This window comes from Dermochelys coriacea, chromosome 6 (genome assembly GCF_009764565.3).
Source record: "Dermochelys coriacea isolate rDerCor1 chromosome 6, rDerCor1.pri.v4, whole genome shotgun sequence".
Classification (NCBI taxonomy): domain Eukaryota; kingdom Metazoa; phylum Chordata; order Testudines; family Dermochelyidae; genus Dermochelys; species Dermochelys coriacea.
This window is the reverse complement of record NC_050073.1, coordinates 42,045,927-42,552,893: the sequence shown is the minus strand read 5'-3', so window position 1 is coordinate 42,552,893 and position 506,967 is coordinate 42,045,927. Positions and strand designations below refer to the sequence as shown.

The window sequence follows — 506,967 nt, the reverse complement described above, 5'->3', positions numbered from 1 at the left end:
TTTCAAGCTCAGCTCCCATTTAGGCACCTAAATGGGAACAGCTGGAGACTGAGCCCTTCTGCAAGTCTGGCTACTTCATGTAGGGGGCCTAAGTGGGAGGTGAGGTCTTTTGAAAAATCCCTTGAGATTCCTGTAGTAACACTAGCACAGCTGTGTTGTGCGCCTTGTGGTCATTAATGACCAATTGCAAAGTTTGAATCCAACTTTCGCAGTTCATAGAGGAAGAGGGAGGGTGCTTTATTTTTTTTTGTTTGTTTGTTTGAGCCCATCTCTGATGAATAAAATCTGTAAATGTTCCTTAGCAGCATTGTGATTCCAAACAACAAAATTCCATCAGTTCATTGACATTAACTCATTTATTTTAATTGCTCCGTCTGAGTGAAGTACCGTGAGTGAATAGCATAAATAACTGAATAGTTTAGTTTACTTTAATTTTCAGTTTCTACAGTTTCCTATTACAGGTAGGAGTTTTAAAAATGATTATTTTGATAATATCCATTGTAACCCAATGTAATTCTAATGGAAAGGTCTTGTAAGTTGATACATGCAAACCGTCAGTTCAATGTAGAGGTATAAAGAACATGGGTGCATCAGATTGCAAATTAATTTAAATCTTTTTAACTACAAGAAATAAGTTTTTAGCACTAAATTGTTTTCACTCTTCAAAAAAAACTTCTCTCCAAAATATTCTGTGGCTCATTTAACTCTATATGTTGAAGCAACATATTGAAAAGGGAATGGAGGTGCTGAAGAGGGATCTATTTAACTTTTTCAACCAAAAACTTTGGCCAGTTAAATTTAGAGCAATATCTATCATGGGGGGAGGGGAAGAAGCATTTTCTTCAGTTATTAAAATTAATATATCAGTTTTAATAATATTTTGTGAGAACAGCTCAATACTTAAAGGAAGATCCCCAAGAACTTGATCATTAATGTTGGTTAACGATTAGTTTGCTCGTTAATGGCTCAGAGATTGCAGGCTATTAAAGCGAACAGATTGGTCATTAGCTGCAATAATGGCAGAATTTGAGGAGAAAGCTACTGTATTCAATTATCTCTTCTAGTAACCCATAATTATTTTTTGTTCACTCTCTCCGTCAATGGAAAATAGTTTGAAAAATCATTCATTAGTCGTTAACATTCTCTGCAAATGACATGTACCATTTGCTGTGTTTATAAATGCTTGATGCAGATGTTTATAGATGCTGTAACCATGCAGAGCTTTCAGAGTGAAAGAATGTATGGCTTTGAGGGATAACTAGTCTAAAAACTGAGCCTGCTTCCAGTAATGATGAGTTACTTACATCAGCCATCAATTTTCCCACAGATGTATATAAAAGATATAGACTAAGACCAGTCTGTTGCACTTGTTTAATGAAAACTGTAGCAAATCTCTCTTCAGATGAACATAAGGACTCACGTACTTTCAAAACATATTCAGACTCTGCCTAAAGCCATATTCATGCACCTTTCAATACAAGTGCCTTGATCTGCAAGGATGCTGGGCAACTGCTACTACCGACTTGTATTTGGATGCTGGACTACAGGAAAGTCCATTTTCAAATTAACATTTCCTCTTTTTCTGGTAAGGTAAAGTTTTTGATCTCTGGTTTATAAACTTCTCCTGAATGGCTTTGAACACTTGTCTGCCAAACTGCAAAAGTGATCTCCTAGTTTACCCATGAGGGAGAGGGGAAGCCAGGCATTAACATGGATGCAGCTCCAGGTTCTTCATTAGCAAGTGTCTCTTGAATGAGCCTCCTCCTGGGGGCCCTAATAGGATTTCTTAGTTTGCCCTTGCTCTTTATTCTATTGCATGGTGTTTGCTTTAATGAGACACAGCTCCTGTGATACACAACGAGGCTTTTGATCTTCAGATAAACAAAGGGGAATTCGTAAATATATCCACAACTTTTCTGAACACATATAGGCTGCTAGCAAGATTACAAGCCACTTTTTTCGTTCGTCAGCTGAATTTTAAAGTGTACAGATTGTCTAGCAGTTATATTGTGCGAACATACCTATTTGATAGTTCCTGAAGTTCCCTGCAGTTATGATTCTAACACACTAGCAGCATTTTATGTCTCTGGTTAAATTTCCCATGAAGAATAGATTACCTGTTCACCAGGATTTTTGGTAGTTTGCCACAACAGTTTCACTAACACCTGTTAATGACTTCTCTATTGGAGGATGTATAGAGAGCCCAAAGCCCTGACCATTAATGTCATAAGTCAAAGATGGAAAGGAAGAATGAGAGAGCAGAGGGAGTGAGGGAGCTGCCTGCTGGAGACATTAAGCATGGACCAAGCTTGCTAAAGGAGCTAACCAGAAACACCTTGTTTGCAGGGAGGGAACCGCAAGCAGCTGGTTCCTTATAAGAGAGCCAAAGCAGCTGGGGATCATACTCTGGGAGTCTACTGGTGAGTCAGCTCTGAACTGGACAACTGCAGGCTGAAACCCCAGGCAGGTCACCCCCTAAGAAAGCATTCAAAAAAAGAAAAGGACTAGATGGGGGAACCCTTTCAGCCACTCAGGATCTGAGGTAAGAGTCATGCCTTGGGACAGGTACTCAGTACTCTGAGTTTTACTTTTGAGTTATTGTCTGAATAAACCCAGACCCCTATAAAGGGTGGTGATTGGACAAGAAGTGTGTGCAGTGTCTGTAAAAGGGGCTGGAAGCAGGAGAATAAAGGGCAGAGCAGAGGCACCGTGGCCAAATGAGATTGCACAGGGGCAGCCATCTCATCAACAAGGAGTGAAAAGCCAAAGCTTTGGGAAAGGAATGGTGAGTATAACGAAGTGCTGAGGCCATTTTGCTGATTTCCCATTGGAAAACCCTTTCTGTTTGCAATATTTGATTTTTAGAGATAAATTTCAGAAGCCAGTTTGCAGCAGCTTTGGTAACATCAGTAACACAATGTAGGTAAGTTCATAGTCATTGATCAAAATACTCTATCCCAGAATCTCTCTTCAAACAGCACCAATATGGTATGAGTACAAGGAAAAATGTACATGTACAAGGAAAAATGTACATGTGCAAATCCTGTCATGCACAGGATCCTTTGTGCACAGATGTTAGTGGTTGACAGTACATGCAGGAGTGGTAGCATGTACATAAATAAAGGATGATGTGCTACCACTGGGGAATGATGTTCCTTTGTTCTGTTACTTGCTTGGGCTCTGAAAGTTTAAATAAACATAAAACTATTTACACTTCAGATAAAAATATTTGGGCCAGATCCTCATCTGGTGTAAATTGGCATAACTCCATTGACTACAATAGAGCAACACCAATTTACACTATCTGATCTGGCCCTTTTACCTTCAAAATTAAAGTATATGCCAACTAATAAAACTGGGAGTGATATCTGACATCATACTGTTCTGTCGGGTATCTACTGGTGCTCTTGCACTGTAAGCTTCGTAAGGTTGTGAGACAGTTGTTGCTATTTATTACTAATGTCATGCCATAAATGTGAATGTCATATTTTGGTCTGGTTTGCCTGTTGTAGAGGGCTATGTAAATTTACAATGCTATAAAAACAACTTTTACCTATTGTAGAATATTTACCGCATGTTCATATATATATTTGCATCCGATGAAGTGAGCTGTAGCTCACGAAAGCTTATGCTCAAATAAATTTGTTAGTCTCTAAGGTGCCACAAGTATTCCTTTTCTTTTTGTGATTACAGACTAACACGGCTGCTACTCTGAAATTTGCACATTAGAGGCTCAAGCTGTGCAGCATTTGTGCCCTACAGTAAGTCCCAGCCACCAGACTCATCTATAGTATACAGTATATTGGAAAAAAAACAAGTTTGACCCAAGTTCTGTTTTGAACAAAAAATAGCTTGTATAATTTTTAATAAGGTTACCAATTGTGATGGGGCAAGGCCAGATGGCTATGGAAGAGTGTGGGATATAGATATATTTGCTCCAGGCTAAACAAATCCCTGGTACCAGGTTAAGTGAAATGGAAGCTGCTCCAGGTCAATTAAGACACCTGGGGCCAATTAAGAACTTTCCAGAAGGCAGGGAGAAGGCTAGGTTGTTTGGGACACCTGAAGCCAATCAGGAACTGGCTGAAACTATTTAAAAGCCTCCCAGTCAGTCAGGTGGGGGTGCATGTCAGGAGCTGTGGGAAGAAGTTACGCGGTTGGAAAGGCTGAGCAGTACACACCATATCAGACACAAGGAAGGAGGCCCTGAGGTAAGGGTGCAGTGGAGCTTGAGGAAGTGAGGGCTGCTGTGGGGGAAGTAGCCCAGGGAATTGTACGTGTCATGTTTCTAAAAGGTCAGCTACCATAGCTGATACTATTAGGGTCCCTGGGCTGGAGCCCGGAGTAGAGGGTGGGCCCGGGCTCCCCTGCCCCCCACCTTTGCCCCCTGTTTAATCACTGAGACTGGGAGACAACAGAGACTGTGCAAGGAAGGATAACTTCTCCTCACCTCCCTCTCTGGCTTATGATGAAAATGGCTCAGTAGACTGTGACCCTTTGTCTCTAGAGAGAGAAGGGTTACGTGGAGGGTCACAGTGAGCCTCTGAGGCAAGCGAAATCCACCAGAAAACGCGGGACCCACGGAGGCAAGGACAGAGCTTTGTCGCACAATATGTTCAAATTCTTTTTTAAAAAAATCCATTTGTAGCCTGATTACTTCTTAACTATTGAACATGCAACCTAGATAGCTAAGGACTAGATTAATAATTTGTTTTAGGCATCGAAATCCCAGAATCAGGCCCCGCTGGGATCTACAAAGCCCCCTCAGTCTTTCCTGAATGCTCTGAGTGGCAACTGTACATTCCAAGCAGGATGTCAGCATTGCACTCGATAAATCCAATCATAAATTAAATGTCAATAACCTCCTGGAGCGGAAAAACCAGAATGTCACCATGCGTAGTTCACTGCAGTTAAGCCACTGGGCTGGTATACAGGACATCAGAGTTCAAGTCCTGGCTTTGCCAAAGACTACCTGTGTGACTGCAATCCTGGAAATGTATGTGTGTGTGTGGAAACTGCATCAAAAGATTTATGCATGTGCTTAAAGCTGAGCACATGTGCAATTGTCAGATTGAAGCCTAGATCAATATATTTTGCTCTGCCTCAGTTCCCAATCTGTACAATGGGAATAATACTTCCCTACCTCACTGGAGTATTAAGGATAACTGCACTAAAATTTGTGTGGCAGCCATGATATGGTGGGGGTTTGTGGACCATATAAGAACCTTGAAAGATATACTGAAGATTGCTTATATTATATAAATAACAGAGCACTGAACAGGCATCAGCAAATGCTGACACTAGTTAAAACAATGACGTTCACTTACACCAAACATAATGGATGAGATAAAGTATAGAAGGCAGCTAAAACAAATGTCATGAGCGCAATAGAGAATTACCCTGAGAGGCTTGAGAGGTTAAATGTGTAGAAAATGAGTTTTCTTTGTTGTGAGGAAGCCTCTGCATAAAGGAGCTAAAGTATGTAAAATACATGATAAAAGGTTAGAGGGTTTGGATTGCTCAGGAGACTGGTTGTGAGAGATGGAGCCTTCACCACACCACCAACTGGTTCAGTACAAGTCTAAGTGACCTAAAATTGTAACCACCTGGTGACTGGCCTAATGTGAACTCAGTAGGTATTCTGTCAACTTTACACAATGACAGCATCGGCACTGCAGAGACAAGAAATCTGATCTATCATCTAACTGCTTACAGTGGTCCACCTGGATCTGAGGCGAGGCATGTTAATAGGATATTTGAAAGTCTGCATATATTGTCCATCTGCTAGTCTGTGAATAGAAGGCTGCAGTTTCACAGGTACTGAACACTGATCTACTCAGCTGGTCCCTCATGTTTCGGAACAGAAATTAGCCCTTGTTGCAGATAAATCCATGAACCCTTCCTGTGAAGTGAGAGTTTTACTTAGTTGCTTTGGTTTCTTAACACTTTCAGTGTTCCATACAGCTCTGATGCCTGCCATGGCAAATAAAAAGTGGGCTTCAGCCTTACCCAGCCAAACAATAGTACTCTGCAACAATCAAGTACAGCTTTACAACACTTCATTGCTGCTCTTGCAAAGATTAACCAAAGCAAAACAAAAGCCTCATAATGAGAGCTATAGCAAATTAAAGGGGAATAAAACTTACTCAACAAGTTAATTCTATTTTCCACTTGGGTACTGTTTATAACTTGCTGTGGAAAAGTGTGTATGGCGTGGTAGCAAACATACTCTACTGAAAGATTTCAGAGTAGCAGCCGTGTTAGTCTGTATTCTCAAAAAGAAAAGGAGTACTTGTGACACCTTAGAGACTAACAAATTTATTAGAGCATAAGCTTGCATGCATCCGATGAAGTGAGCTGTAGCTCACGAAAGCTTATGCTCTAATAAATTTGTTAGTCTCTAAGGTGCCACAAGTACTCCTTTTCTTTCTACTGAAAGAATATATTTTGCCTCCTCACAATGAAACCTAAATCCTTCTCTGCCCCCGACCCCTCCAAAAAAAAAATTACTTTCCTCAGAGTTGCTATTAAAATGGTTTAGGGACCTTTTATGATTTTCAAAGCAGTCTAAGGTGTTACCCCAATTTTGGCCAGCTAGTAAGCTTAGGAAGGACTAATGACCCACCAGAGTTTGGCAAAAAGCAGCATGTTTATTATACTGATAGCTAAGCTCAAAAGAAGGGGGGGAGGGGGTCTCACACGCATACTCACACTCCCAGGACAGGCACGACACTGGAGATGTCAGGTTCCTTCAGTCCCACAGCTCAAGAATGGATGATGCGATGAAAGTAAGTCTTCCCGAGGCATGATGAAATGCAACGCAGTGAACCGCTGGCCAGGTAGTCCGGGCAAAGGGCCTTCATGGGAGGTACAATCTTGTGAGTCTACTCCTGAGCGCATGGCCCCTTTCAATTTTAAAGACCTGCTCCTCGTGGCCTGCGACTAGAGATGACTTGGCTACGTCTGGTTGGTCACACTCCACCTCGGGCAGTGTCCATGCACTGGGCGTGTGATCGCTGCCTAATCAGAGTCCCAAACACCTTGTCTACCTGGGAGCTCTTCTGATCTTCCAGCTGCTCAAGCAGCCTATTCATCCCACAAGCATTCCAGGAAGGAGGAGGAGGGGGAAAGGCACTTCACAGGTATTCAAAGAGGGCGAGGAGACAAAATGGGGGGGGGGAAGGTGCAACAGACCTTTTGAGCATATAGGTTATACATACCATACAGATCGCTGCTGCTCCTACAACATAAGGGAGTTTGGTGCCCAAAATACCTGCCTAGATTCATAGGCTTGTTTCTCTACTGCCTTGCACCTTGTGGTGTTGGTGGTGGTCACCTTTACAAAATGGCTGTCAAGTGTTCACACAATGAAATGTGTTGATATGGAGGTATTACACCTGTGCAAAGTGGGTATGAAAATGACCATTCAAGGTAAGGTAATAAGGTATCAAGCCCTTAGGGCTGTTCTATATGAAGGAAATCTGTATTGCTGCAAACTCCTAATGTAAACTTGCTGCAAAGTGACATTACCAGGTAAGCCATGCTGGTGCATGCCCCTCTTTATACTGTGCCATATGTCTACATTTAGGATTTTATGCTTCAAATTGCCCTGATGTAGATAGGTGCTTTATTTAACCATATGTGCAGTACTTATGACACAGTAACAAGTGTTCTATTTTATTATTTCTTTAGAGTTATAAAATGGGGTACCTTTCCGAGGCTTGAGAAATACACTCTAGTCTCAACATAAATATACACACTTGGTTAGCTGATATACCATTATTTATAAAGTTGACAGTGGGGTTCATTACAGTAAATTTTTTGCCAACAATTAACAATCACTATTAGAATTTAGCATCAAACAATGAGTGATAGAAGGAATTTCCACTGATAACTGGAATTTCCACTACAGAAGAAAGATGGTCTGGTTGTGTGAGTGCTAGCTTGGGACTTGGGAGCCTGGATCATGTAAGTATTCTAGATAGAAATAAATGACTACTGGGGGCCACTATCTGAACCTCAGTTACCCAAAACAGAGTAATCAAGCTTGACCTGTAACTAGAATTGAATTTTTATTAAACCATTTAATGAGTTATGCAAAGAAGGGGAGTGAGCAAGGATGGAATCCTCTAATAACATTGACCTCTGTCACAACACTGTACATCCTGGAATCAAAATCCATTCAGCTGGAAAATTGGATGGGATGTGGGCATGGAACAGGCCTTCCCTATAACTCACTTGCTATAGCTGGCCTACACTTGCCTGAATGAGTAAATTGACACAAAGCTTTAAGTTGAGAGGAGACGGTGTCAGAAAAAGCCAATAGATTTTCCTTTCTTCTCGTGTTGGCGTGTGCCTCATCCATTCTCTATAACTTGTGTTTTTCTAGGATTTTCACAACTCTAGATTTCTCAGCAGGGTTAAAAGGCTGCAAAACAAACCTGGCCTAAGAAAAGACAAATGTCATGCAGCCTCCCTGGAGAGAGAAAGAGAGAAAGAAATTAAATAATAATTTTAATATTACTTTAAAAGGGGGGGTTGATGTTGTTTCGGGCACTTTCACAGCACAGACAACACTGCTATTACAGCATATACACCACTGGAGATTAATGGACTTTGCCCTCTTGAAATCTGACACCTGCAGCATCCCATCCCTCTTCTAGCCCTCCACAAAAAAAAAATTTAAAAAAACCCAGCAAGAGAAGCCTCTAAACCCTGCATGCCTTCCCCTGTGGTGCCCGCCACCACATGCAGGGCTGGGAGGAACACTAGAGAGGGTTTTTTTTATTTATTTTTAAAGAATGAACAATGCTAGGTATATCTGAGACGTTTGCTTATCCAATTACCAGTCCCTTCAACCCATGGGACTACATTGCCAGGAGTAACTAGAGATTATGGATGCTTTAATTTTTGGGTGCCCATACTTTTAAAGCAGGGAATAAGTTTCAGAGTGCTGAAAATCAGGCCCATTTATGAGGTCAAGTGAGAGACCCCAAAACTCAATGGTCACTTGAGAATTCAGGCCATGAATCTTTTGATTTTTGGCTACTCCCACTGCCTGACTTCTGCTTACAACCACTCTGTTTGCTGTGGATTATGAAGATATAAACTGATAGTTATAGCTTCAGGTAGGAGGAATAGGCAGAAGTATCTGATGAACCCCTTAGGAGTAAGATGCAATTTTTCTTCAAACATTAAAGTGAGCTATCAGCATATAAAACAAAATAGTATGTTCGTAGTTTTTTTCCTGAAATTTCTGTAGGAAGGAATTGTGTTTTAATTCTTAAAATAATCTTGTGCTTTTTATATTCTCCCTCCGCTCATAGCTAATTATTGCACAGTAGTGATGAAAAGATCAGATCTGAATCTGAACTTCTCCAAAGTGTCCGAAGGTGTTTTGATCTGGGCTTTTTTCCTGCTTCATTTTAATGATAGAGGCCAGCTACAAAGTCTGGATTCTGATTACAGCATGGAGCAGCATTTTGGTTCATACACTCTCTGGATAACTGGGCTGTATGTTCTAATCAATGTGTTCTTGCCTGATTGGTTCATCTGTGTTGTAAATCATTACTGTTTTAAAGTAATTATAGCACCACTAAAGGAAGTGGGTAAACAGAGTTCATGACAGTCAGCAGTGCATATGCTATTGTGGGTATGAAGCAGGCAGCTACAGTTTTATCAATAGAATAGCGTTGGACATGTTCCTTTGTGTGCTTTTGGATTTACTCTGCAAGAAAATGATCATCAGCAGTGATGAAAAGGAAATTTAACCAACATACAGGGAAGCATAATGGGGTTTTGATAAAATATTGTGTTTTCAGATCTCTGCCAGAGCGTGGCGGCTTTCTTGAATTCTACCACTGCAGCTCTGGGGATTTTTCGGTGCTTGAACTCTATAGACAGCTCCATCAGCTATTTTGTACATTTTGTTAGAGCACCGTAAGCAAATTGGAAACAGTGCCTATTGGTCAATCTGTCCAATTAAGGTATTGCCATTGTTAAGGTAGGCCTTGTTTTTCAGCAGGCGTAGGCTAGTCCATCATTCAGTTTCACAGCAATTGCTGCCACGTTTTTTAAATCACTCAAGTTTAGAAATCTATCCAGAGGATATATTCACTTTTTTTAAAATTTGCTCTGCTTCAGTATTATGAAAATGTATTTGGTACAAAACTTGGTAAGGCTTTTGGTTTGGATTTAAACCGATCTATTTTGAAGTTCTGGCTTCATCTCCATTATGTAGCCTGATCTGTTGATTTTATGTATTAATTATATTGGTTACTTAAGAATTCCCAGTTATCACTGTGAAGGTTGATAGGTTCTTCTCCCAAGATCAGGCCCAGTATTATTAAAATTATTCTAGTTGGGAATCCCGATGTGCACAGGTGCAATGCTCATGCTATAGGAACTCTTCTATATTTACATATAATTTATTAGTACATTTAGCAAAGTCACAAACACTCTAATTCAGCAAGGTAAATAGGGATACTACAGAATATACATCTGAACATCCATCTACTCACATCATCCCTTGCAGAACAACCTGAAAAGTTAGCTGTTGTCTTTCTCATCACCATCACCTTCCTCATTATCACCAGTGACCATCATTCTGGCACCTCCCAAGGGCTGCATCTCTCCCTCCAACTGCCCAAGGCTGGGATGCAACTTTTATAATACGTTACACTGATGCTACTATATCTAATGTATATTCAGTAGATTTTCCCCCTTTTCTTTATTTGTATTTCCTCAAATGTTGAGGTGTCCTTCTATACACGGTTAGTATATTCATACATGTAACTACCATTTCAGCTCATGATCATAACCGCCGTCCTTTGCTTAAGCGGATTTCTGGTTATTACTTCCATGTTCCTTGAAATAGCATTTACTGGAACAATCTATCACCAACCATGGAGCAAGTTCTTCTTAGTTCCTAAAATATGAAGGTAACCATCGATCTGTGCTAAGGATTATGGCCTACTTAACCACACTTATGCTAATTTGTACTTCCTGTAATATCTTATAGGATACTGGCCTGTAGGTTTCTTACAGCTGAATATAATAAAGGCAAGCTAGTCCTATGGATGACAATTAGCTCTTTCCAAGTTAGCTCATGCTAGTTACTTTGCACTCAGTAAAAATGCAATGCAGGTGAAAAGTACTAACTGTTGTAATGATTTCTAATAGTGAATCCTTACAACATTGCAGGGAGAGGAGGGAAGGAGAGGGAGTTATCAGGAAACTAGGTCAAAGAGCTAAAGTTATTTTGTCCAAGGGCACAGTGGGAGTCAGTGCCAGTATTTTAACATGGCACTTCACGTCTGAGTACTCTGCTCAGACTAGTACCTATCCCTTTCAGCTGAATATCCAGTACACCTGTTAAACTCCAGGCATAGTATCAATATTTTAATACACAATACAAATCTAAGTTACCAGCATCCACAATGGAATTCATGAAGCCTCAAAAATACTCAGCACATCCCTCAGAAAAATCCTGCAAGAATGGGCTTTCCAATTTGCCCTCCAGGCCAACAAATCTGAACTCCATCAGACTAAAGGTGGTGGGAATGAATTTCAGTTAAAGGGCCTTTTTTTATTATTATTATTATTATTTATTATTTATTATTATATCAACACTAGAGTCCCCAGCTGAGATTAAGGTCTCATTGCACTAGGTAATGTAGACACACAAAGTAAGAGACAGTGCCCTGAACATCTTACAATCTAAATAGACAAGACAAAAGGATGGGGGTGAGGCTCATTCTCTAAAATGTTGCAGATGGTGTGCAAGAAAGAACCAAGAGAATAGTGACTTGCTCAAGATCATCCAAAGTGTCTGTGGTGGTGAATAAAAGCTCCTTAGTCCCAGTCTAGTGCTTTAATAACAGGACCATCCTTCTTGTCCTTGGAGTATTACCAGCCCTGAGACCCACAAATCTAGGAACTCTGTCAGCTTGACCATCTCATATTCTCCCAACTGTTGTGATGAGTGTAAAAGGACCAAACTTTGAATTATACCCAGAAATGAAGTGAAAACCAGGGCTCTGGAACACAGGTGTAATAATCTTCTTATATAGATATCCGTGTGTTGCCTGTCACAGTAATCTGTCTGGATACACAAAAGTGTGAAGGATAGTGGCAAGGTTCATATAAAGTAATGGTCACAGCCTCCTAGTCCAGCACAATCATATAGTTTAGGACTTTACTCTCTTTCACCGAAATGTTGGGATGGAAGGGATCTCAAGAATCTAGTCTATTCCCCCACTGTGTGGCAGAGCCAAGTAAACCTAGACCATCTATGACAGGTTTGTCTAACCTATTCTTAAAAACCTCCAGTCATGGGGATTCCACAATCTCCCTTGAAAGCCTATTCCAGATTTAACGAACCTCATAGTTGGCAAGCTTTTTTTTTTTTCTTCTAATATCTAACCTAAATCTCCCTTGCTGCAGATTAAGCCCATTACTTCTTGTCCTACCTTCCCTGGACATAGAGAACAATCTAGCACCATCCTCTTTATAACAGCCTATAACATATTTGAAGACTGTATTAGGTCATCTCTCAGTCTTCTTTTCTGAAAACTAAACATGCCCAATTTTTTTAACTTTTCCTGATAATCGGGTTTTTCTAAACCTTTTATTATTTTTGTTGCTTTCCTCTGGACTATCTCTAATTTGTCCACATCTTTCCTAAAGTGTGGCACCCAAAATTGGACACAATACTCCATCTGAGGCCTCACCAGTGCCAAGTACTGTGGAATAATTACCTCCCATGTCTTACATACAATACTGCAGTTAAAACACTCCAAAATGATATTAATCATTTTTGCAGCTGCATCAGTGTTGGCTCATATTCAATGTGTGAGCCACTATAACCCCAGATCCTTTTCTGCAGAACTGCTGACTAGCCAGTTATTCTCCATTTTGTAGTTGTGCATTTGATTTTTTTCCTTCCTAAGTGAAGTTCTTTGCACTTATATTTACTGGTTTTCATCTCGTTGATTTCAGACCCATTCTCCAGTTTGTCGAGTCATTTTGAATTCTAATCCTGTTCTCCAAAATGCTGGCATCCCCTCCCAGTTCAGTGTCATTTACAAATTTTATAAGCATATTCTCTATACCATTATCCAAGTCATTTATGAAGATGTTGAATAGTAATGGACCTGGGACAGACACCTGTGGAACCTCACTGGATACGTTCTTCTAGTTTGACAGCCAACCATTGATAACTACTTTTGACTACTTTGACTGACTTTCAATCAGTTGTGCACCCACTTTATAGTAATTTCTTTGAGATCACATTTCCCTGGTTTGCTTATGAGAATGTCATGTGGGACTCTGTCAAAAGCATTATTATAATAAAGATAAATCATGCCTACTGCTTCTCTTCCCCCCCCTCACCCCTCATCCACTAGGCCAGCAATCCTCTCAAAGAAGATCCAGTAAGTTTGGCAGGTGTGTTCTTGAAAAATCAATGTTGACTATTATTTCTCACCCTATTATCTTCTAGGTGCTTGCAAACTGATTATTTAATAATTTGTTCCAGTATCTTTCCAGGTATTGAAGTTAGGCTGTCTGATCTGTAATTCCCCAGGTTGTCGTTGTTCCCCTTTTTAAAGAAAGGTACTATGTTATGGGCAGGGATGGTGTCCCTAGCCTCTGTTTGCCGGAAACTGGGAATGGGTGACAGGGTATGGATCGCTTGATGATTACCTGTTCTGTTCATTATCTCTGGGACACCTGGCATTGGCCACTGTCAGTAGACAGGATAGTGGGCTAGATGGACCTTTGGTCTGACCCAGTATGGGTCATCCTTATGTTTCTATGTTTGCTCCTCTCCAGTTTTTTGGGACCTCAACCTTCCTTCATGTATTCTCAAAAATAATTACTATGGTTCTGAGATTGCTTCAGCTAGTTCCTTAAGTACCTTAGGGTACATTTTAATCAGGCCCTGCCTATCTGAATACATCTAACATATTTAAATATTCTTTAAACTTTTCCCCCTCCATTCTGGCTTGTGCTCTTTCCCCCTTATTAATATTAATTGTGCTAAGCATCTGGTAACAATTCACCTTTTTAGTGAAGACTGAAGCAAAATAGTCATTAAACACTTCAGCCTTCTTGGTATCCTCTATTGTTAACTCTCCTCCTCACCAAGTATAGGACCTACACTTTTGTTAGTCTTTCTCTTACTCCGAATGTACTTATAGAACCTTTTCTTAGTGTCTTTTATGTCCTTTGCTATATGAAAATCATTTTGTGTCTTAACCTTTCTAATTTTGTCCCTACATGCTTGCACTATTCCTTTGTACTCATTCTTAGCAATATGTCTGTGTTTCCACCTTTTGTAAAATTCCTTTTTGATTTTCAGGCTATTGAAGAGCTTCTGATGCAGTCATATTGGCCTCTTACTATTCTTCCTATCTTTCCTTCACATCTGGATAGTTTGCTGTTGTGATCATGTTGATCTTTCTCAGTCCTCTCAAAGGCCCATAACGTATATTTGGTCAGATGGGGATTGTGAAATGAAGGGGGAGGGGTGGAATGGGGGATAAAAGGGTGGCACCCTCATCAACTTAACTTCACAGGTTGAATAGTGGGGGCAATAAGAAGACTGGCTGAGCACTGGAGCAGAAACAGGACTTGTGCATTGCACGGAGTAGAGCTTGTGAGTAAGCTATTTGCACGTGCATGTGGTTGATGTATATACGTACATATAAGCAAAAGCATATACATATTCTTGTGTATAAAATGTCTTGTATTTAAAACGTCTCTTCCTCTCACTTTCTCCTCACCCCCTTCTCCTCCAAGAAAAATAAAGTAGTCAGCAGTGACTTCACTTGGCTACAGGGCTAAGATGGAAGTACATAGAATCATAGAATCATAGAATATCAGGGTTGGAAGGGACCCCAGAAGGTCATCTAGTCCAACCCCCTGCTGTCCAACCCCCTGCTCAAAGCAGGACCAAGTCCCAGTTAAATCATCCTAGCCAGGGCTTTGTCAAGCCTGAGTTTTTCAAGAGTTTTTAAGCTAATTCAAAAGACCACAAGCGAGCGTAATAGTTAGGAAGAAAGGGCAGACATACAAAGTATTAGGTGCACAACTTGATGGTCAATGGGTTGCTACAATTAGGTGGTGGTGAAAGGTGGTGTATACAGTAAAGAGAATTCAATGTATAGAGTATAATGATTACTACATTGCTTTATGTAAACCTATAGCTACACTGTAAGTCAGAAAAATATATCTGATTCCTGTTAGTTTCTTCCATATTTTGCACAAATCTTTGCAAGTCTAATTTCTTCCCCCCCCTCCTTCAGCCCCTGCGTATCTCACATTGAGAAGCTGTGTTCCCATGAACAGCAGCATGGAAACAGAAGTGGGAGCATGAGGTAGTACCTGAGGGATTTTTGCCAAGATGTTACACATGGGTCTCTAGAAAGGCCAGCTGCAGAATTTGCAGATGCCACTTTATCTTTCTGTGGCGTGCCTTGGTCCTCTGGGCTGCTATTTACATTGTCTTGGCTCACTGCAGTTGTGTGAAATTTCAAACTGATATGAAAGCTTGCTATAGATGCTAATAACAATTTAGCTGCAGATAGAAATCTGTCAGGCTCTGTCTACAACTATATTTGTGCAAAACAAGAATATTGGACATTCACATGTCCACCTCTCTCCCTCTTTTCTGAGTCCATCTGGGTGGAAGCTATTAAGTCATCTTGCCCATTGTCTCTCTGACTCTGGTCTGATAATGGAGAAGCATGATGATCTACTTGGAGTGAGCAGGACATCAAATTAGCGTTACAAGGAAGTGCACTGATTCAGGGATAGATCTTTGGACCTTGCCAGTTGCTTTGGCCAGTGTTATTTTTCAGACATAAGTTGTTGGGCTCCAGATCCCCTCAATGGAAAATTCTGAGGAATATGTCTAGACTCAGGAATTCCTTTCTCTTTTTGGACATTTTCATTTTCTGACGCTCCAGACTTTTCCGTCTTCCACTACTTGAAATAAATGCATCAAAGTTGTATATTGCATAACCCTGCAATGTATGCAGTGAGCTTTTTTTCAGATATCCCAGGTGGACTTGTGGTTCAAATGCTCAAGACTGGGAGTCATGGGAGATGGGTTCTGTGCCTGGCTCTGTTACAGACATCCTGCATCAGTCCTTGGTAACCTTCCCATCAGTAAATACATATTTCCCTCACCATATTGGGTGTCTAACTAAGGCTGATATTTTGGTTGTGTAGTTTCAGCAAAAAAGGATTTTGCTATTTTTGAGAATGAGGAGAATTTTATTTTGCCCTTATTAAATTCTTACGACTATTTCATTGAGAAGCTCTATTACCTCCATGTTTTGGAGCAGGAACTTGAAATTTGACATGTATATAATGTAAGGGAGATTTTCTAAGTTGCCAAGGACGTTAGCCACCTAATGCTCTTGAAAATCCTTGTGTGCTCTTGAAAATCGTATCCACAGTGTTTTAATATTATATATTTAATTGTATAAATGCAAATGTACATGTGAGTGTGTTGGTTTTAATACTGGCATTGTAGTTTCTTACATTGTACGCTCATCTGCAATGGAGTGTAACAAAGGTGTTACACTAATCTGACCCTCTGTTTATCTTCACTGCAGCAATACTCAGTCTACTACTGTTTCTGTTCTTTGATCTTGTTGTAAAGTGTTTTGAGATACCTTACCTATAAACTTTGCCATGATACTAAATTCCGTTGTGTTTTCCATTGCAGAGTTCTAGAGCGTACTCCTCTGCATCACATGCAGAAGCAAGAGGGAGAAGAGGCATTGGTCTGGGCTGGAAGATTAGTTGTAAGATCATAGTCAAAGTAACAGATAACATTGCCATAATGTGTGGGCAATAAAATGGCCTTGCTAATACTGTTCTTCAGATTTTATGTTCTTGGAAGCTGTTGTAAACTTAGTGCTTTGTAAAGGGTGACTAACGGCATTGCTGGTGGAAGTTCTCAATTTATCCAAAGAACAGGTATAATGCAACCTTTTGGCTTGCTGCCTGGCTAATGTGCCATATTCCTGACCTAATGGAACAATTTTTGAGGCCTGAGTTCTTCAGTTTCCCCCTCTCCCATTCAATCCCTGACCTCTCAACTGAGAGAGACAAGGAAATCATTTTTGACTGGAGATTTTTAAATCTATATTTTTCAATAGGGAATTGGATTTAGATCATCAAATCATTTCATATAAGTCATGCGGCAATAGAGTTGTTAGACTATTTTAAATGAAAATATTTTTCATTAAGAGATGGCCTTTTATATGGAAACTTTTAAAACATTGAATTTTTTCATTCCCCCCCCCCACGACTCTAGAAAAACAAGTTTTATTCTTTTTTGGTTTAGTTTTCATTCTCCATCTCCCATACAGCAGCAAAATGGGAAAAGCTAAATAGGGGGAAGACGGAGGAACCAAAATCTCAACATTTCAACCCCAAAATTTTCAATAAAAATGTTTGACAAAATTTCAAAGAGATGAAAAATCTATCTTTTTCAAAACCATGTAACAAAAATAATTCTTCTTCTTTCACAAAACTCTTGGTCATTTTCCAACCGGCTCTACTAAACAGCCATCAAATAGCATGTAACTTTTGTCTCTGCCAATCCTGGGCATTATTTGAACTAATGATTTAGAAGTGAAAGGTTCTTTAGTCTTTCACTATTGTTCACTATCTCCTGAGCCATCCAGTCCTTTAGGAAACTGTCCGTGTGTTTGAGCTACTTTTCAGACCCAAGAGTGAATGATAGAGAAGTGACTATTATCTTGGTAGAATGCTGACAAAAAGAGGGAAATTAAAAACAAACAAACAGGAGAAAGCCATGTTTTTATATGTTTTGCAGCTATAGCTGGAAAAAATGTAAGGCTCCTCTCTCCCCCCACTCCCAAAATTTTGCCAGGCTGACATGGAGAATAACTTGCTGCAGAAAAGACACCAGCTTCAAAGTAAATCAAGATGACTTGTAATCCTCTGACTGATATAACACTGGTGCTCTAAGATAGTCTTTCATGTTCTGTAGCTAGAGGAAGAACAGAGAGTGCAGACAGGCTTGAGAAGAGCACTGTTACAGCCCTCTTTTTCCTTACTAACATTGTTCACGAAGTCGATCAGTGGCTAGTTAAAAGTAATTTGGACTGAACTGGACCAGTTGCTGACACACACCCTTAATCTTTATGGTAGGTACATGTGGAATAGTTTGGGGTGGAGATGGGGTAAAGAGGGGAGGAATAATATCAGACTTCCTTGAACTGCCACCTGTAGAAGCTTGATCTGTGATCATGCATAATTAGCTGTGAGCTTTTGCACCCGGTGGGCCATGGGTCTTTGAAGCATTAAGGACGCTGTATAATATATGAAGCAATGAAATAATACATAGTATATGATAAATTGGAACCAAAACATGAAGTGATACATTACTAAAAGCGACCCTGATAGATCTGTGAGCAAACTGCACAATTATGAGGTCGAGGAAAAGCATAACAGCAGGACACATTCTGTCTCTCAGACTGTATCCACCTGTGGTTCATGCTCAGATGCTCAATAATTGAAGGGACTTAGGTGGAGCTTTAAAACACATTAAATTATTGATGTATTTTTAAAAGACAAAAAGTCAACATGCCAAGTTGGTGCTCACAGGAGCATCTTGCATAGTAATTGAGTACAATAGTTAAAGAAATAACAAAATAGTAGGTAAGCAAGTAAAAGAAACTAGATTCTGAACAAAAACTATCTTTTAAGTACTATTTATACAGGCCTTTGTGTGTAAGAATATTGCAGCACTGTGCAAAGACTATTCTTCCCATTGACTCTGTGGTTAGCAGTCATATTTTACAGAAGGTGGAAATCAAGAGCAAAATTTTCAAAGAAATGTCCTCTAATTTTAGGAGTCTTGACTCTTTGGTGCACAAATTGAGGCAAAAAAGCTTGACTTCCCAAAGGTGCTGAGCAAGCTCCCACTGATTGCTTTTTGTCTCAACCTGGGCATCCCAAATTAAGACACTTCTTTGGAAGCATGGTCATCACGAGTGACTTGGCTGCATTTTAACACACTCAATCAGAATCAAAACCAGAGACAGAACCTAGGAATCCTGATATCTAAGCCAGATTTTTGAAAAGTGACTAGGAATTGTGGGTATCACAATTTTTGGATGTCTTATTTGAGACACCTTGAAGGGCCTTGATTTTCAGAAAGTGCTGAGCACCCATCTTCTGCAAGGCAGACCCCTTCCAAGTGTCTCAAGGTGGGAACCCAAAATCACTAATTACTTTGCCCCAGTGTCTAAAACTTTTTAGGTTTGGTCTTCAGAATACTGACTTTCAACTAGAATATTGTGGAATTATACTTGTCAGTGTAAACCATGCCTGATGTTGCTTCAGAGCAAGACTGGGTGAACTGTAAAATGACAGTTTTTGTGTGTTTGGGTTTATTTTGAAGACTGAACCAAATACTGTACCTGTTTGCTGGGATCTTTCTCAGAAATACCTCTCAATAAATCCTCCCAATTACATTTACATACAGTGGGAGTCTCTGGCGTCCAATGTGGGATGCCCGTACAAAGGGAAAAGCAAATAAAACAAAGCTATGTCAGTTTGTGCAGTGGGCAAAACACAAGAAATAAATGGCTTGCCAAACAAGGAAAAACTTAGTAAGGAAAACTCCTTAAAAATGTTGAAATCTTTCAAAAAGGTTTTGGAAATGGTCTAGTATTTACAGTGTAGGATAGGTGAGTTTATCATGTCTTATTTGTACTGCAGTAGCACCCAGAAGCCCCAGCCATTGGCCAGGACCTATCTGTGCTCTACATTGTACAAATAGAGAACAAACAGATGGTTCCTGCCCCGGAGAGCTTACAATCTAAGTATAAGACAAGAGAGGGATACAAACAGATGTGGGGAGTGCAATGAAATGGACAACATTTGTCAGTAAAAGGCAGTGAATGGTGTCAGTACACCAGCAGCCATTGTCACATTTTTTTGTAGGCATCATGGCAGTGAAGAGGGATTTGATGGAGAACAATGAAGTGGCATTGGGAATGTTTATGGGAAGCTCCTCCCAGGCAGGAGGGGAGTGTTAAGGAAAGCACGAAGGTGCTTGTTTGAAAATTTAACAAGTGGATAACAGAGGCTAACATTGTGGGCCAATCGGAGGACAGGGTCAAGTTTTCAATACTGATGAGAATGAGAGATGATAGGCTGTGAAGGGTCCTGAAATTGAAGACAAGTTTGATATACTAGAAAAGTGCAAGCCAGCAAAGGGATTCAAAGAGAAGGGTGATATGGTCAAAGCAAGGGGCTAGGAAAATGGTCTTTTCAGCATCATTCTAAACAGAAATCCGTGGGACAAGATTGCATTTGTTGAGATTAGAGAAAAGGATGTTGCAGTAATTGAAATATGAGATGAGAGTCTGGATGAGACTTTTAGTTGGAAGTGCTTTGAGGGGAAGAGAAATTAAGAGCTCTGTTTTAGCCTTGTTGAGTTGTGTTATGAATTTAGTCAAGCCAATGCAGTTATGCTGATAACTTATATCAGTTTAAATTCACCTTGGCTTATACCTGTATAACTTTCCTGTGTAGACAAGTCCATAGAGTTTATTACCTTCTCCATGGACAGTAAATCTCTCTTGGGCTAGTAGCGCAGTGCCTCAAGGTCACAACAGAGATTAGGGTTCCATTGTACTAGGGACTGTGAAAATGCATGGTAAGGCCTGGTCCACATACAGTTTTGGTACAGATTTAACTATTTCAGATAGCAGTGTGATATTTATTTTTTTAATAGAGGAAATTAAATTGGTCCAGGCCTTAATGGATTATATAATATTAATATGGATGGCAATATGAGGATGCCTTACACCTGTGCAGCTTATTCCCCTAAATTTACAATTATAAACTCAAAGATTAAAATTAGTCCCATTTTACATATGGAGAACTAAAACACAGAGATTAAATGACTTGCCCAAGGTCACACAGGAAATCTGGGATTAAAGGTGCTCTGTAAAATCTGTGCAATATTATTGATGTCTTATTAGTACAGGGTTAAAAAGCAAATTCAAACATATTTGGGAGAGTCTGCTGAAGTATGATCTTTGATGATGTCCATCCACATTCTTCCACTCTTAGTATTACTGCCATTCCATTCAAGCCTTAAACAGATCAAGAAATCAGTGGCACATGCACACAGAAACCCAGTCTGAGAAAGTTCTTGATAAAAGTAGTCTGGCTTCAGTTTTTCAGCTTTTGCATAGATTGATCAATGTGAACTTTTGCTGCTCTATTGCCCTTTTGATGCTACAGCTCTGCATGTGTGGAAGTTATGGGCCAGAGTCTCTGCTGTGATCCAGCCCCTTTGAAACATTGTGACAGTGCAATAGATCCCTAAAGCATCTAGGATCCCCCTCACCATGGGATAGTCTGCAGCTGGTGTAGCTGGACTCTACCACCCTATGCCCATTGCCCCCAGTAAAGGAGGTGAGGCTGGAATGCTTCTACAGTTTGGCTATATTCTCCTCATGTATTCATAAGCTAGTATTAGACAGTTAGTCACCATCACTATATGGTATTTATTTAGTGCTGGCCCAATACACTAATATACCTTGGAAATGAGACATGGGTGAAAGCTAAAAGTTGAGAGTGAAACCCTCTTTGATTTAAAATAAACTTATACTTTGGTCAGAGGACAGAGATGACATAAGGAAGAAAAAGGAGCTTTTGTTGTGTACAGCTGAATTTTAAATACCCAAGATACCTTCAGGGAGGTGCATTAAGAAATACATAAGTAGTTATGTTTATATGGCCTGATTCTGGTCTTGTTGAAATTTAAAAATAGGGAACGAATGCCATTATCTTCAGCGGAAGCTGGATAAGCCCCATACTGCCCTGATGGATACATATGCCACCATTTTACATTGCTACAGATGAAAGTTTACACTATCAAAAACGACTGACACCCTTTAAAGGTATTAAAATAAGCTGATTATTCACTGAAACCTGCCTGAGTGATGATGCAGCTTTTCCAGAATGTACACATGGTATCCCACAGTCCATCTGACCTGGAAAACTCACTTTCTTGTAGCTTCAGATGCAGACACTTCTATTGCCTTCTCTCCGAACTCCTGATCACTAGACTCTTTATGGTTGTGGAATGGAGGGAAAGGTTTTATTATGATGATTGGGATAGTGCTAAGGCTGGATCTGGTGCCCACTGAAATTAATGGAAAAACTTTAGTTGACTTCAGTGAATATGGACTGGGATCCTAATAACAATGGATGTATGAATGGAACGGACCTGAAGTACTGGATATGCTCTATTTATAATTAAACGGTATCTTTCTCACTAAATATGTCCTGTCTGTCTGATTTCTTACTTTGTAACATTTTCCCGTAGTAAGCCAGAAACTCCAATCCAATTTTATGTTATGGAAATTGCTCTGTGGTCAGGGGAAATGTCTAGACAAATGAAGAAACATGTAACTATGGGTTAAATAGGTGTGAAGAGCATGAGTGCCTGACCAATGGTGCAGAAATCTCTTCCAGATGCTTCCAGCTGATCCCCCCATTTCCCAAATTTCATTATTTCTTGTGGCTTCCACTGAAGGAGTTGTATTTCCCTGCGACTGGATCTTTTGACAGTGAGGACTCCTGAATTTGCCAGTTCTCTGAATGTGCAAGTACCTGCCACTGAGTTATTCAGGTTAAAGCAGACAAAGACAGGTAAATCAAAAAGTGTCCAGTCCGGTTAGTAAAAAACATTATAAGCCTGAGGCATTTCACAGAAGAAAAAGTGCAAGTAATTAATGCTTTAACGATTTACCAGACTCTTCATTATTAGAATGTAATTATCTGGACTGAGAGAAGTAAAATATCACAGAGCTTGTTAAGGTGAGGATTCCACTTTAAAAGGGCCCAGACTTTTTGTGGACAATCACACTGTTCAGATAACTTGGGATTCATGTAGGTCTGGATCTTGAGAGGAGAGTATCAGTGGGACTGGACTATGAGGGACAGGATGTGCTGAGCAACTTGCTGGATCTAACCCATAAACAGGTTTTTAAACCTTGCTGAACCCAAAAATGTATAAAATCTATAGTCTTGCTATTAGAATGGTCAGTGGGAGATGGAAGATAATTAACACATTGCTGCATGCCTTCTATTTTTGGGTTTAAATACAAGTTCTTGCCTGTATTCATTCTCTTTTATATAAAAATTAGCCTGTATGTGCACTTGCATTTTCTCCAAATGTGGAATTTGTCCACAAAATGTTGTTGACCCAAGGCCCAGGATGGGCAGAATTTGTTTTTAGACCAATAACATGTTTAAGGTCTGACATCTTGCAACCTTGCAGAGCTAGAAAGAGGAGCTTTTTAAAATTGTGGAGAGGAATTTCCCAGGTTTGCTGCTGATACTCATTTGAGTTTACGCACATAGCTCACTCAAGTAATGTGGGTAATATAGCCACCAATAAGACCTATACTACCACCTACCCCTATATATCTATGGCTGTGTATGTGTATACATGTTTACTTTAATGAAACAAATGTAAAAAGCACATGTAATCTTGTGCCCTGCACCATGTGGAAGTGACCATTCTTATACATCTAAAAATTAAATTTAAAAAAATACTCCTGTAAGTCATCCCTCCAAAATTCCCCTTAAATGAAATATGAAGATTGAGCAATCAAGCACCTACAAGATAATAAATTCTAAAGTGTAGCGTTAACTGAGTCAGGTTGTACATCTTTTATATATTGTTATATAAATTTAATAACAAATTATATTAGCTCTAATTTTAACTAAGGAAATGGTAGAATACCCACGTGATTCTAACTTAAAAATCCTTCACTGTTGGAATTTACTGTGGTGTTTGAAATGATTTCTCATCCCAAACATTGCATTGAAGACAATGTTTGGCCTTTAGTTGAAAAGTACAAAAAAGAGAAAACAACGTAAATGGATGTAGATTCTTTAACGCAGGCTGCTTTCTCTGAACTTGCTGAATAGCTCTGTTCTGCAGAGGTGCCAAAAGAGAGTAGAGGAGAAAAGAAACAGAAACCCATCTGATTTTTTTCAGACTTCAACTGCTTTTCTTTTTCAATGAGAACTATAAACCAAAGCCAAGTTTTAAGACTCTAACAGTAGTCAATCTTGTGTTTTATGTGGGTTGCAAAAATGGCAGTTGCCAGTTGTATGAAAAGTGGGTAAATGGGAGGGTGGTAGGGAATTGTGTATCTGATGTGGTGTGTTTTCCTGCTCACATACCACACAACAAGCCCAATCAATTTTGCTCAAGCTTTTCAGGCACCTATCCACCCCCCAAACAACAACACAATCTTTAAGATAAGATCAATAATGGAAAAGTTCAGCCAGAATCAGGAAGTTAGGGGAAGTGAGACAGGGATGTGTGGCTTGGAAACTGGAATTCACGGTATTAAAAATATCTGTGTCTCATTTAAATGTGTTTGAGTAGTGGTGGATAGATTTAGATGTAGGTACATAAATTTTAAAATGAAATATCAGCTTTCTTCTTGTGCAGATGGGGCATGCCAATATCCATACAACCCCCCCCTTTATATCTGTTCTCAAGTGTGTGTGTGGGGGGGGGAGGGAAATCTAGTGGTGTTTTTAATTAATATATATATAATTGTAATTTACACCTTCAAAATCTCTCCTTTTTGCTTTTCTCCCTCCTCCTACCCAAAGTATCCCAAGGAAGTGGACAGCTTCTCTGCAGAAGTGTGTGTGTGTGAGAGAAACCTCCTCATGCAGTTTCATTATCTGAAAGTGTAAGCTTACATATCCCCAAGATCCGTTTTTTTGTACTTATTTGCTAATCTGGGACGGGGAGCAGAGGGAAGCGAAGCGATCAAGGACAAGATCAATTACTATTTTTCATCTGTGACAAAGTAATTAAGACTGTAGTGATTTGTTAATTCAATCTGAATGGCTGCTGCCGTGATGGATGCGGATCTACAGGCCGTATAGTGGAGGGAAGCGATTATCACTCCAAACAGGCGGTCGGAGCGGGGAATAGCTCCAGGAGGACGTGTTTTCTTTTTAAAAAAGGCTGCGGGTACTGACGGATACAGCGAGCGAGGGGCAAGTGCACACGGCGACCTGTGCCCCAGGCGCTTACACCCAAGCCCCCAGAAGGCAGAGGGAGTTTTAAGCCCCCAGGCGAGCACAGGGAAACGGATCCATTCATCCCTTATAGGGCCAGGGAGTTCGTAACTCAGCACGTAGGGCAGGAATGGGTTGGGACGTGCAGGGTTTCCTGCCTCTGGGCTCCCGGTCTGCGGCAGGATGCCGCAGGGGCGGGGCTACCGTGCTCCTGGGGGCCGGTTTGATAGCTTCGGCGCAACGCTTAAGAGAGGGCGGAAACACACACGGCGCTTAAAACTTGAAACTGCCCCGCTTGAGCCGCATTATTCTGAGTCACTGGTGCGCCAGTTCCTGAATCTCCCCGCTCAGCCGCCGTGCTTCTCGGGGGGACGCGGTACAGTGAGGGATCGCTGCGTGTCACATCTGGTCTTATAAGTGCTCTCCCCAGCCCGTACAGAGGAGACTTGGGGGGGGGGTCCCCCAAGGCAACGGGCCATGCAGTTACCCTCCCTGCTCCACACCCGCGAAGCAGGCCGAGGAAAGGGCTAAAGGGGGGATCTGATGAGGAGGGGAGTTAGGCATGGGCATGGGGAGCTTTAGTACTCCCGAGTTCTAGCTATTTTTAACCCAAACGGGGGCGATCCGTAAATGCGGGTGCTTGGTGCGCCCTCTTGTGAAGGTGGCCCTGTAGCCACGCACTCGGCCAGCTCAGCAACATGTGTAAAATTCTGCACTCGAGACTTTCTACCCAACCTTAACTCTTCCTCTCCCAGAAACAGGAGGAAATTCATGTTCCTGTTGGGTTGGGGGGAGAGGGGTCGAGGAACTTGGCATGGAAGAAGAAACAAGCACACGAGACAAACGCAGCTAAACAGCACAGACTTAATGCCCAGGGTCTACATGCATCCGACGAAGTGAGCTGTAGCTCACGAAAGCTTATGCTCAAATAAATTGTTAGTCGCTAAGGTGCCACAAGTCCTCCTGTTCTTTTTGCAAATACAGACTAACGCGGCTGCTACTCTGAAACCTGTCATTGCTGGCTGAGGAAACTCTTTGTTCTATAACGTCTCCAGAGTGCTTCCCCCCCCCCCCACAACTTTCTAACCCGAACTAGTTTTCTTCCTACGTCTTGTTTTCGTGTAAGTGAGAAACAAAGGTACTGTTTCCCTTCCGAGAAGTCAAACGTTTAGTTAGCTCCTCACAGCTGATGAAATAGAAAAGATTGAGACTACTTCAGAAATTGGAATTCACCATTCAATTCCTGTCCTTTTAAAAAACAAAACTAATCAACCCTATTTGTGGAAATCCGTAGGTATCTGGAAAAGGCACTCAACTCTCTCTAACCAAAAATACTCCTTGGATTGCTGGCTTGTCGCTTTTAATTTAGTCTTTGAATGTAAAGCTATTACTATAATCTGAGGGGAAAGGTAACTGAACTAAAGACCATTATCAATTCCGTGCCTCGGAACAGGCTGGTAAAGAAATACTGAAAATATCACAGAAAGCTGCTGATGTACTGTTAAAATAAAACAGAACTAGATTCTACCCACACTTCCCTCTATTTTCGAATAAATATAACGGGGGTGGGGGGGATGTGAAATACAGATATTTAAACATTAACTATGTATTTTGAGTTTCAATATGTTTTAAAGAACAGCAGAAGGAAGACTAAGCCTCTCCTTTAAAATTCTGAGACTGTTTCATTTGGAAGTTTTGGAATGTGATAAACATTGCCCAGAAAAATGACATTTTCTGTTCCTAGTTGCTAGCCCCGACCTCCCTGACCTTGGGGTGCTTTTTATATCTTAGTCCTACCGATGAATTTCTGCCTATGGCTGCAGTGAGAAGGTGTAATTCAAAGCCCCGAGTTGAGTTATGATTGTGATGGGCAGTCCCTGCAGCTACATGTATAGTGCTGGGCTGCCGCTGGAGACTTCTGGGCAGAGCTGGCTGCAGGGGAGGAGCGCTCTTAAATCACCTGACTAGGAACGAAGACTAATTATGGCACAAGGCAGTAGGTAGTTAGGAAATAATTGTGTGTTAATTATTAGTTTTGCTATTGAAATCCGAGTTAGTCTATAACAGAAGGGATGTAGCAGTAGCTTTTTTATTTAATTTAATTTAAAGTTACATTTGCTCCCTATTAACAAAAGGCGTACACTTCGGATTGACTACACTTGGCTATAACATAGTATGTGTGTATGGGGGGGGGGAATTGGGAAGAAATAGAGGGCATATACTTTCAAATGGAAGGACAGTGTTGGACAGGAATGACAGGACAGAAGAGAGTGTTGTTTAAGGCACATCGAGATTTGTCAAAAGTAGATGTTATGATTACTTAGTTTTAATGCATTTACACTTTGTGCTCAAATGCATTAAGCAGCCTCCCATAGCACCCACTTACGAGTGATTATTAAATGCATCGATGGATTCCTTCACTGGAAAATCAATTCTATCGCCAACTTCATATCTTGACTTCTAAAGCGTTTTCGTCTTGCTTGTAAAGGACAACATCTAAAACTGCACTGAACGTTGCATTCCCTCCCTCCCCCGCCCAACTGCAGCGAAGAGGGTCTTGATGGAAAGAAATATTTCTTTACTAAGAAGATTAACTTTGTGGGGTCATTCCGCTTTGATTTGTTTAGGTAGCGCTTTCACCCCTCTGTGGTGCAGTAATAATAAACATGTTAACATGTTATTGTCTAATGGTGTAAAGTGAGGTGGAGGAAGAAGCCACTCTAAATATTATATGAATAACGATGTTTTTATTGTTGGAATCATTGTCAGATGCAGAGATTCAGGGACAAGGAATATCAAATGCTGAATCAAAAACGATAAGAACGAGGGGGGGGGGAGATGAAAGGCTTCTTCTCTTGGCTCGTCTGCTTTGGGTGCAATAGGACGTGTTTCTCACATGGTCCTCCTAATTACTAGCAAGAAAGTTCTGCTCTTGCCAGTGCTCTTGCTGGGTTTGGTTTAGTAGTCAGCCCCATATGAATCACACTGAACACGCAATCCCACTCCTATCTGAGTGACAGCTAGCCGGCGCTCTGGCTTCTTCTTGTCCCTTAAAAATCTGAATCCAAGGGTAATGATTTATCAAACTCTTATTATCAAGAAAATGTCAAAGGAAGGGCACCTTGCTCCGCACTGACGCAAACCCAATCTTTCCCAAGGAGCTATAGAAAGCTTTGCTCTTGGCTGAGCAAAATTCAGTCTATCAATCGCCTGTACGGCCGTTTTTACCTCCACCAGTTCAATCTGTTGCTATTTAAGACATGGTAAGTGCTTGTTTTTCCGTTTTTGAGATGTGGTGAAGGTGTGTTTGGGGGGCAGTTTTTCTTTAGAATTTACTTTGGCTATACTCCATGTAGTTTCTATTTGTTAATTTCACATATTACTTCATGTAGAGCGTAACCATCATGCAAAAGTATTCTAGGTTGTAGGTGAAGGAGCTTGTTTCAAATGGGAACTGTCCAGGGTTCTGAAAGGCTACTTTCCGCTATGGAAAAAACCTTTACAACCTATAAGATAGCCAACATAAGAAAAGAAAGGGAACGTATTCACAAACGTATGTACTTCAGAGCTCAGTAAAATCGCTATCGAGTTCTATGCAGATGTTTCATTAGCTGACACTATGTGGGTTTGGAGATTGTTAAAGATAAGAATTCATACAAAGAAAACTGCATAGTGCACTTTTCTTCCTTTTGAAATATGACAGAGTAAAACAAAAAGGGGCACACATTTTTAACAAGAAATTGTCAAATGGTGAGATTTAGCAGCTTCTTTGGTTAAATATTGCTAGTTACAAACAATCAGGCTATCTGCTATTTTCGAAAATTTTAGATCTTTAAAACGAGCATATTTCGAAAGCTTATTTTAGAATAATAATCCAGCATTTGTTATGGTATAGAATATCCCTTCATCGTGTTGTCTTTTTTTCAATATTTAGAATGAATGTAGTAACTTCACTGGGAATATCGGGAATGCTAACCAATACTATTCCGTTTGGTTCCAGCATCTCTAGCTGCCTACAGGGCAGCTTGTTTATTGCCTATAAAAAAGCCAGTGTGCATTGTTGAATGACAGAAAGGAAATGGGGCGTAAAATTAAAGAATCTTTCTGCAACGGTGATAGGGGAAGGGAGCATTCTACAGTCGTGATGTGAAATCCAACAAGGTTTGGAGGCGCAGAGCTGTGGAAACATTGTGTAGAATTATAGGTTTGCAGTCTCTATTATTTTTGTCTCCCGGTTATCTTCTCAGAATATTAGCGTTTAATGTGATAAGGCTACCGAGGAGAGCCGTGTAGTCTGAAAATACTGCAAAACGTTCCTAACCACTGTTACCAGACAAATTGCATCGCAGTTTTATGCACAGTGCATATTTGTGAAAAATCAAAAAAACCCCAAAATCTCAACGCTTTTTTGGGGGGTATAAAGTATGTTATGTTGTCATTTAGGATTACACCAGTCAAAAGGATATGAACAAGCAGGTTGTCAACAGCCCTGAAACAGTTGCCCTTGGAGAAATTGAAGGTGCGGGAGTTATACGAACCAGCCCCGAAAATGAGCAGCAGAACCTACCTTCAAAAGCCCCCTTCCAGTTGGCCAAGGTCTCCAGATCTCTCTCCAGCGACAACAAAATCTCTCTATCGGAAGAAGCCAAACAGAACGATTTTGAGAGGACCAAAATTGGAATCTGCAAGGTCAGCAGCACCTCAGTCCAAGCCAACTCCACCACCCGAAAGGATTCTGTAGAAACCTTTCCGCTAAAGAACATCCCCAGTGCAGGAAACCAAGGGCAAGTCAATATTCTTCACTGCAAAATCCCCCCTTTGCAAAGCACAGACGGCGAAGCTAATCAAAGTCTTGGTAAGAGCACACTGGAGCAAAACAATGCCAACAGCGGTTGGGTGACCATGAGCCAGAGCACCGTGGTTCTGGGCACAGATGGGAACACTTCTGTTCTGCCTGGCAGTGTTAACGGGGTAAGTTATTTCTCTGTCGCTTTCACCATCTCTAAGTGAACCGGGTGGATCACAGGGGTTTTGACACCATTGAGCAAAGCTCGTTGAAGTACATATGTATATGAATTCCAAGCTCTAAATGCCTAACACAAAAAAGGCTGATTTGGGCACAGTCCAAGGGAGTAACTACTGATAATGTCTCCCTCTCAAAAGGGCCCCTTTATAGAAAGAAAACGGTGTGACTGAAATATGAAAATGGATGATCAATACTCCAAGGTAATTCAAAGGCGGGTATTGAGCGGTGCCTGCCCCTAAAGCTCAGCTGCAATGGGGTGGTTCTCTTAAAATGGGCGATAAAAACGATCAGAATTTGCCCGGAACTAAATAACGAAGCTCAGAACACTTGTGGTTGAATTCGGTTGCACTCTGTTTCCTTTACGCTAGGAAGAAAAGTTTGTTTACCTAGTTTTTTTCGGGTCCACTCCCCTTTTCTGGCATCAAATGCCCAGAGATTGCCCTGCCATTCACTGGCCCCATTTATAAAGGCTTTGCATTGCGCTATCACCTCTGCGAATGTTATTGCCTATTGTAACGCATTGTAACCAAAAACAAGAACAAAATCAGCCAGCCATTCCACAAACCCTGTCCCTGACCAGCCACTGGGCTGGGATTGGTGATCAATCACTCCCTCTCAGACAGCTCAATCGTTATTTAGGATCCGTGAGCGGCTCCCAGGCATTGCTGAACGATGTTAAAATGTGGCTAACGCGCACCTGACACTCTTCTCTAGCAGGGGCCTCTCCCAATGGATTATAATCTGGGAGACAGCCTTACTCCGGGGTTCAGAGCTCCTTGGTATTACCAATGCGATAGGAATGGCGCTGCGCTTTCTTTTCCACATGGACTGGGGACATTCGTATTTAAGTGAAAGAGGCGGCCCGGGGTCATTCAACAAAGATCTTTGCTAGGGTGGGGTGAATCGGGAGAGAGCGAGAAGGTCTAGCTTTATACTAGACTAAAGGATGTTTCCATGCTACCAAACTGTGGTGGTGGTGGAGTTCTACTGACTCTACTGGTGCGCAGGATCTGACTTCTGAGGACCAATCAGTTCTGTCTCACTGGGGGATCGTTCTCCTCAGAGCAGCACGATCCGCAGAAGAGCAAAGCCTCTCAGCTACAAGCCAAATATATATGACCTGGGTTAGATTTTTTTTTTTTCCCCAGAAAGAATCGCAACAGAAATCAGTTCTCTTCCCATCGGTCAGGAGCTGGAATGAAAATTCAGGGCCCTAGAATTTAAATATCAGATACACCAGGAGAAAATTCACGGCTGTTCATTGAACTCACATGGAAGGATTAAGAAGCACTGGGCCGAATAGTTCTCACTATCACCAATCCCTCCTCAATTTGAAACAATTCCCAAACTGAGGTCCTCTGTTGCTTCCACTGAAATCAATGACAAAAATCCTCAATAGGAACCAGATCCAGAGCTAGGTGATTGTATGCAATGAAACCGAGAGAGCACAGAATTATTGGTGTAGATTGCATGGGGGTGGGAGGGTGAAGACGAGGAGTCTGCTTGTTATATATAGTAATATCTCTTTGTATTGGATGTTTTCTCTCTCTCATCTTCCCGCAGCAGCTGGTCTGTAATAATGTCTTCTTGAGGGGCCAGCTAATTGCAAACCTGATATCTTTGTTTGATCTGAAAACAGCCATGTTGACAATGTGTTTTTCCCTTTCACCCTTCAGGATGACGATAAAGGAGATGAAAATAAAGCCCGAGGGAACTGGTCTAGCAGGATGGACTTCATCCTCTCCATGGTGGGTTATGCAGTGGGGCTGGGCAATGTCTGGAGGTTCCCGTACCTGGCCTTTAAGAATGGGGGAGGTATGGCTTTTCCTGTCTTTATACACCCCGCTGCTCTTCAAGCGATACTGAGCCAGCAAATAACTTGTCGGGGCGGGGAGGGGTGGGGGAAAGGGGAGTGGGGCAAGAGGAAAGTGCCTGAGAAAAGACCTCCCCCAACACTTGCTCTTCAAAACATAGTAACGAATATCCTGTGTCAATCAAAGATTTAGGGCTAGACCAGACCATCGTTTTTTAAAAGCTAAAATTCACATTATCAATGGACCTTAGAAAATAGCATGTTCTTAGCATTTTTAGAGGAGATGCTTTCCTACTTAATACTGGCCAGAGACAGAGGAAATGAACAAACAGGTTGATAAAATTTGAGCAACGGATTTCACTTGACTAAGAACATTCCAGCCAAAGTACAAATAAAAATAAAATACATATGTGAATTTTTAAATTCAATCGTACAGAAGCGGTTCTAATCCAAAGACTTGGCTTTGGAAAGCGAAGGTAAAATAGGAACCCAAAGTAAGTATAAAATAAGGGGAAATCTCTGCCAAATCTGAATCAAAATCAACCCTCAATAATATTTTAGGTTGAACTGCGCATTTATTTTAAAACCCATTTCACTACCCGAGAAATAGTAATTTTTAAAAAGTCTGAATAATGTTCAGCAAAGTAACACACAAATAAATGTGATGAAAAAGCAGTGTGCAGTTCCATTTTGCTTGAACCGTTTTATTATAGAAAACGCAATTTGACTTGAAAACATCTAATTAGATTAAAATAACTTTTTCTGTTGCGTCCAACAAAGTCTTACAGACAATTAGCAGGCTTTTTTTTAAAAAAAAACAAGAAAAGCAGTTGAGGTAATCAAGCTACTCTTAAACTTACCACTGTCATATGGTAAAATATAGTGGACACTCGTATAATTGTTTAAAATACCAGAAAGACTAAAAATCCTTCAGTTTGTGAGAAGTGGATCATTCACATTTCTGCCAAAGGATGAGTTACTGAACTCCGCTATATAAAGGATTTACAGTGAAATTCCTATACATTTCCTTTTATAAAATTAATAAAGGAATTTCACTGTAAATCCTTTATATAGCGGAGTTCAGTAACTCATCCTTTGGCAGAAATAAGTGTATATAAAATTATTGGTTTTATTCCGCCCCCCTTTTTTAAAAAAAAATCACATTTTCCGCTCGTATTGGAGTTTACTGTAAATATGAGATATCAAGGATCGTACTGAATTTGGTATTTTCTTACTGGATGAAAACATGCTTATCTTATGACAGTCAGAATCTAGGGCTTCATCTTTTCCCTATTGCACTCAAGCCGATACAGCATTTTGCCATGGAATGTGTATGTGCCTGTGTGTATATTCTCTGCATATATCGAACTGTGTATTACTTAATTGCACACACCCATGAATCTTCCCCTTTAAAAGCAGTTTTTCTGCAGTAGTGAGACTAAACTCTTTGAAAGGGATCCCTAATAGTTTAAATCAGTGATTTGGAAATAAACTCCAGGAATGCAACGAATATATATTTAAACCAACTTTTATCCTCATCAGCATAGTAGCCAAGATGAATTAGTGACTTTTTTTTTTCCAAAGAAGCCCATATATTGCCTTGAAATCTGGCTCAGTAGTTAGTAACTGCAGTAACTGTCTATAGTGGATGTCACGCAAATTCGCGAAGCGTTCCATATAGAGGTTCTGTTGGGAAGCCTTGTATGTACAGCATATAATGACTCTTCCCAAGCCTTTCTAGGGTTTGCTGGCCTTAACCAATTTCCTGTTGAATACAATTGTGCTATCAGAAAGATGAAAAGAAAAAAAAGACAGGCAACATTGGAGAGGGACAGTGACTGGCACTCTCATTGTTACTCCTTCTGGCAAGCACCACCAGCTCAGCTGTTACAGAAGAGCATACAGATGAGCATTGCTCATCTCAGCCTGGATTTAGATCTCTTGTTCTGATACACCAGGATCTCCGCAGAATGGGTGTAAAGTTGCCTTATCCCCCACATTGATCACTCCAGGTGGTTGCACTAATGACTCTTGCCCTCACGCTCACCTGAGACTGGTTCCTTTCAAACAGAAACAAGGAAGCAAGACACAGTTGCATTTGATGATGAGGGGAATTAACCCCGATTTAATTAATTAGCTTCACCACCAGCAGCGAGCCTGGTATTCATTTCTAGGCAAAAGAAGAAACCCTGGAATGTGGCAAAGTATAGAAATAAATTCGTAATGCTCCCGGAGAATGAATAAGGAGCGATTCAAATAATTAGAACAGGACTTTTCTCAAGACACCGTACTAGCCCTTCTTAATGAGTTAGTCAAACGCATGGCAGTGAACAGTATGTTTAAGATGCATTTACTGAAACAAAACGCCCTACAGTGTCCCCTCTAAACAAGTACGCGGTATTGTTTTTCATAGGCTAGTACTCGATTGGAGTAGGTTCTCTGAAGGCTTCCTAAATACCACGAATCTTTGTTAACTTGAATGCTGTTTGATGCTGAGAATTACGCAGCTTGAGCACTTTCCCGCTGCAGTTCAGATCTTTCTTCTCTTTCCCCTAAGGTGCATTTCTCATCCCCTACTTGATGATGCTGGCTCTAGCTGGAATACCCATTTTCTTCCTGGAAGTTTCATTGGGGCAGTTTGCTAGTCAGGGACCTGTGTCTGTCTGGAAAGCTATCCCGGCCTTACAAGGTGAGCCTCAGCCTCCCTCTCCCCATCTCCATTCACTTTTGAGGGAACTTTTGTAGAGAATTTTGAGTTGCCTGAAGCTTTAACAGACATTTGTAAATGACTTTATTTGGTATGGCATTATCACTTGAACCATGCACTGCAGTCTTCATTTGACCTTGCCCTCTTTCTTAGGAAATCCAAGTAATATTTTGTGTTAGATTTCACAATTATACATTACTTTATATAACGGATTTTGAAAAAATATAGACTGATCTGTATTCAATAAGTGACTTGCATAGCCAACACTGGGGTGTTGTTGCTGGACCATCTCTGAAATGTTTTTGGTATGTGCAACAGCTGAAAAATGTCTTTCTGCTTATGATAGGTCAGGTTTGGATATTTTACAGTCCATTGATAGTATATATTTGTAATCATGAATATGTATGATTGTACTAGCCTTCCATCTCCTTTCTTTTTCAGGCTGTGGCATTGCTATGCTGATCATCTCTGTTCTAATAGCCATATACTATAATATTATTATGTGCTACACACTTTTCTACCTTTTTGCATCCTTTGTCCCTGTATTACCCTGGGCTTCCTGCACCAACCCTTGGAACACGCCAGACTGCAAAGATAAAAATAAACTCTTATTAGGTAAGTTGTGACATGCTTTTAAAAAAAATTATGTTAAAGAACATTCCTTACAAGTTGGATCGGAGGAGATTTTGTACCTATGAAATTTATTAGGGACTAACACTGCAGTCTTTATTTTGACAACACTCCCACTGAAGTCAGATCCTGAATATCATTGGCAGTATCATTTGATGCAGTTGGTTTAAAGTAATCTTTATAATCATGCACTCTTGTCTCAGATCTGTTGGTTGCATTTTGTTTGCTTGTTTTATTTTGGAAAAAAATCAATAATAAAAAAGGCCCAAAATGACTTTTTGGCCAAAATGGATTTTTATCAAATTTTTCCAGTTCCTCAATGAAAAATTGGAAGCTGGAAACCAAAATATTATTAGTGAAAAGTTTTGGTCTTCAGTAAAAGTTTTTGGCTTTGTATGAAAACCTACAATTTTTACCAAAAGCCAAAGAATTTATTGAAAACAGGTTTAGAAAACAGAAACAAAAAGTAAACTAAAAACTGAAAATTAGTAGGGGGAAAAAGTTTTTACACTTCACACAAAAATAAATGGCATTTTTTAATCAGCTCTTTTTAACAGTAATATGATAGTTGCAAGTTCCTTTTAAGTTCCTTTCATCTGTGCTTCCAATATCAGATGAATTTTAGTGCATTCAGACTGGAAGTGCTATGGCAATCACCTGCTTGTGCTGTGGAGCATTTCAATGAATCATTTATGATTAGGTATTATTTATTAAGTGCTGTTTATAAAATCTCTTTAACACAACAAATAATTTTTAAAACATTTTTTGGGAGGGTGGGGGGTAAAAGACACATGTAGTGGTTGATTCAGTACTGACAGGCTCAGTTGAGCCAGTTTCACCCACAAAGTAATCCCACTGCTTTAATTTCTAACTCACCAGGAATAAATCTTTCCCCAAATGTACGATCATTGCACAAGTTTCCTTACTGATCTGCTGGAGCAAAGCAGGCCAGAGTCACATGTTTAATTTTATGACTATGACCACTGTACAATCCACCAAAACTCTGCTGTAGCCAATTTAGGGCCCTGCCCAAATTTCATGCAAGTAAATGGAAAAGCTCCCATTGACTTCAATAAGCTTCAGATCTGGGCTTTTATAAAGTTGATACATTCAATATTAATTGAAGTATTTACATTGATTCATATTTTTAAACAAACTTACTTTAACTATGTTTGCATCTCTATTGTGTCTGAGTCCTGAAAATATTCTAGCAAAAGAGAATGCTAGCAAGAATGGTCACTTGCTCATTACTCAATAGTGGATTTTAAGTGGCTGTTTAAGGAAAGCCAGTTTCCAATTTGTAACTGGACTGTTCAGCCTGAGTACCTGATTCCAAGAGTTTCATTTGGTCAGGGAAAGTGGCTTGTGTATCCAATCTAACTTGCTTGCATTGCAATTCTTAAAAACTCACAATACACTATGCACACACAAACTAGATTCAGAATTATTTACAGACACTATTCAATACCTAATTTCAAATAACTAATAAATTCAAGAAATCCATGGCCTGTTAGTGAATGATGCACAAACTGGATAGGGAGAAAAATTAATGGAATACATTACAGCTTATGATTTATTTGCTCAGCTTTACAGGACACAATGGCAACATAATAAGAAACAAGGACATTGCTTCTGAGGTTTAAACCCCCATGTTGTATGGATATAGGGCTCCTAGGCACTAGGGTAATACAAATAATTTATAATAACTAGAATAATGAGTTAGGGAAATTTTAATAATTACCGATCATGCACTGGAGGTCTGAACTCTTAGGATTTGATCCTATACTGTTGATGTCAATAGAAAAGGGCCCTTAGGGACCAATTTCACAATGGAACCACAGGGACAATTTCAGTCCTGATGCAATCTCAATTGTTTCGATGGAGTTGAGTGCTTATGCTAGGGTTGCATTTGATCCATAGTACAACCTGATTCATACGTCTAATGTTCTGAAGATCTGCCTGGGATCTCCAGATAAGCAGCCCCCCTTGTCTTTTCTCGCACCTAGTAAAGACAGCTGCTGAACTGTGTGCTAATTCTGTAAAGCCAATGAATGATTTACATATATTTGCTTGAAAATTTGTAAACATTGGCCTCTTTTAAAGGTGAAAATGTAAAGCATTAAACTCCCTTAAAAATATTTAATTTCCTCGATGTCAAAGAAGCCTGAGAAAGTACAATCTTCATGCAGTGCTATGGCTCCTATTCAGCAAAGCATTTGAGCATTGTGCTTATCCTTAAGTATGAATTGCCCATGGAAGACAGTGCGACTCCTCAGGTGCTTAAAGTTAAGCATGGTTTTAAATGGGTTGTTGAATATAAGGTCATTGTCTCATAAAGATATAGCACAGGGATGATCAGATCTTACTGTAAGGATCATTCATTTCTATTTGTAAAGTTAGGGAGTGCCAACTGCAGGTTTTCCTATTGGCTTAATGTGACCAGTTTCTCTGGTACATTTATCCTTCAATTTGCTCAGCAACTGTAAGGTTTTGTCTATCTTTAAAAAATAGTGTCAAGTCTTGAAAGGCCGGAGATTGGTTTCAGCTTTCTTCTACAGAAAAAGAAGCACAGTTATCACTGGACTCAATTAAATTGCTCGTGTGTTTCCTGATTTCAAAAAAGTATGATTTTAATTATTAATGTTTGTCCATATAAATGTAATTTCTTGATAACATCTTCCAAGGTAGCGTAATCATTATTTCTGTTATATGTTCAGTTTTGATCAATAGCACTGCATGAGAAGACTTATGTGTACATGACTGCAGGGGCTTATACGTGAAAGTACAATTGTGCCCTCTGCTGATTTTTAAGAGGATAGTGCAAGGAAACCAAAAGCTTTCCAGAACTAAGCTATCAAACATTAATGCTGTGCAGAGTTGCTGCAGTGCAGCAAAAGTGACCTTAGGTGTCATCCTATAAAACCTACTAGGAGCTGGTTGCAGTTAGACATGTAGCTTAATATTTTCTGTTTGTCGCATGGATTTCAAAGCTACTTACTGTTGTGCTCATTGTGCTATGGCTCTCTAAGGCTTATTCTCATGGGAAATGGGGAGAGATGATTCTCATACATATGTATAATATATTCTGTGTGTGTCAGCAAGGTGTATGTGTAAAGGCACACATGGTTTTAGATTGGATTGGAAGGTTTTCTTTAAATAGAAATTTTAATTATTGTGTCTTGTATATTTGTGTACTTTGTATGTACAGATAGACACTATAATAATAATAATTCAATTTAAGGGAAACCTTCCAATCCAATCTAAAATCGTGTGCACCTGTACATATACCCTTGCTCACACCTGTGCATGCAGGCATGCACGCTCACAGGGAATATATTATGCAGAAGTATTAGAATTGTCTCTCCCCATTTCCAATGAGAATAAGCTTTAGAGAGCCATAGCACTATGATCACAACAGTAAGTAACTTTGAAATCTGTGCTACAAACAGAAAATATCAAGTTATACATCTAACTGCACCAAGTTCATAGTAGGTTTCATAAGGTGACACCTACGGTCACTTTTGCTGGTCTCTATATCTGCCTGCAGGTAGAGCTCAGGTGAACCATGGAAGTGGCAATATCATTAGAGTCTGGGGGAAGGAAGATGACAGCTCAACATCCTTCTTTACTGGTTACTTTGCAGTGTGACAATATCCATTTCAGAGAAGTCTGGGTTTTCCTCTTATCATTTCCTCTTATTATTATTTACTTTTCCTCTTGAACTTGGCTGTGTCATGCAATACAAATGGGAAGTGATTCCCTGCTGACAATACTTAAACAGCTATAATATATTTTTGTATTTCATGTTTCTTCTTCATGGTCTCAAAGAATTATTAAAATTGCCAGTAATTATATCTTCAGGGATGAGTTACACTACACAGAATGATTCTGATTCTGTAACTGAACATAGTGGTTTAGAATTATGTAAGTTCTGAGTTAGGGAGTTTTTGAGCTTCAGAAGATAATATGGATAAATATTGAGAGAGAAAGAGAGACTATGTCAGCTGTCTGATGGCAATTCAGCTTGTAAAATTTATATTTCCTACTCAAATGAAATGCTCTTGAATTAACGAACTTGTTTGTTTTAAATTTGTTGGTGATCTTCGGGAACGTTGGCAAAGACAGTCATAGCTGTAATCACGGGGCGGGGGGGAGGTCAAACAAAAGTAGCTCCAGATCACATATGGATCCAGCTCCAATCTGAAGACCCTTAAAGTCTGGGGGTTTTCAGATCTAGAATTTATTTGTATGTTATAAGGATAAGCATTGACGTGACACTTGTATCAGAATCTAAACTCACCCAGAATAGATCTAAGGTTTTGGTTTGGACCCATATGTGGCTAAGATTCAACCATATTATCTTAATTAATATTTACAGTGGTGTGTTTTGGAGTACAATTGTTTTTCATAGTTATAATTTTTGTTGGATCTCTGTCTCTGTATTTACATCTGCTTAGTGGATGGGACTCCTGGGTTCTGTTCTCAGTATTACCACAGATTAACATTGTCCTTGAATGAGTGAACTGGGGTCAATTCTGCATTATTTGCTCACCCATATTCATGTATCTCCCATTGACTCAAGTCCCTAAACCTCTCTGTGCCTTAGATTACCCATTGGTGGAAAAAAAGGATAACAATGCCAACTATCTCAGATGGGTATTGAGACTTAATAAAAATTATATTTATAAAATGATTTGAGATCTTTGTTTCAAGGTGCTATAGAAATGTAACATGTCACCATTAAATAGATCTACATGATAGACTGTATGTTCAGAGTTGTCCCCATCAGTCTTGAAAATGTTTAGTCCAGTACTTTCCTTCCTTTATTGGTACCTTTTTCTTAACAGATTCGTGCATCATTGGTGATCACCCAAAAATAGAGATTAAGAACTCTACTTTCTGTATGAGTGCCTATCCAAACTTGACAATGGTTAACTTCACCAGCCAAGGAAACAAAACTTTTGTCAGTGGAAGTGAAGAGTACTTCAAGTAAGACCCCTATTTGATTAGAAAATGTCAGGTTACTTTTCTGCTAATAAAGTCTTGGGGTTAAATTCAGTGGGTCATTTATAACTGGTTCCAGAAGACTGGAACTACAGCATGTGAGAACTGACCTCCAGGCATGAAGGGTAAAAGAACTAAGTTTCAAGAGAAAAAGGAGAATCTTTTTGTTTTGTTTGTACAGCACCTTGCACAATGCAGTCCAGGTCCATGACTGTCTCTCTCAGGCACGGCCACTGCACATAAATAATAAATAACAATAATTATTAATAAAATGTATAATAATGCAAGGTGAAATTCACTGAAGCCTTTGTGGTAGATCAGAGAAACTTCTCAGCACTATAAGCAATGTCTAATGTAGATCCTTTTACATTGGGAGAATGCAGCTTGCAATCATTGTCACTAATTTTTTGACTCTCAGGTACTTTGTATTGAAGATTTCTGGTGGGATTGAATATCCTGGTGAAATCAGGTGGCCCTTGGCACTTGCTCTCTTTCTGGCTTGGGCGATTGTGTACGCATCCCTGGCTAAAGGAATCAAGACATCAGGAAAAGTGAGAATATTTCTTTACCAGAGTAAACCAGTAATATTACACTATGTTGCTTTAAATCCATAGCACTTATAGTTTAAGACAGTGAATCAGTTGGAAGTTGTTAAGAGCAAAAGTTTTATGGGACCTTACTGGAAGTTGAACTTGCTAAGTACCATCACCAGAGCCAGTGGAAAACAGCAGGAAGAGATGCTCGTATTACTCTATGAAACATTTTGAGAGGAGACGATCCCATGTTATGGGAAGTTTGTACAGTGATCTCATTTTGAATCCAGGCCTATTTTCCTTGCACTCAAGGTTGGAGCTGAGCAAAATGTTTTGACAAAAACCCTTTTTGCGCAAAAATGCAGATTTGGTGACACTGAAACATTTTGAAAATTTGTGTTGATTTCACTTAATTGTTTTGGTAAACAATTTTATGAAAAAAATGAAATATTTCATTTTGATATTAAATATTTTGATTTTTGATTCAAATGATTTTTCATTTCAAAATCTCCTTTCCCTTTAACAAAATTTTAAAAATATTAATACTTAAAATCAAAATAAAACATTTTGTTTGACCAGAAACCATTTTCTTTCTTTCTGATTTGCCAACAATTTTGAAAAGTGCCATTTTTGGTTCAACTCAAAAAGATTGTTTGGAATTGCCAATGAACCAAAACATCTGTTTTTTGCCCAGCTCTACTCAAGACTTCTGTTCACTTTAGGGGGAGTTCTTGGTGCAGGATTGTGTCCCAGATGGTTAACTTAACTCGGCAGTTCTCAAACTGTGGGTCGGGACCCCAGAGTGGGTCACAAATCTGTTTTAATGGGGTCTCCAGGGCTGGTGCTAGACTTGCTGGGGTCTGGACCAAGCCCAAGCATGACTGCCCAAGGCTAAAGCCAAAGTGCAAGCCCAACACCTGGGGCCAAAGCTCAAGGACTTCAGCCCCGGGTGGCAGGGCTCTGGTTATAGGCCCCCTACCTGTGGCTGAAGCCCTTGGGTTTGGCTTTGTACTCTCCTCCTGTCCCACGGTTGGGCTCGGGCAAGCTCACGCTTCGGTCCCCCATCCTGGGGTTGTGTAGTAATTTTTGTTGTCAGAAGGGTGTCGTGGTGCAATGAATTTTGAGAACCCCCTGATAACTAAATTTCAGTGAAATGTTCTATTACCATTTGCTCCAACATTCCTGATTAACTAGAAAGCCAGGGGAAATTGGCACATATTTTTGGTGGGATGTTCACTCCCAGATCTGCAGAGGCTTTAATAGTGATCCACTTCTTTTTAATGTATTTGGCAATTATGTTTCCAGGAGACTTGGACAACCTTTCATATTTCTATTCAGTGTTCATAATTAAAGCCTCATTAACAGTTTCAGTGACACTTTATACAGTTATGGAAAATGTCTATGCAGTAACAATCATTTCTGCAGCCATGGAAATTAAGCAATTTCACTTCATAAACTGGTGGAGTCAAGTTAAAATCTGAGTCCACATACCCCTTGTTTCTCAGGAAATAGTCATTACAGTGTAGCTGTGGAATTTCAGACATGCCAACTCTTGCTAATTGATCATGAGAGGCACAATTTCTAATTAAAATGAAGCCTCATTCATGATCTTGCGAGAGAACTCTCTGTCAGGAATTTTTTTTCAGGCACTGCACAAATGTGTTTCCAATCAAACAGGAGTTACTCCATCCTAAACAAAGAAATGCCATTTCTCCACCAGGAAGTTAATTCTAAAGTACTTTGAAAGAAAATGATAATTCATTTACATATCAGATAAACAAAGCTAACAAGCTACACTCCAGCAGGGAAGAGAAACTTCATCTGAGATAGAAGCAGAGAAGGGCCAACCCTCAAATAAGCATCAACTGGGGGGGGGGGGGGCGGAAGCGTGACATGTAGAGTTCTAAAAGTGAGGCTTAATTTTACTTAGAAATGCTATCAGCCGCCCCAGGTGCGGCCAGGGCTCCAGCTGTCAGCCCTGGCAGCTGCTCCCCTGCCAGCCTGGGAAGTGTGAGAGGGATCCCCACTTCAGTACCCTCAGGCCTGGGGAGGGTGAAGAACCGTAAGGAGCAGAGGTGAGGCTGGAGGCTGCAGGGAGGGGGATGAAATGAAGAGGATGAGGGCTGGGGGGGGCTTATTGATGATGGGGTGAGATGATGAACTGAGGGCAGTAGGGGTCGATACAGTGAGGGGGGTTGAACTGAGGTAGTGGTAATGGGGACTAGGGGGCTGAACTGAGAGGGGTTGGATGGGGAGAAAACTGATAGGGGATAGGGAGACAGGATTAATTGCTGGACAGGAGTTGGGCAGATGTGAGGGTGAGAGCTCCTGCAGCAGAGGCCAAAAATCACCTTATCTAGTACTTGTGGGGGAATGGGCAATGTTAATTATCACATGCACACACCATGGGGGAGTTCAAAAATCAAGAGACTGACCTAAAAATACAATGTTATCTTTTTTTTAAAATGTCATTTTAAGGCCAATCTCATGATTTTGGGGGTCCGACTCATGATTTTTGATCTCTTGAAGTTGGCAATGCTGGAATTTCCAGGGGTGGGAGCAGGGCTTGTCACTCCAAGTGTGATGGGAAAAGTTGCTTTGTGAAGTGTGTGGGCAAGGAGAGAGAAGATCTAGAAATGAATAAACTGAGACTTGCATAGTAGTAAAACTGGTTCTTTTAATGAACCTAGAGTGCATGAAAAATTTTGGCTTGTCAGCACTGAAGATTGACATTCTCCATTAGCCACAGAACAGGTTCAGTCTGGGCAGAAGTATCATAGAATCATAGAATCATAGAATATCAGGGTTGGAAGGGACCCCAGAAGGTCATCTAGTCCAACCCCCTGCTCAAAGCAGGACCAAGTCCCAGTTAAATCATCCCAGCCAGGGCTTTGTCAAGCCTGACCTTAAAAACCTCTAAGGAAGGAGATTCTACCACCTCCCTAGGTAACGCATTCCAGTGTTTCACCACCCTCTTAGTGAAAAAGTTTTTCCTAATATCCAATCTAAACCTCCCCCATTGCAACTTGAGACCATTACTCCTCGTTCTGTCATCTGCTACCATTGAGAACAGTCTAGAGCCATCCTCTTTGAAACCCCCTTTCAGGTAGTTGAAAGCAGCTATCAAATCCCCCCTCATTCTTCTCTTCTGCAGACTAAACAATCCCAGCTCCCTCAGCCTCTCCTCATAAGTCATGTGCTCTAGACCCCTAATCATTTTCGTTGCCCTTCGTTGTACTCTTTCCAATTTATCCACATCCTTCCTGTAGTGTGGGGCCCAAAACTGGACACAGTACTCCAGATGAGGCCTCACCAGTGTCTAATAGAGGGGAACGATCACGTCCCTCGATCTGCTCGCTATGCCCCTACTTATACATCCCAAAATGCCATTGGCCTTCTTGGCAACAAGGGCACACTGCTGACTCATATCCAGCTTCTCGTCCACTGTCACCCCTAGGTCCTTTTCCGCAGAACTGCTGCCGAGCCATTCGGTCCCTAGTCTGTAGCGGTGCATTGGATTCTTCCATCCTAAGTGCAGGACCCTGCACTTATCCTTATTGAACCTCATTAGATTTCTTTTGGCCCAATCCTCCAATTTGTCTAGGTCCTTCTGTATCCTATCCCTCCCCTCCAGCGTATCTACCACTCCTCCCAGTTTAGTATCATCCGCAAATTTGCTGAGAGTGCAATCCACACCATCCTCCAGATCATTTATGAAGATATTGAACAAAACGGGCCCCAGGACCGACCCCTGGGGCACTCCACTTGACACCGGCTGCCAACTAGACATGGAGCCATTGATCACTACCCGTTGAGCCCGACAATCTAGCCAGCTTTCTACCCACCTTATAGTGCATTCATCCGGCCCATACTTCCTTAACTTGCTGACAAGAATGCTGTGGGAGACCGTGTCAAAAGCTTTGCTAAAGTCAAGAAACAATACATCCACTGCTTTCCCTTCATCCACAGAACCAGTAATCTCATCATAAAAGGCGATTAGATTAGTCAGGCATGACCTTCCCTTGGTGAATCCATGCTGACTGTTCCTGATCACTTTCCTCTCCTCTAAGTGCTTCAGGATTGATTCTTTGAGGACCTGCTCCATGATTTTTCCAGGGACTGAGGTGAGGCTGACCGGCCTGTAGTTCCCAGGATCCTCCTTCTTCCCTTTTTAAAGATGGGCACTACATTAGCCTTTTTCCAGTCATCCGGGACTTCCCCCGTTCGCCACGAGTTTTCAAAGATAATGGCCAAGGGCTCTGCAATCACAGCCGCCAATTCCTTCAGCACTCTCGGATGCAATTCGTCCGGCCCCATGGACTTGTGCACGTCCAGCTTTTCTAAATAGTCCCTAACCACCTCTATCTCTACAGAGGGCTGGCCATCTCTTCCCCATTTTGTGTTGCCCAGCACAGCAGTCTGGGAGCTGACCTTGTTAGTGAAAACAGAGGCAAAAAAAGCATTGAGTACATTAGCTTTTTCCACATCCTCTGTCACTAGCTTGCCTCCCTCATTCAGTAAGGGGCCCACACTTTCCTTGGCTTTCTTCTTGTTGCCAACATACCTGAAGAAACCCTTCTTGTTACTCTTGACATCTCTTGCTAGCTGCAGCTCCAGGTGCGATTTGGCCCTCCTGATATCTTTCCTACATGCCCGAGCAATATTTTTATACTCTTCCCTGGTCATATGTCCAACCTTCCACTTCTTGTAAGCTTCTTTTTTATGTTTAAGATCCGCTAGGATTTCACCATTAAGCCAAGCTGGTCGCCTGCCATATTTACTATTCTTTCGACTCATCGGGATGGTTTGTCCCTGTAACCTCAACAGGGATTCCTTGAAATACAGCCAGCTCTCCTGGACTCCCTTCCCTTTCATGTTAGTCCCCCAGGGGATCCTGGCCATCTGTTCCCTGAGGGAGTCAAAGTCTGCTTTCCTGAAGTCCAGGGTCCGTATCCTGCTGCTTACCTTTCTTCCCTGCGTCAGGATCCTGAACTCAACCAACTCATGGTCACTGCCTCCCAGATTCCCATCCACTTTTGCTTCCCCCACTAATTCTACCCGGTTTGTGAGCAGCAGGTCAAGAAAAGCGCTCCCCCTAGTTGGCTCCCCTAGCACTTGCACCAGGAAATTGTCCCCTACGCTTTCCAAAAACTTCCTGGATTGTCTATGCACCGCTGTATTGCTCTCCCAGCAGATATCAGGAAAATTAAAGTCACCCATGAGAATCAGGGCATGCGATCTAGTAGCTTCCGTGAGTTGCCGGAAGAAAGCCTCATCCACCTCATCCCCCTGGTCCGGTGGTCTATAGCAGACTCCCACCATGACATCACTCTTGTTGCACACACTTCTAGTAAGTAACAAGGCTCCAGGGCCCTACCAATCTGCCACAAGCAGATTGCCTGTAGGATTCACTTCCTGTAGGAAAAGAGGGTCATTCAGTCTCCAAGCCACTTGAGTTCTTGGTTTCCTTACTGTGATGGGGTGTCCACTCCATATAAGACAAGAAGGGGTTAAAGCAGCTAGATAGGCTAATTAATTGCTTAGGTTGCACCTGGTGGAGGAGCCAGGGAGCAGGGATTAATTGGACAAGGCTCAGCTGGACAGAAACAGGTGGGGCTGAGTAAAGCCCAGGAGCTGACAGCAGAAAGGGGCTGTAAGGGAAGTAGTCTGTAGTTACTCTCTGGGAGAAGGGAGGTGTGTTTGGGGATATAGAGGCAAGTAGTCTACAGTTACTGCCTGGCAGTTGTACAGCTGGCAAAGTTGCCAGCAGTTGTACAGCTGGCAAACCCAGAGATGGGAGAGAGCCAGAAAGGTAGGAAATGCTCAGGGAAAAGCACCAAGGTATAGGATAGTGCAGACTTTGGCTGCTGATCAAAGGGCCTCTGAGCTGGAACCCAGAGTAGAGGGTGGATCTGCATTCTCCTGTCAGCCACTGAGGAAGTGGCACAGACCAGGCAGGGGAGACTGGACTGCCTGGGACAGTTCACACTGAAAGACTTGTGATACCTTGGAAGGGGAAGACTATAGTGACCTGGCTCAAAGCTGCAGTTCCTGGAGTAAGAGGGGCTACAGGCTAGAGAGGGACAATGGGTGGAGAGATTGCCAGAGGAGGGCACAGCACCTGCAAGAAGCTAATCCTCAGAGTGGCCAAGAGGAGGCACCCTAGCAATGAATGGAGTCTGTGACACCTGCCAAGACTGTCAGGAAAGGTGCCAATTAACGTGCCAGCTAACAACTGTAGCAATGGATTTCTATCACTTGGGTAATCTGTTCACTAGGAACTAGACTGAGACTGTCAACTAATCTCCGAGTACTGAGTAGTCAATGTATTGTAGCATCTTTCAGGGACTATTGACCTATTCTTGACTCGACTCAGTCATTTAGGCCTACTCTATGTGAGAAAGTTGTACCAGTTTAACTTAAATAATTTTTTAAGCTCATTTAAGTTAAACTGCTGGAAACCCTCATGTGGACACTCTTACTTTGGTTGAAGAGGGATTTATTTCCATTTAGCTTAAACCAATTCTTAAGATGAACCAAAATGAGCCTGGTTTAAACTGAAATGAGTGCCCGTGAAGACTTCTGTACCAATTTACCTAATTAGGTTTAAAATGACATATTTAAATCAGCGCAACTTTCTCATGTAGACAAGCCCTTAGAGATGAAAGGCTGGGCCATCCAGTTTTTCTAGTTACTGGGCTACCTTCATGTCTAGTGTTACTCCTCTGACATTAAAGGAATTATACTAGGGGTGAATGGTGCCCAAGGTTTTCGTAATAGCCCTTTGTGTCCAGTTGGGGTAGGGTTTTCGTTTGGTAGAATGCGCTTTTTAATCATGCTCCCTTTCAACTAGTACAAGCCAAATTCAGATCTTAAAAGCAATTTGGATGAAATAAAAGAAAGGGATGTAGAATTATCCCCTTTTTTATTTTTTAATTGGAAATATTCTTCTGCAAAGGCTGTCTACCGTAATACGGGAAGCCATGCACTGAATTAGGAAGACAGACAGTGGCAATCTTAGCTTTCACCTGAATTAATTAAAAAAATGGCATATTTCAGGTGTCTGAAACCTGGAGCCTCTTATTTTTCTTTTCACTGCAATTTTCCACTGGCCACAATCATAAGCTTTGCAACTTCATGCTCCTTTTGGATGAATAATTATTATTCAGTGAAAACTTGTATTTCCAGTCAGATGTGTATCTATTTGGGAATAATTCAGTCTTGCGCTGTCTACTGCCAACTCAAAATCTAGGTGTTTTCGATTTTTTTTTTTTTTTTGGAAGAGCTTAATATTAAGATTCCTAACCAGAAACCCCTCCAAATTTGCAGTTAGTCATGGCTTATTCATTTGCTATGCACTTATATCAATATTAATTATGATGTATTAATGTGCATGTTATCTATAACTGTGTTAATAATGTGCTGAGTGTTTATTAACTGAAGTTCCATGAAAAATGCTTCCAGTGTCCTTAAAGACAATACAGATTTTGAGATTGTTTTCATTAAGATGGATGTTCTACACATCTCATGATCACAAATATTCTGTGATTATACATAGTTTCATAACTAAGTGATTTAGGACATAAAATGATTACTGCACAGATTTTAAATATTTACAGCAAAATGACCTAGGACAGGAATTATTTGCTGATGAAATTCACGTACAATTTGGAATGAGTGAATACAGAAAATTGTGATTTTTTTTTTTGTAGGTTGAAAAAGAGAGATGAAATTTAATTAATTTATTTGCCCAGCACTAGACTTTATCTGGTAATTAAATTATTTTATCATATTGTCTTTTTGGCATGGTTATGAACTATATAAATGATTATGCTTTGGCACAGTCATAACTTTATATTAACACAGCAATGAGAAAAAAATACCAACGATATGGCCCCTAGATGCTCCATGTATTCCAATGAAACTATCCAGCAGGGGTTCCTTGTACAAAAGCTTAGGAGACAGAGAGGAGAAAGCTGCCAATGGAGTAAGAGTGAGGGAAATTGCTGATCTGCAAATGGGTTCAAGTGAAATGGTAGCTGAGAAGGTATGTTCAAAAGTCATCTCACTTAAGGGGTTGGGGTGGAGGATCACCGTCCCAATAAGAGATTCAGGAGCTGCAAGATATAAAATATTTCAGTTTTTAGACCCTAAACCATAGCCTCTAGCAGATCTTGACTCATTCAGGTTTTTTTTTTAATATGACCAACTGGAAAACTCTACATATCAAACTATGTGTGCTGAATAATTCATATCTAAATGATAGATCAAATGTGTTCAGATCATTAGATATTTAGGGCCTGATACAAAGCTCACCGAAATTAATGGGATTATTTTCATTGACTTCAATGAGCTTTGGATATATAATTCTTAAGAGGTGCAAACAACAACACTGCAGATTCAGCCAATATTGGAAAATGACAGGCTAGATTCTTCACCAGTGTAAAGTGGCATAGCTCATTTAATTCTCATAGAACTCTGTTGATTTACACCAGCTGAGGATGTTTGAATTTGGTTGTAAACTCCAACTTTTATCTCTCCTCCTTTTTCCCCCTATCTAGCACCCCGGCTCTCTGCACCTAATCTTTAGTGCCTTGGCTATTGCCACTAGCAAGAAGTGGTGCAAAAGTTACAGCATTGTCAGGATCCCTGGGAAATAAACCTGTTGTCTCCCCACTCTGCTGCTCCTCTGGGCTAATGTGTCCATGTATTTGGCTGGAAAATTGTTATTTCTAGACAGTGGTGGACTACTCTTATTTTTCTCTCCTCATATAGATCCAAATCAATAACCTTCTGTGGTCTTTCTAGGTCGTGTATTTTACTGCTACATTTCCTTACGTAGTGCTCATCATCCTGCTTATCAGAGGAGTAACCTTGCCAGGAGCTGGGGCTGGAATCTGGTACTTCATCACGCCTAAGTGGGAGAAACTAATTGATGCTATGGTGGGCTCATTATTCCACTTACAACACTTTGATAGGGAAAATAAATGTATATAGACTTATTACTGTACTGGAGTATTGGTGTTTGAAAATGTCATCTGTGAAATCTTGTTCTTATATCACTAATTTATTGTATGTTTCATTGTGTTACGTTAAGAGTGTTACACACGCACCCCAACAGTCACTGTGTGTGTGGTATGTATAATGCATTATTTCATTTTCTATTAGAATATGTTATGTATATCTTAGGTGACTTCCCCCAAGCAGGGTCTTTCAGAATAGAAGTGCGATGAATGAGACACATTGGAGGAGTAATAAGTAATGAAGAGGACAGGTCACTGATGCAGAGTGATCTGGATAGCCTGGTAAACTGGAAGCAAGCAAATCATAGGTGTTTTAATAAGACTGAATGTAAATGTATTCTTATGGGAACAAAGAAGATAATCCATACTTGCATATTAAGTTTAGGTTAGATTTTTAGTTATCAAATTCAAGTCTGAGCTAGGGTTGGAGTTCAGGTTCGGATAATTAACACTGAAATCAGTTCAGGTGTTGTAGCAAGATTTTTGGCTTCAGATTGCTGATATCTAAGGAAATCTGCTAATTTTCCAAGACATAAGTCATTTTCATTGACACCATGTTGGGCCACTGGCTATATCTGAAACACAGCTGGAAAATTGTTCCCTTCTGGTTATGTTTTATGGGTGCCTTTTTTTCTTCATAGCCACTTTGCTTATATTGAATTGTTTTTAACCCTGTGTTGTTGTAAGTAGTAAATCTTTTCAACTCCTCCAGTTTATACCCAGTGAAATAAGTGGACAGATTTCCAAAAAACTTCTGGAAATCTGTCCCATAAGTGTCCCAGTGAGAGCTGCTGGGAGTGAAGCACTTTTGAAAATATGGCCCTTATTTAGGTGCCTAAATAGTAGAGCTAGTTTTAAAACCCTTAACATTTTTAAATTTTAACAAAAATATTTTTTTAAAGTTTCAAACAATCAAAATATTGATATTTTTCAGTTATGACAAAAACAACAATCCTCTTTATTGCTGGACACAAAACCCAACATTTGGACAAGTTTTGGTTCATTTGTGTTTGAAAATCAAATATTAAAATTTTGACTCAATAGAATTATCAAACATTTGAAAAATGTTGACCTGCTGTCCTAAATAAGGTGCTGATCTCTCTTGAAAATCTGGCCCCAACTGCAGTGCTAAGCACTTGAATATCAGACCCATATATGCATTTGAGGCCTACCCTCATGTTCTGTAGAAAACAATCTGTAATGACCTATAGCATGGACAGTGCCTGATATTTTTATTTTTAAAAGCCTTGATCCCAGGTATGTTGTCCTCTGATATGATGAAATTCAGACCTCGCTGGTGAGTGCCTACAACTCCCATTGAAACTGGAGCTGAACTTGGCTCATGGTGTGTAATTTAGTTAACACAAAATAGAATTACTTCCTTGCATCAAGAGGAGAAAATTCCATTTTGACTGGATTTGGGGGTCTGATAGATAACCTACTGGTATTGACTGAAGTTTTTTTTTCTCTAGATCTGCATTTTCTTTATTGAACACAGGTAAATCCATTCTGGTTTGTACAGAATATAATTCACTGAATATCTGTTTTCTATATTTGCCAAAGGTTATATTCTGTTCTCAGTAGGAGCATCTTTCTTGTTCAAGCTCATGTCCGATTATCAAATAGGCACCATCCATTTGAGGGCAGAATTTGGCCATAAATTGCCGTGTGATTAACATCAATTGTGTTTGAGTTTATTTAAACCATTGGTGTTAACACCTGTAATGTTTAATGGCACCATTGATTTCATTAGCCTGTCCAAAGACCTTCACTGAAGCTGACTCTTTTTTTTTTTTTTTTTTTCCCTTCTCCTGTGCTTTCTTAGGTGTGGAAAGACGCTGCCACTCAGATTTTCTTCTCGTTATCTGCTGCGTGGGGAGGTCTAATTACTCTCTCTTCATATAACAAATTTCATAATAATTGCTACAGGTATGGAGAGGTTAAATCAATCAATAGTATTCAAGACACACCATTAAGTAGCTTAAATCCAAAATGTGATCGACCTCTGATTTGTTGAAATCTGGTTGCAAAGGGACCCCTTTTGTTGTAGTTTTTTATTTCAAAATCCACCACTCCCAAAATGTGCATTGAGCTCACCATAGTCCCTGTGGGACATTTGCTCTCATTACAAGCTGTCAGTCCCAGGATGAAAAGCAATCCAGAAAGCTGTCAAGGACTCTGGGCAGTGTCATGAAATCCAGCACAATTGATGATCTCCCCTGAAAAGCAACTCATGATTAGAATTAGGTTAGGGTCAAGCTGTACTGAGAGATGTGTGAGTGGGTAATACTCAGTTTCTACTTATGTGATTTCTGTTTCTAACAAGGCTGCTTATTACTCTTGCAGTTTCATTTACACCAATGTTACATTTAAAAAAAAAATCTCTTCAAGGTCACAAACTTAGAACCTTTTCTCCCCCTGCCTCCAAAAGTCTATTTCATTGGTTGAAAAAGTTGTCCTCCCTCAGAGTAGTGTTTTCCTCAGAAAACCTATAAAAGAAATGGTAATTTAAAAAGTGTCATTATTAAGATGCATGCAATGCCTATGAGAATGATTAACTCACTTGCTGTTACATTTCTCTGCCCCACCACCTTTGCTTCACTGATAGGCTGCCTTTTTAAGAAGCAGTCCTTCCATCAAAGCAAAACTCCCATTGATTTCCAGAGGAGTGATTAGGCGCTGATTCAGGAAAGCATTCCTATTCAAAATAGCATTTAAGCACATGGACTTAAGCGTATCTTCAAGTACTTTTTCTGAATTAAGACATTAGACTGTAAGCTTGTTAGGGAAAGGTTCTTGTCTTTAATGTCTGTGAAGCACGGAGCACGTTTTTGGCACTGCTTACATGGTAAGTATGTTTCTGCATATCTTTAAGTCCCTGGACCAAGATTATTTTCAAAAAATAAAGCTGAAAATTAATTTCCTAAATTTCTAACTAGGCACCTAAATACGTGGTCTGATTTTTCAAAAGAGCTGAGGGCTCAACAGCACCCTCTGAGTTCTATTTTTAGGTTTTTTAGGGTGGTTTTTTTTTTTTTTTAAAAATCTTGTGCCCTGGTCTTGATTATTATTGCTGTCTGGACTCTTCTAATCTTGGAAAAACAGTGCTCCAAAACCTAAGGAGAACATACAGGTGCAAAAACACAATATGTCATCTTCCTGTTCTGGTGGCTTAGTGTATTAATTAACTAATGGCTTAATATATTTGGAAAATATCTGCTGAACCTCCAAATTAAAGGTACACTACCAAGTTGGAAAAAAAAAAACAGAAAAAATTCTTACATTATTAATCTCATATTAAAGCTGAAAGAAATTTCAGAAGCTTAGTGCTTTTTCACCTACTGGTTTAATTTTACATTTCACACAGCTTGGATAGTAAAATAGATCCCGACAATTTTTCTCTTTATATGATCAGTTTTGTTTTCCAATTGGTTCATTCTAGTATGGCAAAGGCAAATTTAATTATTTTTTAAAAAAATATTTTCACTTACATTTCTTTTTTTAAACTTCATGAAACCATTTATAACTGGACCAGCCTTGCTTAAATCCACTTTGTAACACATACCCTAAATTTTGGACCTAAAACTCTTTGATCATGTCCCTTTAACTGAAACAATGGATAATGCTTCCTACTTTCTCTCTCCTTTTGAGGCTTGTCCCAGCCAAAACCCTTCCTTTGGAACAAGATTAGCATGCAGTGATCTCCTTCCAAACAGAACATTATCTATCTTCAGCAGAACTGAATAATGATCATATATTGTATTATCTTGTTTAACGGATGCTCCATTAGGGACTCCAGGATGCTGTCACTTCAGTGTGATTCTTGACAGCTTTCTGCATAGCTTTTTGTCTTGGGTCTAATGAGTAAATGACAGTGAGACTGTGAGCAATTCAATGTCAACTTGGAAAAACTTTTTTCCAGAGTTTAAATTTTTGACAAGCGGCTTCTTTATTCCTAGAGTTGGAAGTGGGAGTCTGACACATGCCTATATTAATGACAGAATACACATCTTAGCCAGGATGTGAGAGTTCTGAAGGGGGATCATTTGGATTCCTTCTTTATAAAGTCACATATGCTTAAAGAATAAAGCCCACTACTCAAGCACGCACATCTCTTGAGACTGTTACTCACAATGCTGTATTAGAAAGTACTTGGAAGATGGACTAGATGTGGGGGGGTTGGGGGAATGATAGAGGATATGGAAAGCTTCACATTGAGATGTCTGGTTTAAATTCAGTAAAGACAAACAGTGACTGAAAGTCATGTCTAATAGCTGTTTTACCTACACAAAATCCATTGGGCTGGTGTCTATATCACAAATAATAAAATTCCCACCATCACAATTCATCAGAGCTTTATCAGGCAGTTTCATCAGAGGAGCCAAAAGACTGAAAGGGCATGAGAACAGAACGTCCTGCTTAGCCCTTGAGAAGCTCTCTCCAGAACATTGATGGGTTACATTGGTGAGTCAGTGCAGGGAATCTTGTACTACTGCTAATCCAAAGACTTCTGTCTCCAGGTCAGCCTGACATCTTTCACCAGCACTACATTCCTTTGAAAAAGGGATTGATGTGTGGTTGGATGGGAAGTACCTTTATCTATCAATATTCTTATTACTTGTACATGTTTGTTACTTGAAGCACATATACTGTCTACAAAGCTCTTTTACATATTAAAGCAAGCTGGCACATGTCTTTTTCTCCTCAGGGACACATTGATAGTCACATGCACCAACAGCGCCACAAGTATATTTGCAGGCTTTGTCATCTTTTCAGTTATTGGCTTCATGGCAAATGAACTCAAAGTAGATATTGAAGATGTGGCAGACCAAGGTACAGTATTTTCCCCCCTACTTAGATCGGCTTCCAAAATGTGTATTAATGTATTCAATGATCTGTCTTTAACTGTATTGTTGTTGCACTGCAAACGTGCATGAGTTGGAACAGGGGAGTATGGCTGCAGTGCACTGGAGGAGTCCAGTTGCCATACCAGGACCTCTTGCAGAGCAATAGGCAGCAGAACAAAGCAAGACTGTGCCTTTCAGGCCCCCAGCAGGACTAATTCAGGTTAGCCTACAGAAATTTATATATACTCTAAGCAGACAGTCTGTCCCTCGCTGCTGCTGCTTCTGCTCTTGCTCCACTAGGCCTAGTGCTTAAAGTAGATTGAAGACAGTATGTGTGTGTGGGAGGGTGGGGGGCAGGGTGTCTAGCATCACCTGCACATTTACCTCCTCCTTCCGTCAGTTCTTCACCCTTCGCCTACAGTTTCACCTCTGCTTCCCCTGCAGTTGCTGGGGGTCCTCACCCTCAATGCTTGGGGGGCCTGCAACGGGGTCCTCACTTTCCCCTTCCCAGGATGGATGTTGCAGGGAGGGAGGCACAAACAGCCATCCCATTGCTCATATGAAGGGATGGGGAAGGAAGGAGCAGAGCTGCTGGGCTCTTTCCATTCCCTTCTCCTCTCCTGTGAGATTGGTTTGTGTGTGTGGGGAGTCCTAAGGGGATGGAGGAGAGCTCTGTTGGCTTCCTGCAGCAGCTCAAATTGGCTGCTTACAATCCAGAAGGCAGGAAAGTAGGGAAAGCTGCCTAGCAGAGGGGATTTTCTCCAGGCGATATTACAAATATGCATCCTTCAATCATCCGGCTTGCCTTTTAGAGATTTTATTTCCAAGGTCTGGGACTCATGTTCATGTGGTACATGTTAAGCACTGCCAGGATCCAGGTTTCAGAGTAGCAGCCGTGCTAGTCTGTATTCGCAAAAAGAAAAGGAGTACTTGTGGCACCTTAGAGACTAACAAATTTATTAGAGCATAAGCTTTCGTGAGCTACAGCTCACTTCATCGGATGCCAGGATCCAGTAACAGTTAAAAGGGGTTGCCGATTTGGCGGCACGATGTGAGGGCAGGGGGCTTTAAGCTAGGGGTCAGTTCAGAAGCTAGGAACATGAGGTTCTGAAATGTGGAACCAGGAGTGGTTTGTGAACAGGGGTGGCTAATAGAGTGGGGTGGCCATAAATTGGGAGTGGTATGGATTGGATTGACAGAGCAGTGTGTGTGTGTGTGTGTGTGTGTGTGTGCGCGTGCGTGATATTGTATCTAAAAAGTATGGAGTGAGTACAAGTGACTGGTGAATTGGTGCTTTGTGTGTGATTGTGTATGGGACAGGGGAGGTAGGAGGGCAAGAGCTTTATTGGCCAGGACAGAGAGAAGAAGTTGAGGATCTTATAACAGCCTCACAGAAGGATAAATGCTATTCTCCTTCGACTTACTGTACCTGTGGTGCTCCATGTCAGGATTTGCATGTGCTTGTACATTCTTGATCAGAGACTTTTGTCAGCAGTTTCTGGGGGTCTGCACCTGCACCTTATGGATCATCATGCTTCAGAACAAGGATGTATAGGGAGGGATGGACGCATCGCTGCTCTGGTTTCTTCTCAATTGTCTGTGGCTTGAGAGGAAGTGCTGCAGTGTCTGCTTGGTAGTTATAGAGCTTTCTTGTTTCCTTTTTCTTTTTTAGCACTTTTGTGCTTTTGGTGGGACTTTTTGCCCAGGTGGGGCCTCGGTTTCAGCTTGGCCCTTGCTAGCTGTGGTCTGCATGGTTCAAGGGCCACCCTTTACCTCCAAACTTTTGACTGAGCTTTCAGAATGCTGTGGTGTTTACCCTAGCTCCAGCTACGTTAAGCACAAACCTTGGGACCCCTTCAGAGTTTGCCAGACTATCCAAAAGGAAAAGACCCCATTCTCCAAAAGGGAAGACAGAGAAGAAGGAAGTCATCCTCTCAACCTGGGAAAAAGGAAACCTTGTATCCTGGTATGGGTACCCTGAGGCTTCTGCCTCCTCTGGTACTGAGACCTTGGGTCCACCCAAGAAGAATGTGCCTCATACCAAGAAACCTTTCAGTAAGCAATCTCAAGTGGCATCGGTATCAGGACCAGAATCAGAGACTTCGAAGCTTAAGGACTCCTCCAAGACCAAGGCCTTAAGCCATTGACAATAGTATCTTCTTCAGGCCACAGTAGAGTATGCATGGAACACTCCGTGATACTGCCTGGTCTGCTGACTCCTGAAACATAGCATCCAGATTCACCAGTACTGTCGCGGATCTTTTCTCACAAAGACCTCTGGATCCTGGAAAAAGCCAGAATCCTCTCTCTGTTTAGGGCTACCAAGAGGGATTGTCTGCTGGTACTGACTTATACTTTTTGAAGCTAACAGGCTTCAGTCCTTCCACATACTTCTATGAAGGGTTGACCACCAGTATGATGTGGTCACTGCCCCCAAACCTCCCATGAGCCTACTGAACTCTATCCCTCATGGGGCGCCATGAGGGATTTCCAAGTACTGATTTATCCACCTGTCTTAGCACATCTTTCTCTGAAGGCTCGACTGCTGGCACTGATGTGTTTACTGGTCCCTCGCTGGCCTCCAGTATTGACAAGACGCCCTGTACTGACACCTCTTGCTCCACCACTAGGCACGTCCTGTGATTCAGATGTGTCCATACATGATTCCAACACCTTGCCCTTCCAGCCTCCCTCCCTTGAGGTGCATCCTGAGGAAAAGGACTCTCTCTCCCCCCAGCCAACAAATGACCTGGCAATAGCAAACATGGGGTCTTGTCCCTTTTTCCTTGTGTCCTGTGACAGTGGGCTCATTGGAACTTTTGGGCCCCATATAGTGACCAGTTCTTCAGCATGCCCTCATGCAGAGGGCCCAATAAGAACAACACCCACCAGTAACGGGTCCCCTTCCACCAGAAGAACCCTCAGAAGAGCAACAGCTAGGTGCAGAGGAGGAGACTCCACCTTCTCACAAATCATCCTCTTCCCTAGACAAGGCTGTTATCCTTTTCCCTCCCGCCATCCTACATAGATGATTTCAAGACCTTTCAGGATCTCATGAAAGGATTGCAGAGGCCCTAGAGATTCCACTGGGGGAGATACCAAAATCTCAACATTCTTTACTGGATATTCTACATGCCAGGAATGGGTCCCTCTACTTTCCCTAGAATCTTTGAGCAACCTTGCAATCTATTGGCATCTACCTACCTGTGACAAGAAGAACACACAGCAAATCATAGGCAGCTCTGTGGATTCACCCAGTTCACTGTCAATCCAGAGACTGACTGAACTTCTGAGAAAGAAACCTAGATTCCCTTAGAATGTGCCATCTTTCACAGTTGGTCACTTCTTCTAAATGGCTGATTTGACCCGTTGGTTGAGAGTTACAAACCATTCCCCTTTCTGAATCATATATGCCACCTATCCCCCCACACTTCTGGGGATCATCGCTCCTATTTCCTACCTTGCCCTAAATACAAGGTTGAACTGATAGCACGTATTCTAAGGGACTATTCAAAGTGATCCTCTTGTATTTAGTTGTGCCATTCTGAGTACCTTTCCCAGAACCAAGGAAGAGCTCTATGTAACTTGAAAGTGTGTCTCTCTCTCACCAACAGAGGTTGGTTCATTAGAAGATATTACCTCACCCAGCTTGTTTCTTTAACATCCTGGGATTGACACAGCTACAACAACACTGCATATAAGTCAGTGGTTGCAACATTGAGTAAAACTATTTATTTAGACTCATTCAGTATCCCTACCTAAAAGCAACCCAATTCGCTAATCTATTTTGTAATCACATACAGCATGAGACACATTTTGCAATGTACTATGTCTAGAGAGCAACGAGTGCTTTACCTGAGGAGCTCTGGTGCATATTGCAACATCTTATGATAAAAATGTTTCAATTCTCTCTTTTTGTAACTTTTGCATGTCCCACAATTTGGGGGATATTTAGCTTTGGAATTCAAGGATTACAGCTTTATTCAAATACTAACATATATACCAACAGAGTAGAAGATTGTTTGTTTTCTACCTGGTCCATCTTTCCATTATATATGTGCTTAGGACAATGGGACCCCGATGCTGATTAGAGCCTCTAAGCACTACCACAATACAAATAATAATGGACAATAACATCTGTGGGATGGTGCGCTGCCTTTATATTTAATGAAAGCAGCTGAAACCAGGGAGATTGTATCTAGTGACCATCCTTGGTTATAATCTCATGAGCCCTGAATGCGGTTCCCTTTCACATCAAGGGCCCACAATTTTGGTATGTTCTTCTCCGATATGTATGCTGGAGTGTGTGTGACACCCTTCTCATGCAATGAAGCTTAATGGTCTTTTTCGTTTCTTTCCCGTTTCATTTGAATGGATGTGACTGGTGTACTAATTATCTGTTTTCCCTTTCTGCATCCACTTCTAGTTAGGGAATGTTACTCTTCTATTTGTGACATTCATTAATTTCCATATTCCCAACAGAGGCTCTGGTCTCTGGGTTACTTTTGAAATAGATATTTGTAGTATTTGCTTACTACATTTGATTGGATATGGCCATTGTGGTTTGAGTATGACATTGCACTGAAGCGTTTTTGACTTAGACTATTGGCAACAAGTAAATGTCTGATGAAAATGACAAAGGGAAGGGATGATGTCCAGACCAGAAGAGAGATCTTAAATAACATCAGGCACAGCACTGTGACTCCTAAACCAAAACTACAAGTCCTTTGGAGTGTTTCAAATTGAAAGACATGATGAGTTTGCCACAATTTGTGTGTATGAGCACACAAGCCCCAGACTGAAAATAAATATGCAACCATCACTGATCCTTTTTGTTTACACATGGGAATGGTAAATGTATCACATGCAATCCTTTCCAAGAACAGGAGGAAAATGAAGAACAGCCTCAGTGAGTCATAAGAGAAGGAGAGAGAACAGCACAGAATACAAAGAGGCTCCTAACATAAGGAGGACTGAAGAGTTCAAAAAGTGAATGCCACATACTCATGGCTCCTGGGAATGAAGAGGTTTCACTGACTGCATTAATGTGTATACATTAAGCTATTTTTCTGACCACTTTATTGTGTGGATAAATCCAGTAGTTCAAAGCTCCGAACAGGGTCTAAGGTAATTGAGCATCTTGATTCAAAGGCGGCATTAGTGAGTTGATAATGGAACACAGAAATCAAGAAATCTGGTAATGTTTGCAGTTACTGAGTGCTCTTTCCAGAGTAGGTGTTTAATGAGCATTAATTTCCATCCAGTGCCCTGCATCATTTGGTAGAATTGCAGGAGTCGAATGGAGCAGAGGTAGCATAAGCTGTAACATTCAACAATCCTATCATGCTTAAGGGAAATATTGCCAGTGACGTGGATAGAAGCATTTCCTGTTCCATACACCAGTCTTTCACTGAAGCATATGTTTTCCCAGAGCAGTGATATTTTTACAGTTTTTTTTAAAAAAAAACATTGTGATGAAAGAAAGACTCTCTCTCATTGGTTCATTCTGTATATTGCTGTTAGTATGTAGTGTTGGAAGCATAATCAGCTGGACTCTAAATTTTCTCCTGAGACGTAAGAGGTGTAGTTAGGGTGTAGTAAACCTATAAGTAACTATTTATTTTTAGGATGCTGGGCTTGCATACACATGGTAGGGGAGCTTGTTAGCTTGCATCTTGAAAAACTAGCTTGTGTGACAGAGTTCTACCTTGTAGAATCTATTTATGTTCTAGCCTGGAATAACTAATCATGGAATGGATTGCTTACTACACTACAGAAACAACAACTTGAGTGAGTGAGAGGAGAATTTTACAGCACATTAGCTGGTCAACTCTACCTCTTCTCCCTAGCAAGAAATAGGTGACCTGCTATTTGGGAAGTCAACTTAAATTAATTCAGCCTTCAATGTCTCATCTGTTATGTTTGTCAGTTAGTAAACCAGTGTAGTGTAGTCCCATCGCATGACTGGACTTGCTGAATGTTCATCCTGAATTATTACCAAATCTGGGATTCAAACTTGGACCCTTGTATTGCATAGGGTATTGCACTCCTACTGGATGAGCCAATGATGGTCTTTTCCTGGCCAAGTAAGTGGAAGCTGTGTTTAGTTTGTTTCAACTATAAGTCATTTTGCCTGTCTTCCTGTGACAGGACAGTAATAGCAGTTTTATCATATGTAGTCTTACATGCTTGCTGTACTGTACGTCTGCTTCTGACAATCCTTGTATAAGGATAGCTTGAAAGCAACGTTTTCTTCCCCCTGGTAAAGGAACACTGGAAACAAGATGTGTCATGGGTTATGCTTGTATGAGTGATAATCTGAGGGGGTGTTCTTCTGAGTCTGAAAAAGCAGTGAACTTCAAATCAACCAAGCAACAGAGCATGTTAAAATAACCCATTTTGTACTTGTGGGGTTTGAAGGTTACAGATGACTAGTATCTCTAAAAGGAACTGTTGAAAACGCATGGGAATGTAGCTCCATCCCAAGTATCCAAAACCAGGCAACATCATTTCCATCTGCTTTACTAGGGAACATAGATGCATGCTTTATTCTGTATGGCCCTTGTAGGTGAAAAAAGAAAACATTTTGTTGAAGAATTATCCCTTTAAACATACTAGGGGCAGATTCTTTTCTTGTAACTTATGAAAATTATAAAATTAAATTTCCAGTTGTGTACCTCTCAGCTACAGAATTGAGCATCTATGCAGTTGCCAATACTATTTTTGAGCAGATGGTTCATTACTACAGAGCAAATAAACCCAGCATCCACAGCATAGCGACAGTGAAACTTGTCTGTTGTGAACTCAAATAGAGCCACTTAGGGGCACTGAAGTATCTCAGAAATGCAAGATGGCCCAATATAAACCAAAGGCATGAGATTTTTGTCTACCAAGGAAAATATATTGTTTTTTGTCTTCTATACAGTTGTCAGGGAAAGAAAAGACCTGGTCCACAAAGTATCTTGAAAAAATGAAATACTGTATGCTGCTCAAAATGTTTCCTACAGCAGCTGTTTTTGAGCTGAAATAATTTGCACATTATCCTTTTGTACTTCAAGAAACTGCTGAATTTGGTGCCAATAGGAATCTTGACAGAATAACTCAAGTTCCATAGAATGAAATGAGCAGCCAGAGGAGGCCCATTTGCAACACACAATTTTAATGGTCCTACAAAACCCAGAAACTATGCTAAATATTCCAGAGCACTATCTACTGGCACCTTTTCTCTTAACTATTTATCTATGTAAAGACAGAGCATTTGTGTAACAGAACCTTTACCCCTTAAAAAGAAAAGGAGTACTTGTGGCACCTTAGAGACTAACACATTTATTTGAGCATAAGCTTTCGTGAGCTACAGCTCACTTCGTCGGATGCCTTTGGTGGAAAATACAGAGGGGAGATTGATATATACACACACACAGAGAGAGAACATGAAACAATGGGTTTTATCATACACACTGTAAGGAGAGTGATCACTTAAGATGAGCCAGCAGCAGCAGGGGGGGAGGGAGGAAAACCTTTCATGGTGACAAGCAAGGTAGGCTATTTCCAGCAGTTAACAAGAACATCTGAGGAACGGTGGGGGGGGGGGGGGAATAACATGGGAAAATAGTTCTACTTTGTGTAATGACTCATCTTTACCCCTTAAGGGATTCAGCTGAGTTGTGCTGAAATGGATTGAACAAAGATGGCTGGTTAATTGAAGCATTAACACCTAACAAGCTGGCTTTTCTCAGATTGATAGCCAAAGAATTTGGGGAGGGTGTGTGGTATTGTATATTTCCATCTTGTATCTCTCGTGTATTGTGTTCAGTCTTCTGAGCTCTCACGTGCTCTTTTACATGCTGTCTCACCCATTCTTGTGATGATTCCATGCTCCTTCTCTTTCTTATTCTTTTACTTTGTCTTCCTAAAACCCCATATATAATGGGAAATGCCAGTGTTTTTAGGATTAATGCTTCCATTAATCAATCTTTTTTAAGTGCTATCCTGATTCAAACAAATGATACTGCAGCCTCCAGAAATAACTTCAAGGTGCTCTGTTAAAATTACACTGGAACAGATGAAACATTTGCCAAACTGAAGTATGGAATATGGCAGCAAGCTTGGAGAAAGAACTGACAGCATGAGGGACATGGAATCGTAGGTGTTAGAGATGAAAAAGACCAGTTAGATCACTAGTCCATCTCCCTGCCAACAACATGACTTCTAGTGCAGCAGTTCCCAAACTGTTATCTGCAGAGTGCTTGTGTAGTCCTCAAAGAAGTGACTAGTCACAGGGTGTTGGTTCTCCTCCTTGTTTCCAGCTGCATCTGCAGATGTCCAGCCAAATGTGAGAAGTAGCATAGATCATAAGACAATCTCTCTTAGAATCTGGCCTGTGGTATATGCACTTTCCCCTTGTCTGGAGATTGTTGCTGAGTTAAAGAGAAGCACTCTCTTCCCATTGATCTATATGGAATTAATGTATGGATGCCTGTTAATGCTGCTCCAGAGTTCAGACTTCTAGTTCTCCAGGATAATGGTGAGAAATTGATTCCAGATTATGAAAGAAAGTTACAACTGAACTTCCCTGGTCTGATTTTTGTCTCTGATTTGAAACTAAATTTGTCTGACTGTGTGTGTGTGTGTGTGTATGTGTGTATATATATATATATATATATATATAGTGTGTATGTGTATATATAATATATACACACTGTAATATCCAGGTTAAACATCCTGCAACTTGAAAATTATGTAGTGTATATTGTATATAACACGTGCTTAATCCATTATTCAAGAATAGGACACAAGCAATAGAATAGTAGCCACCCAGGGCCAAATTCTGCCACACTTACTTTGCAATAGGTAAGACTTCACTCTGTGGACTAAAGGAAGCAGAGTCTGGGCCTTAATTCTAAACTAGAACAAAGTAGCATTGTACTGTTTCCTGAAACTTAGTTCTTTGTAGCTCCCTGATATTTTTCTTCCTAAAAATAATCTTTATATCGCTCAAGATACCACAATCCTTTTCTTTTTTTGTCATTTCTAGGTCCTGGCATTGCCTTTGTGGTTTATCCTGAAGCCTTAACCAGGCTCCCTCTCTCTCCGTTCTGGGCTATAATATTCTTTTTGATGCTTCTAACTCTTGGATTGGACACTATGGTAAACTGCTTTTTTCACCTTTCCTCTTGCTCCATCACTTCTGTCTTTAGGGTCATGTTACATACCACTTGATATGTGGCCTGTTACTAAACCTCTTTGAGAAGAGAGAAATGAACTGAGGACAATAATACTTAATTCATAGGGAAGTTTTGAATTTTCATAGTTAATGTTTAAAATGATAGGTGCTGTACACAATGAATTTATCATGTAGTCTATTTCTCAATCATATCATATTTTGCATAAAGGCCAGATTATTATTAATGTTTTGTTTTTTCTGTGATCCCAGTTTGCCACTATTGAGACGATTGTGACCTCCGTTTCAGATGAGTTTCCCAAGTACTTGCGTACCCACAAACCACTGTTCACTCTTGTTTGCTGCATTTCCTTTTTCATCATGGGATTTCCTATGATCACTCAGGTAAAATACAGTCTTTGAGCACCACTGTGACTTGTCCTTCAATTCCTCTCTCCTGTGGGATAATGGTTATGTCCCAGTTTCTCAATGGAGCCCAGGCCTTCTGACTCTGGACCAGCCAGAGATACTGGATTTTAAGAACTGTTAATTTTGTTTTAAGATTCTTTTCAGAGATTGTCTCCTTCTATGCCCTGTAAACTGGGACTCATGGGTACTAAGGCCATGTCTACACTGGGAGCACTTTACCAGTATAGGAATACTAGTATACTATGCCAGCAAAGTGCTCCTAATGTGGACACAGCTATATCTACAAAACACAGTTTTGTACTGGTATAGTAAAACCCACCCCCACAAATGAACCAAGCTTTACTGGTAAAAGCACAGTTTTGCTGGTATAGCTGAGTCTCCTTTAGGGACTTGTGCTGGCACAACTATGTTAGTCAGACCTAACATGTCTTTATGCCCCCGAATGACATAGCTATACTGGCAGTGTAGATATAGCCTAAAGCACCTTTTCTTACAGGTGGAGGGATACAAAAATAGTTCCAATCAAATTTTGGAAAGAAATCTAAATTGTCCTGTAATGTATACAGCATAAAACCAGTACATGATGGGCTGCTGAGGTACCTCAGGCCATAGGTATTGTGCGTGTCAATATATGTAAATAAAAACTGTACATTTAAAAATGAATTTGCTGCTGATGTAAGGTGCTGTAAGGCAGCAATAGATACAGGACAGATGCAGGATGGACAACAGTTGTGGAAGCTTCCTCACCCTGCCACCCCATATGCCTCAGCCCTGGCTGGGCTTCATGAGTGAGAGAGAGTATGCATTTCCTTGCTCTGTCTGTTGAGATTGCCAAGAAAGAGGGTGCCAGTTAGGGATCCATATTACAAACTATCACCACAACAACTGGGAACTGAACTGACAACACACCCACCCATTTCACATAAGCTACTGAAAAACTGCTAACTACTTCTTGCATTACTGACCTTGGGATGGATTCAAACCAGCAAATTATAGGTGAAAAGCCCTTTATTCCACTTTATGCTATGCAGAGGGTGGGAATAGTACATAGTAGAGACAGATACAATATATAGCATATGCGTGCCATAAGTAATTGCCTTTTTTTAACTTTAGGGTGGACTGTATATGTTACAGCTTGTGGACACTTACGCAGCTTCTTACTCTCTTGTCATCATTGCCATCTTTGAGCTTGTTGGGATTTCATATATATATGGTAAGAAATCAGTATTGATTTTGGATAGCATTTAGAGATGTATGTGACAAAAGGGATGTTTACAGTACATGACAAAATAATAAATAAAGGAAGTGGCAGTGCATGAAAGTTTAGCTTTGAATCTCTTCAGCAGTGCAATGCAATATTAGCAAACAAGAAAAAGAGATTCAGCAACATTATTTTAAATGAGTAATTCAGTGATGCTTCCTTACCAGAGCAAATTATGTATTCAGATGATTGCTGGTCATTTCAGCAAGTGGTTAATTATGATTATCATTATTATATGTTTATCCAACCGTTATATTCGATGAATACTGAGAAGTTGTTTACAATAGGTCAAAAATTAAACAACAGGTAAGATCCTTAGCTGGTGTAAATTAGTGTAGTTTAATTGTTGTTAATGAAGCTACATCAGTTTATACCAGCTGAGGATCCTGGCCCTAAAAACTGTTCAGGAGTGACGCTTTCAGGAGACCCATTCTTGGAAAGAGGCACTGTCAAACAGTGGTACAATTAAATGTAAAGCTCTCCCTTTGCAAAAGACAACCCCTGCCTTCAATCTTGCGTCTCCTGGAGACACTTGCTGGGGTGTCTTCATTAGAAAATGAGGTTGTGTTAGAACATGACATTGAGGGGTCATGATGAGAAGCACAGTTCTGCAGTCAGTGGAGACAGGGATGAATTGTATCTAATGTTAATCAGTTGGTAGTAGGTAATTTTCTAGTGAAGAGAAACCCTTGGGCACACACAATGTTTCATTTTTAGGCCCTGCTCCTGCAATGTGATGTGCATAGGCACTTGGGTCCACCTGTAAATGAATTGTTCAAAGCTGATCTCATTTCAAAGCACATTGTCCTTGTGGTTATTGTAGAATGCCCACTTGTTGCTATGGGGTGAAAGTTATGTGAAGGATGTGAAAAGAAGGAGAGATTGGGGCAAAAGTGGCATAACTGGGGCTATTGAGCCAGTTTTACCTCGTATCTTCTACAACAGCGTGCTAGTTAAAATTGTGGTTGTGCCATTGAGGGATGGGCATGGCAGGGATTAAAGTTAGCCTTTGCCATCAGTCTGTGCCTTTGATTATATAAATCTCGTTACCTCATTAAAATATGTAGAGCTGAATTCTCTAAGTTCACGGAGTTGGATGGAGTGGGTTTGCGTAGAGGTAAGTTAGGGCATAAGTTAGCCCAATGAATGGGACATGTTACCCAGCTACACAATGTGAAATGTTAAATGAGAGCTTCAGGCTGTTTGGATTTTGTTTGATCAAAATGCTCTTTGCTCTCATGGCCACAACATTTATGTATTTTAATTAGAGATGATTCAGAACTATAATACTCAACACACTGGGGTAGAACAAAAATACCTGATACTATTGGTAATGGTTACCAGCTTGGCATCCAAATAACTATCCAAAAGGTACTCGGATCTGAAGCTTGGCAAGGTTTCCTGAAGTGAAATCTAAAGGACAGACCGTGGGGGAGGAGAGACGGGTGATGGCAGATGTGGCAGGATGCCTGGTTTCTGTTCCTGGCTCCTAGACAAGCTGCCTCAGTTTACATGTGGGAAGGCAAAGGTAATACTTCCCTGCCCCTTTGGGATGCTGTGAGACTCAACTAACATTTGTAAAGCACATGCAGATCCTCAGATAAAATAGCAATGCATTACATGTGCAAACTATTATACATTTCCACGTTTTATATTGATAGAGAGCACCCTGCACTCTTATTCAAACAAGTTACAACACATCAGTTCTTCTCTCTTCACCACTGTTAATTATTTCCTAATTTTGAAAGGGCCAAATATTTTTAAGTTTTTGCCCTTGGCTGCTCCAGAGCAGTTCCCTTTGAAGTCAGCTCCTGTTGAAGTCAATGGAAACCACTGATGCATCCATCTAATGTCCCAGGGAAGAGTTGAGTCCTAAATAATTCCGAGTCAAACAGGGTGAGCTTTATAAAGAGATGTTCATAATTTGAAAATTTGAGGCACAAGAGGTGAGTAGCTTTTACCTTTGCCTTTCTCCAACAGGATCCTAGTTAAAATAGTGGAAAGTGGGGGAATAGCTGAATACTTTTTTTTTTTTTTTTTGGCTGAGCTTGTTGGCAATTGGTGCTAAAACAGCGCAAAACACAGTGCCAGATGTTGTTTATGAAGTGGAGTGATTGCATATTGCTCTGTGCCAAAAGAGAGAGTCCTGTCATTTTAATGCTTTCATTACATTCCTGTTTTGATTTATTTGAAGATGAATTGAATTTCCACATGATTTCTCTTGAAGCTCACAGTGAGGCCTGTTTATAAGATTTGTATTGCCACTTTGTGGTGAATTTTATTTTTATGGAAACACATAAAAGGAATCTAATAGAAAAAAGAACAAATTCTAGTAAAGCAGCAGCCTCATGGGCTATTGGGGGTTGTGCGGGCAAAGCACAGAACTGAGGGTCAGGACCAGTGTTTTATTGCTGGCTTTGCTACAGACTTCCTGGCTGTGTCTGGCTGTTTTCTCTGAACAGTTTCCCACCATTACTAATGTTAGTATGGCTGCAGCAGTTGTCAGAGGTGGTGCTAGCCACTGGGGGGTCTTAAGCAGGAACATTTTTGGGGGGCCTCTGCATATAATACATACTAAAAAAAAAATTGAATAAGGGGCTCCCTGGAGCTGCTCGGAGCCCTAAGCAATTGCTTAGTTTGCTTATGCCTTGCGCCGGCTCTGAGAATTATAGCAGCAGAGGGAGCGCTAGTGCAGCCTGGGCTATAGGTGGCATTTTGGTGTTCTTAGCACCATATTGTGTATGCTTGACCATAGCAGGTTTGCAACAACACTGTGGTAAAAGCACACTTGGGATGCTGACACCTTGTCTACACTAGTGCTCTCCTGGTTGCTCTGCCAGAGTTAGCAATAGTGTGTGGGAGGAAAAAGCTTGTGTATTTCTAAGGCTCCACTTTGACCATGGGCAAGTCATTTAGGCCCACGTTTTCAATAGAGGCCTTTAATTTTGGGGTGTTGCAATTTTGGGATGCCCAACTTTAAGCTCCTAAAGTTTTAGACATTTCAATACCTTGCCGAGAGCAGTATCCACAGCACTCATGGCTTGCATGGTTTTTAGGTGCTCAGCATTTTCTTCACTTTCTGTTCATGACTCTGATCTTGCATCTGGCTCCACAATGGGGCCTCTGTATGTTCTCATGCAACCCTAAGTGGGCTCTACGCAGGCAAATCTGCCCGTGTGGGGTTAGTTGCCGAATCAAGCCCCGTATGGATGTCTGCAGACAGTGATGGGCCAACAGATGTGGGGTACTGTGACAGAGTAAAAGGAGTGAACAGGTGAGATGGCACTCTGAACACCTTAGATGCTAATTAACTTCCCCAGAGGAAGCTGATTGGGGTGTTTAAATAATCAGCCTGATGTGCTGGGTGCAATAAAGATTCAATTAGCCCATCAGCCCAAGTCTGATAAAGAGTCAAAGGACAGAAGTGCCAGTGGGGGAAGAAAAAGTGGAACAGGGCTAACTGAGCTCAGTCACACAGAGACCTGAGGTCTTGAGAGGGCCAAATCACTGTAGATGTTGTGAATAGATGGTTGCACTGGGACTATAGTAGTACTAGAGGAGGGAAGTTGAAATAAAAAGTCACTGAGTGCACACCTAATGGAATTGGTGCAGCTTTTGCGGGGAAGAAGACAGGATGCACTTCCTGTTACACATGGGGGCTTGTCTGGGATCATGATGTCCCCATTCGTGGTGACAGAGGACCAGATGGGGGAAATTGGTGCCAAGAATTAGAATTCTGGCAATGGAGCAGACCTTACAATGGTTGGTGGAGCAACAAAAAGAGATGCAGAAAGCTATGCATTCATTCCAGAAATTCTACAAGTGGAATGACAGTCGCTCCTTGCATGGCAGATTGAGCAGCAGAATAGCCTGCAAGAGTTCATAAAGTAACAGGTGCAAGGGCAGCAGAACTGATATAGGGTCTGGTGAGTCCTGTGGCAGAGAACAGTAGCTGGACGTGGGGTAAGCCTGTGTAAGATGGGCCAAGCAGAATACCTCAATGTATTTTTACTAACTTTTGAGAGGGTAGCAATGGGAGCCTGGATGGGATAAGGGATCTCGGGCCCTCTGTGTGGCACCCTATTTGTCCAGGGAAGGCAGACCATATGGCCCTGAGCAAGAAACAGGCTTTGGTTTATGATAGGATAAAAGCAGCCAACCTGGACAGGCTTGACCTTTTGGTTGAAAAATACCTCCAAAATTTTGGGCCACTAGATGGACTGAAGGTGTGTCACCCAAGACATTCATACAAAAATTATCAGACTGGGCAACATATATCGGCTAAGTATGCACATCTGAAGTGCGGGGGAAATAAGGCATGATGATATTGGAACGATTTCTCCAGAGCCTCCCTGACAGCACGCACATTTGTGTCCGGAGGTACCAGCCAACAACCCTGGAGGAAGCGATAAGCTTGCAGAAGAGCTTGTGGATGCAGACTTTTCCAGGATAGAATTCCAGACATTTCAGGGACTGAACTTGGAAAGAAGGGGGGCAATTTGGCCATACCCAGGACGATTGAAAGGGAAAAGGAGGAGATGAGGGGAACTCCTTTGGGTAGCTGGGGAATGATTTGCTTCCAGTGTGTGCAGCTGGGACATATGAAATGGGGCTGCCCAGTTATGGAATGTGGGCTCTCAAGATTTTGTGGGTGGTCTAAAATTATTGGAGATGGGCAGAAAAAGAAAATGCCTGCCATCCCTGTAAAAGTGGGGAGGAGGTGTCAGGGGCTGGTGGATACTGTCTCAGGATGTACACTCATCTGGAGGGATTTGGTGGAGTTTCTGCAGGAATGAAGACAGGTGGAGAGGTACACCCTGTTACAGGTAACAATGAGCACTGGCTCAATCTGGCACCTGGACTCCAAACTGCTAAGCCAAAAGCATTTACAATTGTCATTTTGCTCATGATTTTGAAGCATTTGTACGAACATACTTATAGCATAGATAAGCACTTATGCAAAGGAGACCTAGGTTTTATATAGGATCTTAGTTTAGAATAATTAGAAATGGAAAAGATCTGTTAGGTCAAATCTACTTCTCCTGACTCTCCTCTTAGTACAATGTTGTTGTTGTTGTTAATAATAAATGACACTCTGATGTACAATATAGCAAATATTAGCTTCTGAAATTAGTCAAGAGTCAAAGCTAAGAGACTCTGGCTTTCATTAGCACTAAAAATAAATGGCCCTTTATCTCTTACATTTTCTTGACATTATTATTTATGCAGGGCATTACCAAGACACTAATTAAACCATACATTCCTTTATTAAATCCAAAGGCTGAATAATATTTATACTATTGCTCTAAACATGTCTTTAAAAGCCTAAATATTAAGCAATTTACTACTACCGAACAGTAACAAAACATTTATAAGCATTTGATCAAAATACTTACAAACGGGCTAACCCCAGGTATGCTTAGACCCATATTGGCCAGTTCCAACACAGTCAGGCAGGTATTGTCAAGAAACCCTTTTAAAAAATTTACTTTCTTTATACCTTTTTAACCAAGTGATGTCTTTGCCAGCTTGGACCTTGGCTAAAGCCAGATTGAAGGAGTTTTTTATATAGCCAATTGTGTACTGCATCTGGTATCCAGATAACCGTTTTCTATTTCTATTACTTTAGCTCAAATCTTAAATGCGATCACACTGGTATTTTGAAGGGTCACTATAAGTTTAACACAACAGTTCTTCTTTCTCATGATCTTACTCTTTTTGATCATAGGTTTTGGGCTTATTGCTCATGCTAATATCCCAACTCAATTTAAAATGATAATTCACTCCTATCTATATTTCTACACATTTATTCCCTCAGCTAGTCTCCTTGACTTCAGTGAGGCTGGTTTTATAAGGACTCCTCGCAGGAGTAGGGTGCCATGTCCATGATTTGCAATGGCAGAGGTGGGAACAACAACATCATTTGTGCATTTATTCTAACAGCGCTTTAAATTGGCATGATGTATTTTTGAACTCCAGACAATTGCTTGCTTTACACTTCAGTGACACCTTTCTCCATGAACTTGTACTCTTCATACCAAGCAGGTTGGCAGTGCACCAAGCAGCTTTTGATGTTGAAATAAATCTGTCTTCAGCTCTTGTTACATGATCTGCTTGCTGAGCTCAGAGATTTTTAAATTAAAAAAAGAAAGCCATGCTTGGTTATTTCCTTGCAATCACTTGTTTTTCATTAGTACTTGTGCTACATAATCCAATCAAAGCCTTGCATTCCATGTGCCCTGCACAGACATTTATTCTCCACTTGTTTAGATTATGGATGCATGATTGGTAAGGAGCAGTTTAAGGCTTCACTCGTTAATTGAATCATCTGCGTAATCCCCATCAGTATATTTTGGAACATACAAAGATGCCAGAGCGGGGTGAAATACTGCACAAACTATGCACCTGAAGTTTTAAATGAATTCTTTTGATGCTCTTTGTCTTTGTTTCTTGGCGAGAGCACGGCAACGGAGTTTATTCTGGGAAATGTTCATCAACACAACTGCCTCAGGATATTTGTAGAAAGTAAATTTTGATTTGTAATTGTGAACGTTTCTATCTGAGCATCTCATACTGATTAATGGATTTTATCATTACAACACTCCTGTGTGTAAGGAAATAGCCACAATTTAGGGTTGGGGAATTGAGGCATGGGATAGGTTGTGACTTGCTCAAGGTCACACAAGAAGTATGTGGTTGAGCTGGGAATGGAACCCTTGTCTTCTGAGTCCCAGTCCAGTGCCCAATTCCTTAGAATAGCCTGCTTTTTTTTTTTTTTTTTTTTTTTAAATGGGAAACTTGATACTAATATATATGATCATCTGATCAAGGAAGAGAAACATACTATGTGATCTGTGTATCCAGTGTACTGTGCTTGACTTCTGAATTGCTAGTATCGAATGCTTGAAGCAATATTTGCAGCAGTGTGTTTGAGTGATCAAGAGGCTGGAGTAAGATTTATGGAAGGGCTTCAAACATATTTGTTTAGGCTGGGGCCACAGGCAGTTTTGAAAATGGCTAAAATGAATATCTGAATTGATCGCTGCAAATGGTTCACTGAGCTCTACTAGACTGGCAACTAAATATTAATATAAAACAATGAGGGCCAAATACACTTTTACATAAGTACAACTCCCACTCATGGCCCCCATTCAGCAAGAAATATAAGCAAGTGAATAGTCCCTGTGCCTACTATGAAAGTAAGATTGTATACCTACTTTTGTGGTTCTGCAGTACTGTAAGAGAAGCACTGGAGAAGTCGCACTGAAATGGTGAACTAAAATTGCTCCTAATAACAGTAGAAATGAAATGAAGAATAGAAGTGGTCAAGTGAGAGGGGAGCATTAACCATCCGGAACTATGGAAAGGAGAGAGCTCATTTTTCTCGCTTTCATAGTCCAAGGGAAATCAGACAAACTTTCTATACCTTCATTCTTTTGTAAATTTGTGTTTTTCTCTAAATATAACTTTTCTTCAATAGCATTTTTTTATCCTCTTCTTCACTCCTCCCTCTTTATATGTTACCATGAGTGGGGTTTTATCTCTTTTTCATATCTAATGCTCAAGTCCTAAAAGAAGTAGTGCCAGAAGGCTCCTACATTACTATCATTCATAAGAGAGAGTACCAGAGGTACCACACGTTCTGGTTCCATCCCCCTCTCCACATCGTGCACATTGTATTAACTCTTGTAGGAGTACAAGTAAGGAGGAATGTTAAGTTTATATAATTTAAATGGGAGAGGCCCTTATTCTGCTTCATCAAATGAAATAAGCCAAAATGTGAAATACGCATCATAGCAGAGAACTTAGCCTTGGGCTCAAAATTTTTCACTTCTCTGAGAATGACAAGAAGGACAAAAAGTGGCACATTTAATTCTGTTTTGCAGTGGGGTGTGTTTTTGTTTTTTTGGATGAATAATTAATAGATGGGGCAACATTTTAACAAGATGTGGGTTTCCAGTAGAAAACATCTGTTACTGAGCAAAGGCAATCTGCTTAGTGGTAAACAGGTGTGCTGAATGGTAGTGACAAGTCATTGAGTGCCAGATCCTCAGCTGGTATAAATTGGGTTAGCACCACTGAGCAGAAGCTCGGAAATGGGAGTTATGCCAGTTTACCACAGTAGCGGATCTTGCTCAATACAAATTAGACAGAAAGCACTTTAATGTGTATAGGGAACTGGTGTAACAAATGAGGAGAACTGGCTGCCTTAGGATGCAGATAGTCATTTACTTCAGATCAGTGGAGCGATGACAATTTACATTAGCTGAGGATATACCCTATGGCTTTAACGTAGTCTGTCTGATTCTGATCTCACTTTCCACAGTGTAAATCAATACTAATTACATCAAAGACAATCCATTAACACCAGTGTGCGAGTATAGATTTATGGAGATTTGGTCAACCTTTAGCTTGACTGGCTGGTATCCATCCCTGGCCCTCAAAGGTTCTAGAACTCATGTTGCTTATTGAAATAAATTATCAATATATAGTCAGTTTGCCTCCAAAAACAAATAGAATCCTTGCCTGAGTGCCAGTTATGGGAGGACTATATGGCCAGTTCTCTTGACTGCTAGGGGCATCACAGAACTGTCTCTTTTCAGAGTAGCAGCCGTGTTAGTCTGTATTAGCAAAAAGAAAAGGAGTACTTGTGGCACCTTAGAGACTAACACATTTATTTGAGCATAAGCTTTCATGAGCTACAGCTCACTTCATCGGATACATTTGGTGGAAAATTCAGAAGGGAGATTGATATACACACAGAGAGAACATGAAACAATGGGTTTTATCATACACACTGTAAGGAGAGTGATCACTTAAGATAAGCCATCACCAGCAGCAGGGGGGGAGGGAGGAAAACCTTTCATGGTGACAAGCAAGGTAGGCTATTTCCAGCAGTTAACAAGAACATCTGAGGAACAGTGGGGGGGTGGGGTGGGGTGGGGGGGGGAGAAATAACATGGGGAAATAGTTTTACTTTGTGTAATGACTCATCCATTCCCAGTCTCTATTCAAGCCTAAGTTAATTGTATCCAGTTTGCAAATTAATTCCAATTCCGCAGTCTCTCGTTGGAGTCTGTTTTTGAAATTTTTTTGTTGACGAATAGCCACCCTCAGGTATGTAATCGAGTGACCAGAGAGATTGAAGTGTTCTCCAATTGGTTTTTGAATGTTATAATTCTTGACGTCTGATTTGTGTCCATTTATTCTTTTACGTAGAGACTGTCCAGTTTGGCCAATGTACATGGCAGAGGGGCATTGCTGGCACATGATGGCATATATCACATTGGTAGATGCGCAGGTGAACGAGCCTCTGATAGTGTGGCTGATGTGATTAGGCCCTATGATGGTGTTCCCTGAATAGATATGTGGACAGAGTTGGCAACGGGCTTTGTTGCAAGGATAGGTTCCTGGGTTAGTGGTTCTGTTGTGTGGTGTGTGGTTGCTGGTGAGTATTTGCTTCAGATTGGGGGGCTGTCTGTAAGCAAGGACTGGCCTGTCTCCCAAGATCTGTGAGAGTGATGGGTCGTCCTTCAGGATAGGTTGTAGATCCTTGATGATGCGTTGGAGAGGTTTTAGTTGGGGGCTGAAGGTGATGGCTAGTGGCGTTCTGTTATTTTCTTTGTTGGGCCTGTCCTGTGGTAGGTGACTTCTGGGTACTCTTCTGGCTCTGTCAATCTGTTTCTTCACTTCAGCAGGTGGGTATTGTAGTTGTAGGAATGCATGATAGAGATCTTGTAGGTGTTTGTCTCTGTCTGAGGGGTTGGAGCAAATGCGGTTATATCATAGAGCTTGGCTGTATACAATGGATCGTGTGGTATGATCTGGATGAAAGCTAGAGGCATGTAGGTAGGAATAGCGGTCAGTAGGTTTCCGATATAGGGTGGTGTTTGTGACCATCGCTTATTAGCACCATAGTGTCCAGGAAGTGGATCTCTTGTGTGGACTGGTCCAGGCTGAGGTTAATGTTGGGATGGAAACTGTTGAAATCCATGTTGGAATTCCTCAAGGGCTTCTTTTCCATGGGTCCAGATGATGAAGATGTCATCAATGTAGCACAAGTAGAGTAGGGGCATTAGGGGACGAGAGCTGAGGAAGCGTTGTTCTAAGTCAGCCATAAAAATGTTGGCATACTGTGGGGCCCTGCAGGTACCCATCGCAGTGCCGCTGATTTGAAGGTATACATTGTCCCCAAATGTGAAATAGTTATGGGTGAGGACAAAGTTCAGCCACCAGGTTAGCCGTGACATTATCTCTGTTATCTATCCTGTCACTTCTTAGTTCTGAACTCTGACTTCTGCAGAAGAAACACTTGAACCACACAGGTTTCCAGTATAAAAAAATCAAATTAAAATGTAGTGGATTAATACCAAATCATCATATTAATCAGACAATTAGTGGGTCTGTATTGATATTTCAATACATTGGAGGTAAAGGGTCAATCCACTGACATCCATCTCAACTATCTTACAAAAGTCCCAACTCAAATGTAATTAAAAAATGCAAAACTAGGAAAAAGTTGAAACTGAAATCAAAGGAAAACATCAATCCATGTATTCACTAAGCCATGCACATAAAGGAACAGTTCCTGTTTTCAGACAGATGCTTATAAATTTCTCTTATATTTTGGTACTCAGTGGCTCAACTTTGAACAGCCTTTTTAACAAACAATGTTTGCATGAAAGGTCACACTTAAACTCAGTCAGGGCAAAAATCTTTGCCTCCAAAAAAAAAAAAATCACAATTTTGGCTTTTACTTTTTATATATGGGCCTGTCTGCCTCACAAGCACAACATGAGATCTGAATCAGGGTCCCTGTATGCAGAGTGTTTGAGATCATGGTGTAAATTAAGTTTACTATTTTTTTTTACAGTTGTCAGGTGGTGGATGAGTCAATTAACAAAGGTTATCTTCAAGGGGGTGGAAGGACAAATAAATATAGAAATTTCAGACATCATCATAGATCTGCAGCTAGCCAACAAAAGGGATTTTGTGTATCATTACGTTAATAATTTTTGAAACGTACTGTATACTTTAATCTGTATGTACAATTTCAATTTGTTGTTTTTAGGGAGTAAATAACTTATTAAAGTGGTTCTACATAATATTCTCCCATTATACTGTACGGTTAGAACATCTATTGACATTTTGAATTGACAAGTCAGAGAGTTTGTTACCATAATTAGACACAAGGGAGATCACAATAGTTGTTTTGCAGACTGCAGCCAGTCGCTCACCTCTAACTATATTTGCATTTGTTGTTTACAGGCTTGCAAAGATTTTGTGAAGATATAGAGATGATGATTGGATTCCAGCCAAGTAAATTCTGGCGAGTCTGTTGGGCATTTGTGACCCCAACTATTTTAACTGTAAGGCAAAGAATTTTCTGAATGTCTCCTGCTCAGTCAGATTTTTTTTTGTTTATAAAACCTACTCTTTCCCAAAGACAATAATTATATCTCAAAAATATATACCCGGCAACTGTGTGCGTACACACGTACGTGTGGGTGGGTGTGTGCTTTTTGTACACACACATACACAGAGCTATATTTATATATACGATTCTACAGTGTTCTCACACATTGACTTCTAGAGGAATTTTGGGTGTGTTAGGACTCGAGCTGATCCTGTAAGTCCAGATTCAGTAAAGCACTTAAGCACATACATAATACCCATGGAAATAGATATTAAATGTGTAAAAGCTAAGCACATGCTTAAGTGCTTTATTTATTTCAATTTTCAAAATACCTCCATAGGCACCCATCCAATGCTATGCTGAATAGGGATGGACTTAAGCTTGTGCTTAAAGTTAATCACTTAATTAAGTGAATTACTCAGTTGGGGCCTCAGTGTGTGATCCAGTTCTACAGTGGTGGTAGTGGGAGTACACACATCTTTCTCCAGGAATGATAGTGGGGCATAACTATTTCTTACCTAGTGTTAGGATTGGTTTCTCTTTGCACTTAGCAGGACCAATAACAAATGCTCTGTTCTACTTGAAGCTGTGTCATTGTGCCAAACAAATTCAGTTCTAGTGAACAGTTTGCTTTTCTGTATGCTGGTTCTGAATTGCACAACCACCAGACAGAGCACCATAAACAGAGGGTAAACTTTGTTTCTTTATCTTTCTAACACTGGAGCAAAAGAAGGTTAGCTACTTAGTTATTAAAAGCAATGCTTCACAGTGCCAGTAAGTGGCACTGTATGCTAGTAGTTTGGTTGAAATGTCTCTAATGAAACTTAAGTTAATATTTTGGGGGGCAAAATCCATATAATTTTTCTGCCGCTGTCAAGGGCAGTGTGGAAATTGGATTATCTTGTATGGTGGTCATTTTTTAATAGGAATATATAAGAAAATTATATTTAGTTTTTATAACTCCATAGCAAAAATGTGGATGATATTGCTAATTCTCTTTTATTCTTTCCTATAATTTTAGATCTGCATTTGATTAAAAAATTACACAAAGGTTCTAAATTTTAAAATCAGTAAAGCAATGTTTTTCATTTGCTAGAGTCAAAATAGGGGATCCAGTAGCCTGGGATCTGAATCCCTAGTACACCTCATTCACTTTTGAATTTGGCCATAGTGTTGTATTTTCTTTACATCTGGTAAGCATTGGCACTGGAATGAGAGAACCTGTCTGTGATTCTAAAATTTCTGGCTTACTGCTGAGCTAAACCAAGGTTTAAGAACTGACAGCAGTCAAGGACCAGGACCAGAAACTGAATCTTGGTCTCCCTTGTGGTCTCTTACCACACGTTGGAAGCAAACCGTGAGGCCACCTCAAGCCCATATGTTTCGACTGAGCTACAAGAATGGCAAAATAGAACGTCTAGAGATAAATTTATAGTAGTAAATGATTTTATATTGATCAGTCATGCTACAATTATTATGCAATAGAAAAAGAGCACAAAAAGCAGTATCTCTTCCTACTGTGGTCTTCTGTAATACTAATATTTGATGTATCTGAATGTTTTAAGATTAGTGTTTAAATTACTTCATGTCTCCAGAAATAAAACTGACCATTTTTATATGTGCCTTCACATAGCTATATTGCTATACATCTTCTGTGTGCAATTATTGTGCACATAGGCAGTTCACAAAAGTTACTGAATTATGTACAAATGTAAGCAGATGTATTGCTATTTATACAGTAAGTGAAATGGAGGAATTAACATAATTATATTAGGAAACACTGCCAATAGACTGTGTTATAAAGCTTATTACCCTAGAGACAGATTCTAATCTTAATTCCGAAGGTGTAAACCTAAGGTAAATCCATTGAAATCAATGGAATTATGCTGGCTTTACACTGGTGAAACTGAGATCAGAATGTGGTCCTAAACTTCCAGAAGCATTATTGATTATCACATAGTCTCTCTCTCTCATATATAGTGTCTGCGCACCTCTCTGATTATACTCCTTTACTGAAAGTGTGCATGTAAATGCTAGTGTGTGTGTGTTGCTTATTAAAATATATTTTTTTTGTTTTCAGTTTATTCTTTGCTTCAGTTTTTACCAGTGGGAACCAATGACCTATGGAGCTTACCATTATCCAGGCTGGTCGATGGTCCTTGGGTGGCTGATGCTGGCCTGCTCTGTTGTTTGGATCCCTATTATGTTTGTGATAAAAATGCACCTAGCCCCTGGCAAATTTATTGAGGTAATTCTTGAACATCCCACACTCTTAAAAATATAGTCATAGAAGATTATTTTCTGTAATTTACACTGATTCAGGTGTTGGGAATTGTTGACTGATTGTTAGAAAACTTTTTTTATTGCAGTATGAAGTGCAGGTGCTCAGTTGGTTGAAATGCACACCTACTGCTCCCCCATTCCTCAATAAAATGCTACTAAATCACTATAGGCTTGATCCTGTGAGGATTGAAAGAGCTCAGACCCTCACAGGATTAGGCCCTAAAATGTTGCCAGTTGCAGATGACTGACTTGTTGGTCTTTCTGCTGTTTTGGTTGGTCTCAGATCCGCCTCTTGTGGAAGCGGAATGGAACTAGAAAGCAGCAGGTACTAGGGAGCCATAACTAGTTTAAGGCACTAGAAAGTTTCAGATACTCGAAGGCATCAGGTTAGACTGCTCTATAGAGAATCGTGCAACAGAAAGCGTCAGTCCTTAGAAGACATCAGACACTAGGTATCATCCGGACATATCACCCTGGATGTCCTGCTCGCAGTTCAAGCTACATATGGTGAAAATAAACTCATCTTTCCTCTCCAAACCTTTTTGCTTCCTCATTGCATTGAAAACACCATAACCCTCCCTGTCACACAGACTTATGACTGCTGCGTTTTGGGGTGTTTTTCAGGGTGCTGCTGATTCTCCTTCTCTTAAATTCAACTCTTCCCTATAGCACCTCTGGTTAATATGCTTGGCCATTCCTTGGCTGCCTCCCATCTTGGCTTCCACAACCTCCCCTTCACTTGCATTCCAATTACCCATCTTGCTCGCCTCTAATCCTTTCACAACGATATGGCTAAAACCATCTCCCATGCTAACTACTTTGACTGTATCACCCCTTCACTGGCTTTCTCCCACCATTTGAATCAGTTCAGCGCTCTCATCCTCACCCTTGACACGCACTCTGCCCTGATCTATGTATCTATGTATGCGTTCATTTCACGCCACTCCCTTCTTTTCATGTCTCCTCTCCCCGGTCTCCTCTCCCTCTCCTCTTCATGCATTCTTCCACACTACCCCCTATTGCCCTATTCTCCCTCCTTATTCTAATGCAACAGACACCCACACACTCGTCTTTGCAACTCACCTCTTCAAAACCCACAGAGAGAGGCGCTGTAGAAAGAAGAAAAAAATAGAAACATCCTCTTGGTCCTTCCATGTGTCAGACCATCCATGCCACAGGGCAAGGACCACATCATCCCCTGTTTTGTACAGAACGAAGATGCTTGATGTTCAATGCTGGAAAACCCATCAGGCTATAGAATGCATCTGGCACTAGACAGCCATATGGCTTGTCAGACTGTAGAGGGCACTGGAGTGCATCAGGCTATAGAAAGAACATAGCGCACAACAAGTGAAACAAAGAGAAGTTAAATTTACTCTTGTTTGCCTTTGTCCAACTCTGATCTAGTATCAGAGCTGTGGCCTAAGTTGGAAAAGAGCAGTACACAAACTGGTGCTCCTTTTTACCAGGCCATGACCCAGTTTCCCTCACTGAGAAATAGTACTCTGTTTCTGGCTTCCTAATTTATCCATTTGGCACTGGAATTTATGTATTGCCTCATAAAGCAGGGCACGCTCCCTAGTGTCCTTTAACCAGAGGACCCAAGGAAATGCAAAAAGTCATATCTTGCATGAAAGGAGGAAAGGGTTTAGCTAGTTATTTCAGCTTTAGCGCAGTATTTCCTGAACCATTGAGTCTGTTGCATAAATTTATTGTAGTTGATTTGGGAGGTAAAGGTTGCAAACTGGTAATTAAGCAGAGATTAAAATAACTGATATAGAGACTTGATTCACTTTAATAGGCAATAAACACATAATTGTTCCCTCTTAAACCATCAGAAATACGTTTTTTCCTTTTTATATATAAATGCTCCAACCAAATTATATCTTCAATAAAGAGATTAGCAGAAAGATTAGCAAGATATTCATTGTTGGTAATTTTGCCAGGTTAATCTACTACTTTTTTTTGGGGGGGGGCCACAGAGAGAGATGATGCATTTTGTCATCAGCTAATTAAAATCTTCGCTCACTCATAGCAATGTATTACTTTTTGGTCATTTGTGTACTTTCGGGAAATATGCTAAGCAAAAATCCAATTATTTTGATGCAGCTACACACTGCTTAGACGATTGGGCTAAGTAATTGAGCACGTCCGTTAGTGAGTGGGTTTAGCAATCTGTGGCAGTGGTTCTGAGTTCCTTTCATATGGTATGGGGGGAGAATATATAATTAAAATCTGAGCATTTTTTCTATTAATCTTGCAAATTTGTGCAAAACAAACACTGAGCAGCAGAGCATTTTAATATCCCCTTGCAGGATATTGTCAGTAATTTCAGATCATCCTAACCTAGTTTCCTCCATTGAATTGTAATTCTGCTCTATAATTTTAAGAGATTTTTTTTTCTCTCTCCTACGCTGTGCAGAGGCTCAAGCTGGTCTGCTCTCCACAGCCTGACTGGGGCCCATTTTTGGCTAAACACCGCGGTGAACGTTACAAGAATATGATTGATCCACTGGGAACTTCCTCCCTTGGACTTAAACTGCCAGTGAAAGATTTAGAATTGGGAACCCAATGCTAGTAATTCCTATCCTGGTGTCAAGAATATGTACAGCCTTTTTAATTTTTCTTTTATTAGTTTCCCATTGTCTCCTTTGTTCTTTTTCACAGTTCCTAAAAGTGTTTGCTTAGAAAGTAGGACTTATTGTTGCATGCTTAGTGAAGAACTAGACGGCCACTTGAAGTATTGGGGTGGGGGGTGTGGTGGTTTTTTTTTGTTTGTTTTTTTTTAGTGGTGCCCAGGACCTATTATTTCCACTGTGAAATAGTAACATGATGTCATGCAACTGGTCAAACTTCTTTTCTTTTTCTTTTTTTTTTTTTCTTTTTTTTTTTTGGACGGTCACGCATAGCCCAACAGGGAATGATTGTTGAGTTTAACCATTTAGATAGGGAAATGGTTCCTGCCGATTTAGGGCCAATGCTGCTCTGTTGCAACCCCTTTGACATGGGACTGAGAATTCCTTACCAGTGTAACTGAAAGGAGAGTTTGACCATTGGGATGGCGTGGGAGGGACTGAGTGGATAATGTGGCCCATTTGGCTAGATTCTGACCCCTGTAATACTGATGTAAATCCAGAGTGACACTACTGGCCGTGATGGAGTCACTCCAAATTTACACTGATAGCAGAATGTGGCCTGCAGAGTCTGCAAACAATCCTTCTATTAAGTAAGTTCTGATTATACTGAAGGCTTTCTGACTCAATCAAGGAGTTAACCTTTAAACACCATGCACTGGTATCTGATGCATGACATCAAAAAAAGGAAGAGCTTTAATGAGCCATTCAACACTTTTGAGGGGAAAAATAAAAGCACATGTAAAATGTATTTGAGATCAGGACTAAAGTTGTATTTGAGTCTGAAAACTGGTTTGAAATAGTGCCATAATGAGGCAGATGGGCACCACTATTTTAATTAATTTCATGCATTTCCATTAATAATTTGATACGTCTTTTTCATTAAAAATGCCTCAGTTACACTGAGTATCTAAACCTCCACTTCATTGGCAAAGTGCACACATAAGTACAAACCCAATTTTATTCACTTCATCCAAGTATTCTGAAATATCTTTGCTATCTTCACTTTTGTTTAAAATCTCCTGTAAAGAAGCCATCATATAATTTGTGCCTAATTTTATATTCTTACAGTAGTAGATGTATTCTAGTTTCCATATGACAACAGTTATTAAAATTTAGCTGTGCTGTTCAACTTTGTGATTCCCCTCTTTGTTCTCTTATAAACTTCTTTATATAACTTGTAGCTATATTCTTCTCTTTCAGCCAAAGGAAATAACTGAACCCCTATTTCTGTCTCTCTCTATAGTGTGTGTATGTGTATATATAGTACGTAAATTCTTCAAGACAATATCCTCTTATAACAATCTGAGCTGTGCATAGTTTGCTTTTCTTAATTTTTACTGTCAACCTTTTCATTAAAAACAATTAAATACAATAAAGTGATAAGACTGGATAGACAAAATTATAAGGAAGAGAATGCATAGTTAGTTATTTTAACATTGCATTGCAGTAGTACATCCTCTATAACTGCATTTTAGAAATACAATATATGTATGGCAATATGAGTATTAGTCTTAAATATTTCTGCCACCTAATGGGCAGAGTAAAAATAGTTTTTAAGAGTACCTTTAATGAACTAAATTTAAATTACCCCAATTGATTGTAAAGTGCACTATAAAGAGGGAGCAAAATATGTCTTCAGTAAATTGGCAAAACTGCAACCTTTATTATGCTGTTGTATTCTATACATACATATGAGATTATTTTTTTGAGTGATCAGTGTTCATGTAATGTGTACTAGTGATGTTTTATGTCCCTATTAATATCTTATCAACCAGTGTATAGATATGGTGAGTTTAGAATAGTGTAGCCTGGGGTTTTTCCCCACTATTGTAGTAACCAATCTAAATGTAATTTCCTTTCGGGGGACTGTTTATATCATGTTCTTTTTTTGTGTTCACATTACAGGGTCTCAGGTAAATCTTCAGTTAAAATGTGTCTGTAGATGTGATGTTTTCATCCAGTTGAAGAAAACAAAAACAACTAGACATTTATGTAACATTTTCAAATTTATTTTGTATGTAGATGTTAAAAAAAAAAATCATTTTGCTGAACTTTCTCTTTCGTGGGGCAAATAGTGTTGCCAGTTATTGACACTGCTAGGGATATTCAATTCTCAGGCAGTACACATGAAGCACAATCAAATATTTGTCATTAAATGAAGTGGGAATAGATTTTGAAGCATTGGCCCCTAAATCTGTATTATACTTTTTTCAGTTTGGTGTCTTTACTTCTCCCCGTATTATACAGAGCATTAAGATTGTGACCCTTCCACAAGCATCTCTACCTTAAAGCTGCACCAACTTGATTTAGCTTTGCCAGCTGATTCAATAGAGAGCTGCTATTCTAACTTGTTCTTGGTTTTATTTCCCTATGTAAGCAATGTTTGAGGAGCTACCCCTTTCTTGGCATAATGAAATTTCATAAATACATGATGAAAATTAGCTCCTTCAAGCCTCTCTGGCTGGGGAAAAAAGAAAACAGTCTCACATTAAATGAATTACCAGCTGTCTTCTCAACAAGTAGGGTGAAGAATGGAGCCTAAATCAATCAGCACCATCTATTGGGAATGGTGTGTTTTTACTAGGATGAATAATTCTTGGACTTTTTTTTTTTTTTTTTTTTTTTTTTTTTTTTTTTACCCTTACTGGCTAAAACCTGAGCTTGATTTTTTGGAGCCCAACCCAATTTATACTAATTACTGCAGTTGTGATTTTTTTTAAAAAAAAAAGTATGATCAATGTTGCCATATTTGTTAGGAAATGGTGAGTTAGCCTAATAACTGTGAATCCTTTTCACTTGCTGGCTCGTTTTTCAGAAGACACATTTGTTTGAACTGGGATTAACTAACTCTGTAAACTGCAGCTGGTAACTTCCAGTGTGTAAGGATATCACTTGCTTACTTCCTGTTTTAAAAGTGTAAAGACAAATCATTTGAAGGGACACTGTTAGGTTAACAATAAAATAAATAAATAAATAAACAAAACGTTGCTAACTGTGTCATTAGTTAGGCTACTAAAAGGGGGAGGATATGAAAAATATAATTTTTCATGATTTATGTCGTACTGTGTGGTGTGTTGTGTGTTTGCACTTCACTCAGGCTTTGGTACTGCTCCCACTGAAGTCAATGGCACAGAATCAGGTTTTCAGTTGAAACACTGAAAATAAACAAGTCGGTTTCATTTTGTTTCTAGTCCGTTTCTGATTTTCATGTGCCCCTGTTTGGTTTGCAAAAACTGCAGGGGAAATTTTAAATAAAAGGAAAAAACCCCATTTTCAGTTTAACTAAAAAAGTGGAAATACTTCTGTTATGTTTTAAAAAAGTTTTAAATTTATTTACCAAAACTAAAAGTTGAGATTAAATTACCCAGAAGTGTCCCTTTTAAATGAAAAGTAATGTGACAGTTGGGGAAAGCACTTTATCATTGTCTAGTAAAGTTTGCACATACGGCATTTTCTAAACATGTAAGTATTTCAGTAACTGATTAAATATCAGAAAATATTTTAAAGCGAGGGGAAAAAGCCATATTTACATAAAGGGAACCTATTTACATGATGGTCTATCAGTCTTGTAAGGAAAAAAAAATCAAAACTGATGAGGATTGCCCCTATTGCAATTTTTTTAAAAATGAGATTGAATTCTTGGACAAGCTGACATGCACTCTTATATGCATTAAAAATGATATTTAATGCAAATCTTTGCCATTTTCAAATTCTTTCAGGTCTTCCTAGTGTTTTTAAAATACAAGCAATGTACAAAATCTGTGTTTCAGTTAGACACAGCAGCACATTGTTTCCAAAAGAAGGGTTTAACAAAATGACCTTTAATTGAGAAAGACTTGGAATGTCTTTACACTAATGTTTCATTTGGATCAAGTTATCCTTTTGTTAGGTTCTGCTCCATTGATTGTATAGATGTGCCTCAGCGCAGAAGATCATCACATCCCATTTATTGTGGTTTCCTCTTGCCATTTCCAATTCGTTTTATCACTGACCCTTTATTTGAATACACACAGTTATGTGGTTTATTGCTTGGTAGCTGTGTTCTAATGGTTGCTTTTTCATGCAGACATTGATTTTTCTCTTATTTTGCATCTTTCTCTACTTTGCAATCTCAATTTAAGAAAGACTGTTGTGGACTGTTGTTTTCAGTTGCAGGCTGCATGGCTTTGGCATGCAATGCTCATGGGTAGGAAGTGTTTTAGCTAGGTTTCCTCAAAGCTGCCACTAGGTCTGGTGGGTTTATGAGATGCTTGTTTCTTAGCTTGTAGTTAAACTTCCTGTAAATAATGTACTGTATTTGTGAAATGGCTGGAGCTTAGTATTCCAGGAGACTGACGCCATAGACTCGGAGAGAGAAAACCATTTATGGTTTCTGCCTTTGTCACCTTCAGGCAGCCTATAACTACAGAGAGACCGCTTTCTTTATGGGTTTAATTTAAAATGTGAGAGCTGGGCTGGACCTTATGGCTTGCATTATTATGATTTGCCCATCACGTTTTAAATACATCTTCAGGTAACCATTTGCCTTATAGGTGTATTTCATTGTCAGAAATATAATTAATGTTGACTAAAATATGTTATTGTCTGTAACCTGTAGTATGTAGTGTACCTTGTGGGGCAGATCCTTAGCTGGTAAAAGTTGTCACAGCTCCATTGCAGTCAATAAGAGTTATGACAGTTTACATCAGATGAGGATCTGCGCCTGTGTCTTTCTGGCACTTTATTGTGGACCTATCACTGAATAGGTTAATTCTTAATTACTTGCGTAATGTCATATACTTACAGGCATTCTAGAGGGGTACTGCTGCCTATGGATAAAGATATGTACCCTAATCAGGTTGTTGTATTTTTTCATTAGCTATACATGGAGAAAATATATTATGTTACAAAAGATGCATTATATATATATATATCTCTTATATCGTGCACATTATATGCTGTACATTATTCATTTAAGAAGTCATTATTCTTGAGGCCCTACCTCAGATTTTGTATTTGTGTACAAATGCAATTTATTGTATTATATATTTGCCTATTATATTCTGATGTTATAAATTGGAATTTATCCTATAATGTATGGGTTCTAAAAACACTAAATAAATGTCCAGTGTTTAAAAGAAAATTGTTAGTGTTATGTCTACTGAAAGTAAACCCCTCCACCACAAGCATCATTCTTACTTAACACACTGCCTTAAGGTATCTGCCGAATTGATCCGTTTGATTGTTAAAAAACTTGAGCAGCAACCGAAAACAGCTCTCCTGGGAAAGCGAGAGATTGCACAGCTGCAGAAACAAATATCAATTAAATGGTTAGATTCTTAACCATTAAAAGACTCTGTAGCTTGTTGAATAATTAATTACTCATCTAAGGACGAACTGGATTTGTTTAAATCCTTTTATTGCATCAAATCAATCATGCCAAAGATTTCTGAACCATGAAAAACAGAGGGTGGAAAGAGATTGATACTGAGAGATGGAGAAGAAAAGAGAGAGTAGAGTTAAATTATAGAAGTGGAAGCTCCATGCTGGCTTTTTACACCATTTGTGTCTTTTGTTTTAAAACATAAACCTGAGCTTTTCCAGTCTGGCAATTGCAATGTAAAGGTAGAAACATATAGTAATAAACATACTGTAATGGACTCCCATTTACGATCACTGTACTATTAAAATTATACCAATCCATTTTCACTAACAGTGGGGGAAAAATGCTTTTGACAAGCCATTGTCAAATACAAAGTTGCAATTAGACATCTAATCACTATACTGTTGCATGAGACTGAGACAAATACGCTAATGAAATAAAACCAAAACATACGTTTGCATTATGTTAAGGTTGTGAATGCGAGACACGTCAAGTGCCCAATCCTGAGAATTCCTGAGTGCCTGGGAACTTTTCAGCAATTCCCAGGACCAGCTCCCAAAAGATAGATTAGATACTGTATATGCTTTGTTCTGTCTGTAAACTACACTGTTGTGGGAAAGACAAAATTGGAACTGCTGATGAAATAGTATAATACTCTAACATGTATTTCATCTCCGAGCTCTGCATTATCATGAAGCATTGCAACCCTCCTGAGAGACAGGCAAATATCTCCATTTTACCGATGGGGAAACTGAGGCACGGAGGTTCTTCTCCCCCCCCCAGTGACATGTTATGAGTCAATATTGGACCCAATAATAGAACACCAGTGTTTTGGAAGTAGACGACTGCTAGTTTTCTGCCCTCACCATTAGGAACCATTCCCTTCCAGCATGAACTTTTCTGAGTTTAGAGGACATAATGTTCCCTACTTTAGATTTTTTGTTTACATGGATTTTTAGGTGAATTTAAGTGATCTTTGAAGCTATGTATATGACAGAAATTATCATAAAATGTCCACATCCTGTATTGAAATTGCAGTGGATGCATACATTTTAATGGGAACCAGCCCAATCTGGTAAGCAGGGGTCCTGTTAAAGTTTCCATGGCCAGAATTTAGACCAAAACCAGCCCTCCTGATCCTTGGCATTTATCTGCTCCTGAAAACAAGGTTAAAATATAACACAACTGCAAGGTGAATCACCAACAACAAACTAAGAGTGCTGAGTACACATGTCTCTTTCACGCCTGTGAAATTCTTCTGCTTTGCTGGCTCATGAGAATGAAGATGACTGGCTAGGCCAATGTTACATACACAGGGACACACATGTGCCACTACATGTATATGCCCATGGATAAAAACAAAGCTGCAAGGTCTAATTTTAGGCCTTACAAGTATCTTGAACATAATCTAACTTTGCATTTAGGCATTTTGAAAACATTTTGGTATATGACAGTACTTTAGTAAACTGTTTGTTTACTTGGTAATCTAGATTGCAAGGGTTTTTTCTGATCCATTCTGATGTATTATGTAAATCTTAATGTGGAGTCTCTTAACCTGTTGAACTGATGATGAAGCTGTTGTGGTCCATCATGTCTCTTAGGCTGCAGGACCTATATGCTAAGAACTATATTCTCACTGGATGCCATGTCATGTTTGCTCATCTGATTGTGGTGGTGATGCACTTTTGTGACTGCAGCTTGCAAAGAATATAAACCCCCATACTGCTGCAACTAACAGATTTTCCAAGATCTCAAGTGATAGAGGGCCTGTGTTCTATCTTTGATGCTCATGATGGAGTTTAGCTGGCAACGCTGCTGGCACATTTTTCAGATAACTGTGATTATAATGAACAATTTTAATATATATATGTTTTTACACTGATGATAATTCTTGGCACTTTTAAGCACCTTTTATCCAAGGAACCCAGATTGCCTTCAGCCCTTTGAGGTAGTATAAAGGAAATGCAAATCTTCTGAAATGCCACAAACTCTGTTGTAGAAAGGACTAGCAGTTACACACAGTCAGCCCCATCCCATAACAATTTAGTGAAGATGCATCCAGCATCCAGTTGGAACTACAAGGGGAATTATTGGTAAGTAGAATATAAATGTGAACTGAAAACGAGCTAGCCTGCCAGAGTTAAACATCTTACTCTTGCAAAAAGTACCATCAGATTGTTCATTGCTACAAATGTTTACGATTTAAATTTCTAAGTTCTCTCTGAACCCACACTCTTCAGCAATTTACATTGCTCCTTGTAACCAGTCTGGGATGTTGGTTTAGAACTGACTTAGGGAAAAGTAGAGCTGACTGAAGGATGGCAGTCCTATTTTGCAGCAACTTGTGGGGTTTTTAAATTTGTTTTTGTTCTCTATTAGGGGAAAATTTTAAATGTTTTTGCAAAAACGGAATTCGGTCAGTCTCTTCTGGGATTGAAACCTGGACTTTTATATTAATAAATATAATATATTAATATATATAATATAAAATATATATAATGTAATATAAAAGTCCAGGTTTCAATCCCAGAAGAGACTGACCAAATTCCGTTTTTGCAAAAATATTTTTATATAATAATAATAAATATAAAAATGTGTGTGTTTGTCTGTCTCATGGTAGTAGTCTGGGATGTGGAAGACATGGGTTCAATTCCCAGCTCTGCCTGATTCAGAGCTGAGTTTTTCACTGAGATTACTATGAAGTTCTGATCTACTCAAGAGAGAAGACGTGGTGCCAAACATATAAAGTTAGAAGTGTGAAAAGCCATTTTCTCTAATCCCTATCTCCGCTTCGTCTATCTTGTTGCTTTTTCGTCTATCTTGTTCGTCTATCTCATCCCAATAATGACCTAGCCCAACATTGGTTAGAACTTTTCTACAACCAACCTGGTGCAATAATAACTAAAGTATGCTTTTAAACTGATTTAGATAAGCCACTGGAAAGTCTTCTGTATATCCTCTTACATCTGTGTTTATCTGTTTAAGCCTTAACTTAAACTGGCAAGGAATCAATTTAAGATAAATTGATATGTTAGGTTTAAACTGATTTAAGAAGCTCTGGGATTTACACTTGTTTAACTATATGATGACATAAAGAATAAAATGTCTTAAATACACACATTTAGTTAAACCCAGTGCAATTTTGTGTGTAGGTAAACTAGACCTTAGTTTATGAAATCTGCCAAAATCAAAGCAGAAGTCACAATATGGCTCAGGTAAGGTAAGGCACTAGAGAATGAAACTTCCCCATAATCTAAAGGGTAAAAGCTGTTCATAATTCATGAGTTTACGGGGACACAGTAAAGGTTGGGTTTTTGCCTGTTCTATGATTAATGCCTCTTGCTGCTGTTGGTAGTTACATGGTATGAGATTATTGCCAGCACAACAGAACCTTGAAAAAAGTCCCTATTTCTCTAAACCGAACTGTATATAGGTCTAGTGTACATTAGGGATTAAATTACAGAGAAACTTTTGGATGAACCATCATAGATTCCACAGTGTACAGCCCTTGCATAGAGTCAGGAATACCTGTTTTCTGAAGGTATATGCAGTGATCTTATTTCACAAATAACAAATCAACCCTGTTAGACTTTTCACTTACCCGTTGATCACCAAAATACAGGTACCTGAATGCAAATATCCCCTTAAACAAAGCAGCATATATATTTTTCTTGGTGTCCTTGTGACTTAAACAGCTGAACAAAATGTAAAAATAAAAATTCTGGACAAAACTGTTTCCTATGTGAACACCACTTACACCAAGCCTTCAGCTGAAAAGACACTGTAAAAACAGAAAAAAAAAATCTATGGAATGGGCACAGGAAATAGTGACTTGACGTGTAGGCCAGCAAAGCTAGAATAATATTTTCTGGGAGGCTGAAGGAGAATTAGTATGGCTTTGCATTCCCTAAGAATAGAAATCACCTTGTTTCTTAGTATCTGATCCTGTTCCACTTGACTTCAGTGGGTGCAAGATCTGATTTCTAGGTTTTCTGTCAGAATGTTAAGCCATGTTTTATCAGTGAAACACTATTAGGTAACCTTCATTCATGTGGTGTTATATATTTTTTGATATGAAGACATCCAAATGGGGGAGATGCAGAAAAAAATTTGTAGTTAGTTCTACTGTATAGTGTCTTTTTAAAATGCTGTCAAAAGCTTGTCAAAGGGAGGTTATCCCCATTTTACAGAGTGGAAGACCAAGACAGAGCAGCTAAGTGACTTGACTAAGGAGATACAGGAAGCCAGCAGAAGATTCCCAAGCCCCCCCCCTTCTTTCATCATTAAGACATTAGAAATAATGTAGGATCTGTCCATTTATCAGAAATAACATTTTCTGATGTAAATTATTTGTAACAACAAAGGGTAGACAAAGGCAAATTTTTTTGTGAATGAGGGACAGTAAGGTGTAATGAATGTAATTTAAGGGAAAATGTATAATACTTTTGACTCTGACCCTGTGTGAATGTATTGCTCAAAACCTGCCAACGTTTAAATGCAAGACAAAGACTTGAAAGGAGGGACACAATAAAAACAGCAGCATAGGAAGTTTTACTTAGGTGGAATTTAATTTTTTAGACTGAACAACATATTCTGTCACCTCTCTTTTATGATTCTACCTTTCCCCTATAAATAATTTACATAGCAAGACAAACAGCAGCTTGGTGAATGACAGAGACAAATGTGGATCTAAATGCTCTGGGATTCCTGTCATCAGGAGGGGCAGTTGAGAGAGAAGTGAATGTCAGTGTGCGTTATGGCTCTTCATTTTGCACGAAATATTTTTGTTTTAATCAGTGTACAAAGCCCAGAATCCGGGTCAATGCTAAAAAACATCTTAAAGAAAATGATTAACATAGGAGTGCAGCAGATGGAGGTTATAACAACCCCTCCTCCCTACACACTAGTTGTGCTTCCTACACCAAGACTTTTCTCAGTAGAAGACAAATGGGCACCTTTTCTGTCAGTCTTGGGATGTGAGCCATAAGGAAACCTATCTTTCCTTTTCAGTGTGTGTGTGTGTGTGTGTGTGTGTGTGGATGAGGAAGGACGGAGGAGGAGAGTAAACCCATACCCAAGGCTAAATGCTCTGGAAAGTTGCCTGCTGGGTCCTGAGATTGTATGGAACGCCATTGTGTAAATGGGCTCTGGCACTCTATTTTATACCATTTCCTTCTGGATACAGTGAGTGAGATTACATGGATGGTTCAAGTTTGAAGATGATTTGCCTTACAAGATCACCCACAAGGACTTCTTTATATGGGGCTCTTGACAAACTTAGCCCAGATGCTGAAAACACAGGTGCTGAGCTTTTACTACGGCGAATAATCCACTTTATTTCAGCTAGACTACTCATTATTATAAAGTTAAGCACCTGTATGCTTGTAGGATGAAGCCCCAGACTAAAGAGACAGTCCCAGCCTTCACCATCTATTCATGACAAAACACTCATGCTCACTATCTATTCATTACACTCCCAAGATTATCCCTCTTCATCACGCCCCCTTGACATAGGGGCGACTGGAAGGGGTGGGGGGGGGGGGGAAAGGATATATCTTTAACAATGCAGGGAATGAACAATTGCAGCTGATTTTATTATATATACAAAATATGCTCACATCCCCTCTGATTTCTCTAGCATCAAAGTGCTTGGCAGGCGCCTCTAGTGTAGTTTTGGCTTCTTGGAGCCACGTGAGCGCCCAGTGCGCTGTGTACGAGCGAGGGCTCGTCCACGGAATAGGGATCAAGGCAGATCTCCGCAAAAAAACCCAAACCACCCCTTTTCGATACTCGCCCCTGCTCCCGGGTACCGTTCTCCCAGCAATGCCTCTGCCTCTCTGGGTCTCAGCTTCTCCTTCGGGGGCGGGGGGGCTGATCCAATAGGCTCGGAGAGGGGGATCCGACCAGCACAGGCGTCTCCAGGCTGCCTCCGCTAAAGGCAAGCAAATGAACCCGGGGGGGGCGTCAGGCAGAATGACGCTGACCCGAGATGCCATGGGAGGTGGGGCTTGAGCCGCCCAGCCCCCCCAGAAGGGGCTGGGCGAGTTGGGCAGCATCCCTGAGCGAGGCACATGGGCTGTTCCCGGGGAGCGGTGCCGGCCGCTGGTGGAGCTGCCGCTCTCTCTCCCAAGCCTGCCAAAACCAGCGCTTCAAGTTTGGGGCTCTGCTCAAAAGAAACCGAAAGCGGGGTTCCCCTGCCTCTCCGGGCTCTGCACGGGGCGCGCAGCGGGGCCAGCACCGATGGATTTGATTCTAGTCCTTTGGGCTTGCGTGGCCTCCGCGAGAGCAGGTAAGAGGGGGGCGCCCCCCCCCCCCCGGCCGGGGCAGAGCTGCGAAGTGCCTCTTTGCAAAGGAGCCGCTCGCGGCGGGGCTGGGCTGGGCTGGGCTGTCTCGCCTCCCCTCCCCGCGCAGAGGCGATCGGCCGCTGGGGAGCTGCGACGCGCTGCCCCGGGCCTTCGCGGCGCTCTTCCTTATTTCCTAGCGTCTCAAAGAATCGCTATTTCTGTCGCTCGCCCTCCAGCTGCCGGCGAGCGAATGCTCTGGGCGGTGTGAGACTAGCGCTGTCAGGGTGGCGGTGGCTTCTCATGCGGGAAAATCAGCCGCACGGATGCAATTAGCCGCCTCCGGGAAGGGAAAGCGGAATAGTCTTCTGCGCCCCGGACCTTGCTGTAGCGGGGCCACCGGCAACACCCGAGCCCACGGGGCAGCCCCTCCAGGTCCTGGGAGGGGCTGGGTCGCGTGATGCGGCGACTGGTGTAGAGAACTCGGAAACTTTCCTTTGCTTTGGAAATGGCTCGTTTCGGGCCAGGCCAGGCCAGCTCCAACCTCACCCAGCCTGCTCGGAAAGCAGGCTTATTTGCACACCGGCTGCGTGGTCAGGGTGACGGCAGGCTGGACCACTCTCGTTATGTGGTTGCTGCTGGCATCGTGCCTCCGAGGCCGTGCCTGAAATAAACATGTGGACTCGGCGATATCTGTGTTCAGATTTCCCCCACTTAAAACCGCTCCCGTGTGTTTGAGCGTAGTGAGATCCTTTCGGACAGGGCATGCACCTGCTGAGGATTTCCCCCGCTATGGGCTGCTTTCAGCAGCCGACTTCTTTATCCCAGGGGGAAATCATTTTGCTTAGATTTCACTCTGGGGTTAGGCTGAGGGTTTCCCGTGGGGTCTGTCACTGGGGGATTTCAGCCTCGCTTATTTGCTTTGCCCATGACTGGTTCTCCTGGCTTTACACTGGAAATGGCACCTCGGCGAATATTAAGGTTGGGATGGGAACCTCTGGCAATCTTGAAATCAGAGGTGAAATTGGCATATTAAAACTGCTTTCATCAACCCACAGTCAATCGCATACAAATATCAAGCTACCAGGATTTTAAGCAATTGCAACTGGCGAGTAGATCAATCCCTCCCCCCCCATTTGTGTGGGCTTCTCATTCAGGGAAAAATCCTCCCTTATTGTCTTTTTAATATTCCCTATGGGGATCGTTCCTTATTTCGCCCGTCTCCTCCAGGTTAGCCCTTGCTTCCTCTGTTCGCTGTAGCGATATTTAAGAACCGTTCTCTCAGGAAAGCTTATGTGAGGCAAGATTCAATAATGAAAAGTTTCAGGAGTCTGCCTCTCTCGCTCCCTCCTGTTTGTTCACGGAGGGGAAGGATTTGAAGTAAGGACAGGTGAAGGCTTAGGAAAGCAGATTTTTGAAAAGGAAAAATATCAAGTCTCCCAGGGTTTCTCTGGCTCAGGCAGACCACTACTGCAGGCAGAGTTTTGTGGTGTGGTCTCTCCTTTAATCATGTTGGAAGCATCTTTTACAATGTTGGCGTTAAACAGTAATTGGCCAGCGTATTCTAAGACACAGATCCATACAACAGACTGACTTAAAAAGCTTCCTTATAAATGTGAGCGTTTTTGAACGGTCTTTCTCCTGTATGATTATAAAAAATACATTTTTATTTTGACAAGTGCAGGCTGTTTTAGAGAGGGACTTTACATAAAGTCTCCTGATCATTTTGAAAGCAGGCATAACACATCACACATGAGCTTATATGTTGATATCTTTCATCTGCAAGTGTTGCTATATTGACTGTAATGGGAGCCATTTTAATTAAAATGTGTGTTTTAATAGGCACCATTCTCCTTTGTCATATAGCCTCCATGTGCGTTTAGGAATGTTTAAAGATCGGGCAAATCCATAGGAACAGTCAGGCTGAGAATTCCAAATCTCTAATACAAAGAATGACTAGAAATAATATAACAGAAGCATGACTTTTTCTTATGGAGTCTTTGTTCCCTTTACTCTTGTATAATGTACTATTCTAAATAGGTTCTGATTTAGAGTACGTTAGGGGGAATTTTCTTGAAGATGTGCAAATGATATTTTCAAGGAAATTACCTAGTAAAATTGCTGTATATTTTCCAAGGAAATCAATGTGTAAAATGGCAACTAACATCATAAAGTATTACAGTATCACCACATTATCTAAGATCACTAGAATTTGAAAGGTGTGACATAACAATGTCTAGGGAGAAAATATCTCCTGGCTTTACAGCTAATATAACACCAGTATTGCATGTTGATGGTAGTCTAGACTAATCTGAGATTAATTTATTTGGAATTGTGAAGCCATTTGGAAAGTTCTGTGTGCAACAATTGCTATCCTGCTGTAAACAGTCAAAGGTAAAATACATGTTATAGAGTTCACTTCCTGCTACCACTCAAATAGCAAATATTTTTATGAGACTTACTAGATAAAGTTCCCTCCCCCGTGCAGCCTTGATGTGTACATATATAAAGAATAAATAAATGTATAATCTCTTTGTTTTGTGTTTGTACAGTGCCTAGCACAACAGGGTCATCTGGGAAGGGAGAGTGGAATACTCTTCTGCAGAAGAGTGGAATACTCAGATGCTTTTTTGCTCCATGATTAAGGCTCCTAGGTGGTCCTAGAATTAACAATTTATATCACATAGTTTATGCTTTCTATGTACCTATCCATTTAACTATAGAGAGTTTCCCATGGTTCCTGGACTCAAGTTTCCAAATTGGTGATAAAGGAGCAAGTAGACAATGCAACTTGTCAGAGCTGTTAGACTGATTTAATTTCTTTCAGGGATTTCTCGGTGACATCATTCATAGTTATGTTTCAGAGTAGCAGTCGTGTTAGTCTGTATCTGCAAAAAGAACAGGAGGACTTGTGGCACCTTAGAGACTAACAAATTTATTTGAGCATAAGCTTTCGTGAGCTACAGCTTATGCTCAAATAAATTCATAGTTATGTGGTTCAATCCTGTAACATACTATATATAGTACCTTCAACTTTTCATTAATAAGGGCTGAGTTTTTTCTGTCCTAACTCAGACAAAACTCTCAATATGTGACCTAAGGATTTGGCCCACTGACTTCAATAGGAGTTGAGGGCAGTGAGTACCATGTGGGATCCTATCCATAGTTTGAACAACTTTAAAAGAAATAATATAAGGGCTAATAGTTCTCATTTAAAGGAGGAAATGGGATTTTCCAACTTTGTTCTACTTTAAAAGACAACATAAAATGCTGGATGCTAATAGAGATGCATGTGATTTTCTTTGTATGAGTCATAGATTCATAGATACTAAGGTCAGAAGGGACCATTCTGATCATCTAGTCCGACCTTCTGCAACTGCAGGCCACAGAATCTCACCCACCCACTCCTATGAAAAACCTCACCCATGTCTGAGCTATTGAAATCCTTAAATCATGGTTTAAAGACTTCAAGGAGCAGAGAAGCCTCCCTCAGTCAACCATGCCCCATGCTACAGAGGAAGGCGAAAAACCTCCAGGGCCTCTCCAATCTGCCCTGGAGGAAAATTCCTTCCCGACCCCAAATATGGCAATCAGCTAAACCCTGAGCATATGGGGAAGATTCAAAAGCCAGATACTACAGAAAATTCTTTCCTGGGTAACTCAGATCCCATCCATCTAATATCCCATCTCAGGGGATTAGGCCTATTTACCCTGAATATTTAAAGATAAATTACTTACCAAAATCCCATCATACCATCTCCTCCATAAACTTATCAAGTAGAATCTTAAAACCAGATAGATCTTTTGCCCCCACTGCTTCCCTTGGAAGGCTATTCCAAAACTTCACTCCTCTGATGGTTAAAAACCTTCGTCTGATTTCAAGTCTAAACTTCCTGGTGGCCAGTTTATACCCATTTGTTCTTGTGTCCACATTGGTGCTGAGCTGAAATAATTCCTCTCCCTCTCCTGTATTTATCCCTCTGATATATTTATAGAGAGCAATCATATCTCCCCTCAACCTTCTTTTAGTTAGGCTAAACAAGCCAAGCTCCTTAAGTCTCCTTTCATAAGACAAGTTTTCCATTCCTCGGATCATCCTAGTAGCCCTTCTCTGTACCAGCTCCAGTTTGAATTCATCCTTTTTAAACATGGGAGACCAGAACTGCACACAGTATTCTAGGTGAGGTCTCACCAGTGCCTTGTATAATGGTACTAAAACCTCCTTATCCCTACTGGAAATGCCTCTCCTGATGCATCCCAAAACCGCATTAGCTTTTTTCACAGCCATATCACATTGGCAGCTCATAGTCATCCTATGATTAACCAATACTCCAAGGTCCTTCTCCTCTTCTGTTACTTCTAATTGATGCGTCCCCAACTTATAAGTAAAATTCTTATTAATCCCTAAATGCATAACCTTACACTTCTCACTATTAAATTTCATCCTATTACTATTACTCCAGTTTACTAGGTCATCCAGATCCTCCTGTATAATATCCCGATCCTTCTCCGAATTGGCAATACCTCCCAGCTTTGTATCATCTGCAAACTTTATTAGCACACTCCCACTTTTTGTGCCAAGGTCAGTAATAAAAAGATTAAATAAGATTGGTCCCAAAACCGATTCCTGAGGAACTCCACTGGGAACCTCCCTCCAGCCTGACAGTTCGCCTTTCAGTAGGACCCGTTGCAGTCTCCCCTTTAACCAATTCCTTATCCACCTTTTGATGTTCATATTGATCCCCATCTTCTCCAATTTAACTAATAATTCCCCATGTGGCACGGTATCAAATGCCTTACTGAAATCTAGGTAAATTAGATCCACTGCATTTCCTTTATCTAAAAAATCTGTTACTTTTTCAAAAAAGGAGATCAGGTTGGTTTGGCACGACCTACTTTTGTAAAACCATGTTGTATTTTGTTCCATTTACCATTGACTTCAATGTCCTTAACTATTTTCTCCTTCAAAATTTTTTCCAGGACCTTGCATACTACAGATGTCAAACTAACTGGCCTGTAGTTACCCGGATCACTTTTTTTTCCTTTCTTAAAAATAGGAATTATATTAGCAATTCTCCAATCATTCGGTACTACTCCTGAGTTTACAGATTTTTTAAAAATTCTTGCTAATGGGCTTGCAATTTCAGGTGCCAATTCCTTTAATATTCTTGGATGAAGATTATCTGGGCCTCCCGATTTAGTCCCATTAAGCTGTTTCAGTTTCTCTTCTACCTCAGATATGGTAATATCTACCTCCATATCCTCATTCCCATTTGTCATGCTACCATTATCCCAAGATCCTCTTTAGCCTTATTAAAGATTGAGGCAAAGTATTTGTTTAGATATTGGGCCATGCCTAGATTATCCTTAACCTCCACTCCATCCTCAGTGTTTAGCGGCCCCATTCTTCTTTCTTTGTTTTCTTCTTATTTATATGGCTATAGAACCTTTTAGTATTGGTTTTAATTCCCTTTGGAAGGTCCAACTCTACTCGACTTTTAGCCTGTCTTACTTTATCCCTACATGTTCTGACCTCAATTAGGTAGCTTTCCTTGCTGATCCCTCCCATCTTCCACTCCCTGTATGCTTTCTGCTTCTTCTTAATCACCTCTCTAAGATGCTTGCTCATCCAGCTTGGTCTACAACTTCTGCCTATGGGTTTTTTCCCCTTTCTTGGGATACAGGCTTCTGATAGCTTCTGCAGCTTTGATTTAAAGTAATCCCAGGCCTCCTCTACCTTTAGATCCGTAAGTTCTTCAGTCCAATCCACTTCCCTAACTAATTTCCTTAATTTTTGAAAGTCAGCCCTTTTGAAATCAAAAACCCTAGTTGCAGATTTATTTTTGTTAATCCTTGCATTTAGTTTGAACTGAATTAGCTCATGATCACTTGAGCCAAGATTGTCCCCTACAACCATTTCTTCTATGAGGTCCTCGCTACTCACCAAAATTAAATCTAAAATGGCATCCCCTCTAGTCGGTTCAGCAACTACTTGATGAAGGAATCCATCAGCTATCGCATCTAGGAAAATCTGAGCCCTATTATTACTACTAGCACTGGTCCTCCAGTCTATATCTGGGAAGTTAAAGTCTCCCATGATCACGCAGTTTCCATTAGTATTTACTTTATTAATGATATTAAAATGGCTCTATCCATATCCAAATTAGAGTCTTTTACTTAAGATCTCTAAAAAAGAGAGTGGGAGACTCCAGGGGGAACAGACCTGCTTATAAAATAGAAGCTGCTTGTTTGTTGTTTAATTATTAAATAACCAGAGTTTTGAGTGTCTGCGTGCAGTCTCAAGAGCCAACTTAAGAAAATGACTAGGTATTTAAAACAATGTATGGGCTTGCTAAAGAACAGCTATGATATTGTAATAGTTTCCTCTTTGGAAAGCTTGTGATAGTTGGAAGGAGGCACAGTATAGCTGGCGGGACTCTCAGCTTGTGTGAATTGAAGTTAATGGAGCCACATTGATTTCTACCAGATGGTGCCTGGTGCTGAGTTTGGAATCAGTAGCTTTTAAATAAAAAATAGTGAGGCTATTATGCTTAATGTGGTTGGTCATCTATTTTGTTGTGTTAGGGCCCGGTTCTGCTCCCATTGAAGTCAGTGGTAAAACTTCCATTGACTTTAACGGTTTCAAAATTAGAGCTTATTGGGCATTGCTTAGTGGTGCATTGTTTCAGTTTAAGACATTTTTGGACTGATCCAGCATCCAATGATAGCACTATAACATCTCTCATTGATTTGAATGGGCTTTGGATTTGGGCCCTTAGTATTTGGAACCACATATTCCAATCTCAACTGGGTCAGCTCAGCCCTTCATTCTTCCTAAGTGGATCATTTTAGTATCTTAGAGTTCGTGTGCTTTTCTTTTGGATGAGACCTTAAAGAAACAAAGTCCTATCTGTTTTGTGTGAACAGTAAACCTCCTCAGATGTTTTTTTGCTTTGATGTCCTTAGCCAAAATTTGTCCTCCCCTGACTGTTGGGTTTGTTTTTTTTGTGAGCTGCTGACCTCTACCTAGAGATGGATGCATTTCAGCTGTATGCTGGGAGCCAGTGTAGAATGCTTTGAGATGAAATGCACTATGTAATATAAGCTTTAGCATTACCATTTATTATCCTTATCTCTCTCCATTTTGGCCAAAGAGGGGTAGTTTTTAAAAAACCAGAAGTTTCTAGTAGTGGGTTTAGCCAGACAGAGGTAAACTTGTTCAGGATGATTTGCACATAGAAGAGTTCGTTCAGTGTTAGGAGTGTTAGCTGTGTAGATCTTGGGAAAATAGTGCCCACAGTCTTTAGTGAACTCTATCACAAGTCTGATGTCAAAGTCTCTTTGGAATTCAAACATTGTAGTTTCTGAGCATCTGGTACAGATTAAGCCGAAGAGAACCTTACAGCCCAGTGTTATTGCAGAACGTCTAGGAAGTTTGTATCTCCTGGTTTATGTTGTAAGATCAGTTTATTTAGGTTCATTCCAGTTGTCTTAATTTTCTACAGAACTGTTTAGTCTTCTATTAATATGAAATCATTAGGGCAGCACACTCTAAATAAACTTAATTTGGCAAGCTAGAAGAGCTTTTATGACATCATATCTTCCTGTCAATGGGCCCAATCCTGCAAGGTGCACAGCACTCTCAATTGCCACGATTGGAGTGAGGTTAAAAGAGACCACTTTCAAGTTTCCTTTTCAAGAGCTTTTATTGCTCTACATGCATTTTGTGAAATGGTGTCTTCTACATTTTGCACAAAATATCATCCTAAGGTATTTTAATATTTGAGTAAAGGAAAAGGAGAAAAAAGTGTTTTGTGGCATAATTGATTTATAAGTAGAATTTCTGATTTATTCTTGTTCATTATTTACCCTGACAGTCTTTTTAGAGAGTCTATTAAAAACTCAAACCAGGATACTTGCTGCCTTACAGCTCAAAGTCCTGAAAGAGAGAGAGAATAAATTTAAACAACAAATTGGAGATCACTTAGTGGAAAGCCATCTGGCTATACACTACGGGTGAAATCTTGGCCCCTCTGAAGTCAATGTCATGGACTTCAGTGGAGTTAGGATTTTATTCTAGGAGCCTACTCCTGCTCCTAGAATGAAGTTAGTAGCAAGACTTGTTAAGAGCAGGATTGTATTCTACAATAGGTTCTTGCTGTATATGCCAGGCACAGATCTCGTACTATCTCAGCTACCATGCTGATGGGTGGACCCTTGTAAGAACAAACCACGCTGGTTTCTTGACATATCTTGTTCCCTACTGGATAAAGGTTGCACATTTAACCACCTAAAGTGTTCTGTGATCAAGCAGCTGTCCTGAGCCTCTGGGCCTAAATTTGTGCAGCAATTTTGTTACCACTTGGGCTTGAATACCCACTGTCATTTGTAGTGACGGTATGGAATCATGTATCACCCGTTTCCATCAGAATGCTAAAGAATACTCTATCAGCAGTTCATGGGGGGCATGGTGTCCAGTTTGGAAGCTATACTACATCTAATTTACAGTGAATTGTGGAAGTAAGTACCGTAACCTAATCTATGAAAATTAAAGAGTAGCTGCAGCTCAGCATGGAATGCTAGCATGCTTCAGTTGATCATGAAAGGAGTATTTAGACTTCAATAAATCCTTGGTACTAGTATAGGTAGGTGAATATGAGCATTGCTGGTCTGAGTGATTACTCATTTCCTCTGCTACTGTTTTCTGTCTTCATTTTGTTGCTTTTTATTATAGTTGGGTAAGTTTTATTTAATTGTGATAGTTCTTCTGCCATGTCATACTGATGTGTTAAATGTACTGTCTTTATTGTGTTCTAAAATTTGTGAAGATAAAAGGTATTAGCTTAATGGTAGTCAACGGAGAAGAACATCTTCTCTTTACATCTGCGGGGTTACTGTCTCTTAAGTGATTACTGTACATAGTATCTGCACGTACCTCAAACTGTACTAGAAGTTCTTTGTTGTTATTTTAATGCTTTGATTTAAAATAAAAATCGATTGAATGTTCATTGTTTTTAAACAGTTGTCGGATTTGGAATGGATCCCAATTTACAAATTGATATTATCACAGAACTGGATCTTGTGAATACAACTATTGGAGTTACGCAAGTGTCAGGACTACATGCTAGCAAAGCATTTTTATTCCAAGGTAAATCAAACATCTTAATTTACCTAAGACAGCCTTTGTCTCCATGATTCTCTGTAAACAGTGCTTGCATTTTATTATGGGTTCTGTTGTTCCTAAGATACTCTGTTGTTCTACTGAAATATGTTAATGGTGTTTTTACAGGGATGAAGTCAGGTCATTTAGGTCCTAAATTTCAATTAAAACATTTTTTTGGGGTGTATTTAAACATTCCTCTGTTTAATTTCCAGTTGAATACTCCCACTGAGTTCCCTTGCATGGGCCCAGTTGCATGCATGGATAAGAGGACAGTATTAAAGTCCTTTGTAGTGCATTGATGCACACTGATAGTAATACACCAGTCTCTGGTCAACTTTAATGGCATTGCATGCATAAGAAAGGCAAGCAATATTTATCTTCACTCTCTGAGCAGAGTGACAAGCACAAAGTAAATGAATTCATGGTCAAAATAAGACTTTGATTTCTAAAGTAACCGAAGTTTCAGTATTGTAAGCTGCAACTGGTGAAGTGATTTAGAAGTGGGATTTTAAGTGACCAGTGGCTGAAGTCCTGGCCACTGTGAAGTCAATGTGGATTTTGCCATTGACCTCAGTGGGGCTAGGATTTCAGCCATTTTCGCTTAAAGCCCTAAACACCAGAAGAAATAAATTGCTACAGTATGTTTAAATGAGCAAGTAATAATATGAACAGAGATGTTTTTTCACCCAGCTTAGTATAACTTTTCTGTAACTTGCTTAATACTTATTTGAAAGACTGTCTTAAAAAAAAAAAACCCACAAGAGCCATTTGTTTTGTTTCAGTAACAATTTAGACAAAGGGCCTGATTCTGATCTCGCTTACAGTTTTTATTTCATGAACTTTAGTAGTTATATGTGATTTGTTAGTGTACATTATATAAGAATCAGACCTATAACTTAGCATATTCTTTACCCAGCTGGTAAATATGTAAAATATGAAGAGCGAGAACAGGTGCTATAGCAGAGAGATTATTGATGATCATATTTGAGAAATTATGTAGGGTTCAGCCTCCTTTCAAGACTCGAAGTCAAATGGTTTCTGCTAATTCCTAGGTGCTGGAATTATTATCAGCAACATCTAGAATATAGACATCAAGTTAAACATTAAAAACCTGAAATGTTTTGCTTTGGATACTCTTCCTAAAAAGTCAGCTTTATGTTTTGTGCTGGAGCACTCCATAAGTAGTTGAAGCAAACAGTGTTAAAAGTGCAGTCATTCCTCAGCAGACTGCAATGTCCTAATTGGCTTAAACTATTTTAAAATTTCTCATGGTATTTTTTGTGGAGTTAATTGAGAACACATTGACAAACTGCCACCATAGATTTTCACAGTCTAAGAGTGGCAAATGACTAAACTAAAAAGATCTGCATGTGCAACCCAGGGCTTGTTGCAACAGTTGATATTAAAAGTACATTTTAAGGGATAATCGTGATCTTATATTTCTTTAGTTCCTTTTGTCCTGGAAGATCCCTAAAACACTTTATGAACATTACAAACTAACATAAAAACTAAACATGTTTTGAAGTTCATCCACCACTGAAATGCAGCCACCTCTGGAGTAAAATGTTCCTAGAAACTCTAAACAAAAATTCAGAACAGCAAGTGAAGAATAAAATTCTGGGTCTTAAACTTATTATATAAAGTTCTTTATAACTGAGATTCTCCCCAAGAACAAAATTCTGCCCATAGGTGCCTGTAGCTAACCCCCAGTGCTTGAGCAATTGCCTCTTGCATTCCCCCCTCCCTCCCTGCCCCGCTCAGCAGGATGGCTAGGGTAGAATTACTCTAGGTATATAGTTTGTCAGGATGGGGTCTGGGAGAGGATTCTTGACCCAAGGGTCCTTGGTTGTGTACTTGTTCCTGGAGAAGGTCTGAAGGAGACCCTTTCCAGCTGCCTTTAGGCTAGGATGCAAATCCTAGATTATTCCTTCGTTGTTTTTTGGGCTTTTCCCTGGTTATTTATTATTTGTTAAAAGCCAACAGTGTGGTTGGGGCTTATAAGATGCAGAAGTCAAATAAATGTTCCCTTTCATTGAGTGAAGTAGCTGACCTTAGGACAGTGGTTTTCAACCTTTTTTAATTTGTGGACCCCTTAACACTTTTGAATGGAGGTGTGGACCCTTTTGGAAATCTTAGAGACCACAAGTTGAAAATCACCACCTTAGCATTATGATTTGACCTTGTGCCAGATTGTTTTGGTTCAGGATAACTCTGGTTGTTTCTTTCGTACAATGTACATGTTTTTGTATTGGTTTTACTATACCGCACTTGTATATTTATTATTAGCTGGGCTTCCATTATATTAAGTAAATAATAATAATACTTTTCCCAGATGAAACTTCAAGGAGAATTTAGGAAGGCAGAACATAAATTACCAGAGTTGGAAATTGGTGACACTAGATTGGGCCACTGAAAGATTGAAGTCTTGATATGTCTGTGCTTATTTTATTTAATTTTTTCAGTAGTTTTTCAGCATTATGGATTTACATTACAGTGCTCCCCAAATGAATGCCTTATAATAATGACTGGAAAATAGCATCCAGATTTTTTAAAATTGCAATATTCTGTTGGAGCATGTCACTAATCACTGCAATTTGTCTCTCCACTTCTGTGTCCTCCAAGATGTCATCCTGTCTTTCAGCTGAGCTTTGCTTTGGTCATTTATTGGTGCACTTCACTCTTTAATGCCTGCTTTTCTTTGTTTGCCTCCTTGCTGCACATTGCTCCAATACCTGGCTTCTTTCTCTGAGTCTTCAAAGTGGGGGAGCACCTGCTCGCTACCTAACATGACTGCTTCTGTCTGCATAACTGGAAAGGGGTCTGAGACGGATTCACTGGATGGTTGGATCATTGTATCAAGACAACAACTGAGCACTCTCCATTATTTGTATATATTTTATCTGTGAGCCCAGTTTAGGATGGATAGGGAGGAATTCTGAGAGTCAGATCTCTGGACTGCAGTTTAAATGATGGCTTTATTTTTTTTTCTGGATTTCAAAGCCCCATTATATAGTCATCTATGAAATTCAGCTGCATTTAGATCCCAAAATGGAAAATGAAGGGGAAGGATTGAGAAATTGTTACTTTAAATACAGGTTTGGCCTGTGTCATGTGATGAGACGGCAACATGATGTCGTTATGCATAGTACTAATAGGTGGCAGCAGAGCACCAGTTCTAAACTTTCTTGGGCCAAATTCTGCTTTTATTTACACCAGCATAAAGTCAGAATAAGTCCACTGACTTCATTTGCATATTAGTCACATTGATGTCAACCCAGAGTAATTTTAAGAAGTCAGTGGAGTATTCTGACTTTACACTGAGAGTAGGATATAGCCCTGGAATTTGGATTTCAATTTACTACAGACAGAGAGACACATTGAGTCCTGAAGTGTGAGCAGTGTGATGGCAGCATGCTATCTGAGGAACTGAAGTGGGAGTCAGAAGACATGGGTTCTAGCATCTATTACCATAACCTCATTTTATGCCCGCTGGCAAGTTAATTAGGCTGTGGTCCAGCAAAGCACATAAGTATGTGAGTAGTCCCATTGAATTCTGGCTGCAGTGTAGCATTATGGCTTTTTTTCTGTGTGGCAGTGCTAGGTCTCCCTCACTCCTTCCCTACGCAGTACACCCCCCAGTGATGGAACCATAACTTGGCCCTTTTGTATTCTAGCCAGTGTTAGCACCACTTTTATTTAAGGTTGTCTGATGTGTCCCATTATAAGATGCTGTTTTCAGTGGCTTATAACTTTACTAAACTTGAGCAGTTCAGGGTGAAATGTACTATGTTGGATGTCTGCCTCGGGCTGAAATTCTGCTAAGCTGTTTCTGAGAAGGAGGCTAGGGAAAAATACATTGTTTGAAATGTTAAAAAAAATTGTTTTTAAAAAATGTCTTTGGAAAGCTCTAGCGCTCCCATGTTTTGGAGCTGGAACTTGACATTTGCCAGGGGAGTGGCCTACGTGTCAGGGATGTGCTGTTTGCCATCCTTGTAAAAATCCACCCAAATTTGTCCAAGTTTCAAGCCTCTGAAAAATCAGTTTGCACGGGCTCAGTAGAGACTTAGATGTAGCAGCTAAAATCTCTGAAGATTCCATCCTCACTGAGCATGTTTGGGTCTCTTGTGCTGACCAGATTGTGTATGTGCAAGCCGCACAAGTTACCTGAGCATCCTCCATCCCCTGAAAACTCCTCTAAGTGTGACCTGACTGCTCATTTGCTATCCTCACAGACTGACTGAATAGGCACCAGTCCAAGGCTACAGGAGTGCAGGTGGACTTTCCCTAGAACAGCTGCTCTGGGATGAGGCCAGGCTCTCGGACTGAGAGTCGGGAGGCTCTCTCTCCTGTGTTCTGAATGACTCCCTTGCTGGTGCCCTGGTAGGGTGGAGGAGGAGATGACTGCTTGACTCAAATACAGAGGGGGCAAGAGCTGGACCTGGGGGTTGGCAGGGGAAGGCTGGGGAGCAGATGCACACAAAAAGCCTGGGTGGGGGACCATACCTGGAGGCTAGCAGGGGCAGAGAGGGAAATGGGGGCTGGAAGCTGAGTGTGGAAGCTGGGACTGACTGGTCGAGGAGACTGAGGACACGTAGCGTGGATGCGGGAGGTCTGGGAATGGCTGGGCAAGGATACTGGGACTGGGATCAGAATCCTGAGACTTGGAGACTGAATGAGTAGGTGAGGAAAATGGGACTGAAATGGGACAGGGATAGGTTGGAGGGGATGCGGCAGAAGAAATCAAGTTCGGGATAATGGGCAGAAGAGTCTGTGCCCACTGCAATATGTTTCCCTCCAGAGCCTGGAATGGAACGAAAGATCCTTGAGTCTAAGGCGATACCTTTGATGTCAGCAGATATCTGAGAGACTCATTCTCTTATTCTGCTGATCCCCATAGAGGATGAGATGCTGCTACCAGTTACTCCATTCACTAAAGTGTCAGAGGTCTGTGTTATAGATCTGAAGGGTCCAACTCCGCCAATGATCCATGTGGGTATCATTATGAGGCCACAGTATGGAATTTCTATTTTTTCAATTTGCTTTTTTAAAAGCCTGAGATTCAGTTTAAAAAATGATGTTGAAAGAAAAAAACAATGTTGATTAAGTTTGCAAAATCAAGCAATTAAAAGTTAGGAAATGTCAGAATTAAAGTTGCTTGTGTGCTCTTAGTGCATATGCATTATTTTGCGGTCTTTAATTATATCATCCCATAATTGTTTGCCCTATTCCATGGATGAATCAGGGTAGTGAAGAAGGCCGTTTGTGGTTTCTTGTGCTGCAGAAGCTGAAAGGTGTGTGCATGGATGAGGCAGGAAAAGAAAGGATGGTTTAATGTTTAAGACAGTTGGATGTCCTCCTAGAGTCTATCCTCGACTCTGCAACAGATTTCCTCTGTGATGCTGGGCAAGTCACTCAAGCCAAACTTTTGGTCACTAGTTGTGTGTTCCTCATGATCTGGGTGCCCAACATGATACTCTAAAGTCTGGTTTACAGAAGTGCTGACTAGTCATAGCTGCAACTGAAGTCCATGAGAGCTGTGCTTTGAACATATAAAGTGCTATATAATGCTAAGTATTCTGAAAAATCAGGTCCTGGACATCTCACGTTGGGCACCCAAAAATAGTGGATACTCCTAACCTTAATCTCTCTGTGCCTCAGTATCCTAATCTATAAAATGGGGATAATACAACCCCTCACCTCACAGGGGTGTTATGAAAATCAATTTATTAATATTTATGAAGCACTGTAGTGATAAGCATCATAGCAAACTCCATGGGGAAATTAAAAATTCTGTCTTCAGAGCAGAGTTTGAATAGTGCGCTGTATATAAGACATGGGGGAGAAAACAAAATATTGAATACTTGCTCATTAAGTGAGTACCATCCATTTTGTGCTCTGAATGAGTCAGGGGTCTTGTGGAAAAAATGTGATCATGTAATTAAAGTCTGTATCATAATGCATATGTAGAAGGGGGCTGAATTAAGGTTGCATGGACAATTTTAATTCTTCTTCTCATCCCAAGGCATCATTATAGACATGAGGAGCCAAACAGCATAATCATTCATTCCTGTTCATGGTTCATTTCTCCATTAAGCTCAGCTTGGTCATGCTCCTGCATATGATGTCCCACAATATGGTTGATGGTCAAGCTCTAGGTCTGAATGATCTTGGTTGCATTGCATTCTTTTCTTTAGCGTCTTATCATTTGTCTTCTGCAGTGTCTCCATCACTGTAATCTGTTGGATTGCTGCCAATCCGGTATTCTTTCACATCCTACTTTCCTTCTCGCTTGTCTTAAAACCATTCTACTTTACCCATGGCATCTACCAAAGAACTCTCCTCTCTACTGCCTCCAGCCTTATGATGTCAGTTTCATTTAATGGAGTTGCTTCCAGACCATAATACTGTTAATAAACAAGTTTGATACATTTTCACTTTTATGGATAACAGATAAACATTTTGAGCTGAAGTGTTAAAACTTTAATGCTGGCATTTCTTCACTTCTGAATGCTTGATTTAACAACCTTAATTTTTTTTTTTTGGTGGGGTGTGTACGCATTCTATATATTATACATATAAAATGTACACGTGCGTCTGTGTGTGTGTGTGTGTGTGTATGGCACAAAGTATGTGTGTGTGTGTGTGTGTGTGTGTGTGTATATATATATATATATATATATATATATATATATATATGTGTGTATATATATATGTATATGTGTATATATATATGTATATGTATATATATATATATAATATATAGCAGTGCAGTCCCTAGGCAAAGTTTTTTCTCTCTGCAAAACTCTCGCTATCTTCAGGAGAAAGAACTGATCTGGATTCAGTTTACAAAGAGCTAGGAGGGGATAAGTGAAGTGAATCATTTTCATATTGAACAATTAAAGATTGCTTGAGACATAATTACTGAATAGCATCCCAAGGCTCTGGAGATAGATAAACTAATGTTAACCTTTTCAGTAGCCAAAAACGATGCCATGCTGAATAACCTCACAGACCTTACATATTCCCCCCCATGGCCTGACAGCCAGTGAACTCTCCTGGGAATGGTCAGCGTTTGAATTGTGTGGAGATCTGTGAGAGATGAGCCCAGCCACTCTTATCAAGACAGCTAAATGAAAAAAGCTCTGTAGTTCAAGAAAGAGCCCCTTTATCTCTCTTGATGATATGTCAGTGAGAATACTAACCACACCTCTCTGTCTCCTCAGTTCTGGTAGCTAAATTATAGCACCAGGGGATCAACAAGAGATGTGCACTGTGTAGGACTGGGCTCTGAGGCGGAGTGCTCTGTGCACCGCTCTGTATTTGGAGGCAGGCTGCAGGGTTGGTGATCAAGGTTTTGTAGGGGCTCAAGCAAAATGGAGACCACTAAAACCTTGGAAGACATTCCCAGCACATACTCTGGCTACTCGGGCTGTGTGCTGGACTACGGTTTTGTCTCATTGGAATGGATGGCTCTGGATAGGGCTCTGTGACATTTTGAAAGTGAGGTAATTTACAGTTTTGCCAGGTCTTTAAAATAATGCAGTTTCTGGCTTTTAGTGTCATTTTGTGGCAGCAACCAAGCCAATTTTGGTGTTTTTTAAAAAAGAAATCTTTTTATGGCAGCCAAATACTCCTTTTCTCCCCACTGGTAAAACGGACTGGTTGGAAGCTAAGGTCTAGGCCCTTCGCAGACTTTCATGTGGAGAATGGGTGGGGAGGGAGCTTGTCAATGGTCATGAAATTTCAGTTTCCAAATAAAAACTCAACCTGGTAATTTTAGCAACACTAAATGAAAATGATCAGTTTCTTCCCTGGAGAAATGTGCAGGAGAGGTGAAAATATTGCTGTACTGCCACCTCCTGTTATCTAAATTATTTTGGGTTTCCCAACATGTCTGTACTGAATAGGAGAGAACTCTGATAGTGCATTGCCACTGTCCTTAGCAGTTGTTTTTGCTTTCCTGGGGGACAATAATTGTGTTGCTTGTCTGTCTGCATTGATACAGAGGTACGCATGGGGAATAGGAGACTTTCTACAGCTAAAGCTTCTCTGATACACTAAAAGCCATGAACTTTTCTGGCAATCTGTTGACAAAGACCTTTAATAAAGATAAGCAGAGTGAAAACAAAGGATGTTTATTCTCCACTTGATACAGAATAGGACACAAGAGGTTAACTCATACTATTGCTAATGGGAGTTGCAAGATTCCAAACCATAATATATCAATAGCACGAACACCCATATCTTGAAGGAAAAAGTGTTCAATTTAGATAAAAGTAATAGTAATGGTTTCCCGGGTTCCTTGGAGCTCCATCAAAATGAAAACAGAATGTGTTGTGCCTTTGTTTTAAAGGGATGCTGTCAAGCTAATAATCACACAGGGCCAAATTTCATTTTCGTTACTCGGGTTGAATATTATTTCATGAATAATCTCATTGGAGCTAATGGGGTTACTCAATGAATAAGGTACTACTTAACTGGAGTAAAGGTATCAGGATGTGGCCCATAATAATCATGACAACATTATCAGCTAATAATCATGTATTCTTTTATTCAAACTGAAAATATTAAAAACCTAATTTACAGTAACTCCTCACTTAACATCTTTATTATGTTCTTGAAAAATGCAACTTTAAGCGAAACGATGTTAAGTGAATCCAATTTTCCTGTAAGAATTATTTTAAATAGGTGGGGTTAGGTTCCAGGGAAATTTTTTTTTTTTTTTGCCAGACAAAAGACATTCTATACATTGTGATAGACCCAAGCCAGTGGGGTGCAGCAGCGTAGTAGAAGGCAGAAATACTGGCCACTGGATAAGCAGTTTTCTGTTCCCTGACTGACCAGAGCAGGGGCTGCTCCAGGGTAGGGTGGACACCTGACTCCAATTAACCTGCAAAGAGTCAGGTGAGCCTGTTAAGCTAATGTGAACACCTGAATCTAAGGCCCCTCTGATACTATAAAAGGGCTCACTCTGGTCAGGCTGAGGGGAGCTAGAGGAGAGGAAGTGCAGCTGAAGGGCTGGGTAATGAAGACGCCCTCAAGCCGCTGGAAAGGGAGCCCCAAGGTAAGGGTGAAGAAGGGAGGGAGAGCGCGCGCGCGAAGCAGAAGCGCTGTGGGGAAGTGGCCCAGGGAAATGTAGCAACTCTGGCAATGAAAGGTCAGCTGCCAACAGCTGCTGCCATTAGTGTCCTTGGACCAGAACCTGGAGTAGAGGGCGAACCTGGATTTCCCCTCAACCCGCACTACAGAAACACCTCCTGGGAGGGGAAGACAGGCCCCTGTCAGGACAGGAGGCTAAACTGTTCTGGAATAAGCCCATAGGGACAACAGAGACTGTGGGAGTTCTCTCACCAACCTCCTTGCTGGCTTATGAAAAGGGCTCAGTAGACTGTGACCCTTGCCTCTAGAGGGAGAAGGGCTATGTAGAGGGTCACAGTGAGCCTCTGAGGCTAGCGTAATCCACCAGGAAGCGCGGGACCCACTGAGACAAGGTCGGAGCTCTGTCACAACATATACAGTATAAGTTTTAAATAATGTAATACTGTACTCACCAATGATGATTATGAAGCTTGGTTGAGGCAGGGGCATAACAGGGTCGAGGTGCGGGGACTTGCCCTGCTCTGCTCGGCGCTCCTGCCAGGAAGTGGAGTCAAGATGCAGGGGCTTGCCTGCTTCCCGGCTGAAATGCTGGGCGGACTGAACGAGGCAAACCCCCGCCCCCTCTCCCTATCAGGAGGGCCGAGCGGGGGAGCCAAACAATATTATAAGGGAACATTGCAGGACTTGAAAGGAGTATGTTTTCTAATAGATCAGCAACCGAACAGTGAAACAATGTTAACTGGGAGGACGTTAAGTGAGAAGTTACTTGTACTTCTCTCCATTTATACTGTTTGCTCTTCACTTGCTGACGTTCATCCCCATACAGAGGGGCAGACATATATGCTCCTGAAGTTCTACATATGCTTAAATGGGTTGTAACTGGGACTTTAGAGACCATCAACCTTGGGCTTGCCCTCTGTATAGGGATGAATATTGCCTAATGAATAACACTTACTTGGACAAATAGTTCTAATAGGCCTGTTTCTTAATTTTATACCTGTGTATCTCCATTGACATAACTTGATTTACACCAATGTAAGGCAAAACAGAATTGGACCTATTACTGCTGAGTAAGTAAGGGGTTGTCTACATGGAGAATTGTTCCAGAATAGCTATTCCTGATTAACTCCATGTTTGGGGGCTCTTATTTCAGAATAAGAGAACTTTGAGTGTCTACACATGGAGTTCATCTAGAATAGTTAATCTGCTTTAAATTCCCACTCTGTTTTATTCCAGGGTAATTTTCATGTGTAGGTGAGCCCTTAGTACTATGAAGTATGAGAGAGGCTTGAAGAGTCAGGCTGTCAGCCTGGGCAATGAGGTGGTTGATTTCACTTTTGTTCTTGTGCATTAGCACCCCCAACAGTTGTATTTGGGCTCAAAATTCTGAAGGGGACTGTTAACAGTCGAAAATTCATTTTAAATGAAATTTATTTAAAGCAAGTTGATGGAAACGGTTCTACTCACCTCCTGTTTTGTTTAATCACAAAAGAAGAGCGATATCATAGACAAAAGCTAAGTTGACAGTTTCTTTAAAACAATTACATAGATAAAATAGTTAAAAACCATTATGCATCTTTAACAGATTATGCTATAATCAAAGCATAATATGGTAGCTAGACATGGGTAATTTCCTCTGTGTGCGGGTATGGGTAGGGTGGGGGGGGGACCTGCTATCTTGAGGTACCCGCAGGGAATAAAAATTAGATGCTATTTTTGAGGCCTCAACATGTTGCTTATCTGCCAAAAATTCAGCTTAATCTTTCCACTTGATGCAATAGATTGTTCGCTATGTGAGGGAGGGAAAAGATCTTTTTTATTTTTAATTTCTGACACACAACTAATATTAGGTGATCATGTCACGTGTCAGTTTATGGCATGATGCAACATTATATAACAGGACAAAAGGCTAGGCAATGTGACAAAATGTAGTGTCTCAGAAATTACAAAAACGTAGAATTATTTGACACTTGCTAAGGTAGTTCTCTAGTTCACAGATGTATCTGAGGGACTTCCACAACAGTATGTACTGAAGCAACCAAAACTGTAGTTGAGCATCTGCTTTTTGGCTTTCCAAAAGTTGCTGTTAGTTTTTCCCTGCATTTCTTTTATAGTTGCAGTTGAATATCCCATTGGTTCTTTGAGCTAGAGAAAGAAAAAGATAACCTAGGATCATAGTACTTACAGACATACTAGTCTATCAAGTCCCTCCCTCCATGCATTTATGGGAAACTGCTGTTTGAAGCTAGGAATTTTCCTGTTGTCTTCAATGGGAGCAGGCCCTTGGTCCTAGTATAGACAAGTTTTGATGTTCCTACTGTTACATTTATTAAGCTTAGTTCTTGTGCTTTTCAGATCTTGAATTTCTTCAATACCCACACTCTGGGTGAAATCAAAGGGAGCTTTGGATGTGCAAAGAATGCAGGATTGGATCTCAAATGTCAAATAATCATTGTCCAGTCACACACAATTTAAACACAGAAATGCCACTCTCCCCTTTGCTTTATCGTACAAATGTAATAATATGTACTCTGAAATCACAGCTGGTGGTGGGGTGGAGTGTGGGAAATAAACAAGTGAGCCAAGATTTGTGGGAAGATAATTTGTGTGTCAGGATTTTTCTTGTTCTGTGGAGATCTACACAGGTGCTCATTATGCTGCTTGGGAAATGAAGCAGCAGAACCTTAAAATGTAACCCTTCTAGAATTATTTGATAAATGCTCATGATTTGCAAACCTGATGTATGGTACTGTATCTGGCGTATTGCTTTCCAAGACAGTACAGGGCTAGCTCTGGAAGCAGGACTTTGGAAATGCGTTAGTTACCGTGGCCTTTGTAAGAAGTAGTGTGGGGGGGGGAGAGGGGGGAAGGAAATAGTTAAAGATTACATTTGTGTAATTAATTATGAAGCCAGTATGAAATTAACATTTTGTTTTGTACTGCCACATATTTAGAAGTCGTGCTTCTCTATGTGTTACCAGTTTGTTCATTAAACGCAGTGCGTTTAATGTTTTTGATATGTTGTGAGCACTTGCTTTCAGATGGGATATTCTGTCTTTCTAGTTTTATACCATCCTAATTGCTTTGAAAAGCACATTTTTTTTAAAGTAAACATTAGTGCTGGTGTTATTGCTAAAGGTGAGAAATGCAAAAAGGACACATGTGGCAGTTCCATTTAAATAAAAGCCTATTTTCAGAAACAAAGGCTTATAGAGCAAAAGGGAGCTCTTAGTACCCTGAGCACGTTTGCTGTTACGGATGAACCCACAGCAATGGATGCTATCAAACTTGTCATATTTTATTCATGAGTTGTGGTGTGCTTGGATGAAATAAGAAAAGCAATACTTCAAATCCATAATTATGGTGTAAAAAGATAAAACCATTGTTGTTGTGACATTTTAAAAAATTCTTAAATCTCTCAAATAATTCATATAACAACTTACAGGGAATGACTAACTGTGTTGGCTGTGTTTTTTGATTCTTTTTGTTTCTTTGCAGAACGTAGTACTAAGATGCATCCTGAAAGAATCTATAAATGTGTGTGAGAGTATACCCATTCACCTAATACGCACGCTTTTAAATTTTTTCAGGATGTCTCTTTCAACAGTGTTCCACAATGATACACAGATGATATTGAATACAAAAATAAATGTAAAGCGGCTGATAGCAGAAATTACATATCAATAGAAAAGGGCTTTGACAAATATTACGTTCCATGCTATTATAATACAGTTACTAAATAAAACAAAACAACCCAGGATTTCATTTGCTTAAGTAATGTGTTGTGAATTTTCTTATGTAAAGAAATCATGGGAGAATTTTTATGATACCTATCATGTTCTGTAAGATGTATGCAAAGAATGTGTAGCAAATTATCAAAAGAGTTTTGGATTTTCTTTAAGATGAACTAAAATGCTTTTATATAAAAAAAAAAAGAAAAAAAAAGGGGAATTTAAAACTCAAATCATTAAGGCCCTGATCCACCAAAGCACGTAAGCACATACAGTATTTAACTTCAAACATATGAATCATCCTGTTTGATTTCAGTGGGACTACTTGTGTGGTTAAGAGCTTTATTGGATCAGGGCCTAAGAAAACATCGGTGTAGACTTAACATTTTAAAATTAATACATTTATTTAAAAAAGTGAGGTTTTTGTTTGTCAGGGCCTGAGTTCAGGGATCATCTTCTGCTGGAAGAGTTGATGAGTTTGCTGAGGTTCAGATTTGTGCAAATGCAAGGGTCTGACTGAGCAGATCCAATTACAGGATTGAGCCTTACTACTTGGGGATCACACTGTGTGTTGATGGACACCTCCTGTAATCCTCTTGACTTCAGTGGAATTGCATGGGGGCATAAATCCAGTAATGAATGCGAACCATACAGTGCAATGACACGGATTCCTTAAGCAGCTTGAGCCAAATTCAGCCCTGTTGTAATTCCATGGACTGTCTTTGTGCTAGGCACTGCACAAACATAAAACAGAATGTGGCCTTGGTCCAAGACTAGAGCAACTAAGCTCTACAGCAATATAAATAATAATAGTTTAACTTCTTAGGGGTCTGAGCCAAAGCCTATTGATTTTGATGACTTTGGCTCAACCCTTGGTTATCAACTGCATCAGGATACAGACAGAGCTCTGAATATAGGGAGGTAAGTAAAGAACTACTACTTTTCAAAAAACATAGTTTGTTTTCAAACACCTTTATTTGTAATTAACAATAATATAGTGCCTTCTATCTGAGCAGCTCAAAGTGCTTTACAATCATGAATGAATTTGCCTCTCAGACCATGTCTGTTATGCATGGTAAGCAGCGTTAAATATTGTAATCTCCCTTTTACAGATGGGGAAACTGAGTCATAGAAAGATTACAATTTACCCAAGCTTCTAAGTAGGTGTGTGCTAGAGGCAGTGGTAGAATGCTGGTATCTTGACTCAAAGATTCAGGAGCTGGCTGTCCTGTCAATATACCACATTCTGCATTTCATGTTGTCCCACTGACTATTTACAAAGGAGCTTAAGTGAATTGGTCCCCCCGATTGCTATTCAGTTTCAGTGGGAATTGGGTGCCCTGGATTCCTTTGAAAAGCCCAGGCAGCTTGGCTGCTGACCTGAGGAAGGCAAGCAGGACTTCTCCTGTGGTGGTCATGTTGAATTTTAGGATCTTAAAGCATTATAGAAGCACTAAATAGTACCATCAATTCAGGAGATGTCATCCTGTTGCTAACATCCATTGTATAGGGCAATATTTATCATCTTTCCCTGTAATATCGAGCTATTCAGCCTAATTGGAATGCTTTTCAGTTGATTAAAATATTCTTTTTTTTGCCTATACCTTCCAGCACATGGTTTTAAAATATCAGCTTATTTTAAGACACAATTCCTTTGTTTTTTGCCCATGCATGGTCAGCCAACAAATTATGAAGTCTTAACATCAACCCTATCTGAAAATGTTTTTTAAAGGGATGAGGGGAAGTGCCAGGTTGGCCTTGGCAAAAAGCCAGACTAGAAACAGACAGCATTTTCAGTGGCTCGTTGTTTAGTGTGACATTAATGTTTATCATATTCTAAATTAGATCCCAAACGGACAATGTTTCTGTGAAAAGTATAAGAAGTCTGTTTATAAACCTTAGAAATCACTGCCTCTTCCCAGTGGTGCATAGATTGTCACTGGCTCTGTTGACAGTTCTTCTTGTGATTGTGTTGCCAGGGCGCTGTCTGCTTTCTATAATGCTCTTTTTTAAAAACTCTTGTGCAAAGTTGGAAATCAGTAATTGCAACATTTAGCTTTTGCAGTGATAATGCTACTGTACCTTGTGGGCAATACAGATAAACAGTGGGAAAGACCTTATAATCAGTGAGTCCTGAACTAATTAGCTAACAAGGCGTGTAATTTGATTAACCCATATGATTTAAGAGCAGATGATATGCTTTTACTGGTACTGTGACCTCTCAAGCATTTTCACTGGCTAAGGAGTAGGTGTTTAGTTTAAGAGATCAAACAGTTGCACGTGTCCTAAATAGTCTTGATTTCAGTGCTAGTATCTTTGGGGAAAACAAACAAAAACAAATTTTGCCTCAAAAGACAAGCCCAATAACCACCTAAAATCTCTGAAACACACAAGAGTCGGATGCATAAATAACAGGTGGTAAATAAAGCTGACCTATATGAGGAAAATACCAGTAAGCCAGACATTAGTTAATTGCTTGTGGTTGATCTGGAACACGGTTATTCCTCCTTGATTCCTTTACTTCTGCTGCTTTTCTGGCCAAATAAATGGTTTTGAAAACCATATCATTTTGCAATATAACATACTATCCAGGTCCTCGAGTTGATGGAATGTATGTATTCTTTTGCTGCTGAAGTGCCTTGTTGTTGTTCTATTAGTTCATGTGAGGAGAAAGCAATTTAGGGCTCTAGAGACTTGAAGCCCTCTATGTACCTAAACAAGTGCTTGCACCTGCAATGCAGGCTTCTCCATAGCATTCTGCTAGTGTGTCTCAACTGTGTCCCACAGGGACCTTTCATTGGTGGGGGCTGAAAGAGGTGAGCATTTTTTTTTTCTCCTTACTTTGTATTCATTTCCAAATCTCATATGAGTAAATACTGCTCTGTTTGTCCCAGTGTGCCAAATTTATGTAGTTTAGTTTTGAAATATTGCTGAGGCAACCAAAGGCATTTCTCTTAGACTCTCTGACAGCTACTTAATTAATATGATTTTAGTCATTCTTGCTGGTGCTCAAGTTAGACCAATTTCCCAGAGGTGAAAAGTCAGACATTAATCCACTAAACTAACTAAATTATTGGTTGGGGAGAGACTATGGTTTCATAAGTGGTCTCTTTCGGATAGCCTCGTGGCTCAAAATCTTGATTCTCAGAGTTTTGGAATTTTGAAATAGCTTCCCTTAAAAGAAGATGGCTTTTTATTTCAAATAGTAAGTTCATATTGTTAAGAGATTACAAATGTATGCACATCAGAATGACCGGAACACATGAATGTTTAAACCTGATAAGATAAATTGTCAGGGTAATTTTATATCATGCAGAAGGAAAGTTTATTTAGAAATAGACTTGTTTTCCACCTTCTCTTCTCAAACTACCTTTGTTGTATAGCCATGGGAACTTACCTTTGAAACATTAGCTGCTCACCCTGGTAATTGCTCCATCCTTTAATTTAATGAAAACCCATTACACCGAAACAATAATTAAAATGAGACATCATCTCTGTAGGAGGTTTGCATATAAAAATCAATGAGCATTTCAATGCAGGCAGATCTTATTCTTGAGAAACAGTGTTTTGAAGCAACATGTAAAAAGTGATTTATAATGAATAATAATAAATTAGAAAGCTGTGCTGTTGAACGTGATGCCCTACTGTTTATTGAATTGAGCAGAGCTGGCAACACAGATGCCAATAAAGCATTTAAAAAGACTCTTTTTCTCACTCGTGAGACCTCCCCCTTATCTTAGAAGAAGGGCATACACGTGGCAAGACATATTATACTCCAGTCAGGTCTCTGTGGCTTTATAAGAGTTTGTGTTCTCTCCTGAGGGTAGGCTGGGAATCTTCTTTAAGTGCTTGTAGACTGTGATGTGTGTGCCTGCTGTACTGGTGTAGACTATGTTGGCAAGCCTGCAGTCATGGGTACCCCAGGTGATGAGAGCCCTAATGAAGACTAATGTGTTGCTCATGTTCTATGCTGCATAGCATGAGCTTCTTTGTGCTGACTGAGAACTGTATGGGGATAGTAACCTGAGTGCCCTAGGGAATCAGGACGGTCATATATACTTGTTCACCTCAGTTCTGGCTGACACACATTGCAGTTTCCCTCCAGCTCGTATTTAAGATGGAAACTTCCACCCATTGTTTCACTAACTCTGCAAAAATACACACACCAGCCTGGAGACAGAATTAACCTTTCTGTGGGATGGGGCTCTTCCCCCTTGACTACTCCAGGCCAACTTGGTTTTGCCTGTGTTTGGTAGGAAAGGATATCTCCCTGATGCTTTTCTCCTTTTGGCAGCTAAATGAATCATCACTGGTGACAATCCCTGGGGTTGGTGTTTTTGTCCTTGCATAGCCTTTTGCAACTCTTTGAGGCTATTGCCTTTTCTAAGGAGCTTTTTTGTAATGGAAAGGAGAGATGATGTTCTTCTGAAATATCCCTATTTTCACCTTTGCTACTTCCATTAAAAGTCTTGTGTTGGGGTGACCCTGCCTCTAGCTGGAGAGCTGGATTTGCTTTTGGATCCCCTAGAAAGGGGTGTGATGAGGCACATCATCTTTTTCCAAGAGGAAGATTGGACAAATGACCAGGGAGGAGTATAACAATATTGCTCAGGCATGCAAGAGTGAAACCAGGAAGGCCAAACCATACTTGGAGTTGCAGTTAGCAAGGGATGTTAAAAGTAACAAGAAGGGTTTCTTCAGGTATGTTAGCAACAAGAAGGTGGTCAAGGAAAGTGTGGGTCCCTTACTGAATGGGGGAAGCAACCTAGTGACAGAGAATGTGGAAAAAACTAATGTACTCAATGCTTTTTTTGCCCCTGTCTTCACAAACAAGGTCAGCTCCCAGACTACTGCACTGGGCAGCACAGCATGGGGAGGAGGTGACAAGCCCTCTGTGGAGAAAGAAGTGGTTCAGGACTATTCAGAAAAGCTGGATGAGCACAAGTCCATGGGGCCGGATGCACTGCATCTGAGGGTGCTAAAGGAGTTGGCGGATGTAATTGCAGAGCCATTGGCCATTATCTTTGAAAACTCATGGAGATTGGGGGCAGTCCCGGATGACTGGAAAGGGCGAATGTAGTGTCCATCTTTAAAAAAGGGAAAGAGGAGGATCTGGGGAACTACAGGCCAATCAGCCTCACCTCAGTCACTGGAAAAATCATGGAGCTGGACCTCAGGAATCAATTCTGAAGCACTTAGAGGAGAGGAATATGATCAGGAAGAGTCAGCATGGATTCACCAAGGGCAAGTCATGCCTGACAAACCTAATTGCCTTCTGTGATGAGATAACTGGCTCTTTGGATGAGGGGAAAGCAGTGGATGTGTTATTCCTTGACTTTAGCAAAGGTTTTGATACTGTTTCCCACAGTATTCTTGCCAGCAAGTTTACAGAAGCGTGGGCTGGATGAATGGACTATAAGGTGGATAGAAAGCTGGCTAAATTGTCGGGCTCCACGGGTAGGCTCCATGTGTAGTTGGCAGCCCCAAGGGTTGGTCCTGGGGCTGGTTTTGTTCAATATCTTCATTAATGATCTGGAGGATGGCATGGGTTGCACCCTCAGCAAATTTGCAGATGACACTAAACTGGGAGGAGTGGTAGATACACTGGAGGGTAGGGATAGGATACAGAGGGACCTAGATAAATTAGAGGATTGGGCCAAAAGAAATCTGATGAGGTTCAAGAAGGACAAGCGCAGAGTCCTGCACTTAGGATGGAAGAATCCCATGCATCGCTACAGATTAGGGACCGAGTGGCGAGCAGCAGTTCTGCAGAAAAGGACCTGTGAGGAACAGTTGAGGATGAGGATGAGAAGCTGGATATGAGTCAACCGTGTGCTCTTGTTGCTAAGAAGGCTAACGACATTTTGGGCTGTATAAGTAGGAGCATTGCCAGCAGATCGAGGGATGAGGTCCTATGTGACTCCGTATTTTGGGTTTTGTGTTAGTCTCAGTGCATAGTTTCCTTTATTGGATTTATAACAGTTTTCAGGTAGGCCGCATTTTTGGGTTTAAATGACTTGACACTTACTTAATAGGCAAGTGATAGTGGCCCAAATATGTCTTTATTAGCATTCATAATAATTATGAAGGATTTCATGAAATATACAGATGAGTATTTTAGATTTATTTAATGATAACAGAACAGTAGAGGTGTTAAGCTAGTTATACTGTGGATATGTCAAGACAGTGCTTAACAAAAGTGTTAAATATCTGCAGAATCTAACCATTTGGCATTATGTACTGGTAAATTTCCTAATTAATATATTCTCTGTGTCTTTAAACCCTCTGGCAACAACTCCATCAACTCGGAGGATTTCACCAGAATTTGGCAAAATAGGAACTAAATCCCACAATTTGAAATTTATTTGGAGGTGCTTAAAGTAACCACCATTGATGATTACAGTTAATGCATACTGCTAGTTCAGACAGTAAGTGGTGATCTCGTATGCTAAACAGTAATGTTGCTCAGCATATAGACATTTCCTTTTTTAGAATTTTAGAATTCCCATATTTTTTTTAAACAAAAGAATCTTCCGTTTCTTTGCTTTGTTCAAGGTAGAAATCTCCTTCAGTAGATCCTTCGAGAAGGCTTATTATATCAGTTTGCACTTTCAAATAAATGTACAGAGCTGCTTATTCACCTGGGTTTGATTTGAGAAACACTTTGACATGTTTAAAGAAACCCCCAAACACCCAACATTTCAAATTAAGAAAACATAACCACATAGCAGGGCATGAGAAAGATGTATCTTCATCTTTGTTTTTTGCTGAGGTTGCATTATCAGTCAAGTATGAAGTAATATTTCATTGAAGATGACTAGATAAAGCAATACTCTATATTACACAGGAAAAAAATAGCACTTTATTACATGGAGCCAGTTATTTTTTATAGCTAATGTAAGACCTATTTTTCCCCGATGGGCAGCTATCTTCCTCCCATCCCCCCAGAATTAAAATTGATGGAAAATAGAAGTCTGAGCATACAGTACTTACAATTCATTTGAATGATATTTTATCTAGAGATCAGGTGAAACACAGAAGATTGCTCAAAAGCAAATGATGTACATGACACCCATATGGACTAAATATATACACACTCTCTTTTTTTTTTTTAGCAATACAGGGTCAGATCCTGCTATCTGTTCCATGTAGGTGCATCCCTGCACATGTGTGAAGTCCATTTGAACCAGAGAGAACTGTACACAAGCGCACTGACTCGTCCACCTGTACAAGTCAGATGGCAGGATTGGGAGTCATATTTACCAGTCAGCCCTTAAAAAAAGCTCTGTTTCCAATATAGTGTGTGTCAATTATGTTAAAGAGTATGTCCATAATCTTTTCCATGTCAGCAAGTATGTTCCATTGCTAATGTAAGGCTTTATCTTGCAAACACTCAACTACAAAGGCTGTTGGTCAGTAGGATTATTCATGGTAATAACAATATACATGATAGCTAAGTATATGTTTGCAGGATTTGGCCCTTACAGGTTATTTTCCCTTTTTAGGAATATACTGTAACAGTGGTCTAAAACACTATATTAATATTGTTCTAGTGGTTTGAGCCCCTATTCTAGAAAACTGTAGTATTTTACATCCATATTGTTTATTCATTTTAAAAGTAGCTGAATGCATAAGAGAGAGGCATTCTGACGTATTCATGCATTATTGGAAGACACAGGAATATAATATTACATTTCAAAGTGTTTTTCTAAAAGAAAGGCTCAGTGTATTGAAACTCAAACTATATTGATTAACAAAAAACATTCTTGAGGTAAATATCCTCATTTCGTTCTGGGTCATTTAATGACCTGGAAATTTAGGATTCTGCAAAGATTCTCTGAAATTTGCCAATGGAAATGTCCCTTACAAAACTACCAGTGTTTTCAGTGTGGATTCATTATTATCTGAAAGAACATAAAAATGGTTTGAACGTCATATATTTATTTTTAGGATTTTCATGACATTGAAATATCTTGGAAACTTCAAATCAAAGAACAAAAATCTTTTATTTTCAAGTTTTTGGGATTTTGTGGCCCAGATTAATTCCTGGTGTAATTGTGCTGGCTTTAATTTTATGTCTCTTTTGCTCCACAGTTTGATGACTGGATCAGCAGACTGATGATTTAAAAAAAAGAAAGAGTGGTCCTTTCTGTACTTTTTTTTTTTTTAATGGGTTAAATATGAATTGAGTTAATTTATTGGGTATGGGAGCATGGAAGACCTTCATGGAGGATATCCTCATGTTCTCAAGGAGGCAGCTGAACGCTAATTGTCATTTAGATGTACACATTTATATCCCCTGCAGCTAGGTTTTAAAAAGAACTAAGTAATTTTATGACCATTAATAACATTTTGTAGCTATGCAAGCTAAACTAAGATAATGATATGGATAATCAAATCTCCATTTTAAGGACATAAGCTGGTCACCTACAATGGACAGGAAGGATTTTCCCCCCTCCCATGCTGTTGTACAATTTGCTGGCTACATTAGAGATTTTTTTTCTGAAGCTTCATGATTTTTGCAAGATACAAGACTAGACAGGCTAATAGTCTGTATGGTGAATTTTAGGGGTGAGTTTGAGCCAATGGACTAGATTTTTAAAACTGACTAGTGATTTTGGATGCCTCACTTGAAATACCTTAAGGATGCTGGATTTTGAGTGGGGGAGTAGACAGCATGTTCTGAAACTCAGTCTGCTTTAAGACTTTTCAGGTTGGGCACCCCAAAATAGAGGTACCCCAAATCACTAGTTTAAAAATCTTGAGCACAGAATTTGGATTCTCTCCATGGAGTGGAGTTCCCTCAAAGTTAAGGGGTGTTTAGGTGTCAATTTTTTTTTCTGGGCCCATCTTCTGTTCTTCTCTTGGATCCAATAAACATAATTTTATGACAGTACATTCACTTCTTTATAGTGAGGCTCTATGCTGTAAATTTCATCATTTTTTGTCCATTACCCTACAGCACTTACACTGGACCAGATCCTTCAGTAGTGCTACTCTGATTTATAGCAGCTGAGGAACTGAGCCAGAATGTTTGGCTTCAAAGAAAGCCTTTCTAAAGAAGCAGCACTTGGCTTTTTAATTGGTAATGGCATTTGAGAAAAGAAAGTGACACAGGCCCCAAAAATGTGATAAAGTGCCAGCATGAAAGACATGACAAAACAAAATAGCAGAGGAGGGTGAAATGATGTGTGATTCATTCCTTTAACAGATTTTCAGTGTTCCCTTCCCTTTCATTTTTCACTATCTTAGAGGTTAGTGATGTGCAGTTAGAAATGGTGAGATACCAGTGGGTGCATTTGAACAGAAGTGACTTTGGGTCTAAGAAGAGCGGAGTGTGGGCAGGCATGCCGCTGATGGACAACAGCAGAATTAACAAGACTGAAACATCTCTGGCCCTACCTGATCAGAGTGTAGATTAATACTGTATGAGCTGTCACACATTGCTTGTTTAAACTGAGAAATCCCAGAAATGATAGTATATTGCAAGTATGTCTTGAATTTATTTTGGGCAAAGGCATAGCTGTATAGCATTGTTAGCAATAATACATCTCTGCCCTATACAGTGCAAGGACAGGGTCCCTCACATATATTGTGGAGAGATGGTAAGTGAGTCGATGGTAAAATTGAAATCGGAGCTTAGTAAATGGCAGTGGGAGCAGGCAGTTCCTGATGTTCCTTGGAATTTTGGAGATTATTTATCTGACTGCAGCACACCTTATTTACTTAATCTGCTCGCAGCAGATTAATCTGCTCGCAGCAGACCCAAATTGCTTAGCATCCTGTCAAAATTTCTGTCAGAAAATCAGTGCCTGGCCAATTGTGAACTTGTCCAAGTGGGCATGTTGACAGAGATGGCATTTTGGGTTTTCACATTGAATGAATGCAGCTGTAGCGTACAGTAGACGACTGTTGAAAATGAAAAATATTGATGGGAGAGGAAAATAAAAAGTGTAATCTGAATCTTTCAGACTTAGCTTTTTTACTGTGCCATTGTGTTTTTCCCTCCCCTTCTCTTCTTGTCGATGAAACTCTTAGATGTAGAGAGAGAAATCCATGCAGCACCTCATGTGAGCGAGAAGTTAATTCAACTCTTTCGGAATAAAAGTGAGTTCACGTTTCTGGCCACTCTGCAACAGAGGGCATCAACTTCTGGAGTTGTACTGTCCATCCGAGAGTTGGAGCACAGGTAAGAGGAAATCTCTTCTTTGCTGAAAGCTTCACTTTTCTTCTATAGCAGAAGTATCTCTGCACTTAATGGTCTAGCATGACATTGAGCTAAAGTAGTTGATGAAACATCTGAAGTGACAGTCAAAGTCTCTGTTTCATAGATTTGTCAGCTATTTTTTTTTTTGTTAAAACAAAAGGAGGCAGGATACTTTATTCAGTAAAAGACTTCACATTACTTTGATCTTTTAGTTACTTCTAAGCCAACGAGGTATGTATTTAACACACCATAGAAGCCCCTGTAATGTCATCTCTATTAGTTCATCATGTGTTTCACTTCTTCAGGGATGTTAAATCTACATACATTGCACAGTCCCATGCTTCCTTCTTCACTACATTTTGTATCATTTTAAATAGTTTCTGCTCTTTTGAGGTCTAGCAATTAGACCATTATTGAAACCTATGCTTTGGAGGCCTTCCAGATGGTGATGCATTTTATGTTCCCTTCCTGAGAGAGAAATGTAGTGTAAATTTAAAAAGATTTGTCTTTGTTTACTGTCAATGGGAAAAATGATCTCTTTTTGTATATCTGTTGTGATGTTGCACTCTGTATGACTTATGAAAATATGCATGGAATGTGAATATGATGTAACTGGAATATGCTTTATGCAAGAGGTCTCTTGTAAGGTATCATTACAAAGCTTATAATCTACTGAGTGTGGTCATCCTATTTGTATGTATGTATCATTTTTGTATCTAAAACTAGAAATATGAAGTTAACTTTAAGGTCCTTTTGTAATTATACAAAGTGTGGGCCATTAATGATGGTTTAGAATCTTGATGGCACCCATTGACTAGGACATTTGGCTGTAGATGGTTTATTTACCTACAAGCCTTCTTGTGGACGTGGGGGCCAGCCTGTGGGTAATGAAGAATGAGGTCTCACAGTGACATGTGACCATCTTAAACCTGGTGCTTTTCCATTTAGAAGGAGGGGTGGGAACCCAGAGAGACAAAGGATTCCCATCTTGGGCCAAATCTATAAAAGGGGGTAGAACAGAACAAAGGGGGCTGCAGTCATGAGAAATACCCTAGTTACCACCTGAGCTGGAACTAACAAGAACTGTACTGGGGAAAGGATTGAGCCCAGACTAAGAAAGTGGTAGTCTGTGAAAGAAGCTTATTGGAACATCTCTGAGGGCGAGATTACCTGTATTCAGTTTCTTAATGTATTATGCTTAGAGTTGCGTTTTTTTTTGCTTTTTTACTTGGTGACTTACTTTGTTCTGTCTGTTATTTCTTGGAACCACTTAAATCCTACTTTTTATTCTAAATAAAATCACTTTTTGTTTATTAATGAACAAAGAGTAAGTGATTAATACCAGGGAGAGCAAACAGCTGTGCATATCTCTCTGCCAGTGTTTTATAGAGCACAATTTGAGTTTACCCTGTGTAAGTTTTATACAGAGTAAAACGGATTTATTTGGGGTTTGGATCCCATTGGGGTCTGGGAGCTGAAGACAGGAGTACCTGCTGAGTGGTTTTCAGTTAAAGTCTACAGTTTTGGGGAAGTTTGGGGACCCTGGGTTTGTGGTGCAGCAGGTTTGCTTGTCTGGCTCAACAAGACAGGGTTCTGGAGTCCCAAGCTGACAGGGTAAATGGGCTCAGAGGTAGTTTTAGCATGTCACGTGACAGTCCCAAGGGGGTCTCTGTGACCGAACCCATTACAGCTGTCATATCCATAATGGCAGACGTTCAGGTTTTTCCAAAAAAAGGAGGTAGAACTAATAAATAACAGGTCCAATGACAAAGTTATCTGTTGGTGTTTGTATGTGTATATGTATGTGTATATATATATTATACAATATAATATTTTGTAGAGAAGGCATTGTGTCAAGTGCTCAGAAGAAGGGAGTGGAAATCAACACTTCTGGGTTCTGTTGCCACCTCTGCTACAGACTCTTTTTGTAGCCTGGAGAATGTTGTTTTTTCATAGATTGATTTTTTTTAAAAGGCTAAAAGGGACTGGTGTGATCATAGCCTGTCCTCGAATAACACAGGCCATAGGAACTTCTGAATTCATTCTTGTTTGAACCAGAGCATAGCTTTTAGAAAAACATCCAATCTTGAGTTTAAAATTGCCATTGATGGAGAGTCCATCACAACTTTTGGTAAATTGTTCCAATAGTTAACTAGCCTTGTTGTTCAAGATTTGGATGTTGTTTCTAGTCTGAATGCATCTATCTTCAACTGCCAGCCATTGAATCTTGTTATATCTACTTACTTGACTTCATTCTGCCTTAAGTGGGGATGATAATTCATACATACTTTATTGGAGTCATGTGAAGCTTCTTTATTTAATGTTTGCAAAGGTCTTCACATTATAGACATTGTGTACAGTATTGTTACTCTAATGCATTCTTATATCCTGACACAGATGTTGCTTTCCCTGACTCTTTTTATATTAAATGCTAATGTAATTGTACCTTTTTGGTGGAAGTTGGACAGAGCCAGGCTTTGGCTTCCTATAGCCACTGGCTGCTAACCCAAACCTCCCAAACGTAGTCTACAGGGCCAGTGAGGCCTCTTGTGACTCTGAAGTTCCATCTATCACAAACCCCTGGATTTCATAGGGATCTAGTAGAGACTGTCATATTAAGCCTACTCAAGCCAAACCAGTAGTGGCCTTGCATGGCCTGGAACCCATGCATAAAATTAAATCAAGTCAATATTTTTGTGCTGTCAGCTCCAAACATAGGTAGGATTTTGCCACTCCTGAGGTCCTACATATGGCTGGTCAACTCTGTCTCAAGGTTCTTCACTGATCTGGCAATGCATCCATTTTGGCTATTGGCTGCATGTGTGGGAGCTTACCACAACTTCCTGGTAATCAGAATCCATTAACTTTATTTAATGTTTTTTTCTTATTAGTATCCAGATTTTGGTCCCAAATCCCAAGTAAAAATATAAAGACAGAACCTCTCTGTGGGCCTCTAAGTGCATTGCTTGTCTAATTATGTGTGTATGTGTATGTGTATGTGTATATATATATATATATATATATAATATATGGCTTTCTAGTAGTGAGAGGCAGTGTGACCAGTGGATAGTGCACTGGACTAGAATCGGGAGACCTGGGCTCAATTCCTGGTTCTGCATTGATTGTGTGACCTTCAACAAGTCACAACCAAACTTAAAAAAAATGACTTTGAAGTTTGCTTGCCACAATTTTTGGGTGTTTAACTTTTAGATTCCTTTGGTCTGATTTGCTTTAATTATAGAAATGTAAGGTTGGAAGGGACCTTGTGAGTAGCACAACAAGGAGAATGGACTTCCAAAAAAGCAGACTTTAACAAACTCAGACAACTGGTAAGCAGGATCCCATGGAAAGAAAATCTAAGGAAAGAAAGAGTTCAGGAGAGTGGGCAGTTTTTCAAAGGGACAATATTTAAGGCACTTCAGCAAACTATCCCAATGTGAAGGAAAGATAGGAGGAATCACAAAAGGCTGATAGGGCTGCAGCAGGAGCTCTTTAATGACCTGAAAATCAAAAAGGAATCCTACAAAAAGTGTAAACATGGATGGAGATGAAACAACAATATGAAATTCAATAAAGACAAGTGCAATGTACTACACTTAGAAAAGAAAAATCAAATGCACAAATTGGGAATAACAGGCTAGGCAGTAGTACTGCAGAAAAGAATCTTGGGGCTATCTTTTGATCACCAGTTGAATATGAGCCGATAATGTGATACAGTTGTGAGAGAGGGAAATACCATTCTAGGGTGTATTAATGGGACTACTCATGGTTTAAAATTAAGCACGTGTGTAAATTATTTCCAGATTGGGGTTGACGATGCAGTTATGAACACCAGAGTTATAAACTGCCCCATCAACCACACACCGCATTTGGAACTAGAAGTACGCAATCAGGCAGCAGCAGAGACACCCCCTCTGCTCCTGTCCAAAAAAGCAAATATGGTACAGTACTGTGTTAAACGTAGACTACTAAAACAATAAAGGGAAAGTTTAAAAATAAGATTTGACAAGGTAAGGAAACTGTTTCTGTGCTTGTTTCATTTAAATTAAGATGGTCAAAAGCAGCATTTTGCTTTTGCATAGTAAAGTTTCAAAGTTGTATTAAGTCAATGTTCAGTTGTAAACTTTGAAAGAACAAACATAACACTTTGTTCGGAGTTACAAACACCTCAGGAATGAAGGTTGTTTATAACTCTGAGGTTCTACTAGGAAGGATTGATGTTCTAGGAAGGATTGATGTTGAGTGGATTAATCAGGTCAGTTTCTCTGCTAGGGTGTAAGTGGATGCAACTCATTGAAATCAGTCTAGTAGCACCAGTATATGTCAGCTGTGAATTTGGCACACTAACGGAGGAAATGTGGCCTTCCCAATAGGATCACACACAAGATAGCAGCAGCACCTAGCAACCAGGCCATCATCTGACCATCAGATGGAGAATACAGATGCGGGGACAAATTCTGTGGTCCTTTATCTGGCAAAACTCCCATTGGCTTCTCAGAATTTAACCCATTGCTGCTTACCTGACTTTATCTCTGCCCTTCTGGCAACAGACTTTCCTCAACAATCAGAGGACTTTAACAAACTTTTTTTGATTTTTTTTTTTTCCCTGGCAATAGAAAGTTGTGGTGATAGAAATGATAGGTTACATCATAAAGTAGAGATAGTTATAGTTGATTGTGACTTCTATTTAATTCACCCAAATATATTGTGTATTATGTAAAATGAGTCCCCAGATGTACTGTTTTTCTGCTTTTCCCCAAAGGTATCCTGGTAAGGTGATAGCATTTTCAAGCTTGCTAGCCTGAGAACTTTTGAATGCTGAGAATTATTGGGCTGTGGAATTGTCTTCCAATGGAAATGATGGAAGCTCCACTGCTTTAGACATTTAAAGCTAGGCAGGACAAAGCCCTAGAGAATTGTAGGGGACAGTTCTGTACTAACTGGGGGGAAGGACTAGATGTGACAGAATAGGTCTTTTCCATCTCTAGTAGAGCACGTCCCGGAGGTTGGTGAAATGGGAGGAAAGCTCACAAAACAAACTGGGCAACAGAGTACCGGGAGGAGGTGAGCAGCCCTCAGTGGTGAAAGAAGAGGTAAAGGACTATTTTGAAAAGCTGGACATACACAAGTCCATGGGGCCGGATACAATGCATCCAAGAGTGCTGAGGGAGTTGAGTGATGTGACTGCAGAGCCATTGGCCTTTATCTTTGAAAACTTGTGGCAATCGGGGGAGGTCCCGGATGATTGGAAAAATGCAAATATAGTGTCCCTCTTTAAAAAGGAAAGAAGGAGAATATGGGGAATTACAGGCCAGTCAATCTCACCTCAGTCCTTTGAAAAATCATGGAGCAGGTCTTGAAGGAATCCATTTTGAAGCACTTGAAGGAGAGGAAAGTGATCAGTAACAGTCAGCATGGATTCACCAAGGGCAAGTCATGCCTGACCAACCTGATTGCCTTCTATGATGAGAGAACTGGCTCTTTGGATATGGGGAAAGCGATGGACGTGATATACCTTGACTTTAGCAAAGGTTTTGATACTGTTTCCCACAGTGTTCTTGCCAGCAAGTTTACAGAAGTGTGGGCTGGATGAATGGACTATAAGGTGGATAGAAAGTTGGCTAGGTCATTGGGCAAAACGGGTAGTGATCAACAGCTCGATGTCTAGTTGGCAGCCAGTATCAAGCAGAGTGCCCCAAGGATTGATCCAGGGGCTGGTTTTGTTCAACATCTTCATCTGATATGGATGATAGGATGGATTGCACCCTTATCAATTTTGCGGAAAACACTAAGCTGGGGGGAGAGGTAGATACGCTGGAGGGTAGGGATAGGGTCCAGAATGACCTAGACAAAGTGGAAGATTGGACCATAAGAAATCTGATGAGATTCAACAAGGACAAGTGCAGAGTCCTACACTTAGGACAGAAGAATCCCACCCCTGCAGGCAGGGGACCGACTGGCTAAGCGGCAGTTCTGCAGAAAAGGACCTGGGGATTACAGTGGACAAAAGCTGGATATGAGTCAATGGTTTGCCCTTGTTACCAAGAAGGCTAATGGCATATTGGCTGCATTAGTGGGAGAGTTGCCAGCAGATTGAGGGAAGTGATTATTCCCCTCCATTGGGCACTGGTGAGACCACATCTGGAATATTGCATCCAGTTTTGGGCCCCCCATTACGGAAAGGATGTGGATAAATTGGAGAGAGTCCAACGAGAACGATTCGGGAGCTGGGGCACATGACTTATGAGGAGAGGCTAAGGGAACCGGGGTTATTTAATCTGCAGAAGAGAAGAGTAAGGGGGGATTTGATAGCACCCTTCAATTACCTGAAGGGGGGTTCCAAAGAGGATGGAGCTAGGTTGTTCTCAGTGGTGGCAGATGACAGAACAAGTAGCAAGGGTCTCAAGTTGTAGTGGGGGAGGTCAAGGTTGGATATTAGGAGAAACTATTTCACTAGGAGAGTGATGAAGCAAAGTTACATAAGGACAGGGCCATCCCTAAGGGGATGCGGGGCCTGGGACATAGGTGCCGAGTTTCTATCTGACAGGGATGCTCCGCCCAGGCCCTGCCCGCACTCTACCCCTTGCCCCAAGGCCCAACTCCGCTTCTTCCCATCCCCGCCCCACCTAGTTCTACCCCCTCCACAATTGTGCTGTGCCCTTGCTCTTCTCCCCTCCCGCTCCCCCCCGTGCCTCCAGACACTGAGAAACAGCTAATCAGCGGTAAGTGCTGGGAGGGAGAGAGAGGTGCTGATTGGCGGGGCCTGCCGGTGGGCAGGAGGCGCTGGGGGGAGGGGGAAGTTTGTAGGGGGGCTCCTCCTTGCCCCCGCACCCACCGCCCTGCCCCGCCTCCTCCCTTCCTCACGAAGCGCAGGGCCCGTGGGAGTCGTCCCCATTCACCATACCCTAGGGACAGCTCTGCCTAGGAAGGTGATGGAATCTCCATCCGTAGAGGTTTTAAAGTCCTGGCTTGATAAAACTCCAGCTGGGTTGACTTAGTTAGGGTTGTTCCTGCTTTGAGCAGGGGGTTGGACTAGATGGCCTCCTGAAGTCTCTTCCAACCCTAATCTTCTATGATACTTCTATGAAACATCTGTACAAGAAAGAGAATAGTAATGGAAGTGGGGAAATGGGTATATGAACAATCAAATAGTAAATAGGTTTGATTATATGCAGAGAATGCAAAAGGGGGTCAGGGAATTTAAATTGTGTTTGGGGGTGGGAAGGAGGTACAGGAAGGGGACAATAAGGTTTAAAGATAAGAGGCAAAATGAAGCTCTCTAGCAGGGGATTCTCAATTTCTTGTCTATTTATCTCTTTTTTTGATAGAGCTCTCAAAGAGAACTCCTCCCTCTCCGATTTGATTCCACACCTTTCTACTATAGTTGTAGTACTTGGTAACCTACAAGAGTGATATTAAGTCAATATTAAGGAGGAAAGATGAAAAACTCACTTTAATGTGAAGAGTGAAGCTGCTTGCTTATGTCCCACCCACTTTCTCCTATTTATTTCCCCTTGCTGTATGTAGCACTTTCCATTTGTTCATACCAACTCTTCCTTCACGTCCTGTGATTCTCTTGCCCGATCATGTTGAAATTTGGCATCCCACCATTGTCAAACAATTTGATTATGGCTGAATTTATACCTGACAAAAAAGGGGACTTGATGACAGGCTTCACAACTAGTTCTGAGGCTTCAAACCTGGTTCTGAATCAGGAGTAAATTCATTTAAATCAATGGAGTTAAACCAATTGCCAACCAAGTGTCCTAAAGTTACGAGACAAGCAAACAAGACATGAGTTTTTTAAGAATATAGTATATTTTAGATTCTTTTTAGTTGCCTCAGGGATTTGGCCCTGTAGGAGTCATGTTTTAAAGCTTTTCTTCCCAATCATTAGGGCTACCAACTTGCTTTATTTTTTTATTTATTTTTTTTTAGAATGAAAGATGAGATTCTTATGTTAGCACATGACTCTAGGAATTGGGCCTTTAGAAAAACAAGTACTAAGTATTGCAAGACTTGCAATAAAATTGCAGGAGTTAGCTCCACTGCTAACGTAAAACTTATTAAATAAGATCTGAATTTGGCCCTTTAGTTGCAAGTGTGGCATGCAAGGGGACTCTGCTAGAAAACTCTTGTATGCACAATAGAAATGTATTAAGGTATCAATTGAATGTTACTGCTGCATGTGTTGCACATTCTCCACCATAATGAGCAAAGCAGCTGTGAAATCCACCTGGAAATGCTTTCTGCACCACTAGTCCACAGACCACAATTGTGGGCCACTGTACAGTACAGCCCACTAACCATCCACCCCAGGATAAATATGAAAGAAGCTACAAGAGAGCTAGTATAAAGGATTGTACCAGCTTTTACAAGTAACAAACTAATTAAATAAACATTGAAATCTAATTAGGAAAAAGGAATTTGTGCAAGGGACTTTTGACCCTAATTGCAAAACTGAAGGATCAGTTACTTAGTGTAGCATTTTTGGTGACTCACTCCAACTTGTATATATGCATATTAGATTCTGGGTTGTACAGTATTTAAGAAATGGAAAAATGGCAAATATAGCCATTAACCTTTACGTTTTAGGGCAAAAGTCACAGCTTCATTAATATTTATATATTTAATCACTTAAGCTGTGTGCAATATGCCCAGAATATTCAGAGTGTGGCTCATTTCACTTGCCTCTGAATTAGCAGGCGTGCAGCATCTATAAGGTGTATGCATACATTTTGTTTGTGTAGAGTAAAAAGAACCAGTGAATCTGGCCGATGATGGAATTTGGTTTTCTGTACAGAGGGCCTGATCCAAAGGTCATTGAAATCAATGGAAAGACTCTTATGGGTTACAGTGGTCATTGGGTCTGGCCCGGACTTTGTCCTTTGGATTGCAGTGTGAAGGAAAAAGAAAAAGAAGGAAGTTAAAACTCCGCACAGCTCCCACTGATTTAAGCACTGTGAAAGAAGAGGAGCTACATGCCATCTTGAGGCTTCCCACTGAGTGCAGGTGTTCTATGTACAATGGACTGACAATTGTTGTCCATCTGAAGCATTAATGCACTGGCAATAACCAGCTGTTGAAACACAATGGCTGGACCTTGTCAGCTATTGGAATAGAAGGGATGACAGTTTGAAACTCTTTAAGGCAGAAATTCGACAGGGCTGAAATGTCAGGGTTGGCTAGAAGCAGGCTGTGTATATCCCCCAGGAGCCCTCCCGAGCATTCTGAGTTATTCAATTTGCTTGTTTTATGGCATACTGTTGGAGTTCCCTGTAATTTAGACTGAAGACAACTTTCTCAACTAATTGATGAAAGTTTTATAGCCATTCTGCTGGAATTTTGGAATGGATCTCTAAGTAGTGTGTTGGTGTTGCAAATTAGTGGCTGCCAGAGCCACCAGAGGGGCCACACTAGCCATCAAACTGACCTCTGTCCCACTAAAGGGCCAGATTGGTTTTCTTCCTCTGTTTGGCTGGGCTGCAGGCAGTGCTGTCATTTATGACAGATGCTATTGGGGAGTGGCTAACATCTTCTACTCTCAGGCTTTCTGCAGCCATCTGGATTCGGGGGAAGGTTATCACAAAAATGAGGGGAGGGGCAACTTCCCAGGAGACATTCAGCCCACTTAAGGGGGAGGATGTGTTTCCCTGACACTAATTAATTTGACTCTTCCCCCACAGCAGTTTCAGCTGTCTGCTGTATTGTAGACACAATCACTGTATGGTGTCATGGGACAGCTGCTTTTTTTGGGGAATTAGATCCTAATCTGCCCGACTGCTTTATGAAGGTCCCACATGAGGGTGATTGACTGCCCTAGGTGGTTTATTAGTAAAGAAGCACCTAGACCTGATAAGTGACCCAAGATTAGTTGGAGGGAACTCCAAAGGAAGACAGGAGGCTTCTATGGAAGGGAGATCCCAAGAGGAGCCTGAGCCAGAAGGTTGAGCAGGGAGCCTAGAAAGGTGAGGTCTTTAGGAAACCTACCAAGATGGGGAGTATGTAAGAGTTGCTGCTGGGGAGGGGAGAACTGCAACCAGCAGGCATCCAGGAGGGCCTGGTCTCCGCCAGGGGTCCCCCTGATGCTGGCCTGAAGCCCAGCTTGGGAAGGATCACCCATTATCCTGGAGAAGAGTTGTAATGGACCAATCTCCCCAGACTCCAGAGTAGGATGTTACTTTGCTAGAGGCAAGAGGCCCAATACCAGGGGAAGAGATTGGAACCAAGAGAACCCTGGAGAAAGAGCCTGGGTAGAAGTGAACACTGGATTCAGGTGTGGGACCGGGACTAAGAATGGGATGTTGATGTGAACATTTTGTTTATGTTCTGTGTTGGCTTTTCCACTAACAAATGAGACTTCCACAAGGAGGTGCTCTTTAGTATTTAAGTCCTCTAGCCCAGGGTATCAACAAGTCCACACAGCCAATTAAGGGCTCATCTGCAACACTATGCTTCCCTGCAAGGGAGCACGCTGGAATGATGAATATGGCTGCTAGAGTGATCAGGGTGAGAGGAGCAGAGGGGTGGATCCAGCAGTATCTTATCTGTAATTTTTTGCCTATCATCTTCCTATCCAAGAACAAGCATCTTTTTCTGAGCGAGATAAGAGAGTTGAAATCCCCCTGCCTCACAAGAGGTCTGAGGTAGGGGTGCATCCTGAGTGTTTCTGCAGAACAGAGTTGTCTGTCCGACCTGAACAATCTGCTTCTGAAACTCTGCTGTATGGTTCCAGGGTTCCCCCCATCTTGAAAATATTTTCTGCATTTCGATCAGTTCTACTCAGAATATCCCAGATACTATTTGTGACCTGGTGGTATATTCCACACTAACACAGTGTGTGTCAAGTCCACTATTAGCAGTTGGTCCATCAGAGGATAACAGCCTAGCACTGCGATCGGCTAAAGTAGTCATTACTTTACCTCAGGGGGTCTGAACTGTGCTGCAGGTCCCAGGTTTGAATGATTGTGATCTATGCTGGTGGTGGTTGTTACAGTGGCATGAGCATTTTTCTTTTTAGCCAGAGGTATTTAGGTGGGCATTCTGCACACTGAGGAAACAATCTAGAGTGCCATCTCCACTATAACCGTAGGGCCTCATCCAAAGCAGAGCTACACAAATTCACCAACAGTTTGTGTTTTCCAGATAAGTTTGCAGGATGCAGACTCCTGTTCCACCCAGATGGACTAAGAGTGAGTGGGTCCTTTTGAATAAGTGTGGTGGTGTCACTTTTTCTCTCTTCAATGCACCATCACCTTATTGGTTTAATATGACCTGGTGAGAGCTTGTCACATTGACAGACAGTGGGCAGTTGCACCAACAGTGGAGGAAATGGATGTTCAGACATCTGTGATAGGAGTCTAGAATATGCTGAAGCTAGTCTTTCTACCACATACTCTTGAAAACAAGCAGTTATATTTGGAAGCTGCCTTTTTGTGCCATTCAGACTTTAGGGTTATCTTTTTTTATGATTACACAAGAAAAGAAAATTGTATTGAGATAGATATTTGCCTAGTTGCAGGTGCACAGATACCTTTGAGTGTAATAAAGGCTAAACGCCAGGCAGTTTGATATACCCCCCTGGCATATAGAAGAACTATAGGACAAAAAGACACATACAGCTTTAATGAACAAAATGTCACAGTGGAGGCTTTTATCATTAAACTTTTCAGACTAGGTTAATATAAAGTACTCCGATAGGGGGAAAAGGGTTTATTAAAGTTATTTAATTGACTATTCCCTTTGTTTTAAGGATAGAGGATACAAGTGTACAAATGAGCAACATTTCATTCTCTCAGATTCAAGTATTTGGATTTGGAGCACGGTAAAACTCAATCCAAGGCAGTCACATTTTTGTGCCCTCAGATTTCTAAAATGAGAGTGTTGGGATGCACTAGAGTTACTATCTTAAATCTGCTTCATTTCTTCATTTTCCTGAGTATGATGGGGACTTTCAGAGCTCTATATAAGAGGTTAAAAAAGTAATCCACATTGAGATCCTCTGAACACTGACCAAGCATTATGTTCACAAAGATCAGTAGTGGATACTATTTGTAGGCAGCTTTAATCCAAACTACATTAGTGTCCAGTTTCAGATGGCAGCACCATAGAAGGCAGAATTGAAGGCATTTGTTGTCTCTGCAAAGGCGTTTAAAAGAATCCAAACCCTTTAGACCATTTTCAGTCAGCTGTTTTTCAGAACTGCAGAGGTTTCCTTCTGCCATTTTATTGAATGCATCCTAAGATCAGTAGCATTTTTGAATGAAACTTGTGATCATGTGGCAATTAGAGGTTAGGGTCTATGCATCAGTAAAAATGGTGATTACATGAAGCTGATTCTCCTAAGTAGCTGATGGATGAACCCAATCAATCCTGTTTATAATCTCTCTCTCTTTTTCCCCCCTCCCCATCTATTTCAGGTGTTTACACATTTTTGTCACAGATTTTTTTTTTCTTTGGTATTGTCTATTCCATTTCCTTTGGTCATTGCATCCATAGCAGTTGTTTCCAGGTTACAGTATACTGCTGAGCGTCTTATTCCTATGATCTTGAACTAAAATGAGTTGTGTCAAGTGCCTGGTGAAAGCTTAAGTGTGATTATGATGAGAAAAGGATAATGATCAAGCAATAACCTTCATTCAGGCAGGCATTATCCCCTCTTAACAAGACCCTTGTGTGAGGTACATAAGAGTACCATATGCTAACAGAGGAATTGTAAAACACATTGAGTTGATTGTAGAATAATAATGTCCATCTCCAAAGGCCTTGTAATGATTTTAAAATGTCCAACTTCTTGTGTGCCTAAAACTCATTTTGCATTTAGCAACATAATTTGGTATTTTGCTCTCTGACATTAGAATTTGAATAGGCGACTGATGATGCATCTGTAAAACATAATGATGTTCAGATGCTCTAATTATAAAAATAGGTGCAGCAGTAATTTCCATGCTAACAAATAATAGTAACTTTAGCCAGGCTCTCCTAACAGTTCACTCTCTGCTATTCCTCAAGCAGTGTGTTTCCTTCATATACATATCTGAGCATCCCATCTGTCAAATCACATCCTGCATCTGATCATCTTCTTAAAAATATATAGATCATCATTCCTTAAAAATACAAGCCACCATCACTCAGTATTTTCCATCCAGAACACACTCTCAAGTCTCTTGTTCCTGATTAAGATTATCAAAAAGGTGATAAAAGGCTGACTAGAGCAGTAAATTGGAATACACAAAAGAAGATCCTTTCCGATTCAGCATCACACTGACATGTCAGAGAGGCAGGGCTGGTTATGATGATGGTCAATCTCTATAGGGAGACGTCTGTCAGTATTTCTAGACTTGCTTATTGACCACCAGTTTTGTTCAGGAGAAATAAGTGCTGAGGCCTATCTTGGTTTTTCTGTGTACTGCATTTCCTCCAGGAAACTTAGATGCTGTCAAGAATCAAGGCCTGCAACAGAATCATTCTCTGGGCAACCTAATGAGCACAGCTGGTCTGTAGCAGGCTGCCTGATTGATTGGAAGGGTCTGCAGGCCATCAGCAGTTCAGCAGCTGCTCAAAGCATTCACCCATGACCATGATAGCTCCTGTACCTGTTTGTTTCCAGCCCTGATCCTGCCTTGTTCCGCATTAGACCCAGCCTTGCTCCTGCCTTACCTCACTCCAGGTAGCCTGGTTCTCACCCTGGGCTCTGATTCCTGACTTCTGACTTTGGGTCTGACCGTTGGCCCTAGCATCTGGCTCTGACTCCGGTTCTCATCCTGAGCTCTGATGCTTGGCTCTGACACCTGGCTTCTGACTGCAGCCAGCGGCTCCGGATCCTTCATAACAGTGAGTGGGCCATGAGGGCTGCCCCCTGTGGCTCCGCCCGTGTCTCCCCCCCCCCCCCCCCCCGGCACCACCCCCTGTCCAGGCCAGAAGCTGGAGGCTGGCCAGGATAACGGCCTCCTGGGCCGCTATGGGGAGCCCTGAACCCTCCACCTGCCCTCATGGGGGCATGGGACAGGGGCTGCTCTTGGGGGCCCCCCACCCAAGTCAGATGGAGAGTCCAGGGCTCCCTACAGCGACCCAGATGGCTGCTACCCTGGCCAGGCTCCAGCTTTTGTGCCTTTCACAGAAACACTGATCGGGAAGAGCATTATTTCACCATGTTAACAAGCTGTTGGCTCTTATTCAGAAGGTAAAAAAAGAAAATGCAGCAAAAGCCTCTAAAATGGTCAAAATTTGTCCCTGATGCAACTCCATTGATTTCTGTGGAGTTACAATAAGGATCAATTTACACTATTATGTTTAGAATCCAAGGTGAGATGTCAAAAATTTCCTTCATTTACTATCCTTACTCTGCCCCCTCCCTCAGTGAAGAAATATGGGGCGTGCTGTTTACCCAGTCTTATATATTCCCATTTATTTGTCTCTACAACTGGCAGAACATACACTGGATGTAACACAGAGCACATTTATTTCAGGAACAAGTATCCTCTCTTTGTCATTGCAGTTGAGAGAGGCTTTCATCCATCTTCTAAAGAGAAAGGAAGAAAAGACAGTAATTTGATATTGAGGGAACTATTTTCAAGAGCATTAGTACTTTAGAATAAAGCCAGTAATATTCTTTGAGTTTGTTCACTTTTTGCCTTTTATGCGCTTGCTTAGTCAACTTTTGAATGCGGGCAACATTTGGGCAAGTGAATATGTAGTCAAATTCTCTGGTGGTGTGAATTGATGCAGCTTCCCTGAAGTCAATGGAGCAGTCTACACCAGCCCATGTTTTTAAACATCTACATAGATTGGGCCTGATACTCGACTCATCTCAGTTTAACTCCATTGAGTACAGTGGAGTTGTTTCTGATTCTCACTGGTTTAAGTGAGATAAGAACCAGGCTCAGAATTTGTCTAGTGGTATATTCCCACTTCACCAGAGAAGGCAGAAAGATGCCATCCATGGGCACTCTAACAGAATAACAAATCTACACTATAAAGAAATGGCTGCACTTGCTGGTACAGTGAAACTTCTGAGACTGAATCTTAATTGGGCAATTTTGGATGTTGTTAGTGAGTGGCTTGACACCAAAATAGGAGGATCATCTCCAAGGCCAGCAGCAACACCTGTTTTCATTCCCTGAAGTAACCATTACTATAAAGCCTGCCAAGCGAGAAATGACTTTGTCTTGGAACACGTTGTGCCAGTCGACTCATACAGTTACAATACATAATCGAATTTAATCTGATGGCTCTGGAAAGATCCGGGACATTGTCCTTTATTAACAAACAAAACATTGTGTGGTAGGTGATTAGCTCTGTGGCTATGAGGGATTATAAAGAATAATTGCAGAAAGTGATGCATTTCCTATTATAGCTGCTTCTCTTGCACTCAGTCCTTTAAGATTCTGTGATAAACCCTGTGCGTGTGTATTTTTTTCTGCCACTTTATTATTTCTGTAGGTGGTCCACCCCCCACTTCTGAAACCTTAGCCTCTTCCATGCTGCTTATGTAAAGAGGAGAAAGAAATCCATTTAAATGACTTTGTGCTTTGACAGCAGATGGCAATTATGAAACATTTAACTTCCTAAATGTAACTTCATCGACAATGCTTGTCCTAGTGCTGTTCTAGCTTGCAAACTGCCTGCAGCAGCAAATAGCTCCTTTATATTATCGGTGCTCTTATTGAGTACCCAAAAAATAATATCATCTCTCCAGAATCTTCTTGATATTGCAGTTTTTAGGTGAACATTTAAGGGTCTTCTTATCAAAGTTTGCTCTTCCATTTAGAAAACCTAAATACTTCTGCCTTTTGTTTTGCCTCTTACATGAACAACAAAAGGTTAGATCTTGCACAACACCATCCTCAGTTAATTTTTTAATTAATAATTAATGTTGTAGGGGTACCATGTGTATGTCTGACTTTTTTTTTTTTTTTAATTTTGCTTCTTTCTGCCTCTGACTGTCTTGCACCTTGCACTCGGATCCATGATTCAGATTCCACTATAATGCTTAATTGCTGCTTGGGAAATTTAGGGGAAAACTTCCTTTTGTGTCTGTCCTTCCCTCTGCCTTGCCAGACACATTTTCTTAAAAAAAATAAAAAATCCTCGTCTGCATTTTGTAGTATAGGCAAATCCCAGTTCCCCAACTGCTATTGATGTCTCTGTTCTGTGTTTTAAGTAGCTCTGCATACTTTTTTGGTGGGAAAAAGACTTAATTGACAAATTATGTAAGACTGGTGCAAAGTACATTTACCCCCACTCTAAGGGCATGTCTACGCAGCTCATGGTAGTGAGCCTCCCAGCCCGGCTCAACATAGATTCATAGATACTAAGGTCAGAAGGGACCATTCTGATCATCTAGTCTGACCTCCTGCACAATGCGGGCCACAGAATCTCACCCACCCACTCCTACAAAAAACCTCACCTATGTCTGAGCTATTGAAGTCCTCAAATCGTGGTTTAAAGACTTCAAGGAGCAGAGAAGCCTCCCTCAAGTGACCCGTGCCACATGCTACAGAGGAAGGCGAAAAACCTCCAGGGCCTCTTCCAATCTGCCCTGGAGGAACATTCCTTCCTGACCCCAAATATGGCGATCAGCTAAACCCTGAGCATATGGGCAAGATTCACCAGCCAGATACTACAGAAAATTCTTTCCTGGGTAACTCAGATCCCATCCATCTAATATCCCATCTCAGGGGATTAGGCCTATTTACCATGAATATTTAAAGATCAATTAATTACCAAAATCACATTATCCCATCATACCATCTCCTCCATAAATTTATTGAGTTTAATTTTAAAGCCAGATAGATCTTTTGCCCCCACTGCTTCCCTTGGAAGGCTATTCCAAAACTTCACTCCTCTGATGGTTAAAAACCTTCGTCTGATTTCAAGTCTAAACTTCCTGGTGGCCAGTTTATACCCATTTGTTCTTGTGTCCACATTGGTGCTGAGCTGAAATAATTCCTCTCCCTCTCCTGTATTTATCCCTCTGATATATTTATAGAGAGCAATCATATCTCCCCTCAACCTTCTTTTAGTTAGGCTAAACAAGCCAAGCTCCTTAAGTCTCCTTTCATAAGACAAGTTTTCCATTCCTCGGATCATCCTATGTAGCCCTTCTCTGTACCAGCTCCAGTTTGAATTCATCCTTTTTAAACATGGGAGACCAGAACTGCACACAGTATTCCAGGTGAGGTCTCACTAGTGCCTTGTATAATGGTACTAAAACCTCCTTATCCTTACTAGAAATACCTCTCCTGATTCATCCCAAGACCGCATTAACTTTTTTCACAGCCATATCACATTGGCAGTTCATAGTTGTCCTATGATTAACCAATACTCCAAGGTCCTTCTCCTCCTCCGTTACTTCTAATTGATGCGTCCCCAGCTTATAACTAAAATTCTTGTTATTAATCCCTAAATGTATAACCCTGCACTTCTCACTATTAAATTTCATCCTATTACTATTACTCCAGTTTACAAGGTCATCCAGATCCTCCTGTATGATATCCCGATCCTTCTCTGAATTGGCAATACCTCCCAGCTTTGTATCATCTGCAAACTTTATTAACACACTCGCACTTTTTGTGCCGAGGTCAGTAATAAAAAGATTAAATAAGATTTGTCCCAAAACTGATCCCTGAGGAACTCCACTAGTAACCTCCCTCCAGCCTGACAGTTCGCCTTTCAGTAGGACCCGTTGTAGTCTCCCCTTTAACCAATTCCTCATCCACCTTTCAATGTTCATATTGATCCCCATCTTTTCCAATTTAATAATTCCCCATGTGGCACGGTATCAAATGCCTTACTGAAATCTAGGTAAATTAGATCCACTGCGTTTCCTTTGTCTAAAAAATCTGTTACTTTTTCAAAAAAGGAGATCAGGTTGGTTTGGCACGATCTACCTTTTGTAAAACCATGTTGTATTTTGTTCCATTTACCATTGACTTCAATGTCCTTAACTATTTTCTCCTTCAAAATTTTTTCCAGGACCTTGCATACTACAGATGTCAAACTAACTGGCCTGTAGTTACCCGGATCACTTTTTTCCTTTCTTAAAAATAGGAATTATATTAGCAATTCTCCAATCATACGGTACAACTCCTGAGTTTACAGATTCATTAAAAATTCTTGCTAATGAGCTTGCAATTTCAGGTGCCAATTCCTTTAATATTCTTGGTTGAAGATTATCTGGGCTCCCCGATTTAGTCTTATTAAGCCGTTTGAGTTTCACTTCTACCTCAGATATGGTAATATCTACTTCCATATCCTCATTCCCATTTGTCATGCTACCATTATCCCTAAGATCCTCTTTAGCCTTATTAAAGACTGAGGCAAAGTATTTGTTTAGATGTTGGGCCATCCCTAGATTATCCTTAACCTCCACTCCCTCAGTGTTTAGCGGCCCCATTCTTCTTTCTTTGTTTTCTTCTTATTTATATGGCTATAGAACCTTTTAGTATTGGTTTTAATTCCCTTTGCAAGGTCCAATTCTCACTTTATCCCTACTTGTTCTGACCTCAATAAGGTAGCTTTCCTTGCTGATCCCTCCCATCTTCCATTCCCTGTATACTTTCTGCTTCTTCTTAATCACCTCTCTAAGATGCTTGCTCATCCAGCTTGGTCTGCAACTTCTGCCTATGGGTTTTTTCCCCTTTCTTGGGATACAGGCTTCTGATAGCTTCTGCAGCTTTGATTTAAAGTAATCCCAGGCCTCCTTTACCTTTAGATTCATAAGTTCTTCAGTCCAATCCACTTCCCTAACTAATTTCCTTAATTTTTGAAAGTCAGCCCAAAACCCTAGTTGCAGATTTATTTTTGTTAATCCTTCCGTTCAGTTTGAACTGAGTTAGCTCATGATCACTTGAACTGAGATTATCCCCTACAACCATTTCTTCTATGAGGTCCTCACTATTCACCAAAACCAAATCTGAAATGGCATCCCCTCTAGTCGGTTCGGCAACTACTTGATGATGGAATCCATCAGCTATCGCATCTAGGAAAATCTGAGCCCTATTATTATTACTAGCACTGGTCCTCCAGTCTATATCTGGGAAGTTTAAAGTCTCCCATGATCATGCAGTTTTCATTAGTATTTACTTTATTAGAAACATTAAAAAGGGCTCTATCCATATCCAAATTAGATCCCGGTGGTCTAGCACACCCCAAGCACTATTGTAGGGGAGGCTCTACTAGGTTTTCTTCCCCAGTGTGATTTTTGCCCACACGGACTCTGTCTTACCTATTGCATCGCTTCTTATTTCTTTACATTCTACCTCATCATTGATATACAATGCTACTCCTCCACCTTTACCTTTATTTCTGTCTTTCCTAAACAGAACATATCCTTCAATACCTGTAGTCCAGTCATGACTACTATTTCACCATGTTTCTGTTATCCCTATAATATCAGGTTTCACTTCCTGCACCAGTAGCTCTAGTTCCTTTATTTTGTTACCTAAGGTGTACAAACATCTTAATTTTTGCTGTTTGGCCTCGCTCACATTTTGTACCCTATTAGGCTCAGTCATTCTACAGCCAGTATAACCTATTAGACTGGTATCCACACTGCCCTTCCTCCTTATATACATTCTCCTACCCACGGCTGTATCCTTTCTTACTTCCTCTTCTTCCCTCTCAATGCTAAAATCCCGCATGGAGATTACCTGGACATCTCCCAACCATCTCCCCCAAATTCCTAGTATAAAGCTCTCTTTATCAGCTGTGCCAGCCTCCGTCCTCTGTCCATGAATGCCTCCCAGAGGCCATACATCCCAAAGCCCTCCTTACAGCACCACTGCCTAAGCCATCTGTTGATAGTCATAATCTTGTCACACGTTTGTTGCCCTTCTCTAGGAACAGGCAAGATCCCACTAAAGATCACCTGAGCCTTGATTTCCTTAAGCGTTTTCCCCAGCCTAGCATAGTCTCCCTTAATACTTTCCAGCGAGAATCTAGGCATATCATTTGTTCCCACATGAAGGATAATTACGGGATTCTTTCCTGCTTCCTGTAGGATCCTTTTCAACCTCAGGTCTACATCCCATATCTTAGCACCTGGAAGACACCCTTCTATTCTCTGGATCAGCTCTGGTTACAGGCCTGTCTATTCTTCTCAATAAAGAGTCCCCGAGCACATGGGACCTGCCTTTTCCTGGTGACGGTGCTATTCCCCAGTCTCTTCCCTGTTCCCTCTAGCAGCAAGTTCTTTCCATTCCTATTCTTCCTTATAATCCTCTTCAACCCATCCTGTATCCTCCTGGGGCTCATATTTGGTGTAGTCTCCATTGACTCTTCCCCTTTTCCTATAGGAGTAGCCGCTCTTCTCTTCTTCCTTGCCTTCCACCTTCAGCGACTACCTGCTGAGCCCCTTCTTTTTCCAACTCTGCAAACCTGTTCCTAAGCTCTATTTCTCCTTCACTAGCCCATCTTTTCCTCTGTCTGGTTCTTTTAGTCACATGCTTCCACTGATCACTTTCCTCACCCAGTTTCCCCTCAAAATTCCCCAGCCCTGTTTCCATCTGTAAGTCTGAGCTTTTCCCTTCAGATACCTCATGTCTTTGCTCCATCATCTGCTCAAACCCCTTCCTAAACTCAACCAGACTTTCCACCTGCATCTCCAAACCTCGGATCTTTTCCTCCATCAGCTCTATCAGACAGCATTTCATGCAGAAAAAACTTTTACCAGTTCCCTCCTCTAGGATCATGTACATACCGCAGCTTCCACATCCAGTCATCCTCATTGTGTCTTCCACTACATGAGTCACTCCCACTGCTGCCTCCGTATTTGTGATAGCCTTCCCGCCTAAATCCTGTTAATCTGGGAAACACAAACCACACCAAAAGACCACCCCCCACAGGAAAAACAAACCCCAAACAAGCACCACAATACAAACTCCCTTTACAAACTCCCACTCAAACTCCCCTGTTTACAGCTCTGTTTGCTAGCTCCTGTGCAGCGGTCTGTGCCACTGCCTGATTGGCTGGCTACCTTTTATAGGACCCCTAGTCAGAGAAGCCCCGCCCGCTAATCAGGGTTCAGCTTCTCTCCCAGCACAAAGCCCCCTACAAGCCTCTACACATACAAATACTACAAATACAAAACCAAATACAAATACCTTCTCCTCCAACAGAGCTCCCACTCAAACTCCTCTGTTTGCTAGCTCCTGTGCCGCTGCAGCTTGCAAGGCTCACGCTAGCGCTCTAAAAATAGCTGTGTAGATAGCACTTTGAAGTTGTGGCTCACGCTGGAGCTTGGGCTCTGAAACCTGGGGATGCAGATAGGCTTATGGTGCCACAGTTGTGTAAAGAGTCCTCCATGTAAATGAAAATCAGGCCCAGTGTATTTTTTGTTGTTGTCAATAGTGTACAAGCCTTTTGTGATAGATCAGTGACAGGAAAGCATAAGAAGAATGAACGTGTGCACTTTTTGAAAGCAGATGTTATTTTATTATCCCTGCTTTATTCTGAGCTGGCAGTCAAGAACCAAGTGCCACTTTATGGGTTTTTGAGATGGTAATAGCTGAACATAATAAATTGCTCCTAACAATGTTAATTGCCATCACTGTCCACTAATATGAGGAGATGTCATTGTGGAAACAGATGAAGTGTGGTCTAGTTGGGAAGCTAGGACTGGGACCCTAAATATTACTGCTAGTTCTGACAGTGACGCTCTGTGGGACGTTGGGCAGATGATTTAACCTTTCTGTGCCTCATGTTCCCATCTGTGAAATGGGGACGGTGATATCTGCCTCAAAGGTATATCTTGTGGCTTAATTTATCAATATTTGTAAGATCTCTAAGATTCTCAGATGGAAGGGGCACTGTTCTAAGTGCAAAGTATGACTGGTCCAAACCCTAATTCTTCTCCTTTGTACTCCTCTAGTGGCACTTATTTTATTTATTTGTTATAGCACCTAGGAGCCCCAGTCATGAACCACGACCCCACAGTGCTAGGCGCGTTACAATCACTGAACAAAAAGACTGTCCCTGTCCCAAAGAGCTTACAATCAAAGTTTAAGACAAGAGAAAACAGAGGGATGCAAAGAGACCAACAGGGGAGTATAAGGAAACAATGAGACATTATTGTTTAAATAGACAAGTCAGACAGAGGGTGAGGGAAGGTATAGAACACACAAGGTGAGTGAACAGTGGGTGGCAGCAAATGGCATGTTAGTTCCACAATTTTTTTTTGTTTGGGGAGCATGGTTACTTAGGAGGGGATCAGCTAAATGGAAAGAGAAGGGAAGTGGTGAGTGGGGCAGGGTAAGGCGGAGCAGAGGGTAAAGAAGGGCATTGTGGAGTGAAGTTGAAGTGGAGACTGGTGAGGGAGGTGGAGGGTTGGTGTAAACAGCCAATCAGCACAGGCAGAGTAAATCCGAGACTATTTTATAGTCTTGCCTGGAATGTCCAGAGGCCCCTGCTTTGGCTCCTTCTGCTACTACTAGCTGGACTCTCAAACTGGCTGCTCTCGGAAGTTTTTCTCAAAGCTATACACTAGAAGCAGAGCGGGAGGTCTCCACTGCACAGTTCTATGTCCAGAGGTATTTTAGGGCGAGGGGTATCCTTGCTTGGGCCCCATTTTCACCACTCCCCATAGTGCAACAGTCCCTGCTTTGGCTACTTTTGCTCCACCCAGCTGGAGTTTCTGGCTGGTGCTTTATAGAGGGAGCACTCCCTGGAACCTCCCAGAGTGGCCAAAGTGCATTGCAATCCTGGGGTGTCACTAACATAAAAGTTTCCTAGGGGACTGTTCTAACTGACATAAATTAGAGCAGTTCTGAGGCTTCTCTAAATTGCATCTGGAGTCAAATCAGTCCCTGGTTGCCTCCAGGGTCATAGACCAAGACCAGGAGGTAGCAGAATGAAGCTCAGGTGCACCTGAGGATCTGGTTATGTAGGAAATGTAAATGAGAGAGTGGTGTATATCGTGTTGATGAAGAAAAGACTATAAGGAACAAGAAAAGGAACAGTTTTCTCTGTTTTGGGCTTGCCTAGATTTGGTTATGGTGACCTTGAACCAATGTTCATATAGTGGGCCCCTTAATAAAAGGGCCTACTTCTTTAGGATTAGCTCTTCTCTAAGCCCATGATTCCCATGCCATATTTTTTCTGCGGCAGTTTCTATTGGAAATCTCTCACATGTTAGTGATGAAAACGACAGAAGAACCTAGATAGAATGAAGATAAGTTTATTTTAATGCACTGGGAGTGGCTATTTAGTTACGTCTCCTCATTTTCTATCTGTACTGATTATTTCCTTTCCCTGGGCTGCTGGATTTAACATTTGTTAGTAACGACTCTCCCCTTATTGCCTGTAGCTCCCACTACTTCGGTCTCATCAGGTCACACTGCGGAGTAACTCTGTCTCTCTTGAGTATTTGCTGCTCCACCACTTTTAATGTCCTCTGCAAATTTTGATGATGTCTGAGTTCATACCACAGGAACACCTGACAAAGAAAGCTATGAAATGGTCACATGAGGTGCGGATAGAGGCTTGTATTTTTGTTGTTGGGTTTAGAGTAATTGGTTAAAAAAGTCTCTGAAAACTGTAAAATAATCCGAGACTAAACTGGAATTAACTGGAAGCATCATTGCTCAAGAGTGTTGGTCTTCACAGTTGGAAAATCATTGCCTTGAACAACTGGATAATCTGCATTATTAATTCCCTCTGTCTATTTGAAAGAAAATCAATAACTATGTGAAATGTGTCATGTGAAGCAGTAGAATGTATCTGAGAATAATAGTTAAGAGTAAAAAGAAAAGGAGTACTTGTGGCACCTTAGAGACTAACAAATTTATTAGAGCATAAGCTTTCGTGAGCTACAGCTCACTTCATCGGATGCATTTGGTGGAAAAAACAGAGGAGAGATTTATATACACACACACACACACACACACAGAGAACATGAAACAATGGGTTTATCATACACACTGTAAGGAGAGTGATCACTTAAGATAAGCCATCACCAGCAGCAGGGGGGGGGAAGGAGGAAAACCTTTCATGGTGACAAGCAAGGTAGGCTAATTCCAGCAGTTAACAAGAATATCAGAGGAACAGTGGGGGGTGGGGTGGGAGGGAGAAATACCAGGGGGAAATAGTTTTACTTTGTGTAATGACTCATCCATTCCCAGTCTCTATTCAAGCCTAAGTTAATTGTATCCAGTTTGCAAATTAATTCCAATTCAGCAGTCTCTCGTTGGAGTCTGTTTTTGAAGCTTTTTTGTTGAAGGAAGGATAGCCACTCTTAGGTCTGTGATCGAGTGACCAGAGAGATTGAAGTGTTCTCCAACTGGTTTTTGAATGTTATAATTCTTGACGTCTGATTTGTGTCCATTCATTCTTTTACGTAGAGACTGTCCAGTTTGGCCAATGTACATGGCAGAGGGGCATTGCTGGCACATGATGGCATATATTACATTGGTAGATGCGCAGGTGAATGAGCCTCTGATAGTGTGGCTGATGTGATTAGGCCCTATGATGGTAACCCCTGAATAGATATGTGGACAGAGTTGGCAACGGGCTTTGTTGCAAGGATAGGTTCCTGGGTTAATGGTTCTGTTGTGTGGTGTGTGGTTGCTGGTGAGTATTTGCTTCAGACTGGGGGGCTGTCTGTAAGCAAGGACTGGTCTGTCTCTCAAGATCTGTGAGAGTGATGGGTCGTCCTTCAGGATAGGTTGTAGATCCTTGATGATGCGTTGGAGAGGTTTTAGTTGGGGGCTGAAGGTGATGGCTAGTGGCATTCCGTTGTTTTCTTTGTTGGGCCTGTCCTGTAGTAGGTGACTTCTGGGTACTCTTCTGGCTCTGTCAATCTGTTTCTTCACTTCAGCAGGTGGGTATTGTAGTTGTAGGAATGCATGATAGAGATCTTGTAGGTGTTTGTCTCTGTCTGAGGGGTTGGAGCAAATGCGGTTATATCGTAGCGCTTGGCTGTAGACAATGGATCGAGTGGTATGATCTGGATGAAAGCTAGAGGCATGTAGGTAGGAATAGCGGTCAGTAGGTTTCCGATATAGGGTGGTGTTTATGTGACCATCGCTTATTAGCACTGTAGTGTCCAGGAAGTGGATCTCTTGTGTGGACTGGTCCAGGCTGAGGTTGATGGTGGGATGGAAATTGTTGAAATCATGGTGGAATTCCTCAAGAGCTTCTTTTCCATGGGTCCAGATGTTGAAGATGTCATCAATGTAGCGCAAGTAGAGTAGGGGCATTAGGGGACGAGAGCTGAGGAAGCGTTGTTCTAAGTCAGCCATAAAAATGTTGGCATACTGTGGGGCCATGCGGGTACCCATCGCAGTGCCGCTGATTTGAAGGTATACATTGTCACCAAATGTGATAGTTATGGGTGAGGACAAAGTCACAAAGTTCAGCCACCAGGTTAGCCGTGACAGTATCGGGGATGCTGTTCCTGACGGCTTGTAGCCCATCTTTGTGTGGAATGTTGGTGTAGAGGGCTTCTACATCCATAGTGGCCAGGATGGTGTTTTTAGGAAGATCACCAATGGACTGTAACTTCCTCAGGAAGTCAGTGGTGTCTCGAAGATAGCTGGGAGTGCTGGTAACTAAGGGCCTGAGGAGGGAGTCTACATAGCCAGACAATCCTGCTGTCAGGGTGCCAATGCCTGAGATGATGGGGCGTCCAGGATTTCCAGGTTTATGGATCTTGGGTAGCAGATAGAATACCCCAGGTCGGGGTTCTAGGGGTGTGTCTGTGCGGATTTGTTCTTGTGCTTTTTCAGGGAGTTTCTTGAGCAAATGCTGTAGTTTCTTTTGGTAACTCTCAGTGGGATCAGAGGGTAATGGCTTGTAGAAAGTGGTGTTGGAGAGCTGCCTAGTAGCCTCTTGTTCATACTCCAACCTATTCATGATGACGACAGCACCTCCTTTGTCAGCCTTTTTGATTATGATGTCAGAGTTGTTTCTGAGGCTGTGGATGGCACTGTGTTCTGCATGGCTGAGGTTATGGGGTAAGCGATGCTGCTTTTCCACAATTTCAGCTCGTGCACGTCGGCGGAAGCACTCTATGTAGAAATCCAGGCTGCTGTTTAGACCTTCAGGAGGAGTCCACCCAGAATCCTTCTTTTGTAGTGTTGGCAGGAAGGTCTCTGTGGGTTAATATGTTGGTCAGAGGTGTGTTGGAAATATTCCTTGAGTCTGAGACGTCGAAAATAGGATTCTAGGTCACCACTGAACTGTATCATGTTCGTGGGGGTGGAGGGGCAAAAGGAGAGGCCCCGAGATAGGACAGATTCTTCTGCTGGGCTAAGAGTATAGTTGGATAGATTAACAATATTGCTGGGTGGGTTACGGGAACCATTGTTGTGGCCCCTTGTGGCATATAGTAGTTTAGATAGCTTAGTGTCCTTTTTCTTTTGTAGAGAAGCAAAGTGTGTTTTGTAAATGGCTTGTCTAGTTTTTGTAAAGTCCAGCCACGAGGAAGTTTGTGTGGAAGGTTGGTTCTTTATGAGAGTATCCAGTTTTGAGAGCTCATTCTTAATCTTTCCCTGTTTGCTGTAGAGGATGTTGATCAGGTGGTTCCGCAGTTTCTTTGAGAGTGTGTGGCACAAGCTGTCAGCATAGTCTGTGTGGTATGTAGATTGTAATGGATTTTTTACCTTCAGTCCTTTCGGTATGATGTCCATCTGTTTGCATTTGGAGAGGAAGATGTCTGTCTGTATCTGTGCGAGTTTTTTCATGAAGTTGACAGATTTCCACTCTATACGGCTAAATTCAGTGCCTTGCATAATGATGACATCGGATGCATCCGATGAAGTGAGCTGTAGCTCACGAAAGCTTATGCTCTAATAAATTTGTTAGTCTCTAAGGTGCCACGGGTACTCCTTTTCTTCATGGGGAAATAGTTTTACTTTGTGTAATGACTCATTCATAGTTAAGAGTGTTTCTCTTCCATCCTATTTTACTTGCAGGGCTCCTCTGTCCATCGATTTGATGTTTAATTTCATTGTTGTCCATTAAGGGGATGAGAAGTTTTGAAGTCTCTCAGATGGCTGGAATCCAGCGTTTTAGATATATATTTCTTCTTAGTTTTCCAATTAATTGGATTGGTATGTGGAAGGAACTCTGACCTGTGACACTCCGCCCCCCCCCCCAATGAAATAAGTCACATCTTTTTTTTCTTCCCCCTCTCTCCTCTACTCTGAGTGTCTGTCTCTTCATTACAAACTGTTTTAGATTTTACATATTTCTACTGTTGCGTATTTTAGGCCAAAAATTATTTTTTTTGGTAAAGATGGGGAAGAAAATATTACAAAACAAGCCAAACTGCATTACATGTACTTGTCAATTGACAAGTGCAATGAGTTTTCTGTTTGGATGTAGTCATTCCCTGGAAGCATTTGTATCCCAAATGATGCACCATTGCGCTGCTCCATGAGAACCAGGGAGTGAAATTAACTACAAACCAGAGTGAAACTGACAATGCAGTGCAACATGAAAAAAGCGGACAAATGGCATGAATGGCCAAGAATAAATGAGCTGTTTAAAATGTTTTCACTTTTAATAATTTCTGGAGTTTTTAGCTAATCAGGCATCTTTCTCCTTTTTATCCCTCAGAAAAGTTTCTCTAATCCCATATATTTCAGTGTCTTTAAATGATGCTTCCCTATTTTCTCTCTCCAGTTCTTCCTATTTCTAGTTTTTCAAGAGTTGGACAGGTGTATTACTTCTCCTCCACACCACTAGTTCCCGTTTCTCTTTTTCCTTGTTTCAGTCTTTTTAGTCTTCTTTCGGTATGCCTTTCTTCTGTTCATCCTCTGTGATCTCATCTTCCTTCCAAATGCAGTATCATGGAAATCTCCTTCTGGCAGTGGACAGCAGGCATATCAAGATTGATTTTATTCCCTTTTCTGGAGAGGCTTGCTAGAGAGTGAAGCAAAGCACTCCTTCCTCCCCACCAGTGATGTAAGCATGCAGTGTCTGGTGCAGCAATCCCCAGCTCCCTTGGATGTACCACCAGCAAACAGCTACTGCCTCTTCCTCCTCTCCCATTTCCATTCTTGTCTCTTCCCAATAATTCTGTTTTCTCTCCTCTTTCGTCTTCCTTCTTTGAGTCTCTCTTCCTCTCTCTTTCCTACTGTTTAGTTTATGCTCAGTCCCCTCCCAAAGCTCCAGAGCATACCTATAGCATTGGAGGGCTGTGCATTTATGCTTCCTTCAAGGCCATGAGAATTGTGCAGTCCTCATTAGTTCCACTCTTCTCTTGTTAGTTCCTGCCCACATCCTTCTCTGGCAATTTTATGGCCAGCCTAGGATTAAACAGGCATAGAGGCCAGTCTCCCCTTTTGTCCCTAGAGGCTGTCCCTGGTAGACCAGCTTGGGGAATTTGCTCTGGTGCTGGGACTAAACTCACTTAAAAAATTAACTGGCTCTCTAGTTCCTCTCACAAGTGTGAAGCAACTATTAAAGGAAGTTTGAGCCAAATAAAAATGTTTTTGTTAGCAAGAAAGTGCTATCCTGGGACTGTTCTGTTGTGGCAGATGTCCCAGGGTTCTGCCTGACTGTGCCAGGTTTTGAGACACCTACTCTATCTGGTGACTTTAATGTTCTTGTAAAGCTGAAACATTACAGCCCTAAAAATAAAAGTCAATAAATTGAATAAGCACAAATTTTTGAGGAGAGATTTAAAAATAAACATTTTAAAATGAGATGTGTGGCAAGCAGATACTACTCGGCTAATTAGCTGTTGCACTCTTCCTGTAGTATCTCTTCTTTGGCATTAGTAATGGTGAATAGAGCCCATCATTTCTAAGTTGCCCATTCAAATCCAGCCCAGAGATGAAGCACATTGATAGAGCAATGGAGGGATGCTTGTACTGTGGATAAAAATGGGAACTTTGATCTCCAGGGCTATCTAATGGTGTTTTTAACATGCACAATCCTCATATAAGTGATATTATTTAATTCTATGCCCTATCTCACTCTGCATATTAAAAATAATAAACTACAAGATCTAACACCCATACTATGTAACCTGTTTTAGATTTGTGACTTAACGTGTGGCGATTAGTTCATTTTCAAATGCATGAACTATTTTTAAGCTTTAGAACAGGAGGAGGGAAATGTTGATGATAGCAGTGATGACACAGTCTAAAACATGAAACTGATTCTTCATCTTTCAAATACAGCTACTTTGAACTGGAGAGCAGCGGCCTGAGGGACGAGATTAGATATCATTACAGATTTAATGGAAAGGCAAGAACAGAGGTATTTCCATACCGGATGGCAGATGGACATTGGCACAAGATCGCACTGTCACTTAGTGCATCCCACCTTCTGCTTCATGTCGATTGCAACAGGTAAGAAATGTGTTCTGTATCTTTTTTTTTTTTTTAAGAGAAATACAAGCCATATCTTTCCTCCCTCCCTCTCCTTTCCCCTGGGAACAAAACTGTAATTGGCGAAAAGGAAAAAAAACCTGTTCTATAGTGTAAAGTGACCAAACGCAATAGAGTAAGAAAGAAAACAAAGCATAAAAATGAAATGCTACCATGTAATTATGAACACATGTAGGAAAAGTCGATTGCTGATTGGGGAGTCTTAAATATACCTCAGTGTACTGTAGGTACTGGCTGATGTTATTTTCAGCTCTGATTATATTTAAGTGTGATACCTGGTTGTGCAGCCTGTTCATTCTGTGGAGTGCTTCACTCAGCATGCCTGGAAACTTGAAGAATATATGAAGATGTTGTTTGAGCTTCTAATTTCATTTCACTGAATCAAGTGTCCTTTTTTAAAAATAAAACAAAAGCCTAAATGCCTTTTTCTGAAAGGGTCTGCTCTTCTTAAAAGTTCTGTATTGGTACCATTTATTTTCTGGCTGCCAGTTCTCTACCTTTCTTTAAGAAGCTGTAAGGATTGCAGATTGCCAGCATTAGTGTGGAAGCCCCCCCCCCAAAACAACAAAAACAAAAACCCCACAACTAGGAACAAAAAGCTACCAACCAAGAAACTGCTTCCATTTGGGACTTGATCTTGTGATATACTGAGCACTCATCTTTCATTGAGGTTAGTGGCAGTCAGGGACACTCAGTGCAACACAGGATTGGGCATTTGAAGACTATTCTGTGTGTGGGAAAGATATTAGATTCAGTACAGCTTGCACTGAAATGAACACTAAAACACTCCTTGATTTCAACAGGAGCTGGATCAACCCCTCCATATGAGTTTTATTGTTGTGGTCCTTACCTGGTCTAGGGAGCATAGGTGATGGATCTAGGGGGTGCTGGAGATGCTGCCACATCCCCTGGGTTTCCGTTATACACAGGCTTTACAGTTTGGTTCAATGGCTGTTAGCACCCCCACTATACAAATTGTTCCAGTGCTAGGGAGAAGTTATTGCCCTCTACATTCTGCATTTCATTTTAGAAAGGAAACTAGGATGTGATTATGGCCCTACTCCTTCAACGTAGGATGCATATCTGGTCTGACAGAGAGTGGAGAGCAGGCTGTACCATTATGTGAAGTAGTGTGGCCTACATCCCCTGTGCTTGTGAAGGGATTTTTCTTCCTGGAGCATCCCCTGAGGTGGTGCAGCTCAGCTCTGCTCCGCTCCCAGCATGGAGCCATAATTAAATACCTCTATTTGGTTCTATACTTTTGCAATAACTTCCAAGGCAATGGGAATATCTTTAAAGAGTGGCTTGAGGGTAGAAAGTAGTAGAGGTTTAAGTGGCGGTGGGGGGGGGAGAAGGAGGGGGAAGAGAGACGATTTTAAGTCCCTAGCTCAACTGTAGTTTCTCAATTCAGTTAATTAGAGTTTTCTCCAAGTGTTGGCACGAACAGTTTGCTTTATATCTTAACCTCCTACACCTTTGCATTTGAAGAGGGAACCAACTTTTTTTTTTATTGCACCAATATGTCCTGCTGAGACTTCAGTAAATTTCATAAGAATGTGAAAGTGAGCTGTTGTGCGTAAAAGCAGAGAATGCCAGCAAAGGATACTGTTGAGAACTGCCAAAAAATCTGAGCCCTCCTAATCTTCAGTGGGAGAAAAACTGCAGCTGAAAGTACACACGGAATCCGGTATTAGGTAGGGTAGATTTTTTTATATATAAATTTCAACATTTTAGGATGGCTTAGTGTCATAGGCTTTGAGCTAATTCCTGAATGCCTAATAAGAAGCAGTGCCCCTACGGACTTAAACAAACAAATTAAATCACAGGAGAAGAGAATGCTATTTTAGTCAATAGATGACTAAAGTAGTAGTCAATGCTTTCTGCCTTCTTAGGATATGCTGCTCTCCCTGCTCCAATCTTTCAGTTCAGCCTAAATAAATACTGGGGATGTGTATCAAATTAGATAGCTACTAGCCAAGAGAACCAAAAATACCAGTTTGACTAGTGTAGGCCTGATTTTTCACTGGAGCCTCTGCGCCGCCTCCACTTACATGTGTGCAGTTTTATGCATGTGCACACCTCCATATATCCTTTTGGTGTATTAATATCATTGCCTACACTGGAAAACATTGAACATTTGTGAGGGGACAGATGGTGGAATTGTAACGTGCAAAAGTGTCACTTCCAAATGTTAGAAACTATCACATGCACGTGTTAAAGTATTAAGAGTATGTGAAAAGGGGTGTGCATGTGTGTCATAAGTGTATGTGCAGACAGGATCAGAAAATCAGCTCTAACTGGCTTGATACCCAAGGCTGGTTCCTGCCTATAAAAGTTAGAGAAAGGGCCAGGAGGTAAAGGAGCCTAGAGAGCTTTTAAATCTTGAACAAATCCTCCAAAAATCCATTTTTATGCCTCCAATGGCCCTTTCATCCACATCCTGCTGACTCATACCATCACACTGACACCTGGTGCTTAATTAATTATTGACATTAGTCTTTTAACTTCAATGTAAAATTGTCCTTTTTGTATCTGGATATATGAAAGGAAGATATTTGACAATTAGTGAAAGCCTTTGTTACCTTTTTAGAGTGTTCTTTAACTTATTATAATGTGACTTTGCACTAATGAGTTGAATGTAGCGAGGTAAATATATCAAAGGTTGTAAGTTTGCCCAAAGGTTTGTCATTTTAACATCTGCTCTTCCCATGACTTGATTGCTCTTTTCAATGCTCTTGGAAGACTCTTGGAGTAAGAACCATTAAAGAGTCTGATATTGGAGGTCTGAGGTGCTCACACAGATAGAAAGATTTGGATCTGGGGTTTTGAAGTCTGATGAAGTCAGTCACAACTGTTCCATTAACTTCAGTGGCCTTTGCTTTGAGCCTTTGAATAGCAGTGGGAGGGAACAAATGTTACACAAATATTAAGGCTTAATGGGGCATAAATGTACCTGCTGACATGCCTTTAACTTGCAACTAAAGTTTGTAAGGTTCTTTGAAGATGAGCAATCTATGGTTTTGATGAATATTCTTGGTTATTCCCTTAATTTTTGTAAGAGGAAGAGAGAAATAGAAACAGGAAGACTAAGAAGTGAGGTCCATCTGAAATAAATATGTTGTCTGCTCCTTTTGTGTTTCTCCTGCTGGAATAGAGCATCAGGGAATAAAAAGTGCATAAGCGGAGAGAACTTTTAAATTGGAAACAAACAAACAAATAAGAAAACTAAACCAACAACATCAAAGTATAGGAATTAAAATGCCTTTTTTGAAAGTAAGATCGGCAGTACGCTGGCTGTCATTCAAGATTATATATTAATCTAACAAATTCCTTTGTTTCTTATAGCTAATTAAAATAAAGTAAATAGTAAGGCGGGAAATCTGTTTAAGAGTGGATCTATTGCCTTACCTGCTGTACCAAACTTTTTACTGGAGGAACGGGGGGGGGTGCTTTATGGAGCTGGATGATTCCCCTTCCTCATTTAAATATGTGGTCCATGACCCAGTTCTGTTGCATTGTTTTCTTCATTTCTTGTTCTTGTCCCTAAAGATTCTGCCCAACTATCAGAGAGGAGGTTAATCAGGTAGAGGTGTAGTGTACAATGTGCTGTAGGCATACCCACTATCTGGCCTAAAGTATTTCTTGGAAACTCTTTTTTCTTCTTTGCCCACCGAAAGCCCCTTGAGTGTGTCATGAAGGATCGAAACCTCTTAGAGTAAACAATATCCTCAGATAACATGTCAGTTGCTGTCATGTCTATAAAATTATAGTTATTGTAGTCAAGGTACAATAGGGTATTCAAGATGTGTTCAGTGTGACTCCATCACCTAGAGAAGGATTATTTTTAACCCACTGTACATAAGCAACACTAGGTAAAGGAAGACTGGTCTTATGGTTAAGGCAGAAGACACAGAGACTGTACATCTTAGTCCTGGCTGTGGTTCTGCCAAAAACTTTGTGTGATCCTGGGCAAGTCTTTTGACTTCAGTGTTTTTTAGTTTGCCTGTCTGTAAAATAGTAATATTGTTACACTAATAAAAATGATACCAACAGGATCTTGTAAGAGGGACAAGACAAATTGCCATGTTTATTGTAAATACAACAAAATATTCCTATATGCAATTTCTATATAGATCCATTCACACACAGGTTCTACAAAAGGTTGTTATAGTTACCAGCCTAGATATTGCTCGTGCCAAGTCACTGGCCGGGTGACCTGGACACGAGAGTGGAGCCGAGTTGTAGTCAGATATGCATCTGATGCTCCTGGAGGGTAGTTGTAGAACCAGACTCAAAGAACACAGTTCCTGGACCCAATTTTTATAGGTCCTCTGGTTCAATACAAGTCTATGGAAGTTGCTTCATCATGCTGAATTTACAATTGAGGTGGTCATCAATCAGCAGGTGGTACATCCATGACGGCTCCATGATGGCTAGGTGTTACCTTCTTGTTCTTCCTTGATGCGTTTTGGGTGGATTCCGGTTCGCCCTCCGGGGGTCATCTGGCTATCTCCACTTTGCATATTCTTCGGCCCATCGACACCAAGGTTGAAATTCTTAGGATTAGGCTGGCACCATTTACTAACCAATTATTTCCCTGCTTTAAGCTCTCAATTCCATGCAGTCATCATTCATTCTTTTCCTTAACAACACAATCTATGACTCTTGATTTATTTAAGAAGTTTTATCCCACTATCTATTTTTCCCTTCTTTGGATACCAAGATTTACATAGGCATGACAAGGGGCCTCTGCTGGGGAAGAGCATCAGGGTGTTGTTTTAAAGAACAGTATTGTTTTCTCAAAATTCTTATCACTTTCCAGTACAGACTTTGTCCTGTACCGGCCTGAAATAATTAGCACTTTGGTCTTGCATTTGTTAGAGTGAAAGTCAACAGCATGGAACTGATGTTCATACCTTTTTACAATACTTATATACTCTTTTGTCTATCTTTATTTCTACTACTACATAATTATAATTCTATCATACTTGTATAACTTTGAGGGCTACCCAACATTATAATAATACTTCTCTGTTTTGTGGATGGGATGGAGAAGGTATTAGTATCTATGAAGTATTCAGATACTTTATTATGATGATCAGCACCATAAGGAAGCCATGAAATAAATGATAATTGTGTAGCTTAGCTTTACCCAGATGACATTGACACTCCGTTTGCTCTCTTGCAAGGAGATAGCTGCATAAGGTCATCAAAGGGAACTCCATGAACTTGCTCATGGAGCTCCACTAGTTTACAAGAGGCACTGGGATGGAGCAGAGATACCTTTGACAACTCCCTGTGTGCTTGAGCACAGCAGAATCCTGAGGCATCTGTTTTTTAGGGAATGATCTTATTGCAATTGAAGTCGGTTGGAATTTTGCCATCAATTTCAATTGGAGGAGGAACAGCATTGACTTTTTTTTTTTAAATGTCTCAAATAATGATTTGGCACAGTGACTGCTGAGTTGTAGAGGTCTACAGAGTTCCAGAACTTGGTATCAGCAGAGTCTAACTTCTGTTCAATAGAGACTGTAGCAATATACTTTTAGACTTCGAGACTTGCAGTGCTTTTTCATGAAATTGAAAGTGTTGATAGACAGGTTCATGACTTCAGTAGGACAGGAATAATATTGTGTTATGCTTTACTATGACATCTTGTATTCATCATCTTTGTATGCTACCTGTGTGCCGGAGAGAGGATGCATAATGGTAGAGGAAATAAGTTTAAATCAAGACTGACAAGGCTCAAATGAGTTATTCAGTCATTTTCTTAAGTGTGGAAGGAGATGTATTATACCGTTCTCAAATATTATGAATTCACTTTTTACATTATTCCAATATATATTTTGGTTTTAGTTATTGCACAGCAATAAACCCACACAATAGAGGTGGTTTCTTAGAGCATGCCTATGGTGAAATTGTGTTTGTGGGGATTTTTTAGAGGGAATCTTTTGTTGTTTCTTGTTCCCATTTTTTGTTTTTGTGTGGGGGACTAATGGCATTGTCCTCTGTAGAGTGGTTAGCCAGCCAGCCCATGGAATTCAGTGGCATAAGTGGTCATGTAGTCCAGTACTGGAGCTATATTTACAAAAGGGGCAATGTAATTTTATGATCAGTAATATTTTTAAAAGGATTGGACCAGAGCTGAAACAACCGTTCTGAATATCTCCTTAAATGTCTGTTGAAAGCCTAAATCTAGATGTCAGTCCCTATTTAGCAAATATTCCTCAATCTTTCTGATGGATCTGAAACCGCCAAAGGTTGGGGATGTGGTGGGGTTGATTCTCTTTTGATGCTGATGTAATCAGGAGTAACATGACTGGAGTCTAGCTAACCACCCCCAGATTTTCAAAAGTGACTAGTGATTTTCAGTGCATCCCTTTTTTAGTGACTGATTTGAGATGCTTTAAAAGGGGCCTAATTTTCAGAAGGTGAATATTCCATTATCTGGAAATTAGTTTACTTTAAGGTGCTCCAAGCTGGGTACTCAGAAATGGAGGCATCCTAAGTAATGTTTAGAAATCTTGGCCAGCAGGTATATAGGTATATAGGTATTTAACTGGCCCCATCAGTACAGTATCTGAGCACCTAACTAAAATTGATGTATTTAACCTCACAACACTCTTCTGAGGTATGGAAGTCTTGTTATCCCTATTTTACAGTTAGGGAATTGAGGCACACAGAGATCAGATAAAGTCTTTGGCTGATAGACTGTTGAATTCAGGCGTTCAATGGAATTACAGCTGGTAAAACTGGCATAGTTGAGATCATTATGAAGTCTGGGGAAAGCCAGATCCAAATTCTATAATTTGAGCTCAACCTTAATTTGTTAATATGCCAGTTGAGGAAATAAGGGTAATCTAATCTCGTGCCTCAGGAAATAAACTGATTGTCGCAGGATTCAGGAAAGTTTTTTTTTTTTTTTCCTCCCCTCCAGGGGCATATTGCTCAATTGGATAGTTGCATTAAGCTATTATTTTTTTCTGATGCATCAAGTATTGGCTACTACTGTAGGCAAGATCCTGGACTTTATGGACCATGCTCTGGTTTGGTATTCCCAATCAAATGTTCTTTTGTACTAGTTGGGGAGGAAAGAGCAGTGGCTTGATTCTGAGCATGAAAGCAAAAGAAAATGACATTTCTATTTTTTTGAATGGCTTTCATATCTGAGACCAATTACGGAGGGAGGAACCAGAGGAAATTGTGTTAATTATTTTGTTTTGCAATGTTTATAGTGTGCCTTCAGCATATAAACAATACGATAATTTAAAAACACATTTAACAAATCAAGTTGTTAAAATGTAGAAAGATGCCACTTTGACAAGCCAAGTCACTCAACCTGAATAGGCTGAATGAATAGATGTCTTGCAACATCCCAGGAGTGAAATCCTGGCTCCAGTTAAGTCAATGGAAAAACTTCCATAGACAGATTTTCACCTCCTGATGTCTGTCAGATCCAGAGATAAATAAGTTCTCGAACGGAGGGCCCTTCCTTGAAAGTGTTCTGCTCCCAATCTGCATATTATCTCTCTCAACACCCACATATCCAAGTCACTGTGAGATCCGGGATGATCTGAATTCCAAGGTTATTGCATCAATAAATAATTGTTCGTAACCACTGAGGACAGGACAAAAGTAATTGGTTTAAATTGCAGCAAGGGAGATTTAGTTTAGACAGTAGGAAAAACTTCCTAACTATAAGGGTAGGTAGGCCATGGAACAAATTACTGAGGGAGACTGTGGAATTTTTGTCACTGGATGTTGTAATAACAGGTTAGACAAATGCCTGTCAGGAGTGGTTTAGTTAGTACTTAGTCCCGCCTCAGTGCAGGGAACTGGACTAGACGACCTATCAAGGTCTTTTCCAGTCTTGCATTTCTATGATTTTATTACATGAAAGATGCTATGTAAGTTATTCAGGGTCTAAACCACATGTTTTACAGACTAAAACCAATACTTTGGTTCTAAATTTAATGTAAAATTTATTTCATACACTTGTAATCATGGCCAATTAGTCATTATGGAAAGTGCACAAGGAATGCATCATTGCAGGAGAGAAAAAAGGTGGATGAAAATATCATGGGAAAACTGAGATGAGGATTATATCATCTCACCACAAGTGAGTTAATAAAAACTAGCTAAGAATGTAAGCAATGCCTATGGAATGAGAGAAAGGAAATGGTTAATGGAAGAAACAAGGTTTGACTCTGGAGAGACAGCCATGTCACTGCACAGTATTTAAAAAAATGAATGAGAAGAATGTGTGATAGGAACATGGGAGCAAATACATAATGCTTCAAAGCCAACCCTTTGGCTCCTCATCTTGTACCTGCCTTCTCTTTGTGAGAAATTGACTCTGGAATATCGATGAGATTATTTTATGGTTATGGGCAAATTATTTAGTGATGACATTATCCTCTTGATAAGATGCTCCTGTGACAGGATATTCTGTAAGGGGATTAACTCTTCGGCAGATGATGCTGAAAAGCAAAATTGAGATATTTAGCAGGGAATCTGACAGTGACTGGCCCATGGTTTTCTTTTATTTTACATTTATTTTTCATAACAGTGTAGCTCAGTTTTGGAGGCTGGTTATCCTCACTTTCACCAGTTCTTGTTCTCTTCCTCCTCCTCCTCCTCCTCCTCCTTTCTCCCCCATTGTTTTTACCCATATGTAAACCCATTGACTTTCTGGTTTACACAGGAGAAAGTCAGAGGAGAATCGGGCTCAGTATTTTCAGACTCATGTTTATTATGAGCAAACATGTAAGGCTTCAAAGATATACCTTCAGGTACACAGAAGGCAGCTGCTGTTAGGCAAACATCTCCTGTGTGCCACAGCCACATTGTGAGGGGATTTACTACTTTGCAGATGGTGCGTACCTATCTTGTGGAAGGTGTTTCACGTTTGCCAAGGTTCATTTTTCTGTGCTTTTGTTGCAAAACAGAAATAGTGTCCTTAAATTTTCTGTGTCATGGTGGTAAAATGTCCATATAACAATGTTTTGACATTTTTGTTCTAAACTAGTGGTATTTTTGGTGCACCGGCCATGCTATGTCCCAGTCGCATGGGATCAGCGAGCATGAATCATCACTGTGGAGTCATAGGATGGGATTCTGTCTTTTTTGTTTCATAGACACTTGTATAGTTTTTATTTATCGCCCATCCCAATCCCCTTCTGCCTAAAGATTTCTCTTTTGCTTCATTTTTTGGATTTTCTTCTTTCTTCCCCCTTTGAAGGACCCATCATATTCATTTCCTCCTTCACTTTCCAGGATTTCCTTTTCTAGTCATTCATTCTTAGATTTATGATGTTTGGCATCTGAGACTTATGCTAGAGATTCAACTTCTAGGCAGTTAATGAGAGAGGTCACAATATTGATAGTTCTCCGGCTAGTAATATGTAGCAGAGGCATTTAGGTAGTATTGTTTGGCACCTGATCCAAAGCCCATTGATGTTAAAAGGGGAGTATTAGGCATTGACTTCCAGTGGGCTATTGTTCAGGCCTTTAATATACAAACTGTTTTTCTTTCCTTTGGAGATATGAGTTCTAAACCGGTTTTAGGTCATAAATGAAAAAGGGTTTAGTAGTTGTCTCCTACTCCTTGGTGGATGTTTTCATGCATCATAAAAACCACTGCTACATGTTACTACATTCAGATTATTAGCCATGTCTGCTCATGAGAGAGGTCAAAGACTGCAATAGCAGAAGTGTTGCTGGTAAAGCCTGAGGTGTGTTTCCGGAACTGGGGGAGAGAAACTTCAGCCATATGGCTAACATTTTCAAATGTAGATGCTTAAAGTTAGGCATCTAAATTCATACTGACTTAAATTGGAGTTCAGCTCTTCTGAAAATCAGGGCACTTAGCATATTTTGTCCTGTGTACTTTCCCCCAGTGTACTTTCCCCCAGTGTATCTGATTCTAGTCATTACACTGGGACCCTTTACTTTTGTGAATGCTCTACTTGTTTGTATGAAGATGGGGAAGCAGTGTGGTTTAGTGGACTCAGAAGACCGGGTCCTATTCATTCTATTCTGGCACTGACCAGCTCAAGTCACCTTGGACAAGTCACTTAATCTCTCTCTGTCTCAGTTTCCCCATCTGTAGAATGGGGGTAATGATTTTGACCTCCTTTGTAAAGCCCTTTGAGATCAATTGATTAAATGTCCTATATAAGAGGTAGGTGCTACTATTAATATGGATGTTACCCTCCATATTGCAGTCACTGTATGCTTTAACAGGTCCTCTCCTCTTCTGGGCATCCATAATAACCCAGTGGCTTTTCTAGGACTGTTTTACACAATCTCCTGTTGGTTCTTGCTGCACTAATGCTCCCCTCACTTCAAAGTCCTACACTAATTACGCTGAACCTAAAAGAGCAAGCACAGTCAATTTTTCTTGTGGATATTATGTCAGTGGTCATTTGTAATTTAATAGTCAAAAAAGCAAGGGTAAAAGTCATCCATAGCTTTGTTAGAGGTTGTGATGGGGTGTGTACCCCATGTAGGCCATGAAGGGGTTAACATGGACCTGAAAGGCCAGTTTACATACCTGGCCCCATCAGCCAGGGAGAGAACGCCAGCTGTAAATGATGATGAAGCCTAGCTGGGGAAGGGATAGGTGGTGATTATAAAGCTAGGAAACTGTAAGGTGGTGGTGGTGTTGGTGGTTTTTTTTTTTTTAAAGCAGAAAGGGGCTGCAGAGGGAGAATGTGTAGTCAGTCTCTGGGGAATGGAAGAGGTCCACGGAAGCAGCAAGGAGTCTGAGGGAGTAGACCTTGGCTGGGTAGGTATGGGTCTCAGGGCTGGAACCCACAGTAGAGTGAGGACCTAGTTTTCCCCTACCAGCCACCAAGGAAGTTGGGGTGAAACCCTCTGAGGTTGGGGTGTAAGGGCCAGGGAGCACAGAGACAGAAGGAAGGTCATTTAACTATAGGTTTGTTGGACTCTAGTCCACCCCTTCTGGGGTAACAGTGTGATCTGACTGGAGGGGGCCAAGTTGTGGAAAGGGAGAGCACCACAGCAAAGGAGTGACCGTCAGCAGGGGCACCAAACAGAGAGATGGCCACTGTGCCAGGCTTGGCCACAGAGAGGTGCTCCTGCAGTGAGTGAACCCATTTACGGACATTCTAAATGTCAGCTTAGTTGCTTACATTTGAAATATTTGTTATTACTTAAGTTTATATAAGAATAATTAGCAAGTGAACATTTTAAAAAAGACAGGTCAAACTGGACATGTTAGCATCTCTTTGGGTTTTGCCCTGTGCACGTGGTGTTTGTCAAAAGAAACACTCTACTGTTCTCTTCTAAACACCTCAATTTTGTTTTATGTCTCATTCTTAACTTTCAATTCACTATAAAAAGCCTAACTTCCTCTGTGGTTGAAAGAGGTTGTTTAAAGTAACATTTTTGGATGCACTTTTTATTTTTAAATTTTTGTAGTGTGGGAGATCAGCAAGGGAAAGGATAATTAAACTGATAAGTAGAGAAGCTTATCTTGATGATCGTAATAAGAAAATCAGTGAAATGGTTTATCAGAAATGTACCATTATAGTTTAAATGATTAAATTTGAGCTTGAAAAGAACTTTAAACCTGAGCAAGCATTTTCTAGTTTATTTAGCACAAATGCTATTATATAACACCTCCCCTTTTTCCCCTCCAGAGCCGAACAATAACTTTTTGATTAAACATTTGGCTATTGTATGTTCCAAATTTAATAGCAACATTCTTCCTACCAAACCTGAATTTTATCTAAATTGCTTTCCTCTTGTTCAGTGATTGTGAACTCCTATAGTAGACAGAGGAGAGAGCATGAAAAATCAGATTTTCTCACAAGATTATTTTTGTCAGAAACAGAGAGCTGAAATCTAGATGAATAATTCAGTTAAACTTATTACAAAACTGAAGACATGTCAAATAATGCATCCTATCTGTAAACACCATTAAAACAATCACATAGGTATTGGCATGTTTTTATTGGGAAGAATATAGACAACTAGTAGAAATAGAAGCATGTAGAGACAACCTGGGATCCCTTTCCAAAAGCAGTTCTTAATCCTTTCAAAGGAACTGAAAGACAAATGCCAATATTGCAATCTTACAGCTAGAGACTTATTTAATGACCTGCTATTATCAGCACTTTCTTCACACTGTTGGGGTGCACAAAATGAACAGGCCAAACTTTCTAAATTTGTTTTTTGGGTGGCCTATGTTAGGAGCCTAGGGCATGACTTTCAGAAGGGCTGAGTACCTGAAACTCCAGCTAAATTGTGAGTGCTCAGCACCTCTGAAAATCAGACCCCAGTTGGTGTCTCAGATTGAAACAAACGTTGAGACGCCCAAACAAAGAGGACACTTTGAAAATATTGGCTATGCTGTTAAAGGAATGTGACCTGAGCAATCACCAGCACATTTAAAGAATCTAAAGATAAAGATAGATGCAAACAAGGTAAGCTAAAATTTTATGTTTACAGGGGAACCTGCCTGTAATGGGGTGGCAAGCTTTAGGATCAAGCTAAGAGATGGAGAACTTTTTTTTTTTAATGATTCACTGTAGTGTCAGATACTAGGACCCTGTACAGAAATGTACAGCTTCATCAGACTCTCCCTGGCAGCCACACCTGGTGGGCCCCATTATCTCCAACCCAGGAGTATAGTAGGATCTGAGTGCCTAGTTGGGGAAACTAGGGATTGGGACATAAGGGTCATTCAGCTTGCAACTCTAGACAAAGCAAAACACAAACTAAAGTTGGTTAGTTCTTATTAAAGTTAACTGTAAAGAAACCTCAGGAATCAGGTAAACCTAGTTCATATCTAAACCTATTTCATATCAAACATGGATGTACTGTTTTAAGAGCAATGCTGGAATGTTTAATACTGCTGCTTATGTTTAATAATGTCAGATATTTTAGATTCAAAAGAAATTAAATGATTTGCGGGTTTTCAAATTGAAGTATTACCATATTGGATTTACAGTATAACCCATTTATCAGAGTCCTACTTAATCACAACTCTTGGTTAATCCATGTTTGCTTGCAAATGCTGCCATTAATATGAACAAAGCAGTGTTTCTGGTGCAACTACGTAATTTGGAATTCCCCAAAATACTTTTGTGTGTGTGTGTTTTCTCCCTAGGACTTGCTGGCTTTAGCTTATTATTGCCGCATGTTGTATATGAGAACTCTCCATTGCAGGAGAAAACTATCTTATTTGTTAGAAAGGAAGGATACTCTAGTGGTTAGGGCAGTTAGGTTTGCATCCCTGCTCTGCCACAGACTCCCTGGGTTCCATAGGTGAGTCACTTATGTTATGTCTACCCCGCAATGTAAGCTCTGGGGTCAGTGGGATCCTGCAGGCTGAGTGTTTGTAAGTCTGAGCTTGAGTGTCCACGCTGAATATTGACTTTAGGTTTACAATTCCTGGATCTTGGTCTCTCACACACGCTCTGTTGTTTACACTGCATTACGCAGACCTGAGTCAAACCAGCCTCTCGCAGGTTTCTTAGCCTCTTCTCCAGCTCCATCAGCTCTAGACCTTTTGTTTGTGATTCACTGTGGGAAAACTTCATTGTCCATCTCGCGGCAATTGACAGGAAGTTGTCACATCCTGCCAAGAAATGTTTGGGTCTGTACATTCCCAGCAACTGGAGCCATCGACATGTAAAAGTCACTATTTGAAGAACTTGTCCTGCTTGGCCTGCTCTGCAAAAGTTCATGGTGACAATGTTTTCCGCCAGTGGGAAAACCTTCATGGACAGGACATGCCACTATTGCCACCAGATAACATTGTCATAAATCGAGTAACTACCCCTGTTATTATTCTACCCCCTTTTGCCTTGGTTTATGAAACCATATCCTGATCTGGTGAAAGGAGGTTATTGGGTGTACTCTTATTGGGTGTAGAATGGTGGATTAAATGTGCATTTGGCAGATTGAAATCCTGCTGGCACTGTTTACAGAACCATTTGGATTTCACTGTCATCAATGCTGTCTGCATTATTATACCTTGCTGTGCACGTCACAATCTTTGTGAATTCAGAGGTGAGCCATTTGCCCATGGATGGATCTATGACAGTAATGCAGGGGTCAGCAACCTTTGGCAGGCGGCCCACCAGGGTAATCCACTGGTAGGCTGCGAGACATTTTGTTTAAGTTAACCGTCCACGGGCACAGCCCCCCACAGCTCCTGGTGGCTGCGGTTCACCATTCCTGGCCAATAGGAGCTGCGGTAAGGAGCGCAGGCCCTTCCCACAGCTCCCATTGGCCAGGAATTGTGAACCACAGCCACTGGGAGCTGCAGTGGGCTGTGCCTGTGGACGGTTAATGTAAACAAAATGTCTCACGGCCTGCCAGTGGATTACCCTGGTGGGCCACGTACCGAAGGTTGCCGACCCCTGCAGTAATGGATTGCTGAACTGGTACATTCAGCCAGAAAGTGCACCTGTCACAGCTTTAGCAGGATGCACATGGGAAACTGAAATCAGGGATGCTTAGTGCGCTTGCAATGGAAGAGGGAGAATAGTATGTTTATGGATGTATTTGTGAAGCAGTTTTTACAGTAAATGAAGTATTCTCGCCATATGCTATGAATAGGGTATGCGTGATTGTCATGAATTGTTAACTGTGGATGAGATGGCTGCCTATGCAGTGTGGTGGGGGAAGGTAGTTTGTGTGACATGAATTTTGGGGTTTTATTATGGATTGATCTGAATAGATGTATTGAGAAATTGTGTTTGGATGTAGCTTCCCAATTGTCTTTTCGTGTCTTTTTTATTTTTATTCTTCAAAATACACATTATATGATGTGATGCAGTGATGGTAATAGACTCCTTAAAGAAAACAAAAGCCTTTATTTGTGAGTATGGCATTTTCAGGTGGGCCAGCTGCTTATACAATACCAAAACACCAGTAATAAACCAAAACCCAAACCAGTAATAAAATAAAGTGCATAACACAAATGTTGATTAGTGCAAAACATTGGAAACCAATGCTAATAAGTTGCCAACATTTGTGTGTCCCCGGACCCTTTCCCACCTTCTTCTTCCCCTTTCTAGCATGTTTAGCATACTCTTGGTGCTGCTGCACAAGGTGGAGGACTGCTGGGGGTACATTTACCCTGTCCAACTAGTGTTCAGTCCCGCTTGCATGGGCCAGCCAATCACGGTAATGTTTAATGCGTTCCTGGTCTGCACGGTCTGTGGAGGAGACTCGGGATGTGGTGCTGGTGGAACAGGAGTCTGAATTCCTGTGCTCATTAGCATAAGCAGCCTCTCAAACAGGTCTTTCTGCTGAGCTCTGTCTTCATCCCTCAACCAATATTCCTACTTCCAGAAACTGTGCTGCAAGTCTCTCTCCTCACATGCTGCAGTTCTCTTCTGGTGCTCTACTGCCTGCTTGTGCCTTTCCACTTGCCATGGATTCTTTTCCCTTTCATAGTGTACCTGCTTGTTGGCCCTGTCCAGGAGGTCTACCATAAGTTCATCATGGAAATGCTTCATCTTTGACCAGTCCATAACCGTTCAAAATCCCAGGATCCTGCTGGAGTCTGGCTGGGGTGCTGAGGTGGAAGGGCCTGAAAGCAGACATCAAATAATACATTTATCATCTCAGTACTTAAAAAAAAAATGTTCGGTGAATCCTCAGGAAAAAGGTGCCTGTGGAATCTTAAGGTAAAAAAAATGATACTTTGTAAAACTCAACTTCAGTATAGTTTTAGAGGAATGCTTCAATTCCGAGAAGCTTCATGGACCCAACAGTTAATCAGAGTGAAAAGAATACACACAATAGTAAGCTGAAATGTACACATGCAATATGTTTAAAAATTGTAGACCATTGTAGGCAGGGAAGGAGAGGTTGCTATGGTTCACTATCTAATGTGTCTCAGTTCTTTCTGGCATTCTGGAGGACCTAATAATCCTGAAGGTTCCTGAATTGCAAAGAGAGATTCTATTCCAAGCTACCAGTGGCAAGGCACGCATGCATGTCAGAGGTTCTCAAGTGGGGACTGAACAACACATCCACGAGTGGAGTGGGCAGGTGTCCTATAGAGGAGGGCCTGGAAAATATGCCCTTCCCCGAAGTGTGACTATCTATCCGGAGTTCCTACTATGGAAAATTTTGCAGCTTATCAGCACCCTGGGTTGGGTCAAAATTCATGGGGGAATCAACAGGATGCTGTGCTACTGTCCACATGAATTACTGATTCCCTACAGCTTATGATGCAGCCTTCTCTGACTACATTTACCAGTGGTCTAAATACAAAAACACAGGATAATATGAACTCTCAAAGAACTGCATAAACAAGTATCCTGGCACACTGGACTGCACACAACCCCCTTTTGTATTTCAGACATTGATTTTTGTCATCCAGGCTCTACATTTCCCCTCACCCCTGTACAGTTTGTTTACAGTTGGCTCATAATGCTGTGGCATGGGTGAGTTCTCCAGTGTGGTGTACTAAAAGGGAAGGCAATATCTGGTTCTTATTTTGAACGCTCCAGTACGTCTTTGTAAGAATGTATGAGTAGCTAGTAAAAAAAAAAAAATGCAGAGTGCTAGTTCAACTATCTGTGCTTGGGGCTTGGCGTAGCATGCAGTACCCAGTCAAAGTTCTCATAAAAGAGGCAGGATGACTGAGAGTTCCCCGGGGTACAGTTTTCATCCCTGGCTTTCTGGTAGTCACTCTTGAGCCGCTTGATCTGCTCTCTTCGCTGGCACCGGTCCATTGAATCCCCCACACTGTCAACTTATCCGCTATTTCTTGCTACATGTGATACATTTCTTGGTACATTTCTGATTCTCTTACTGAAGTTGAACATGATGCTCACCTTGCACCACAGATTTACCAGAATCTGACTGTCCTGTGACCGCATAGCCGTGTGCTTGGCCAAAGTCTTCCTGTAGGTGGCCAAAGCTCAGGCAGGAGATGGTTCACTCTGGAGCTCAGCAATCCATAATAAAACGGAAGAATTAAAAGCTGAGCAGCTGTACTTGAACCAGACATTTCCTTTTAACACTGGGACTCTGGCTTAAACTGACCCCCTTTGTGGGTCCAAGGGCTCTCAGGTCCAGAGGGCTTGCTGGCCTGAGTCCGATAGATGTGTGTATAGACAGAAGGGGGAATTGGGCTTGAGTTTGAGCCTGGGCATATACTGTAGTGCAGACATGCCCTCAGAGTCAGTTCCCCATCTGTAAAATGGTGATAAAAGTACTTCTGTACCTCACAGGGCATTGGGAGGATAAATACATTAAATATGATGAGGTAATGGAGGCTAAGTACCTAATACAGATTATTATGGAGTGTGTTCATGTATGATGGGAAGTGTGTGTGTACTTATGGTATCTTATGAACCTTTTACAATTATTCCCCTGATATATCTCAGATAATCATTTGAAAGGCAAAGTTTTCTGCACTATTCTATTCCTTGTGTCATGGTGGCTATTCATACAGGTGACTACTGTATTTGAGATGCTTTCTTGTAAAATATGTTCTTTGATTTGCATACTTTTCTTTGGTGAACTGGAATGTACAGCTAATGTAGGTATATTTTCTGTATGGCTATTATATGCTTTAATCAGGTGACAGAAAATAGAACAATAGTGGAGTGGGAGACAACACACAAAGGGGAAGAGAAACAACCTAACATAGAAGGGAACTGGGAGGGAGAGGAGATACCCAGAGTGTGGAACAAGGGAGAGACATGCAAGGAATTTGTAAAGGTTTTTTTGGCACTAGTTGGGGGCAGCACACTGTTTCATGGCCAGATCACACCTTCTACCAGAAAATCCATGGGGGGGGGGAGGTGAGGGAAGCAGGGTTTGCTCTCCTGAGAAGTAGGGTACTTAGCCTCATCCCCAACAACGAAAAGCATGGAAGGTCATTTTAGAACTGCACAGATCTCGATGGATTTGTATGAGACGTGGGATCATCAGCACATAGCTCCATGCCTTTGCGCTGGCTTGAGAGCCCCTTGCGTCTAAGTCCTCCTCCAGAGCTTCCCCCATTAGCAAATGCCACTCATAACCTCCTTAAGGGGCTGGAGGCGGGGTAGGGGGCTTAGTCTCAATGAAGTCTGCTGTTTCTGGTAGTGCTACAGAACTCTTGCAGTGCTCTCGTGATTCAGGCCTGAAACTGGGAGGCAGAAGATCTGATGTAGGGGGCAAGTCAGTTAGCCTTGCTGTGCTGCCGTTCCCTAGGGACCTACAGGGTTGTGAGGCTTAATTCATTAATATTTGTAAAGTCCTTTGGTTTAACCTTCATTAAATCCTCAGACTGAGTGCCCTAGTACTGCACAGTATTATTATGAACAGTCAATTCCTTCTTCTTCATTGATACAAAAGCTGCTTCTTGATACCAGTTTTTGTTCATGTGAATATTTATCCTGTCATCAAAGGCATCTAGTTTTTCTACCTGTGGAGCTTTGCTTTATTATTATTATTATTATTATTATTACTATTTATTATTACTATTTTATTTTGGCTGTGTGCTGTTTTAGCCTTGGATTTAGTTCTTACATGTTGACAGTGTGTTGTACGCATACAATATTCCTCATGGTCTGCTATAGTCTGTTTCTTTAGGAATGCAGATGTGAGTTTTAATCTTTTAATTTGCCAAGAATGTAGCCTATGTTTTGTTGTAGTGATAGGCTGTGTGCAGCTTTACAGTAGCCTCTTCATTTTTCGTTGATTTAAGCGCAATATATGATGAAGTTTATTCACATAATCCGTGAATAAGATAGCATCCGAACACCCTTTCCGTAAAAATTAAGCCCACACTGATCAATTTCTACAGTTGACACCTGCACATTAATTATAGATTTAATGGGCAGATTTAGAAAAAATATATTTCATATCTGCCATGCAGCCTACACACACGAAGCTCTTCCTAGACATCAAAAGCTACGTGGAAGTAGGCACAAAGCCCTTTATTTTTAATCTGAGTGGTTGCCTGAGAGAGATGCTAGATGGTCCAGAAATTTAATTTGAATAGAACAATGCACAGAGAAAAATGAAGAGTCCATTGTCACAGAGCATATACCATATGAATGGGACCTTCTGAAAGGACACTGGAAGATAGATCATTATAGCTTTCTCCCATAAAGGACAAAAACCTTTTGTTATATCCTCAGGAAAGCCAAAGATAAACCACTTGGGCCTGTGTCTCATTTGTCTTCCTTATAGTCTGTTATTGACCTATAGTATAATACAGGTCGCTTTGTATGCTTTACATTGAAGCAATGTAATTCTTCTTGTAAAATTGAAGGCAGATATCATGGAGTCCCTTTAGAGCATGTTACTAGGCCAGGTAAATAAAAATCCAATATTCTATCCTAAGTAGTGTTGTAGAAGCCACCATATTGCTTTGTTTAAAACACTGGGGCTTTGTCTGCTAACGGAAAATGGAGTTCTTTGTGGAATATTGACTAGTATTTTTCAAAGACTAGACACTTTCCAGAGAGGATGTTGTTAACCCAAGTCGTGAATAAAGATGTGCTATATATCTAAAGAGAAATTTCTAATGGAATTGTGTAATTCAGTGACTAGCTTTCTCAAGGATCATGTCAATTACTGTACCTTGTTCAGCCTTTTAAAGCAGTTTTGCATTTGCGTAGATGTTTAATTTTGCATGTGTTTATAGCACAAAGGAGATGCTTACATTTTAAAATATTGATAGAGATAAGACATGCAAAATTCTCATAATTCCCAAAACATGGTTTAGAAGAATACCACCTTGTTTTGCTGTCCAAACAAGTAAAATAGCTCAACATGAGAATTTTATAGATAGGATAGGTAATTACCTAGCAGAAAAAAAAATATCCCAGAGCTTTGAATCTAACTTTGAATGCCTCTTTTGTACTACAACATGTTAAGAAATGTGATGAATTAGGGTTGATTGTAATTACCATAAACTTAAGCAATTAACTCACAGAATTATTTGAAGAACTCTTTTGAACTCTCTGCTTGTGTTCTTAAGTTGTGGAGTTTCAATGTAACTATTTTCTTATTTCTGAAAAAATAAAGTTTGTTTTTTTCTCTTTCTATGGCTTTTAGATAGATTATTCGCTCATTATTCTGGCAAACGGTTTCCTTCTCCTTCTCAGGGTAAACAAATGTGGGAGGATTACGTGTCTTTATTTTTGACTGCATTCATTTTGATATTTAAATTCAGCAATGCTTTTGCTAAAGTTCTTCAAAACTCGGATCATTTTGGAGCTCAGACAATAAAAATCAATGACGACATTAGTTGAGCCTGAGCTTGGACAGATTCGAAAATTAGTGAAAGTGTAAATTGAAGGATAATTGTGTAGTGAGTTGTTGATTGACTTGTATTTTATATTGGAAACTGCTCACATTCATTTTAAAGCTACAGCTATAATGCTAAGGTGGGAGAGAGGAAGAAAAAACATCACTTAATCCATTTCCTATTAAACATACAGATACATTATGAGTGAAAGAACTTGATATGTTCAGAGTCTATTCAATTGACTGGCTTGCTGGTATGATTATAGGTCAATATGAGTTAGCGTAGTGGAAGTATATTTCATCATCTATCTTAGCCTCCCTATAGTAACACACTTGTTCTGATATAAGGCAGAGCGTCTGTGCCTCCTGGCTGTATAAGAGTGGCACTAGAGCTAGCGGTCAAAGCAAAGGGAAGGTGAGTCCGGAGTCTTCTGTTGAATTCCTGGCTCTGCTGCTGGTACTTAACGTCTCCATGCTTGAGTTTTTTCCATATTGTAAAATGGTGATAATATTTTACTCACTATTTGAAAGTGTTTTGAGAGCCTGAATAAAAGGTGTTATATAAACTGTCAAGGATGATGATGATGATTGATGATTGATTATTATTCATTACACTTTAGCAAAAAAAATTAATTGGTACCGTATCTGGGTATTTAATCATAGACTTTTTTAGGCCAAACTTTGTCATTTCTTTTTTCATTGTTTTTTTTTTTTTTTTAAATTTAGACTTTTTCAGAGGGGGGAAGAAAAAGACTTGTTCCAACTAATGACATTTTCCTCCACAGGATTTATGAACGCGTCATAGATCCTCCGGAAATGAATCTAATGCCAGGAAGCAGTTTATGGCTGGGACAGCGGAACAGGAAACATGGTTTTTTTAAGGTAAGCAGATACACAGCAGCAGATGTAGGGCACTAACCAAAGCTTTCTTCCTTTGCACACCCAACCCTCTACCCCCTTAATAGGACTCTTAGTAGGGATTGTTGGTGTCTGAGGAACCAGTCCAACTTGTCACAAAAGGGTCTGACTCTGCAAGGTGTGGACTGTGCTCTCAACTCCAATTGTATTCCAGTGTGTCTTAAGAGATATATCTCATCCTCCTGCAGTGTATTATCCTGGATCACCCATGAGTGAAGTGAGATTGTGGAACATAGTGACTCTTGTGTGGGTTCCTGAAACTGTCTGTCTTAAAAACGTTCAAAATAATTTTTATCATGGTCCGGGTGACCAAGCGATGCATTTCCTAATATTCATAGACCAGTGGCAGCTGGGCTTCTTCGCTATTATATCTAGATTAGCCTCGCACTGTTATTGATGGACTCCATAGTTTTCATCCTTCACAGTTTAGGTCTCATTTGACTTCCATCAGGTAAAAGCCCTCTATAGGCCTGACACTATTCACAATTGTGAAGGTATTTGCAATTGTGCACATGTGCCCTGCTGAAAGGCCTAGGAGAGTTAACTTCTTTCCTTAGTGAACTTCCCCTCATTTTGACCTCTTTTCTACATGTGAGAGGGATCCCTTACCAATGATCAACTAGTTCTGAGTTTCTGGGCAGTGGATTTGATCCATGAGCTATATATATATATAATATATCACCTTCCTCTGTAGCATGGGGCATGGGTCACTTGCTGGAGGATTCTCTGTACCTTGAAGTCTTTAAACTATGATTTGAGGACTTCAATAGCTCCGACATGGTGAGAGGTTTATTGCAGGTGTGGGTGGGTGAGATTCTGTGGCCTGCATTGTGCAGGAGGTCAGACTAGATGATCATAATGGTCCCTTCTGACCTTAATGTCTATGAGTTTGTGCTTCATGGCTTTGAAGGTCACAGCGGCCCAGAGCTTGAATTGCTGGTAGTAGGGAGCGATACTATACTATCTCTCGCCATAGGTCCATGCACATTGCATACTGTGTTCTCATATTTGAATAGTGACAGATACTGCTCTACCTGCCATTCATCTATAACTAACACACAGGTCCTGGAAAGCTGACAACCAGTTGAAAATGGTTCAGGGTGCTTAGGTCAGGCTTTTGGGATGCACAAGTGGATCTGGAAATGAATGTTGGAGATGCTCCTTGCATAGGAGAGTGAAGATATCGAAACTCCCCCTCCAAAATTTTCCTTTGGTAACTGACCATAAATATATGGGTCATCCTCACTGATGTAGCTGACAGAGAGCATGCCTGCTGGCTGGCTTGGCCTGGTAGACCATGTCTGGTGGTGAGACACCTCAAACCATCCTCATGGACCACACCAATATAGGGATGGAGACCAAAAAATGCATAGGGAAGGCGCACTTAATGTTGTCTTGGAGGCAAATGCCCTCAGACCCGGGAATCCTATTTCCCTTTTTGTTTCTCGCTTCTGTTTCCTTTATTCCCTGGCAAGCCTTGCTGGCATTATGGTCCAGGCTGAGTTGTTGTAAAACTTAAAAATTAATACTCTGCTTCATAAGCAAAGTTATAGCTAAAGCTGGCCAACTGCCATATCTAATTTTGTGTCCAGTGGATCCATGGCACAAATCATACATCAAGAATTAATTATAACATTCAAAAACCAGTCGGAGAACACTTCAACCTCCCTGGTCACTCAATTACAGACCTAAAAATCGCAATACTCCAACAAAAAAACTTCAAAACCAGACTTCAACAAGAAACTGCAGAATTGGAATTAATTTGCAAACTGGACACCATTAAATTAGGCTTGAATAAAGACTGTGAGTGGATGGGTCATTACACAAAGTACAAACTATTTCCCTATGCTAATTTTCCCCCTACTGTTACTCACACCTTCTTGTCAACTTTTGGAAATGGGCCATCCTGATTATCACTACAAAAGTTTTTTTTTCTCCTGCTGATAATAGCCCACCTTAATTGATTAGTCTCATTATAGTTGGTATGGCAACACCAATTTTTTAATGTTCTCTGTGTATATATATATATATATCTTTCTACTGTATTTTCCACTGCATGCATCTGATGAAGTGGGTTTTAGCCCACAAAAGCTTATGCCCAAATAAATTTGTTAGCCTCTAAGGTGCCACAAGTACTCCTTGTTCTTTTTGCTGATACAGACTAACACGGCTACCACTCTGAAACCTGCTTAAAGAGTGTGGAGTTTAGTCAGTTGGTGGGTGATAAACTCCGATAATAAGTACCTTGTATCTTGGATAACAGAACACAGTTTAAGGATTCATTCAAATCAAAACAGCATCCATTTGATAAAATAGTCATAGGATAGTGATATGCTTATCTACATCATCTTGAGACTGGCATGGCTTTCCATTATCAGGATGGTTGACCATCAGTTCAATTTCCTTTTGAAGCATTCATTATTTAAATTTATGTTGCAGTTACTAGTTTTTTGAAGAACACCCCCTCTCTCAACTTTGTAGATTTTTTTTCAGTGAGCCAAACAAAATATCAAATTCAGTATTGCTTAAATAGTGTAATTGGTGTGGTAACTCTAACTCTTTTTTACGTGTGTGTGTGCGTATACATATGTGCATGCATGCACTACTTCCATCACTTTTTTGCTTTTATATTTAAGGTCCAAGAATTGCACCTTACCTGGACTTCATTTCTTGTTGTAACAGCTGACCTGTCGCTGTGAAGTGAAATTGATGGCATGATTTTATTCTACAGCTGTTGTTCCTTATCTCAGCTGCTTCCCATAATTCCACAGATGGTAAACATATGTTTAGAGCTGCATAGAAAAAAGTAAATTATATTGGATTCACCCATCTTTAATTCTTTTTATGCAGACAGCCAGAGTCTAAAAACTCTGGGATACTATACATTTGTAAATTAATATTTCTATGCATTAACACTTTGGAAACAGCAGGGTAGCTAATGATATGCTAATGAGCTTCCAGTTTTTATTGATCATAATGAAAGTCGACAAGTGCCTTTCTTTGCTATGTTTGCTTGAATATTTTACTAACTGTCTGCAGGGCAGAAATGCATAATTGGTTGCATTTTTAAAATCCTGCTTGTGAGTTTCAGAAGTCTTTAGGTTTTTTTGTTTGTTTTGGTTATCCATTGCAAAAGCTTGTAATTTTGCCAGTTTATAAACAGTACGTATTTCCATTCATATATTTTCATGCTCAGTAGGCTCTCCCTTCCCTTTTCATAGCAATTTGTTTCAATGTTTTAATGCATAAAATATATAACTATATTTTCCTCATCGTAAACAGAGATCTTCAGGGAAATAAGAGCAGTAAAAAAGAATTAGCATTTTTTGTACGTGTGGTATAGCTGTGCTAGTATTTGTATGTGAAAGAATTGGGTATGAGCTTTAGCCTAATCATAGTTATTCCAAAAATATTAGAATTTTAATGGTGTAATTTACTATTCATTTTGCTCCTTCTGCCCCTTTTTAAGAAGTGAGAAGTTTTCTTAAATGAGTATCATTAATGTCTGTTTTTGGTGAGGATTCTCCTGTTGTTCCTCATGCACCTTTATGGAAGTGTCATGTAAGGATCTAAGTCATGATGGGCCAGATTCTGACCCTCTTATTTACACTGAGTGACTTCTTACTCCACAAGTAGTCTCATTTGAGTTTGTGGGACTATTGGTGGAGTGAGGGGCTGGTCAGCATAAGAGGAGATCAGAATTTGGCCCTTTATATGAACATCTAACAATATGTAACTTACCCTGTACAAATACCTCAGAGTTCTGCCATTCCAATGCCCCAGTTCTGCAAAGTGCTGAATGACTTCAACCCTTATTCAGGTCAGTGGAATTTAAGGCTCCTCACCATCTCACAGGAGGTGCCCTGCCCCTTCCAGGATACTGACTCGAGGTAAACAATGGAGCGTGCTAATAACAAAGACAAGATGTTGTTTTTGTTTCCTGTACAAGTGGAAGTCCATAAATTATTCCTTCTGAAAAACAAGGATAGCATTTGTTGACCATTCAGGTTTCTTCAGTGTACCCCAGTAGCAAGATCATCTCTGTGTGCTAGGGATGATACTGGAGTCAGGTTAAGAAACAAAACTGAAGGGAACCTGAGGAAGAATCTTTTTGGTAGCAGGCCCAAAACTCTAAAACACCTTTCCCTGAGGAGATGAGGTAGAATTTTACCCTTGCTAACTTCAGACCATGCTGAAAACCTCAGCTCTTCAATAATGTATATAACCCTTGTGCAGTGCCCAGATACAATGTTGAATAAGATCTTTGGAAATGTATATTGATTGATAAATGAATAGAACATACTTGTGTGGCAGCACAAAGCATGCACAAGGTGCTTTACATATAAAAAGCCAGAGTTCCCACTCCAAAGACTATATAATCTAAATTGAATAAATATGTTACAGAGGGCAGCAGTTCTGGCACAGGAAAATGATGTGTTTACCAGAAGAAGGCTTTGTGAAATAAGTGGGGTTTAAAGAGTGAGAATAGCAGTATGAAATCAAGTGAATTAAATTGCAGAAGGTTAAAGCATTAGAGGGCCCTGAATGCATCAACCCTTTCATATAACATTAATGGAGCAGCTCATTATATAGAATAATGAAAGGAGCTATAAACATCCCAGTGCTTTTTCTATCAAATTCATATGGAATGAGATGGATATTTAAGGCTCTGCCTCTGCATTGTCTTCACTAGTGTGGAACTCTGCTGACTTCACTGGGACTTCATGCAGATGAAGGAGTCCACCTTAGGGTGTGTTTAGGTAAATATTTCATATGAAAACCATATGTAGTGATACCCAGTTCTGAAGAGGAAAATCCTGACAGGTGCAAAACAACCACAGCTCACATCACAGGCTAAAATAGGAGGTCCTTTCTTAGCTTTTACTCAGTCCTTATTTACATCAAAGGACCTTAAGATTGGCCTCCGTGGGAGTTTTTGTATGCTCAATACCCCATATAGAAAACTCTGATCTAGTGAAACTTCATTTATAGAGAAGTAAGATGGAAGTCCAAGGTTGTTTAAATGCATTGCAACAATTCAGATTATGCTGAACTTCTGTCTATAATGAAGTTTTTCCTCTTACAAAAATGACATTGGGCAAATTCTGCTCCCCCATTGAAGTTAATGGGAAAGTTCTTATCTGTGCCTGACCATAGCTCATCTGTACCTGTCATGTATATGATTATATACATTAAAAATATAATTTCCCTTCCAGACTGAATTGTTCATTCTTTGTTAGAGTACCTACTGCCTTCGATAAGCATCTTTTTAAATCATCATTTACAGTGAAATAAATAAATTAAAATGAATGTATTTTTATATTTAAATATAAACCTATCCGAATTGCAGCAATGCGCTTAAACATGTACTTAACTTTAAGCGCACACTATTCTTGAACAGAGATTCTTTCCTGAAACAGCCTGTGTGCTTTCCTGGATGGGCTCCTGTCACTATGGTGATATAGTGTGGTGGAAGTCTGTAATCTGATTTATGCTGCTTTAATCATTTCATTGGAAAGAACTGAGCCTTAAAAATGCATTTATGTGCTGCAGCTGTTAATTGTTCACCAGTGGTCACTGGAAAGAAGTAAAGTAAGTAACATTCAGCATTGTTTTATAGGCTACTTTCCCAACCAGTGACAATATCACTTCTTCTTATTGTGATGGCTTCATTATTCTCATAGATGAAAAGGTTAATAAATATATATATTCTTCTGCTACTGAAGTGGTGTGATCTGGTTATTCCTATTAATATTTTCAATTAATATTTGATCTTGAAATAACAAGCAGGAAGCAGTGCTTGCTGATTACTTTCTGCTGTTTTAGAAAATGAACACACAAATGTTAAATGTTACTGCATTTGCAAGGCTTCAAGTACTATCTGAGGTCTATATTTTATTTATAGATTAACCTCAGTATTCCGAGCAAGCCACTATGTCTTCCATCTGCTTTGCAGAATCCATTCTATCACAATTTAACTGAAAATAAAACCAGAATACACCCAAATCGATATTTTCATTCTAAGACAGCAAACCTGATGATAAATTTCTTCTTAAATTAGAGAGGTTCTTCCAAATCAGGTAGGAGGGAGAGCCGCAAACCCTTTTTCATTTACAGTGAGATACTTGGACTTCTCCAGGAAAATTCCTAGTTCTTTTAAAGTTCATTAAGGGACAAGAGATCATCTAAGATGCTGAATACCCTTAACTCCCGTTAAACCTAGTGGATCTTGTGGAAGATAAGCGCCTTGTAGAGTCAGGCCCAGAGAAAGAGCTTCAGGATTTGGCTCTAAGGAGCAAACCCCAATCCCCAGTACTCACTGTGTGTGTGTTGTCTGGATTCTGGGGAGATGCACAGGAAAGGGGCTATGATTACTCTCTACAAAGATCTGAATAACAGGCTGCATTGTGTGGAAGAGTGCTTCATGCATATGGAGAAATGACATGAGATTCAACAGTGGTGGATCGTTCAACCCTTTCACTTCCCCAGCCTGCCACTGCCCAGCTTCCAAAACCCCATGTGTGCTGTTGTGAAGAGACTTCCTCCAATGCTGAGTTCTATATAACTCCTAATTCCTTCCGCCTTTCCATCCCGTATGCACAGGTGGCCTTCCTTACCTTTGTTAGGAACAAGATTGACTCCTAACTGAGCAGCAGAGAATTCATTATGAAATGTCCTTTTAAATATGGTTTGATCTCCTAGGCTAATTTGGCTAAAGGAATTAATAAGAACATTTCTAGGTATCGGAGTAGCAGCCGTGTTAGTCTGTATTCACAAAAAGAAAAGGAGTACTTGTGACGCCTTAGAGACTAACAAGTCAGTCTCTAAGGTGTCACAAGTACTCCTTTTCTTATTTCTAGGTAGTGTGCAATTTTTGCATGTTTTTTATCAAATCCTATGCCATAAACTTTTTTCTTGGAGAAAAGGAAGTTGTTGTAATCATTCATATCTTGTTCAGCTTTACCTGAATTGTTCAGTTAGGGTGGTCCTCTTCGTAAAAAAACAAAAAAACCCAATCAAACAAAAATAATAAGCTGATCCATTATTTATGGCCTCTTGGCAGAAAACTTGAGAAGCATCTTAGAAGTTTTAACTGTCTGACTACAATCTATATTTACCAGCAATCTTTTCTTTTACAAAGGGTATCATTCAAGATGTGAAAATAATCTTTATGCCTAATGGATATATAACACAGTGCCCTAATCTGAATCGCAGTAAGTAGCAATTTATTTACTTTGACAGTTGAAGATTTAAATATTAATCACTAACTGCCCCCCGACTCGAGGCTGTGTGGCCTTGCTGTTACCCGGAGTTCTTTCAGCCCAAAGCTCTTGGTAACTTTTACTCTGTGCGAGGTGGTGTCAGGAAATAAATCAGGGGAGACATGGCCGTCCGACCGATAGATGGCTGGCACAAACAGGACAACATGAGTGCTTTCACTTAAAGCTAAACTTTACTTGGTCTCAAGCATTTATGCACACGTCCGCAACAGGTTAGTAAAACACCCCCAACCCTTGATCATTACCAAAGCTGAGTGTGGCACAGCGGCAGCCCATCTGCTAGTGGGGAACACAATATGCATCCAGAGGGAGACTCCAGTCCTGAAGAGTCCCACTACCTCAAACTTTTCACCCTTATTTATACATTAGTAACAGAATGACATGTCCCTTAAAGAAAACTTGTTAAGCAAGCAGTTCCAATGGGCAAGCAAGAGGCTCCTTCTGATTATCGATTAAACAGGTGTGGGTTTTTTTTTCAGAGTTTGCAGCCTTGAGACCCCAATAGACATTCCTGGGGCACATCCTACTCTTCTAAGATGCATGTATCAGCAATTTCAACTCAATTCTTATCAGGAAGGATGCAGGGTGAAGCTGCCCTTTCTGTGGCACGCAACCCCCCCGCCCCGCCTTGGTTAAGCTAAGCTGACTTGGCTGCTTATAGCAATACGCCATAGTAGTTGCAGGCACATTACTGGTTTTGCCAAAGTCTCCCTGTACATAGCGGCTGGAGTCAGTCTCTGTCAGGTTGGGCCACCACCCCAGAGTTGGCGGTGGCCAGGATACGGGGACCTAGGCCCTCCCTCTCCACTGGGTCCCAACCCAGGGCCCTATCGGTGGCGGGGTTGCCTGCCACCAGTGCGGCGGGGTTCCGTCTGAAACACACCAAGTTAGCCTCAAGTTGTCCAACCAACTCCCCGCAAAGACTCCCTGGGTTACTTCTGACCCGCATCTCCATATCTTGTGGCTTCCTAGTTCCCCCGGTTCTTTCTCCCTCGGTAGGGTCCAGAGCCTGGGTGTTGAGAGTTGTTGTCAGCTGGCTGGCCTCCGCATCATGAAGTGTCTGCAGCCCTTCAGCAGGAGCCATCGGCACACCACCTTCCCCTATGGCTGTCAACCAAGACTGAGCCGGGCTGCTCCCTCTTACATTGGTGTTGCGCTTCGAGCATGCACAGTAGGGCCATGGTGGCGTGGCTTCCTCAACCCACAGTGAGGGATTAAGCCCTGCAATCCCAGTGTGGGGTGTGTATGCTCTGTCACAGACACCCCCTTTGAGAGGGTCCTTGCCGATGGCCCTTCTTCCACATCTTCCACTCCTACCAGGAAAAGAAGTCTGCATTTGTGTGGGCCTTACCGGGTTGGTGGGAACTTGAAAGTTGTATGGCTGGAGTGAAAGTTACCACCTCATGACTCTGGCATTGGTGTCCTTCAAAATGTTAAGCCATCGAAGTTGGTGACAAACTGGAAGGGGTTCCCCAGCAAGTAGTACCTCAGGGTGTTGATCACCCATTGCACCTCTAGGGCCGCCTCCTCTATCGCTGAATACCTCTTCTCTTGGGGAAGAGTTTCCTATTTGATGCCCCTCTCCCTCATCCTCCTGGACAACACCGCTCCCAATCCTACTTCTGATGCATCGGTCTGTAATATGAAAGGCCTGTTGAAGTCTGGGTGAAATAGCACTGGCTCCCTAATTTAATCGATCCTTCAGTTCATGGAAGGCCTTCTCGCACTTGGCTGACCACTGTACCTTGTGGGGGTGAGAGCTCTTTGTTAGGTCCACCAAGGGTATCGTGAGCATTGAAAAGTTAGGCACAAAGTGCCGGTAGTATCCTGCCAGGCCCAGGAATTGGCATACCTGCCTTTTTGTTGTACGTGTTAGGCAGTCCCATAAGGCTTGTACCTTGTCCACCAGGGGACATAGTCTCTTGGCCCACCGTATATCCCAGATACGTTACCTCTCGCTGCCCGAGGTGGCACTTGGATGGGTTGGTGGTGAGTCTGGCTCCTCCTAGGGCTTGCAAGACCGCTGTGAGGTGCTGAAGATGTCCTTCCCATGTGGGGCTGTACATCACTGTGTCATCTATATAGGGCGCTGCGTATGGGTTGTGAGGTTGTAACAGTCTGTCTGTAAGTGGTTGGAACGTGGCTGCGGCCCCGTGCAGGCCAAAAGGTGTAGTGATGAATTGGTACAGCCTGAATGGGGTAGGGAAGGCCATCTTCTCACGGGATGTGGGCATCAGGGGTATTTGCCAGTACTCCTTCGTGAGGTCTAATGTTTAAATAAACACTGTGTTACCCAGCCGTTTCAGTAGTTCATCCACTCTAGGCATACGGGTATGCATCGAACCGGGATATTGTGTTGACTTTCCAGAAGTCTATGCAGAATCATACAGTCCTGTCAGATTTTGCAACTAGTAGGATAGGGCTCTGCTATTTTCTTCATGATTTCTCCATGACCCCCGTGTCTAGCATCATCTGGAGCTCCCTCTGGACTGACCTCCACTCTTCTTCGGCAGTGGACGATGGTTATTGTGGACCTTCTGGCTGGGGAAGGAGACCATGTGGTGACTCACTAGCTCAGTCCGCACTGGGTGAGGTGACAGCATGGTGACAAAGGCCCTGACTAGCTCCCGCAACTCCTCCCGTTGCCCCGTGTCCAGTCCTACTCCAGTTGAGATGGGCGTGGGGGTCCATGAGCTCGCTGGCCAGTGGGCCAAGCTCTGGTTCCGGGGGGCATGGGGTGATCAGTAAACCCTCCTGGGTCTTCCACTCCTTTAGGAGGTTTACGTGATAAATCTGGACTTCTTTCCGTCTTCCCGGCAGCTGCACTTCGTAGTCTACAGGCCCCACCTGCCTAACCACCTCCAAATGGCCCTTGCCGTTTGGCCAGCAGTTTGGACTCTGTAGAGAGTAGTAGTAACAGGATACTATCTCCTGGTTCAAAAGGGTGCCGTCGTGTCCCTTGATTGTAGTGATGTGCCTGGGTCTGCTATGCCTGAAGGAGGTTTTCTCTTGCAAACACCCCGAGCTTCTGGAGCTGCTCCCAGAGTTGCAGCATGTAGGGGACTGAGCCAAGGCCTGTGACTCCTGCTCTTCCCAGGTCTCCTTTAGGAGGTCAAATATTCCCCGGGGCTGTTCGAAGGGTGAGAAGCCCGTAGGGGCCTGGGGAAGCTTCCACACCGCGAACAGCGGGGCTGCCAACAATTTGTCCCAGTGTTGCGGGTCATCCTCTACGAACTTCCTAAGCATGGACTTCGGTGTCCCATCAAATCTTTCTACGAGGCCATCTGTCTACGGGTGTTATACAGAAGTATTTTTTTTTCCCGGATATCCAGCAATCAACACAGCTTTGCCATTAGTTTAGACTGATTGGTTAGTATCTCCCTTTGTATTCCCACCTGGGAGAAGATTTTTCAGGAGCTTGCTGCTATAGTCGGTGCTGTGGTGTTCTATAGTGGACTGCCTCAGGGTATTGGGTTGCGTACTCACCACCGCTAGTATGTTTTGGCAGCTGGATCTACTTTTTTTTTCCCCCAGGGGCTCCACCAGGTCCAGGTCCAGGCCAATTCTCTCAAATGGCACCCCAACTACGGGCAGGGCGACCAAGGCCATCTATGGTACTCCCTTTGGGCCAGCCCATTGACATTCTGGACAGGCCGCACAGAAGTCCCGCACTTCATGGTGAATGTCAGAGCAGAAGAACCTTTGGGCCACTTGCTGTAGTGTCTTCTCCCTCCCCAAGTGCCCAGCCCATGGCACTGAGTGCGCCAGTAGTAACAGGTTCCTCCGGTACTTATGCGGGACTAGTAGTTGCTGTAATTCCTCCTGGGTCTGGGGCTCCCAGACCACCTGGTATAGACAGTCTTTGTGGACCTCAGACTGGGGTCTCTGCGGAGTTTTTCTTGGCACCCCATCCACGTCAGGGCTTGTCACCTGCTCCCAGGCCCTACTCAGTGTTTGATCCTCCCCTTGTTCCTTTATAAAGTCCCCTCTGGTGTCTAGGCATTCGGGTTTGTTCTCTCCTGTTGGCCCTGCCTCGGGGGTGGGTTGTGGAAAAGTACTGGTTGTTGGAGCATGGGCCATGAGCCCCCTCTTCATCAGACATGCCCTGTCTTCCTCAGGTGCCCGGTGACTCCAGTTCTGGACAATCCGATGGAACCCTCCCCAATCTTGTCCCAATATCACTGGTAGGCTAACCTCTGGGCAAAACCAACCTGGCACACCATCTCCTGGTGTCCATCCAACAACCATACCCATGCAGCAGTGTACGATTGTATATCTCCATGGACACATTACGTGAAGATGGGATCCCCTGTGGGATTGGGGAAACCTGTCAGATCGGCTTGCACCAGCATCTGACTACATCCCAAGTCGACTAGGGCAGTCACTGGGGTGCTCTCCACCCACAGGGTGAGAGGGCCTCTCCAGCGGGCCCGGGATGCTGTGGCTAATGCTTGGACACAGTTGTAATCCATAAAAGGACAGTCATGATGGAAATGCCCTTCCTGGTCACGCTCATAGCACTTCCCCCATCCCGGCTTGGGCGGGGCTTTTGTGCCTGGGCCTGCTGGCTTCCTGGGCAGCCCATTCCGCCTGTGACTGAGGAGCGGGTCGCACTGTTTTCTGGAGGGTGCTCCTCCATTTGTCAGGTGGAGCTGCAGGCTTACACCCCTTAGCTCATGCAGTCGGGTGACTCTCTTCAGAGGTTGGCCTGGGTCTCTGGGGGTCTTGGACCTTTTACCTCGCACCTCCAATCATCCAGCAGCCAGGTAGTCTTCCATCAGCGTGACAGGCTCTGAGAGCGAGGTTGGGCAATGACATTTCACCCACTCCCTTCCTCTGGAGGGGAGGATCTGCGTGAATTGCTCCAGCATTACCACTTCAGCCACCTGTGTCCCTGTAGGATTCTCTGGTTCCAGCCAGTGCCCACAATAGTCGTATAGCTTCTGGCCATGGCCCTGGTGCAAGACTCTGGTGGGTACCACTCCCGGTGGAACAGTTGTCTATAAATTTTGGGGGACACACCTGTCTGGTCAAGGATAGTCTCTTTGACCTTCTGGTAATCTAAAGCATTCTACAGGTCTAGATTGCGATAGGCAGCCTGTGTGGAGCCAGTCAAATACGGCACCAGAAGGGTGGCCCAGTGTTCCCCTGGCCACCGTGCTGCAGTGACAACGCTTTCAAAGGTGACCAGAAATGTCACCAGGTCATCACCAGGGCCCATCTTGTTCAGGCATAGAGGTAATCCTGTCAGGCCCCCTATGGCTCCCAACCTGCTGGCATGGACGTCCAGTGGGGGGGTGGATCTCCATAACATTGCCATCTGTTGCCTCAGGTGCTCCTGTTGGGCCTTGTGTAGGGTGGACACCGCCCCCAGTAACTGTTGCTGCTGTTCCTGCTGCTGGGCCAATTGCTGCTGCTGCTGCTGAGCTGCCATCTGTTACAAAAGCTGCACTTGCTGCTGCTGGCTCTCCAACAGCCATTTTAGGACCTTCTCTGCTTCCATCCCCGTAGGTCACTAGGGAACCCTCACAGCCAAAAGAAAGAACAGCCACCAAAGAAAAATAGGGGAAAGAAGAGGGGTGACTGTAGCAGGTCTCTCTTTCAGTGGCCCCCCCCGATCCTGATCATTGCCCATATTCTCCAACAAGTTGTTGTGGGTCAGGCACACCTTCCTGGGGCGGGGCATGAGTCTTGATAGGCCTGTGGTTATGCCTGCCAGGGCTGCGTGCTCCAGTGGTCAGAATCACTAACTGCACCCCAGGCTCGGGGCTGTGCGGCCTACCGACCCGAGTCATTAACTGCTCCCTTGTGGCCCGAGTAAGTCACTGTCAGGTTGGGCCGCCACCCCAGAGTTGGCGGTGGTCAGGATCCGGGTCCTCTCTCTCCACCGAGTCCCAACCCAGGGTGCTGTCAGTGGTTGAGGATTGCTGTCAGCTGGTTGGCCTCCATGTCATGAAGTGCCTGTGGCCCTGCAGCAGGAGCAGTCGGCATACCTCCTTCCCCTGCAGTGGTCAGCTCAGACTTAGCCAGGCTGCTCCCTCTTATACTGGTATTGCACTTCGAGTATGCCCAGTAGGGCTGTGGAGGCCTGGCTTCCTGAGCCCACAGAGAGAAGTTAGCGCCTGCAGTCCCAGTACAGGGCACTGACACTCCGTCACACACACATTAATGATGTTTTAACAGTATATCAGTCTTCATTGATTTATTGTTTTCCCCCTCCCCCCCCCGCTTCCTTTATTGAGCATGCCCAACCTGCAGTGATTTCTTAAGTCTGGTGCAAGGAATCATGGATTTACAAGAGCTCCTGGCAAAAATGACTACAAAAGTAAGTACCTGAATTCCATTGTCAGTTCCTCATCCTGTTCCTCATTTCCCTCATATTCAGAGTACTACAAAAGCATTTACACATTTGCATCTGCTTTACACTATCCTAGTAGAGCTTTATTCCAATAGAGCTACCTGTAGTGGATTTTCCATAATGCCACTAAAGCCTCATCCAATTTCTATAGTATTTTAGAGGACTTTTACAAATGCCTATTAATTAAAAGAATGTGTAATAACAAACATGCTTACTACTAAAGGGTCTGATTTTTAAAGAAACCATAGAATGTGTCCCTTTACGTGCCAGCAGGTAAGTGCAGGTACAAAGAAGGGTAAACTCCCCAATGATCTTATTTCTGAGGTTTTCCCAAACTGGCAGTATGTGTGCATTTGCCCCAAATGGAACGGGCAGTGGCACTACTCCCCAAACTTGAAGGTTCTTTGAAATCTTCAGGAGGCTAGGGCAGGGTCTTCATACAGAGGATTTGTCTCTCCTTGCCAGTTCTGGAGACTCCAGTGGCTCACACAAATACCCAGGCAATTCCATTGGAGCCACTGCATTTTCTCTCTTCAAAACACACTTTTAAGGGAATTAACACAGGTCCAGGCTACACTAATTCTCTGCTGCCTTGTGGTGGTAGTAAGGGTGAATGGGAAGATGCTTCTCTCTCTTAGCTCTGCTACAACCCCACAGCCAGCTCTCATTTTAGCCTTTGGACCTCCAATTGAGGCTACTTATGGAGACTGGGGGCTAGTTAAGGAATGGGATGATCTGTGTTAAGGGGTGTGACCCAAGGACCTCTTGATGTCCAGTGGCAGAGGACACAGGTTAAGGATCTCCAAAAGGGGTCATGTAAGGCCTCTATTGAAAGAATGTCATCACAATCATTGTGAAATGTGTGAGCAGATAATGTGGAAGGAATTATGTATGTTATCTTTTTAAGGCCTTCTAGTTAAAGGCATATCACTCAAAGATAGCATGTGTTGAGACAGATTTTTCCAGACAGGAGGTGGTAGACACTTTTATCTCCCTGGTTGACCGTTGCACATTATTTCTTACAATGGAAGTCTATTTGCATATTGAATCTAATGCTAATGAACAGATAGTGACTGCTGCAGGAAAAACCAAAAACAGCCGGGGTTATACTTTTAGGAGTATAACGGAGTATGATGGTACACCGGGTACATCTTTTAGTCTTGGTAGATCAGCTGCCAGCAGACTTGATTTTATGAAAGGAGGTTCTCAGCCATCCTGGTTGAAAATACTGGGAAAAGGACTTGGGATAAGCTATCCTTTAGGCTATGGGAGTTAAGTTTAGGTTTTAGAAAGCATGTTATGATTTTGTTTTATATGTAATCATTTTGTTTCCAGTATTCTTACTTCTCTTTGAATCTCTGTTTTTTGACAATAAACCTATTCTTCTTTTTACTATAAATATATCTAAGGGCTAGTCTACACTGCTGAAGCTGCACTGCTGTAGCGCGTGCGGTGAAGATCCGCTATCCTGACAGGAGAGCGTTTTACCATCAGCATAATTACTCCACCTCAGCGGGAAGCGGAAGCTATGTCAGTGAGAGAGTGTCTCCCTCTGACATAGCGCTAGTGTGAACAGCGTTTAGCTCAAGGGTTGACTTGCGTTGCTCAAGGGTTGACTTTTTCACACCGACTTTTACATGGCTTTTAACATCGACTTAAGCGGAAGTGTAGACAAGTCCAAAGTGCAGTGAGTTAAGCAGAGTGGCAATCCTGATTTGCATCTAGTAAATTGGTTTGTACTATTCCTTTGGGAATGCTCCATGTGGTTAACATTGGCAAACCCATCTGGCCTATGATTAATTCTATCATCTAAACAAGAATTAGTTATCTCACCTGATGTGCTGCTTATATGCTAATTACTTTTTGATCAATATGTAACTACAGAATCACCTGTAGGTGCATTTAATTACAGCATAGTTACTGAGCATGGTTTTCCCAAAGTATAATCCATATAGTAACCCTGAGTATTATAAAGATGGTAAACTCATGATATATTTTAACTTGTGAATTGTACCTCCTCAGCTGCCCTTAGAACTCTTTCCTTCCTAAAAAGAAAGCTTTTAATTTTAAGCACGCCTGCATTATACTGATAGTCTGTTCACCCAAATGGCATATTTTGGACAGGCTCACTCAGAGAATAAGAAATGTTAAGCTTTTAGTTCACTTTACTGCTGGAAATGTGAAATAGAGTAATTTATTTTAAGCCCTGTTGGTGGTATGAGCAAGTCCCAGTTATGTACTGTATTGAGTGACTTGCTCTCTCTGCTGTTAATTATATTTTTGCTTGCTAATACATTTTTTGGGGCCAAATAACATGCTGTTGATACTCCGAAGATTGCATGTTCCCATACAGCGGTGCTGGGATGACCTTTTTTTTTGCTTGTTCCTTTCCCCCAATAAGGTTGTTTTGCTCTCCTTAGTAATGCATTAACTAAGTGTTTTGCTGCATTAGCTATAGCAGTACTGTTGTTCAGAAAGAACACAAATAGCAGTGCAAGAAGTTTTAATTGAGACAAATGCAAATTAAAGATGGTGGGATTTGAAAACAGACATTTTAGAGGTGGATTTTCACGCCACAGTCTTAGGGAGCAAACTCAGGTCCTAAGTGATGTTTCTGCAGTTTTAGGTATACGCTAATGTTGTGTTAATATATGTCTGCGCTAGGAGTGGGCTTGGAACCAGTGTACAGCTGCCCATGGAGATTACTTTTGCCAGAGCAAAGAGTATGTATTATGAAATACATAACAATGACCCCCTAATTCTCTCCCCCATTCAGAGAGTTGCAAAATATGAACTTGGCAGCCTGCAAAAATTGGGTTCCATGTCCACTATTGCTTTTAGGCTGTGGTATACCAGAAGCTTGAATTTGTCTGTAGATTTGCATATGGTTACAATTTTACAGACTCAAAAAAAATGGTGTTTGCAATGTCAGTATGTAACCAAGAGAATTACAAATGATGACAAGTAAGGCATGTAGTGAACTAAGTATCATTACACTGTCTTTCCCCCGCACTCTTCAAAGATTTGAAGTCAATTTGAACTAGGCAATGTGATGCTTTTAAAAATGCATAGAAGTGTAGCTTTTCATGGTGGGGAAGGAGTTTGAACTTTTTGCATTATCCCCTACACTCTGCTGTTTCATCTCTTTAATTTTGCAAACTTAAATAGAAAAAGGTAATAGATCAAACTGTTAAAAACTTAGTTAAAATATAAATTAATTTGGGATAAGAAGGACAGGTTAATTTTCACTATGCCCATTTACTATGCCGTCTATGGAATGTTAGGTGGTGTTGACCCTAAATGGGTCAGATCCTCAGCTACTGTAAATCAATACAACTCAACTGAAACAAAGGTCTTTGAAAATGGAGTGCAGTTCCTTTTTAATAAACTAGGGGGTCACACTAGGAAGTGTCTTTTTTATTGTAATCAGATGTTTCTTTTAGTTACTGGAGATTTCCAGCCCAAAACTTCTAATTAACTTTACTGCTTGCCAAATCTTAACAGGGTAACAGTCAAAAGGTTCAGTGCTTGGTTTGGTTGGCATAAATGCTGAAATGTTTAAGGGCAGAATTTACGTTAACATAACCCTATTAGCTTGGTTACACCTTCGATTTATTTGGTCACAAACATTTATTTGAAATACACGAACATTTTGACTCAAAGTTTTCTGAAGCTCTCATGAGAATGGAGTTTTCTTTGTAAGATTTCTGGTAGTTCCTGCATCTGGATGGCCCACAAGTAATATATCATAAGAACAGTCTTTTTCTTCAGCTTCTGGTTTGGAAAAATGAAAAAAATGATAGGAGAAATAGTTCTGAATAGTTTTCTGAATTTTCAAATAACTTGGAAATTAGGTTCAGACTAGAAATGGGTGGCTCAGTAGTGGAGTGACATTCCACACCCCATTGGTTCATTCCTATTCCTAATCCATCTAAGACTTCAGGGCCTGAGAATTTCCACTGATTTTTCAAATCTTTGACAAATCTATTAATGCAAAATTGGCAGCATTTGGAATGGCATTTCAGTTTGTAACTCATTTAATTTTGAGGATATCATTGTTTTGTTGTGCTTAATGGTGATTTTTCAATTATGTTTGAGAGTTTAAATACAAATGGAACATTTCTATTCGATTCCATATAGCAAATGCCAGCTAAATAATAATTCAGAAAAGATAAACCTTGTGTGCTGAGATACAACCGTTGACCTATTAGTATCAGAAAGTTCATCGTTGCATGTCTTCATATCTATAAAGATAACACTGACATTTTATGTATAGTTGCAAAGATAAATACATGCCAAAGGTAATACTGACCATACACATCTCTGATTTACTAATAGACTAATTTTACATCCAGAGTCGTTCTTCAGAGTAAGAAGTAGATGTTGTGTTTTATTAATGAATTTATATAAATTCAGTGCAACAGTGAAAGTCACAAAATATGCAACTTTTAGTTGATTAGTATTAGCATTTGCTTCTCTCCTTTATTGCTGTTACAGGAATCAACACCAAAAAAAATCAAGAATTAAATGCCTTTTTCAAACCTCGCTTTTGTAAAACATCATTTCTCTTTTTGTGTTCAGTTTATACAGAATCATTATAAGAAATAAAAATGATGAATTTTACTTTTTTGTGTTTAAAAATAAAGACTAAAGAAAAGGTACAGGTTAAATAAACTGTAACAAAATATATAGATTAAACACAATTTTAATGCAGTGAAATGTATTCTACTTTATACATTATAAATATAGAAACCCTTTTCAGGTCACTGCTGAAAACTGGCAGGATTAGCAGTTCAGTAATAGGATGATTTTTGCCTTTAAAGTATGAAAGCATTTTTTAAGTCACAAGATCATGCTGGCTTTGGGAGGGCTGAGTGTCCATTCCAGTAATATCCCAGAATCCTAATTTAAGGAAATCAAAAGCTTTTACTCAAGGCCCTTTACTCTGGAGGATTGAAGAGTGGGAAATAAAGACATTTCCCTAGTATCTTCTGCTCATCTTTGTTCCTGAATCTGCTGGTGTTAGAGATTGATGGGCAGGGTGGAATATTCCCATTAAAATGGATAATGGTGGAAGTCTTGAGAGGCTTTTTGCAAATATATAAAATGCAGGTAGATACCAATATAAAAATACTACAGTATTGTACAGTGGTCTCTCTAAACAGTGCAAAAATGCTTTTGTAAGCTGTAATGTTTTGAACAATCCTGTAAAATACTGTAGTATGCCATTTATAAGAGTGATCAGGGCTAGTATTCATCTCACTTTGGGCCAGATTCTGATACATTCACTACAGTGGGACTACTCATGCAGTAATGTGGTGCTTAATGTGAGCAAAAGCATCAGAATTTGGCCCTTTGAGAAGTTCTCACCTGCTCTGGGATTTGTGGATTTCTGGGAGAGATGGCTGTTTTTACGTTTGAAGGATGTGGAAGTTGAGTCCTGCCAGGAAGTTTGAAGAATTAGTAAATGGGACTGAGTAATTTGGTTCTTATTCTGCATAGCAGAGGATCTTATATGTGGTAGATATGTATTGGGGGATATTTATTCTCTGTGTTGGACCTCATCACAGGGTAGCTGGTCCCTGTGCGTAGACCAGTTAAAGAGGTCAGGGCTACATGTGGAACTACAAGGGTCAGTCAGAGGGCAAGAAGAGGAGACGTGATTGGGGCAGGCTCTTCCTGGGGAGAGAAACCACAGAAGAGTGCAGCCAGTTCCTGTGGTGGGTCCCTGGAACAAAGGGCCAGGTGCTCAGGGAGGTGGTCCTGGGGTTGTGTTCCAGAAAAGGAAAAGAACTGGCTGAATGAGAACTGGCTGCAAGAAGGGAGCTGGCTGGCACTGGGAAGCTGCAAGAGACCCTGGGAAGGGAGGTTGTGAAATCCTAGGGCAAAGGGTGAGGTGAGGAACTGTTTATTTTAATCTGTTATGTGCTTATGTTTGGACAAATAAACCTATTTAAAGAAGACTGGGCATGGCAGCAAGTGTATGTGAAGATAGGGAGAATCCCTGCTCTGTCACCTAGGATAGAGAATGTGGGCACTTCAATGCAAGGGTAGATTGAGGAAGATAGTGGCAGAGGGCGATTGGCCACGATATTACAGATCACTCCGGAATCTTCATTTGCATGGAGTATTCTTTGTTTGGGGGAAGCCTGGGATGACCTATGTGAACATGGTGACAATAATCTGTGTGGGTGTGTTGGGGAGGATGGGAAGGAGCATGTGCGCAGAAGAAAAGTATAAATTACTCTTAGTATGGACAACAACTTGGAGAGATCATCTTCCCTCATCTTTGCCATCACATGGACCCCCTCCCTCCTGTTTGCTGTTACATGGACAGTCTCCCCTCCCATTCACTATTATATAGCATTCTTCGGGCATATATGGCAGTTTCTTGCCTGGAAAAGTACTACTAGGAAAAGATTACTTTTAGCATCTGTTAATTCATTTTAGCAGCTGGCAATGAGGAGATGCTGATGGTATCATGTGACCAGCCCACTCTCTGCTGTCTACCAGCAAGTGCTCTGTGGGCCACCAGTGGTCCATGATCCATAGTTCGGGAAAATCTGTTATACAATACATTGAAATGTCGTCTTTTCCTTGTAAATCATAGTAGCTTTATATAATGTAAAGGTCTTTCTGCAACCTGTTAATGTTAAACAGTGTAGAGATGGGTTGAACAGAAGGAATCCGAGCCTGACAGCATTCTTGCTCTTAAGTTACGTATATGCCGGTAAATGAATAATTCAGAATATTACAAAGATTTCCTTTTTTGAAGTTTGAACTGAAAGTACCCAATTAATTAATAATCTGAGATCCCCAAGAGGTACATTTTTAATATCTTGCTGGGGTTCATTAGATTAGAAGAGCCAATCATACAGATCATCAACTGGCATACATTAGTTTATCTCCGTTGAAGTAAATGGACACAGGTTGATTTGGTTCTGGCTCAGTGGGTCTTCTGTTTAATTTGTTTTTCAACTGGCATAATAAAATTTGATTCAGCCTAAAGTCAGTAAGCTGCTGCTGCTTTTGTTCTTTGCTTTGTTAAAACCATGTGTATGAATTACAGAAATTACATAAAGTACCTTTCACTTCTAGCTAAATTATGCAGAAACGAGGCTTAGTCAATTGGAAAACTGTCATTGTGAGAAGACTTGTCAAGTAAATGGAGTGATCTATCGAGACAAAGACTCATGGGTAGAAGATGATCACTGCAGGAATTGCACATGCAAAGTAAGAATCTTCTAATGGGTGTAAGCGGTAGGATGCCTAATTATAGTGTGAATGGTCCTTGAATACATAATGCCAACTCTGAGATTTATTACTTTTTTAGTTTGCACCCAGTGACAATGTGAACAATTGAGAGGAAGTGGCAAAGAATTGCCATTTCTTAAATGAATACTTAGTAAATAAAATCTGCTTTCCCTTGACAACTCTCTCATTCGTTCTAATTGTATCTGTAAGAAGCTCACCATTTTGCAGGGGTGGAGGGTGAGAAATCATACTGTTGTCTGTGTTTGGTTCAGAATAGTTTCTCTGTGTGTGAGACAGAGAGAGAGAGAGAGAATTATCTTAATTTTATTCATAGGTGCTCAATTGCATCCTGTATGGTAACAACATGCAGATCCTGTTTTGGGTGTTTATCATTTTGAAAACCTGTGGAACAGAAGAGAATTAGTATGTAAATCTTGTCTGGTTGAAATTATTTGATAGATATCTGAAGAGTACCTTTGTTTGCCCAAGAAAATAGAAAACTGATTGTTAAAATTTTGAAGATGATTGACAGAGCCTGCAAAAGGTGGTGGTTATGTTCTTGTAAAGATGGTATTATTTTTTGTCTAATCCACGTAAATAGCATGGGCAAGTGGGATAAGACAAAGATGTATATCAAAATGGTAATGGGGGTGGCTTAGTTCATATGGGTAGCAGTCAGATAAGACTTGTTGCTGTAGGAAGGATCTGAAATCCTTAGCGCTACTTTCGTTTTCTGGTACTTTATATAATTGTGCTTTATATAAAATATAAACTAACATACACACATCTGAACTTCATCTTTCTAACCTTTGCTTAGAGTGGAGTAGTGGAGTGCCGAAGGATGTCCTGTCCCCCTCTGAACTGTTCTCCTGACACCCTCCCAGTGCATATGGAAGGCCAGTGCTGCAAAGTATGCAAGTGTAAGTACATTACAATTGATATTTTCCTCCCACCTTTCATTTTAACTGGAATCACACTTGTCTTGAAACTAGGAGCAGTTGATTTCCCCCTCCCCCCTTGATTTTTCACAGGTCCCGATAAATTAATGCAGGGAACATGAGTCACAGTGGCAGCTTTGGTTAAAAAATGAATAAATAACTATTGGCTGAAAAATAAAAGAATCACCTAGGAGATACAATGCAGTACTGCATGTTTCTAAGACTATATTGCTACATTCTATTGGCATTAAAAAGGCCATGCTCTTGTGTGTACCTCTCCGAAGGAAAAATCTCTGGCTTCTACTAGTAGCTGTTAAACCCAATTGATGTTAATTAGTGTGAAGCAGTTGGTTTGTACTTATCATAAGTACGAGGTAATAACTTTAAGTTTGGCTATTTGTCATCCTTTCTGAACTGAAGGTGGTTCTTTGTATATTGTGGATTTTTTTTTTTTAGTAAAATGATATCAGCAGAATAAGGAAAATTCATGGTTTTATCTAGCCTATAATCATCTGCGTTGTGTGCAGTAATGGTTTATGTAATTTATTGCAGACCAAATGAACGTGGAAAAGAAGACCACCAGTAAATTCTGTAGTTGGCCCAATTGATGAAATTCTCTTATCTCATCTACAAATGGAAGGCCTATGTGGAAAAAAAAAAGTGTTTAACACTCAGGACTTAAATGGAGCTGAGGGGACAAAGTCAATTGAGCATATGTGTGCTCAAGTACACAGGACTAAATTTCTTCCTGCTCTCATGTATGAAGAAAAAGTGAAACCTTTTTTCCCCTTATCTCGCCCACCTACAGGTTCTGGGCACAGCTATTCTCCATTCAGACTAGTCAATGATGTAAATGTTGACTGATTTAGGATTAATTAGAAACAACAACAACAAAAAATCCCAGAAAAAAATCAGATTGCCAGTCTTTGATTCCCCCCTTTAACTCCAAATGGACATCCATGAATTCTGTCAAAAAAAGGGTGCACCTATTCAGCTTAGTCATGAACATGTGCACAGCTCCCACCTTTTCCTCCATTATACACTGGCCCATGAGTAATCTGTGCACAAAAGGACAAATAATTTATGTTGTAAAACTTATGGATCAGGCCACGACTCCTAACTTTCACCCTGCCCCTGCACCCTCCAGAGCACAAGAACTTGTGATTCACCTGCTGAGAGTTTATGGAGAGTTCTTTTCATGAATCTGAGAGCTTGAGCATCTCTCTCTTGCTCTGCCTTTTCTGGTGTGCACTTGGCAACAAATGCCAGCCAGAATTTGGCTCAGAGGAATTCTGAAGGACTAAACTGTAGATTGAATGCAAGTCCCAAAGTGTAGACTGTGTTTCTGATTCTTTAACGGAATGATGAACAAACTCACTCTTAGTCAGTGATTGGCACCAAACTCAGCTTGTTATTCTGCCAAGGACTCAGCATGTCAGTCATTGGAAAATGATGTATGAAAGTTGATTGAAATTGATTGTAAGTGCCAGCTCCTTGACAGAATGATATGCTAGGGCCACAGTTAGTCATTTTTGGGTTTGTAGTGGCAGCCACTGAGGCTATCCACATTATTACACTGTGGGTGTTGATTTCTCTGCAGTTTCCCCATTTAGTCCTGGATAGAATCATCAGTTGTAATTTTCTGTCTCTAGGAGTTATTGAACAGCTTGATGGTTCTTTTTTTGTATCGAAGTACCAAGCAGTTCTGACATATGTTTAGGGATTTTAAAATTGGTGTTTCTGCTTTCTTCTCTGCCATCTTGTGTTAACCCCTCCAAACCAGCCTTTGGCAAGAAGACTAAAACTTTATTTGAAGCCCTGTGTTTCTTCTCTGTTGTAAAATTCCTCACTTTCTTTTCTGTCCAGTGTAAGTCCCACCCTGAGCTACAGGCAGTCAGGTGAGACAATAGAGAAAGAGTAAAAATATATCACTGAAGTTCATCTTTCCCAAAACAGTCATCTTGATGCAATCTAACACGTTTTTCTTAAGTGAGATCACAGTTGAGCTCATACTGAGCAATATAAAGCAAGGGCCAAATTTTCAAAAGAACATCTGCGTCCTCTTTGGAGATATAAATGAGATGGATTTTGAAAGTGCTCAGCACCCAGCTTCTCACAGTGGAAGCTGAGCTCTTGAGAAAATCTGTCTGCTTTGTACATGGTGAGAATTCTTTAGATTCTCCCATTTCCAGCAATATGAACACAGAGAGAGAACTCTGGGAGGTAGGATAGTGTCTGAAAGACTTTATGGATTATTCTAACATTTAGAGATATTTGGATGGAAAGTGCAACAAAAATCAAAAGAAATTTATTATGTAATTCCTCTTTGTCAGAAGCGAAGGATATATATACAATTGCCATCGCAGTATTGAAGAAGGCAGGTGAGGAAGGACCATTACTGGATGTGCCGTAATTGGCTTCATTGAGAAGCAACACACTGAAATCTCTCAGTTCTACTGACAAATGTCAAGTCTTATTGACTTATAGCATAGGACTCTAGGTCCCCATCCAGTGCAATAGAGTAAATGCAGGCCATACTTCGCTAGTCATTCTTCAAGAGAGTTGATGATGGGACTTTGGAGCACTGTCCAATACACAGAAGACAATGATATCAATATAAGACAAGAATACTGGGCTTCACCAGTGATATAGAGAGTAGTGTGAGAACAGTGGGCCTCTTAACATTGTGTGTGGACCTAGAATTGTTGGTCAAATTGCGCAGGTTTACTTCGGGTACCAATGTTATCCCATTGGAAGGTGTACAGGACTTTGGGACATTCCTGTGTATTCCTCAGATTGTAAAGTCACCTCTAATTTGGTGAGTCTCCTCTCGGAATGTTCAGACAAAGGAAATTTGGACCGTCAAATATATAGACACTTGCACGGATGGCAGCCTCACAGGTTGTGCATATATCTGTGGAACAGTTTTCCATAAAATGATTGGAAGATTTAAGAAGGAACTGAGCATGTATCCTGCAGGCTGGCCCCAGTTGTGTACTTAAAGAATAAGGCTGGCACACAGAGCAAGAGGATGATAAAAGAAACATGTCGCTTCACAGCAGTGGAAAAACATCTGGCATAGACAGAGAGGCATCTCTTGGAGTTAACAGTGGTGCACTTATCAGTTGGTTGCATAAGCAGGCCAACTGGCTTAGGTGGTATAGGTTGTACCTGTGAGAGAGGAAATTAAAAGTACATGGAATTCCAGGCTCTCTGCTGCCATGAGTGTGCCACAGATTGTTAGCTACTCAGGTGAATAGGAAAGAAATTCTCTTCAGCAGATACAGGGAAACATAGGCCTGGGCAATGGGGCCTTTTCATGATGTGGGATTGGGAGCTAGTTTATCTATGAGTCTTTAGTACTCGAGTGACAGTGATGAGCCAAGATGATATTTGTGGCTAGGATGAACTGGTTCATTGAATTCCTGCAACTTGGAGTGGAAGAACACATGATGTTGCTCAGCATGGATGACGATAATTTGTCTTTCATACTAGGATCTCAAAGTTTCTCCTAATCCGTCATACCAGTCTCTCAATTCTAAGGTACTTATTTGATCCCCATCATAACAGTATAGGAAAATCTCACAATTGTGCATGGATTTTATCATCACAACTTCATTGTAAAGTAAAAAGAAAAGGAGTACTTGTGGCACCTTAGAGACTAACAAATTTATTAGAGCATAAGCTTTCGTGAGCTACAGCTCACTTCATCGCTGTAGCTCAACGAAAGCTTATGCTCTAATAAATTTGTTAGTCTCCAAGGTGCCACAAGTACTCCTTTTCTTTTTGCGAATACAGACAAATACGGCTGCTACTCTGAAACCCATTGTAAAGTAAGAAGTAGTATCCTCATTTTACAGGTGGGAAATGAAGGCACAGGGTAGATTAAGTGACTTTCCCAAGATCACACTGGAAGTCTGTAGCTGTGAATTGAACCCAGGTCTTTTGAGACCCAGTTGAATGCTTTGTTCACTAGAATATTCTTCCTACGACTCTGTATCTAGCTATTTCTGATAGGGGATTCTCCAGTACCCCTCTATTTCAGTCTAGAAAGCAATCTATGTCCTTGGTATAGAATATGAGAGCTTTTAAGAGGCTATTTAGACTGACAGCTGTAGGTGGAGAAGAAGGAAGGTGCAAATATCTGCAATTAGGAATCTGGGGGCTGAGGGAACAGTAGAGAGATTTTTTTAGGGTCACATCGTAATGCACTCCATTCCAAAAAGTTAGTTCAGCTAGTCAAACCAATAATTAGATCCATTGTACTCCTTTGGAAACAAAATTTAGTGTTGAAGGCTGTAGTTGTCCCTTCTTTGAGCCTTGGCATGAGCCCCCTTGTTCCATGTGTCTATTAAGACTTTTTCTGACAGTGATTTTTTCAGTTTGTAGAGTCAGTGAGTTTCAGGCTTTGTCTGGCTCTGAACTATTTCTGCAGTTCCACAGGGATAAAGCTGTGTTAAGGATTCTATCCTTATTTGTCCCCAGGTACAATCTGGAGGCTTAACTGAAACCCATGCACCTGCCATTCTCTTGATATACAATGCACCAATGTCTGTCTGTCTGATTTCTGAAGTGCTTCGAATAACCTGATGCAGACATATAGTAATACAAATGCACTCTATCTAATCTATGGGATGTCTATGCTGTGAGTGATTCTGTTAATGAATTGAGTTCAGTATCTACTGAATAATGCTTTATTCTTGTTATCACTTCAGGTCATTAATAGGCTAGTTTGTCAGTATGAGGGGTATAATGTTTCACGATAATAGGTTTTTTTTAATGAATGTACTATTGCTCTCAAAATAAATGAAAGCAATTAATACTTACTTCAAGTGAAGGCAAAGGGACTACATCATATTTACCACAGTAGGCCTGTATTTGCCTATGTATATATGTATTGTTTTTACTTCTATTTTTCAGTCATTTTCTACCAAAATATTAATTTGGGGGCTTTTTTTTAAAATTATAGCTACGTGTATCTTTGGAGGCAGAGTGTTAGCAGAAGGTCAGAGGATTTTAACCAAGAACTGCAGGGAATGCCGAGTAAGTTTTAATTTGATTAACTTCTGCTATTGTTTAATAAATATGCAGTGCCCATAAATTACAATGATAACCTGGTATATTACTTTAGGCTTCCTTCATGCATATGTGGTGTTCATTCTTTTCTAAAGCTGACCATAACTTCAGTGGAAACCAGACATACACAGACAAAGCTGGAACATGGCCTATTTAGGATAATGAAGTGTCTTAGGAGAGTATTCTCCTTTCTCTTTGCTCCTTACCTGGGTTGAGGTGTCATTTTAGGGCAAGTTCTGATCTCAGCCACGCTGGCATAAGTCCCTGAAGTTACTCTGGATTTGAACAAGTCTAACTAAAAGTTTCTGGCCTTTATTTAAGCCCTGACTACTCACATGCTGAAAGTTAAGAGGGCGCTTAAATGCTTTGGTGGGTTGGGGCCTTACTCTAGTGATCCACAGCTTCTTCATGTGAACGAAGCCTATGTTTGTTCTCTGAAAAGTTAATGGCCCTGTTTATCTCAGTGGATTAAATCTGAAATTTAATGTCAATTTATATCAATGGAGCTACACCACTTTACATCAACAGATTTTAATCCCAAAGTGCTTGTTTCAACATTTTCTTACTATAAAAATAAGGCCAAATGAACTCCTGAATATGCCAGTTTCTTCTCTCTAGGGTGCAAGGTCACCAGTCACAGAAATGGGGAAATTTTAGGAAACGAAATTGTTGTTGACACAAAGCAACTATGGTCAGACTTAACTTCATCTCTTTTCTGTGGTTCTCTAATGAAGACATGAGTTTGGGTTAAATTGGTTTTGAGCTTTTTCTGAATGATTTGATTGTCATAGTCTCTCTTGTTTTCTTGCCGTGTGTTTAGGATGACCAGATGTCCCGATTTTTATAGGGACAGCCCTGATTTTTTGGGTCTTTTTCTTATTTAGCATCCTATTACCCTCCACCCCTGTCCCATTTTTCACGTTTTCTGTCTGGTCGCTCTACGTGTGTTTGACCTGACTTATCAGCCCTTCCTGTTCGTACAGTGGTATACTGTACCTTTTCTACTGTAATTGTTTTGTCCGACCTTGAATAGGTGGTGAGTTATAGCCAATACCTTTCCAGCTGGATAGTTGGATAAAATGATTGACAGTGATTACTCAGTTTGCTGGTTCTCTACTCACCTATGCTGGTGTAACTCCATTGACTTCTGTGTGAGACTCCTGCAGTGAAAGTGGGATGAGAATCATTCCTAATGTCTGTTAATTCCACTCTTTTCATGTGGGCACCCGCATAACATGTGCTGTATCCTCCTGCAGGATGCCTTAAAAAATAATGAGTCAGGCCCTAAAAATCATAAGATTTATTAAAAGTAATTTTTGGTGATCTTGTAATTTGCCTTCTGGTTTCTGAGCTTTTAGGGTGAACTGAGGTCATCTTTTCAAGCTTTTGTCTGCAACCATGAGGTCTAGAAACACTTTTTTTTTTTAAATGAAAACTGAGTTCCTCATGTAATCTCTTGATTTCAGTATCTGAAGCATTAAGAAGAACACCGAATATGGTGAGACTTGCAATGGTGCTGGCAAACCTGCTCCCTCAATGAGGTCCAACAGCCAAGGCTGTATGTCAAACATGCAGCAAGGTGTTGGGAAGCTGGATGACTTGAGCTGCAGCTGGGTCACCAGGGCTGCTCTGGCTGCCTGCTGAGCAGGCAGCCAAGTGGCTTCTCTGACTTCCTACTTTGCCGGTTCCTGGCCTGCCAGGAGCAGCAGAGAGGAATGAGGCAGCAGTAGTGCCACCCAAGCTCCACTGCTGAAAATCAGGCCCTTTAAGGTGCCCAAAACTGAGGCACTTAAATCACTGATCTCATTTGAAAATCTTGGCCATCTAATCTCTGTGCTTTGTCTCATTGTTAATTCACCTATCACCACAGTATACAGAATTTAAAATACCTAAAATATAATAAGTCTGAAAAAAAAGCCAAAAAAATTCTTAAATAAAAATCTGGAGTGAAATAAAATGTTTTAATTCTTGCACGTGCTTATGCAGGTTAAGAAAGGAAAAAGCATCTGTACAAGTTTGAGTTTAAATGTAGTGTCTTTTCCTTAAACTGTGGGAATAGAAATGTCCAAGTAGATTAATTTTAGATTTGAGTTTATAGTGTAATAAATGAATTTAGCTTGCTGCCTGTCACTTTACTACTGTTGTTACTAAAGATTGCTAGAGCTGTGGATAGAAAACAGTGTGACCCTTGCCGTCAGATACATTTTCATCAGTGTCATTTTTTTAAAAACATTTATTTATTTCCAGAATGGAGTTTTAGTAAAAGTAACCGAGACCTGTCCTCCATTGAACTGCTCAGAAAAAGATCACATTCTTCCAGAGAACCAGTGCTGCAGCGTTTGCAGAGGTAAGCAGTACATGCTTGGATGGAATGTAGTCATTGGGTGGTTTTTGGGATGTGTTGTAATGAACCACTCCTCTTTAATTGATGAAACACTGGTTACTTACTTAAACCTGTATTTGTAAACAATGTTCCCTATAAACCATCCTGTGCTGTTCCTTTAGGAGGATCAATTTACAGGGACAAGGCAGTAACTTTTCTGGGCTAAGGAGAAAGAGGACAATGGACACAATGTCTCCTGTTGCCTACATGACTCAGTTAAGGATTAGTTATGTTTAAAATCGGTATGTTCTGAGATGCTAAGTTCAGATCTGAATGTCTGGAGTTCCAAGATGTTTGGATATGGTATTTTCGGTTGGCCTATTAATAGAGCTAAGAGCTAGTGTGAAGTTCAGATCTCAGTCCAGATCCTAACTTTGAAGTTGCTTGGATCTGGGGTTTTGTTTTGTCATATTACTTTCTTAAGGGAAGCTTCCATATTACGCATTAAGGGAAAACTCTGGATCTATCTATCTCTATCTAGCTTGCAAGATCAGGGCCTTAGTCGATAAATATTTAATTAGTGTATGTGTGTAATTAAATATTTACTGACGAAGGCCCTGATCTTGCAAGCAACTCCATGTGGCAGCAGGAGCCTGCACATTTGAAATAGCTTACAGGATTGATTTCTAACCATATAGACATCATCAATTTTTAAGGAGTTTTTAGAAACACCTGTAGCTGTTGAAGTAAGCAGTAAATGTTTCTGCTGCCTATCTCTGAGGGGTCGCTGTCTTAATGACACTTTGTAGCAGGCCCAGTTTGTTCTAGTTCAGCTTCGTTACTTAAAAGCATTGGAAATCTGCAAACTTCAAAGAAGAAAGATAAGATCTGTAACTATAGAGGTAGGTTCTATAATATTGTGGATACTTTTTTTAGGTAGTCACCCTAGGTATGTTTTTTTTAATTATATTATACAATGCCATGAATGTGCACACCTACAGGTGGTTTTCAGACATAAAAGATGGAAAAGTCCCTGCCACTTCTATGAACTCTGATTTCTAGTGCTATCAAATGGTGAGGTTGACGTTCAGTCCTATTCTGTATTATCAGAATGTGAAGATGATAGCTTCCTCTCTGATTTTGTTTATTTTTTGTTCTTTTTTTATTCATTTTGTCTTCATTATAACGGGATATACTGAACAAAATATCTAATATATTACACTGGGGTTTTTCTTTAAACAGAACACATCTTCTGTTGGGTTACATCTTGAAGCAGATAGTGAAACGTGAAGAAATATCAGAGTTTATGATAACTTTTAGGGCTTCAGTTCCCACAAGTGTAACAGGTGGGAAACACATGATTCTCTCTGTGGGTTTGATCTGCAGTGTTTCAGCACACTGTTCCTGGTTCAGCAAAGCATTTAAGAATTCGGATTGGGGCAGAGCATTTAATAATCTGCAGGATCAACCGCTCTTTAAGCCTGTAGTCTACTTTTATTGTGTGTGAGAGAGAGATTTGGGGAAGAAACGTGATATTTAATATAGTCATTTGGAATCATTGTATTAACTGAAGTCCTAAATGGAGTGTTGTAGCAAATATGCAAAGAAACATACATTTGCCTTTCAGAATATATTTAATCCAGAAAACTTCAGAAAAAATGATCAATTGGATTTTCCAGTGGATGTTTGTTGGTTATCAATAAAGTGTCATCCATAGTGTAATGATAAATCCAACAGTTTACACTTGTTGACCTATAGAGCAAGTCTCTGTCAATTTTATGTTTTCACTAGGGTTCAGTCATTTTACTCTAAGTGCTTATTTAGTACAGCAATGGGCAGGTTCTTGCACCATACCATACTACACTAATGTTATCATATGCTTTCCTTCTTTTTCTTCTTTTTCCCTGCCCTCCCCAACATTTATTTGTCCATATCTTCTTACAGTCAGGTTACATCTCCGCTGCCAGAATTTTGGCAGCCTGTGCTTTGCTGGTTGCTGAACTACAGCAAAATAATGTACAGTCTCATGAATGAATAAATGTGGGGAAAGGGAGAAAAGAGGGAAGAAAATATGATAGTGTTGTGATAATACATTCTTACACCGTACGTGTCTACCACAGGGTGTTTCATAGCGGCCATATCTGTACTAATTAAGTGCCTAGAATAATATATGATATCCCATGGGAGAAGAAAAATCTGTTGTTTACATAGATTCACATTGTGAGTCAGCAAAGTACCAGTGAAATACTGTAATAGACCCAGCTGGTAGACTTGCTACTCACTCATTATTGTTGAAAATGGTTAGAAAAGTCATTACTTTAGATGATTCTTTCTCTTTCTCTCTCTTCCTCTCCTTTTATTTTTCTTTCTCCCTCCTTCCTCACACATTTATAAGATAGTGGCATCTAACTTATTCATATGACTCCATTTCTATGTTTTACTGAAATGACTGTGATTGGGGTATAGTAGAGAAGATGTAGTAGATCAAATAGAATAAAGAGTTTTCCTGTACAGTGATACTCTAGCATAAAACATATGGGGCTAGACCCTGTGAATGGATCTGCCTGGATGCAGAGGTGTGCATGACCAGAGCCATGTTCAGGATCTGTCCCTGACCAATTACTAGTAACATATCCAGCTGTGTGGGTTCCTCACATGACAATGCATCAGCAGAGTGGACATTGATGTAAAAGTACAGTTGTAGTGTATAGTTATTTTATAACCTTGACTGAAAAAACACACAGCTGTACCATTAGACACAACTTGGGCTTGTTTTAAAATCAAAGAAGAATTTTTAGCACAAAAGGAACAAATTTGTAACTTATTTTCACAAATCTTTATCATTTTTAGGGTCACCCTAGGTTTATTTTTATTGCCAAAAGGCAGATACAATAACAGTAAAATAGTTGGGCAAAAATGTGTTGTGCCTCTTTTAAATGTTGGTCTCTTTGCTAGAGATAATGAGTCATTTTGAATGATAGATTGGATCCCACATCTCCTTCCCTTGTCCAATGAGCGGTTCAAATAAAGTTTCACAAGGGTTCTTTATAGTGTTACTTCTTACAGTTTCTAGTGTCTCGCCAACCCCGACAAACCCAGATTATTCAATCATCCTCTCCTCCTTAAAAGAGTGGGGGAGGGAGAATAATGAAGTGGTGAGAAATGCTCAATTTCTATGTAAAATAATTTCTATTCAGTATCCAGTAATATGGTTTGGCTGATGGATTTAGATTGGCTAATGACTCTGGTTGGCAGCAATGGTAGAATACTCCGAAGGAGTTGAAATGTGCATTTTATTGAAGAAAACAGTGGTATAATGCAAAAATATGGCTTCTGTCACCGTTACATTTATTGGTTTAAAAAAAATGTTTGATTTTAAAACTGCCACTCAAGGAGGCACTTCAATTAGCATAGTTCTTATCTCTCCCTGTCTAGCTGTGAGGCTCAAGATTTTTCTGATCACAAGAAAAACGGAGTGCATTTTGCTTTCTCAGAACCAGAAATCAAACATTTCTTATGCATTGCTGTGGGAACGTGAGCTGTTTCAAGATTTTAATTTTATTAAGATTCTGAGGGAGGTTGAGAAGTATGAATTAGTTACTTTCTACACATAGTTACAAAAATGTTTTAAGATTTAAAAAGTGCTTTATATCCTAAAAGCATTTGTCACACATTAGCTAATTAAACCTTGAAACACTCTTGTGTTGCTACATAACTACTGCACAACACAGATTTGTTGAAATAGTTTCCACATACGTTAAAAGAATTAGTAAGGATGTTGTTTGATGTCACACCTCTGAGCTCTGGATCTGCAATCTCCAAAGATCTGAAAGGAATCAGAAGAGTCTAGCTGCTCGTGGCCTAGTAATACTACTTCACATCATGAAAGGCTAAGGTTGCTAGTTCACAATTATATGATTCTTCATCTGAGTTTGCCCTCTGATATACAAGCTTACGCAATAATAGTTGACACAAATTTGCATTTGTAACAGTTTTGAGGGTGAAACTACTTTTGACATGTAGAACATTGATCTACCCCTGTAAACGAAACATCACCTAGCCTTTAAATAAATAAATTAAAAATTAAAAGCCTCTGAAGTATGGAACAGTCAATGAGAGTATGATTGACAACCTGTGGGGAAGCAGGTGGTAGGATTTGGGGATCATGTAAGATAGATTCCAAAATTCCTGGCTAAGTGTAGTGAGAGCATCAGCAAAACAGCTAGGAAAGCCCCAGAAAGAGGAGAGATTTATCAGAAATGACCATGAAAATGAAACAGGTTGTGGATATGTTGCTTCCAGTCCTGTACAATGGGACTTAAGCATGTAGGTACTTTTCAAAAACCCACTGGGTGCCTATCTGCATCTTCAGGGACCAAAGTATCTTTTAAATTTTGACCTATAGGCCCATATCAAAGGTATATAGGCTTCAACTTCCTTTGAAGTTCATGGAAGTTAGGAGCCTAAATACCTTTATGGATCGGGGTAATGGTGTCTGACTTTAGATAATAACCACCTTCGAAATTGTTAGTCCTAGACAATTGTGCAGTTTTTTTCCTGGTACCATGCACCTGAAGCATGAAATTTGATTACTTTTATAGTTCGTTTAACTTACTAGTCACGATGCAGTCAACTAACATCAAGGGGCAGGCCCCACTTCGTAGAAATAGTAATAAAAAGACACAAATATGCTTTCAGTGGGGGAGAAGAAATAAACTGTAGCTCAAGCAATCAATCAACAACATTGACAAAGGAGATTGTAACATGATCAGAAATATTTGGAAAAAGAGGTCATCAGGTTCATGAAAAATCTAGACACGCTCTTCAGTATTTAATCCCTCTCATGATCGTATTTAATTGTATTTTAAATGTCTTGCATGACTTTGGGCTGTTCTGCAAATTCCTGACTTTGTGGGGGGGGGGGGGGAAATTGGTTCCTGACATCTGTTGTGAATGTGTTGATCTGTAATTTTAATTCATGCTCATTTACCTTGTCATCTGTGTTGGACTGAAATTAGTTGAGATTATCAGTTCTGTTTAAGATTTTGTATGATCCTGTTAAATCCTCTCCAAGTGCCTTTTTGCTGGGATTCAATTATTTTCTTTTTAAGCCTTTTCTTATATTGAGAGAATGGCCAACGATATTGGATCAGACATTCCTGAATATTCTGAAACCTTGACAGTTCAGTTTTTACCTACCCAATATGGGTGTATGAATTCTGTTGTTCACTAGCCCTGTTGGAAGCTGGTAATTCAGATGATAGTTTCTACTGTGTTCAATATTTTAAAGGAACTGGAAAAATGCACTATTACTGCAGAGATCTAATCAAAATTTGCTATTTATATTCTTTTGAATTCATTATTTACTTGCTTAGTGCTCAGTAATTGCTGTCATGAATAGATATGTACCAGTCCCAATTCATCAAAGCATTGAAGCCTCTGCTATCCCTGTATAGTAAAGCATTTAAGCACATACTTAATCAACTAATCAATGGAATGTGCCTAAACTTTAAGCATGTGCTCAAGTGCTTTGCTGACTATGGATGGATTTAAGCACATGCTTAAGTGCTTTGCTGAATCAGAGCCTCTAGGGGTGAGAAAAGCATAAGAATCCCCATCCCCCCACAGTACATCCACACAGCAGGCACCCATAATTTGGCTGCTAGCAGGAAGGTTTGAGAAGCAGTCATGCCAATGCTGACTGCAGTACTCCAGGCTCCATAGTCTAGTAGGAATGTAGAAACAGTTTCTTTCCTCTACACAGATCCAGAGCTGCAAAGATGTAGAATGTAGATGTGCCTCTAGAAGAGACATAATTGCATTTCCTGGGTATGCTCCCCTGGCTTGTTAAACCTACTTTACATGTGCAGAGGAATAATGCCTGCAAAGACCGCTCCCTGCTTAAAGTGCAAGGCGGTGATTGTCTGGCTACGCTGAAAGAATGACAGGAGACATTAGATATGGGTTTAATCAGGCCACAACTTTATTATTAGATAGATGTCTGGGACTAAACCGGTAGATAAAATGTGTAGTGCACGTGCAAAATTTATGTCCCTTCAGCAGATCCACTGCCGGTACCCTCCAATTACAGCCAATTTTTTTTGGGGGGGGGGGCTTCCACCAGCTTCCCCCCTTTTCATCCAGGTCCCTCCAGCAATTCTCTTGCTGGGACCTTACCAATTCCAGCCAATTCTGGGGGGCGGGAGGCTTCCATCAGCTCCCCTCCCCCCCATCCAGGGACCTTACCGACTACCCCTCTTTGTTAGAGGGGTTAAGGCAGTGACCAGCTGGGACCAGTTCGCACCGGTTCACGCAAACCGGTTGTTACATTTTGAATAAGTGTTAGAACCCGTTGTTAAAAATTGTTACGGCTCTCTGAGCCCCTCCCCCGCCTCTCGCAGAGCCTCAGCGTGCCGCGCCGCCAGTGCCAGCGCTCTGGACCGCTCCTGGGCAGCTCTGCAGCTCCTGCCGCTTTGAGTGGGGTGGGGCTGCGAGCTCCAGTGGGCCGTGCAGCATCCATGCACGCTGCCCTGAGCAGCATGGTAAGGGAGCCGGGCGGGGCTGGGAGGAGGGGTTGGATAAGGGGCAGGGAGCGGTTGGAGCGGGCGGAGGTTCTGAGGGGGCGGTCAGGGGATGGGGAATGGGGCGGTTGGGTAGACGTGGGAGTTCGGGGGGGTCTGTCGGGCAGGGTCGGTGCAATCACTAGGCAGTCTAGGCGGTCACCTAGGGCGCCAAGTGGTTGGGGGTGCCAAAAAGCGATGCCCCCCCACATTTTTTTTAAACAGTGGAGCACAAGGCTGCCGCTGCTCCCTGGCTCCAGAGGGTCACCCGCGGCGTGGCCAGTCCCTCCCCAAGGGGAGCAGCCGGGAGCGGAGTGGGGAAGGGGATGGTCTAGCACTAGCAGCTTCAGCTTCTTCCCCACACCGCAGGCCGAGCCGAGCTCCCCGGGGCGCTGGCTGCCTGCGCCATTGCTGAGAGCTCCGGGGGTGGCGGAGAGCTCAGCTCGGCCTGCGGCGCAGGGAAGAAGGCGCAGCTGCGCTCTGCTCTTTGGGCAGAGAAGCTGGGTGTCTACTGCACCTGCAAGGTACGTAGCCAGGGAGCGCCGGGGGGGGTGGGCAGGTCCAGTCCCTGGCCTGAGGAATGCTGTATGTGGGAGCATACACTGGGCACCGCTCCCCCAGCCAGTTCCGACACCCACCGACCAGCTACCTTCTCCCCTGTGCACCCTACCCCAACAACCCACCCTGTCCTGCCACTTTTGCCTCTGGGCAACCCCCACCCCCCGCCGGCAAACCCCCCTCTCCACCCAGCCACAGTCACTTTCACCCTTGCATCAACCTCGGGACCTCCTGCCCACGCCTCTCTTGTGGAAACCCCTCCCTGCCACTTTCACCCCCCTGCAACAACCCCGGGCACATACACCCTCCAGCCTGCCAGCCCCTTGCAACAGCCCCTTCCTGCCCACTTCTCCCTTGTGCCACTCCCTTCCTGCCACTGTACCACCTTCAATGAGCCCCTTTTGCCTCTATGCAATCTCTTCCCTGCCACAGTACCCCCGCCCTCTCCACCTCTTGGCACATCCATTAAATTAGAACTTTTTATAGGGAACCGGTTAAGATTTTGGCAGCTCATCACTGGGTTAAGGTGGGCTATAATGATGGGGGAAGGGGCTGGCTCCCTGCTGTACCAATCATAGGAGTCCCCAACTGCCCCCAGCTTGCTCAATACCAAGCACCTCTCCTTAATTCCTTTTCCAAGCCATTTTTTATTCTTTTGTGCCTTAATTTATGGAGTACCTGCACTGAACATCCGCCACAAGGAGGCGCCAGCCATTAGCTTGGCTGCCTCCTCCCCACACCCAGCCAGGTTCCCAGACATCTCTCAGTGCCCTCTTTTGTATCAGCCAAAAATATGGCAGCACCTGAGTCTGACAGATGCATCCCATTCTCCCAAAATAACTCTGAGGCCCCATAGAATATGCCAGGATAGGAAATTACTGTTGTCCCCCCACCCCCTGGGAATTTGGCTACTTCCCTGTTTACATACTTTCTGGTTTTGTCCACCCTGGCGGGGGGTCATGGCTCCCCCCAGATCCTGCACTGAAGCATATCCGACCAGACAATGTTAATGCCTGGAAAAATTGCCAGGATCTGCATCAGGTCCCTCCTAGTTCAAAGCATTAACTCCACCCCTTTAAGTGTTCCCAGATCATTTTCTCCCAGGTGTATCACCAATGTATCTGGTGGCCACTATTATATGCCCGCACAGCATACAAAGCGGTATTAGTTGATCCCATAACATGCCCCTTCGTGCGTGCCAACTGAGTAATGCTTTGCCACTGAATCCCAGCTAGGAGCCCTCTGGCAACCTGGATGCGTGCCTATGCCCCCAAAACACAATTCTGGGCCCACAGATACACACCCTCATGTGCATAGCTGGCTGTCCCATATCTGAAATGAGAACCCAACAAATTAATGTTGATTTTTCCACCTGCTGTTGTACATACATTCGGTATGCATTAGACTGCCAGCGCCCAATTGCCTGAATAGCTTGTGCTTCCATACCTATTTGCACTGCTGTTGCAGCCACCCCTTTTCTGAATGAGTGGGAACCAAATTCATGGGCTGGCAGCCCCAATGTCATTAGCCCCCCATCTCAACATGGTAATCAATTGATATGCTATGAGGGGACTCCCGTTTCCGTGTACAAAAAGGGGGCCATCTCCCTTCCACCGTATTGCTATGTAGGCCCTCGGCGCCCGAACGGGGCAGACCTCAGGCTCGCCACCCTCCCATAGGGTAATGAATGCATCCCGGCCGACTTGATCAGTCTTTGACCTTCGCAAGTGTAATATCACTGCATGCTTGTGCCAGCTGATGTCATGAAATTCCAAAGCCTTTCCCGAAGAATCCCTGATGGACCCAGGAACTAGCTCAAAAAATGCTGTCACTGTGCGCTGTTACATATGACACCAAGGATGCGAAGGAGGTCCCTGAGTGTGGAAATCCTGATGGGATGACGGGAATCTTCCCTGAGTCCATTGCTACGTGACCATCCCGCCAAAAACCTTCGAACTAAGAAACCCCCACAAGGATCTGAGTAGCTATTCAGCCTACTGACAAATGTAATGGCTGAAAGGCGGTTTGAAATTGTGGAGGACTCCAGTTGACGGGTTGCCGATGATAGCATGTACCGCAGCACGTGTTCCTCTGTAATGGGCCACATTGCTGACTTGCCTTCCTGCTCCTGGAATTGTATGAATTCATTAAAACTTTTCTCATAGCTGTGTCCCATGCGTGGTACCATTGATCTCTGGACCACACTGACAACTGTGCTACACCAAGGCTCCCTATCGTGAACAACATTTGTCTGGGTTCATGGATGACGATCTCTGCCTGGTGCATCTACTGTTGCTCCTGATATCACCTGAGCAGGATGTCCTGGATTTGCGTGACCTATTCTGCTTTGTACAGCCTGTAGTGCTGTGGAAACCACCTCATACGCAATACATTTTGATTAATTGTATCAGCTCTATGCGAACTGGCCCCCCATCAGACGCCGCTAGCTCAGTTGGATGAGCGAGAGCTGCACTTGGAGCCCCCACCTCTCCGAGCCCAATAGGCTGTCTGTGACAATCCAATGCACTTGGGTGAACAAATGCTGCACCTGGTGCTCCCATTTCCCTAAACCTGATAGGCTGACTTTGATACGCTGGTGCACTACCCCAGCCACTTGCCCTTGCTGTATGGACTCTGCCCTGGCTTGCACTGGGTCTGTCCTGTGTGTGATTTGATTGCTTTCTGGGTTCCTGTGGTAACGAAACTAACGAGGGGTGGGTGTGATGCCAATTCCCCCCATCCTGTTGTGTTCTGGCAACAGTAGCGGAAAACTGCATCATGATTTTCTAAACATTCATGTACACTGCCACTGCTGTGGAAGGGGCCCACTCCCACCTTCCTTTTCCTTCCTGTACCTATACCCCCTGTAAAGAACTCTACCTCCCGTTGTGAATCTGTTCTCCTATTGCTACCCTGCTCCACTGGTGCCAGAAGAAAAGGAGAATTAAGCCTTTCCTTTTGTGCACCCCTTCCTTTCCCTTTTTTGTGTCTCCCTGGAGCCATGCTGAGACTGTTTACCAGCTTTTGCCCCTTCTGCCTCCTTGACTTAAACAGGGAATGGCTTGTAGCCCCCTATGCACTTCCTATTTCCCAGTGCATCCCAACCACTGCTTTCCTGGAGAGTGGGATGTTCCTCCCCTCCCCCCCGCCATGGGGTATATGCAAAATTGTGTTGGTTTCGGTGCCCTCTTTGTCCCTTCTGTAGCGATTGGAGGGGGGAAGGGGTCCTGTCTTTCCCTACCAGACACTGTCTGGCTCCATGTGGGAGTCGACTGAGCACTAATTTTTTTTTTTTTTTTTTTTTTTTTTGCCCCTTCCCAGCTGCCTCACATGAGGTTTCTACTGCCCCTTGCCACTGTGTCCCAACTCAGCCCTCCTTATATGGCCTCAATAAAGGGGCTAATCCCCCCGCTTTCTGTTCCTGTTCACTGCCCGGACTGATTGCACATGGGGAGGTCTATGGAGCAGGGAACCAGTGCCTGCTTTGCCACAGCTGCTGTGTTCCAAACCGCTGTCTGCTTTCATGCCCAGCAACCTGGGAAGGTGTTGTTCCCCCACTCGATCCCCTGCTGATTGTCCGGACTGCTTCCATGTGGGGGTTCTATGGAGTAGGGAACCCAGGCCCCACTCCCGCCCTGCCACCATGTGCAATTGCTGCCTGTTTTTATGTCCTGAAATGGGGAAGGGGTTTCCCCCACTATCACTGCTCACTGTTTGACTATACGTGGTCAAGCACCGGAGTCTGCTGCCTAGCCTGGTTCCAGTGAATGAGGGAGTGGCCAGGCCCCCACTGACCTTTTGTTTTTAAAACTCTTCATTCCTAGGTGGTGTCATCCACCACCACTCTGACTGCTCTTTCAGCAGTCTTACCTCTCCCCTGCTCCCCTAAACAAGAAAGCATTGCCCTCTTCTCCTGGCCAGCCAGCCAATCCCTGCTCGGAGGTTGCTCCTAATCTAACTCACACAGCCACAGTGGAGCATTTAATATTTTGTATCTTAATGTACATTCCTTGGCTTTCTAGCATCAATTTTAATTTGTTCTGTACAAGTCTAGTGACATACGGTGTGGAAACAATATATATGCCTTCACAAAGATGTTTTGCCACTTTCCATTTGTTAAGGTTCTTAACAAGTTTAGTCAAGTGCTAGGGGAAATGAGAAGTTGAACCTAGCAGCAGGTGATATACTTTAAAATCCAGGTCTGATGATTGTGCTTCACAAGTCACTTGTAATAAACATTAAGCCAGTCTACAGATGGAGTAGGGTGTACTTCTGTAATTGGGAACTCAGTGACACAACAAGAAGAGTTCTCTAGAGTCTCTAATTCAATATAGTTAAGTTAGAGAACTGGAATGTTAATTTTTTCAGTTCTGCCATTTTATCACAGCCTATAAGCTTGGGGAAAAAAAAGATACAAAAAAAGGCTGATTTTGAGAAGAATTGAATCTCAGATATTGTTGATAACTAGAAGGGGAACAAATGAATTGAGGAATTGCCTGGAGAACTTTACAAGGTGGCAATTATAATGGCCCAAGAAGAATAACTAGGAGAGGGCACATCTATATCAAATTCCTTCTGAATTTCAGAGGTGGCAAACAAGCAAGTGACTCCTTAGAAATATCCACAAAAAGAAAAGGAGTACTTGTGGCACCTTAGAGACTAACATTTATTTGAGCATAAGCTTTCGTGAAGTGAGCTGTAGCTCACGAAAGCTTATGCTCAAATAAATGTTAGTCTCTAAGGTGCCACAAGTACTCCTTTTCTTTTTGCAAATACAGACTAACACGGCTGCTACTCAGAAATATCTTGTGATCCTTAGAATTAATCAAGGACTTTAGATAAAATTCTGATTTAGAAATGGACAGTTGAAGAGGTGATGAGCAAATCAAACTATTGACTCCTGACTGACCAGAAAACGGAAGTATCACTTTTGTAAGCATGTCGTTAATGATGAAAAGTGCGATCAGCAGGGTAAAGAGGAAATAGAAATCACGTCCAGGGAAGAAAACCAGATAAATGTAAGGACTATTGTTACTAGAGAAACATGCTAAGCAAGGTGAAATTTACTAAGTGTGTATGTTTTGGATGAGAGAGAAGTGGTATACATAACAGTAAATCCTAGTGCAGTGTTATCAGCCCAGTTAAAGTAAAGCATTTTCCTATACTATGTATGAATATGAAGAGGGTTTAGCACTCTAGATAGAAAAGTATGGTGATATCCTTCGTGATCTTATGTGACACAGCAATTGTTACAGAATTCCTTGTGTCTAATATGTTAGCTAAAGGGCAAACAGAATTTTAATTAATTAACCCCAGTGAAAGGGTATAAATTAGGTGTTGTTTGAATAGATGAATTTAGTATTCAGTTGTGATTATAATTACTAAGGCAAAAGCAAGAGGTCAAATCCTCAGAGGGCCTAAATGGGTGAAGTCAAAAGCACACTTCCCTTTTACACTAGTAAAGAAGTTAGCCAGACTTGATAAGGCTTTATTTGGAATACCTGAGTGTTTTTTTATCAGACCTCTGAAATGAATGTAGACTAAAAAGAATATTTGCAATTTTATTAAAGGAGGCAAAAAAAAGACAGCTATATTTTGTTGTAAGCAGGGTCATAGTGAAAGAGCAAGCCAATTGTTATCCCTGATTACTATTAATAAGATTAGTCAGAACATCAGGAATTTAGACAGACATTGTCACTTGGAAAGTGCCAAACAAGTGTTACTTTTGCCAAGTGACCTCACACTCTGGTGGCGGACTTAAACCTTTCAAGCTACAAATAAAAGAGCACAAAAGTGACAAAATGTGTATAAGGGTTTTAGTTTATTAATTGGTATTTGGAACTAATTTTATTTTTTAACATACATAGCCAGCCTCGGGATAAGCCCACGAATACTTGCTTGGATTAGATAAAAAAAAATGTCATTTCATAGATGTTAAGGCTTTCAAAAGTTCCCCAAAGAATGTCTAGGCAATGTAAGAGCAAGGGGTATGAAAAATCCCGTATATAAGTCTTAGGACTATAGGTTTTCCTCTATTTCTTAGCTGGCTGTAGGGGAGCTTATGAAGCTTTAGAATCACTGAACTAGAACTTATACACAGGGAATCTTTGCTCCATTTCTTTTGTAACCAAAATTGGTAGCACTAAAGTTGTACATTTCACACAAGCCCAAACTATGCCATGCTCCTAAAGAACAGGGCCCGCATGCAAAAATGAAGTATGGGTTAAAATTATGATAAATTTAATAATGTTTTATTGGGAATTTTTGTATAAAATCTTCAAAGATGTTTTTACATCAGAATCCCATGGTATTCTTGGGATTCTGAGATGTGGAGTTCAAAGTCCATGCTTGTAATTGTATAATAATTCCCTTTTATTGGAAATGCCAAAGAAATGCATGTAAAAGACACGGGGCCAAAATCCTACTTCCCTATCACTGCTCTGTAACAAAAGGAAATGGAATTTGGCCCAGGAAAATTAAGAAACAAAGCAAAAATGAAAAAAACCCTACCATTATCATGCTCTCTAATCATAGAATCATTGAACTATAAGGTTAGAAGGGACCGAAAGGGTCATCTAGCCAAACCCCAAGATACAGGATTTGTTGTCTAAACCACCTAAGACAGGCTTTCCACTCAGTGACACTGGTATAACTCCAATGTAGTGATGTGAGTATTACAGAATTATAATTGAGCACATACTTTGGAACTCAATGAAGATAGATTTTTGAGACTTTGGGTTCACTTCATGTAAATCTTGTTTTGAAATTCATAATGCAATATGTAATTCCATCCCTGAAAAATACATGGTAAATCTCAAAAGTGGTATGTACATTTTCAAGAGTCCAAAGAACCTTAATTTTCAAGAATCCAGAGTGAATGTACAATTTCAGCAAGGTGAGTTTTTTTTTTGTAGATGAAAGTTGTGAACAAGTTCTGAAGAAATCATCTCCGATTGGTGGTGGGGTAAATCCATCTTGACAGAAAAACTCCACTGCTGAGTCGCTATATCACAGCAAAAGTAGAGATAAATCGTATATTATAAATTTTTTTTATTAGTATCGTTAATATTATTTTCAGGATAAATGATAGAATGGAACTCAAAACTTGTCTGGCATGTTAATGTGTAGCAACATATATGAGGAAGTCTTCCTTTTCAATAAATCTTCCAGTTCTAATGCCAAGTTTTATTTGCTGTTTATGCTATTCTAACCAAACTTTTGATTCTCCATTATAATATACAAATTTGTTGAAAAATAGCAATTTAGTATGGCTTAATTGTAACTGTAATTGCAGTGATGAATTGTGTCCTAGAAAGATGGATAGAAAGGAATGCACAACATCTTCCCTTGGTCAATACGTACAGTAGCATTCATATTTGCTTGGGAGTTGCTTACCCTTCCAACCTAAAACCTGAATATTGTTACCAGAGGCATCTAAGAATGAAATGACATTCTCCCATAATGAAATGGATTCAGAAAAGCTTATTTGGACCAGTCTTTGCCAGGAGAAATGAAGGAGAATTCCACATTAGAATGCCTGGAGGATAGCATTGCAAAACTATACAGAGGGATACATATTAATACTGAATATTTGCATTCAGCATGTTCCAATACAAGGTTGAATGTACTTTGTATTTCAGGTCATAACTTTTGTGTAGAAGGCCACAGATGTGGTGAAAATTCAGAGTGCAAAAATTGGAACACAAAAGCTACTTGTGAATGCAAGAATGGTTATATCTCTGTCCAAGGGGACTCTGCATATTGTGAAGGTAAACAAGATATTCAATGAAGTAACTTCTTAGCATCCACTGAGAAATTTACTGTTAAGTAAATGGCTGCAAAATGCATTTAGTTTTGAAAGTCCAAGTTTTATGATGATGTTTGTGATACTAGCCCTATATGGAAACTTCAGATAACCGAGATAGGTGGACAGTATGCTTCACTGATGGTCTGGAGGATAGTGTGGATTGCACCCTCAGCAAGTTTGCAGATGACACTAAATCTGAGAGGAGTGGTAGATACACGGAAGGGTAGGGATGGGATACAGAGGGACCTAGACAAATTAGGGGATTGGGCCAAAAGAAATCTGATGAGGTTCAACAAGGACAAGTGCAGAGTCCTGCACTTAGGATGGAAGAATCCCAAGCACTGCTACAGACTAGAGACCGAGTGGCTAGGCAGGAGTTCTGCAGAAAAGGACCTAGGGGTTACAGTGGAGAAGCTGGATATTAGTCAACAGTGTGCCCTTGTTGCCAAGAAGCCTAACGACATTTTGAGCTGTATAAGTAGGAACATGGCCAACAGATCAAGAGACGTGATCATTTCCCTCTGTTCAGCATTGATGAAGCCTCATCTGGAGTACTGTGTCCAGTTTTGGGCCCCACACTACAGAAGGGATGTGGAAAAATTGGAGAGAGTCCAGTGGAGGGCAACAAAAATGATTAGGGGACTGGAACGCATGACTTAGGAGGAGAGGCTGAGGGAACTGGGATCGTTTAGTCTGAAGAAGAGAAGAATGAGGGGGGATTTGATAGCTGCTTTCAATTACCTGAAAGGGGGTTCCAAAGACGGTGGATCTAGACTGTTCTCAGTGGTAGCAGATGACAGAACAAGGAGTAATGGTCTCAAGTTGCAGTGGGGGAGGTTTAAGTTGGATATTAGGAAATCTTTTTCACTAGGAGGGTGGTGAAGCACTGGAATGGGTTACCTAGGGAGGTGGAATCTCCTTCCTTAGAGGTTTTTAAGATCAGACTTGACAAAGCCCTGGCTGGGATGATTTAGTTGGGAATTGGTCCTGCTTTGAGCAGGGGTTGGACTAGATGACCTCCTGAGGTCCCTTCCAAACCTGATATTCTGTGATTGTATACTGAGACACTGCCTACCCATAGGCAATCCCACTGCCATGTTACAATCTTCCTTAGAATATCACTTTCAGGCAGTGGCACTTTTGCTGTAGGTGGTGTGTAGGGGTTGATGCATCTTTATAGAGTTAATTACGGAGGTGGCAGTTTTGGAAGTGATGCTAACAGCACCAAGAAAGAAATCCCCAATGCCTCTGATGGTTAGAAATGTTATGGCTGTACACAGAAACATTAACCTGTAGTCCTTCCTTCAACTCCTGCAAGTCAGGTAATTTTCTAGAATGGTCTTAATGTTGTATAGAGGAGAGACATTTCCCAGGAGGCTCTGTTGTGTGTTGCTGAGCTACTTCTCTTTGCTAATGATGCTCTATTCTGCCTCAGGAAAGAATGCTTTATGGCTTTGCTCTCATCCTCTTTGTGGTATAGAGAATCCAACCCTATTTCCTATAGCTTGCTCTTATTTTTTGATGGGTTACTCATTACTGTATAATCTTTTTAGAATGATAAATCAACATACACAGCATTCTGTTTTGCCTTGTGAAGTCTGAGGGTTTTTTAAAAAAAGTCCCAGTATTTTGGGTCTTAGTGTTTTGATTTTTGGCTTTTTTACACTATTTCTCCAGCTTCCTCCTCCCAACAGTGCTGGTGATGGAAAAGAGATGACATTTTTGACAAGCTGATAAAAATATACTGTAGGAATGGGGAGACAAGACTGAAGGATATGAAACAGATATGTTATACTGGCATCAGATGAGCTTAAATGATCCCATTGTTTGGAGATTTATTTTTTTTACCATATATAAGTGAGCAGGACTGTTCTAGACATGATGAGCAAAGGTAGTCTGCAAATTAAAGCAAAAATATTCCAAGGCTTACAACATTGTTGGTGCATCTCTTAAAAGAACAAAACCCTCAATTCTATACATGCTTTCAGGTAATAGAAAAGATTTCCAATCATTTACTTCTTGAGGTAATAGCAAAGATACAGTATATTAAGGAACTTCTGTACTAAAGAGATTGTAGGAGTAGCTGCTGAATAGATACTACCAAGACTACAATAATGCACTTTTCAGTGATGAGAGAGTACCCAGTGTGTCTACTTTTTTTTTTTTTGGCTGCTCTAAATAAAACCAGAAATCTCCACTTTGAAAAGTGCTTTCATTAGCATTTAGTGTTTTGTTAACCTTGTAGCTGTTTGTCTAATTCCTTTATCTGGCAGCATTTTAAACATCTTTGCTCAAAATTAATATTTGAGACCTTAACAATATTGGAACGAGGGAAAAAGCCCATAAAGCTGTTGGAACAAATTAGCTGAACTTGTGACATTGTTGGTCTCAGAGTCTCTAGCTGTACTATTTGCAAGGCAAATCCAGACCCTATCTTATACGAACGTGTACTGAACAAAAGATAGCAAAACAAAGTTGGGTGCTATATAGTGCACCAAAGAGTTGTGTTTCACAGAGTTAAATCATAAGTAGTGATCTGCAGGTGAGATCCCCCAGTGGGGATCTATGGTCTGACAAATCCATTAGTCAAGGAGTGGCTCTCTTATTGCCTTGTAATACGGAACTCCTAACCACCATAGAAAACCCCTGTGCAAAGCCTGTTTATCTCTCAGATCTGTCTCTCCTATCTAATTACTATAATCTATCTGCCTATTTTATTGAATAGCACTCAATTCACAGTCATTTGACTAAATTCTGCTCTCAAAGGCATGCACAGCTGCCACTGAAATCAATGGTGGCCATATATATGCCTCTGAGGGCAGAATTTGCCTTAGTATGGACCACAGTAGTGGGTGTCATGCAGATTTGTATTCATATGAGCATATCAGATTCCTGTATCATTTAAATATTAATCATAAATACTACTTAATAGACTGAGACACAAATCTATAGAACCAGAGAAAATGCTCATGTTAAGCATGGTTAATGTTCCACATTCAGTTCTGTTGTTCCTAAGCATTGAAATATAATGGCATACAAGATCACTTCTTCTGAGACATGTAGGTTCAAATATCTCATATTATGATGTATCTAGGTACAGTGGCACTTTAGTTCAGAATTCTGTGGATCATTAATTCTGAGCTTCCAGGTTTCAATCTCCTCTGACATTATTTGAAACTTTTTTGGTGTGTTTTAATGTATGGCATTGTTTTTCCTTCCCCGTCATTGCTGTTGACTTCCGCTGATGTACGTTTTGCCTTTCTTCATGTTACATTGTAACCCCTTATTTGCTTGCACATTGTTTTGACATTGTAGCATCTCCTCTAAAGACTTGCATTGAGTCTGCTAGTTAATATCATTTCCTCATGTATATTTGTAACTTTGTACCATTATATTTTTTAAGTTGCATTGCCTTTGTCATGGGAGAGCTTTACTGTGAGTCCAAGGTCCATTAAAAGCATTGATGAATACATCCTCACATTTTTAAACAAATCTGAAACACATTTATGGTTCATTCTCCTCAACAGCTTCTTTTCAAATGGCGATGTTAAAGCATGCGTAATCTATATTAAAGCAAACATTTTAGTAGGAAAGGTCAGGTTATGCCTTCGGAATAATCACCCATTAAAAACTGTAATTTTTTTAAAAAAATCAAGATGTTTCTTAGCAAATAAAAAAGTATTCACAATGAATAAAGAAGGTGATTAGAGATCTGTGCTGTATTAAAGAGAGAACAAACCCTACTTTTTTTTCCTCATTAAAAGTGATAGTTTTTTTTTCTTTCACTGACCCTTCATCTCCCTGCTTTGTGCCTCTATAATAAACGTAGAATTTGACATTTTCAAAGTGATGAACTAATGTCAGTTAAGTAGTCTTCCCAGATCCTTTTGGGGAGGAAAATTAGTATTACCCCCTTTTTATAGATGGGGATACCGAGGCAAGGATAATTTAAGGGCCTCGTGTTGAACCAAGCCTCTATTCAGCCATCATTTGCAACTGAACAAAGTTGTATGTGTACAGGCACACTTGAGGTCTTGCACATGTGGGGATTTGCAGTTGTAGAGTGTGGGCACATGGGAGTATGCGGCTGGAAATCACACTCATCGTGGTTTGCCCAATGTGATGCAACAAGTTAGTGGCAGAACTAGAATTAAACCGAAGGAGTTCATAAGTCTCCATGCCATGCTCATTCTTCTTCTAGACCATACTGCCTCTAAAATAAATATTGTAATACTTCACACTTCTGTAATGCCTTCTGTCCAAGAATCTCAAAAATTTACAAATATTAATGAGATCATCCTCACAAAGCAACATATGGGGATAGACATTTCTCACACACACACACACACACACACACACACACCACCTAACCCCTATGCTTTAGCCACATGACCGTTCTTACCTTCTAGATGCTGATAAGCAAGGGTCTGGTCTTTCATTGAAGACAATGGGAGTTTTGTCTTAGATATTAGTGAGGGGGACAAGATCGTTTCTAACTTTTCTCCACCATTTCAGTTAGATGTTTCTCTCACTTTGTTTTTTAGTTTGTTGGGAGCAAGGGGCTGCTTATATGTCAAAATTATCATAAATGTAAGAGCTGTAGTAAAAAGAAGTATTTGTATGTAAAAAAACAACCAACCAAGCACTCTTCCCTCACAGGAAAAACACAACTAAAAATGATTTTAAAAAATCACCAGTTATCTTGTCATGCTGCACAGCAGTATCTTTTCCCACTACGGTTAACCAATGTCATGCTGAACATTCCTGTGAGGATGGATATAATATAAAAAGTCATCTGTTGACCAGAGTAAAGGGAGCTTATATGATTCATATTCTCATTCTGTTAGTATTTTGCAATCTATTTTTTCCTCATTTAACAAAGCTGAGTGACTGATGCACTCTGTCTTCTCCCAATGGGTCATTTATAGGACATAACTAAAAAGCTTTATGAATTTGAATTGATATTTTTTGAACAAAATAACCAAACAGCAATATTTTATAATAGGAAAAATAAAATTTTCATGGAACAGCATTGATTGCTTATATTGGCCTATGCTTAGGACAGGACATCCCAGGCAGAGTTCTGTAGCCCTTAGGAAGGAGGTGTAAAAGTTTCCTCAGGTTAAATAAGGGGCTGGGAGTGGTTAGTATTTGTTTCCCTTCTAGCACTAAAGTTGAATAGGTTAAGGCTGGAAGTATATGAAGTTCTGTGAGGTCTAGATATAATTCTGGTTAGTTTCCTTAAATGACCCATTAAATAGTATCTAGATAGGATGTCCTTGATATTCATTTTGTAGTTTATGGCTAAAATGGAAAAGTCACAAAGCTTTCCAAGGTTACCATTTCCTGGTGGGTAAAAGACAAGTCCTTAAGTCCCCCATTAAGAAAGTTCTGCTCATTCTACAAGACAGTGGCATAGGACATCTGAGGAGCATCCTCAGCCAATACAGATTTTAGTTTCTAGATTCTCCAGACACTGCTCTTTTTATAATTTTTATATCTATTTCACTCTTTCCATGCATCCACCTACTAACTACTTGGATTGGTGTTGGTTCACATGCTGGAGAATGAGACAATATTGGTTTATTTGTAAATTCATCTCTTCTTCGGAATGAAGTTCAGACAGTCCTATAACTGTTGAGTTTAATCATAGCAGGGTGCAAATCATGGGCAATCTCTATATACAAATGTTGGCATTGAAACACAGTCTCTGAGAGGCTCCCATATGGTCATCTGAGAATTTTTCCAAAGCTATGAGAAAGGAAAGGCAAACAGAGAAAAGAAGGATAGGAATGAATATTATTAATGGATGTTCATTCAAAGAGAAGACAAACTGAGAGGTAAAATTGTCTCAATCTATGAGCTTCAAGCTTTTATTATATTTTTACATGGCTATACTGTGAATCACTGATTGAATTCCTAATCCTAATGATGATGATTGCTAACCCTCTAGTAGAGAAAACATTTTCATCTCCACATCACCTCTTTCTGGGCTTTATATGTCTCTGTACAGATCCAGTGTATCATAAAGGCTAGAGGTAAATAAAAATAGATGTCAAGAAGAGTTAACCATGTTACTGACCTTTAGTTCCTATTAAGAACCTTGTAATTCACTGCAGCTAGAAGTATTTCAAATGGAAGGAATTTTTCTTTTTACTTTGATGGAGGAGAGACAGAGGACCTGAATTAAAGGATTAATTGGAAACCTCTTAGGTGCGCTTGGTGTCTGGTTGACTGAACCAAAGTTCTTTTCTTGAAAGGTCAATGAGTTATTCAGTGATTCTTCTCTGATTAGCAAAAAAAATTAAAGTACAAATCTTCCTGTTTGTTTTGTAGACCTTTCTTTAAGACACACAGTGCAGAATTATGAGTATGAAGACTGTATTCAAATAGTTACCATCATATTATTTTAACATAGTCTTAACCTGTAGAATTGGATGGGATGTTTCAGTGGAAAATAGCTAATTTCCCATCTTTTTCACAGTAAAAAGTCCTGCAAGTCATTTTTTGTGTATTCAGTTTTTGTACAATCAATTTATGCTGTTAAATATTAAAACCTTGTTCTGATTTATTTGCAGTATTTAAATGTTAATTATTTTAATTAGATTCAATCTTAGAGTTTGGATGACTCAGAGAATTGATAGGATGAATTGGTATCTTCAACTCTAGATTATTCATTTCGGTCTGTTTCAAGTTCACAGTGACAGATAAACTTTATGATCTGATGTGATTCAGTTGATAAAGTGAAGAGAGAGGGTGATGTCAGTCCAGATCACATTTGGGTGGGCATCTTAGAAACCACTATGGTAATGTGGATAATGGACACTAATTGACACCATAGCTGGCAATCTCACCCAAGAGGCCAAGGATTGAATGGCATAGAGACTGAATTACCTTTTCAGCTTTTAGGTTTCATGAGTTTGTTTGGTAAAATTGCATTGCTGCATTTGTTGAACCTGTTTTGTGGTGAAGTAAAGGACTTTACAAACAGCTTGCTCTTAACTGTATTGATGTAAATCTGGATTGACTTAATTAGTTTTACCCTACATTTACCTTTGTGTAAGTGAGAGCAAAAAGTTTGCCCTCAGTTTCTAATGGTTTCAGTTTGGCAACTGAAATCAACATTGAAGTATTGCAGTCCTGCTTACATAGTATATCCGGTAAGGACTAGATCTGCCATCCTTATTCATGTTGCAAACTACCTTACTCAGCAAGTAGTTTCACTGAAGAAAATAGCAATACTCAAGGAATAAGATATTATTCAATGAGATTAAGCATGGCAGTATCTGGCCTTAAGTAACTAATGATAGTCATTAAATCATTAAGACTTGTAGTGTCATTCATTACAGAAGCCTTTGTTTGTTGTTGTGTTATGCTTCCCTCAAAAGAGATGTGTGTTTTGCTGAAAGAAATTAGACTTGTCATTTATTTTCATATCACCACAAGCACTGCATTTGGGAAAAAAAAAAAAGAATTCCAATCTGGAGGTGAAAGGTTTTTGGCACAAAGGACTCTGCATCGGTTTTCTTTTTATATTTTTATATATTTATATTTAGTTTTGCTTCCTTCCAAGTTTATTTAGAATTGCTAAAATGCTGAATATTTAATTTGATGGCATTTTTGTGGAAACAAATTTGCATGCTAGATCATTAATTCAGAGTTACAGTCTGAGTATATAAGTAGTAGTCTTTTCTGGGGTAACTTTAGTGAAATTCAGGTGCAGTGTCTGGGGTTATGATCTTCTAGGTCAGTGGATAAATTCAGTTCAAATGAGATCTAAATTATAAAATGACATTGGCTGTTGATTTTATTTTCCCCTTATTTTAACAATCATTCCTTCCCTTAAACTGACCTATTAATACATTGTACATTCATTCCAGGTGATCCAGATTAGACTATTCTATTGTTCAGTGCGTGTTTCTATGTTTATTGAATGGTCTCAATATTTTCTTTTGGTTATTAGGAGTTTTGCTGCTGCTGTTCTGTAAAAGGGACACATTCAAATACAGTACTTTTCATCAAAATTTCAGTACTTACCAGTTTTTGCCACACAATGATTTTTAGAATGGTCTTGTAGTTAAAACACTGGACTGGAACCCAGGAAACCTGAATTCATTTCTAGCTCTGCTACAGATTCCCTGTGAAATTTTGGGCCAATCACTTTAATCTGCATGCCTCTGAAAAATTAAGATAACACTTCCTTTCTCCCATCGTTGTGTATTTAGATATTCAGCTCTGTAGAGCAGGGCCTGTCTCAGGCCAGGTGTTCGTACAATGCCTAGAGCAATGGGGCCCCAATGTCATATCCTCTAGACGCTACCATAATATAAAGAGTAAATGAGTATGATGATAACAATAGCAAAAAAACAGTTAAAATATCACTTACTTCCTATTCTAAATATAGGGAAAGTTTGTGATAGCTCAGAGTACGTCTACCCTACAACTGGAGTGTGTGGTTTGCAGCATGTGTATGCATAGTTGGATTAAAGCTGGCTCAGCTATCTCAGATATCAATAGCAGTGAAGCAATGGCAGAATGGACAGTACAAGCCCTCCTGGGACTTTTGGTACTTACTCAAGCAAACCAGCCTGCCCTGAAGTCCGTGTTGCCATGGCTTCATTGCTATTGGTATCTGTGCTGCTTAGATTAAAGCTAAAAACATGGATATGGCGAGACATGCTGCAGTTAGTCCTCCAATCACTTCTCCCAGATTTCAGTCCTCAGTTACCAGAGTAGAATGCTCTCTTTACAGGATCTGCACCAGCCATTAATAAATGAATATTCTTCCCACAACTCTGCTAACATTATTACAGCTGATGGTGCTCCAGCAAGGATGTATATTTAAAGGGGCTTTGCTAGTTTCAAGTAGAGCTAGTCAGGAGTTTTCCAGCAAAACTGAGTTTAATTGGAAAATCCTGGTTCATTGAACCCAAAGCGTTTGTCAGAAACATCTGAGGTTCAACAAACTTTTGTTGAATAACAGGGAATTTTCTGTTGGAAACCTGCCTAGCTCCTGGGCAACCTCGTTTTCCAGGGCCTCTGGCCCCAGGGCATCCCTGCCACATGGACTGCCCTGGGGTTGGGGATCCCAGGCTTCCAAGATATGGGCTCAGGGGCAGCCCTGCCAATTGTATTGCACAGGGCTCCCGGAGTCTGTGGCTCTGCGGCAGCCCTGACAATCGTACTGCCCAGTTTTGGCCAGCTCTGGTTTCAAGTCTAAACTTGGGGTGTGGAGATGGATGGAACCCAATGTTTGCCGTATTTAAAGTATATAACAAAAAAATTCCCATTAGAGAGGGCAGAGAGATGCATGCCTAACATAGGATTAAAATGTATTTGATCTTTGAAAATCAATTGTGTAAAACTTACCTTAGGCCTTATTCCATCCCGTGCTTTGCTGCAGTTGGGCTACCCACATTTGCCTGTCAACTGTCGTTCTCTCCAAATCTTCCCATTTCATGTTGATGTGCTTGATGTCATTGAGAACTATGCATTTCCATGTTTGCGATCTTTCTCTCTTCTTGCATTTTCTGGCTTCCATTCAAGGGCAGTTTTTGGTAAGCGTTCTTTTTCCATTCTCAGCACATGTCCCAGCCACTGATGTCTTCTTTTGTAGATTATTTGCGAGAGGGTGCCTTGTCCAGTCATTTTTCTGACTTCTTAATCGTCTTCCTATCTCTGTTGTTCCCAATATTCTTCTCAAACATGCATCCCTCTTTTACGTATCTTTCTTGGTAAGTTGCCATGTCTCACTAATATATGTTGTTATGGCAATAAAAATCGCTTTGTACATGTTCGGTTTTTTCTTGAGGGAGATGTTTTTGAGTTGCCAGATGTTTTTGAGTCTTCCAAATGCAGCGTCTGCCTTCCCGATTCTTCTTCTTTATTTGGAACTAGTACCATCTTGGCTGATGGTACTTCCAAGATGCATAAAATTGTCCATCTTCTCCAGTTTCTCCTTCAATTTTGATTTTTGTCCCTATAGTCTCCATTAACATGACTTTACATTTCTTTGCATTGTATCTCAAACCTTTCTTCTCCATTACTTGGTTTGTTCATTTTTGTAGTCTGTTGGCATCTTCATTGATGATGAGCGATGTCGTCAGCAAAGTCTAGATCAAATAGCCTTGAATTGTTCCATTTTAGGCCATATGTATCACTGTCACATTGTTTTAATCCATAGTCGATGACTATCATAAACAGAAAAGGAGACAGAAAGCACCCTTGCCTTATACCTGTCTTGTGTAAATGTACTTCCTCTCATCAACTTCTTATGTATGTATTCAGTGTCAGATCTGATGACAGAAAGACACACAACCATTTTTACTGCATTTTAATAATTCCTGTTAGCCCTTCAGCACCTGCTGTGCTAAGAGAGAGCGAGCTGGATTACATTCCAGCTCATGTATCATCAACAGAACTGTTACTGTTGTTTGAAAGCATTGGGGTTCCACAGGTGCTTCTGTAGTCAGAGTTTGAAGAACAATGGGTTTGCACAGTTATAACTGATGGATAACTTGGCCTGCAAACCCTTTGTGATATGCAGGAGGGAGAGAATCCAACTTGACTCTGAAATTCCATATTACAGAGCTGGCAGTTGGATACCTCCCACATCTCTTTACTTGTAAACTGAGCACATTTGAAACAGAGATGACTGAGGAACAGATTCTTGTACCTTTACTCTTCCAGAGTAATGTCTGACCCCGGGAGTAGTCAGATAGCCTTAGTCCCACTGAAGAAGTGCTATCAGGACCTGGCCCTGAGATACAGTAAACATGAATTCCTGAGATGCCGGCATTGCAGTCATTTTTCCAACTTGACCCACATTTCTTTTCTTTGGGTTTGAAAAAACAAACTATTCTGGGCTGTATGCTCCCTAAAAAGACTACTTTAGAAACATAAATGTTACCATATAGGCTATGTCTACACTTATGGCGGCATGTAGATTATAGATACTGCCTGCCCAGCTAGCACAGGCATAAATAGCAGTGTAAAGAGTGAGACATGGCTTAGGTGAGTAGAGTAGACTAGAGTGCTCTACATGCTTGAACCCTGAGGTTATATATACCCTACACCAGGGGGGCCAGGCTGCCAGCGCCCACCCGCAGCCCTGCCAACCAGCGCTTACCACTCCCTCCCTGCACCTCCTGAGCAGCTGTTTTGTGGCATGCAGGAGGCTCTGGAGGTGGGGGGTGGGAGGAGTGAGGGCATGGCAAGCTCAGGGGAGAGGGATGGAAAGCATGGAGTGGGTGCAGGGCCTGTGGCAGAGCCAGGGGTTGAGCATTGAGCACCCCCTGGCACACTGGATGGTTGGTGCCTGTAGCTCCAGCCCCGGAGTCGGTGCCTATACAAGGACCCACATATTAACTTCTGAAGAGCCGCATGTGGCTCCGGAGCCACAGGTTGGCCACCCCTGCCCAACACAACTATATGCGCCAAACCAGTGTCTCCCATGTCTACACTACTGTTTTCAGTGTAGTGTTGCGCAGCCTGTTCCTGCCGCAGTGAAAGGCTCTGGCAATAGGGAAGGCTCTGGAAGCGGGGAAGAAACAGGGAGCTCCCCTCTTCCGGACCCTTTCCTCGCTGCCGGAGCCTTTCACTGCCATGTGTAGCTACACGTGGAGTGCCTGTGCTCTTACAAGCTGCTGTAAGTGTAGATATAGCCAAAGAAAATCCAGCAGCTGAACCTCCTCATATCACATGTAACCAAACAGCTCCTTTCAGCAAAATAAATAAATACATTGTAGGTACCTCACTTTCCCCAGCTTTCAATCCTCTGATACCTCCATTTATCCTCAGAATATGCAGTGAAAATATATGTATTAGCTGGTTGGAAAATAGCAGGGCTGTCAATTATAATCGCAGTTAACTCATGTGATTAAAAAAAATGAATTGAGATTAATTGTATTTTAATCGCACTGTTAAACAATAGAATACCAATTGAAATTTATTAAATATTTTCTACATTTTCAAATATTGATTTCTATTAGAACACATAATACAAATGGTACACTGCTCACTTAATATTATTATTTTAATACAAATATTTGCACTGTAAAATAAGAGTATTTTTCAATTCATATCATACAAATACTGTAGTGCAATCTTTTTATTGTGCAAGTGCAACTTACAAATATCAATTTTTGTTACATAAGTGCATTCAAAAAAAAGGTAAAACTTCAGAGCCTACAAGTCCACTCAGCCCTACTTCTTGTTTAGCCAAACGATAAGACAACCAAGTTTGTTTTCATTTATGGGAGATAATGCTGCCCACTTCTTATTTACGTCACCAGAAAGTGAGAACACGCATTTGCATGGGACTTTTGTAGCAGGCATTGCAGGGTATTTACGTGACAGATATGCTAAATATTCATAAGCCCCTTCATGCTGTGGATACCATTCCAGAGGGCATGCTTCCATGCGGATGATGCTCATTAATAAAATGTGTTAATTAAATTTGTGACTGAACTCCTTGGGGGAGAATTGTATGTCTCTGGCTATTTTACCTGCATTCTGCCATATATTTCATGTTATACCAGTCTCAGATGATGACTCAGCACATGTTGTTCGTTTTAAGAACACTTTCAGTGCAGATTTCACAAAATGCAAAGAAGGTAGAAATGGTGAGATTTCTAAAAATGGCTACAGCACTCGACCAAAGATTTAAGAATCTGAAGTGCCTTCCAAAATTTGAGAGGGACAAGATGTGGAGCATGCTTTCAGAAGTCTTAAAAGAGCAACACTCCAATGTGGAAACTACGCAACCCAAACCACCAAAAAAGGAAAATCAACGTATGCTGGTGACCTATGATTCAGTGGATGAAAATGAACCTGGATCGGTTTGCACTGCTTTGGATTATCGAGCAGAACCTGTCGTCAGCATGGACGTATGTCCTCTGGAATCGTGGTTGAAGCATGAATGGACATGTGAATCTTTTGCTCATCTGGCATGTAAATACCTTGCAATGTTTGCTACAAAAGTCCCATGCAAATGCCTGTTGTCTCTTTCAAGTGACATTGTAAACAAGAAGCAGGCAGTATTATCTCCTGCAAATCTAAACAAACTCGTTTGTCTGAGTGATTGGGAGAACAAGAAATAGGACTGAGTGGTCTTGTAGGCTCTAAAGTTTTACATTGTTTTATTTTTGAGTGAAGTTTTTCCGAACATAATTCTACGTTTGTAAATTCAATTTTCTTGATAGAGATTGCACTACAGAACTTGTATTAGGTGAATTAAAATACTATATTTGTTTACAGTACAAATATTTTTAATCAGAAATAAATATAAAGTGAGCACTGTACACTTTGTATTCTGTGTTGTAATTTAAATCAATATATTTGAAAATGTAGAAAACATCCAAAAATTTAAATAAAAGGAATTTTATTATTGTTTAAGTGTGATTAATCACGATTAATTTTTTAAATCATGATTAATCGTGATTAATTTTTTAATCGCTTGACAGCACTAGAGAATAGCATTTTTAAAAAAAAAAAAACAGAAATTGTCATTAAAATTTTTTGTTGAAATTTCAGTAATTCAAGAAATGTGTTCCATCATCCTCTAACTGTGGCCTTTGTGGCATGTCAAGAAAGTCAGCAGATTTGATTGCTTCAGAAGAATGAGTTTGTTCCAGAGTTGAGGGGCCTGGCAAAATTTGGGGATGCCATGCCATAAAACTGTCAATTTACAATGTGTACATAAGAGAAAACCAAACAAAACAGTTGTATGGGAAAGAAAGTGTTTTCTAATTACTAAGGAGTTATTACCATCAATAGGGAGTAAATACAATGTAGTTAAGACAGCTTAGAAATGGAGGTGTGGATGTCTGCATTTTTTTAAAACATTTTTGATTTTCATTTTAAGTAACCATGTTGCGTAGTATGCAGCAACAACAAAAAGCTATGTGTGACACTGCACAATATCTGTTGCAGGTAGAATTAGAAAACCACCCTCTCTTCCTTAGGTCAGACTTAATCCTTTGATTAAGTACTTGCTGACCATGAGCCGCTATTATGCTGTGCGTACTCAGACAAAGCTCCCGTTGACATCACTCTGAATTTTAGTTGAATAAGGAATGAATAGGAGTGGTAAATAGGTCCCAAAGGATAGAAGTCAATTAAAAATCTGCTGAGTTTCCACAGCTGGACACACTTCCTGCTACACAAAATGAATAAAATCTATTGCTGTTTTTTTTCTTCCTCTATATATTGTTTTCATTGTAATGGATACAGTTTCATTACGTTGTGGCTCTGGAGATAACATTAATGTTATATGGGTATCGCTTAAACCTTCTGTATGGCGGTGATATATGACTGTATTTTTGGCTGATGTCCATTGGCTTGACTTCTGGATCAATTTTTAATGATTATCCTTCTGTTTGTCATCTTCTCTTCACAAAAGCATTCCACATTAGATGTTAACCTTTTCTGTAGCCAGCATACAGTTAATCCATAATAAATCACACCCCAGATTCTCCTCTACCCCAAAATATATTTAAGAAGGCACACTGAAAATAAACATCATATCTAAAAAATTCCCCATTACTGATGCGTTGAATTAGGAGAACTACTATAATTTTAAAAATCCCATTTACCTTGCAACATGTATGGGCTTGGATTCTGCAAAAATTTACATGTGCTTAATTTTACCCACCATGAGTAGACAATGAAGTTACTCATAGTGAGTAAAGTTAAACATATGTGCAAGACTTTGTAGGATGAGGGCCTAAATCCATTGTATTCTTTTATGCATTGCTTTCATCTTGTCTTCTTTGTTTCACTTTCTGTACATAGTTTCACATTCTCATTTCAAAGAACAAATCAAGTGTTGTTTTGGTTTATAACAATGTGGGGGATGTTTACATTAAATATCACTCTTTTCACTGAGACTTTAAAAAAAGTGCCTCAAACATTTGGATTTTGTAAATCTACTTTCCTTTTTTTTTTTTAGTCAAACCTACATTTTAGTTCCGAGCTATTTGACAGTGCCAATTTGAATATGCAATTCTATTCTTCGTAGTTGAAATTCACTCCTGTGGGATAAAACTAAACTTGAAAGCGTGTGTCTCACACCAACAGAAGTTGGTCTAATAAAAGATATGACCTCACCCACCTCGTGTCTCAAATATCCTATGACCAACACAGATATAACAACACTGCATGTTTTCACTCTTATGGTCATCTTAATCACTGGATAATGTCAAACCTGTCTTTTATAAATGGATCACAAGCTACAGCTTGTTAATAATCAGTCAGCCTTATGCAGTTGTAAGTAATCAGCCTTTATTACAATGAGACTTAATTTGCTTGATGTTGAGCATGAAACTTGTAGTATAGAAGTCAGATTTTTCTAAAGACAAGCAATCTAATGGGGCAATAGAAGGGGAGGGCTCTGGCTTACTACTATGAATTCTTTCCTAAGCAACTGGCTGGTAGGTATTGCCACCATGCTCAGGGTCTAACTGATCACCCTATTTAGAGTTGGGAAGGAATTTTCCCCCAGGTCAGATCAGCGGAGACCCTCAGGTTTTTACACCTTCCTATGCGACATGGGGCATTGGGCACTTGCTGGTCTGAGCTAGAGTAAATGGTGGATTTTCTGTAACTTGAAGTATTTAAATCATAATGTGAGGACATCAGTAACTCAGCCAGAGGTTAGGGGTTTATTAGAGGAGTGGGTGGGTGAAGTTCTGTGGTCTGCAAAGTGCAGGTCAGACTAGATGATCACAATGGTCTCTTCTGGTTTTAAAATGTATGAATGACACATTAGAAAGGCGGAGCAAATACATTTTCTAATTGGAAAACAGGTTTGGAAAGGAAAACGGTAAACAAATTAATGGTACCTTGTGAGTAAGAAATAAATTATGTAGGCTCAGAAACTTGTAGGAAAATGGTAACATTTGTGCCTGTGCTTGCCTGTAAATGGATTATTTGTGTTATCAAAAATAGCTTTTGTATTTACAAGTGAATCAGTTTAAATTTCATATTGCAACTGCCAAGCCCTAGAACAGTTTAAATGAAATTATTTGCTGTCCCCTGGAGTTACTTCAGTTATTTTGGTGCAATATCATGCTGAGATTTATATGAAAATGAATTTTAATTTCTAATAAGGTAACCATATGTTTTGGAGCTGTTGTAATAAAGTGTCATAAATAATTATTGTTCCAAAGAAATTCAACCTTGCAGCCATCCATTCTTATGCTTAACAGTGCACATTTGAAACAGATTACAGCCATTGCCATAGGTTAAAAAACAAACCCAAACAAAAAAAACCCCATCAGAATTGCAATAAAAAGCTTCTGCTGAAGTTGTGCAATTTTTTTTCTCGCTCGTTCAAAAAAAAACATCTTATGCTTCAGTATTACATGCATCATCAGAGGTGATCGGATGTCTATACAGATGTACCATTAATTTCTGCACTCTATTAATTGCTAAGAAGAAGCTGATCACTTTTTTGCATAGGATAAATTAATTTGATGATCCAGTGCCTATTGGAGTCCTTCAATAGCCCGAGGAGAACTAATTTTGATCACCTGTTATATTATGAAAGGGAGTATGGTCTAGAGCAGTGGTTCACAAACTTTCCAGGCTACTGTACACCTTTCAGGAGAATGAAGCCTGAGCCCCACTCCCCAGGGCTGAGCCCCTCCTTGGGTTCATGACCCCCAGGTTGAGAAACATTGATCTAGGTGAGTTAATATACCCCCAGGGGTATGTGTATGCCTGGTTGAGAACACTGGTCTAGAGCAAAGTTTTCCAGTCTCTGAAAGCTGATTGACCTCTTCCATACTTAGGCCATTTTTACACTATAGGGACTATAGTTGCATAGCTATGGCACCATAGCTATGCTGGCATAACCCAGTAGTGTATAGACGGCCTACAGCGATGGTGTTTCTACAACAGAAAAAAATATTTCCATTTCCTCAAGTGGTGATAGTGAGGTTAATGAAAGCATTCTTCCCTTGACCTACGTACGTCTACACCAGAGATTAGGTATGCATAGTTGTCTTGCTCCGGGGTGTGGACTTTTTACACATCTGAGTGCTGTAGCTATGTTGACCTATGTTTTAAGTATAGTCCAGGCCTACGAAAAGTTTCATAGTCCCTTCCTTTTAGACTATTAACTCAAGCTCTTTGTATGGTACTTAGCATAGTGAGGCCTGAATTCTGACTGGGACCTTGGGCCACCACCACACTATCAGTATTACATAACTTTGATCAAGCAATTTAAAAAAAAATTCTAATTGCACCAAAATAATTAATTATAAAGGCTTGAAAAGTGAACTTTATAAATAAAGGAGGGTTAAAGAGGATATAAAGCAGAAAAGGGGGTTAAATTACTGGTTTTCTCTCTCTCTCTCCTCTCTACTGTAACTAAGTTAAGTAGCCTGCTGAATTATTTACTTAGATTTCTAAAACAAAATGACACTGATTGAACGCTCTATCCATACAGTATTATACAATCCACCCATAATTAAATAATATAGAAATAAGCAAATTCTCCCTTTCATTTCAGACCCTACCCTCCAAAGTGCACAGTCTGTTATTTAGGACTTTGAGTGGTGCCTAGGTAAATTTCACCCTGTATTTATGAACATGGATGGTAATTGTGAACAGATATCCTGGTGTATTATTGTCGTCCTGCAGCCACCTTGCTGTGGAATGTTCAGATTTACCCCAGTTAATTCTAAACTCCTTCTCTAATTTTGATGGCCAATTGTAAGAAAGCACAGGGGGCAGACTCCAACTAGAGTGGCCCTTCCTCTTGGCCCATTAGAGACATCATCTTTTTCAGAAACAACTAGTACAAGTGAACCTGTAATTTATACATTCACTCTGTATTCTCACATGACTGTGTGGATTATTTATTGGGTACATTAGTGGTTCTTATAAATGAGCCAGGGAAATACAACAGTCTGTTCTCCTAAAGAGAATTAATCCACAGGCTGATTCACCAGAGAGTTTAGAATGTCATTTGGTGGTTTAGTTCTGATACATCTCCCTTTCCCATTACATCTTACTTGTGTTAAATCTCCTATTATATCTCCACCCTGGTAACCTTGGGAGTTTGCTATAATCAAGATCTTCTTTCAGACTCCTAGCTGTTTTGTTAATTAGGTTCCTCTTGTGCTGCCCTTTAACCTACTTTCTGTGCAATCAGTCCAATTATTACAAAAAATAATCTTTTCTCTAGGCTTACCAGGTTTTGGACAAAAACATAGCAAATCTTATGGGCTATTGAATAATATCAGCCCCTAATTTAAAAGCACTTGGTTGGTCAATCATGCTGACCAATGGGAGGAAAAGAGCAGTATTATCTCTTCCTGAAACCAGCGGGTATGTACTTGGCACATACCTAAGCCATACTTCTGCTGTTGCTACCCATGCTACAATGGCTATGATGTTATTTTTGTTTGTGCTGGGTTAATAAGGGCTAACTTGAGTATGTGTACATGAGAAGAGTAATCAGACCACTAGCTTGTAGCATAGAGATAGGGAGCAAACACCCATACTGTTGTTCACCAGACAATATAAGGAACAGCCAAGTCTTATGCCATTTCCCATGTTAGTCCCACAGTTTAGAACATAAGCTTGTTTAAAATCTTCTTGGATAAGTGGTCAAACGAGCCATTGGTGAAATTCACCTTGCGTAGGGCTATAACAAGGTCTATACACCACTATGTTAAACTCACAGCATAGGCTAAAGGGGAACTAAACTGATGTATGTTGTGCTGTTCCTTTACATAGATATACACGCCATGTGAGTATTTCTGGGAGCAATATCTACAGGAAAATCCAGCCGCTCTATGGCATGAAGTAGAAAGAACATATGTTTGAGAACTATAGTTTTAAAACAGCTCTAAGAAACCAGAATGTCAGTCAGCACATGATAAAGTTGCTTCAGCTGTCCCTTTCTTTCATTAGAGTATCAAAGTTTTAGCTAAAAAGAAAAGGAGTACTTGTGGCACCTTAGAGACTAACAAATTTATTTGAGCATAAGCTTTTGTGAGCTACAGCTCGCTTCATTGGATGCTGTAGCTCACAAAAGCTTATGCTCAAATAAATTTGTTAGTCTCTAAGGTGCCACAAGTACTTCTTTTCTTTTTTGCAAATACAGACAAACACGGCTGCTACTCTGAAAGTTTTAGCTGCTACTCTACAACCTGTTTTGTAAAGGACATCATTACTCCAGAGAGCATAGCTAATTATATTTCACTGCTTGAAAGGTCATTTCTTATAAATGCGAGCATTTTGTGACTGTTTTAAGCTATGTATCTTCTTGTCAATTTAGAGACACACAAAAACAAGTGAAATCCATGGACCCAATGGTTTTTATTAGATGGTGGCAGAATTCTAAAATTATCCGTGACATGACTGCACATGTGCTTAATAGTCTTAATGAAATTAAATTTTGATCTTTAGAAGATGAAACATGAAATGAAAATTTTCATTTGTAATTGAAATTTTAGTTTTTTGTTTTATTTTTGAAAATCAACATTAAGTAAAATTTTGGTACCATATTATTCACAATAGTTACTTGTGGCCAGGAAATAGTGTAAACAGGCCAGGAAATAGTGTAAACATTTAAATATAAAAATAAACAAAACAAAATAAATTTCAAAACTACAATTTGGTTTTGAAGTGACTTTTTCCAAAATGATATTATTGGAAACTAATTTCTCCTTTTTGAAATGTTTGTTGTTGGGACATTTTGTGAAATCAATACACATTTTTAATAAATTTGTTTAATTGATATGGCACTTTTGCAACAGAAAACTGTTTTGATGAAAACTTTCTAACCAGCTCTAGTCAATTTTTTGGAATGAGTTTACTACATGGGTATTCATAATACCTTCTGGGATGTTGGCATTTTGATTTAGGGTCTTTGTCTTTACAAATGCATCATTTTTAATCCAGCTCCTTCATGATAAAGGCAATTTTGCTTTTCTGCATTTACCAATACTTTATTTTTTCAGCCCTGAGGTTAAAAACTTTCCAATGTCTCATTAAATTACAATGTTCTCTCACTTTTAACATTGATTATGCGGCTTCAGTTGAGTTATCACAATTCAAGTAACTTATATTTGCAGAACAACATTTAATGTTTATAGATGTTTCATAGATACTGTATTGAAACTATACAAAAGGCATTTCTGTAGGTGCCACCTGTTGCATCTGTTGTTGGTTGGTTTACATTATTTTGTGAGTGTCTTACAGTAGAGTAACAACATCAAGCTTGGATTCACAACTTCCCAGCATTGTAGAAATCGATTAGTCATTAGACTAATTCATATGCATATGCAGAGTGCATGTTTTATCAGTTGCTAAGGGAAAAATAAAGATTATTTACATGGCCACATATCAATATGAACGCAGAAATCTAGGTAGTGGATTTACATCTGGCAATGGACCATTGATGTGGAACATGAATTTTCTTATATTCAGAGACTGGCCTATTAACGTATAGAAGTTACATGATGTCCTATTCCAAAAAATATTCGTAGTCTTAAAACAGTCACAGAAATGTAATTCTTCATAAAACTTATATGGTGGGCCAGTTTTTGCCTTCAGTTACACTGTATTTACATCACTGTAATTGAGGGCAGAAGCTGGTCCAGTAAATATAACCTTGCATCTTTTTCCTTATTATGTGAATGCATTTTGTTTTCAGTAGATGAAAAACAAAAATGGTTCTAGAAATCTAGATTCTTTAAACCTATGACAAATATTGATTCATAGTGACACATTTTCCCTGCAAGACATATGTGACATATTGATATGATTCTGCGTACTGAAAGCTAGTGTGCATGTAACAGGCATAGTGCATAAAACTGCAGAAATTATTGGAATGAAAATTATTGCTACCCTAAGGCTGCAATTTGCAGTAACTTCTGCATTCTCCTTTTGGAATTTAACATGCGTATTTTACACCCTTTCTTGGTCTCACTCTTTGAAACAGTTTATATTTTATGCTGGAGTAACTCAGAGTCTAATTTCATTCTGTTTGTATGGGGCATGTTTTCATTAAATTCAAACCACCATAATGTACTCATTTAAAGAGACATTGAGCCTGAATCGTATGATGTAAACAAGGAGTAGCGCAGTAGATATCAGCGGAGTTACACGGGAGTTACAGTGGAGTTTACAATAATCACTAGATATATACCATTCATTCATTCTCTCTCTCTCTCTCTCTCTTTCTCTCTCTCTCTGTCTCTCAAATAAAAAAAATCTCATAAGGTAGGTCATCTTTTGCAAAAGATGAATGTTTTAGTTTAGAAAAGGAAAAAATTTTTTTAATCATATATTAATTGCCTAATTCTTTAGTTATTTAATATTTTTCTCAACATTTTAATTAAAAGTTTAAACAAAAAATTAAAATCATTTTGTTTTAAATGAAAGCATTCCTTTGCAATGTTGTGAACTGAAGTACCAAAGCATTGTGAGAGACATTGAAATTGACTATAAATAAACTAAACTGGTGAGTTTCACTTTTAAGTGCCCAAGTAGGGAAGGAAAGCACTGACTGGGTCTTTGCTATCTGGATAGTGTTCCTGGTTCTGCTAGACTTCCTGTGGGACCCCGAGCAAGTCATGTACTAAGATCTCTCTCTACCTTAGTTTCCAATCTGCAAAATGGGCATATTAAAAATATCCTTCCCTGCTGCACTGTGGTGTTGTGAAACTAAATTTATTATTGTGCTCAGATACTTAAGGTGATGGCCACCACAGAGAAGCCTAAAAATAAATCAGCTGAATGAAGTGCAGAAAAATAAAACAAACAGCAAATGTAGTGAGACATAAGTCTTTTCCCCAACCACATTTACTAATCTAAACTAATTGTTAGTAACACAAAGGCAAGGGACTTACATTTGTATATGTAGATAACTGTACTGAATTTTATATGGATAATCCCTCTTTAAATGAAAAAAATGAAGTTTTATTAGTTACTTGTCGGAGGGATCTACTGAAAGGCTCTGTGTAGGCTAAAATTTGTCCCAGAGCCAGATTTTTAAGGGTATCTAGGAACCTAAGGATGCCAATAGATGGAAGATAGTGCCCAACTCCCAGGCATTTATTGGCATCCATAGGTGCCTGAAACAAGAGTAGCCTTTCAGTAGCACTCTTGAAAATCCAACTAACTGCTTCTAAGAATCTTTAGGTTCCTAAATGTCTTTAGAAATAGGGTGCCATGCAATGCCTGAACCATGTGTAGGGAAGAAAGAATCACAATAAGAGTCAAGGCTTGCATGGCTGTAAGCATAGCAGAAGCAGGACAATTGAAAACACATTTTTAACAGTGAAGGAGATTAAACAGTGGAACAATCTGCCAAGGAAAGTAGTGGTTTCTGTTCAGGTCAAGACTGGGTTACTTTCTGGAAGAAATGCCTTAGTCATACAATAATACAGGGATAACTGGGTGAAATTAATGGCCTGTGATATACAGGTCAGACTAGATGATCTAATGGGTCTCTCTGGCTTTAAACACTCTAAGTAAGCATGTCCTGTACCTAGGAAGATGACACATTTATCTGTGTTTATTAGTGTACCTTTTTTTATAGAGTCAGCAAGTCCACTGAAAACATTAATAAAAAAATGCGTCCACTAAGCTACCATTCTATCCTGCAATAGTTCGTTAGTTGCCACACTCCCTTTCTATCCAAAGTATCGTTTTCAGAGTAGCATTGTGTTTAATGTGCTACCTTTTTACTTCGTTATTTTTCTAACATCTTTTTGTCTCCTACTTTGACCTACTATTTCTTTTGTAATTTTCCCTTTTATTTCTACCTTAGAAATTTTTCTTTCTGACCATTTGTAAACTTGCTTCATGATTTTAGTGGTGCTATGCCTTGATATTGTGGTTAAATTCAGAATGGTTTAGTTGCATCTTGCCAACCTAAAATTCTCACTAATGTTACTGTTGGATATACTAATATTTCTACTTCCAGTTGTAAACTTTTTTGCAGTGTGGCAGTGTATTTTACGGCTGCAACTTGTAACCATAGAGGTAGCTACATTTCAGTGGTGGTAAGTGAATTTATCTCTGTGTTTAGTTTTTAAAAAGTGCTGGGAGATTATTTGGATGAAATCAGCTACATTAAATGAAAGCCAGATTTATGTGGTGTTCTTGTCATTGCTATTTATTCTCATTGAGCTGATTTTTTTTTTTGTGCTTTTCTTGCTTGACTATACCACATTCCTTTTATTCCAAAAAAAATTACAGACTTTCTTTTGGCTAATTTTCCTTCATATCTTCCTGTTGGTTGTTTTGTTTCCTTCATTCTGATGTCATTTCTTCCTGCAAGTTTTTAAACAGAGATTGTAACTGGATGCATTGGTTATTTCTTGCTGAAATTGTGATGTAAAATACATGCAGTAGCATCTTCAGATGTAAATGTGAAGTGTCATCTCATATTCTGATCTTTGTAGATTCTTATACCAAACTCCTCATTGTAGTATTTGAGTGCCTTCTAGTAGTGTCTTAAGCAATGGGACTAACATCCATCACCAAGTTGTTTGTTCTTTCATCCTTTCCCTGGGGGAAAAGCATGTGTCTTGTTTTGATAGGATTTAACATTTTTTTTAATTTAAATAAATATGTTGCTATGTGTTTGTTAGAGAAGGCGAAATCAAAGATACGATCCTTGCACTTGGAATGGAATGTGTTGAAGTTTGGGATGGTTCTTTAGTTCATGGGGAAGATCATCCACTGTCTCAGTCCAGCTCCTCAGAAAGCTCTGTCTCCTGCACAGATGAGCTTTTCCTTCATTGCAGAGAGTTCTGTTGTGCTAGTTGCATGCAGTTACCAACGCAGTCTGCCTCCCGGCTCTTTAGCTGGGCTTTTTAGATATCTTGGTCCCAGACTATGGAGCTCCTTGAAAAGGACTGAGGCCTTAAACTTAATTTGAAATTGTATGTGAAGCCAGTGTAGGGAGTGGAGGACAAGTTTGATGTGCTTGCGGTAATCTGCATTGCTGAGGAGACAACAAACTGCAACATTTAATACTAGTTGGAGTTTTGTAGGTGCGGAAGGCTTCATTCCCAGGTATATTACATTGTTATATTTCAGCCAAGATTGCATGAGCATGCCAGGCACCCTGGTAGAAATTTAGACTTTATTGGTGGAATCTGAAGCATGTAGGGACTTTGTGTGCCTATAGGGTTAAGCAGCAGCTGAGCAGGGGTTTTGTGCATGCCAGTGGTGCTTATGTTGGATTTATGTAGCCAGTTACGTGTCTAAGGGACTGATCTTGCGTTGAAGTCAGTGGAAGCAAAGAGTGTCCAGTGCTTTGCAGGATTGGTCTGTGAGGACCTGATCCAAACCTCATTGAAGGCAATGGGATCCTTTCCATTGGCTTCCATAGACTTTGGATCAGGCCTTAAGGGCATAATCCTCAGAAAGTGAGGACAAGCCAAGTAAAAGAGCTGTACTTGTATAATTGTCATGGAGCTAGGGCACTGAATACTAATACTGAAACTCAAAGCTAGTCACAGGCTCATTTAGCATAGCATGTGTAACTTCCACAAGTTGTGGGGAAGTATTGGGCACAGATTGCTGCTTCCTTCATTTGCCGACTTGGCCCGCATGGATCAGCATTGTTCAGTCACCACATCCCTATCTTGCCTACATTTATCCTTCTCCTGTGTGTTGCAGAGACTGACCTCTGAGGTCTCCTTGGCAGCAGAGTCCTTCTGCATGGGTTCTAAATAACTTTACCCTCCTTAATTTTCCTGGCGCAATGTAATACTGTACAATGCCTGATTCTGCTCTTCCATAAACTGTGGTAAATCGTGAATATTACACAGATATATATAGGTCTGATTCTCCATTGCCCTGTTCCTTGTGTGGTCATCAACACTTGTGCAAAGTGGCTGTAAATCATTACCATTCTCATATGCCAGCATTTTACACATGCATTGTATAGATTTACGTGAATAAACAAAGTGGCAGGCAGTGGAGAATCAGGCCCAGTGTAAAACCAGTGTGAGAGGAGAGAATCAGGCCCATGTCTTTTAAACTGGCTTTTAACCCTTCTTCATCCAAGTGACAAACCTTAGGGCTGACATGGAGCAGAAAGGCACTGTCTTAGATATGCAAAATTGACGTGTACAGATCGTTTTTCAGCAGAATGCATGCTGCTTTATTAAGGAACCTGCATTGGTGATAAACATTCCCCTCCATTTGGTTTGAGGGCTGATGACACATGAACCTTTTGAAGGTTAAGCTTTCTACTCTGTTCTGCAGCTGTTTTTAACCCGTTACCCTTAGGTTACTTTATTTGCTTCTTGGCTTCTCGGTCCTGCTTGCTGAATCAATGATATTGTGAAAAGGTCACCAACGTTTTGAAGTGCCTTCCATTTGTAACGGAATGCAAGGCAGTTTCCAGTCTTTCTTTCCCACAGGAATCAATGCACTGCTACTATGTGGGTGGTTTCCCTCTAATGATTTTTCTGTACAGGTGTTAATATCAAATTTGAGTAAAACATGAACACATCTCCCTTTCTATAAGCCATTTCTTGCTTGACTACAAAATGGGCACAATGTCCTAACATACTTTTTAGTAATTAGCCCCTTGCTGTCTTTGTGTTTTCTGTCAGTGATCTGCTACATAAAAACTGAACATTGGTTTGTGTGAAGAAAATGTACGGCTTTTGTCTGTACAGGGAGCTACATACTTTGCATGGGTTGGTTGGAGTGTTTTGCTTGTGTATTGCAACTACAGAGATAAAGCTGTAGCTCACCTTGATCTCTCTCTCTCTCTGTTTATATGGAGGGGTAAAAGGTTCTGTCAGTTGTGTTTTTGTATTAGTATTATTGGATATTCCTTAATTGGCAGCAGGCAATGATTGAAGTAGAATGAACCCTCTTCTCACATTAAGCATTTGGGTACAAATGAATATCAGTGCAAGGTGAAAAGAAAAGGAGTACTTGTGGCACCTTAGAGACTAACAAATTTATTTTTACGAAAGCTTATGCTCAAATAAATTTGTTAGTCTCTAAGGTGCCACAAGTACTCCTTTTCTTTTTGAGAATACAGACTTAACACAGCTGCTACTCTGAAACCAGTGCAAGGTGAGTGTGGAATTGCTTTTTTCTCTATTGAACAAAAAAATGTAATGCTCTAATTTCACAGCATCTTGTAATGAGCTAACTTGGAAATGAAAAAAGAAAGCTATATCTCACCCTACATAGGAATCTAATCCAATATAAATCCTCATGAACTGTATCTGACATGGTGTTATATACCCTTTGATTTTGAAAACATTTTAATCATTATTCTCTTTGTTGAGGAATTTTAATTGTTTCCCCTATCAAAGTCTTCTACATTTTAATTTTAATTGTAAAATAAAATAATCAGTTTTCTAAATGCAAATGAGGAAATTTCAGTCCATTGTCTCCATGCCTCTCCATAGGACTGATTATTGTTCCCATTGGGAGTGGAAGTATTTCCACTGACTTCAGCAAGTTTTGGATTGGGACCCTTTTGCCCTTAGGTGGAAGTATAAGTGTTGAGGTCAGGACCATAATCCTGATTCCTAGGTGGTGGTGTATTTCTCTGTTGCTTGACCACTGCATGAGCTGTCTGTCATAGAGTGACCGACTCCTTTAAGGGGAGACAGGCCCAGCTTCTCCTGTGACTGATCGGTTGCCTCCTCACTAAGGCTGTCTGGCTAGGAGTCAGTTGAGAACCTGAAGAGCACCAGGTCCTTATAAAAGATAGCTAGAGCTCAGCTGAGCTTGAAAACTGAAGGGAATAAAAAGGCTCCTGTAAGTGTTCCTTGGTCCCTGAGAGGTGAGGGAAAAGCCTCTGGGAATTGTAGCCCATGTGGGGTGGAGAACTTTAGCCTAAGTTTTTGTTTAACCGATACATTATTCCTTGAGGCCAGGTTCTGAAACGGATGATAGTGGGGGCATTGATCCTTCCTGAGCTGGAGAGCTAGTCCACCTACATTACACCAGCATTCTAATTTGAATATACAGGCATCATTAGTACCCTTTCCCCCCCTGTTAATTTGGATTAAATTAAAATGAAAATTTAGGCCCATTTGTTTGGCCATTACATATGGTTCATTCTGGGGAAAAAATGGAGAATGAAAATTTACCACATTAGCTTCACATTACAGAACTCCTTATCCCTTCTTTTATAAAGATTTGCTGATTGTGTAGCTTTACCTGTGGTTTTAGATGGATGTGTTTTGCATTATATTGTGCCTCATACTGTATTCCCTGGGCATCTCAAGTTCTGCTTGATTTAGTGGGAATTGTGGGTGAGGAAGGAATAGAGAAGATCAGAACCATTGCTTATGTTATATTGAAAGATAGTATTAGATGTTTCTGAATACCTCATGAAAATGAAGCTCCCTCTCATGTGGATATCCTAGTGAGAGAAATTATAGTTTCTTTTTAATTTACCGTAAATAAATACATAATTTATAGGGGTGCACAATTCAGTAGAACTTGCTACCATTTATTGGTTTCAAGGGTCTATCTATAGAGGGCTTGTAGAATCCAAAAAATACTGGAGCTAATGCTGAGAATCAAACTCATACTTAATGTTGTTACGTTCCCTGTATTCCACATTTTCTGACATTAACACAATTTGCTTTCTAGATTTCTTCTCAGGAGTTTGGTTTGATTGTATTGCTCAATGCATTTTTCTCTCTGGAAAAGCATTTATGAATTCAATTATTCTTTTGGTAATGTAGACAATCTGAAAGTGTTTTGCTGTGTTGGGGAAAAAAGAAAAACATCCAATAACTAGTGTGAGAGCTGGCACTGCCATAAATATAAACTGAACCGTAGGAAATATTTTGGGCAGTAGACAGAAAGGCTATCATCTGTTAAACCATTTGGAGCTTCAGGGGACAAACTGTGTTAATGCTGTTAAAACCACAGCAGTGTCAGATGATAGTGTTTGATATTCCTGATTCGGGGTACATTTAAACCTTAGGGGAATTTTGTTTTACTGTGTGTCAGTTGTCTCATTACAGACTGTTTTTGTGAGGCGGGGCATAGTAGAATATGATTTCACGGGATAAAAAAAGTTAGTTCTTGAAAAGTTGAGAACACATATTGCCCTTGCAGTCATTTAACCAGCACCCAGTCAGTGTAGAAGAAAAAAATCATTTGAAAATTCTTCTGAGGCAGGATTAAACAGACATGTAATTGAGTCAGTTAATTGCAGTAGTACTCTATCATGATGTGCATAAACACATGCAAGATGCTTTATATGCATAATGTACACAATATATATTGTAACATATAATTCAGATTTTGATCTTGAATAATGTGTTTGGTTTGTGTCGTAAAAATACTTTTTTTTTTGGAATTAGACCTTACTGAGACGCCATTGTAGCTCAGCAGTCTCTGATTACTACTTTCTTGTTCATGGATAGATGCATTAGAAAGTGAGTACTATGTGATAGCACGGAGAGTCCTAAAAACAGAGGGGCTGACCTCTGCAGTAGGCAGAATGGTTTATGCATAGGATGTACTGTGATTTTCAGTACAGCCTGCAATATGGATGTATTGTGCAAGTGTCAGATATGTGACTAGGTTCTGCTCAAATCACACTGATTTTAAATCTGGAGTAACTTCATCAGTTTACACAGAATTACATGGATATAACTGTGAATAAAATCTGACCCAGGAACTTTGAGTGTTCTGGGGAGTTCACACAGTATTGATTACTGCTGTAGCATTCAACAGAGGGCAGGGTATACTTGCATATGTTGGCTCAGCCCAGTTTGCTGGCGGGGAAGGTGAGGAGATAGCCCTGCCCCACACTCTCCTTTTGGGTTTCTAGTGTCACAAGTGGCATTGGAGAGAGTCTGTCTGATGCCAGTTCAGGGACACACAGAAATAGGGAAGGCTGCTTGTGCTCTGTTCCTTCTTTGCACCCTTGTGCAAATCCATGATCTACTCTGTAATCTGCATACTGCTAGCCAGGTTTGCCTATGGGATTACCATGCAGTAATCGTGGACTAGCATTATAGCCTGAGCATGGAGAGATGTAGGACATGAAAATTAATAAAAAGGCTTTTGCCCTGCAGGGTTTAGTACTTCTGAAGCATGGGTGAACTACAGAACAAAGTTGTCAATACATGGTGAAATAGGGATTATACATACTTTGGTTCAGCTGTATAAAAATGAGCTAAACTGGCCTAAAGAATTGAGATTAATTTTAGTTTAAATATCCAATGCTGTTTTTGTGTTCCTCTACATTCTGATTCTAGCCCCTTTAATGTTAAACACCATGGTTTGTTTGAATGGCTATATGTGAACAGTGAGATGTAAGTATGAGTTTAAAACTTTAATATTTATCTGAGTCAGAGAATTATATACCACTAGGTTGTGTAATTGCATATTCTCTCTCAAACAACTTCAGCCTATTTGAATTTATCTAACTACAGCACCCTATAATGTACATTTCCCTATGGAAAACAACATTCTGTTTTTGTTTACCTATTCGGAGTGACTGAGGTTCTCTTGGTTTCATTTAACTAATGGCAGTGTTTAGTCACTAGACCGGGGTGGCCAACCTGAGTCTCAGAAGGAGCCAGAATTTACCAATGTACATTGCCAAAGTAATATGTCAGCAGCCCCCCATCAGCTCCTGTCCCCCCCCCAGGGCCTCCCCACCACCAGCAGCCCTGACAATCAGTGCCTCCCCGTCCCTCCCGATCAACTGTTTTGTGATGTGCAGGAGGATCTGGAGGGGAGAGGGAGAAGCGAGGGCACGGCAGGCTCGGGGAGGGGGTTGGAAGGCGTGGAGTGGGGGGCAAGACCTGGGGAAGAGCCAGGGGTTGAGCAATGAGCACCCCTCGGCACATTGGAAAGTTGGCGCCTGTATCTCCAGCCCTGGAGTCGGTGCCTATACAACAGGGGTGGCCAAACTTTTTGGGCTGAGGGCCACATCTGGGTGGGGAAATTTTATGCTGGGCCCCGGGGCAGGGGGTTGGGGTGCGGGAGGGAGTGTGGGGTATGGAAGGGGGTGCTCTCAGAAGTGGCTGGCACCACGTCCCTGCATGGCCCCTGGGGGAGGGGGGGCCACAGGGCTCCATGCGCTGCCCTTGCCATGCCTCCAGGTACCTCCCCCGAAGCTCCCATTGGCTGCGGTTCCCCGTTCCCAGCCAATGGGAGCTGCGGGGGTGGTGCCTGAAGGCAATGGCAACGCACAGAGCCCTCCGCCCCCTCAGGGACGTGGTGCCAACTGGTTCTGATAGCAGCGCGGGGTCTGTGGCACTCCCAGCGGCAATCCCGCTGGCCAGATCCAAATCCCTGATGGGCCAGATCCAAATCTCTGACGGGCCATAGTTTGCCTACCTCTGCTATACAAGGTTAGGCAAATTAACATATTAACTTCTGAAGAGCCACATGTGGCTCTGGAGCCACAGGTGGGCTGCCCCTTCACTAGACTATATTATAATGAAGTTATCTTGTGGCAGGGGCAGGGGTGAAAGTAACTTAAAGGACTTACCGGTACTCTGGAGTCCTGAGCAGGGGTCATGGCCTCAACCGGAAGAGGTGGGCCCTTTATATCACCCCCAGTGCTACCAGCTGCAGAGGCAGCTGGGAGCCCCGGGGCTCAGGGGGGATTTAAAGGGCCCTGGGCTCTGGCTGCCGCTACCGCAGTGGAGCTCTGGGCCCTTTAAATCACCGCTGGAGCCCTGCCACCGCTACCCCAGAACTATTTACCCCAGTAAAACACTATAGCTGTAAACATCACAAAGTTTCTCCTTGTTATTGCTGTGGCTGATGGTTTTTGGTTTCTCACTGATTCCAAGAGAGATCATAAAATGCAGCCTCGCCCCTAAGAAAATGAAATAAAAACGCTTCTAAATCCTGTTGAATACATGGGATGTGCTTAGTCAGTCAGGGAGCTGCAATCAATGGTCCTATGACGTGATCAGTCATAACAAAAGAACTCAGAAATTGTAAAGAAAAAAATATTATCATAAGTTACAGGAAATGAATCGAAATTACATTAAAATTGATAACATTTGATAAAATTGCTCAAATTGCATGGGTTGTTTATGTGACTTTAAACCCAGCCCGTGTGATGGAGAAGAAAAGAAAAAATCATAAGAATGGCCATACTGGGTCAAACAACAATCCCACTTTGTGAGGTTCACATGCTTCTGAACCCTAAGAAACCATCTGCTAAGGTTTAACTGACTGCTTACCACCTGGAGGAAGGTACCAGTAAGAATGAGTTGAACTTCCTGATATGCCTTTCTCCTGCCAATTTTTTCATCTTGGAAAAATATCAGACAAGGGTGCAGAAAGAGGCTGCACCTGGGAGTAAAAAGTTCAGTGACTCATGAAACCACTGGTTTTTCTTTGCAAGGTTTACAGAATTCTCACTTAGTGTAAATGGTATGTTTCCTTCTGCAAATGCCAGTTATAAAGTTTTATTTTAAATGTCACATCAAAATTATGACAAGCCCTAAGCTCCCCTTCTGTGATTTAAGCCTCTTATCACTTTGGTCAGACTGGTTTTATAACCACCCTATCATTTTTTTTAATTAGATATCTTTGTATTAGCTGGGATTACTGGTTGATTTGATTCACTCTGCCAGAACCTGACCTATGCACATGTGTTCTAAAAGCTCAATCCTAGCAATTTCAGCCAATGGGGACTGACTCTGGATTGGTAGTGAGTTATTTAGCATGATACTTCCTGAAGCAATTGCCTTGCTCATCCTTGGTGGGTGTGGTGGGAGGTGTCAATATAACATTGACAGTTTTAGGAAAGTATTTGTTTTCTATTTAGTTTTCTCTCATTTGTTTCTGTGTCTCAGGGCATAGCAGTATTTTTCTAAACTGCTAAAAAGGTTTCTAAGACTCCCTATGTGGTCCTTAAACTCCACTTTCAGTGGAACCAAAAATCAATGTGGTCCAACAGAGAGAGAGAACTGCATAGGTCTACCATTGTTCTGTTGCTGCAGTCCCCCACATGCTGGATTCCAAGAATATGTCCCCTAGGGTACCTGAAGTTAACTTTATAAAGCAGCAATGATAGAGTAGTTTGCATAGAGACATGGGAACAATGTTGGCAAGTGATCAGATTTACAAAAAAAGTCTTTTCTGTTTTCAGGGGAGATGGAAAATTTTCAGCAAATGCCATATTCTAACAAAAATGTATATATTTCAGGGTATAATTGGCCACTACAGAACACTTTTCTTCCACACCAAAAAAAAAAAAAATTAAGCAGAATCTCCACAATCTAATTGGCATGATTTAAAAAGTTCAGGAGGTCATTGTGAGTCACAAGGGCATAGTTAAATCAAGTTATCTTAAGACTTATTATGATACTTTAGGTGACAGGAACCTGCACACCTGGGAGAGGTGACAGTCTGGGTCACTGAATGTTATCTTGTGAACTGAACTTTAAAATTCTATTAACTATTTTTTTTAAGGTCAGAAAGCAAGCTTCATAGGAGTGCAATATTCAGTAAGAGACTGTTGTAAAAACCAAATTATAACCACCTTTCCATGTCTGTAGATTAAATATCAAGGCACCTGATTTTACAGCTTGTTCTGAGCTTTTCTTGGTTTTGTAACTTGAGGTTTTTTTCTTATTGACACACATTTCTAATGTTCTAAGACACACAGGCTCAGTTTCTCAAAGATATTTAGCTGCCTAAATCCATCATTTAAGGGCAACTGCCACTCAGTTGCTGTCTAATCCCTGAGGCACCTGCATTTTTACAGTGTTATCTAGGCCCTGACGCTGCCCCACAGCTGATGAGCAGCTCAGAGCCTTACCTCAACAGTTGGGAGTACAGGGTAACATAGGACAATCATGAGAGAGTGTTAAGTGTTAAGTGTGAGCAGGAGACTGTTTCAGCTGCTAGGGCATCGGGTTACCTAAACAGCTGGCTTAGGTGCCTAATGCCAGGAGAGGGTTTATGGCTGAGGGTCCTGAACAGAGGTGTATGAGGATCTTGTCAGCCAGGCATGCCAGGTAAGCACTTAGGGTAATTCTACACTGGGAAAAAAATCAGTGGCAGTAATGTTCCCTGCAAAAATCTAGGGCACCCAAGGCTGGTTTATTATTGGGCGGGGGAGGGAGCGGGGTGTTGATCAGGTCTCAGGCCTACAATAAGTCAGAGTCCAGGTCAACTGATTCAGTTTCATTCTACGGGATTAAAAGTAACAGTGAGACGTTTCTGCTCAGGCTGGAACCTGAGTTCTGAAACACCCCCCCTTACTGGATTTCAGAGCCCAGGACTCCAGCCCAGGTGGAACATGTACACTGCTATTTTTATCACCTTAGCATGAGCCTGAGTCAATTGACATGGACTCTGCTCTGTCTCCTGCTCAATGAGGTTTAGCATTTTATGCATTTTTGGATTAATGCGTAGACTATTGTTCTCTTTGCACATTTGAACAAGATAAAGATGTGCTAGTAAAATTTACTATAATTCTTATTTTGTGTTCTGAAGTTGTGTATTTTACACAATAGGTAGAAAATGGAAGATCATGAAATATTCCCAGATGCACAATAATTTCTTAGAATAGTTTTACAGCAATGGAAAGGACTCCAGATGATCCTCATATGGGTGATTGATGACTAATATGAATGACTGCTCAACAATGCATGGCATGCACATACTCATATACCCCTATTTCACTTGTGCCTATCAAAATTCCTTTGAGGCACACACAAAATCAAATTTATCCTAACTGATGAAATGACAAGTGAAAGGAGCCTCAATGTTACTGGCAGCCAAATATCAGAGGCAAAAAAATGCCTACTTCTGTCTCTGATGAGCCAGGAGATTGTCTGTCTGCCAGCCACAGATTTGGCCACAGTGACCAACACATTTCTGGCCTCTAGGCTGGGTTATTGCAACTCATTGTATTAACAGTGAATCCCCAAGCCATGAAAAGGCTTCAACTTGTGCAATATGTAGGTTTGTTTCTGTTGGCATCCCTAGATCTCTTGCCCAAGTGGAACAGTCTGTACTTAGTGGTTTGGAATATGAATTCATGATTGAGGATGACTTTGCGTTCTCTGATTAAATGAAGTTGGTGTTAGAATCCAGCAAACCATCTGTTAAGAATTGCGCACTGAAGAGGAAACATGTTAACACCTCAAGTTTGTCTGATTTCAATCATATTAAAATTTCTTATGGCTGATCCTTCATTTAGAGTCTCTATCAAGGGCAAAATAACTTTACATCCTCCTCTGAAATATTTGCCAAAAGTAGGCTTGGAATTCTATTTGACTCAGGCAATTTACAAGCTTGTTTTTCTTTCCCCTAAGACTGTGCAATCTTCCTGGTGATGCCAAGTTTCATGATTTGGATTTAAAAGAACCACCTGGAAAGATCAAAGGTCTTTTGGAAGTCATCCCAGTTGTTTGTAATTTATAGGGAGCAGTACAGTAGGAAAGCAATCTCAGTTCTAAGTTTGTCTGTATAGTTATACTTCACCCATCACTGTGATATCTAAGCATGAGGGTGCCTGAATAGAATCAGATTCTATATCTCAGCCTAAGACCAGATTGGATTCAGTATCAAGTTTCATGACTCAGAGTTTATTCCACTAGAGCTGCAGCTGCCTCTGTGGCTCATCACCATAATGTGTGAGATCTGAGGTTTGTAAGGTTGCCACCTGGAATTCTATCCTCTCAGTACTGATCTCTTGATATCAAAGCCAGATCAGATGATTATTTTGGAGGGCCATTCCTCAAAACTTTTAAATTAGTACTCGTCAAAGAAACTGTGGATTTCTATTACTTGCTAATCTCCTACATGGGGATTAGAAAAGGGAATTTCAAGAGGGAGAAATGAAGGTTGTTTTCTAGCAGTTAAAGTTATCTGAATATATTGACTTTGCAGATCCACATGGATGCTTCTCTCCTTCCCCTTATTCTTTAGTACCTAGAGCTAGATTTTGATCAGATAAAGAGGATCCTGGGAGAAGACCAGGGACAAGAGCCTCTTACAGTCTTGGTGAGAACGCTCAGATCCACTAGCAATGCATTCACCTGGCCCCAAATGGTTCCAGAACCTGCAAGGCACAGCACAAGATTCATGCTGTGTAGATGTGCAGAGGCAATATATTCAGAGAATTCTTGTTTTAAATAATCCCATGGTTTCACCTTGGAACTCTCCTTTCCTTTTCAGCTTTTCCTTTTGTTTCTCTTACAAATATTGCTTTTATGGGGAAAGCAAGAGAAGATAAATTGGTCTGAAAACCACCATTTTATGTGTAAAATTAGTGTTAAATTATAATCTTAGATTTTTCTCTTATAACACAGTAGATTTCATGCAGCATTTGTCTTTCAGAAATAGTACAGGTCTTTTCTGATCTAGTAACTGCTTAGATTAACTTTGGGTTGAGGATAAATGACAAGCGCAGTAATAAGTATGTAAAATGCCTTGTAAATTGCAGGGCCAAAGTTACTGTAATGCTGAAGCTTCAAGATGTACTATTGATTCTTTACTCAAAAATTGTCTTGATGGATTATATCCATCATGATATGAATGCTCGTGGTGGACTTCATGCCCTTTAGGAGTAAAGGCAACATATCCCCAAATGGTGTAAATCAGCATAGCTCCATCAGATTCTAGGGTCCAGTTCAGCAAAGCACTTCAGTATGAATTCCGCTTTAATCATGTAAGCACTCCCATTGAATTCATTGGAGCTATTCAGGTGCGTAAGGAAAAGCACATGCTGAAGAGCTTTGATAGATCAGGATCCTGGTTAGTAACACTTTATTTTCAAAAAGCACATTGTTATTTCTGTGCCTTGTCTGATGCAATTATTCTCATAGTTCAATATTTCTTCTGATGGATCATAACTTTCTAAGCTGCAATGCAGTAGAAAAATAGAATAGATAAGGCTGTATTTTGCAGATAAAGATATTTTAACCAATCCACAAATTCCTGATTCCCCAGTGGTAGCATTTACTGTAAAAATATGATTGTATAGCAATGCAGTACAAATTGGAACCATTTTTACTGTGAAGAGGCTGCTCCTTCCGTTACTATGCTCATGTGCTCTTCTAGTCATTGTTGAACTACGCTGTGTTTCTCCTGAACATTGCTGGTGGTGCTGCTTAGATTAAGTGAGTCTCCCTCCAACCAGATTTGAATTTCAAACAGCATGCCTAGAAGAGGAATTAAAGTATCTGTTCACATTATACATGTGGGTCAAGGTTGTTGAAGATTCTCTCTCAAATTATGGGCTCACTGTACTGTGAATCATTATTGTCAGAGTCAGCAAAAGTCTCTGGAGCAATTGGTTGCCTGAGTAGCTTGATTTTCACTGTTGTAGATGGTTAAGATTAGGAAATGATGTCATATCCTTAGTAGTAATTGCTGTGTATTGCTATGGGTTCTTTTCATGCTTTTAGTCTCGACTAGTATTGTACAAAGCAGATAATATTGCTTCCAATGACATACTAGATGGGGACTGAAACAATATATATTCTGAGAGTTGGATTGTAAATGAAAATTCTTTTACATTCAGAATGATTAAAAATGTTATCTGACATTTCATTTAAACATTGAGGTAGTTAGCAGCAGATCATCCTCAACATGCTGACTGTCTTGAGCTTTTCCCTTGTATGTTATGAATGAAACTTTCAGAGCATTGCTGCATATCTGATGGGAAGCATGCATATTAGGTACTCCTTCAGAGAGAAATTGTTTTAAATGTAGAGTTTTGACAAAAAAATAAAAAAAAATCAATCAGTAAACACTATAATTGTATTTCTTGGTTCTCTGTCGGTAGCTGTTAATAAAGATCCTCTGATGGTTTGTCAGATTTCGATGCAAAAGTGTATCTAATACATGTCCAATGACTAATAAGACTAATGTCCTAATACATATTATGAAATGATGTTTAACAGTGGAAATGAATAGGATTCAGGAAGAATTTTTTTTTAAATACACCTAACATTTTCCCCTCATAAATAGATACTTAAGCCTTAGGTGCCTAGTTAAAGCAGACTATTATGTTTCATCTTAAAAAAAAGCAAAACAACCCAAAACCTTGGAATTATTTATGGCATGTGTGCTAGGCTTTATGAGTGCAAATACATTTTAGGAATTAATGGTAGTGGCCAGCTGTGTAACTCTACGCAAGAGTTTAAAGTTATTTTTTTAAAAGAATCCTAATAAAATGTTAGCATGACGATTGATGAGGTTGCACAGAAGCAGAATGTCAATCAATGACATTCATAGACTGTGAGTTTAAAAGCTTTGGAAGCTTTTCTTTTATCAAAAATAGGAAATAATTGTTGTCTGCCCTTGGTAGCAATATTATTTATCTTGACTTTTTCCTTTTGTTGCAATGGGAGGATATGTATAATTTTTTTCTTTAGACTTGAGATACCATTAATAAAGCCATGTGTTAGGAAGCTATAAAGGGGAAAGGGGGGAAGGTTGACTGGAGCTTCTTTCTGTATATTGATAACTTAGTAATATTTCTAAATGAAAATCTGACTAGAAAACTTAACTATAAATGTAATTTTCAAGATGGTACAATGTTTGAATCTGCCTTTCTCAAAAGTTGATTTAATAAGTGCTATGTAAATTGTACATTGTAGCAGATTTAGAGAGGGAGTGCTGAACTAAAATATGCAGTGTTGACAGACTCAATAAAAAACTCCTGTGTCTCCAGATCTGTTTTGATTGTATTTAAATATGAACTTCTATTGTATACATTTTGCAGTTTTTATTTTTTTCTTTGACACTGGCTTGGGAACAATGCCATGTGATCAGTGTACCTGGCAGTCATACCATGGCAGTCTCTGAGCTTGAAAGATCTCAATTTAAGCAAGGTTGATCTGGATTAGAATTTAGATGGCACAGCTCCAGATTGCAGTCCAAATTGGTGGTGGTGATTGAGTAGGTTCTACTTTTCCCTTTCAGCAGTTGCCTCAGGGGTGTGTGTGAGATGGAGGAAATGTGTGAAACATAAAACTGTCCTCCTGGCTAGTTATGGTTACTAAAGATTCCAGGACACGTTTGTTAAGATTGGACTGGTAAGCCTTGGTATCGTGTCTTTTTTATTGGTTTGCATAACTTCAGTCTGTCCACCTAAATCCCCTTTGAAAGTTCAGCTGTAGCTCATGTTCTTCAGTTCCTTCCTAAACCTGCAGTATGGCTTTGGGCTGTCTAACAGTTGCAGCATTCTAGGCTTTAAGGTGAAATTTGAATGTGGAGTGTGCTTGGCACATGTTTCAATCCATAATCTATTATATTACAAAATCCGGTCTGGATTTTACATGGATGCTAATTCAATAGGGAAACAGCAGCTACTGGGGCCCAATCCTGGAGCTCACTGGCTGTAGTGGTATTACTTAATGTGTTCAAATTACCTTCTAGTGTACGGTCCTTGTTTCTTTAAGAAGGTATTTTGTTTCCCAAAGGCAGAATATGCACCAAGTGGCCTTGTTGTTGCTATGGTATTTCAATAGCAAGCAACCTGTTAAATACCCACGGCATAGAAAATGGTCTTTCTAACTAGGCTTATGGAAGTATTCATTTTATAGAGCTGCACTCTGTTGTTCTGCATTTTATAGTTTGGTGCAGAAAAAAATCTATTCTTTCAGTGAGTTAAATTGCTTTTGACAAGTATGCTTTTCAGTTGGCTCCCTTTTGTACTTTCATTGAAGAGTGGGATAAATAGTCTTTTTTTGCTTAGAGCCTACCTTAGTAACCAGAATAAACTTTGACCAAATTCCAGGCAGGCTTAAATTACACAACTCCCATTTTGGAAATTATATTTCTGTAGGTGAGACTTGCTCATCTGAGAGAGTCCAATTTCATTGTCAGTTGTAATTTCTTTCTTTTATTTCTTGTTCAGATCCAGGATTTATAATGGAGGAACCAGTTGTGTAGAAGGGGGTGCAGAGTCTAAGTGTGGATATGTGGTCAGGGGAATGGAGAGGAAATAGTTAAATCCCTACAGAAGAACAGGAGTATTTGTAGCATCTTAGATACTAACAAATTTATTTGAGCATAAGCTTTCGTGAGCTACAGCTCACTTCATCGGATGCATTCCCACTGTATTTTCCACCGAATGCATCCGATGAAGTGAGCTGTAGCTCACGAACGCTTATGCTCAAATAAATTTGTTAGTCTCTAAGATGCCACAAGTACTCCTTTTCTTTTTTGCGAATACAGACTAACACGGCTTTCATTTAAAGTATTGGATTTTAAACCGGTCTTGTTTTAGAGATACATAGACTGAAACATTGTTGTTAAAATTCCAAGAATAGAATTTCTATTGATACATCTTTACATAGAATATAGCTCTCTAAATGTAGTTAATCAAATTTTATTGCCCCCTTTTGTCTATTTGCTTTGGAACCTTCTCCAGTAATAAAATAATGGATTATTTTAATCTGGACATTTAAAAGATAAATTATATCACTTTTTGTTCAGCCCAGTAATTTTAAAGGAGGACATAGAACAGTCACTCGTATATGAATAGCTAGGCAAAATTTTTACTACAATAACCCTTCTTATTAAAATCCAGTTCATGACCAGGTAACAAACGAAATTAGAGTAAACAGTAGACAGGCTCATTTGCTGCACTGCTATTTTAAAAACAAATTATTTTTGTTTATGTAGAGCCGTTCTATCTAAAGGATAAACATTCAGGGCAATGCTACAGCTTCTGAGGTGGAGTGTGCTAAGTAGCTCTTTTAACTGTACATGATCCACAGTCAAACGAATCACATTTTAATTCAGGAAGTTAGGAATCATTCCCTGTCCTATTGAAACTTCAATTTAGAAACTGAATATAGTCACTCAAATTGGAATCTACAAAACAAGCAAAAAGTGCCATGGGATCTGTATATAAACTGTTGGTTTTATGTCTTATCTGAAAAGTCACACTTCCAACAGCGCTGTATCTCCTTGCTTCATATAGGGGTGTTGGATCAGTAATGAATAAAAGGAGAGAGTGCCAAATATGGAATCACCCACACCTAACTCAACTGGGTTTTTCCTTGAGATTTTTCCATGTAAATGGTGACCCAGCCTTTCCTGCTTAGTTTGTGAAATCTGACAAGTTGACAGCCCAAGGGCCTAAGAATGTGAAGAGTCTTCCTATATAAATTTCATGTATTATTTCTTTTTAAATAACATTTTGAAGTGTGAATTAGTGACAAACTCTTATTTAACATGTAAGCAGGTGTTTTAATATTTTAAAACATATAAGTAATGTAATATATAAAAGTCAAGTAAGTGATCACGTGAAACATCTGCACATGGAAGTTACTCAGGTGTCCTAGATTCAGACTACACAAGGGAGATTAAATATTTTTAGATTTTTCGGGACTAGATTTATAGAATGTCTTGCATTTTTAAGCAGTGTAAATATCCCTAGACAAGACTAGAATGAAAAGAATATCTTTATTTAATTGGGATAAGACTACTTCTGTTGTCAGGCTCAATATGAGGGGGAGGAAGAGACGATTCAAAATTCACAGAGGGAATATATTTAAAAATCATTGTAAAATACTATTATCAGTCTCAGGGAATGCATTATGGTGTCCAGCATAGAAAAGGATATAGAGAATAGAATATTTGGGGAGGGGAAGGGATGTCTATAAATGAAAACTGACAAAAATTGACTAAAATTTAAAATGACTGAATCTGTAGATCTATCCTGAATAAAATATAGTTCTAAATCAGATTTTCTGCAAATTGGATTCTTATAAAACTGGCACATTTATAAATAGATTTTATTTGTAGCTATTACAGCTGACTGGTTAGTACCTCTTTACCCCCCTCCCCACTTGTGAATATTTGCATAACTAGGAATATGTATTGCTTTGCAGTAGTTCTATTTCTGTTCTATTCTAGATAGGTACTTATACCACAATCATCTCCACAGTATCTGAACGCCTTCCAGCAGTACGTTAAGCAACATAACTACACATCTGTAATACATATGTTCTCTCATGTTCTCTACAGGGGAAGGAGTTTGTGCAGTGGAGTATCTTGTTTCGGTAGATTTTTGAGATTTTTATTTATTTTTAAATGTACTTGTTGCTGTGTGCTGATGTTAGAGAAGGCAAAGTCAAAGAAATGTGCCTTCTACTTAGAGCAGAAGGTGATGAGGTTGGTGATGTTTCTTAGCTCTGGCTGGAGTTAATTCCACAGTCTGACTCACCCCCAAGAAAACTCTGTCTCCCACAGAGATTAGCTTTACCCTTGTAGTAGAGAGTTCCCTGGTTCCAGAGGAGCATAATTGTCGACCATCGTCATTATTTTGGATCTTTAGCTGATCTTTTAGATATTGTGGGTCCAGGCCACGGAGCCCTTTGAAGATAGGGACCAAGACCTTGAATTTGATTCGATATTCTGTGGGAAGCCAGTACCCATATCCAGCTATGGGTAGCAAGTGGAGGGCGTGTTTGATGTTTTTGCTATAGCCTGTGTTGCTGAGGAGGTGTACTGCAGCATTCTGTACTGGTTGGAGTTTCCTAAGCACTGAAGGCTTCATGTCTAGGTATATCTGTGACACTGTACCTCAAAGCAGCACTCTGAAACCCCTGTATTCACCACTGTCATATAATAGATATGTTTTGTACAAAGTATGCCTTTCAAGGTATCATTTTAAAAGTCTTGATCAGTTGCACGTACAATCCAACAGGATATTAATATGCTATCATTGTATGTGGAGTCTTGGCACTCAGTATTAAAATATCACAATTTGCCATCAGTTAACACCTCCTTTTATGCTATATTTAGAGTAGGCAATAACTGTAGTAATTAGGTGATAGAAGTTGGCAAATGTTGACTTTTTAATGATGATCTCTGTCTGTCTGTCTCTACTTTACTTTCTCTTTTGTTCAGAAGACCAGGTTTAAAGGTTCTTTTCTGTTTAAAAATTCTATGATCAGTAAGTCTTATAGTCTAAGATGCTAAAAAGCTTTACTGAGAAAAAAGAGCTGTGAATTCTGAAACACGTTTGTTTCACCTTCAGATCATTCATTGCACATGAAATTGTTATATAGTGTAAATACCATTTGTTGATATGCTTTCCAAAGCTCTCACTTCCTCTGAGAGATCACAGGTAGTGCATCTCTTTGAACTCCAGTTTTGAGACGCTGGGATGATGACAGGCTGTTTTAAGGCTGCTTTTATCAGCAACTTTGATAACTTGGGGTGTTGTCAGATAGATATCAATGGAAGCTTACAAAACTGCTTTCCAATGCCATTCTGCATTAATGTTTAGTGGGTTTGTTTTTTTTTTACATCTCTCTCTTTTACAGCTGGAGAAAGTCAGCCTGTGCTATTCCTGCACTGTGATGTCCACCAGAGATCCAGGGCTCTTTCAATGTGCTATTAAACTCAATTGGGCTGTTCTTGTTAGGTGGTTTTAGGGAGCTATAAGGTGCTGGGAACCCCTTGTCCACTGACACAGTTACATAGGAAGCGGGCAAAATGCTGCTGCTTCCTGATTGCCAGGTGAAAATAGGTGCATGACTGGAGGGGATGAGGGGTATGGGTTCAGGTATGGCACCTAACCCTGTATAATCAGGAGAGTCTGTAAATTTAGGAGTGGAGAGTCTGCATGCTCCTGTTTAAATAGGTGGAGCAAAAGCTCTTGAGCATGTTCCCTTAGGAGACTTTTTTTTTTTTGCCATACGCAGACAGAAAGCCTTCAGCCCATATTGCTTGTCTGCAAATCCCTCTGTACCCTCCTCCCCCACCGCAGACCAGCAGTACAATCCATAACTGGAATCATTATTCCCTGTTGATCTGAAGTAAAATAAACACTTCCCAGTGGACCTTCCTCTAATGTCAATGTGAGCAGAATATATCAAAACTGGGAATCACTATGAGGCTCTAAGTGCAAAATTTGGTCCCAATCAGAGAGAACTTTTATTTCCTTTTTGGGAGGCATTCCTTATAAAATGTGACATCATCCACATCAGGACATCTCTCCTTTGTCATTTCTTGCAGTACTGTCTTCCATTAGTGCCTGTGTCCCATCCTACAGCACTGAAATGCATTGACGTGGCATGTGATTTTTGTATTTCTGAGTCGCATTGGCTGGTGCTAACTCCATAAGAAGCAATGGTAATTGGAAGTGACAGCTCCCGCATTATCATGAAAATGCAATTGTGTTAGTTCCTGATAACATGGAAGTTGTCACTACTGTGTGCAGGGGAGAATCTGTTTAGGATGGCAATTAAAGCATGTTTATCAAACCATCTCAGTCTACTAAGTTGCTTGGTTTTGCACAGGGAATCATCACAGCTTTTAATATGCAAAGTGTGGACAGGTAATGCAGAGGTAAAGTCAGAAAATATTCCTTAAATTGCAGGTTTTTTTTATTCTGAAACAACAGAAGAACACGGTTTGTACATAATAGCTGGCTAGGAGATTAAAATATTTTAATTATGTGCACCAAGACTTCCCTATTACTGCATTCTTGTACTACACATCCAGAAGGCCTGGTATCCCCTTGCACCCACACAGGTGAAAATCAGGAGTATCTCCATTGAACCTGATGGAATTCCATCAGTGTGAAACAGTGTAGTTGAGATCAGAATCACGTCCCTCTGTGTTTTACTGCTAATTCATAAGCTTAGCAGACACTATAGTTTTAAGCAAAAAAACCCCACTGTCTTGATTGTGTCTTCATATCACACATCGACTTGCATCAACAGCCTATTGTCCAATGATGTCTTTTATGCCTTCAAGATGTTTGGGGCTTTCTGTGTACAATGTAATGCATGAACAATTGCTGTTATTTATATGGACGGGGATAAAAAGTGACAGGTTAAAGTTAATATGTTAAATTGCAGAAACACATTATAAACGGCTAAGAAGATTTATACTGAAAACCAGAAACAGTTTCCTCATCAGAATAAAAAGTACAACATCTCAAAAAATGAGAAGGGGGAAATATGTGGTGGGGAAGAGGAAGCATTTATGTTTCAAGGATGTAATGAGGTAACTATGCCTAAGGAAAGGAGGACTTGTGGCACCTTAGAGACTAACAAATTTATTTGAGCATAAGCTTTCGTGAGCTACAGCTCACTTCATCGGATGTATTCAGTGGAAAATACAGCTGTAGCTCATGATAGCTATGCTCAGATAAATTTGTTAGTCTCTAAGGTGCCACAAGTCCTCCTTTTCTTTTTGCCGATACAGACTAACATGGCTGCTACTCTGAAACCTGTCATTATGCCTAAGGGAAATTCAGTAAGGAATAACATGTTCCATTTTGGTCATCTCAGAAAGAAAATATTTCTCTATCAATGAATATTCAAGACCAATTTTTTTAACATCATTCATTAGCCACATCCGCAATGATGGAGGATTCCATGCTTTAATATTTGTCAGTGAAACAAGCTCAGTTTACTAATAGGACTTCAGGATTTGGGCAATAGTACATTGTGTATTCTCTTAATGTTATTCTTTACCAGCCATATCTCACTTTAATTACTCAGACAAAATTCCCATTGACTGAGTAAGGATGGCAGGATTTGGACCTATTTATGTAATATGTGTATACGTTTCCATGTGTTTGACTATCTTTTGATACCCATTTCTGCATCATATCAACAATTGCTGTCCTTTTAATTCTATGCATGTTTCTAGGGTTGCTGGATGGGGGTCTTTTGTCTTCAGAATTTGAAATAAGCCCCTGATCCTGCAATTAGATGTGTGCATGTGGATCTCTGGCTGGGTACTCTGATCTGCCAGCTTGGAAGCAGTTGGGGGCTAAGTGAATAAATACATACATTCCAAATGGTGTAAATTCATGTAGCTCCATTGACTATATTGGAGCTATAGTGATTTACATCAGAGGAGATCTAGCCCATCGACTTTCCAGTTAGCCTCATGAGTTGCATTTTGACTTTATCAGTAAAAAGCGGAACCCATAAGAGAATCTTTTGCTAATGTTTTTGGCAGTATCAGGTTTAAGGTAGATTTATATGATTGGATGAATTTATTACTGAATGCATTTTTAGCCTAGTTGGAAAACAGCAAAAGGATTTTGTATGACCCAGAATTTGCAGATGGTCACAAATTACATGTTACATAATTATGATTATCAGAGCTTTGCATGAGCTTTCCTTTGATTAGAAGATCTTTATGCCACTGTGCAAACCTCAAAGTAACTCAAAACCTCTGATTTTGTTATTTCTGTAGAGTTAATTTCCTTTATAGTACCTCAAAAGTTAATGTATATACCGTTAAACTGAACCTTTTTTATATAGATTTCCAAGGTCAGACTAACAAATAGTTTTAATTTTGCATAATCTTTATGCAGCTTTTTGGAGCAGAGTTCAAGGCTCATGAAAGGCTAAGGCAAATGTCACAATCTAAAGATTTAAAATTAATAAACTGAGAGATATTCAGAGAAGAACTATTAAATGATTAAGGGCTAGATGAATTAATTTATGAAGGAAGAGTAAAAGCTAAAAAATACATACAGCTTGGCTGAAAGGACAGATGAAATATGTTTTCATGTTCTTCAGGGATATAAACACTTATCACCTGATATTGCTTTCTCTACTCAAGGAAACCTCCCAATGAATTCAAGTGTGTGGAATCTGGATGCAGAGGAATTGTTTTAGTGGGGGATCAGGCTGGGGATGAGACAATGAGTGATGGATAGTTATGGAGAAAAAGAAAATTTAGACGGATTGTCAGGAAGAAATTTCCTTATGCTTAGATCATGAGATAATCTCCAAAAGGAGGGAGTGTAAATTCCATCATTTTAACTCATTTAAATCTAGACTGGGGAGATCACTTGAGGGGAGCTGTAGGGAATTATCCTTCATCAACAGGATGATATTAGGTCTTTTCCAACTTTAATTTCAGTGCTTCTTGGAAAGGCAGGATGTTCAGGAAGAGCTCAGTGTACCATGCCAATTTCACATTATTAATTTTTCCTCTGCATTTATTGAATTCAAGTAACATTGGTGCAGTCCGACTTCCATGGGTATATTAGTCACAACATTCCTTTGAACTACCAGAATTACAAGTGGATTGTAGTAAAAAGTGCTGATACTTAAATTCATTTAATATTTCTCATGGAATTCATAGAATCATAGAATTTAAGGTCAGAAGGGACCACTATAATGATCTACTCTGTCCTCCTGTACAACGCAGGCCACAGAATCTCACCCACCAACTCCTGTAACAAACCCCTAACTTATGTCTGAGCTATTGAAGTCCTCAACTCATGGTTTAAAGACTTCAAAGTGCAGAGAATCCTCCAGCAAGTGACCCATGCCCCACGCTGCAGAGGAAGGCGAAAAACCCCCATGGTGTCTGCCAATCTGCCCTGGAGGAAAATTCCTTCCCGATCCCAGATATGGCAATCAGCTAAACCCTGAGCATGTGGACAAGACTCACCAGCCAGCCACCCAGGAAAGAATTCTCTGTAGTAACTCAGATCCCAACCCATCTAACATCCCATCACAGGCCATTGGGCATATCTACTGCTAATAGTCGAAAATCATTTAATTGCCAAAATTAGGCTATCCCATCATATCATCTCCTCCATAAACTTACCAAGCTTAGTCTTGAATCCAGATAGGTCTTTTGCCCCCACTGCTTCCCTTGGAAGGTAGTTCCAAAACTTCACTTCTCTGATAGTTAGAAACGTTCTTCTAATTTCAAGTCTAAACTTCCTGATGGCCAGTTTATATCCATTTGTTCCTGTGTCCACATTGGTACCGAGCTTAAATAATTATTCTCCCTCGCTGGTATTTATCCCTCTGATATATTTATAGAGAGCAATCATATCCCTCTTCAGCATTCTTTTGGTTAGGCTAAACAAGCCAAGCTTTTTGAGTCTCCTTTCATAAGACAGGTTTTCCATTTCTCATAACATCCTAGTAGCCCTTCTCTGTACCTGTTCCAGTTTGAATTCATCCTTCTTAAACATGGGAGACCACACAAAATTCCAGATAAGGTCTCACCAGTGCCTTGTATAACAGTACTAATACCTCCTTATCTCTACTGGAAATACCCCCGTCTGATGCATCCCAAGACCGCATTAGCTTTTTTCACGGCCATATCACATTGGCAGCTCATAATCATCCTGTGATCAACCAATACTCCGAGGTCCTTCTCCTCCTCTGTTACTTCCAAGTGATGCGTCCCCAGTTTATAACAGAAATTCTTGTTATTAATCCCTAAATGCATGACCTTGCACTTTTCACTATTAAATTTCATCCTATTACTATTACTCCAGTTTACAAGGTCATCCAGATCCTCCTGTATGATATCCCGGTCCTTCTCTGTATTGGCAATACCTCCCAGCTTTGTGTCATCCGCAAACTGTATTAGCACATTCTCGCTTTTTGTGCCAAGGTCAGTAATAAAAAGATTAAATAAGATTGGTCTCAAAACTGGTCCTTGAGGAACTCCACTACTAACCTCCTTCCAACCTGACAGTTCACCTTTCAGTGTGACCTGCTGTAGTCTCCCCTTTAACTGGTTCCTTATCCACCTTTCAATTTTCATATTGATTCCCATCTTTTCCAATTTAACTAATAATTCCCTATGTGGAACCGTATCAAATGCCTTACTGAAATCGAGGTAAATTAGATCCACTGCATTCCCTTTATCTAAAAAATCTGTTACCTTCTCAAAGAAGGAGATCAGGTTGGTTTCACACAATCTACTTTTTGTAAAACCATGTTGTATTTTGTTCCATTTACCAATGACCTCAATGTCCTTAACTACTTTCTACTTCAAATTTTTTTCCAGGACCTTGCATACTACATATGTCAAACTAACAGTCCTGTAGTTACCTGGATCACTTTTTTAACCTTTCTTAACAATAGGAACTATGTTAGAAATTCTCCAGTCATACAGTAGAACCCCTGAGTTTACAGTTTCATTAAAAATTCTTGCTAATGGGCTTGGAATTTCATGTGCCAGTTCCTTTAATATTCTTGGATGAAGATTATCCAGAGCCCCCGATTTAGTCCCATTAAACTGTTCGAGTTTGGCTTTTACCTCAAATGTGGTAATATCTACCTCCATATCCTCATTCTCATTTGTTGTCCTACCGTTATCCCTAAGCTCCTCATTAAAGCCTGAGCAAAGTATTTGTTTAGATATTGGGCCATGCCTAGATTATCCTTAACTTCCACTCCATCCTCAGTATTAAGTGATCCCACTTCTTTTTTTCTTTGTTTTCTTCTTATTTATATGGCTATAGAATCTTTAACTATTACTTTTAATTCCCTTTGCAAGGTCCAACTCTACATGGCTTTTGGCCTTTTTCACTCTATCCCTACATGTTCTGACCTCAGTAAGGTAGCTTTCCTTGCTAATCCCTACCATCTTCCACTCCTTGAAGGGTTTCTGTTTTTTCTTAATCACCTCTCTGAGATGCTTGGTCTACAACTCCTGCCAATGAATTTTTTCCCTTTTCTTGGGATGCAGGCTTCTGATAGTTTCTGCAACTTTGGCTTGAAGTAATTCCAGGCCTCCTCCGCCTTTAGATCCACAAGTTTTTCAGTCCAATCCACTTCCTAACTAATTTCCTTAATTTTTTTAAGTTAGCCTTTTTGAAATAAAAAAACCTTAGTCACAGATCTATTTTTGTTTATCCTTCCATTTAGTTTGAAGTGAATTAGCTCATGATCGCTCGAACCAAGGTTGTCCCCTACAACCATTTCTTCTATGAGGTCCTCACTGCTCACCAAAACTAAATCTAAAATGGCATCCCCTCTTGTCGGTTCAGCAACTACTTGGTGAAGGAATCCATCAGTTGTCGTATCCAGGAAAATCTGAGCCCTATTATTATTACTAGCACTTGTCCTCCAGTCTATATCTGGGAAGTTAGTCTCCCATGATCATACAATTCCCATTAGTATTTACTACTTTAAAAACATTAAAGAGGGCTCTATCCATATCTAAATCGGATCCCAGTGGTCTATAGCACACCCCAAGCACTATCTCGGGGAGGCTCTAGTAGCTTTCTTCCCCAATGTGATTTTTGCCCAGACAGACTCTGTCTTATCCATTCCATCACTTTTTATTTCTTTACAGTCTACCTCATCGTTGATGTACAATACTACTCCACCACCTTTGCCTTTATTTCTGTCTTTCCTAAACAGCACATACGCTTCAATACCTGTACTCCAGTCATGACTACTAGCGCACCATGTTTCTGTTATCCCTATAATATCACTTCCTGCACCAGTAGCTCTAGTTCCTCCATTTTGTTACCTAGGCTCCTCGCATTAGTGTACAAACATCTTCATTTTTGCTATTTGGCTTCGCTCACATTCTTTACCCAATTGGGCACAGACATTCTACCACCAATATTACCTATTAGATTGGTATGTACAATGGCCTTCCGCCTTATGTCCATTCTCCTACCCACAGCTGTATCCTTTCTTACTTCATTTTCTTCCCTCTCAAAGAGAAAATCTGGCGTGGAGATTATCTGGACATCTCCCAACTATCTCCCCCGAACTCCTAGTTTAAAGCTTTCTTGATCAGTTGTGCCATCCTCTATCCTAGATGTCTATTTCCCTCCTTACTCAGGTGAAGTCCATCCTGAGAGAACAGTCCTCTGTCCATGAATGCTTCCCAATGGCCATACATCCCAAAGCCCTCCTTACAGCACCACTGCCTGAGCCATCTGTTGAGCATCATAATCTTGTCACACCTTTGTTGCCCTTCTCTAGGAACAGGCAGAATTCCACTGAAGATCACCTGAGCCTCGATTTACTTGTGTCCTCCCCAGCCTGGCATAGTCTCCCTTGATATGTTCCGGTGAGAATCTAGCCGTATCAATTGTTCCCACATGAAGGATAATCAATGGATTTTTTCCCGCTCCTGTTACAATCCTCTTCAGCCTCAGGTCCACATCCTGTAAATCTTAGCACCCGGCAGACAGCACACCTTACTGTTCTCTGAGTCAGCTCTTGTTGCAGGCCTGTCTGTTCTTCTCAGTGATGAGTCCCCAATCACATAGACATGTCTTTTTCAGGAGATGGTGCGATTCTCCAGTCTATCCCCTGTTTCATCTGGCTGCAAGTCCTCTCGATTCCTATTGTCCCTTGCAATCCTCTGCAACCCATCCCTTATCCTCCTGGAGCTCATATTTGGTGTTATCTCCATTGACTCTCGCCCTCTTCCTATAGGACTATCTGCTCTTCTCTTCTTCCTTGCCCTCTCACCTTCAGTGACCACCTGCTTTGCCCCTTCTTCATTTTCCAACTCCACAAACTTGTTCCTGAGCTCTATTTCACCTTCACTGGCCCATCTTTTCCTCTGCCGGGTTCTCTTAGTCACATGCTTCCACTGTCCACTTTCCTCACCCAGCAGTCTCCCCTCAGAGTTCTTTGGTCCTGCTTCCGTCTTCAAGTCTGAGCTTTTCCCTTCAACCTCCTCATGTCTTTGCTCCAACATCCGCTTGAACCCCCTTCTAAACTCAACCAGAGTCTCCACCTGCATCTCCAATCCTCTGATCTTCTCTTCCATCAGCTCTATCAGGTGGCACCGCAAACAAAACTATTTTCAGGTACCCTCTCCAGCATCATGTACATGCCACTGCTTCTACATCCAGACATCTTCATTGTGTCTTCCACTACTTGGGTCACTACCACTGCTGCCTCTGTGTCTGTCATAGCCTTCTCACCTAAGTCCTGTTACTCTGAGAAACACAAACCAAACCAAAACACCACCATCCACAGCAAAACAAAACCCCCCAGTGAGCACCAAAAACACTGCCAGACCCACCCCACACTCCCTTCACTAGCCTGTCTGTTCCTTTGCCTAGCTCTTGTTCTTCCCCCTCCCCCCCACCCAAAATTCACTTTACGAACTCCCACTCAAACTCCCCTGTTTACAGCTCTGTTTTCTGGCTCCTGTGCTGCTGCTGATACATCAGATTTTAATGAAAAACAATGTCTAATTAATTAAAATACTCCCCATTAGCTTTATCCTTGAAAGATTTAAATGTATTAAGTATTTTCCAATACAGTGACTTTTCTTGAAAACTCATTAACTCACCTTCCTTTATATTTAAATGGCCTCTCTATTCCACAGTCTAGATACAGTGCCAGTGCTCAATTAGCAGAGTAAAGTTAGATGGTAGACAGAGAACATAGGAATCAGGGCCAGCTCCAGCTTTTTTGCTTCCCCAAGCGACAGAGGAAAAAAAAAAAAGAAAAACCCGATTGAGCTGCTGCCGAAGAGAACGAGAGGGAATGAAGGAACCACCACCGAATTGCTGCCAAAGATGCGGATGGGCCGCCCCAATAACGAATGGAGTGCCGCCCCTTTCTATTGGTCGCCTCAGGCACCTGCTTCCTTCACTGGTGCCTGGAGCCGGCCCTGATAGGAATGGCCTAACGGTGTCAGACCAAAGGTCCATTTAGCCCAGTATCTGTCTTCTCACAGTGGCCAATGACAGGTGCCCCAAAGGGAATGAACAGAACAGGTAAATATCAAGTGATCTATCCCCAGTCACCCATTCCCAGCTTCTGGCAAACAGAGTCTATGGACGTCATCCCTGTACATCCTGGCTAATAGCCATTGATGAGCCTATTCTCCTGGAAGATATGTAGCTCTTTTTTGAACTCTGTTATAAACTTGGCCTTCACAACATCCTCTGGCAAGGAGTTCCACGGGTTGACTTTGTGTTGTATGGAAAAAATACTTCCTTTTGTTTGTTTTCAACCTGCTACCTATTAATTTCATTTGGTGACCCCTAGTTCTTGTGTTATGAGAAGGAGTAAATAAGGAAGTGTTATTTACTCTTCTCCACACCAGTCATGATTTTAGACCTCTATCATATCCCCCCCTTCGTCGTCTCTTTTCCAAGCTGAAAAGTCCCAGGATTGTGGTGAGGGCCAGAAAGATAAATCTTTGGGAACTCCAAAATTGTTACACCTTCCTTGTCTCTGCCCAGAAGGAAAGATCCATTTTAAATAAGAATGGTCATTGCAGAAAAGACAATGTTGGGGCCACCACCAGCTTTCTCTGCTGCAGGGGAAGTGAAAGACATTCACTATTTCTTTCATGTTTATTCCTGCTCCTCTACTGTACATCCCCTTTGGTCTTGCTGTTACCTTGTTATATTGACATTCCTCCTAGTCTGCCCACTTTGTGCCCTATATTCTCACATCTGTGCATATCTGTAGTCCATTGTCTCTCCCGCCCACTACTGGATCTCTCTCTTCAACCCAAACTCTGCCCCCTTTTCTCTGCACATCCTACTTTGCCTCCACCTTTCTCTCCCTCCCCTACTTCTCATCAAACACTCTGGTGACTCCTCTTTTCCTCACTCATCATGGTTCCTTTGCCTGCACACTGAGGTATCTCTCTTCCTCTCCCATTGGGGGCCCTGTGTTGAGGCTGGAAGTGGAGAGATTGGCTTCCCCTCCAGCTGCCTGCTTTTCCCTGCTGCTACTACAGTTGTGCATGGAAGCAGAAGTATGGCTCTCCTCGCTCTCTTCCTAAATTGTCTTGTCTCCTCACCCTTCTGGAGGACTCCTCCTACTGCTGCTGCCAACAGTGAGATTTATGCTGGTTCCCTGCCCTCAAATATTACTGCTTCTCTCCCCTGTAAGGAGAGGCAGCTGCCCTCACTGGAAGTAGCAGAGAGATAAGTCCCCTCATCCTTTGCTCACCTTTCCCCCCACCCCATATTGTGCTGGCTGCTTGCAGATGAGCCAGCTTGTCCAGTGTGCTGCTCCACCATGAGGTAACAGGTTGCATTTGAAGCTCTGTGGAGGAGCAGGCTAGTGGGTAAGAGAGAGATGATATGACTGCCTTAATGCCATCTGTAGCAGCCCCAGCAAAACCCACACAGCCAAGAAGGGTGTCTGTGGCAGAGACCATTTATGTATCCCATTATGCATCATGACCGCAGCACAGAGTAAGGCACACAGCATGCTGCTTTGCCATTCCAGGAATATTCTAACAAAAGAACTGTGGCTGAGAACAACCAATTCTATCCATATTCCCCCCTTGTTCCAGAGGGGTAGTAATTTACTGCTGGCCAGCATGTTGGGAAAGGTAGGCAAAGCTCACTCATTTCCTCCCCACTCAGCGTCCACCCGTCTGCTCCAGATTCTTACAGCCAATTATGTGCTGGCATGGGCATGCTGGGGATGACAAATTTTGAGTCCTAGGGATTGGTTTTATATTTTCAAGGTTATTTATTCAATAACAATTCTCAGAGAATTGTTAGAATAGAAAAAGTCAGAAATTTTAGTTTAAAAAAAAAAAGAGAGAGAGAATGAAGGGTACCTAAAATGAAGGGTCTCACTAGTCATAAGGACTGGAGGTGTTGGAGCTTTTATTCAGGAAGCTTGTTCCTGTGATTTTTACATGACTCTGTAAACATTATATGGTAGCACGTTTCTATTAAAGAGAAGCATCCTCCCTGGTCATATTGTGTGGGTTACTTTATACTACTCAGAACATCACAATAGGCTAGAGTAATACAAGTATGCTCTTCCCTACCCCCACCAACACAGTATCTTGAATTGTATCTGTGCTGAGGGAGGTAAGCTGTGTGAAATGATAAAGCTATTTAAGAAATCTTCTTTTTGATATTGGTTTGCTACTCACATCTCATTTAGTTGTGCACAGTATATGCAGCTTGAATTTTTATAGGTTATTTACAGCTACTATAGGATTGCCAGCGAAATTGGGTTATAATTTTAGTACTTTTTAATAGAGGTCAAGTAAATGCATCGTGGGTATATATGGAAAGCTCCTATCCCCTTGTGCATAACAGAAACTTTACACTGATTTCATAACTGTTTTCTCTAGGGACAGAAAACACAAATCTTCGATCAACATTCATCTCAGAATCTGAATGTTTTAAATAAAACTTACAGTAACTTTTAGAAATTGAGAGGCAGAATTGGCCTAGTGAACTGAATATGGTGCTCAGAGCCAGGAATTGCTGAGTTCTAGTCCCATCTTTTCTGCTCACTCACTGTGTGGTCTTGAGTAAATTACTTACCCTCTTTGTGGCTTAATTTTTCCACCTGTAAAACATTTATCAGATTAATTAAGCAGCACTTTGTCCAGCTTGATCCAAATCCCATTGTAGTCAATGGGAATCTTTCTGCTAACTTCAATATATATATATATATATATATATATCTATATATATATATATATATATATATCTATATATATATATATATATATATATATATATATATATATCTATATATATCTATATATATATATATATAGCCAGAATCAGATACTGCAGAATATTAATGTGGCTGGTAGCATTGCGCCCTATGTAACTGCAACTTAATATTGTTAATACAATAGTAATTGAGGGCCAGAGTGATACCCTTACTCATAGTGAATAGCACCATGATGGGGCCCTGTTACAGAACCATACTCACAAATATCAGGACACAGTTGATTTGGGAAATAAAAAAACCTCTTTTGCATGAGTCTCAGGGAGCCAACATCCAGTAGAAGCCTCTTCAGAAGAGTACTGAGTCCTTTGAATGACTTACTGTAAATGCCAGGCTCCCAGCATATCACAGGAAGGCTTTCTAACTAAGCATTTGGGTTATCAGGGAATAAAGGTTTGTTTCTTTCTAGCCACATTCTACCAAGTTTGCCTTTTTTATTTCTGCTCCTAGTAATTAAGTTCAGCAGTTCCAGGTTCCTGCCCTGTCAATACTTGGGAGAGCTGCTAATCTTGTAATCCTCGGTTTCTTTTGCTTGGACACGCATGTTTTAAAAAGGAAAACTGGGATATGGGGGAGCCATGCCTCTGAAGGTGCCCTTTTGAATCCCAAAGGGTTGGTACTGTCTGTCATAAGCACCTTGCTCCATGAGTGGTCCCACTGATTTCAGTGGGCCTACTTCAGGAGTAAGGGACTATCCAACATGAGCAGGAATATCGTAACCCTGGCCCTGGTGCAGCATGTACGAGGGAAGGCACGTGTCATTGACTGGTGATGCAATCAATTCAAACTCTTAGTGCTATTAGAAAAAGTAGCAGCAAAGAGTTGAGAGTATCCCAATTGAATGCTTTTTAACTACAGCAAAACTTTGTGTTATCAAAGAGAGAAGAATTAAATTGCTAGTTCAGTTTCATAGACAAAAGCAAAGCAGTTAAAATAAAATTTCTTACTAAGCATTGAGGCAAGAATGAAGGTGGGGGAAAAAGTTTTATATGATCATCTGTTAGATAGGAATTTTTTTCTTTGTGTTTTACAGCTCCTCTAGTTCAACTCACCTGAGGTTATGCCTAAGGTTAGTGCTGATGAGATCTGCAAAACTAAAATGCCTATTCTAGTAACCGGTGTTGTAAATGATACTCAATTACCAAATTTACTAGGCTGAGAAATCTATCTTCCATTTTTCAGTTATGCTGATTAAGGTTATAGTTATAAGAGAAAAATTATTTTTAAAATGTGAGGACTTTTTTGCTGACACTAATATTATTTTTGTTCATGAGAGACTGAATAAGCTGTGTACCTGGATTTAAAAAATTATAAACAATAAAGACTAGATTTTGTCACAGGAACACAACATAGAAAAAAGGGTACAGCGTGTTGCCATGTGCCGTTCCACAAATGCTCCAAAGAAGGAATTGTGGCTTTAGCACCTAAAATTCTATCTGTGTTCGCTCCATCCCTTCTCTGGGGGGTAACCATTTGCTGTTGGCTAGCAAGTTGGTGGAGAGAGGCAAAAGCTCCATCCATTTCCCACTTCCTCCTCACTCAATCTCCGTCCACCTGCTCCAGATTCTTATTCCTGGGGCAGACATGCACGTTGAGGGATAGTTCTTGCCCCCTGGAGCTAATGGTAGTTCCCTTTGCATGTGGGAAAGAGACTAGATCTCCAAACCTTAACTATCTGAAGGCTTATAATGTACATTTTATTCTGATTCAGATCAGTAGTAGCTCAACTTAGTTGCTTTCTTCAGGCGGTAAAATGGCCTGTGTGAAACAAGGTGAGAATCTCAGTACCAGCTACAGAGGAGGACTAAGAGGGAATGAATACTGCTTCAGTCAGGATTGACTCTCATGTGACTATCTGCTGGATTATTGGGAAATGGTGCCAGAACAAGTGCTCTGCCCCCTAGCTCCTTGGGAATCTGAATAATTTGGAGCCACAAGGTATGGGCGAGCACATGAGATTAAAATCAAGGAGTCAACTGGCATTTTAAGTAAACTGATATTCTTGCAACTTACTTTAGGAAGGTGTTGTTGCCTTTAGCTATGTTAGCAGTTATGTTTCTGTCAATTAATTAATAAACTTTGCTGTTTCATTTTGGGTTTTGCTGCAGAGCTCTACTGTTGATAGATGACCTAACGGATAGATGTGAGTGATGATGGTTCTTAATGAGCGCTTGAAAAGACACAGAAAGACAGTTTAGGAAATGTAAATAGTCCTGTGGAAGCCAAAAATAGGAAAGATAGGATTCAACAAATGTATTGCAACATGAGACAATATTTTTCCATAAACTGCATGCTGTTTTACACTGTATGGATTGGTCATCAGGTGAATGAATTATTTCAGCAGCAAATTGGTGAAGTATTAATTTTGTATGATGGGTTGCTATTAATGATCACATTTCTCATTTGTTATAAAGGTATACATTAGAAATGGCAATGAGATGTAATATCAATGATTCTTCAGGGACTGCGGATATTCCTAAGTAGGGCAAAGACAAAAAATATCATAGTTTTCATCACTATTTAATATTTCAGGGAGATAGAGTCCTTCAAAATGCCACAATAAAAGGTTACCAGGGGCACAGGGATTCTAGATCAATTATATGGGTAGTCTGCAACAATTTATCATTTGAAGATAGCATCTATGTGGATTTGAAAGAGTAAGCTAGTCAATATCACAGGACATAGATAGAAGGACACAGGGTAAGAGTATTAGAGATAAAAATAGAGCAGCAAAGCAAAAATTGTGGGGGATGGTATAAGAGAAATGCTGATGGAGCCAGGTATTTTAATTTAATTGCTTTGGGTATAGCAGTGTTAGGAAAGAAGTATTCATTTGGAATACAGTAAGCCATTGTTCATCTGGAGCCATTAGTAAAATCAGATAGACTGGAAAAGGTAAAGTATGTTTTAGCTAAATGAAAATGGGTATAATTATTTTAATACAGTATATCTTACTTGCTTAACTAATGTAGGTGAATGAAAGAGCTTAAAAAAATCTGAATAGGAATCCCCTAAAATCTAATAGAAATCTTTGAGAGGATTAACAGAAAATGACAAATTAGGTTGTAAAACTATTAGAGAAGTCCTTCACAGCCCTTGTGAAATAAGAATCCTTATTCCATCACTGCTTCTTGAGACCCAAAAAAGAGTTTCAAAAGCAACATAAAAAAAATGAAGCAAACAACGTGGTAGAATTCATGTATATAATCAGTAAACCAGAGGCAATCTTTCTAGAGAATACGATTTGGTTTGTAAGAGTGAGGTGATTATTATACAGGTTTGTTTTCTAATGGGTTACAATATATTTGGGAGCAGTAGTACTGTACTTTTATCTCTATAGCTAAGCGTGAAGTAGCTAGTTTTAGAATGATATCTGAAACATAAAGAGCCCCTGAAGAAGAGAGATGGCAAGAAATGGTATTAAAATGCTAAGGGGGCATAGTCTAGTTAGATTTATTAGATATAACTCTGCCTCCTTCTATTCCTGTGGTAATTTGTTGTCATGGGTGTTAGCAGGGAAAGGCAGTTAACTCCGTCTGTTTTCCAGACAGGCAAATTATGTTGTCCTGATGAGCACCATTTAGATAATTGAAAAAGTCTTTATAGACTGTTCACCTGTTTGTTGATTTTAATATATTAATTCATTGTAGGATCATGGGGTAGATCAGACACTTCATCAAATTCAAGACTTCAGTCAAGAAATAGTGTTGAATAGCTTCAAAGTATTGATCTCAATCTTTAGAGCTCTCAGTTGGCCAGATTCATCCTTTCTCACAGAGCTCATCTCCCTACAAATCCCACTGCAGCACCTATGAACAGTTGGGACAACACAGCCTACAAGATTAAATTTATCAAATAATAATCAAAATGAGCCCATGTCTTGTCATGTTTAGGGATCATGATGGGTGGATGACCAGGACTGTGAGCTGGTTAGACCTCACTTGTCCACAGTCTGGAAATTCCCAAACCTCTTTCACCTGAGGGGAGAATATGAAGGAAACTCTGTGAGAAGAGCCTCACAGAGATGTCCTGCTTCTGTAGCCCTCTTCTGCAGGACGGAAAGATCCAGCAGCTGTCCTATTATGGGGTATCATTCCATATCTGATGAACTGTCAAGAGTTCTCTGCTGTTGAACTTCAGCAACTTTTCTTTTCTCCTCTCCACCAGGAAATATGTCATAGGCTTTCGTCTCATGGCCTTTCCCCAAACCAACATATCCACTGGGATTTTTATTTATTTAAGAATTAGCTTTCAGATGGCAAAAATTTAAATAACCCTGGTCTGTTTAAAAGGAACTGACATGTACAAATGTGTGTAGCCTAATCTTAGAACAAATATATAAGTGGAATGACAGGGAATGTAACATGCACTATAGAAACATTTGTCCACCTATGGAATGCAAATATTTTGGGTCATCTGCTAGTCAGACAAACTCTGAATGGATTGTGTAATAGGGAGGCTAATAGCATTTGGGACCAGCTGTCTCACTGACATATTTCTAATTATATTTTTATTTTAAATGATTTTTAAAAAAATGCATCCTATACTTTGTGCTGTTAATCTTTACTCTTCCTCTGAATCCAGCCCTTTTTCCATTACCCTGTCCTTGGCAATGATATCAAATGTGTTACTTTGCTTACAGATGGAGACAGGTGCAGATAGATGGCTTCCCACTGGTTCATTATAATGCTCCCTTCTGGCCTTGGAATCTATGCATTAAACAGCCTTGCTATTAAGTGCCTGGGTGAAACAGTGACAGCTTTGCATCCCACCAAGCTTCTTCTGTAAAGTTTTATCCAAAGAGACAGCTCCTTTGCCAAGAATGGACTTGGTCTGCAAGGTGCCGAGAGCCCACAACAATTATTGAGCCTGATTTGAGAATAACTCATTTTTTTTAGTTAATGGAATTACACTGGTGTAAGTGGGTCTGATGCAGATTCCAGTAGTTCAGCTGTGCCTCAGGAATGCTTGACACAGCTGAAGATGACGCACCAAGTGCCCTTTGTACTTCTCTGATATTGGGGCTAATGTGTGCTGGGCCAATCCCTTGGTGTAAATGAGAGTTCTAAACTGTGACAGCTGCCAACAGTCTGTTAAGGATTTGTTATAGCAGCTGATTATCAGAAAGGAGCCTTAGCTACTTCCCCAACCCTCGGTCATGTCCTCTATAATAGTAGCTTTGAACATGATGGTACAAGGAAGCACTATAGCAATCTTACGCATCCAATAATTCCACATTGCAAGGGTGATTCTCTGGGTTTAAGGCTGAGTTGCTCTGGTAGAGCAGTGCATAGCAGCCAAAGCTGGCTCAGGATGGGGAACAATTTATGGAGCAGGAGTTTAGGTTACTCACTACCTTACCAGCTCACACTCCATCATTTGAGAAAATACTTGTCTCATTACCATGGCCTTTTGCAATGCAACTTGCGGAGGAGGCAGTTAAACAGAGGCTTTGAAGAGAAGTCTTTACCCCCACTCAGATCCACCACTTCACAACCTTTTGTGTTGTTCTATCTTCTAAACACATACTCATGGCACGCTTTAAAAGAGTAAATGGCTGAATAATACTGGATAAAAGCAATTGGGATTTCAGTTTGGCTCTAAACACCGGTGACTTTTCTATTATTTTCTATTTAAAAAATGATAGTCTTAATTTCTTTTAGTTATTGCTATGATATATTTAAGCAAATGACTGAGTGTGTCCTGTTAACCAAAACCTGTTCCCCCAATATTTCCATTCTGTTTTTTATTATTTTTAATCTGCTTTCTCTAAGCTGCATTATCATATGTGAATTCCAGCTGCATATTTTTAAAAATAATTTATGTATAACTGTCATAGCTACCTTATGAATAAGTTATCAACCAACCCTGAGAGCTATACTGGCAAATATTTTTTAAATAATATTTATAAGACTATGAATATTTTCCATTAATGCATTTATCAAACAGTTGCAGCCATTCAGTTGGTTTAAGAAAAGATCTCCTTTCTATTAATGCCTCTTCCCCTGCAAAAACCCAACATTACTTGATTTTTTTTAATACTAATACAGCAGCATTCCAACTAATTTTAATTATCTTTTATGACAGCAAGTTCAACTTGTATAACCCCTTCTGCTAAGAAAGGCACTTAAAAATACAGACCCTTAATAATATACCCAACTGTACCAAGCTAATGATGAGAAGTGAAGGGAAAAATGAGGGAGTCTTCAAGCATCATTTAAAAAGTGGCACTGTTCCTGATATCCTCGGGCAGGGAATTCTAAAAAGGATTATGCTAAATTTAGGTACCAGGGTGATGGGATTTTGGGGGAATGGTGAGACAAGTGACCTCGGCTGACACATGCTGGGTGCAGGGGTGTGACCAGATTAATTGAGGCTCAGGTTGTGAAGAGCTTTACAGGTTTAAAAAAAAATCACAGTGTAGCATAACTAGTTTGATAATTGGTGCATCTGAGCTTGAACTGAAGTTGTGAGAACATTAACAAGAAAGAGGGGATGGGAAGAAGTGAGCTTGTGCTGTACCCTGGTAATATTCCGAAGGTGATAGAAGGCCAAATTCACCATGTCAGAGCACATCTTAGCAAGCAGATGCCCTGTAAGAATGGCTGCTTGCTGGACTGTTTCCAAATGTAATAGAGAAAATAAGCACTTTAGAAATATCAGAAGTCTAAGCTCTGACTGAAGACAGCTGATCATCTGCAAAAGCATGCCAGTGAGTACCTGGGCTTAATGTAGCCAACGGGTAAGAAAAAAAAAATTCAACCCCGACAACATTAAAATGATCATTTACACTTTCAAAACAGCTGTAACAAAACACCCTTTTCTCCAGTAGAGAGAAGCTGTTTATATTTACATGGCTGGAAAGGGGAGAGATCAGTTTAAAAAAAAAAGGAACATGCAGGTCTGGTGAATCAAACCTCTAATTAATATCAGTTATTCAGTCTAAGCTATTTTTGATTTTGCTTTCTCAATGGGTGTAAAAAGGGACGATCTGTCCTGTACTATAGAGAATATTGAGCCTACCTGAGGCACCATGGCCTCTAGAAACTCCCATGTCTATGGAATGCTTCTGCACAGCTCATGCCGCATGGCTTACCAGCCTCACTTTACTCCTAACAGGAGTTGGAAATGGAAAGATTAAAAGGTCCATATGATCAAGTGCAGCTAAAATGCAAGGAGTTTTTGGAGTTTCCAAAGGAACAAACCCTGGGAGAACTTAGGTTAAATCATTCATTTATCTTATTCAGGGCCAAATCCAGAGGTGAGTCTAAGGAGGTGTAATTTATACATAAGTATTATAATTTATTATTTATGTTACAGTGGCTTTTAGGAACCTCAATCACTGTGCTAGTACCTGCTCACCAGGGAGTGTATATGTCAGACGAGCTACATCTAAGAGGGAGAGGGAGGATAATTTAATTCACACTTTATTTCATCCTTCTCAAGAAGTATGTTATTCTAGCTAAGGCCTAGCCTACACATGAAACTTTTACCAGTATAACAAGTTCAGGTAGGGGTGTGATTTTTTTTTTAAATCAGTATAATTATACTGGAAAAAATCCTAGTGGATTTATGGATGTAGTTCTACTGCTGTATGGATAAATGGCTGTACTTATACTGCTGTAAAGGTGACTTATTCCTTTGCCTGTACAGAAATAGCTAAATAGGTATTAAAGCACTTTTGTATAGCTATAGCTGCATCCATCTGAAGGGATTATGCTGTTTTGATTATGCTGGTATTGTTCAAGCAGGACAACTTTCTAGTGTAGGCAAGGATCTAGACTTCTGTTCGATTCGTTTAAGGCTTGTCTCCTATAAGAAAATTTTCACTGGTGCAACTACATCAGTTTTAATGTAACAAGCTTTTTATCATTCATTTATTTATTATGTTTTATTTTTGTCATAGTCAGTGGTGAGTAGCCATCTGGAGCATCCAAATAGAGACTGACAAAATGCTAGTCGAAATAAGTAGGTTTTGAGGCAGAATTTGAAGATGAAAGGCTGTGGAGAAATGAGTCTCTCTCTCAGGCATGGGGTGCAGTAGATCTGTGTGAAAAGAACGCACAGTTGTGAGTGGGAGAAGGAGAATAAAGGAGCTGAAATCAAGTGAAACTGGCAGAGGATGGAGTGACAAAGAACAGTTAGAAATGAGGGGCAAGATCTAGGAAGAGAAGAGTGATTGAGAACATTGAAGATGAGGAGTGAATATGATAGGAAGCCAGTGGAGCAAGAGTACTCTGATATCTGGGGGTGGGGGTGGGGGGGAAGGATTAGGTTGTTTGGAACTCCAGGATACCTTTTTATGTTCCATTATTTAGAATATTTTATTTTTGTGGTATCACCAAGTTTTCAACACACATTAAGATCTGCTGTGGGCCTTTCAGGAGTGAGGCTGTTGGCAGAAAAAAGTTTCAGGTCATTTAGACCGGAGGCTAACATGACTGTGGACAAGGGCAAGGCACAACATATGTCTTAAAAACAACCCATACCACTTTTTCATATTCCACATAACCGGCAGCATCAATTTCTGGTGGCAGGGTCGGAGAAGAGAAATTTTGGAGTTGGGAAGGGAAAGAGGAGTTGTGGGATGTGCTCCCCTTCAAAGTGTTCACAGTTTTAAGATGAAATTTGGCATAATATGATCCCAAATAAGAAAGCAAATAGGTTTTGAAAGGATTTTTTTTTAATGGCAGCATTTAATTCTGAAATTAAGTCCAGCAGGTAGAAAGATCCTGCATGAATTTCCAAAGATATTGCCTATTGTTGTGCTGGAACACTTTTTTTATTTATTTAGATAAGCACTGGAATGTCAAAGAACTAGTGATGACATTAACCCTGTCTAAGAAGGTTATTTTAAAATGCATGAAATAACTAGTGGGTCCTTTGAATTGTTTTGCCTGCAAGGTTATTTTGACAGGCTGCATATTTGTATTACACCTAGCAGCCTCAAAGACAGGGGTAAAAAACTCACATCATTTCATTACGGAATTAGGCATCGAAAAAGGAAGATCTGGAGAGGGTTTTTTTTTTGGAAATTGCTAATGTTTTTACAATACGATGGGGCATCTGAGCAATCAGGTGGAAGACTAACCTCAGTGATTAGAATGTTGAAGGGAGTTGGTCTGCATATCAATATATATAGAGGGTCATATTCTGTGTCTGCTTATTTAGGTACTTATGGGGTTAACAGTGAAAATAATTAGTCAAATTCATCCTTAGGGAAAATAGACAGAACTCCCTTTGCAGTAACAGAAGTTGCACCCACTTTACCTTAAAGATGAAGTTGGCTTGATATGACTCAAAACAGCAGAGAAACTGAACAGAGAACGTCACTGTAAGCTGTGTATAATATATATTTGTGGCAATATGTCTCCACAGTGGAACTTTGAGAGCAGAAGTGGGTCCATTCACTGTAAAGATCCGTATAGCCAAACCACATGTGGGAGAGGAGCAGCTGGCTACGTGTGCTAATTTGCTCCCAAACCCAGCATTAGGCACTACCATGTCTATATGGGTTCCTTAGCTCCACAACACATTGGGGCTGAGGATTCATTCCTAGAGTCCCACTATGTGTTTCAGCACATTTGCAGGTGAGGAGTGAGTATAGTTGCTTTTTTCAGCATACAGCTAATAATGTTTTAGAGACAGAAATGTACCAGCAGTACATACTCAATATGTTAATTTATCTTGCTTGCTTTCCTCTTGGAGCAGGCTTGGTTTTTCAGGGCTTACTTCTGAATTCATTTGCCTTCCTTATTATATGGCATACTTACCTAAAATGGCTTTCCCCCAAACTTTTAACTGAATTGAATTTGTTTACCTGATGTACATTTAATAACTCAATAGTACTAAAAGTTATATATATTTAATTAATTATTTTTATAGTAATAAAATTTCTTTTGCCTTGACACTCTAATTTTCTCCTGACCTCCTTCCCCCCCCCCCACTCTTCAACATCGAGGCTGATGGGGACTGTCCTATGCTGACCACCTGGAAAATTCATGGCCAGATCCTCTGCTGGTATAAATTAAGACAGTTCCGTAGAGGTCAATGGATCTATGCTGATTTGCACCAGCCAGGGATCTGCCCCAAAGTAGTATTTCTGTTTCCATTTTTATTACTAACATCAACTTTGAGTACACGAATCCTATTTTAGGAACAGAGGAACTATAAACCCTGTGTGGGCTGCTATATTGTAGTGAGCATTGTATTAAGGAGCATTTGGTACAGGCAATAAAACTACCTAAATATCTATTAAGAAAATACTTTGAACCTAGTAAAAGAATACCCTCACTCCAAAACCAAATTATACCCCATAATTCAGTGATCCTCAAGCTTTAGCTCAAATATGTCTTTGTTATTGTAGAGAACTAGTTTATGCAGATAGAAGTTGGTGATATGTGAAGGATCATTAGGCTGTGTCAAGTTTCATTTTAAAGACCATATGTAGACCTTTTTAAAAGAAAAACAAACTATTTCACCAGCCTAGAGAGAAACATAAATCATGTATTTTTTTATCATTTCAAAAGACCACCCGAAGATGAGCTCTGATAGTTCGAATACGACAAGCAATCTGTACGCATGAATCACAATTTGATTTCTATTACACTCATGCTGATGCATACCACTGTGTGGTTTATGGATGCTACTCTAACAGTGTAATGTAAAAAAACCAAAGCTTTTTGTCGTGGATATTTAGTCCTATACAAGACTTTGCCAAAAATTGTGGGCTAAGTAAATGGCCCAAGCACTACTCCGTAGACTCTGTCCCAGTAAAATACTGTTGCCAACTTGTGACTTCTGATCACTACCCCCTGAAAAAGCAACACATTGATTAGGCTTAAAAGTACTTAAAAGTACTACCAGGACAGTGGAGAATGTAAAGAACTGAAAGTTGTAGCTCAGTTTTTTGTTAATGGTTATTAATTTTTGATTTCCAATTAATTGTCATTTAAAGATTTGGGGGATTGTGGGGTTCTAGTCTCTGAATCAGACACAACAGAACCAAGGATATTAAGTTCAGTATCTGGTTGGGAACCCTGGTGTGCACAATGAAGGCACTCTTACTGAGAGCAAAGCAAAGTTTTAACTTTTATTAACACAATTAGTAAAGACACAAAGGCACCAAACCTCATAAAAAGATAGCAAAAATGCAGCATTAAGGTGATGTCTTGTACCATTCCTCATGTATGTACTTGTTTACTTACATACTCTCACCCTTCTTTGGGGATCTGGTGCCAAGAAACAAAGAAACTGCTCTGTCCTTGGCACGCCAAATGATGGTCCAGGTCCAGATCAATTGATGACAACCATCCCATGCCCCACTCCTACATCTTAGATGGTGGTCTGGTCTATTATAGGGCCTAGAGTCTATCATGAATATTAATTCAACATGTCTATGCTCCCTTGTCCATATCTAACTTCCTCACCCTAATAACGTTGGAGTGTCTCTATCCTATAGATTAGTATATTAATAATGTTAACTAATTATCATATACATCAGTTTGTTGCCAAGGCAAGTTAACAGTTAAGCATTTTGCCAACATTTTATCCTAAAATATCCAAGGTTGGCATCAGTTCAGTGTTCTTGTGATTACTTGGTATCATTATACACAAACTCCCCACTTAAGCTATTCCCTGTTCCCCAAGACTCAGGGTAACTGTTGGACCATTTACCTGTGCAGAAGTTCAATAGCCTCAAAATTTTATGTTAACTGCTTATTTAGTGTCTTATGAGATACAGGCCTGTTGGTTCTTTTGTTTTACTACTGACTAAAATAAAATCCTAAAGCTAGCTTTATGGGCTACAAGGGACAATGTGGAATATAAGAGGAAAAGGCACGAGATGAGATTGAGGATGGGCCTATGTGAGTGGCAAAAGAGGGGAGAGGGCTTTGTCTCACTCCTTATACCTCTTTTGCCAGGTTCAGACTCAGACATAGTCTTTGTACTACCTGAACATAAGGACTGCTGCTGCAAACTAGTAATCAAATCAACTTTTGAAGTTCTTAGTTTCCTTTATGGGTTTTAATAGGATCAATGTGCCACATAGATATTTTCCTCAGGGTTGTAAATTTCCTTTTAACCACTGGTAACTTGGAAGTACCCTTATTTATTTATTTGGATATAAATACATTTTAACAAGAGGCTCAGCATCAGAAACATCAAGAATGAGGACAGTGGGATAGCTCAAGGTGTTTGTAATGGGATGTGGAGTCCTTTGCTTCCAGGCCATCATTTCAAATTCAGCCCTGGTTGGTAGTGATCAAAAGTCAATACCAACTAACAACTGTTTAGTAGCCAGTATGAAATGATTTAGTTAGTGGTCCCAGTCTAGTTCCTCATGGACAGCTGTCCAATAGCATAGAAACCAACAGCACAACTGGCATGTTTGTTGCAACTCTCAGCACAAAGCCTAGAGACTGTATCAGCATGGAAACAGAGCTGCTTTCTCACCCTTAGAGGTTCCTTCCGACCACAGTTGTGGCATGTAGTAGGAGGGTTCTGGGGAAATATGCAGTGTTGCTGTCTGAGCTGTACCTATACAGTGGAGATAAAGAGAGACTTCAGTCTCCAGTGCTGCTGTCAATTCAGTTTCTTGAGCATGGACATTCAATAAAATAACTTGTAATAAGAAAAAAAAATGGGTCTGAGTCTCCTTTTGCTGATCTAGACATGCATAAATCAAGAATACATCATAGAAAACTGGTGTTTGGTAAGAGGAAAATCAGTCCCAATCAGAAAAAAGTCACTGTTCAGTCCTAATGTAGAAGTACCTTATATTTTGGGGAAAAGATTGCCTCTAAGTGAGCTTTACAATATATAGTTCATGGCAGTTTGTCCCCCTTCTCTGGTAACAAACATGGTTTTGAGTTGAGGCCTTGCAATAGATACTGTGATCTACTAATTACAAATAGAGTTGCAAGTCCAGGTCCTTGGCCCTGCTAAATCTGCTTTGTCCCACTGGGATGATGCAAAGCAGATAAGAAGCTGGGTTAAGTGGCCATTTGAGATTTCTAGTTGTGTATGAGGATTCTTCAGTGGCACAGAGCTGAAGTAACTGGCCCAGTTCTACCTACCTTCTTGTAGTCCACAGCGTAGGGCTGTGTCAGGGGAATGGAGACATGACCTGAAGCACTGTTGTGCTACAGGGATCCTAGGCTCCTAGAAGGGCCCCTGGGTAGCTGTTACAGCTTGTGCAAATTAGGAACTTGGAAAATCAGAGCACCTTTTTTGCTGTATAACAAACACAGCTATTTAATATCTGTCCAGCACTATTCCTGACTGATACATTGTGACACTCAGTGTATCTGGGAGCTACTGCGTCTTCATATTCTAGCTTCTTTATGGGGGCAGAATTAAAGTTGTCCGGGTGTGTTGTTTGGGAAGCAGTACCTGAACTATTCATCTCCAGGTTCTTTTTAGTTTGTGATTATTTTTGTTGTAATCTAACATTGTCTCAGAAAATACAGGAGAAGACCGTAATTCAGTATTTCCTGTTTTTTCAGCATTTAACTTTAGGGTTTGGAAGTGTACAGAAGAGAGACATTCTGTTGCAGCAGCCTTAACTCCACTTTAAGAAATATTTTGCTAGTAAATTTATGCTAGTAGATTAATATTAGAGTTTAAGATGTGTTGCTTTTTTGAGGTTCTTCTGGGGCTTGTAATTGGAATTTCTCTTCTCTTATTTCAATATTGAGTCACAATGGGCATTTAACTGTGCAATTGATTGTGTTTGTGCTGGTTCTTTTTCCCCCTCAGATATTGATGAGTGCGCTGCTAAGATGCATTATTGTCATGCCAATACAGTGTGTGTTAACCTGCCTGGATCATATCGTTGTGACTGTGTCCCAGGATACATCCGTGTGGATGATTTTTCATGTACAGGTGAGCTTTTGAAGTCTTTGTAATAGCACCATGGTACTCTGTTTCTTGTGTACTGACCAATTCACTAACAAATCTCCCTTCTGGAATGCAAATTATAGTTGGCCCTGTGCAGAGGTGTAAGTGGGTGAGAATGTACAAGGAGTCTTCCTTCCTTTGCACATCTTTTAGGGGACAGATACAGAATGACCCAAAGAGCTCAGGCACTGTTCATGGTTAACACCATCAGTTTAGGTGGTGTTCCTGGGAGGAATGAAAGTAGCAGTATGGCATCTGTCCATCTTATGTCTGCATTGCATGTCCAATGGAATTGACTGAGTGTAGGGGAAGGTCATACTCCATCCAGTTTCTAGCCTTGAAGAGTGCCATGATCTTACTCCACATACCCATCGCTTCACTAAGGCTGAGAATTATCCATCCCATGCTTCGGACCAATGCAATGTTTTTTTGGGGTGGGGTGGGGAGGGGAGAGGGGATTCCACATGTTTTTGAGGGGAAGAATGAAACGTTTCTCTAGCAGTTCTTTGGAGTTGCTCAATGGTTTGAAACACCAGAAATAGTCATGGAAGAGATGAATTAATCAACAGAATCAAGGAGAGGTGGTTCAAAGATGTGAAGCTGTAGGTGAATTGTATAGGTCATACCATATGAATGCTGATTAAACCTTTATTTCACACCATACCATCCTGTATTCTGTAGGGGCTATGTTTGCTGCAGATAAACTAATACAAAAGGTTAGAGAGTTTGACAGTTTTACTGAGATTAAATTTTGTATCCTTCTACCTGTAAAGCCAGTGGCCTTAGTTGTCATGAGTCCAACACTACAGGGCTCAAAGGAAGAGGAAAATTATAACCACTATAACAAATAAAATGACCTAAAATAGTTTTACTATACATAAAATATCATGATTTTACAATCTGATATCTCAGATATTCTAGGACAGAAAGATATGATTATATCAGTTTACCACATAGATACCACCATAGATGTAGTGATATGTGTCCATATCTCTATAATGCCCTTAAGCATTTGTTTGTTTGACAGTCTGGAATATGTTAGTGTTAATGCTTGGAGTTCATATTTCTACTGTTTGTAGGTCTATGATGGAGATTACTCAAGGGTAGAGAACAAATACAATAATTTTATACATGAAGTAGATAAATTTTTAATAACTGTCAGTAAAAATCAGTCCTTAAAAGTCTTGGGTGATCTTGGATGACCCTTATTTCCATGTACACATCTGAAGGAGGCTTCACTGACTATCAGAAAAACTATTTCTTCAGAATGTGAGAAAATCTCTTGAAGTGCTCTATCCCATCCATACCTGAAATAACCTCTTTCAATGGGAGCCCTCAATTAAGGCTGTGTTCAGAACTATTTTTCTGTGCCACAGCCTCATACAGCAGGGGCAGCATCAAACACCTTTACTGAACTAGAAATAAGAAAACTTGACATGACCCCAGGTTTTGATATTATCTTGGGCAGTCTGTTCTCTCAAGTAGAAAGATGGCCAAGTAATGTTCAATATGAGAGTGGTTATTCCAGACTAGAAATCTTGCTATAATGTACACATTATCCTTAGGGAAAGTCATAGAGATTATCTACTTCATGATGACTGCACATCTTATCATAATGTCTAGCATCATATAGCTTATAAAAGCTTTGGAAAAGTCCTCCTCACTTCTTGAGAGAGGATGATACTAAACAATTTTCCTTCAACAGACAGTTTTTTGCCGTTGTGTGTCTCTAAATCCCTTTCTCTGCCTTGTAAGTAAGCCCTGAGTTCTCAATGATCTTTTACAAACTATCCTGCAGGAAAAATGTCAGCCATTGAATTTTGTAGGGTGCTTTCGTCTGACCTTGTACACCAAATATGGTAATCATTTTTGTAATGATGGTTAACCTTTTTGATAGTCTGACACTAGCTTTCTAATTCCTTAATAATCCTTTCATTCCAGCAAGACGGTGTCATTAGACATGAAAATGATTTTAAACACAGAGTATTTGTGATTTAAAACAAGTGTGGAGTAATAAAACAAGTGCTTGACAGTAATGGATGAACAATCATTTACTGCGTAGACACACAAATCTCTGTAAAAGTAAGAAATAATGGAATGAGTGAGATAACAAATATTACATGCCGTTTTCATTATCTTGCTAAAACCATTTATTTTTTGGCAACACGAGTAGGAGTACTGAAAGGGAGCATGCATTCCACATAGTTCAGGAGAAGCTTGGTTGAATTGATAGTTCATAATTAGAAATAATAGCGAGTTAAATTTTATAAATGTATTTAAATTAAGTAATTGCGCAATGGAAGAAATATTCCTTTCTTAGTATTTGCCTTATATGTATGTAGCTTAGAAAATAAATGTAGCAAATACTTTGCTTATGCCTCTACGTGCTGCTACTGATGTCTTTACAAGCAACATTGAATGCAGCAATTACTCAGCTATCTAATGTATTCCTGGTTACTGAGTCAAAGCAAATGGGAAGCTCTGGTTTTGGTGAATTATGTATGGGACCAATTCTGAGAGCCTTACTTATGTGAGTATTCAGATTACTTCAATGGTACCACTTATGTGTAAAGCAAGCAAGCAAGCATGGTCTCTTTAGACCCAGAGACTTATCAATTTAAACCCTCCTCAGTTTCATATTTTATTTTCCAAGTTCTGAGTTTATTTTATATAATATCGAGCTAAAAGCAGAAGTTCTTGTGCATAGAGTAAGTAGCATCCTTCTTCTGGAATAAGTGGTGAAGGACCCAATTGTGCAAGGTACCGAGAGCTTTCAGCTGCTACTGAAGTTATTGGGCCAGATTCGGTGAAGTCCAGAGGACCATCAATTCCCATTGACATCCATGAGAGTTGAAGGCATTGACTACCTCAGAGGAAGTGCTCAGAACATCACAAGATGTACATTAATGATTAAGGCATGAAGCTGTATATATAAAATGATAAATGGAATGCAAGTGATGATTATCTCAAACTCTACATTCAGTTTTAAAATGATGTAATGTAGATTGGAGTCACTAAACAGTCTCATATAAGCACATATAAACTCATATAAGTCTCATATAAAGACTAAACAATCTCATATAAGCACAAGAGCTGGTGCGATAGGGTTCAACTCATGGTATTTTCTACTCAGTCCTGTGATGCTCTTGACTTACATTCATCAGCAAAGGTATGTTAATATTTTGTAGTCTCCTATTTCCGGAGCTGAGAGTTGTGTATATTAATTAAGCCTTTCAATGAAAGACAAATGTATTAACAAAAGTTATTTATAGATACTAAGGTCAGAAGGGACCATTCTGATCATCTAGTCTGACCTCCTGCACAGCGCAGGCCACAGAATCTCACCCACCCACTCCTATGAAAAACTTCACCCATGTCTGAGCTATTGAAGTCCTTAAATCATAGTTTAAAGACTTCAAGGAGCCGAGAAGCCTCCCTCAAGTCAACCATGCCCCATGCTACAGAGGAAGGCGAAAAACCTCCAGGGCCTCTCCAATCTGCCCTGGAGGAAAATTCCTTCCCGACCCCAAATATGGCGATCAGCTAAACCCTGAGCATATGGGCAAGATTCACCAGCCAGATACTACAGAAAATTCTTTCCTGGATAACTCAGATCCCATCCATCTAATATCCCATCTCAGGGGATTTGGCCTATTTACCCTGAATATTTAAAGATCAATTAATTACCAAAATCCCTTTATCCCATCCTCAATAAGAAGCTTCTTGCAACCTTACTTCATTATATTCACATGTTGGTTAACTACTGTAAGTTAAATCGTGTCCCAGCCCATTGAGTAAGTGGGAGAAAAGATACTTCTTTGTGTCTGCAGTTATTGGAATCTACTGACTAGAGAAATCTACTTCCAACAGTGGCACCATAGTGTGAGATTTATAGTCCATCTGTACCATTTGCCAATTAGTGTTTGCTGTTGACCACAGCATACTAACCTGCTGGCTGATAGAGCTAGCCATGCCATCTAATAGATAAGTCAGGCCACCTTGAGAAAACAGGTGGATGCAATAGTTGTCCTCTTTTCCTAGCCATATATTTAATGTTGTGAAAAGATTCTGCCCTGTTGCTTATATTGGAAAAGTCCCCTCTGATCTTTCTTGCTCGAATACACTGGCACAGGAGTTATTCTCAAATATATACTACTCTTTTCTTTCCTAAAGTGTTATGAGTCTTGTATTTTCATTTTTGAAGGGCTGCATCTATCCTCTGAGATTTTAGATCTTATCATATAAGCGTCTTTCTCTGTATCATTCTGTGCCACAATATATTGCTTCTAATATACTGCATTCTCCCATTGCATCAGCTGAATGAATCAACTGTTTTGTCTTAGGCAGGGCCATAAAGAAGTCATCAAATTCCAATATCTAAACATACAATATTTATATGCAGAGCAGGCAGGGTGAAGTCTGGCTTAACACCTTTTAACACAATACTGGCCTCTGTTATGCAAGAGATAAAACTTATTATCATAATAGTCCCTTTTGGCCATAAAAATCTATGACTATCCGAGAAAAGGTAACCTAGATTTGAAAAAGGATTCATCAGGGCTGGAGGAAAATCTGAAAGCTTCATAAAGTCATGGTTTATGGCTTGTTGAAATGTAATCTAATGTGGGGACTTTACAAACCTGATCCAGGCAAAACTCCCACTGCAGCTAGTGTAGTTGCACCTAAATAAAAGCTGTACAAAGGCCTCAAGATTTAGCCCTGTGAATATAGCAAACATCTAAACCATTGCAAAATTGGCAGTTTTAAGTTTGCAAAGTGAATTTTGTATTTGTACCTGGGCCGACTTAGCACCTAGATACTGTGGTGATGGGTGCTATAGACTTGCTGATAATTTAGCTACAGAAAATCTTTCACATTTCATTCCTGCTTAGTGAATGTTGTATAATTGTAGTGTTTGACTGAGATCATCACAGCTTATACTGTTACCATATCACTTAGTCCAGAATTGCCTGTCAGTCTTCTTTTTGGGTTGTATTGTTTGTATTATTTCTTTTTTTCTTTAGCTTTGCAGAAGCGATGAATCACAAAACAAATTACATATTTCCAAGAAGCAAACTCTTGTGTACTGTAACTCGACTGTTATTTTCCAAATATATCATTTACCCTAGTGTTTTTTCCTCTTGTGAAAAAATTGACTTTTGATAGAAACGCATTGTTTAAAAAAGAAAAGGAGTACTTGTGGCACCTTAGAGACTAACAAATTTATTAGAGCATAAGCTTTCGTGAGCTACAGCTCACTTCATCGGATGCATCCGTGTAGCTCACGAAAGACAGCTCACTTCATCGGATGCATCCTGTAGCTCACGAAAGCTTATGCTCTAATAAATTTGTTAGTCTCTAAGGTGCCACAAGTACTCCTTTTCTTTTTGCGAATACAGACTAACACGGCTGCTACTCTGAAACCATTGTTTAAAAAGTAGCCTTACTATTTAAATGTTACTTAAGATGCAATTGGAGTTATAGTGTGGTGAGACAATAGCAGATGACAGAACCTAATGATGTTTGTGGGTTATCCCTTAAGCCCTTTCCCATTTGTTCTATGCAGTATTTGGAGTAATATGTAATTCTGAATCTAATGCTTTATCCAAAGTGATCACAATGCCTCCTGTATTACTTGATGTTGACAATAAGCAGAATGGGAGTAAAGCACAGAAGTAGCTGGAATTCTGAAAAAGCTGGGCTTTGAGGGAACAAAAACTCCAGAACAGTATCTCAAAATTACAGGAATTTGATCCTATAATTTGAGAAAAAGTTGGAGAAATTGTCTGTGCTTACAATAATCAGTGTCTTTACAACATGGTTGTCATACTTTGCCTGTCAGAACCGTGAAGTGATGTATTTGACCCAGTAATAATAATACAACAGCTTTCACAAAGGTCAGACAACCAGTGGGTTAACCAGAATCAGAGTGTGGTTGAATAGGTCTCGAATGGACATTTTCAAATCTAGGCAGCAAATAGATACTACTGTCATTCTTGCAAGGAAAACACCATCACTGAAATCTATTCCACTAAACTCTTTACCTCCCCAGCTTGTTGGTGAATGAAATAACCATTCAAAGAGGAAGCATGAACATTTTAGGTCCAAAGGCACAGCTTTGCAAATGTCTGCACAGTATGTGGTGCATTTGCACAAGTTTAAACCAACACATATCATAACTAAAAATGTGGTTGTTTAGAATGAAAGAATTGAGAGAAATGAAATGACATGTACTGAATTAAGACCTAAAATTTGGGCAAGTGAGCAAACAAAAATGTTCACTGGTTGAAAAGCTTCCAAAAATATAAAGAGGGGAAGTTTAAAACATTCACCCTTGGTGATATATTGAAAGTTATGTTCCTTGTGGATAAAAATATTATTTGGCACTTATCTAGTACATTATAATTTCCAAAGAGTATCCAGTTATTAACTAAGTAATCCTGACCACAGCCCAGAAAGACTATTACAGAACTATTTTTCCCATTTATAGACTGGGAAATAGATCCTCCAGTTTATTTATTATAAATGTGTATTGTGTTAGTGACTAGAGGCCTTGAACAAATCAGGGTCCCACTGTGCTTGTGGGAATGACTCTCCCTGCCTCAAAGATTTTACAATCATTCTCCCATCTGAAAAAACCCATATAATATGTTTAGTATGGAGGCAATATTGTAAAGGATATACAAAACTGTATAGTACCCCAGTGTATTAGGACCCCGAGGACAGAGTTTGCCCTCTTGTCATATCTCCCCAAACTATCTTTAGGTTTGTATAGCTATGCACCTTCCCTTTCTCAGGGTTGTCTCTTAAGTCCTATTTAGCCTTAAATGCTTTTGGAAGGTGATGAGACCAGGTGAGTGAGATATCTTTTACTAGACCAACTTCTGTTGGTGAGAGAGACAAGCTTTTGAGCTATATAGACTCTTCCTCAGGTCACTGGTCTCAGGCCACCCTTCCTTCCTTAACCAGAATTGGAGCCTAAGAAGTTTCAGTGTAAATTTATGTGAGAGTTATTGTTAGCACAGAATATGTGAAATTTAATGTCTAACATACAGCATGAGATTAAACCTCTAATCCCACATGCTGAATTTTCATCTTTGAAAACTAGTCCCTGAGTATCCTGAATTGAAATACCCCGTTTACTGTTTTTAAATAATTACACAAACAACTCTGCGACTGTGACTTTATTGCCTTCCTAATACCAAGAAGAAATGCATTAGTTTCCTGGTCTCTTTTCTTCTGGAGATCCCTGTATCAGGTGTTGGAGTGAAACTTTGTTTCTGGTGCTAAATGGTACAATTTTTTGGTTTACAGTCATGTTGGTACTTTTTCTTACAACTGTGAAGAAAAATGTGAATTCATTCTTGGAACCTTTAAAATGCAGATACATTTGTTTGAATCCCTAAATTGGCTGTTGGTTAAATTTAGGAGCATTTAATCAGTATGCTGATTAACACTTCCATCACGAGAACATTCATCTGCTTGGCAGGGCAAGTCAACATAAGAGAGAGACAATTTAGAGTAAATCTGGCCAAATGAAAAAGGAGGCATCACTTCAAATGGCTTGATCCAAAGCCCATTAGCTCAATGGAAGTCTTTCCATTGCTTCATTTGGCTTTTTATCAGGCCTTAGTAGTAAACACTTGTCCAAACTCTATTTATGACTATACTGAGAAGAAGAATTTGTTTGTATTTCCAGAGCACTTTTTTTCTAAGGCCTGGAAAGTGTTGGACTAACATTCATTAATTATGCTTGTCAACACTCCTCTGAGGCCAATACATATTTTAATCTCCAATTTACACAGGGGAAGTTAAAGGACAGAAAAACTGAGTAACTTGCCCAAAGTCATACTGAGACAGGGATGGCACTGGGGACTCTATTTAATCAAACCATAAAAATTAGAGGTGGAAACGACCTAGAAGTATGTTTACAAGATTGAATCAACAATGAGATGTATTTTATATGAATTTACATTCTGTACAAAATCAACGCAAATACATTTAAACACACTGTGCATGATCTATTGTTGTAACCCTTGTCCTTCCCTTCTCATGCTCTCTCCACAATTTTGTAAGTTCTTTTTGCATCATCTGAATTTATGCCCCAATCCTCCAAGCTTTAAATGACTCTCTCTATTCCTTAATTTCTAACCTACCCCTCATTCACTAAGTTTGATCACCAGGCACATTGCCTTCCTCCCTTTAAAAATTATCAGGTCAGATTGGCTTGTTGTTTGTGCTCAAAGCCTTTCACTATTGTGGGAAATATATGCCAAATAAACCGAATCTATGGTTGCAGTGACATCTGCCTCACTGGTAAATTTCTGACCTCAAACTTGAGACACAATGGAAATTAGATGTGAAGGCAGTGCTAGGTTATCCAGAATATTTGGTTACTCTTTCAAGTCATCTTGTCTGATTCATTTACTATAACTAATACTACTAAAAAACTTAATTATAGAACAGCCTGATTGAAATAATGTAAATATTTAAATTGAAACTATGTTGCCCTCTAATTATTAAGACAAGAAATTTAGATAAATATGTATGATACAGTCTAGGATAATTATTATTTGTTAGGTTTTCGTAGCTGCCAAATTTTGTGCAGCTCCATTTGTGACATAATTATTTAGTGAAGTCGTTTGCATATTTAAAAGAAATTTGCTTATGTATGACAATGCCAGGTGAAAAAATTGTACAGTCTTATTGCTCCTTTAGCTCCAGTGAGTGAAGCTCTATGTTTATCTACAGGGAAGCAGGAGGGCATGCTTCTCACATAAACTGCCATGCCAGAATGCCTCAATTTTACCTGGGAGGATTTCCCTTTGGAGATACAGGGGTAGTTCTGTCTTCATGGCCCATTAAGTTCTTGGCTTGTTTCTTGAGTCTGTCAATTAGTGCACAGTGTGGGAGTGAATTTGTGACATGGGAGCTGGATCTGAGAGCCAAAAAACTCATTTCCTGTAGGGCAACCAATAACCATTAGATGGGAAAAATTTGTAATCCCTGGTAAAATAGACTGGAGTCAGACTGGTGACCTACAGGCAAATGGTGCTGAAGCATCTTAGCAATATCTTGAGGCAGCCAGTTTCCTTTCTGAAAGATAAGACTTAAACCTTTTGGGGGAAAAAAATCCATATTCCCTTTTAATGTGGAAGGGCTTTGGCTAACAGGCAGATTTACTTGGGGCATAAAACAGACAGCCTTTGGGCAGAAAAAGAGAGAGGCTTTGTTCTGCCATGTGGGTAGTTTGTAACATGAGATTTTTTCATCCTAGCAGTGCTTCTATACAGAAAACCAACCACTAACTGCTTATAATTAGGATGAAACTTTCTTCATAGGAGTATTATTACTTATTATATAAAAATCTGTAGCTAGGGTTTTACACCTTTCTACAAAGTGTCTGTTGCTAACTATTGTCAGAGAAAGGGGACTAGATGGTGGACAACAACGGCCTGATCCTGTCTTGCAAATCCTTCTTGTATTCAATTGGATTAATCTCTTTCCATGTATTTATTTATTTATATTTTTCTTTTTGTGTCTGTAATTTTCTAATAAAGTTCAGTTTTATGAACAACAGCTCAATTTGGAGTTAAGATCCAGTTAGTGACTGGGATACTGACTAGCTTCAGCCAGTAGCTGAACTTTGTTCTCCTGGAAGGAAGTATCAGAGATGGATAATGGCTGGAAAACAGGGTCACAGGTAAAGGAAAAGAATGGGCACAGGGAGAGTTGACTGACATAGATTCATAGATACTAAGGTCAGAAGGGACCATTCTGATCATCTAGTCCGACCTCCTGCACAGCGCAGGCCACAGAATCTCACCCACCCACACCTATGAAAAACCTCACCCATGTCTGAGCTATTGAAGTCCTTAAATCATGGTTTAAAGACTTCAAGGAGCCGAGAAGCCTCCCTCAAATCAGCCATGCCCCATGCTACAGAGGAAGGCAAAAAACCTCCAGGGCCTCTCCAATCTGCCCTGGAGGAAAATTCCTTCCCGACCCCAAATATGGCGATCAGCTAAACCCTGAGCATATGGGCAAGATTCACCAGCCAGAAAATTCTACAGAAAATTCTTTCCTGGGCAACTCAGATCCCATCCATCTAATATCTCATCTCAGGGGATTTGGCCTATTTACCCTGAATATTTCAAGATCAATTACTTACCAAAATCCCATTATCCCCATCATACCATCTCCTCCATAAATTTATTGAGTTTAATTTTAAAGCCAGATAGATCTTTTGCCCCCACTGCTTCCCTTGGAAGGCTATTCCAAAACTTCACTCCTCTGATGGTTAAAAACCTTCGTCTGATTTCAAGTCTAAACTTCCTGGTGGCCAGTTTATACCCATTTGTTCTTGTGTCCACATTGGTGCTGAGCTGAAATAATTCCTCTCCCTCTCCTGTATTTATCCCTCTGATATATTTATAGAGAGCAATCATATCTCCCCTCAACCTTATTTTAGTTAGGCTAAACAAGCCAAGCTCCTTGAGTCTCCTTTCATAAGACAAGTTTTCCATTCCTCGGATCATCCTAGTAGCCCTTGACAATATGAAAGCTCTTATGACAAACAGAAATCATGGGTCTTAAAACTGAATTATTTGATCTCTACAGAACAATGTGGTGTAGTTTACATTTTTTCCTTTGGTTATTGGCATTTCAAGAAAATACATGAAATACTGTGTTTTATGATGACCGTAACAGAGTGGGTTGCTTCTGTCCTGGGAGACCACAAAGCATCACTGTTTTTTGAGGATTAAGTTTCCATAGCTGAAACATGGTTGATGATGGTGGTTAGAAATTAGCAACTCAGATTCCTTATACCAAAGGGGCTGAAGTAGCTGGGTAGAACAGCATGGTTAAACAAAGTTATCTGAAAAGACTATAATCCAAGATTTTAATGAAATTTGAGAAAATCAGAAAAGGAGAAAAATTGCCTCCTGTGATGTTACCATGAATAAAAGTTCTAACCTTTAAAAATATACAGTGGCCAAGGTTGTTTTTTTTTTTTAAAAAAAATTTTGCATCCACGCAAAAAAATGCATACATGCAAGTTTTTGCCTCTGAAGTGAATTATTAGTGAAAATATATGGCAGGTAGACTTATTTTTGCCTGCATGTGGCTTCAGATGAGGAAGTTTGATGTGTAAGTACTAATTTAGGTAATAACTGCAGATGCAGCTAAAAATATGGTCAAGTTGCATGTGCAAAAACACAGGCTGGGTAGATGATGGAAACCAAGCTGCAGCTGCTTATTTAGCTTCTCTTTTAGATCAGATTCTGGGAACAAGTCTAATTTTAACAAGGTACATTTGATTAGTTGCGGTTAGATTGATTATTTTATTAAAAATAATCTGTACCATTAGATGATCTCTCAGGATCAATAAATTGGGTTCAGGAACAAGGGCAGTTATAGCCTTTCTGGGTTTTGTTTTTGCACTGGAGAGAGAGGACCAATTAATTCACTGACCAAATAAATTTCTAAGCAGTTTGAAATGTGAAGCTCTTATCTGATTATTTCCAAGGTTCAGAAGGGTATTTATTTTACTTCATGAAATAATTTAAGTTCAATCCCTTTAGGTTCTGAATTTCCTGTTTTGACTGAAAGTTTAGTGTCCTAGCTGATTTTACCTGAGATCTTGAATTTAAAACAGGCTAACAAAGTACAGCAAGGTATGGAAACTAATGCTGCATGAAGGCTAAGTACTTGATTTAATGTGCTTGGCACATCAGTATATTCAGACAGCTCTTGAAGGACACTGGTGAATCAATTTTGCGTACCCTGGTATAACTTGTCACAGTTGTATAGGTTTTCCAGCAACAGATGGCTTTTGGGTAATACATTTAGGTTAACCACAAATTAGCGTTCCTGTGGTGTTCATGATGCTGCAATGAAAAACTTTGGTGATTTTAGTGCACAGTGCAGGTCAATAGGTGAAATTCTTGCCTATTCGGAGGGTCAGCATAACAATGTGAACCGCTTAAGTCAAAGGAAAGATCATTCGGCCCCCTTAAGTGATATTAACTTGAGAGATGCTATAGGACTTTAGTGGTGCATAATCCTCATGCTAACCCTCTACACAGATGGAATTTACCCCGTGTGTACACATGCAAGTGGGACTTTAACTTGCAAGGTGCTGAACAAATATTGCAAGGATATAAATGAGTTGATGTCTACATTGCAGCTGGGAGTGAGCCTCCAGCCCAGGCAGACTCAGGATAGCAAGCCTTGTGTTAGCCTGCTAAAAAGCAGTGTGGATGTTGCAGCTCTGAAGGAGGTCTCTGGATAGTCACCTGAGCTCAAGCTGCTAGGACAAGACTGTCTGCCAGGCTGGTACGCTCACTTTAGTTGCAGTGTAGACCTAAGTGCACTCACTCTCCTAGACTTGAATATGGGTTGAGGGCTATCAGCACCTCTCCAGAGACACTTTGTACCTTGCAGATCAGGTCCATTAAGAACTGTTTTCATCTGAAGACCGTGTAACTAGTACTCAATGCACTGGTGAAAGTAAAAGAAACTGTTTTCATCTGAAGGTAAAGTCAGCTTGGGCTGAACCTAATTAATGGAATGTTGGCTCAGGAACTGGAGAAAGAGCTCAAAAGAAGAGTTATCAGAATATACTCTCCCTCCCCTACTTTCAGATTCCTTTTCTAATCTAGTTTCTATGCCTGAACTGGAACACTCAATCTGATCCCTTGAACTCCATGAAATGGGGGATCCAAGAGATTTCTTCTACAATAGGACCAAACAGAGCACTGAATCTGAACACTCACAGACTTTGTGCCTGTTTCTGGTTTCTTTGTGTTATGAAGGTCAGAAAACTAAACTGCTTTAAACAGTGATTATGGGCATTGACTCTGACAGTTGGACCTAAAACTATTAATATTTTAATCTTTTAATACAGCAGTTTTCAATCTGGCTTATGGCAGAACACAATCAGCCCTCCCCACAGAAGCTGTCAAAATTGAGACATTCTTTAATAAGGCATCAAAACTAGAAATACATTTCTACCCTGAGAATGAACATGAAAAAAATCATTCAATTTGGCACATCAAAACTTCTTTTAAAATAAACAAATAATAATAAAAAAAAGTTCTCCAGTCCCTGAGGATTTTGTCTAATTGTTTCTTGAATGATTCCTGCCTGTGTACACTTTCCTGGGAGACAGCTCTGCACATGTAATAATTCTGTGCACGGAAAGGTCCTTCTGATATCTACTCTGACTTTGTTTCCTTTAATTTTCATTTATGTCTTTTCTTTCTGCATTCTCTGGAAAATAGTACCTTGGGCTGACCTTATCTAAACCATTTATTTTATATTCTTCAATTAAATTCTCATGGCAATTTAAGGCTGCAGTTGTATTTTTTTTTTTTTTTACTCTTCACAGAGCTCATGAATTTTGGACCAGAGTCTTTTTACATTTTTTTACCCTTTCTATTATCTTCTCAAATTACAGTTGTGCATATATACAAATATTCGATTAGATGTATAAGAGATGGACAGTATAATAGGAGTCCACTTGACACGTTTTTCTCTATGCCACGTTATAAAACGCTGTGGTCTGCCTTCAGGCACAGACCTGAGCAGAGTATGGGGCATAAGTTGTTTTGCTCCAAGAGTAACTCCCAGAGTCACTGTTACTCAGGGACACATCCCTGCCTCACATATGCTCCCCCGCTCCCTCCTTGCTCTTGAGGGAGTAATATTTTTTTATCTAGCCTATACAAATAAATTAACTCACTGTCTTTTATACGGTGTACTGGCCAGTGAGTAGTGGGGGTGGATCCACAGCAGTACCCATTCCCCAATCCTCTCTGCCCACCTAGCAGTGCCCATTTACACCTCTGTGCCCAGATCCAGGCAGCCCATACAGGGCGTAAGGGGGTGGTTCTTATTCCCTTTCACTCCCGTGTAGGCGCATAGGCGAAGGTACAACCAAGTCTTATGTTGGTTTTTATATCTGAGAGTTTAGAAGACAAAATTAGAAACTGAATAAAAAGAATCAGAACCTTTCATCTTTGTGTCATGAGTTCTAATCCACTCCATGTTACTTGGGGCTGAAATTCATAACAATCAGGAGTCCTTAGTGACTGTACTGGAGTTACAGCAGTGTAAAATAGGAGTAAGACAGTAGTGCATCAGGCCCTCAGTGTACAGGAGATTGTATGGGCCAATGTACAAGGGACTGGTCCAGGAGACCGGAAACCTGAGTTATATTCTTGGGTAGGCCCCTGACCTGTGTGTGGTCTTGGGCAAGTTACTTTTTTTTTTTTTGTCAGCTGATGCATCTGTAAAATGGTGAGACTAATACCTTCCCTTGTAAAGCACTTACAGATCTGTGGATGAAAATCACTATATGATAAATAAACATTATTATAGTGTGTTGATATAAATTATATTTTTCAATTATTCTGATTATAGTCATGACAAATTATAGATGGTTATAATCACGTTGATTCTTCTCTGCTCAAATACTATATCAATTTTCTATTAACTGGCATCCTTGTTGGTAATCCTGACAGACTGGAGGCTGAACTATTGTCTCATATCTAGAGGTGATTTCTTCACATCAGAACTAATGACGACAGGCAGGGTAGTGTGTAAATGCTTGCCCAGATGATGCCTGTGTATAGCTGGCTCTACACCTCCTATCCCTTCTCCCCGCCCCATTACACATGCAGAGCATACCAAGGGTGGAAGGGGAGAGAGCGTCTAGTGCACTGTTAGATCCTCTGGATGCAGCCAGCGTAAATTAGAAGAACCCAGGGCTTCTCCAAGTTACTCAAATGGGTTATTTTAGTCCCCAGGGTGCCTAGTATCATGGCAATGGGAAGACGAGTGATAATCAACTTCCCCTCCCTCCCTCTTGCACCTCAGTCACACTGAGTGTAAACTTGGGGCAAATGAAGACTGAGCCCAGAGAACACAAGCCATCTGAATGCAGGTCTCAGTTAGAAAACCAGATGTTACAGACGTTAATCCAGAATGCCCACATTCCTGTGACAACCAAGATCTCTTAAGATAGCAATCTAAAATTCATGATTGTTTCTTTTCCCAGATAAAATCCATCACCATTTTATTAGGAACTGCCATCTTTAACAATGGTCTGTCTAGTATTTCTGACAGTGGTCAGTGCTGGTTCCAGGAAGTGTAATCCTCCATACAGCTATGTCATTGGAGGAAATTTCTTCCTGGCTCCATCTGGCTATCGTCTTGGGACTTCAACCATAAGTACTGATTGCCTTTATATTAAATCCTAACTAGTGTTATTACATATGCTGTCCATATTAATAAAAAAATCCTAAAAGTATTTTGAATATTATTAAAAACTTTCCCTCAGTAATATTCTGTTATGGAGTGTCACAAGTTAATTATGTTGTTGTTGGGTTTATTTTTTTGTAAGGGAGTATATTTCCTTTTATCCATCTTAATTTTTTTGTCTTCTAATCACATCAAGTGCATAGTTGTAAAACATCAGAAAAAGTGCCTTCTATTTACAACTCATCATTTTACATACTTTTGTCAAATCTCTTATTCATCTTCTTGTAGAATATTGAATAATCATAATCTTTTAAATATTTTTATTCATTTGCTTAAAGAAAACAAATGGGATCTTCAGAGGAAGCAAGTTAAGTAGATACATGAATATTATAGTGACCTTAGAGCAATAATCATTTTTATCTTTTCATTTCTGCTCAACAGAGAAAAGGATAATTGCTCCTATCTATTTAAATCCTTCTGATTCTGTTTGTTGGTGTGTTTTCCATTGGCCACAATATGTAATTTTGAATGTGCTTGGATTTTAATCTCTAAGATAAAAATTTGATCATTTAAATTTTAAAAAGAAATTTGTCTGGATGATTCAGTCAAATCATTATGAAATATGTAATTAGATTAGATGAATTTGATGTAATTTAAATAAATCTGCCAGAACCAACAATATGGGAGGAGAATAACAGCCAGAAGGTTTTTAATAATAATAATTGTTTTATCGTGCTTCCATCTGAGTAGCTCAAAGGTCTTTAAGAACAACAGTGGATTGAGCATCCTGTCACCCTTGTGAGGTAAACAATTATTATTATCCCCATTTTACAAATGAAATACAAGTCGTATGGAAATCTGTGTTAGGGCATGCCAACCCTTCCTCCTTTTATTTTAAATCACTTGGATCCAAATGCAGCCCCTTGGCTGCGTCATGCATGCATGTTATGACAGGGTTCACTTGCTGCAGGTGGTGCCTCCTCCTGGCCATCCTGGGGATTAGTTCTGCCATGCATTGCTCCCTCCTCTGGTCTTCACTCGTCCCTCCCATCCTGTGGCCCCTCTTGCTCCAGGAACTGCAGCCTAGTCTTCATGACTTGGCCCTCTGGCTGGGTCATTTTGTGGTTTCCCTGTCCAGGGGTTACCCAAAGTCCTTCCATGCAAACCATCTCAGTCAGTCTTCTCCAGCATCTGGAGCTGCCCTGATGGTGCCACTTCCCATGTGGCCAGTAGGGGAACCCAGGCATGCCTGCAACTATGGGTTCTAGCCCAGGGACCCTATACTTGCAACTATGGCCTGATTTCCCACAACCCTTGTTGCTCCTTCCTTGGACTCTTTTTTACAACTCCTGATTCCTCGCCTTTCTCTGTGTTACCAGCTCCAGACTCTCCTCCCTCTTCCCAGGGAGTGGCTGCAGCTTTTCCCAGCAGCCCTTGTCTGTTGACAGCTTCCTAGCTTTATAAACCCTCCCTGTTCCTGCACAGCTGAGCCTACTTTCAGTGCTCCCTGGCTCCACGGTGCTGGAACTAAAGGTGCTGGAGGTGGTGCCACACCACCTGGCTTGAAGTGGTTTCCATCATATACAGGATTTACAGTTTAGTTCAATGGCTCTCAGCTCCCCCACTGTACAAATTGTTCCAGTACCCCTGCCTGGTTCCGCCTTCTGGTGCAGCCTGTGAAGTTAATTGGCTTGCTTTGCCATCTTAATCCCTTCCAGTCTTGTGGTTGTAGACACATGAATATCAGGGGTGGAATTTGGCCCTGAGAGGGTATAAGCTTCATATGCAGTATAATGAGTTCATTTATATCTTTTCTGTGTTCTGTTGACATTCGTGTCTGAGTATAGGTAATTATCCCATTGATTCTTCTCCTTTTCAAGCGCTATATCGTCTTTCTCTTATAATGTGAAAAGAACAGGAGTACTTGTGACATCTTGGAGACTAAGAAATTTATTAGAGCACAAGCTTTTGTGGGCTACAGCCCACTTCATTGGATGCACAGAATGGAACATATAGTAAGAAGATATATACACGCTCACATACACACACACAGAAGGTGGGAGTTGCCATACAAACTGTAAGAGGCTAATTAATTAAGATGAGCTATTATCAGCAGGAGAAAAAAAAACTTTTGTAGTGATAATCAAGATGGCAGTTGACAAGAAGGTGTGAGGATACTTAACTTAGGGAAATAGATTCAATATGTGTAATGACCCAGCCACTCTCAATCTCTGTTCAAACCCGAGTTAATGGTATCTAGTTTGCATATTAATTCAAGCTCAGCCGTTTCTCATTGGAGTCTGGTTTTGCAACAGAAGACTCCAATGAGAAACTGCTGAGCTTGAATTAATATGCAAACTAGATACCGTTAACTTGGGTTTGAATAGAGACTGGGAGTGGCTGGGTCATTACACATATTGAATCTATTTCCCCATGTTAATTATCCTCATACCTTCTTTTCAACTGTCTAAATGGGCCATCTTGATTATCACTACAAATTTTTTTTTTCTCCTACTGATAATAGCTCATCTTAGTTAATTAGTCTCTTATCGTTTGTATGGGAACTTCTACCTTCTGTGTGTGTGTGTGTGTGTGTGTGTGTGTGTGTGTGTGTGTGTGTTCCATTCTATGCATCCCATGAAGTGGGCTGTAACCCATGAAAGCTTATGCTCTAATAAATTTCTTAGTCTCTAAGTTGCCCCAAGAACTCCTGTTCTTTTTGCGGATACAGACTAACACTGCTGCTACTCTGAAACCTGTCTTATAATGTGGTCATCAGAACTGAATACATGTAACTTCCTAAGAATTATTTATGTACACTGTCTTAGTTACGCATCCTTGCATTCCATGGGACATTTCAGCTGTGACACTATTGTGACGTACTCTATATGATTTTATAAAAATATGCTAATGAATGTGAATATAATGTAACTGGAATATGCTTCATGCACAAGGTCTCTTGTAAGGTATTACAAAGCTTATAATCTACTGAGTGTGGTCATCCTATTTGTATAAATGTATCACTCTTGTATCTGAAACTAGAAATATAAAATATAACATCGAGGGCCTATTGTAATTATGCAAAGTGTGGGCCATTAATGGTGGTTTGGAATCTTGATGGCACCCATTAACCGGGACAATTGTCTGTAGATGGCTCTGTTTCACTTGTAAGTCTTCCTGTATATGTGTGTGCTGGCAAGTGGGTAATGAAGTCTTACAGTGAAGTGATCATGTAATCTGAACTGCAATCCATCTTTAACCTGGTGCTTTTCCACTGAGAAGGAGGGGTGGGAACCCAGAGCGACAAAGGATTCCCGCCTTATGCAAAAGATATATAAGTGGGTGGAACAGAACAAAGGGAGAGCTATCATGAGAACTCCACTAGCTACCACCTGAGCTGGAACAAGGGCTGTACCAGGGGAAAGGATTGTGCCCAGACTAGAAAGATGTCCGGTCTGTGAAAGAAACTTATTGAAACATCTCTAAGGATGAGATTTGATCTGTATTTAACTTTTTTTTTACTGTACTAGACTTAGACTTGTGCGTTTTATTTTATTTTGCTTGGAAATTCACTTTGTTCTGCCTGTTACTACTTGGAACCACTTAAATCCTACTTTCTGTATTTAATAAAATCACTTTTTACTTATTAATTAACCCAGAGAATGTATTAATACCTGGGGGGGGGGAACAGCTGCGCATAATCTCTCTATCAGTGTTATAGAGGGTGAACAATTTATGAGTTTACCCTGTATAAGCTTTATACAGGGTAAAATGCATTTATTTAGGATTTGGACCCCATTGGGAGTTGGGTATCTGAGTGTCAAGGACAGGAACACTTCCTAAGTTGCTTTCAATTAAGCCTACAGCTGTTAAGGGATGTGGTTCAGACCTGGATCTGGGTTTGCAGCGGGCTAGCAGGTCTGGCTCAAACCAGGCAGGGCATTAAAGTCCTAAGATGACAGGGCAGGAAAGCAGGAGCAGAAGTACACGTACATGTGATCTGGCACATCAGATGGCAGTCCCAAGGAGATTTCTGTGATCCAACCCGTCACACCTATATTGTCTATACATGTTTTTGGAGAAAACACATACATTACTCTTTTAAATCCTCTTGATCTAGTTGATTTTTCATTTGTTTATTCTATTTGAGCCCCACTCCACTACCTCACATTAGTTAATATTAAGTTCCATTTGTTATCCATTAGCCCATTTTTAAGTCTTTACAATCTATTTACATTTTATTAAACTATACTCTGTGTGGCTGCCTCTCTTGTATTGACAAGTTATTGGCAAATGTACACAATTTGTATCTCATTCCCCTGCCTTTGGCTATCTCTGTAGCAGATTGAAACTCATCAGACGTGTTGTTCCTGTAGCAACGCAGAAGGACTCAATTTAAAGTGTGTCCTTTTTTCATTCTTTCTTGTGATCAGCACTATACCCCTGTATATTCTTTTGCACACTCCAATAAGTATAGCGTAATGAACAGTTTTGGGCTTATTTTGGTTTAATCTGAGCCTTGCCCCCATGCTAGCAGTGATCATAGATGTAGAAGTCCCTGTCAGTCTGGAAAGCAAGTGACTGAAGGCTGGCCCAGGAAGCGGTGGTACTGAGGATGCTGCAGTAGTTAATGACCTTCTTCTGATAGTGATATTGTTATCATAAAAAGAAAAGGAGTACTTGTGGCACCTTAGAGACTAACAAATTTATTAGAGCATAAGCTTTCGTGAGCTACAGCTCACTTCATCGGATGCATTCCCATGAAGTGAGCTGTAGCACACGAAAGCTTATGCTCTAATAAATTTGTTAGTCTCTAAGGTGCCACAAGTACTCCTTTTCTTTTTGCGAATACAGACTAACGCGGCTGCTACTTTGAAACCTATTGTTATCATAGAATCCCTGGTGTGCCTTGTCAGGCAAGAAGTGAGCAGGAGGAAGAATCCACAGAAAAATAGCTGTTGCAGTACGAAAGGAACATTGAAAACGTCATAACAACCATACCCTTGGGCTATAATATCTGAAGTGATCCTTGAAGAGGGTGAAAGATCCAAAGCATGAATTCTTCCTTGCCTATGCTTAGATAAGAGGGAGAATGGGAAGAAGGGCACTCCAGGGATAGTGATGCTTCCTAGTAGTTAGAAATGGAAATGACCTACTGGGTTAACTAGTTCATCCCCTCTCAGTCCAGTATGTTATCTAATGCTCTTTCCAGTCTGTTTGAAAATGCTCCAAACAATGGAGCTTCCACCATTTCTCTCAGGAGACTATTACAATCTCATAATTCTCAATCTACCGGAATAGAGTACGAGTTGAATAGCAGGAAGTTTATCCTGATAATCTCCTCTTCATTATTTCATCCTGTTACTTCTTGTTATCCTCCCTCCCCTCTTGTAACACACTAAGTAACTTGTCTCCCTCCATGGTGTTTACCTTCTTCAAATATCTGTAGATTGTTATCATGCCATACTTCAGACATTTAGCTGCATTAAACATATTTGATTCTGTTACTCTGTCTTCTTTAAACATTGCCTTCAGCCCATTAACCCTTTTGAGAGGCTCTTTTTATGAGTCCGGGTGCATTTGGTTCTCCCTACTTGAATGCTTCCCTGCATGCCCAACCACTCACCATTCCGTTCGGAAGCAAACATCTTGATATTGGCCATGCAGGGTCAGAAATTGTGACATTTGGGGCTCTAACAGGATTATTCCTGAATCTTTCACCCTGCTCTACTTTGCACTGTTGCCCTTTGTAACCTCTTTAGAAGAATATCAGCATTGCCAGCAAATGCATCCGATGAAGTGAGCTGTAGCTCACGAAAGCTTTGCTCTAATAAATTTGTTAGTCTCTAAGGTGCCAGAAGTACTCCTTTTCTTTTAGCATTGCCAGTGTTGGTTTGGCCATCGGCGACAGTGACCGTCTTTCCTCTTTGCCATGGCGTGTGCTGTTCAGATGGCCATGTGTGTGTCTCAATTAGTTAAGCTCTTTGCTGAAGTACGACTGGTTTCTTCCCATTACAGGATTGTATATTATTTTTGCAAGAGATAGGTAATTCCTGGGATGACCTTATCTTGCCTCATATTAAATATTTACAATACATCTCTCTGAACATCCCTTGACCCCCCCCTTCTCCCCCCCACAGTGAAGTATATTACACAAGATAACAGTTTTGGGCTTACAAAGTCACTTGGTTTCATATTAAAATTATACTCTGACCTGGACAATTGTTTTGAGTTGCACTAATTTGTTCCAACTGTAATACTCATCTTGTGATCATCCAAGAAGCTGAGTGAAGTCTGTGTCAAAAGTAATGTTTTTAGTTTTCTTCCAAATTAAACTATTAATATTTAACTATCCAAATGACTATTAATATTTAACATATTAGTTCACTGATCATTCTCTGCAGCACCATAACAGCTTCCTAGTACTGTGCATAGAAATCCGGCCTCTGCTGACATAAACTTGAAATTACTGGGACACTCTAGCCGACAGTCTCTAGATCTGTATTTATGGGAGCTAGTGGCAGGAGATTCTTTATGGGGTGCCCTTGACCCTGAAATTCACTCCCCGCTGCCTTGTTCTGACAAATTCTGAGTATACTGATCATCAGAAGATGATGCAGACCCTATCTGTACACTAAAGTTTTCTGAAGGGTGTCGAGAGGTCAATAGTCTTCAGTGAGGGAGAGTTGCTAACAGAGCTGGGCAAATAATGGAATTTTTGGTTCATTGGCAATTTTGAAAAGTTTAAAAAAATCATTTCTTGGCAGACTGAAAATAAAAATATTCAAAACTTTTGACAATTTGGAAAGTTTCATTTTGGGTCAAACAATGTTTCATTTTGAAAAAATCAAAACGTTTCATTTCAATTTCAGTTATTTTAAATGTTTTTGATTTTTTTTAAATAAAATTAAAGGAAGTTTTAAAAGAAAGTCATTTCAAAACAAAAAAATCAAAACATTTCATTTTAAAAATGTCAATGTGAAATATTTCAATCTTTTCTGAATTTCTTTCCTAAACAAAGAATTTGGTGAAATCATTCTCAGATTTATTCCTGTGTTTTTAAAATGTAGTCCATGTTCCTAGAAACCTTGTGGCAAGTGCAGCATATAAATGGGGAAGATAAAGTCGGCCTTGTTTTCTAGTGATTTAAGCATGAGGCTGGCTCTGAGTTCTGTTCCCAGCTGTGACATTACTTGCTGTGTAATTCTGGGAAAGCCACCTAATAGTTCTGTGTGCTAGTTTCCCCATCCATATAATGGGGATGATAATTGTTCCTTACCTTACGAGGGTGTTGTGAGACATAATTTTTTAATGTTTGCAAAGTGCTTTGAGCTCCTTGGATGGAAGGCACTGTAGAGGCTGCAAGGTGTTACATACCTGGTTATATTTCTTCAATTTTTTGGCAGGAGAGTGGGGCCCTCTCTTGCTTCTTTTTCTTCCCCTCCTGGGGGATCTGCTGGGACTTCACTTTCATCCTCTGTCCGGGGAGTGTTCTTGGAGGGCACAATCACATGAAGATGTGTTTGTGTTGAACATTGTCCTGCAGTGCTTGGAGTCAAAATCTTCTGGCAGGATGGCTATTTGTTCCATAAAACATGTTTGTGTGTATTATTTTTTAGTATGAAAACAAGACACAAGTACAGAATGAGAGGGAGATACTGACCGTTGCCCCAGTTATCCTCATAACTACACTCTATTACAAAAATGTATGAAACGTCTCACAGACTGGAGAGTTCCTCTGGAAGGTTCATAGCTATCTCATTCCATGGAGGATGTGGGTGCTGAAAAAATGGTATGATATTCAAAAGAAGGCATAGACTGCAACACCCACGCAGCATGCACATTGCCTCGTTTGCCAAAAGCATGTTGAGTGAACCAGGCAGAGGCAGATGAAAATCATGTTCAGCAGCATGAGTATCTTAACCCTGAGCAGAGTTAAAACAGAGATGCACACTGTCACCATGTGCAGCAGCCAAGGCATATCTGTCAGCCTAGAAACAGTCAGCACCTTTGGGGTATGCATCTCTTCACTTGTGTTGGTGAATATGGATACAGTAAACATTTGATGGGCTTTCTGTGGGACATCGGGATTAATGTAGCTGTAATGCTCTTTACTGAGTGTATCCCCCTTGGGTTGTACTTCAGTAACCTGTGCTCTGTTGGTGTGATGATTTTCCTGTGTTAATATATTGTCAGTCACTTTCCCAGTGGACTTGTCTGATTTGCTTCAGCTATCTCCTGTACCAGTAGATCATTATCTACTATGCTCTCCAGCTTGTCACTTGATTATTTGCTGGCTTCTGTATTTATCAGCCATCTCTGGAGTATTCGTTCCATTGCCATAAGTCATGAACCTTTAGTTAACTCCACCTATGTGCTTTGAGTATTCTGGGTCCTGATCTCTTGTTCCAAATACACTGTCCTCCAGAACCAGTCCCCCGGCCATTATGTGGCCGATGATGTTGGTAAATTTGGTTACAGTGGGGAGTTAAGAGATTTCTCTTACACTTTGCACTTGAATAGTATCTTTCAAACATTGACATCAACACACTTTACAGAATATGTCCAGGTCACGCAACCATTTAAAAGAACAGGAATAGAACCCATGTTTCTTGACTCTCAGCCACATGCCCTAATCACTGGATGACAGTACCTTCTTTGTGATGCTGTTCAGACAGACCCTTTTACAACACTACTATTAGCCCCCTGCCCCCTTTTCTGAGGTACAGTGCTTCTTATACTCCTGCTTTTGTTGTCTGTCACTTATGCTGGAATAAGCTTTTTAGAAACACAATGGCATGTAATGTGCACTAGTATTTTGGCGCTTCGTTTGGAGGCAGTTTTCTTTCAGATGCTGCTTGCCTGCTTTTTAATTCACTTTGGGATGATCAGGCTATATATAATTGGTTTTATTTCTATCCCTCACCAAATGCTGTAGGGCCAGACACCCTTGCTCATACCAAGTAGCACCTTACTTTGCAAATAGTTCCATGGAAATCAGTAGACTAAGAGTACTGCCCAATGTAAGTGAGGATGGCACAATCTGGCCCTAAGTGTTTACAATGTGCACTTTTATATTCATAAAAGAAAATCTTTCTTCATATATTTTTGTCTCATTTCTTCTGCTCACCTTAATGAAGTGTGATGTGATATCTTTCGTAGAAAAAGAGGGATTTTTTAAGACCAATAAAACCTAGGCACATTGCACATCTGGACTGGATTTGGAATTCAGGCTGAATCTGAATTAGGGGGAAAAAAAAAGTTCCTTAACTGGCCCAGAGCAGGGCAGAGAGAAGTCACGGAGATGAAATACATAGGACTGACTTTCTTCTGATGATGTTTTGCCTTATATTTCAACATTTCTTGTATATGAAATGGTGCATAGGTCATCCCCAGAGACATAACTCCTCTCTAGCCAGTTTGCTCTGCAGACTTTATTGATGGCATGGGGGAGAGCTGCAGGTTGGCAGCTCCCTTCCTGTGGAAAATGGTTGGCTATGGTTAGAACTTCCCCCTGAAATTATTTTGGGGGTACAATATGTATGGAAAATATAAATAGTTTTAAAAGATAAAAATACTTATTAAAGCTGGCAAATTTGTAGTAGTTTTTTATTAGGAACCCGGCTGCCAGTTTACTGGGCTTCTCTGGCTACACAGCTGTAGAGACTGCTCTCCCTTCCAAGGAGCAAGCAGGAACTTCCTTCTCAGTCCTGGTCACAACTCTTCAGATCCCATCTCTTCTCTAACCCTATGGCTTCCAGGTCTCTCAAATAAAACACTCTAATCCCACTCCCTGAGCTTACTGGCTTCCCTTGTACTCAGTTGTACTCCCAGAAAATTAAAGACATTCACCTTCTCTTCACTTCTTGCCTAGTAATGAATTTGTGTGAAAGTTTCTCCTCTCTGGCTTCCGAGACACAGAATTAACATGTAAAATGTATTTTTTTAATTGTATCATCTTTTGTAGACGGATTTTTGCAGACACCTTGCAGTCTGCCTTTTGTGCTTATGTTTTTCTTGCCTTTTTAATGATCTTCTCCTTTGCCAAAAGCTGCCTACAGTGGTATTTTCAGGTAGTATTTTATGAATCAGGCAGTGTTTAGTGCTGAAAAGAAAAGGCAGCAAGTGAACCACTTTGTCCCTCCATGAAGGCCGCTACCTTCAATCTGCAATGCACTTATACAACGGCCCTTAGATTTCTCCACTTAATATTTCAGGTTATTGCCTCTATCCCTCCTAAACTCCTGTCCTAAGCTTTCCTGGAGAAAAGACACTTCTCTTACAGCTGTCATCTTGCATAATCCTGTCCTTAAATTCTTATTTTTCTTGGCTAGCAACATGGTTTGTTTGCACTTCCCTATGGCTACCTGTGACTTTTTCATGCATTCAGAGTATAAATCCTTTAGAAATGAACTCCCTATTTTGATTAACATCAACCAACCATGTATTTTTTCAATATAGTGCATCATATGTCTGGATATTTAGGTTATTTTTATCTTTTTTTTAGTTAAGGGCACAAATTTATTCTATAAATTTATCAGCGATTATCTAGTGGCAAGTAAGTCCCAAATGCTAGAGTAATATACAGCATATAATGCTGTCTGACCTAGCTTTCAGTGCACTTTAAATATTTCTTTGATATAATATGTTATGTAGCTGCAGCCAAAACAACTCAGACTGTGATGGAGTCAGATCTCATGAGCTAAGTGTGGTCAAATCTGGTTGATATTTGGATGGGAGATCCTCAAGAAAATACATAGGTGCTTTAGGAAGTAGTGATTCATTAGGTGCCATTTTTGCATATGAGTCAATATTGAGACAGTGCCTCAGCATAGGATTAGGAGCAAATGTGTTGCTGGAGGTGCAGTCTTTCTAAATGAGATGTCAAGTGATTTGACCACTTGCTTCCATTAAAAATTCAGTGTCATTTTCTAGAGACTAAATGAGGCTAAGGTAAATAACCAGCCTAAATAAATAAAGGGCCTGATTTTCAAAAGTGCTGAGCACCCACCTGGTCCAATTACACTCAGTGGAAGTAGCTGGGTACTGAGCACTATTGAGAATCAGGCCACTTATTAGTTTTAGGCACCTAAATATGGATCTAGAAACCTAACTTTAGGTACCTGCTTTTTAAAATCCTGTCCCAGGTATCTCAGTCAAACTCCAGTTTAGGGGAGTACATTCTGCATATATAAAAGTCTCTCTCTGTGTCCACCTGTACTATCAAAAAGCTGCAACGTTATGTCCCAGTTCCTGAAAGGACTTAAACACATCCTAAAGTTCATCCTTCTTCTGGAAAACATTCAAATATATGCTTAACTATAAGCATATGTATAAAATACATCAAAACGTTTAGTGACATTTAAGGTTGTATTGGGACACATCCCACCAATTCAAAACCTGACAGGCATGGAAATAATAAGTTAAGGGAAAAGTCGTCTGCAATCTTTACCACTTTCACATTGCCCACAATGCTGTCAACGCTCACTCCAATACTCCGCAAGGCTTTCATTCCGACAGATGCCAAAAATAATATATGCCTGAGTTCATCAGACTTGCACTCTAACACAAAACCTTAAAAGTATCTACAGATACTTTTCAGATCAACAGATTGGCAATCTGATGGTCACACATTCCATATTTTTGGGAAGTGATTCTGTCTTAATATTGCTGAGAGGTCTCTGTTACTCTTAAGCTAGAGTGCAAATTTGATGAAGTTGGGGTATATGCTGCTTTTTGAAGTTTGCTTCAGGTAGAAGTGAAAGCCTTATGGAGTGTTGGCGTGAGACAATGCAGTGAAAAACTAAAGGCGGCGGGCGGGGTCCTTTTTTAAAAGAACTCTTATTAACCCAATTTTCATCAGATCACCATGAAAAATGTGTCAAAGTTTATGTTGTGTGTTTTACTTTTATCTCTTGAGATTCCTACTAAATAAAGGTTTAAAGCTCCTGTTAAACTGAAAACTTCTGACTCAATCTTAATGATGGAGTTGAAACCAACAACTCCATAATAGGTAAAGCTTATTTCATATTACCCTTTACTTTCCTTTGGTAATACAGAATGAAAATATTTGAACCATCTTGTGTTGTATATTTTTACAACACATGGTCAAAATAAAATGGTTTCCTAAGTTGTAATGGTAACAGACACATTTCTGTAACATGTGAATTAGGCAGTTGTAATTGGAAGACACCATCTCAGTTTGCTGAATTGTGTCATTACCTCTGATTTACTAATTGCACCTGATTCTCCTCAGCGTTTAAATTTACAGTATGTCTGACACGATTTTCATCAGAACCCTGCTTTCTACTTCCTCATGCTGATAGCTGTTTAGGTGTTGTGAGGAGGAAAGATTTTATGTATTAGATTTTCCGTGATTAAGGCAGGTGACACCTTCATTGTCCTGTCCTCTTTTTTAGCACTCCTTTTGATTAATACAATTCTTTTAGTTGACGGTTGGCTTACCTAGCTGGAACTGTGCATTTGCTCTCCTGTTTAATATGTTAAACTGAATTCCAAGACTCAAGGTATATTTACATTCAAGCTGGGGGGTAGATGAACGTGTGCTACCTTTGATTGTGCTGGTGCACTAAAAGTAGAAGCGAAGCCATGGTGGTGCAGCCGGTGGGATGGGCTAGCTGACCCCAGTACAGTCCTTTCTGTGATAGCTAGCTCCTCCCACCATCCATGCTGCTTGGTTACACTTCTACTTTTACTGTGCTAGCTTGATGAAAATGAGCATGTGTACATCTGCCCAAGCTGTAAATTAAATGCAGAAGTATCCTTAGATTGTTCTCTCTACAAGACTCAATATTCTACGTTCACAATAAAAAAGCAATAATTACACAAAAAATGCAGACAGACTGATTTTGGGATAATCACAAATAATAGTTTGTGGTTCTGTGCTTTTGGGATTTTTTTTTTTTTGGTAGGGCTAATTCCTGATTCCATTAAAGTCAGTTGCAAAACTCTGATTTACCTTAATGTGATCAGACTGTAGACCATAGAGAATGATAAGCCAACCTTCCTGTGTACTGATTAATCAAATGATTTGTAGAGAAGGGGGAGTTTACTTTCTAAATATTATCTCCAAAACCAACTGTGCTAATAATGAATATAATACTTAGCTCTTAAATGGAATGTTCTCATCCATAGATCTCGAAGCCCTTTACTAAAGACAGTAAGCATAATTATTTGTTTTACTGACAGTGAAATACAGGTAGGATAAGGTGACTTTCACAAGACCACAAAAGACAAGAAAGGAATCTCTTTACTTCCAGACCTGTCCTCTAGACATTGTACAATATAGCCATAACATATCATACATAAAGGATACAGAATGTATCTGATTATCTAAAAGTATGAAATTACTAAGCAAATTAATACGAAATATTAGTTGTAAATGTCCAGAAATTGACACCAATCATTCTTAAATCTTCATGTTTATAAGTCTCGTCAGTCTGTGCCACAGTTCTACAATATTCAGCACTGTGGATGTTTCCCCTCTTTCCATTGTTAAACTTTTGGCAGTTTTTTTGTTTTGTGCCTTGGTAACTTTGTGGTAGATAATTGATATCTCTTAGTGCAGTGTAAACCCTATTTACTGAACTGAGATTAATTAAAACTCTTGGCCAAGTTAAACTCCCCAGGGTTGCACTGTCTGTAGAGTGAAGATTTGCAGAAGCAGAGCTTCAGCCCAGGGCTGGCAGCTCCTCTGTAGCTTGGTTCTTGTGAAGTTTAGGAATTCCTCCGGATCTTTAGCTTCTAAATTCTGAAGGGCTCGATTTAGGTGCCAACAAAGTGCCTAAGCGCTATGTAGCTCAGTATTTAAGCTCTGCAGGTCTGGAGCTACCTGGCAGCCGCCTCCTTTACTGAGGCCAGGTGTACACCAGAAAGAGTTTGCTGGCATAGCTGTATTGGCAAACCTCCCTAATAGAGAAGGAGAGTATTTTTTCCAGTATAGCTTATACCAGTTCCCCAAATGAAGTAAGCTATACTAGTAACAGGGCCTTTTTTGCCAGTTTAACTGCCTCTATACCATTTTGCTGGTGTAAAAATGTCATGAAGAATCACACCCCTCACCAATACTGAAACATTCCCTAGGATACAATCTGGACTATTGAACAGCTGTGTCCCCTCAGTTCTCCAACCTAAAGTGACTTTTACACTGCTTCACTGTGAGAGCAACAACTACTGATCTGCCCGCATAGAGCCTCAAGCATATAAGTCACTCCCAGCTATACTGTATGAGTGTTATAGCCAGCCACCAATGAATTACACTGCAGGAGACGCCAGGAAACTGCCAGTCCCAGACTTCTCCCCAGAAATGTTTGTCTTACATTGCCTAGCATGCTCCTGGACAACACAAACTCATATGCAGTCTTCTGAGTAGCAGCCGTGTTAGTCTGTATTCACAAAAAGAAAAGGAGTACTTGTGGCACCTTAGAGACTAACAAATTTATTAGAGCATAAGCTTTCGTGAGCTACAGCTCACTTCATAGGATGCATTTGGTGGAAAAAACAGAGGGGAGATTTATATACACACACACAGAGAACATGAAACAATGGGTTTATCATACACACTGTAAGGAGAGTGATCACTTAAGATAAGCCATCACCAGCAGCAGGGGGGGGAAAGGAGGAAAACCTTTCATGGTGACAAGCAAGGTAGGCTATTTCCAGCAGTTAACAAGAATATCTGAGGAACAGTGGGGGGTGCGGTGGAGGGGAGAAATAACATGGGGAAATAGTTCTACTTAAGTAATTACAAGTAAATATGCATAAAATTCAGACATGGTCAGACACACAAAAAAAAGTTTCAGAGTAGCAGCTGTGTTAGTCTGTATTCACAAAAAGAAAAGGAGTACTTGTGGCACCTTAGAGACTAACAAATTTATTAGAGCATAAGCTACAGCTCACTTCGTGAGCTACAGCTCACTTCATCGGATGCATTTGGTGGAAAAAACAGAGGAGAGATTTATATACACACACAGATAACATGAAACAATGGGTTTATCATACACACTGTAAGGAGAGTGATCACTTAAGATAAGCCGTCATCAGCAGCGGGGTGCGGGGGGCGGGGGAAGGAGGAAAACCTTTCATGGTGACAAGCAAGGTAGGCTAATTCCAGCAGTTAACAAGAATATCAGAGGAACAGTGGGGGGTGGGGTGGGAGGGAGAAATACCATGGGGAAATAGTTTTACTTTGTGTAATGACTCATCCATTCCCAGTCTCTATTCAAGCCTAAGTTAATTGTATCCAGTTTGCAAATTAATTCCAATTCAGCAGTCTCTCGTTGGAGTCTGTTTTTGAAGCTTTTTTGTTGAAGGATAGCCACTCTTAGGTCTAACACCTAACTTAACAAGCTAAGTGAATTCAAAGCAAAGAATCTCTCTCACTACATGCAGTAGCAGTCTTAATGGCTGGAATCCTTCCAGCCAGGACCTCTTCCCCCAGATCAATGTAATTTCCTTGTCCTTAAGATGGTGGTGTTGCTGTGAGTAGAGATGGAGAGAGAGATATTTTAGGGGGCCTCCATTCTCCTTTCTTAGAGCTCTTTTTTTCCTTTGAAAATCATCTCCAGCTGAGGTTCAGGAGACATCCAGTCTGTGGAGATGGGAACTTCAGCTGTTCATTGCCAAGATGTAAATTTCTCGGTCACATCCTTTTCCTGCCAAAGAATGGCTGCTTAACCAGGTTGATCGTCCATTTGATTTTATGGACACCTAGTTGAGGCCTCAGTTTGCATTTTGTCTCTGAGGAACTGGTTTGTGCCTGCTTTTCTAAACACGAGCATGTCGCAGCAATGTCTTACAGTAGTATTTAACAATGTTGCCGCACATATTTTATCAGGACAATAATGATCAGCAAATTGAGTTTTCAGATGATACTTCACAAGGCATACATTGTACAAAATCCATTATAGTTTTGTAAAAAGGATGAGCATAAGGATGCAGACTGTCACAGATACTATTATAGTGGGAAATGTTTTTAGTGTAGATCTGGTCTGAGTTGAATTCGATCTTCCATACACACAATTTCACACACCTTTTGCTGTCCCAAAGTGTAAAATTAGGTTTCCATAGAGAGAATGACTTAGTTTTCTTACATAGTTTTGATCTCAGGAGAAGTACGCTAAGGTTTGATTTTTTTTCAGCCCTGTTTGGAAATAATAATAGATTTAATTTCAAGCACCTTAAGAATGAGGAGGGTCCCTTTAATTGAGGGCCCAGTTCTAATGAGGGCCCTGTTGTCTTGTCACCAAATCTTTTTACAAGATTATTGCTTTTTAAAATCAGGGAGCAATAAAGCACTGGAGAGGATTCTGCAAATTATTCTAAAACCTGCAAAGTCTGAAACACAAAAAATTTCCCCAAACTCCAGTGAAAATAAGCGTCTGACTTAAACTGAGGAATTTATCAATTTTATTGCACATTTCACCACAGGAACATTCGCTTTCTAAGGGCTCATTTCAGAATTTCATTAAATATGTCAGTGCTGTTACTGTACCAGTCACTGGTATACATATCATTCACATTAAATGTCAGAAGAAAACTGATGCTATGAGTGTTAACACCAATAACCCAGTAGCTATTCTTCTATATTAATAAAAAGATTGGGAGCAGATCTGTGGGACAAAGTGATAAAGGATGAGAAAATCAATCAACTGTATTTTAAGAAAGAAGGGAAATAAAAGGGCAAAAAAAGTCCACATGAGAAAATAAAAGGGAAATGGCACATGAATTACACCGCCACTGACTCTATCTTTAACTAGAGCTTAAAGCAAAGCCCCTTCTAATCAATGGTGATCTTTGCACTGACTTCAGTGGACTCTGGATCAGGCCCCTAGTGCTCAAAATTTAACAGTATCCTGAAGGCCAAATTTTCAGAAGTATGGCCCTCACATTCTGTTGTCTCACCCCTTCCCCGCGTATGCATACAACTAGTAGTTACTTAAGCAATTAAGATACATATCAAAATGTTTTCTATTTGCCGATTCTACCTGCAGAATCCAAATTTGGGCATGCTAACAGGCATTTGCTCATACAGAATGGATAATGGCACATAAATATCCATTTGCATACATAATGGGTGCCTCAAATTGCAGGCATAAATTAGGATTTTTCAGGGGCCAAGTGATTCAGCAGATGTTTTGGGAACAATTTAGAAGCCCATATTTGAAAATTTGGCATTTGATACTAAAATATCAGGTAGAATATATTCATAATGAACAATAATTTCCTAGTACCAGATTGATGAGTTACCATGAACCCTGTGTAAGGGATATTATGTAGATGCCTTGCAGGTGACCATGGACTGAATTGTAATCCAATCTTGACTAGATAGCTTGTAGTAGATAAGCCTGTCCTAAAATTACTTTTCCTAGTCTATACAATGTCTCACACAGTCACAGTTCAGTCCCACAGAGGGTCAGCAAGCTGTGTCAGCCCACAGCCCTTTACACGCCACAGTTTACTTTGCTAGCCAGTGAATTTAGGGGGATAAAGCCAGACCTCTGCTCACTCTCTGTTCTCCCACACTCCGTCCACCTGTACCAGATGGGATATAGCAGCCCTGCAGAGGCTGCTCTCTCCTCTGCAAAGGTGCCCAATAATGGTCACAAGTGGACCCATAATACAGAAGGTGAATGAAGTACAAACAGATACAAATAAGTATCATCTAACACCACCCCAAAAATCAGACTGTTTCTCCTCATCACTGTTCAATATTTGACTTCTGTGTAAAAATAGACACAAGGCGAAATTTTGGCATGGAAAATCAAATAACTGCTGAAGAAGAGGTTACTCACCTTTAGCAATTTTTATAAAGTTGTGCAGCAAAGCAGATTTCATGGCACAGAGTATGATTTAAGATTGTCCATGTGATAAGGACAAACCCGGGGATATGTACCGCTGTCCTGTATTTTGAGATGCCCATTGCATTAGGTGCTCAGAGCAAAATGTCTTATGGTTATTGATAGGAAAGAAAAGGTATTTATGTGAAGATCTGGTATATTAGTTATTTCAGGTAAATAAGAAATTTGAGTTTCGTGATTTGCGCTCATTATACATGGTATAAAAATAATATATAACTTTGCTGGGTTATTCTCACCTCTGGTTATGCATATACTGGGCCAATGGAGCCTGTTTTGTTTTTATTGCTAAGGGAAAATGAGGGAGCCTGGATTGCTCAGAGCATTGGCAATGGGATAGGAAGGCTTTTAGCTCTAGGTCACCAGTTAAAGCCCAGTTCAAGACGGTGGTGACCAAAACCCATTACCATCTGCTGGCTGTGAAGTGACCTGTGTGAAATGAGTTGGTAGTCTCAGTCCAGTTCCTCCTGGATGTGTCCACACCACTGATATCACCATTAAACTTGGCATTAAGTGTCTTGAATTGAATAAGTGTGAGGAGACAACACTGCTCTTTCACGGTTAGATTTGGTTCATCTGGGTCCAGATTGGGTCATACTGGTAACTCAGATTGGGCAAGATTGCACTGCCTCCATCCACATTACCCTGTTGTGTGACTAAATAGAGGGCATCAGTTTTCAGAAGGTCTAGAACCTTTCACGAGCACATATAAATTCACAAGAGTAAGAGGAAGAAGTATGTATGTACGTATGTATGTACATATATTTATGTTTAGAGTAAGAGATAAATCCTTGGAATAATCTCTCACTTTGCATGTATTTTCCAAATCTATTTCTAAGGCCCTCTTGACTCTACAAATACTTCTGGAAAAAGAATCTCTGTATAATGTGCTGCTTTGGGCAAGTAACATCCATTTGGATATAATCCCCTCACACTCTTCTTACTACGCATTCCCAGCTGAATGCAGCATAATATTCAGGGCATTTTTCAAGTGGTAAAATATACACCTCAGTGAGAGGACCTAGTTTTGTAGCTTTTCACCAAAATTAGGCCAGAAAAGTTGAGAGATGGGGGATGTGAAAGGGAAATGGGTGGCCCAAATATTGCTGACTTCTTTGGTCTTTGTGAGGTTTTGTTTGCCTTATCCAATTTACGCTTTTCATTGGTGTTATTTGCTGTCAACAGTGTTATATATTTATGATAAAGAAAGAAAACTCAGTTGGAGCAGATAATGCTTTGATGTATGCAAAATACTGTATTGCTGTCACCTACAAGCCCGTTACCCTAATTCACATAAAGTTTCCTGTTTTGAAAAAATGCTAAAGATCTGTTTAAAATCTAAATATACGAGTCCACAGGAAAAGATTCCAAACTCTGATATGCCCAAGAGGGCATTGTGGAACATATTGCTGTCATTAATTAATATTAGATGTTCGATCTTTCATAGTGAATTTTTCTGATGAGATGTATTAATGACAAGACTTACCTATAAGGTTTAGTTCTTGTCTGGACCATAGCTGCCCACTACCTAAAATCTCACTCATTTATTGTTTTAATGCGCATTTGCACAGTGAGTGATTTTTACATGACTGGCTGTAGAATATACTTGTTGAGTAAGTGGAATTGTGGGGAACCACATGGTGTATATTTAGCTATTCAATCAAGCCAGGCTCGGTCAGAATTCCTCCAGGGGGTTGCACTTATGTGTGGCAGTTGCATCATCTTTGGCTCCATGCCTGTCCAGCTATTTCATGGTGATTGGGGATTACCTGTCTCTTTGCTTTTTCAGGTATCTAGGGTGGTTGGGGTGCTAATAAGAAACAGGACCTGTACTCGCCCTCCACATTGTGGTTAGGTCTTCCATGGAGCTCAGAGAAAGGGTTGACACTTCATTTGTCCCTCAGTCCCCCATTTGTATTCTTACAGAGGTACCAGACAGACACAACCTGTCTTAAATCTGTTCTTAATACTTAAGCTGTTTCGAGCTACTGTGTAAGATGTAGTACTACTTTCTTTGAGGCTAAATGTCATATTCAACTTGCTATCTACTTGAAGGTAAATATTGGTGAATTAATTTTCCTTCTTACATGATTATTATTTATATGAGGGAATGTAGTGTTGAAAAATAAGACTCTCCTCTTGGATGTTAGAAGATGCCCCAAAGTGTACTAATAATCAAGATAAATGGTTAATTTCATTAGGGGGCTTTCTATGTGTGCGGTAGAAATATCTACAGCAGAGATCTGTAACTACTCTGCATAGCATTATATATCTCTAATGGTACATAAACAACTTTAGTTTTCCCAAACCTATAGTGTTATCTTTGTACATTTCTGTTCAGGTTCATGCTATCTCTGTTGCCTGAGCCAGGTCGTTAACCAGGGCTGACTTTCCAGTGACAGCATTTTCAAATGGAAGTTTTCGGTGGGGATTTTACTCACTTTATGGGTATACAGTGGGCTTTGACTTTGGGAACAATAAAGACAGGAGAGTGAACATTCTTCCTCAGAAATATTTTTGTAAAATAAGTCTAATTTCTTGGAAGTAGTTTTTCAAGGATACATGAAAGCAGGAGTGCATCCCTAGCCAATGGCCAAAGGGAGAATATGCCATTTTTGTCTTTGCTTCTTCACAAACTATCCAGCTGCAAATATGAACTGAGAAAATACCGGGCTTGTAAAATAATCCTCTTGTGGATTTTGGGAAAGGTCATGAAAGGTTTTGAAATTCTAGGAGACTTTTACTGACAACAAACAGCTTAGTAATAAATTATTAGTTTGTCAATTTTGGTTGTGGCTGGCTGGAGAGGCAGGAGGGAAATGTGAGGGGTTCTTTCTGCTCAGTGATACAACAAGGAAGAAGTAAAAAAGCAGAAGGTAAGCCAGCAGCAACCACTTGATTCTCAGATTTACACCAATAAAGTAATAATAAGAATACTCTAATCATCTACAGTATCTTACATGTGAGCATTTCAAAACAGCGTACTATTGTTAGTTAATCCTCAGAACATTCCTGTGAGATAAGTAGTAGTATCCCCATTTTACAGAAGGAAAAAATGAGGCAAGCCTCTAGTACAGGTGAGAATGTAATCCACATCTCCTGACTCAGGGCTACTAGGCCACACTTCTTCCCCATTATAGATTAGTATATATTATTTAAACACAAGATGTATAAGACCCAAAATACAACCTCCAGGGATTTCATAAAGAAATTAAAATGTCTATAAGGACAAAGTATTATTATAATGATTATTATTGCTCTTGAATGGTTACTGTTTCTTGAAATGTATATTAATACTTCAGGGAAATTTCAACTTAGGAAATCAGTAAATCACATCTCTCATTGTCTCTGTTCCCAGTTAGCTAGCCATGCTCCCATTGGTTATGTCTATACTGCTGTTAGACAGCCCTGGCTGGCCTGTGCCAGTAGACTTGGGCTTGAGCTCACAGGGCTCAGTCTGTAGGGCTGTTTAATAGCAGTGTAGATTTCTGGGCTCAGGCTGGAGTGTGGACTCTAGGACCTTATGAGGTGGGAGCATCCTAGAGCTCGGGCTGTGGCCTGAGCCCAGAAGTCTAAACTGCAGTTAAACAGCCCCTAGCCCAAACCCGCTGAGCCTGAGTCAGCTGATCCAAGCCAACCATGGGATTTTTAATTGCAGTATAGACACACCCTTTGTCTGCTGCTAGCTCTTTCACCGACTTCAACTTTTGTCAATATTTCATAGTAAATCAGGGATGGATGAAACCAGTCAGGTAAAATAGTGACCACCACCCCACATATACGATCCCTATACCTACCCTGAAAATTCACACTTTTTGAGATTATATTTTTTTATTTTTACATGCCCCTTTCTGCGCTTCTGGGTTCCAGCTAAAAGTGTAATTGCCAAAATAAGACAACAAGTAGTGACTCCGAATTCTCTTACCACAGATCTTTTGTTTTCTTTTTAATTTCTTTCTTTTTCAGGGTCTTCACATTCAATCTTGGGTTGCCATCTTGTCTTGTAATTTTCCCCTTCTGACTCTGAATTCCACTCAGCTCACTGAACCAATGATTCAGCATGGTGTTAAATGGCCCCAAGTGCTGGAGGAGGTGTCTTTTGAATGAATTGCTAAACTAAGCCATTTGTCGCAAAACACTTGCAATAATTAAAAATATCATGGCAATTTCTTGCAAGAGTAGCAGTGCTAATCCTGGTCAGTCTGATTTGTCTTCTGTTCTGCTTCTTTGAAATTCCCTCTGTAGATTTATTTCACTTTTTACAGACACTGATGTAGGTTTTTGGGCTACAACTAAGCACTAGAGAGTTTTGCTAATACACATTATGAATCATGCCAAGGTGAGGCCTTAGGGGAATTTCTCATTAATGCTATTTTTTAAAAAAACACTACCGCTCTTTGGTGAAACCTTAAAAGGAGGAGGGAAACATAACCAAAGTAGGATACGGACAGGGTCTTAAGCATTTTTCCTTTTCTCACAGGTTAATGTGTTTGAAATAAAAGACTTTTATTAACCTGACAGAAGATCAATGCTGACTCATTCTCACTAGGGCTGAGCTAACTCTTCTGTAGCCTTGGCTACACTAGGGAATTTTTTTTAAAAATTCCCACCATTGCAGCTGTTCCACTGTTATCAATTTTGGAAATTCTTGCATGGACAAGGATCCCTTAGTGGCATTGTGTTAGCAATACTGGGTTCTCTTGTATAGGGCAGTTTCCCATGGCCAGAACCATTGTTAACACCGTGCCAATTAAATTTCTCAGAACATATCTAATTGACATAAATGTTTAAAAAAAGGCTGCCGCTATGAAACCTTGTCTACATTAGAACTCCTATTGTTGTAAACACCTGGAAGAGCTCCGAAGGGGTTAAGTTTTTGTATGTTTTGGCAAACCCAAGTTTTTCCCTTAAGATGGGATATTGTTTTTACTGTAAATGGTGCGAGGGGAATCTATTTAGATTGTCAGTTCTTTAGGGCAGGGTTGATTTTATTATGCGTGTGTATAGTGCCTAGCACAATAGGGCGCTTGTGTTTCTGGTGCTACTGAAATACGGATCAATAATTACAGCAACTTTCCTCTGTAGGTGAGATTTAGGGGGAAATGTTTTTTAAAAAAGAAAATATGTTTTAAGAATAGAATGGGCTAATCACCTTCAGGGGTGGTCAGAGGATTACTCCTATAAAAGCTTCTCCTTAGTCTGCCACAATGGGCTGAGCTGTGTGTGGTGCTTTTCTTAATTGAGATAGAAGTTGCAAGAACTAGGCTGCTGCATAGTTTCCTTTGAGTTCAAGAAGAAAAGTTCATAGTGCCCAGGAAGGAGCCTAACATTCAGAATATCTAAGGGTCTGAAAAGTAGAGAGTAGCTAAAGTGAATTCTGCAGCCGAGCAAGGGACCAGTATAAACTAAAGAGCATAAACATAAGTCTGAATTTATCAGCTGACGCCAGATACATTTTTTTATGTATGCATTTTCTGTTTTAAATAAGTGAGAAGGGAAGAACAAAATATCCCTATGATACTCCTTTGAAAAATTATGTAAATCTCATATCACTTAGCTATCGAATGTGTTTGGAAACATTATATACCCAATACATAATGTGCAAAGACATATTTATGCTCTTTTAAGAACATCTATTCTAGCGGAGCCCTTACAATCCGTTACTCAGACCATTTGAGTTATCCTGAAGTACAGTGTCAACCTGGAATTTGGGAGAGTCTGTTTATAAGACTTAACACTGTTTCCCACTAGAGGGTACCTTTCAGCTACGACTGTCCTTTAAGAGAAGTTCATAAAGAGTAACTTGACTTTTGTATTAGCAACAATAATGACAAATACTAGCAAGAAGCATTTCAATTTCTGCTTTGTAGTTGCACCCATTTTCTTGCACCCATAGCTATGCTTTCTGGAAGCATCATTGCACTGTGATTCCTTCACTTTAAAAAAAAAAGAGTTAACAAATTAACTTCAGTTAACATTAAATCATCATCCTCTTAAAACATGCAAGAGGCAGGCAAAACGCCACCATTATATTTCTGGGATGATGGCTCTTCTTTCTTCCGCTCCTTCCAACTCCTGCCACATGTGCAGAGAGAGGATCTGGCTGAGCTATACAAGAAGTGGGAGGCTTCAGGGTCAAGGTTGCTGGTTCTTTGCTAGAGTGGAGTGCAGTATCACACATAGTGATGGGAGGGAGCGGGAGAGTAAGTTGCAGGCCCTTCAGCCCTGTTTGCAGCTTGGGTAATGAAAGTAACACCTCACCCATATGTCTGGAAGGTGTTTTGGGAACCCTTGGTCTGGAAGGTGCCTTAGAAGTATAGAATATTATTATTTTATATTTTAAACCAAGCTTTAGCACAGCGTACATTTGTGCATATGAGAGGTTGTAACGGAAGTGCTGTTAGGCTTTAAAGACTATGCCGTCAATGTGCCTCACTGTAACCACTTATCTTGTATTTATATTTACCACGCTTGGTAGTGGGCAGTGATGGTGAGGCTTATCACATCAGAGATGCTGCAATGATAATCTTCTTCCTATCACTGTTATGGTAGCAGCGCTGTGTAGTTTGGCCAGATAGTTTTCTCCTTTTCAGTCTAAATAAACAAGCTACTCCTGCCATGAATATGTCATTATGTCCTGGAATTGAAGCATTCCATATTAGGCTCTTACATTTGAATCCCTGCTGTGTTCAACCATTGTGGCAACCTTAATATTTGTTCTAACTCAGTTTTCAAATGTCAGATCAACAAACTGAAAAACACATCTTTTTCTCTCTTGTATTTTTTTTTCTGGTAGAGCATGATGAATGTGGCAGCGGACAGCACAACTGTGATGAGAATGCAATCTGTACTAACACTGTCAGAGGACATAGCTGCACCTGCAAACCTGGATATGTGGGGAATGGGACCATCTGTCGAGGTAGGTCTGTTACTCTAGGAACTTGATAAAAGCCACAGACTCGATTAATATTTTTGACAGTCACCTAAGTTCTGGTAACTCATGATGCTGGGCTCTGTCAAAGATTCATTTTCTGAGTTATCACCTGGCAATTGTAGTATGCATAGAGAATTGATTTGTGCATAACCTCCTATCACAGGACAGTATTTTTTAAATTGTTTTAAAACTATTCTTTAGGTTTATTGCCAATTAAAGGTGTAATTTAAGCCTGTTTCATGCAGCTTTTAAACTGCATTCTTTGTCTTAAACTGAGCTAGTGTCAGATATGCCATGAGTTACCACCTTTGTGTTTTAAACTAGGTTCATGTAGCTTTTAAACTTGTATAATCTTTTAAACTAGCATTATGTAGCAATGCCATGGGCTATTAAAGTTACAGAAGTGATTGATAGGGATGTTTTTGTCCATGATGTGTTTTAATTTACAGCACACCTATAAAGTGAGGATCTGCATTTGGTAGATTTCACTGTAGCTTAGACCATGGGTGTCTGGAATCAGTCCATCTGGTTGTAAAATGGCAGTTTTTGTTGGTCCTTTTTTAAGAAAGAAAGATTAAGCTGTTTCATAAAGATAGAAGAGGAAATATATGCCATCAACCAGCTGGCTCACTAATGAGTGCAACTTGAAAATGTCATTGAATTGTGCCTGCAATGCCTGTCGTTGTTGTTGTTGTGTGTTTTAGGAATTACCTTGTCTCATAAAATGCTATTAATTGCTCCATCAGTGTTTCAACAATTCGTGGTTTCCAAAACACTATTGCCATAATGGCTAATTTGTTGGAAACTACTGCTGATGAAAAGTAATAGTCCATCCGGAAAACAATCATATGCACTTAGATTTGGGGAGAAATATTAGCTTCCTTTCAGTTTTATAAATTGGTAGTATTGTCTTGAAGTGATGGATGGCGAGCCACCACTTCCAGTTTAAATTCTTCACCAAGGTTTCCACCATCTATCAGGTATCAAAGTTGCATTTGACTAACTGTCTGGAGTGCACAACAATGTCAAGATATTTAGAAAAAATAAAATGGTTTCTAAATGAACATAGCAGGGACTGCAAAAATGAGAATGTAATGAAGACAATAGTCCAAATTCATCCTATATAAGTCAAAGAAGTCGCATCAAGAATCAGTTTTGCCCAGTATTTTCCGAATTCTTGCTTGCAGGGGTTGGTTGTAAGTTACAACATTTCCAAATAAAGTTTTGAGCAGGGGTGAATGAATTACTCTAAGTTTGACAATGGCTTTTCCCCCCTGTAGGCTATATAGGGTGTGGGACAACTCTTGACTCAAACAGGACATTTTTTTTGTTTTACTTTGCAGGGTTTGCACACCCAGAGTTTTACTTTGAGGTTCAGGTTGAAAGGACTGAAAAAACTTGAAGCAAAACTCATCCAGCACCATTTAGTTTAACCTGGTAGTTTAATAGGAAAATATTCAGGGTTCTTTTTTTTTTCTTTTTTTTTTTTATAAACCCTTTTAATGAACTTGTGCTGAGATTCAAGCTTAGAAATTCATCTGCTTTGGGATTTCATTTCATTTCGTTTTCAAATATTCTCCCAGCTTTGTTCTTGACATGACTAGAGTTATGCCACTGAATGAAGATATAACTGCCTTTTTGAAAAGTGGCTACCATGGAAATGCAAAAAACAGAGCTGTGGAATTTTGTGGTTGTTTACATCCCAACTGGGAAATATATCTACAGAACCCATGTTGAAAATTTTTGGAGCTTGTGAGTTTTATTCTCTAATATTCCAGATGGGAAGAAGCCCCTTAATGGGAAGCTGTGGAGAAATTGTTCTCTCACTACAGAAGGTGCTATGGATAATTTAGAGATGGTACTCGAGTGGTAAGAGACATGAGTATTCAGTAAACACGGAGGCTGGAAAATAATGGGCCAGATTGCTTAGTAGTAAAATTGCATAACATCAGTCAAGTCAAAGGAGCAATGTTGAAGATAACACCAGCTGAGGATCTGGCGCATATCATAATTTACTTGAATGGTCTAGAAGTGTTTTATAAACTTTTACAAATGGTATATATACACAACAATTATTTCCACTACTGACGTGACCCACATCTGGGGTGGAACAGGCAGCTTGTTATTGTCACACAGCAACACCACACACCAACAAGGAAAGGATGATTTTTGTAGCTGAAGCACAGGACTGGGAGTCTTTTCCTGATTCTGCCACATACTTCCCATGTTGCCTTGGGCAAGTCACATAACCATTCTGTACCTTATTTTCTGTATAAGTAAAATGTGGATGATGAAAACCATGTTGTGAGGCTTAATCAACAAACTCGGCAATCCTTGGAAGGCTCTATAGAATGTAGAATATTATTCTTAATATTTTAGGATAGCAAGTGTAGGGGAATAATGCAGCCAAATGAAACTACATGGAGAGCATTGGAGTAGGCATAATGAAAGTAGCCTAACAGTTGGCGGGGGGTGAGAAAGAGAAACAGTCAGGTAAAGTGGAAAGTAGAAAGAATCTGGGAAGTAGAGACGACCATCTGTTTTCCTTTATTAATAAAAATATTAGGAAGAGGAAAACAAAATAATTAATAAAAGTACACAGTAACAGGCAGCAAGTAGGTAAATTAATTTCATGCACAAAGGATTGTGTCTACTTCATCATAAATATAGTGGACTAGAGAATTTCAGAGTATAATTAAGGACAAAATGCTTTCAAAGTGGACATGGAAACAGTCAATAAGAAGAATGGTGTAAAAGGATGCAGACAAAAACAAAATGTCTGTTTAAAACAAAATGTTACACACCAAAATATATACTACTTAAGTTTAATTGACATAAAAATAGCAAGAGACCTGAAGATGAACAAAGGTAAACTTTTACAAATACATAAGAAGCAAACACATAGGCAAGAGACAGGAAGGTCTCTGCTGGGCAAGTGTAGAACGGTAAAGACAAATATGGCCTTTATTTGCTGTGGGCATAAACAAATTCTTGGTCTCAGTGTAGAAGTGGACTATAACATTGCAGAGACAAACATCTTGTTGTGGGAGAGATGGGAAAAGAAAGTTGAGGTAAGGTGGAATGGCAAGACTGTGTGATACGGTGTCGCAGCAAATAATAATCTTGACAAAATACCAGGTGCAGAGTCAGATAAATTACATCCTGGGACTTTTCAGGCAGTAGCAAGGAAAATGGGAACTCCTGTGGCAAAAGTATTTATAGCGCCAAAGACAGAGGACTGGAATGGGGCTAATATAATATAGAACTATGTACCTAAAAAGTTGCTTTTAGCTACAGAGAAAATGTCGGCAAGATTGATAAGGAAAAAGAATGTATAATATTATATGTACTGTTCAGAGAATAGAAATTAGCACAGATACATAAAGGAAACTCATGCCAATCAAGTTTGCTTGAATGACTTGAATTCATTATAGAATTAGTAGATAAAGATGAAATCATGGCTGTAGAGCAAATTAGCTAGACTTCAGGAGAGGACTTAATAGTGTAGCACAAAGCCAATTAATTTACAAAGACAGAATGCAAAGTAAAGTGGTTTAGTAATAGAGAGTCTCAAGAAAATGGAAAAGTTTAGGGTAGAGGATGGAGAATCATAGAATTGTAGGACTGGAAGGAATCTCGAGAGGTCTTCTAGTCCAGTCCCCTGCATTTAAGGTAGGACTCAGTATTATTTAGACCATCCTTGACAGGTGTTTGTCTAACTGTCTTAAAAATTGCCAATGACAGAGGTTCCACAATCCCCTAGGCAATTTATTCAAGTGTTTAAGCATCCTGACTGTTAGGAAGTTTTTCCTAATGTCCAACATAAATTTAAGCAATTTAAGCCCATTGCTTCTTGTTGTATCCTCAGAGATTAAGGAGAACAGTTTTTCTTCCTCCTCTTGTAAAAACATTTTATGTACATGAAAACTGTTATGTCCCTCCTCAGTCTACTCTTCTCCAGACTAAAAAAAAAAAACCCAATTTTTTCAGTTTTCCCTCAAAGGTAATGTTTTCTAATAATTTTTGTTTCTCTTCTCTGGACTTTCTCCAAGTTGTCCATATCTTTCCTGAAGTGTGGGGCCCAGAAAAGGACACAATACTTCAATTGAGGCCTAATCAGTGCAGAGGAGAGTGAAGAATTATTTCTCATGTGTTGCTTACAACACTCCTGCTAATACATCCCAGAATGATGTTTGCTTTTTTTGCAACAGTGTTACACTGTTGTTCTGTTGTTGACTCATATTTAGCTTGTGATCCATTATGACCCCCAGATCCCTTTCTGCAGTACTCCTTCCAAGGCAGTCATTTCCCATTTTGTATGTGTGCAACTGATTGTTTCTTCCTAAGTGGAGTACTTTGTATTTGTCCTATTGAGGTTCATCCTATTTCTCCTATTTCATCCATTTCTCCAGTTTGTCGAGATCATTTTGAATTTTAGTCCTGTCCTCCAAAGCACTTGCAGCCCCTTCCAGCTTGGTATCGTCCACAAACTTTGCCATTATCTAAATAATTGATGAAAATATTGAAGAGAACCAGACCCAGGACTGATCTCTGTGGGACCCCACTTGATACGCCATTCCAGCTTGACTGTGAGCCACTGATAACTACTCTCTGGGAACGGTTTTCCAACCAGTTATGCACCCACCTCATAGTAGCTCCATCTAGATTGTATTTCCATAGTTTGTTTATGAGAAAGTCGCATCAAAAATCAAATCGAATCAAAATCCTTACTAAAGTCAAGATAAACCACATTTACCACTTCCCCTCCTCTCATCCATAAGGCTTGTTACCCTGTCAAAGAAAGCTATTAGGTTGGTTTGACACAATTTTTTCCTGAGAAATCCATGTTGACTGTTACTCATCACCTTATTATCTTCTAGGTGTCTGCGAATTGATTGGTTAATTATTTGCTCCGTTATCTTTCTGGGTACTCAAGTTAAGCTGACTGGTCTGTAATTCTCCCGATTGTCCTTATTCCCTTTTTTATAGATGGGCACTATATTTGCCCCTTTCCAGTCCTCTGGAATCTCTCCCACCTTTCAGGACTTTTCAAAGATAATCTCACTAATGGCTCAGATATCTCTGCAGTCAGTTCTTTGAGTATTCTGCGATGTATTTTATCAGGCCCTGGTGACTTGAAAACATCTAACTACAGATGTGCCACTTCTTCAGTTTGCTGTACATGAGTGACCCTGTATCAGGCCATCATTTCACTAGTAGATAGAAATAGAGTCAACAAGATTGAAAATTATTTAAGAAGATCAAATTTATGGGGAAAATGTCACCCACTGATTTATCTGGAGAAGAAATAAGGATAGGCATGTTAAAGTGTCTTGAGGGTTACAAACATATCTGAATGTGTAAGTGGGGGAGATGATGTAAGAAGACCTCTTCTTGTCTCTGTTTACAGCTGTGTAAGAATAAAGCCACAGTCTTGATTCTTGCACAAGGTCTAGGCATGTGTAGCACAGATAGTAGCAATAGGCACACCAAAGAGTCCAGAGTGACTGTATTATAGAGAAAGGGTACATGCTGCTCCATTACAGAGATTGGTGTAACTCCTGATTAGTGTGCACTCTTCTGATGTTCCTGTGCGAATTCTTCTCAGGGCTTGAATATGGGAATTGAGTAAAAGGAAACAGAGTTAAATGGTTTTCTGTGACTTTAATCCCTGGTGAGCTGTGCATGTTAGTGCTGGTGTCATAGCACCAGTGTCCACGTTGCTGAAAAAGAAAAGAGGCACTGAATTCACTTTTCACCCCTCCTTGTGTCTTTGGCTGGTCCAGAGATCCAAAAGATCTGGGGCCCTCAGATAGTGGCATCGGGGGAGGGAGTACATTTTTATGATTGTAGCAAGTGGTCATTTTTGGGATTCTGGTCATGGCAAATGAGAAGAAAACATGAAGTACTGCAAGTTATTTTTTTCTACTTCTGACCTAAATTCTGGATCCTTATAGGTTCATAACAAGCTCATAGTGGAGCTACTGTGTGCAAATCTGTATGCTATGCTGTAGAAAGGGCATGCTCAAATTGCAATGGAGAACAACCACATGGTTCAGGAATATACAACTTTGTAAAGAACATAGCTAGGCTTGCTGTATTTAGCTTGGAGAAAGACAGAGGATAGAGAATGTTCACGCTATTATATATGATCCTGAAGGGAATTGTTTGTCAGCAGCTGAGAAAGTAACATGAGGCCATAGACTAACGTCAAAGAGGAGGACTAGCATATTAGCAATCTAGGCAGATTTTAATTCTGCACCAAATAGATGACATTTGATATTGACTGCCTAAGAAACAGAATTTTGTGTATGTCAGTATGAAAGGGGTTTGCAGACCCATTTTTCAGAGAGAAAAGGTCACTATCAAGTGTTTGGGTTGAGATCATAGAATCATAGAATCATAGAATATCAGGGTTGGAAGGGACCCCAGAAGGTCATCTAGTCCAACCCCCTGCTCAAAGCAGGACCAAGTCCCAGTTAAATCATCCCAGCCAGGGCTTTGTCAAGCCTGACCTTAAAAACCTCTAAGGAAGGAGATTCTACCACCTCCCTAGGTAACGCATTCCAGTGTTTCACCACCCTCTTAGTGAAAAAGTTTTTCCTAATATCCAATCTAAACCTCCCCCATTGCAACTTGAGACCATTACTCCTCGTTCTGTCATCTGCTACCATTGAGAACAGTCTAGAGCCATCCTCTTTGAAACCCCCTTTCAGGTAGTTGAAAGCAGCTATCAAATCCCCCCTCATTCTTCTCTTCTGCAGACTAAACAATCCCAGCTCCCTCAGCCTCTCCTCATAAGTCATGTGCTCTAGACCCCTAATCATTTTTGTTGCCCTTCGCTGTACTCTTTCCAATTATCCACATCCTTCCTGTAGTGTGGGGCCCAAAACTGGACACAGTACTCCAGATGAGGCCTCACCAGTGTCGAATAGAGGGGAACGATCACGTCCCTCGATCTGCTCGCTATGCCCCTACTTATACATCCCAAATGCCATTGGCCTTCTTGGCAACAAGGGCACACTGCTGACTCATATCCAGCTTCTCGTCCACTGTCACCCCTAGGTCCTTTTCCGCAGAACTGCTGCCGAGCCATTCGGTCCCTAGTCTGTAGCGGTGCATTGGATTCTTCCATCCTAAGTGCAGAGATGAAATGAGATGAAGTCAACTGGTTTGTATTTTCTTGTTTTATGAAACGAGACCTTGATGTAGTATACTGGCCTTTCCTAGCTCATAGTTCCTCTTCTACAAATGTGTTTCATAGGACCAAATTCTGCCCATGGCTGCATTTAAAGTGATTTTATTAACTTCTTAAACAAGGTAAATCTATAGCTATTCCCCTTAGGGATGAGAGATAAGTGATCATCCTTGTAGCTCTCACTACTGCAGAGTTAGCTGAACTTAGACAAGTGCAGGCACTTGCCTATTGCATTTTGAGTACTGTGTGTAATGGTTAGATTTACCATTTTATTAATATCTCATTTTGGATTTTCAATGACGTGTAAATTTAGGAGAAAAGTTAAAATGATTTTAAAAACCCCCTCAGAAACATTGGAAGCATGTTCTTATTATTTCAGCAAGATTACAGCTTCTGCATTAGACTTCAGTCACTGTGACAAAGTTCCTTCTCTAGCTTGGTGGGTCTTGCGCTTACTGGCAGATTTGCTTGCCTTGGAGCTTCATGGCAGCCCTCAGTTTGGCTGTTTTCATAAACCCACAGTCCAGGTCAACTCCTCCTGTGTCTGACCAGGAGTTGGGAGGTTTGGGGGGAACCTGGGCCTGCCCTCTACTTCGGGTTCTAGCCCAGGGCCCTGTGGAATGCAGCTGTCTAGAGTGTCTCCTGGAACAGCTGTGCAACAGCTACAACTCCTTAAGCTACTTCCCCATGGCCTCCTCTCAACACCTTCTTTATCCTCACCATAGGACCTTCCTCCTGGTGTCTGATAATACTTGTACTCCTCCTCCTCCAACAGTATGCATTCTCACTCTCAGCTCCTAGTACCTCTTGCTCCCAGCTCCTTACACGCCCATCACAAACTGAAGTGAGCTCCTTTTTAAACCCAGGTGCCCTGATTAGCCTGCCTTAATTGATTCTAGCAGCTTCTTGATTGGCTGCAGGTGTTCTAATCAGCCTGTCTGTCTTAATCGCCTCCAGAAGGTTCCTGATTGTTCTGGAACGTTCCCTGTTACCTTACCTTACCCAGGGAAAAGGGACCTACTTAATCTGGGGCTAATATATCTATCTTCTGTTACTCTCCTGTAGCCATCTGGCCCGACCCTGTCACATCACATATTCACTGATGAAACATCCTACTTTCTATAGATGGCGGTTCACATAGTTAGATTACAGTCCTAAACGTCGGAGTGAACAGATGCATCCTATTCCTGGTGTCTGGGAAATGAAACCACAAAAACTTTCAGAAGTTCTAATACCAAATTGTCAGGGACAGCATTATTATGATTGTCCCTAGGAAAGGCTGAGATTTGGTGTGTCTTCTGTTATATTCCCATACGTTCTCTCAGCGAATTCACCAAGTCCATGATTTATGTTGTTTCTTTTTCTAGTGGCAACCAGACACTTTTATTTCTCAATCATGTTTCATAACCTTTCAGTGCTGCAGCTTGTGCAAAAGATGGTAGGGTGCAATTGAGTCCCAAAGAGGAATGCCATTATTTTAAAATATGGGGAGGGGTTAAATGCTAGTGGAAGATCAGGGAAGATCTGGACTGGCCTGGTAGTGTAGTTCTGATTCCTTCATAGATACGTGCCTTGGAAGACGCCTATGGCTACCACTGAAAGTTGTAATTCCACTTAATGGCCATCTCATTTGTATTTATAGACAGCTGTGGAAGTGTGACCAAAACACAGTGGGCAGTAGGCCACGTCTTTTACAAGGTAACAAGAATGTGGAGATTATAATTTTAATACTTTCAAGATGGCTACTGGATGATAATGATAGGGGCTTGAAAATGACTTTTTCTAGCTTAAATCAATAAAGTAATTCTTTTTCACATTGTCTAAATAACGTTTTAGATAACTGAATGGATAACTTGTTTATTCAAACAGTAAGTACCGTATTTTCCGTAACTATACCCTTCTTGGTAATTTCAAAAATGGATATGTTTAATAGTATTGAAACGCAATTCATGAGCTGACAGAAATGTCACCTAAAGAGGTTTAATCTGAGTGTGTGAACTGATAACATTTTTAATAAGGGAAAAAAATCTACATACTTATGGGAAATGATAGTGAAACAGATAGAGGAGAAAGTAAAATGAACATAGAGAAAATACAGATGAGAAACAATTGGGTGAAGGGAGTATAAGTAAAAGGACAGGTATATCTTGAATGGAAAAGAGGGAACATGAGATCATATTTGTCAGAATCTGTTTCCACATTAGGTAGACAGAGAAATGCCATCAAGTTGAGTGTAGGGACTTGCTTCATTTGGCCAATAATAGATAATTATCATTAGTTGATGTGTATCTCATCAGTTCTTCTTGCTAAATAATGGATTGACTGCACAGTAGTAAAAAATTAGGAGAAAAATGTTACTAAAATGCAATAATAAAGCCACTAGTGGATATGAAACTGATTTCTACTGATTTCAGCAGGTACGAGCCACCAAGACTCTTTTATTCAGATTTTTTCCTCACATCTGTTTTACACTATTGTAACTCTAGTGATTTAATTGTAACTATTCCTGGTTTTTGCTGGTGTAAATGAAAGAAGGATCAGGTCACTTGGTTTTATTTCTTCCTCTGCCATTGACTCACTTTGTAAATATCATTGAATCTCTTTACACCTCAGTTTGCCCATCTGTAAATAGGGTATTCTTAATTTTAGTTATCTTTGTGTTACAAAATTCAGTTTTAGCAAGAGTGTGATGGGGCATTCTCCCCACACTAGCGCTGGAGCAGTTAATATAAGAAAGAGAGGGCAATTAGCCATAGGCTGCACCTGGGAAGGTGCTAGGATACAATATGGCTTAATTGGCAATGATGATTACTTGGGCAGAAAGATGTGGGACTTCTGTAAAGCCAGGGAGCTGGCAACAGATCCTGAAGTCACACTCCCTGATACAAAGGGAGAGAGTAGGCCCTGTAATAGGAAATAGGAAGCAGTTCCAGGAAGGAGCAGTAAAGGCTGGGAGAATAAAGACCTGAACTGCTGAGTCAAGGGTCCCTGGATTGTAACCTGCTGGAGAAGGCAGGCCTGGGTTCCTCTACAATACGGTCTAGGAGTGGCATGCCAGGAGCAGCCTATTTGGGGACTGCTGGGGACAGTTTGATTATAGCCCAGGCAGGGGTAATTTCAATGTGTTTTTTGCGGAGGGCTAAACCATTAAGAGGAAAGCTCCAGGAGCATGAGAGAGCCCATGCAGTGAGTGAATGGGATGATGGACTCGGCAAATGTCAGACTATGTGGCAAGCTAATCCCCAGATGGGCAACTAGGAAGTGCCAGAGCATCAAGAAAGCATGCTTTGTCACAAAGTGCTTTAAGCCTTTATTTTGTAAAAACCTTATTGGAAATGGCAAAACCCAAAATGTAGAATGCAAACTTTGAAAACAATTTGAATTTTTAGTGATGATTTAATGAAAAAATGAATGGATAAGAAAGAATAATAAAAGTTTAAAAATCATCCCTGTTGACAATTTCCCCCCACTGGATTCTCACACTTTTCTTTGTGTGCCTTTTGCTCTGACCTTGGCAGTGTTAGGGAAGACTGACATCCCAAATGTCTGCATTGTGTGACAAGCAAATGTGCTTATGTGTTCATATAATTGCTATAAAAGCATGTGGTTTTGCTGAGGCATAGATGGGTTTTGGTATCCATTGGAGGCTCTCCAGCTGATGGGGCAAACCATCGTGTTATACTGACTTGTGAGTCAGTAATGGTTAGCATTGTGAAAAGAAAAGGAGTACTTGTGGCACCTTAGAGACTAACAAATTTATTTGAGCATAAGCTTTCGTGAGCTACAGCGATGAAGTGACCTGTAGCTCACAAAAGCTTATGCTCAAATAAATTTGTTAGTCTCTAAGGTGCCACAAGTACTCCTTTTCTTTTCGCGAATACAGACTAACACGGCTGCTACTCTGAAACCTGTATTGATCCAGTAACCTTTTATAGGCTGGGAACTAATTCTGGGAAGATATTTAATTCCCCAGGCAGGTTTTTCTTTTCTTTTTGTACTGAATGATCCACATGAGATAAGCTTGCTAGTTTAATTCCAAGCAATAGCAATTTCATAACCACTCAGTCAGTATCAACAAACAAGAAACTTAAAAAAGACCATGTCTTTATGTATTGGTTCCAGATAATACAGTCTGTTTAACACTGCTGGGAATCCAAGACTTTCAATATTAAACGTATTCATTGCTTTTCTCTGGCTTTTTTTAAAAGAAGCTTTGCTTTCTAAAAGCAAAAATATAAGGATTTTTCTTGGTTTTAATCACATTATTATCCACTTTTCATTTATCCCAGTTCTGGTCTGCTGTGACACCATTTCCATAATTAACTGTTTCCATTAGCAGCAGGTCCTGTGACTTCTCAGAACCCCAGTATAGCAAAGGAGACTGAGCTGAAGTCCATTGAAGTCAATGGTAGTCTTTCCAGGTGTCATTGAATGGTTGAAACTCACAGATGCCATCTTACTTAATATTTTCTTTCTTGCCTAGATATTAAGATCTTGTTTGAGTTTCAACAGTATCTAGAATGGTTCAAAACCTTGAACATGTTCTTCACTTGAAAGGCTGATTTGCTGTCTTTGGAACAATAGAGTTTATGCTCTAGTCACTCAATTTGCACTATCTAGTTGGCTTCAGTTTGTAATTGTTAGAATGTACTGTTAGCTCTACCTTTCATATTTTGGAATGTAACTGCACCAGGGAACACGAGGAGCCTACCTGCAGTTACTTGGAACAGAATGCTTAGTCTTTTCATGATGGGTGTAAAATCATTTCACCAGGAGCATCTTGAAATACCTCATTGCAAAGAATCTATCACAACATGGGCTCAATCTTCCTCCTGGTCCCAGCAGTATGCAGCTCTCTGTGTATTGTGAAATCAGTTAGTTATGCAACCAGTTCAGCACTAGTGTATGTAAACCAAACAGTCCTTGAATGGCAAAATGATGCCATGGATCAAAGTATGAATCCCCATGTATTCACAATAGGAAATAACCAAACAATATTCAAAACTGAGTGTTCATAGCGCAGTCAAACATATAATAATAACAACAATTGCAGTTTTGATTATAATACTAGTTGTTGTTGTTTTATTTAAGGGCAGATGCTACTATGGATGAATTTGGCCCACTAATTTATCCTTATAACAGGTCGGAAAGGTATGTAAGTATTATCCACAGTCTACAGATAGGAAAGTTGAGGCAGAGAAGTTAAGTCGCATGTCTGAGGCCACAAAGGGAATCAGAATCTGAGCTGGATTAAAACTCGGATTTCCTTGATTCTCAGTCCTATTTCTAAACTACTTGACCTCATTTCCTTCTATTTATAAATTGCACCCAAAGTATGTTAAAAGAACAAAGTTTGCAAAGTTAAGCATTCAAAAGTTAGAAAATGCCAGACAGGTCCTCATTTCAGGAAAAATTCAGGGGTTGTAGTGGGCAAAGTTGTGTCTGCATATAGAACATTATATATAGTTATATCCTGCAAAGTTGGGAGTGGGTGGGAGAGGCAGAAAATGGAAGACACGGTGGAACATATAGCCCTATGAAAAGTCCGAGGGCAACTTCCCTTCTTGCCCCAAAAGCAAATGATGACCCTGATGCCAGCATTAACTCCACAGCACGGTCCTCTGTTGTTTGAGCTGATGGGGTAACTGATGGCAATAGCAGTTTATCTTCTCCGGACCTGCTTCATTTACAGTGGAAGGCTAACCTGTAACAACATCCTGTTTTTTTGAGCTCTGTTTCACAATGAGCACAAGTTCTCATTGATCTGTCCACTCACCTAGCTTTGTTAGTAGGGTGACCATATGTCCCATTTTGGCCAGGAGAGTCCCTTTTTTAAGCCCTGTCCTGGCTGTTCTGACTTTTTTTGGCAAAACTGGACATTTGTCTTGGATTGCTCTTGCCAACTGATCATCAGAGGAACATGCAGGGGGAGGGGGGAGAGGCAACGCCAGTCCCGCATGGGAGGGAGGGCTCAGAAGAGTGGCTTGGGCCAGGCTGGCCATGGGCAGGTGGCAGGGGGGTTCGGGCTGTCCAATGCGTGGCGAGGTGAGGGGGGCCTCAGGCTGGCCTCGTGTGGGGGCGGGCAGGCATCAGGGAGGGCTGGGGCTGGTCCTGGTCCTGCACGGGGAGGGAGTTGGACCCTGGGGTGTTCCATTTTCCCTTTGGGAAAATTTGGTCACCTGATTCATTAGGTCCCTCTACATTTCTTCAAACTCTTCCCCAGTCTTGGCGAACCTAAATAATATTGTAGCAGCTGCAAATTGTGCCACCTCATCGATCACCCCCTTTTCCGGATCACTGGTAATTATATTAAATACCCCCAGTCCTAGCATGAAATCTTTTGTGATTCCATTGTTACCCTTTTGGAATATTGAAAATTGGCCATTTATTATTTCTTTTTGTGTTCTGTTTTTAGCCAGTTTCTAACATGTAACAGTACTTTAATTCTCAGATCATAGGTATTTGGTTTCTTTCATATCTTCTTGTTGGATGCTTTTGACATGAAAGCTGCATGCTTTTAACATCAAACAGCAATGACTTATTGAAGTCATATGGTGGTTTCATCACATAACGAACAAGGATGTCAGGCGTCAGACCAACCAGCCTTCATGGTCTTGCCAAGTGGTCTTGCCAGCTCAGGTGGCTTGACCATCAGCTCCATATGCCAGAGTGTATCTCAGCCTGCCAGATTCATGTATTTGATTACGGCCTCATGCATGCTGGAGAGAAGTTGTGGTTTCCGACCTCGCCCACTTTAGCCATACAGTAGAGCAGGGCAGCGTGTTGGAAGGAGACTGGGCTGTCTGGAAATGGATGATCTGAAGTGTGCACTCCACGAGCAGGAGAATTAATGAATGAAGATCCTCTTATGAAGGACTTTGCCAAAGGTTTTTGGAAAGTGTTCTCTGGGGCAAGAACAATCTTTTCTTCTGTATTGTTTCATTGTCCACTACAATGAAGCTCCAATCCTGACGGGAGTCTTCAGACCCCTTGACATTAAGTCAGTTGGTTCTTTTTATCTATTGTATTGCATCAAAAGCATCCAATAAGTAGATATTAAAGAAACCAAAGAATTCAAATAGACTGGAGAGGCATGATTTTCCTTTAGAGAAGACATGCTGGTTTTGCTCCTCTAATTCCATGTTAATCTGACTATTTTTTAAATTCTCAGTTATTGTTTCAATGCAATTTCCTAGTATTAATAAAGATATGTTTATTGGCTTGTAATTCCCATGATCATTATCTGTAGCACTTTTCTTTTTTCTTTTTCTTTTTTTAAAAAGGATACAACATTTGCTACTGTCCCAGTGTTTGGATATAGGAGCTGTTTCTAATGAGACATTGCATATTTTTGTTAGTAGCTCAACTACTTCATCCCTCCACACTCCTGGATAAATACTGCCATCCAGTCCTAAAGATGTGTTGCTCCTTCATTTATCAATCGTATACAGTTTTTACAAATCATTAACGTTTTTATTACATTGAAGTAGTCTTTTGATTAGTGTTGGGTAGCTATTTTTGGTCAAATAGTAAATTTGCTGAAAAATGCCGTTTTCAAATGATCAAAACTATTTGAATTGGGGTTAAATTTGGAAAAACGTTTTGGCCAAATAAGAGACAAAAATGAATAAGTTGAAATGGTTGGTTTCTACACTTTTGAAACCAAATGTCTTGAAGCATTATTTTGAAATCAAAAGTCATCTTGAAATTTAGATACTTTTTTTTTAATTAAATCTAACAAAACAAGCAGAAACAACTAACTGAAAAAACAAAATTGACTTGTTTGACCCAAAATGAAATTTATTTTGTTTTGGCAAGGAAAAACAAAAAAAAAATTCAATTTGAAACTAACAAAACTTCTGTGTGTACCTGCTGCTAGAGGGGGTGGAGTTGCATTCTTTGCCAGCGGGTTTCACAGTTGTTTGCTAGGCAGCAAAGGAATGTTGAGACTTGGAAATAACAGATTCGGATTCCATGTTGTTGTGTGCTCTAATGGTTGTAACACTTCCTGGGGGTACCCAGGGTTGTGAGGCACCTCACTATCACTTGACCTTAACAAGAGGAAGCCTTGTCTGTGCCTGCTGTGCGTCAACTCCTTGACTCCACCAGCCAGGGGCAACACGAGCACTGCCCTTTTAGCCTATACAGGCTCTGCTGTCTCTCTGCAGGTTAGCAATAGGCACGTTCTATCCCCCAAGCCCTCTGAGCAGCCCACTGGAGCATCCACTCCCTGTTCCATGGGACACTTGCGGTATTCGTAGATCTGCTGTTCCCAAAAGATGCAGTATTCCTGAGCTTACCAGTTACACCTCAAATCAGCACTGCACTGAACATCAAGCGCTTAATTAAGTTTATAGTAAAAACAAGTTTATTTAACAAAGTACAGGTGATAACAAGTAGAAATATGGGGAACAAATAGTTACATGTAAAATAAAACCATAACATGCATTCTAGAACCTAGACTTAATTAACAAAATACCATCATGTCTAATAAAGTATTGTTCATCAGTGTTTTCAAGCCAGGCAGGCTTTGATCCGTTTTTCATAAGAGAAGCAACACTGTCAGCTTGTTTGCTCAGTTAAGGATACTTTGTGACTCTGCACCCCCAAATATACACCAACGTTTCATTGTCTTTACTTGTAAAGATAATGCCCTCCTGCTGTTTATTTTTTCCTGTGGCTTCTCTCCCTTGCTGACTTCACAATCTCTTCATTGGCATTTGGCTCAGTATACCAAAAAGTACCCCTTGTAAGACACAAAATTCCCCATACATTTGTGACCAGAGAGAGAGAGAGAGAGAGTGAGAGAAACATTGTCTGCCTTCAGTTTTAAAGGAGCCTGTTTAAGGCATGTCACCTCTTGGTAACCTGATTTAACTTGAAGGCTTTGAAAACATAATTTCCAGTTTAGATACATCACTCCTTAAATATTATCCTTATATACATTTTGAAATAATTATAATGATCAGTGGGCTACTAGCTCTTGATAGAGATCTTACATGCCACCATTTGATAAACTTAATATGCATATATCTGACCCAGGAGATCCCTTTAAAATTCTATCCCCCTGAAATGAAGAGGTCCCTAGGTCACAGTGGTTACATTACAGACCTCTCTACCTCTCTTCCCTCCCCAGCTTCTCCCTGTCAACTTCTGCTCCTATCTCCACTTTCCCTGCCCACATTCCTTTCTCTTCTGTCTGTTTCCTATGCTTGTACCCATCTGCCCCCTCCACAGTTCCTGGCCTTCTCTGCTCTGTTCGTATTCTCTCCACCATCTTCTTCCCCTGCCATGTTCTGCCCTATTTGGCTCCTGTTCCTCATTACTCACCCCTCAGCATTCAAGTCATGGAGCTTCCTTTTTCTCTTCCACTCTGCCTGGGCAACCACAGAGGAAGCATTAGAAATACATAAGAGACATTCTCCCCACTTTCAGTTCTGGGGACTGGGGCCACATTGGCCCCTAGTAAGAGGGAGGAGTTTTGGCAGCCCCTTTAAACCTAGGATGGAGCATGTTCAGTTGCTCTGTGCAGATGATGTGCACGGTCTTGTCAGCATGTCAGAGCTGTGATGTGGTGGAGCATGCTCAGCCCATATGGAACTTTGAGGGAATTCAGCTTCCAAACTCTTAAATAGGTCTGTACTAAGATTTTTCAGTGGCTCATAACTTGGCCAAATTTGGTTAGATTTTTACAGGGATGGAAAAAGGCAAATGCCTGACACAAAAGTCATCCTGATGCCAAATTTGAAGTCCCTGCTTCAAAGCATGGGGAAACTGGAGCTTTTGGTAATAATTGTTTAATATGGGGAAAACATTGTACTGTTCCCTATTTTTTTCCTGAGCAATGGCTGAGCTTGAGTTGAAATTTTGTAAAATAATTCAGTGTATGCTAGTTATCCAGCATGGGAAAACTTTAAGTGGAGCAATGTTAACTGGGTACTATAATGTATAGTACTGGACAGCTTTAACTATAGACATCTCCTGTTCTGCCTATTTGTTTAACTGGTTTAGAATAAGTCCTGCAGTTGAAATTGCCACTTATTTGTTGAGTATTAGATATAGGAATTTTAGAAGCCATGTGGGATGCTTGACAGGCTCATTTGCATGCTAATACCCAGAATGCTTTTCCATCTCACAGCTAACAAATTTATTAGAGCATAAGCTTTCGTGAGGTACAGCTCACTTCATCGGATGCATCCGATGAAGTGAGCTGTAGCTCACGAAAGCTTATGCTCTAATAAATTTGTTAGTCTCTAAGGTGCCACCTCCTTTTCTTTTTGCGAATACAGACTAACACGGCTGCTACTCTGAAACATCTCACAGCTGTTTCACAGTGGCGCTGGTGTCCTAGCTCCTGGAACATGCTGAAAAGTTTAGGCACCCTTGTGTGTTCAGAGAGGTTTTTATCTATAGTGTTGTGCAGTAAAAATAATAAATGTGACTATGCTAAGTGAGCATATGCTAAGTACAAGACTAATTGCTAGACTAAATAGTATACTCGTAATGGTACCTGAAAAAAAATGCAATGGTGAAAAACATCCATTTCAGAGTCTGCTAAAAAAAAGAAATAGTTATGAAGAGTACACCATCAAAATGAATTATTGAACAAATTCAGTGCATAAACTGCAATGAAGATGCAAGTTAAAATAGCTTAGGATACATTAAGTGTAAAGAGAATGAAAAGTTAAGATACATCAAGGAGATGTGGAGGTTGAAAGTGGCCTTTCAACATCATTTGAGATTTGAGTCATCCCAAAGGTAAAGCTGAATGTTTCATATGACAGAAAAACTGGCGGGCTTGCCTTAGATATTTCTGAAGTGGTAGAGCTCCATGAGTTGTATGGGGCCCTACCATGACCTGCATTCATCACCCAGCTTGTAAAGATTCCAGCAGCCAGGTGCATCACTTGATAGGATTTGCAGCTTTATCCTTTAAGTTGTGTCCATATAGATGGAAATTGTTGGGTTGAGTTTTTGAAATTAAGCTTCCTGGTGACTAATTATCACCAGAACCCTGTTCCTACATGGCAGGTTTAAACCTTGACATCTGGAATCCAGGTATATTTCAAGGCTGTAAAATTTTAACTACAAGTAATACAAGATCACTTATGAACTTTTGATAGTCTGTTGCAAGCCATGCTTTATCTGTGTATACAGCATGTATCCTAATTAACTGTCTGACTGACTGAAAGATCATATTTTCTTGTTTAATCTTTTTCTACTGTAGTTCTCTTGAGAACCATTTCACAAATATAATAAAATTCCTACTCTTTATTCCCCTGATCTTAAACTAAGATGTATTTTGAAATTTTAAAGTACACTTAGTACAACAGTTGAAGGATGGACTTCCTGCTAGGCTGCTGCACCAAGGGACTGTTTGATAGCTGTGAAGAACCCAGTTCTACTGTCCCCCAGTCCAGCAGCTTTGGGCTATAAGACAGGAACATCTAGAAACTTCTCTTCAATTCTGTTATAGGACAGTGGTTGGAACCAGAATAAGTATGAATGGGAATTTGAAAAGATGATGTCCCTCGTGTCTGATGGTGATCACTTGGGACAAAGTGATTTTGAATGATCCATTTTTTTCATTGTATAAGCATCAAAATTCTGAAATGGCTCAGGCATTAAATGTTTTCCCATTACATATTCTGTTTAAAATTGGCTTGGATGATTACTCTTGTCCCTGGAAGAGTACACCAATAGCTGTTGTAAACAACACCTTGCACACATAATCTACATCATAAGGAATCTAATAAGCCATCCATCCTAAAGTTAGATTTTACAAAGCTGGAGCAATATTTCTTCAGTTGGGTGCTTAAAATTGAAAATAAAATGTGCATATTAAATAGAAATGTGATATATGCATGGGAACATGATTTTGGATGTTTTTATGATGTGTTTCTAAGTTCTGAGTTGTGATTATTTTTTATATAGGTTTCAAAAACTTTTATATTGCTTTTTCCTAGCAGCCACTGAGAAATATGCAGGCCTTCAGTGCTCATAAAATATGCCATAGAGTGTGACTGAATTTAATTTTAAGCAAACCTGGCATATTATATTTGCATCTGAATATAGTTATTTAATTCTTATCACTTAATATTCTTCCTGACATTCCGACCCTGATGAGCACCATAAACCATGTCTCCCAGGTTATATCAGACACGTCCAGTCATGATTACATTCATTTTAGATCGGCTTGTTGAGCACATGTTAATAAGGTAATATATAAGTGGACAGAGAGTCTATTCTTCCCTTTGAAATTAGGTTTGACAGACAGTATTTCAAGTTGCCTCAGGAGCCTAAAATATTACTACCTGTGCGATTATATAGGTATCATGAAAGAAAGCATCTTCATTAAGAGTTTGTTCATGCACTCTATAGAGTGCATGCACTTTCCCTGAATTTTCACTGTTTAGTTGTAAGATAGTCTAACACTGAAATGCTTCATAATATTGATTGTCCTGAAGTGTAGTAGGTTGGTGTTCATGTCTCATATTGATGATTTCAATGTATTGCAAAAACATTTATTTCCACTTGGATGAGCAATTTAAGTATTTTCTCTCAGCTAAATACTGATACACAACTGGTGCATAAGGTTGAAAATACTTCTAATATAAGGGAAATTATCTTAACCTTACAGCTGGTAGCACAGCAGTTTATTAAATATGCAATAGATTAAGGTTTCTGGAGTTTATGGCTGTGCAAGCAGTTATTCATGTTTATGTAGAGAATTATATTTGTTCCTGAGGGCTGCCAAACACATGCTCATTAGATCTATCTAATGATGAATCAAATGGCTGTGGATGTGAATATTTCAAAAAATTAGGCAGTTGTATTGAAAAGCAAGAAATCAGAAACCTTCTTGGGGGCTGCTTAAAAGAGATATCAATCAATTCCTCATCCATTTATCAGCTAGAAGGGGAAAAGACTAAATGTGAATTAAGTTATTTTTGGTTTTTGTCTTTTTACTAAAAGATGTACTAATATTTTCCCTCACACTTTCTAAACCATTAATTGTTTATTGTAATCAGGTTTAAAGTCTTTAAATGTTATATAATCAGAGGAGCCATTGGTGAATGCAGTATAATTATCTCCAATGAAAGTTTCACAGTTCAATAATCTACCTATTCGGTCATGTAGGCATTTCTCATTAAACTTTAGTCATTATATATTTTGGAACGTCTGCCAGTGATTCTGGTGAGAATTTCTCATGAATCTATGGTGATTATGTTGGAGATGGATTGTAAAATAAATGCTCCCTACATCAAAGAGTAGTTTGTTTACATTTCACTTGTTTTTGCAATTGGCTTATGTAATCACTGTATAGTATATTGCATTTACTCAAGGATGGGGGGAAGAAGGGAGGGGAATGGAAGGGGGATATAAAAAAATCTTAAAACGTATGAAACTGGTAGGCTTGAACTAATACAGAGCTTGTTAGGCGAATCATCATTTACCAAGCCACAAGAAGACAATACTTGTAATTCTAAAGGGTCAATTATGACCCCTAAAAGTCATATATATGAGTTTTAATAATGTATATCATATCAGTCCATTTGATGGCCTAATAGAAGCTTCTGTGTTATATAATTGTTTCATGTTTGAAATGTAACTCCTGGATTGCCAAAATACAGTTGTACTAGGGAACCACTCGGTTCTAAAACATTATTAGTGTGTGTGTGTGTGTGTGTGTGTGTGTGTGTATATTTAGTGATGCATAAACTGTAGACAACATTTTTACTTACGTAATCCAAGAATAATTCAATACAAATTATAAAAACAATTTATCATTTTCAGACCAAGTGTGGGATCAAACAGCAGAACAGACAAAAGAGAAGTGACTCCAGCTTGTTTTGACATATAGCTGGCCTCACAATGTAGTAAAAACACATCATGCTTCATTTTCTGAGTGAGAAATGCAATAGCCTAGGTGATGTCACAGTGAAACAAGCAGTTGATGACAAAACTTTCACTTTATCTAGAGATATGTCAACAAATCACAAAATGATATAATTTTAACAGCAAAAGATTTCATTCATTGCTGAGTGGAGTCTAATTTGTGACTACAACAGTAAAAGCTGAGATAATGGGACAAGTAGTGTGTATACACACACACACACACACACACACACACACACACACTGCTTTTTGATTAGGAAATGCCCCATACTTAGTAGATAAGTATGCTGTATACATATTTGCTATATGGTGGGCATTGTTAGCACTGACTTTCTGAAGTTGGCACTCGGGTTTGTGTTGTCTCAGGTCCCCAGGATTTTGTGCGGCCCAATGGAGGTTAGGTCTTTCAATTTGAGGATTCCAGAATACCTAGATATTTTCAAACATTAGCACTTTATGACAAGCAGAACAATGCACATGATGGACAGGATAGAAGCAACTATCTCAAGATACAGAGAAGGGTATAGGTATAGGATGAACATCGACTCTATGACACAGAAGCTCAGATAAGGAAATCTTCCCCATGTCCAGATCAGCAAGAACATGTATTGAATCAAAAAGATCAGTATTGAAATTGTGTGCCGTCCCCTGGTGCTGCACTCACTTTGCCTAGTTCACTTTTTGCCCAGAGATCCAAACCGAGACCTTAGTTGGTTAGCATTATTGTCAGTTCTTAGAACACCAATTAAGGTCATTTAAACAGAACTGGTTACCAGTGGCTGTCAGGTTTCAGAGTAGCAGCCATGTTAGTCTGTATTCGCAAAAAGAAAAGGAGGACTTGTGGCATCTTAGAGACTAACAAATTTATTTGAGCATAAGCTTTCGTGAGCTACAGCTCACTTCATTGAATGCATTCAGTGGAAAAAAAATGACATTGCAGTCATCAATGTAGTTTGTATAAGCTAAAGGAAATGAGGAGAACAGAACACGTAATAATCTAAGCAAGCAACATAAGCAATTGTCGGTTTCTTTTTTTGCCTTATCAAAATCAGAAAGGGAATATGTATGACACAACTAGGGGTTGGGATCTTGACCGCTTTGTTATTTTGGTCCATATTTGGTCTTTTTTCTTTCTTTCCTCTCTAACTTACAAATTGATGCCATCATGACAACGGAGCTTTTTCTGAAAGGACAAGGTCTGTGACTTATCCCAAGGGTGTCCTCTGTACTGCTTCACAGAACAGCCAGCTAATTGTGTTGTAGAACAGGGACTCTGGCTTCACGCCACTACAAGATGAAGCACATAAACTGTTTCAATGCATTTATTTTCCATTAGCTAGGTAAGAGGGTACGTTAAGGTTGCTTCTTAACTTGGGCTTCCCAGATGGCAGCATGAAGTGTTGCTGCTTCACCACCAGGGCAGCTTTTCTTTCACAGTGATATGATTCCAAAGGTAATGTTGCCTTTTTTGTCAGTCTGGATGGAAAAATACCTTTGCATATTGGGTTTATTGATTTGAAAATACATGTTGGGAAACTAACTGCATAGCCAAACATTAAGTGAATAGTAAAGAATGTCCCTAAGTATCTTTTGGATTAGAATTCATCAAGAGGGAGATTTCATGTTTTAAATCCAGCATGTAAAATATTGTTTTCTTTGTTAGTATATATGATGAAAGCTGGATTGACAGTCATCTGTTTAATTTATTCACAGAGCAGGTACAAGACAGCAGTAAGAAAACCTTTTCTACACTCCCTATCCTTCAGTTTTCTTCTGGAGGGTAGTATGGTATCTATGACCCATCCATCACTGGTATGATCAGTGAGAATGGCAGCAAGATCGCCAAATAGTACCTGTTATTTTGGTAGGTTTTGGATATCTTTCTAATGACAGCTACCTCCTTTAACAACCTTTCATCTCTTAATTCTGTAAGAATCTTAATCCCCATTCTTTCATCCCAAAGAAACTTTATGAATTTGTCATCCTAATTCAAGAAAAGTAAGTGATTGTAAATTGTGTCAGAAAATTAAATTTAGGATGGGATAAATGTTTATTTAAAATGAACACCTGCTAACATAATGTCAGTTTATGCATTTTAAGCAAAACCCTTTTCCCTTATGATTAATTTTTCTTCCGACATTGGAAGTTTCTATAAATCTGAACTTTAAATTAGAATAGAAGTGTGGCCAGTTTACACTTAGAGAAAATGTTTAATTTCCAATTAAATATGAAGGCTGTGATGCCTTTGGGGGAATTGACTGGTTTCAGTTGTCGACTGGGTGATTATTAGCAATGGAAGATATTGAGACTTATTGTACTTCTGTGTATTATGATTAATTATGTCTGGAAAGCTGGTATTTCACATTTTTTTCATTTAATTGAAATGTACTGACTTAAAGAAGCAATATTTTTAAAGCTTGCAAATTTTAAAGATTTGAGCAGGACGAGAAAAGAAATATTGCATGCATTGTGCTGAAACCAAAACATTTACAAAGGTATGAGCTGTGAGAGAAAAAGAAAGTGTGTTTTGATTAGAGGAAATAATTGCTGAATGGATGGCCTAAAGAAAATTAAATGGCTGTAACCAGGCAGTTGCCTCTCACTGGTTGGCAAAGGGTTATTAGCAGCTCTTGGAGTGGCTGTGCAGAACCAGCAAATCAGAGGAAGGCTTAGAAGCAGCCAATCAGGGCCAGTCTGGGTCCTATAAGAAGGGCTGCAGGGTAGAGAGGAGCTCAGTCTCTCCCTGGAGCTTGAAGCAGAAGGACTGACAGCCTGTAGAGAGAAGTACCTGGGACAGAGCAGTGCTGGGCAGGGTCAGGGGAGCAAGTGGAGTGCCAGCCTGGCTGGGTCCCAGACTGTGGCCTTGATACGGGGCTGGATAGGTGCTGGGGCTACAGGGAAGTGGCCCAGGGAAAGCAGATAGCAGCAAGAGGAAGGAGAGGCAGTGAGCGGCTGCCAGCTATAGGGTTCCTGGGTCGGGGCCCAGAGTAGTGAGCGGACCTACCTCTCCTCCCCCTGTCCCCCGCTTTGCCCCACTGGCCACTGAGGAAAGTGGCCAGCCAAAGGACTGCAGTTTGCCCCTGAGTGAGAGGGTGGACTAGGGGCTGCAGTTTGCCACTGTGGTGAAAGGCCAGGCGACGGACTGCCGGTTTCCCCGGAAGGGGGAGACAACAGAGTTGGGGCACAGCCGGAGGGCTGGGCCTTGAAGAGGATGCCGTGGTCTGGAAACAATGCGGGTCCCCACAGACAGTGGATAAGCAGCACCGGAGAGTGAGACACCACAAGAGGAGGGTGCCCTGCTGATGGACAGAGCTAATTCCCAGAGCAACCAGCAGGAAGCACTATGATGGTGAGCACAACCTGTTACAGTGGCTTATACAGGGGCACAAAGTCAGGCTGCCTAGGTACTTGGATGGGAGCTCTCCAGGGAACTCCTACATGCTGTAAGAAGTTAGGTTTGTGCTTCAGTAGATAGCATTCTTTCTTCTTCTAAATCATTACTAGGCCAATAATGTGGCACAGTGTGTTGTTGGATGTACTATCTTTGAGATTAAACCAAAGCCCCAGAATTAGGGAGCATAAAGGATCTTGTGTTGGCACATTTTGCAAGAGTTCAACTGTTAGCCCCTGTGTTTTGGCCAAATCCCAGTTGCTGTTAGTATTACTTTGCACTTTTGAATAGTTAAACTCCAGAGATGGATGCATTTCAGTAGTGGAATAAGCGATTCCTTTAACAGCTTTTACAGCACATATTCAGGATTAAATTAATTATTCAGGGCTAGACCCTGCACAATTTGAGTGGAATGTTATACATATAAGGTTTAAAAAAAAAAAGAGTAGTACAGGAAGCACAAAAGAACCCAGGTGAGAGCTGCTTCGAGTTTGCTGAGCTGCTTCAAGTTACTTTTAATATGAATAGCAAGAGTTTGCATTCACACTACAAAATTAACTTAGGTGATCTACCCTTGAGTTACTTCATTGTGTTAGTGTATCATGTATCTCCTTCCCCTGTGCTGGCATGGAGGTGGAGTGAGGTAAGGCTGACCAATGCACTTCTTTTATGCACGGACTGCCTGTGCCCCCACCACTTAACATGGTAGTGTGCATAACATGCATAATCTGCATAACGTGATAGCCTGGTGGTGATGTGATTGGAGTCCTAATTTCAGCCACTGTGGTTAGGTAGGTGTGTCTTGAGGTGTGTGGGCAAATATTAGAGTCTCTCAGACATGTCCCTCAGTAGCTGCAGTTTCTTTCCTTCATTTCCTGCTCTTGTTCCCTCATTGCCCAGTCATGCTGCAGATATTTGTCCACTATCTTCTCCTTCTTCTCCATCTGCTGTGGTCTGGTTTTGCAGTTCCGATTCACAGAGTTTCCCCAGTCTGCTGACAAACTCCCTTTGCATCCTTCCAGCAGGTTGTCCTGCCTCCTTTTCCTACTGCTGCAAAGATTCAACAGCCACTGGCTCACCGTTAATTGCTTCCTGGGTAGAAGCCTGTCCTTCTTTGGGTTTGAGGGCCCTGGAAAGCAAATATAATATATATATATATATATATATATATATATATCACACAGACATACATTTTCATTGTGATTCTTGAGAAAAAAAATTCTCTTCCACTTTCTGCATCATAAAACCCCAGAAATTACAAGTTTTATTTCACACTGAATTCCATATAGCCTTTCACTTCTCTGCTTGCTGTCTGCTCTGAGCAATGGTTTCCCCTTCACAGCAAGAAAATGACAAGTGATTTCTATATATTTTACCAAATGTTTTGGCTTTACATGGCAGGTGTGGCATACATGTCTAATCTGGCAAGGACTTTTCAGAAGAGGGGGAAAGAAGCAGAACATTACTAGTGATAATCTTAAAAAAATGCAGGTTGTCCTGGTCTGAGATGATATGAGCTTTAGCAATCCTAGACTGGAAAAGAAGACAGTAGTGCAAAACCTGTGATAAAAAACCATCCGTTTGAGCCATGAAAATATTTGTTACCTGGTGTCCGATTGACATATTAATGACTGGAGGGGGTTAATAAACTCTGGGTAGAGGGTATCAGGGACATTGAGAGAAGTTGATCCAGAAACCTGACTGACGGACTGGCATTTGTTAATGAAAAACTCCCTAGATTCAGTCCACAGGAGTGGACCAGAATTAGAACCTACGGTAAACAGGATGCTGAGCTAGGATGCAGAAGCAGAACCACCATGGATATGCCATTACACATGCTTATTCCCCTTGACAACAATGGGACTGCTACTCATGCTTAAAGTTGTGCTTAAGTACCTTGCTGATGCATGGTCTAAATGCCTAATTTTGCATATTGAGGACTATGTTTAAATCCATGTCTCCTCAGACAATCAGTTTCTCTTCCCATGACACGTAAGGGACTTGAGATTTACACCTGGATGGTATTGAGGACTATAACTTACTTGTATCAGTGCATAGTTTTCATTAACACTTGTACTGGAATGCAACAGCTTTTGCACCCTGCTGTTGATCACACAAGTGTCTCTAGGATCAAGGGCATAAGTCATAGAAATTAGAGCCAAAGAGGGTTTATAAAATCATCCAAGGCCTGATCCAAAGCCCACTGAAGTCAGTGGAAAGACTTCAATTGACTTAAATGGTCTTTGTCTCAGAACCTTACCCTTTATCACTCCCAATGGAGGACCATTCCCTATAGTATATTTTTAGTGTTGATTTATTTAAGATATTATGTTATTGCTGGTATTATATAATCACTTGATATGTCAGGAGAAGGAATGAGCAGGAACGCTTACAAAATGTGCATTACATAGCAAAATGTGCAGCAACATCCACTGTAGCATCACAAATGTTTCTTTTTTTAAACCGGATCATTGTATCCTGCAGTGATTTAAATAGGTTAAGGCAAGGTTGGAGCTCTGTCCCCTCTGTTACCCATAATTTACAGCGTTCCCAAGATAATATGGTATCATTAAATAAATCATCCTCATTTGTAACATGGGACTTTTGGATATGTTCACTGATATCCCCTTTATCTCTTTTATTAAGGTCATCAGAAAGCTAGGCTATAGATAACATCTTGCTTTATCTGAAGATGTTGTTAATTAGTTAATTAGTATAGTAAACTTGAACTAAATGGTAGATATTGTAGCCCTAATAATAAATAAAGTAATATAAAACCACTATATTTCTGAAAAACAACAAGGAGTCCAGTGGCACCTTAAAGACTAACAGATTTATTTGAGCATAAGCTTTCGTGTGTAAAAACCCCATTTCTTCAGATGCATGGAGTGAAAACTACAGATGCAGACATAAATATACTGACACAGGAAGAGAAGGGAGTTACCTCACAAGGGGGAGGGATAGCTCAGTGATTTGAGCATTGGTCTGCTAACCCCAGGGTTGTGAGTTCAATCCTTGAGGGGGCCATTTACGGATCTGGGGCAAAAATTGGGGATTGGTTCTGCTTTGAGCAGGGGGCTGGACTAGATGACCTCCTGAGGTCCCTTCCAACCCTGATATTCTATGATAAGTGGAGAACCAGTGTTCATAGGGACAATTCGATCAGGGTGGATGTAGTCCACTCCCAGCAATAGATGAGGAGGTGTCAATTCCAGGAGAGGCAAAGCTGCTTCTTTAATGAGCCAGCCACTCCCAATCCTTATTCAAGCCCAAATTAATGGTGTTAAATTTGCAAATGAATTTTAGTTCTGCTGTTTCTCTTTGAACTCTGTTTCTGAAGTTTTTTTGTTCAAATATAGCTACTTTTAAATCTGTTATAGAATATCCAGGAAGATTGAAGTGTTCTCCCACTGGCTTTTGTATGTTACCATTCCTGATGTCCAATTTGTGTCCATTTATTCTTTTACGTAGGGACTGTCTGGTTTGGCCAGTGTACACGGCAGAGGGGCATTGCTGGCACGTGATGGCATATATAACATTAGTAGATGTGTAGGTGAATGAGCCTCTGATGGTGTGGCTGATGTGGTTGGGTCCTCTGATGGTGTCACTAGAGTAGATACAGGGACAGAGTAGGCAACAGGGTTTGCTACTGTAGCAAACCTCTTTCCCTACTCTGTCCCCATATCTACTGAACACAAATCGGATATAAATGGACATCTACTGGACATAAATGGACACAAATCGAAAATCAGGAATGATAACATACAAAAGACAGTAGGATAACACTTCAGTCTTCCTGGACATTCTGTAACAGATTTGGAAGTAGCTATACTTGAACAAAAAAAACTTCAGAAACAGACTTCAAAGAGAAACAGCAGAACTAAAATTCATTTGCAAATTTAACACCACTAATGTGGGCTTGAATAGAGACTGGGAGTGGCTTGCTTATTACAAAAGCTTCTTTGCCTCTCCTGGAATTGACACCTCCTCATCTATTGTTGGGAGTAAACTACATCCACCATGATCAAACTGGTCCTGTTGATACTGGTTCTCCACTTGTGAGGTAACTCCCTTCTCTTCATGTGTCAGTATATTTATGTCTGCATCTGTAATTTTCACTCCATGCATCTGAAGAAGTGGGGTTTTTACCCACGAAAGCTTATGTTCAAATAAATCCGTTAGTCTTTAAGGTGCCACCAGACTCCTTGTTGTGTTTTGGATACAGACTAACACGGCTACTGCCTGATACTTGACTACATTTCTGAGTTACTTTTCTGCTTTGCTTTGATGAGAAGTACTGCTAATGCCACTGGAAAGTTAGCTCTTTCAACTGAGCTATCCCTTTTTCTCTTCAGTCTTTGCAATGTTTTGTCTGTTTTGTTTAAGCATACATTATGACAATTTTACAGCTGTCCTCTTTTTGGAAATTATATAGTCCAAAATGTTACCATTTATTGTATTTGTTTATGTATTTGTTTATGTATATGTTTTATTTGTTGTTTTGCTGTTGCCACACAGGAGATGGGGTAGATCAATGCATGAAAGCATTATTTTATTGAGGGCAGTTTGTTCACAGGATTGAAAAAAGAATGACAGACTTCATTCATGAACAGCTAAATGACAATAATCTTCTAAGGGGCAGTGATTCTGGAAAAATAGAACTTTCTTACTCAGTAGGTTCCCTTCTCAGTGAGACTGCTGGATAAGCCAATGGTCCAGACTCTCAGACAGTGGGACCTCAAGGTCATTCCATAACCGTCCATAGAGCATTACCTAGCAACCTGGGAGGTTGCTGTGGTTACTAATCCACAAAAGTCTTCCCAGAGATCCATATTTCAGGCAAAAGCCTTTTTTTTTTTTTTTTTTTTTTTTTTTGTTCTATATTCGGAAGGTCTCTGTGTCCCTGATACTATGCCATTAAAGCCAATGGGAGTTTTGCTATTTACTTCAGTGAGCCAGCCCTGTGTGATCGTATGAGTGTGGCTGGTAGCACTGCTTTATAATTAAGGTTGCTTGACACGTCCCTTTGTGAGACCCTCTTTTCAGTTGCTTATAAACTTGCAAAAGTTTGAAGCCTTTAACTATTTTTTTTGTAAATGATCAGAAGAGACTTCTTAGATTTTATATTCTTCAGGGGGAAATTCTTATAGTACAAAATACAGTATGTGATGATGCAACTGATTAGCACCTATGTAATATGATGAATGTGTGTGTATGCACCTTGCAGTTAGAGGCTTGAAATTGTGATGAACACTCTTTTCTTCCGTGTGTGTGTGTGTGTGTGTGTGTGTGTGTGTGAAAGAGAGAGTGTGAGTATAGGTTTTTACTGATCATTACAAACCACCACCAAGGTAATCAATGATAAATACAGCGTAATATTTATTAAAGGAGAGCTAGCCACAGTTTGGGAACCGCTAGGGCAGCTATGGATTGTGTTGCTGTGTAATGGATCAAAATCATTGGTTATTTAGAAGGTGCAAAATAGAAAGTGTTGGCTTTGGGATAAGTGGAACTATTTTAAAAGGAATAGGTAGCAAAGCAGAAATATGGGTTGATCAGGAAAGGATCAAACAGACAAACTATCCTCAAGTGTTACATACTCTTTAATAATGTAATGAACTAGTGGATGAAAAACTAGACTCCAAGATAGGTAAGTGCTGTTAAACCAGAAATGTGAATAAAACTCTGAGGAGGAAAAACAGAAAACGGGGAAATATAGGAAGGTTAGTTTCTCATTTCAGACGGCAGACAGAAGTTCAGAGTTGGGTACATTCTTTTTCCCCCTGTACAAATGGCATTTGGAGTTGTTCCTTGGAATGCAGTGTATGTGTGTAGTGTGTGTGCGGGGGGGGGGGGGGGGGGAGGAAGAAGGATGGATGTGCAAGAAAAGTGCAGCTAGCAATTTGAAATTTGAAATATGCACTGGTCCCCTGCTTGGACTATGTTCCTATCCTTAGACATATGATCCTTAATGTAGCGGTTGTGGTTTAAGATGTCTGTCTCTAGGTTCTTATATGGCCCTAATTACTGGAGCATGTGTGATAGAAAAATGTATGTGTAATGAAAATTACATTTTCTCTTTCATCCGAAAGAATCCCAAAACTTTACTTTATGCCACAAGGCTCAGTTTATCTGCTGTTGAAATGCAGTCACCTCTTGAGTGAAATACAACAGCTGTGGGCAACACTGCTCACAATATTTTATAACAAGAAGTGAAGAAGAATATTAAATCCAAATGAACAAAAAACCAAACACCCTTGCCTGTCTATGCTGGCACCATGAAAAGAAATGTTGACTCAGGAGTTAAAAATAACACCCTGTGCCAGGTTCTTAACTGCTTCTATCTGTGGTTGTGCTAGTGTAAAGAGGAGCAAAAACAAGAAGAAAAAGGTGATGACTTGACCTGAATGAGAAAAATTGATATTCACAGGGACAAAACTGTTGAAAAATTGGGATCTTATCACCACATTTGTAAATGTTTAAGAATCAACACAGCACAAGCCAGAACAGTGAATAAAGAAGAGCACTGGAGTCCAGATGCATCATTGAAGCATCTGGTCTATTACAGTTAATGCCAAATGTAGTTCATGTAAAATAGATGTAAATGAATGTGTTGCAAAAGAGAATAAAAAGTGAATATCTGCTAAATGGAATGGTGCTGCAGCAAAGTGACAAGAAAAGAGATTTCAGAGTTCTATAGAAATCCCAAAAGCCGACAGCATTTTATGCAGCTGCAGTGAGGATGGCAAGCAGGATTCCAAAATGCAATGGTAGAAAAATTCAGTCAGATGTCAAAGGAAATGATATTAATGCTATTTAAGACACAGACTAGGCCTCATCTAGGATATTTTATCTAGCTTCTGTCTGTGTTCAGAATATTAATTTACCTTGAAAAGGCACAGCACGTAATACTCAGCTTCAAATAAGATTCCCTCTCCTATACACACTTAGGTCTGGGCACAAGAGAAAGTAGGAGCTGTGTGCCTGGTGCTTCCCCTCAAGCAGGTGGTCAGGGAGAGAACAGAGAGGGACAGAGATGAGCCAACACGTGATGTTGGGGGGGGGGGGGAGGGTTGCTGAACCAAATAAAGGCTGTAATGAATTTCTCTCCCTTAGGAAGAAGGAGGAAGCAGGGTTTAAAGTGAGATGAGGATATTTCTACATTGGCATTGCAGCACACGTAGACTTTAATCTAACTAGCTAGCTAAGGGATCAGTAGTAGTGAAGCCATGGCAGGGCTTGTACAGTTCATGCAGAAGTCCATGCTGCCACAGTTTCACTATCTGTACCAGATCTGCTTAGATTAAAGCAAGTTCAAGTATGTCTACACATGCAGAAATCACGCACACAGATTGTAGTGTAGAACAACCCTGAGTCACAACTTCTGCTTGACTAGCACTGCCCCATATTCAGGGCAATGAGAATAGGCTCAGTTAAGCCCTCAAACATTGGACTTGTTGGAGAAAGAAAAATCTCTCTGAAAGCCCTTTTGAAATATAACAGCATTTAGGATTGAGATAATTAACACTGAATGTTAACACTGAATGGTAATTTGATAACACTTGCATATATGAAGAGTGGTGTTAGTAACAGAAGCCACTGGCGTCAGTTGATTGTTCCTCATGCTATGTGACAGGCCTATGTAACCTTTTGCAGTGCTGATCCATGTCATGTAATTGGGTCCAGGAGATAATAGATCAGTCTCTTGCCAGTGATCCTCTGCAGCATCTTTATTATATGAGATCAGAAGAAAATTTCTTTAGGCAAAAAAATGGAGCAGTGGAGTTGGATCTGACCCTGCATAGCTTAGACTCTCCTGTACGAGAGGTCACTTCTTTCCTGAAACCCACTACGGCAGCTCGGGTCCTAAATAATTTCTAGTATTAAACATGAGGTGTCTAGTGCCATTCTAAGTGGATTACCTAATGCACTCCTCTGGCTGGTCCAATACAGGCCAGGATTGGGAAATCTCAGACTCTACCTCCAGATAAAGTGACTTGGGAAGTCACTGGGAATCCTTAGGACATCTTCCTGGACAGTGACTGAGAAGAATTGTTGCCTCCGGATTTGACTGGTCCCTTCAGGCATAGAATCATAGGACTGGAAGAGAACTCAAGAGGTCATCTAGTCCAGTCCCCTGCACTCATGGCAGGACTAAGTATTATCTAGACTATTCCTGGGAGTATTTGTCTAACATGCTCTTAAAAATCTCCAATGATGGAGATTTCACAACCTCCCTAGGCAATTTATTCCAGGGCTTAACCAACATGAAGTTTTTCCTAATGTCCAACGTAAACCTCCCTTGCTGCAATTTAAGCCCTTTGCTTCTTGTCCTATCCTCACAGATTAAGAAAAACAATTTTTCTCCCTCCTCCTTGTAACAACCTTTTATGTACTTGAAAACTGTTATCATGTCCCCTCTATCTTCTCTTTTTCAGACTAAACAAATCCAGTTTTTTTCAGGCTTCCCTCATAGGTCATGTTTTCTAGACCTTGAATTATTTTTGTTGCTCTTCTCTGGACTCTCTCCAATTTGTCCACATCTTTCCTGAAATGTGGCACCCAGAACTGGACACAATACTTCAGTTGAGCCCTAATCAGTGCAGGGTAGAGCAGAAGAGCCTCTTAGTCCAAATAGTGGACCTCTGGCTAGGGTCCACACCCTGAATGGGGGGAATCAGGTTTTGGCCTATGGTGCCAAGTTCAGAGATGATGTGTAAGATAACGTAAAGCAGATCCTATTTGACAACAATGCATTGGGTGCAAGTGTAAGTGGCTCAGTGTGGTGTGGGGAAGCTACTTTACACTACTTTACTGACCACTTCTGAACTAGGTTTATGGCAGTGGTTCTCAAACTTTTGTACTGGTGACCCCTTTCACATAGCAAGCCTCTGAGTGCAACCCCCCCTTATAAATTAAAAACACTTGTTTATATATATAATACCATTATGAATGCTGGAGGCAAAGCAGGGTTTGGGGTAGAGGCTGACAGCTCGCGACCCCCATGTAATAACCTCACAACCCCTGAGGGGTCCTGCCCTGCAGTTGAGAATCCCTGGTCTATGGGCTTTAAGGATCATACTCACCTGTTTCAGTACCTTTAAAATGATGAGGGAAAAAAGAGCCAAAGATGTTGAAATTCACCTTATAATGAATGCATCAGGGAGGCAAAATCACCCCACAGTTCTCCCCAGTGAAAATTTTAATAGTTTAGCTTGTGATGACCATAGTCACCAAATGAGATGTTTTCCTATCCTCAACCCCTGACTTGAAAAATCAGGTCCATATGATAAACTGTGAGAAGACTTGGAGTGGGAGTTGAAACTAGAAGTTATTTCCATACCATTTTTAGAAAATTCTGTTCTTTATAGGTAGCACAAGATAACTTCCACAAATCAGGGCATCTCTTGAAGGAAAGATGGCATGCTAGGCTCTTTAAATTTATAGCTCATGAACTCACTACCTCTCAGTAATTTTGGTAATGTAGCCGTAAGAAATGTAAGATCCTTTGATTCTTTCTGTGGGGAGAAAGGGCTGTATAGTTTGGATGGCCTCCACGTCAGAAGAAGGGGAACCAATCTCCTTGTGAACAGGCTGGCTAGAGTAGTCAGTAGGGTGTTCAACTAATAGCAAAAAAGGGAGGGTAAAATACAGAAAATATGAGCACTCAGCACAAAATCAAGATGTTGACGACAAAATTAATCAAGGAACCAAAGGACACAAAGAAAAAAAAATCTTGAATTGCTTGTATCAATGCTAGGAGCCTGGGTAACAAACAAGAATTGGAATTGCTCATTTTTGAGCATAAATTTAATCTAGTTGCTATTACTGCAACCTGGTGGGATGATTTGCATGATTAGAATGTTAAAATCAAGGATTATAATTTATTTAGGAAGGATTGAGTGAACAAAAGGGGTGGGGGGAGTGGCACTGTGTCAAAAATGGTATTACCTATTTCAGACTCATTAATAATTCAGACAAAAATGACCTTGAATGCTTATGGATCATTGTCCTAACAGATAACGCAAAGATGGGATTAGTTGGTGTCTGCTACAGGCCACCAAATCATACTAGAAAGCAGAATGCTGCCCGCTTAAGAATTTATCTATAATGTGTAGGGGAAAAAAATGCAGGATCATGGGGGACTTCAGTCTGAGTGAGACATGCTGCAGATCTCATTCTACTAAATATACTTGGCATTTCTAAGTATTCTAGATGACAGTTTCCTAACTCAAAAAGTGTTGGAGCCAACAGAGGGAAATCCTTTGTTAAACCTTGTCTTTACACATAAAGAGGAACTGATCACAGAACTAAAAATTAATGGTAGTTGAGGTACAAGTGATCATGTGGTGATCACATTTATAATGCATAAGCAGAATAAAGTGCAGACCATTAATATATATAGTTGGTGCTTTAATAGGGCCAATTTCAAAAAGCTGAAAACAGCTGGGAGGAAGAATTTAATTAGAAAAATGTGAATGATAACTGGGAATCATTTAAGAACATTTTACTAGGTGCTCAAAAACCTAAAATGCAGGAAGAAGGCTGTACTGGTTAAAGAACAGACCTGGTTTAGAGGGGAAGTGAAGACAGATATATGCATCTGGCTTCACTTCCCCTCTACACCAGGTTGGTTTTATATATTTGTGTGTGTGTGTGTGTATGTATGTATATGCATGCCCAAAAAATGTATTTATATATATTCACGAATATATGAAAATGGAAGAAAGCGGAAGTTGATCATAATGAATATTAATCAGAAGATAGGAATTGAAGAAAAGTGATAAGAGAAGCAAAGAGACACAAGGAGAAATCTATGGCTAGCAGAGTTAAGGAAAATAAGGAGTTTTTAAAAATACATTGGGAGCAAAAAGAATCCCGAATTGAACACTTCTCCCTTTTTTGCATTATTATTGATAATTCTACCATTTCCATCTAGTAATGGATCAACGGTAATGGTAGATTTATCAATAATAATGCAGAAAAGGCAGAAGTGTTTAATATTTCTGTTCTGTATTTTGGCAAAAACATATATAGTCTCATCATTCCATTGGCATTCCTGGAGGATGTTAAACAGAAGCTAATAAAGTTAGGTATTTTTAAATCTGTAGGACCAGATAACTTGCATCCAAGAGTTTTAAAAGAGCTGGCGGATGAGCTTGCCTGGACAATTAATGTTGCTTCTTCAATAACTCTTGAAGCACTGGGGAAGTTCCAGAAGACTGGCAGAAAGTTAAGGTTCTGTCAATTTTTAAAGAGAAAACAGGATGACCTGGGTAATGAAAGGCCTGACATTGATCCTGGGTAAGATAATGGAGTGGCTCACATGGGACTTGATCAACAAAGAGTTAAAGGAGGTTAATACAATTAATCACATGGGTTTATGGAAGATAGAGCCTGTCAAACTAACTTGATATATTTTTGGATGAGATTACAAGTTTGATTGTTAAAGGAAATAATGTTTCCAGTGGGGTTCCACAGGGATTAGTTTTAGGCCCTAAACTTAACAACATTTTTATCAATGACCTGGAAGAAAAATCATAGAATTGTGGGACTGGAAGGGACATTGAGAGGCCATCTAGTCTAATCCCCTGCACTCATGGCAGTACTAACTATTATCTAGACCAGAGGTTCTCAAACTGTGGTCCACCAGCTTCATTCAGATGGTCTGCGGATAGTTCCCTCTAAGGTGCACTCCTGGGAGGCCGCATGTGAAAGAATGAAGGGCCACCCACCTAATTAGTGGAGCCACGCAGGCGTGGCTTCACTAATTAGTTGCCTGTACTCTGGAGAAGACACACATGTAAAGTGAGGTGGTGGCCTTGGGAGGAATAAGGGGTAGGTGGGAGGGGGCAGTGGGGTGAGAGTTGGGGAGGTGACTTTCCCTAGCTCTAGGGCGGCTGCTGCCATGGAGAGATGGCCCTTCTTTCCATCCTCAGCTCTGTGGCAGGGGAGAGACCCCCCCCCTCCTTCCCAGCCCCAGCTTGGGGAACGACACAGCGGGGGAGAGAGGGCACATTCATGGCATTAGAAAGGTAATATTACTGATATTAAAATGAGTTGTGTGCTTTTATTTGTAGAACAAAAAAAAATTAAGGGTTTTTTTTAAATAGTGCTTTTATCCAAAGTGCTTTACAAGACTTAACTACTGGCACAAACAACATTTGGAAAGATCATTAAGTGGTCGGCTGAGACCCCCAACAATTTTCAAGTGGTCCGTGGAAAAAAAAGTTTTTGAAAACCACTGATCTAGACTAGCGGTTCTCAAACTTTAGCAACCCGAGGACCCCCGATTTGACTTTAAAATTTTTGGGGACCCCTAACCCACTCAGCTCTTGCCCTGCCCCTTTCCCCGAGGCTCTGCCCCCGCTCACTCCATCCCTCCTCCCCTCACTTACTTTCAGCAGGCTGGGACAGGGGGTTAGGGTGCAGGTTCTGGGAGGGGGTGTGGGCTCTGAGAGGGTTTGTTTAACTGTAGTGTAGACATTTTGGCTCGGGAGTCTGAACTCTGCGACTCTCTCACTTTGCAGCATCCTAGAGCCCGCACTACAGGCGAAGCCCCAATGTCTACACTGCAGTTAAACAGCGCCTGAGCCTGAACCAGCTGGCATGGGCTAGCCATGCATATCCAAATTGCTCAGTGTGTTTAGCTTAAAAAAAGAGAAGGGTACGGGTAATTTGATTATATTTATAAGTTTCTGCATGGGGAATAAATAGTTAATAATTATCTCTTCAGTCTAGCACTCAGGTGTAGTGACTTTTTCATGAAGCCACATTCTTCAGTGACAGAGATCTCATTGAATATTTGCCCCACAGTCATCGATTTATAACTATTAAAATGAGATGGGCGCACTTTTTCTGTTTCACATGTGAAACCGCCTTGAAATCAGTAGCATTGTTTGGGTATCAGAGAGCCTAATTTAGCTCCTTGTTTATATCCATTCTGGTTTTTAATGCTAATAGCAAGAAAAACTTCTCTTTCAGAATTCTTTCCACTTCTGTGTTTTATATATAAGAGGGTAGCGATTGTCTCTGTCCCTGAAATTTCTCCCAAGGTTACCTCTCTCATTATTCCTTTGGAGTCTTTTGGGGGTACAGACCAGTACTCCCTTGTTTGGGGTTTTCCTCCTTTATCTTTCCAAGTAGACATTGTTGACTTTCCTCTGTGATTAGTCATCAAATATGAGAGGCTATTGTTAAAAAAAGAGTTTGCTGCTAATAAATAGTATTCCACATGCACCTCCTAGTGCTTGGTATTTAACCAGTTTAATAGCAGTTGTTGGCCCACCATTTTTCTTATTGATATCCTTTCCATGGTATTTCATTTTTCTTCCACTTTGCCACTTTCTTACACCAAAGCTTCTGGTTTCTTTGTTCTCTTGTGCCTCCCCTTTGTCTTTTCTCTCTGAAAAGAGAGATAAACCACACCTGTCTCTTTTGCCAGTGCAGAGTTCCTGAGTAATGGTTCAACTACTCTTGCTGGCCTTTTCTCCCTTCAGAAATAGCTCAGTAAGGTGGTATTTGAAATTCTACCTGACTCATTTGTCTCTCAGTTCCAAAATGCTTTGTTGTCCTCTCACCTGTGATTTAACATGTACTTGTAGGGATGAGTTCTATTTAGTACCTTCTATTATCTACTGATAGGCTTTTTCAGAGAAAAATGGAATCTGTGCGTCATACCAGCCAAAGGCTACCCACACTCCCTTTATAAAGGAAAATCTTTCTAATAAGATCTAATAATGCATCCGATGAAGTGAGCTGTAGCTCACGAAAGCTTATGCTCTAATAAATTTGTTAGTCTCTAAGGTGCCACAAGTACTCCTTTTCTTTTTGCGAATACAGACTAACACGGCTGCTACTCTGAAACCTTTCCAATAAGGATTGACTCCTCCTTGTTCCTTTAGGCATTTTCTTCCCTTTGTTTCTAGTAACTCTCATTCTGGCAGATGGGACAGTAAACCTTCCATTTTTCAGATCGGTTATTTAGACTGAATGTTGAACACTGAATTCCAGTATACATCCTCCAGAATATTAGCATCACTTTGCCACAGTTATGGTTTTTATTCATATTGGCAACTGCTTTTAGAGGCATGCTGAACTTAATAGAAAACTAACTTAAAATGCACAGAAAGAGAAAAATGCTTCTTTTGTAGGGCTCCTGTTGAGCTGATAAGGCTACAGGAAAACATCTATTTAAACAGAAATAAACATGCCTTAGGATGCTTGGATCCTATTTTCAGTTTTATTAAGCTATTTTCAGCTTTATTAAGAATGCTGTGTTTAATTTTTCCAGCGTATCCAGCCCCATTAATTTAGTTTACACTGCATTTGGCTCAATTAGCATACTGATGATAATGTAGTATTTGCCTCTGTCTATTTAGAACAAGAGAAACAAGATGATGGATTTTGATTGGATTAAAGATTCTGGACTTTTTCCAAGGGCTCTGTTTACTAAAAATATTAAATCTCACAGTCTGGTCAATCGGAAACTAAAATCTGTGTAGTGTGGCTGGTTAATGGATCTATCTCCTTTCTCCAATGGCTTCTCAACTCTTTGTCTTGCATCCTCTTATTTTTGTTTTTAATTTGATGTTAGTGTGATCTGAAGGTGCCAGATTGTAGTTAGAAGAAAAAACAAGTGACTCGCAATATGAGCTACAACTATTAAAACTAAAAACAAGGAAAATTACTTTAAAAGTGAAGATGCTTAACAATTCTGTTCCCTGTTACATGCATGCAACCTGATTAAAATTAGTTGAGGTTACAGGCTCTTTGTAACTCTCTGGTCCATATTTTCAAGAAGATCTTTATACAGCTCCTTTTCAGAAGATTAATTAGTAACCTCCTTTTTGTTTTAAAAAAGTAGAATGTTTGGACAGAACTGAGTCATCTCACTCTTAATTGAATTGGCATCTTGCTACCCCATCAGGTCCATGTGCAAAAAAATGCATCAAAATGCCAGTGTTAAATTGGAGCCTCATTGGTCCTTTCTAACCTGTCATAAATGTGGGTTGAAGTACTCTTGGTTTTCTTGTTTTAATTGCCTTTTTAAAAAATGCCTACCATAAAAGACAAATGAAAGACTTCTATTTTTTTTACATTTGCAAAAGTAGGTTAGTACAATTCCAGCCATTCTTGCTCTCTATCCAAGGTTACTGGCAGTGCTTAAGACGTAGTGTAATGTTTGCTAATATTTTATTTGGGATATTCTCCCTCGTATGCTATGTAGTGTTAAGATACCAAGGCAAGAGAAGTGAATTCTAACAGTTGGAGTATGGGATTGACAGGATCCTTAGGTTTTATTTCCAATTCTGCCAACAACTTTCTGTGCAGCCTGTGACATGTCACTTTAATCTAGCTGTGCCTCAATTTACCCTCTGTAAAATGGTTGCAGTAGTATTCACCAGCATTATGGTGGTTTAATGGCCCAAGTATAATAACTAATTTTTGCAAAGTACTTTGAGATATGTGAATGAAAAATTCTTTAGAATGGCAAAATCCCAGGTTTGGTTTTTGGTTTTTTTTTTGAGATTTTTTCTTTACCTCTGTGTTGTGATACTTTTGGTCTTGCACCACGTGAACAAATATACAGCCTTGACAGCACTGTAGGGGCATGTATTGTTCCCTTGGACTTGTTTATGCTCTATTTATTGCCACTTTAGCTGACACAAAACATTTATGAGTTTCCGTATGTTGAGTCCTGTAATCCCATTTGCCTTCCCAGGCTTGGTATGGAGCTCTGAAAAATATTTGTTGTTCATTGAAGTGCTTGTTGGATTGCAAAATATAGAAGTTAGATACAAACCACATTAAAATCTGTATTGTGATGCTGAATCCATCATCTTATTCACCAGTAAAAAAAAAAAACCCACAAAGAAAATAGTTACTGTACCTAGGCTCAAAAAGAAAAGGAGTACTTGTGGCACCTTAGAGACTAACAAATTTATTAGAGCATAAGCTTTCGTGAGCTACAGCTCACTTCATCGGATGCTCTGAAACCTGTACCTAGGCTGAGACTCCAACCAACATCTGAGTTTTAGATTCCTCTATGTCCCTTTTGGGAAATATCATTGCCTTCCTAAGCATATATGCCCAGCTTTTTTGTATTAAATTGGTGGTACAAACTCCCTGATACACGACAGCTGAGTATAATGTAGTTGTGGGATACTGAAAAAGCAACTGTTCAATGAAAATCTTAAAAGCCAATTTTATTTGTGTACAGTATTCCACTACAAGTAGTCTGTTAAATTCTTATCTTATCCTTCAGTTGGTTTGATGCACTGCCAGCCCTTCAGAGCTTGAGACATACTATGCTGGCTAAATAGCACATAAAGCACAGTTTAAAAGGTTTATTTTGGAATAAATCTAAAAGTCCAGTTCAGTATTGAGGCACACTAGTATGGTGACATGAGTGAATTTGCACTGCCACTGACAATATCTTTTTGAGGATAACCAGATGACTTCAGGCTCAAGGGATGCCAGTCTGCACACTTGAGTCACTAACCAAATTATGGGAAGGAGGAACAAGTACCCAGTGTATCCATATGCAGAAGACTTTCTCTTTACGGGTTCTAATTTGATGTTCAAGTAATTTTCCCAAGCTTTTTCAGTACCAGTACACATACCAGAATCCAAACTTTGCTGCTGTGGATCCTATCTAGTTAATCATATGGCATATGCTAGAATGAAGCTTGGTTTAACTGGATGTTTGATTTCCCTTCAACATTTATTTTTGTCAAAGCTTTGCTTTGTCATTTATCTAACAGTAGGAGACCATTATTCTATTGTATTATCCTGTGGGAACTTTTTTTTTTCTATTGCCATCTCTGATTATATACATTGTAAGTGGCTTAATTTCTTTTGTTTTACTTATTATGTTCAGTGCAGTTCAAAGCTCTCTAGCCATTTCATGTGTGTAACCATAAATTGTAGGAATTTCAAAACAATACTAGTGTATCAAAGTAACATGAAAATATCGCAAGTAAAGCCAAAAGCTATTTGCTGGGAGTTTAAAAATAAAAAGAGAAAAAAACCCAACACCACACATCTAGGTACAATGTTTCAGAAAGCAAAGAGCTTCACTCCCTTCTTCCCCCCCCCCCCATCCATCTGAATCCTGTCAGTTTTCAGAGTAGCAGCCATGTTAGTCTGTATTCTCAAAAAGAAAAGGAGTACCTGTGGCACCTTAGAGATTAACAAATTTATTTGAGCATAAGCTTTCGTGAGCTACAGCTCACTTCATCGGATGCATGAAGTGAGCTGTAGCTCACGAAAGCTTATGCTCAAATAAATTTGTTAGTCTCTAAGGTTCCACAAGTACTCCTTTTCTTTTTTGCGAATCCTGTCAGTGTACATTAGAGATGACCTGTTGACGTTTTTCTCAGTAAAATCATGCCTTTTTCAAAAGATCAAACCCAGTTTAATTCAAAGATGACTTCAGACAGACATGGCTTTTGTTCCTACCCAGTTTCATGAAAGTGAATATGGTAAATTTTCAACTTTCAGAGTTTTTCTTTTATTTTTCACTTGAATGGAGCAATTCATTTCAAGAGGTATCTTTCCTCTACTATAGGTGGCATTAGTTAGAGCAACCTTAATGATGTCAGACAATATTTAAATATTTGATTTTTCACCACACCAATTATATTTTTCACTATACATTATTAGCTATGTTTTCAGCTTGGCACACAGGTAATTGGACATATCAATCCAATTTGTTTAAAAAAAAACCCCTAGTACTGCTTGTTTACATTTCCATGCTGCAAATGTATTTCATTCCTGGCATAAGTAGCATCCCTTGGTGCTAAGCTGGCTCTCATTTTACATATTCATAGGATACAGTGATTCAGAGTATGACAGAGAAATAGATATAGAGGAAGAGGGAGAATATATGATGCTAGTAGTAGTGTATTATAATGATTTTATTGGCATGAGTTTGGCATAGCTTTAGTATAAACAAGTGACGAGTGACATGTTAATGTCTCACTAATAAGGTGTATAGTGTTGAGCCATGATTAAGGTAAACATTTCAAAATATGTTTTCCTTTTGTGTCATTTAGACTGAATGGCTCAAATAAATATGATCTGCTGTTCCTTTCCAGACTTGATTCCAATTATTCAGGATAGTCCTGGAATATTAGGCGGTAGTAATCTGCAACAATGAGTAAATAAGACCTTGTTTTTTCCTTATAGAAGCGTTTCTCCTTCTCTGTGTGTCTGTTATTGTCCCCGTTTTCTTAAGGTGACATGGGTGGTTAGCAAACTGATGGGATATATTTTTGGAAATAAGTTTTTAGGATTAAGAGTTTAGCAAAGCAAATGGAGCTCCACCAACAAGCCTTTGTGACATCCCACTGAGAACTAATAGGAATCACATTCTTTGGGTGTGGCAAGGCCAGGAGCTCACCATGCACAGGAGATGATGATTATAGGGTGCTGAAACAGTTAGCATGAAGAAGATTGCAAATGTGTGCACATGCGCGTGCGCCCGCACACACCCACACCCACACACATCTTGAAAACTGCCTTACAATCCATGACAAGCAAATCATAGAAGGTCACTGAACAATTGCTGCAAATTGTGGCTTCTCATGTAAAAAGACCAAAAGTCCCACCTTCTTCTATGTTACCCTTTATGTGTGGAATGCCCTCCCAAAATCAGGCTACAACTTTCTGCTTCTTCAGATCTCTTAAGACCCACCTCTCTCATGATGTCTATGGTAAATGGCCATGAGGACTCTGTAGTGTGATTCATTAATGTCGTATCCTATTAATTTATTAAAAAATAAACCCCAAGACGCCTACGGATTGTACATACAGCTAGTATACACAATATTCTCTTACTGTTATTAGCTCCCTTGTCTTTCCACTCCCCCCCAGCACTACTGTCACTGGTTTCTTCGAGTGTCCATATGTAGGGCCTGTTGGTGATACCTGTATTCCCACTGAGCAGTGCCTTATTCCTCAAGCAGTCTCACTGCAATCAGTGGAACTATTTGCGGAGCAACATTACTACTAGCATGATTAAGGGTATCAGAATATAGCACTTAAGCTTTGACTGCACTTAAACCATGACAAAAAGAAAAGGAGTACTTGTGGCACCTTAGAGACTAACAAATTTATTAGAGCATAAGCTTTCGTGAGCTACAGCTCACTTCATCGGATGCATTTGGTGGAAAAAACAGAGGAGAGATTTATATATACACACACACACACAGAGAACATGAAACAATGGGTTTATCATACACACTGTAAGGAGAGTGATCACTTAAGATAAGCCATCACCAGCAGCGGGGGGGGGGGGGGGGGAAGGAGGAAAACCTTTCATGGTGACAAGCAAGGTAGGCTAATTCTACCAGTTAACAAGAATATCAGAGGAACAGTGGGGGGTGGGGTGGGAGGGAGAAATACCATGGGGAAATAGTTTTACTTTGTGTAATGACTCATCCATTTCCAGTCTCTATTCAAGCCTAAGTTAATTGTATCCAGTTTGCAAATTAATTCCAATTCAGCAGTCTCTCGTTGGAGTCTGTTTTTGAAGCTTTTTTGTTGAAGGATAGCCACTCTTAGGTCTGTGATCGAGTGACCAGAGAGATTGAAGTGTTCTCCAACTGGTTTTTGAATGTTATAATTCTTGACGTCTGATTTGTGTCCATTCATTCTTTTACGTAGAGACTGTCCAGTTTGGCCAATGTACATGGCAGAGGGGCATTGCTGGCACATGATGGCATATATCACATTGGTAGATGCGCAGGTGAACGAGCCTCTGATAGTGTGGCTGATGTGATTAGGCCCTATGATGGTATCCCCTGAATAGATATGTGGACAGAGTTGGCAACGGGCTTTGTTGCAAGGATAGGTTCCTGGGTTAGTGGTTCTGTTGTGTGGTGTGTGGTTGCTGGTGAGTATTTGCTTCAGATTGGGGGGCTGTCTGTAAGCAAGGACTGGTCTGTCTCCCAAGATCTGTGAGAGTGATGGGTCGTCCTTCAGGATAGGTTGTAGATCCTTGATGATGCGTTGGAGAGGTTTTAGTTGGGGGCTGAAGGTGATGACTAGTGGCGTTCTGTTGTTTTCTTTGTTGGGCTTGTCCTGTAGTAGGTGACTTCTGGGTACTCTTCTGGCTCTGTCAATCTGTTTCTTCACTTCAGCAGGTGGGTATTGTAGTTGTAGGAATGCGTGATAAAGATCTTGTAGGTGTTTGTCTCTGTCTGAGGGGTTGGAGCAAATGCGGTTATATCGTAGCGCTTGGCTGTAGACAATGGATCGAGTGGTATGATCTGGATGAAAGCTAGAGGCATGTAGGTAGGAATAGCGGTCAGTAGGTTTCCGATATAGGGTGGTGTTTATGTGACCATCGCTTATTAGCACCGTAGTGTCCAGGAAGTAGATCTCTTGTGTGGACTGGTCCAGGCTGAGGTTGATGGTGGGATGGAAATTGTTGAAATCATGGTGGAATTCCTCAAGAGCTTCTTTTCCATGGGTCCAGATGATGAAGATGTCATCAATGTAGCACAAGTAGAGTAGGGGCATTAGGGGACGAGAGCTGAGGAAGCGTTGTTCTAAGTCAGCCATAAAAATGTTGGCATACTGTGGGGCCATGCGGGTACCCATCGCAGTGCCGCTGATTTGAAGGTATACATTGTCACCAAATGTGAAATAGTTATGGGTCAGGACAAAGTCACAAAGTTCAGCCACCAGGTTAGCCGTGACAGTATCGGGGATACTGTTCCTGACGGCTTGTAGATGTTCTCTGTGTGTGTGTATATAAATCTCTCCTCTGTTTTTTCCACCAAATGCATCCGATGAAGTGAGCTGTAGCTCACGAAAGCTTATGCTCTAATAAATTTGTTAGTCTCTAAGGTGCCACAAGTACTCCTTTTCTTTTTGCGAATACAGACTAACACGGCTGCTACTCTGAAATAAACCATGACAGTGGCACAGCTGCGCTGCTGTCATGTTTCAGTGATGGGAGGGGTTCTCCCATTGCTGTAGTTAATCCACCTCCCCAACAGGCAGTAGCTAGGTCCCTGGAAGAATTCTTCTTTGATCTAATGCTGTCATGCCGCGGGTTAGGTTGGTTTAACGACATCGCTCAGGGATGTGGATTATTCACACTCCTGAGCAACGTAGCTGGAGCAATCTAACCTTTGAGTTTAGACCTAGCCTTGGACTATAGGCTCTTTGGGAGAAGAATTAACATTTAATTTGTTTATGCAGCACCCAGCACATGGGATTCTGATCTTGCTTGGAGGATCTGTGTGATACTATAATAAAGATGAATAATAATGTCTGTAATGTAAACTAATGAGTTGCTGCCTTGTTAACCCAGTTTTGCAGAGTTTGAAACAATAGTGGCCAAATAGTATGAACAAAGGTGTGAACTTTCTCCCTTTCCAGCCCATTCATCTCAAAAATGTGTGAAACTTATGTGTATGTTTTTGCTGAAGGTGTAAACAGTGTTCCTCCTTTAAAACATTTTGGTCTCTTTTGTAAGTAAGTAATTTTATCTCAGCCTCCAGAGTATTCCCAATAAAGTGAATCTCAATATCATATATTCAGTCCCATACAAAGGGCCAGGACAAGGCCTAAATTGAAGTTTTATATTGGATTTAAGTGTATTTAGGACTGCTGCTGTACACAGTAGTAAATTTAATCTTATAGAGTACTTTGGTTACTGAGATTAAAATGTTTAAAAATTGCATTTTAGTAATGTTAGAAAACACTGCAAATACCGCTATAATATTATGTAGCTGCAAACACAGAATTGGAACTTTTTTGTGGGTAACCTGTGTGTGTGTGTTGCTTTGTAGTGTGTGGGATATATAAAGTTATGAGAAGTAGATTAATCTTCATGTTTCAATATCAAAAATAAATACCAAAGCTTTACTAGTTTCCCATACAGTGTTTAATGGCTATGAAGCAGTTTATTGATGATATCAGGGAACTGATACATTTGTTAAAATACATGTATTATCCATGCCATAAAATTAAATGGTGCATTGCAAAGTAATTTACCAAGTATCTCTTTAGTCAGTTTTTGCAAACTAAATGTTGTGAAATTATATTGGAACAAAGATGCATGTGAATCTGCATAGAAATATACTCCGTTAGAAAATATATTCTTGTAACATGCACTGTATTTGATATGCGTTCTACTTTTGCACCAAAAATATACTGCTTCCTGTTAATAGGCTTCCATTATGACATTTTAAAAAATCCTTTACATTTATATAGAACTTATCATTCAAAGGGAACCCAAACTATCACATAAGAGTGGCTGTACTGGGTCAGACCAATGGTCCATTTAGCTCAATATCCTGTGTCTGATCGTGGACTGTGCCAGGTGCTTCAGAGAGAATGAACACAACAGAGCAATTTTGAGAGATCCATCCCCGGTCATCCAGTCCCAGCTTTGTGCAGCTGGATTTTTAGGGACACCCAAAGAATGGAGTTGCATCCCTGACCATCTTGGCTAATGTCAATTGATGGCTGTATCCTCCAGGAACTTAATTCTTTTTTGAACCAGGTGTATTTTTGACCTTTACAACATCCCCTGGCAACGAGTTCCACAGGTTGACTATGCGTTGTGTGAAGAAGTATTTCCTTACATTTGTTTTAAACCTGCTGCCTATTAATTTAACCAGGTAACTCCTAGTTCCTGTGTTATGTCAAGAAGTTAATAATGCTTCCCTTTTCACTTTCTCCACATTATTCAGATTTTATAGACCTCTGTCATATCCTCCCTTAGTCATCTCTTTTCTAAACTGAATAGTCCTAATATTTTTAATTTCTCCTCACATGAAAACTGTTCCATACCTCTAATATTTTTGTTGCCCTTCTCTGTACCTTTTCCAATTCTAATGTATTTTGTTTTACATGGAGTAATCAGAACTGTATGCGGTATTCAATGTGTGAGCATACCATAGATTTATAAAGTAGCATTGCTATATTTTCTGTTTTCTTATCCAGCCCTTTTCTAATGGTCCCTAATATTCTGTTAGCTTTTTTGATTGCCACTGCATATTGAGTGGAATTTATCAATAAATATCCATGATGACTCCAAGATTTCATTCTTGAGTGATAACAGCTAATTTAGAGTCCATCACTTTGTATATATAGTTGGGATTATGTTTTCCATGTGCATTATTTTGCACTTATCAACACTGAATTTCATCTGCCATTTTGTTGCCTGGTCACACAGTTTAGTGAGATGCCTTTGTAACCATTTCCAATCAACTTTGGACTTAACTACCTTGAGAAATTTTGTGTCATCTGCAAAATTTGGCATCACACTTTTTTTAGATCATGTATGAATATGTTGAACAGCATAGGTTCCAATACAGAACTTTGGGGGACCCTGCTGTTTACCTCTTTTCATTGTGAAAACTGACAATTTATTCCTATTCCTTGTTTCCTGTCTTGTAACCAGTTACTGGTCCATGAGAGGACTTTCCTTCTTATACGATTGCTTAGGATAGTTTGCTTAGGAGCCTTTGGTGAGGGGTCTTGTCAAAGGCTTTCTGAAAGTCCAGGTACGCTATATCTATTGGATCGCCCTTGTCCATGTGCTTGTTGATGCCCTCAAATAATTCTAATAGATTGGTGAGGCATTTACTTCCCTTTACAAATGCCATGTTGACTCTTCCCCAACATACCATGTTTCTGTATGTCTCATAATTTTCTTTACTATAGTTTCAACCAATTTGCCTGAGATTGACTGGCCTGTAATTACTACGATCACCTCTGCAGCCTTTTTAAAAAATCAGCGTCGCATTAGCTACCCTCCTGTCATTTGGTACTGAGGCTGATTTAAGTGATTGGCTATATATCATAGTTGATAGTTCTGCAGTTTCATGTTTGAGTTTCTTCAAAACGCTTGGGTGAACACCATCTGATCCTGATGTCTTATTATGGTTTAATTTAGACATTTGTTCCAAAAACTCGTCTATTGACTCTTCAGTGTGGAACAGTTCCTCAGATTTGTCACCTAAAAAGAATGACTCAAGTGCTTCTCCACAATGGCCTTGTCTTCCTCGAGTATTCCTTTAGCATCTCAATAGTCCAATGTACACAGGGTATACATTTAGTCTGAGTCTCTATTATGGTGTTTTCAAATAGTCTCCATGCAATTTACAGGCACTTCACCCTTGTGACTGTTCCTTTTAATGTGTCTTTAACTAGCTTCTCCATTTTTGAATAGTTCCCCTTTTTGAAGTTATGTGCTACTATGGTGGACTTCTTTGTCATTTCCCACCCCCCATGAGGATGTTAAATTTAGTTTGTGGCCAGCACTAACAAGAAGTCCTACATCAAGTTCTCCCACAATGCACTAGGAATTAAGTCTTAGAGGGGCTACATGCTACAGCTCATGAGGGTGCTAGGAACAATTCTGACTCAGGTCTGCTTCATGCTGTATGGACACTCAGCACAGGATGTGAGGCCCAGATTTACAATGCGGTGTGGATACTCAAGCATGGGCTTGGAAACACCTAGTCTGCAGGCACAGGTCCCCAACTGGGGTTATTATGCATTGTACACATGGCCTCATTGACTTTAATGGGCTTCAGATCAGGGCCTAAGGGCCATTAAAGATCCTCTGGAACTTTTCATATATCATCCATGTTTGACCAAAATTTCCCTTTACCCACAGCTGCACAGCAAGCTGCTATGACAGATACCACAATTTCCTGCAATATCCTGGACAAACCTTTTTAAATTAAATCTTATTGAATTAAATATTTTAGAAGCTCATTGTATTAAAATTGAAAATGTTGTGTGTGTTACTGGGGGACTATATATAACTTGTCTAGGAGACATGACTAATGTAAACCTTGGGAAGCGTTATGAGCACCAAAGGACTCTTTTTAAGCAATGGACTAAAACAAGAATCAACTGTTAGTTGTGAAGGTTTCTAGGAAATACTTGGGAGAAGGGACATGTTCTTTTGACACGCTTCCCTGGGGAGGGGACCTTTGGCTACGATTTACCTATTCTGAGGATCAAAAGACCCAAACAGCATAAAGGTGGAATTCTCAGATTCATGAGTTTGCTGGTTCACAAACATTAGAAACTAGGGATTGGATGCTGAATAGCTATATTAAAACCAGGATGTTGGTTCTGATTCCTGGGAATTGAGTAGGATTTTTTGGCGATGGAAGGGCTAGGAAATTCAAGCCCAGGGGATTGTAGGATAGCATTGGTGGAGTTTTTAGGCACAAGTCTGGTGACCTGGGCTTGAGCTGCATCCACACTGCAAAATGCCCGGGCTTGGCCCCACAACATCATGGACTCAGACCCGTACTCCGACTGGGTCGTCGTATCCAATTCCTGAGTACTTTCTGGCCCAACAGATTTGTGTGTAGATGGTAGAGAGGCTTGGCTTTAAACCTGAGTCTGAGCCCGTGTAGTGTGCAGTGTACTAAGCAGTGTAGATATACCTGGAGGGTCTTTCCACTGACTTTTCTGTTGCTAAGCACTGCAGTGCCTAACATTTAGGTGCCTTGCCATCCAGTGGAATCCCCAGCCCTGAGTTATGCACCTAGCCTCTCTATAGGATACATGGGGAGAGTTAGGTGCCTAAAAATAGAACCCACAAAAGTAAGCATACTGATCAGGGAGCTGTGCTAAGCTAGCCAATGCAAAATGTTGAGGAGTGGTGCCCCTCTCCAGGAGATAGGCATGCAAGTCCAGGTCAGTGAAAGGTGTCTGTGTCTACTTGGAGTTCTCAGCTGTGAACCTTCTCTTGACATTAGGTGCTGAAGCAGTTTTTTGCAAGAAATGTGGGGTGGGGTGTGGTAGCGGGTGGGGGAAGATGCAGCCTCCCGATAAACTTTAGCCCAGTGGTTAGGGAACTCATTTGGGATGTGGGAGATGTAGCTTCAGTTCCCTCCTCTACCTGATGTGGAGAAGAAGTGCTTGACCTCTCCTCTCAGGTGAGTGCCTTAACCACTGGGCTCTGGGTCTCTCTGTTCTGCTGAAGCTGTTTCACTGTGTCTAAATAATTAAATATGCTTTGGGTCAGAGAGAGAGTGATTCTCAGTCTATAGTACAGTGGTTAGGACACTTACCTGACAGGTGGGAGACTCAAGTTCAAATCTCTTCTCCACATCAGGTGATGGTGGGGTAATGAACCACGTCTCCCGCATGAGCATGCCAATAAGGGAGGTCATTGCCACCTCTTCCTGAACTCACCCCTCAGCTGTTTTGTGTGAGTTGAGGCATGCGCCGAGCACACCTACAGATCGGACCATAGCTGGGGCAATTCTAGCTTGATGATCCCACTGGTGCTTAGGCATGAGAGAGGTGTCTGTGTGCCTAGACTTAAGTGGCTGTGCACATGCTCAGTGGTAGAAACTTAGGTGCCTTGGGTACTCTAACAGTAGAAATTTAGTTGCTGAAGGACTTTAGTTGCCCATAGGATTAGACAGCAACTGAATGGGCAATTTGAGAATTTCAGTGGTGCCACTTTAGGCACCTTGTCCTATCCTGCTCTAGTCCCTGGTGTCAATGTATGTTTGTGTACACACAAAGGGGGACATTTTCAAAAAGAGCTGAGGCTCAGTCTCCCTTTTTGTGGACTCAGATTGATCTCTCTTTTGCAGATACAAATTGTGTCACTTGCCCTTCTGATTGGGTGTAAATCACAGGCACCAGTAGCCTGACTTCTAGTGATTCAGCTTGTGGGTGCAAGAACCCAAAATAGCTTCCAAAATGGAATTGCAGGTACAAATGACACATGCAAATTTGGAGGCCACTCTTTTGACATTTTGCTTCAAAATGTTGTTTTTTATTATTATTATTATTTTATTTTAAACAAATCAGTCCTTTGCCTCCTTACTTCATGTATCTGTGGCATTGTATGGAAGGAAGCAAGACTCCCTATGATCTTGTTTATACACACACACACACACACACACACACATATGTGATATGTTAGTTGATCATATGACAAATTACCATGCATTCATGAAGTACATTATTAAACATTTGTCCCTTTGACAGATCCGAACCAATCCCACTGAAAGGGACATCTGTGATCTAGGAACCACGTCCCTGCCAAATTTGGAAATTTTAATATTTACCATGTGGTTTTAGAGATATTTTAAAGAAAGGTCATAGCACTTTTTTTTTTTAAATAATGAGAATTTTCCCTTTCCACACAATGTATGTTTTCAAAAAATGGTAGAACAATTCTAGTTCAAACTTTAAAAATAAATACCACTCCTGAGTTAAGAAAAATATGACCGTCTGAAAGGTTGAATTTTCAGGAAGTTATAAACACTTGAAATAGAAAAGCTGTGGCATCTTAACTGTAGGTGGTATGATTAAAATAGTTGTCTTTGTCTGTCTGTCTGTCTGTCTGTAACTATGGATCAGATTCATGGGTTCAGCTGAACAGTGTTTAGCATAGGACCTGAGAAAAGAAAGAAAGATGGGCCTAAGCACCAATTCCCCTGGCTCCCGGTATTGGGGTCAGCTGTGGGGACCAATTCAGTACCCTAACCTAACTTACAGCTGCCTCAGCAGGCCTTTATTCTAAGGCCCACTCCACTGGCTCAAGATTGCTGGAGCACAATATTCTCTGATAACATCCACTATTTTCCTTGGCCCACCTCCTTATGCCAAACAAATTAGGAGTAGGTGTCATAGAGCCATCTAAATCAAATTTATGCCAGTTAGTCATTCTTTATGGGGGAGAGGAGCAGGTGAGGATCAGACTTTCTATTTCATGTTCCCCCATTTACCTCTGATTTCATAATCCAGTCACTACAGAATGAGGTCTCCAGAGAATAACAGCAAAAAAAGAAGATCAGAGATACATGGCAGTAATCAAATTACTGTTTTTTATTTGTATTACCATAGGGCCTTGGAACCCTAGTCATAGAACCGGTCCCAATTGTGCTAGGTGCTGTACAAACACAAAACAAAAAAGATGGTCTTGCCAGAGCATGGTTGTTCATATTTTCAGAGTTACTAGCTTGGGTATATCTGTTCATGTATACCTATATCTAGAAAATGACATTTTAGATTGTCAAACAAATATGCACAGTACATTCTGGAAATGCAAAGACTAAGGGGCCAAATTCTCAGAGAATATGTAAACTGGTATAGCTTTACTGCAGTTGCCAATTATTAAAAGCTGAGAATCTAGCGCTTAATGCTTCTCAGTAATATTAGCTTAGCTGCATTGCACAAAGATAGTATTTTCTATTCCTCATTCTCATGTTAAATGTGTAGTTTAATATAATTTCATTTGTGAGGTTAACTCTGTGTCATAAAAGTACCTAGAAAGATCAGCTCTTTAACATGTGCCTGTTTCTCAGGGGGTGTTGTAAGGTTTAATTGTTTATAATGGGTGTTGAGAGCTTCAGATGAAAGGAATTATGTTGGAACAAAGGATGATGATGATGATGATGATGTTGATACATATCATACCTGCTGTCACACCAGATTGAACAAAGCAGTATCAGCCATCTGACTTTCAGATTTTTTGCACAGCAGTCACAGCAGCAGGATTTCTTCTATGCAGTTTTATTTTTGTTTCAATAATAATGTGCTTAACTAAACTCCTTAGAAACAGATATAATACTACTACTACCTACCTTCTATATAGCACTTTTTCATCAGATGACCTAAAGCACTATACAAAGAAGGTCCGTATTATTACTCCCATTTTACATGTTGGCTGAATCTCAGTCCAGTGCTCTGTGCATTAGGCCACAATTGCCTCTTTGATTCATGTCAGTTTTGAGGTCATAAATGAGGAGGAAATCATTTTAACCCAAACTGCCATCCAAAAATAAGTTTGTGTATCTACATTGTCCATAATCCTGGAAAATTCCCCTAATGGAGTATGTTCAAGTTTACAGAAATATAACGGATTTTGAAAAGCTGGATAGTTTCCTCATATGTCATGCTTATTTGAGTTGCCAGGAAGTTTTCATTAGGCACTATACAGTAAATATCTCAAACTGCCTTATTTCCTATAGATAAAAACAACATTATGGCTTGTTGGTAAGGTCTCCCATCAACAATGCAGCAGTATTTAAGGAGAGTGATTTTAGAGATTGTAAAATAATAAGTCTGTATGTAAATATTTTCATTTTGGCATCTTTTCACTTGGGAATCTTTTACATGGATGGGTCATGTGTGTTTTTGTGTGTGAAACATTTAAACAGCTTCTGTTATATTTGGATAGAATATATCTGCTCTGATGCTGTATGTGTGTGTAAGGCCAGGGAGAATATAACTGCTTTTCGAGTGAATGTACCATAGAACGTGTCCAGGTAGAACACAGCTGCTGTGCTGTTTGAACGTGTTTTGTACCACGTTCTGGAAGCATGCTTCTGGGACTTGATCAAACAAAAGTTCACTGAAGTTGCTCTTTCTAAAGACTTTAGTGGGCTTAAGTGAGAACTGGGATGGCCCTAAACAGTTTTTGTGAAGAGTTGGAAAAAAAAACTTTTATCAATGTGTTACTGTGTTTTTAACCCAAAGATATTTTCTTGTTCCATTAATGGAAATGTGTCCATGTAGAACCATACACAGCTGCCTCTGAGTTCCTCCTTCTCAACTGTTCAACAGTACTAACCTTGAATCTCTGAAACTGGTGCCCAATGCAGATAGCACTTGCATTAAACAGTATGGAGTTCTTCTACTTTCCAGAATTGATATCAACTCTCCTTTGAGGTTGACCATGGGTCTCCTTTGAGGTTGACCATCTGCAATTCTAAGTGGTTGTAGATGGCACTAGAAATGACAACTTCCCACTCTTACATTTTTTTTCTTTCACTCTTTATTTCCTGATTTGTGAGTTTTGGAGATGCTGTCCACCAAAAAGAGGAACAAAGAAAATATATCAGCAGTGTGATGATCTTCCTCCAAAGCATGGCTACTATAGGGAACTCCCATAATTTATGTATTAAGATTCCACATATTTGGAAACATTTTCCACAAACTGTAGATTGTAGGAAGTCCATCCTATGATTTTGAAAGTGTATTTCCTAAATAAATTAAGCACAGTTCTTCTTCTACCTAGATCCATGCAACCATAGAGAGAACAGCATTCCACTTTTTTAACAGATTTTGCAAAAAACACATTTGCTGTAGGAAAAAAAAACATTTAAAATAAAATATTCCCAACCAGTTCTAGGATTAATACTTGTGTTCTCTATTCTTCTCATTCTCTTGTACTCTAACCCAACAAATATAAAGTTAAAAGTGGAGCAAATGAATGCAGAATGTCATACTGACCCAGAAAGGAAACGGGAGATGAATCGGCATTATGTATTTTGTCTGTGTAGTCAAACCTTTTTCTTTTAATTTTTCTCTTTCACGGCCTTATTTTCCCATTCCCTTATACAAATTTGATTTGACTGGGACAGGATAGCTTGGGGTATTGTTAATAGGATGCAGAGCTGTTCATCTCTGGGTTGCTTGTTCAAATTTGGACCAGTTCATTATTTACTGCAAATCATTATATGTTAAAGGCTGATTGGTAACCTAAATGAAATGAGTTGATAGCCTCTTAAGTCATTTCCTAAAGGGAGATTTCTATATCTAATTTGGCATCCTTCTTGATAATCTCAGTGGGAGATTAAGGACTGTATGGACATAGAGAATGAGCTGCCTTGTCACCCCTGCTTTTTGAGCAGAGCTGGGCAGGAAATATGTTTCCCATCCCACAAAAATGTCCAAGACACTGAACAATTTCCCATCCCAAATGGGGACGAAAAGCCAATATCAAATTTTTTTGCAAACTGAAAATCCAGGGAAAAAATGGGTTCAAGTCAATTAGAACATTTCATTTTGATCATTTTTTATTTTATATTGTTTTACTAGAATTAGCTTAAATTTCAAAATGAAGTCATTTCATGCTTGAAAACTGGAATTTTTCTTTTTGAAAATGTCAAAGCAAAACATTTTGACAGTTTCAAAACCTCCTTTCAAAACCTTCTTTATACTCTTTAAGTATAAAAAAAATTTGTCAAAAATGGACCCTTTCCTGGAGTGGGTGGGAATGAGGGTGGGGGACAAACAGTTTCAATGAACCATCATTTACCAATGAAAAAAACATTTTGATGGAAAATTCTTGACCAGTCCTGTACTTAAGTTTCATTACTTAGGCATTGTGAAGATGCTGCTTTCTGTGTTCTGTCTGTTGTGTGGACAGTGGACTTTAGGGCTTGTCTAAACAAGCAGTTAGGGCCTGGCAAGCTCCAATGGAAATCTGCTGAAAGTTCCCAAGTGCACACTGACGTACTGCTGACATCAGTGTGCACTATGGAACTTTTGTGCATGGCAGCAGGATCCATGTGGCTGATTAGCGTGCAGCACACTGGAGCGCGATAGATTTTTATCTCGGCTTGCTGTGCTCTGACTGCACATTTTAACATATTCTTAGTTTCTAGAGCTGTTAATCCAGCACCTTTCATTAGTACTAAACAGTTCATTTAAAAGAAGAAATTTGACTTTGTATGGGATATCGGCCAGGGATGAGTGAGATTTAGAAGATGCAAAAACACATTTCAGGGCATTTTCAGAGCTGCAAGCAGGGACTTAACTGGGAGCCTCCCACAAATATCATGTAATGTCAATATGCAGGGTTATAGCCATGTTGATCCCAGAATATTGGAGAGAGAGAAGGTAGGTGAGGTAATGTCTTTTATTGGACCAGCTTCTGCTGGTGAGAGAGAGAGATGCTTTTGAATTCTGTGTAAGCTTGAAAGCTTCTCTCTCTCACCAGCAGAAGCTGGTTCAATAAAAGATATTACCTCATCCACCTTGTCTCTCATGCAATGAATGTGAAGATGGTGACTAAAGTTCAGTGTGATACTTTGAAAATGTATGACCAAAGGTCTCTTAAGGACTTGTTTGGCCTTTAATATAGCTGTGAAATTCCAATTGTCACTTTACTTCTGGTGTACTTTTTTTTTTAAACTCCGCTGAGCTGTCAGTAGTAACTTAAGAAAAAGGAGGAGTCTGAGGAGTCTGACGATGACATGGGATTTGGCCTATTTGACTAAACTTTTGCTACAGAAGCTAATAAAACATTTTGTTTAAAATGAAAAAAAAAAAAGCAGAATCAGAGTCAAGGGCTGTGGAAACAGAAATAAACATTTGATTTCAGTTCCAGTTCTCATTCTCATGCTAAAACTTTAGTAGCCTTTTAAAAACCTCAAATACTTGAGTTTAATTCTGTAAAAGTTATGAGTATTCCAAGAGCAACACCGTCTTCACTCCCAACTAACGACAAATAAAAGATGCATTCTCTTCCAAGTTTCCTTTTAGTGGTCAGATGATAATGCCCTTCACACAAACAATTACCAGCTTCCAGTAAAGTGATGTTTTATTGAAATGCTGGGCATATTTTGCAAGTGTTGAGACTATTCTGCACTCAAACTGTTTAATAAAACATGCTTATTAGAGTTGCCAGGAAGTTTTCATTAGGCACTATACAGTAAATATCTCAAACTGCCTTATTTCCTATAGATAAAAACAACATTATGGCTTGTTGGTAAGGTCTCCCATCAACAATGCAGCAGTATTTAAGGAGAGTGATTTTAGAGATTGTAAAATAATAAGTCTGTATGTAAATATTTTCATTTTGGCATCTTTTCACTTGGGAATCTTTTACATGGATGGGTCATGTGTGTTTTTGTGTGTGAAACATTTAAACAGCTTCTGTTATATTTGGATAGAATATATCTGCTCTGATGCTGTATGTGTGTGTAAGGCCAGGGAGAATATAACTGCTTTTCGAGTGAATGTACCATAGAACGTGTCCAGGTAGAACACAGCTGCTGTGCTGTTTGAACGTGTTTTGTACCACGTTCTGGAAGCATGCTTCTGGGACTTGATCAAACAAAAGTTCACTGAAGTTGCTCTTTCTAAAGACTTTAGTGGGCTTTGAATCAGGCCTCTGCGATGCTAGTAGAAGGTACCACGGATAAAATGCTCCTGTTGTGCTGCCTTGAAAATGCCATCTACCAATTCCCCTGATTTCAGAAGAAACTTGAGAGGCACGGGATCATTATGCACATTTGTATCCACCTAGAAGAAAAGGAACAAAGGCATACAAATATAAAACAGGAGTTACTGTGTGTTTTCTCATTCAGAAACAATAAATATTCAACAATAGAGCCAGCAAATATGGCAATACCATCAAAGTGTATGGTGTCCTTCAAAATAGCTCCAGCAGAAGAAAGCTGACTTCATTCTGGCTTTGTGTCTATAACTGGGGGTTGAATTTTACGACAAAATGGGATATCCAGTTTTTGTCTGGTATGTGGGAAATGCTTTATTACACCCTGTTTTGTTGGGTTTCATAGTAGAGATCTGGGAATAGTACTCCTGCTGTCCTATAACCATGTGTTGAAATTGTTAGAGAGCCCTGCTTTAATTATACAATACATAGGAATTATACAATACATGGCAATATAATTGGCGAAAACACCATTTGTTTAAGATACCATGGTTTGAGGATATGGAAGAGAGAGTTTCAAAATGATATATCAAAATACATACTTTATTACAATTTTTTCTCTTTTTTTGTTTCAATTAATTTTATGTATATTCATATATATTGTAGAAAATTGATGTATTACGCCCTACATGAGAACTATAAAACAACCTAGGCTTTAACACGTATATTTCATCTGTGTATTTTACCCAAGAGCAAAGAGTATGACAGATCTCCTAATATTTACATATTTTATTCATTCCACATACTTTGTGAGTTTATATTTTTTGTCCCCGTTCTTCAGAAAAGTTTTTTGCTGTGAGAGAATAGTATTAATCAAAGCAAGTAATTTATGCATTTGAAAATAGGCTTCCCTGTTGGTAATCCAAGCAAAGTAATTAGTTTTATTACTGTGGAAGGCTAAAAGTATCAGGGATTCAATTTATTAATTGTGGGGAGCTGATGTTTCAGCATTCAAAATATAATGTCCCTAGCCAACTACACTTGACTCTAGCCTTAAAGCATCCTATAGATGAGGTGCTACCTCTGCAGTCTAATGGCCACAGCTTGATTACAGCATGTTGATCAAGCAGATGTGGGGGAGAAAGGGGAATAGTAATTTTAAATTGTTGGATGCTGAGTAAATTCATTTAAAAATATGAAAAATATTTACTCTATAGAACAAAAAATGTGAGGCCATGTCTGACTAATTGTTTCTCTTATTACCTGTTCAGGCATGCAACACCCCTCCCCCCCCCCCCCCCACACACACTATTTTAGTGACCGAGGTTCTTTTACATACCTCAAGGGATACCATGTTTAAAATAAAGCAAAATAATCATAGTTATTAACCATGGATATTTTATTATTGAAGAAAGTGAAAGAAAACCTTAAACCAATACAAATGACAGATTACAAATGATAAACTGGTTACTTCCATTACAATCTCTTCTGTGCACCTCTTCATGGAGAGCTTTTAACAGAAATTACACCTTTGAGAGTGGTTCTGCCTCTGGGGGCATTCTTCATTTGGTAAGTTAAGACCAAAGTATATTGTTACCATGTTTATTGTGAGCCCATCTTAGTATCTTACAGATAATTGAACTGTTTATAACTGAGCAAAATAATTTAAGGAAAGGTGGGTCCTGTCTAGTCTGTCACTGATAACATGCACCATTTCTAACTGGGCAAAATAAGCAACCTTAACTAAATCCTCTGAAATAGAAGAAAATATTTAAATCAGTTACTTTAAAAAAAACTATTTAAGAAACTGTCTTGAGACAGGCCCATTATGAATATTCAGAATGTTAAATTCAACTATTTCTGTGTTTTATTATTGTTTAGTCCCAGCCTCAACTCCAGGTCTATCCATTTGGTGATTAACAGGAGAAATGATTAGAATCATAAATTGCAATAGGATTTCTATATGCAAATGAAATCATTACAATAGTTTTAAATGTAATCCCTTGGCATTGTCTTTGTTTAATTTCTCTCACCAATTCATGCTGAAGTCTTGGAGAGGTTTACCTTGGATAGGTTTCTTCTTGAGTCTTAGCTGTCTGTGGCAGCTTGCTAATAAAGATGGACAGGATGGGTTGTGTTGGGTGCTGCATTTGAGCACTGTAGCAGAGGGCATGTGTGTGCTCACTTCAGAGTTTTTGTACTCTTCTCCTCCCTATTTCCATGAAATTACTGGAAAATCCTCCTCTTTCAGGCTTCTTTAAATGTAATGCTAGTTGCTATAATTCTTTCGCATACTTTCAGGGGATGTCCTTAGGAACCTCTTAATCGAATGAGTAGGTAGTTTTGTTAATGCATATATGAATTAGAGTTGTAATTCTTTTTTTTTTTGACAGTTTTATTTCCTTTGTCTTTATGTCAGGAAATTCTCAGAATTCTTTCTTTATATTGAGTCTGAGATTTCTTTAGCTTTATTGGAGTTCAAAAGGATTTTTTTTATTTAAAAAAACAGTCCAAAGACTCATGTTTTATAGGTATGCTTTTAGTTCTCAAAACAATATTTTTTTAAAAAAACAGTAATTCCTAAAGAGAGTCTTTATCTTAGAATCATATGAGTGGAAGGGACCTCAAGAGGTCATCTAGTCCAGTCCCCTGCACTCATGGCAGGACTAAGTATTTTCTAAACTATCCCTGTCAGGTGTTTGTCTAACTTGCTCTTAAAAATCTAAATCACCAATGATGGAGATTCCACAACCTCCCTAGGCAATTTATTCCAGTGTTTAACCCTACAGTTAGGAAATTTTTCCTAATGTCCAACCTAAACTGCCATTGCTGCAATTTAAGACCATTACGTCTTGTCCTATTCTCAGAGGTTAAGGAGAATAATTTTTCTCCCTCTTCTTGTAACAGCCTTTTATGTATATGAAAACTGTTATGATGTCTATCATGCCCCCCCTCAGTCTTCTCATCTCAAGACTAAACAAACCCATTTTTTCAATCTTCCCTCAAAAGTCATGTTTTGTAGACCTTTAATCATTTTTGATGCTCTTCTCTGGATTTTCTCCAGTTTGTCCACATCTTTCCTGAAATGTGTAATCAGCATGGAGTAGAGCGGAAGAACTACTTTTTGTGTCTTGTTTACAACACTCCCGCTAATACATCCCAAAAGGATGTTCACTTTTTTTTTGCAACAGTGTTACACTGTTGACTGATCTTTAGCTTGTGATCCACAATGACCCCCAGATCCCTTTCTGCAGTACTCCTTCTTAGGAAGTCATTTTCCATTTTGTAGGCATGCAACTGATTGTTCCTTCCTAAGTTGAGTCCTTTGTATTTGTCCTTATTGAATTTCATCCTATTTACTTCAGACCATTCCTCCAGTTCATCCAGATTATTTTGAATTTTAATTCTATCCTCAAAAGCACTTGCAACCCCTCCCAGCTTGGTATCATCCGCAGACTTTATAAGTGTACTCTCTATACAATTATCTAAATAATCGATGAAGATACTGAACAGAACCGGACTCTGAACTGATCCCTGTAGGACCCCACTTGATATGCCCTTCCAGCATGACTGCGAACCCCTGATAACTACTCTCAGGGAATGATTTTCCAGTTATGCACCCACCTTATAGTAGCTCCATTTAGGCTGTATTTTCCTAGTTTGTTTATGAGAAGGTCATGCAAGACAGTATCAAAAGCCTTCCTAAAGTCAATATATACTACCTCTTCTGCTTCCCCCTATCCACAAGGCTTGTTACCCTGTCAAAGAAAGCTATTAGGTTGGTTTGACATGATTTGTTTTTGCTGACTATTACTTATCCCCTTATTATCTTTTAGGTGTTTGCAAATTGCTTAATTATTTACTCCATTATCTTTCCCAGTACTGAAGTTAAGCTGACTGGTCTGTAATTCCTTGTGTTGTCCTTATTTCCCTTTTTATAGATTGGCACTATATTTTGCCCTTTTCCAGTCCTCTGGAATCTCTCCCGTCTTCCGTGACTTCTCAATAATAGCTTCTCAGTCAGCCTTGAGTCCTTGAGTATTCTAGAATGTATTTGATCAGGCCCTGGTGACTTGAAGACATCTAACTTGTCTAAGTAATTTTTAACTTGTTCTTTCCCTATTTTAGCCCAGTTTTCACTGTCATTCACTATTTTAGACGTCCAAACGCTACTATCCTTCTTGGTGAAATCTGAATCAAAAAAGTCATTTAATACTTTGCCGTTACTACACTAAATAGTTTTTAAATAAGTTGATTCTTTATAACAATTTTTGGAGATACAATTCTTCTTGTCTTCCTGAATTAGGTGAGAGAGTAGCTTGACCACTGCCAGTAATTAATTAATTCCCCATTAATATAAATATTCCATACTTAAATGGCTCATTCTTTAGTAATCAGTTTAGCAAGGTCATTAGATTTCAGGTTGGGACATAAAGCTTTTTACCAGTTAGATGGCAATGATATTAGGAATTGTATTAGGACCTTTGCATTTAGCTAACTAGTTGCAAATATGCATTTCACAAAGGTATTTGCTATTTTTAACATAAACAAGAGGTTTTAAATACTTCCAGCTACACTTTTTTTCTAGAAGCCTTTCTTGCAAAGAGGGGAGGGCAGGACTCACTTTACACTTAGGTTTTTACGGTTTGATAAGGATCTGCAGTGTTAAATGTCTTTGAAGTCCTTTTAACCAAATTGTGTTTACCAGTTGCAGTCTTTTTAGTTAAAACATTCACAGCACCAATCACAGCAACCAAACTTACATCAGTTTTTCAAAACACAGTATAAAAGAAATTGGTATAGAAAGTTAAAGCATGATAAAGTTTAAAATGCAGCTTTTCTCAGTTTTGTATGAAAGTACATGATCCATAATATAAACTCTCAAGGCCCAGCAAAATCTAGTTCCTTCCTACATCTTTGCCCTCATTTTTCCTATATCGCCCATTGCTACCTATGCTCCTCTCAGTCATTTCTCCTTACTGACCCTTCATATACTCTCAGTTCATGCTTTCTGTCATACCACCCCTTAAACTTGGAAGTGTTTCCCCCTTTTGATGTATGCTAAGTGCGCTCAGAAAATCCCATCTTCAAATCCTTCCTAAATCCCTGTTTATGAATCTTTCCTATTCTGCTCTGTCTATTTATCTTTCTATCTACACCCATATCTGGGCTGCTGTCAAGTTTTTTGACGTGACTGTTCTACACCAGGTGGGAAGTACATCTAATTATGTTTTGTAAAGTATCTTGTACCTGTATGGCCAATGTAAATATAAAACAATGATAATAACATTGTAGCCAGCTATTAAAATGTCTGAATGTTATGGGCTCTTCCTGAACTGAACTAAACTTTACATGTACCATGTATATAATATGAAGCATAAAGTAGATGGAGAGTTATCTGATGAGGAGATGAAATGCCCATCTAAAGAGATATCTTCTCATCCTAGAAATAGTCATTCTCATCCTCTGTCACTGAATGACCTGTTATACTCCTTCCCACTCCAATACATGGGATCAGATTTTTTCTAAGTGCCCCACAACTTTCTCTTGCCACATTTGTCCTTTCCTGACTCCAGCCAGCTGAAAAGGGGCTTCAATAGCGTTTTGCAGGCTTTGTGTAAAATAAGTCTGACTGTGTAGCCAATGGATGCAGTTCACTGAACCAAGAGAGGGTCTTGTACTTTTATAAATGACTATGTCACCCTTCAGTACTGAGAAAGAGAACAGAATCTCTACCGCTCCTTTGTTTTGCTAGTGTTCCTTGTCCTTGGTTTTGTAGCTCCCCTCTAAATCAGTCTCCGTAATTGCTGTGATCTGATTATTCTGGTATTTGGCATAAATTGTTGGAATACTACCAACTACCACTTTGTGTATATTTGGCTGGCTAAACCCATTCTGCTAATGAAATTATGATCTCTCCCTCAAATGGTTATCAACTTGCTCAGATGGTTCACCTAACACATTTTTCTCTTCCACATCTTCCTCTATGCATATGATACAAGTGTAGCCTTTGCCTTGCCCTTTCTTGATGCCCATCCTTCATTAGCATACATACCAATAGTATTCAGTCTTTTTATCTGGCCAAATGTCAGTGGATTTTTTAGTTACAGTACTTGCCAGCCTGTTGGAAAAGAGAGGGTAAGTCTGTCAAATATGGAATATATGCCAATTGTGACCAACTTCATATTTTAATCTCAAAGGGAACCAATTTCTAGGTTATGTCCATATGTAAACATAACAATGGCAAGCATGCATTTGTCTAACTTGAGGACTGATTCTGTTTCCCTATTTCACACTGGTTAATACTATAAAAAGAGCCAAATTCTGCCTGGCACTTACAAAGGGGTGCACATTTATGTAAGTAAATCTTCCCACCCTAACATGGCCAATGTAAGGGTTACCACAGTTGCAGTCCTTGTGCCCAAGAGTTCACAGTGACTGATTTGTCCCTGCTCCACAAAGGGCCCACAGCAACTGAAAGGGGGAGATGGAGCCATGATTCCACTCTCAAACCAGCCAAAGGGGGCTGTAATTTGCACCTCATAAAAGGGTGTGGCAGTTGGTTTGTAGCATCTGTTCAGATAGCCTTCCGTGAGCAGCCCCAATGATTTCAAAGATGCTGCTACCCAGGGCTTAAATTCTCATATAGTATTTCCTGAAGCCAGATTCAGCTGCGGGATAGGGGGTGTCAGGGCGTGAGCCCCATGGGTTTGAAAATATTTACCAGAGCTCTGCTCTGGACAGCTCCAGCTGAATTTAAGCTCTGCTGCCACCCTAACAATTTCAGTAGGACTAGTTGAGTATTATTAATTGAAAAGAAGGATGGCAGATTGACATCCCTTTGAATTCATGCTTCCTAGATAATTACTCTGGGTTCAGTTGTCACTGTAGAGCATAGCCCTACATTGGGGATATAGCTGGAGCAGATTACTTTTTCGACACGTGCCTTTGTAGCCCAGGCACCCAAGTAAGGGTCAGCTACCATCTGTTTCTGTATGAATTAGAGTAACTATGTAAAAAGAAAAGGAGTACTTGTGGCACCTTAGAGACTAACAAATTTATTAGAGCATAAGCTTTTATGAGCTACAGCTCACTTCATCGGATGCATTTGGTGGAAAAAACAGAGGAGAGATTTATATACACACACACACACAGAGAACATGAAACAATGGGTTTATCATACACACTGTAAGGAGAGTGATCACTTAAGATAAGCCATCACCAGCAGCGGGGGAGGAGGAAAACCTTTCATGGTGACAAGCAAGGTAGGCTAATTCCAGCAGTTAACAAGAATATCAGAGTTGTTCCTCTGATATTCTTGTTAACTGCTGGAATTAGCCTACCTTGCTTGTCACCATGAAAGGTTTTCCTCCTTCCCCCCCCCCCCCCCCCCGCTGCTGGTGATGACTTATCTTAAGTGATCACTCTCCTTACAGTGTGTATGATAAACCCATTGTTTCATGTTCTCTGTGTGTGTGTATATAAATCTCTCCTCTGTTTTTTCCACCAAATGCATCCGATGAAGTGAGCTGTAGCTCACGAAAGCTTATGCTCTAATAAATTTGTTAGTCTCTAAGGTGCCACAAGTACTCCTTTTCTTTTTGCGAATACAGACTAACACGGCTGCTACTCTGAAACCAGTAACTATATGTAGTGGTTTGAATTGAGCTGCAGAATTTAGAAAGGCCATGGTTTACTTTATCACTGCAGCACACTAAAAACTGGCATCACATTATGATACATAAAGTGCATCCCCTCATCTCTGGGCCACAGCTGAGTGTATTGGGATCAAAAGAATTGCCATACCAGATCAGACCAATAGTCCATCTGGTCTGATGTCCTGCCAGTTATACAGCAACATGCCTATGGGGGCAAATTAGTAGGTGACTTATGTCCTGAAGCATGAGAGCTGACATCCCTAGTAAATCTTAGCCAATGTAATGATGGATATTCTTTTTATTCATACAAGTGTATATAAATTATTCCATTTGGCAAATTTCTGTTTTCTTGCTTTGATTAACAGCTGCTTCCGCTGTGATTTGTTTTGAAGCACTGCTGCATTATTTGCTAACTCTGAGCAGGCTGAAATACATCTTCTTTTTCTGTTCTGCTGCTCCTTTTGCTGCTAATGGAACCTATTTCAACATCCTAAATATTTCCCCTACAAAAATATATAAATACCTACATACATAAATCAGGGTAAAAACAGTCAGGAATACTCTCAGCTAAACATACTTACTTTTGGCCCACTTCTAGATCTGTGTGCTGCCAGATTAAAGAGATCAGCTGCCTAGTGAACTAATTGTACAGATGCTTTTAAAGCTCTTCTGGAGATGGATTTTCTCTTACAGAAGATGCTGTTTGATGTTTGCTGGTGCTGCTTTCTTTATGTGACATTGGTAGGGGAGCGATCCATCCACTTGGATAATTCCAGTCAGATGTCTCTCTCCAAATATTTGGCTCCCAAAGAATGGAAGATAAATTGAGAGAGTTCATTCATTCTTTTGTAAAGTAAAGGGAAGATAGGTTGAAGGAGAAGGGGACATATTGAAGATTGTATAACCATGAATAAGGTAAAGTGTTCAGTAATACAGGCAGAAAAAGAGAAGGTGCATTATACTATGTCAGAGGCACAAGTATATAAAAAGAGAACAAATTACCCTTGATATATCATTAATCAGTCATGTCAAAAGAAGAACTGCACACAATTTGACTTTGAGAGAGAGTGTATTTCTTCATAGTCTAGTGGGCATTGTTCTTCAAACTCATAGAAACATCTACTGTTGATTGAATATTCTTTATTGGGACATGACATTTGAATTAGTAGATTCCCTTTATGGTGATGATTGCATTACATTTGGGAGTATGAGGCATCCAGTGTATCATAGGTAAGTCATGCCAGAGTTCCAGTCTGCAATTCCTGGTACTGTGAAGAGTTATGGTTTTGTGCTACTTTGTAGCAAAGACAGAGCATCATCTAGACAACTACTACAGCTCTGTGAAAAAAGAGTTGGGACCTAAAGGCCGAACCATCCCACTTTCCCTGACTGGGTTTGGGTTGGTACCTCAATAAAGGTACTTGAAAGCACAAGGAAGCTCATGTCAGCACATTTAAACTGGATTCAGGCTCCTCGTGATCAGCAAAAGCCAGTGAGGGATAGCTGAGCCCACTCCTCACAGAAATCATCAATTCCTCCCTCAGACATTGTCTGCCCCTTATGGGAGAGCATAAGACAGATAGAATTCCAGTTTTGTGCTCACAGGACCACAGGTGACCACAGCCACTGCCTGGCTCTCTGCTCTCTATCCTTTTGGGAGCATACAATGCCCCAAAAGGGAGGAGGTAAAGCCATGGCTGACTGCACAAGGGGAAATCTGAATCCTGTAGGGCTGTATGCAACTTCTGAGTGTCCAGGAATTTTGATAGAAATTCTGCAGTATCTTCTGGTGCTCTCCACTAAGGGCTGTGCATGTAAAGCACTGTGGAGCCCTCAGAGGGGTTGTACTCTCAGCAACCCTAACACTGCAATAGTCTAATGTGTGCTGAATAAACTTTCACTTGATGCCAACAGCCAGTCCTGTCTCTAAACTCTTCTTCCTGGGAATGGCCACAGATAATGTGGAAGCTAGCTGACTTCAGCAATATCTCCTATCATATGACAATTTAAGGGTTTATCCTGCCAATCAGGCTTCAGTCTTGGTTTTGGCACAGAGATTATGCAGATATTACTCACAAGCAACCTTTTCAGGACTATTACTAGGCACTGGGTATCATGCTTTGGTACCATGCATGGACTGGATACAGAGCTTGAACACACCAGATGTGTTCATCATAAGACTCTTTAATGCTCTTCCAGATATGGCAGAGGTTTGTTTAAATCAATGGTTCTCAACCTGTGGTCTGCGGATTATTTGGAGTCTACCAGTATAATTGAAAGGGTCCATGAACATTCAAGCAACCAGAGGTCACATGCTCCCACCACCATTTCTGCCTTCCATTTGTCCCTGTTCCCTCAAGTGCTGATCATAGAATCATAGGACTGGAAGGGATCTCGAGAGGTCATCTAGTCCAGTCCCCTGCACTCGTGGCAGGACTAAGTATTATTTAGACCATCCCTGACCAGTGTTTGTCTAATTTGTTATTAAAAATCTCCGATGATGGAGATTCCACGATTTCCCTAGGCAATTTATTCCGGTGCTTAACCACCGTGACAGTTAGGAAGTTTTTCCTAATGTCCAACCTAAACAGCCCTTGCTGCAATTTAAGCCAATTAAGGATTCTTGTCCTATCCTCAGAGGGTAAGAAGAACGTTTTTCCTCCCTCCTCCTTGTTACAACCTTTTATGTATTTGAAACTGTCATGTCCTCTCTGTCTTCTCTTTTCCAGACTAAACAAACCCAATTTTTTTCAATCTTCTCTCATAGGTCATGTTTTCTAGACCTTTAATCATTTTTGTTGCTCTCCTCTGGACTTTCTCCAATTTGTTCACCTCTTTCCTGAGGTGTGGCGCCCAGAACTGGACACAATACTCCAGCTGAGGCCCAATCAGTGCGGGGTAGCGCAGAAGAATTACTTCTGTCTTGCTTACAGCACTCCTGCTAATACAGCCCAGAAGGATGTTCTTTTTTGCAACAGCATTACACTGTTGACTCATCTTTAGCTTGTGGTCCACTATGATCCCCAGATCCCTTTCCGCAGTACTCCTTCCTAGGGAGTCATTTCCCACTTTGTATGTGTGCATCTGATTGTTTCTTCCTAAGTGGAGTGCTTTGCATTTTGTCCTTATTGAATTTCATCCTATTTACTTCAGACCATTTCTCCAGTTTGTCCAGATCATTTTGAGTTTTAATTCTATCTTCCAAAGCACTCACAACCCCTCCCAATCTGTATCATCCGCAAACTTTATAAGTGTATTCTCCATTCCATTATCTAAATAATTGATGACTGTCAAAGAAAGTTATCGGGCTGGGCTGAGACAATTTGTTCTTTACAAATCCATGCTGACTGTTACTTATCACCTTAATATCTTCTAGATGTTTGCAAATTGATTGCTTAATTATTGCTCCATTATCTTTCCGGGTACAGAAGTTGATGTAGTAGGGCAGAGCAGGGGTTTGTCTCTTTGGCTAGCTGCTGCCTGCTTGTGGAGTCAATGGCTGTGAGGCAACCCTTTCTGATGGCAGAGGGAGAGCTCTCTTTGCAGTGACGCTGCAATTTTGGATTGCGCTCTCCCTCCCCCCACCAGCACAACCCAAACAGGCAGGATGGCCCTCTGAGGTGAGTCAGGCTGGAGATGGTGGTCGGTCTTTCTCTCTCTCTCTCTCTCTCTCTCTCTCTCTCTCTCTCTCTGAACCCCACTGTGTGGGGCTGGCCCGAGCTGCCTGGCATCAGTGCTTGCACCCTGCAGTTGGAAAACGTGTCTAGGAACGAAGATGCTAATAAATTGAAGAATGCTCCAGTATGAAACAACACCATTAAAAGGTGAATTACAGATGTTGCAGCTGACATGAAAGACCAGTTGTTACACAGGATTCAAGCAAGCGGGAAATACAGCTTATGACTGGACAAATCTTTGGATGAGTCAGGTGAGGTTCAGTGTTTGGTTTATGTGATACATTTGTGATGGGAAAATAGAAGAAGAACTGCTGTTTTGCAGATCGCTACTGACAAAAACAAGTGATGAGAGTTTTAAGTGCCTGAATAATTTCATGACGAGCAATAATCTAGACTGGGGGCAGTGTTATGGTGTGCACAGACGGTATTTTTGCAATGACAGGGAGGCATAATGTGATTGCAAAAAAATTACAGATGTTGAACTATTCACAAAAGTAACTCATTGCATGCTTCACAGGGAGAACCTAGTCATGGAAGAGATGCCAGATGACCTGAAAGATGTACTTGACGAAACAATAAAAATTGTTAACTTTATCAATGCACACCCATTAAATGCACACATTTTTTCAGCAATGTGTGCAGAAATGGGTGAATTGCATCACAACTGTCTCACTGAGGCAGATGGCTTTCCAGGGAAAGGTTTTGAATCCTGTTTTAGAGCTTTGTGAGGCTCTGAAGGTATTTTTGGAAGAGAAAACACAAACCAGCAGATAGATTCTCAGAGAAAAACTGGCTTGCTCGGGGTGCTTATCTTGTGGATATCTTTGATCACCTGAGTCAGCTTATTATTAGCATGTGAGGGCGCCTTTCAATTTTTTGTCACACTGTCAAACAAAGTGACTGCGTTCATTGAAAAACTGGATCTACAGCAGAAATGAGTGCACAGAGGAAACATGAGCATGTATCAAGAATTTCTGAACTTTGATGAAGTCAAGGCCAACTGCCCGGTTTTGTGCTATTATGACAGAACACATGGATTCCCTTCTTTACCAGTTCAGAACGTACTTCAGGGACATGGTAAGCAATCCTGAAATGATGTGGATTACTAATCCCTTTTTATCTACTTATGTGGAATTGCTTGAAATGATTCCTAAAGAGGAGGATGAATTTATTGACCTGAAAAACAACACTGATATGAAATGTGCCCATGAAACCATGCCTGTTGCTGCGTCCTGGTTGCGTGTGTCTGGTGAATTTCCCAAACTGGCTAACTGTGCTCTGCAAGTCATCCTTCTCTTTGCTACCACCTACCTTTGTGAAAATGGATTCTCAGTCCTCACCAGCATTAAAAACAAACACCATTCAAGAATGAATGTTGAAGTTTACCTTTGCACTTGCCTAACTGAAATTACTCCTCAGTTGGATAAGCTGTGTGCTGCCAAACAAGCCTCTGGATTACATTAGTATCAGGTAAGATGTCAATATTTTAATTTGCTAGGTTTTTTTTTAATGATCTGTTCAAATAATAGTAATTTCTGTACAGTAATATCAATGATAACTATTAAAATAACGTGAAAGAAACAAATTATGAGCAACAAAATGAGTGGGGAGTTAGGAGGTCCGCAAGTTTGTGTATTTAAATTTATGGGTCCTTGGGTACAAAAAAGATTGAGAACCACTGGTTTATATCAGGTATTTTACACACACTGTCACCTAATGACTGAACAGTACAATACAGTTTAGCATTCCGTTACATCTCCACCTTTAAATTCTGTATTTCAACCATTTAAATATCACGCTGTCTTTGAAGTTCAGTAGGTATCAGTCTGTTAAGTGTCTCTGAATCATACTGGCTATCTAATTACATGATGCAAGTGCATAACAGCTTGGTCATCTGGCTGGCTGTTAGTTGCAGTGGTTGGCTGTGGTTGGTCTGGAATTCTTGAGTCGTCATCTTGTTCTGCATCTGCCATCTGTAGAGTTCACTCTGTTGATTGTTTTTTCTGAGGAACAAGCTGCAGTTGTTGACGGTTTCTGTTGAACTCTCCACTGTCAATCTCAATCACATATGATCTGGGCACTGAATTCATTTTCTTTACAGCAGCTAGAGTTGTCCATTGTTTTTCTCCATCCAATTTGACATGAACATAGTCACAGATTCTAGAACTGACCATTCTCTAACTGAGTGGTGGTTTTTGTAAAAGTGTTTTATACACTCTTAGCCTTTTTATTCGATTTGGCTACTCTCTTAATGTCTTGCCACTTTGGAGATAGCTTCATTTCCAATGTTGGAACAGTAGTTCTGAGTTGTCTTCACATCATGAGTTGTGCCGGACTATATCTAGTAGCTGCTAGTGGTGTTGATCTGTAATTCAGATGAGCAAGGAATGGATCTTCTTTCTGTAAGATTTTCTTGGCTGTCTGAACAGCTGTCTCACCCTTTCCATTCATATTGTGGGTAATGTGGCCTGCTAGTAATATGGTCAAAATCATATTTTGGTTGGAGCGACTTAAATTCTATTGTAAATTGTGGTACATTGTCCATCACTCGTTGTTCTGGAATACTGATGTGAACAAAGGTGCACTTCAGTTTCTGAGAACACTGTGGCATGTTATGGCTTTCAAATACATTATTTTTATATACCTGGAAAAATAGTCCACGATGACCAGGTAATAATGTCCTCTGAATTTGCATAAATCTTCCAAGACTGTCTGATAGAAGTGGTGTTATTAAAGGTTCTTATTGCTGTGTTAGTCTGTTCATTCTGCAGTGTTCACATGCAGATACTTTTTTCTGTATGTTCTTTGTGGATGAGATTTAGGATTGCTCCTCTCATTTTGATTAAAGGCAATTACAATATAATTCCAAACATGAGTCCATTCCACTCATTTCATTTTCCATTCACCACAAAGTAGTCTCCTGTCACTTCCATAGTATCCTTTAGATATGTGGCTGGCTGCCCCTAGAAATCCCTAAAGCTGCACGTCAGTCAAGGTTGCTTTTTGTAGCTGGAGTAGTCTCTTTTCTGACTTTGGTCTGTATGTGTCTACGGTATCCACATATGCCTTTACGTCATCATTGAGCTCATGGGTAGTTGAGCATGATGCTGGGATCCTTGGCAGAGTATCTGTAACTATCAGATATTTCCCAGGAACATATTTAGCAATTGGGTTAAATCTCATTAACCTTAGTAATAGATGTTGGCATCTCAGTGGTGCTTTTCTTATAAGGAGGGTTACAAACAGTTTATCGTCTGTTATCAGTGTAAATTAATCCAGTCCACACAGATATCCATGAAAGTTCTCACCTGCACATATGCTTGTCAAACTCTCCTCTTCAGTCTGTGCATATTGTTTGTCTGCTTCTATGCAAGATCAAAATACAGCTGTCTTCCACTCAGAGCTATTCAGTTGCAACAATATACCACCTAGGCTATTGCTGCTTGAATTTCTACTGATTATTGTGACATCAATGAGAACTTCAGCTGTTAAGATAATTTTTTACCTTTTTGAAGGTGATTTCTTGATTTGGCCCTCATAGCTAAGATGTGTTGGACTTTAACAGTTCATTCAGTGGTTTTGACACTGTAGAAAGTTCTTACAGGTATGGACCAAGGTATACCATCCCAATTATGTGTCTCAGTACTGGTACATTAATCAGTGCATTCAATTCTCAAATTGCTCCTACTTTCTCAGGGCTAGGATTGAATCCATCTTTGTCTGTCTTAAAATCTTGATTGGGGGTAGGTATAAAATGCATTTTTCCTTGTTTAACTTCAGTCCAGACTGACTGACTAGGCTTTGGACTTCATGGAGGGTTTTGTTCTGTTCTTTCATCAAAGATCCATATATCAGAAGATCGTCCATGAATACTACAACTCCATTTGTGTTGGTAAAAATTCTGCTACCTTTCTTTGGAAAATTTCAGGTGAACTGGTACTCCCAAAAGGTAACCTTCAAAAGCAAAATCTCCAAAAGAGTGTGATAAATGTAGTCAGTTTGCTAAATTCCTTGAGCCAGAGAAAGTGCTAGAATCCGCTTGAGGTATTCAGCTTGGAGAATATGATCACTCCTTTCACTTTGGGGAGGAAGTTATCCAGTGTTGGGAGAATATATTTTTTTCACTAACGAATGTTTCGTTAAGTCTTTTGAGAGAGACGCACATTAATATTTTTCCACTTTCATTATAAGTGGTACATTGGAGCATACTATGTTATTGGCGCAAAGATTTTCTCGATTATCCAACCTGCTCCATTCTCTTTAGCTCAGTTTCTACTTTATGAAACAATGGAATAGGAATTCAGTGAAGTGTATGTACACTCTATGGTTCAGCATTGTCTCTTAAGGTGTACTGGATCACCTTTCAAAAGTCCAGTATCACCAAATATTCCATTGAGATCTTCCACCTTGCTCGCTAGGTCCATCATGGCTGCCATGCTGTGACTGAGAAGGCTTTTGGTCTGTAGTCATGTCATAAATATAAAGGGAAGGGTAAACACCTTTTAAATACCTCCTGGCCAGAGGAAAAACCCTTTCACCTGTAAAGGGTTAAGAAGCTAAGACAACCTCGCTGGCACCTGACCAAAATGACCACTGAAGAGACAAGATACTTTCAAAGCTGGAGTTGGGGGGAAACAAAGGGTTCTCTCTGTCTGTGTTGTTTTTGCTGGGACCAGAGCAGGAATGGAGGTCAGAACTCCTGTAAAAAGTTAATAAGCAATCTACATAGATTCTGTTTTTGTTTAAATGGCTGATAAAATAAGTTGTGCTGAATGGAATGTATATTCCTGTTTTTGGGTCTTTTTGCAACTCTCTTTGAGTCAGGGGTTTTTATGATAATGACTTTTTATACTTAACTGTCTGTTCTATAGCTTCTAAGCTAGTTTCAGGTTTTTACAAGATGCTCCTGCTTTTTGTTCTGTTTCAGTAATTCTGACTTTTGCTATCTGAATAGTTATGGCTATAGTTAAATCTCTTCAATTGTAGCTGCTGTGAAATGTTTTTATCTGCTAACCCAATAACTAGCCTATCTTTGATATTTGCATGTTTTGCATTCCCAGAATCACAGTTTTCAGCCACTGTAAGCAGAGCTCTTATAAAACATTCAGCATTTTCTCCTGGTTCTTGAATTCTCTAGTGAAAACATGCTCTTCATAAACCACATTTCTCTGGGGTATAAAGTATGCATCTGACATAGCCAGACCTCTTTCATAGTCATCCTTGTGACTGTCTTCAGTAAAGTCAAGGAATTTAACCATTAAGCCACGCTCTGCTGGCTTCCCCATAGCATAAGTTAAAGATGAGATATCTCTAGTTTCTTTGGGCAGCTGTGTAGCAATGCAAAATCTTGTTTCCAGTCTCTCCATTCTGAAGGTTTGTCAAAGTTCAAGTTCTCTGGGGCATTGAAGAGTAGGCTGTGTGATAGAGCATCTTCTCCGCCTCAGTGGCTTCCGTGCTTCTGCTTAGCATCAGGCCAGGGTATTCCACTCTCCCTCAGTATTTCCCCATGCCCCCAGAGTTACTGTCTACACCTTGCCTGAGCAGAGTTCCTCCCGGGCTCCTTGATAGGGGGAGGGGAGCCTCTTTGTCTCTGGTAGCCCCTCCAGGCCTGGGGGCAACAGACCAGACACTCAGTTCAGTCTCTCCCCTCTGGCGGGATCGCTTCCCTCAGACCTCTGGGCCTGAAAGGGCTGTTCGCCCTGTTGGGCAGGGTTTTCCCTGCCCTTTGCCTCTGTACCTGTGAGGTTTCCCTCCTGGTGCTTATCAGTGTCTACACCACTCAACTCTCCAGTAGCATGCCTCGCTCCCACAGCTCCTATCACTTGTCCCTATCTGGCTGGAGGGGAGGCTCTTAACAGGTTCTGGCAGGCCCCTTGATTGGCCTGAGGTGTCCTAATTAACCTGGAGTAGCCCCGGTTCAGTTACCGCGGGAGCTGGGGGAAATCCTGGGGCTAATATACCTGCCTGGGGCTTATCCTGTGGCTAATATACCTGCCTTTCACAACTCTCCTTTATCCATCTGGCCTGACCCCGTCACACATGTTAATGTCACATCTGAAGGATGACATGGTGTCAGGAGTAAACTAAGAAGAGAATGAACAAAGCAACAAAGAATCTCACCTACTTCCCCACTTCTGACACCATATCATGCTCCTGTACCAAATATGGACTGGATACAGAGTTTGCTTATACACACCAGATGTGTTCATCATAAGATCCTTTACTGATCTGGCAGGTATGGCTGAGGTTCCTTTAAATAAGGTATTTTGCACCCAGTGCCACCTAGTGTCTGAATAGTATAATACAGTTTAGCGTTCAATTACACTTGGGAAATAGAAGTAGAAGAGCTGCCAAATTCCTTTCAGGTAAGCTCTCATTTTTTGATGTTGGGGTTGAGGGAATCAGGTGAGATACTTTGAGATCCAAAGCTCTGCATTTCTGCAACCTTCCCACTGTCTGTAGGGCTCAGGAAGTGGCTCATTCCACAGCAAGTCAGCACAGTTCCTTTTTGTTCTTGGTGAGAGAAAGAGAGAGAATTTTGGAACTCGTATTCAACTTGGATAATGATCAAGGCAGAATTTCCCTTTCATACAATGGTCAACATGCTCCTGTTTTGCTTCTAATGAATAACATATGAGTGTCAGAAGCCTCACTCCAGTTCCTGAAGTAGGGACACCAGTCAGTTGCTAACTATGCTGCAACGTTTGGGGGGGGGGGGGGGCGGCATCGAAAGGACAAAGGAGACAGTCCCCTTGCTCTCAGTGCCTGTGCCCAATGCAATTACAGGCAAAGTCCTGCTCCGCCCCTGTGGTCCCAGGATGGAGCATGCCCAATGCAGATGGATTTTTGGTGAATTTAGATGCCAAACTCTAACAAGCCTCTCCTGGGCGTCTGTAAACTGAGATTTTTCAGAGGCCTTAAAGTATTTGGGCAAATTTTCACAGGGACAGAAAAACTCAGATTCCTGACAGTAGGGCCACTCTTCTTCCAAATGTCAAGCCCCTGCTTCAAAGCACAGAGTTATTAGAGCTTCTCAATGAAATAGTTGTACAAACTTTTTACCAAGGGTGAAACAATGTATTTTTCTCAAATCTTGTTCTAGGAAGGACTGAACAACTTTAGTGGAAACATTCCAGAATAATTCAGCCTCGAGCAGAGACCTGGCATTGGTTGTTTCAGCCCAAATGGTTAAAGTTTGGCAAAGCAACTGAAATCAGGGTCTTATAACAAGAGGTATTGACTTACCTTAACTTTAGGTGGTGCTACCAACTCTATCTATAATGCTGCAGACTCTTTTCCCAGCAGTTAGAGAAAGTAACCTTCAAACAAACATCTCTGCTTTAATAGTCATTATTTTTGGGGGGGGGGATGGAGGGGTTAACAGGATGATTCCATTCCTTGCAAACCCGGATTAAAGGGTATGTAGCCAGTTCTGGAAGATGATTAATGATCTTACTACTAGCAGAGTTTGTGCCTTTCCTCAGGCCTTCCTTTTACTGCGTCGTCAAAAAAGGATATAAATAAAAACAAGCTAGTCAGAACAGTGGGTCTGAATTTCTAGAGATCTTTTTGGCGAGCCGGGAGGGGCAAGGAAACACCCTGCCCCAGGTAGCTGTTGCTGAAGCCTCTTTTCCTCTGCCTTAATATCCCCACCCTCGATCACCCATGTGACAAGCAGGTATCCATGCATTTGGGTTTGTGGTGCCTTCCTTCCTCGCCACAGGATCGTGAATAATGTATCACTCAAAGCATCACTATATTGACATTATCACTGTGTGATGACATTGCAGCTCATCAGTGATGTAGGATTGTGATGATGTGACAAATTGCAAAATGCTGATTCAGTTGTGGTGCTCCCCATGTGTACCTACCTAGCCACTACTTGTTCTTAGCATGAAGCGGTCTTGACTGTGCCTGTAGTAGTTCCAACTGCCTCAAACTAACAGTCTCTGGCCACACAAGTACTGCCTTTCTGGTATCTGCGGAATCAACCCTCTCTGGGCAAACTGTTAATAGGCACACACCAACCCCCAAGTCCTCAGAGTGTTCCCTAATGTGTCCAGCCTTTAACCACTGGACACTCACAGAAATTACCAGGTAAGCTGTCCCCAAAAGGAACAGTGCATACAAGAGCTTGTTTGTTTCAACTGACGTTCAGCTCCAATATAACAATACAGGATGGAAATACATGTATAGTAAAAATAGTCATAAGTTTATTATAGACAATGAATTATTATAGACAATAGATGAGGTAATATCTTTTATTAGGCCAACTTATGTTGGTGAAAGACACAAACTTTCAAGCTACATGGAGCTCTTCTTCAGATCAACTTTTGATCTGTGTGTAGTTCTTGTATGTTTCACCATCAGAAGTTGGGCCAATAAAGTATATCACCTCACCTACCTTGTCTCTCTCATACCTTGGGGTCAATGCAGCTACACCAACACTGAACAAAGTAAGTTTATTATCAAAGGCAAAGTTTAAGAGAGAGTGAATAATGGAAACCGAAATGGCTATATATAAAATAAAATGCAAACCTGGATCTACACTTATCAAAGGTTATCTTTCCTATTTAATAGAGTAGATTTCCCCCGAAGGATTCATTCTTTTGGAGAGCTAACAGGTTTTCAGTCAATTCAGGATCCAAGCGTTCATGAATACCCCCTCCTTTTTCAAGACATTTTTTTCATGGAATGAAAGAACAAAATGTCTCCTTGCATTCTATTTATATTCTTCAAAGTTCATTTTTTCTCCCAGAGACAGGACAACCCACTGTAGTTCAATCTCCATTATTTTTCAATCCTCTTGCTTACTCCGTATGCAGATTTGGCTTACATTGTATTGGCTTGCAGTGCTTAATTTATATAACGGATAGCAAGACAAGTGAACCAACTTCCTTTTTCTTACTCAAAATCTGTTTGTCAACCCTGCCTTGATTTAGATTTTAGAACATATGTTTAGTACATATATTTGTCTTCAGTATCAACAATACAGACATTACACAATGATTGAGGATCTGTGTGATTCTGGCTTTCATTTAAGATCTCACATGACATTCTTAATAGATAATTATTATGAAAGCAGTGTGCTAGATGCAATGAGTTTGTCAGGCCTGATAGGACAGTTACAGAGCAGTGAATTCTTTGCCAGCTGGTACCAGTGGGCCTCTGTGTCACAGCAATGTCATCACATTTTGCTGTAAGCTCCTCAGTACTGTGAGGCATGGGTCTTGTCCCAGTGGCCAAAGCCTCAAAAATGGCAACCCTGTTCATAAACCACTTCCAGGAGGAGCATTCTTTGGTTAGCTTGAAGAATAGCAAGAAAGTTATATACAGATCTAGAAATAAGCTTCATTCTAAGAAACAAACATGTCATATCACAGAATCAATTATAGCAGTAAGGAAACACAAGAGACAATCCTTCCTAATTGAGGTTGTAGTCTACCTTCACTACATATGTGTATATCCCATTGGCTCTAATAAGTCTTATTTATGTGTATTACATGTTATGAGCAATAAACCTCTGTCTCTCTTCTCCTCCTCGTGTCTCTCCTATTTATTTGAATGATCTGTCACTTTAATGAAATAGTATAGTATATGCTGTTGATAGACTGTTTACTTTTAGATGATGAAACTGATTGACAAACAACAATCTGTTTTTTTCTTTTCTGTATGACTTTTGCTTTTTATAACTGCTTTGCTGCAAATACTAATTATCTTCATGCCATATAGAATTTTAATGTTCCTTACGCAAGGTCCCTTCTTAGCTATCACTTTCAAGCAATAAAGATTAAGACTGAGATGAAACTGGAGTAGATAAACTTCCAAATGACTAATATATGGAATATGTGCAGCAGGAAATAGCAGATATTATTGGGCAAGTGGTTCCCCCATTCTTAGAATTCCTTGCGTTCTTCCATTACCATTTTTCTACAATATTTTAGGATTCCCCTTCCCATACATCTTCACCAAAACAGAATGCAGTGGTACAAGGTATATTGATAGAGTGACAGATTATAGCAAAGGAGATATGATTTGCTTCTCTCACCTTCAAGCAGTTACAAATTGCAAGATGCATTTTCCTGATGTTTGGTATTTTATTTCATCTTGTTATTCTTGTCAGTACTTTGCCCCCCCCTCACAAAAAAAATCTAAAACACCTCATCTGTTATGTAACTCTTTTTAAGTCTTTTCCTATTGTTTGTAACATCTCGTTGCCAACCCTCCATCTGTGATTTTAGCTTGCTGATGCACTTTGTGATTCTGTTATTAACACAGATGCTGAGTTCTGTTTAAATATTAATTTTAGCTTCACTCGCTAGTGGGGCTTAGGTCACTGAGTGCCTCAAGAACTGCAATGTGTGTTGAGGAAGGGGCAGGAAATATGCTCTTAAGAATGTGCTTCGCACTGGGACCATTCTTGCTCTCAGTGAAATCCTTGCCAAAGCTTTCTGTGGGAGCAGGAGCAGGCTCATTTGACCTCTCATTGAAAAAAGTAAGAATAGTGTTAGAATAGAAGGCCTGATTCTGTTCTCTTGGTGTAACTGCATTCAGTTTCGTGGAGTTATTCCTTATTTACAGTGGTAGAAAAGAAGAACCAGAAGCACTGTTTATAAGAATGGGCCTGATGCATTGGTTTTCTTAATCATAATTACTGGACAGTTAAGTTTAGGGCAGGGGTTCTCAAGCTTTTTCATAGTGTAAACCGTATCTCAATAGAAAAGTTGTCTCATGGTCCATCTCCCTTCCTGTTTTTGACTGTGGGGCCCACATAGCCTCCCTTTTGTGATTACATAACTTCTTTATGTCAACTGCTTAAACAGAAAAACAAGTTCAGGAAAGTACTGTATTTTGTAGGCTTTGAATGAAATTTATAAACTAGAAGCAAGGAGGAGGAGCCAATACCATGTGTCCACCATTAAGTGCACCACAATTGCAAAACTCCTACTGAGTTCACTTGAGCTAAGATCAGCCCATTAAAATGTTGTTATACTCTATTTTTTCCCCTCTATCATTTGCACCAGATGGATATTAATCTTTTATTGGAAGGGTGGTTTGCCATGAAGGCAGTCAGGTAGCCTTCCATACCAGCTACCTGGATTCATTTCTCCTTTTGTTTGCAGATGGGTTGGATTTTAACATTTTGAATTCTGTTTTCTGTTATACAGTATTTGGCAGACTTTCTTTGGCACCTCTCAAATGTATAATAAATGTAGAAATTGTGTTTTACAGTAGCCTGCTTTTCTCTTTCAGCATTCTGTGAAGAGGGATGCAGATACGGTGGGACGTGTGTGACCCCTAACAAGTGTGCCTGCCCTTCTGGATTCACAGGGAGTCATTGTGAGAAAGGTAAAACTCTCTTGAAACCATTCTTTTGTAATAAGAAAAAGATTACTTACATGAGCAGCTGTTGCTTCCCATTGTTTTAGATTCTGGATGTTGTTCTTTCTCCAGTGAGTGTGTACATTTTGATTATTTGGTAATTGACTTTCCCTACCTGGAACACACTGTTTCATTTAACATTGGTAATATAAAAAGATCAAGGCAGTGCCTGCCACTGTTTACAGTGGACTTCCTTAGTGCTTATTAGAGATGAAGCCTGATGAACCAGAATTGCCACACCTGTCATGTCTGGTGTCATCTGAAGGTGACCTTCTGATTTTCTCTCAATCTGTTGCACAAATTAGATCTAAAATTGGAATGTTTGTTTGGTTGCTTGCTTAAATTGTCATTAAATAATCCCACTGGCAGTTTACCTGTTGCATTCTTGGGATTTGATTTAAACATGAAATTACTGAGATCATCATCACTCACAGAATTGAAAATGTACAAATGTATCTAAGTGATGCCGGTCAGACACTCTTCAGCGCCATCCCAAGTCTTTTTCTTTCCAGGCTATTTGGTGTGTACACATTGTAATATTTACTGCACTTCATTATCATCATCATTCCTCTCAAAATTCATCTCGGGGAGAGAGATTTGGAAGCATATGATGCGTCTGATGTCTGTGCAGATATTGACTAACTCCAAATGCCAAGAAAGGGCTAGATTGTCCCAGGCCCTTGTGCCAGTCTCTGGCTGAGGGAAGGCAGAACAGGCCTTCCACCCCTCCTTTTACATCCCGTTCAAAGGCTACCAACAATTGCAGTTTCTGCACTCAAGAGGTTGAAGGTATTGTTCCCTCCTACTGGCTTTAGGGGTGCAAACCAAACCAAGGGTGAGGTGAGAAGAAAGTATGGCTGTGCCTCTGTTGTGCCAGCCAGAACTGTCCAAATTTGCATCCTGCCGAGGGAATGTGCATGCTGGTGTAAAAACCCCAGCAGAACCCGTAGGGCCTCTATGATTCCTCACTACCCTTCCCAGGGTGGTTTAGTGTAATTTGCACAATCTGGTTCCAGATGTTTATTATGGAAACTAAAGAACCTATCTGCAGAATAAAGATGATTGTACATGAACCTCTCTCGCTAAATAGATGTTTATTATAAGGGAAAAGAGAAGTAGAAAGAAGCAATAATCCAGAGACTGATAAGATGCGTACATCGATTTAGATAAGTAAATGTTTTAAAATGTGTAAGAGATCATTTGGGACAGATTCTATGCCCCATTCTGTTCTCTTTGGGCTGCTCAGATGGCACATAGGGAGCAGAGACTGGCATCATCCCCCAACCTGGGGATTCCTTCAGTTCCCTGTGGGTTTAGAGGTAGCATAAATGCTCCTACACCACTCTCTCCACAGCTCATGACTTAAGAAATAAATGTGGGTGTAGTCGGCTGTGCTCAGCTGGCAGATGATCTCCTGGGGGCTGTTGACAGCTGGCCCATATTAGAGCAGTCCCAGCTGCTCTGTTCTGTACCTTGGGCCAGAGTTACTGGCTTTCCGACAACACTCTCCCCGGGCCCTTTTTTATGTGCATTCAGCAGAGACCCTGGTTCATTTTGCCTGTTACTAATAAGAAAGGGATGCCAGAGGAAGATGTAAACCTGTTTGCTCAGGCTACCAATACAATAGACTTTAGATTTTATTTTCTGTGTGTTTCAGTTATAAAGTTAACATTTGTTGACGTACTTGTTTGGTACCTGTGTTGATGGAAATACAAAAAGATCAGATGACTTGCTTAAGGTTCACATGGAATCAATGACTCTCAGTTAGCCCCTTGGGGCATGTCTACACTGCATCTCTGGGCAAACCTCCCAGCCTGGGTCCACAAACTTGTGCTTCGCACTAGTGCACTAAAAATAGCTATGTAGGTATTTGATTTGGGCTGGAGCTCAGGCTCTGAAGCTGGGGTGGAGTGGGGAGCAAGCTTGAGCTCAACGCAAGCCCCAGTGTCAGAGCAATGTCTACACAGCCATTTTTAGTGTTAGCACAAGCCCTGCTAATACAAGTCTGTGGACCTGTGCTGCGAGGCTCACTCCCAGATATAGTGCAGATATGCCCTAGGTTCCTCTACTCTCTGTCCCTTTGTTTCACCAATGAATCTTACAGTTTCCTTCTTGTAGGGGTTCTAGGGGCCTCAGTGAAAAATTTTGATTAAGGGGCTATAGTCTTGAACTCTTAGATTTTACTGCTGAAGAGGTCTGCGTCCAGCACTGTTGGAACCTATACTTTTCATCACTTATATGTTCTTCTCACGTCAAATAACAATATAAGAAAAGTCTTAACTATCTCTTGAAAAGAAAATAAGTAGATGAGAGAATGAATGAATGGATGAACGAAATGCGGGTAGGTACAGGACAGGCAGGAGGCAGATCTATAATTCCATAGGCTATCACCTTAAGAGTAAAGCGATCAAGTGGCGAAAGAGTGACAGTGGCAATACTTCCATTGTGCAGTGAAAACATGGTTATTACTCTCTTCTGAACATTTAGGGATATATTTCCGGAGAAGAAAAGGAGTACTTGTGGCACCTTAGAGACTAACACATTTATTTGAGCATAAGCTTTTGTGAGCTACAGCTCGCTTCATCAGATACACACAGGAGAGTGGCAGATATCATTTTGCAGATACACTCTACACAACTGTGAGCTATGAAAGGGGAGCCCTTTGTTGTGGAGATATGTAGGATGTGCCACTGGGTTGTAGAACTGGGATCTGTTGCATAAAACTGATCTAATCATGAATGAAGTTTATGAATCTGGTATGCAAACTGATTGCAGAATGAAATGAAGCTCTGCATCTGAGAAATCATTGGATATATGTAGTACTACAGATATCTGATTTTCAGATGTGGCTTCCCACATTGAAGGCACAAACAAATGTGTGCACATTTCAAGTCACTTATATGTCTCGCTAACTGACTCTATGAAAATCAGGATTATGTAGTAATAATTTCACCCAGAAACATGTGTGCCTGGGAAAATTACAAGTTCAAAATTGAAGGCTGCATTGAGACTCTTTTACAAAACAGGCCTCCAATGCCCACCTGCCTAAGGAGCTTTGGAGAAAATAGCAGATTTGGTAAAAGGAGAATTAAAGGGAGTGGGGTTACTTCATTGAGAAGTTTTTTCACCATAGTTTTTTACAGCATGATTTTTGTGTCTCTTCTAAACAAGCCTGTATTTTTCTGCTGTGTGTGATGCTAAAAATAGACACCTCTGTATACTTAACATGTGGTGGTATGCTCTCCATGACTGCTGTATTGTCCAAAGAGAATATAATGGTCCTATGCTACTTTAAATTAAATCTTAAATGTTTCTGGTGAAATCTTCTGTGGAAGCTTGTTATAAACTGATACACATCTGAAGCAACATTTATCTATAATGTGTTCTGTTCGCCACACTGTGTTTGAAGATGTCCAACAACACAGCAATCCCATATATGTTGTTTGTAAGATGAGAGGGCTTTCCTCACTGGCTAAACTTGCTCTGACCCAAATTGTCGTTCGCACAGAGAAAAGTGTAAAATGAACTGGCAATTAAAATCCCCATTGAAAAGCAGGTGGCTTTATTTTTTGAATGTGAATAGTATAATTCATCAGTTTAGGCTGCCCTACTGAAGTGATGATATCAGATTCACTGGTTAAAATTGAAATTAATACAGGCATTTTAGTCAAAAAGGCAAATGTATAATGCAGCATGATGTTAAGGAAAATTTACCATTGCTGGTGGCGTTTGCAATCTAGATCCGAATTAAGGAAACGTTACAACCCAACTGTGGGACTACCTTTCCATGTTGCAGCTCGGGTGTACTTATAGATATTTGCAAACATAGGTACTGTCAGATAATTTTTTCTAATGTTTAATTTTCTTGTTAGACATCCCATTGCTTATATTGGTGTATTAGAAGCATGATCCTCCGCCCCCTTTTCTATTTGGCAGTTAGTGTCTGAACTGTACCTCTATTTTGAATAGAGATCAAATTTAATGGGTTTTTTTTTTTGGTTAGCTATCAAGGGAGTAGACTAGATGATCCATATGATCATCTGTGATCATTGTATGAAACACTTAAAATCAGATTCTGAGACCTTTGCTCATGTTGAATAGTACCTTACTCCTGGAGTGGTCCCACTAAACTCTAGGTGAGAGAATATGGCAGAATTTGTGTTAGATAGTGTCTTGGCATGCCAAAGCATATTTGCTAGTATACCAGCATCTACTCTAGATGCCTTTTTACTTAATATTTAATGAAAAACAGACAAAATAAAATTATTGTGGATCCTACAAAAATAGCTGCTACTGTGTACTCTTTCAGTATCTCAGTGGTGGAAGGCTGAAGTACATTTTTTAAAATGGTAATTAGAAATGTAAGGGGATACCAGTCTATTAAGTCAGTGGGTTTGTGCCTTCATAGGCCAGCAGAACAGTGAATTTGACTCCTTAAATATTTCATTCTCATTGAAGAGCAAAGACCTTTACAACAAGCAAACCAACGTGAAATACTTTAAGTATATCAGAAGCAGGAAGGCTGCAAGAAAATCAGTGGGTCTGCTGGACCTCCAGTAAGATAAAGGAATAATTAAAGGCATAACAAAAAAGCTAAACAATTTCTTGTATCAGTCTCCACAGCAGAGGATTTTGGGAAGATACTTACCGCAGAGCTACTCTTTTCAGGAAATAAAGATCAAATACTATTGGGGGGAGGGGGTTAAAAGAGGAGGTGCTGAAACAAACTGATAAATGAAAGGTTTCAGAGTAGCAGTTGTATTAGCCTGTATCTGAAGAAGAACAGGAGTACTAATTAGCCTCTTACTACACCTTTTCATGTTCTCTGTATGTGTGTGTATATATCTCTATCTTCTTTCTATATGTTCCATTCTGTGCATCCAATGAAGTGGGTTGTAGCTCACAAAAGTTTATGCTCAAATAAATTTGTTAGTCTCTAAGGTGCCACAAGTACTCCTTTTTGATAAATGAAAGATTAACAACTCACCATGATTGGATGTTAAAGATCCAAGGGCAGCTGAGCTCCTAACAAAAAAAAATGCAGTCTGTCATTACATTCAGCTACTGTACTAGAAGTTTGGAGAGTAGCAAATGTTGTACGTTTTAAAAAGGTGCAAGGAATGATCCCAGGAATTACCAGTGAACCTTAATTGGTGTGGCTCAACTGATTTGAAATTATATTTAAAAAACGACTTAGAAAACACCTAAATGATCATGATGTGAAAGGGTCTAGCTAGCATGAGAAAATCATGGCTGGCTAATTTATTAAAGTTCAATGACTGTATCAGCAAAGTATTGGATAAGGAGAATCAGTTGGTATAATTTATTTGGACTTTCAAAAAGCCTTTGAGAAGGTCTGTCACAAAAGTGACCTTGAAGAAAGTTGCCCAAACTCCATGATCTTTAAACAAAAGATGGCATATTCACTAGTTTTACTAGTCTCTTTCTTGAGTGTACCATTTAGGAATGCCATGTGTTCAGGCTAACTCTAAGTTGTACCATGCCAAAAGGAGCACTTGGAGGCATTCTCTCTCAGGATGTATCCTGGGACTCCTTTGTGCACGGTCTTTCCATGCCCCTTTACTCCACTCCTTTGCGGGGATGCTGTGTTGCTGGCCAGTTATGCTCTCAGGTACATCAGAGTATGAACAAGAGGCTACTAGGCAGCTCTCCAACACCACTTTCTACAAGCCATTACCCTCTGATCCCACTGAGAGTTACCAAAAGAAACTACAGCATTTGCTCAAGAAACTCCCTGAAAGAGCACAAGAACAAATCCGCACAGACACACCCCTGGAGCCAGGACCTGGGGTATTCTATCTGCTACCCAAGATCCATAAACCTGGAAATCCTGGACGCCCCATCATCTCAGGCATTGGCACCCTGACAGCAGGATTGTCTGGCTATGTAGACTCCCTCCTCAGGCCCTTCGTTACCAGCACTCCCAGCTATCTTCGAGACACCACCGATTTCCTGAGGAAACTACAGTCCATTGGTGATCTTCCTAAAAACACCATCCTAGCCACTATGGATGTAGAAGCCCTCTACACCAACATTCCACACAAAGATGGACTACAAGCCGTCAGGAACAGTATCCCCGATACTGTCACGGCTAACCTGGTGGCAGAACTTTGTGACTTTGTCCTGACCCATAATTATTTCACATTTGGTGACAATGTATACCTTCAAATCAGCGGCACTGCGATGGGTACCCGCATGGCCCCACAGTATGCCAACATTTTTATGGCTGACTTAGAACAACGCTTCCTCAGCTCTCGTTCCCTAATGCCCCTACTCTACTTGCGCTACATTGATGACATCTTCATCATCTGGACCCATGGAAAAGAAGCTCTTGAGGAATTCCACCATGATTTCAACAATTTCCATCCCACCATCAACCTCAGCCTGGACCAGTCCACACAAGAGATCCACTTCCTGGACACTACGGTGCTAATAAGCGATGGTCACATAAACACCACCCTATATCGGAAACCTACTGACCGCTATTCCTACCTACATGCCTCTAGCTTTCATCCAGATCATACCACTCGATCCATTGTCTACAGCCAAGCGCTACGATATAACCGCATTTGCTCCAACCCCTCAGACAGAGACAAACACCTACAAGATCTCTATCATGCATTCCTACAACTACAATACCCACCTGCTGAAGTGAAGAAACAGATTGACAGAGCCAGAAGAGTACCCAGAAGTCACCTACTACAGGACAGGCCCAACAAAGAAAACAACAGAACGCCACTAGCCATCACCTTCAGCCCCCAACTAAAACCCCTCCAACGCATCATCAAGGATCTACAACCTATCCTGAAGGACGAGCCATCGCTCTCTCAGATCTTGGGAGACAGACCAGTCCTTGCTTACAGACAGCCCCCCAATCTGAAGCAAGGACTCACCAGCAACCACACACCACACAACAGAACCACTAACCCAGGAACCTATCCTTGCAACAAAGCCCGTTGCCAACTCTGTCCACATATCTATTCAGGGGATACCATCATAGGGCCTAATCACATCAGCCACACTATCAGAGGCTCCTTCACCTGCGCATCTACCAATGTGATATATGCCATCATGTGCCAGCAATGCCCCTCTGCCATGTACATTGGCCAAACTGGACAGTCTCTACGTAAAAGAATGAATGGACACAAATCAGACGTCAAGAATTATAACATTCAAAAACCAGTTGGAGAACACTTCAATCTCTCTGGTCACTCGATCACAGACCTAAGAGTGGCTATACTTCAACAAAAAAGCTTCAAAAACAGACTCCAACGAGAGACTGCTGAATTGGAATTAATTTGCAAACTGGATACAATTAACTTAGGCTTGAATAGAGACTGGGAATGGATGAGTCATTACACAAAGTAAAACTATTTCCCCATGGTATTTCTCCCTCCCACCCCACCCCCCACTGTTCCTCTGATATTCTTGTTAACTGCTGGAATTAGCCTACCTGCTTGTCACCATGAAAGGTTTTCCTCCTTCCCCCCCCTGCTGTTGGTGATGGCTTATCTTAAGTGATCACTCTCCTTACAGTGTGTATGATAAACCCATTGTTTCATGTTCTCTGTGTGTGTGTATATAAATCTCTACTCTGTTTTTTCCACCAAATGCATCCGATGAAGTGAGCTGTAGCTCACGAAAGCTTATGCTCTAATAAATTTGTTAGTCTCTAAGGTGCCACAAGTACTCCTTTTCTTTTAGAAAATAGGAAGGAATTGATCCCCCTATTTCCCAGAGCGTGGGGCTGCTGCACTTTTCTTTGACTCTTTTGCAGGCATGTGTCAAGGTTTGTAAAGCACCCTGTGTCCTCCTCCTTCCCCTTTCCCTCAGCTTCACAGCTTTGCAAGAGCCAAGTATAATCTGGTCATTTAGTGCTTAAGAGCTAAATTGTGTCACCCCAGTTTGGAAGTGCTAACTCTGTTAGAGGGCATGCCCAGATAGGGACCAGCCATAATGTGGCTGGAAGATTGGAAAGCATGGCGGAGGGGCTGCTAGCATTCACAGACAAAACAAAGTTGTCGATAGAACCATGCTGCTCCCTTCCAAACGCTGTCATGAGCATGCCATGAGGAACTTAGGCTACACCAGTTGAACAGGTATAGCGGTGTGGAACCTCCCCTCTGCACTACCCTTAGTGCTCAGAAATCAGTGGTTTTATCATAGGCACGTCTAGGTGTAGTTAGTTTATTGACCAATACATTCTAGTCATGGAAAATATCAAAAGCATTTTTGCAAAGGAGCAGTGTGTTTAGAAAGAGACAGTTGGAAAAACAAATGGCAAAAAGTCTTAACTCAAATCAAAACCCTTCATTCCTCTAAATGTTCTTACAGCATGTAGCCCAAGAAATCAGGTTGTGTGCAGTAAATTTTGTTGGGGTAGAAGCTATGAGATTGACTTCCTGCTAGAGGCCTTCCCTGCATGTGTTCCCTTCTCAGAGATTCTCAGTCACTGGATCTGCTGAGTTATCCTGTTCACCCTAACCCACCGCAACCCATTCCAAGGTTCCCCAGCATGGCTACTTCCTCCATAATTCCTCTGTACAGTTCCACTGTGGGTCTTGAGCAGTCTGATATCTGATGTTCTACTTAAGTTACTAAATTAGACGTTCCTTTTCAAAGGGTGACTATATTGGTGAATGTATTTTAAGGGGCCCAATCACTACTGAACATACCAGAGAAACATACAGTGCTCCAAAGCACTTGACAAATACTATCTAACTGGAGCAAATGCATATGTAATTAGGATTTTACAAGTAAGAAATATCTGTCTATGAAGCTTTCTTGTAATGGTGTGCAAAGTGCATGAAAGGCCATTGTTACATTGCTCACTATCTCCAGCACCATGATGAATCAAGCTGTAAGATCTGTGCATTCATTGTACTTAGGTTAAAAAAAATCACGTGCATCAGGCTCAGTAATGCAACATGGTAATGGTAATTTCTGCTTGTTGTTTAGCCAGTCCTTTATCTAGTCACATATCTTTCTTTGAACATTGCTGCTTTTTGCCTGGTTTCTGCATGAAAGGCTGGTGTGTCAGGGAGCAGACAAGTAGCTTAGCAGCAACAAAACTCACTTGCTGAGGCTGAGAAGGGTAACACAGGGACTCTCAGGTCTGGATTCCCCCCAAGCAGAATGTCACAGGGAGGCATAGCCCTTCTCAGAGGCAAGGCAGCAATTGATAGATTGCACCAAAGAAGATGGTAAGCAGGTGGACTTTAGTGCCTCCTTGAACAGATGAAGAAGATGGATGCTTGAATGGCGACCTGACTTATCCCAGATGGTGGGATAAGTGAAATAAGAGGAAGAAGGCAAATTCTTTATATACAGTATTACACCAATGCATTTATGTAGAGGAAATATATAATCAGAAATTATGGTAATAAAAAAACAGGCAAACCCTCTTCACACTTTCTAAAGTTTTTTATGCATAATATGAAACCATTTTTGTTGGCATGAACCTATTTGGTACACACCTGTTCTGCTGCTACATGTATAAGGTTCATCCTACTGCTCCTATAGTTCCAGTGGAGTCTTATTGGATAACTACAGTATTGCAAGTGTGGTGGAGTGCCAACTATGCAAAAAGTCAATAGGGTCATGTTCAATAGATGTGGAAAAGACCTATGAATCCGTCTCCCCACAAGTGTAGGATATAGGATCTGATTCGGATTGAGCCCATTGAAGTCAATGGGAATCTTTGCATTGATTTCGATGAGCTTTGGCTCAAGCCCATAATCTCCAGAGAGAGAGGAAATAACAGGTACTTATGATACTACGCTTGATACTGGACAACTAACAAGCATAAAAACAGTTGGGGTCTTCATTTTATCTTAGCCAGTTGCCTTGTGTTTGATATAGCTTAAATGTAAGAAAAATTACTTTACCTCAAGGCAGTAAGCATCAAAGATATTTGAAACTTCTTATAATGTTCTGATGAAAATCTGTCCAACCCTTAAGCTTTGATGGAATAGAGAGCTCCCTAAGTACAGCAATCATTTCTCCCTTTGAAAAGGAGCATCTAATTTAGCAACTTGAGCAGTCTGATATCTGGTATTCTTCACTATTTAAGCAGCGTAACATCTGACTTAGTAGATAAATCTTCTACTTTTTTCTTTTAAACTATCTACTAAGCAACATCTGACTTAGTAGATATTTCATTCTGAAAGGACTAAGTGGATCACACATTTCAGAGTCAAACACAAACGATGAGCTTTTTATGTGAAAGAGTGAAATCTCCTTTCTTATTTGAACATCCTGATGAGCCACTTTCTATATGCCAGCAGCCTCGTGTTTTGCACTTTGGAAATGATACTCATCCATCTTTCGAATGAAACATAAAATGAAAGCCTTAAATGCTTGTGGTCATTAAAGATCCAGTGGAACCTGGATCCAATTCCAGTTTGGGTAATTATGTTTTACCTTTCTTAGTGGTTTCAGTCAGAGAAGTTACTCACTTGCCCTTCTGAAATTGTTGTGTTGTGTGGCTGGCACAATAATGACAGCTATGGTTGCATTTTAGTGGGGAGTTAGTGATCCATGCATATTTTAATCTCATTTACAATAGTTTAAATACAGAGTAATTCCATTGAGCTCCATGTAAAATGTTTAAGATTCTTCAGAATCTATATCCCTATGATTACTAGCAGAGGTAGTTGGATCCTGAAGGGGAAATCATGAATATTTCACAAATAGTAGGAGTTTGATTCAATTCAATCATATTTGAACCCATAAATATTCATGAATTCATGAAGTGTCAGAACTGATCTAGAGGATTCAATCAAATTGAGTATGTCTACATCCACTGTGTGTGGGATTCTACCCACTAATGACATGAATGACCAATTCTGAATCTCAAATTCCAGGTACCAAGGTTATATACTTTGCAAAGAATCCATATGCTGTCAAGTGTTCTCTTGTGATATTTGTGGAATCTTTTCAAATACCAAATAGATTTTTAAATATGAGGACAGGTTTGGATTGCGAAGTCAAGATTGCTGGGAAAAAAATAGTAGTCATAATGGTAGATGATGATTTGTTTGGCCAGATGTAATTATCATTGATTTCCCTGGAGAAATGCCACTGGACATTTTTTCTTTTTACTAAAAAAAAGAATGTTCCATGATTTGGGTCAGAGCCCTACAGAAATTAATTAAGTTTAGGAGCTCTGCAAGACAGAACTTTTTCTGAAAAGTCCCCCACTCAGTGACTCCCTAGAACAGATGCCCAGTGCACCTGAGGTTGCTTCCTTAGCTATAGAGACACTTTTTGTTTTGGACTGACTACTAGTATCTCTGCATGATGAGGCTTGTATAGCCGCTTCTGTCTCCATTTTCCAAATCTACTACTTTTTTCTTTTAAACTAGTTTGCTTCCCACTGAAACTTCCCACTCACACTTTCCACTCAAAATCTCTCATCTGATTTAGTTAAATGTGTGTGTGAAATGTAGACATATAACCCATACTTGAGAAACTCTCTTCCATTTTCTGATCTAGATTCTTGTCTGTCTTGTTATTGAGCTCACGGTTAAGGCAGTTTGTGATATTTGTGGGTTGATGGCAATAACTCTCTGTGATCCCATTAATCATTGCTAGGCTAGTGAGTCAGGCACAGAGTGCATAGCTGTTCTTGTGGCCTTCCATTTCAGATGAATATATGAGTTGTGTGTCTCTTTTTGTAGATAATTTCTGGGGGGAGTTTAAATGATTTTTCTCTTCTCTCTTTTCTCAGCAGGCTTCGCTAGATCTATTCATCCTCAAATCAGATGAAGGAAAATTAAAAATAAAGCCAGATAGTAACATGGTATATAGCAGGTATGGCCAAACTGCTGCTCGTGAGCCCCATGCAGCTCTTTTGCAGTTAAAGTGCGGCTTGCAGAGCCCTCCCCCCCATTCTTCACCTACTAGACTGGGTGGGGGATTGGCGCTCAGGGCTTCTGCCCTGCGGAGAGGTGGTGGGACCAGGGGCTTCTGCCTTGGGGGTGGGGGGGTCTCAGGGCTTTAGCCCCATGCCCTGGCAGGTGCCGTCCCACAGAGCAGGCTGTGCATGTCTTGCGGCTCTCAAACTTCTGAAGGTTATCATATGCAGCTCGGTGCGTCAGTACGTTTGGCCACCTCTGGTATATAGACTTTTACCTCTAGGTCACTGTGGAAATAGAAACTGATCACTAGTGACTAAAAGCTGTTACCATCTAATGATTGTTTGATGCCTTGTTTGAATGAATAATTTGTTTTTCAGCTCCCGCCATGAAGTCCAATAAATCACCAGCCCTGCCTCTTCAAAAAGACATCTGCAGCTATCGAGGCCTTATGCTGTCATATTAATATGTACAGTTAGATTGCTGCGTGTGAAATGAAATTGCTGCTTTCAAGCCAAGCCCACTTTTTATAACCACCACAATAAAATGGCCCACAATTAGCATCTTTGTTAGTAGTCTCTACAGTGAATGGCCATAGGCAATAAATTGCTGTTTCCCCCGTAGAGGGGGTATCTTCAGGACAGGACTAAGAGACCCATTGACAGGGCAATGTAATGGTAGTGCTCTTTTCCCTGCTGCAGCTGTTCTAAGTTAAAACAGAAGACGTTAGTCTTCAATGCATTTAATTTGACACTTTTCATGAACGCTAAATGCAATTTAGACCAAATATATAATATAGGGTGTTCACCTTCTTAGATTTCACAGTTTACAGTCTTTTCACTCTTCATCACATTGCCAGATATTCACTGCCCCATTTAAAGGACAGACAAGGTTTATAAGTCCAACTGAGAGATAAAAATGGGAAAGAATTATAAAAAGGGTTTTGTGTTTATCAAATCTAAAAATGACCAATTTCATAAGCTGGCCATAGAAGCAATAACACATTTCATAATTTGCCAGGTTACTGAGGACAATATTTTTGAACCATTGAAAAAGGGACAAAGAAACCAGGAATAAATAGTCCCTAATGACCTTTTTTCCTTTTAAAATTTATGATCCCCCTGTACAAATCATATTCTAATTCCATTGAAATGCTACACCATATCTGAACCTTAATGTAATATACAAAATAAGATACCTATGAAGAGATAAAACTTGATAAGTTTTGTGGTTTCTACTACATTTTGACAGCATTTCATTCAGAATAATAAAATCATAAAGAATGACAGAAGTATAGGACTGGAAGGGACCTCAATAGGTCATCTAGTCCCATCCCCTATACTCAAGGGAGGACTATGTAATAAATAGACCATTACTGACAGGTGTTTGTCTAACCTGTTCTTAAATACCGCCAATGATGGAGATTCCACAACCTCCCTAAGCAATTTGTTCCAGTCCTTAACTACTCTGATAATTAAGAAATTTTTCATAATGTCCAATTTAAACCTGCCTTGCTGCAGTTTAAGCCCACTGCTTATTGTTCTATCCTCGGAGATTAATGAGAACAACTTTTCAGCCACCTCCTTGTAACAATCTTTTAGGTACCTGATAACTGTTATGTTCCCCCTCGGTCTTCTCTTGTACAGACTAAACAAAATCAGTTTTTTCCATCTTTTCACATAGGTCATGTTTTCTAGACCTTCAATCATTTTTGTTGCTCTCCTCTGGACTTTCTCTAGTTTGTCCACATCTTTCCTGAAATGTGGCACCTAGAACTGGACACAATACTCAGGTTGAGACCTTATCAGCATGGAGTAGAGTAGAAGAATTACTTCTGTGTCCTGCTTACAACACTCCTGCTAATGCATCCTAGAGTGATGCTCACTTTTTTTTTTGGCAACAGTTATACTCTTCACTCGTATTTAGCTTGTGATCTACTATAACCTCCAGATCCCTTTCCGTAACGCTCCTTCCTAGGCAATCATTTCCTATTTTGTATGTGTGTAATTGATTTTTCCTTCCAAGTGGAGTACTTTGCATTTGTTCTTATTGAATTTCATCCTATTTACTTCAGAGCATTTCTCCAGTTTGTCCAGATGACTTTGAATTTTAATTCTATCCCCCAAAGCACTTGCAACCCCTCCCAGCTTCTTACTATCTGCAAACTTTATAACTATACTCTCTATGCCTTATCTAAATAATTTATAGAAGCTATTGAACAGAATTGGACACAGGACCGATCCCTGCAGGACCCCACTTGATATGCCCTTCCAGTTTGACTGTGAACCCTTGATAACTATTCTCTGGGAGCGGTTTTCCAACCAGTTATGTACCCACCTTATAGTAACTCCATCAAAGCTGGATGCTTTGTATCATTTACATAGCAAACTTTCAGACCTGGTCAGAGGTTTGTGTCATTTCTGTTGTTCCCAAGAATTATGCTAAGGTTCTAGCTGTATCAGCAGATGGTTGCAAGTTTCCGGGTTCCCCAACATGCTATCGTTTGATTCAGAAAGTTCAAATTGACCAAAATATATTCCAAGCACTTGCAGGAATTATGAAGAATTGAATGGCTTAATTCAATGCTCTGAAGATCTGCAATGGATGAGTTTTACTCCAGCAGTGTAATGACACTTAATATAAATTGATTTGAAGAGTTCCAGGGATAATTAAACTACTCAGGGTGGGGGAAAATAGACATGAGCATATAGCTACAACTCTGAAATCCATTAAGTACCAAAAAAGAGTAAATTTAAATAATGCTTGGTTGGAGGGCCTGACTAAGCTTCACAGAAGCAAAGAAATTTAGAGTTAAGACCGCAATTCCCATTTCGGTCTCCTGTCACATATTGTATATAAGTATCAGATTGCACATTATGCAAGTACATGCATGGTTTGCAAGCTGCTCCAATACTAGGCACCATGTTACAAGTAAAATCATAGTGGTTAATTAGCTCAGAACATTTTTCATTTAGTTTAAGTCAAAAAGCGTAACATCTCTGAGTATTTTTGCAAGGTGTTTAACTCACATTTTTTTTTACACATTAGAAAAAAGTGTGGGGGGAAATACATGGAATTCTCTGAAATCTGACAAAATTAGCATAGAAGATGATTTTATATAGCACTTTGCATCCTTTATTGCCAATCTGTCTTAAAAACCTACTTAGACACTATAAATAGGGACTGTAAAAACAGAATTTATTTACCAAGCACACACTAACAGTATGCTAGACACTTTTAAAAATTGGATTTTAATTTTAGACTGGCTATTCATTAGTGTGTTGCTTGATTCTTTGGCACAATACATTGTAACCTATTTGATTCAGAGCAAAGAACTGTTGTTGATTATACTATAGTAATTATACAACTCCATAGGAGTGCATGGAACTTTACAGACAATTAAAGATGTTGTTTCCTCTCTAAACAGCCATTATTGTTCATGAATCTGGATGTTTATGAATCTGGAGTCTGGGCAATAGTACATCAATCTTAAGAAGTCTGCTATTTAAAAAAAATCCCTCTGATGTCATCCCCTAAGCCACAATATGTGTCCCTTCAGTCTTGAGGCAGCTCTCCATTGGCTACTATGAGGACTGTTCCCGCTTACTCCAGCTGTCTGTGGCCCCAAATGATAGTTCCAATACTTGGGCATCAGCGCAGTGCTAAACAAACATCCCAGACCAAACTGCTGTCGTCTTGTATCATCCAGTGCACAGGCTGAAGGGCAAGGAGGTGGCATAGCTCTGATCGTGAAGTAATTGATTAAGCTGGCTTTAAAGAGAAATATCGAACAGCAGCCCAGGATTTAGCCTCAAGTTTTTACAGCCAAGGTTCTAACTCCGGACAAGAGATGTTTAGTTTGGAAACACATGGTTATTATTGTGCTAGCAGGGACTGAGTTACAGTTAGGACAGTTTACTTATACGAGAGCCAAAATCACAGGCAGGCTTCTAAAGTTGTACCCACATGGTTATTGCATACATTTGTGTGTGGTTAGGTTTTGCAGCTCTGCATACGACTTGAGTAAGACTGCAGGAGTTGGCTGTATATGTTGATGTATGACTCCAGCATTTATGACTTCCCTCCATTTTTTTTAAGTACAGAACACCCTGGTTGTAATTAGCTTTCCATTATTTTCCAAAGTGAATTTAAAAATCAGATATATTCTAAATAAATTCTGTCCAAATATCCTTTCAGGACTAAATTAGAGATAAAGCTAGGGTTGAATATTTGAACCCAGATGACAAAACAATTTTTGGTTTACAGTGAATTGTACGTTGCTACCTGTTAAGCCTGGTTTGTAATCTTTGTATAAGCTTGCTTTATTCATTGAAATTTTATAGCAACTATTGCAAAGAGCATACAATATAGGTAATTCTACTGATTTATTTTTCTTACAGTTTGGTTACAAAAATTTGACATTGGAAATAAAAATTTCATAGATTCTTAGATTCATATAGCCAGAATCTGGTGCCTGGCTGAACTGAGACACAATGCATGGAAGGGAATAAAAAAGTGGCATAAAACCTGAATGCTACTCTGATTTATACTGGCTGACAATGGCTCCCAGGGCAGAAACAGCAGACAGAAGTAGATGGGGCTTAAAGAAACCCTTGTCATACCCTCTTTCACCTGGCCATGCTCTCTACATTGATGGTAGGGGGGTGGCCAGGCTGGCATAGGGCCCTTTATGATGTCTTTGTGCCATTTGCAATTTTCCTGCTCTTATGCAATTCTCCAGTAGCTAATTTAGCCAGCTTTACAAGCAGAACCCACTACTAGAGTAGTGAAAAGCGGTCACGACACCCTCATTATCTGCATGATCCCCTTCTAGCGCAGTATTGTTCCCTACAGGTCATGTTAGTATGATATTCCTTTGGTAATATTGTATACATGGCTAAATACGTACACTGTACCGATTCAGATTGTGGAAATATATGCATTTTTTCCTCTGTAGCTAGGGAGCGTGCTTGAAAATAATACTATTTTTTAAATGATTTATTTCAAATCTGCCTTCAAGACTATCATCCACCTGTGTTTTCACATATTGTAACAGCTATGTAATATGTATAAGAATTATCAAATGAATACTATTGTGTAGATGTCTCAGGTGGATTTAATGAATCACAATCTGTGCTTTCATATTGTAATGCAGAATCCAGTATACAAGGTAACACATTCATTAATATTTTAAAATATTTGAGTAGATGTAATTATTTGTGTTGGCAAGGAGATTTAAAAGTGAGAAATTGTCTCCTGAAGTGGAGCTATCCTAATGCCCTCTGGCTATGAATACATTGTATATCTGTAACTTCATATAAAACTTAGTCTTCATTTAATACAACTTCATTTAAAAATTTCCATAGTTTTCTGCTTTATCCATAGCCTCTCAGTAAAATTTTGTGTTTAACAGAAATTTACATTACTGAACATGCATCTCAAAGGCCCTTCATTATGGAGGACATCAATCATTTTAGTCCCGAAGTTACCTACGCATTTGGTATCCTCTCATTTTCATTTTTAAAATTACTTATATCAGAAATAAAAACTAAGGAAAACGAGGTTGTAGAAAGAGTTATTAATACTAAAGAAATGGTTTTCAACCATTTTTTCATTTGTGGACCCCTAAAAAATTTCAAGTGGAGGTGTGTACCCCTTTGGGAAAAGGAATGAATCCCAACACCATTTTCTGTTTCCTGCATGAAAAATGTTCGTGTGCCCTTCATTTTGGGTCTTTGTCAGATGCTGTGTCCTACATATGGTCCTTGACAGACTGAGAGATATGTTGCTGAAGATAGTTCACAACTAAACTCCAAATTTTGGTAGTTAAAAATATAGGAAAGCCAAAGGTAAAAATACCCCTAACTAAATCTTAGGTGCTGTGTGTGTGGGGGGCGGGATGTGCTCTAGGGGACACTGATGCTACCTGGCTGGGGGTGGCCCAGGGCTCCACCGCCACGGCTGCTACTAGGGGCAGAGGAATGGCCCGGGGCTCAACCGCTGCTGCTGCTCCTTCACCCAGAACCAGTTGCAGCGGAGCTGCTCGGGTGGCCCTGAGGTCAGCTGCTGCAGCTGTGGAAGTCATGGAATCCGTTACTCCCATGACCTCCAAGAAAGACTCGTAACCTTATCCATGCAGGAGCTGGGTGAATGTACCATGTACATTTTTGAAAGCTCATATACAGGATTTCTATTGTTTCAGTCTTCAGACCCTCTTGAATTTCATTCATGGTGAATTTTGTAGTGATTACTTGTATTCGCTAGGGGTTAGGATAAGACTTGCCCATACATTTCCCGTTGTGACCTGCTTGGATCAGGATTTGTATCTAGGGCTCCAGAGATGGAAAGCAGAGGATTTTTAAGCAGCTGGCTGGCAAACCGGTGATAGCCATTTGGTGCATGAACATAGCATTTTTCAAAAACTTTCTGTTCAACTTTCTGTTTTTGGCATCCCTCATGGACCTGTATAAACATATATATTTTCAGTTTTGTGATAGGTAAATTTATTCATTGGAGAGAAGTTCTCTGAAGATTAATATGAGACGTAGGTGCATAATAGTAGACTGAGGAAAATAAAATAAATGATTTGAAACATACTCATTGTGGTGAGAGGCTGATAGTTTGCTCATTGTTTTGGAGAGGGGTACAGGCTGAGGAATAAGGTGCAACATAACATGTGAAGTGCTGTACTGGATTAGACCAGTGGTCCATTTAATCTAGTGTCCCATCTCTGGTATTGACCAGAGATGCTACATAGGCAGTTATGGATTAATCTGCGCACAGGGAAGTTTCTTCCTAAGGCCTATTAATAAAGATTGGCTTACGCTCTCAAGCCTGATGGTTTGCAGCCTTACCGACTCTTATTAAGTTTTATTTTAATTCTTGCTATTGCAACTCTGAATGTTCTCATTATTCATATAAAAGTCCAACTCTTTATTTATTTATTTTTTAATCCTGCTAAGCTCTTGACCTCAATGTTGTTTTGTGGCAACAGAGGTTAGAGCCCTTGCTTTTTTTCAAGGCAGCATGGAAATTAGGGAATAATGAAAGAAAATGTGAATTTCTCCAGCAAGACTGTTTAAAGACGTAAGGACATGTCAAAAGTGGCAGTAAGGGTCACTGCTGAAAGAAATTGGTTGAAATCTTATTGTTTCCTTTAACAACCATTGTGGCAACTACTCCTCAAAAATCTTTTACCCGTGTCTGACACAGAGGAAATGCAAAATGTTGACCTGTCATACCAAAGGCTGTGATTCTTTCACGGATGTGGTGGAAGTCATGGATTCTATGGCTTTCCACAATCTCTGTGACTTCTGCAGAGGGTGCTGTGGCTGAATTCAGGGCCACCTAAGCAGCTGGCTCCAGCACCCTATGGCCAGCTGCTCCAGCTGTCCCCAGGGCTAGCTGCATTGGCTACTGCTCCTGAGACCTGGGGCCAGCTGGCTTCGGGGACCACCTGAGCAGCAACCGATGCAGCTGGTCCCATGGACCACCTGAGCAGCGGTCCAGGGGGTTGCCAGGGAGACAGCTTCACTGGCTATTGCTCGGTGGCCCCAGGCAGCTGGCTCCGGTGACTGCCGGAACAGCAGCTGGTATGGCTGGCTCTGGGGGACTGCCCAAACAGCAGCAGTCCTGGGGTGGCTGGAGCAGCAGCCTGGGGTTCCTAGAGGCCGTCCGGAGAGTGATCCCTAGGAGCAGCAGCTGGGGGCAGTCAACCCTTAGCACTAGAGCATGGACTTCCCACAGCAGGGATTCCCTGGAGCAGCAGGGCCCCAGAAGTAGAGATATAGTCAGGGGTATTTTTGGTAAATCATGGACAGGTCACAGGCCATGAATTTTATTTATTGTCTGTGACCTGTCCATGACTTTTACCAAAAAGACTCAATCTTAGCCTTAGTCATTCCCAATGTGTGATATCTCTGTTTCTGGCATCCAGTTAAACCCTTTATTCATACATTTGGCTGTTGGTGGAACAGGATTGAGAGTTGAATAATATAGTAAAGTAAAGCAACTCTGATGTGAGCAACTTGTAGACTATACTTGCTCTTGCTTTTCTGCTGCCTTCTGCTTTTCTCCGTAGGTGTCAAATGAAGAACAGCCCCACAACCAAAATGAGCCTTCATTGTTTGCCTTTCTGACAGGAAGGTCTCTAATTTGTACTCCTAAATCTGTTCACTGCAAATTGGTTGTGAATATAGGATTATACAAGGCACACCTCGAAGCAGAACACCTCATGTCTCATGGCACTCAACGGCTCTAGGAAGGTGTGTTCTACCTGCCATTTCAAAATCTGAGAGTTGCTTTGCTATTCTTTTTGCTGTTATGGGAGTACAAAAATTGCTAGTAAAGTTGGAATGTGGCTCTTCACAGTATTGAAGAGAACATAATCTTCTGCCTGGTTTATCCTTATGCAAGCTGTTGTCATGGTGTGAAAAGAAGGACTTACCCAGTGCAGGCGAAGGAGAGAGTCCTTTTCCTGGTTTAGAAAAGAGGATCGAATTTGTCAGGATGTAGCTAATAACAAGAGCCAGTTTGGTAGGTTTTAATACTTTATGATTGACAAGTTTCTACTCTCTCAGTATCTGCATGGGACTGGATTAAAACTGCCATGAATGATGATTCTCATTGATCTATACCTCCTTTGTTTTTGGGGGGGGGGGGGCTGGGGTGTGTGTGTGTGTGTGTGTGTGTGTTATTGGTTAGTTGGGACATTCAAGCTGTTACTGATTCTCTTTATCATTTCCTATGACCTGTACTGTACTTAATCTCTGTAGCTGAAAAGAGTAATCTTTTTGGCATTTGTTCTCACCTTAAAGAATGAAAGGGGGTAGAGTGGGAAAAGGAAGAGTCACATTAGCTTTCAGATTTTGAAACTTTAAACAGGAGGCAGAACTAGAGGCTTATGATTGTTTCAGATCTGTATAATCAAGGAATGCTGTGTTCGCTCAGCAGTTACTAATTAGGTATGGTCTACCATGTATTTTGTGTCTCTGTGCTCCTTAAAATGCAGTAAGCATTCCATCCCTGGTATGGCGGTAGAGGCAGCTTTGTAAAAGCAGCTTCTGGTGCTCTGTGTCTAAAAGAAATTATGGTTCTTTCAGGTTTGAGGTACATATTCTTGGTCTTGCATAGGTCTCCTGCTGCTCAAACACACTGGGAAACAAATGCATTTCTCCTGTAAGAAAATAAAACCCAGAGTTAGTCTTCTCAAAGCTTGTTTTGATTCTAGGCTGAAAACAAGATTGTCTGTTTCCCTGCCTATGTCAGCTGTTGATCTTTCTTCACATGGTCTGAGAGCATGTTATGGAGAATAGATGAGTGAGGACAGTGATGTCAAGGAGATTTGTTCTGACCAAAATCTTTAATATAAGACTTGAGTGCTGCTAACCTTCAGATAAATGCACTTCCTTGATAAGTAGCTTTATACATGAATTTGTTTCTTCTCAACGAGCACAGTCCTGTATATGGCTAGAGAGTTATTATATTATAGAATCATAGACTCATAGGACTGGAAGGGACCTCAAGAGGTCATCTAGTCTAGTCCCCTGCACTCATGGCAGGACTAAGTATTATCTAGTATTATCATGAATTAGCTATTTTTAGGAAGAAAACATCTGAGCTAACTCACACGTTTAAACCTGACTTTTGTTCAAGATGTTGACCACAGTGGACATCATTAAATAGTAAACATTTACTAACATTTGCTACACAGCAACAGATCAAGTGTCTGTTGACTCAAGATTTTTATGGTGAATTGGGAGAAGCATCTGAAATCAGCTGGTGGAAATAATATATTCCTGGTTCTGCCATTGGTCGGCATGCCAGATGACCTTGGGTAAGTCACTTTACCTCCCTGTACCTCATCTGTAAAATGGGGTTAATGATCCTGACCATGCTTTCATTACCTTCTAAGTTGGGTTAGTGCAATATGCTCTATAGATTGCCACACCTAAAAACCATTCAGAAACTTCAGCTAGTACAGAATGCATCAGCCACTTACTTACCAGAACTTCTCACCTGTAACCTCTTGTGTCTGTGTCCCCAAAGCTGCATGCATTTCCAGTTCATTTCAGAGTGCAGTTCAAGGTGTTGGGTTTGATCTTTACCACACAAGCTGACAGTGCCCAGACAAGTTTGTATTCTAGGTGGAGAGCATGGATATGACTTGCTGAGCGTGTTGCAAAGGTTATCTTTTTTTTCCAGGAATTCTCTAAGGTAGCAGGTTGAGTGGAAGTGAAAAGGTTGGGATGGATTTTTATTGTGACCATATTCATTTCAAATATTGTGTGTGTGTTTTTAAAATGTGTCTCAAACTCTGGACTGGTACTTTTAAAAAACGGAAATAAATTAAATCTGAGATATCGCTGATGCTGGCTATTCTTAGTACAGGCGAATACAACTGTGTGGTAACTGTCGGTAAGCACTGATATTTTAATTGAGACCTTTTTATTTAATATGTCTCAATTTTCAACCACATATTGTTCTCTCAGACTTGTATTTAATTTGTCACAATTTTCAACCACATATCATTCCCTGGGGCTTGTATTCTACATGTTTCTGGGCTCAGGATGTTGGGTGAGATCTTCAGCTATAGCCAAATAGGCCAGACATTACTTGGTGCTGATTTGTAAAAAGCTCATCTTTGCAGTCCCAAGGTCCTGCTACTGCACTGTGCAGGGGCCTCTTACCTTACTCTGAATTAGGGCAGCCTATGCACTTCTGAAACTTAGCCCCAGGGTAGAAAATGCAGCCAAAGACTATTCATATGTATAAGTAGAATGGGATCTGGCCATTTATTCATGGGAAAAGAGTCCTTTCATATAAACAGATTTCTGATAAAATGCCTCACAAATGATTATGTTGCTTTGCTCAAAAGAAAAACCTCAAAAATGTGCTCACTTTTATGGGGTTTATGAGTTATTAGTCTTTCATGTTCCTGAAAGAACCATAATGACTACCCTTCACAGATGATCTGTCACTGTTTATAAGAGATTGGGTAATCAATATGGAAAAAGTACAAAAGGAGGAAATAATTATGTCCAATTTAAAAATGATTAAAGTAAATCCAAATGAGAATCTAGCCTGAAACACATTCACCTGACCTCAGAGTCACTAAGTGGCATGTATTATATGCAATACAAAAAGTTGTTCTTTGATTTTTCTTGGCCTCAGCAACTTATGGATCAGCTGCCTGGTATTGTTGTGCATTTGGTGTAAAAATCTCACTTAGCACTAATGTTGTAATTTTTTATGGAAGTAGTTAAAAGCTCTGACAGCCACTTCTATTACAAGCCTCTTTTTTCAGGGGTCTATTATGTAGCCGTAAAAATTCACTTGACGTTCAGGGTCTGTGCCTGGGAATGCTTTTCTTTTAATATAAAAGTTTGAAAAAAAAATTTGACTATTTCTGAAGTAGAAAAATAAGGGTTTTTTCCCAATTAAAGGGAGAGAATAGGCCTTAAAGACCTGTTTTTCCTCCCCTAAGGACTAACTCAGATGTCTGTGTTTTTTAAACAATGGGTTACTTTACACAGTAATGTTTAATTGTGCTGCCCCAGGCACTGCCTGAGAGGTCGATTGTGGCTCAGTGAGTCACAATTAGAGTTCGGTGAATAATAGATTTTTCAGGTGTCTGGCAATTTTGAAAAATTGAAAAGATGATGTTGGATCAAACTGAAAACATTTTCAATATTTTTATTGAATCAAAATGTTAAACAAAGAGTTTTTGGTCAAACAAAATGTTTTGATTTCCAACATTTTTTTATCTTAAATTTATAAAAATAGATTTAATGGAAATTTTGCAATAAAAATCATTTTGAATAAAAAAAACTCAATATTTTGTTTTGACAATGTTGAAATGAAACATTTTTGCATTTTCTGATTTTTTTCTGATAGAAACAATTTGGTAAAATCAACATAAATTCACAAAATGTTTGCATTACTGAATCGAGACCGGTGTTTTTCACTGGAGAAAGTTTTTTGGTCAAATAAATTTGCCCAGCTCTAGTCACAGTCTCCTTCCTTGTTCCCCCATTGCAGGAGAGAGTAGATTCTATACTCGTAGAGCTACACAGCCCTCTGCATGTGAGCGCAGGGGTGAGGGCGGAACTATGACTTTGCTCATTCCCCACCCTGTTCAACTCCTTCCTGCCTATCAACCCCACCCCACCCCCCAGGGTAGTAGTAGTTCTGCAAAGTCTGCTTCCACTGCTGGGCTGATAACTGTGATATGGGAGACCTTTCACTCCAATGTATTTTTCAGGTAGCTATTTCATTTCCTTTCAAACTTGTTATTCTTTAATTAAAAGCATATGGCTAACGGATGCCATTCTAGCCATATCACAGAGCATGTGTAGTCAGCTTCTTAACTGAAAATGCCCTGATAATGATTTTCTAACATCCCTAAACTTTCTTTGTATATGGTATTTTATTTATTTATCCTTTGTGGCATCTGAGCACCTAACATTCTCAGAATCAATAATTACCCCATAAAGATGATATAATTACCCAATAACTGCCCCTAAAAATGATCAAATATGTTGCTGCCCTCAAGACATGGAGCCTGATTTTTCCTTCTCACTTATGCTGGTTTTATATCACTGTAACTTTACTTCTGACTTACACTGGTGTAAATTACATCAGAAGCCACCCCTTTAATGTTCGCCATCTTCAACTAGTGGCCTTAGCTTAAAGCCATTTAAAATACTATAGCCTGGTTGAGCAGATGTCGTACCCTCTGCTCTGAAGGTCATGTGACTCTGGCTCTGGTGAATAAATAGAGACTCACAGGTGAGGCTTCTCAAATGATAACATTCTGCAACTAATCCTCAGATAATCAGTGTTCAGATGCCATGATGAAGGGTGCAGTACAAAGAAAGAATAGAATAGACTCCAGTAAAACTAGATCCTATGGATCAGCAGCAGAAGCAAAACCACTGAGTACCCAGTTAGGAGAGGAGGCAGTGAACTACAAAGACTTTTTAAAATATGGAACACCATTTGTAAGATCTTAACAGAATATATGAGTAGACCTTAAAAAGACAAATACACCTTGAAACAAAATAACTGAGAAATCAGTTCTTTCTCTGTCAAGATCTAAGTTCAGGATTCTGTTTTTCCCTGATAATAGTTTATAGTGTCACAATGCAAGAAGTATATTGAAATAACCCCACACACACTTATGGGTCCGATCCAAAACACACTGAAGACAGAACCTGGCTGTTTGAATATATCTCTGACAGGTGACTTAACACAGATCTCTGTTTATGACCAAGAATGCATTTTAAAAAAGTATGAAGCCACTGAGATGGGGACATACATTAGCCCCATGGTATGTGCTAACCTTTAGGCACTTGAGTTTGAAAATATAGACCATAACAATTCCTTACTAGGACATACACATTTACTTGGTGTGTAAATGGTGCTGTGTGTGGGTAAAATTTGTGTTGAATAGATCAGAAGGTTTCTGTGTGAAATTGCTTCTGAGCAGTGTACTCAACTAGCATCATAAACTGATTGCTTATCAGCATACGGAATGATGAGCCTTTAGGTTCCATATACTCCCATAGACAGGTGGATCATATTTAGGTTAAATACTGGATTTGCCAGCAGAACTATATTAATTGTCCCCATGCTCTTGAACAGCTACATATGCCACAAGGAGATGAGTTTTCACTCATGGGGACTTCAGCAGCATGTCAAGATCTCACACTTGGGCATTCCAATTGGAACATAAAAGTGGCACTGACATGTCCTTTGTGACTATCTGCAGGTCCAAATATGGAATTGGTATAATCTGTAGTGCAGCTAGTAGTTAAAAATTGAGCCCACATTGTGTGCACTCTGAAAAACAATTAATTTCCTTCTCTTGTATTAAACAGCGATGGCTGCTCAGAAAAAAGAACAAGTCTGCATTTTGCTTCCTATACCCCCTACTTTGCCTCTCCATTTTTTCCCATTAACTGCTAGGTATTTCTGCAGTCCAGGATCTCCCACAATTCTGAGTGATACTATTCTATTCCCCTCCTCTCTGTAGTTTACAGAAGTGATTCAAAGCTGCCGCATAGCAGCTTTGGCTTGCCACCAGATCCTCTGCCTCCACAGCAGCAAAGTGTCAGTTCACTTTGCTTCTACCTTTACATTGCATTCATTTTTTCAGGCAGTAGCAGTTGTATTTCTTTGTTTTCTCCACCACCATGACAGAACAACCTCACAAGCACCAGGCTAAATCCAGATGGTATTCCATTGATGAGGAAGCTTTTACAGGCTTTTCAGAGGGCAAATTATGCCCTGCCTGTTCTCTGACAGCTGACCTTAACCCTGATGGGTCATGTGGCTCTGAGTTGGAAGTCATGTTGGGTCCCTTAATGCCCCCAAAATCACAAAAACACCTGGCCAGGAGAGAGAGAGCAGAAAGAAGCTCTAAGGATGAGGAGAACTTCAGCCAGCCATCCCAGGGTGTAAATCTCAGGGTAGCACAGGACCAGAAAGATAAGACCCTTGTAGGACTCCTGGTCCCACCCCTCAAAGTCCTAAAATAGGTCCTAAGTTTTCTGTGGAGAGAAGCACAGCTCACATCAAGCTCCCCTCCTTTCGAATTCATGTCAGGGAACTCTGGCAATGAAACCCCACTGGGTAGGGGGAGTGGGACCTCTGAGGGAGAAATTTCTAGAGGGTTCAGGGCTTTTCAAAAGGCAAGTTGCAAAAGACCTCACCCTGACCACAGACTGGCAGCAACATCTGAAAAGTATTCCAAAAAGACAAAGAACCTCAAAAAGAGTAAAAGGGGTGGTGGTAATCATGATGTACTTGTTCTCTGAGCAGGACTTTGAGGGTGGGGGGGGGGAGAAATGCAACAAAGTGTTTCGTCCCTCTGGGAGGTTTGAAACAGTGTACAGAAAGGTTGTGTCCGCAATCCAGATTCACCCTGAGTGGGTTCTCAAGGACAAGCCTGAAAGCAAATACTTTCCTTCCAAATCCATCCTTGAGGCAGCAATTCCCTTGCACCCATCCTTCTAGAATGTGATCAGAGTAAGCACATCAGTGTGTATAGGCACACATGCAGGCCTGCACTTAAATTTTACAAACTGGAGCCAGAAAATGCCAGTCCAGGTACTCCAAAGGTCAATGCTGAAGTGGCATCTTAGATGAAAGAGATATCAATAGCATCGGGAAGGGATTTCTTTCCCAAAGATCCAGTAGATGGGAAAGTGAAAGCCAGCCTTATACGGGATTTTGAAGCTTCCTTGGCTCACTCAGAGCATCTCTCAGAGCTACACACTTTGCAAGAGCTATAGTGTCCTGAATGGGGGACCTTAAGACCCTGATGGACAGAGACCACGTTGACTTTCCATCCACACTTAAGAAAATCTCCCTAGTAACAGCATTCATGGTAAATTACTCAATGGATGCAATGAGATTTTCCGCAAGGGCCATGGCACCCAGTTGAGCAGCCAAGTGCCACATATGGCTTTGTCCCTGGAAGGTGACTCCAAGCAAATCCTCTGCTCTCTCCTGTTTGGAGAATAATTTGAATAAGATAGTGGCAGAAAGAGCTGCCAAACCAACAGTTCCTCCGCTCCGCATTCAGTGCTGTAAGGAGGGACTACAAACCTGTTAACAGACAGAAACGCTCCTTTCATCCAACTTCCTCTCAAAAATACCTGAGGAAAGACAACAGGGATATCACAGGGGAACCCTAGAACTGGGGATCAGATGACAAATCCACAGGTGGCTCCACTGTCTCCAAGAATTGACTATGACAACAAGCGAATGGGCCTCCACCCAGATCTGAATTTAGGAGGCAGAATCTTCCACTTTTCAGAAGAACGGTCTCTATTGACCAGACACAAGTGGGTGAGAGTGTAAGTCAATGATACTCCCACAAGCTAAAAGCACCACCCCATCCCTTTTTCATCCAGTCCCCTTTTTTTCCAGCAACCCCACCAAATGCAAACTGCTCTGAAACAAGATTTCCCATCTCCTTGACATAGGAGCAATAGGAGTTCTGTTCTGTGCTGATTGAAAAGAAGTTTTCACCTACAGGGTGAACAAGTTTTGTTTTGAGTATAGTTATTATAAAAGCTCTTCCTCCTCTCTTTTTTTATGCTGTTCTCTCTCCTTTCTCCCTTCCTTCTTTCTCAAAAAAGAGTATTTTTTTCCATTCAGAGGACCATGTCATCCCCCCACATCCACAGTAGGAATAAAGGTGTGTTCTTGCCATGTGTCCAGTAACACATGGTAACTAACATGAGGTAAAATCCTAGTGAAGACCAGCCATTTTAGCAAGCCGAGGTAAAGGCTATGGGTGAGCCTAGGGTTTACTTCAAACTTTGAACATGTGTTAACCCTACAGCTGCCTTGTCTTCAGTAGGACTTTACCTCATGTTGTTAATAATAATTAACATCTATCTCTTGTATAGCACCTTTCATCAGAAGATCTGAAAATGCTTTACTAAGGAGGTCAGCATCATTATCCCCATTTTTACAGATGAGGAAACTGAGGCACAGAGAGGTGAATTGGCTTGTTCAGGGTCAACGAGCAGTCCAGTGGCAGAGCCAGGAAGAGAACATCTGAAATTTCCCAGGCCTCCTGATTTGCCGTCTGGTATTCTAGCCAGTAGTCAACACTTTCTGAAACAGTCTGACTTCTGGGGGGAAGGTTTAATTGGCCACAGAATGGGCCAACAGTGTGGGGTGTTAAGTCCCAGAATTCATGTGGAATCCCAGCTCCAGGGATGGCCAGGAATGCAGTACTGGGCTCATACTAAGGACCAAGAGAGACACATGGAGTCACATGACTGTCTTAGTGGAGTGAGGAAGCAGAACTGATGTAGCAGGAGACAAGTTCTCCTTAACTGAGCTCGCATGCTAAATATAGTAGTGTAGCTGTAGTTGTAAAAGCAACAGCAAGTAGCGACATGATGAGCTAGTCACCCTGAGTACAAACCTGCCAGGACTGCCTTGGTACATATAGCAGGTGGCCTCACAGTCAATACGTCTTTCCTAGAAATTTGGTTAATATTGGCAACTCTGTATGGAAAAGACAAATAAAGGGGAAGGAGAGCAAAAGAAGAGGATAATATACAAGCTAAGGAGTTGAAGGCAGAAGACGATTCAGCAGCCATAGAAATGGCTAATAAAATAGTGGCACAGATTACTGCCAACTTTAGTGTGGTGCTGGAAACCCATTTCAGCAAGCTTGAAGAAAAAATTAATGATAAACTGGACACAATGAATAGTCAAATAAATGAACTACAGTAGTCATTGCAGACGTGGACTCAAGAATTACCACCATAGAGGACAGGCACAGTTGAGAGAGGAGATTTGCGGCCCTGGAGTCTCAAAACGATGGCTGAAAAATGGAAGATTTTGAAAATAAGGGTCATAGAAAAAATATTAGGATTCTTGGGCTGCTGGGGGGAGCCGAATCCAAATGCCCCATAAAATACTTTGAAATATGGATTCTGAAATGTTGGTGAAATCAGATAAAATTAAAATTGATAGAGCACACCAGATTTGTGGACCAGTAAACAACAAAAGTTTAATTAGACCACATCCTTTCATAATACGGCTGTGCAACTTTCAGAGACCAGGTTTCAACACTCTGCATAGCCAGGAAGTTGAAAGAAATGGAGTGGAGGACAACCGAGTCATCTCCTATCAAGACTGTTCTTTAGCTTTACAGAGGAAAAGGGCTGAATTTTCAGAGGAAAAGGGCTGAATTTACAGAGGAAAAGGGCTGTCCACAAACAGCTCCCTAGGAAAAAGCTTTGATTTGAATTGATTTTTCCCAGCAATCCTGAAATATATCAGGCAGGTCAAAGTCGCACCTTTTATATGCCAGTAGAAGCACAAAAGTCCTGGAACCAAGCACAGGAGACCCCCCAAAAAATAAAAAAGTGGAAACTACACTGAATGTAAATGCAGGGAAGCTGATTCCAAATACTGTAGATATTTGGGGGGGAGGGGGAAGTTTTACCACGGCAATGACAATACGGAATTGTTGGAAAAATAGGTAAAAAAATAATCGGCAACAGTCTGGTGTTCCTGAAATGCTAGGGGCTAACCGACCCAATAAGATCACACAAAAAAAAGATACCTTTTCCTTTTCAAAACAGAAAGTTTCAGTGGCACTGTTTCAAAAATCTTATTTCAAAACAAAAGTAATCAAATTTAAAAGGTAAGGGGTCCCCCATATATATGTAAATTTTCAATTCCCATTAGAGAGGAGTGGTATACTAATATGTAAACAAGTATCATGGCAATGTAAAAGTATCAAAACCGATTGACAGGTTTCAGAGTAGCAGCCGTGTTAGTCTGTATCGCAAAAAGAAAAGCAGTACTTGTGGCACCTTAGAGACTAACAAATTTATTAGAGCATAAGCTTTCGTGAGCTCACAACCGATTGAGAGAGCAGAGCAGTTGGGTTTTAGTGCAGGTATGTGGGGATGTGTAGCGGTAAAACCTGTTATAACATATCCAACATCTGTGACCAATATGAGGAGAATATTTCATTTTTAATATTTTTGGAATGATTCTATCCCATTCCAAAATTCATGAGTGAAAGTGGCAGGTAATTTTAGCTGTTTTAACCCAATGTGGGACAGGCTACAACTTGGATAAGAAGCTCCATCTAATAAACCTGGAATGATCATATAATCACAAGACATGATAGGTATCTGGAGCTCCTACACCCCAATGCAAGGGACTTCCCTTTTTTCCCTCAGGAAATGCCAGAGTTTGATATCAAAAGTTCTTTTCCATGAAATGTTAATTGTTCTAATTGGATTAATACATATCCTTGACAATGCATCTGCTTTCATGAAAATAAAGTCTAATTCAGGAAAGAAAAAAAAAAGTTGGATACTGTTAAAAGACAGACTTTGTGAATAAAATTGAAGACTACATTGATAATTATATTAAGGTTACTCCCCTCCCAGATATGTCCCTTGGAACTAGGTGGAAGGCCTTTAAAGTAGTAATAATAAGACACATTATCAAATACAATTATAGGAACAAAAGACACACACAAAAACAGGTAGACTTAGGCTTGTCTACATGAACATTTAATTGGAGGCAAGCTGTGATGTGAATCTCTCCAGCACTAGCCTGCTGCGGACTAACTGTCCATGTGGACCCTGCTGACATGCATTAATAGTTCATTAGTGCATGTTGATAAGTCCTTTTCGAAATGGGACTAATCTAAGAACATTAGCGAACTCTTAATGTGCGTCAGCAGTGTCCTCTGGACAGGTAGTCTGAGGCAGGCTAGTGTGGGGTAGATTCACAACCCAGTTTGCCATGAACCAATTGTTTGTGTAGATAAAGCCTTAGAGGAACAAATTTACATTTTGCTGAAGCAATATTATGTGACTAATAATGCAGAGTTGTTGCAAGAGATTAAGAATGCAAAAAGAACACTAGAAACAATGTTAACAGAAAGAACCCAGGCAGCTCTCTTATTTGGCAGAAGACCCAGAATAGCCATACCATGAATTAAGGACAAAAATGGAATAGTCCAAAAACAAAGGAATTAACAAAGTACTAATTGAATATTTCTGAGATGTATTTACTGGCAAATATGTAAAAGTATGCTTACTATTGGGCATACATGAGACACTTGACAAAACCAAAAAAAAAAAACAGATCACAGTAATATCAATTAAAAAAATAGTGCTTTCAAACCTGGGCTGAATAAGGTAACTTTTAGATATTGGAGCAAATATCACTATGATAAATCAAAAGAACTCTTTACGACCGAACAACCAAACAGGTGGAGTTGATATACTTAGAAAGACAAGAATGTACAATATGAGTTTAAAAACACTTTCAGAGAAGAAAGAAACCAACAAAGCTATCTTTATTAGAAAATGTCATACACGGGCTTGAAATTTCAGGAATCAGGATTATGTCTGGAACATATAATCACATGATTTTTTTTTTAAAAGGACAAACTGCAGAAAGCTATTAGTTACGAAGTGCAGGCTGTAAATATGAAATAACAGCAAAAGAAGGAAAGAGAGAATGCAGATGATGAATATTGTCTCTAATACTAAATATTGTAAATTCAGTATCATTTATTTTATGGAATATATGTTTTCCCTTCTCTAAATAATAAAATACATTATATTGCCCCATATATCAGTATGAAATGCAAAACAGCCAATGCCATTTTCACACACGTGATGTGGGGCTGCAGGATGGTTTTAAAAAAATTGGAAATACTAGAGATAGGAATTGAACAGGACTTAAAGATGTGTAATGGGAGTTAGCCTTTTAAATAGATTCAAATTGGGACCAAGGAAGCTACTTCTAGTCTCGCTCTTTATAGGAAAAAAACACAATCTTAAATTTGTGAACCCAGGCAATGATTCCTACTTTAGAGCACTAGGGAAACAAAAAACTATTAATAGACTAGCCAATACTGGAAGATTTAACAAGTTTTGTGAGAACAGTCCCAGACAACTACACACACACACACTAAAGTAAAGTAAAGTAAAGTAAGTAAAGTAAAGTAAAACTATACCTTGCACAGGAGAACAGTATAATAGAAATATTGAAACAATTGAGGTGCTCTGATACCAATACGGGAATCCTATACTTATAGGATAGTCAAAAAGGCTGTGCACCCAGATTAATAATCGAATTACATGCCCCTCTCTGCTAGTTTCCTTTCTTTCTATTCTCCTTAGACTCTTTTCTTCTTGCTCCCTAGCCCAGGAAAACATTCAGCTTGTTTCTGCTACTTCCCCCCCAAAAACAAACAAACCAACCCCTAAGGTTGTGTTTAAATAATTTTTGTGGGAAAATAAGGAACATTAATGATATAATCATATATGCTCAATATAAAATGTTACTTAATACTATTAATTCTGTATTAAGATATGTGCCTAGATATATGGAGACTATGCAAATGTATTGTTTTAAATGAGCCAAAAATATTAATAAATATAATTTTTTTGTCCACAAAAAACAAAGTACTTGTTCTTTGGTGCTCCAAATTCCTAAAATTTGAATGGGTCTATGGAACGTAACATTTTACAGGGATGTAAAGCAGAAATGAGACAAATTTGTTGTCAGCCCTGTGACATGCTTATAAAAATGCTTCTGAATTAGATCCATTTCATAGTATAATACAACCTTCTTAGGATTTCTGTATGTGGTAAGATACGCAAGCACAAATTGGTCCATTATCAGCTGATTTCAGGTACATTTTCAGTGAGTTCTACATTTACTCTCACTTTCCTCCTCTTTTCTTTCCCCTTTTTCTCCTTTCTACTCATCCCACCCTCATAACTTCTGAAGGTTAAAGATGTATGAAACTACCAGTTTCTGCCTGTGTTTTCTGCACAAAAGTGCCCTTTCCCAGAAAATTGGAGGCAGGAATGAAAACTGTTTTGCTTGCTCTCCAACTAATGCTATCTCACCAATTTTGCAGGTGCTGGGATTTGTGTTTATGCCATTCTATTCTGAGTTTGGATTTTTGTACTAATTACCATGTAATTGGAATGGGGTGGGATGCAATTTTCTCATCTGCAAACTTCTCAAAAATTCAAAAACTTTCCCATTCCACTTCAGGACAAAACAGACCTTTGAAGTATTTCACAAATAGACAAGAATAACTAATAACCTTGTGCCTAGGGCTCACCCAGGTTCAAATCCCTGCTCTACCATTCTCCGCTCTGCCAGGTGAGAGCCCTAGCCACCAGACTATATAACGGTGGCTAATGCATGGTACTAGAGTCAGAATCTGGGTTTTATTCTTGACTAGTTCACTGATTTATGTGACTACGGGTAACTCACTCAACTACTCCCTGCCTGGGTTTACATACCTGTGAAATAAATATAATATAAACATACAACATATGTCTGTGAGACTTAATTTATCATGCTGAGGCAACTCAAAATTCCCAGAGACCCAGAAAAAACATAAGATGAGACCTGCAGTTTTTGCCTTTCAGGGCTTGTCTATGCCCAGATGGAAGGAGGGTGGCGTTAATCCACAGATTTTTACTGCATTATCAGATAACTCGCATTACGCAAGCTGCAGTAATAGCATGCATACAGGATGATATGCCTTCTGTGCATCATTATGTACACGTGGCAGCAGTTTGCTGCGAACTGAGGGCGTAATGTTTTCGGAGGGTATCCCATACTCCTTTGCTTCGCTGCTGAGTAGTGTGAGTTCTGCAACTTATCTCTCTCTGCATTGTGGGATGCATACTGAAAGCCAGATTAAATCAAATTTATTAACAAATCCCATGATTTCTCTGGCTCCATCCTATTATTTCCTTTGTGGCTGGACTAAGGCCATTTTTGAATTGATGTCAGCCAACATAGATCCAATAATGCTTCGCGCAGTTGTGCTGGCAACCTCAAATGCACAGGCACTGCTTGGGCCATATTTCAGCACTCAAAGCTGAATGAATTCCAGCTCAGTAGTTGCAGAAAGACAGTGAGGTGTATACTTGGCCATTTGTGGACTAGTTTGGAAGCAACAGAAATAAAACATGCCAAAGATTATAGCAGTATGTTGTATTTTGTGTGAAAGTTGTGAGATAGTTTAGGATATTTGTCTACAATGGCATGTGGCCCATCTGCAACTGCTATTAGCAAATATCTCTAACGGCCAGAGGTGGGACACTAGATGGAGAGGGCTCTAAGTTACGACTGAGAATATTTTCCTAAGTGTCTGGATGATGGAACATGGGTCACTTGCTGGCTTGAACTAGATTAAATGGTTGATCCTCTGTAACTTGGAGTCTTTTAATCATTATTCGAGGACTTCAGTAACTCAGCCAGAGCTTATGGGCCTGTTGCAGGAGTAGGTGGGTGAGGTTCTGTGGTCTGCAATGTGTAGTTAAGACTAGATGATCATGATGGTTCCTTTTGGCCTTAGTCTATGAGCGTAAAGGAGAAAGTCTTAGCGATGGGTGGGCGGTTGAAGTGTAGAGATTTGCTTAGTAGTTTGAGAAGCCAGCAAGGCATTCAAAACAAAATGTGATCAGCTGGGGCAATATTACTAGGGATGCCCGTTGCTCTTATTTTGAGTCTCAGGCTTAAAATTGTGCAGCTGTACATCCTGTTAACATATAGAGGTGCGGGTGGAAGTTGTTTGTGCAGTTCAGTGTTCCTGGGTGGTGGAAGTGCAACATTGTGGCTATCTTTATTGTGTACCTTGTGTCTTTGCCTACATCTGTTTGTAAAACTTTATGAATTATGTTAACTTTTCATTTTTACACAGAAAATAATACTGTTGACTCCTTTATGAATGAAATTTTAAAGGCTTTTTATTATTAAGCAATCTATTTTGCAGCAAACAGAAATGACCCTTTAATTGAAATGAAAATGAAAAAGCAGCTTTTAATTATGAAATGGCTCATTACAAACCACTCTATTATCTAGCTCCAGGGAAACCTTTCATTAAACCAGCAGTGAAACAGGACAACCAAGTGCAACAGTGCACTGGGAACAATGCAAGGGGTAGCAGGGTTTAAAGCCACAGGCAAATATACGTCTTGGCTCTGCCTCTTCTGGTTTATGGGGCTTCTGGTGTGGGGTGCCAAGGCTCAAAGTTACCAGGGGCAATAGAGGGCTCAAAAGAGCAGGGGTCCCAGGTGCCATTGTTCAGTGCCCTGAGCTGGGGTCTGGCAGGGGCATGGTGCCTGGGAGGACTGTGGGGAAGATGTTGCTGCTGTTGCCAGTAGCTGTATTGTCCGGGGTCTGCCTAACATGGCTGGGTATTGGTTTACAGTACTGCACTGCCTGCTGCCCTCATAGCAACATGTACTGCAACAGGGCATTTTGGCTTTGTATTGTCTCCAAGAGTTGCCTCTGCCTTCAGCCACACCAGTGCTTTCCCTGACAACTGCCACAATCTCTTTAGCCACTGCAATGATCTCCCTGAAAAGCTACTTAGTTTCCCTCTCAGTCTTCAGATAATGCCTCCACCTCTCTGCATTTTGGGGTTTCTTTGGGACTCTGTAATGAGAACTGCAAACATTGCACCAAAAGTTTTCTGTTTCCCTCCCTCGGGTTTGGCAGATGCTCAGCCATTGATAAAGTCCCTGTCCTTGAGCGTTTGGGCAGTGCAGGTGCCATAACTGTGGGGGTAATTTTTTTTTAAAGGACAAGCATCTATGGTTCATATTCTCAGGAGGCCAAGATAGCATTTTGACATGCATTTATGGCATTACATCCCTGAGATTCTTCCCAGACTTGGGAGAACCTCAGAGATGGTCATCGGTGTGTGCACTGGGATTTTTGCCACTGCAGTATATGCTGTGTGGCTTTGCCATTGTGCCTTGGAGGCTGTAGGAGAGAGGGAAGTTGGAAATTATGTTCCTGGTCTGGCTATGTAGTTTTGCCATGCTCTTGAAGTGCTTATATGGTGTAGGAAGGGTTAGAGGGGTGAATCTGAGGGTAAGATGGATAGTAATCCCCTGTAGGCAGCCAGAGTAGCCACCATTTTGAAAAGGTGGATAGTGGTGGACAGACAGCAAGAGCCAATGGAGAGAGGGAGGTGTGGACCTTAGACTCAAAGGACTTCTCATTCACCTACAATTGTTGTGGTCATGGATCACCTGGAACAGTATGCCATAATGACAATAATAATAATATTATTAATAATCAAATAGTAAATTATTTATAAAAATAATTGTAAAATATACATGCTGAGGTTCCCTCAGCCCTGGTGTGGGAAGCTGCCTGGAAATTGGGATTGGTTGCTGCAGGGCAGGAATTGGGCTCGCCTTCTACCTGGCCAGCATCAAGTTCCCTAACAGATCCTGGCTTTCCAGGGAGACCTTGTCATTGGCCTCCTCATGCTTCTCCCCCAGTGAGCCTTACTGGTTATCCTCAGAGTGGGGGAGAAGGCAGCCAGCAGGCTCCATAAGCTGTCTGGGTTCAGTGGTCATGTAGTTACATAAAGTCCTGTCAAGCTTCTCAAAAAATGGGCATGTGACATGTCTCCTGCTGGATTTTTTTCCTGTTGTCCTTCGTTTGAATGTAGGTGCTCCTGACCCTGTTTGCTCTTTATCCGGCATTGTGTGGCATCCCAGTTGCGGCACCCAGTTGACACATCTCTAGCAATATTGGCAAAAAGGCCTTTATTCCAGTGGCTGGCCACGAGAGCTTCCTGAACTGATGCTTCTCCTCAGATGATGTTGAGATCCAGGTCTCAGCCCAGCTCCAAAAGCTGCTCAAGTCATGTTGTAAGGCTTCTGAAGTATTATCAAAGCTATTGTGATAAACTGGAAAGCAGGAGTGAATTGACAAAATCTGGCTATGTACCAGCTTTTAAACGGGAGAGGGGGCATCCAAGCTACTTGATCCGTGAGCAAGGGAAGGCATACAGGTAAAGACAAGTCAATAATGATCTGCCACAAAGCATTATGAAAGCCATTGGAAGACTGCTAGACTAGTTTCTGACTGCATTGGGTGTACATGAACAATAGGCTGAACTAATGTGCTTCGCTTTGAAAGAGGACCGCAAAGTTGGTGATAAATGCAGAGTCAGTGTGGTGTGTGTATACAAGTGTTTTCAAAGGAGTGTAACTTAAAAAGCTGTGGATTAATCCCCCCTCTGTAGACAAACCCTGAGTATTGACAATTAGAGGTTTATGAATCTCATGATTCTCACCATAAAATCTTAAGGACTTAATCTCCTTTGATTTAGTTTGTTTTTTCACCAGTGTAATTCCCTTTACTATAATAGTATTACTCATTATTTACACCAGTCTAAGATTAAATTCAGGACCACAGAATAAATACTTCACTTTTATTGATTGGCAGTCATTTATTAAAATCAACAAATGTTTCCTATATCATGTGCAAGTCTCTTCTGCTGACACATATCAATGAGTAATACCAGATCTATGAATACAATTTGTAGGCAAATTATAAATCAATAAAAGCAGAAGTTTATGCTAGAAATGTTTGGCCTGGTATTTACTTAAGTGGAGCAAAAGACACAGATATAATACTCTTGCATCATTTCAGAATGCATAGTTTTGCTTTGTTTTGCTGTGCAAGGTTTGTGGAAGTGAAGTAGACTTGTAAAATTAAATAGAAAGTGCATAGGTTTTCAGAGCCTTAATGAAATCACAGAATAAGTGATTTCAATCGCAGGGATGAAAAAGATAATACACAGGACAATGAATGTGCATCTGAACAATTCAGTTATTTAATTGTACATGGAAATTGTTTTTTTTTGTTTTGTTTTTTGAGACAAACACTCTTTTAATTCAAAACACTAGACAACAATATGATCCATTGTTCTGGATGATGGGGGTATGCTCTCTGTTGTAGCAGTAAGCCAATTAGGTGTTATATTCTGCTTCAGTTATAATCCTTGTGTTGGAACTGTAAAGAAGAAAAAATTATGAAAATGATTATTGAAGTGGATTTATTTTTACAATTTAATTACTGTGAGTGTTGGTGTAGTGTCTGCAAGTGCTCTTTGGCCTTTTTGCACACAAAAAGAATGAGATTGCAAGGTTGTCACAGTTTGGATACTGTCCACTGAGCATGTGCAGTAACTGACCTTTCTAGAGCTAGAGCTTGACTGGCTCTTATACAGGTGGGCAGGGTGCAAGCAGCCTATTCACCTGCCCTTGTACGACCAACCTAAGGGCATGCCATAATTGCATCGCTGCTCTGAGGTAAGCACAAAGGATTGCTTCCTCACTATGCTCCTGTAGATCTGGTGCCCCAAAAAGAAATGGGGAGGGAGCAGAACCAGTGCACCCTGGAGGTAATATGCTGCTCCCCTTCCAGGGTGAAGGAATAGGCACACTTCTTCTGTGTGCTAGAGGAATTCTATGCACCACCCCATTGGGATGTGCAGATCTCCACTGACCCCAATGCAGGGCTGTGCATAAATGGCACAAGTGAGCCCCTAAAATTTTCTGATAAGCTTATCAGTACAAATTCTGGAATGGTTCCAGAAGATGTACTATTTTAAAAGTTGCTGAGATACACATGGGTTGAAACAGACAGCAGCATATAGCAGTAACTGATATAATTTGGGAATTGTGCCCAGGGCTGCAGCGTATGATCCATACTGTGAACAGACTCTGGGCAGGCTTCTCTGCACAGCTTTGCTTATGCATCTTGAGCTGGATCTGGTGAGTGAGACTCCAATTCCATCACACGAGGCACTTAGCTTCTAGCCTGAGCGCTATTGCTATTCCAGTATGCAGGCATTTGGCTGAGAATACTAAATATGCTAAATTTAGTGGCTAAATGTATGATGGCTTTTCAATATGGGCAAAGTCACTTCATCTGTCTTACATACTTGGGACCAGTTCTGCTCTTAGTCTGGACTACCTCTGCTAATTTAACGGACTTGCTCTGGATTTACAGCAGCATTGCTAAGATCAGAATCTGGTTCTATTTGAAAAGTGGAGAATTGGTGCCTTACGCAACTGAGCCGGGGCAGTGCCATGCTTCAGTTGTGTCGTCATGTCTTGTAAAATCGGTAGAGTTGGGCCCTGTTGAGATGCCTGAAAGGAGAGTGCAGTAGCTGCTTTGTGCAGCTGATTTCTGGAGTGTAACTGCAGCTCAGGCACTGCTCAGTATTTAAGCCATAGTAGTGAACTGACAAGTATTGCATTAGGACACATTGTACTTTTACAGGTGCTTTGGTTAAAATGAAATTGTGGACCTGAGCATTTGTGGCCATAGTTTAACCCAGGCCCATTCTTTTGCGAGAGTAAATTATTGCCTTCAGGACAGTATCCTGGCCAAATTGCACTTTGGGCAATGACATTCGGTCTCCTGCCATTTCATTTAATGGGATATTCTTCTTCACTTTCCATCATAAATTGTTGTTTAACACAGCTGTGTGCCATGAAATAACTGCTGTGTTCCACTCCAGAGTGAGCTGCATTCCATTGCTTGCCAAAGTGATTCCTGAATATATTGTGCATCATTTGTAAATTGCTTTGGGATTCTTTGAGATGAACCAAACTGAAAGTTTTATTGGTAAAAAGCTTATTTCACATTACAGTTACGGAATAATTTCTTTGACTTAAATTGAGTCACTCTTGATTTACTGTAGTATAAGTGAGATCAGAATTAAGGCTCAAATGAGGTAAATACAATACAGAAATGAATTATACTAATTGGCCAAATAACAATCCAAGCTCAGAAAGAGAGTATTTGATTTAAAAATCCAGGATTAATTTCTGAAATTGTTTATTACTAAAAAGCTTTGTGGCAGCAGTATTTTTAAATGAGGGATTTGAACAATGAATCGGTGATAATTGTAGTATTAAAAAAAAAAAAAGGAGGGAGCCAGTTTGTTCTAACATTTGCCAACAGAACATACATTGACCTTTACTTTGAAATAACTGTGCTTATATTCTTCTGGAATTTCCAGAGCAACCAGAAAAACCTAATAAAATGTACTAAAAACACATGTCAGACATCATCCCTGAAATCCTTTAAGCCCCAGTCCTCCTCTCTTGTATGTGTAGCTTGTCTCTTCATTTTTATTTTTATTTCTACCTGAATTGGTTGTTGTATTGTTTAAAAAAAAACAGGAACATATAAACATGGATAAATGAGCCGTAAAAACCAGGCAACGGCTTATTATAGTATATATCTCCCTTAAAGCATTGTTAGAGGCACTATTGTTCATATCTTTCCTACTGCTTCCTTGATCCGATATTTCCCGTTGGTACGTTAAAGAGACCAAAACAGCCCCAGTATCTTTCTTATGTGTAAGCCAGCCAAACAATGCCTCCCTGAAGAAGATCTCTCCTTATTCATCTTCAGCTTGCTGAGCAAATGACCTCACATCAGTACTGCAGAGTCCTTCCCTGTAGCTGATGCAAGCTATTAAGATTATTATTGCTGCCAGCACTACGGAAGTCCATCAGCTGACAGTTCACAACATGGTTGCTCAAAAGGGCTCATATGAGTGTCCCACAAGAGTCTGGCATCTACAATGTGAAAAGCAAAGGAAGCGTGAAACAGGCCTTTAAAACACCAGCAGTGGTCAGGGAGTAGGCAGCTGCCTGGAGGAAATCAATCAGAAGGAGACAACCAGCTGCACAATAAACCACAGCAAACAAAAGGAAGAAGAATTTCATAGTCCACAGTGAAGCCAGTCTCTAGCCAGAGGAGGCTGCTGATTCTCCTCCCCGCTCCCATCCCCAACCCAGTAGAGTCAGCCACTTGGATCACATCCTCTCTCTCTCAGCAGGATAAGCTGCATTCAAAACATTAAGTGAAATGAGAGTACTACAATAAATATTGCGATGCATTATATAAATGCAATTTTTAAAACCCCTAAGTATTAGAAATTGTACAAATGACCACATACAATAACTTACATAAATATTGTATTATCCTCACAGTTCCTATACTGATATATTAGCAACATGAACATGTACAGTTTCACTATATGCATTCTCATTACAACCTTGACTCTGAACCATCAAATACACTTAGACGTTTTCAACATAGATATCACTAAGTGATTACTTTACATAGTAGAATATATGCATATACTAGTGGTGCCTGTATTGAAAGAGTTTGTATGTCTTGTGGGTCATAGTTAAAGTTGAAAGTTCATCTCTGTTCTTTTTTTAGGGCTGACTTTTACAAGGGGTCAGTATTATGCAGAGAGAGTAGCATCTTTTCTGATGGTTTTCAAGCCCTATCGGCTTCACAAAAGCATACCACGGTGGCTCAGCACACAATGTTGATAATAAAACTTCCTGCCCATTTACACTTGCTGGCTCAAATCATACTTCCAACTTTTGGAAAAGCTTAACATTCTCCTTGCTCTGATCATCATGCCTCTTGTTCTTTCTTGCCAATGTTTGACTGTAGCTCAGTTAATCATTGTTTACGGTGAAATAGTTCCAGTCTTGTTACAAAACTATATTTCCCTTTTGCAGATGTAATTGTTGAACTTTAAAGGTGTGTAGACATATAACATCATTCTAACTTATGCTACTCATTCTTTTTTATTGTGCCACAGTCTTGCCATTGTCTAGTGCCATGTTACAACTGTAAGTCTTGGTTAGGATTTTATGTTACATGGTGGGAAATGTAGTTGTCATAGAAGGATTATGTAGGCTTTGTATAAGAATAAATTACCCATTGTAATTAGGAATAAAAATCCAGGAGCCATTTGGGATGTTTAATGAGACAGTTGTGTAGACATTTCAACTTTTTATGAAAAATTCTTTTGTCAAAAACAGTAAAATTCTTACTCCTAAAGACAGTGTGTACGTCTGCGTTATGTGCATATCCCAACATTTTCAACAAAGGCTATTTATTTTGCATGCTTCGGTACTTGGGTGCCCAACTTGCCATAGCTCAAGTTGAGTACCCATAGATTAAAGTACTGAAAATCAAAGGCCAGTTTGAAAATATGGCTCCCTGTATGTGTGTATATACACAATGCATTTGTAGTATTGATATTGTGCATATATCCATTATCTAATCTTCATAACCTTCACAGGTAGATGCTGGGAGCTAGATTCACAAGGGGGACATAGGCTCCTAACTTCTACTTTAGGCACCTAAATCTAACATTTATGCCAGCTCTCGTCATTAATAAAACCACAACTAAGCTGCCACCTAGCAGTAAGCACCTAAAATCACTAGGCTCCTAAGTTTTCACTGATAAGTCTCTTCTGTCATATACCTCTTTTACACGGTAGATTGCAGGGCTGCTACTAGCAGGTCAGACTGACTGGCTACAGAGCTTTCTTTATAGAGAGAGATGCTAGTAGCGTGTCTTCCATGGTACCCTTTAATGCATTGGTGACTCTAGCTATTACCAGCTCAGGTCCCAGTATGTGACACATTGCACCACCTAGTGGGTGAACTGTATAATACATTTTAGCATTCTATTACACCCTCAGCTCGTACATTTCTGAAGATGGGAATGCCCACAGCCACCAGATCTGGCGCTGTTAAGCTGCTCAGTGCCGAACTCGCCCCTAAGGCCTAGCAGAATTTACACACTAAGCGTTCTCCCACCTCTCTCATCTGCAGGGCCCAATTTTATTGGCCTGCTCACAGCATGCCTAACATGCAAAAACCAGTGATGGTGCTGCTACCCTCCCCCTTATGCCCAAAAGCCCCATGGTTAGAGCAATCACCCAAGATGTGGGAGACGCTGGTCCAAATCCCAACTCTGCCTTATTTTGAGCAGGGAACTTGAACCCGGGTCTTCCATCTGCAATGTGAATGCCCTAACCACCGGGCTATAGGATATTTGGAAGGCGGGGGCGGGGAACTCCTCTCAGTCTCTAGTCTTGAAGGTGTTATACTGTATAGGAAATACATAAATAGTCATTTGGCTAAAGAGAGAGTGAGAATGACTCTCTAACTCAAGGCACTTACCTTCCCTCCTCCTCACTTTTATTTGAGAAAGGGCTTAGATACCTAACTTCAGGAGAAGGTTCATGACTGTGAATCCCAGGCGGGACACAGGTATCTCCCTTCAGCATGGGCATCCAACTCCCTTTGAAAAGCACTGAAATCATTGAAGTTCTACAAAATTCTGGACTATTTTTTCCCATCTAATTCTAATAAAACCTAATTTCAGTTGTTCACATTTGCAGAAAAGTTGTAAAACCTAGGATGTTTTTTCAGGATGGCTTTTACAGGCAAAGCTACTAAATTTTGACAGATTGAGTTGTTCTGCTCCAAAGTTCAAGGAAGAAGAAAAGCAGCTATTATGAGAAATTTTGTATTCATCTGAGTTCCTTTTAATCTAACTTTATTTAATGCTGTTGAGTTGCAACGGTGTTCAACCTCAGAACTGACTGAATTTCCATGGTGAACAAGATCATGCTTACACACACTAAAATTTTGTTTACCCAAATTAAACGAAAGACACACAACTTGGATAAATGAGGTTTTGATGAGTGGAGGACTACTTATTCATTCATTCATATAGTTCACCGGGAACTATAACTCCATGTTGAATATGAATATTCTTTGGATAATCAAGTAAGCAAAACTTCATTGTTCCCCTTACCTTTCTCACAAGGATGTTGTGAGGCACTAATATTATTTAGTGCTCATAAAATGCTTTGAGATCTTTGCACGAAAGGTGGTATATAAGTGCAAAGTATTTAATTTATTTATTTATTTTATTATTAAAACTTGACATATGCCTTGGCTTTTTTTGCAGGATTTTCTACTTATTTCAGTTTTGCCTTTGTAATTGCTTGGAGAAATGATGAAAGCATATCTCTCTGTTGGTTTAATTGGAATTATTGATGTCTGAAGTAGCAGCCAGTCTGTGAGAATTGAGTTTGATCAAAGTCTAACACAGAATGGTTTCGTGAAGTTAAAAATTCAGCTCCTAATTAAAAAACAAGAGTGAGAGCAGACTCCAGATTTTGTATTCTGGAAATGGTTAATTATATTTGGGAAAATAGAATCCTCTTAGTGCTTTTCAAAAACAAAAAACAAAAAAGTAGACAACAGTGACTTTCAGCTTCTAATCCTGGATATTTGCTAATGACTAAAACACTCACTGCTCCATTCTTCTTGGAATTTTCATCTAGATACACTAACAAACACATCACCTAACAATCTCTGACATTTACTGGTTCTTTAGTTTAAACTAGAGCTGTGCAGTGGTTACAAATTCCATTTTGCAAAAAAGTTTGAGAGTTCCAAATATGACTTTGTTCCAAAATGGAATCAAAATAAAAAAATTTGACATTGTCCAGGAAGGAAACTGCTGGGGGAAACTGTTTAATTTGGGACATAGTTTTGGGTTGATCTAAACTTTTAGTTTTGATTTTGACTTTTTGATTTTCTATTATTTTGTAATATATGATACAAAAGAAAACAAAACGTTAAATACAAAGTACTTTCAGAATGAAAAATCAAAATGTTTCATTCCAAAAATGTTAAAATGGGACGTTTTGACTGACCATTTTTTTTTCCGTTTCTACCAAAATGAAGTTCTGGTGAAATCAGTTCGTTTCACAAAGCACTTGATACAGCTGGTACTGCCTAATTCAAGCAGGATATGGCTTTGTCAAAGTTTCTCCAACTAGCTCTAATTTCAACTTCTCATACTTCCTAAACAAGAAGATGTAATAAACAAAAGAAAAAAGTATTGAATGTATTGACCGGATTGTGAATGGGATATGCGCTGCTTTCATTATAGTGCACATTGAGAAATGCAAATGGGGTGAGTGTGGTTCCAAGCGGGGCACAACAGAGAGAGGCTTGTACTGCTCTTGTACACACAAGGCAACTAGAATGCCACTGATGTGTGTGCTCTATGGTTTGTGTTTAATTTTCTCCAATCCTTCCAGCCCTTCACAGTCTGACATTTCAAAAGGTTCTTCTTTATAGCCTCCCCTCTATTGAAAATAAACATGCTTATTCCATGATGGACACCACTAACCACGAATGATCTCTGGAAGGCTTTTTGCATTGTCTGTTTATGGATTTATTTCTTTTGGAAAGTTTAAGACTATTGAAAATGCTCTTCTGAAGCTTAAAAATAGTGTTTTTTAAACATTCAACTGGCTTGGAGGCTTATTAAAGAGATTGGAGCTGTTTATAGGGTGTCTGGAGTATATACATTTAAGTTAGCATTTGGGGTTTTTTTTCTTATCTTAGGGTTAGATACAGGAGTTTTGAGGATGACGGCTGACACTTTTCTTAATGGAGATAATTTGCTTTTTATCATTTTCTTACCCACTGCTGCCTCCTGTTAACAGTGAAACTGTTTTGAAAAGTATGCTGTGTTGTTGTAGGTGCTCTATTGTGAAAGAGACAAATGAGCTTACCATTTGGTCCCTTGAAATGTGTTATCTAGTTATGCTAAACAGATTGTTCCACCTTGTACTCAAATGTAGCATTCTGAGTACATTTCCCAGACCCAAAGAAGAGCTCTGTGTATGCTCAAAAGCTTGTCTCTCTCACCAACAGAAGTTGAACCCACCTTGTCTCTCTGTTTTGAAAAGTGATATTTAGTCTCAACCATATCCTCTTGTGAAAAGGCTCAAACTAATCAAGAGAACTTCCTAATAATGTGGATGTAAGCTTCCCAGTGAAGTGGTAGGAGCTCCATCACAAGACTTTGAAATTTAACTGGGAAAAACACTGAAAAATACCTTGTAGGGAACATTTCTGCACTAACACAGGATGAACTAAATGAGATAATTAGCTATTCCCACTCCTCTGTGATATTGAACTTAAACATTTTAAGTGCTGGGTTGAGTGGTATATTAGCTTGTAGTACACCTGAAGATTGCCCATGGGATAGTCTCCTTCAGCAATGTAACAATTCTAAGGCTTACCAGTGAAGCTATTTCCACTGGAGAACTAGTGTCACTTGAACATTGTTTGTGGAGCACTTCATTGCTGGGGAGTTGGTGCATCAAATGTTATGTGGAATGGGCTCTGTCAGTATGCTAATGCATAAGAGGCCAAATTCATCCATTGTGTAATTCCCAGATTTCACTGGTGAATGGAGTTACACCATGGATTATTCACTTTATTTTAGCAAGTCACTGTGGAATAACAATTTCCTCTGAGACCATCACTTTCTTCGTTCCCTCAGATATTATCCTTTCAACTATCTCTGTTAGGCAACTGTTGTCAAAATTTATGATCTTTTGTAGGATTGCTAACGTCCCTTAATTTGTAGTGTAACAGAAGGTTCAGATCAGGTTCCATTTCTGACCTTTGAAGCTAGCCCTTATTTTTCTAATAAACCAGACCAAAACTCCAGATGCAAGCACTCCAGAACTCTGGGAATTTAACATCCAGTTTTGAACATTGCAGCTAAGGCACATCGCTCTCCACCTTTTTTTGGGTGGAATCTTTTTCTCCCAACTTCTCTAGTCAGTTTTGATATAGTTTCTTAGAAACTTAAAGTATGTTTTTGCATTCCTAGGGGAGTTTTTAAACTAAAGGGTGGGGGAAAGCCCAGAGGTGCGGACAGAAACTTCTCTTAGGGGAGGATTTATTAAAGAGGAGACTCTATATCATAGTAAAGAGGAGAGGATAGACATTGATAAAGTACAGGTAGAAACTGACAAACAAAAAAGAGTCCCATTCAATTACATTACATGAAGGCAGACAACTACATATTGACAAATTTTGTAAGTGCTGGTATGCAAATGCTAGAAGCCTAAGTACTAAGATGGGTGAATTAGAGTGCATGGTATTAAATCAGAATATTGATATCATAGGCATCACAAAAACTGAAGGAATTATGATAATCAGTGGGAGACAGAAATACCAGGGTATGAATTATATAGGAATGACAAAGTAGGTCATGCTAGTTGGGCAGTGGCACTATATGTGAAAGAAAGCACACAGTCAAATATAGTAAAAATCTTAAATGAACCAAACAGTGCCATAGAGTCTCTATGGACAGAAATTTCATGCTTAAATGATAAGAGTATAGCTGTAGGAATATACTACTGACCACCTAGCCAGAATGGTGAAGATGACTGTGAAATGCCCAGGGAAATTAGAGAGGCTAAAAAAACCAGAAAACCTAATAATAACGAGGGATTTACAACTATCCCATGTGTACTGGGTACATGCCACCTCAGGATGGGATACAGAGATAAAATTTCTAGACACCATTAATGACTGCTTCATGGTGCAGCTAGTTCTGGAACCCACAAGGGGAGAAGCAATTCTTGATTTATTCCTAAATGGAGCACATGATCTGCTTCACTGTTTGCCAAGAGATGAATAAAACTTAACTGTCTGGAAAGAGCAACCATAATGTAATGAAATTTAACATCCTTGTAGGGGAGAAAATACCAAAGATATCCACCAGAGTAGCAGTTAACTTCAAAAAGGAGAACTACTCAAAAATGAGGAAGCTTATTAAACGGAAATCAAAAGTAATAGTCACGAGTGAAATGTCTGCAAGCTGCATGGAAACTATTTTAAAATACCATAATAGGCTCAAACTAAGTGTACACCCCCAAATAAAACAAAACAGTAAGAGGACCAAAAAATGCCACTATAGCAAAACAGCATAAAAGAGGTAGTTAAAGGCAAAAAGGCATCCTTTAAAAATTGGAGGTCAAATCCTAGTGAGGAAAATAGAAAGGAGCATAAACTCTGGCAAGTCAAGTGTGAAAGTGTAATTAGGCAGGCCAAAAAAGAATTTGAAGAGCAACTAGTAAATGGTTTAAAAAAAAAAAGTAGCAGCAATTTTTTTTTAAGTACATCAGAAGCAGGAAGCCTGCAAAATAGTGGCACCATTGGTTGATTGAGATGCTAAAGAAGCACTCAAGGAAGAAGCTAAATGAATTCTTTGCATCAGTCTTCACTGCAGAGGATGTGAGGGAGATTCCACACCTGAGCCAATCTTTTTCAGTGGCAAATCTGAGGAATTCTTCCAGACTGAAGTGTCAGTAATGGCGGTGTTGGAACAAATTGATAAATTTAACTGTAAAAAGTCACCAGGACTGGATGGTATTCTCCCAAGAGTTCTGAAGGAACTCAAATATTAACTAGCACAGCTACTAACTGTTATATGTAAACTATTGCTTAAATTGGCCTCTGTACCAGATGACTGGATGACAGATAATGCAACGCTGATTATTTAAAAAAAAAAAAAAGAAGAAGAAGAAGAAGAAGAAGAAAAGTTCCAGAGGTGATCCTGGCAATTACAGGCTGGTAAGCCACACTTTAGTACCAGGCAAATTAGTTGAAATTATAGTAAAGAACAGAATTATCAAACACATAGATGAACATGATATTTTGGGGAAAAGTCAACACGGCTTTTGTAATGGGAACTCCTGCCTCAACAATCTAATAAAATTTGTTGAAGGTGTCAAACATGGGAAAAAAAGTGATTCAGTTGATCTAGAAAATCTCCAGTTTGCTGTACAGGATGTTGATCAGGTGGTTCAGCAGTTTCTTGAGAGTGTGTGGCTCATACTCATAAAAAACCAACCTTCCATACAAACTTCCTCATGACTGGACTTTACAAAAACTAGACAAGCCCAACAAAGAAAGTAACAGAACACCACTAGCTATCACCTACAGCCCTCAACTAAAACATCTCCAGCATATCATCAAGGATCTACAACCTATCCTGAAGGATGATCCCTCACTCTCACAGACCTTGGGAGACAGGCCACTCCTCGCTTACAGACAGCCACCCAACCTGGAGCAAATACTCGCCAGCAACTACACACCACATAACAGAAACACTAACCCAAAAACCAATCCCTGCAACAAACCCCATTGCCGACTCTGTCTGCATATCTATTCAAGGGACACCATCATAGGACCTAACCACATCAGTCACACCATCAGGGGCTTGTTCACCTGCACATCTGTCAATGTGATATATGCCATCATGTGCCAGCAATGCCCCTCTGCCATGTACATTGGCCAAACCAGACAGTCTCTCTGCAAAAGAATAAATGGACACAAATCAGACATCAAGATTGTAACATTCAAAAACAACTAGGAGAGCACATCAATCTTCCTGGACATTCAATAACAGACTTAAAAGTGGCCATTCTTTAACAAAAAAAACCTTCAAAAGAAAGACTTCAACGAGAACGGCAGAACTGAAATTCATTTGCAAACTTGACACCATCAAATTAGGCCTGAATAAAGCCTGGGAGAGGCTGGGTCACTACAAAAAGTAATTTTCCCTCTGTTGATACTCACACCTTCTTGTCAACTGTTGGTAATGGGCTATATCCACCCTGATTGCATTGGCCGCATTATCACTGATGCCCCACTTGGTAAGGCAACTCCCATCTTTTCATGTGCTGTATATTCATACCTGCCAACTGTATTTTTCACTCCATGCATCTGATGCAGTGGGTTATATCCCATGAAAGCTTATGCCCAAATACATTTGTTAATCTCTAAGGTGCTATAAGGACTCCTTATTGTTTTTTCCAGTTAATATAGTGTACTTGAAGTTTCAGAAACCCTGTGATAAGTTCCCACACCAAAGGCTCTTAAGCAAAGTAATCAGTCATGGCATATGAGGGAAGGTCCTCTCAGTAACTGGTTAAAATATAGGAAACACTGGGTAGGAATAAATGGCCAGTTTTCACAATGGAGAGAGATGAATAGTAGGGTCCCACTAGGTATCTGTGGTGTTCAACTTATTCATAAATGATCTGGACAAGAGGGTAAAGCCTCTTGGTGGCAAATTTTGCAAACAATACACATTTACTCAAGATAGTAAGTCCAAAGCAGACTGCAAAGAGTTACAAAGAGATCTCACTAAATGGGGTGCCCTGGGCGACAAAATGACAGATGAAATGTTGATAAATGCAAAGGAATCCACACTGGAAATCATAATCCCAACTGTACATACAAAGAAAGGGATCTTGGAGTCATTGTGAATAGTTCTCTGAAAATATCTGCTCAATGTGCAGTGGCAGTCAAAACTAACAATGTTGGGAATCATTAGGAAAGGGATAGATAAAAAGAGAAAATATAATATTATATAAATCCATGGGATGCCCATACCTTGAATGCTTCATGAAATCTGGTCACCCCATCTCAAAAAAAGATATATTAGAATTGGTAAAAATACAGAGAAAGGCCATAAAATGATTAGGGTTGTGGAACAACTTCCATATGAGGAGAGATTAAAAAGACCGGGATTGTTCAGTTTAGAAAAGAAATGACCAAGGGGAATATGATAGAGGTCAATAAAATCATGAATGGTGTGGAGAAAGTGACTAAAGAAGTGTTATTTACCCCTTCACATGAAACAAACCAGGGGTCACCTGGTGAAATTAAAAGGCAGCAGGTTAAAAAAAAAGTCAGGAAGTATTTCTTCACATAAGGCACAGTCAACCTCTGGAACTCACTGCCAGGGGTTCTTCTGAAGACCAAAAGTATAAATATGTTCAAAAAAAGAATTGTATAAATTCATGGAGGATAAAGAAAAGGAGTACTTGTGGCACCTTAGAGACTAACAAATTTATTTGAGCATATATTTGAGCATTTATTTCCACTGAATGCATCCAATGAAGTGAGTTGTAGCTCACGAAAGCTTATGCTCAAATAAATTTGTTAGTCTCTAAGGTGCCACAAGTACTCCTTTTCTTTTTGCGGATACAGACTAACACAGCTGCTACTCTGAAACCTGTCATGGAGGATAGTCCATCAATGGCTATTAGGTAAGATGGCCAGGGATGCAACCCTATACCCTGGGTTACCCTAAACCTCTGACTGCCAGAAGCTGGCAACAGAGGATAGATTACTTGATAATTGCCCTGTTCTGTTCATTCCCTCTGAAGCATCTGGCACCTGCTGGAAGACAGGATACTGGACTAGATGGACCTTTGGTCTGACCTTATGTTCTCCTCATTCCATATAGGTAGATCAACGAAATTTGTAGTCAATGATGATTTTTGCTTCTAGAAGCAAACAAATTATCTTTTTAGTTTTAGATACAGGTAATATGGCAAGATTGGTGCTAAAAGTGTCTGCTACAGACATCGTGGATTAGAATGGATCTTCCCTATTGATTTTTTTTCTTTCATTCCCAATCAGATTTTTCCTCTGCTCCTATCTAGTATACTGTAGCATTGCTTGGGTATTGCACATACAGGTATAACAGTATCATTGCCTAATTGAATTGATTCTCAAGTGCCAAGATTTCCATTATATCTTAAAAAATTGAACCCATTTTTGCTGATGACTCACCAGTACAGGTAACACTGCACATCCTTGGGTCTGTCTGGTTGTTTAAGAATCAGCTTTGTAGTAATTATATGGTGGAAGGATGACCTCACTGTTAAGAGACTGGTCTGTGAATCCAGAGATTGGAGTCTATTCCTGGCTCTATCATAAATTTTCTGTGTAACCTTGGGTGACTCACTTAACCTCTTTGTATCTCAGTTGTTCCATCTGTAAAACAGGAATACTATGCTACTGTAGGAAACCCTATAACCTTTGAAGCCAGTATTTCTTTTTGTGGCATACAGAGGGATGGCTAAAATCGAGTTCATATCAGAAACTCAAATACAAACTTAATTGTGGTCTGGCTACTCTCATTCCCTGATAATTGGCTGCTAACATTTTCCATTAAATACTATGGCTGTATTCATGTTTCCTAAACAAATCTTTATGCTTGTTATGAAAGAATCCAAAACTTTGTCTTAGATAATATATTGTGAATTGACAACCATCTGGCTAGCTCAGCGACTTTTAAATTGCAGCCTTCAAGGGTACTGCAGATTTAGCATACAAATAGACTAATATGAAGAGACATGCAGTAAACTGATAAAGAAATCAGTTTGGAGTGTTTATTAAAAATGGATTTCAGTAAATGAGGTGTGATATATTAAAAGAATTAATCTTAAAAATTGCTGGCATCCAATAGTCTGTTATCCTGATAGCTACAGTTAATCCGCTCTTGGGTTAAACTAATACTTTTAAATTTACACACACATTTTCCAGCTGATTAACAATCCTGATAACAGTAATCCACAGTTGCACAATAACTATGTTACAGCTGCTCTTTAACTGTAATAGGTGCCTGGGCACACCATCTACTTAGAAGCACCATTAGCTGCTACATATATTCAGTTTTTATTGGGACATCATGAACATGAGCTATATTTGTTAGATTTACAAATTGCAGTTTTTTATTTTACTCTCCTGTCCTCATGCCCTGGGGCCTGATCCTACGCTGTTACTTAGGACAAACTGCTATGCCAAAGTAAGGACTGTACGATAAACCCCAACAAAAAGAGCCGCAAGTGTGGAGTACAGGAAAAAGAAAGAGGAAAGAATGTTTGCACCATTTTGTGCAGACAACTTGCTCAATATCTCTTAATGGGATAAAATTAAGAAAGTTAAAAGTAAGGCTTAATGGAGAAGGAAAACTTCCCTTGACTGACTATTCCAAAGACAACCACAAGCTTCCAACAGAAAGCAGTTGAAGCTCCATCACTTAGAACATTTAAAACTAGATTAGACAAAAATAGACGGTAGGGAACAATGTTGAATGGGAAAGAGGTTGAGATGACCTAGTAGCTCTTTTCTATCTCAAATATCTGTGATTCTGTGATGTACTGACAGATGTGAGCTGATTTCTCAAGGTTGAGAAACACTCATAACACTCCTTATTCAGTTCTTACCATTAGAATGCTGTCCATTGGTTCAGATAACTAAATTAGTTTACCTGAATATGATCACTCTTGTAGGTGTTTACCCCTAAAGTAAAAAAATATGGACCTGTAGAGAATGCTGCAGCTAGTGTGGTGAACTTACATTTTCTCTAAAGCAAAACTGGCAGGTTTTAAAGGGTGACCACTAATGACCAAATTGCAGTTTTCATCATAAACATTTGAGAATAAGCATAATTTCTTCATGCCAGCTGGAAAGGGGCACCAGGGCCAACAGAAAAGGTAGTAATAATAGACTAAATTCAATCCTCAGATAAGCAGATGCAGCTATTGAAACTAGTGGAGTTATGGCCACTTACATCGGGACTGAATTTCGCCAAGTAATGTTAGGGGGTTGGTTTGTTTGAAGTTTTTTTGGTTTGGGGAATTGGTTATTGTTTTAATTTTTAGTTTATTTATCTGCCATGTGGGTAACATTCAACATGCCCCTGCTTCATGCCATTTTTTTCAAAGCAGTTGTATTCTGTGGGAGCATGGAGGGCCTCTTGAAGTGAGTGCATGTCTCCTCTGAGGTGTGGGGGGAATGACATTTGCCTAAAGCTCCCATCCACATTCAGTTTTCCATCTCTTAATTTTATGAAAATGGAGGGAGATAGGATTCATGCCACACTTGTCCAGATGGATGGTCGTTAGGCAATTTTATGATGAAGAGACTCTTTAGAGTGATATTCCTTTGGAACATACAGCTATGGTACTCTCCTGGAATTAATATATTTAACAATCAAAGCGTGTGATTTCAGTCTAGGATGTCCGAGACCTTTGTGATGCTGTATTAATTGGAAAATATCTTAATTTTTTTTTACCAAGTCTCCTGTTCAATAAAGAGCTAAAGAAAAGGATTTCATTTTTTTTACATGAACAGCAATACTCTAGAAATTTGATGAACAAAGACTTTTATTTTAAAAACTCTTCTGTCTCATTTTGTGTAGAGCCTCTGGTAAAAACAACATAAGAGTATAATCACATAATGACAGAAATATGGTGAAGCATTTTAGAAGATTGACTGACTTATTTTAATTCTCCATTTTTCATCGGGTTCTGAAACCATTGTGTTTTATTTTGAGGTAAATTATCCTATTTATCATGTCTGCATAAATATCCGTATGAATAATGCGGGAAGCTGAATGGTAAAAGTAAAAACTACAGACCTGTCCTCAAAGGACAGGATTAGCATCCTGCAAGAGCTTATTCAAAACCAACTGGTGTCCCTGTTGTACAATGGAAAAATGCACCATTTCATACCTTCTGCAAAATCACCATAATGGGGTGTTGTCAGATCCATTAACAATCCTGTGCTAATGGTAGTTAAATAACCAAGTGGGATAAAAGCATTCATTAGAACCTGCTGTACAGTAACTCCGTCCAGATGGGCATTGTGAGCAGAGCTTAAACTGGAAAAAGGTTGGGAGGAGAAGGGCACCGGCGGTTGAGGGGGGGGAGGGAGGAGAGCTGCCATGCCCCTTGTTAAATTAGAGTTGAATAGAAAATGTAAACATTACATCAATGCAGACGTAATGTTCCACACAGCTGAAAGTCACACATTCATGATATATAGAAGTTGAGATTCCAACAAGAACATTAATTTGGCTGGGTTGCACATGCACACTATTTGTTTTATACTATATATTTAAAAATGTAGCGCTTGATTCAAAGTCCTAAAAGTCAATGAGTCAGTGGGAGTCTTTCCATTGCTTTCAGTGGGTTTTGGATTAGCCTCATAAAGATGAATATATAGTAAAAGCTGTTTTATCTAGCACTTCACCAACCAGAAAGCTCTGTAAACCGTCATTTCTGATCGCCATTGAAATTCTGGTGTATAGTCCAGTTGGTGTGGGACCGAAAGGGGGTTGGGGTGTGGGAAGGGGTGTAGAATGCAGGCTCTGGGAGGGAGTTTGGGTGTTGGAGGAGGAGGTGGCATGGCAGGCAGCTCTGCACACTGCCTCCACCCACAGGCACCGCCTCCGCAGCTTCCATTGGCCATGGTTCCCAGCCAATTTGAGCTGCTGAGCTAGTGCTCTGGGCGAGACGGGGGCAGAGCCACCTGCCATGCCTCCATCTAGAAGCAGCGGGGACAGGTCGCCGCTTGGTCGGAAGCCACCCAAGGTGAGCACCCCTTGGATCCGGCACCCAGCGCCCCAACCTGCTGACCCAAGTGCTGTCCCGCACCCAAACTCCCTCTCAGAGCCCAAACCTCCTCCCACGTCGCAACCCCCAGCCTCGCACCCACTCCTGCACCCAAACTCCCTCCCTCTTAGTTATCCAGAATTTTTCACTTACCAGCACCCCCATTCCCCCAACATGCTGGATAAAATGGCTTTTACAGTATTAAGCTATACATTTAAGGGGGCATCCTATATCTCCTTTCCCCTCTTCCCACTCCCCGCCCCCCATAAATGCTTGCAGAGGGCATTAATGTAGTGGAATTTTTGTGCTTCTCCTGAGCAGGGAGTGGAAGGACCCCAGAGATCCGTGCCCTTAACATACAGAGAATGTGGAATATTGCTTTGGGGTGAGGTAGGAGAGGAGCAGCGCACATGGACCTGTGACTGCACAGATCCAGCACTCATTTCCTGACATCTGCATTAGGGCATAGTCCCAGAACAGTTTTGTAGTACTTGTTTGGGGAATCAATACAGTTTTGTTGTACTGTTTTTATTCTTAAAATGCTGCTATATATTTTCCTCCCTTTACTTCCATTTAAGGCATTTTTTGTCTGCAAATCTATGTATAATACACATGCTATAGCTTTGTAGGCAATTAAATCATATACGGTAGTGAAAAATCTGGCACTGATATATGTGTACCATATGCATATAAATACTGTATTCTTAAATATGGCATCTTTGATCCAGTGATCTGAGAGGGCTTAATGTAGGGGAGTGAGTGTATAAAGATGGGAAAACAGAAACACAGAAGGATGAAGTGGCTTACTTGAGGGGGCCAGTGACAAACTTAGAATAGAACCCAGATCTTTTGATTTCCACTCTTCTTATCCAGCCATTAGATATTGCAAAATCTTCTTATATACAAATACTCCACATAAAAGTGCTTCCAAGAATCATAGCACAATGAGATGGAAAAGATCCAGCTAGGCCATCTAGGCAATGCCCCTGACAGTGTGGGGTTGCTCCCTCCATTATATGATTTACATACTTTAAAACATCCCAATTTACAAAGGCCTCTTTGTTCTTCAATCACTCAGTATTTACAGAACAAATTCATAAATATTGTCCATGTATGACTTGCTAAAATAGGGTAAAGGATAATAGAATCAGCTGAAGGGCCTTTTCTTTTTTTTCTTTAGCCTTTGTGGACGTTTGTGCAAGTGTGGGGGCAAACCAACTGTAATGCATTAGACAAATAGGCTGCTTTTTTCCCCCCTTTGCCTTGCATACAGCACTCTAGATGCTTATCAAAATTTCATAGTCTAACCCTTTTCTCTATTCCTCTAGAAAGCTAGAGACAAAGGTGGTGGTGTTAGGTTAAGGAAGTAATCTAGTCAAGAAATAATCAGTTATATTATTTTACATTCCCAACATAATCTACATAGCCTCATGTTTGGACTCTCTTCTCCATTCTTCACATAGGAGCAAAATAGAGCACTTTGGTCTCTAAGCAGGAGAGCTCTCTAAAAAGTAATCTACTAATTAGCATCCTGTACCATAAACCTAAATCAGACATTCTTTCAAAGGGAATCTGCTTTGGAGATAAACTTTAGGAAAACTCTATTGATTTCATAAATTAAAAACAGTAGAATTGAAGGGAGGGAGGTCAAGTAAAGGACTGACCCAAGGAAGCAATTTTTAGATCAGAGTGCTCTTGGATTCAATGCAAGGGAAGAAAAAGAAGCAAGAAGAAGGATTCATTTGCAAATAACCTGCAGTAGCAAAGTCATGCACTCACCAAATAGGATTAAACTTGTTCCATCAGCCATGACATGTGAAAAGATCATGGTTATAAATTCCATTTGCTATAATGAATTGAAAGCATCTGAATTTGCAAGCAGTGCTCATCATTAATGGATAGTTAGATTTGTACATTGTTTTTAGGCTAAAATTAGCTTCCACAAAATACAAAGTACAGAGGGGTGGCAGCAGCAACAGAGTTTAAAGAGTAAACAAGCTGACTTTTTTATTAGACGGAGGTTGAAGAATGCTAGAAGTAAATGGTAGCTGTATGCCAGAGCTGTAGAAAATTACATTGCTTCACTTTTAAGCAGAGTATGAACACAAAAGTGAAAAGGGGGCTTTGTTTAGATTCCTCAGTTCGATTTAAGCAAGAGTAAATACTCTTATTAAACAAAAGAAAGATGGGTCTGTCCTTTTGTGGTGCACTGCTTATACAAAATAATAAATATAGTTGAATTTGGAAAATACTTGGTTCTGATCTATACTGGTCTATATCAGAATACATTTCACTGAAGTCAGTGGAGCCACACCGGTTATAATATTCGTAAATGAAGATAAGAATCAGACTCAGATTGCTCAATAAGATCCCAGTCTTGCATCAAGATCCAGGGGCGAGAGCCCTGCACCCATGCTCAATGCAGAATTGAGGCCAAAGTCTGCAGATTTCCATTTGTTTGTGATACAAGCTTTTATTCTTGTTTTATATGTTGTTGACTAGCTAGGTATAATTCTTAGTGGATGAAAGCAGCTCATCCTTGTTGAGGAAAAGACATTCATTTATAATTGGTAAGATCCCCTGCAGTGGTGCTGAAAACTGTTCAAGATTTTTTTTAAAATGGTTCCGGCTAAACAGAAGAATAAACCATTTTTTATGAACATCATGAAAATATAACAGCTTTTTAATTACTGGAAGGTTAACATAAAACTAATTTGCTAATTTTAATTACAACCCTCCAAAATATACTGCATAAATGCTCAAAAGAGAACAGCCAGGTGCCAGCACTAATCAACCAAGGTTATTACAGATTATGATGTTAAAGAAGGTTTAGAAAAATCCTTAGTAAAAGCAACACATGTTTACTGGAACTATACAGGGAATCAAACTTTCTGTATATTTCCACTGCTACAAAATTACAGGTATATTGCCATTTGTTGACTCTTTTCCAGATGATCTTATTATTGCAGTTGAAACATATGATTGCCTTTTCTTTCTGTCACATTCTATTACAATGTATTAACTTTCATCACAGAAAGTGTGAAAATTGTAATTACAGCAAGGTGTTAGTTAATTTTTGTAATGTGTGTTGCACATATAAAGTCCTGTATAGTGGCCAAGTATTAATTCTAGAACAGAAATCCAGTTGCTGAAAATCTGTCATCTTTTGCAGACTGTACTGGGATGCCCAGTTTGGAGATTAGGAATATTATTATAATTATTGATTTGGGAACATTTCTATCACCTTTGCTCACACTGCACCAGACTGTCTGGTCCAGCAAAACTCTAGGGCCCAGAGGGCCTTCCTCAGTCCTTAGGCGGGCTAGGCCCAGTCAGGTTCTCAGAGAGAGTTAAAGTAGTGCCATGGATCAGCCAGTCACAGAGGCTTCTCAGCCCTGATTCTTTTTGCCCATCCATGCTACTTATATTTGGGGTTAGGAGAGGCATCATGGGAGTTGCTACAGCAGCCCTACACCAACAGAGAATTTCCCCTATGCTAAGAGAATCCTCAGAGGGATGGATCCGATGATTTTAAGTTTGCACTGCTCTGGAGGTCTAGTGCAAAGCAGACCTAGTGGAATTGAGATCATACCCAGTAGGACTACTTTTGTAGTTAAATAATAATCCGTGTAATGGTGGTGGAGTAGGATCATAATTGTACACCACCTGTACAGCACTTTAAAACACCACCAGCAGCAAGAATGATCTCATATTTTGTTTTAGATCATTAATCTTTCATTCTACAGAGATACTTCAGGATTCACAGAAAAAGATACGGGGCCAAATTCTCAGCTGAGAATCTTCCTCAGAATGTTTTATGTACATTGAAAAAATAGTTCCTTGCCTCTGAATAAAATCAGCTTATTTACATATTATAGTAAAAATTTATTTTTTATGTTTCAGATGTCCTACTTGTTCTTGTTGTTGTTGTTGTTGTTTTTGCTGCTGTTGAACCAACTGTATGTTTGAAATCGTAACAAAATACAATCAATATTTTAAAGGAAGACTTAAAAAATAAATCTAAAATGTTGGTGTCAAAGGAAATTAATTTCCTGGCTGGCTTGTGTTTTTCTCTGAGGCAGATATTGATGAGTGTGCAGAGGGGATCATTGAGTGTCACAACCATTCACGCTGTGTTAACCTCCCAGGGTGGTACCACTGTGAGTGCAGAAGCGGTTTCCATGACAATGGAACCTACTCACTTTCCGGGGAATCCTGTATTGGTAAGCAATGATCAGCATAGAACTTTTTTTCCTTCTGCATGGTGTCATACACTGACTATTTGAGACAGCATGTCCTGAATGGTTACTCTATTTAAGGCAAAAATTAGGATGTAACTACCCATTTGTTAAGCTCATCAGTGTCCTTAGTAATACAATGTAGACATTGATAAAAGAGATCTGAACATCACATTTCTGAATGGTTGTATGGAATAAGGACAAACACATGACTTACTGTCCTTAGCCATTTATCACCATAAGTAAAAAAACGGGCCCCTTGTAGGTTGTTTTGCAACTGTGACAGGCTACAGAATATGAACCATCACTTTCAGATTTCAGCACAAAGATTTGGGAACACATTTAATCATAAATCAGTGTTGTTCATTGTGTATTATCATTTGTTTTTATCTTGTTTTCTTTTTAGGGCTATTCAAATAGCCTCAGATCCTTTCTATGCTGTACATACTGTATTTGGAGGACAAGGTCATAAGGACAGCTTGAAGGCATTTTAGAAAGTGTGTAGGAATCCCATTCTATTGTTAGGCTCTGCGATCTAGTCCTGAAAGTGGGGACCAGAAGTAAAGATGCCACGGATAAAGTTCTGGATCTGCCACTTTTATATGCTATGTGTAACCTTGGTTTGGTCACTTTACTTCTGAGGCACAAGACACTGTATGAAAAGGTGCCAAGCAGTAGGAACACCACAGAGAGGATATTGAGCAGGATATACCTCTTCTGTCACCATGTTACTTCCCTTCCACAGCCCTAGATATGACTTTTCACTGCCTCTCCATATGAGTGTGTGTTGACGAGACCTTGGCTAAGGTACAGGGAGGCAAGGACAGCAATACAGACTCCAGCTGCTATGCTGCATTCTTCTGAATACTGTGTTCTTAGGGAAATCTACAATGTAAGTTTCTGTAGTTCCTTGTAGTGATTTTCCTACAACAAATCTCACATCCAATAACACCTGAAACCCTGCTCCCAAGTTCAGCTTCTGTATGCTCAGGTTCCAGATCATCTCCACTCTGCATGCCCCCTACAGTGCCTTCAGCTTTCAATCTACTATCTCTCATTCTGATTTCTACCCTTGGATCCCATCAGGCTCTTCAACCCCTTGATGTTCAGTTTCAGCACCCACTCGCTTTCCTGTGTAGCCACCCCAAGTTCCCAGTCACACTCATTGTCTCTCCCCCAGAGATTTGCTCACATCTTTCATACTGGTGGAAGTTCCACATGAGGCAATATGCATGCTGAGCAAACGCTGCATCTCCTTTCCTCCTGATAGCCCCAGGACTCTGGCTTGGCTGTATGTGTGGACTGTGTTCTTTCAAAATGATGTAGATTCTGTATGTTTCCTCTCTGATTCAATGGAAAAGATGCTAGTTTTTGGTCTGATCTCTGGCCTAATTCAGCACCATTGACATCTGTGGGAGTTTGCCCTTGACTTCCAATGGGAGCAGGTTTAGGCCCTTGTCCCGCACTTTACGCCTGTGGAACACCAGTGATTTCAGTTCCGTTTCTCCTCATTGTGTACATTAAATCAGAATCAGTCCAGATTCTACAGATAAATGTTAAATTTGAAGGTGCTAAAGTAATATTCATTTTAAAAGTTCTGCCTTTACGGTAAAGTTTGATAGATTTAATAGAGAATTACAACTTCTTTACAGAATTTTTAAACCTGTCTATATAATTCTATAACAATGATATAATATCTTTTAAATTTTATCGTATGGTTTAAAAATCTTTAGAAGGAATCTTGTTTTCTTTATGGGGAGATTGATGAACTTCTTAGAATTCTGTTTGATTTCTTTAGAATTCTGTTGATTTCATCCTATTCAATTCCATAAAGGTGATATTTCTATGACAATGCTATATATTTACCATGAAAAACTTTACTGCACTGTAAATGATTTTGATGCTTTGTTTCATATACACAAGTGAGAAGGTTCTTCTTACTAATAAAAGATGAGAAATTGTAAATTTCAGCTGTCCATTGAGAAAAAGTTAGCCAACTAGGGCCTGATTATGTGCTAAGTAAAGTTAGTGGAAGTTTGGTGGAAGACTGAGTGTATAATTTAAGAAATACAAAGAAAAATCTACAATTAACGTTCAAAAGCAATATTTTATAGACTATCCAACAAAATTGTATTAGCTTTTTATGTTTTGTCCTAAACAGACTCTTGCTACCAGGCAATGTATGTACATTAAATTCCCAGTGGTGGATTTCATGAGGGTGGTTGTGTCGAAAATAATGAATTATACAGCATTTCATGCTTTAATAGATAAAATTCCACATGAAAGTCATTTATATTCAAACATATTCTTAGATATTGTGACGAAGTTCCTCCTCTGCCTTGGTGACCCCTGCGCTTATTGGCGTATTTGCTCACCTCAGAGGTTCATGGGAGCCCTCAGTTTGGCCTCTTTCATGGCTCAAATCTGCCTTTCACTCAGTTAGCCTCATCACTGGCCAGCATTGGGAAAAGGAAGAGGAACAATCCCCGCAGTTTCTGCTGATCTACCTAGTGGATCGGGGAACAGGCCGGAGACCTTCCCGTCTGGTGGATCCCACAGTCCAGGTCAACTCCTCTGGTATCAAGTACGGAGTTGGGGGAATGGAGGGATGTGGGGAACCGGGGCCCGCCCTCTACTCCGGGTTCCAGCCCAGGGCTCTGTGGATTGCAGCTGTCTACAATGGCTCCTGTAACAGCTGCGTGACAGCTACAACTCCCTGGGCTACTTCCCCATGGCCTCCTCCCAACACCTTCTTTATTCTGACCACAGGACCTTCCTTCTGATGTCTGATAATGCCTGTACTTCTCAGTCTTCCAGTAGTATGCCTTCTCACTCTCAGCTTCTTGCACCTCTTGCTTCCAGCTCCTCACACGTGCACCACAAACTAAAGTGAGCTCCTTTTTAAACCCAGGTGCCCTGATTAGCCTGCCTTAATTGAGTCTAGCAGCGTCTTGATTGGCTGCAGGTATTCTAATCAGCCTGTCTGCCCTAATTGTTTCCAGAAAGTTCCTGATTGTTCTGGAACCTTCCCTGTTACCTTGCACAGGGAAAAGGGACCTACTTAACCTGGGGCTAATATATCTACCTTCTATCACTCTCCTGTAGCCATCTGGCCTGACCCTGTCACAATATTTAAAGTTCTGCTCTATTTATTTAAGTATTGTGTAAAAAAAAAAAAGTGTCAGAGAGAGAGAGTTTAATTTTATCAGAAAGTAAAGCTACATGACATAACCCCAAAAGGTCCCAAAGAGTACTAAGCAAAAAGGACATCTATAGAGTTCCTTCATGCCTCTCTGTCTCAGATATTTCAGAGGTGCCTACCATCCTGCTGTGTAAGCACTGGTAACAAATGTAATAAAGGCCTTGGATCAAACCATGATGTAATTCCACTGTCTACACCAAGAATGTATTTAGCCCAGTGTTGTCACAATTTTGAATTGCCCAATTTTCCTCTTTTATAGATGGGTGCATCATCTGCTAAAGTCAGTAGTCTGAGTTGCAGTTGATGGGAGTTGTGCTCATGTAGTAAGGGCAGAACTGAGCCCAAAATGTTACATTCCATGATATACTTTGAAGATTGAAGAGCATTGTGCTTTCTTCAAAGCAAACTGCCCTCGTTTTGACCTGCACAGTGTGTTGGAAGTTCATGAGGTGAGACATTTTTCTCGCCGTGTGTAAGCAGTAAATGGAATGTGAAATTGATGGGATTTTTTTAATTAAATAGCTTTTCTGAGCCATCTGCTGCTGAGCACCAGTGCCAAAGAGAGCAAACCAGTATCTGATAATCTTTTATACTGGTTTAACAGTTAGAAATTAAACAGAGAATTCTGCTATTCCATAGATCATTTCAAGATTAAACTGTTAAATTCTTTTTAAAAATATGATTATACTGTGAATGAAACATGGATGTTACAAGCACATTCCAGATGAAGAATAGACTAAAGCCATGTTACCTGAACACTGATCTAAATCACTTTATAAAGATTATTTCCATGATAAATTATGTAGAGTCAAGGCCAGCGTCATTGAGCTTTTTATTCTAGGTGAAAGAGTTTCATCTGCATAGCAACTGTCTTTGTTTTACAGTCCCATGTGCATGAGAAATTGTGGGCCAAAATCATAGTGGAGTTACTCCAGGGATGAATTTGGCCCAACGTCTATATATTTTGTGATTAGTCTAAGAACATAAGAATCTAAGAATGGCCATACTGGGCCAGATTCAAGGTCCGTCTAGCTCAGTATCCTGTCTTCCAACAGTGGCAAGTATCAGGTGCTTTAGAGGGAATGAACAGAATGGGGCAGTTATTGAGTAATCAATCCCCTAATGTCAAGTCCCAGCTTCTGGCACTCAGAGATTGAGGGACAACCATAGCATGAGATTGCGTCCCTGATCACTTAACTAATAGTCATTGATGGACCTATCCTTCATGAATTTATCTCATTCTTTTTTGAACCCAGGTATATTTTTGGCTTCCACAATATCAGTTGGCAACAAGTTCCGCAGATTGATTGTGCGTTGTGTGAAGAAGTACTTTCTTATGTTTGTTTTAAACCTGCTGCCTGTTAATTTCATCAGATGACTCCTAATTCTTGTGTTATGTAAAGGGGTAAATAAAAACTCCCTATTCACTTTTTCCCTACCATTCATGATTTTATAGACTTCTATCATAATCCCCCTTTAGTCATCTCTTTTCTAAATTGAGCAGTCCCAATCTTTTTAATCTCTCCACATATGGAAGCTGTTCCATACCCATAATCATTCTTTTTTTTTTTTTTTGCCCTTCTCTGTACTTTTTCCAATTCTAATCTTTTTTGAGATGGGGCAACCAAAACTGTGTGAAGTATTGAAGATGTGAGCATTACATGGATTTATATAGTGGCATTATAATATTTTCTGTCTTATTATCTATCCTTTTCTTATTGGTTTCTAACATTGTTAGCTTTTTTGACTGCCACTGCACACTGAGCAGATGTTTTCAGAAAACTATCCACGATGGCTCCAAGATCTTTCTTGAGTGGTAACAGCTAATTTAGACCCCACCATTTTATATGTATAGTCTGGATTATGTTTTCCAATGTGCATTACTTTGCATTTATGAAAATTTAATTTCATCTGTCATTTTCTTTTCCAGTCAACAAGATTTGTGAGATTCCTCTTTGGTTCTTCACAGTCAGCTTTGGACTTAACTATCTTGAGTAACGTATCATCTGCAAAGTTTGCCACCTCATTGTTCACCCCCTTTTTCAGATAATTTATGCATATGTTAAACATCACAGGTCCCCATGCAGATCTTTGGGGACCCCGCTATTTACCGCTCTGTAGTTTAAAAACTAGCCATTTATTCCTACCCTTTGTTTCCGAAGTTTTAACTAATTACTGAACCATGAGAGAACCTTCCCTCTTATACCATATCTGATTATTTCACTTAAGAGCCTTTGATGTGGGACATTGTCAAAAGCTTTCTGAAAGTCCAGGTATGCTATATCTATGGTATCACCCCTGTCCACATATTTGTTGACCCCTTCAAAGAATTCTAATAGATTGGTGAGGCATAGTTTCCCATTACAAAAGCTACATTTACTCTTTCCCAGAATATCTTGTTCATCTCTCTGTGTGATAATTCTGTTCTTGAAACTATAGGATCAACCGATTTGTCTGGTACTGAAGTTAGGCTTACCTGCCTGTAATTGTCAGGAACACCTTTGTAATCTTTTTTTAAAAAAATCTGCATTACGTTAGCTATCTTTAGTCATCTGATACAGGGGCTGATTTAAGCAGTAAGTTACATACCACAGTTAGTAGTGCTACAATTTCATATCTGAGTTCCTCCAGAATTCTTGTGTTGGTATCGTCTGGTACTACTATCTTATTACTGTTTAATTTATCAGTATGTTCCAAAATCACCTCTATCAACACGTCAGTCTGGGACAGTTCCTCAGAATTGCCACCTAAAAAATAATTGTATCAGGTGTGGGATCCTCCCTTACATTCCCTGCAGTGAAGACTGATGCAAAGAATTGATTTAGCTTCTCCCCAATGGCCTTGTCTTCCTTGAGTGCTCCTATAGTGCTTTTATCATCTAATGGTCTCACTGATTGATTTACAGGCTTCCTGCTTCTCATGTACTTAACTATTTCCTGCTGTTAGTTTTTGTGTCTTTTGCTAGTTGCTGTTCAAATTCTTTTTTGGACTAATTATACTTTTCTTGACAGTTTATGCTCCTTTCTATTTTACTCACTAGGATTTGTCTTCAAATTTTTAAAGGATGCCTTTTGCCACTAACGGCCTCTTTTATGTGGTGGTTTAGCCATCGTGGCATTTTTTTGCTCTTCTTATTGTTTTGTTTTTATTTGGGGAATACAGTTAGTTTGAGCCTTTATTATGGTGTTTTAAAATCATTCTGATGCAGTATGTAGGCACTTCTCATGACTGTTCCTTTTAACTAGCTTCCACATTTATTGTGTAGTTTCCCTTTTGAAATTAACTACTACTCTGGTGACTTTCTTTTGCATTTCCCCCCCCTACAAGGATGTTAAATTTAATTACGGTCACTATTCCCAACCAGTTCAGCTTTATTAATCTCTTGGTGAATATTGGAGCAGATCTTTGCTCCATTTAGGACTAAATCAATATTGCTTCTCCTATTGTGAGTTCCAGGACTAGTTGTTCCATGAAGCAGTCATTACTGATGTCTAGAAATTTTATATCTGAATCCCATCCTGATGTGACATGTACCCATTGAACATGGGCATAGTTCTGCACTTCTTGTGCAGTAAGACCTTTGATTGAAAGACTGAAAGAATTTTACAAATCTGCTGTACTTTTCAAACAGTTATTCTGTTTGTTTCCTTTATGGATGTCATGCATACTTTCTGTTCACCATTACTTTTTCTGGTTGGTTCTCGTGCACTAAAAAAATCCCTGCCCTTAGATTGATTTTTAAAAAAAGAAAAGGAGTACTTGTGGCACCTTAGAGACTAACAAATTTATTAGAGCATAAGCTTTCGTGAGCTACAGCTCACTTCATCGGATGCATTTGGTGGAAAAAACAGAGGAGAGATTTATATACACACACACAGAGAACATGAAACAATGGGTTTATCATACACACTGTAAGGAGAGTGATCACTTAAGATAAGCCATCACCAACAGCAGGGGGGGGAAGGAGGAAAACGTTTCATGGTGACAAGCAGGTAGGCTAATTCCAGCAGTTAACAAGAATATCAGAGGAACAGTGGGGGGTGGGGTGGGAGGGAGAAATACCATGGGGAAATAGTTTTACTTTGTGTAATGACTCATCCATTCCCAGTCTCTATTCAAGCCTAAGTTAATTGTATCCAGTTTGCAAATTAATTCCAATTCAGCAGTCTCTCGTTGGAGTCTGTTTTTGAAGCTTTTTTGTTGAAGTATAGCCACTCTTAGGTCTGTGATCGAGTGACCAGAGAGATTGAAGTGTTCTCCAACTGGTTTTTGAATGTTATAATTCTTGACGTCTGATTTGTGTCCATTCATTCTTTTACGTAGAGACTGTCCAGTTTGGCCAATGTACATGGCAGAGGGGCATTGCTGGCACATGATGGCATATATCACATTGGTAGATGCGCAGGTGATAATTATAACATTCAAAAACCAGTTGGAGAACACTTCAATCTCTCTGGTCACTCGATCACAGACCTAAGAGTGGCTATACTTCAACAAAAAAGCTTCAAAAACAGACTCCAACGAGAGACTGCTGAATTGGAATTAATTTGCAAACTGGATACAATTAACTTAGGCTTGAATAGAGACTGGGAATGGATGAGTCATTACACAAAGTAAAACTATTTCCCCATGGTATTTCTCCCTCCCACCCCACCCCCCACTGTTCCTCTGATATTCTTGTTAACTGCTGGAATTAGCCTACCTGCTTGTCACCATGAAACGTTTTCCTCCTTCCCCCCCCTGCTGTTGGTGATGGCTTATCTTAAGTGATCACTCTCCTTACAGTGTGTATGATAAACCCATTGTTTCATGTTCTCTGTGTGTGTGTATATAAATCTCTCCTCTGTTTTTTCCACCAAATGCATCCGATGAAGTGAGCTGTAGCTCACGAAAGCTTATGCTCTAATAAATTTGTTAGTCTCTAAGGTGCCACAAGTACTCCTTTTCTTTTTGCGAATACAGACTAACACGGCTGCTACTCTGAAACCATTGATTTTTAAGTAAGCACTTTTAGTCATGTCTGGATTTGTATAAGGAATTTTTAAAGCAAAACCTACATTTTGAACCTAACATACTTGACACTGTTCTTTTTAATAGGCTGTTAGGCCTTTTTGGATAGAAGTGAAAGAAGTTTTTCTGAGTAAAAATGGAGCTGTTTTATGATTCCCTTTTAAACCACAAGCATCTGCCATTAGTTTTGACTTAAAAGAATAGCAAATAAAGTGCTAAAGTAACAAATTTCTTGTGAAAAATAATTTTGTCATAACAGTGATCAGCTTTAACTTGTACATACATTTGTTGGAAGCCCAGCATACATTTGTCACATCAGATTATATTTTAATGGCTTAATGGACTATAGAATTTGAAATTAGCATTCTAGCAGGGGTTTTTTTTCTGTGACAGTTTATCATGATATCAGAGTACTATATTGTGCTACTCACATACACACATTGCAAGATGCTATACAAAAACTGAAAATTTAAGTTTGGTGGCAAGGGATCAATTTAGTATTTCAATGAAAACAAGCTAATGAACTTGTGTTGGTGTGTATATTCATAGAATCGTAGGTCTGGAAGGGACCTTGAGAGGTCATCTAGTCCAGTCCCCTGCACTAATGGCTGGACTAAGTATTATCTAGACCAGTGCTACTCAAAGTGGTGGTCCGCAGACCAGTGTCCGTCCGCGAGCCATCAGCTGCCAGTCTGCATGCCCATTAGGAAAAAAATTGCCAGTCCCCCACATCAGATAGCTTAGAAGTACTGATCTAGACCATCCCTGACAAGTGCTTGTCTAATGTGCTCTTAAAAATATCCAATGATGGAGATTCTACAACCACAGAAGGTGATTTATTCCCTTGCTTAACTACCCTGAGAGGAAGATTTTCCGAATGTCCAACCTAAACCACCCTTGCTGCAGTTTAAGCCCAGTGCTTCTTGTCCTATCCTCAGAGGTTAAGGAGAATCATTTTTCTCCCTCCTTCTTGTAACAACCTTTTATGTGCTTGAAAACTGTTATCATGTCCCTCTCAGTCTTCTCTTTTCCAGACTAAACAAACCCAGTTTTTTCAGTCTTCCCTCATAGATGCATGTTTTCTAGACCTTTAATCATTTTTGTTGCTCTTCCCTGGATTTTCTCCAATTTGTCCACATCTTTCCTCAAATGTGACACCCAGAACTGAAAATAACACTACAGCTGAGGCCCAATCAGCATGGATTAGAGCAGAAGAATTACTTCTCGTGTCTTGCTTACAACACTCCTGCTAATATAGCCCAGAATGATGTTTGCTTTTATTGCAACAGTGTTACATTGTTGACTGTCATTTAGCTTGTGATCTACTATGACCCCCAGATCCCTTTCTGTAGTACTCCTTCATAGGCAGTCATTTCCCATTTTGTAGGAGTGCAATTGATTGTTCCTTCCTAAATAGAGTACTTTGCATTTGTCCTTGTTGAATTTCATCCTATTTACTTCAGATCATTTCTCTAGTTTGTCCAGATCTTTTTGAATTTTAATTCTATCCTCTAAAGCACTTGAAACCCCTCCCAGCTTGGTAACATCCACAAACTTTATAACTGTATTCTCTATGCCATTATCTAAATGATGAAGATATTGAACAGAACCAGACCTAGAACTGATCCCTGTGGGACCTCACTTCATACACTCTTCCATCTTGACTGTGAGCCACTGAAAACTACTCTCTGGGAGCTCTCTGTAGCTCACGAAAGCTTATGCTCTAATAAATTTTAGTCTCTAAGGTGCCACAAGTACTCCTTTTCTTTTTACTCTCTGTGAATGCTTTTTCAACCAGTTATGCACCCATCTTTTGTAACTTCATCTAGGTTGTATTTCCCTAATTTGTTTATGAGAAGGTCATAGAAGACAGTATCAAAAGCTATCTTAAAGTGAAGATATACCACTGCTTTCCCCAATCCACAAGGCTTGTTACCTTGTCAAAGAAAGCTATTAGGTTGATTTGACATGATTTGTGCTTGACAAATCCATGCTGACTGTTACTTATTACCTAATTATCTTCTAGGTGTTCACATCCTTCCACAATACAATGGCCATGGGAACTTTTGTAATACCTGAGGCAAATTACATCTGCATTAAAGGAAGAGGGAAGCTGGCAGAAATTGCATTTTTTGAGGAATGAATCCTTCCCTAATCTATTCTATATATGTTCTTAATATGCCCTCCTCACTATTGTATCCTCAGAAACATTCATGAAACTCTGTGACTAACATCTGTCACACGTGGACATCTCTCTCGTCCTTTTCCCATAGGGAGAATTATGTGTACAGTGGACTGTTTTATTTTGGTTGGAGTTTATTTATTTTAAAAGTAATGCTCCTATGTGTTTAAGTTAGAAAAGGCAAGGTCAAAGAGGCTTGCACTTGGAGTAGAAGGTGGTGACATTTCTGGCGGTCATGAGTTCTCTGCAGTATTCTTGCCACCCCTTAGCATAGGCTGTGTCCTTGTGGTACAATCTAATACAAAGATTGCAAGCAAGCAAGCCACTGAAGAATCTATTCCCATGCTACCTCAAATGGCATTCAATGAAGTTATGTGCATTTGTTGAGGGGAGCAGTGATTGTGCCACCCTTTCTCATATTGAGTAGTAATTTACTCCACACATTCTCCCATTGAAATCTGTGTGAGATACTGCTTAATCATGTCAAATCAGGCCTCACATGTTTTCTATAAATGAATTAGACACATCCAGAGGAGAAAGATGGGAGTTAAATTAATCTCACTTCCTTCAGGGACCCTCAATGAATTAGTCCCAAGAAGTGAAGGTAACTGCTAGTGTTGTTCTAATCAGAAAGGGGCTAAGCAGGCTTGCTGCTTTGTATATAGTACCTGCCTCTTCAATCATAGCTGCCTAGTGTTATTAACAAACAAGTTTTTACTTCGGTACCACCACATAGAGCTGCTACGGCTGGGAAAGAGCAGCTTCTGCACAGCGATGCCTCATGCATAATTAACAGAGTTCTCAACTCTAACTTATCCCCTTCCCAGAACCTTTATGGCTGATAACAGAAAAAATAGCAGTTGGTTTCACCAAGTGGGTGGTGATATGTTGGCATTTATCAGATATTCTCAGTTTGAGTCAAGCCAGGATTTTTGTGATAATGATGGAGATGGTGTATGAGACTTGTGATATCGTTTTTTATCACTTGATTTCAAATTCACATACCTGAAGTTGTATATTGTAATATTTAGGTCTGTAAATTGGGTTAACTTTTCTACAGCATTATCACTCAACAAATTATTTGAGCTAAATATCACTTGGACATCATAAAATGACTTTAACTTGCTGCAATAACCAAGGCAGAGCCAATTTGTTAGAATAGAGAATTCAGTCCACTTTCCTGTGGCTATCCCAGAAAAGCCACTCTTGTGGCCAAGATCATTTAGTGGAAAATATAGATTATTTTAGATATTTAGATATATAGATTATTCCATATTTTAAAATTGATTCTCTATATTCTTTTAGTATGTATTCAATTACTCATTTATACCTGCGTAATTCCATTTGCTCTCATTTTTAATGGGATAGCTGTATTGAGATAACTGAGATTGGAATCAGGCCATTAATCTGTTTACAAAACCCACACAATTTAATGTCCAGTGGTGCAAAAACGAGAATATCAAATTAAGCTTAAAATTTTTTTCTGAAGTTATTGGCAATGTGGATGGTTTATTCAGATGCTCAGAAACACAGTCAGCAACAAGAGAAAACTGCCACAGGGATGTTCTGAGAAAAATAGTTCTATTAAAAGTTCAGCTATTGAATGGATGCAACTTCTAAGCCTTTTATATTTGATTAATGACTAAAACATTTAAATAATAAATGCAATAAAATAATAGGGAACCATCATTTGCATTAAGAAAGAAAAATGGACTGAGTAGTGATCAGAAATTTCCATAGAAAATATGTTGCTTGGCTTTTGCTTGATTGGTTCGTTTATCATGAATGGCCTCCTTGCTAGTTTGGGCATCTCTCAGTAGGGCATCCTCTTTATGTGCACTCAGCAGAGAACAACAGTTGCAATATGTAAACAGGGTACCGCTACCCTTTTGGATATATATAATGGATTAAGTTGGCTTTGTTCAGTGCAAACAGGTCTGTAGTACTGAGAATATGAATAATGTCAGTTTCCATAATTGCTAACATCTGGCTTTCCATAAATCTGTTACATTGCACGGAAGCAGAATTAGATTTTTGTGTCATAAGTAAAGCAATTACATGGAACTCTGTAGGCAATATGGCTCTATATTCATCTGTGAAATACTTTAGTTTTGAACAGTAAAAGCTACTCTTCTAATCTGCACACTATACATAGAGAGAGAGAGAGAGAGAGAGAGAGAGAGAGTATGCAGCAGTATATATATATATGCACTATTCAGAGAGGTTTTAACATTGTGGGGAAGAAAATATTGACAATGCTTGCATCTATTAAATGTGAAATCACCAAAGGCAAAGAGTATGTTACATTTGTTTTCAAGACAAAATACAAGGTCAAGCACTGATGAGACAAGTAGAAAAGAGGTTTTTTCAAGAATGCTCTTAGACCCATTGTAGCTAATTGGTTATTGTCTTCAGTTGAAATCACTGATTCAGTATCAGCTTATTCATAGCCCAATTTATGTCACTATTGGGGTTTTTTTTTCTCTTGTCCTTTTATCTTTTTCTTTTCCTGGTACTCTGTCACCTGAGAAGTAATGGGACACAAGATTTGTTTTTCATTCACAAAGCCCCTTTTCTATCATCTGTAGTAGCCTTTCCAGGTGGTGTCCTTTATTATATGAAGGATGGGGAGAACACTGGGAGGGGTAAGGGTGGGTACACAGAGATACTCCAAAAATAACCTCAAATTATATCTAGTTGCTTTGTCAGAGGTGAGGCAGCAAAATACATCAGTGGCAGGGAAGTCTAAAGGCTGAATTGTGCCATTAGGAATACTGCTAAGCAAGGATTGGTGTGTAAGTTGCATCACCCAGGAGACATTATGCCTTAGGCTATGTCTACAATACACAGCTTTTAGCGACATGGCTATGTCGCTACAGCTGTGCCGCTAAAAATCATGCTGTGTAGCTGCTGTTTGTCAGCTCTCCTGCTGACAAAAAACTTCCACCCACAACGAGCGGGGTTTGCGTTGTCAGCAGGACAGCACTGCAGCTGACAGAGCACTGTTCAATTGCCAGTGTAGACATAGCCTTAGAGACACCCCTCTGAGGCATGACTCTCTCTCTCTGTTTCACCTTTGCTCTGGGGGTGGTGGGGATGGAGGAGTAGCAATTTGCTGCTGGCCTATACCACTGGTGTTTTTGGGATCAGAGCCAAGGTTCTGCCAACTTGAAAATTGAAAAGCACAAGTATAATAGCCAGAGTGTGAGGGTTTTGTACTGTGGCTGTAACAACAATCTGCCCTGAGGGAAATTTATGTAAGATCTTTTTTATTCTTATTGGTGGAAATCTTAAAGGTTTCCCCCTGCCCAATTTTTACTCAGTCCTTATCCTAGTAGAACTCCCATTTGTATCAGTTTGCGTTTTGTCTGGGTAAGGACTGAGTAAAAACTGAGAAAGGGCTTCAGGATTTGGTCCAATGAGATCATATTGCCCTTTGGGATATATTTATGTTTATGTTGTTGAGCAAAGTGCACAGTCCCTGTACTGGCTAGATACCCTACAACTGTACCACCCCAGTGTGTTAGCTGGCCCAATATCTCAAGATTAGCAGTGTTTGCATGGGAGACCTCCTATCTATCTATGGTTCTTTATATGGTTACTTTTGTATCTGAGCACCTCATCCTCTTTTTTATCTTCACAACACTCCTATGAGGTAGGAAAGTACTACTTAGAGATGGGGACCAGAGGGTCTAACTGACTTGCCCAAGGTCACAAAGGAAGTCTGTGGCAGAGCAGGGAATTGAACCCAGTCTGCCAAATCCTAGGCTAGTTTCCTAACCACTGGATCAGCCTTCCTCTCTAAGAAGGTTTTACTCAAAAGAAAACCCAAGGTGATGTAGGAAGTACTGTTAGAAATTGAGTAACTAACAGTCTAACTTCTGAGTTAGAACTAGCTCTGTACCCTTTGTGTTTGGATAAAATGTAAACCAAGGTCCTGACTACTTGTGGAGGTCATTAAAGATGCTGTGGTACTTGCCACAGAATTATCGTCATTAGCCCTATTATCCCGGCCAAATTCTAGATTAGGTAAAGTTCCTTATATAAATTCCCTCAGCAGTTTCAAATGCATATTATATCATTCACTTCCTAAACTCTTGTGTAATGGTGCTGCATGAAATTAAACAGTTGCCATGTTTCAGCCCAGAAGTAGCTGCTTCAAATCAAATGGTAAGTGTAGCAATTCTGCGGTGTGGTATGTAAAGTTTTATGCAAAAGAGCTTTAGAATTTTTCAGGATAAAAAAAGCACTGTGTAAGATTTGATCATCTATTCCCATTCATATTTTCATATTTACATGTGTGTATGTGTACACACACACACAAAATGTATTTAATATGTGTATAAAGTGCTTCACCTCATCCAAATCCAAAACTTTTTGCTCCAGTATGGTTAGGCTTTTGGCAATTATATACAGTATGAAAACAGGGCAAATCTATTCAACTGCATTGTAGCTGGAAATTCTGTCCATATCTTCTTAAATACTGCTCAAAAGATCTGCTGGAGAAACCTGCCTATTTTCCAGATTGCACTTAACTCAAAAGATCTCATAGCCTTGTCTCCAAGAGATCTCCTGGGCACATTCCAACCTGGAATAATTACGTTCTGTCTGTCAGCTTGTCCCCAGCAATTTCAATTGGATACAATGTTTCACTTCTCCTCCAGCATTAAGTGGGATGGTAGTTTAAAGTCATCTATGAAAAATAGATTTTGTTTATGCTAAATTCCCTGTTGCCTTGCTCAAACGTGCTTTTAATGTGTGGCTTTGTATAGCTTGGGAGCTCTAGTATTTCTTTTCTATATAAAGTACCTCTGATTTCTTTCCCTTTATCCCTTCCTCCTCCTCTCTGTGGGCAAAGGGTGTGATTGTTTGCCTTTAGTAGGGGAAAGCTTAGATCATGCTTGGAGTTTATGAAGAAGTGTGTCTTTAATTCAGTCTAAAACTCAGAACAGAATGTGGCCTAATTGCAGAGTCACTCTAATTGTCCAAAAAGAATGAGGAGTACTTGTGGCACCTTAGAGACTAACAGATTTATTAGGGCATAGGCTTTCATGGGCTAAAACCCACACATTTTTTCATGTTCTGTGTGTATAACTTCCTACTGTATTTTCCACTGCATGCATCCGATAGCCCATGAAAGCTTATGCCCTAATAAATGTGTTAGTTTCTAAGGTGCCACAAGTACTCCTCATTCTTTTTGCTGATACAGACGAACACTACCAGTCTGAAACCTGTCTAATTGTCCACTTGCTCCTGTTCACTGGGAGATCACTTTACACCTTGGCTGGCAGATCAAGTTTGTCATTGCTATTTAGCCCCAGTAGGAATGTCAGCTTTTACAATTAAGCATACGGAAGAGGATTTAATAATCCTAAATTTTGTGTTTCATACCCTTGCACCACAAAGACAGACAAGCAGTATCTATTTAATAACAAATTCCATGGTACAATTTGTCACTTGAAACAAAGTTTAGCACTATAAACTGGCTGTGTTTTGCAGATATCGATGAATGTGCCTTAAGGACCCACACCTGTTGGAACGATTCAGTTTGTGTGAACTTGGCGGGAGGTTTTGATTGTCTGTGTCCCTCAGGACCATCTTGCACTGGTGACTGTCCACACGAAGGTGGCTTGAAGCGGAATGGTCAGGTGTGGACGCTGAAGGAAGATAGATGCTCTGTTTGTTCCTGTAAGGTGAGTTCCACAAGGCCTGCATATGTGTTTTCTTATATTTTCTAATGTTTTCTCTCTGTGAAGAAGTTGAGCTTTAATTCTTATATACTTTTGTGGAAGCTAGTCATAACAGAAGTAAATCCACTTCAGAATTAAGGTTTAGACTGATTCAGTAGCAATCCTGTTTTGAGTTAACCAGACCTCTAGGAAACTTTGGTTAAAAGATATTGGGCCTGATTCTCTTCACTTACATTGGTCTAAGCCAGCAGTAACTCCACTGAAGCCAGTGGAGTTACACAAAAGTAAATCTGGTTTTAGAAAGACATTCAGAACTCTTAGTTATACCTGTATAAATGAAGGTCCCAATCCCACTCCATTGAAGTCAATGGTCAAAAGCCTATTGGCTACAGTAGGAGGGGACAGAGCCCTTGCATAGGTATAGGTGAGATGAGAATATGGCCCGCTGGAAATATGTTGGAAAGGGGGGTAGAAATGGAATATTGCTCCAGCTGGTGAGGGTCTGTGTGCCAGTTAAGGTCTGTTTGTTGGAAGTTATAAGGAGGCTTTTAACTCCCATAAAACTAGAATAGCACAGTGGTGGATCAGGCCATCAGAATCAATACAACTCTTAGAATTCACTGCTATTTGTTTTAGGCTAGAATGAAAACATGGTCAGATTAACACCGTACTGTATTATTACTTCTACCAGTGCCAGGCACCCTACAAATCCCTCCCTTCAGGAGTGGAAATCTGAAACACTGTTGAATATATAGTGAGCTTGTATTCTAATCGTAGAGAATGGCTGGTTCTATGAAAGGATTTCCTGTCAATGGAAAGAACAGCTTAATATATGTGAAGACATCTGGTCTGCCTTTGTAGAGTTTTAACGATTAGTATTCTCATCTTAGTTAGTCTTGTAATTTATGCCTTATTTGTCATGTTCTCGTTGTAACTATTTCTTATGCTGAGTGCCTCTTATTAGTATTTGAAAATATGTGATGTGACCAGCGAGTAGATATTTTAAAATAATAGTGGCATAATATGTAGCCATCCTTCCTCCTTATTTTATTTCGTTTCTTTATATCTTCCTCTCTCTCTCTCTCATTTCTTTCTTCTTTAATATTTGCACTTTCATTTATTCAGGGGTTTGCTTTATTATCAGGGCCAAATCCTAGACTCTTGCTCAAAGCCAGCTTAAGGGGGGCTCCTTGGTCCTTCCCTGCTAGTGCACAGAGCACCACTTCAAAGGCTCTTCAAGCCCGTAGGTTGCAATAGCAGCCACTTTGCTCCCAGTACACCAAGAATTGGTCAGTGGATCTGCAAAATCTCAGACCCACTAGCCATGACTTTACGCATTGACTCCTGTCACAAAGATAAGCTGCCACGGCACTTAGGTAGTGTGGAATCTCTCTGCATGTCTTGCTCTTGGGGGTCATCCACATTTACAATCTGGGGGAGCAGAATGAGGGACAGGATAGGGCCAACTATATTATTTTTTTTACTTGTGTCTATCTGAGCTTTGAAAAATGCTACTCACTTGTTTTTCCCAGAGCAAGCAAATTATTGTTTTGTATATATGACTACAATACCAAAAATCATTAAATAATTTTTAAAAAGGTCAAGTGAGTAAATTTTGTCCCTGGCCTGGTACATTTTCATGATACTTTTGCAAGGCTGGTTTGTATGAAAGCTAACATAAAATTCTTAATTCAGGAAAAGACATGCTGTTCCTGGTAAAGGCTATGAGAATTATGTCATTGACTCAGTGAACCACCTTCTAATACCTTATTCCACAAGTAGTCCCATTGACTTGACCTCAGTGGGGCTATTCATGGAGTAAGGTACTATCCAACATTAATAATTATATCAGACTCAGAAGCCATTTCTGCTTAACCTGGGCCTGAGGGGGTACAGTTTTTTTTGTTTTTTTTTTTAAATGAAAGACAAGGGATTACGGTAGCACTTAATCAAACATAATATGGTGGATAATCCCTTGCAACCATATTTGTTCCCATGCATGAGGACAAAATTTATAAAAACATTAAAATTCATAAAACTTAATGAGTTGAATGCAATCATTAACAAAGTAGCCTGAAGTAGATTGCCTTCTCCAAGTGCATGCCTAAAGTCTTATGAGAATTACTATACAGGACTGGCAGAGACTTGTGTTTTTTAATCTGGGTTTGTTATTGTTCTAGCATCCTGTGACTAAAGCAGCCTGGCTGGAATTATGTATTTCAATTGTTTCTTCATATGTATATACTTCTACTTTCCCTTTAAAGAGAAAGGAATATCCAATTTTTGCACGTGAGGAGGACAAAGAAGGGGCGGGATGGAACTCTGAGTGAAAGTGCATCCCCTTTAGAGAGTGCAGTGTAGTAGTTAGATTACAGGGAGATCTGGATTCTATCCCTGACTCAGAATTAAAGGTCAGAAGGTACCATCATGATCATCTAATCTGACCACCTGCACATTGTGGGCCACAGAACCTCACCCACCCAATAGACCCCTAACCTCTGGCAGAGTTACTTAAGTTCTCAAATCATGATTTAAAGACTTGAAAGCATAGAGAATTCACCATTTACACTAGTTGAAACCTGCAAGTGACCCGTGCCCCATGCTGCAGAGGAAGGCAAAAAAAAACCCCTAGGATGTCTGACAGTCTGACCAGGGAGAAATTCCTTTGCGATCCCAAATATGGTGATCAGTTATATCCTCAGCATGTGGGCAAGACCCATCATCCAGAAACCTGGGAAAGAATTCACAGTAGTAACTCAGAGCCCTCCCCACCTAGTGTCCCATCACCAGTCTTTGGAGATATATGCTGCTAGCAGTCGCAGATCAGCTGCATGCCATTATAGGCAGTCTCATCATACCATACCCTCCATAAACTTATCAAGCTTAGTCTCACAGCCAGTTAGGTTTTTTGCCCCACACTGCTTCCCATGGAAGGCTCTTCCAGAACTTCACTCTTCTGATGGTTAGAAACCTTAGACTGTGCCACTGTAAGGTGTCTCATGTAGTTTCTCTATGGCGATGGGAGAGAGCTCTCCTGTTGGCATAATTAAATAACCTCCAATGAGAAGCAGTAGCTATGGCAGCAGAAGAGCTTCTCCCACAGACATAGCACTGAACATGCTGGAATATTCACACTCCTGAGTGACATAAATTTTGCTGACAAGTGCTAGTGTAGACGTAGCCTAACCTTCTTGATGACCAGTTTATATCCATTTGTTCTTGGGTCCACATTGGTACTTAACTGAATTAACTCCTCTCCTCCCTGGTATTTATCCCTCTGATGTATTTAACGAGAGCCATTATATCTTCCCTCAGCCTTCTTTGGTTAGGCTAAACAAGCCAAGCTCTTTGAGTGTCCTCTCATAGGGTAGATTTTTCCATTCCTCAGATCATTCTAGCAGCCTTTCTCTGCACCTGTTCCAGTTTCATCTTTCTTAAACATGGGAGACCAAAATTGTGCACAGTATTCCAGATGAAGTCTCACCAGTGCTGTGTATAATGGTACTAACACTGCCCTGTCTCTGCTAGCAATACCTCTCCTGAAGTATCGTAGGATTGCATTAGCCTTTTTCACAGCTGCATCACATTGGCAGCTCATAGTCATCCTGTGATCAACCAATGCACCCCGATCTTTCTTCTCCTCTGTCACTTCCAACTGATATGTCCACAACTTCTAGCAAAAATTCTAGTTGTTAATCTTTAAATGCATGACCCTGCACTTTGCACTATTAAATTTCATTCCATTTCTATTACTCCAGTTTTCAAGGTTGTCCAAATCTTCTTGTATATGATATTCTGATCCTCTTCCATATTGGCAATACCTCCCAACTTTGTCATCTGCAAATGTTATTCGCACATTCCAACCTTTTGTGCCAAGGTAAAAATGTTAAATAAGAATGATCCCAAGATCAATACCTGAGGAATTACACTAGTAACCTTCCTCCAACCTGGCAGTTCACCTTTCAGTAAGAGTAGACCCTGCAACTGACAGTGTGAGAACCATAGTCACTTATAAATCATACCATGCCACTGTTTTTACATCTTTAATACTACTACTTTACCTCAATTAATTAAAGTTTGTGACGCAACCTACGGGCTATTGAGTGGCAAGAACATTTTAGCATCACAAGTTTTGTTCTCAGCCTTTGTATGCATATATTATTATTATCCCACCAAAAGAAAATAAATATTTTATATATTTTTATTTTTACCCTTTGTACTTTTATTTGCCAAAGTTATTTTAGAGATGGCAAATTGGAATGTCAAAGAAGTAAGTGGGATGCTGCATCTGAAGCGGCTTTCTGACTTGGAGCTGGTGCCATGATTCTCACCTTGCACAGACATACCTGCCCTAGCTCTGCCTGAACTAGCATGCTGGAAATAGTAGCGTAGCTATAGTGGCATGGACTAGCTACTCTAAATGCAATCTGCCTGCATCCCATGAGTATATACTTGGGGTGGCTAGTGCATGCCACTGCCCATGCTACCACATCTACACTACTGTTTTGAGCACAGTAGCTCGATGAGTACATGTACTCGAGCTGGGAATCACTCTCCCAGCTCCAAGTGTAGTTCTAGTCTTTGTGTCATAGCATCATGGGAATCAAAATGCTTTCTGCAAAGCACGAGGCCTAATAAGGTTGCAAACAAAACATGTGATACTAAAAAGAATGAGGAGGGAAGTAGTGTGGTGGTATTCTCAAAGGCTCTCCAGCAGAATCATCAAACATTATCAGTGTTCTGAAATAAATAGAGTGACGGCAATGTAAAAGATTATTTACTTCCTTAAGGTGTGCAGGAGTCGTGAGTAGCACAGAACCACCAGTACTGTTACCAATTAAGAGGGGTAATTTTAAAAATAATCCGAAGGCTAAAGGATATAATTCTGAACAGGATGAACAGGTTATTGCTAGCAGTTTTTAATCAGAAGGATGTAAATTCAGATGATGAAATTATTTGTCACTGTGACTACCTCCAAGTCACATAGAGGGTCTGCACATCCCTGAATGAATGGAGCCAGTTGTCATGTTGGAATGTTTAGGCAAGATTGTAACTTTACAATCTCCCTGAGTAAGGGGCAGCACGTAGGTCAGATAATCATAATTCCTCCTCCTCTGAGACTCGCAGTCACTTATCTGTTACTCACTTGTTCTGGGGAGGAAGAAATTACTTCTCTCTTTTCCTGAAATAGTGTTTATTCCTTTTGCCACCCTGCATCCAGCTTGCTACTCTGGCCAGCAAATCTGATTGGGTACTAGAGTCAGAACTCCTCCTGCTTACCCTAAGATTTGCTCTCTGGAATATCAAATGAATAGACCCTGCTCTCTCCCATACAGGTGGAGTGACAAGCTCAGCAGCAAATAAGGGAGAGCATTGATTCTTCATATTATCCTGCGCTGCTGAGTAAGGGGTGTGACAATCTAGCCCTGTGCACTGTCGGTGGATAAAACAATTAAGTCCAGCATTTTATAGGTGTTGTGCTCTCTACTTTTCCATGCTTCTGTGAGCTATTTTTTTGTTACACATAATAAGCAATTTTAATTATTCCTGCAATCAAATGTAATATGCTAATCATTTCAGGAATATTATCGAACACCTGCAGTGTCATTAGCTAACATGAGCATTATGATTCCTTGCCGCTGGTGTTCTGCGTATTGCTTTGCAGCAAAGTTTAGATTTATTTATTGGATTTTTTTTTTTACAGATTAAAACTTATGAATACAGAAAATCTAAGCAACTGCCAACACAACTTAATGTAGTTTTGGCTATTTAGCCTATTCAGCCTGCATGTGGAGAAATCCATTTTCGCTTATCATCCCTTAAAATAATTATGGGGGTTGATTTGAGAAAAACTCCGATTAATATCACTCTGTAACTCTGTAATATCACTGTAGGAAAGCGCTTTTTACTTGTAAGCATGATGTGTGAAGGTGGCATTATTAATGGATGTTGTTTGTATTTCTGCTTAGTTCAGGTATAGTCCTACAGCTGTTACTCAGTAACTTAATTTAGAGTAATTTAATGACTTTACTCAGGAATTAAACCAGTGTAACTCAAAGCAGAATCTGGCCCTCATTCCTTACTCAGACAAGCTTTTCCTTGACTGCAATTGAAACTTTGCTTGAATAAGAATTGAACAAATCAATAATCCAATTAAAATCAAAACTTTTCAATGGCACTCTTCATTATAAACTAGGATTTCAGTTTCCCATTCTGTATATAGAGTAACAATGTGTTGACTCACCTATAATGAAGGGTATAATTTATAACAGTTATCCCTACAATTTTCATCACTAGAATTAGAATAAATTTATTTTTCTTTTGCACTAAATGGATGTGTCCTCTCTGTTTTACATTCAGAAGAAATTGTTTCAGAGTAGCAGCCGTGTTAGTCTGTATTCGCAAAAAGAAAAGGAGTACCCGTGGCACCTTAGAGACTAACAAATTTATTAGAGCATAAGCTTTCGTGAGCTACAGCTCACTTCATCGGATGCATTTGGTGGAAAAAGCAGAGGAGAGATTTATATACACACAAACACACACACACACACACACACACACACAGAACATGAAACAATGAGTTTATCATACACACTGTAAGGAGAGTGATCACTTAAGATAAGCCATCACCAGCAGCAGGGGGGGGAAAAGGAGGAAAACCTTTCATGGTGACAAGCAAGGTAGGCTAATTCCAGCAGTTAACAAGAATTTCAGAGGAACAGTGGGGGGTGGGGTGGGAGGGAGAAATACCATGGGGAAATAGTTTTACTTTGTGTAATGACTCATCCATTCCCAGTCTCTATTCAAGCCTAAGTTAATTGTATCCAGTTTGCAAATTAATTCCAATTCAGCAGTCTCTCATTGGAGTCTGTTTTTGAAGCTTTTTGTTGAAGTATAGCCACTCTTAGGTCTGTGATCGAGTGACCAGAGAGATTGAAGTGTTCTCCAACTGGATTTTGAATGTTATAATTCTTGACGTCTGATTTGTGTCCATTCATTCTTTTACGTAGAGACTGTCCAGTTTGGCCAATGTACATGGCAGAGGGGCATTGCTGGCACATGATGGCATATATCACATTGGTAGATGCGCAGGTGAACGAGCCTCTGATAGTGTGGCTGATGTGATTAGGCCCTATGATGGTATCCCCTGAATAGATATGTGGACAGAGTTGGCAACGGGCTTTGTTGCAAGGATAGGTTCCTGGGTTAGTGGTTCTGTTGTGTGGTGTGTGGTTGCTGATGAGTATTTGCTTCAGATTGGGGGGCTGTCTGTAAGCAAGGACTGGTCTGTCTCCCAAGATCTGTGAGAGTGATGGGTCGTCCTTCAGGATAGGTTGTAGAGCCTTGATGATGCGTTGGAGAGGTTTTAGTTGGGGGCTGAAGGTGATTAACAGTATTTATCTGAATACATCACAGTGTGTGTAAATACTTAACACCTGAAATAGGAAAATCATATTTTAGGGAATCTGTAGAATAAAAATACATCTTCAATGCATGGCTCCAGATTATTATGCACTGTGATATGTTGTGGCCGAGTAGTTTTTGTCTGATAAATGGAAGGTCCAGATGTAGAGGATAACTAGAGATAAATTAACGTTAAGGAATGCTTAATGCCACTATGATTTTGCTATATTAAATTCCTTTAACAGTACTGGCTTTCACTGAGTTATTAATGTAGTGTGTTCCTATTAAATTTATCGGGCCATGTGCACAGTTTCAATTCACTTAAAATTTTCTTGACAATCACACAGTTATTCAAAAGATAGTGCAAAGGAAAATAGTTCTGATACATGCTCAAAAAAGAGGTAACTATTTGGAGATTTCATTCATAAAATTGATGAGATAAAATTATTTCATTCCATCTGAACCCGAGAGGCTGTTCATTTTTTATATCCAGTGGGTTAGGAACAAGAGGGGACACAGTAACATTTTTCTCAGCCTCAGAGGATACTGTTAAAAAAAAGAAACTGTACAGATAGCTAAATGTCCACTAGTATCGTTGGGGTGATTTTTATAAGACTAGGAGCTGGGGAGGCTCATTTCTTGGAGGATTGGGTCCTAAGAATAACTTCAAATTCCTTAGGTAGTCTGCAGTATCTTCCCTGAAATTCCAATACATGCTTTGCTATCTCTGATGGCCATTCTTAGTCTTCCAATAGTCCTCTGCTATTTACCATTTGCTTGATACCAGTAACAATTTGTTCTCTACAGAACGGGAAGATATTCTGCCGGCGAACAGCTTGCGATTGTCAGAACCCTGGCATTGATCTCTTTTGCTGCCCAGAGTGTGACACAAGAGTGACCAGTCAATGTTTAGACCAAAATGGTCATAAGCTGTATCGTAGTGGGGACAACTGGACCTACAGCTGTCAGCAGTGCCGCTGTCTGGTATGGAAATAAACTAAACATTTTTGAGAGAAACAAAATTAGTAAAGATTTTGATGATAGCAACATACTTTATGACATTATTAACAATATCTTCACCTCTCTTCCACTATTTGACTTATTAAAGTGATTTTAAAAGACTCAAAGTCACGCTTCAGAAGCAAGGTAAGTCAGAATATGGACAGACCACTTCTCAGCTCTGTGTAAATAGACCTGGTCAACAAACACAAACAAATAAATTTCACAGAAAGCTTGAAAAATTTGAAACTGTTTCCATTTTGTTGTGTGTAAAACAGATTAATAATTTTCTCAATTGTAGAATTTTTATTGGGATTTTTTCATTTTGAAGTTGATGGCTGTTTAAATTGGCTGTTACCACTCAAGAAAGAGATCTTGGAATCATTATGGATAGTTCTCTGAAAACATCTGCTCAGTGTGCAATGGCAGTCAAAAAAGCAAACAATGTTAAGAACCATTAAGAAAGGGATAGATAACAAGACAGAAAATATCATAATGCCTCTCTATAAATCAATGGTACACACACATCTTGAATACTGTGCGCTGATCTGGTCATCCTAACTCAAAAGAGATATATTGGCGTTTGAAAAGGTATAGAGAAGGGCAACAAAAGTTATTAGGGATATGGATCAGCTTCCATATGAGGAGCGATTAAAAAGACCAGGATTTTTCAGCTTGGAAAGGAGATGACATGATAGAAGTCTCTAAGATCTTGACTGGTGTGGAGAAAGTAAATAAGGAAGTGTTATTTGCTCCTCCACATAACATAAGAACTAGGGGTCACCCAATGAAATTAATAGGCAGCAGGTTTAAAAACAACCAAAAGGAAGCACTTCTTCACACAACGCACAGTCAACCCGTGGAACTCTTTGCAAGGGGATGTTGTGAAGACCAAAAGTGTAACTGTGTTTAAAAAAAGAATTATTTAAGTTCATGGAGGATAGTCCATCAATGGCTATTAGGTAAGATGGTCAGGGATGCAACCCTATAGTCTGGGTCACCCTAAACCTGGGGCTGCCAGAAGTTGGGCATGGACAACAGGGGATAGATTACTTGATGATTGCCCTATTCTGTTCATTCCCTCCGAAGCACCTGGCATTGGCCACTGACGGAAGACAGAATACTGGGCTAGATGGACGTTTGGTCTGACCGAGAATGGCCCGTCTTATGTTCTTATGTAAAATATTTGATTTTTAAAAAAATCCAACCACATGACTGCTCTTCCCTATCAAAACTGGCAGTGCAGAAATAAAAAACCAAGTCCTACAAACTACCACTGAAAAACAACAAAAGAGAACACTGGTGAATAGTGACCTATTGCAAAAGGCAAGAATGAAGAAAACTGAAAAGACTACCCAAACATACAGACTGAAACAAACAAACAAACAAAAAGCAGGTTACCCTTTTCATTCCCAATTGCCATAGAAAATAAAATTTATTATTCCTCCCCTATTTTTTAAATCAGTATAACAATTTTTATTTAAAAAAAAACATTTTTGATTTGAAAAATTTGCTGTGTTCTGTATGGAAGACTGTCCTTGGTTCGGAGAACTCGGAGTCCTCTGGGCAGAATGGATTGAGTTATAACATATAGAGTTTTGTCCCGTAAATTGAATCACCAGTGCTTTTTTGGAGAACTGCAAACCCTTTACTTCAGTGAGGTTTTGAGTTTGCTTTCCTGATCTTTTTTAAAATGCTTGCATAAGGAAAGAAAAGGGAAGAGATTTTCAGGTACATATTTAATTATATTTCCAAGGTATGCACAACTCAGTTGCAGTGTCTTGTTTTCAGAAAGATTCCTGGTCTTATCTAATTTCATAGCTGGGTTAACAGTCGTAAAAAGGCCAAGAGATTTAAGGTAATGCACTAAAACAGTGGTATAGCTGAGATTTGGAGCCAATTCTAAATCAAAATAGTTTAGACTTCCTGTTTTTGTGCTAAGTAATGCCCAAATGCAGCTTTAATTGCTAGCCGACTTTATTATTTTTTCCATTCAGTTTGTAAGAGGCATGCACAGCTCCAATGGGAATGTACATTCTGTGAAACACTCTCTCTTTAACAGACCAAATCCCTAACGTATGTACTCAGTTTTTTTTTTAATTTTGATTGTTTAATTTTCAGTTATGGGAGAATAAAAAATAACTTTTTTATTTTAGTACTTTCTAGCCACTCTTTTTTCTGTGGTGTGCTGTAAAAATGACTGGAGTTTGAAATCTGGTATGGACACAGTTCTAGTGAGGGCTGCCTCTTCTTGGCATGAAAAAATTCATTTTCATTTAACAAAATGAGATTTTTTTAAAAAGTTAGAGATGACCATATGCAAGATAAATCCTTATCTTGACATCTGGCTGCTCAGGTAGCACAAAGCAGCTGAAAGCTGCCATAACAGAGTAGCTAAGGATTGTCCAGCTAGGGGATTTCCTGAGTAATGTAAAGTACGCATAGCTGGCTCCGCTTATTGCTTACCCTTCTCTGAGTGGGGGGAGGGGGGGAATATGGGGAAGGAGCCAGAGAGAGTGTTCTGAGGCAGGCTGGAATCCCCTGCACTCCATCTGATGCTCTCTGACATGATGGCCCTTGAGCAGCAGAAGCAGACTGATTCAGGGATGGGTATTTTCCACCTACTGCATACAGCAGGTACATAATTGAAAAAAGAAGAGGAGTACTTGTGGCACCTTAGAGACTAACAAATTTATTTGAGCATAAGCTTTCGTGAGCTACAGTTTATGCTCAAATAAATTTGTTAGTTTCTAAAGTGCCACAAGTACTCCTTTTCTTTTTGCGAATACAGACTAACACAGCTGCTACTCTGAAATCTATAATTGAAAAACAATCTCATAACTTTGTTAAATTCCTTCACCCCAAGAAAAGACACTCACTAGAAATGTTTTGTACCAGTTTTCAACCTACAGCCAGTCCTGCCCTCAGGTTTCTTTCACAGGCTTGGGTTTGTCCTTTGGCTGCTCCATGGGTGGGTGACAGTTGAAAGGTAGTTTCAGAACCACCCTTGCTTCTTGCAAACCTCAGTTTAAATAGTGAGCACCTTTCAGAAACAATGGCTGGAGGGCTAGCCATAGTTAAGAGGCCTTTCATGCTGCCTTAAGGATCTCTTAAGTAGTGCATTTTCATAGTCAGGCCTAGAGATATTTTCTTTAGCCTGCCCTGTTAATGGACCTTATTTAGGCAGTTTTTGGCTGACTCCTATATGTTAAAACTATGAATGTACAATTTACTAAGGACATTGATAGGCACCAGATGCTTTTGGTAACTACTGCCTGTTATACAACTGGAGACTTTTTTCTCTTTAAAAATAGAAAAATTAATGTAATGAAGTATTACGGATTCAGCCAAAAGCACCAAAAAAATCAGGAGTTGTGAAAGTTAAGTCTGAATGTACAAACTTCATCCTGCTCCTATGCAGCTACACACTACCACGGTATTTAAATAAGTGAGCATATGCTGCCGTAGGTACATCTGTATATTTACAGTTATTGTACTGTTTGAGAAATAGTATGTGATCACACGATATTTTAACACTAGGCATGTCATTTAAAGTGCTTATATCATCACACACACGTGTGCATACGCTTGTATTTAAAAATGACAATTGAATTACAATTGCAATTACAGCAACCCTATCCCTGTAGCAGATTGTTTTAAAGAAAAAACACTTTGTTAAAGGATCCATTTAAGAGTGTATTTGATGTTCCTTTGAAAGTACCAGCACATAGAAGGGGAAAATGCCCACTGGTGAGTTATGTTAGTTCCTAGCTAGAACAAAGTCTTTTGTGAAATGCAACAGCAAAGGGACCAAACAGGCAGGTACCCAGAGGTTGTTGGGTGCTACACCATCTTCACTTACCGGTCTCTTCCATGTGTATCTTAGCTTTGGAAATCCTCATGAATTTAGAGGTTTACATGCATATAAGAAATGGTAACATTTCTTCAAGCAGCATTATAGAGTACCTGTCCCAGAATACCCCAAGAATATTTACATTATACTACAGTGATTCACTCTGAGCATTAGTGACAAGATTTAAAGCCACAGCATCTATGTACTGTCTTTTCATTAATCTAATCAAACACCACTTAAATCCATGAACAGGAATGATTTCGAGTATAGTGCATCATTAAATATGCTTTTTTCATTTGTTTTGATAATTGTCATTTAATGTTTATCTACTAATTATATTAAGATATTTGGCAGCATATCTGTTACAAAAATATGAAGTTTAGTAATAAGAGATTGTAAATAGCAAAATGCAGGTTAGTAGTAATAGTTCAATGCAGGGGATTTCAAAGTGTGATGCCTGGATTCTTTAGCTGGTCTACACAGAGCTGGGTAGTCACATGATTCTGGCTCCTCCTTATTTCCAGCTGTTAAACTACTTTGAAAGAAGTTAAAAATATATTCAGAGTGGGGTTTTCAAAAGTGCCCAGCACTGGCCCAACTGTTCCTTTTGAAATCAATAGTAAAACTTACTTAGACTACAATGGGAATCTAGTTAGGCCAGTGCAGAGCGCTTTTGAAAGTCCCCCTCCCACTCTCACTAAATATTTCCTTAATGTTACTGGTCTATGTAAGCAATTGCTGTAGCTGCCACAGGGATGTTATGCAACTATGAATGGAAGACTAGATGGCTCGCAAAGCAATAACTACATTGAAGTATGGTCCGTACTGTGAAAAAGTTTTTGTGCCTGAATTAAAAAAAAGAATCACTAAAGAAAGTCTATCATGATGAGCAAGCTGCAGATTAGGTTCTTCATTAAGAAAAAAACAAAAAAATATATTGTACTGTACATAGGAAACATAAGTTTCAATGTCCAATGGTGTGGCATTCAGTCTAGTGTGATATATATATCCCAAACATGAATCTATTACAATTTGATGCAAAAAGGAACTTTCATTATATCAGAATTTTTTTTTCTCGGTAGCTAATGAGTTTTCATGGCCTTTATTTCTATTTCTACAGGAAGGGGAAGTAGATTGTTGGCCTCTTTTATGCCCAAATCCAAACTGTGAGTACACAGCAATCTCAGAAGGAGAGTGTTGCCCCCGTTGTGTCAGTGATCCCTGTCTGGCTGATCAGATCACTTACAATATCAGAAAAACCTGTGTAGATGGATATGGAATCACAAGACTCAGTGGCTCTGTATGGACAATGGTTGGATCTCCTTGTACAACTTGCAAATGCAAGGTATTATGAGTATATAGTAGTGATTTGTTCTGGATCATAAATATAGAGCTGTATTCTACCCCTGGAAGTTCACACGCAACTCCCATTGAAGTAAATGAGATTCAAGGGCAGAGAACGTAAACTAGAGTATACACGTTTTCATTGTATGCATAGTGGAAACAAAACATGGTAATTCTATAGTTATTTTCTTGGAAATTTGAGCACAGATATTTAACATCATTCTGCAACTTTAAAATATTCCATCTGAAATCCCTGCAGATATATTTAATATGAATTTAGGATAGCTATTTTAAAAATTGCCAAGTTTTATGTTTGTTAAAATGTATTTTACAGAATATTTAGTAGAAGCTAATACAATAATAAAAATTGCACTGTATTTTAGTACAGGAGGATTTTGAACTTCTCTTGCCTCTTCTCCAAGATAAACATTTTGAGAGCATGACTTATAAGAAATCACTCAGACAAACTCAGAGGTGATATGTAGAAAGGAACAATTTACATGTTGGTTTCACAGGTGTAAATGACTACACATGGTATAAGATGGTAGCAATTGGGCCCTTAGTCTGTAGGTTACATTAACTTAGAGTCCCTTACACCTCTTCTCTGTTCATTCCCTTAGCACTTCTTAATTTTTGCCACAATCATAAGTCAGGGCGCAGGGTGAAGGACATAAATCCACACCGTGTAGAGGTCAAGCACAGGAGTTTATTATGTACAGCGCTGACTGAGTGTCAATCAATTGATTACAATGGAATATATGGATTTTCCATGGACGGGGGAAAAGTGATGGGGTAGGCAGTCCCACTTCCCGGGATAGGTCTAGCAGCAAGACATGATAGTACAGTAGCCAATGATCAAAGTTTACATAATGTCTCCGCCCATGGTCTTGAGTTGACAAATCATCATTTAACATTTAATTAATAAATGTATTAGTATAAAATATATATGTTGAATTCTGATTTGGGGTCCATAGGAAGTAGCTCCTTTGATTGTCCAATAGATACATATTGTGATGGGGCAAGACCAGTTGGCTATAGAAAAGTAGAGGGAGATAGATATATTCGCTCCAGGCTAAACAAATCCCTGGTACCAGGATAAGTCAAATGGCAGCTGCTCTGGGTCAATTAAGAACTTTCCAGAAGGCAGGGAGAAGGCTAGGTTGATTGGGACACCTGAAGCCAATCAGGGGCTGGCTGAAACTAGTTAAAAGCCTCCCAGTTAGTCAGGTTGGTGTGCATGTCAGGAGCTGTGGGAGGAAGTTGCACTGTTGGAGAGACTGAGTAGTACACACCACATCGGGCACAAGGAAGGAGGTCCTGAGGTAAGGGTGAAGTGAAGCTTGAGGAAGTGAGGGCTGCTGTGGAGGAAGTAGCCCAGGGAATTGTATATGTCATGTTTCTAAAAGGTCAGCTACCATAGCTGGTACTATTAGGGTCCCTGGGCTGGAGCCCACCTTTGCCCCCTGATTAATCACTGAGACTGGGAGACAACAGGGACTGTGCAAGGAAGGATAACTTCTCCTCACCTCCCTCGCTGGCTTATGATGAAAATACCGCAGTAGACTGCGACCCTTGTCTCTAGAGAAAGAAGGGTTACGTGGAGGGTCACAGTGAGCCTCTGAGGCTAGCGAAATCCGCCAAGAAATGCAGGACCCACAGAGGCAAGGACAGAGCTTTGTCACAATATCTAGGGGTAAAAGCAAAGAAACAATGAAAGTATATGGCAATAAAGATCATCTTCCAAGTTGTTCATTTGTGTTTTAAGACAGGCATTGGTCCCTGGGAAAAGGAGGTGGGAGGAGGCCATATCTTACTGACATGCTTGAACCTTTCATAAACTCAAGGTTGGATGTGTGGGAAGAACATCTCCCTACAGAAGAAACTAACACAACAGAAACAGGGCTTCTTTGTTCTATTTGCAACTTTGAATAAGACACAGTTATTGCCCCCAACATTTGGCATTTTGCTGACCAGGCATATCTTAGCAAAAGAAAAGTTATCTTTGGTTATTCTGCTTTCTCTTAGCCATTGCTAGACCTTTGATCTCTTGACCAAACTCTGGACTTTGGGCCTGTACACAAATCCATGTTCAACCCTTAACGGGGAAGGAACATTCTCACAGTAAAAACAGAAAATACTGAAAATCATGTAGAAAAGTCTATTTTAATGAGATTTCCAGTCTAATTTTGAAATGTAAGAAGCTTCACATAATCATGAGAGCAGAACAGTAAGGTTCTGCCTTCACTATATGCAATACAATGAAAAGTCAATGTGGAATGATACTGTTTCTAAGCACTATAAAGCTAGATCAATGCTCATGGGAGTTTTTCCATTGATTTCAGTGTGTTTTGCAAACAGGTATAATCATTAGATAAATCACACCCATTTGGGATGCTGAAACTAAAATCTTGGTCCTTCGACTCCAAAAATCTACCATTTGAATGGAGGGAGTGCTTGCTTAATTCTCTTAGTAGAACATAGAATCATAGGACTGGAAGGGACCTTGAGAGATCATCTAGTCTAGTCCAGTCCCCTGCACTCATGGCAGGACTAAGTACTAAGATAACCCACTAAAAAGCAGCACCACACATACCTAAGCTAGGGAAAGCAAATAATGGAAATGTGGTCTAGATGAAATTTCTATAAAGTGATTGCAAAAACATACTCAAAGAGTAGTTATCAATGGGTCGCTGTCAAACTGGGAGTAAGTATCTACTGGGGAGTTCTGCAGGGGTCTATCTTGGGTCTGGTGCTCTTGAATATTTTCATTAATGACTTGGATAATGGAATGGAGTGTACGCTCATAAAATTTGCGGATGAAACCAAGTTGAGAGGCATTGCTAGCACTTTGGAGAACAGGATTAGAATTCAAAATGACCTTGAAAAATTGGAGAATTGGTCTGAAATCAGCAAGATGAAATTCATTAAAGAGAATTACTCTTAAGAAGAAAAAAATCAAATGCACAACTACAAAATGGGGAATAACTGGCTAGACAGCTGTACTGTAGAATAAGATCTGGAGAGTATAGAGGATAACACATTGAATATGAGTCAACAATGTGACACCATTTCTAATATCATTGTGTGGTGTATTAACAGGGGTGTTGTGTAATATAAGACACAGGAGGTAATTGTCCCCCTCTTCAGCAATGGTGAGGTTTCAGCTGGAATACTGTGTCCAGTTGTGGATGCCATCTTTTAAGAAAGATGTGAACAAATTGGAGACTGTCCAAAGGAGAACAACAAAAATGACAAAAGGTTTAAAAAATCTGACCTATGAGAAAAGGTTTAAAAAAAACTGGGCATGTTTAAGCCTTGAGAAAGGTGGAACCTGATAAGTCTTCAGATAGTTGAGTGCTGTTATAAAAAGGATAGTGATCAATTCTTCTCCATGCCCACTGACAAGGAAGCGCAAGAAGTAATGGGTTTAATTTGCAGCAAGGGAGATTTAGGTTAGATATTAGAAAAAGTTTTCTAGCTATAAGGGTAGTTAAGCACTAGAAGAGGCTTGCCAAGGGTGGTTGTGGAATCCCAGTTGGGGATTTTCTAAGGTTAATTGGAGGTTTCTAAGAACAGATTAGACAAACACCTGTCAGGGATGAGTTGCATTTGCTTGGTCCTGCCTCAGCACTTGGGGCTGGATTAGATGACCTCTCAAGGACCGTTCTACCCCTATGTTTCTGTGATAAACACAGTTACACACTGTTGAAAAATCCAGGCCTAACCTCATATTCAGCGACATATATAAGATTTCCTACAACGTGTGCATCTTAGTCCAGAGTAAAGCAGAGATCACTGCGACCGGGGTGTGGAACCCCCCCATGATGCAGCTATGTCAATGGCCGAGGGCTCTGTCAACACAGCTAACTTTGGTCAGGGAGGTGGTGTTCCTACACCAAAGAAAAACCTCTTCTGTCAGTGTAGGGTGCGTTTACGTTGGGAGGTATGCCAGCATATATGTGTGCTCCTATAGTCTCCCTAGTGTAGGCATACTTCTAGAGCAGTTAGTGTTACCCAAGAAGATATTCATTTGTGTAAAAATGGGGACTAAATGAACATGGAGCAAAATCGTCCTTTTTCACTGCTATTAAAGCATAGCTTTTTAATAGCATATGAAAGGTGAATTACAATTGTCTGTGCTTTATCTCACCCACATAGAGAAGTGCTTTCCCTTGATCATTCCTTGATCACTGAATGTAGTTTTATGAAACTAATCGTGTGTTATATAAAATGCTGTATGACATTTCCCTCCCCCTCCCCCCCGTGCCATACTGTAGAAGGAGGTGTAGCTGTTCCTTCTGGGCTTTAATTCACAGCGATTAGCTTTCCCGCCCCTTTTTGGTGGTGTTTCCCCTGAGGCTTTGTGATGGGTTTAAATGATGCTTTTCTATCAGTAAGATTCCTGGGTATTTGACTAGATGTTGCAGACTCAGATCTACTACTGGTAGAGTTAAGTTTGGTCTGATATGGGAATTGCTGTCACCATTCTCTTCAGCAAATTGATAGTCTGGACTAAATGTTCAAATAGGCCAGAAGTCTCTCTGTTCATCAGATCCTAACAGGGCTTATTTTTGACTGAGAATTTGGGAGAGAATAGCAAAATAAAAGATCAACTATTGTATTTTTGAGGGGTATTCTCTGCCATTTTAATGTTGAGGTTTTTAGAATATAAATTATGCTCATGAAAGGGTACTGGAAGGCATTTGTAATCAGTACTATTGAGCCTTTCACACTTACGTTTCTGGTTTAAATGCAATTCAGGTCTTATGTGATGCAGAGTCATTGCCAACTCATTTCCCATTGGTCAGATTGTAATTTCAGTCAGGTATATAATGGAAAAAGATGGCCACATCGTAAGAAAAACCACCACAAATATCTTCTTTGAGAAATCTCAGCAAAAAGGCCATGGCCTGAATGGACATGGAAACTGTACTAACTGCAGTGGAGGCCAAAATCACACAGCCCTTTCTGTGTCCTGTGACTTTATATAGGATACCCATTTCCAGGGGTATAAGCCCCATGTTCTCTGCTTTTTAAAGTTGTTCTGTGTAGATAATTAACACTGATTTGTTTGTTGTACAGAATGGGAATGTCTGCTGTTCTGTGGATTTAGACTGTCTTCACAATAACAAGCATTAAGATTGGACTCTTCTCTGTGAGGAAAACTGATGCAGTTAACATCTAAAATGAAGTTGTAAGAGTGGGTGTTTTATACAACAGACAATTACCAAAGTCTCCACCTGAGGAAGATGTTTGGGAGTTGCCTTTGGGACCTACCACTATGCTAGCCTTGTCTGGGTGACTTTACAGTACAAAGCATATGTCTATGGTTGTTAAAAAAAAAAAAAAAAAAAAAATTTCAGTGTTGTAAATTATACACTTTTCCTGTCAGATCACTTACAAATACCTTTAAATTATTTCATGGGTAAACTAATGATGTAATTTTGGTTTAATTTGTGTATTGACATGATTGAAACTCAAGATTATTTTACTTTGGATCTAGATTCTACAACTAAGGCTGCCTGTTGTGATTTTGTCCCATAATACTGCATACTTAGGTCTGAGGTTCCTGTCAGCTGTATTTATGAAAATAGTGTATGTATGTACAGTCAAATTGCACAATACTTATATTTCATAGCTGTCAAACATTGTGAAACATTACAAAGTACATTTGACTTGTACAGGCTGGAAGTAATCAAACCTAAGTCTACCTTTAAAAAAAAAAAAAATAAAAACCCCAAAACAAACAAACGCATTTTCTTTTCCAAACATTAGTAGCAGAATTCCTGTATCAAGCAGTAAAGCACATATCCAATGCCCTTTCAACACCCATTCAGGAAACAATGCCCCTTATTGATATCAGATTTAGCAGTGTGGTCTAGTTTGCAAGTGATGCTACAAATAGTGGATGTAGGTGGCATTCATATGGACTGTGAAGCAATCAAAGGGCTTTAAACCTATATATTTTGAATGGGGGGGCCCTAAGTTTGCTCTCAGTGGGTAAGTCTATGCTGCAGTTGAACACGCACTGCTGGTCTGTGGTAGCTGACTTGGGGGGACTTAAGCTACTGGGTTGTGGGACCCTCCCCAGTTTATGGGATCCTAGAGCTCAAGCTCCAGCCCAAGCCTGAACATCTACATTGCAGTTTTGCAGCCTGAGCCAGCTGACACAGGCCAGCCATGGATGTTTAATTGCTGGGTAGACATACCAAGCTCCACCAGTGTAGATAAGTTCACCATCTTCTCCTGATGTACTTACTTTCCAAAAATGAAATCTACCACTCATAACAGGCTGAACCATTGTAGAGATGACAAGAAATGGTGTAAATGACAATTACATTCAGCCTGAATTTCAGCATACGATGCAGCGTGCTAGCCCTGGGAGATTGGCGACATTCTATGCTACAATTTTCATTACATGTAGCGTATTCAAGAAGCAATCTGGCCCCTTTTTATACTCTGATATTCAAAAGAACTTAAATCTATTAAGTTAACCATGCATAAAAAGCATTTTAAAACCCCAAACCTAGGCAGAAATCCTAATTAAAATTCTAACCCTACACAAAAGGTTAGATTTTTGGATGTCATCAAAGGAAGATCTCTCTCTCTTTGTTTTCATGAGGTTAGAAAGTTTGGAACAAAAATCTTTTTCAAATCTGATGGCATATACAACTTAAATGCCACATTTTCAATGTGCTGTTGTACGCTGTTCTGCTTATTTGTATAGTGTTCTTTGCCTTCCCAACCCGTTTTTCTTTAATTAACTAAACAGCAAGCGTTTGGAAAAACATTGCAGATATAAGCAGAATGTCTATACTTTGGAAAAGTATACATTTGTGAGTTTTTCATAGCTTTATGCAGAAAATGTGAAATTGATTTTTAAGAATGGTGTATGACTGTATATAATGGAAGAATATTAGAATATTCCTTTAAATAATGTACTTCCATGTTTCTCCTAAGGGGTTTTGCAAAAATGCTATAAAAATTACTTGCATATTCATTTAGCTATTTTTAGTCCACTCTTCATTATTAGTATTGATAATTTACTTGGAAGGTTTGTTCATGACTGGGATCCAGCCTAAACATACAGTCATTATTTTCTTTAAATGTCCGGTTGTTTTCAGCTTCCCATCTGTTGATTACATTTGCATTGTTTTAATGATTGTATTATACGGGAAACAGTTGTGTTTTATATGATACTCAAAGGATGTTTGTAAATCATACCGTCAGTTCATTTTGTAAATCACATTGTAACCCAATGATAATTCAATTGGAGGAGACTGTCAGTGGGCTGGCATACAAAGGGAATGATTTAAAACTTGTGGGCCTCTAAATAAACTCCTATGTACAGATTGCCTTTCCTTAATCTTATTAGCAATATTGTAAAAGCCCAAGTTTATTACAAACATTTTTCCTTTCCCAAATGTAATATGCACTAGCAGAGCAGTAAGTTTGAGATTTAGCAACAGAGCTACAGGAAATTCACTCTCAAACCAAGCACTGTGTCCTAGGTCCAATCCATTTGCAAACCTCAACATGTGACGTTCTGTGGACGCATATGGAAAGTTTGGAAGCCAGCAAGTCTTTCTTCTCTCAAAGACCCCTTATTTCCCTGGCTGCCTTCAACAGTCCTCTGACTTTCCAGGCCTGAGCCAGAGCCCAGCTGAGGGAACTTGAATCTAGGAGGTTCCCATTCTGTGCTCAAATGACCCCTAAGGTTCATTTAACAAACCCCTTGGTGTACTGAATCCTGCAGGCTTGTGTAGCCCTTTTAGCAAACACTATCTCCTGAGGTATAAAAATTGAATGATTTACATCCAGGCAGAGAATAGATACCATGGTTCTCTTGCTTATGCTCTATTAACATGACTGAGATGAATATATTTCTCTCTATAGGTTTTCTATGTTCATGTAATTCTGGTGGCCCTAGTAACTCTGTCTCCACCAGGAATTATTCATCTTAAACAATAGTGAAGGACCATCTCATTCACTATGTTTCTTTGTCAAAAGAATGATGAGATTTTTTTAATATTTTACTTTCCACTACGAAGTCCGGGGAGATATTTGTCACCTAAAAGCCTATTGACACAAAGAAAACTCTTCAGAGACCAGCCTGTGTCTGTTTTTTGTGAATTTCTTTTCTTCATTTCTGCTGACAGTGGGTGTTTTGATACTAACTTCACTAGGGGCACCATCGGCTCAGATCTTTGTTAGAGATATTTGCACAAAAGCAGGATCTTTGCTGCTTAAGGGAACAGGCCTTTTGTCCTTACTAAGGACAAACTCTCACTAAAAGTAGGTTAAGCATTCAGCTGTTGCTACTGCTGATATCCTGATATCGTATAATAAGTACGCTGTATCAAAGGGGATTAAGAAAAGCATCTTACTAAAACTATAGATATGAAACTACCAGCAGACGAGCTGAACAAGAAAACTATTGCACAGTCTCAGAGTTTGAGAATAAGAAAAGCCACAAACAGGTGAGAATGGTTTAGGAAGGCACCAGCCAACCCTGTAGATTAGCTTTGTTGGTAGGGTGATGAGACAACAAGTGTGAAAAATTGGGATGGGGGATTATATAAGAAAAAGACCCCAAAATCAGGACTGTCCCTATAAAATCAGGACGTCTGGTCACCCTATTTGTTGGAAAGATGACCCTAAGTAAATTCACACTGATCAAAGGGTGGGTAAACAGGATTGGTTAAGGCACGTGCCTCTGGCCCCTGCTCCTGGAGTTACGTGATTACATCAGAATCTCTGCTTGCTTTCTTTAAAAAAAAATAAATAAATCTAGCCCTTAAAGTTGAGAAAAAGCACACTTGAAACAGACTAAAGTGTATCCAATGCAGGGATGCCTGCCTCAGTCTGTAAACACCCTGATACAAGTGCTCTGAAAGAGCTGACGTGTTCAGTGAATCTTAGTGGGGAGTTAACTGCAAGACCCACTCTTCTGGAGGCCACATCTGTGTGTGTATATGTGTTTAAAAAAAAAAAAAAAAAGGAGGAGGAGCACAGAAGACTTGGCCCACTCCTGGGTGAAGTACGGGGGAGGGGGTCCTCTGTTCCAACCCAGTCCTCTCATGGGAGGCCAGAAGCCGCCCTGCTACTACTTCTTGGATAGAGAAGGGGGCCCCATGTTGCTGCCCCTGCCTCTGCATTATGATGGGGTATTACAGCATAATTATGTATGCAGCAATATCTAGGAACTTAGAGAATGCTACTTTCCGGAA

General features: G+C 40.0%; 2 protein-coding genes and 1 long non-coding RNA gene across 15 annotated transcripts; 2 read left to right on the top strand and 1 right to left on the bottom strand.

The window, feature by feature from the left end:
* Positions 1-28,243: 28,243 nt before the first annotated feature.
* SLC6A5 (solute carrier family 6 member 5) lies at positions 28,244-86,891 on the top strand. Of its 3 annotated transcripts, none has more exons than XM_043516788.1 (16): positions 28,244-28,388; positions 29,569-30,096; positions 31,828-31,966; positions 34,522-34,653; positions 35,113-35,286; positions 40,149-40,290; positions 40,724-40,856; positions 49,647-49,781; positions 51,687-51,790; positions 54,570-54,694; positions 63,743-63,855; positions 64,142-64,273; positions 65,411-65,510; positions 76,827-76,927; positions 79,055-79,222; positions 81,680-86,891. In XM_043516788.1, exons 1-16 carry the CDS (start codon positions 28,386-28,388, stop codon positions 81,833-81,835), a joined length of 2,385 nt encoding a protein of 794 aa, XP_043372723.1. In that variant the 5' UTR covers positions 28,244-28,385; the 3' UTR covers positions 81,836-86,891. The 3 variants fall into 3 exon arrangements, with proteins under 3 accessions (XP_043372723.1, XP_038263083.2, XP_038263084.1); XM_038407155.2 differs by lacking the exon at positions 28,244-28,388 and adding an exon at positions 29,201-29,329; XM_038407156.2 differs by lacking the exons at positions 28,244-28,388; positions 29,569-30,096; positions 31,828-31,966 and adding an exon at positions 34,160-34,354.
* Positions 86,892-93,141: 6,250 nt separating this feature from the next.
* NELL1 (neural EGFL like 1) lies at positions 93,142-505,090 on the top strand. 11 transcript variants are annotated; one of them, XM_038406763.2, is made up of 20 exons: positions 93,142-93,544; positions 102,559-102,684; positions 125,568-125,718; positions 154,866-155,036; positions 176,105-176,201; positions 183,379-183,451; positions 189,760-189,842; positions 196,974-197,108; positions 197,947-198,049; positions 203,037-203,110; positions 205,391-205,490; positions 220,225-220,353; positions 288,311-288,436; positions 328,391-328,513; positions 408,528-408,623; positions 467,898-468,038; positions 483,947-484,140; positions 492,349-492,525; positions 497,514-497,738; positions 502,820-505,090. In XM_038406763.2, the coding sequence occupies exons 1-20, from the start codon at positions 93,496-93,498 to the stop codon at positions 502,874-502,876; spliced, it is 2,430 nt and encodes an 809-aa protein (XP_038262691.1). In that variant the 5' UTR covers positions 93,142-93,495; the 3' UTR covers positions 502,877-505,090. The 11 variants fall into 11 exon arrangements, with proteins under 11 accessions (XP_038262691.1, XP_043372408.1, XP_038262692.1 ...); XM_043516473.1 differs by having other exon boundaries at positions 93,215-93,544; positions 497,514-497,559; XM_038406764.2 differs by lacking the exon at positions 220,225-220,353 and having other exon boundaries at positions 93,215-93,544.
* On the bottom strand, positions 163,411-183,802 carry LOC122460608. Its single transcript, XR_006282027.1, has 5 exons — positions 183,763-183,802; positions 179,979-180,144; positions 178,894-179,029; positions 170,519-170,649; positions 163,411-163,555 (listed from the first exon to the last, which is right to left on the bottom strand). It is a non-coding gene; the product is annotated as an uncharacterized LOC122460608 (long non-coding RNA).
* Positions 505,091-506,967: the final 1,877 nt, after the last annotated feature.

Excerpts from the sequence above, each read along its gene's own strand:
- SLC6A5 (XM_043516788.1), top strand. Across the intron at positions 35,287-40,148 it reads TAAAAATAAACTCTTATTAG|ATTCGTGCATCATTGGTGAT; the intron begins GTAAGTTGTGAC and ends TTTTCTTAACAG. Across the intron at positions 40,857-49,646 it reads GAATCAAGACATCAGGAAAA|GTCGTGTATTTTACTGCTAC; the intron begins GTGAGAATATTT and ends TGGTCTTTCTAG.
- NELL1 (XM_038406763.2), top strand. The coding sequence starts at position 93,496 with ATGGATTTGATTCTAGTCCTTTGGGCTTGCGTGGCCTCCGCGAGAGCA. Across the intron at positions 328,514-408,527 it reads GAATGGGACCATCTGTCGAG|CATTCTGTGAAGAGGGATGC; the intron begins GTAGGTCTGTTA and ends TTTCTCTTTCAG. Across the intron at positions 492,526-497,513 it reads GTCAGCAGTGCCGCTGTCTG|GAAGGGGAAGTAGATTGTTG; the intron begins GTATGGAAATAA and ends CTATTTCTACAG.